The following is a 539058-nucleotide window of genomic DNA, read 5'->3' on the forward strand; positions in this document are numbered from 1 at the left end:
ACACGAGCAATATGTAATATTCAAAATTTAGTCTTAGATGATGCCTCTGTCTTGTCTGCTTGTCCACCTCCAGCAAATGAATACAGCTTGAACAGTGTCACAAAGACTCTTTAACCCTAGCAGAAAGGCTGTATTCACAGATTCATGATTCTTATTGCCAGGGAGGAGGACCTGATCAGGAAAACTGCTTAGAAAAGTATAGCTAATTGAATTAAGATTTAGTTAGTACCTTCTTGAATGAAAGCATATCCTCTCTCTCATACACACACACAAAGTACAGTACTCTTGGAGAGAAAATGACAGAAAACAAGTCATTTGGAACAGGACGGGAAAAAAGAGCAAAAGAGTAAGATATTAAAGTGATTATATACAATTATCTTCCTTGAAAGAGCCTGGGTATGAAAGCAAGTATAACACAAGACCCTGATTGCCTTAGGGTTTTGATATTTAATAGAACAATTGTAGAATCCAGCAATGGCTTGACTTGGAAGACACTGAAAGACCATCTAGTTCCAACCCTCCTGCCATCATTACTTTGCAGCAATGGACCAAATATTTTATGACTCTGCAAATAAATAAATAAATAAAATCTAGAGAAATAATTAAAAAAACCCAAAAACTCTGTCATAAAAACAAATCAAAACAGCAACCCAGTCCTTAAACACCACAATGCTTTAGAGCACGAGTAAAAAGATAACAGCATCAGGAAGTAGCTTTCCCAAGATGTGTGTTAATTCCTCACACAGAGTGAGCAGCAGCAGAGAGAAGACTGGGCTATCTGAACCAATTTTTTTTTTTCTCCCCAACCATTTTCTGACTTAATGGCCTGAGAGCACCTCAGTGACTCCACTGATGAGCTGGTGCAACTCTGTGGCAAATCCAAGTCCAGTCAGAACAGACAGCTTTTTCAAAAGTTAGCTTCTAAGTGAAGCATCACTTCTATTCAATTAAAGACATTCCCGGTATTTATGGGTGATAATAGCAATACCGTAATTTCCATTCAGTTTTCAAACAAAGGCCTAGGAAAAAAAGAGTAAGCTTGAATTCCTCAGTATGGCTCTGACCAAACTCGTATCCGGCATATTTCCCTTTAAAAAGGCTGAATGCTGGCAGTACAGAGATTTTACATTATGGTAGCAGAGAGCCATTTGCTACATACAAGATTTAGCTGTGAGAGCCCACTTCCACCTCCTTTAATATTTAGTTACTGTAAATATCATTCTTAAAAATCATTATTCCTTCTTAGAATGGCTTATAATGTCTCCTGGGGTCTCAACTGCTTCAGAGCAGCCAAAACTTAGCACTGATCTGAAAGTGCTGTGTTGTTTAACTCTTTGATCTCATGATGGAAAAGTGGAACAGAAACATATCAAACCTACGTTACACATCTAACAACAGTCTCTTTCTCTCTTCTAAACTATTCTCCTTCCTACAGCAACTTCCTGATATGTCCTTCACCTGTCGTGAATTTAAGTTCCTATCTATGACGTAGCAGATAAGGGAACTTTTCTTTCTCAAAATCACAAAGATTGCATGTAGTTTCGCTCTGTGCCTACTAAAATTCTGATGTATTTTGAGGTTGAAATCTATTCATGCAGTTTAAACGCAGTTAAAACAAAGTCATTGTATTTCCTGAAATACTTGTGCTGTTAATAAGCTTGTTGACTGAAAACGAAACAAACATACAAGAAACCTTAACATCAGTTTTTCAGTGCTATCTCTCTGTTGCCATGGTCACAAATTACCATAGAAACTATTAGTCTCATCTGTATTTTTAGATTAAACTTACTTTACTTTCACAAAACATCCATTCAATTGATAGAAATGGCCAATTCTGACCAGAACATACTACAAAATTCAAACCTTACATTGGAGTGACACTGCTGAGACACAAAGACACAACAAAATGGTTCAATTTCAGGAGAAACAAAAAGTTGCAAACACTACTGCTTACAGAGCTCCCTCATGAGCTGGAAAACAGGTTGAATGGACAGTTAAAAGATCTGAGGACAGTTACTGTCTAATACTGTTGTATCCATAAGCTTGACTAGAAAATATTTAAATTAAAAAAGATCAGCAAGTTTAAGCAGCCTTTTTAGATAGGAGATACCTGCAGCATTGCTTTGGATTTGTCTGCTAAACCCCTTCTTTTTTTTTTTTTTTAAATTAATTAATTAATTTATTTTTAAGGCCGATTTTACTTATTTATGCCGTCTCGTTCTAAGCAGGAAGTTCACTCACAAAATGCTCGACCAGTCACACTCAAGCTATTTTCAGGCAGGTCGTTGCTCTCTCGCGCTGAGATTTTATGCTGCATCGCGCCCTCTGGTGGACAAACAAATTCACAACCCTGTGGATTAAATACCGTTAGATCAGCACTACGCTAATGGAAACTATATCACGAAGATGTTATATCAGAAACAAGCATTACTACGTAGTCTTCAACTTGTGCACTTCCAGGAAGGTCTTTCAGCGACCTTTTTCCCGGCTTCATCTCAGCTTTTTCATTTTCTCTCTGGACTCTCATTCAAACAATTCTAACTCATACATTGCTCAGCACACCTGAATTTAGATGCAAACTTGGGGTCAGATGTCAAAATAAAAGTTTGGTCTACCTGTGCCATCCACAACATTACAGAAATAATATGAACGGGAAAGTCAGAAGGGAGGAGTCCATTAATGCACTGATTTTGATGGCAGACGTTGCCATGAATACAAAATAAGGTTTCAGGATCTGTGTTGTTTAATTAAAGAAAGTCACCAAAAGAAATTCAGCTTGCTTTCTTGTTACTAAGTCACCAAGCATTACTTAAGATAAAAAGCTTAGTTTCTGTGTGAAAACACCACCTAACCTCTAAAATCTGGAACTATGTGATGGCACAGATAATCCAACAACAAGATACATATATGACTGAGTGCCAATTTCCCCGTTTATTAATTGAATCCTGCTACTCCTTAACATTTTATTGATTGTAAACAAACTTAATTCTCTATTTTAAATCCTTACTGCATATTTTTGTCATCATCCCTCAAGATAACCTGCCGCAGTTCTCCTAGTTGCATCTTCACACAACCACTTTCCTGACTTTGTAATTTTCCAACAAAATCTTCTCTTTCGATACTTTATATGTCCACTAAGACATAGTGACCAATAGTAACTCAAGATTGCAATTAAGGCTCGACAGGAGAGCATCCTGGGTGCAGACCTGTGTTCTGAGTAGAAGTTTGCCTTACAACACTTTATGCAGCACTGTCTGCACTCTGGCTCCTGAAAGCTCTAAGGACCAGTTGGAATCAACAAGTAAATAACGCAAAACATTCTCTCAAATGAATCCTCCTGGGTCTCTTTTTGGCAAGGTTCCTCTGATACTCCATACAGTTTAGTCTGGCTTTGACAGAATTAATTTTTGAAAATTTGGTCAAACCCTCCTGCACTCTAGTGGAAAATGCTCTTTGATAGACACACAGAATGAAAGTATATTGCGAGCTGGGTGGGACCCACAAGTTGAGTCTAACTTCTGGCTCCACACAGGACCACCCCCCCAAAAAAAATCAAACACTACATCTGAGCATTGTCCCAGCACTTCTTGATCTCCAGTAGCCTGGGGCCATGACTATTGCCCTGAGGACCTCGTTCCATACCCACCACCCTCAGGTGCACAACTCTTCCCAAACATCCAGCCCGACACATCCCTGACAAAGCTCCATACTGTTCCCTCAAGTCCTGTCCCTGTCACCACAGATCAGAGCTCAGCACTGCCCCTCTCCACTCCCTGTGAGAAACTGTAGGCCACTGGGAGGCCTCCCCTCAGTCTGCCCTCATTCTCCCTTGTGCCAGGCTGAGCAAACAAAATCAGCTTGTCCACTCCTTATGCATCTTGCCCTCTAGACCCTTACATTATGGCCATTTTGTCTGCCAGGGCACACTGCTGACTCATGTTCAACTTGCTGTCAACCAGAACCCTCAGATTCCTTAAGACAGGCAGTCGAGTGCACAAGCAGAAGTGATAAGCTGTGTAAAAATGTGATATTCAGTAAAATACTGAATTAAGATGGTAAAATATTGTTGAACACCTTAAACACTGTCTATTTGAAGGAATTTATCTTGCAGAGGCTATCAAACTGGCTTTTCATGCACACACTAAAGCTAATAATTTGACTGGGAGTAACCATTCTGTTCTTACAGTCCCTGACATAGTTTTCTCTCTAGGAAACTATAACAGACTGAAGATGTCCATAGTTTAAGTCTAACTTACCTCTCATGAAATGTGCCAGCTGGGCAGTAGAAATGTATTTCTGATGTCCATTGCCATGAATATAGATACCACAATTCTGATATACAGTAAGTCAAAAATCTTCATTACCGCATGCAAATTATAAGCGATAAAGATAAACCACATACAAGTAGAAGTGCTTCTTACTCTCAATTTCAGAATATTTTTCAGTGCATTTTAAACACACACACGATCTGTGTGCCAACAAGGCATTTCCAACAAAGCTTCAAGAGAAATGTCTCCCACCCTTGACAGTGTTGCACTGTCATGCTGGAGACCCATCTCCTGTATGACGGAGAACATCCAAATTCTGGATAATAACCAGAAAACTTATTTTCTCCTGCTGTTACCAAATTAATGAAAACTATAGGAAGTCTCTGGGTGTTTTTTGTTGTTGTTGTTTTGTTTGTTTGTTTCATCATTTGTCTGAATGAGTGGAGAGGAAAAAAAAAAAAAAAGCATGCTTCTTTAAGCATGTTGTAATTGCCCTTTGCTTAAATACATGTAGTATAGACACTCATACATGGCTCATTCACATAAATGAGCTGGGCTAATCTTCCTTGTCAAAGAAGGCAATTCAGCAGGTCAAATTTTGCTGCAAGTTGACTACTGCGTATTGATACCCACTTATGCACACCTGAGCTGTTATTCCCACAATATTGCTATGAAATGCATTCTGGCGGCACTGCCTATATTTATGTTTGCCATTTAGCAAAGCTCTCCCTTTCTGACCTGCTGCAAAGACTGTGGCAAAATTTCTTACCTTTGATTAATCAGTTTAGCTCTGCATTTCAGCTGTAACAGCAAACATTTCAGATACAGTCTCAGAAAGTTGCCCATTATATGAGACTGCCTATAGGTCACTAAGAATGTGTTAAATTTTGTGTCTTCTTACAAATGTTACTTCTAGGGTGTTAGAGCTGAGAAACAGAGCAAGAGAACAATGGCTTTCTTGGTATGTGTTTACAGAACAGGTTTAGGAAAAGCAGCAGCTAAAACCTAATTACGAGGGGAAAAAAAAAAACACAAAAGAAAATGGAAAGCATGCCAATCACTATTTCTTTTTACTTTATGTTATTGCAATTCCAGTTTTTCTTTATAAACAGAACACTGACAATCATAACAAGGAAGATAGCTGGTACGTGACTGTAGCAAAATCCAGCATTCAGTAAGTGCAAAATACAGGTTTTGATTGTGCATTCAATTTCCCAGATGAACCCATCCCCTGGAGCTCCCTACTAGCATTTCCCCAGTATAAGATGTCTACTACAAAGTGCTTGATATTTATCAGGTACTTTGACTGACCAGGGAGGAAAAATTCAAACTCTGTTGTTCTGAAGCAATGAAAGGTTCAAGAATCTAAATACACATAGGTAAGGCCCAGCTTAGAAGGGTGAATGGTTTCTGTATGAGAGAAATCAGATCCCAATCTGTAGCGTGTAGAGCTGAAGTAAGGTCAGAGGTTCAGAAAAAAATTGTCAGTATTTCCTAGACAAATCTGTACTGCACGTAGCCCGTTTTCCACCCTACCCTATCTCACAAGACAGGTTCTTTGCTGCTGTGAAAGCTTACTGTCTTCATTAACCTTCAAACTGCTTGTTCCCACAAGTTACCCCGCATACTCCTTAAGATTTCTTCTCATTTCAAGCTGTTAGACTTCATAGCAGTACCCTAGGAACAACTGAGTTGTTTACAACACCTTGCGAGAGTGCCAAATTCCAGATGGAAGGTGACCCTTCCCCAATCCTTCTTCCTTGGTAGCCCTAAAGAACATCTCCATGCTGCCTGTGCATTTATGCATATACAAAAACATTAACAAACTATTAAATTCAATAGGCTCCAGACCACATATAACATGGGAACTCTTCGCAACCAGCTCTAGGTAGCCCTGCTCGAGCAGGCCAGTTAGACCAGATGACCTGCAGAGATCCCCTTCCAAACTCAGCTACCCTCTGAATTCACAAAGCCCCAAGAATACTTCGCAGGTTCTCCATGTGTGTTTACAGAGCAATTCAGAGAGCAACACAAGATGTGTCAGCCTGGTGGCGGGTTACAAATGCCCAAAAGGAATCTAAGAAAACCTGTGATTTCCCAACAAACAGCAGAGTAGTATGTCAATGCAACATCTCCATCAGGAAGAAGGATAAGATTTTCATTCCTTTTTCTAGACTTCTCTCTTAGGGATTAACCCATACTTTCTAAAATTGCATGCAAGTTCAGAAGACAGAAAGAAAAACCTCAGTACAGCTCAACAGTTGCTCTCAGGCTCACTGACACTACAGTTAACACACAAGCTGCCTTCATGCAACGCTCTGTGCGGCCAGAGGACTTGCAGCATACCCCATAACCAGCTCAATTTCCTCCTCAGCACATATTCTTTGCTGATTAAGATGGCAATAAAGAAATAAAATTCAAAAGTATCAATTTCTGGAAAGTCAGTGTTCTCTAGAAATCTCTTCCTGTGTTTCTTTCTGTGTCCAGATGTTATGAGGGAAGAGGTATAAACACTCACTGAACTCAGTGGGTTCTACTGCAAGGTACAAATTTAACCATTTGCTTAACTGCACAATCAAGCTCAGAAGACACTGAATAGAAACTACATTCCAGCATTTCCTGCTGAAAACATCAAACAACAGCTGCTAAAAGCATCTTACCAAAACAGCACATTCAACGTTATTGTTAAGAAGAGAATTTCTATGCAAGACCATGTCATCCAACGCAGAACTGTATCTAGGAACTCACAAAGAGTGGTGGCAGATCTGTAGAGGCTCTGATCAAGCAGAGTGAAATCTAACACTCACATTTGTACCGGAAGAAGATGGTGTCCATAGTAAGACATCCTCTTGCTCTGGGTTAAGTCCCGTTGCCTAACATCATCAGCTTTGCATATCACACACTCCACACAGCCTGTAATGACTCCAGATTCTCAATTAAAAAAAGAAACCACTTAATTTCCCTATACAAGAAGTCAAGGTGATTGACTTATGGGTCAATCAACGATATTGATATCATTGATATCAAGCACCAGTGTTAAGTAAAAGATACATGATATAACATCTAGTTCAGGAGGACAAAAGCAAATCCAAATTTGAGTCTTCAGAAATTCTTATTGCAATTAAAAGCAGGAGAAGTTACTGCAGATGAACTGAATTTAGAAAGCATTCTGGAAAGTCACCGAATGAAACCAAGTAATCAGAAACTATCAAAGCATATGTACAAGAAGGCAGAAAGATTAGCATAAGGACAGCCTAACTAATCCTTTGCCTACAGATCAACTTTACAGTGATTTAGATAAACAATTTGGCATGGAGATTTCTAGTTGGAAAAGAAAAATGCAGAAATATGGTTTTAGAGGTATTTTTAGTAAAGAGAATAACAGTTTGTCTTGTGTCCTAGACTTTCTTGCACTGAACAATTCCTCACAACTTCATCTTCCTCATATTCAGTAAGGAGAGGTAGTACTTGTTATTCCGTGTACTAGTGAGGCATGTATACAACGATTTCTAACAGAAGAAAAAATGAACACTTTCTATTTCCTCCTTCCACCCTCTGCCTCCCAAACTCAAATCCCAAAGTCGAATCATATTTTCTACTGATCCTAGGTAAGAATTCGTGCATATTTTGGGACAAATACTTGTGACAAGATACAAGTTTTTAACATGGTCAGTCAAGGTTTAAAATTTTAAAAGCAACAAAAAAAAAAACAACAAAAAAACAAAAAAAAACCACTGAATTGTTTTCCCCAAACACCAGGTAATTCATAACAATTTGCCACCAAGACGACACAAAATGAAGAATTCAGCCTCAATCTTCAACTTTACAAATTTCTGAAGGCCCACACTTTTGGATAAAAATATTGGTGGAATCTTACAGTATAGCTTCTATACATTGTCAATAACAAAATGCTGGGCTCTGTGATGAATCTACTGTAATTTGAGAAATACACAGCAAGAGACACAAGCAAACATGAATGTCTGTGTAATGAGCTCTCTGTGATGGTGCTCCCCCGTTACAGATCTCAACAGCAGAAGAACTACTCATTTCTATTCATCTTCTCTGCATTTTCACTCCTACAACATATATTCTACTTACAATGTAATTCTGTGACAAGCAGTGGATGTTGCTCAGGTCTCAGGACATTGATAAATGTGGTTAATGGTAAAAAAAATAAATAGAATAAATAAATAAAGATAAAATCTGTGCAAGAGCTGGAGCAGGATAAAGCAAGAGGACTGATACAGCAAAACAGTCCCCCCTCTTTTGCCCTCCATGAATTGAATTCTGCTATTAGACAAGGTTTTATATCAGCCATTTGTCTGCTCTTGTACTCTGAGTACAGATCTCCTAAAGCCAAAAGACAAAGGCTTCTGGAATTCTCTAGTATGTCCGCAGACTGCAGCGAGTCAGAAATCTGCTAGAACAAAAAAATTGGTCTGTAGGAAACCATCATCGTGACACGAAATTCAGTAAATGGCAAAGCAATGCTACCTCTGACTGCTTGTCCCACTATACAGAAATCCTCTCACACTGATGATTTTCCCAGAATCCAAGTGAAGAACAGAAATAAAATTCAAGTACCTTTAAAGGAAAAGAAAAACAAACAAAAGGTGCCAAATTCTTACAGATGATGACCTTCCCTTCTCAGCAGTTACCTCCCGGGGATATCTGTATCTGCTCCTTCATGCATGCAGACAACAGCATATTTTCTTTATAACTAAGCTTACTAATTTCCTCACTTAACCTTTTAGAAAAATAAAAACAAGCCTATTTTCCAGTACTAAAATCTATAATCTGGTTTACTCCTCCCATGAGCGAGTCCTTTACATTCAAAAGCACTCAGCATACATTATTTAAAGTCACCTTCTGGAAGGGGATGGACATGACAGTTGTGGTCCATTCTTAAGACAGATGAATTGTGGGCACACAGCTGCAGAAGGATACCCAGAGCAAAATAAGACAATCTGGGGAGCCACCCAACCCTGAGCAACTCCATTGTCTAATTATTTTTCCAGCATCTGCGCAACAGTTATCACTAACCCTAGTCAGGTCTCCCCATCAAGATTCTCTCCAGCTAGGGTTATACAGAGGGAATTTCAAAGCATCAGGTTATGTACAGACACATTAGCACTTCCTCCAAGAGGGGGGTGAAAAGGAGAAAATTCCTGAGGATGTGCATCCTCTATTCCACGTTCTGAATCCCAACTTCCCCCCTTGACCTTAGAATGAGCTCTACAAAGCAGTATCTGTTATGTACATTAATCTCAGCTCCCTTCCTTAGGAGAGTTCCCACTCAAAAGTTACAGGCAAATCCTGGGACAGAGACGGGTGCTGAGGACAGGTCTCCTTAGGATGACTCTCCAGAAGTAAGAGAACCTGCAGGTTTCTTCTTAGGGCGGGTTTTCACGCTTTTTACAGGGAGCTGAGGAGAAAGAAACAGGTATCTTACATTAGTTTACTACAACACCTAGATGCCTACTAGGAAGAGACAAAGATACCGAATGAAAGTAGGACAAAATAGCTACAGCACAGTGACCCTATTCATGTCATCTGTTGTTTCAGACTATTTAAATATTCATTTTGTTTCTAATCAAATTACTCTGAGCATATCCTTCAGAAAACAATAAGGAGAGGAAGACATAAAACAGGAAATGCAACAGCAAATTGAAGTCAGCTGTCTTGACAAAACTTCAGACATCACAAAAGCTGTAAGCAGTAACACTGACATAGCATTTCATTGCCATTAATTTTTCTGCTTTTTGATGACCATTCCTAACAGCCCAAATTGTAGAAACATTTTGAATTAGTAATTCAAACTAAATAATAGGCCATGTATGAAAACCATCATGCTTACAAAGGGCTTTGTTGGAATTTCTCTATTCACAGTGAATTGCACAGAGTCATTACAGTCTTTTCACAACTTTGGAATCACTTCAACAATTCCTCACTAGGAAGCATGGGAACAAATCTTTTTCCTTGTTTCCCTGCCCATTTCCACTATACTATGGAAGAAAGTAGAAGGGTCAACACAGAAGTAAGCCTCAGAGATTTAAAAAATATCCAGACCTATTCTGAATACTTTAAAAATATCTACCGCCTAAATTCGAAAGCAAAGCAAGGTCCTGGCTTATGACAGAGGCAGGCAATAAAAGTACAAAAACTAGAGACCAAGACAGCAAGCAGATGGCAAGTCCTCTGATGCAGGACTCTGGCAGCAAACTATCCGATAATGTTTATAGTGAACAGCTTTTAAACACACAGACTACAAAGCCAGAGCCTTCTGACAAAACCCGGGAATTGATGCATTGAAACAATTTATAAAACCCGGGAATTTCTGCATTGAAACAATTTATACCCCTGCTCACCTCAGATTTTGTCATCTTCTTAGGAGCCTTGAGGCTCTGTGCACGTTTCGGCAGTTTGTCTCCTGTATCTTCATCTGATGGGTCTGTTCTAATCTCTGATGGGGTTCCGTTGGGTCTTTGTGCAGCGCTGCTCTCCTCTCCTGAGGAGTAACAGGATGCTAAGAAATAAGAAAAAGGTTTTTTCAAAAATATTTGAAAAAAAAAGGCCAGATGTGATTTCTAGACTTTATGTGCTGACATCTAGTCTAAAATGGCCCATCCTTAGGGACCACGTGGAAGAGAGATGTCAAAAATCCTTAAGGACAATCCAAGAAGTACAGGGATTTATTAGTATTTGGGATTAAACAAGGAAGAAGAACAGTTTCTCCCAGATAATTTGCAAACTTGTGGTGCTTCAGAGACCTGGTGCATGAAGTCCAGGGAACCTCTCCTCACCTGCTTGCTTAACAAGTGAGGCCTCACATAGTGACACAGCATGGATGCTCTTTACCTGAATCTTCAATAGTTTCAAGGAGGCTTCCTCCAGAGGGTCGAAGCTGTGACTCATGGCTTTGCAAATGCACAGCATCTTCGTCCCGGATCAGAGTGAGATCCTGCATGCTGAAACTTCGTAGCTTCTCAGACAAAACTCCTTGGCCCTAAGGACATAAAAATTAGGGTCAAAGACACTTCACCTTCACCAAAATCATCTCATTCAGAAAAAGGAAGGGACCACACTCCCCACTATGATATTCTAAAACAAGCACAAATAAACCAACATTACCAGAAAGAGAAGGAGAAAAAAATACACTCCCAAGGCCTGTGGGGAAGTGGTTAGAGCAAAATCCATTCCACTCTACCTCTACTTCCCATAAATCAAAGAAAGAGATTTACTGCAAGGCGAATGGGTTTCAAGGTAAAACAGGCAGCTGAATAGTAGCACTCCTAACAGACTCACATAAGTAATTCCAGGCATACAAAGCTTAAGTATTATGGAATTCCAGAGTTCCAGAAGGTTAAACTGTGTTTGTAGTGCAAGGTGTTGCATTACCTTTGCAGCTGCAGTAACTGCTGCATTGGCAGCCAGGTTTAATCCTCTTTTGCCAACTCTCATCATTGTCTCATAGCTTTTGTCACGAGCCTGAGTAATATATTCATCGATTTCCTAAGAAGACAACATGCACCACATTGTTTAGCTACCAATGAAAAGCAAACCAACCAACAAATACAAACACTTGATCAGTCTTCCCCATCATCATCTTTAAAACTCACAGCTCATCAGGGCACCTTTTTTTTTTTTTTTTTTCTTTCAGGCTGCCAGACTCATCTGTCATAGATCAAATAATTGTATTTTTTCCCACTGCGTACAGAAAGCTTGCAAATGCAACTGTAATTTAAAGAATGCAATCTCCAAATTATCACATCTGAAACAAAGCAATTGCTTACAATGAGAATGTGAAAAAGCAGCCTGACTACAGAACAGGCAGCTACAAACATGACCAAAAAAAAAAAAAAAAGTACCTACCAATAGTGGCTATGAGGGCTAAAGATACTGGGATTGCCAAACATACTTTCTAAGCATTAGGCTAAGTACTGACTACATCATAGCCTTCAGTAGGCTGCAGAATGACAGCACTGTCAGAGACAATCATTCTATGCCTACACATGTCAGCAGAAGCTCAAATCATGCATTTGAGTTTTCATTAAGATTAACAGCTGAACCAAAATTCAATCAACTTCCAGACAGGTCAGTATCTTCCAACAAGCAAGTACCTTCTCCTTATTGGAGAGCGTTGGGTGCACAAACTTCCTGTAGAGGACACTGGAGCCCTTGGTGTAAGGAGAGAGCAGCCAAATCACAAATGCGATTTTCAACTCGAAATAAAAGGGAAACCTGAGAGGGAAGGGAAGAAAAGGTGAAGAAAAAAAAAGAAAAAAAAAAAAAAAAGGAAAAGAGGGAGAAAGATGGAAAATTGGAATCAAGATCATCACAGAGACAGAGGGAGAGAACTGGTAGACAGCAGCATGGGCAGAAAGAGTAAAGAGAAAGCAAGGACTCAAGCATAAAAGAATAATAATAATCAATATAATAGGTCAGAATAGCAAAATCCTCTCTGGAATCCTAGGACACACCTCCTTGGAATTTCATTTATTCTGGCACGCGTACCCATGAAAACTCCATAAACTGGGTACCTCTAAACCCTGACCTGATTGCTGCTCTCATCATTCATAAGTTTGCTTGAAGACCATCCAACAGATGCTACTACTACAGCAGTTCCATTTATCGGAGTTTTCAGTTACGTATCTCTAGAGGTCCCTGGTTGTTACTAATGCTGGTGGCTAAGAACAGGCAGCATATAAGCCTTTCATTGCTATTTCTTACTCAGTAAAGTCTCTGGGAAGATACAATAATGTAGATTCAAATAAGCGAGCGCAAAATTTCTCCTGTCTCTGCTAGTATTAAGAGACTTATGTTATCAGAAGTTCATTTTTAAGCCAAAACTTTCATACTTTTCAGATCTTTGCTTTCCAAAGTTTTATGCAGGAGGGAGCAAAACAGTGGAGCATAATCGTAAAGCATACATAGCCACTTTTTATTTCTTTTAAAGACATAACTGACTAGACTATATTCTTCCAGATCTGTTCAAGGTACAGACACTAAGGCAATTAAGAAAACGATGATACTCTGTTGTCATTGTTAAAGGCCTCCTGTTTGAATACTGCCATGAATGACACATAGTACTGAGGGATAAAAAGCTGCCTACTCCACCCCAATAGTGGAAGACATTTTCATCATGCAAAACATCTCAGAGCGAAGGCATGCAACCAATATGCTCCTCCGTACAACAGGCTTGCAAAGCAAAACAGGTCCTTTCCTTCTACCATCCTCCCTCCCCACCCCCTTTATTTTTGTGCCTCTAACTTCATCACTTCATGTAACAGCATCTCAAAAATGTTTCATGTTGTAAACAGATGAAACCCTCTTAAAGAGGCTGTGTCTATTCCAGCTGTCTGAAATCACAGATTATGGAACAGTTAAGACAGCATCTTAGACACAATGATTACAAAACTGCATACTTCATAGGGATTGAAAACTTCTACACAAGAGAGAAACCTTATTCTTAGCACTACCCTGAAAAAAACAAACAAGAACCCCAAAACAAGCAAAACCACCACATGCTACCAAAGAACTCACCAGGAAAGAACAATGTCTGTGAGAGTTTCTGCAGTGGTGAAAAAGGCAAAAACAATCCAGTACATCATCCATTTCACCTGCAAAAGAACAATCAGTCACATCAGAAAAGAAAAAAAATAGCAAAATGTTCTCTCAGTAAAGATGACTCATCATTTCCACACACTAAGATGATTTCAGCAGGAAAAAACCCAACACACACATAATCAGCAGTATAGATGCCAAATGTTACATTTAGTACAGAAAACCATGTAATATGAATGTACACTAAACACATAAATATTACATAAACAATAATATAAAATAGCATTGGATATATAACAGAATAACGGCGGATGGCACTGCTCAGGGTCTGTATAAGGGATGGAACTATTTAATATCACTATCAGTGACACCAGTGAAGCAGCACTGAATGCACTCCCAGCAGTTTTACAGAGGACACCGAGCTGTGTGGTGCAGTCAACACCCTGGAGGGAAGGGTTGCCATCCAGATAGATCTGGACAGGCCTCAGAGCTGGGTCCTCACAAATGCCACAGAGTTCAACAAGGCCAAGCACAAGGTCCTGCATCTGGGCCAGGGCAATCCCAAACATGAATACAGGCTGGGCAGCGAGTGGATTGAGAGCAGCACTGTGGAGGATTTGGGGGCACTAGTGGACAAAAAGCTGATGATGAGCCAGCAGAGCACACCTATAGCCTAGAAATCCAATCATGTCCTGAGCTGTGTCAAACGGTGCGCATAGGGTAGGCTGAGGGAGGTGATTCTCCCCTTTTCCACTCTCATGAGAACCTACGCAGGTGCTGCATTCAGCTCCCAAAATCCCCAGCATAAGAGAGACAAACAACCTGTTGGAGCAGGCTCAGAGAGAGGACTCAGCCTGTCTTCGTGGCCAAACAGTGGCCTTCCAGTATTTACAGGGGGTCTACAGGAAAGACTGGGAAATACTCTTTTTGGAGTGCATGGTTTTAATGTCATGGTTTTAAGCTGCTTGAGGGGTAGGTTGAGATTAGAAGTTAGGAGGAAACTCTTTGTGGTGAGGGTTGTGAAGCACTGGAACACGTTACCCAAAGGGATGCCGCATACCTGAAAGTGTTCAAGGCTGGGTTGGGTGGGTCTTTAGGCAAACTTATCTAGTAGCAGGTCTCCTTCCCTACGGCAGGGGGGTTGGAACAATACAATCTTTAAGGTCTCTTCCATCCCAAACCATTTATGATTCAATGATCATATTTGTTCTTAAAGAGTGAAAGTTAATTTGCAGATGATGCCCAAAGTATCAAACTGACATACTGTGCTGCTGGAAAGACACAAATTATTTACTTATCACCAAGCTACACTATCCATAGCTCTTGCTACACTGCTTCCCTAATATGGGCTACAGAGTCACTACAAAGTTTCCAACTAGCTCATACAAACATTAAAATATACTGAACTGTTGAAGATGAAAAATAAAGGGCTCTTGAGGATTAACAGTTGGCTCAAAGACACAAAAGAAAGCATAAAAATAAAAGGAAAAAGACAAAAGAAAGAATAAAAAAAAAATCATTTTCAGAATGAAAACAATATCAGGAAGAGATAAGTACCATGGTTATGTAAGTCACTCATAACACCCAGAAATAGTCACAGTAGACAGCCTGATAAAACTAAATTCCATCTTACACGATCTTCTTAGTAGTAAACGCACTGCTCAGGAGAACTGAGTGGAAGCGTGAAGAAGTAAAAAACATTGCTATGTTACTGTTCAAATGTGTGGTACATTCAAATGTATGGCACGTTCACATCTTCAGTAAGGGGCACGGATCTGGATCTTGCTGTCTCCTCTTGCCACCATTCATTCTAATCCTCTACCCCAGTGGAAAAAGAAATACAGTTAAATATGGCAGTGGGACTGAAGTTCTAGGTCTAGAAGTCACTGAAGCACAGATTCTCAGGAGCTAGAATAGCAGAAAGCATGGGGAGTGCCAGAGGGGGAAGAATATGTTTTTTCATTTCCTTATATCTCTAGTCCACAGATCACTAACAACTTCAAAAAAACTGACAGTCAAGCTAAGATATATTTGTTCTTAGATTAAAGAGAAATCAGGTCCTTGTTGCTCAACAGATGAGCAAACACCTGTTTCATCATCATGTGCACATCTGCACATACACCATTTCCCCAGTTTGCACCATGAACCTAAATAAAGTCACTAAGTACAACAGCGTAACTGAAATGTAGATTTATCAATGTCACACACCACTTGTAAAAGGACAAAATATATGCATTTAAAATGGTGTAAGGTACTAAAGTCAGTCTGCCAAGGTTGTTGATGACATGAATCTTTATCATGTCATGGTGGGCTAAGAGTGATTGCTCTGTACTCTAATGCTGTTGCTGAACTGCTTCTGGTGTCTCGGTCTGTATCACAGTAGCCTTCAATACATCACACTCTCCAGCACAGACACACACCTGTAAGGTCTTCCCCTACCACCCGTATTCGCTCTTCAGCACTATGAGCAAGTCTAGTGCACAGACACAGCTGGCTCTGTAACCACGTATCACAGCAAACAAGTTTTCCACTGACATTTCACATGAGTAGTTTGAACAGACTCACTCTCCCCTTTACTATGTTTAAACAAAACTTCTTTGTTCTGGTCTGTCTGCTTCTGTTGAAAAACACAAAGCACTCTGAAGGTTACTGAATTGGACAGCTGGAATCCATCATATACATGTTTAGTTCTTATATATTCCTCTTAAAAATAAATAATTTAAAGAGAGGATGAATATTACTACTTCAAATGTGTTTTCTTGAATCAAAGATCAGGTTAATAACATGTAATTAGCTTCCATTTTTGTTCTAAAAACTTAATGAGACTAGTACTGTATCTCATTTCTTCTTTGTTGCCTGATTAAGAAAAACCTACTGCAATTTAGGTAACATCTACCAAAAGAAAATCAGATCAATACACTGTTTATATTCTGCAAGAGATCACATTTCTGTACCTCAGCAGCCAACCTACCTACAGTAAATAAGCAAGTTTTTACTGTAAAGTGTATCTACAAATTCAAAGACTGTTTGGACCATGAATTCCATAACCCTAACCCCAAGTTCAGTAAGGTTCAAAGTATTCCTGACTAATACCTCTAATACTTGCTCTTCTTTTGGTTATCAGTATATACTGAACATTGACATTTTTACTTCTCTGTGGAAGGAAAGAAAGGAAAAGTAAAAATCAGATGAGATAACTGTTGTTTTTAAAGCTTTCCACTATCAGACAGTTTCACCTCAGCCACAGTCACATTCTAAACCCTGTGGGCTAAATTTTAAGCCAATGCACAGGAAGTGCCTGGGCAGTTCTACAGGACTGAAGCAGCATAAGATCCTGCAACATTTATCACTGACATGCTATTTTGTAAGCAGCGGAGCAGGCTGGCTGAAGAGTCTCAGAACATACCACAAAGCAACAGCAGCAAATTACATCTTACTCAGCCACGTTACCTCTTCTCTACCTGATTATTCATCACCCTAAACAGAAATAAATTCGTCCTACCCCTAAGCCAAATAACTCACCTCCACTAATCAACTTAGAACAGCACTTCTCTAAAGGTGGTATATATCACCACTGAAAGCCACCAGGTGCTTTAAATAAGGCAACTCCAACAATAGCATAGGCAGAGAGAGGGAAATGATCCCAGGAAGGAATGAGAATGAAGTCTTGACCATTGCTGATAACAGCGAAGAAGATAAGAAAACACAAACCAAAGCAAGATTGCTCAGGCTTTTAGAAGAAAACAGAAGCAGAACTAAAAGAGCTGTAAAACGATGCTGTGTGAGTTGTTCAAGAAATAACTTGTCCTTGGACTTCAATGTGTTTCCAGACTGCAGTGTTTCCTCCCACTTCTCCTTCAGACACTTCCTAGGAGAACAAAAAATAAGCCCACAACCCACATTTACAGCTTTAAGCCTCCCATTTCGGTACGCATCCTTCACTGCCAACTTCTCCAAGGGCCGTCGGGGCCGCTCTTCATGCAGCCTGGCCGACCCGACAGCACTGCGGGGCGGGCAGCTCCCGGAGACACCGGGCCGGGCCGTGGATTCGCAGGGCAGCCGCGAAGGAACGCGGAGGAGAGCGCCGGTCACACGGCGAACCCATACTCACATATTCCTTCACGTTTTTCGTCTTCACGGCCTTGTAGGAAGAGTAGGCGGGATAGAGCGTGCCGAATATCAGCCTGCAAGAAGAACCGACCCCTGAGCAATTCGCGGCTCCCCCGCGCCCTGCACCGCCGCTGTCCCCTGCCCACCTCCGCGGCCGGGAGCCCCCGGCGGCTCCCACTCCTCCGCAGCCGCCGCAGGGAGGGCTCGGCAGCCCCCATCGCCACGGCGCTGCCCTTATAAAGGCCGCCGCTCCCGGGCCGCGGAAGCCTACGCAGAGCCGTGAGGACGCGGCCGCAGAGCACGATACGGCGGCCGCCCCGCGGTCCCCCCCCAGGCTGGGATCTGCGGCACGGCTGCAGCTCCGCTCCGGGCGGCGGCCGCGCCCCAAGCGGGGCGGCTCGGCCCGAGAAAGCCCCGCGCATCCCTCCCCCAGGGCTGCGGTACTCACACCACGAGACGGGAGATGATCCAGGAGACCATGGCGGCGCCGGCCAGGGTCGGGCGGCGACGCAGGGCTCCGCGGCGGCAGGAGGCGGCTCTTAAAGGGCGGGTTCCTGCAGCAAGCACCGTGCGGCCCCGCCCCGGCTGCTTACGGGGGAGGAGTCGACGGGCCGCATCGCGCCCCGAACCTCACCGCCCCGTCCGGGCAGCACGTGGCACTGGGGCGGTTCCCGCAGCGGTTCGCTCCAGGCGCGAGAACGGTGCGAATCCCGGGGCACGGTGCGGCCTCTCCCCCGGGCGGAGGAAGGTTACGGTGGTGGCTGTAAAACGGAACAATCGGAAAGATGGCAGGCGAGTAACGCGTGCGATGTAAGAAAAACTACAGGAGAGGGAGTGATGAATTAAGGCGACAGACACTTTAGGAGGCAGTAAAAGAGCCCGCGGACAAAGCAGCCTTCCAAAGTTAACCTGCTCCGCAGTCCAGCACAACAGCCAAAACACTGCCAACGAACAGGTTACTTAAAAACCTTTCCAAGACTCCAGCTTCCCTGGATATGAACTCAAATTAGCTAACAGACACAGGTCGGTGTTATTAAACTTAAGGGATAGAGGCTGTTTCCAGGATAACTCCATGTTGGCTGGTGCTCTTGCTGTTGAGAATTGCAGTAAGGCCTAAAATTGCCCAGCTGTACAAATAAAGCCGAAGAGGAAGGGAGTAAATTTTATCTATCTGCGTATTTAGACAGAACAGCCTACCAGAAAACAGAATAGCAAAGACTGTTTTAACAACTCAACCAAGAATACTGTCCAGAGAATCCTCCCCTTCAGCCATTGCAAGAGTTAATAAATGGACTGCTTTGCACCCCCTAAATAAACTAGAGACAAAGACTGTCCAGTCTCCTCAGCACACTGATCTTTGAATCACATTAAGATAATTACATAAGCTGTTTTTTAATTAAAAAAAAAAAAAAGAAACAACGATTTGCTAGAAAGCCTAATGTGGTCCCTTACTGCCAAAACAGAAATAACAAAAAGAACTCAAACAACAGAAATATATATATATATAAATATATATATATATATATTTTTTTTAAAAAAAGGAAGGAAGGTACCGTGGCAGGATCCCATTATTTGTACTAACAGTCCTTCTGAAAAGGGAATAAACCAAAGAAAGATCAAACAATGAGTTGCCAGGGAATAATTTTCTCATGGATGCATGAACCTCAGCATAATGAGCAATGATGAAAAACGCAAAACATCAGCAACTTTCTGTCACATGTAAGAGCTGGAAACAAAACTGTTGCTACAGTGACAAAGAGCATCCTGTCATAGGCTGCTTGTGGATGTGAATGGCCACAAAATGATTACATAAGGGACTGCACAATTTACAACGCTGGCAGCACAAATTACATACCAATAGAATAAAAGGAATATCCTTTCACAAGTCCAAGCAACACAAACATGCACATCCCCCACAAGAATAACTCTGTTTATTCCCACCAGTTTCCTATCAGCTGACAACAGCTCTGGTACCTGAATAACATGTTCACATCTGGGTGAGCAGAAGATGCTGACAGAAAAGGGAAAGTTCGGAGACATCTTGGGTACAATGTATGAAGAGAACGCAGTGTGGGTAAGCAGCAGACAAAGGAAGAGTGCCTTAGTGCTTCACACAGTTCAACGCATCGAGGAACACTCTGAACATTTGCAGTGTATTACAAATAGTGACATAAACAACAAAACGCAAATATCGATATTAGTAAAGCAAGCAGACTTATGAATGTCTTAAGTGGGAGCTCATTGTTACGTGGCAAACTGAGCTGTAGAACAAGTCTAGCAGAAGCACTGTAAGACTTCAGTATACAGTTAGCAACAAGAAGCTCCATTTCTTTCAGAAGAATGATAAATGAATCTGTTAACTTACCTTCTCACAAGGAGAAACTGTTCGTACTGAAAGGCTATTTTTTGTAACAAAAGCTGGCTGCAAGTCAAACGTAAAGAACAGTATGATTTATTGCAGTAGTATTTTATTAAGTTACTACTTATATAGTATCATGTTGTATAACCAAGACTGGAAGACTTACCTAGGAGAGAAAGAAAAACCGTTTTCAAATTCAGGCTGTTTTTCTACCAGAAATGCTACTGCTGGAGCAACTTGTGACAAATGTGTTCTACAAATGGTTAAAATAGGTGATTATTGGCCATTATGGCCTAAACAACCAGGCAAGGAAATAAAATCCTTCCCGAGTTGAGAAACTTGAGCAAAGCTACATTTAGGCCAATGCCAGGTCAGATGTGGAGATCCTGCCAAACAGAAGTTCATGCAGAAGCTGCTGTAATTAAGAGAAATAGCAATTACTCAGCGTCATGAACACAAGAGTAGCTTTGGGTGAAACCTGCAGAACAACTGAGGGTCTTAGTAAGAAACTCCTGGCAAAAGTGTGCAGCTGGTTTTCAGAAGTTGAGAGATGGGATCTTAAGAGACACTTATACTCAAGGAGAAAAGAAGCTGTGGGCTGATTTCAGGCTGTGAGATGCAACTGGGGAGAATGACCACAAACAGTTCTATGCATTCTAGACAGACATGGGATATCAGGGAAAATGCTGAGGGTGGCAATACGATGTGGTTGCTCACTGTAATGAAAGCCTCTAAGATGCACTGTTCACAGGTGCTTTCACACTGTGCTCCACACACATGTAACATAGCTCCAGACACGTTTTCCGCTTAAGCAATACTACAATGATACGTTAGACGGCTGAGCAAGTCACTCACATGTGTTATACATTTGAACCATTACTTCTTAAATGAAAATGTGAGAAGTTTTCATTTCTTGTCCTATATGCACTGGAGTAATACATTTTAAAGAACATTTGTGCCCAATAACTTCTTTCATCTTTTTTTTATTGCAGGTAAATCCAAATTACTGTACGACACCCAACTTTTCCACTGCAGTTCTGAATCCACAGCCTTGGATTCTAGAATAGATTACCTCGGAATCTAGCTGAGGATTAGCAAATGGGTCACAGCCATCAACGTTTTAGTCACTTTTTTTCCATATTTTATTTTGCCTTAGAATACAGTTTATAAACAGAAACGTTATTAAGTTTTGTAAAGTTAACCTTTGCAGATTGTTACATTTTTTAAATCAACATCAAATCAGGGAGCTTTTGAGTTAATAAGAAGAGAGATCTTCAGACTGGAGATATATATATTTTTTAATCTGAGACCAAAAGAGATGCGTACATCCATGTAACATTTTGAAGACTGTGAAACAGCCAAATGACAGCGCTGAGTACGCCCTTGTGTGGCTGAACACACATCAAACCTTCTGCATTGTGTATGCATTCTAAATTCACTTGGGCAGGTAAATAGCTGTAAAAGCCTGAATCTCTGCTTCCATTTGATTGCAGTATCACAGAATTCTGGCTAGAAGACAGACAGCATGTAAAGCCAATATTAAAAATGTTACCTGCCCACCATCTTATGCAGCTGCATTCTGAAACAGAAAGTCAGCATTCAGTAGCATGTATGTCATGACTGCAGCAAACTACCACGTACAACCAAAATGTTTATTTCAGCCTTGGTTCAAAAATGTCTCCTTATATTTGCTTATGATTCCACGTTTCACAGATGCGGCTTCTAAGAAAGATCATAAACAGAAAGCTCTGTGATAAAACTGCTGTTTGCACATCTTAAAACAACTTCATAATCACTTCAGTTTGCTAGTTTTGCTCTCTATATGAAGCAGTTATGGGAGAGCACAAAATCATTGATTGGCTTAGTTTGGAGGGGACCTTAAAAACCATTTAACTTCAACTCCAGGCAGACTTGACAATCACTAGATCAGGCTGCCCAGGGTCCCATCCAACCTGGCCTTCAATATGCCTCCAGAGATGGAGCATCCACAGCTCCTCTGCACACTGTTCCAGCACCTCATCACCCTGTCAGTTAAAAACGTATTCCCAGCATCTAAACCTCTTTTAGTAAAAAGCCATTCCCCTGTGTCCTGTCATTACCATACAGTACTAAAAGTCAGTCCTCCTCCTCCTTGCAAGCTCCCTCCAAGTACCAGAAGCCCTTTGATGATTTGTGCGAGTCCTCTAGACTCGCTTCAACAGTTATGCATCCTTCCTGTATTGGGGGCCCCAGGCTTGGACACGGTATTCCAGATAGGGCCTCACAAGGGCAGAACAGAGTGGGACAATCCAAATCCCAACCCAGTATGAAGACAAGAGGCATGGAGCACTGCACTACAGATGAGATTTATGATGAAACTGATTCTCTTCCCAAACTACCTCTGAGAAAAAAAAAGAATCTGCAGGTAGCCTGGTATGCTCCCATCCAGTATTTGGGACTCCAAACATAAAATACCCAAGCCTTCGAGTCAGACACGTGGCAAGAAGTTATCGGGCAGTTTACACTACTCAGAGGCAGAAGCTGAGGTAACTTCACAGCAGGAATATCAGTGTCCAAGTCTGAAAGAAACTGCCCAGGCTGTTACAGTAAATGACTTTTATTTAAAAAAATGAAATAACCGTGAACATATTAACAGGCCTGCAGGTGGCACTACAGTACAGCTGGATATAAGGTAGATATATTTCCCCACGTACCCAGACAATGAAATCCATTGCATCAACGCTGACATTAGTAAAATCTGAATACGGTTCTATCAAGCAGGAACATTTTACTTAAAATAGTTCTGGACAAAGTTGATACCTGAAGGATAACTTTTCCTTCATTTTTGGAAAGGATAAATGTTTTCAGCTAGCACTGGTACTGGAAAAACTATTGCCTGTAGTTACCAGTGCAGGTAGAGATGTACAACATCTCTACATGAGAACAGAGTTCCAACTCCTTTTTACTTCTCATTCTGTGGAAGCAGCAGGGAGACAGAAGAAGATGAGTGAGGAATATGGGTAAGGAAGGTGGGTTGTCAATTTCTATTCACACTCCTTTGGCTGTTTTTGTGCTATTCTGGACTGCTTTCTAAAAATCACTTCTTGATTTTATTAAAAGGAAGACTAAATGTAATATGCCTTTCCTTGAAAATCCAAGAACAGTTGTGGTACTTCAAAAATACTAAAAATATCTACTTTCATGAAATATTAACTGTTTAACTACAAACCTAGTTTTTCACTAAATACACAATTCTCCTGTTTCTGGAATCTCCTGGGAGAAAAAAAAAAAAAAAGTGTGTTCTCCCTTTAGTTCTGCAACTCTACAGTGTATAGGGAAGTGGCTGCAAGAAGGGGAGTGCAGAGAATAGCTCTGTTTCCTTGGCCTGTATCTCATGTGGGAAATTTACTTAAATTTCTGCAGTTGGGCTACTGTTACTCACACTCTTTCAGCAGCTACCAGCTAAGTCTGCAGTAGGATGACCCACCTCCAGCAAACTTTGCTACCTTTAGAGACTAACTAGGCATGAGGAAAAACATCCACACTCTTTTCACCACTTCTGACCATAATACGTAGGAACACCAAGTAGGTTCCATGTTCTTCCAATTTGCAAAAGGCCACAAGAAAGGGACATGGCACCTTTCATTAGAATCTGGAATTCCACATGTAGAAGTGCAACCTTCCATTAGACCTTCAGTGTTGAGGCAGCGTAGAAAACAGTAGCTGAAGAGTGTATAATATGAACCACACCAGCTCTCAGTGTGAAGCCTCTACTCCTGCAGAGGCAGACAGGTGTAGTCCCTGTATATACTGTGAGTAAAAGGCTTACTTCACAGGGTGCTTGGACTTCGCAGTTCCTATGATCTAGCTAGTTTGGATTCATGAGCTTTCAGTGTGCCAACAGCATCTTTCACTGCATGGTAGATAATGTTCTTCACCTGTAAGTAGGAGAAAAAAAAAATTCTTCACTTCCAAAGCAAGTTCTAGGCAATACAGAAACAAATACAAGTTTCCTCAGTCAAATAATCATCTCTTCAAAACAAAGAATTACTATCTTCTTTTTTTTAGTAAGGACTTGTTTCCTGCTCAGTGTCACCATTATTCAGGATTCATCCAGTTCTAGCCTAAAACTGACACGTGCACTAGTTAATAGTGGGAAGTGCTCTGGAAGGTCAGAAGTTAATTTTTGTTTCTATAATACTGTAGGCATAGATATACTAATTGCTTTTTGAAATATTAACCAAATAAGAACCTCCAAGGTTGCGCAAAGTTGTTTTTGGTTTACTTTTCCCCCCCTAAATCGTCAGTCACAAGTTTCAAATACCGAACAAACTTGGTGAAACACAGGATATACTGAGCGACTATCAACCTAAAATGGTTACCTGTAGTTTATCCTCATGGTTTGTATGAGTATTAGACAGGTGCCTGAACTCCTGGGTCAGACGGAAGCAGTGCTTCACATGTTCTGGAGATACAAAATCTTCTGCCACTTTAATACAACTGTACAAATTATGAACCTAGAGCAAACCACACAGTATTAGTAAGACAAACCAGAACACCTGCAAACACACGTTAAGTTCTTCTGCACTGACTCATGAGAACAATGAACTGACCTATTTTTCCTTCATACAGAACTGTATGTCTGACACTGACAACACAGCAAAAGGCCTGACATCTCAGCCTTCCTATTATCCTCTCTCATCTATTACTATATACTTTTGTTTCCTAAAGTCATTCTCTTCTAATCTCCACAGTTTTTCAGAATTCTGTTCCCCAGGCTGAAGATTTACAACACAAACGTTTTCCAGCAATTCATCCTAAGTATTTTTTTCCTTAATTCTATCACACTACTGTAAATGTAATTCAGGTATTACCATTGTTTTTACTAATGTAAAAATGAAGATTCAATTCATATAGTTCCTGTAAGAACCGCGCACGCACACAGAAAAACCTTTAAGTCAGCAATGATAACTACATTATTTGGAAGTCCAAGTTCTACTGCGCTTCAGGTTCAATTATATCTGTCAACATGTCCTACAGTTAACATTCTTACCTGATGGGGAGCACCTGCGGGAATGAACACAGCATCTCCTAGGAACTGCACTATTGCCCAGCCTTGTACTCCGTACTCATCATACAGTCTCTTACGTAAGGTCTGGTCCAAGTACCAACTTTGGTCATGAATAGGGTCATGATCTGGGGGATTTTCTTGGCCCTGTTCTTCTCCAACCTAGGGCAAAGAAACAAACAGCAAAAAAACATCATGACACAGAACTTTTATACTGTTGGCTCATAAAAAGCTCGGCGCCAAAACACATAACACAACCTTAAACTATTTCAAAGTGGGACACCACTGGCAACAAGTTCTTTTAGTTCTTACTTAGTGAGATGTGTGTTAGCATGAAGACCCTAGACTAAACTAAAGTCCTGAGAAAAAATAAACTACTTATTTACACTCTCAAAAACAGCATTAGAATATCTTTGCACTTGATGTCAATAGTGATTTGTAGCATTTGGCTGGTATAATTAAGCTTATCAAGAAATCCTGTAGGCTCAAGCCTCCTTTGTCAGAAACGTACCTTCCGGAGAAGTTCCCGTATCTTTTCAGCATCCTTGGCAGCATAGATGTGCCATAATGCTCCAGGTTTTTCCCTTCCTTCATGGATTCGCTGCTTTGTTACATCATCAGCATCACCCTCATCAATTGTTTTCAAAACTTCTGCAAGGGGAGCCCGCATGAAAGCAGTGTTACTATGAAGCTTCTGATTTCTCACACACAGAACAGAAAGCAGCCTTTTAAAACACTAAATTGCAGCAGTTGCAGCACGGTGAATTGTAGAGTACAGTAAAGTGTCTCAGGTTTTATCTTGACAAAATTCAAAAAAGCATGCACACTGACAGTTAACCAGAAGCCTCAGCCAATTAATTCAAACCAAACTAGCTACAAGTAATAAAATACAAGGAGAAAGAGTAATTTTTCTCTACTTTATAGAGGCAAGTCTACCTAATTTCTAACAAAATTTTGCTCCTTCCACAGCCAGGAGTCAATTCAAGGTTACTGCACTTTTAAATATGCACTACAGACACATCAAACTGCCTTGCATATTTGGATAATGTCTCTCTGTTACGAGAAACTTAAGCAATAAAATATAGTCTTTCTCAACAACATAATTGATCGGACAAAAAGCAGCTTTCCCCAAACATTACCATCGTCATGAGTCCCTTCCCCAATGGGAATTCCAACGTACACCATGACATTCACAGCATCAGACACATCCAAATGCAGATTTGTTGTACCAACTCGTCTGTCTTCTGCAGTGATTAAACCTATAAGAGTATGTAAAATAAAATCAGTTCTATTTGATCTCCTAAAAATTTACCTTCTTAAAAAATCTTTAATAATTGCTACTTTAATGCAGCAATAAAAGCAGGAACCAATTTCAAAGAATAGCTCCGATAATTTTCATATCATACATGGAACTAGTAAAAAAAAACCTGATAATTAGTATAGATATTTTTTACAGGAAATAGTATAGTTCACCCCATCATATAAAAAATATTTCAAAATAAAGCCTGAATCTATAAAGTAACGATTTCATATAAATGACCCTTAGAGAAGCAACCTATGGTAGGGAACTTTGCACTTACAATACAAAGGTAGTACACGCCCTCAGGCACTGTTTTCCTTAGCTTGTAGACTAATACAGACTTCCATCAATTAATTAATTTATCATATTTAGCTGAAAAATCCGTATGATCCATTAAGTTCACAGAAGTTACTGCCCAATTAATTGTTAACATCACAGATCACAACCAAGTAAAGACAAACACATACAGACTCTCAAGTGCTTAAACCTTTATGCACTGTATGATCTCACATCTCTGAAATGGTTATGACTAATGGATAGAAAGAGACCTCAAATGCTTACTGCTTAATTCTTTCACTTTCTCATGTAAGACATTGTTTTCCTCTGATCCTTAAATAGCACTCTCTACTTCTAACACTTCCTCTAACAAGTAACAAAGGAAAGAAATCTAAGAGATTACAAAAACTGTATCAGCAAACACTAACAGATGTATGACCGCTAGACTACCACTACATTTCAGGATCACCATCACCATAATCTCTTTCCTATTTAAAATATGATTTTTGGAACAGGATTTCAACTTGCTGTATTAGTACTTGTCAAAAACAACCACAGCTAATTTAGACTGTAACACTGTAAAATTGTGCTTTAAGAAAGCACAATTGAAATAAAAATATAGATAAACAACACAAAACCAGTCAGTTAATTACTGACCTTAAGTAAGAGCCCTTACAGCCCCCAGGCTCCCCAAACCCTTGTGTTTTGCTAGATAAGCAGGTAATTCTTTCCTTAAATATTTTCTACTAGTCTAAATTACAAAAAATGTGCTGGGAAATATATTATCAATAGCAAGTCTTATGTTAAACGTTTTAGGTATCTACTTACAAAATTTGTGAAAATTTAAGGTTGTTATACACACAAAACCTGTTGAACAGAACAGGAATTCTTCATGGTTAGCTTCTATAAATGTGTACTTTAATTTAGGTAACTGATTTCATTCACAGTTTTCTCATCTCAACGCCTGAAAATACTAAGCATATAAAAGCCTCTACCTCACAGCTAAGAGCTTTTCTCCACCACACATTCAATAAGTGAAGTCAAATATTTATGATTGTGACATATTTAATAAACTAGATAAGTGACTCTCATTCACCACGGACAAAAGTGCTGTTCTTATTCCTAGTTTCACCCATCATTTTATAACGCAGCTATAAAGTTAAAAAGATAAACAAAAATCACCTCTGAACACATACCTAGCTGATATTCTTTTTATTTGAAAATAAACAGAATGTCACACTTTCTGTGTTTGGACCAAGATCTGTACCTTTAAGGAAGATCAAATACTGGAGAGTTACATTCCATACTAAGAAATACCACCAGCATTCCCTCTGCAAACTCTTATGTGTTGGAAAACTGACATTTCAGATAAATTTAACAAAATGAACTGTTAGCAACCAGCAGCACACAAAATACAAGTTAACTTCACTGATTACTTTGCTTCTTGCTGCACTATTGTTTGTGTATTTTTTTTTTTTTACTAAATAAGCTCTTCAACAGAGCCTATTCTATTCAGCTTATGTATAAAGTAATACATAAATCAAAACACTGGACACTTTTTAATACAAAAAAAACCTGCCCATGTTCATCATACCTCCTCATTTGTTCTTTCTTCTGAATCCCTTACTTGTAACTATAGTGATGCCATGTTGATGTACAAAAAAGTTACACAAATTTCACCTCAAATGCTTTCTCAGAAATTCAACAAACTGCTTACAGTTTAAGTTTAATCCATACCTGGTTACTGAGTTACGAATTTTATTTTTAGACACAACAGTTCCAGTCAGCTGCAAGAGAGTCCTCCTGCAAGCCAAAGCTGAGCCCATTTAGCCACTGGCTTATTTTCTTTTTAACTGTATCAGCTGATCTCAAAAACATATGAACTTTTCATTGAACCATACCTCAGTATTATGCTTATTACAGGTGCTGAATAATAACTGTAAATTAACTTATCACACGTACATCACTTGAAAACTACAATGCAAAAAAGGGCACATATGAGACAGAGAGAGAACTAGCATAGGTAGTGATTGTGGGACCAACTCAAAAACACAATAGTGACCTAGGATAAGTTCTCAGTTTTGATAATGCCTCTTCCTTCCATGAAGTCATTAAAATCTGCAGACCTATTCTCACATACCATAGGCATTGTACATTTTGGGACCTAAGTCAGGACGGACAAAGTAGCTTGGCAGCCTAGAAGCCAAATTTAATCTGCCATCTCTCTTCGTATATTCAGGAAGAGGAAGATTTTCCATCAAGTCCTCAAACCTAAGAGCAAAAAGAAAACAAGAGTATTTTCCTCAGTTCTATGACCAACGTATCTGTTGTGTCTACAGCGCTCCTGTAGGCACTGATGTTAAGATTTATTTACCTTGTAGGCATCATATCTCTGAAGTCCTCCCCTGGAGGCCAATCCTTTAATTTTAGTACCATTGGCTGACCATCCTCTGACCTGAGCCGCTCTGCAAGAAAAAAAAAAAAAAGATTTACTCACATTATATCTCTTCACCACAACCCATTACCTTCTTTAAGCTACATGGGTTTCGTATCAAGAACTAATACAATGCACAGCTAAACAAGTCCTGATTTTTTGGGAGGGTCTCAGATGTTATTGTAACATGACCAAATATCAGTTTAGCGATTAGACAGCTTATACCACTGTCTGCTGCAAAGTCTCACAGATCTTGGACAACTGGTAAGTTTTTATTCGACTCTGAAAACAAGTATTTCCAGATTATTCTGCTTTACTACTTTCAATGAAGTCTAAAGGAGTTTTATTCCCCACTTCAAGAGAGGGTTTTCTATAAAATTAAAATTATTGGCTAATTATCTGAATGAATCCTAACTTATGTATAAAGTACAAATCACGATACATCATACTCCAAAAGTTAAATGGCAGATGGTTACTGAAGAGGACTTCAGCTTCAACACCAACTGCTATACTGGCTCAGAATGGCTATGGAAATACCTGGAAGCGTGTACACACAGCAACTCCGAAGACTAAGCATAACAAGTAGAGAGAAATGGAGTTCACTCTTCTAACAGATTTGACAACTCTGCAAGAAACCATCAAACGGAAAGCAGGATAGACTGCAGCTTGCCACCTCCGTGTATCTTTTCCCTAGAAAATAACATTCTTCACCACTTTCTACCACAGCAATGACTGTCAGCCAAAATGCAGCCAGCTTCATTCAGACTGTGGAACCTAACAGAGCTGCCGAGAGCACCAATGGAGAAAATACATAGAAAAAAGTAGGATGTAAACTGTGAATCACTTCTGCATTAGAAATCAACAGGCTACAGAAGACAGCTCTACTTTGCAATGTGAACTAAAAATAAGTTAATTTAAATTAAAAGGAATGAAGAGTTGCAGGTACATTAAACAAAAGGACTGATGTAAACAGAGCAAACCTTGATGAGATAGGCATTTTAGAAACTCAAGTGGACTGAAAAGCTCAGGAACTTAAATTTAAAGATGTTTTTAGAACTTGTTGCATTCAAGACTGTGAACTCATCAAGGATCTTTTTTCCAAAGCAGTAGAAGAAACATATAGGAAGGCTACTCAGAAATGACAGAAGGTAAAGCTACTTAGAAGAGAGCTTAAAAGACCTGACTAAGCCATAAATATCCAGAAAACTGGCAAAGAAAGACAGGTCTGAGAGTGATCCACACACAATTAAAACTGCCAGAAGTCTACTTTGAACTCACAGATGTTAAAAGTAAGTAGCACAAGATTAAAACTAACTTAAAGTATCACACAGCATAATTTAGGGACCATCTCAATACCACCTCCAGATCAAGAGGCTGCTCTGTAACTCTTCAATAAGTGACTATCTGGTTAAAAAAAAAAAAAAATCCACAAATTTGAGAAAACAAAAAATAATTTAATATAAAGAAATCAGAATCTTTATATAATTCCCAAACATTTTTCATATGACTTAGTGTGTGAAATCTTGGTAGTAGCATCAAATAATACTTTAGAGATTGCACATGGCAGAAAAAACACTTCATAAAATGTATTTTAAATACATTTGCAAAATTAATAATGTTTTCCATCCTGGAATCTGAATGTTTCTCAAACATAGAGATGTAAGGGCATCAAGGAATTCAATAATTGATCAAGGAATCAATAATTGATTTTGCTGAAAGGGGCATATTTGGAGACAAATCATATATAACATTTCTCAAGGATAACTTGACTCACAAATTCATTATTTCTATGAATGGCCCCTGCAAAAAAAAAAAAAAAAAAAGTGTTCATAAAGTTTGCCAATTACAGTTAATGCAGAAAAAGACCACACTTATATGCTCCTAGATGGTTCATTTTTGAGTAAAAGTAGAAACAGTATGAAAATTAACAGTACAAAAAGCAATACCACGTACTTGGAATGACACAAATACAAGTCAGAGCCTGGGATTTCTTTGACTAGACATGATTATTGATGTGAATATTGTTGATTTAAAAATCTGTCATCTTACTTGATATTGAACAAACATTCATTCCAGTAAATTGTCCAGTAGTTCACCATTTTTCTTATGTGCACATAGCAATAAACACAGATTCCATTTTATAGACAACACTTCCAAAAAATCAGCAGCACTGCAATGAACTGTCACAATCTTAACATTTGTGAATGTAAGAGCATTCTGTTGGAGGTGTGTACAATCTAAACAGTGCTCCCTGATTTCCAGCAGCTCTCTAATTTGACCAGTACAAAACAGACCGGTTTTATCCCCAGTAATTTAAACATGTTAACTTGCACATCCACACCTGACAGAAGGGATTCTCAAAGCAGATCTAATGAGTTTTCAGACAAGGTATGCATTGCTATTCATTATTCATACAAAAATATAAAATATATCTGCTATAGATTACTTTGTAACTTCCAATTTATTTACTGGAGGTTCCCCTTCAATTTTACATTAAATGCTGATGCTGGAAGGAGAGCAAGGGAAACCAAATTACTTAGCATCTTAATAATAACAATGGATAATTAATTCCACACAGTAAAGTTCAAAAAATAGATTCCCCTTAAACAAATCACCTTCTGACACCTCAGAATAATGCACCAAAGTTTTCTTCAGTAGCCTGGATTTCATCTTTGCCAATAGAATACTTTCTACGGTGCGCAACAGTTAAGGAGAAATGGATGATACTGATAACTGACAGGACTTTATTTTATTTTCACAGAATCACAGAATTGTAGGGGTTGGAAGGGACCTCTAGAGATCATCGAGTCCAACCCCCCGGCCAAAGCAGGCTCCCTACACCATGTCACACAGGAAAGCGTCCAGGCGGGTCTTAAATATCACCAGAGAAGGAGACTCCACCACCTCAATGGGCAGCCTGTTCCAGTGCTCCGTCACCCTCACTGTAAAGAAGTTCTTCCGCACATTTGTGCGGAACTTCCTATGCTGTACTTTCATCCCATTACCCCTAGTCCTGTCCCCACACACTACTGAAAAGAGACCAGACTCACCACTATGGCTCCCACACCTCAGGTATTTATAAACCTGGATCAAATCCCCTTTCAGCCTTCTTTTCTCAAGGCTAAACAGACCCAGTTCCCTAAGTCTCTCCTCATAGGGGAGATGCTCCAGGCCCTTCACCATCTTAGTGGCCCTAATTTTATTATTTTTTTTTTTTTTTGAGAAAAATATTGAAAAAGGAGAAGTTGAAGGCAGGAATATATACTGCTCAGTTTCACTAGAACTAATCAGCTGTAAGTATTACTTACTAGATATTATTTCAAAGCCATCCCAGAAGTCACGCACTTTCACGTCTGAAATTATGGCACAGTTCCTGCAGTTCACCAAATCTACATCTTGGTCTCCAAATTCCAGGCTGAAAGCTTCTGGTTTCCAAAGCTCTGACTTCAACTTCTTATGGACACCAGATACCAGCACGGGCTGAGAATACAAAGATGCATGCTTACTCCATCATAACCAAATTTCCTTACACATACAGCCAAAATTTAAGAGAAAATTTAAGACCTCTGGCTACTTTACACAAAAGACATGATAAACCTGTTTTCATTCACTTTGGTTTTTGTGAATCAAACATATAGCCAGAATCAAAGAAAACTTAAGGCCATGTGCAATTGCCTTATAAGTGATACTGCATTAGGCAAGTGTTTTGGGGTTTATGTGTCAAGGTTTTGGTAGCTGGGAGACTACAAAGGCCCAGCTCCATGAGATAAGTTCCATTCAACTTCAGACACACCATGGACCCATTAGTGATGCTGGTACTATTCCTGTGATAGAACGTTTAAGAAAGCATACAAAGCAGCAATTCTAAGAGAGGGGGGGAAAGAAAAATTTTGAAGGAAACTACCCTGCAGACAATCAAGGTCAGTGAAGAAGTATGAGGTCCTTCAGGTGCTGGATCAGAGATTCCATCCAGCAAATGGAAAGAACCATCTGTGATTGCAGGCTGTCCCCCAACAGCCTATGGGCAGCCAATGCCAGAGTGGATCTCCACGCTGTACCTTGTGGAAAAGCTCATGATGAAGTAGGTAGATCTAACCAGAAGTAAGCAGTAGCCCATGGAGAGCCCAAGCAGCAGAAGGCTCCTGGTGGGAAATGCAGCCCCGTGGAGAGATCACAGGAGCAGGCTTTCTGGCAGGACTTGTATAAGTGGGGGACACACAATGGATCAGCCTACTCCTTAAAGATTGCATTCCATGGAAAAGACTGTGGTGGAGAAGTTTATGAATGTCTGCATTCTGTGGGAGGGACCACACACTGGAGCAAGGGAAAAGCATGAGGAGAAAGGAACAGCGCAGAAATGTTATGAACTGATTGCAACTCCCATTTCCTATAGCTCCACATCACTCAGTGGGGGAAAGGTGGGGGGAGTGGAGAAAGGTAGAAAAGAAGAGAACGAAGGAGTGAAAGTCAGATTGGGAAGTAGAAAGGGTGAGTGCAGTTAATACATTTCATTTGGTTATTGTTTGTTAATAAATTAATTTTGCACAAGTCACATCAATTTTTTGTCAGTAACTGATAAGTGATCTCCCTGTATTATCTTGACTCAAGCTTCTCCGTATTCCTTTCTCCTCCTGTTCCATTGCAGAAGGAGTAACAGCAGCAAGGTGGGAGTCTGGCAACCCAAGTTTAATCTCTGTAGAACTGTGTCTCTCCAGTATCCTCCTTTTTAAGCAAAAATGTAACTACACTAGAAACTGCATTTGTATTAAAATACACACATTTTCATATTCCAGTATGTTTGTTTCCCTCCTATTTCCCTCATTTTATATACGATTATGGTTCATCATTAACTCTTTAATACAAAACCAAGGAATGGAAAAGCGGCTATCTACATTAAAGAGGTACACCATGCAATCCTCCCCAACACTGGCCAGGGACTTGTAAGCTTACAATGACTTGAGCCTCCCACTACCTTTTAACTTCTGTGATCTCAAGAGAGTTAAGACTTTGAGAGAAGGGATATAAAAAAAATGCAAAAAAAACCTTCAGGTTTAGCCACTGCTACCTATGTTCAAATGACAATTCACTTGTCTGTATAAGCTTGAATCAGCTTCAAGCTGTGCGTTATATATTAGCAATGATTTCAAGGTGGATCTCTGTTTTATTTGCATGAATAAAGAGCTCCGTAAAATTCTGAGGAAAACATCTTAGTATTATCAGAGTTCTATGCAAAGAGAACTGGAGAGGGTAGAGAGAAGTGATTTTGAAAATACATTGTTTAGAAAACACTCCAGTAACTATCTCTGCTTCACCTGGATTTGTCTGCAAAGACCTACAAGATCCATCCTGTTCACATTACCTCACACTGCTTACTTGCCAACCCAGTCAGCTAATTCCTTTGCGGACTGCTTGACATCCTCTCCCTCCACTGTTGTTCGGTAGTTTGTAGCTCTCCTAATCAGGGTCATCAGCCCATTTGCAAGGGTGTTTTTATTCCACCTAGACTGATCTTACCTCTCCCAAGCAATCACTGATGCTCAAAAATTTTCCCACAACAACAATGCTCCAAGACTCTGCTGCCAAAACCTGATGCATGAACAACAGTTGACATGAAGTCCGTCTCCCTTTGAGGCCTCTGGCCTCACTCACAAGACTGAGAAAACCAGCTGCCCCCCTGTGTCTTAGACCACTACTTCCAGAGCCATATAATCACTCTTGATATTGTCTGTCCAAGCCTCCTCCCCAGCAAAATTGTATGCACCAATACAGAAGAGCAGTAGGTGGTAAATGTCTGAGAGCCAGATAAGATTGGGCAGTCTTTCCACCATGTTACAAACACCACCTCTGACAAGCAGCAAAGCTTTCTAGGACGACAGAGGAGATGCACTGTTCCCAAGGTTAACTACATTCTCTGATCTCAATAGAAATTTTAACTTTAAAGTAATGGAAAGCCTTCAATCATAATCTACAACAAAAAGAGAAGGAAAAAAAAAAGAAAAAAAGGTTAAGGAAAAAAATACGTTAAAAAAAAAAAACACAGTACCTTTAACAGGATGGGTAGGCACTCCTGCCAGGTGGACTTTAAGCTGGCAGATAAGCAATTCTTCTTCAGGCCAAGTAAGTAACATCACATTTTGTTCTCTGCTGTATTCACTTGACCAACTGAATGTTAACAATATCAAAAATGTACTACAAACCTAGAAGAACCCTTTCAGCTACTAAGCAGAGAATTTCCCATGCAAGAAAGAGAATGTTCTTCCACTAGTGAATAATGCAGCTAGAGTTGCAAGATAAAAACAAACAAAAAAAACAGTATAGACTTGTTTGTCAGACATCTACCCTCAGAAAGTAGGAAGAAAACAAATGAAAACCTCCAACAGCAACCTAAATTTTAAGTATCACAAAAAATGAGAAATCCTAGCTCAAACAGTCAAAAAACAACAGGTTTCTATCAGATAAAAATCATGTAACAGTATCCCTAAACAAGCAATAACCATGCACAGGATAGCAAAATGCTCTTGGAGAACAGCTCCAGAAAGAAATAATCCTATGGCCTCTCATCAAAATCCGGGTTATGTCAAAATTTAACTCAATTCAAGAATTTTACTTATTAACTTTCTTCAATCTACAGGAGGGGGAAGGTGGAAGATGATTTTTCAGGGGTAAAAATCATGTTGACTTCAAAGGTGCAGCTGGACTGTATATGGGAATTCAGTTGATAGAGAAATGTGATACAGTAGTGTATGCTGAGAGAATCTCTGCTTGAACAAATTCTGTTTGCAACAGGCTAGCCAAGACAGCAGCACCTAGGAATGAAAGAGTTCCAGAAAGCTTGCTGTCTGAATCTCAGTAGTAAACGCAAGTGAGTGTAACATCACTGGAGAACCCTTGAACAAGCAAGGAGTTCAACTTGGTTGTTGCTATGCCATCTAAATGATAAAATCATGCAAAAACATTCCTACCATACCCTAGGAAAAAGGCTAAAAACAGAGGCTTACTAAGTGTATATAAATATGACATGATCAGAGCCTCATAATCAACACTGACTTGGAAGGTGATGCACACTGCAAGCTACACCTCTGACAGAAAATGCAGTAATTTCATCACTAGATTCTGTAAGTCTCCAGATTCATTAAGCAACTCATGGCTACATGCTGCACCTTGTGCCTAGTGACTAGCTAGCCTCATCTGCAGAGGTGCTGATGAGCAAGTCTTTTGTCCAATTACTCAGGATCTTCCTCCAAGTGAGAATATTATTTGCTGACAAAGAAGACTGAAAAAAATTATGAGCATTCTGACCAGAAATTTAAGAGCTCTTAGCCAAGACAAATGACTGACACTGCAGCAGGGTCAAAGTCTGAATTGAAATCCTTCAAAAATCAGAAAAGAGATCAGGTTAAAAAAATAGATGAGATCCCTGTGCACTCCAAAAAGAATGAGGAGGATAAGAAAACTACTACAGTTTGAGGGAAAGCTGTCAATACCAGCTGTAGTCTACGTTTCTAGACAGACAACGGAAGCACAGTGACCTTAAGCATCTATTAGAGAGCTGTCTATGGAAGTCAGCAACAGGAACAGCAGATCTGTAGTTGGCAGCACTACATCTCTGCAGATTTCATGGGTATCTGGTATTTATGCTTGTGTCCAAGGGATGCAAAGAATGTCAATTTCACATGCTAAAGTTAACCGAAAAGCACTCTTCCACTGGCAGGAGCAGATCCTGAGCTACAAAGCAGCCCAGAGTACTTCACCATTACAGCTCAGTGGCATGCATGGCTTGTGAACAATCCAAAATAAGGCACAACAGAGCCAAGAATGTTAGCATAATAACAATAGTACAGCTAACAACAAGGACTTCACCAGAATTGAACATGAGGGACATATCTGCCTAGCATGGATGGTCTTACTTCTGAGTAGTCAGTGAAGGTAACAGTAGCAGAGGTAGCTGAAGAATCCAAATGCTAAGAACATATATGTCAAACACTGATGGACATCAGATTCTGTCATGTTTATTGGTACACTTCCTCTGCAGCAGCAGATGCTCATCCATTTCTCAAGCTTTAGCTTGTCAGATTAGGCCAATCTTAATGGCTCCAGAGAAGTTTAAGAGCTGTAGCACTACAAACTGGGATTTGAAGAGATGGCTATACTGAAAGCAGGTCTAAGGTCCTGCTCACTCGACTGCAGATCTAACTCATCGACAACCACTAAAACAATCCAACCGAGAGCTCAACACATGAAATGATGAGCCCAAAACAACACTCGGGTTCACATAAGTTGCAGGTTCAGGATAAGATACTGCCAGCAACCCACTCCAAAATTTTAGCAGAAGTTACTTTATGGAACTCTGGTACTCTTGTACATGCTGCATCAGGAAGGAACGGACCTTTCCCTGAGACTAAAAAAGCATCAAGTATGAGGTAGATGCTAGGATGCAAGCAGGAATCATAATGGATTTGCTAATGTCCTATGAAAGAGTGGGTATAGCACAAATCACACAACAAGCACATGCACCTGAGTCAGTACAGCATAGAATGGACAGGACCACTGCATCCCCTGCTTACATTGCCACAGTTGAAATCTTTGCTCATTACATGCACCCAAGAGCAATGGTCCAAAGTTTGAACGGACAATAAACACAGTGCAGGTTAAAATGTCAGAACACTTTCAAGCAATAATGGGTTATCAATATATAATCACCTGGCCTTGTTTCCAGCACTCCCTGAAGATCTTCCAGTTGTTTTTGTTACTAGGATCATGAAGGCAAAGGAGTCTACCATCACAGAGCCAAGAGTGTGAAGTATGTGGATCCAGCACATTCAAGCCCATTACCATTTCTTTCACATCTCTTTGCGTGTCAGTTAAATTACTAGCACGTTTTGCAGCATCAGATGTCTTTTTATTTTCCACCACAGAAGCAATGATATGGTCTAAGAAGTTAGGCAGGCTGGCTTTACCTTTGGCCCCCTAGAAGATGTAAAACCAGAGGTAAGTTTAGTCTTGCAACAGCATACAGACTAACACATCGCAGCTCTGACTCAGCTTTTAGTCATTAACATTTCGCTACCAAAAAACCATGCAGAAGTAATAAAATCAGCAGAGACAGGCATGTATCCAATAAGAACAAAACCAGATGTCTTGTTTTATTATGGTGAAATTTAATTACGAGCTGCTCTAAGCTACCTAGAAAAGCATTACAGAAAACAATTAAAGAAAAAACTTCAGCAGATCTAGCCTCTACTACTTTAATGCTATGGATAGATCATACTGTTCATACTCACAAGGTTTTGCCTTTTTGGGGGTACAGTCTTGCAGTGTTTTCAAAAATGGAGAATATAAGTGAGCTTTTTTAGGGAAGTGGATCATCGATTAAACAATTTAAAGGCTATACTTAACTCACTATCTTGGTCTCTCAGAAAGAACAGCTTCTCCTCAGCAATAGCAAAACAAATCGCAAACTAACAATTAGCATCAAAATGATCTACAACTTTCTGGGATGGCAGACTTTGCTAAATACTGCATTTGTTTCAATATTAGAGAATAAGATACTACAAAAAAAAAGTAAATGAAAACTGTTAGATCATCATGAAATTCTTTCCTAGGACACTGTTGAAGGAATTAGAAAACTACTTACTGTAGAAGCTGCAGAAAAGACCGGAGGAAAGGGGATTCCTGTGTCTAATGGAACCTGAGGAAGCTTTCCCGGCCCTGTGTGTAGGAGATCTCTGAGGCTGGAGCCTTCAGCTTTGTTGCTAGTTGTCACTGGGCCCAACAACAGGCTATTAAACAGCTTAGGGGTCAGCGGGGAAACCTTTGTACCGGTGTTGAAGGAATCCAATCCAAAGGGTGAGTGGGATTCTTTATTAAGCACTGACCTCAGCGATCCTGATTCTGTAAGAAAAATAATGACACTGAGAAAAAAATGAAAGGCAAAGTTGAAATGATTACAAAGTTCTCTAAGATAACTTGTCCTTGAATCAAATATGATAGGGGCAGTATCCTGCAGTAAACTATAATTCCAACAGTGAATAGCCACCTCAAAGAGAATCACAAAAACATCACGTATCTCAGACCTGTTTTAACCTTTAGTGTGCTATTAGTTAATGCTTTGAGCAGCACAGTATCAAAATCAAATCTGATTTGAAAGTAAAGTTCAATGAGACATAACTTTAGAATCTGCTTAATTATAAAAAAAAAAACTGCCTTGATCTTCTGAATTAATTTTCCAATATAAATTATTTCAAATGTTAACTGCTAAGCCATTCAAAACTAGTCAGAAATTCAAGAACATTTAACACCAACGTAATGTAATTTTTGCTAGACACGTGGGCAAGAATAAATTCTGTTAGTTGTGCTATCTGTGGCAACTGGACAGTACATATCGTAAACAACTATTTTCAGACTGGTAATCACACTGTTAATCTACTGAATACTAAAAGAATTTCTAAGAAATTCTTTTTCATTTGACTCTTCAGGTAGGCTCTATTTGCTCTCTTCATACCACTCACTGTGCAGATTTGTTTACTTCAGTAATTAATAAAGACAAATCTGTATTTGAAATGAATCACTATTATTTTACATCAAGATACCAGCTGGTTATTACTTAGAAAGTAAATACACTGGCAATTAAATAAACCAGGAGTCATAAGACGATATTTTTATCTTCAGCTATATCATTATCACCCTAGCTTTCCATATTCCTATGCCTTTCAGAAAACAAACAACTTCAGTTTTTTTAAAGAAAAATGTTTTCTTCTTTCAACAAGAAAGGAAGAAAAGCACAAGTCAGCGTGCATTTATGAACGGTAGATCCTGATTTCATTCTATGACAAGGTGACCCACTCAGTGGATGACGATAAGGCTGTCAGTGTGGTCTACCTGGACTTCAGTAAGGCCTTTGACACTGACCCCCTCAGCATTCTTGTGGATAAGCTGGCTGCCCATGGTTTGGATGGGTGTGCGCTCCACTGGGTAAAACACCGGCAGGACAGCCAGGCCCAAAAAGTTGGGGTCAGTGAAGTTAAACTCAGTTGGCGGCTGGTCACAAGTGGTGTCCCCCCAGGGCTCAGTACTGGGGCCACTTCTACTTAACATCTTCATTAACCTTGATGAGGGGATTGAGTGCATCCTCTGTAAGTTTACAGATGGCACCAAGTTGGAAGGGAGTGTTGATCTGCCTGAGGAGAGAAAGGTGCTACAGAGGGACCTGGATGGACAGGCCAAGGTAAACTGTGTGAGTTTCAATAGGGCCAAGTATCAGGTCTTGCATTTTGGTTATGACAACCCCAGGCAGCCTCACAGGCTTGGGGAGGAGTGGTTGAAAGCCGCCTGTTGGAAAGTGTTCATTTTTGGACACCTCAGTACAGAAAGGACATGGAGGTGCTTGAGCAGGTCCAAAGAAGGGCAGCAAGGCTGGGGAAGGGCTTGAAGAATACGGCCTACAAGGAGAGACTGAAGGAACTGGGGCTGTTTGGTCTGGGGAAGAGGAGGCTGAGCCACTGTCTCTGACTGTGTTTAAAAACCACTTAGATGTGCTCAGGGACATGAACAGGGTTGTTAAGAGTAGAATGGTTGGGTTGTGGTTGGCTTGAGGATCTTGAAGGCCTTTTCCAACATGTGCAATTCTATAACTTTTTTTTTTTTTTAATACTAAGACTAAGCACTCTCACGAAGAATACTAAACAAGCAGCACATTAACACTTATTTTTTATTTCCACCCCCAGAAGGCATCTGCTCACCTTTTGTTTCTTCTTTAGCTTTTTGTGTTGCTAAGTCTGCAAGCCAGTGTAAGGCTGATGATGGGGCTGTTTCTGAGCAAAGTGGTCTGTTGGTCTTTGTTTCAGTAGTGTTACTGACTGGTAACATCTCTGTTTTTGCAGGCTCTTCTATCCTGCTATCATTTGCTTCAGATTTTGGAACACTGTCCATTTCTAACTGCCCCGCTCCTGCTGTTCCTGCTCCAGTGGAAAAGATGCTCTCATTTCCAGAGACTGATGCACTGGGATTAACAGTTGGAAGCTAAAACAAAAACAAACATCTGCTAAAAGCTGAATAAAGGGAAGAATTCACCTTGAAAACATCTTATTTATTCAATGCACGGGGCTTCAGTTGGTCGGCTGTTTCAAGTGAACAGCAGTGCTACTTTTGTGCTTACACAGTAGCAGAGTACAGAAGCTTGTTCTCCACGTATATTAGACTTTGTGCTGTAGCCTCAACTTTTTTCATTTACTGCTTAGCAAGGTTTTGTTTTGTCACAAGCTTTTTTTTTTTTCCCCCCCCTCCAGGAAGTTGTGGGCTTTCCCCCCCACCCCCCAGTGTGTGTGAATAGTAACAAAACTCCTCCAGCTTCAGCATAATTTTCAGGAACTGGAACAAAACAAATGCACATGCTGCAAGCTATCTGTACTGGTTTGTTCTAATTTATGGATGGCTTTTCTACTCATACTTCTACTTAAAGAGTATTATCCCTAATATCCCCTTGGTAAATAACAGTTGCAGCACACAGTTCCGAAAAGTTTTCTGGAAGATTTTTTGCCAAAACACAACATGTACTGAGAAAATAAAGTATATATTTCACAACAGATAAGCCTAAATGATTTAACATCAATTGATCTTAAAAATGCTATGCCAAAGTGATTTCAGTCCAAAACAACATACCTGTGATATTCCATTAGTGACAGCTGGCCTCAATACTGATTTATTCTGTCGATTAATACATGGACAATTGGCTTTTATACCCCATTTGCCTCGTGCTGCATGAACCATATCTCCAATATTGTAAAGGGCTGGAATAATATTTAAATCTTTAAAATCACACATACAGAAATCTAAAACGATGGCCTTGACTATCAAGTTAAATGCCTTTTATTTCTAAGTTATTCTAAGTATCTTTAAAACCATATGCTATAACATGATATTCATCAGCGAACAGTGCAGAAAATCGTGCTAACTCTAGCTTCTAGGACTAGTTATGTGAAGAGTCAACACCAACTGTTTACTTTCCCATGCCATCTCCCAAAATAAAAAGATCTTTCTTGAACACAAATCAAGAATAGACTTGAAAATTATCAGTCAATTATTGATGAAACTTAAAATAGCTGAGCATGAGTAGTCAAAGTTATTACCAGAAAGTATGACTGAATTCACTTGCATGGCTTCAATTGTACTACCATTCCTTCAACACTTCTGCCTATAGAAAATGGAAGCCTACTCCGCATCTAAGCTAGACAAGGCAACAGCTAGAAAACAAACAATTTAATTATGTTTCCACTTGTTTGCTCAGAACTAGGATGAAATTGCTTCTTTCACCCTTCAAGCATTACCTGTACCAGGAATGATCTGTGTTGGCATAAGGTTTTCTGGTTCATGAGACTGACCCTTTGCACATTTCAGCCACGAGAAGACTTCCTCATCACCAATCTCCTCTGTCTCTGAAATAAAGACCAAAAAACACCCAAATTTATTTAAATATATTTTAAGAGGTTAGAATTGGAACTACAGCAACTTCTATTTCCCCAGGTTATATAAATACCAGATTCAATTTCATTTTATCTCTAGTAGTATCTTATTTCCTATCACCTAAAAACATTCCCTTCTTGCCTCAACTTTTGAAGATCATATTACTGTTCTCATACTGCTTTTTTAAGTTATAGGGTAATTTTAACTTTTCTGATAACGATCTCACAAGGGTTTACACAAAGAATACCTACAGATCAGAAAAACTTTTTTGGTTTTCTGTGACTACATCTACTTAATAAAGCTAAAAAGTTACAAATGATTGAAAAGTAGTCGACAAATTCATATTTCTTCATATTTTAAAATAGGTTGAGTCCATGAATAGAGAAAGAATTCTTTCAACTATTTCCATTGCATCCTGGTTAAGAACATCTTGAAGAATGCTATGCTCTTTTCTGGTACATTCTGGCAGTAATTTCATAGATTGCAATATGTGAAATTAGTGAAAGTTTAATCTATTTTAAAAACATGTTAATTTTATAATTCATTTATCCTTGGCAACTTATTACAACAAGTAGACAGCAGTACTCATGTTTACTAACACCCTATGTTTTCTATATCTGCTTCATAGAGCAACGTAACTGCCATTAGTAGACCTACATTTATTAAGATGGTCCACTGCCAGCGTACACTCTACCAAAGCTGTCGCAATGCAGATACACACAAAAGCACTAGATAATCACTTCTGTAAATATCTTTATTTTTTAGCAATGTTTGCTTTCCTGAATCACAAACATGATTGTATCAAGGAATCCAAAAAAAAAAAAAAACACCACCACCACTTTCCAACAAATCCTTTCTACCAGAAGCAGTTCTCTGCAGTGTCTGCTTACTAGTCCATCCTGTGATGGCTCAGAACAAGCACAGCATTATTTAACTCTCACATCTTCCCTAAGGAAAAGACAGAACTACACAGCAGTCTGTTTCAGTACATACTATCAGTACTATACCTGCCGATGTTAAAATTTTAATATACAAACTATAATCAAATAGATAAAACATAGGCATTTAAGGAAATACAGAATGGAACAACATCATGTAAGAATACACTGCTAAAATTCCAAGCCTATAGATCCCCATGCCAATAGTTACCAACTTCTGCAAGGCCTTCAGCAACTTCCTAGAAACTATCCCCACTGAAAGCCAGCTATTTCCTAGATTACAGTATGGGAAAAGGGGAAAAAAAATATATAAAAAATCTAGTACTTACCACTACGTGGACGATTCTTCCTCAACCGGTAACAGTCCAGACAGACCCCAAAGCCACACTTGCGACAAACCCAATGAATATTGAACAGAGTTGTCTCACATACATCACACATTTCCCGCACACCACGTACTGCTCGCTTCCACGCCACTTTCTCTACAAACAGAAGGAACATTAGGAATTATTACTTTGACATTCTGTTTCTCTCCCATTTAATGAGAACATCACAACACTGACAAACAATTCACATATACACAACTTGAGGGCAGAACATAAAAACACTTTTTTTTAATATCCAGAGACATCTTTTGTGTTGGTAGTCTCTTGACACTACTAACATCACCATTTCTAAATTGTAAGCCCAAATCTCAAAAGACATGCTATAGGGAAATTAAGCATTTCACAGAGTTCTGTAGAAACTGAAATTCAAGTAGCACTTAAGGAATTTACAGGAAAAAGGAAAAAAAAAACAAAACAACTTTTGCATGTTTTATGAACAAATAATGTGAACTTATAAAGACTGAGTATTTAGTTTTATTAATTGGATGAATGTCAGTTGTTTGGATTTTGAACATATTTGGTAAAGAATGGCTCCTGCTGCACACTTGAAAAATGAAAAATCAGAGCCACGCATGTAATACACTGAATTGAATACACTGAAGAAACTTGTTTCAAAATCACCTTCCCTCCTAGTGGCAGCAGTTGTCAACTAGTTGCACAGGTGAGTCACTGCAAGCTGAATGTACAAGCAGTTTCTTACATGGAAAATTCTGTGCTTTTTACATGATGTCCCTGGACAGCACAGGGACAGGAGTATGCTTAAAAAAAGTTGACCATTAAAAGGAAGTTGCTCAATGTGATATGTGTTCACTTCCATTTTCTTTAAAAAAAAAAAAAAAAAAGCCAAGAAAAACAAAACAAAAAAACCACACCACAGGCTGGCATTACGATTTACTCTTCAATAAGCAAATGCAATAATGTTTGGGAAAGTTACCGTTAGCTTCCTTGGTAGAAATACCACACTGATCCAAAAGACAAATCTAAAACATCGGACCAACGCTTACACACACCTTTAAAAAGTGAGTATAGCTGCCCTTTTGGGGAAGAGAATCATTTTTAACAAGAAACAGCGTTACTTTATTTCACTGCATTATATGCACATTACATAGACAAGATGGATTAAAAACACGCCAAAAGCCCTGCTTACGATGTGGTTCCACCATCATCATTGCTTCCTTTTCTGACATAACGAGCTGGCAAAACTGGTCTCCAACATTGGCAAGGATGTATTTTGAAGTCTCCAGGTCAATACCCTCTGCAGGAGAGGAGGAAGGAATCCACAGACTCATGGCATCAGGGTCACTCTGTTGTGGGTTCAAGAAACCCTCTACTCTTAAAATGCCTTTCCGGGTAAATACAAGCCTGCAGAAAACAGGATGAAGTAACTGGGAATCTGCTCAACAACCTTCAATTACTTTAATTACTGCCACCTACATCAGAATATAAACACAAAAGGAAACAAAAAAGGCTTGAGCTACAGCATTATAGTGCTAAAACTATCATGTAAAACCAAATAAAGCAGGGAATAAGATACACAAAGGCAACAGCAGCAAAACCCACCAGAATAAATTCCTAGGTCTCAGTACATGTTGGTGGAAAATTCCACACACAAGAGATTGTTACAGCTTGCCACATTTCTATGCTATTAACAGAGCAAGATGACAAAACCCAGATTACTTGGGCTGCTGAAGATACTGCCTATAAAATCATGTATGGTTCACACTACGTTTACACTCAGTAGACAGTTATTTCCCAGCTTTTGGGAAACCAATATTTCAGTTCTGGCTAGTGCTGCTAGCACTTCACAGCTGTTTAAGCTGCTCACACTACAAGACATACAAAAATATTTATCATACCTATTCTTCTTGAGACCGCTCTTCAAACAGAAAAGAGAACTATTTTTTATCAGTAGCAGTTGACACCATGTTGTTAAACTTTTGACAAATTAGGAAAGCCTGAATAACTTCAGCCATTATTAAAAGTAACTGCCTTCTTTGGCAAAGATAATCCACACTTTAACTTCTGTGCAAATTAATGTTTAACAAGTTCATGATGCAGACCACAACCACAGAATCACAGAATGGCCGGCTTGGAAGGGACCTCAAGGATCGTGAAGCTCCACCCCCCCCTGCTTTACAGGGCCACCAAACATATACTAGACCAGGTTGCCCAGGGCCCCATCCAACCTGGCCTTGAACACCTCCAGGAATGGGGCATCCACAACCACCCTGGGCAGCCTGTTCCAGGACCTCACCACTCTCCTAGTAAAGAACTTCCCCATAACATCCAACCTAAATCTTCCCTCTTTCAACTTGAAACCATTTCCCCTTGTCCTACTATTATCAGCCCTTTCAAAGAGTTCACTCCCCTTCTGATTATAGGTACCATTCAGGTACCTATATATATGCAGATATAATCCTTATGGGATTCAGTGCATACTGAAATTTCATTTCAATGCCCAAAAGCAAGCAAAACTCATTTTTAAATGATGCCTTGCACTCACTAGAATGGGCAGATAAAGTAGAAGAGATACTGACTAGTCAAAGATCCAAAAGGAGTATAACATGGACAGGAAACTGGACATGAGCCAGCAGTGTTAGAAAGCCTAGTAAAACACTAGTGTCATGATAATATTTTCACTTGTTAAGTAAATTAAAATTTTAATCTCTATTCCAAACTCCTTATGATGGAGCAAAAGAACAGCTACTGCATACAAACTGCTATCCAATAAAGCAAAAATTAAACCTCTCAAGGCTAAGCATGGCAGCCTCCATGGTGCCATCCATACAGCTATACCTTCTAACAGCAGCACTTCCCTCACCTCCCAAACTGAGAGTGAGGGAATTCCAGGCAAGCGATGCAAATAAACACAAAACAGTCCAAATCTTCATTATTGTACCCAAGGAAATTAAGTAAGGAATAACCATTTTGTGCTTGGACCTGAACCAAGCTCTACAATTAGACTATGTATGAAGGAGGAAAGGGTTTGAGCACCTCCGGAAATGGAAGAAACGACATGCCACAGTTGAGTCGTCTTGTTCTTGCTCCTTAAATTTGCGGTACCGCTCCAGACGGCACTCCCGGCACTTGTGCAGATGTGGGGCTACATTGATGCAAGAACCATCTTGAAGAAAAGGCTCACCTGACTGCTTCAGCTTCCTCACCTTACTCATATCTTTCAGCACAGACTGGCCAACTGAGTAAGACAGAGCAGAAGTAAAAAAAATAAATATATATTTTAAAAATAATAATAAAGAAAACAGTTAACTGCAAAAGCAAAAGGATACCGGCCCTAACATATCTGTATGTTCATCAGACAATCTATCAGTCTTCCATGTACCACTAGAACCAGAGTTGCTATAAAGTAAAAAGCCTCCAGAAAATGAAGGGTTACCTAGTTAAACTGGACTACAGAAATAAATTACTTAACATCATTTATTAATATGCAACTCAGCTTTTGCTCTCAGTCTCAATAATCAGCTACTTTGAACACCTATAGCCCATCCTCATCAATCAATGACAGCAAACACATTCTATTAGGATGCAAACTGCCAATAAAATTAACAAATTCACACCCAAAAGATAAATCTGATGTTTTCAAGTCCATAGGCTACCACAATTTTATCCTGACATATATATTCTTGAGTAATTCTTAAGACAAATATGCTACTACCAATAAACAAGCTTTATATCAAGTTGTTTCACAGAGTTCATTATACAGAAAAAAATCTTAGCATCCCACCCCTTTGTATTTCCACGACACCGTGCATTCACCTTTTAGGGGAGCCGTGCGAGGCCGGCCCTTTGGGGCTTGCTTCCCTTTTCCCTTCCCCAGCAGCAATTCAGCATTGCGCTCTGCATTGGGACCTAGTTTTGCCATCAAGTGGTCTGGGATGCCCTTCATACAAGCCTTGGCTTGCAACTGCTCTTCAGAGTCACTTAAATCTGAGAGGTCACTATTGGTACTGGAGTCTGAATCCTGCTTAGATGTCAAGCTCCGCTCATCTAGTGAGAATCTTTTCACAGCTTCAAAGGGGGCTTTGCTATCCTGTGGAAACTCAGCCTGTGAAGAGAAAAAGCCAGGTGGATGCCTGCCAAACACATTAGAAAAAGTTTTCAGAAGAGGATTGTCCTGCTGGCCAGGCCCAACAACTGGTTTTTCTTCTGTTGGGCTGGAAGAAAGAGTGGGCATCTCAATAGGCTGTGTCAGGCTGCTGGTTGGTGAGCTGGAACGGCCATTCCCTGCAGTGGAAGGACTCTGAACACCAACAGAAGCTGCTGAACCAGGAGTACTGGACATCACCTTCGAGGAGTCAGTTGTTATAAACAAGGTTTTCTTCTTAGCTAGAGAGTCTGTAGCTGTGATCGATTCTGGCCAGCCAGAAGCAGTCTTATGACTCACAGATGTAGACAGAGTAGAAACCCCTGTCTGGGATGATGCAAAGCCACTGAAAGGACTAAGTTCCGTTTTCTCAGCAAACGCCAGGAAAGGGTTTGAGGGTTCCTCCCTTGATAGTTTTGGGGGCTGTAAAAATAAGTTTTCATGACTATCTGGGGGGTGAACATTCAACAAGCTTCGTGAAAAAGCTGGAGTAAGGGTAGGCATACATTCCACAGGCAGTTTCCGCTCCACAGAACTGCCAGACTGTGTGTCCGCTGGAAGAACTTTACCTTTGCAGACCCCAGCACCCATGCTTTCTGTGCACTGCTTGAATGAGTCCCGACTAGAGGCATCTTCAGATAAGCTTTCTGAAATGACCGTGAAGTAGTTACTGGAAGGTAGGTTTTGGGTCATGCACTGAAAAAACAAGTTCTTAGACAAATCAGAATCTTTCTGAGCCTCTTGTCCAGTACTACAACCAAAAATAAATCCAGAAGGCTTGCTTTCTGGAGTCACCACTCCATTTGACTGGCTTCTTCCACCTCCAAATGCCAAAGACTGGGAAGCACCTGGGAGAGAGATTCCAAATCCAGAGGAAGCTGAAAGTGAATTTCGAGAATTCTGAAACAAAATTAAGAAGCATTAGCCTGTTAAAGGATTCTTATTTGATTCAGCAAAACTTTGGTTCATTTAATTGTACAACTGCCAGCCTTGAAAAACTTGTAGCAGAAATACTGCTAGATATCCTTAATGATTTTGTTAGGATAGCTTTTTCTACCTAAAAGGTACTGAAAATGATGAGCTATTATTATCAAATAATAATTTAATGGGCCCATTATTACTGAAGACAAATGAAAAAAAAAAAAAAAAGAGCAATTAACGACCTACCAGGCTTTAGAACAAAACTGCAACACAAGGCAAAGTGGACTAATTCACTGGAACACAAGCAACTTAAGATGCTATTTGTTTTGGTTCCAACAGATAAGCAAAAAGATAAGAAAAGCAATTCATACTGCTTTTCAGTCATACACTCTCCTGTAGCAAACTCATCCCCACAGTCTTTTGACATTTTAGGGGAGGGCAAATACTAAACTCATCCTGATGAGTCTCTCCTACTTAACCAGAATCCTTAAGACAGTTAAATTAGCTTGTGAAATCAATTAAACAAAGAAAGTCCTCCAGCAGTTACTGAAGAGGGCTCCAAATGACTGGAGGTTACACCAGCTGACAGGCACACAGATGCATAAGAAATGGTTCCTGTTCAATGTAAAGCAGAAACTGCTTGAAATTTTTTTAAAATATAATGAATTTTCTTTTTCTGCAGGTTTCCCTCACTGTTATGATAGATATTCATTTGTTCTCAATTAATTCAGATTTCGTAATTCTCACAGCCAATCCTACTGTAACTGATTGTATTCTATAATTAATTCATCAGTTCTCTTCCTTTTCTTCAGATTTCCACTTAGAAATCTTCACAAAGGGAATACTCATAATAAGGGTGCATCTCCTCCTTTAAGCATCAAGGTCCTTTTTCAATCCCACAAGGGAGAGTAAGAAAGAGGGGAAAAGGGGAAGCAGGGAAGCCATAAAAAAAAAAACAAAAAACACAACAACAACATGAGAGACATAGACCTGGCCAACACACAATAAGAGATGCAGTGATAGGAACCTGGTCAGTCACACTAATTGATGAGGGCATGTGAATGAGACTACAAAAGACTTGAGTTTTGTGAGGTTATCTGACTGAGCTATGCCAGCCTGGGATATAAAGAAAACTGGGAATGCTAGAAAATAAAAATACATCAAGTCACAGATCCAACAACAACAAAACACAAAACATGGGTGCAAGAACAAGAAACAAACTTCCCACTCCCACTAATTGACAGGCTATCAAGAAACTGCAGCCATTGCTTCCACCATGTTCAAGACGCACTTTGCAACCACTAAGACCAAACTTAGCAAACTTAGGCTGGGAGGAGTGTAGGAGTCAACAAGTCAGCATCGCTATGAAAATTCCAGAGGGCACTGTATAGGTAAAGGGTGGAACAAACAATTGAGGTAGGCAGAAAAAGTGTGCAAAAGGGGGCTGTTAGTGTACTTTTCTGGCTGAGTGCAGAGCCTGATCACAGCAGTCTTCCTGATCTTCTTACTAAATTTCTCCCCCTTGCACGTGTGCAGAGTAAGAACCAAGTGCTACCTACTGGCAGGACCCACATAGGAGTGAAAACTGGTGCCAGCTACAAACGCCAGACCAGTGGAGTTGGACAGCCTTGTCTTGGTGCTCCTGGAGCAAGTGGGGGTCTTTCACTGGGGCAGGCATTCTGTGCATTTCTAAAACCAGCTGTGGGATGGAGGGATGACCAGCAGGAGTGAGGACTGGTGCCAGCTGCTGGGGATAAACTGGTGCAGGATGGGCATCATTAGCACCTAATATACTGTACAGTCACACTTAGATTGTTCCTTGCAATCAACTTCCTAAATACTAACTTTAGCCATACATCAACACACCCATGCAAAATTCCAGATACCAGAATTTCAGATCTTTCTTTTTAAAGCCAAACAAGAATCCTCCTTCTCTCCCTCACTCTCTCTCACTTCTCTTAGAGCAGAAGCAAGTGGGGGACACATAAATAACTTGTCTCAATAGAAGCTGTCTTTGCCAGCACTTAGAATTACTACATTAAACATTCTAACTGCTTTTAAACAGCATGTGAATATGAATGCAAGCCAAGTTTATTAAGCAAGCTCAAGGACTAGATCACATTGTGATAAAGTGCATAGCCCAAAAATAACAACAACAACAAAAAAAAAAAACCAACAAAAAAAACCACCTTGTTCACACTACATTTCCTCCCTTAAAGAAAATACTGTTTGATATACTGCTTCGTTTCTGGCCTAGTGGTCTATCTGCAAATTATAAAGCCAGAACATTATTATTATTTTAAAGCAAGTAATCTGGGGCTATGGAGAATAAGGGAAGGACATTCAGTACAAAAATTTCTCAGCACAATTACAATTTTTCTTTAGTAACAATAGTGACAGATACAATTCCAACCACTCACACAGTGGGAACTCACAACTGAATTTTATTCCTCTGAGCAGAGAACAGGGGTGAAAAGGAACAAAGGCTACACTGTTACACAAAAATTTCATTATGCAACTTTCCTGACTTCTACCATCTAATTTCTGCTTTATATTTTTAAATGCTTTTCTCAAGGTAAACACCTTGCTTTTATCTCCATTCATTAGCTAACACAAAAGACATGAAAGTAACCCACTTAACCTCTGGCAATCACCTTCTAATTTCCAACTTATCTCCTACATTATCAACTTCTTTATACAGTAGAAAACAAGTTTCTTTTTTTCTGTCCTCCTTACAGAGATGGGGCTTCGAGTTTGTCTTTTTTTGTTTGGTCAGTTGTTTTTTGTTTATTTTCTTAAATAGGCCTTCCTCTGATTACCTAAATATTCCTTTTTTCCTCCCTGAAAAGCAAAACTTTATAGGATTTCCCTTCAATTATTCCCACTGAAAATAAGGATACATAAGTAAAAGATCCTTAAGCCTCTACCATACCAAGCTCCTTAAACAGTTTCTGAAGGTACCCATCTCAAGTCTTTGAATTACTTTGTTTTCAACCTTACAGAGCATATGATGTGTGATGAGCTATTAGCTCATTTTTCTCATATGGAGATATCTTTTCTGCAGGAGAAACTGGGAATCTATAAAAGGTCCTCCAAATACCAGCTTCATATAACTCTGAAGCTCAACTGAAAGCATATTCTCATGCATATTTGTCAATACGAAGGCATGAAATTTTAAGAAGGCTACCTTCCATGTGACACAGCCAAACTGATTACATTAAGTGCAGTGCACTTTAAAGCTGCATTGTGTAGAAAGTTACTCTTAAGAGATTAAAGCTGAATAAAGAACAGAGTGCTAAAAAGTTGTCTCCTAAATGTTCTCTATTAAATACTATTTTCTTTTGGACCCTTTCTTAGATCAAATGATTAAAAGATCATCTCTGGAAGGGATAGGTTTAAGAAAGAAAAAATAGTCCAGTTCCATGGACACACTTAGTATTAAAAACAAGCTGTAAAAGATCTGATGCTGAAGACATATTTCTTTCTTGAATATGGCAGGATTATAGTCTACTCACCTCTCCCTGGTTTTGCATTCGGCCTGTTTTCAGTTTTTCCTGTCCTGTAATTGCCGGCAAACTAGTATCAGAGATTCTCACAGTTGTTGGTGTCAAAGCAGTTGTACTAACTGTGGCTGCAGAAGTCACTGTGCCTTGGCCAATCTGTTCCAGTGATTTTCCGGCCTCTTTACATCCAGATCCAACTAGCAACATTTGTCCAGTCACAGAGGAAAATGGAATGAACGGCACAGGTGTGTCACCTCCAACTGGCTCATCTTGGACTACTAATGTACGACCATTCTCTTTGGTGTAAGTAGCAAAGCGAATATTGCGATTAATTTGAGGAACGAATGAAGGCAACTGTTTGGCCCTTGGATCCGGTCCTGTTTCACTACTGGAGACTCCTTTCCAAGGATCTCTGCTTGCCTCACCTCCATCACTACCACTGCCATCCACCTCACCCCTCTCCTTTAGCTTCTTTGTAGCAGGATCACATCCAGAATCTTGAACACTTTTCCTCCTTCGTCCATCTTTTCCCTCAAAACTTTCTCTCTTCTTCTTCCCTTTAGATGACTTAGGTGCTTTTAGGCCCCCTCCCTATAATTAAAAAAAGAAAAAAATTCAATCAGTAAACAGAACAAAAGAACAAACAAGTCCACTTCTTTTAAGAGCATTTTCTTTGTTAGAATAAGGATTACAGTATTCCAGGCTTAAAAACAAGCTGACAGATCTGAAGAAGGATAAAATGTAAGCAACAAACATAAGCAGTCTTTTTGGTGGTTGCTGAAGGAGGCTCTACATTTTTGCATTAGGATAGGATCTCCAAAATAAGCTTGTTAGGTGTGCTATTGCTATACCACATATCATATCATAGCAAACTTCAGGAAACATGCAACATGGACACACTCCAACATAATTATTGCTCATGTAAGGCAGACATCTGCACACCAAATAGTACAAGTCTAATAACTATAGTTCTTTTCAAGGGCAGACTTCCTGACCTTTACCCAAAGCCTATAATTTTCAACTATAGGATACACTGTATCCTTTAGCCTAGGATAAAAGCACAGATCCAAATGTTATTGTGACACCTCTCAACTGCAGCAATGAAATACCACTAGTGTACCAGCCTGCTTTTGAGAGGCCAGAAAATACTTCTTAGAAATGCCTAGCAGGGTCTGTGGAGAAGCATAAAACATCCTCTTAAAAGAAGGCTGTGAGCATAGAGACATTCTTTAGCAGAGCATTAACTCTTAAAAAGGAACACAATAATGCTGATTACTGAAACCCCTCAAGAGCCACGCTGAAATTAAACAGCCCTGAACTAGAAAGAAATAATCTTTAAAGAAAACTGTGACTATCTCTTAAAGTAGTAACTAAAAGAGGAAAACCTTCTTCACATTACCAAAAGTCCACAGCAAACACAGCACCAGTGTACAATTATTCTCATGCTTTCCTTTTCCAACACCGTATATAAATAAGACCTGAAATATTACAGTACCTCACTTGGAGAAGTGTTATCCATCACAACATGAATCAGACGAGGATCCACTGACTTTATTTCACCTGTCTAATTTTTATGCAAATGAATATTAGGAGGTAGAAGGAAGAAGAATTGGTTATTTTTTATTTCAGTACACAGTATCAACATTAAGAGACCTTAAACACATGCTTGAATTCCTTAGCAATAACTAAAGGCTTTCAGTTTACCTTTAATTTATCCCATCTCTCTAGTCCAACAACTTTCAGATTTGATTGCTACCAGTGCTTATTTATGGATTTGTTCTACTAAGCATCTCTAGGTGCATCTCACTACATTAAGCACAACTGCCTAAATCTACTTTAGTCTTCTTCTACCATTCTGCAAATTCATGCTGTTAGACATAAAAAAGACTACATCAGTTTATGATAGCTATCCTCATCAGCGCCTCTGCTAAAGCAGCAACAACTGCCCAATTTTTGTAGCAGTGCAGGGAGGTTACCATTTTACCTGACATTAGATACACAGTAACTTTGTTTCTTCCCTGGTATGCATCTGCCTAAAGCCTATGCTCTGCAATTTCCATCTCTCCAAAGTACCAGAATCATTAACCATACATAGTATATTTCTTTCCTGTGAATTAGCAATACATTATTCAAAGCATAAGATTACTGGACATCTGTATAGGACTCACTGGGCATGCTCAGTGCATCTGTTCTGCATGAAGAAAAGGCTACAAGTTAAAAAAAAAAAAACAAACAACAAAAACCCACTGCTATAAGAACTTCCACACAGACTCACAGATTTATTCCTAAGTGTTCCTGAAAAGGGAAGCCATTAGAAGCAGGCTGCTGGTAAGGCTGAACTACCTGTCAAAAACTCCACACAATCACATAACAAAACAAAAACTGATTGGAACAGCCTAAGCTAAAGTACCTTAACCAATTCAGTTTAGACTAAGACTTCATCTTCTGTAACGCACTTATTTCAAACCAGTTCCCCAGTCTGTCATACAGAAGCTGAGAAACAGCACAGGAAAACCACAGCATAACTGAAGAAGCTTTCCTTACTTCTTTCTCATGGAGAATAACAGCTTCATCAAAACTTGAGCTCCTGGGAACAAACCGTATTTCAGAAAACTTAAAGCAGCACTTCATATTTTTACCTCAGTCACAGACACCTCCATAAGGCGTGTTATTGGGTCTTGATGGCTCACAACACCACAGAGCCAGCTATTTTCATCTTCTGGTTGGTAAACTTTAACTCTTTGGCCTTGGATACTGTAAGGAACTGGAAAAGAAGCACTTGAGTTTATTTTCAAGACAAGTTCAGCATCACACAAGTATCATACAGTAAAAAAGAGTCCAGGCCCTAACTACGTGCACAGAAGCGTCAGCTTTCTAGCGGAACAAAATTAAAATGCTAAGTTTCCTGCTGCAAGTTGTCCAAGCCAAGCATTTTGCTCTTTTAGTAACTCCAAACTACCATAAAGACAAAATTCCTTCAGTTTATTAGGAGGGGGGAAAAAAAACAAAACGTGAAAGATTAAAATGAACTTGCACCTTTGACAAAAAAAAAAAAAAAGGTACCTACTAACTATATTCTTTTCCTTTCTAACCTACAGGTCAGTAATTACGAGGCATCAACTCAGAAACTCAGTTCAGATGCATTAAATCCCTGAATAAACAGTATGTAGCTCAGAGCAGGAACATATTTGTAACTGTGAAAATAATAATAGAAAAATTAATATAGTTGCATAAATACCCAGCATCTCTAGATCAACCATCTCAGTTCCTTGACATGGGGAACAAGCATCTACAGAAAGGTTTACTCCCAACCCACTCCCACTATCCAAAATAGCATGAAATATGTTCTCCCTGCAGATTAAAAAAGTTAGGTAAATAAAATTATCACAATCCACCAGTCTGTACCTGCAGGAAGAAAACAGAAGCCTATCTAGAACTCTACTTGCCTAGTATAGTAGAAGACCAAGGAGAATCTTCTAAGACTAGAAAAAGAATCTTCTAAGACTAAGGAGAATCTAAGGAGAATCTCTAACCTTAACCGTGCATGAGGGCAAGTGCAGTGACAAAAGATATTGGTAATGCCCAGGTACTTAATGCCTCTTTAGCCTCAGTCTGTATCACTACTGTCAATTTTCTCACGGTTCCCAGCCCATCAAGTCAGATTACGGTGACTGGGAGCAAGATGAAGGCCCTATGGATATTCAGAAGTCTACACAGACAGATGGGATTCATCCAAGGGTACTGAACAACCTAAGCCACTTTAAATAATTAGCCAACCTAGCTAACTGGGAAGGTTCTAATGACAAGAGGTTAGAGGACATGAATCCAATCTACTAGAAGGGTAAAAAGGAGGACCCAGTGAATTACAGACATGTCAGTTTGATCTGAGTCCCAGGCAAAGTGACAGAGCAGATAATCTTGATTGTCATCACATAACCCATACAGGACACTCAAGTGATCAGAAGTAGCTAGCAAGGGTTTATGAATGGCATGTCCAGCCTGACCACCTTCTATAAGACAACCTGCTTGGTAGATGAGCGAAAGGCTGTGGATGGAGTTTATCTTGATTTTAGTGAAGTGTTAGGCACTGGGTCCCCACTGTATTCTCCTGGAGAAAATAGCTGCCCAAAGTATTGACAGGAGCATTCACTGGATGAAGAACTGACTGGACAAGCCAGGCTTAAAGCATCACTTATATGGAGTTCAATCAAGTGGCAAATCTCAGGTCTCACTATTTGGGTCTGTTTTGATTAACATTTTTGTCAGCAATCTGGATGAGGGGATTGAGTGCACCTTCAGTAAGTCTGCAGACAATAATGAGTTAGGCAAGACCACTGATCTGCTTTAAGGTGGGAAAGGTCTGTACAGGGATCTGGAGGGGCTAGATCGATGAGCTGAGTCAGGCACATTACATTCAACAAGACTACTCGCTCCTGCTCTGGAGTCATTAACAAGTCTATGCAGCAGTATAAACCAGGAAAAGTGTGGCTGAAAAGCTGCTGACCAGTAAAGGACATGGGGACACTGGTCACTAGCAGGCTGAATTTAGGCCATCAGTGTGCCCAAGTAGCTAAGGCCAAACGCCATCCTAGTCTGCATCAGTAACAGCATGTCCACCAGGACTAGGGAACTGACTGACCTTTTGTTTTGAGTCTCTCACTACAATAAGGATATGGAGTTACTCAAGTGCATGCAGAGGAGAGCAACAAAGCTGGCAAAGGGACTAGAAAACAAGACATAAGGAATGGCCAAATAATTTGAGTTGTTTAGTTTGAAGAAGAGGAGGCTGAGAGGAAATCTCATCGTTCTCTATAACTATCTGAAAGGAGCTGCAGCAAGGAAGGCATCAGCTTTTCTCCAGTAAAGAGTCATAGAACAGGGGGAAAAGATCTCAAGTTGTGTCAGGGGAGATTTAAACAGGACATTAGGAAGAATTCCTTCATGAAAAGATGCCCTTACCTCCACTGCCAACCCTTACAAATGAGAGCTGGGAAGGGGTTGACCCTGGCACCCCCTTCCAATCACTCAGATGCATTGCTTGCACTTGGTTGGCCCTGCCTTCACACCAGGTGCTCAATCACTGTTTCAGGCCATGACTTAGCATTTCCACTATACTTGGTCACTCACATAGTTTATATCTATACACGTTTTATTAAAGCAAAAGGAACCAAGTAAATCTCCATTAATAACTGTATTTCCCCTCAAATGTAATACAGCCCTACCACTAAGGGGGCCACCTGACCAACAGACCCAAATTCTGGATGAAAAAAATCATTTTATCACTAGAAGACCACAACGTGACAAGCAAAACCTATAAACAGAATTAAATCCTAGAATTAAATCCTAGAATCTAGGTAACAACTACGGTAGCAACACTGTGCTGAGCAGCCACAGTCACAGTATTTTAAACTTCTGTGATTCATGCATTAAATATCAAAACAGCAGAATGTGAACTTGATCCAACAAAGGAAAATTTTCTCCAAACAAAAGATCAATGAATACAGAGTAACTTAATCTCTAGATTTCCAGAATTAAGGAACAGAACCATAGAACAGCACCAAAACTTAAACTCAAAACAAGCTTTAAAAAAAAAAGGGGGGGGGGGGGGGAGGGGAGGAAAATCAAGAAAGTTGTAAATAAATGGAAGTTACCAATAGTATTCTATGCTACTTTAACTACATCTTCAGTGATAAAATACAGTATTTTTAGTTTATTTTAGCAACATACTTATTGGTATCTGTCACAAGATAATGCTCCTTTAAGTAAAGAACTTAAAAGAATAGAGAAAAATGATCTTCCAAACCAAACAGCAACAGATACTACTATTATTCTCCTTCACAAATCCCTGAATAATCCAATTGCTACATAACAGTCATAGTAGCTCCAAGCAACAAGAACTAGTCTTACCTCTACTAAATATCTCCTGAAGTTTCTGGTCACTGAACAACGAATTGACAGATTCTCTTAGCAAAGGCTGATCCTGCAGAATCTGATTCTGACTCTCTGTTCCCATCTGCCAACGATAAACAATTCTAACATACAAGTAGAATGTTTTAAGGTAAGAAAATGTTCAGTTTTTGAGGGACAGATCATCTTGGACTGCTTCCAAAAAGCAAAACAACAACAACAACAAAAATTCAGCTGCGAAACTTCTGTTGCAGTTATCAGTCAGGTGAGCAACATGGGCAGGAATTAGGGCTTCTACTAAGCAGATAGAGAAAAGTATATGTACTTGGAAAAGCATGGAAAGAAGCCTAAAACATGTTAGAGCAGCAAAAGAAGACAGACAGTAATATGGAAGTGGATGAGTACAAAGTTAAAAACTGACATGCAGAGTGTGAAGTTAAATTTTCACTATACCTGAAACAATCGCAATCCACTGGCATCAGACAGGAAACGTAAGTGTCTGTCCAGGAGAAACTCCACTGGGACCACAGAGCCTAGACCCAGCTTATCTACCAGAGGAGTAAAGGTCTGTAACCAACAAGAAAAAAAAAAAAAAGCCAAGATTATAAAAACAACTGAGCATGCACATAGACCAACAACAGTTGTCATTATCTATTATTTAAACATGACAAAAAATAACAAGTTTGATTTCTAAATCTGCACTTCCCAGTGCAGATTTCAGTGCCTGAATTTCAGTACAAATTATTACTCATTATACCTCAGCCAGTATTTCTTGAACATGTGGCATTACACAAAATTAACTCCACTCCTTCACTGAAACTCAAAGCAGAACTGAAAATATGTTTTACTGTATTTGATTTTCCATAGGTAAGTGTCAAGGTAAAAAACAACACACCTTCATATACACAGCTACCTCTAAAAGTAATGCCTCCTGCTTGTTTCCATGCAAACAACATATTCAAAAAAGCACAGCAAATTCTGTTACAAAACACTATTTGTTAACACAGTTGCTACCATTAGCTGTTGCACAGTGACAATAATGATAAGATGGTGGTAAATACCCAAAAGGTTATTTACAGGAAAAACTCACCCATATGGAAGACTTCAGTCTGCTGGGAAACACTAAGGCAACTTCCACCTAGGAGTGATCTCTAAGAGAAGCTGCCTTAGTGGTGGTCAGCCCTTAAATGAGGTCTAGAGGAGGTGGAGTCAAGCTCCACCCCTTCTGGAAGCACAGCTGAATTACTCTGACCTGTGCTCCCACAGCTGACCCGACACTTGCCTCAGCTGATTAATCAGAGGTTCAGGCTGTGATTACCAATTTCCCATACAGCTATACATTTCTGCTACATATTCTTTTGACAAACAAGAGCCTGCATGCTGTGCTCACCAAATCCGCACCAGGGAAGGTATCCCAATAACACCACTGCTAAAACACAGCATACACTCTTCGGCCTCCCTAAACATTCAGCAAGCACCAATTAACATCAATGGATGCTTTTTTTTTTTTTTTTTTTCAACCCCCTGCATGAAGGAATTCAATTGAACACCTTTGCTTAATATGCACTTCATGTCAGAGGCAACTTTGACAAACTGCTGCTCTACTGCCATCTGTCACACGGGAACAAAACATAACACAATACTGACAGAAAAGTTAAATCTCTGCTGTCATACCACCAACATCGTGGGCAAATATCGTAAAATAGGAAGTATTACTTTCGGATAAACCCTTGTATCTCAGATATAGCCTCTGCAACAGAAATTTTCATTCATGCACAAAAGTTACATGAAAGCACTTTGTGGACATGTAAGTGAAGGGAAGAGTTTTTTGCTACTGTTTTATGCAAATTTGAAGCTCATATCAGGTGTACTACTAACAAACTGTAGAATACGTTACTAATGGAAGAATATGCAGCAGACTCAGAACAATAACCTGACAATGTAATTTGCTGGCAGAAGAAGAAATTACTAACCCCTGGCATATTGGAAATGTGTAATCTGTCTCATGAATGCACTTACATGATTTTAACACAAATGTATTTATGACTTTTTTTGTCTTTACTGCTCATCAAGTTTATTCACACTCCATTCTCTTGTTCATGATACTGACAATGCACATTTATTTTCCCATTGAAAGGAAAGTTCCACCTACAGAAAAAAAAAAAAAAAAAAAACAAAAACAAAAAAAACCACACATTCTGTCCAAAGAATCTCTACCGTAAAGGCCTGGTTTTATTCTGCCTTCAGGCAACTGTGGGAGAAAAAAAAATTCCTGAGAGAGATGCAGCATCAAACTTTCTGCTTTGAGTTCAAGCATTCATTTAAGATACCAAGTTCAGATTCTACCAAGGCAAAAGTTTTTTGTTTCGAAAAAATATTCCAATGGGCTCATGCATAGGATGTAGAATTAAAAAGTGGACAAGCATCCCAAGTAGTTCAAGGATGACATAAAAAGAACAGAAGAAAGGTGAAATAATAAAAATCAGACCACATATAACTTGAGTACGATTCTTACATATGGCCTTTCCTCTTCAAAAGGCACTACAACAAGAAACAAGGACATAAGGAATCCTCTTCACTGTACGCTACTCATCAGGATGTCTGAAGGATGGATATATACTGGCAATTCTGGCTAAAAGACAGTCTCCAGCCTCATGGCATCTAAATGCCATGTGAAGAGCAACATGGATTACCACTCCATGTAACAAGAGAAGGATCTGCACATCCTGTTAATTAACACCGACAACAAAGAAACAAATTTTTGTAGTTTAGATTAGGAGTATGCAACCTATACTGCTAATAGATCAGGCACAGTCCAGAGCCTCATTCTTTTCCCCCAAGGACTTTCAGGAATGCCTGCTAATACGATGTAGCAATCTCTATCATATAGAGCTCTACCAAGTCCGTAATAAGACACAAAGGCTTATTCTTATAATTTTAGATAAGCCTAACACTCCAAGTTCTAGAATTGAGAAAAGTAATCATCCTTGTACGTAACACATTTCCTCAGACAAATGTATTATTTCATTCCTGTAGGCTTCTCATTTCTAGAGCAGGAACTATAAGTAAGTAACTGTCTTCACAAGGGCACTACAACTCCCAGTTATTCTCCTCTTTACAAAAGACAAAAATCTGTCTTAAATCAAGTTTTAGTACCTGTACAATGAAGTCCTGTACTATACCCACATCTTGTAATGCATGGTCACGCTGATGTAGATCTCTGAAGGATATGAAAACCTTCAGCCAAATACTCACCAGAGCAGGCCACTGTTTTGGTGAGACTCGAGCCCCTTGAAGCAGAACTGGATCATTTCGAGGTGCCCACACCAACGAACCTTCCAGCAACAGCACTATAACTTCTTCAGCGTGGACTTTTACCCAGGCATGTTGCTTCCAGTTACAGCCATCAAATTCCACAAAAATCTGATTTAGTTAAGAAAAAAAAAAGAAAAATACACATCACTTCTTTCAGACACTGAGTAGAATATATGAGATCCTACAATCTTCTTCAAAAGGGGAACAGCAGCTTTAGTCAGAAAAAAATAAATAAATCAGGATGAGTATTTTAAATGTAACCCTGAGAACATCACATCTACATGGCTATTGTATTTCAAAATGGAAAGAAATTTATAGCAATTACTAAACCATGGAAGATGACTTACTGCCAAAAAACACATCACTGGCATCTAATACTACCTTCCTCCATACACGACTAAAGATGCAAAGCTTGTTTATCCCAAAGTATAACTGCTGACCCAATGTAACTTTCCTGCACACCAGGAATGGCAGGGGATTTAGAGACAACTACTTGTCACTTCAACAGCCAGCCTGTATCAGAATGGATAATTGTAGAGCTGAAATGCACCAAAATCCTTCAGCCAGGTAAGCTGGTGTTTGTGAAACCCACACTATATAAGAAGCTTTGTGCTATCTTACACATTATGCTGATTATCCAGAAATACCTACTCACCAGACTTTTCATGACCTGGTAATTATGTATAACAACATAAAATACACTGCAGTTCTAAATCATTCTTCTCAGATACCTTCCCCCCCCCCATCACAAAGGGTACACATTAAAGCTACATGCAATTACCCAACAAGAATGCTAAGCATAGGAACGAGTTACAAGCCTCACTTCATGCCCTAACAGTAAGGGCTGTTAAAGATTAAAGCATTCACCCTCCAGTCCGTAGCTGAAGCTACAGAACTTACCTACTACACATATACAATCAAACAGTAGTAAGGGGAGGAAATTCCTAGCAAGTTAAGAAATACCTTAATCAGGATAGTCAAAATATACTTTAATATAAAGTACACAGAAGACCACTGAGGATAATTGGGCACTAACCAGAAACAAGAATTTTTCTGCTTTACCAATAATCTGTATTAGGAGTGGTTTCCTCTTGCCACTTTTCTTCCTCACCTCTTTTTTCCAGATGCAAAAGCTGCCCAGAGAGAGGGGAAGAATATGAAGCATCTCTCCTGAAGACTTCAAGTCTACTACTGCCTAAACTGCCCTTCTGAGAAAAAAGACTGGGTTTCTCAAGGTATCCCTTCCTCAAATTCAACAAATTCCAGAAATATAGTGAAAATTCAACCTAACACCTTTCCTGTTTCATGTATCTTTTTTAATATTATATGCATAAAATGTGACAAAGAAAGGACTACCATGTTATGACTCTGTTATTGTTAAGATTACATGAAAGAGGTGGTCAAAATGAAATACAGAAACATTGTCAACTTTCAAATATGTCTTTTCACAAGGTACTTATGGATTTTATTAAAAGGAGGATTTTATAAACAACTACAAAGAGACTACCTCTCTGTAGCTTGTACTCTTGAACCACTCGGCAAAGATCACTGAAAGCAGACAAATTCAACAGCCATTAATTAATTCAAACAATGAAGCTCAGCTTGCCACTCAACCCCCAAAGGTAATATCTATAAGCTTAATTTCTAATGTATTGCTTTATACACAACTCAAGGTAATTTATCACGTTACAGATGTGAAATCAGTCTATACGGAAATTTCTTCCAGTCTTAAACTACAATACATCTCGCACTTCTAACAAATCGAATTGACCAAGTGGAAAAGCTCTACTTTAGCTGCAAATTTAACAAGTTACTTCCTGGTTTAAAAACAAAAACAAACAGGACTCCACAATCCCAGAAAAAATAAGCTGTGTTTCTGATGAACTTCAGGATGGACATTCCGCATTACTTTAAGGCGCTCACTAGATAATGTGACAGGTGCCGTGATTGCCAGCAGCAGCAACACCTTCTGTTACTTAACTCAAAAAAACAGATCTAAGCTTCCCTTATTGAAATCTGAGATCCAGAACTGGAGCTGGGAGAAAATTCTTCTTAAGCTATCACACCAAGCTCACCCCTCTTCCCTGCAATACAGAAAAGTTGCAGCAAGTTTGTTTTACACAATTCACGTCCAATACCCAGTTTTATCCCATGCATAAGACACTGAGTCTCTCTAAACTTTGATTTACTATCACGGAAAGCCATAATTAATTCTAAACTTTTCATGTAGAGTTCTTTCCTGAACAGAAATGTGTAGAGCAGTCGTTCTAAGCCTGTGCAAGACAGTATATTGTATCAGGAGAAATTACCACTGTTCTTTTCAACAAATCACATCAAAATACAAGGGTTACAAACAGTTGGGTTTTTTTGGGTTTTTTTGTATATCATATATATTATACATATATACATATATCATATTATACATATATCATATATTTTTTTGTATATTATATAAAGTAATAATAGTAATAGTAATAGTCTCATGCGGGTTGGAAGGGACCTTAGAGATCATCGAGTCCAACCCCCCAGGATTCGAGCCTCCTGTGTAGCAGAGCGGCACTTCTAACACATGCTGTTTTTCTCAGATGCTAGAGTAGACAGAGGCACAGGTTCAATTAGGGAATTGAAGCTCCATCAGAAGCTTCCTGCATGACCCTGGACAAGCCATTTCATCTTTACTCATCAAAAAGAACCACACTGTCAACAAGTAAAGAAACTTAAAAATAAAAAAAAAGGAAGGTAGGTAGATACTAATATTACAACTTTGAGACATCTGAGATCTCATTCAGCTAACACCTGCATTAAATTAGATTAAAAAATAAAAATAATTGAACTACAAAAGTTTTCAAATTGCCAGTGCATCCAAAGAACTAATTTGAAATCCATAGCAGCAAACTACAATGAAGTTCATGCCTGTGCACAGAAAACTTTCAGCTTCAAGTCCAACCTGAAACACATATATCCTAGGTTATATAGGTGTTTATATATATATAGGTTATAGATATATATAGGTGTGTATATATATATAGGTGTTATATATATTTATAATATTATAATATATGATATATTATGTCTATTATAATATTATTATATAATATTTAAGTATATATGGATTTATATAATATATATATATTATATTTATATTATATATATATTCTTTTTGGCTGTATGATTTTATATATATATATATATATATTATATGTATTATATGTCAGTAATAATTATATATAATAAATATAATCATACAGCCAAAAAAAAATCTCACCACAATTATGAAAAGGAACTATGCTTAAAGGCTGGCACTGACTAACAGGTATCACAGAATGGTTGAGGCTGGAAGGAACCTCTAAGGGGCATTTGATCCAACCCACCTGCTCAGACAAGGCTATCCAGAGCCAACTGCTCAGGACTAAAATTACATATCTTCTGAGAGTGTCTAGCAATTGGACAGACCAATATGATGGAACAAGGTGTTGCACCTGAGATGTAAAAACAGGAAGGATCAACACAATGAAAGGTGCTATAAAAGAAGGGAAGATTGCTTACCCACATCAGAAGATCCCAGGTTCACAGGGAACGCTCTACCAAAGAAGGATCTCCAACCCGAGATCCTTCCCCAGTGCCAGTCAGTCATTAAATCGGGTCTAAGAGAGATGCAGCCAGGCTCCATCCCTTCCTATTGCACAAACTGCCTTCACCTGTGCTCCCAGGGCTGACCTGGTACTTTCCCCAGGTGCTCAATCACAGTTCATGCTGTGACTCAACAGTTCCCATACACCATGGAGAGAGATTTCACCACCCCTGCAGGCAACCTGTTTTCAGTTACCCTCACCTTGCCCTCTATTCCTGTTGCCTGGCTTCATCCTCACTGCACTCTCCCATTAGGTATTTGTTTATACTCATAAAATTCCAGTATGAACTCTTGTAATGGTGAGGGGAGCAGACCACGCACATGTCAGAACCAGATCCGGCACTCCAGCGGTGACGAGTACTGAGAAGACGGAAAGTATCACCTGCATCAAACTGCTCAGAATATTCTGCCTAATGCAGCCCAGAATACTGTTAGAGTTATTTGTACCACAGGTACATTGTTGACTCATTAACTACTTGGAGATCTCCACATCTTCTGTAAAGCCGCTTTCCAGTTGGGTGATCCACAGTACTTACTGGTTGTTCTTTCCCAGCTGGAGGACTTTTGATCTTCTCCCTGTTGAACTTTTATGAGGTTCCCATCAGCTCATTTATCAAGCCCATTAAGGTCCTTCTGGATGGCTGTATGACACTCCAGTACATCAACCACTCCCCCAGATTTTGGGTCATCTGCTAATTTGCTGAGAATATACACTGCTTTTATCATCCAGATCAGTAATGAAAATGTAAAACAAGACTAGACTCAGTGCTGACACCTGGGATACTCCACTCATCACTTTGCACCACCAACAATTACTACACTCTGGGTCTGACCATTGAGACCTTTTTTGATCCACCTCACTGTCTGCCTGTCCAGTCCATACATCAAGATCTTCTCTACAAGGATCTTATAGGGTAAAATGTCAAAGGCCTTAATGAGGTTGAGAAAGACAGCGTTCACCACTCTTTCATCAGTCAGGCCTGTAAGTTCATCGTAGAAACTCATGAAGTTAGTCAAACATGACTTCTCTTTGGGGAATTCACATTGGCTACTCCTGGTTTTCTTTTCTTTCACGTCTGGAAAGGCTTCATCTCCATCCCAGTGTTTGATTAGAGACAGACCAACCTGTACTTCTTGAAGAAAGCAGGGACACTGTCCTTCTTTTAGTCACCAAGCTCTTCTCCATAGTTTCCATGATTGACCAAGGATCACCAACATCAGCCTCACAGTAACATTTGCCAGTTCCTTCAGTACTTGTGGGTACATCCCATTGGGGCCCATGGACTTACGTCCAGCTTGTATACTGCCTGACCTGATTCTTGCTCCAAATTTTCCCCCAGTCTGTCTCCAGGACCTGGGATTGCAGAGGGTCAGTATAGCTGGTACAGACCGAGACAAAGAAAGCATCCACTACACCAACATTCTCTCTGTTCTGGGTATCCAGGTCTCCTGTTTTATTTAACAGTGGCTCTATGTCTTCCCTGGTCTTCCTTTCGTCACTGACATATTTACAGAAGATTTTCTTTTGTTGTCCTTGAAATCCCTGGACAGATTCACTTCCATCAAGGCTTTAGTGTTCCTCACTTCATCTCTGGATGTTCAGATGGTTATCCATTACAGCTTCATTCCTCTGTACTCTTCCATTTGTATTTGAGTTTGGTAAGGAGTTCCTTGTTCAGTCATACAGGCCCCACAGCATTTCTGCCTGACTTCTTTGTTGAGTTACACCACCCTTGGAGGAGGTGATCCTTGAATATTAACCAGCTTTCCTAAGCCTCTCCTTCCTCCAGGGCCTTCTCCCACTGTACTCTATTCACGCCCTTATGAAGTCTAAGGTTGTAAGTTTGCTATTCGTTCTTCTCACTGCCCTAAGGATTCTTAACTCAGAAGTCTTTTCCAACCTTGGTAATTCTATTCTATGATCTTCATATTCCCAAGTTCTACTCATTACTGGTGAGAATGAGGTCCAGAAAAGCCCCTCTCCTCATCGGGTTCTCTGTCACTTAGAGAAAGAAGTTATCACCAATACCTTTCAGGAACCTTTTTGATTGCTTATGTCCTGCCAAAGCTGTTCCTCCAACAGGTATCAGGATTGTTGAAGTCCCCCATGAGGATCAGGGCCAGAAAATGGAAGGCTGCTCCTATCAGTCTGTAGAGAGCCCCATCTGTTAACTCCACTTGGTCAAGCGGTCTGTAGCAGACCTCCAATGTACATTACCTAATCCTCCCTTTAAGCCTAGGGACTATACAAGGAAACCTCAAATTCCTGTTTCACAAAAGAAACACCATAACCTAACATAGGCAAGACACAAAAAGGGACTTTTTACAGCAAGTACTGGCAATACAAGGTAGTCACTACTAAGCAGCACTACCTCACAAGAGCAAGATCAGTTAGTCAGTCAGTGATAACAACAGGGAAGCAGAAAGAATATTTTTGAAGTAAAACAGGCTTAGAAATTGCAGAAGAAAGAAATCCAGTTACAGATTGAAAAGGTAAATGCTTTGATTAGATAGAGTCTAATCAAAAGGAGGTGGCACAAACTATTAAATGCAGGCAGTGATGGTTCAGCAGGGAAAGCCTGAAGCACTGTGCAACTGGAGTCACAAGCACAGTAACCTCAGGACAAGAGCTATACAGAGATAAAAAACAATTTTGTTTCAGTTCTTTAATTGGCACTTGAAACTGGAAGCACCATGTCTTCTTCGACAGCGTTCTTGACGCTACCAAGAAAAGTTAATGTATAAGCAAATGCATATAATGACCACATTAAGAAGCTACCAGGGGACTAAACACCAACACAACGCACAACACTACATTCTGGCTGTCTTCCTGGAAAGACACTTCTTCAAATGCTTCTGTGAGATCACAATGGAGCTACACAGAGGTACTGGTCTGGGATTGGGTTAACTTCCTGCTGCTATGACACTGTTTTGGATTTGTGATGAAAAGCACATTGATCAAATCACTGATGTTTCAGCTGTTGCTGAGTAGTGCTTACACAGAGTCAAGGACTTTTCTGTTTCTCACACTGCTCAGCTAGCAAGGAGGCTGAAGGTGCATGAAAACCTGGGAGGGAACAGTCAGGACAGCTGATCCCAACTGACTAAAGGAATACTCAATACCACATAACATAGTGCTCAGCAACAAAAGCTGGGCACGGAAGAGGTAAAAGGAAGGGTGTTTGTAGTTATAGCATGTGTCTTCTCAAGCAAACACTACACATGATGGAGTCCAACTTTCCATCTGCCTGCTGATGGGAAGTAGAGAGTATTTTGCTTTGCTTGTGTGTGTAGCTTTTGCTCTACTTATTACGCTGTGTTTATCTCAGTCCTCAAGTTTTCACAGTTTTATCTTAAGAATTTCTATACTGATCCAGCTAGGAGGGAAAACTAGCAACTTACTTAAGCTACAACTGCAGAGAGGTAATCCATCTCCCTTTTAACATCCCCTTTACTTGCATTTCACGGTAAGTAAGTAGTTACAGAACTGCTCTTGATGCTTTTGATTCTTGATAAAAGCAGTCACAAGAAGCACAAAAGATATTGTGACGGAGCACTGGAACAGGCTGCCTGGGGGGGGGGGGGTGTAGAGTCTACTTCTCTGGAGATATTCAAGACCCACCTGGACACCAAGCTGTGCAACCTGGCATAGGGAACTTGCTTTGGCAAGGGGATTGGACTCTATCACTGGAGGTGCCTTCCAACCCCATGATTCTGTGATTGCTCACAGGATGAATAGAAATTGCCACTGAAAAATTTGCATCTCACATGTTGGAAGACAGTGGAAAAACAAGATGACACAACAAGAATTCATAATACTTTGTACTAAGACACCAAAAAAAGTATCATACAGTGAGCAGGGAAAGTGTATACCCACTGCTTTGCAATCAGCTCTCTTTCAAAGAACAGTATTTTACTTGCCAAGTAAATAAAAATTCATTTTTAAAAAAATGTTCAATATCCTGTTGGTCCTCAAATATTTATTTCATAACAAGAAGCATTATAGGTATGCTATACCTACTGGCCTGAAGAACACACATCCAGGCCAGCATTCTACCTTCAACTGCAACAATAGGAGACAGTGAATGAAACACTTCAAACCACTTTTGGGGGTCTGTATATAACTTCATAAGAGCTTCCAACATGCTATCTCATGTACATGTCTTGCTGACAGGAAGAACGATCCAAGATTATGACCATCCTTGCAGGACAGAATGAAGCAATGACGAGTAGTAGAGAAAGCAGTGTGGATACCATATGACTCTCCTAGGTTGTAGTGAACATTCCCACCACTTCCAGAGTCCCTATTTCAACTGCTTATCAGCCAACTCATCTTGCAACATTTACTGCAATCTGAATGCCTCTACAAACTTCCCATTCAGTCTCAGACAAATAACACCAAATTCCACAGCAGACGTAAACCTGACTACTGCATTTGGGCAGCATGTGTGCTTTTTCTCCACATTTTTTCCTATTGTCAAGAAGGCTTTCAAGTAACAGCTCAAAACTGATAGCGAGCACCCAAACCTAAATCCAGCTCTGTAGAGATGCCACATCCTTACTTTAAAAACAAAAAAATGTACTCTCATAAAATCCCTTACGAATAAGGCACTTTAGACTACAACATGCATTTGTAGTAACACTGCATTTCCAGTATTAAAATACTATTTTAACAACTTTCTGAATTGTTTGAAATTCCATGCTTTTTAACTGCTCTCCACCTTCCTGCTTTGGAAAGGCAGAGATATAAAACTGCTCTGTATTTCTCAAAAGTGAACGTAAGACTATGAGCTACTAAGAAAAACAATCTTTACAGGTTATCATGAGAAAACACAGTCTTAATTCAGAGAGTAGATTAGATATTTTTTTTCTAGCCTTCTTCAGACCTATTTCACCTCATTATCTCAGAACAGTAATTCCTGAACTGGTACCAAGTCCTCATTTCTGGCTGAATGAATTTTGAAAGATGACTTTTTCCTGACAGGACAGAACAGAAAAGTTCTGTTGGAATAGACCTTGGAAGATCATCTAGTCCAACTGGCTGACCACCTCAGAACTAAGTAAAATTTAAAGGACATTACTGAGGGCATTATCCAAATGTCTCCTCAACAATGGGCACAGGGACATCAACAACTTCCCTAGACACTTGACCCTCCTCACAGAAAAGAGGCTTTCCCTGATGCCCAGTCTGAACTTTCCTTAGAGAAGCTTTGTGTCATTCCCACACATCTTTTCATTAAATACAAGGGAAAAGAGACCAGGACCTCTCTTTCTATGAACTTGCAGAGAAATGAGGTTGCTTCTGAGCCCTCTCTCCAGACTGGACAACTCAAGTGTCCTCAGCTTCTCATCATTCTGACCCTTTTTATTGATTAACAATGTCAAAGCAGCGTTCATTATAAACAGAAAGATCAATTACAACGCTAAATGTTCCACAGTACAGAACTATGAGAAATTCACCTTGTGTATTTTAGACAGTTTGTATTCAGTAGCTCTTGTACAGATTTAGAAAATACAATATTTAGCAACAACTGCATCATTAGAACAGTATGAAACAGAAGTTATTCTTGAAAAAAAGTGGGCTGAGAACAGCAGCACTACAGGAAAGCTATGAATTCAAGTAAGTCAAGGAAACAACAAATTATTTTCTATGCTATCAAGCATAGGATTTGATTTTTTTTTTCCTTTGTTAAAGTAGTTTAACATGTCACACGACTGACAACAACACAAATGAGTTATTTTTAGCAGTCCGAGCAACACACCTCCAGGTCACATAGCTAAATAGCAGTAGGAACGAGTATTGCAAACACTCTTGACATCATAATCACATCTGCATCAAGTGGAACCATAACATAAGGGTACCAATACACATTGCAGGATCAACAGTATACAGATGTTGTACAGAATATAGAGAAGTTAAACTGATATGATTATCAAACTGGAAAAGATAATCAGAAATAAACAAGAAGTGCTCACCAGTGTTGTAGGCTCACAAGAAACTCCACAAGGAGCGATCTCCAGAGAGATTCTTCCTCAGTGGCAGTCAGCCCTTAAATGGGATCTAGGAGAGGTGGAGCCTGACTCCACCCCTTCTGATCACACTGGTGAATTGCCTTCACCAGTGCTCCCGCAGCTGACTCAGTGCTCACATCAGGTGATCAATCAGGAATCCAGACTGTGATTCAACGGTTCCCATACACACGTCGAATCCAGTCTGTTACAAAAGTGGCCTTCCAGACCAGGTCACAGCCCTAACGTGCTTCCACATTTCAGACAGTCTCATACACATCTCCTAATTTCTGTCTCAATATTCCCTCTTCTATACACTTATTTATTTGCCTCCAGCTTAAATAAACAAGCGAGCAGCAATAGTACATCACCCTGTCCTCTGACACAGTTGGTAAATGCCAGGCCACATGGGTTTGCAAAGCACACCGTCACTCACAACAAATACTACCACTGGCACACACAAAGAACAACAACTAGGATGTCTGTCCGGAGTTCCTTCTACAATCTCCAGCCACGCATCTCACTGCGCTACACCAGAGAGAAGCAAAACAAAACCAAAAGTGGTTAAATGCATTACACGAAATGCAAATTGCTGCAGATGAAAACAGACTCCAAGACCTAAAAACCACCAACCACAACACAAAAGTACAAATTTAAACACGGGACCGCACTTAACCTGATCAAGAATACTTAACATCTTCCCAGGAAACAGCACCGGAAAGTTGTGCACACAAGCAGCAGTTCTGTACTTCAGCTATCAGAAATCACAGCAGCTGAGGCCGTCGGTTCCCCTCCGCCCGACGCACGCCACAGCAGCGCGCTCCCACAGGCCAGGCCCGCCGTCCCCGGCCCGAAGCGTGTCCCGGCAGGCGCAGGGAACAGCGCGGGCAGAGCTCTACAGAGAAGGGTCGCCAGCACGGCGCCACCGCGACCCGGCCGGGAGGAGTGCAGTGCTGCACAGCCCCGGCCATAGGCCAGCGGGCCGCTCGCCCCGCAGCCGTGCCCAGCCCGCGCCGCCGGCGGGAGGCCGCAGCACACGCGCGGGCGGCCCGGCCCGGCCCGCGACCCCCGCCCGCGCCCCGTCACCGCCGCCGGGTCCTCACCGCCAGGTCCTGGGGCACCGCTCCGCTCATAGCCCGCACCGTGCCGCTCCGCCAGGCCCGGGAGGGCAGCGCAGGCCCAGAGTCCGGCCCCGCCGCCTCGCCCTCGCCCGGCGCCGCCGCCAGCAGCAACAGGAGCCGCTTTCCCACGGGGGAAGCCGCCACGTCCGCCATCCCCGCCGAACAGAAGCTTCCTGCGCCGCCGGCCCGAGCCCACCAACCGACGCGGCCCCGAGTCACCGACGGAACGACTGCCCCTCTCCAGGCCTCCGAGCGCCGCCCGCCCCGATCCCGGCATGCACCTCGCTACGACGGTCTTCCCTCCCTCCTTCCTCTCCCCCAGAATGCTCTGCGCAGCGCCGGCCTGGTTGGCTGCGGTTGCGCTGTTGTCTGTGAGGCCGGCGGCGGCGGACCGGGCTGTGCTGCGGCGGAGGAACGGGAGCCCTGTGGTCATAGAGCTGCGGCGGCCGCGGACAGAGCCTGGAGCAGTCGCGAAGCCGAGGGCCGATCGGCGGCCAGGCGCCGTAGGAGGAGGAGGCCTTCCTGCGGCAGAGCTGCCTATGAACTCCGGGTTCAGTGCCTGAAATAACAGAAATTAAGGAGTTTTTACCTAAATTTCGAGGTAAATGGACGTTATAAATCAGATACAGTAACAGCTGCACAAGTGGGGTTTGAGTTGGTTTAGATGGCTCTGAGTTGGCCCCGTAGTAAAAGCAATATCACTAGTCTGGGTTCTTCTCTGTTAGTTGATGCAGTTTTTTAATGGCATTTATTAGGGGATAATTATGATATATCATACCGTGTGGAGACGGGGTCAGGAAACCCAAAGCACAGATGGAACTCTGCTTGGCAAGGGATGTGAAAATAACTAGGGATTAGACACAGGCCAAGAAGAGTGCACCTCTTTGACTATTGAGAAGGGAAAACCGGAAATAGACACAAAGAAGGCTGAGGTACCCCACTAGTTCTGTGCCTCAGTCTTCACAGGCAGACAGAATTCATGTGTCCCTCACATCCCTGGACCTCTAGGTGGGAATTGGGGAGGCAAAATCCCTCCCACTGTAAGAGAAAAGCAATTCTGAGGCTGTCTTATGAGAATAAATGTGTACAAGTCTAAGTGGCCTGATTACATACACCCCAGGGACGTGGACAACCAACGGATGTGGCTGCCAATCCATTGGTTTTGAAATACATCATATCTGAAAAGTTGCAGCTCTGATGTGAAGTCCCCCATGACTGGAAAAAGGGAAACATTGTGCCCCAGTGGCGCAGTGGTTAAAGACGCCGCCTTGCAACACTGGGGCCCGGAGTTCGAATCCCCCCTGTGGCGCAAGTGGTAGAAGTGCCGCTCTGCTACACAGAGGCTCGAATCCCGGGGGCTGGACTCGATGATCTCTAAGGTCCCTTCCAACCCGCACGAAACTATGAAACATCACTCTTTTTTAAGTGAGAAAGGAAGATCTGGGAAACTACATGCCACTAAGCCTCATGTCAGCGTCGGAGAACATAATGAAACACATCCTTCTGGAAGATGTGTTGAAGCACATGAGGGACAAGGAGGTGATCTGATAGAGCCAACACAACTTCACCAAGGGCAGATAATTCCTGACCAATCTGGTGGCCTTCTATGATGGAGCATTGGTAAACAAAGAAAATGGCAACTGATGGACTTGGGCAACTACCTGGACTTGTGCAAGGCCTTTCACATGGTACTGCACCACACTTCCGTCTCTGAACTGAAGAGATGTATGAGTTTGAAGGCTGAACTACTCAGTGGATAAGGAAGGCCAAAGCCAGAGAGTTGTGGTCTATGTTCAGGTGAAGGCCAGTGACTGGCGGTGTCCTCCAAGGACATCTTTATCAGTGACACAGATGATGGGATCGAATGCACCCTCAGCAAGTTTGCAGATGATAAACTGAATGGTGCAGTTGATATGACAGAAAAAAGGGATGCCATCCAGAAGGACCCTAATGAGCTCAAAAAGCAGACCAGTGTGAGCGTAATAAGGTTCAACAAAGCTGTGGGTAAGGGCAATCACAGATACATATACAGACTGGGAGAAGAACTTGCTGAGAGCAGCCCTGCCAAGAAGGACTTAGGGGCTTGCAGACCAGAAGGCCAACAGTATCCTGGGCTGCATCAAAAGAGGGGTGGCAGCAGAGCGAGGGAGGGGATTGTCTCTGTCTACTCAACCATTGTGAGGCCCTGCACGGAGTACTGCATCCAGGTTAGGAGCCCCAAGCATAAGAAAGATGTGGAGCTGTTGGAGAGGGTCCAGAGGAGGGCCACAAAGATGATCTGAGGGCTGGAGCACCTCTGATACAACGACAGACTGAAGAAGCATGGCTTGTTCAGTCTGGAGGAAACCTCACTATGTCCTTCCAGTACTTAGAGGGAGATTATAAACAGGAGGGAGACTGACTTTTTACACAAGTCTGGTAGCAATAGGACAAGAGGAATAGTTTTAAACTAGAATAGGGGAGATTTAAATAAGCTGTGAGGGGGAAGTTTTTCATTGAGAGGGTGGTGAGGTCATGGAACAGGCTGTCCAGAGAGGTTACTGATGCCCCATCCCTGGATGCGTTCCAGGCCAGGTTGGATGGGGCCATGAGCAACCTGATCTAGTGCTCAATCTAGCAATTGGCAACCCTGCCCATGGCAGGGTGGTTGGAACCAGATGATCTTTGAGGTCTCTTCCAACCCAAAACATTCTGTGATTCTGTTAATGGGATGCTGTTGTCATGAGTACCTGCTACATTTCAACAGTCTTCATGTAGAATAGTACAGTGCCCCAACCCTAGTCCTTTTCAACATGCTTCGTTCTTCAGAATTTTACGTGCAGCATTTCACTTCTTTCTGCTTGTGCATTCAAGACACAGTAGCACTGATTGAAATTGGATTGAGGAATAGATGCTAACACTTGACATCAGAACAGGGATGTTATTGTGAAAATCATTTGTTCTTTACTGTTTTCTCAGAGTCACAGTTAACTTGACAGTGAGTCACTATCAGCAGAGACAAGTTGCTTTCTTTCACCTACATCTATTAAGAATGATTGCACCAGGTTGTTTTCACTAAATGGCAGTATTTTCACCTTTGTTACTTTCTGCCTACAGGGATACAATTGGCTTTAATAGGAAACAGGTATGGTGATGCCCAAATACCAATTTGTACAATGCCTGTCCTCAGAACTGTATTTCTTTTTCCATTATCTGCGCTTCTTATAAATTGTCTGATATTAATCCTGACGTGAGATGCTGATAAAACAGCGGACAGATTTCAAGACAGATTATTATATTTAGAGAGATGCTCAAAAGACTTTTTTGGAAGCTGTATCTGCCCTAGATATTTTAAAGAACTATGAAGAAACTTAGGAATTTCAAAGATAAGACATGAAACCCTTAACTGTCTCAAAGGGGAACTGGTTCTTTCTCAGCCTGCTGAAAGCATCTATTTAACCTAATATTTTGGGGGAGAGGGAGGGGAAAAAAAAAAAAGCCACACTTTCAACTTTTGAGAAGGCAAATAAGCAAGTACTAAGTACTGAGCTGCACCCAAAGCTGTCTCTGAACCCCGAAGATGACTGCTTCTTCAGTTTGTCAGTCTTTGTTGATAGCAAGTTCTCCAGAATCCTAAGAAAGTCATTCACCATTGGGATCTAGGGAGTTACTGTGGGAAATCCACCACTTCTACTGTGAGAAAAGCGGGACTGATGAAAACAATGACATGTACATGCTTGGGTTTTTTGTTTTGCTTTGTTTTTATTTTACACCACCTCAACCCCCTCCAATGTACGCTGTATTTCAGGCCACCACTTCCACAGACAGCAGCCACATTCTTTGGAGAAGTTTATTAAAATATATCCAATAAGTAATCAAACATTATCTAATAAGTAAGGAGAGAACTGGAGTGAGAGAAACATCCGTACAGAGGACAGTGCTGTAAAAGCTTTTGTTTTACATGCTTTATTTCAACGTTTCACAGTTTATTTATTGTCTACAAAAATATATTTCTGAAACTCTTGAGTCCTCTATAAAAAAAGCTGGTCAGCAGCAGTGACCCCGACAAACAGAATCTACCTCGGGACAGTATAAGCACCTCCTGTAAGCAGGTTAGTGAAGGTAGGGAACTCCTGCCTCACCCTAGGAAACTTCTGTTCTTTGGGAATAAAGCTCTGCACTAGTTCTGAAGGAAGGGATTTTAAGATGGAAAAAAAAAATCCTTCCACTTCTGTATACTGCACTAAAGTTAAGAGGAGGAGCTGTGAGTCAGTTTATCACACATGAGAGGGTGCTGTTGAAAGGACTTGGCACTCATGGGATGGAGAAGACCACAGTATACTTCAGTACTGTTCATTTTTTTCTATGAGCTGTCTGTTCAGAACAGCCTTTGGTCTGGTGATGGCAACTTCAGTCTACACACAGAGGTACAAATGGCATATAAGCAGAGTAATTCTACAGGCACAAAGAGAGCCCTTTACTGAAGTCACAGTCAAGGTTCTGTTCAGTTTTTATGTCAGCATTTTCTGCTAAGGCTCTCATCAAGGGAAACACCTTCATATCCAATCACTCTGCATGGTGTTGGATAAAGCAGAGCCACTGTCGCTGTCACGTTCCACCCGTAAAAGAGAAGGGACGCCTAGATTCACAAATACAATCACTGGTGCTGTCAGCTTTAACTCCTCAGTACCCATAACAAAGTATTTCTTACAACATCAATTAGCCACTCCTACATTTACTAGTCACCAAATAAAAAGAAAACAAGAAACTCAAAACGTCCCCTAAATGAGATCTTCCCACTCTTCTTCAGAGTGCACAAAGCTGCCTGACTGATCTGAAATATAGATAGATATGCTGCCTTTAATGAAAAACATCTACCTTGCATTGTGCTCTGAAATGGGGAAGATGAATATACTCTGATTATCCATACTCACAAAAGTCATACCTAGAAGCACCATACCATAAAATAATCTGCAGACATGAACCTCTATGCAGAGTAGGAATTTTTAAGAGCAAATAAGGAAACAGTATGTATAGTATGTATGGACAGACTGCTTCCCTAATGCAGTAATAGATCAGCTCAATCCCTGAATGAAAGATTCCACCCCCCCCCCCCCCCCCCCCAATCCATCTGTCAGAAGAACAGCTTTCTGAGTTAACAGTTTGCAAACTGTAGGTTACCTAAAAATTAAAGAAATCAGAAAAAAACTGCTGGTTATTTTAGGTACGGCTCAAACTGAAGTGCTTCTGAGCTCTAAGTTTTCATTCAAAAGAATTTTCCTGTAACTTGCACTTAACACCAATCCCAGTCTGACCTGGTAAACCTGAGCAGCCAAGGAGGTATATGGATTTTAATTAGGATCAGCATCATCCATGAAAAACAGAAGCCAACCTTCACTAACACAAATACCTTATCAAAAAGAAGACACTCAACACTAAATGATATCTTGCTAATGCTGAACAGATAGAAACAGTTAGATCTGCAAAGTTACACCTGAAGCTTACATCTTGTCTATTTTTCTTTCTTGAATTGCCAAAGTTTTGTTGTTGTTTTTGTGTGGTTGGAGGGACAGTGGCAATGCAGACAGGCGGGCACATACGGGGAAAGGAATGAATCATTTCACCGTATCAATAGTAAGCTATTATATAAACACAGTGTTGGACAATAACATAAAAACAGAGAAGAGCCTGAAACCTTTGCTACTCTGAAAGCTTTGCTCAACTTCTTGAACTGCAAACAGCCTAAATAGATTATTTTTTTCCACTCCTCAAAGTGTATTTCCAATCTGTTCCCATCTATTCAGCTCCCAGTCACAGGTATACAAAAGGAATCAAGCAAGGCAAATAAAACCACACATAAGGTATGCCTCCTATATAGCACCTCGTATAACAAGATGAATATTTAGAATTAAGGAAAACCTCCTGGGGAATCTGTTTTGCTGAAGGCTCCACCCCCCTCTCAAAGAAGTGAATCAACTGTTTGGGACAGAGAAACAGGAAAAAGCTTCAGAGGAACAATTTTGCCTTGGCTTCAGGTGATAACATAATTGCGTTCTCTTCTCCTTTGTATGAATAAGCCTATGCAAAGAGCCTTTATCCTACATGAATAAGCATTGTGATACTGAAAAAAAAAAAACAAACCTCAATTTTACTCTGTCCTCTACTGAAAATGCAACATATGCTAGCAGAGCTATACTAACTAGACTAATTTGGTCAAGCCTTAAAAGCTTTCTCCATCAACAGAGACTAGTGTCACTAGCACTACTATGTTGCTTCTTATTGGTGCAGTTCTGTAGAGCAATTTTAACATCATATACACTGCAAATAAACAGCATCATTAGACTGAGGTACACATGTGCAAGGAACCAGAAACCGCAGCTGCAAATTATTGCTACTTGCTGTCTCCCAGTGCAATTTTTTCCTATTTCTGCATTTTCTCATCTTCTCTGAGGTACATTCACATAGGTAAATTGTTTTTGAAGCCTTGCAAACACAGTGGCCACTGGAACACATTTGATGACTTTTTAAATTAATTTCAAATTATTTACAAGGCTGACTTTGAAACTGTTATTTTTATCTTCAGGCCTAGTACTGCATAGACAAAACTTACAGTCACGAACAAGCACTGCTTGTGCTGTCCGTTCTTACAGATTAATTCGTAAAAATTAATTAAAACAAGCAAGGTAATGCACAGAGCTGAAGTTGCATTTTACTGACAGCATAATACAGACAAGTCACAACTTCTCCAATTTATTAGTCTTTTTCTGGTATTCCCCATGTCTACACTTTGAGAGGTACAGCCAAAAGGAATTTACACTGCTACAACTGAAAAACGTGTCCTGAAGTCTGTGGTTAGGAACACTAAAGGCCATCCCTGATCAGGCAGCATTACCTCTTCTATATTCAAGTGCACTAGAACAGTTCCCTGTCACAGACAACTGAGGCAGACATATAGGAAAAAAACACTGGTTAAACCAAGTATTTCTAAGGGGAGGTAAGGTCACTACCGTCCTACCCCAGAGAAGGAGAAAGATTCACCAAGAGACTATAACTAAAAGGATTACAAAAATAAATGCAAGACCTAAAGTTTGCCAGTAATGAAATGCACTGTCCTGTCCTGCATTAACAGGAAATGGTCTCTGCAGGGTGTTAAAGGAAGTCCTAGCAGAAGATTCTTTTTGTTTGTTTGTTTTTCCTGCTGCCAGAGAAGAGAAGATAAAGATGCTGCTACTGATCAGCAGGAATCTCTCTGTCTGCATCCAGTTTGCTTGTCTCTCCTGGGGAAGGGGTACGCGGTGCAGAGTGGGAAACAGAAGGGATCCCATGAGCTACAATCCCTTCCACTACTGGTGGTTCTGGTAGCCCAGGAGTGGTTACTCCCACTACTCCTGGAGGAAACCTGAAACCAATAGAAACATACAAGTTACATGCTGGTCTAGCAGTTATGCAAGGGGAAAAGAGATGTGTGTGCCCTCAGGCAACTGCTGAATACAGATCCCTCTTTTCAGCAGAGCTGCTCCGAAACAGAATGCAGAGAAAGTCTCCAGAGCTGAAGAGTAGCAGTTACCACTCATTACCAAATTACATTTGTTCTCAGACAGACAGAGGCACTTCTAAGTCAGGTACTAAGCATTTGGAAGACAGGTGCAAAATTTGTAACCAGTGGGAAATAGCATGAGTCACAGTGTGTAGGTAGCCTGAAGAGCTGGCCTCTCCAACAGAAAGAATGCAGTCTACCAGCTATCCTTCACTGGGCTCCTACACAGAAAAGTAAAGAGCCAGACTAGAAAAACAGTCAAAATAAGATGAAAAATAGTAAAGACACCTGTGAATTGCTAATGAACCCTTTACTTCCATGTGGCCTCCTTATATCTTCTCCATAAATACATCAGAATATCTGCAGATATCTCAGAAAGGAAGAGAATATATTTCCTATTTTACAGACAGGAAAAAAAGATGGAAGACAAGCTATCCACAATCACTTAGGTCTGTAACAGCCTGGAATATAACCCATTGAGGCCACTGACTTAAACTACTGGATGATGTTTTTGTTTTGTTTTTTAAAAGGCCTCATCTGTGATACAGGTAAGAACCATGTTTTATTTATACAGCCACAGCAATACACACACCTGATGCATGTTAAGATCCAGACCACTTTTCAGGCATCCAGCTGGCTTTTTTATATCTATTGGAAAGGTCTTGCAAGAGTTTGGAAAAATTAATCAGCACCCAGCTGGAACTGAGCATATTCAGGAAAATGTTAAATCCTAGAATGGTCTCAGGAGCGTTGCTGTTTGGTTTCTGCAAAAAGCTCATTTACACTGTAAAAAGGCACAAAAGCACACCTGCTTGCAGGTACAAGCAATTCTCAAACCCCAACAGTGATGACTGACCTACTGCAGCAGAAAGATATGTTTGGAAGCAATAACTCAGACAACCTATGTATCTCACCTGTACGCTGCAGCTCCATTGAGTTCTGGGTGAACAGCTGCAGGATCAATACCAGACCACTGAGCTGCCAACAGCAAATATTCCTTATTAACACAGTTCCTCAAAGCATCAGGAATATGACCTGTGGGAACACCAAGAATGAAAAACAAAACAAACAAACAAATAAAAACAGGAGATGAACAGAAGAGAAGTATGAAGGAAACGTTCAGTGTCTTTTCCATCTACTCCCATATGATAAGGATGCTCAGAGTTTACCTTGCCCAGCACAGGAAACCAATCATTCCTTACCACTTCTGTGACCTTGGGGAAATCACTGGCCACATAAACTGCAATTGCCAAGGCTTACTTTCCCTAAGAGACAACATGTGCTACTCCAAAAAAAAGTGTACAAATTAACTGTCAAAGGAATTATTGCAAAGAATTTAGAAAATGTAGTAAGTAAAAGACTGTGACTCTTATGCCTTCCAAAGGAAGGAAAGTGCCACTCCAGCATTAGTTACTAGATTCTCAAAAGGCAAAGAGACAACTATCAACTCACATTCCAGTTCCAGAAACTAGTTAACAAGCCTAATATTTACAGAACAATTAGCAGCTCCAAATCCATAACCCTTGCAGTGAACTAACAAAAAGGCACCTAAACATCCATCAGCAGCTACAGAGCGCACAGTCTTCCTCATTACCTGTAATAGCTCTACGGATCTCTTTAGCTGCATCTTCTCTGGATTCAATGGAAGCCTGCTCACTGTACCAGGCAGTGTGTGGGGTGCAGATCACATTGGGTGCATCTTTTAAGGGCCCCTGAGCAAAGCTGTGGGGGGATGGGGGGGAAAAAAAAAAAAAAAAGGGTTTCTCTCCAGAAGTGATAAACCCACCTGTCCTCCCAAGTATCACTGTAATTTAAATTAAAAAAGAATTAGCCAGTGCAAGAATCAAGGGATAACACAGGTATGCAAGCACGGCTTTACCTGAAAGGCTCAGATTCATGTACATCCAGTGCCGTTCCTCTGATTCTCCCCTCTTTCAAGGCTTGTGCTAAGGCTTTCTCATCGACCAGACCTCCCCGGGCTGTGTTCACTAAGAAGCATCCCTGGCGCATCTGGAAGAAGAAAAACATTAAGTGCGTTGATAAAGAGACTTTTCAGGGGAAAAAAGTGAATCTTGGGAAGTCTACTGGAAATGAGCAGCAGCCTGCAGTGATGAGGCCCGGATGAACTAGGAGTGCTCTCACTGCAAAGCTAACAACAGGGGAACTGCCTGCAAGCGATGCTTGAGAAATTTGCCTTTAAAATGAACAAAGACCACCAGACAATAAGGGCAAAAGTGGAACTCTCAAGTTTTGCACTCTGTATTCATCCTACTATTTTAAAGAAGAAAGAGGACACAAATCAAGTACACAGCTATACAAAACTGGACTGTTCTATCCAGGTGTCTCTCACGAAAGCATAGTAAAGCATTCACAAACTACTGGAGTAGAGCCCAAGACTGGCTTTGCAGCGGGCTTGGGCAGAAAGACCTCGGCAGAGCAGTGTAAAGAAGCTCACAGTCCCAGCCACACCAGATCTGGCTGTAACCAGTAAAGCCAGTTATGAATTTTAAAGGTAATTTGTAATTATTTAATCACTTAAAACATTCTTAATAATAATTCTTAACAGATTACTTGGCAAGAAAAGAGAGCCCTATTTTTCTCTTAACAAGAAATTCTATAAGCACAAAGCACAGGCACCCAGATCCACATGCTCCCAGCCTCCAAAGGCAGCAGGAGGCACACGGTAGAGGCAGCAGGATTCACACGCTCTCAGCCTCTGTGAAAGCAGCAGTTTCTGTTTGCATTCATTTCCACAGTGTTCTGTGGAGGAAATCAAGCTCCTGCTGCACCTGTTTAATAGTGAAGTCATTGATGAGGTGATGGTTATGTTCATTCAGGCTGCAGTGCAATGTGATGCAATCGCTGTGCATTAGTAGATCCTGCAGGGTTCCTACTCGTTGTAAACCCAAGGATCGCTCCACTCCATCCGGCAGATAGGGATCATAGAAAATCACGTTGAAGCCAAAGGACTTGGCTCGCAGAGCCACTGCCTGTCCAACTCGGCCTTCACAAAAGAAAACCCACAATCATCAGGGAAAGGTAATACAAACTTTAAAGACAAGATACTGGGGTAGACTGGGAGCCTACACTGGAGTTTACCACCAAGGCCCAAGGTAATGCAGCCCTGGACATTCCTGGATTGCCATAGCAACCTACAGTAGGCAATTCAGTGTTGATCCCATGTGGCTAATTCTAGCTCTTCCCCATGCAATAGCCTAAAAGAAGCTCTGTTTTTTCAAATCAAGCCTGTACCTTGATTCAGAGGCAGTAAAAACTTGAAGGAAATGGAAGCTTCCAGGCAGCTGTGTTACTGATAGAGAGCCTAGTATATAAGGGAAAAAATCACTGAGAATAGCTGCCTGAAAATTCCAATTCTAACAATCAGGAAAAAAAATTCCCAAACCCATGACATATACTCAACTCTTCAAGATGTTCATCATCACAGAATAGGGCACTAGCATTTCTTATGAGTCAGTGTGTTTCACAATGAACAGATGTAGAATCATCTTTTTTTTTCCCTCTCCAGTCTGTGACTCCTTTAGTTCCCAAAGACGTTCAGTTTACTTCTCAGTCCAAAGATCCCCATCACTTACCGAGTCCAATGATGCCCAAAGTCTCCCCACGGATACGCACAGCACCTCCAGCCACTTCTCGAATCTGCTCTACACTTGAGGCTCGATTCCCCTCCCGCATAGCCTGATGTAGCCAAGTAACACGTCGATAGAGGTTCAAGATGTGGCAGAGGGTGGAGTCAGCAGTTTCCTCAACTGAGGAGGAAGGGATGTTGCAAACTGCAATGCCTACAAAGCCATAGAATTCATGAGATTTTTATCATCACAACACTAAACCAAAATACAACTCCCCAGGCAGAAGTACTGAAACATAATTTGGTGCTCCAGAACTACTACCAAGAACAGGACCCGAGGAAATGGTCCCAAGTTGTACCAGAGGAGGTTTAGACTGGACATAAGGAGGAACTTTTTCTCTCAGAGAGTGGTCAGGCACTGGAATGGCTGCCCAGGTAGGTGGTGGAGTCTCCGTCCCTGGCAATGTTCAAGAGGTGCCCAGATGAGGAGCTACGAGAGATGGTTAAGTGGCTTGTGGTAGCAATGGTAATGGGAGGATGGTTGGACTGGATGACCTTGTAGGACCTTTCCAACCTTGTGATTCTATGATATGCAGAATTCAATTCAAAAAGTAGTTCTACAGCAACGTAAACAGGACCAGACAGCTTTTTAACCCAAAAGAAATATCATCCCTTCCTTACATACAGATATTAATTTGACACCCTAACCAGCTAAAATAAATAAATAGAAACAAAACCAAACCAAACCAAACCAAAAAAAAAAAAACAATAAAAAAAAAACACCAGGCTGAAATGAGGGCAACTAGATCACACCAGTGACACAAGAAAACTTTGTAAGGTCTATATTGAAAGATACACTCATTCCAGAGATACTCTTGGATAGACTGTAGAAGAATTAAGGTGACAGATGGTTAAGCTCTTTCATGCCTCAGTGACCAGATGCTGACTGCAACTACCAGCTTCTGCAGGAGCAATACTAATTAATTTATTAACTGTAGAGAAAAATCACAAAGGTTTGAAATTACATTTAAAAATAATGACATGTAATAATCATGCTCCAGAAAAACATGGAGCCAGAAGGGATCATAAAACAAAGGCTAGAGCCATTGGGTAAATGCACACCAATAGAGTTAAGGCGCTGGAAACACAGATTAAAGTCAGAAAAACAGAAAGACATCAGAGCATTGTAACAAAACCCCATCGTTCCTGAACAAACTGCCCCTCCCACCAAGAAAACAAAACAAAAGTCACAAATAGGCAGGCAGAATACTGCTTCACTGCTACCATCCTTCATTCAACAGCCTTCTGCTCCCCAGTAGGGGTAATACCTCTTTTTAAGAGATTTTTTTTTTTAATCTGACAAAATTTTTAGCAGTCAAGAAACAAAAATAACTTGATTAAAATAAAGGGGCCTATTCTGAACTGTGACCCTAGCCACTTGTCAAAACAAGCAAACTTTTTCTCCTCAGAAGTTCACCAGCTATCTAAAAATTAGGGGCAAAATTTAGGTAATGGTTGGAAATTCAACAGTGCATCACAGGAGATGTTCAACTAACTTCAGATCACAGTTTCATTCCTAGCCAATTAGGAAAGCAAAAGCCATACACAAGCCCAGATACAACTTCTTTTATCTATCAAGCACTTTATAATTGTGTCACAATGCCACACATTGTGTTTGGAAGTGATGAATAGAGAAGACAGGAAAACCCAACAAACTTCTTTTAATTTCACTAGTTACCAGCTCATTCATCTTCAGAAAAGCCACATGCATTCCTCTCTTACATAACAAGGCACATATTTGTGTTTATATGCAATACGATATTTGAGTGGAAGAAAGTACATATACAACCCTTCGGACAAATCAAAGAATTGGGAACATGTTAGAAACAGCATCATACCGCAGAATGAATTAAAGGGACTGGCTAAGCATGGAAATAATCATGAGTTGTCCACTAGAAAGAAATCTGGCTATGAGTAAGAAGCATCACACTAGCTGTCCAAAGCAAAAATGGCAAGAAGCAATTTGATGGTGAAAAGAATTATGCCTGCTTTGGTTCAGTGCAGAATGAGAAAGGAAAGCTTTGAATCTGAATCAAAAACATGCATGGTAACACTAGAAACCCAGGAAAGGACTAGGTTTGGAACACAGCCCTGAAGAGTAATGGCTGGGTAAGAGGCAGATACCCTGCAAGGAAATCAGCAATCTTATCCAAGCAGTTCAAAGGAAAACATTCTTTAGGCTTCAATCAGGCACTAGACAAACTTGCATTCTTCATTTATTTACAATTCATCTGTTCCTACAGACCCTGGAACTGAATAGCCTATTGCAATTTTATATATAAACACTTGCACTTAGTTTAAGCTTAATTTTACTTGTATTAAGAAAGCTTTCAAAACACTGAAACAGCCTCAAAAAAGAAGGTAAGGGATTCTTGGCTGATCCATCTCCCTAAGGAAACTACAAAGTTCAAAAGCCACACTACCATACCTTCGGTAACAACGTACAGTGACAATAATATAAAGATGGCAGTAAATATCCAAAAGGTTATTTACAGGAAAACCTCACCTGTATGGAAGCCTTCAGTCTGCTGGGAAACACTGAGACAATCTCCACCAGGGAGCAATCTCTAAAAGATACTGCTTTAGTGGTGGTCAGCCCTTAAATGAGGTCTAGAGGAGGTGGAGTCGAGGTCCAGCCCTTCCAGGAGCACAGCTAAATTACTCTCACCTGTGCTCCCACAGCTGCAGAACACTCACTTCAGCTGATTAATCAGAGGTTCAGGCTGTGATTACCAATTTCCCATACAAACAAATAGCCACTTATGTCGCCTGATACTGAGGCTCTTCCCATGCCTAAACTCCAAAGTTCTTAAGTAACCCATAAAATGTTATATAAAAATCTACCTGCTATAAAAACATTAAAAAAAAACACACACTAAACTAGCATCTACAATGAGCTTACCCTGCATCAGCACTTGAAGGCTGCTTTCAGATTGCACAATCACTTTCCCACTACCAATCCAAAACTCTGAGAAGTTATGCAGACATTGTATGTCAAATTCCTGAACTCCAGACAGTTTCAAAGAACCCACCTCTACAGCAGAAAAGTTTGAGATCTGAGAACCTTCCTTTCAGGCCACCTAACAGCTCAGACGTTTCCTGCAACCTAAATATGCAGCTCCATGGGAGCTCCCACTAAACAGCTCCAAATCTTCTCGTGTAAAGGTTTACAAACATATTCAGTTATAAAGGCAGAAAAAAACATACAGCGTTACACTCCTCACTCAATCCTGATTAAAAAAGAGCCCACATGGCATCATCATACCTAATTCTGCAGCAGATTTGATGTCAACATTGTCATAGCCACTGCCAATACGCACAATGACCCTGAGGGCTTTGAATTTCTCCAGATCCTGACGAGACAGAGTAATGGTGTGATACATCAGAGCTCCTACTGCCTCATTCAGCACCTACAAGAGAAAGTCCAAATCAGTTTCTGCTCCCGTACTCAAAGAGACAGAGATTTATGTTTAAATACTCTCACATTTTCTTCCCCACCTTCTCATGGATTTCCTGAGTTGACTGAGCATCACAAAATGCAACTGTAGCAACATCCTTCAGGATGGGCATCTCCACAGTGCAATCTCTTCCATCTAGGAGCGCGACCAGTGGCCGTGATGGCATTGGGCCATTCACAGCAGGAGGTCTTATGCCTAGTAAGAAAGTCAACAGGAGTGGTTACATGAAAGGTAAGAACTCTGGAGCCCTCATCTGAGGTCCAAGAAGTCCCTCAGCAACTAGGAAATGAATCTAAGAGGAAAAATGAATAACACTCCCATACCGTCACTGATTCAAATCTTTTTTTTTTTTTTTTTTTTTTTTTTTAATGAAGCTCAGTCATTCATAATGTTACATTAACGACATACTCGCAAACACATCATCTTACTCCAGAATCCTAAAACCAATAGCAGCCGACTCAGGCCCGGTGTGCGTTACACCGCCTCCTTCCGGCCCGGCAATCCCACGGAGCGGTTCCGTTCCCTTCTTAGGCGCGCAGAAGGAGCTCCGAGCTCCCGGTGCCCCTGACAGCCAACCCGACAGCCAACCCCGGCCGCCCCTTGCCGGGAGAACCGCCGCCTGAGGCTCAGAGCCAGGCACCACCGGCGCCGCACAGCACCGCGCCGCAGGAGGAGCGCGCCGGGAAGCGGCCGGGGGGGACCCGGCGGGGCGGGGAGCGCCGAGGCCGGATCCCCGCCGCGCAGGGGCGGCCGCAGTACGGGGCAGGACCGCCCACGCGGCAGCGCCGCGGCAGAGGGGCGCCCGCCTGCCTCACCTTCACAGATCCGGTCCAGCCGCTGCCGCTTCACTTTGTGCCGGTCCATGGGCCGCGCCAACGCTCCGCGCCGTGGAGGAACGCGCCGGCTCCGGCGGGAAAGCAAAGGGCCGGGCCGCAGCCCCCCGCCGCGCGGCGCAGCAGCCGCAGGAGCGTCGCAGACGGGGCGCCCCGCTCTTCCGCTTCCGCCTGCCGTCCGCGCGCGACACCGCGCCCCGCCCCACAAACCTTTGCGGCGCGGCGGGGGGCCGGGCTGGGGCCGAGGGGCGGTAGCCGCTGCGCTGAGACCTGCGGCTGCTCACCGCCTGGCCCTGCTCACCGCCCGGGGCCGCTCACCGTTCGGGCCCTGTTTCTGTTCGGTCAAGGCCTGATTCGCCCGAGCCCTGCGGGAGCGGCGTCCGCCGTCGAGCCGGGAATCAGCGCCCTTCCCGCACAGCCGCCGCGTCTGGGCCCTGCCGGGAGTCGGGGCTGGCTACCCTCGCAGGTAGCGAAGGGCCGCCCCGCGCCCCGGCCGTGGGCTGCGCGGCGTGCGGCGCTGCCCGGTAAGGGCCGGGCGGGGTCAGGGGCGCCTCTAGAGAGCGGTACTACCGCCTCGGCTCCGCTGGGAGGACGATGGCGGTGGCGAAGGCCACACATCTTTCCCTGTGGGGCGGCGTGGTTGGGCTGCCCCGTGCTTCGTACCCCGGTAGCACCAGGAGGAAGGTCTGAGTGCTTTAGAGCACTAGAAAAGCCAGAAAAGGGTTCGAGCGCTGCTCACTACTGCATAAGTGCGTGTCCCCCACATTTGGAAACTAATCGCTGGCCATATCCATTTCGCATTCATGTTCATGTTATCTCATAACTCTTTAAATAGCTCTTTTAAAAAGGACCAAAAAAAAAAAAAAAAAAAAAAGAGGAGGAGGAAGGCTGAGGGTGGAGGCTAAAATCCATAGAGATACTGACCCAGATGCATGTGGAGGGACTGCCAGCACAGTGTGCCTTCAGCATTCAGGGAAAGGCTACAGAGGAAAACATGGAGTCACCAGAAAACCCGCACACATCTCAGCAGTGATGGCCAGCTGCACAAATGCTATGCAGCAATCCGTGCCATGCCAGCTGTCACCATACACCCTTCGGGAAGCATAATTTTTGCTCCACACAGAGCACTTGACCAAAGCCGGTGTTCTTAGAGCACACCTCTATCCTGCCCACAGTCTTTTAGCCAGTGAACTGACTCTTTTCCAAAAAGTAATATTCTTCCCTCCCCCACACCATCCACAGGACAGACAATTTGATAAGGGCCGCTATCCAGAGCAACCCAAACAAGCTCAAAAGGCAGACCCACATAAGCCTAATGAAGTTCAGTAAAGCCAAGTACAAGGTGTAGCACTTGGGTCAGGGCAATCACAGATACATATACAGACCGGGAGAACTTGCTGAGAGCAGCTCTGCCAAGAAGGACTTAGGGGCTTGCAGACCAGAAGGCCGACAGTATCCTGGGCTGCATCAAAAGAGGGGTGGCAGCAGAGCAAGGGAGGGGATCGTCTCTGTCTACTCAACCATTGTGAGGCCCCGCACGGAGTACTGCATCCAGGTTAGGAGCCCCCAGCATAAGAAAGATGTGGAGCTGTTGGAGAGGGTCCAGAGGAGGGCCACAAAGATGATCTGAGGGCTGGAGCACCTCTCCTACAATGACAGACTGAAGATGCATGGCTTGTTCAGTCTGGAGAAGGCTCCAAGGACGCTTCACTGCGGCCTTCCAGTACTTAGAGGAAGACTGACTTTTTACACAAGTCTGGTAGCAATAGGACAAGGTGGAATGCTGGTTAGAAGCAGCTCCATCTGTGTCTGTGCAGATGTACACAAAAATTAGCTCACACAATGTTGACTGAAGCAGCCTGACAGCCTACACATGGGCACTGTGGAGCTATGGAGTAGAGTTGCTGTGCTTGTATATTGCAGCTGATACTTGCTTTGTTGCAGAGTATGACCCTTAAGAAAGCTTTACTCCCAGAAGATGGTTCCACATTAATTTATCAGATCTTATTCAACAAACTCCATCTGAGAGCAACAGAGTCTGAAGATCATGCTTGTAAGGAAAAAATTAAAAAAAATACGTTTCATGTGCATCCTCTGGAGACAGTAGGTAAACATAGTATTGTTCCTCATAGTATTATCCAGGCAGCCCTGTTAGGCACCTCTAGGCTGAGGTGACTATCAGGTAAGCCTACCCCCCCCCCCCCCCCCCCCCCCCCCCCGCCATGCACCCAGCAAGGCTCAGGGCTTCTGTGCACATGTGGGGAAGGGACCCACCAGGTGGCACTCCCGCAACAATACTGAGGACCATATTCACTATCTGGTGCAGCCAACTGCTATTGCAGCATATCCCACCTCAAGAAAAAAAAAAAAGAAAAAAAAAAGAAAAAAAAAAAAGGAAATAAAGACAGCTCTTTCTTGAGAGATGGCCTAAACAGAAACTTCAGAGTGCAGCAGAATATCTAGTGTTCCTGAGCTATCTTAATGCTGCATGATGGGGTTTTCTTCTCCCCCACAGGGTTTTAACTAGGCTACAGACTCCAGCACAGACACCCCCGTGTACATGTTCATCAAGCAGACTTGGTTCTTGGTTCAGTACTCATTTAATGTTTTACTTCCAGGTATCTGTCCTTCCCAACCACGTGGCCTCCCAGTGCACAGGGCCCTAAGGATCTAACTCGAGTATCTTCCATTTAACTACAGTGTACCTGGCCTGCTATAAAACAGGAGCATGAGCATACCTGTGATGGTGCCTCAGCAACTGACACAGCTTCCTTTTAGCACGGCTTTGTTTTAAAGAACAAAAGAAAAAACTGCCTACATATTGCAACAAAAAGTAAGAGGGACAGCTTTGGCTTACATGTAGAATCTTAACTTCTCACCTACTAGCTAAACAGCCTTAGTGTTAGGGACCACGTTGAACATGCAATGCAGTCTCTCCCCTTACATTTATGCTGACTGACCTTCACCTCTATGTAGAATTATTATTCTTATTTTAAAGGCCTGTGAATAGTGTGCATGGCAAGTTATCCTCCTAGGCTGCCAACATTACCTTGCTGATAGTTTTTAAGGCCATTAAATACTCAGATCCTAAAAAGAATATGAGAGAAAGGAAGAAAACTGTGAAGGAGAGGGTTTTTTAAGGGCAAAGAAAGAAACTAGAAATCACAGAAACCTTGTTACCAGGGTCAGAAAAGGCAGAGCCATATGGACACAGAAGCTCTGCTGTAGTCCAAAGTCCTGCCATGTGGGAGTGGCTCATACCTAGGCCTTTCCAGTTAGACTCTAAAGTACCTAATGCTGTTGATAAGATTTAGAGTAAACATTAGATCCTGTGCAGCTGCCCTGCCATATTCCCATTTGTTTTACAAGCAGAGAGAAGAAAATGTGGGGGAGTACTGAAAATAAAGCCCAGTCACAGGAGACTGCCACCTCCAATGCTGCCTTTCACTGTGCTGAAGGCAATGAAGGTGGCAGCAGGGTGCTATCACTGATCTTTCCTACTAGGGTGCTTGGAAGTCCTGTCTTATAGTTTGATGCGTATAGAAACCCAGCCAATTTTCTTGTGGAAAGCAGAAGCAGGGCTGCTAAGGAATCAAGGGAAAATAGTTTAATACATGTTCTGTCACTTCTTCTCACATCTGTTTAAGTAATTTGCCAACCTACACAAACAGTAAAATATTTAGATCCCATTATTTTTCTGTAACAATATTCAATATATGTGCCTCTGGACAGCTGCTACCCCTAGGGCATTACAGTGTCTTCCTAGTTCTGTCTTGCCATTGCCACATCCACAGTTCTGTATGTTAATTTACCTTCACCTGGGAGAAAGAGAAAGAAAGCAGCTGCTGTGACAACGTGTGGCATTATTAAAGTTAATTGTTTGTTCTATGTTCTTGTCTCTGGAAAAGTAAAGGAGATGTAAGGTGGTATAACAGCGCTCTCAGAAGGAGCTCCTTTGCTCTCTTGAAAAAATTTAGCTTTCCTTTTACAAAGAAGTTTTCTTAAGAGCTGCTCATTACTAGAGTCTGTCACTTAGACACATGCACTCTAACCACTGCCATGACTAGCCAGTGGGAAGGGCTTCATAGTCTCTAGTCCAACATCTGTTCAAGGCAGTACTACCACCAACACAAAAGAAAGTTGCTACAGCTTTTCGTACAAGTTTTGAAAGTGTTTAAGTAATGCATCTCCAACACATCTGCAGATAACCTACTCCAGCACTGCACCAACTTTGTTTTTGCACAAAAGTCACAAGCAAGTTAAATGCCTATGGGTGACAAACACTGAGGCAGCAAAAGGAGTCTTATGATTGGTATCTACTACAGGCCACCAGGTCAGTCAGAGCCTGTTGATGAGGCTTCCTACCTCCAGCTCCACAGATTTCCACAATCACAAGTGCTCACCCTGCTGAAGGACTTCAGCCACCCAGAGATCTGCTGGAAAAGTAACACAGCAAGCTGCAGGCAATCTGGAAGGCTCCTGGAATGCATGAGGATAACTTCTCGAGTCAAGAAAATGACAGCCCCACCAGGGGGGATGCAACATGGAAGCTGTTGCTCACCAATGTAAATGAGCTGATTGATGACATCAGGATTGAAGGCTGCCTGGGCCATAGCAACCATGCTATGGTTGAATTCATGCTTCAAAAGGACATGAGACAGGTGAAGAGTAAAACTAGGAAGCTAAACTTCAGGAAAGCTAACTTCCAGCTCTCCGGGGAGTTAATCAACAAAGCACACTGGAAAACTGTCCTCATGGGCATGGGTGTGGAGCAGAGCTCACCAATCTTTGATGAGGGCACAAGAGCTCTCCATCCCCAGGTGTAGCAAGTCAGGAAAGACGGGCAAGAGACTAACAAAGCTGAACTGCACCTACTGGACAAAGTGAAGAGTAAGAAGAAAATTTGCGGTCAGGGAAAACAGGTATCATGGGAAGAATATAAGGAGGCAGCTATGCTGTGTAGGGATGGGGTCAGGAAAGCCAGTACCCAGCTTGAACTGAACTCAGCAATGGATGCCAAAAAGCAAGAAAGGCTTCTACAGGTACCTCAACCAGAAAGGGAAAGTCCAAGAGAGCATAACCCAACTAGTCAATGATACAGACAGGCTGGTAACAACAGACAAGATGAAAGCTGAGGTACTTAACCAGCTTTTTTTGCCTCCAACTTCCCTGATAACTGTTCACCGCACAGCCCTCAAATACTTGGATTAGTAGGAAAGGATCAGGGAAGTAAAGTCTCTCCCACTGTAAATAAAGATCAGGCTTATGACTGCCTGAGAAAAGTGCATATTCAGAAGTCTATAGGTTTCAATGAGAAGCATCCCAGAGTCTGGAGGGAATTAGCTGATGTAGGTGCCAAGCCACTCTCTATATTATTTGAAAAGTTGTGGCAATCGGGTGAAGTTCCTAGTAGCTAGAAAAAGAGGAAACATCACACTTAGTTTCTAAAAGGGTATAAAAGAATGACCCTAGGAACTACTGACCTGTCAGTCTCACCTCTGTGCCAGGGAAGATCGCAAAACAGATCCTTTGTGAAGCAATACTAAAACACATGAAAGATAGGAAGACCATATAGGAGAATCAGTATAGCTCAACCAAGAGCAAATCCTGCTTGACCAAATGTAGCAATTGGACAGATCCATGCAACAGAAAGGGTGTTACAACTGAAGTGCAATGATAGAAGGACTAGCACAACAGAAAGGTGCTATAAAGAAAAGACTACTCATGCATATCAAATGACACAAGGTTTGCAGGAGAAAACTCCACCAAAGAGAAATCTCCAGAAAGAGACCTTTCCCTGGTGCCAGTCGGCCCTTAAATGAGGTCTAAGAGAGGTGCAGCCCTTCTGGTCACACAGCTGAATTGCCTTCACCTGTGCTCCCAGGGCTAACCTGGTCCTTTCCCCTGGTGCTCAGTGTTTCAGGCTCTGACTCAACAGTTCCCATACAACCAACCTAGCAACCTTCTCTGATGATGTAATTGCATCAACGGATAAGGCAAGAGCCACTGATGATTCTATGATTCCTGGCCAAAATAATTTTCATAGTATCCAGTCTGAACCACCCACATCACCAACTGTGGCCATGACCACTTCGTAAGTCATCTGCCCATTATCAGCACGGGTTTGGCTTTGTCATTGTAGCAGAAATGCTGAGTCATTGCCTGAAGCAGTGATTGGGCACCTGGTGGGAAGTCGGGGTCAATTATTTTTACTGAAGATGTAGTCTATATGTTGAGTTATATGACTCTTTATCCACACCTAAATGCCTCTGATATTCTCACTGGGAATGATACTGAGGCAAAAATACAAGAGCAGATTTGAATGTTTTCTTTGTTGGAACAAAAGAGTTAAACTATATGAGCCATAAGTGGCCAAATATTACAGGTACAGAGGCAGAAAACTATAGGCAACTGCTTTGTCTGTCAAGACTGAACCATAATCAACCATGAGTAGCCAGAGCTGTTTAGGGAACCAACATTCATGCTAGGAAATGGAAGAGGTTTTTGTTTGGTTTTCTATGAATACAGACATTAACTTCTACAGAACTGTTTACTTTGGGTTAATATTTCTGTAGTGTACAGATGTTGATATGCGCTGTGAGTGTCTGCTGTCTGTCACCAGTCCGGCAAAGAGCAGAGTGTGGCGCTGTAAATATTAGCCCAGGCAGAGAAGTATTTGCACAGCCTTCCTCTGTGCTGCCTCTTGCAGTAGTACTCCAGCATGATAGCACTCCTCACAAACAATCAGCTGTTGGAGTCTCAGCATCTTCTGTATTGTGAAGTGGCATGCTCTAACTCTGACTCAAAAAGCACTGCAGTGATCAGATCTTGCAAAATGCAGTGAAATCACCAGTGTACATCTCCTTCAGAACACTGGTACTACATAAAATAAGGTACGCTAAGTACCTTGGTGTAGGAAAACAAGCAAAACTAGTTAGAGCAGCATGAGAACCAAGGACACAAAGAAGAGCAAAAGCGAAAGGAATGGCTCATAGCTCTGACTGGATTAGCACCCACATGCTAAGGAGTTAAGGAGTGTTTGTAGAATACTCCATTGCCACATAAATGTGGATGGGAAAGTTGTAGGGGTGAGTGGGAAAGCTAAAAAAAGGAAACTTGTGAACGTATGTAAGTGATGTGAGAACTTGTAATAAATGATCTGGATCATTCACATCTGAATCCATACATCAGACGCTGCACCTCAGCATACAGAACAAACAATACTTGTTTACTCAGTCTCACTCTTCATTGGCAGTGGCAGTCCCAGATGCAGAGAAGAAATGGCTAGCACATCACTGCTGCATGTTCTAGTACAGTGCTATATAGTCATCTCAGAAGGAAATTAAGATGTTGTGCTCTTGGTTTGTTCAAAAGGGCTCCCCAATAAAGAAAAAAAAAGGTCCATTGCTGTTGATTTAAACAGATGAGTGTGAAACGATATCCTCCTGCAGGTACCACAGGGATTTTCCAGACACCAAAGAGAGGAACAACAGATAAAATGGCATCAGCATGGTAAACAGATTCCCCATTCCACAAATGATTAGAATTCTATGATTAGAATTAGCATAGATGTATCCAAACCTTGATAGAGGAAAAAACTTGTACTGTGCCTAGTTCTTCATAAGCTGAAAGCAAAATGGAGAAGACTGAGATCTTTTTAATGAATTTCAAGGAACATCAGAAAGGTCTGTCTGGATTTTTCTTGGGTAAACTGTGGAGAAGTGTGAAAACTGAGTTGTACAGCTATTGCAATGACTAGACATCCACCAGGACTACCCTGTTCAACCTGAAATATGCAATCACTCCCATCAGAACCCTCATCAAAGTTCTTGTTGCCACAGGAAGTGCAGCAAAAGGCCTTTGTTCATGCTCTGATCCTGACTTCCTGGAAGTTTCTTTATGAACTGTTCAACACAAATGCAACAGGTAGGCAAGTGGTATGTCAGAGTTGTGAGTTAATAGTTATAAATAGTTATAAAGTTCATCAACATTGTCAGCCACCCTCACGACTATGCACATGAAGGCATTTGTCTGCCTTAGAGTGAAAGTGGATCAACATCATCTATTCCTTTATGGGCCCCAAAACAGATAATACAAAAGCCTGTTTACCCAAGGTGAAGCACACCAGGCTTTTTTTTTTATTTTTCCAATCCAATACTGAGCCAAGTGTATTAGAAAAGCTGAAACATTCCAGTTTTCAGAGTTGCTGTTTGTAGAAAGAAGAAAGAAAATGCAGTATTAGACAAAGACAATAGAGAATGTACTATAAAAATCATTTGGATAAAGCACGTGTGGTACATGCAGTACTTGGAATAGACATTCTCTCTAATTAATCAGCAGCTAGTCAGATATCCCCCTTTGCTCCAAAGCATGCTGGAGCTTTGAAGATGTAACAAGTTGGTGTGAATGCGAGTAAGTATCTATTATACTGAGGTGAAAAGCAAATAGACACTTCAGAGGAAAGAAGTAATGCTCAGAGTTCTTAGCTTTTATGGTGAACTCTTATAGAGATTCATGGAATGACCTTGGAGTAGACATTGCTCTATGTCCCAGTTTAGCAGTCTGTTAACAGCATATTGATTTCTCAGTTGCAATGTAACAGTAAACTAATTTCAGTAATATCTTTTTTTCTATGAAGTTGTAGGCTCTAAGATTTATTTTTACAGAGTTCACTCCATATGAATCTATTTATTCTAATAGATGCCACCAAAATGTTAGGAAAGTCATTTCTACTTCTTAACAATATGTCAGCTGGTTCATAGAAAAAAAAACAGTTGAGATAATGTGTGTTCATGTGCATACAGGAAGTAAAATTATTTCTATTGGGGTGGTTTGAGATGTCTTCTGCATGAGGTTAGGTGTTAATATTTTCCACTAGAGGCTGTTGGATTGTAATCTGCACTGCAAAGACGAGATGATCCTCCATACTCATGAATGATGAAACAAAAATGAGAAGCAAAGTACAGCTGTATTCCAGAGGGAAGGTAAGGTGGTGAGGAGAGGAAAAAAGTGCCTCTCTGCTACACAGGAGGCTCGAATCCTGGGGGGTTGGACTCAATGATCTCTAAGGTCCCTTCCAACCTGCACGAGACTATGATACTATGATGATGTGTTAGTTTTGCTGCTCGTAGTGTACCAGGGTAGTGAGAGAGTTCCTGCGACTGCTGTAAAAGCATTTGCTCTCTTTGACTGATGATTTTCAGTGTAATCATCAAAACCACACAACATCCCTGAGGATGAAATAATTATGAAATGGGCAATGCAAATCTGATGCCCAATCAGCTTGCATATAGCTGTCCTCTTCAGTCTCAACACAAATCAGGAAGGGCATAATTTACCTCTGAGAATAAAAGCTGAGGAAATGTTTTTTTCCTGGAGTCAGAAGTCTATCTTCTTGGGATCAGGGCTCAGAAGTAGGGGAATGCAGCTTTTATAATAACACTGGCTCTGGTTCAAAAGTAACTTCGTGTCTACTTGACCATGACATTACTGAACATTTCCTTTAGCTCTTCTGTCATAAGATCCCATTACAAATACATGTGCAGAGATGACACACTCCAACCAGTTGCTGGGGAACAAATGCTCTCTTGACTATGAAGAGTGTGACTGCACAGCTCTGAACTCAAAGAATTCACAAGCAAGTTGACTTCCTTGGTGAATTTGAACACATTTGTTCCTCAAGATCCCATATGTAAATAGTAGCAGTTATCTAGAGATTGTATTTGAGAGAAAGTACCTGAGTGATGGTAAAGTCTTATGAATAGAACAGTGGTTACTGCAGGAGGCACTGACAGGACATTAAGTACAAATCCATGGGGACAAGAAAGAAAGGAACAAAGTGACTGATTTCTGCATGTGTTTAACTCCCATACAACCCTGAAACTACACACAGGATTATGGCTTTCATTCTGGGCAAGGTAAGATATTGACAAAGATCTGAGAAGAATTTACTTCCTATATTTCACAATTCTGTCAGTTTCATTTCAGGATGCTGTGGTTCTGTAACTTGGTTCGTGTTGCTATTCCACATCAGAACATAATGTGGGATAATGGGAGTTAAGGAGACAAGTTTGGGTTTTTTTGTTGTTTGTTTTTGGTTTTTTTGTTTTGTTTTGTTTTGTTTCTTTTCTTTTTTGGTGGACTGCCTTCAATGGGCATGAGAGGAGGGAAGCGGCACCAGAGATAAGGTTGGGAAGGGGACAGGTTTTTCTCGGTTCCCTGCGAGGAGGCACCGTGGTTGGAATTTACAGCCTCCCTCAGCCCACCGGTGAGATTTGGACTTGTTTTTTCTCCTTGTTGAAACTCTCTCATTGTTGTTTAGTGTTATTGGGTTCATTAAGCTGCCGTTTGTTCTCAGATCGCTGGTTTTTTTCATTTTTTCCCTCCTAGACCCATCTGCAATCTCCCTTCCCTTCCCCTCTCTTGGAGCCCAGGTGGCCGGGCCGGGCTGCACCACTCCACACCATGCTGTTAGAGAGGGGAGGTACTTTGTTCCTTCTCTCCCCAGGTTTGTTCCCGCTGTCATGGAGTGAGCTCTAGAGAGAACTCCATGACACAGGACTTCATGACATCACTTACCCCAATCCAGCCAAGACCTACGTGATACCATGAAGAGTAAAATAGATAACATAAAACTGAGGCTAAACAGAGAGGAAATCAGATCAGTGTTGAACACAGTTTCTACAGCTGCTCTAGTAGGTCAAAGGCCTGGAAGTGGCAGGGAATCAGAGACTGATCTGTGTGATATTAAACATTACACTGGTAGATGGTTCCCACAGGTCAGAGTTAACCTATAGAACTACAAACAGAAAGAGTGATGAAAGAACTAGTCATGAAAGACTGGTAATTATTCAACTCTCTGAAATGCGTAATGAGGTTAAAGTGCTATTCTATACAGCCTAGCAGAACTTCCCCTCCTGTGGCTGTTGTCATCTTCAACTGTACCAAGAGAGGCAGTAATGTTGGCCACAAATCTCTGGAAGCATTTGTACTCCTGCACTGAGGGATACCTGGGCTGCTATAACCTCACACCTTCGTATAAATAAGCCTCCTTGCTCCAAGTTTTATCTTCAGTCCTCCCTGAATGACAACTGAATTCTCAAAGTTAAACAACAATTCTCAAAGTTAAAAAGGCTGCGTTCCCTCCACCATTTGCCTTGAGTTCCCCCAGCCATTAAACTTTAATAAGGACTTTGAGAATGGTGAGAATATTTTCTCTCCTTTCACAAGAAGTGGGAGCCTCCAGAGTCTGTGGACAACTTGGTCATAACCAGAATTCTCTCACAGCAGTAAGCAGAAGGACAAATCTGTTTCAAAACCCAGGAACAGGAGAGGAGCATTGAATTGGACTGTGAACGCTTAATGTGTTTGCACAGTTACTACCCTTTCTGCTGGGCTTTTTGGACAGATGGAGTCGGTCCTTCTCCTTGTACAAACAACTGTTCTGCCAAAAGCTCAACTTATTTTCATACGTTAATGTACATGTACATGTTAGACTGTTACTTTTTTCACACTGGTTAATTTGATCTTGGTATGGAAACTAAACAGAAGGATTTGTTCAAAAAGAAACATGGCTGCCTCAATGTTGAGTAGGCTCCCAGAAATGTCCTGCTCAACAGGACACAGTGAAACAGCTCAGCAGAAGCCAAGCCCACAACAGGTAAGATTCTGAAATAAGACCCTTCACAGCAAAGTCAATGGGAAGGAGCCAAAAGTGCACACCATCCCTTCGGCAGAACAAAGGAGCATCAAGGGAATCGACTCGAGAACTAGCCAGCGTCTGTCCCCTGCCAGGCAATCTTCTCAGATTAATGTTCACTTTCTTTTAACAAAGCAGACTCCTCTGAGCTCTCCTCACGAAGTTAGAAGCATCCACAGCCGTACCCTCAGTGCTTGGGCGTACCGCGAGCCAACAACCCACCCAACAAACGCACTTCTTCCGTAACGCCTTTCCGAGGGCCCCGTTTGAAACACTCTCCGGGCCGCGCTCCTCACTCGCACCCCGCGGCTCTCCGTCCGCGCCCTCGTCGCCCTCAGAGCAGCCGCGCTGCTTCCTCCCCCTCCTCGCAGCCCCGCTCTGTGGGGCGGGCCGTGCCGCGGGGCGGTGCTCGCCGTCTGCACCTCGACGGGGGGGCGGCCACTCGGACGCCGACAGGCAGCGTTCGGGATGTGAACGGCGGCTCCAGCGCCCGGAGCGAGCGGCCGCCGGCGCCGAGCTGCAGCATGTGGCTGGCCCTGCTCCTGGGGCTGCTCCTCTCCCGAGCCGGTAACGAACAGCACGGGGAGGCGGGCGGGAGGGCTTGGTGGGGGAGAGCATCGCGGCGGCGTGTGTCCGTCCCGCTCTCGGCGGGCGGCGAGAAGCTGCGTGCTGCCGTCCTGTCCCGTCCCGTCCCGTCCTGTCCCGTCCCATCCCGTCCCGTCCTGTCCTGTCCCAAACAGCTGCTGGCGTCCGGCAGAAAATGCGCGCGGGGCGACGCTTCGGCACCCCTCGGTGTCACGTCCGGGAGGCTGGGTAGTGCGGAGCTCGGGGCGCGTCCCGGACTCGGGGCTCCCGTCCGCTGCCCGGCAGCGGCTCCGCTGCGAAGGAGCCGTATTCCGAAGCACATAATGCGCGCTGCTTGCTTTGACCTGCGCTGAGAATAGAGAGTGTCGATGTGACCAAAGTGGCTGGATGCTCTGCGGAAGGGAGCTGAATTTCCTCGAGGCAAAGCTCGCGGAGGTAAAGGAGGGCGGTTTGCTCCTCTCGCTCGCAGCCGGGAGGGACCGATGTCAGGAGCTGATCCCTCAGCGCGGCGTAAAGACGGCATCCCTTTCGGGAATAAAGATAGCATCAGTTCTAGCTCTTGGAGGAGACGCAGAATCTGAGATATCTTTGCCGAAAGCTGTTGTTGTTGTTGTTGTTTTTAAACCCATCTTCCATGCACTCCCCCTCTGAATCGCTTCAGACTGATACTCTGATGAGGCTAGGTTTGCAAAGACCAGTCCAGGAAGCCCCTGCAAAGATGCATCTGTCTTACGTTGCACTCTGGTATTGCCAGGTCACAAGATCTTGAGGGAAGAAATGATTCCTCTTTCATATGCATCTCTTGAGCAGTCTTCATAATTGCAGTGGCAAAAAATACAGAAGTTTCAGACGTGCTGTGAAGCACCTGACCCTACCTATGAGATGTCAGTGCTTGGCATTAAAATAAAAATAAAAATGCAACTGCTCAATATTACGAGTCTTATAAAGACGAGCTGTTGCACTGTGGCCTCAGTAGCATCTGCAGCCTCATGACTACAACAGATTTCCCGCAAATTTCCATTGTCCAAACACTAGTGCTTGTTTTAAATCTATTCTTAATAAATAAAGTTTCCCTTCTGCAATTGTCCTTTCTTTCACTAGCGTGGATGACAAGGAATACTAAGTTAACAATAACATTAATTGTAATTTCATAGGTATGTGACAGGACGTGGATTCAAAAGTGAGAATAAATGAGCATTATATTAACTATAACTTTATTTTTCTAAGGAATAAGTAGCCATTGTTTGTGAAGTGATTATTATCTTTTAACTTTTCATTTAGCTAAAGGGGCTCTGATATACACTCACATTCAGTGCTATCTGCAACCTAGACCAGAGAGCTTTCTAATACAGTACCAGATATTTTACCTGGTTATCTGGCATTGTAAGTACTAAGATAACTCTTTATTTTCAATGAACTTTTTGCGCTAGGGATCGAGATTGTGTAGCTACTAAATTCTGTTAGTTAAAGAGGACTGCTCTAACTTCTTCTGCTTTGACGCTTCCAGAAGCTTCACCCAAAGCATCTGGTACAGGCCTGTGGTAGAAGCACAGTCCATCCACACTCAGCTCTGCCCTACTCTGTCAATTATGATATTGTTGTAAAGTTTTGAAAATGTCACTTCAAGCTCTAGTGATTTTTAAGCAGAGCTTGTAAGGCTGGCAGTGTGTCCTGTCCTTTCATGAACTTGCTACAACAGCTGCTGCATCCACTGAGGGCAGTTGTACTCTGCTCTGGCCTTGTGAGGTAAAACAGTTTGCTCAGCTTAGAATCCCAAGCCCTGCTGGAGGTAGAATCATTTGGGTTGGAAAACTGCTTCTGGAACTTTGCACTGCTTGTAGCCTTACAGAATGTAATCACACCCCGGTGTGATTATGTGTGCCCTGGTGGCACAGTGGTAGGAATGCTGCTTTGCAACACCGGAGGGCCCGGGTTCGAATACCCTGTGGCGCAAGTGGTAGAAGTGCCGCTCTGCAGCATAGAGGCTCGAATCCCGGGGGTTGGATTCAATGATCTCTAAGATCCCTTCCAACCCACATGAGACTATTACCTATTATTACCTATTACCACCCCGCGTGTTCATCTGTGTTGTGCCAAGACGGAATGTCTAACCAAAACCAACTGTGGTGGTACAAAGCATTTCTTGCAAGAGATTTGTCTTTCAGGGAGCTTCCCAACTCATGCAGTCTTTACATAACAGCCAGATGAACAGAGAAGTTTTTAGGAAAGCCAAGAAATATGAATGAATGGGACAGAAACACATAAGGCAGCATTACTGGGCTGAAGACAGAATAAGAAGCTTGAGAATCAGACCAGCATGGAATTATATGGCAAATAAACTGATAAGACCAACAGAAGTGAAGGAAGTGAGTAAACAAATCAGACAGTGAAGGCAGTATACCTGATAATAAAAGCTGCACCAAGATTTTTTATTTTAGTCCTCAGTGAAGACAGGCAGAAGCAGCACCACAGTGCCCGCTGAACAAGAGAGTGACAGATGAGATCACACATCCAAAAAGCACTGAAGGTAGATGCTAGGTTGAGCGCAGTTTTGTCCTACTAGCCTACATGTAAACTCTGTTAGCAGTTCTTATTCCAAGGTTCTACAAGGCCAGGTCAGGTGGAGCTTTGAACAACCTGGCATAGTGGAAGGTATCTCAGCCTATGGCATAGAAGTTGGACCCAAATGCTCTTAAATGTCTCTTCCAGTCCAAACCATTCCGTGACACATTGTGCTCATAGCATAAACACAGATCCATATACTGCAGAGATGAAGAAAGACTGAATTCACACATCTGTGAAATACAACAGCGTATCTCCCGTAGTGTTATCCTTGCAAGAGAGCAGTCCATACAGTTAAAAATAAAAATAAAAAATAAAAAAAGCTGAAAATGTCATCAAGTTTTGAAGATTGTATTGTTAAATTAAAATTATTTCATACTTCCATAAGGCAGTGTCAGTGTATATACATACAATTAATGCACATACTACACAAATACATACAGAGCTTAAATTGTGAGTTCACAATTGATAAAAAGCTGAAAGCTGGCAGAGCAAACCTGCATCCCAGCACGTGGAGCAGGAATTCCAGCGGTTTGGTTCTATACGCTGTTAACTGATCGCTTATCAGCTCTTCTACATGAAGCTACTTGCGTTTAATATGAAAGGTATCTTCTATTATGCAAAAAATACCTATAGTTATTATTAAGTTTCCAAGCTCAACAAATCAATTTCGTTTACACCCACAAATGGCTTTCTCAGTGCATCTCTTAATGACTGGTATACATAAGGGTTGCTCCAAAAGTCATGCCTCCTGTTTGATGATGTTGTCCCATGATGTCAGAGGCAGATGCTGCCAGTATGGCAGCAGTGGGTGAACCTTCCCACCAACAGTGCATTACATTTTCTTGCCACGTGACAGACGGCAGTAGAAGGGCAGTCTGACCAAATGGTCTCTGACATGGAAGCGCATATGAAGCAAAGTTGTGGAATTGAATTCTCCCATGTGGAAGAAATTGCACCTATTGGCTTTAACTGATGCTTGCTGGATGTCAGAACAGTAAGGAGTGGGTGGTATATTTCAGAAGTGGTGATAGTGGGGCACCTTCCCTGATGTAGACTTTTATGAGCACAACAAATAGGCTCTTGTTCATCACTGATGAAAATGCAGAGCTAATGGTGGTGACTGTGTTGAAAAATAGTGCTCTGTAGCGGAGAATTTGCTTTATCAAATAGTGTTATTGTGCTCTTTGTATCTGTTGTTGTTTCATCAGAAATAAATAGGAGTCATTACTTTCAGAGTGACCTCTGTACTTAGCAACAGCAGGAGTACTGACTTACTCTACACAGTGTGGTGTTAGTACTGTTTATCACACTAAGCTTCTTAGTGCCCAGATAGGTGAGTTTCTTCAAAGAAGGCCTCAGCAAAGCTGAAGTTTTCTTAGGGATTTACTGCTCTTGGAAAACAGAGCCACCTCTGATCCCAGCCAAGCTGACAGAGTTATAGTTGGTTTTTAAAAAAAGGGAGGAGGATGTTATTAAACAAAATCATGTTGGAGATTTATCATTAATCTTATGTTCTTTCTTTCACACACTAATACTAATTCTTTTCTTTCTAAATGGAGAGAGCTCTTGCACTGCTCCAGTAGGAAGGACCCCAACCAGTTCTGCCCCTGGAGTTCTGTAACTGAGGATGCCTACAAAACAATGACAAGGTGCTTGTGTGGCATTTATCATGACTGAAATCCTAACAATCCTTTCCCTTCTTTACCAGGAGACTTCCTGGCTCTGCCACGGAGTGACTGCATAGTAGCAGAACAGCTGTGCCTCTTAGACTCCATCTGTAATGCCACTTACAGGACTCTGGAAAACTGTGACCTTGCTAAGACGCGTTTCGTCGCGCTGGATCATGATAGCAGGGTCAGATGTCTGAATGCAGAGCTATACCTTGGGAACAGCTCTTTATTGCACTGCAAGTGCCATCGGCGCATGAAGAGACAGGAGCATTGCCTGCGCATTTTCTGGACCGTTCACTCCAGCATGACAGATGGTGAGATAAAATAAAACAAATTTAGAAGGTACTAGTAAGGCTCAACATTGCCCCTCCCACCTGACAGCAGTGGTGGAAGGCCTCTTCCTAGTACTGAAGGTACCCGTTTGGTCATTACTGCTCTGTATGATACACATAGAAAACCAATCTGGTCTGAGACTTGTCTCTCAGAAATACACCAGGGAGTCTGACAAACAAAGGTAGCAACTTGAGACAATTACTTAACTGTAGTTCTATGAAAATCACCTCAAAATGTCTATGTCTGTCATTGAAAATGGATATGGGTTTATCACATACAGTAATAGCATCCCTGAGCAGCATTTTGTTTCCCTCCAGCTTTACTGGGATGCTTCCAATGGCCTGCCACCAGGAACTACCTGTCCTGCACAACTCCTTAGCACTGAGGCAGAAAAAAATCTAATTTCAACATAGGCCAAATTCCAGCCAGAGGAAATCTAATGACAAAATGTGATGCTGTTGCTATACAATAACACCTTTGCATCTCTAGCAGAACCATCCTTGGTATTTGACTTTCAACAGGGCAGAGCACCTCTGAACTCCAGCCTGAAGAAACGCGAATAAGGAAAAAAAGAAAAAAAAAAAAAAGCTGGCGTGTCTCTCATTGCATAAAACACCTTCTGTCTTGCCCAGGTTATTTCAACTTGGAAACCTCTCCCTATGAGAATCCAGCAATTGAAGAGCACTGGAAAACAGATTATAATGAACTGGCAGCTCTGGTATCAGGTAATAGTTTCTAACAGCTACATGATACAATTCTTTACCTTTCTTACCTTTTCAGGGGCTAAAAATTACTGATGATAATGATTTGAGGTGATTGTCCTTTTAATCAGATGAATGCCTGCTCTGGATGCTTGCCTGTATTTGCACTCTTATGTGTAAATACAGTTACAGACCTAGGCCCATGAAAGAGGGAATAACTCACAATGATGTATTCTCTGAAAAAAATATCCTAACATGAACCAATAAAATATGTGATTTTGTAACTAGCATCACTGTAATGTCTTACTACAAGCACATAGCAGGACTTTGTTCGTTTTGATGTTCCAGTTTGTCCATCGAGGAAGGGCTATTCCTGTCTCTATATGAAGTTTCTTTTGGAGATTCACTTCTTTTGTTTACAGATTTATTTTGGCTTCATAGGCTCTCAGTTAGCAGGAGATGCAGCAAACCCATGCCTGAAGGCAACTCATGTCTGTAATCTGAGCAAGAAGTGTGTTCGGCTGCGCACAGACTATGCCTCAATCTGCACCAGAGGGACTGGAAGTGAGGACATGTGTGACCGTCGCAAATGCCATCGAGGGCTAAGAAATTTCTTTGAGAAAGTCCCTGAGGATTTCACTAGAAGGATCCTATTCTGTCCATGTCAAGATGAACTCTGTGGAGAAAGACGCCGGAAAACTATTGTTCCCGATTGTTCCTTTCAGTATAGCACCAAACCTAATTGCCTTTGGCTTCTGGACTCCTGCTTGGAAGACCATATCTGCAAGTAGGTCTGGCAGCAGCAGGCACCAGCCACCAGAAGAGAGTGACATAGACACTGATAGTCTCATTTTCATTCCCACAGATCCCGACTGGCTGATTTCCAACAAAACTGCCAACCTGCAGATATGTCCCCAGATGGTTGCTCTCAGCACAATCACGCTGCATGCCTGCAGGCTTACATGGGGATGATTGGTAAGTGATGCCCACAGGAACTTATGTAGGGTTACTTTCAGGCAACAAACTTGTAGCCACATTGTTAATGCTGAGAGGATCTGTCTTGCTTTGCCGCAGGTGATGGTGCTCAGCATGCCAATGAACATGCCTTAGCCTAATGGACTCTAATGCTTCCACTTGTTTCTGAGGTAAATGCAGCACAAAGAGAGCTCCTTCGTGGCATTTATCACTCTGCTTTGTCCCATCCTCTGCTGGCAAAGCAGCAGCACTTGCCAGGGTTTCTTGCATTCCTGTTTGCATCACCAGCTGATGGAAAGTACTCTAAATACCCATCCAATAAGTCTCTCTCGGCTTGTATGGATTAAGTTATTCCCGCTGCTGGAGCTGTATCACAGTTACAGCAGAGTGCAGTTGTAAGATCATTGATAAGGCTGACTCTCCCTTATTGCTTGTTTAGACTCATGCTGGTTTAACATTGTGTATGCACTATCTTCTCAGAGCCAGTCAGAACAACAGTTACACAAGACACTACCAGCTGTTGAATAGAAGGTTGTCTTTAGTTACAGGTTGCCAATTTGCTTTTACTTTTTCAGATCGGCTCAAAGGAGCTACAAAATGCAGTAGTATTTCAGAAGCTGCAATTCTAGACTATATCTTCTGGTTTTCCAGACATCTATGATGTTTTCATGCTAAATAAGCTCATTACTCTGAATGGCACATTGCAGGTGTGCAGCACTTGTTTAGCAAAGAAAGCATTTGGCCACGGAGTGCTGCCAGCAAAATGAGAGTTAGGAGAGCCATGTGCCAGTACTGCCATTGAACCTCTGCATATGCTTCCCATCCTTCAATCTAATGTTTGCACAAAGTTCGGTTATCAGTGTGCTTCATCATCAGGTTGACTGAGTCAGGGGTAGTGATCTCCACCCTTTCTCACAGAGCAGTAGACTGCACATATGTTCACCAGATGTGGGTCACCTTGCAGGGGCTCTGCAAAGTGACTTCTGAGTAATGGAAGGCTTTTGCCTCCAGGGCAGCATTGCCTTTAGGATAAGGGGACTCACCATGCTTCTTTCATTTGATGAAGTAAATCCTGATTCCCATTTCTGGTGCTTGGGACAGGCACGCCTATGACACCCAACTACATCAGTAACTCCAGTGTGGAGGTCTCCCTGTGGTGTACCTGTGAAAGCAGTGGCAACCAGAAGGAGAAGTGTGACCAGATACTTGGCATGTTTGAGAGCAACAAATGCCTTGGTAAGCAATATGTCACAGAGCTGGGGAAACAACTAAACAACTCAGCACAGGAAAGTTCAAAACCTGTTGATTTTAAGATCCTATGCAGCATTGCTCTAGCATATACTTCTCTGTCTTCTGCAGCATTTACATGATCTCCTTACCAACCTACAAGACTAGCATGGATCTGCTTTTGGAAGTGTTTCTGTATCTTCTTTTCATCTCAAACACTATGAAGCTATCTACAAATAGCATACAAATGAACGGGTTGCAAAAAGCAACACTGTGGGGAGGTCAGACTTGCTGTATCCATTGGCAGTTGAGTAGTCACATCAATGCACCAGAATTATGGTGCTTTGTTTTCCACTCTTGTTCCTTTCATAGAATTATAGAACTGCTTGGGTTGGAAGGGACGTCAAAGATCATCTGCTGTGGGCAGGGTTGCCAATTGCTAGATCGAGCACTAGATCAGGTTGCCCATGGCCTTGAATATGTCCAGAGATGGGGCATCCACAACCTCTCCGGGCAGCCTGTTCCAGCACCTCACCACCCTCTCGGTGGGTTTTTACCTCCACAACATCTAATCTAAATCCCCCCTCCTATAGTTTCAAACCATTTCCTTTTGTCCTATCACTATCTGCCTGTTTAAAAAGTTGCTCTCCATCCTGATTATAATCTCCTTTAAATACTGGAAGGCTGTAACAAGGTCTCCCCAGAACCTTCTCTTCTCCAGACTGAACAAGCCAAGCTCCCTCAGCCCATCTTCGTAGGAGAGGTGCTCCAGCCTTCTGATTAACCTGTGCTTGTCTTTGGCCCTTATTTGGCCAAGATGAGTAGCTCCTGACACAGTCCTTGTCAGTAGATTCAGATTCAGCAGCATAGCAATTCCAAAAATCAGGTTATGTCCAAATATTTCCTGTGTGGAGCTAAAAGGTGGACTCGATGGTCCTTGTGGATCCCTTCCAACTTAGGATGTTCTATGATGTATATAATCCTAAAGTGGTATTTCTTTTATCTCCCTAGCATATTAGCAACAGACCTTAATAAGATTTAAATATTTTATGTTTTGTAAAAGGTTCTGAAGTATATCAAACAATGAAAATATCATCTTTAGATAGAAGATTAATATTTAAATCTACCTACTGCTGTACCAAAAAGCCTTACACACAGCACTATGGATACACCTACAACCTGAACATCCCACCTCAGATACTACATACACAAGTAAGAACAGTAAGACTCTCGCTTTGCTTCTGTTTGCAGAAAATGCTATTTGGTCTCAAATGCACCAGAAGCTGACAGGTCTGGAAAGACAAAAAGACTTGTATTATTCATCTTCCCTAAGTTTCCAAGGAGACAGTGCCAGCACATCTCTTGCTTCAGAGATGTCTCAGGTATGCATTGTTTTGTTGCCTCCAGTGTCAGGTCCAGTTGACTAGAGAAAGTAGTTCAAAAACCTTGTATCTGGAATTGTGTGATTTTGGACATCAAAGTGAGGGATGCCATGTGCATGCAGAAACATAGACTGCTTTGACTCAAGATATTCCTTCCACAGACAAGCAGAAATTGCAGTCCATGCTGTCTGGCTGCAGAAGTTTTCTACAGTCTCATATCAGTGTCCAGAGCTTGAGGCCCTTCTGCTATCGGTGTTTGAGCGTGAATGGGACTAACTGGGATTCATTACTCCTTTTCATTTCCTAGGTGGCTGAAGTGAAGACACAGCAAGACACCTCTGAACACAGCAGTTTGCCTATGGCCTCCTCTGTATATTCTGGAGCTGCTGTTTCTTGGACATCTCTGTCTCTATTCCTTCCCCTGTTGCTGAGCCCACTTTAACTTGGCATGTGACATATTTCCTTCCCATATTATTAATCTTACCCCATATCCAGGCATCTCCCATTACTGATTTACCCACAAGAAACAATAGGCCTCTGTAAAAGGGGAAGGGAACAGCCTTAGCCTTGTAACTGCAGTCACTGAACACCTCTCCCTGACCTGTGCCCCTCTTTCCTCCAGTCAGTCTGCACTGAGAGATGCAGATTTGGTGCCCACCGTTGCTTCTGCCACATTTAGTGTTTTGAGTGACAGTCAGGCTAATATTCAATCATGGTATTTTAAAACAAGTCTGCATTCTGTCAGAACTTGTGTGGGGTTAGTTTTCTATCTACAGGGATGCACATGACACTGTTTCCTACCACCCTATATGTTTGAGCTCTTCCTTAAGCATAGAGTACAGCACACCATCCTCAAGTGTTAGGTCCTGTGCTTTGGCTACAACAACCCCAGGTAACACTACAGGCCCGGGGCAGAGTGGCTGGAAGACTGCCTGGAAGAAATGGACCTGAGGGTGTTGATTGATGCTTGGCTAAACACGAGCCAGCAGTGTGCCCAGGCAGCAAAGAAGACCAAAGGCATTCTGGCTAGTATAAGAAATAGCATTGCCAGCAGGAGCAGAGAAGTGATATGCCCTGTGTTTCAGCTCCGGTGAGGCTCAGTTTTTGACCAGTCACTACAGGAAAGACATCAGGGCCTTGGAGTGTGTCCAGAGGAGGACAGCAAAGCTGGTGAAAGGTCTGGAGCACAGGCCTTATGAGCAGTGGCTGAAGGAGCTGGAATTGTTTGGTCTGGAAAAAAATGAGGCTCAGAGGAAATCTTATCACCGCCTACAACTACATTAAACGAGGTTGTAGTGAGGTGAGGGTCAGCCTCTTCTCCTGTGTAAGTGATGGGGCTAGAGGGAATGGCCTCAAGTTGCACCAGGGGAAGCTCAGGTTGGACATTAGGAAAAAATTCTTCTCCGAAAGAGTGGTCAGCCATTGGAATGGGCTGCCCAAGGGGTGGTTGAGTCACCATCCCTGGAGATGTTCAAGAAAGATTTAGATGTTGTACTGAGGGACATGGTTTAGTGGGAAAATATTGGCGGTGGGTGAACAGTCGGACTAGATGATCTTGGAGGTCTTTTCCAACATTGGTGATTCTGTGATGAAGATTAAGAGCCCTCACTGCAGGGTGGTTGCAAGTAAAGTTAAGTAAGCATGAACATAAAATCCCTGTAAAACACCAGTTCTCAATTACTTTCAGTTCCCTTATATATATTTTTAATTCATTCTTTTAAACACATGAAAAATACCATTCCAGTTTGAAGACACTATACTCCAGTTTACGTTCTTGCTCCTTTCTGTTTTGCCCCTTGTAACTATATATATCATCCTTTATCATGGATAGCAACAGACTTGTGTTTTCTGGGTTAGTAGGGATTCCTGTTCTCAACCCTAGTAAATTTACCTAGCCAAGGATGATTTTACCAGACCTCAGGCCAAAACTTTTTAGGAATGCCTAGGGAAGGCGATGCTCTATTCACCACAGATCCCCTGGGTCATTCAGTTACAAAAGCATCCAGGAGCTGGAACTAGCTGGAAACTCTCCACGCACTGAAGTTGTCGTTTTCCCCTTTCACCTCCTGCCAGTCTCCTCCACTGCCAAGTTCTATTTCATGATCTGTTTATTCCAGATGTAAACATGTGCACTGTGTAACTGCTGTTATTTTATGCTACGTTGGCCTGTTAGAAAGTGGTGTTAAGTGAATATTGATTTCTGAGCATAGGTTAATAGTCTACAATCAATTGTGTGCCAGAGTTGCCTCATCAGCCAACCCACACTTTCAGGATAGCTAGAAACAGCTTAAAGCAGCTTCCCCATACACATGTATAATGCCTCTTGTTTATTCTATGAAATACAATAGATCTGGACAATATTATGCACAGCTGAGCAGTACTACAATCCAGAGTAGATACAGAATAAGTGGCTATTTCTTTTTACCCTGTGTTTTATCTGTACCTCACGAAGATACCAACTAGGTAATAGTTTCGGTTCCCAGTCACTGTCAGACTCTTCTTTCTAGAAGATCTTCCATTGCTACATGTATCTCAGTGTAGCTGTCCTTACCTGCAGTGGTAATATTGCCATTTCAAATTCCGGCCTTCTCTTATGTCCTTGGGCAGGTAGGGCAGGGAAATGATTGTATGGAATAGAAGCTGTTCCTCTGATGCATGGAGGAGCAACACCACATTTACATGCAAAAGGAACAAGTATCACGTCATCTTGAGAGAAGAGGAGGCTTAGGAGAGACCTTTAGCTCTCTACAACTACCTAAAAGGAGGTTGTGGTGAGCTGGGGAATCAGCCTCTTTTCCCACATAACTAGTGATAAGACTAGAGGGAATGGCCTCGAGTTGCACCAGGGGAAGCTCAGGTTGGATATTAGGAAAAATTTATTCTCTGAAAGGGTGGTCAGCCACTGGAATGGGCTGCCCGGGGGGTGGTTGAGTCAGCATCCTTGGAGCTGTTCAAGACAGGTTTAGATGTTGTACTGGGGGACGTGGTTTAGTGGGGAAATATTGGCGGTGGGTGAACAGTCGGACTAGATGATCTTGGAGGTCTTTTCCAATATTGGTGATTCTAAGAGGAGTGCTGGTATTTCCCACCATCTACTGAAACATGGATACGTGACTGAAGAGGCAGCATTATTTCCATGTTTCCTGCCTCTCTGTAATGAAAACAGCCTGTGTGATTTTAGGACTCTGAGATCTACATTTGGCCATTGTCCATATGGTGGGGCTGGAACTGTAGGGTCTTTCATCTCCAGAGATTACTTGTGAATGATGAGGAAAAAAAAGTCATGTTCTGGATTGCACAGGAAAATGCTTTACAGTACCACAGAATCCTGCTCTAGACAGAAATTAAACAGAACACATTTTCTTCAGATGTCTCTTTTCCATGTTCATATGCACTTTTATATGGACAGCTGCCTCTTACAATTGTTCATTGGTAACTGGAAGCAAAAATCACCTCTAAATACACCTGCACCGGTAGATAGATACTCACTCTGGTGTGTATATAAATCCATTTTCATTTAGATTTTTGTGGCACTGAACCTCCAAGTACCAGAGCTGCTCAATGTCACAGCATACATGCATGCATAACTACTACTAAAAATGTCCTGTCAGTAACTGTCCAGTTCTCTTAGCACTGCAGCTCTTTCAGAATACTTCCTACCATCTGTGCTGCGAGGCAATTTACAAAATGCAAGAATAAAACATAAAAACCTCAGTGTTTATTCATTAGAAACTGGAATACAACATCCTGCAAGCACCTTTGCTCCAAGTACAAAAATTATATAATAGAAATGCTCTGTTCTGACAGTCTTCACATTGACATCTCAGCAAGCATACAAAACGAAGAAACCACCTACTTGTTGTAATGTAAATTATTTTTAAGAGTGTAAAATAATACCAAGACTTGCTAATAAAATTTATCTTGCAATTTTAGAAGTCTTCTGCCTTCCTGTGCAATTAGTAGAAGCTGCAGTGTTTGTGTCCTCCTGCTGGAGGCATTATGGGAAAGAAACCTCTTACAAAGCAACGTCAGCAGCAACTTACACAGAAATCATGTCAGATTTCAGACATGACATCTAGGAATCTGACACGGTGTTAGATTTCTTAACACGGTCTACCATGGCATTTACCAAGAGCGTTAACATAGCCTTTTATGAGAAGCGAGCTCAATCACTATGAGTTGATCTTATCTGACAAGTGAGAGAACTGGTAGACATTTCCTGCCAAAAGTCACAATCAAGGTGATGCAAGAAATAAGCCTTGAATTCCAAATCCCCAAACTACCATGACCTTACCTCATTAAAATCATTCCCGCTTCCCACAGCAAAAGCTTATGTTTCAGGAAGGATGTGGTGTTCTTTTTAAACTGCACACAATCTGTTTCACAGGTATGGAAAAAACTAAGTTTTACTTCCAAGTGTAATGCTTGCTGCAGAACCCTGGCATGCCTCTCAAAACCTGCTGTCGTATGTGGTAACCTGCTGTCGTATGTGGTAACTTCATGTTTACAAGACGGCACTACAGGTTCAGTGGCCACAAAGAGCAAAGGCGTCTTAATGCATCATAAAAGTTTATTCTGCTAAAATGGAAGGTAACATTACCTGTAGAGCTCTTGGAATGGGTCCAGGGGAGGGCCTCTGAGATGCACAGCAGGCTGGAGCACCTCTCCTATGAAGAAGGTTGAAGGAACTGGGCTGGTTTAGCTTAGAGAAGGGAAGGCTGCGGGAGACCTCATTGCAGCCTTCCAATACTTCAAGGGAGTGTTGAAACAGGAGGGGGAACGGCTGTTTATGAAGGTGGACAGTGATAGGACAAGGGGGAATGGTTTTAAACTGAAACAAGGGAGGCTTAGGTTGGATCTTAGGAGGAAGATTTTCACTCAGAGGGTGGTGACACTGGAACAGGTTGCCCAAAGAGACTGTGGATGCCCCATCCCTGCAGGCATTCAAGGCCAGGCTGGATGCAGCTCTGGGCAGCCTGGTCTGGTGGTTGGCAACCCTGCACATAACAGGGGATTGGAGCTGGATGAGCACTGTGGGCCTTTGCAACGCAGGCCATTCTGTGATTCTATGACAACAGTGAAACAGGAAGCCAACGAACGATACTAAGCATGATGCAGTCTTTCAGTATTGCTATGGAATGAGAACCAGCTGCTGCCCTACAGTTGCTTCCTCCATCAAAATGTGTACTGGCAAATATGATCAGGGGCTAATCATCCATACCTCAGGGACTTTGTGGCTGAACATTTCTTCAGATGAAGGAAGGCCGTTTGAGCTTGGTTTTGCCTCTAATGGAAGCTCTTCTTATGGTTGATTAGCTCTTCTCCAGGAAGTGATTTGGTGTTTGGATTTCTTGCAAATGGTAGGGTTAGCAGAGGTCATGGGATACAGCACTTTCTCCAAATGCCTTCATGAAAATAGCCCTACATACTTTCCATTTACAGCTGATCACCTCCATTATCTGCAAGCTAGGAGGAGATGATCAGCTCTTGTTAAGTGCTTGTATCAGACTAATAGCTCACTGCTAATTCCCCCAGTAATATGAATCTAAATTCCTGGTAAACAAACTGACTGCTTTTCACACGCAGGGATGATTGCCAAAAGCCTAATATTGGAGCTCTGGAGCTAAAGCTTTTAGAGTAATCTTGTCCACTCAAAGATGTTTAATGACATTATATTATGTACTAAATAATTAGAAAATGAAGGCCCACTTGGAATCAATGAGTTATTGTCTAATTAAGATGAAAAAGGGGCTCTACTAGGTTTTAAACAAGTTTATACTAAAATGGTGTACCTGATAAATGGCACTGATAGCCAGCTCTTTACCTTTGGGCAGAGCAAGGCAGCCATTAAGCTGGTAGATGATAACTCTTTGTGTGATTTTTGGCTCATATTTTCTTCTTACTGGTCCCACCTGTTTTCCTGAAAGGCATGACCTTTGGCTGCTGTTCCCCTCTTCCAATCAGACGATAAAATTTATTAAGCTCATTCAAATAACTTATCCTGACACAGATAATCATCTTTGACTTTGTTTTACTAAGTTCATACAACTGGATGTTTGAAGAGCTGAGAGACATAGCTTGGAGCCTCTAGAAGGAATTTTAAACAGCAATTGCTAATGAGCTTCATGAGAATGCAGGAAAAGATTACAGTTATCTCTGCTTGTAGAAAGAAGACCAGGAAATGTTCTATTGATTATCTGACTGAATTATAATTAATTAGTAAATTAGTCTTGAATTGAATTATATCTTAGCAATCTCTGAGCAACATAAAGAACAAAATTCTAGAAAAGCAATAAAGCGTTGGAGCAGCTGGCACTATTTACCTAATTTTTTTATTCCACCTTTGTTATACGACACACACTTATATACTCTGCATATATGTATATCCCCTTGAAGAAAGTACAAGCCCTAATACTTTAGTATTGAACCGCTGCACGAGGCTTCTGTTTTCTTCCTCCCACCACAGTCATCTAGCATTCCACACTGAGCCACGAGATTATTTATATTCATATATTCACACTAAAAACTAAGCTACAGATGTTAGTATATTCCCTCCAGTGTACTCCTTCCAGTATACTGCACAGATAAGGGAAACAGATGTGATTTCCAACTGCTACTTGTTCAAAACCATGTTTATTCATAATTTTCTGGCATGTGGTCATGGAGGTCACATACAGAAAGCCAAAATTAAGATTTGTTCATTTACAATGACTGATTCATCTGGAAAAACCTGCAGGCTGTTTTATAATGCTGGAGTTGCCATAGCAGATCAATTCTCTTGGCACCCACAAGTGACTAATCTAAGTCACACTGAAATAAGAACATTTATTCAGTTATTGTGAGACATGTAGCACATTTACCCTCAGAAAAACAAGTATGTGATAAATTACATGTATGAGGCTCTGACTGTGACAACAGGAGATCGGATTTGGTGACAAAGAAGGTTTCTTGCATTCTTAAATCTCCAAACAGAGCAAATAGAGTTTTCGAAACTGTTTTCCTCAACATTTGTTCCATTTTAATTTTTCTGGTTTTGTTCTTATAATATTGGGCATTTTTGTGGAACTAATCAGAAGGTCATTATCTCCCATATTGAAACATCCAGCATTCAAAATTTATAAGCCAAACATAATACAATGTATTTACTCCTGTGAAAATGACACTGTGACAAACCAAGAGGACTTCAAGTCTACATGGTAGTTTAGAATTACCTGAGTTTTCTCCCAGGGCTATTCAAGAAGGACTAAGCAGCTGAAGAACCATGGGGTATCAGTTATAATTCAGTGTTTCCTTTTACCATGGACTTTAGGAAAATGACTCAAAAGTCCCTGGAACACGAGTCTGAATATGGGTAAATGTTTCCCTGTAGTGGAGCATGTGAATGTTACAGATTATGCACACAGCATAATTCTATTCTCTTAACTCCTATTAATGCCATAGTCCGTATTGTGCTTGCAGATACATATACACTGTGTTAAAGAAATGTTTTAATAAAGGGTAAGCAAACTGCCACTGCACTAATGTTTCTACTCTCCTCCTTTTCACTTTTTTTTTCCCCCACTCTTCTAGCACTTAAATTACATTCCCTTCCCTTTATGCTTGCCCATTACATACTGACATTACAGGTCACTGAGACTGTCTTCTAGGAGCTGAAATGTCTTTAACCATTTATATAGTTACTTGTCCAGCAGCCCCCCAAACTGCTTTCTTCTTTCTTGCTTTTTTTTTTTTTTTTTTTTTTTTTTTTTAATTATTATTATTTTGGTAAACTGAAGTCAATTTGGCTAAGTGCTCGCAGCTTTCAGAGCTTGTTGTGTCAGAGATCCCCAGGGCTCCATTATGTCTTCAGGGCTGTAAAACAGAAATTGCTCAGTCTTTTCATAGAAATGTAAGATTAGTAGCTAATTCCTCCAGCTTTAAGCTCTTTGGATCTCACTCCATAATTTCAAATCACAAAAATGTGGTTATTGTATGAAAGTTCTTGCAGTACCTATTAAGAGATTTCTCATCTTCAATTCAATCTGGTACAAAACCTTTACCGCACAAATAATCTAGGTCCTCAAATACACTGTGTGACCTGTTGCTATTCTACATCCAGCTTGGAGCTCCAGTGGTATCACATCAGAAGCACCTTCTTAGTGAGCTGAACATTTCATTCTCAACATGGATATTTCTAAAAGGAACCGCAAATCATGGTGCAGATGCAAGTTTTATACTAATTTTAAACAAAGAAAGGCCATGAGGCAGAGAGATTTTGACTTGTTATGCAGGGACTTAGTAGAATTTTGTCACTAACATTTCTACTGCATTCATACCACATAGGACATGGATTTCCTCTTAGAAACTGAAATGCTAACACTAGAAGGTCAAGTAGATTAGCCTCTGTTCTCAAGCATCACCAGGTTAACTTTTCCACCTGGTAAATCAGGCACAGATCTCAGCTAGTTAGCAGATCTCATTGGAAATCCTGTAATGATTCACGATAGCTCAATATTACTCAGTTATCTATCTAAGCCCATATTTCAATTCAGATTTTTAAGCATGTATTTTTAAATTCAGAAGCCTTTTGCTTGAGCTAATACGTAGCATTTCCAAGATTTAATCTAGTATACTGTTGTAACACCTTGTACCTTTCAGTTCTGATAAAGTCCTCAATCAGCAATAACACAGATACAAGTACAAATGGTCTGCAAACTAGGTAATGTAATTCAGTTCTACTTTTAAGATGAATGAGTCTTAGATAATCCGATATGTTGTAAACATACAAACACGATGTTTAAAACTAAGTTCAGTCATATCACATCCTGCTGTCACAGAACTTAACTAACTGGGGAACATGTCCTGCCAAGGGTTACTGACGTAACCATCAAACAATCCGATCATCCCAGAATCTTGACAGTCCAGGGCAGAGAGAAGCAATCACGGATGCCATGAGGTCTTCTCTCAATTTACTCCTGCATCACACATCTTATATATCAGCATGGCTTCCACACATTCATATCCTGTACACCCACTACACAACCCCATGCACAACCCTTCCTACTCCCAGAATCCTCCCTTGTATAAATCATGTCATCATAGGGCATCCAGCGAGGTTCTTCTTCATATCCCTGTTCCATGGTTCCGCTTCAGCTGATTTGGCTGTTGTTTTCTTAGCAGTTCTTCACTCAGACCCATCCCCTGGCTGACCTCATTCCACAACAGTTAGAAAACCGTTATGGCTGGTGTCTGATATTTCTCAGAAACAAACACCACTTAAGTAGAAGCAGCATCACACAAAGCACCATTAATGGCTCAAGACTCTCTTGCATGTCAGATGACTTTCTTATTAGAAGAGGCAAAGCTTCCAAAAGGAACAGAAAATGCCCATGAAACACCTTTATTGTATTCTTCTGTTCTCAGCTCTTGAATAAGGCCAGATGCTTGAGGGAGGACTGAGGGATGAAAAGATCCCTCCCTCCACATATGAATTACAGAGTATACACTGGGAGCAAATGCAGGCTGAAGTGTGGGTCAGAATCAGTTGCTCTGTGTTGTGCTCATTTTAAGCTTCAGAGTTATTTCTACCCAAATGTTGCCATTCCCAGCAGAGAGGCTGGACTTCTAGCTGGAAATTGCATCAGCTCTCCCCAGGACTGCCTCTTCCCCCCAAGTCCCTCAGTCCCTTTGTGCTGGGTACTAGCACAAACTGGCTTCAGAATTCAGTATGTTGTCTGTCCAGTATCAGCCAAGCATATATTGCAATTGCTTCACTATGCTCGCATAGTGATTTTAGTACACTGTTGTACTTCTTTACTAAATCAAAACCCCGTGTATCTTTAGACATCTTCCAATATACTTGTTCAACTTCAGCTAAATGTCATTTACATCCAATGAATGTTTCATTCCCTCAATCACAGAAAGTGACTCACTCACTCATCTTCAGGTCTTCATACTCCCACCTTTTTCTGATTTTTCACCTGGCCTCAAATCAGTAACAGGGACAAATAATCCATCAGGAAGGATTAGAAAAGCATCCAGTCAGGGAACCAGCCCTGGCCAGACACACCAGCAACATAAGCCCTGGGCACATGGGTAGGACTGTCAACAGCAGAAAAACAAACTTGCTTTACAAGTTGTATAAAATAAAGTCATTGCTTAGATTATCTGTTTTGCACAGAATGAGCTAATTTGGACAAAATCAAACGTAAAAGGAGGACACATTTCATAACACAAACAAGTAGACAGCTTCAAGTAGAAGGCTCTTGTTCAGCCTAATGCAGATGTCAGTTAATTAGAGTAGAAGGTTATATCATTAGTAGCCAAATCAATATAAAAGGAATTAAGAGCTCGGACAGCAAGCTTTTCTGCTTTCCAGCACAGCACCCGAGGCTGTATTTAGCTAAAATTCAATACACATTAGTGGACAATCAATGCAGTCTTGTATGAGGATGACTTCTTGAAATACTTTAATTGGACTCTCTTGTGTTATCAGTGCTAAACAAGATGTCAGACAAAGGTAGAAGCTTTCCCAAAGGGGGTTGGCAGCTCACAGTTTGGAGAAGCTGCATATGCTTCTATTAAAATCTTACTGCATTTTCAATATGTATTAATAGTACTATTTTCACAGTTACCTTAAGCAAGAGCAACAGAAAAGCATCCTTTTGTCCATCCTGTAAAATTCAGCCACATCCAATAGCAAATCCACACATTGTTTGAAATTTCAGTCCTAGGCTTCATTAATTAAGAAGCTGTCAGTCACACTGGACTGGACTGACTGCTTTTACCCTGTATTTGTAACCTCTTCAAAAACCACAAACCAATATTAAAATCAACAAGTGTAAGATACTCAATTGACAACTCTCATAACCAGTATGACATTTCACACACCCATACACATATATGTAGCAGCCACATGCTTTTTATGACAAACATTTTAAACACTTTTAATTCTGTATATTTTCTGGGGAAAACTGCACTACTTCTTACCTAATCTGGAAATTATTGTTACTGTATTGAATTTTCTCTTTGTCATTCAGGCAGGTAGCATATAGATACTACGTTACAAATTACCTGCTCGGTGGAGGAGATGCTATGAACAGAAGCCAAATGCTTCTTCTGAAAAGTTTTACCTAAACTAAGATAAGAGGCAAACAGATCTGTAAGATGACAGTATTAAAAGAAGAAACATGTTTACACTATTCATAGTATTCCATAACCAAGTAGCATGGACCTGTACCACAGCTCCCACTGACTGGTGCTGTAATCTGACATCAGTGTTTATAATCTGCAAAGTGCTAAATGAAAGTAGCGTCTGTAGGGCAGAAAACAGCAGTACCATGGAACGTTCACTATTCGTGTTTAGTCTGGAAATCACAACATCAGGAAACATAATAGCAGATTAAGAAATACATTACCAGGGATGTTACAGGATACAAAAGAATCAAAACCAAAAAAATGAACTCAGGAATTGCAAGCAGAGATGAGAAATAACAAACATTCAAAGCAGAAGTGTATAAGAATAGGCCTGCCAGAGGCTATTAAGCTTCTGATCATCTCAGAAGCAGTTTCCTTCAGTACAAGGGAAGACCTAAAGGTGTTCCTTCTGCTATAGTGGGGAAAAATGGTCTAGACAGTACATCTTCCACAACCTAATTCTAATATTTTTGGAGGAATAAAGACATGAATGCAGATGTGGGATCCTATCTCCCTTCTGTCCATGACATCACGCACCAGGACAGCTTAGAGCGCAATGTGAGAGAACAAGAGAAATGATTAGAATATTGTGAGGTCTCTTCTACAAATATTAAATTTCCCAGTATTTAACAATAAAATATGTTTCTAATTAATGAAAAATCTTCATATTCTCCCCCCTTCAAAACACTTTCTTCCTAAGCTAAGGACCCTAAGCTGTATTGCTTTAGTTAACTCTTTTTTGTTTAAAGGTTGTTTCAAGACATACATTTATAAAATACATGCCCCGTTTTGAATTATCCTATAATCTCTCATTTCTGGGAACTTGCATTATTATTACTATCTATTATTATAGACATTATTATGTACTTTATTTTCTCACATTTCACTTAAGTATAAAAAGGATGATAATTTATATCAATGGACAAAAAGAAGACAGCACCTACAAGAAGGTCAACTCTTCCCTCACATTTGGTCTTCATTATTTCACATTTGGAACAGGACACAAAGTGTGCTTCCACATTTCTGTATCCTTAGACAAAAGTCTCCTGAAAATAGGTAATTGCTTGCATAAAAATGCTCACAGAGCACACAGTAAAAAAAATAAAATAAAATAAAAAAATCTATCTTTGGCTCACAACTACTACTAAACACTTTATACTGATTTAGTCCACTCCACTCAGTTTATCAAACAGCGCAGTCTACTCAAATGTTACCAACTCCCATCAGATTTGCCCAGCCCCCCAAAATTCTTAGTTGTATTTCTGAAAGACTGTCATGCATTCTTGTTCACTATCATCTTTGGACAGCCTTAACTTTATGTCCAGGGTTACCCTAATAAATGGGACCTAGGTCAAAAGCAGCAGAGATGTTTCACAAGTAAAGTCAATATTGCTCAGTTTACTGGAAAATATAGTGACAGCTGAGGAATTGGAAAGACTATATAAATTACTATGTAATGTAAAATGGGAAGAGCTGTCTTCAACTGGACTTTTTGAAGTCAGTGCACAGAACAACATTTGTTTAAATAAGCAAAATGTTCCTAAAGTAAGGATCAGCAGTGCTCACTGCGTAATGCAACTGTCAGAGACTTCAGCTGGAACAACAAAAAAAGTTACACCCCAGTCCGGGAAGAAAACTGACATTCACTCACTTCACAGCCCCAAAGTGCTGTGTAAACTTGAAGGACTTGCTCAGTTAACTTCAAGTCACCACCATTTTTAAAAACAGTGATGCCTCTGAAAAATGCATGGCAACACCCACAGAACACTAAACACATAACTGCCCAACAGCAGGAACGTGTAGCACAATAAATCGCTAGTTGACCAGCAGCAGCACATCCATCTATGTTACCTTCATTAAAAACAAAACAAAACAGAGGAAAAATATATATATCACATATATATATTATATCACAGTAATCTGTCTCACTTTCAAATGTTGTATAGCACTTTCATATTGTGTCCTGAAAAAAAAACATGAAGCTATTTTTTCTCTCCAGCAACAACTCATCTGAGCCAAGGAGTACTTGCCATAATAGCAGGAGCTGAATGCTCCATCCTCCATTACCTTCCAGTTGAATTAAATGTTCCTCAAATAAATCTTGTGTTTACATTCTTGCAACATGTTACCAATGATGGCTTGTCCATTTATTAACTGTCTGGATACAGCTCAGTCATCACTGTTTATTGTACCTGCCATTCACTGAAAAATCCAGACTCTTAAAATCATTTCTCTTTGGGTCTCTCTTTGCTAGCAATTAATTTGATTTGTCTGTTAAACTGAATTAATTAGATGGGGTACATACCAACAGGCATCTTAACTTGCTTATGTAGAGTGGCCAGGATGTTGAGGGAGAACGGGATACCAACATTCCTTGAACTGGAACCACTAAAAAACTACAAATTACCAAGCAAGAATACATGCACCTGATCCAGTTTCAGCTTCTAATTAGAGCTGGAATTCCTCAGGGAAGGAATTGCCTCAGGGAGTACAAAAAACCTCCTCTTTGCCTATCAATATAGAATCTTCTCACTTATCTACCTTGACTGTATAATAATATATATATTATTTTATGTATATATGTACACTATGTATTATTATATGTGTGTGTGTGTGTATATGTGTGTGTGTGTATATATATATATATGTATGTATATACTGTTCCAGTGTCTCACTACCCTCACAGGAATGAACTTCTTCCTAATATCTAGTCTAAATCTACCCTCTTCCAGTTCAAAGCCATTTCCCCTCATTCTGTTGCTACCTGCCCTTATAGAAAGTTTTTCCCCAGCTTTCTTGTAAGCCCCTTCAGGTACTGGAAGCCCATTATAAGGTCTCCTCAGAGCCTTCTCTTCTCCAGGCTGAAGAGCCCCAGCTCTCTCAGCCTGTCCTCATAGGGGAGGTGCTCCAGCCCTCTGATCATCATCATAGCTCTAACATCTCCATGTCCTCCTTGTGTTGGGAGCTCCAGAACTGGATGCAGTACTGCAGGTGGGGTCTCATGAGAGCAGAGTAGAGGGGTAGAAACGCCAACCTGCTGGTCACACTTCTCTTGATGCAAACAGGATATGGTTGGCCTTTTGGGCTGCAAGCACACATTGCCAGCTCATGTTCAATCTTTCATCAATCAACACTCCCAAATCCTTCTCCTCAGGGCTGTTATCAAGCCAATATCTGGTGAACTGTAGAAAATTAACTGGAAATAGTCTACATCATAGAAATCACTGTTAAGTTTCTTCAGCTTTCTAATCCATTGTAATATGACTGCCATCAAACAATTTTGAAGTACTAATTTATGTTTGAGAACAGCATCCTTCCCTCAATTAAAGAAAACAAAGTCAATTATGTGCAGAGCACAGTTTAGTAATATTTGTTTTCCTCAGGATGCTTAATAAGATACACTCTTACATCAAGGAAATACATTTTACAGTTTTTATCAGATCCAGTGACAACCTCTTTCACAGCAATCCATCAACACAGCAGAAGTCCACATGTGCTCAGCTTTATCTTCCATCTGAACTCGTACAACTCAGCTAAAAGGCTTGGAATTCCAGTGTAATTAGCTTTGTAATTTGGAACTGCTGTTTTACCTGAATATATTCAGCATCCCAGAAATTCATAATCATAAAGTTTCAAAATAACTGATTAAATTTGAGGAGTAATTATAAGTACACAGGAATATTAATTAAGATTAGTTTTATCACCATCACATTAGAACTTACCCTGTTAAAAAAAAAAAAATCTGAAATTTTATTCTAACCATGGGCCTATGAAATAGAAAGAACCATACTTTCTTAATGCATGTACAGCAGTACACGCTGGCAGTCACCCAGCTGGAAAGCAGCTTTGCATAAGAGGACTTGGAGGCCTGGTGGACATGAAGGTGAGCCATAAGGCAGCTATATTCTCTTGACACAAGAAAGGCTAAAGTGTGGTCTTGAGCTGCATTAGGAGGAAGGTCACTGCAGCTGAAAGGAGGTGATCCCTCCACTCTACAAAGCACTGGTATAGCTACACCTAAAGCACTGTGTTTGATTCCGGGGTTCTGGACCTCCCAGTGCAAGAGGAGAGAGTTCAGAGAAGGGCCATGAAGATGAAATGATTGGAGCATCTCAAATATGAGGAAAAACTAAGAAAGCTGGGACTTCTCAGCCTATAGAAGATAAAGCACAAGGGAATCCTTGTGTACATAGATACCTGGTGGGAGGGTGCAGTGAGGATGGAGACAGACACTTTAAAATGATGCCCAGTGATGGGTGCAAATTGGAACACGGGCTCTGTCTGACCATCAGGAAGCAGTTTTCCTCTGCAGGCGTGACTGAACACTGGCACAGGCTGCTCATATTGGCAGTGGAGTCTCCCTGCATGGAGATGTTCAGAATCTGTGTGATCATGGTTCTGGGCCGTTGCCTCTGGGTACCTTTGCCTGAGCAGGCAAAGCGGACCAGATGCCCTTTAGAGGTACCTTCTGACCTTAACCATTATGTGATAATGTGGTTCTATGAATTTTGTTTCTCTGTAACTAAAAGACAGTTTAACTGATCTCAATCGGAACAGGCTGGTGCAGAGCATCTGTACCCAAACTCATGATTTATGTTCCAGTCTAGCATCTGAGCATTATGTGAATAATCAAACTGCCTTACTGCTTCAGACTAAGAAGACTTGTCTAACGCAAAGTAGTTCCAGGCCACAAAATACCATGCAAAGCCATTTCTTGCATAACTCCTGCTTTACTCATCAAGCCTATTCTTTGGCATTTTCTGAACTAATTTTTTGTCACAAATAGTGACAGTTTCTTCTAGTCATCCCAAAACACTTCCAATGCAGCAAAGTTTTACTCAAGTTTCTTCTTATCACATTTTCCCCTTTTGCGTTTCCTACACAGGAGCCCAGAAGTTCCACCTAAAAAATTTCCTAACTATTCTCTATTTTCTTATCTGCCAAACTTTTTTTTTTTAATATAAATAAAATAAAATAAAATAAAATAAAATAAAATAAAATAAAATAAAATAAAATAAAATAAAATAAAATAAAATAAAAATCAGAAGAGTCACGCATTCCTTTGCTGGGGAGATGATTTACAGGTGTTTTCTAGTTGCTTTTTCCTTAATGAAGTATGCAGAAAATATGAAACGCTCCAGGTCAAAGGAATGTTGGATAAATAATATTGTTTAAATGAAAAGATCGGATTTAGGATGATATTTTCTAATATTAATTATATTCACTCAGTAACAGATGCAAAATGGAAATGCGAATAAGCATTCTTATTTTGTGATATGCTGAGCAATCACAATTCCTTCTTGCAGTCAGGAGGAACTGTGGGTTCTCTTCATCTATTTATTTTGTAAGGCCAAAATGACTCTTCCAATCTGTACACAATGCTATTGTCTTAAATCGCAATAATAGACTGGCCATCACCATAAAATATCCTCCTCTTTTTTAAAATTGAGAGTAAATAAGAAGAAAAATGGGGGAAAATGCCTGGGCAGATCAAATACAAATCTATAGAAAGGATATATATATATATATTAAGGTTTACAGGTGTTAGAAACCCACACTGACTTGCTCAGCAGCAAAGCCGTATTGTATAAGGAAACTAGCAGCAATCTAAGGGGATAAAAATCACTGCATATCAGTAGATTTTATGTGCTCCAACTTAAATTTACACAAACAATGAAAGGAGTGCTTTCTCACATTCACAGCTCTCACTCTTACGCTGATTCCACTGACACCATCAAAAAATATCAATGGATTTTCAGCTCAAGCAGTTCCTTCATCACCATCTAGATTTACAATCATTAGTACCAAAACTAGGATGGAAGGTGTAGGACTAACCTTTCCAGCAACAACATAGGCTTCTGTTGGATGGCTGAACCAGTAGAAACACAGCTGCAGTATCTCAGTAGCAAGAGGGCTACTACTGTCTCATCATTCACAGAGTCCTAGGAAGATGAACACTGAATGCATTGGCTCTGGTCTCTCTTCTCTTCAGTGGCTTCCAAAAAGCCTAGCTGCTCGCAAAACGCAATCTAGTCAAAACAACCTAGTTCTTAGCATCCAGCCTAACCATGATTTTTAAAGATTGCTTAAAATAGGTGTCTTGAAATCTTGAAAAGAGAATAAATCTATTCTCTATTAAGACACAAACTGCAGTTTAACAACAATCTCGTTGATCATGAACAACAGAATCACTGTGACACTGCACACTTCTTTACAGTTTCACTGTGATAATAGAGGCCTTAATTGGTAAGTACAATGAGCAAATGGGGAAATACTGAATTTCTTCAGAGAACTTGGACTAAGTATGCATGCACAGCTGATAGTAAATTCAAGCTCACCAGAAACTGCAAATAAATAGAAACTCTTCAAAACAGAAAATAAATGGTATAAGTAAACATATTTCTCAGACACAAATAAGTGATTCATGTGCAGTAAATACTTCTGTTAAAGGACTCCAGGGTCCTCAGAAGCACTTTATGTCACTTCATCTCAATTATCCTCTCAAGAAAACAATTCAGATTCAAGAAAGAGAGAGAAAAAGAAGACAATTACTGACAACACAGACCGCTCTGATGTCATAGTACTGTACTGCTTGAGTCACAGACTGATTTCCTGGAATTCAGTATTAAAGCAGGAAAACAGACAGTGAAATCACAGACAGAAGAAAAGACACCTACTTTAAATGAGACGAAAAATTATTTCAGCTACTGGCTTAATACCAATTAAGTTGCTACTGTTACTCGTGATTTAAAGCTTTCAGAGCTGCACTGTAATACATCATTTGGCTTTGAAACATCACCCCTAACTTAATAGTTAGGGGGGGGGAAGAGGATCCTGCTGGAGGTCCCTGCCTACTTGAGACTTTTTGAAGAGACTTTTTTTTTTGTTGTTTTTTTGTTTTGTTTTATTTGCTTTTTCTCTATGTGTTTACAGTTGCTGTTTTGGGGTTTGTTCTCATTTTGTTTTCATCACATTGCAGTCTGACTTGCACAGTATTTTCTGTGTCACAGGATGCTTTTCTATTTCTGTACTTCCATAAAAAGACATCTTACTGTAAGCTTGTAGCTGCTACTACCTCTTCCGACACTGTCATTCTAACATCACCTTTACGTAGTAATTCCAATTGTCTCTGCTCTGCTATTCTAAGACATTTCTTTATTGCTACTTTACTTTTTTAACTGCACTACATCACATTCTGCATACAACCAGGAAGTATTTCAGTTTCAGAGAAGCAATGAAGACAAATCATAAGTGTTGTTGTAGCTATGTGTGAAGGTCCCCTGAGTTCTAGTAATACAAAAAAATTCTTCCTAGTGAGACTACCTTAAGCACAAAATATATTAATTGTAAAATGCATAACCTTAACTAAATCAGGCTTTAGTGCTGCTTGGTCTGCACGCTCTATCAACTTTCCTCTCATTCCTAGTCTTCCATTTCCCACTCACAGAATGGTTCTGCTGCTTCTCTCTTGCACTGTACTACCCCAAACAACTGCATCAAGAATGCAAGTATTAGCAGTGCTATGCACAGGGACTATATGGTGATAGTCCTAAGTTTCATCTTCATGCACTGACTAATGATGACTCTGTCCTACACCGCAACAGACACGCTTTTGCTAGAGAGGCTCCATGCGACACTTCTCCATACCAAAAACAATTCTGTTGGAGGAACTAAAATAATTAAAATTAAAAAGTCATATCTTGTTAACTGAAAGTATAAAATTTAAGTTGAATCGTGTTTTACAGTTAATCCTACATTGCTCAGGGGTTAGATCAGATGACCCCAAACTTCCCCTTATTTCCCTCCAAATGAGCCCTATGTCTTTCTTGTTATCCTGTCCTCTGATTGCCTGACTACTTGCTGGCAATTGATGCACCAACAGCTTATCACACACTGTTGATTCAAGTGGTGAACTGCATTTGGCTATTGAACTTAGTAAACATGTACTTTAAACTGTCCCCTTGAATAACCAGTCTCTTTCAACAGCTATGACACAACTACAAGCAATAGTCTTTGTTTAGCCACAGAAGGTAGCTAAAGAAGGGTGGTTACATTTAATGTTGTTTAAGGTGAACAAAATCTGAAGTTCAGCCCCCTTGCCAAATTGTATGTGTATGACACTTCAAAAACAATTTTATTGACTAAACCTATGATCTCAAATAACAAAATACAGTTTGAAAACAAATGATCCCACCCGCCCCTTCAAAAAAACCCAAACGAACTGACCCATGATTAAAGCAGGGATCCTATGCTGGATTTTCTTTACCTGGAGTCTATTGCCAGCTTAAGGTAACTGTCAGCCAAGGAAGTTCTTTTGCTCATCCTTCTTAAAATCTGGCACAGTATTATATATAACATATATTAATATTTTTTAAAGATTTTTTTTAAGTAACATATTTGGGGCAAAAATCTCTTCAAGAAATTATACTAGGATTCCTGTATGCAAGTTCTCTCTTCCTGCTTATTTACAAGTAATTATCCCACAGTTCGGCAGCTCCATTTCTTAGTAATATTTTAAGCAACCTCGCATTCTTATATGACACAGACTCTTGTTTCCCAGATATTCCCCATTTATTTTCCTAGGATCTTTTCACCAATTTTACAATTTTAGTACACCAGAACTATGAAGCTACAACACACTGAAGCTATATCAGTGCCCAAGAACAAGGGAAGATAGTTGTTTTTGTTGGGGTTTTTTTAGCACAGATCAATGAAACTCTGATGCCATTCTTGTTAGCAGAGCTACTTCTGCACCTGTACAGTGCCTAATTTCTTATGTGAGATCTTCACCCACTTCTCATACTCCAACAGAATGAGCAGGTTAGTTCTTCGATCAGAAATCTATTGTTTCTTTGACTTCCTTACTAACAAGAGGGCTGAATATTAATGGCTGTTAATATCTTTGGATCACTTTGGAATTGGACTACTGTTTTATTTGATGATGACAAAAGTCTGCTAAAGGTCACCTGGTGAAGAAGACCAAGTGGATGAGGCTCTCTATAAATTATGCTTTGCATTCACAAAACATGGTCCTCATGGTGGGACTTCAACAACTCCGGTATCTGTTGAAGGGACATCTCAGCAGAGCACTAAAAATCAAAGAGGCTCATGGAGTGTTCTGATGGTAAATTCTTCTTCCAAGTAGTACAGGAACACCTGAGCAAAGGTGCTATGCTGAGACTTGTCCTCACCGGTGAGGAGGAGCTGGTGAGTAATGTGAAGCTCAAGGGAAGCCTTGGCTACGTTGACCATGAAATGGTGGAGTTCAAGAATCCTTAGGGTGTCAAAGAGGACATGCAACAAGCTTCTACTCTGGATTTCAGGAGAGTAGACTTTGAACTCTTCAGGGAATGCTTGGCAGGGTGACGTGGGGAAAAAGTCCTAGAGGGAAGACGGACTCAAGAAAGCTGGTTGGTACTCAAGGATCATCTCCTCCAATTCCAGAAGAAGCACATCCCAAGAAAAAGGAAGGCAGGCAGGCAAGAATGCCAGGAGGCCTCTGTATATCAATAAGGAGCTCCTGGACTGAATTTGGTTCAAAAAGAAATTCCACAGGGAGTGGAAACAGGAACAAGTTAACTGGGATGACTACAAAGGAGATGTCTGAGCAGCCAGGGATCATGTTACGAAAGCAAAATCCCAGACAGGATTATATCTAGCCAGAGATGTCACGGGGAACAAGAAGAAATTCTACAGGTAGAGTTAGGGAGGATGTGGGCCCTCTCCAGAAGAGAACTGAAGTCCTTGTCATGAGAGATATGAAGAAGGCTGAAGTGCTCAGTGACTTCTTTGCCTCAGTCTTCACCAGTGAAGGCTCTAGCCACATGACCCAAGATGGAGAAAGCAATGATAGGAACTTAGAGAAGATAGATCTACCTGCTGTAAATGACGATGATGTTCAAGACTGCGGGCGAACCTGAAGGCAAAAGGTCACCACGCTAGGACAGACAGCCACACACCAATATGGTTAAATATAGCTGCATCCATTTATTGCCTGCAAAGTGATACTTTATAGCAGATGAAGCTGCCAAGCTGCTATCCATAATACTTGAAAGATCATGCTGGTTTGGTGAGGTTCCCACTGATTGGAAAAGGGGAAACATAACACCCCCCACCCCCCTTTTTTCAAGAAGGGGGAAAAAAAGATCCAGGAAACTGCAGGCCAGACAGTCTCAGTTCTGTGCCTGGCAAGATCAGGGAGCAGATCTTCCTGTAGGCCCTACTAAGGCACATGTATATAATAAAGCTTGTACATCTGAAGAAGTTACCATCTAATAGTCAGTTTCAATGCAACTCTCATTTCTGTATGCAAGAATGTTAGTGGAATGAAGTGGGAAGAAATGGCTGTCTCCACAGGATGAAAAGTTTGAGAGGAGTACTCCCGAAGAACAGAAGTTCCACACTCAAGACCTCAATAACTGCACCACAGAGCTGATCAAATTGTTGAACAATCTCCTGTCTTTTGGAAACCATTCACAGTCTGTGAGAATTTAATCTTAAGTCTTGGTGTAAATCAAGCATAAATGGTTTCCTTTGCCTTTTAGGATCATGTAGTTTCCAAGATGTTATCTTAATGTTCTGGCAAACTGTGTAACAAGCAATGGCAGGAGCTGCATAACTGTGCTGCACAGAGAATAGAGCCACCAGTGGAAGAGAAGCTTTTATTACTTGAAGTTTTTCAGTGTAAAATTATAAAACAACATCTAATCAGATGTAATTTTCAAATTCAAGTAATGAAGAAATCAGGATTTTCTGAGTGTGGCTGAAACATCTGCCAACAGCTGAAATTCCCTGTCCTAGTAAGGCAGTTCATGATTTGTAAAGATCATTCACACTGGATTTCATTGAGGGATGGTTGTACTTTTGAAGTTTTGAACTTTGAAAAAATTAATCTTTTTAATGTGACACATTGGTATGATGGATAGGTACTGACTGTCATTGGCTTTATTACCACGTTTCTGTGAGGGCCTAGAGCCAGTCTCAGCCAGGTAGCTGCGGGGCGACAGCAAACAAGCTCCAGCAGCACTCAGCACAGATAAGTCAGCCAGTATCTCCTCCAGAAACTATCAGTTTCATGCAGAGTATTTAATTATTCTCCTGCTCTGAAAGCCAGCCTTGGTGTCATTTAAAAGACGCATCTACTACGTAACGGAATGACAGAAAGAATTACGAGCTCTCATCATGAGCCAAGACTCGAGAAATCGAATTACCGATTTCTCTTCGCCACCGCTAAGCCCTCTTCTGGCCCCAGTATATTACTTCAAGAGCTCACAGCGTCACCTTCTGTTCAGCGGTTGGAATCACGAAAGTCAGCTGCGGGAACAGCGTTCACACAGGTCTGTCGGGTTGGGTAGGAGGAAAATCCCATATATTTTCTCTTTAAATAACTTAGCATGTCATACCTGTAAGAGCTGCTCCTCTTCTAGAAGTGCAATCATATGAGTAGCCAGAACATAGCTGCCCAAGTGGAAAACATCCAGAATCTGAAGCAAAGGATATTTTGCATGAGTTTCAGCATACGTCCAGAGCAGGACAGTAAATATAAATATTATATATAATATAAATATTAGTAATATAGTATATAAGTATATAATATAAGCATATAAATATAAGTATATAAATATAAGTAACATGATATAAATAGTAAATATTTTTATGAACACATCAACAGCAAGAGGAAGGCTAGTGAAAATCTCCATCCCTTGTTGGATGCTGAGGGCAACCTGGTCACCAAGGATCAGGATAAGGATGAGGTACTTAATGCCTTCTTTGCCTCAGTCCTTAATAGTAAAACTTGTTGCTCCCTGGGAACACAGCCCCCGCGCTGGTAGATGGGGAGGGGGAACAGAATAAGCCTTGCATGTTCCAAGACGAAATAGTTTTGGACCTGCTTCAAAAGCTGGATGTTTACAAGTCCATGGGGCAGGATGGTTTGCACCCTAGAGTGCTGAGGGAGTTGGTGGACGTGGCTGCCAAACCACTCTCCATCATTTTTTGGCAGTCCTGGCTGACTGGGGATGTCCTGGTGGATTGGAGGCTGGCGAATGTGACACCCATCTTCAAAAAGGGCTGGAAAGATGATCCTGGTAGCTACAGGCCCATCAGTCTCACCTCAGTGTCCGGGAAGGTTATGGAAAGGATAATCTCGGGAACCATCATGGATGAATTAAAGGTCAGCCAGGGGATCAGGCCTAGTCAGCATGGGTTTACGAACGGTAGATCCCGTCTGACAAACCTGATTTCATTCTATGACAAGGTGACCCACTTGGTAGATGAGGGTAAGGCTGTCAATGTGGTCTACCTGGACTTCAGTAAGGCCTTTGACACTGTCCCCCATAACATTCTTGTGGAGAAGCTGGCTGCCCATGGTCTGGATGGGCATACGCTCCGCTGGGTGAAGCACTGGCTGGATGGCTGGGCCCAGAGAGTTGTGATCAATGGAGTGGAATCCAGTTGGCAGCCGGTCATGAGCGGCATCCCCCAGGGACCTTTGTGTGCTGATTGACAGTCAGCCGAATATGAGCCAGCAGTGTGCCCAGGTGGCCAAGAGGGACAATGGCATCCTGGCTTGTATCAAGAATGGTGTGGTGAGCAGGACTAGGGAAGTCATCCTGCCCTGTACTTGGCATTGGTGAGGCCTCACCTCGAGTACTGTGTTCAGTTTTGGGCACCTCAGCACAGGAAAGACATGGAGGTACTGGAGCAGGTCCAGAGAAGGGCAATGAAGCTTGTGAAGGGCTTGGAAAATCAATCCTATGAGGAGAGGCTGAGGGAGCTGGGGCTGTTTAGTCTGGGGAAAAGGAGGCTGAGGGGAGACCTTATCGGTCGCTTCCAGTATTTGGAAGGTGCTTACAGCAAGAGCAAGGTTGGTCTCTTCTCACTGATGACAAGTGACAGGACAAGGGGAAATGGCCTCAAGTTGTGCCAAGGTAAGTTTAGGTTGGACGTTAGGAAACACTTCTTTACAGAAAGGGGTAGTTAAACACTGGAATAGGCTCCTCAGGGAGGCGGTTGAGTCACCATCCCTGGATGTGTTTAACAGCTGTTTAGATGTGGTGCTCAGAGATAGGATTTAGCAGAGGGTTGTTAGAGTTAGGGTACTACGGTTAGGCTGTGGTTGGACTTGATGATCTTTGAGGTCTTCTCCAACCTGAGTAATTCTATAATTCTATGATCCCTTCCATGGCCTGGCTGGTAGTGCTGGACCTGGGGCACTCCAGGTCACCGGTGGCTCTTTGGACTGCTGGAAATGCTGCCAACTCAAATTCAACTTGCTGTCGCTAGAACCTCATGAAGGGCTGTACTTCAGCCTCGTGTTCTCCATCCTGTAGACAGAGCCAGGCCTGCCCTGTTTTGGGTGCAGAGTGCAGCAGTTGATCGTGTTGATTTTTAATGTGTCTGTCAGCTGCCCAGCCCTGTTTATCAGGATCTCTCTGCAAAGCCTCTCTAGGCAGAAGGGAGTCAACATCTCCCCTTAATGCAGTATCACCTGCAAACGTATACAGCGTGTATTTGAGTCCTGTACCCATCACTTAAAAACACTGACAACCAGGCCTGACATGGAGCCTTGTGTGGCCCTGCTACAGCCATAGTCTCTTGTGTGGCCACGAAGCAGATGGATCTCACTTACCAAAACCCTTTGTGCTCAGCCATCCGATCACTGTCCGTGCTTCATCTTTGTCCAGAAGGACGTTGTAAGAGACAGTACCAAAGGTATTGCTGGAAAGTCAGTAATAAATGAGGATTACAGTTGCTGTTAAGTCGGGAAAGACCATGCCAATAGCCTTCCATGTGCACCAGCCGTTCCTCAGAGCTCCGCGGGCCGCCCCCTCATCTCCCGCTCTGCCGTGTCCCACTGAAGAAAAGACCCCAGGCCCCACCGCCCGCAGAGCGGTGGGATGGCGCTGACCAATCAGGCATCAAAGCCTCAGCTCATCTTCTGTGATTGGGAACGAGACTTACCGAGCTCGCCCAATGAGAAGACTGGGTCTACAGAGCCGAGAGGAACTCAGTACTCGCAGCCGTGATTGGCTGTGGGGCGCGGTGGCGGGATGGCGGCCGTGGGAGCTGTGGCGGGGCTGGGGAGCGCCGACTTCTCGGACCTGCGGGAGATCAAGAAGCAGCTGCTGAACGTGGCGGAGCGCAGCCGGGAGCGCGGCCTGCAGCACAGCGGGAAGTGGTGAGCGCCGCGGGACGGGCGGGCGGGTACGCGCCGGTGGGTCCTGTGGTAACGGCCGTCTCTCCGCGCAGGGCCTCCGAGCTGGCCTTCGCCCTGGAGCCGCTTCTGCTGAGCGAGCTGCCGCCGCCGCCCGCGCTCACGGAGGTAAGTGCTGTGCAGAACGGGCCGGGCCGGTAGCGAGCGGCAGCGCGGAGTGCGGCTCCGCACGGTCTGCGGTGCGCGGGTGTGTGAGGTGTGCGCGGCACAGAGGGACCTGGGGGCCCTGATGGACGAGAAACTGAACATGAGCCAGCAGGGCGCTCCTGCAGCTCCTGCGGCAAACGGTATCCGGGGCTCCATCAGGAGAGGGGTGGTCAGCAGGGACAGGGAGGTGATTCACCCTCTCTACTCGGCTCTTGTGAGGCCCCATCTGCAGTACTGTGTCCAGGTGTGGAGCCCTCAGTACAAGAAAGGCATGGAGATTTTGGAAAGGGTCCAGAGGAGGGACAGGAAGATGATCAGGGGGCTGGAGCACCTCCCCTATGAGGACAGGCTGAGGGAACTGGGTTTGTTCAGCCTGGAGAAGAGAAGGCTGCAGGGTGACCTCATTGCAGCCTTTCAATACCTGTAGGGAACCTATATCCAGGAGGGGAGTAAACTCTTTGAAGGAGCTGATAATAGCAGGACAAGGGGAAATAGATTTAAGTTGAAAGAGGGAAGATTTAGGTTGGATGTCACGGGAAAGTTCTTTACTAGGAGAGTGGTTAGGTCCTGGAACAGGCTGCCCAGGGAGGTTGTGGATGCCCCATCCCTGGAGGTGTTCAAAGCCAGGTTGGATGGAGTCCTGGGCAACCTCATCTAGTGAACGTGGAAGTTTGGTGGCCCTGCCAGGCAGGGCGGTTGGAACTTCATGATTCTTGAGGTCCCTTCCAACCTGGGCCATTCTGTGATTCTGTGAGGGGTTGTGCAGAGCTTCCCGTTGGCAGAGCTGCGAGCTTCTTTTTAGTTCTCTCCAAATGTGCTGTGGGGAAGTGTGATAGTGATATTTTTAACAACTGCTGTGCAGGAGGCTTTTCTGAGTGCTGATCTCTTTACAATGCTGGTAAGTTCCTTTCTGGTGTATGTTTTGGGTTGTTGTTTGGTTTTTTTTTTTTCCAGAAAGATGGACAGGCATGATGTGCTTCCCAGATGAAAGCATTCAGTTTCCTATTTTGTTGTGTCCTAAATGAGAAATTTATAAGTTAAATTTGAAATCGCGCCGTGTAATGTTCATTTGTTCATTTTAGCTGAGGGTTTTTACCTAAGGTTTAAAAGTCACTGCACTCTATATTATTTGATGTCCATAAAGTATTGCTCCTTAGGACACAGGGAAAACAAGTTGTATCTTAATCAGCAATTGTATAGAAATACTGCAGGACTTGTAGGTGTAATACTCCTTAAGTTATTGCAGTGTAACATGTCACAAATGCATTTCACAAAATGTTTGAGGTTGGAAGGGACCTCTGGGTCCATCTTGTCCAACTCTCTCTAGTCCAGCAGGACAACTCACAGCAGGTAGCCCAGGACCAAGTTTGTGTGTTTTTTGAGGTTCTCCAAGAGGGCCAACACCAGAAGCCCTCTGGGCAGCCTGTGCTCAGTGCTTTGTCACCCACACAGTATGCGAGAGCTCCCTGATGTTTACAGAGATTCCTTTGTTTCAGTTTGTACCTGTTGCCTCTCATCCTGTCACTGGACAGTACTTAGAAGGGGCTTTTCTCATTCCTCTTTGTACCTTTCCTTCAGGTATGTACATTGATGAGATCCTCCTGCACTTTTCCTCCCACAAGCTGAACCAGTCACAACTCTCTGCCTTTCCTCATATTTGAAATGCTTCAGTCATTTCATCTTCATGGTCCTTCATTGAGCTCTCTCTTGTATGTCCATCGTTTCTGTACTGATGTACAGAAGTGGGCAGAGTATTCCAGATGTGACCTTGCCAGTGCTGAGTGTTGGGGGAAGGTCACCTACCTTAACCTGCTGGCAATATTTTACATAGATCAGCCTATGATACACTTGTCTTTCCTTGTGGCAGGCTGGCTTGTGTACAATTTGGTGTCCCCCAGGACTCCCAGGTTCTTTCCTGTCAGTATATTGTTCAAGGCATAGTTACCAAGGAAATCACAGAATCACAGAATTGTAGGGGTTGGAAGGGACCTCTAGAGATCATCGAGTCCAACCCCCCTGCCAAAGCAGGCTCCGTACACCATGTCACACAGGAAGGCGTCCAGGCGGGTCTTAAATATCTCCAGAGAAGGAGACTCCACCACCTCCCTGGGCAGCCTGTTCCAGTGCTCCGTCACCCTCACTGTAAAGAAATGTTTGTGTTTAAATAAGCAGGTTAGTATTGTTGGATATTCCTGAGTACTTTTCTTACTTGTTATCATTTTCCTTGAACAGCTAATTTTTGCCTTCTGGCAACTTGCCACAATTTATCTTCTGGAACTTAACTGTTTACTTCAAATGTTTCTAGCCAGTCAGAATCCTTGTTCTCACACGAGTACCAATTGTGTGAAGGAGTGGAGAGAGTTTTCTGACAGTACTCAACCCTAATGTGAACAAAAAACATGTTTTGTTGTTACGTTTTTGTGTTGTTTTTTCTCTTAACTTTCAAGGCAGTTTCATTGATAGGCTTGTAAGTAGGTGATTTTCCTACAGAATGTCAGAATTTCTAAGGTATTCTCCTTTGTTCTTGCAGGAGGATGCTCGTGATCTGGATGCCTATACGTTAGCCAAATCTTACTTTGATCTAAAGGAATATGACAGAGCTGCGTATTTCTTACGGGGCTGCAAGAGTCAGAAAGCTTACTTCTTGTATATGTACTCTAGGTACCTGGTAAGATAGAAGGAAAAGTTGCCTTTAAGCACTGAATTCCTTGGCTTTGCTTCCTTTCCACATGTAGAATGTAGCATACCTTATATATGCTGTTGTAAAATAATTTTGATTTTCCTCTGTTCTCCACAGTCAGGGGAAAAGAAGAAGGATGATGAGACGGTGGATAGTTTGGGTAAGACTCTACTGTCAAGGAACATGAGACAATGTAACGAAACTTCCAGTAACACATCTTCATGTTAATTATTTTGGTTTTATGGCGTTTCCATTGATGCTTGAGTAATAGTGGACTGTAACATAATTTGCTTTCATTTTCTCTCAGTTGATTGGCTCAATACAGGTTACAGAATTTCTTTTCTTACTTATTATGTTAAAGTGGGTCATTGGACTAGGAGACTTGATATTTATAACAGAAAAATAGTCATGGACTGGAAAGCTTTCTGGCCGTGTTGGTGATGATTCTTAGTATACCCTAGACCTTACAGTTAACATACCGAGACTCCTGAATGAAAGCAAAGTGTTTGACTTTCTTCACATGCAGGACCACTGGAAAAAGGACAGGTGAAAAATGAAGCTCTACGAGAACTTAGAGTTGAGCTCAGTAAGAAGCACAAAGCACAGGAACTGGATGGATTTGGCCTTTATCTGTAAGCGTCTACATCTGTTCTTAATGTATTTGTATATGTTTATGTGGACATGCAGAGTTTTATGGCTGATTAATCTGCTTTACAGGTATGGTGTTGTGTTGCGGAAGCTGGACCTGGCTAAAGAAGCAATAGATGTATTTGTTGAAGCTACTCATGTCTTACCTTTGCACTGGGGAGCTTGGCTGGAACTTTGCAACTTGATTACAGATAAAGAGATGGTAAAACTTGGGAGATGTCAAGTGGTGATAACAAATTCCAGAGTTTAACCTGATTCAGTTGTCAGAAGATTAGTGTTGCACACTGCTTTATTCTGTGAGACTCTCAGACAAGACAACCCAAGATTGTAAATTATGTTGTTAAAGCCACTTGTGACATGAAGGAATTCAACCCAAGCTTTTTTGGTTGCTTTTTGCTGTTGTTTTGTTGTGTGTGGCTTGTGGTCTTTTTTCGGGGGGAGAGCATTCTAGTTCTGCAGTTACTACACAGTATTTGTGATTTGAGGGTGCATGTATGGAATCACTGTTTTCAGTTTTTTCAAATGATTGGAAGTTTGTGATTTTCTTTTATGATTGTGCAAATTATTTGCAATGATATGGGTCATCTAGTGAGCAGCAAGCACCATTGAGCAAGATAAGCATTTAATAAGTCAATCACTTCAATACTTATCAAGTAAAGCATAGTAAACTCATATCTATAACAGGAAATAGTTGACTTACAAGACCTGATGTTCAGAGATTTCTTTGAATGTCCTCTGATATGGTTTTGTGGCTTAGATGCCTATTAGTAATGGGAGGGTATGTCTTTAATTTAGTTTTATCCCAAGAGAGTCTAAGGTGCTCTGATACAGCTCCTTGATATGAAATAAAATGTGCTTCTGAGGATCATCACTGAGAAATTCGCTTCAGAAGGGCAAATCTTATTCAGACTGAAACACTAAAGTAGACATTCCCTTGTTAAATATAAATATACAGTCTCTATGAGATTAACTGTATCAAAGAACTGAAAGGTGATTTTGTCTTTATGCATGGGGTTTATGAGACCACTCCTGTAATTCTTCAGTCAATTCTGGCTATGTATTCTGGAGATGTTTTGAAAAGTAGAGATGATGCAGAAGAGAACCTTATTGTTCCTTGAAGAACAGGAAATTAATTTTCGTGAGATTATTTAGATTATTCTGTTCATGTAGCTTATTACAAGGGGCCAAAAAAAAAAAAAAAAAAAAAAGAAGACAAAGAACCTCATCTATTTAACAGTGATGTGCAAACATGGGAAGAAAATAGTCTTTCAAAGCAGTCTTGAATTTAGTGTAGAAATAAAGCCAGTAGCTGAAGCAGAAGCCTGGTGCCTTTCGTGTTTGAAAACAATCATTTCTTCACCAACTGACCAAATGAAAAATCATCAGTTTTTTTTATTTTGAGTCACTGGTATAGATTGGGAGTGACTAAATGGAATTATGTAGTCCATATTGTAACATTTTTTAGAATAGGCATCTTGATGCTCCTTTTATTCTCCAATGTTCTTAATTTGTAAACATTTTTTAGCCTCCACTGTGGAAGAAAACGATATTAATTTTTGGTCCTAATACTATTCTTTCATAGCTGGTGTTATGGCCTAAGAAAGCGCTTACAGGAAAGTCTTCTACCTCAAGACTGTCTACTAGCTCATGGGAGGGAAGATAATGGATTCTTTGCCACAGGTGGCTCTTAGAATACTACTGATTGTCATCTCTTCCTCCTCTTCTTTGGTTCTTGCTAGTTGAAGTTCCTGTCCTTGCCAGATACATGGATGAAAGAGTTCTTTCTTGCACACATTTATACAGAGCTCCAGCTGATAGAGGAGGCTCTGCAGAAGTATCAGAGCCTCATTGATGCAGGATTTTCTAAAAGCACATATATCATCTCTCAGATTGCAGTTGCCTACCACAATATACGAGGTCAGTGATATTTACTAAGTAGAATGAGCCTTTTAATGCAAACTTAGCATTTGTTGTTCTTGTTCTCACATCTTCTCTTCTTTCTTCAGATATTGACAAAGCCTTATCTATCTTTAATGAGCTAAGGAAACAAGATCCTTACAGAATAGAAAACATGGACACTTTCTCCAACTTGCTGTATGTCAGGGTAAGCGCCCTTTCTGTTGTTTGTCCATGATGATACTATTTGTCAGAGGTAAGTTAAACACTGGTAAAGCAAGTGCTGTTATGAAGTTACTCTAAACATAAGCTCTCAGCTTCTGTTTGCATCTGTTTCATGGAGTTGTTATTTAGAAATATGTGCCTTGTCCATTACCTAGGTTGTCTTTGTCTGAAACTGTAATGTGATCCTTTACTCATCGCTTCTTTGTTTCACTAGAGCATGAAGCCTGAGCTGAGCTACCTGGCTCACAATCTCTGCGAGATAGACAAGTATCGTGTTGAGACCTGCTGTGTAATTGGTGAGAGCCAACCCTTTTACATGTTCTTATTGTGCTGTCTCCAGGCTGTGGGAAGCTATTTTAATAATAGCTGTAAAAATGATGAACTGACAAAACCTTCAAAAACATTTGGTGAATGTGGTTTGAGGCAGCCTAAAAAGTAGACCAAATGAGAGCACCCCCTTTCCCACATTCCTCTTTGCAAGAGCTGCTGCAATACTGTTAGAGAAGAAAGTAGTTAAGAAAACATTATGAAGACCCCTGCAGTTGGTAATTCTCTTCAGTTGTCAAATTCCAGCAGAACTGTCAAGTCTGGGAAATAACTTTTTTTAGATCAGGATGTGAGATTCTGAGCAGGTGATGGGATCCTACCTAATAGGTATTGCTGGAAAAGGAGTTGGTGAGAACACTGGAGAAGATACTACTAGGACTCTTAGGATTTGAGGCAGATCTACCTGTAATGTATCGTCATCATATAATCTACTGCCTCTGTAGCAGAAATGCTAAGGCAGAGCTTAAAGCAGTTATGGAACACCTGGTGGGAAGGCAGGGCCATCCCAGGGGAGCTCAGGTGCAAGCAATGCACCTGAGTGACCAGAAGAGGTAGAGCCAGGATCCACCCCTTCCCAGACCTCACTTAAGGGTTGGCAGTGGAGGTGAGGGTATTTTGCTGGAGGTCTCTGCATACCTTATACCTTCCAAAGGTAAGTAAATTTTATTCCTTTTGTTTTTGTGTCTGTGGCTGCTGCATTTGGGCTTGTCCTCGTTTGCTGCAGCCTAGGACTTTGCCACTCTGCTATTATTGCTGTTCTTTCCATTGCAGCATTACATACCTCTTAATTTAGATTATACCTATTCTATCTGGTTTTTGTTTTGTTTTGTTTTTTCCTCTACTGTTGTTCTCTATTTATTTAATTATTGTGACTTTTTGCTTTAGGGAATTATTATAGCTTACGAAGTCAGCATGAAAAAGCAGCACTGTATTTCCAGAGAGCCTTGAAACTGAATCCTCGTTATCTGGGAGCCTGGACACTTATGGGACATGAGTACATGGAAATGAAGAATACATCTGCAGCTATCCAAGCTTATAGGTATGGCTCATGCTGCACAAAATAGCGTTTGCATGCATTTGGGTTGAATTAAGGGAAAAAGAAAATGGTACTCAATCTTTTTTCCAACTCTGTATTTTTCTGATCCTAACTGCTTACTGACTACTTTGTCTTTTTCTCTTTGGCAGACATGCAATAGAGGTGAACAAAAGGGATTACAGAGCCTGGTATGGTTTGGGGCAAACCTATGAAATCCTCAAAATGCCATTCTACTGTCTCTATTATTACCGACGGGCCCACCAGCTCAGGTAGAGTGGGAAATGTAGCTGTGACAATTGGCACTTATTCATAAAATCACTAAAGTTGAAAGAGACTGTTAACATCATCTAATCCAACTCCTCCTGATTTCACCAAGAATAGACAACTCTATTGTTTTGTGTTTGCTGTGCCCATGACGGCTTCTGACCACCACATCTCCCATAGGTTGCTCTTTGTAAACAGCTTGTCAAGCGGAGCGATTCCCCTGGTAGTCTCTTAGTAGCTGATGTCTGTTTATTAAGGTATTTGTATACAGGAACGAAATTGGGATAAGAAGAAGAGCATTAACACCATTTGGTTTGTAGTGCTAGTATTCCCACCTTAGGTATGCTAAGTTAGCTGTTAACATACCAAACTATATGTCTGAGAGTACTGTCCAAATGCTTTTTGAATTGTGTCAGGCTTGGTGGTGTGAGCATTTTGCTTGGGAGCCTGTTCTAATGCCTCAGGTGTATAAAGTGAAATTTTATGTAAGAGAAGATGATGGACTTCCTGTTTCAGCTCTGGTAAGTATTCTGCTCCGACATGGGTGCTCCCCGGCGAAAAGCTGCTGCCAGAAATACTGAGGAGGCCAAGACAAGGGTCCCGATCTCACAGAAACGGGAGGCAGCAACCAAGAATACTGCAGAGACCCAGACTGACGTCCTGCACATGCCTTATAGGAAGGCTGCTGTCAAAATGTCTGAGGAAACTCAGACTGAGCCCCCAACCCAAGATGCTGGTGTGCAGGTCTCTGGCTGTACTGAGTGCCAGAGCCTGGCCCTTGCAGTGCTGGGTGAGGGAGGCAGTGATTGTGTTCACTGCGACCAGGTGAACTACTTGCTCAGCCTCGTAGTTGACCTGAAGGAGGAAGTGGAGAGGCTGAGGACTATAAAAGAGTGTGAGAGGGAGATTGACTGGTGGTGTCAGTCCCTCTCAGTCTCAAGTTCTCAGCACACAGTCAAGGCTCCTAATGGAGCATGTCAGCCCCTGCCACCTCACAAACAGGTGGTAAAGGGGAACTAGCCAGCTGGCAACACTGCAGCCGGCCCCCTGTCCTCTCTTCCCCCCAGCAGTAATTTGAGAAGGGAGGAGGAGTGGAAACGGGTACCTGCTCGACGGAAGGGGCATCCTCCATCACGACCATCCCCGGCTCCCCAGGTGCCTCTGCGAAACCGGTTTGAGGCCCTGGAACTTGAGGGGGGGACTAGTGAGAGTGTGGAAACAGGTGCACCCATGAGGTTGCCTCAGGTGAAGCGGTCACCCCGAAGCCTCAAGACTGCTTCTACACGTAAGGACAGAAGGGTGATTGTTGTAGGTGACTCCCTTCTGCAAGGAACAGAAGGCCCTATATGCCGGCCTGACCCTACCCACAGAGAAGTGTGCTGCCTTCCTGGGGCACGGGTCAGGGACATTTCAAAGAAAATTTCTAGATTGATTCATCCTTCAGACTACTACCCACTTTTAATAATTCAGGCTGGCAGTGAGGAAGTTGGCAAGGAGAGCCTGAGGTCCATCAAGAAAGATTCAGGGGAATGGGGCGAATACTTGAAGGAGCTGGGGTGCAGGTGATCTTTTCTTCTATGCCCGTGGTGTCAGGAAAAGGTACAGGGAGGATCCAAAAAACCCATCTCTTAAACAGATGGCTTATGAGCTGGTGCAGACACAAGAATTTCGGCTATTTTGACCATGGGGCAATCTACACTGCACCCGGAATGATGGCTGCTGATGCAAGCAACCTGTCCCTGAGGGGTAAGAGGGTATTAGCTGAAGAATTAGCGGGACTCATTGATAGGTCTTTAAACTAGGAACGAAGGGGGAAGGGGGCAAAATAAGGGCTACTGGGGTTGAGCGGTGCATTCGAGGGATTGTACCGAACTCCGTGGGCTAAGATTGCAGAGTGCAAAAGGAGGGAGTAGGGCAGGGGGATGCTGGGGATGCCGCTGTTCTAGCGGATCCTGGATCGCTTATGAAGGTGGTGAGACGGACAGCCCGGCTGAAGTGCCTTTATACTAATGCACGGAGCCTGAGTAACAAGCAGGAGGAACTGGAAACTGTGATGCGCTCTGAAAATTATGACATTGTTGCTATCACAGAAACATGGTGGGATGACTCCCACAATTGGGATACTGCCATCGATGGCTATAGGCTCTTTAGGAGAGATAGGCGAGGTAGGAAGGGTGGGGGAGTCGCTCTTTATGTCAGAGATTGGATAAACTGTGAGGAGCTCCCCATGAGAAACAGTCAAGAACAGGTTGAGAGCCTGTGGGTTAGGATTAGAGACGGGACTAATAAAGGTCAGCTGGTATTAGGGGTATACTACAGGCCACCTGATCAAGGGGAGGCTGCTGATGAGGCTTTCTTGCTCCAGATGCGTGAGGCGTCTGGCTCACGGGCTCTTGTCCTGGTGGGGGACTTCAACCATCCAGACATCTGTTGGGAAAACCACATGGCGAGCTGCAAGAGCTCCAGAAGGCTCTTGGAATCCATTGATGATAGCTTTCTGGTTCAGGTATTGGACAGACCGACCAGAGGTCAAGCGTTGCTGGACCTGCTGCTCACCAACGCTGAGGAGATCATCAAAGGCGTCAAGGTTGGAGGCTGCCTGGGCTCCAGCGATCATGCCCTGGTTGAGTTTGTGATCTCAAGCGATGTGGGCCTGGCAAAGAGCAGGACCAGGATGCTCAACTTTAGAAGAGCAGACTTCAAGCTACTCAATGGAATGCTGGCCAAGATCCCCTGGCGCGCTGCCCTCAAAGATAAGGACGTTGAGGAGAGCTGGCTACTGTTCAAGGATGCCCTCCTGGCAGCACAAGAGGTCTCCATTCCCCTGATTAAGAAAGTGGGCAGGAGAGGTAGAAAACCGGCATGGCTCAGCAAGGACCTGCTAAGAGAACTGAGGGTGAAGAAAGGGGTGTACAAGCTCTGGAAACAAGGCTGTGTCACCCGGGAAGAATACAGGGATGCCGTCCGAACTTGCAGACGTGGGATCAGGAAAGCCAAGGCGCAGGCAGAACTGAACTTGGCGAGGGACGTGAAAAACAATAAGAAAACCTTCTACAGGTACATGGGCCAGAAGAGACAGGCCAAAATGGGCGTACCTACTCTGGTAAATTTAAAAGGAGAAATGGCTTCAACAGATGAAGAGAAAGCTGAGGTGCTGAATGAGTTCTTCACCTCGGTCTTCACTGGTGGCCAGGATTCTAGTCTTTTTCACGTCCCTAAGTCTTGCACCCCCATACCTCTATGTGGGGAACAAGGAGGTAAATCCCTCCCCACTGTAAGGGTAGAGCAAGTCCAAGAGTGCCTCCTTAGACTGAATGAATATAAGTCTATGGGGCCAGATGGCGTGCATCCCAGGGTCCTGAAGGAGCTGGCTGAGGTGGTTGCTGAGCCGCTCTCCATCATATTTGAGAAGTCGTGGCTGTCAGGTGAGGTCCCGGATGATTGGAGGAAGGGTCACGTCACTCCCATTTACAAGAAGGGGAGCAGGGAGGACCCGGGTAACTACAGGCCGGTGAGTCTCACCTCTGTGCCTGGGAAGATTATGGAACAGACCCTCCTGGACAACATGCTTGATCACATAAAGAACGAGCATGTGATCCGAGACAGCCAGCATGGCTTCACCAGGGGAAGGTCATGCTTAACTAATCTTGTGGCCTTCTATGATGGAGTGACGGCGTTGGTGGATGAAGGGAAGGCGACCGATGTCATTTACCTGGACCTGAGCAAGGCCTTTGACATGGTCCCCCATCACATCCTCATCTCCAAATTGGAGGGAGGTGGATTTGATGGGTGGACAACTAGATGGATAAGCAATTGGTTGAAAGGCCGCAGACAGAGGGTGGTGGTCAATGGCTCTATGTCCAGGTGGAGGCCGGTAACGAGCGGTGTCCCTCAAGGGTCTGTCTTGGGACCGGTGCTCTTTAACATCTTTATTAATGACATCGATGAGGGAATGGAGTGCACCCTCAGCAAGTTTGCTGATGACACCAAGCTGAGTGGTGCAGTCGATACGGTGGAAGGAACGGATGCCATTCAGAGGGACCTTGACAGGCTGGAAAGCTGGGCTCGGGTGAACCTAATGAGGTTCAACACGGCAAAGTGCAAGGTTTTGCACTTGGGCCGGAAGAACCCCATGCACCTGTACAGGCTGGGAGGAGTTGTCCTTGAGAGCAGCTCGGCAGAAAAAGACCTAGGGGTCCTGATAGATGAGAAACTTAACATGAGCCAGCAGTGCGCTCTGGCAGCCCGGAAAGCAAATGGGATCCTGGGCTCCATCAGGAGAGGGGTGGTCAGCAGGGATAGGGAGGTGATCGTCCCTCTCTACTCTGCTCTTGTGAGGCCCCATCTGCAGTACTGTGTCCAGGTGTGGAGCCCTCAGTACAAAAAAGATATGGAGATTTTGGAAAGGGTCCAGAGGAGGGACAGGAAGATGATCAGGGGGCTGGAGCACCTCCCCTATGAGGACAGGCTGAGGGAGTTGGGTTTGTTCAGCCTGGAGAAGAGAAGGTTGCGGGGAGACCTCATTGCAGCCTTTCAGTACCTGAAGGGAACTTACTCCCAGGAGGGGAGTAAACTCTTCGAAAGGGCTGATAATAGCAGGACTAGGGGAAATGGTTTTAAGTTGAAGGAGGGAAGATTTAGGTTGGATGTTAGGGGAATGTTCTTTACTAGAAGGGTGGTTAGGTCCTGGAACAGGCTGCCCAGGGAGGTTGTGGATGCCCCGTCCTTGGAGGTGTTCAAGACCAGGTTGGATGGGGCCCTGGGCAACCTGATCTAGTAAATGTGTATGTTTGGTGGCCCTGCCAGGCAGGGGGGTTGGAACTACATGATCCTTGAGGTCCCTTCCAACCCGGGTAATTCTGTGATTCTGTGATTCTGTGACACTGCCAAGCGTGGATTTTCTCTCCTTCTTGTCCCCCTTTGTGAGGTCAGCTGGCTGCCCATTAAACTACATTTAGGATTTATTTTCTTACAGACCCAATGATTCTCGTATGCTGGTTGCTCTAGGAGAATGTTATGAGAAACTCAATCAGTTGGTGGAAGCTAAAAAGGTAAGTGAGGGCTGACATGCAGACATTAGGTGGAGCTGCAGTTAAATTGTGTGGCTTGTGCTACTGGAAATGTATGTAGCACATTAGGAGCTTATTGAAACCCTTTGTTGCAGTTAAAATGGGAAACTCTGTAACTAGAGTAGTTGAGAGAATTGTGTGCAGCTGATGCATGACCCTTTGCTTTAAAGCCATGCAGTTTTGTTTCTGACTTGCTTGCATGAATCATGAGCTGGAGTCATTTTTCTTGTGTGCTTGACTAACTCTTCTTCCTTGGTAGTGCTATTGGAGGGCTTATGCTGTGGGAGATGTGGAGAAAATGGCATTGGTGAAACTAGCAAAGTGAGTATGTCTTAGTACTGAATTGTTGATATTGTGTTAAATGCAACAAAAGCACTTTGATGACTTGCAATAAAATGGTAGGTGGAAAACAGATGCAATTGCTGGTAGGTAGCATTGCTTCTGGAGGGTGTGTAGTAATTGTTATCTTTGGAAGGTCTGCAGAGACTACAAACTCTGTTATCCAGCTTTAGCTTTAAGTTTCTGTCAGGACAAGTAGAGAAGAAATTGTGGGATGCATTACAAAGGACTTCCAAATCATGGGATAATTTGAGTACTATAGCAATGTCACAGTGAAATTTAAGGCGATCCATGGTGCTAAATGCTGTATGAGATCATAGACTGATTATTTCATTCCCATCATCTTTTCCCCTGAGCCCCCCCACCCCTTTTTTTTTTTTTTTTTTTTTCCTGATATACAAATGTGACATTTAGCATAGAATCTAATGTAAAATAGATGTGAACAGTGATGTTAACACCAACTTTTGGTTGGGAAAAAAATATAAAGGGAAAAGTGAAGGGGAAGGAAATGGGCAGATAGAAGGTGAAACTACTGTATAAAGATTTTTTTGGTACACAGGTAGAAGTAAAGAGCTCTAAAAAGGACAGTCAATTAGAGTAGGATGGAAAAACTCTGTTACAGGCTTTAAATGTAACTGATCAGATGAAGGTTCCTGCTTTAATTGTATCTGCGCTGCTTCTAGCAGGTGACACTTGACTGACTTCCTTCCTGATAATGTAGTTGTTCTCTGGCTGGATCATGTCTTTCTATGAGGGATGGTACATAATGGATGTTTTGCAAATTCTTAAGAAAAAAAAAATGGCTCTAGTTCAGGTCAGACTTAATAGGGATGCTCTCATAGACCAGGAAAGCCTGACAAGGTGATTTTGTTCCAGTGGCCATTTCATGTCATTTGTTTATGTATTTTCCTAGGCTGCATGAACAGCTGAATGAATCTGAACAGGCTGCTCAGTGCTATATCAAATACATCCAGGATATCTATTCCTGTGGGGTAAGACTACATCTTGGGAAGCAAAGGAAAAGTAAACATGGTGCAGAAACTAACTCAGTCTGTTTTTACCCTCTTCACTGTAGGAGATAGTGGAGCACCTGGAGGTTAGCACTGCCTTCCGTTACCTTGCCCAGTACTACTTCAAGTGTAAACTCTGGGATGAAGCCTCAGCGTGTGCTCAGAAATGCTGCTCGTTCAATGATGTGAGTAGTTGCATGATTCCTGGTGTCTTACCTGGGGGATCTCTGACTTAAATCTTGGCTACCCTCTGAGTGTACCAATCCTTTATTGAAAGAATGAAAGCTATCTGCTGTGTAGATGAACAGTTTCATCCAGAATGTTTTTGTATACCTTATTACTACTGCTGCTTGTGATTGAATATAGTTGAATTGTGTTGGAATATAGCATAGAAAAGTAAAACTGGATCAAGTCTTGTTACTTCATTGTTCACTTAATAAAAGAATCTGAGGCTGCAGATGGCAGCCTTAAGACTGCTGAAAATCTTAGTGGGGAGGTGGTTAGAAGTTTAGAATGTCCCATGCTACAGTAGTGATACTCAAATGGCTTCTCATTGCGCGTCTTGTATGTGTAGACAGTGGGGAGGATATAAGAGCACTCAAGTTTTGTAAGTGACTTCATGTTCTGAGATTTTCTGCAGCTTGTAAGTGGGAAATTCTGGATTTTTTAGAATTCCAACCTAGTGATGTCCACCAGCCAAGACTGCTGCAAGTTGTGCGCTCTGTTCTTAACAGAGTTTTCTAGAACTCAAAAGAATGAGTTTAGCTGTGAAGCATCTCCAGTCTACTTTTAAATAGAATATTTAGATGGCTGCAGTGGTTGACGGTACCAGTGTCTGAAATACCCAAGTAATGTGCAAATAGGTTGAAAAGAGGGAGGGTTATCATTATTAACAAGTCTGCCATACCTTAATGTCAGGTCTGAGGGCACTTTTAAGTATCTTCCGGAATGGTGGCCTTACAGAGTGAAAAATTACTGAATTTTAGGCTGGTGGTATATTGAATTTGATGCAGAAACCACTCATCCATCAGTGTGCGGTTTTTGTTTTTTACAAATTATTTTCAGACTAGAGAAGAAGGAAAGGCACTACTGCGGCAAATCTTACAGCTTCGCAACCAAGGAGAGGCCTCCTCCACAGACATCGCTACTCCCTTTTTCCTTCCAGCATCGTTGTCAGCCAATAGCACTCCCACACGTCGTGTCTCCCCGCTCAATCTATCTTCTGTTACACCATGAGCAATGCTGGTACCTCTAACCTGTGCACTGAACGTCATGTTGTGGAAGGTGCATGCAACCACCTAGTTCTTTCCAGTGAAATTTTTATATTCAGTGTTGCCTTCACAGGTAAGGAAGTAGGGTAAAGAGTGACTGGAGGCTGCAGCTGGAGACAGGTGTGCTCAAACAGGCAAAAGTGCCACCTACATGAAAGTGCCTACTCTGATATAAGAGAACATGCTGTACTTTTCTCCAAGTTGTTACAGTCAAGAGAGCAGATGTTCCAATACGTGGGTCTGCTAACAGGTCTTGGGAAGAGATTGGCTTCATGAGCTTGTGTGCCTCTGGTCTTTCTCTGAACTTCTCTGGATAACCTTCTGTCTGCCTGGCTGCTTAAGAATATTTCCCTGTCTTGAATTAGAGATGGCGAAGCACTATGAGACACACAAATATAATTTCCACATCTATGTTAAAGGACTGAAAAGTGTAAGGAATTTCAGGCAACCACAAAGGACAGCTGTTTGTCAGAACCACAGGTGAAAGAGCAGATATTCTGACTGAGTGGAGAGGCAGCCAGTGGGGGGATAACACCATTTCAAAAAAAAATAAAATGATTAAGCTACTGTCCTCTGGTGTCTTTGTAACTTAGCCTTCATGGGTACTATAGCAGATGACAGTAGAGGTATATGCAGCCACGTGGCAGTTACAGCAGCCTGTCCCATCCAGGCTTGTTTGTGGTGCCACTACCTGTCCATCTGGGCTGGTGCAGGATGGTGTTCACCCTGTCTGGGAGCTGGCAGGTAGAGGTCTGCATAGGGGCTGCCTCACAGTGCCTGCAGGTCAGCCTGGCTCAGTTTCAGGCTCTGGGAAAAGGTGCCAGCCTGTAGTGCTGCCCAGGGGCTGCTCTCTCCAGCCAGTGGAGGAGAAGGCCCTTCTTGCATGTCTCAGACAGATCTTAAATTCTGTGCCGTGGTAATGTGTGAATTATGACACTTTCATGTTGTCTCTATTTCTCTTAGTGGACAATGTCTCAGAAGATTCAGCTGTCCTTTGCTAGCTTGTGAATCCTAATTACAAACAGCTCTTAACATTTGGGGAGTCAGTGAGTAGGTAACGATATTCTATGCTAGTGTCAGTTCTGTTTGTCAAAAGAGTGACCTGGAATAGTAAGTACTGCTGCTGTTAAGGTGTCAGTACACAGTACAGTAGCACAGAAGAGTACAAATCCAGAAATCACCGATCTCTGTTTCTTGAAAAGGTTTGTTTCCCGCTGTGTTGCCATGCTTAGCAAAAACCAACACCTGGTAACAACAAAAAAACAAAATTTTTGGTCTTTGGTTCATGAACAGAAGAGTTTGCTTTTGCAAGACAAACTCCTTACCTGAAGAGGTTTAGCAGTTGTGTTTATCTCCTTTGTAAAGAGGTAAATGGAGTGGTTTGTGTGTTTATGGGCTGCAGCACCACCTCTGGTGTCAGGAAGAACAGAGATGAGGATGCTTTTGAAGCATCTGAGCGTGGTTTACTGTGGCCATTGCTTTCATAGCTCTTACTGGGGGTTGGTTTACACCTAAGAAGCCGTAGCGTACTGCAGGTTATTCGGATCTAGGGATGGTGGTTCCTTCTGCGTCTGTCTGGGATTGAAGGATTTTAAGGATGCCTGTTTAAGGATGCCTGACCATAAAAGGTCCGCGCCCTCCGGGCCGGCTGCTCGTTCCTTTCGGACGGGCTTCCAGCCGCGGGCAGCCGTTCCACGTGAAGGCTCACTGCGTCCTGCTGCAGAAGCGTTCCTCTCACCAGCTGCGACCGGCGCGTCGCGGCTCCGCCCTGCTGAGGGGCTCCGCTGGGGCGGCCCTCGCCCTCTGGGGTCCCCGTTTCCGCGCCCCACCGCTGGTGCGGGGCCGCTCGGGTACGACGGGCTCTGCGGCAGTTCCCCCGCAGCTCCGCTACCGGCCGGCGGCCCCGCGCCCTATCCGCCGTGGCGTTGCTATGGCTGCGGCCGCGCGGCGCTGCGGTGGCGGTAGCATCGGCGGTGGCGGGGCGGCGCCTGCCGCAGACCCCGGCCCGGCAGCGCAGGCCTCCGCCGCGGGGAGGCGGCGGGGCGGACGCCCGCCCTCAGCGTCGGCGCGCAGGGGGCCGGCAGCGGCCGGGGCTGGGCGCTGGAGCCGCCGCGGCAGCAGAAAGATGGATGCGCCGCAGCCGTCCTTCGCCGCTCAGCATCCTCCCCTGTCCGCGGCACGGTAAGAGGCGGGGGCTGCCGGAACAATGACGGTGACGGTTGCGGGGATCATCGGGGATCAGGGCCGGGGCGGCGGCGGCGAGGAGAGCGAGCGGTGGTACTGAGATGGAGGCCGAGGAGATGCAGAGAAAGCTGATGGGAACGAGGAGTCAGGGATGCAGGTGATGATGGCGGTGGAGGGAGAGGTGTGGCAAGGATGCAGCCTGCAGCCGGAACCCGCCTTAGCCTCCCTCCTGCACCATTGTGCTCCAGTTTTGTCATTGTCTCGACTTCCTCGCTACGGAACGCAGCGTGCGGGCTGTGAATTGCTGCCCGCCGCCGATGGAATTTTTACACGACTGAATCTGATGCGTGCAGAGGCGCAGCCGGCAGAGCCTGGGATGGGCCGCGGTGAGATGGCACTCGGAGCTGGGCGCTGGCGCAGCTGAGCAGGAGCAGCTGTGAAGGGTTTATTTTTACTTGTGGAGCATCTTTGCCTGTTCAGCATTGCACAAGGTTTATTTCTGTGCGTCTTCTTTTGGAAATTCATTTGTAAATGTCTCAGAGTTGGTGGATTTGTGTGTGTGTGTGAATGCACACTGCCTTGCTTAGAGACCCCACGAGCTTCACCCCTTTGTACAGGCAACACTTTTATTATGATTTTTTTATTATTTGACAGCCATTAGCTGATGAAACATGCAGTTTATTCTTAGATCTTGGAATTGCTGCCCGTCAGCTTCATGATGGCTGCTTAGGACAGGTCTGCATCATGCATTGGGGCACTGAACAGTCATTTGTAGACTGTCTGTTTTCTTTTCTGAATGTACGTATAAAAAAGATGCTGAGCATGCCAGGTAGGTTGGGAACATTGAGATGTGTGTATTTAAAAAATGTAATTTGAACTCTTGTAAGGAAAAAAGTAATGACATGTATTGTTAAGACCTTTGCATTCTGCGCCTGCTCTGTGCATTACAGTAAGGTGACATGTTGGGATCTTATTCTCAGCATCTTCCATCTGTTGGGTCAAATTCTGCATGTGTGCATATACCATGCCCTGCTTAGTAATTTGGGCTTTCTGTGCCCAGTCTCCTCAGCAGAGTGTTTGATAACCTTGTCCTTGTAATATTTTGGCAGGTTTTGACAAATTCTCCTGCTAGCCATTTCCAAGTTTGCCTTATGAATGAGAGCCTCTGTGTTCCTGCTTACTGGGAAATGAGCACAAAGTACAGCTGAAACGTGGTGGTCTGTTAAGGAGAAAGCTGGCTGTTGCCCTTTGTAAAAGTATGGTGGAGTCTGTGAGACTTTTTATTGTCAAGGTGTGTAAGTTGCTGGAACGGTGCTGCAAAATTTCTCTGTTATTATGAAGGAAAAGTGAGCTCAGGGTGTTCAAGTCAGGAAAATACTGTGAAACACAACTGTCAGGACAGTGCCCAGAATAATTCTCAGTTTTGTTTTCTATTCATCCAGTTGACACTACTGATACTGTGGTTTAAATATTGTAAAATAATAGCCCTCCAACTTGTAAAGGAAGGTATGGTCATGGATTCTGCTGTCATAATAATGGTGTAGGTCAGGCGTTGTTGAACGCCAAGTAGTTTGTAAATCACAACTTTCTTCTTTTTCTTTTTTACTTTCTTTCTAAATGAACTTTGGGACTGACCATGCTGTGAACTCATCTTTCACTACTGACCGCTGCTGTTTTGCACTGTGGTCAGTATTTATGCTTTCTATTTTCTGTGTGAAGTTGTGAGACAGCAAAATAAGGATTATCACCTACCTGAAATTTGGATCACTCTGTCATGCTCTGTATCTTTTTCATTCAGCCAAATTCCTCTACAACCCCTATGCATTGTGGCAGTTCAATATTTGGGTCACTGCAAAGTAAATGATTAGAATAAAATAATTACTTTAATTGATTTTACGATGGTATGTTTGCAGTGCATGTTTCTAAAACAACAGCCTGCTCTAATTCCCAGGCTGGAACCTTTTCAAAGTTCCTATATAAGTCTGTATCACATTTCAAGATCTGCTCTTGACTGGATTATTTCCCATCTTCAGAGACTGATTCTCTGCTGCCTTCTTTTTAGTCATCATTTACATCTGTGCAGGGCATCAATGTGACTCTGCCATCAGCTTTCAAGATCTGGAATCTTTATTTCTTGTTTTTATATCTTTAAAGGTCTATTTGAATTTTTCCTTTAAAACATCAGGACTGAAAATCCTCAGTACCCTCCCCCACTCCCCTCCGTTCTAATCTCTTTGCTCCAGGAGTTGGGGATCTGTATAGAAAGTTTATCAGCATGTTGCTGACATCAAGTTGCAATGAGTATATTTAGCAACTCTTTTGTAAATGATGGAGAAGCTGCAGTTTGCACTGTGAAGTATCCAGTGAACATGAAAGGAAAAAATAATGATATGCAAGTGCTTTTCTGGATGCAGGCTTTCAGTTTGGATCACAGTGGGTTGCTGACAAACTGTGGCACATCCTGGAACCTTAGGGCCTGTGTGGGTTGTTTTTTTTTCCTGGAAGATCACATTTGGACATTGCAGCCACTTCCTTTCACTACTGTCAGAATAAAAGCAAAGTGAACTGAATGATGTGCCCATCTACCCAGCACAGTTACATGAGAAAGAGGCAAATGAATGCAGAAAGTATTTCAGTACGTGACTACACTATGAGAATCCTGTCAGTGAACTGTGCAACAGCAGCCAACAAATAATAAATACAACTGAAGAGCTGATACTCCACAATTCTATTTCTAACTTCAGATGAAATATAATTCTGTGATGAACAATAAAACAATAATTAAATTTATCTTTATAAAATACAACTAAATGTCCAACCAGTGTGGAAATTAAAATTGAAAAGAAGAAGAAATGCAGTTACAACTTGTGTGGAGTGCCCAGAGTAGATGAGGGTAATCAATAACGAGTGAACAGAGGTGGGAGAAATGGCAGTTGCAGGTCTACATGCAGGTAGTTGGTAGTTGCGTGTTTTTCTTCCATTAGCATTGGTATGCTAAAATTCAGTAAGCTGACCTTCTGTTAAATTGATGTAAAATATTATTATTTGCGTAGTGAATACAAAATCCTTATAACTCTTAATGTTACAGGTGTTTGAAATTAATTATAATCAGTACAAAAGTATGTCTTTGTAGAATTGGTGTACAAAGTAAGTAGTAAGTAATAAGTAGTAATTAATAATCAAGTAGTAAGTAATAATCAAAAGACCTAGAACTGTGTTAATCCATAACACTTTATTATAGTTTAATGAACATAAATGCTTTTTTTGTTCATAAAGTTCTGTTATTAATTAACAAGTTGTCTTCTTCTTTTTTTTACACTGCACTTTTTTGTATTTAATATTCAAGGCTCTGTGAGCTGCTGTTTTCTGCCTGTGTGTATCAATGAAGAGAAAAATGAGATGCAGTCACTTTTGCAGAATCAGCTCAGAGAACTTGCTGCAGTTTCATAGGATCCTTAGCAATATTCACTTTCCGTCTCTGCTCTGTGAATAGAAATTATAATCAGTTACAATCACTTTGAGACAATCAGAGAGTGTTTGTAGACCATTGCACTTGAAGTACATGCTGTAATTTACAGCTGAAAGAACAACTGTGTGGATTACTATTTCATAGCTTGTAACTGAATGAATGGTTGTATTAATTAATTTGGAAATGCTTTAAGGAATTAACCTGTAAGACAAGAGTGTGCCCAGTGCTTTAGAGGCACAACTAACAGCAAATTAGCATCCATGTATATTCAGTGGTAAGCATTACTAAGTGAATGGACTGGCCTGTTTTTGCAAGGTTATGTGTTAGCAGATCACTTCTGTATTGCTTTGTGTGTTTTTGTGGGTCACAGAATCACCTACGTGTTGCTTTTTTCTTGAAATACGTGGTCAGTGTCAGTGATCTGCATGGTAACCTGTGTAGGATGAAGTCAATGAAGGTGTAAGCATCTTGGAAGCTGACTGTAGGGTTCCTGAGGGCTTGGAGACTGGTGCATCTATCCTTCAATGCACAATGGAAGGGTAAGAATCACAACAATCAGAGATGGAAAAGAGCAACACTGGTAATATCATATCCCTATGTGAATAACCTGAGTGTTTCTAGTGAATTCTGTTTCTAATGTTGTTATTTTAGAGGTGTTTTGACTCGAAGATGTATTGAAATGGATAAGAGGATGTTCACATACATAATTCACATTTCTGCTGAAAAGCTGATCTGAAGAGACAAACTATAATGCACGTTGGCTTAGATTTGTAGGGCTTGGAGTATAGCCTGTGGTAATGGGAACATTCAGATTCTTATCCCAGACAATGTAAGTGAGATACAGGACATACAGGAAGTCAGAAGGATGTGTTCATCAGATTCTGAAGTGCACTGACAGTGATGCAGAGGGAGAAAGAAAAACCACAGAACCACAGTCATACATGTTTTGAAGTTATATTGAACTGCAAGCTTGCAATAAACTGTAGGAATGAAATAATCTGGTCAGAAGCAAGATGTCCAAAGAAGAAAAAGTCATCACAGAGATCTACACTGTTAGAAGTGAAGAAGGAAGACTAGAACACAAAGTTTTCTTATTCACTCCAACATCTTACATAAATCCCCATTCATCAACTGCAGCCAAGAATTTAGCAAAAGGTGGCAGAAATTCTTACCAGCTAACTCTTCCACTTTTAATACAAGTAGTGTTTAATTATCTGACAGCCTTTAGTGTGAACATTATGTTTTCTTGCTAATATGCATTTTGATTAAGTAAAACATATTTTTGTTGGCTTATTAAAATCAAAATCAAAGGAAGGTGGGTCTGATAATATATTGGTGAAATTGCAGCATTTCTTTCAGATTCCTTGTGCTTCTTTGATGGTGTTCGAGTGTGATCCTACTTACATAACATTCCTTTACAAAACAACTTTTTTGGAGAACCATGAAGAGCCCTAGAGTAACGCTGGAAGTACAGGGCTGCTGAAATGTCTTTTAGACCACCGCCTTACAGTGAGCTGGACTGGCTGTTGCAGTTCATCCCTTTTCTGACAATTCTGCTGTTCTTAAATAGAAGGTCTGTATGGGAACTGTTGAGTCCTGGCCTGAAGCACTGATTGAGCACCTGGGGAAAGGACCTGGTCAGCCCTGGGAGCACAGGTGAAGGCAATTCAGCTGTGTGACAGGAAGGGGTGGAGCCTGGCTGCAACTCTCTTAGACCCCATTTAAGGGCTGACTGGCCCTGGGGAAAGGTCTCTGGTTGGAGATCCCTCTTTGGTGGAGCTTTCTCCTGTGAACCTGGAGTCTTCCGATATGGGCAAGCAATGTCATTCCCTTCTTTTATAGCACCTTTCTATTGTGCTGATCTTTCCTGTTTTATGCCTCTGGTGAAACACCTTTTCCCATTGTATTGATCTATCCAGTTGTTATCATGTCTAATCTGTATCCATTTTTCACTCTAACAATGAATCTGGAAAATTTTGATTTCCTTTCAGAATAGAGAAGGATCTTGTGTTTTCACTGGTAGTGTTCTTGGTGAGCACTGTATTATGGTAACTTCTAGGAAAAGGACTGTGTGAAAAGGAGACAGATGGTATTTTAGCCACAGAATACTAGAACATTGGTTTAATGTACCTTTCAGCTTCGCTGCGGATAACAGGAATGCTTCTGTCCCCTTTTGACTGTTTCCATGGTGCTGCCAGCAACTTGGATATAAATTTTTGGCTTAAGGGCCAGTGGTAGTTTTAGCAGCCTAGGAGCACAAGGCTTTGTGCTGTATTCCTTGTGTGGAGCCTGAATCTGAAGGATATTTTGAGTTTAGTTCTGCAAGTATTTTAATATTATTGAAAATTGCTGTGGTATTAAATGTAGCTATCAGACTATGAATTTTGTTCTGTTAAAAGCGGAGTTGTTTTTTTTTCCTCTAAGGAGCTGTCTTATCACCATTTGGTGGAGTAAAACACGTTACCTGATAGCATGTGAAGATTGCCATGTCCAAACTATAAAAAGAAGTATGGTATTAGAACTGTGTAAAGGCATGCAAGTACTTACAGTAAGTCTGATCTAAGACTTTGGGTCAGGCCTGGAATGCTGAATTATGATTTCATACAAAAATAATGCAGGTCCCACTTTTAATCACAGTTTCCATTAATAATTGTTTCCTTTGTGTGATATAAAACAGAGAATTGAATGCTACAGATTTCTTGAATATTGGGAACTATAGCCAGGATGCTTGGATCAAGAGTCCATTTTTTTTCCATCATGTGGAAAAAAAAACCTGAGGTGAGGATGTCCCTGCATCCTTCTCAAATGGAGAGTAGGCTGAATTAGGCAGAGATCTGAATTAGCATGTTAATTGTTTTCTTGGCAAGAGTTGAGATACTGGGTCTGCGCCTCAAGGATAGCAAGGTTAGTCTCAGTAGCTTCTGTTTTTTCATACTGGCCATTAAAGGCTGTTGATGTGGTCTACCTAGACTTCAGTAAAGCCTTTGACACTGTCTCCCACAGTATTCTCCTGGCAGCCTGTGGCTTAGAATCACCAAGGCTAGAAAAGACCTAAAAGATCATCCGGTCCAACTGTTCATCTATTACCAATAGCTCCCACTAAACCATGTCCCTCAACAAAACATCCAGCTTGGACAGGTGCAGTCATGGCTGGATAAGGAGCTGGCTGGAGGGCTGGGCTCAGAGAGTGATGGTGAATGGAATTAAATCCAGCTGGTGACTGGTCATGAGTGGTGTTCCCCAGGAGTCGGTGCTGGGGCCTGTCCTCTTCAATATCTTTATTGATGACCTGGATAAGGGCATTGAGTGCACCCTTAGTAAGTTTGCAGATGACACCAAATTGGCTGGAAGTGTGGATCTGCCTGGGAGTACTGAGTCCCTACAGAGGGATCTGGACAGGCTGGAGAGCTGGGCTGAAGCCAATGCGATGGGGTTCAACAAGATCAAATGCCGGGTCCTGCACTTCGGCTACAACCACCCCAGACAGCACTACAGGCTTGGGGTGGAGTGTCTGGAAGACTGCATAGAGGAAATGGACCTGGGGGTGTTGATTGACTGTGCCCCGGAGGCCAAGAAGGCCAATGGTATCCTGGCTTGCATCAGAAACAGTGTTGCCAGCAGGAGCAGAGAGGTGATTGTCCCCCTGTACTCAGCACTGGTGAGGCCGCACCTCGAGTGCTGTGTTCAGTTTTGGGCCCCTAGCTGCAAGAAAGACATTGAGGCCCTGGAACATGTTCAAAGTAGGACAACAAAGCTGGTGAGGGGTCTGGAGCACAGGCCTTATGAGGAGCAGCTGAGGGAGCTGGGAATGTTCAGCCTGGAGAAGAGGAGGCTCAGGGGAGACCTCATTGCTCTCTATAACTTCCTGAAGGGAGGTTGTAGTGAGCTGGGGGTTGGCCTCTTCTCTCGTGTAACTGGTGATAGGACCAGAGAGAATGGCTTCAAGCTGCACCAGGGGACATTTAGGCTGGACGTGAGGAAATACTACTTCTCTGATAGAGTGGTCAGGCACTGGAATAGACTACCCAGGTTGGTGGTGGAGTCACTGACCCTGGGGCCATTCAAAGAACGATTGGATGTTGTGTTGAGGAAATAGCTGAAATAGGAAGGGGATAAATAATAAATACTCACTGATGTTGAGGCTTGCTGTAATACTCCACACAGGAGCAATCTCAGGAAAGAGATCCTGAATTAGTGGTGATCAGCCCTTACATGAAATCTAGGAGAGGTGGAGCCAGGCTCCACCCCTTCTGAGAGCACAGCTGAATTACCTTCACCTGTGCTCCCGCAGCTGAGTGGTTGCTTGCCTCAGGTGGTTAATCAGAGGTTCAGGCTGTGATCAACAGTTTCCCATACAAACTGTAATTGAAGTATGACTGTCACGGTTTGAACTAAAAATCCACCTGCGTCCGTGACAGGGGGCCGTGGACCCCAGAGGGGCCCTAGGCCGAAAGGAAAAAGTTAATTAGGAAAAGAAAACAGCGGCAACGATCTAAGGAGGCACACTTATTTACTAAATACTATATCGAAATACAGGATAACACAATATAATACAATATAATTGAAAATTGAGCTAACGAATCAAGCAAAATAGGAGAGAGAATGAGTCCCGTAACCGAGAGGCCTACTGTGAATCTGGGCGAACGGCTGAAGGCTCCCATACACTCCCCTGAACGCCAGAACTCGAAAGACGTCAGTCTGTTCTGTGACCAAGTTAATATAGAGTCCAGGTCCCGTGACCCATCGTGTTGCTCTCTGGGAGATGTAGTCTTCTTCTGTAAGTTGCAGATTCAGTAAAATTATTCATGCTTTATATGATGTTATGATGTGGAATACTGATAGCAAAATTACAAAATTATTAAACCATGACAATGACCCTTAGAGTGAGCTATGATGGGGTGAGGCCCTTCTGCTGTCAGGAAGAATAAAGCTCAGTTCTTTTAACTGCAACTTGTTTTTTTGGTAAAGCAACTCACCTATGTGAGCGATCTCCTTTGTAAAACATGTAAGAGCAAACAAATGGTCCACTCCAAGAATTCCTGTTATTGTCTCTCCAATATTTTAAGTACTAAGTTGTCCCTGGAAATTTCCTCCTGGAACCTGGTGTGTTCCAGAGAATGGGAAGTTGGTTCATATGACCTTCTATAGGCAGTTGATCCCTTGAAATGGCAGAGGGTGAGAATTATTGCTTATACCAACACCCTTTAAAGACATTTTTTCCTTTCCGGTAGAAACTTCAGAGAAAGATGAAATTTGCTCTGAATTTCTAGGAGTAATTAAACTTGACTGTGGGTTCAGTGTTTCTTGCTGCTGATGGAACTGATTACAATTAGCAGGTCACTGCTTATATGTTTTAAATACAGCTAGATGGTGACTGTCAGCTGTGTGGTGGTTGCTTGTGTTTCCACTGGCCTTTCATGCAGAGAGGAGCTGAGACCTCCCCACCTCTTGAAATCCTCAGAACCTGTTACTACATAGGTTGCTCTGAAAATAATGCCTCCTGTTTATTTTCATGGAAATTAAAACAGATACATAGAGCACAGTAATGCTGCTTGGTCAGGCAAATAATTAGCTAGAAAACACTATTTTTCAACATAGTCACTACAATTAGTTACAGTTCTTCAGCAGTGATTACCTGGAGCCTGCACATCACACTTGGAGGTGACACACTGTTTCACAGCTGCTGTTCTGGTATCATTGCAAGGAAAGCATTGTCCACGTGGTCCATCTTTCGCTGGCCTGGACAGATGGAAGATGCCATTCTTTCAGACTGCCCCTCTGTTACGTATTGTTGCCATGCAGTGCAGTAATGACAGGAAGGTTCAACATCTGTTGTCATATTGCCAACATCTGCCTCTGACACTGTGGATCAATGTTACAAAAGAGGAGTCCCTTTTACTTTGCTTACTTTTTAATCAGAATCAAGTCTTCTGTTATGAGAAATAAACTGTATGAAACATCACACTCTGATGCTGTAAGGGGAGTTCATAGAATTTATAGTAATACGAATGAATCTCTGAACAGCATCCTAGTTTCAGCGAGACCACAAAATCAAAACCTAGCGGAGGAGTGGCCTGACTATAATTTGTGCAGACAGAGTCCTCTGCAATGTTAGCATGCAGCGATTTTGTTATGAAATGCATGTTTTGTGATAATACACATTAGAATCCAAGTTAACAAGGGTTTGCAGCTCCTTCAGTCTGTTTGGTTATCCATGAAGGGAGCAAGTCCTCTTAGAACTCGGCAGTACAGCTTCAGAATGGCAGAGAATAGGCTGCTATCTATTGAGGTTTTTTTCTGAGCTGTAAAGTACATTCTGCAGGACAACTACTTGACATCAGGTTTGGTGTATAAATCTTTACAAAGCTCAGAGCTGTTGTGAGTCAAAGCAACCTTTTGCTACAGATTTCATCGCAGTTTTCTTTGCTTATAGAGTCGTCTGGTTTTGATGAAGGTGTTTAATGATTGTTATGTAGCATTGTCAGCAGCTTTAGCCTGGTTTGATGGGAGGGGATTGAAGGGAAGAGGCAGGGAGATGGGCTTGAGACAAAACAGTGGCAAGGAGCTAAGGGAGAAAACTGATTTACTTAACGTGATAGTGGAATTTGAGATCACACAGTAAGATACAGTATTACTGGAACTGAAGCTAATAAATCAAATAAAATGAGAAAGTGTGTCCAAAAGTGAAGGCCTTACTCTAAAGCTGAAGGCAGATGGCAGGGGAGCACAAACTGCAGATGAGCAGCAGCAGAAGTGCCGTCTTGTGACTGCTGAGCAGTTTTATCTTTCCCTCTGAAAGGAAAATGGAACAGTGGCAGTGTTCAGGGAATGCTGGCAATCCATACAGCTGGAGCATTGGCCTTCCAGTACTTGAGGGGAGCATATAAACAGGAGGAATGGCTGTTTATGAGAGTGGACAGTGATAGGACAAGGGGGAATGGTTTTAAATTGAGACAGGGAGGTTTAGATTAGGGATTAGGGGGAAGGTTTTCACCTAGAAGGTGGTGATGCACTGGAACAGGTTGCCCAAGGAGGCTGTGGATGCCCCATCCCTGCAGGCATTCAGGGCCAGGCTGGATGTGGCTCTGGGCAGCCTGGTCTGGTGGTTGGCGACCCTGCACATAACAGGGGGTTGGAACTGGATGAGCACTGTGGGCCTTTTCAACCTTGGCCGTTCTATGATTAACCTTTTAACTCCCAGTGCGGTACATGACGTTATGGTTTGGAATAGCAATGACAAAAATCATAAAACCGTGTCAAGTATATGTGTGCCTCCAGTGGTGCAGTGGTAGGAATGCCACTTTGCAACACCAGTGGCCCGGGTTCGAATCCCCCCTGTGGCACAAGTGGTAGAAGTGCCGCTCTGCTACACAGGAGGCTTGAATCCTGGGGGTTGGACTCGATGATCTCTAAGGTCCCTTCCAACCCGCACAAGACTATGATACTATGATGATACTATGACCCCTTTACCGCCCTCCCCCATCCTGCAGGAGTTTTTAATTTTTTTTAAATGCTGAGAAGGGAAAGAGATTTAGAAGTTGCACAGAGGGGATTTGTCTTGCAGTATTAATCATGATCTAGTCTACAATTTAATGTCTTCACTCTCAGCAGAGTAAATACAACTTTAGGGATAGTGACAGCCTACTAGTTAACAGGTTGATATTGCAAAATTACATGGCATTATGAATATCCTGATATATTTTTCAAATAATCTTATTTTCTATACTTATGGTACTGCAATTTCAGGGAGAAACAGGGAAATAAGTAATGTTACTCAAGAAAGTAAAGCATAGTGATGATATATTTAGAATAGTATAAATCTTATGTTTCTCATTACTTTTGGTTTTGGCGGTATTGCAATATATTGTGCTTGTTTTACTGCATTTCAGTAAGTATGACACCAGACTTCCATGTGGATTTTTAGTGCATAGAGATGAATGCTTATCTTTTGGTCAGCATCCTGTGTTCTTAATTCTAGCCTACTCAGTACTTAGGATGTCTTCTGCAAGTATTTAAACACCTTCTATTTCGGTGGAGCTATTACATGTGGAGGAACTGCTCAATTTTTTTATTTTATTTTTTTTAATGTGTGCAGAGGCTTAGAGGTGTCCAAATTTCGGTTATACTTATGGTAGCTGGGTGCACTTTCTAGTCATTCAAGAATGTTTCTAACTCCTGTGGATGCACAGGCTGCTGGGAAGCCCTAGGAGAAGGATATTTGGCATGAAGTCATTTATGCTATGCACGTTTGAGATATGTTAGCCATTAAGGGATGCCAAGGAAGTGCACTGAATAGCTGCTAAGGCCATTTTCCTCTCTGTACAGGCAGATGTTTTTTTAGATACCATATGTCACTTAGGTCTTCTGAAGGATGCAGCCTGCTAAAAGGGCCATATAATTTCCTTTTTGTCTTTGAAAGTATATGCATGAAGAGAACACTTACTGGCAAGTAGCGGTCATCTACATATTTCATGACTGTGTATGTAGGACACACAAGCTATCCAGCAGATCTCCTAAGTGACCAATAACAACAATTTCCTCTGTGAAGGGTGGTTTTACATTAGTGAGGATTTTGATCTCTAAAAAGAAATGCAGATCTTAATGCATCTTACTGTGCCAGAATAAATTCTGAGGGATGCATGTAGACTTGAGGTAGAGATGCCATTTAAACAAAAAGAAATCTCTGACCTCCTTGGCAAGTAGATTCTGCTGCTTCAGAAGAAAATCACCATAGTATTGATCTGCAGTGGGAATCTCTGTTGCTGCCTCTCCTTGTGCTGGTGTGCTGATAGAGCCCAGCTCTTGCTGATCATCCACTTCACTCTTATAAACTGGAAGGTTTGTCTCTGCCAGGAGTGCATCTTCCATCCACAGGCCTTTGTGGCACCTTCTGTGCTCTAGCTCTGCCAGGGTTACATCGGACCTCAATTTAGGAAGGAGTCATTCTTCTGTTCCTAGGTTAAAAACTGCAGGTTTTACTTCAGTGATAATTTGCTGTGATTAATTTAACAAATAATGAAAGCAAAAATCTAGCCCTTTATTAATAATATAAGGGATGTGCTGAAAGAATGGTGAAGGACGTGAAAGTTGCCATGATTACAGAGTTCTTTCATTAATTATGAACCCACCTAAGCCAAACAATTATTACAGGCTTAGAAAGTAAGTCATTTTCTTCAGTGGAGTAGCCAGAGCTACAAACCAAAACAGTGAGTAGAAGGACAAGGAAAAAGAACCTGGAAGTCGTGCATTGCAGTCTCTTCTTTACCCTCAAGATCACATTGTGTTCCAGAACAACTTCCAGCTTACATCGCATTATAGCAGGGTTTCTTAAGTGCTGCTGCAGACAGCCAGTCTCACCACAACATGTTCTGCAACATATATTCAATACATATTTCCACCCATTTTCTTAGAGTAGTCTGCAGCAGATCTCAAGGGCCCAAATCTCAAGCTAAATTAATAAAGGACCCTCACTGCAGTCCCCCTACAGGTCTGTATACTTGGATCAACAGCATATAATCTTCTTTCTGTGAAGTAAAAGTGACTCTTTGTAAATCAGTAGGCATAACTCAAGCTAGAAAAGAGCATCAGTCTGTGTCAGAATGTGCATAGCAAGATTCTTGGAAGCAGCTTAGTAAGGAAGAAATTAGGCCACTTGAAGAGGCAAGGTGTGCAAGCAACTGATAGATCTGACAGCGAGGGTTACACTGTGTGATAGGTACAGTTGCTGTAAGCTCAGCCATGTTGAGTTTCTTTCCATTTTATAAGTCTGTAAGCGCAGACTCGGGCATGGCCAGGTAGTGACTTTGAAGACTCTCTGTGTGACCACTGAGGATAAGGAAAAGGCAGAGGTTCTGAATGATTTCTTTACGTCTGTCTTTAGAGACCAGACCGTTTATCCTCAAGGTACTCCTGTCTCTGACCTGGTAGTCTTGGCTGGGGAGCAGACCAAACCCCCCACAATTCAGGAGGACACAGTCAGAGACCTACTACTGCAAGTGGACTGCCACAATTCCATGGGGCCGGATGAGATTCACCCAAGAGTGCTGAGGGAACTGGCAGAGGTGATAGCCAAGCTGCTTTCCATCATCTATCAGTGTTCCTTGTTGACTGGTGAGGTCCCGGAAGACTGGAGGCTCGTCAATGTGACTCCCATCTACAAGAAGGATTGTAAGGAGGACGTGGGGAACTACAGGCCTGTTGGCCTGACCTTAGTACTAGGGAAGGTTATGGAACAGATTATCTTGAGGGAGATCACACAGCTTGTGGGAGAATTGGGGCTCAGGCCCAGCCAGCATGGGTTCATGAAGGGCAGGTCCTGTTTGACCAACCTGATCTCCTACTATGATCTAGTGACCTGTGTGGTGGATGAGGGAAAGGCTGTTGATGTAGTCTACCTAGGCTTCAGCAAAGCCTTTGGCACTGTCTCCTGCAGTATTCTCCTGCAGAAGCTGGCAGCCTGTGGCTTAGACAGATGCGCTATTGGCTGGGCAAGGAACTGGCTGGAGGGCTGGGCCCAGGGAGTGGTGGTGAGTGGAGCAAAATCCAACTTGTGGCCACTCATGAGTGGTGTTCCCCAGGGGTAGGTGCTGCAGTGTGTTGAATTTCATATCTTTATGAGGCTTGGGGCGGAGTATCTGGAAGACTGCATAGAGGAAACGGACCTGGGGGTATTGACTGATGCTTAGCTGAGTATGAGCCAGCAGTGTGGCCAGGAAGGCCAATGGTATCCTGGCTTGCATCAGAAACAGTGTTGCCAGCAGGAGCAGAGAGGTGATTGTCCCCCTGTACTCAGCACTGGTGAGGCCACACCTCGAGTACTGTGTCCTGTTTTGGGCCCCTCGCTGCAAGAAAGAAATTGAGGCCCTGGAGCGTCTTCAGAGGAGGACAACAAAGCTGGTGAGGGGTCTGGAGCACAACGGGGCCATATGAGGAGCGGCTGAGGGAGCTGGGAATGTTCAGCCTGGAGAAGAGGAGGCTCAGGGGAGACCTCATTGCTCTCTATAACTTCCTGAAGGGAGGTTGTAGTGAGCTGGGGGTTGGCCTCTTCTCTCGTGTAACTGGTGATAGGACCAGAGAGAATGGCTTCAAGCTGCACCAGGGGACATTTAGGCTGGACATGAGGAAATACTACTTCTCTGATAGAGTGGTCAGGCACTGGAATAGACTACCCAGGTTGGTGGTGGAGTCACTGACCCTGGGGGTGTCCAAGAAACATCTGGACATTGTGTTGAGAGGCAGGATTTACTAAGAACTGTTGGTGATAGGTGGGTGGCTGGACTGGGTGATCTAGTAGTTCTTTTCCAACCTTGGTGATTCTGTGTGTGCTTAGCATGTTAAAGTACCTCTAAAGGTACTAATTGATGGGCAGGATACATGGTGTTGCCAGATCCTTGCCTGTTAGGAACTGCTCCTGCAGTGTAGCAGGAATGCTTTCAAAATGTTCTAGTCATACCTGCTCTTCTATGTTTTGATGTGCTGTACACAAAGCTTCCCCGTCTGCTTATGTTACTGATGTGACTGTGTTTAAACTTCCTGCATCAGTTTGGCTGAAGTTGGAATTTCCTCCAGAATTTGGCTGATGGAAACTGTTGATGGAGTCCTTTTTAGAAAATGGCAAAGGAGACAAATTCTAGCCTGGCTGGGGGCTTTGTGTATGTTTTTGTTTTTTTGGTTTTTTCTTCCTCTGCTTCTATAGAAACTCAGAATGGTGGTGAGAAAGTCAGTGTTTTTCTCTTACTGTAGCAGATTGTAGAATTGTGTGTATGGCTGTGTTCAGGAGGCTTGGAAGGTTTCAAGGGATTGAGGAGGGCAAGAGGAAGAGATTGTTGATTGAACCTTCAGACTAAAATGCCTGTTCTGTTGTGGTCCCAAATTGTCCAGCTTGGATTAGATGACCCATTTTTCTCTAGTTCTGTAGTCTTCACAGCTTTAATATTTATTGTAAACAAATTTGTATCTCCTTTTCATTGTGTGCCTTTATGAGAAGTAGGAAAGAGTACATATGAAATCTCTACTACTGTGTCAGATTTGCATGCAGAAGCCTGGCTGTGCTGTGATCTCCCTTGCAGGTTTTCAGACAAAGACTGCAGTGTTTGGAGCTATCTTGTGTTCTGAGACCATGTGAACTGTCATGCTGTGGTATCCACTGACAAATAATAGTAGGTCTCATTTCTTGCAGGGCTTCCAAAGCAGCTGAGGACAGAACCTTAAGCAGTGCCATGCAGTAAGTGCTAAACAAACTAGCACAGAAAGGATCAAAAAATATGGCAGTCCGTATTTGAAATAATTAAATATATGGACTCTCACTGATAAGAAATCATGTCAAAGAAAGGACGTAGCAAGGGCGAAAAGCCTGAGGCACTGATTGTAGCCCTACAGGCTGCCAATGAGGAACTCAGGACCAAGCTAACAGACATTCAAATTGAGCTGCATCAGGAGAAATCTAAGGTGAGTGAAGGTTTGGTTTTAAAGAAGTGTCTGCACTGAAGGAAAAAAACATGGGGAAAAGAACAGCATAGAAATCAAGAGATGCAACAGAACTCTTCTCTTGAATAGTCTGATGTCCTTCTCCTTCACTGGAAGAACTTTCTTTTTACTGAGGTACAATTTAAAGAAGCCTCTGGCCTTCTAGTGGAGCAGTATGCCCTTTGTAACATCTTTGCCCATGTTCCAATTAGTGATTTTCATCCTATCCACTCAAATTGTTTCCAAGTATACTATTAAAAAAAATTCCAGTGTGTAGAAGTTGTGTAGCGTTGCTTTTTTTTAATGACTGCTTATTTCAGCAAGATATATCTCTATTTCAAAGTTAAGTGAAGTAGTCCTTAAGTGTATAGCATGAAAGTCCATATGGACCTTTGTAATCCGTCTGCAGAACAGTTCATCTCTGTCATGTACATTGAGGTATGTATGTGTTGTTTCAGGCTTGTTCAAGGACCAGTGGTCTGCCTGCATTTCAGTACAATATCTAAACTTGTTTAAAAGTCAACTGAGTATCATGTGTGTAAGTGCATGTAGGATTATGCTGTAAAAGTGCTCTGGGGTCCCTAGTTGGGCTTAAATATATATTAGCGTAAATGTACTGAAGGCTGCTCTGTAACTTCAATACCAAAACTATGGACAAAGAACTTAAGTGTTCTTTATTAAAGAGCAACAAAGAACAACCCTAAGTAAAGCAAACTATTTCATCAGTGAAGAACACTTTCCTTTAATTTCATACCCAAGAGCTGACTATCATAAAGTTTCTTTTATGAATAAGAACATCTACAAAAGACTAGAGGTTTCCTGGATGTTCAGATTTGCAGTGCACACTCTCATCGAATTAATTTCCTACAATCATGAAAGCTGTAGGAATCTTGCTATTGGAAAGCCCTTTACTTTTCTGAGGAATTTGGCTGAAATTGACAGTTGAGTTAGAAAGTTTTATTCAAATGCATGTATGTAGACAAAGACTTATTTCCTAAGGAAAAACTAAAGTACTTATCTTCAGTAAAGACTTTGCAGAATCTACATGAGGACTTCAGGAGTTGGCCCATATTTTGTTGTAGGGGAATGGAGGAACTAGGGTCTGCAGGAGGCACTTCCTTATTCTGACATGGCTGTGTGTCTGAGCTTGTTTGGTAACAATATCTTGGTAGCAGGTGACTTTCATTTTATTTCTACTTAGATTGCTAAACTTGAAAGAGAGAAGACTCAAGAAACAAAACGTATCCGTGAAGTGGAGCAGCGCAAGCAGACTGTGCTTATCACTGAGCTAAAAGCCAAGCTCCATGAGGAGAAAATGAAGGAGCTGCAGGCTGTGAGGGAGAACCTCATCAAACAGCATGAGCAGGAGATGGCACGGATGGTGAAAGTCCGAGACAGCGAAATCCAGCGTCTCAAGTCAGCGTTGTGTGCACTGCGGGATGGTAGCAGCGATAAAGTAAGGACAGCGCTGACTATTGAGGCTCGTGAGGAGGCCAGAAAACAGTTCGACTCAGAGCGCCTTAAGCTTCTGCAGGAAATTACTGAACTTAAGTCTGCCAAAAAGCAGGTAGATGAGGCCTTGAATAATATGATCCAGGCTGACAAGATCAAAGCAGGTGATCTTCGAAGTGAGCACCAGTCCCACCAGGAAGCCATTTCTAAGATCAAGTGGGAGAGTGAGAGGGATATTCGCCGCCTGGTTAGTAACTCTTCCCTGCACCAGAACATTTCATGTTTTGTCTTATGCCATAGCAAGTTTGCTTTGTTTACTTTTCAATTTTTGGGTGCATCACAGAACTCTGCAACGCACCTCTGTCTGAAGAAGTAACAAAAATCTCACATTGCTGTATCTCAGTGGCAGATAGCTCACAGTGAGTCAGCTAGAGCAGCCACTGGGTGGGCAGCTGATACCCCAGAATAGTAGTGATTGATGCCCTCCATCAAGAATTGGCTTACCAAGATCCCAATGTATCTGCCATGCACAGTGTTAGAAAAAGAAAACGTTTACATCTGTACTTGAATTTATTAGTTTCCCTCACCCTTATGTTGGTGTCCCAAACACATAAAACAACGGCAAGAGGGAGAGAGACCTTTTGCTTTGATCTTGCCATAGCATTCAGTGAATTCATACTGGTGAGAATGGGTAAAAAGAGGCCTATAGCAGTGGCAGTGCAAGTGGCTGTGTTTTGGTATAGCTAGGGAACTGGGCCTCTTGCCATGTTGGAAAATTTGGCATGAAAGCTGACAGTTGAGTAAAAGAAACAGTGATTTAAATAGTGTCAGGAGTGGTATTTTTGAGTTTGAAGCATTGTATTTGAACACTGATCGGCAACTAAGCACCCCACATTTACATACTGACCTTTTTTCACAGTGTTTCCACAGTGGAGGTTTAGAATTAATCATATTGTAACAAGTTACCAAAAAGCATTGTTTGAGATAAGGATAGTTGTAAAAGAGGAAAGGATGAAAAAAATCCACCTAAAAACCAAGAAGAAGTACAAATGATGCAAAACAGTCACTCACCTCTGGCTGACCAATGCCCATTCAGACACTAAGCTGCGGCAGCCCCAGCCTAGTCTTTCTGGCTTTACTATTGAGCGCAGTGTCGGTATGGTATGGAATATCCCTTTAGCCAGTTTGGGTCAGCTGTGGCTTTGTGTAAGGCTATCAAAGCTGTTACTGTGATGGTGTACAAGGTGGCTGACACCTTGGAGTATATTGTTTTCAAGCCTGTGTGGTATGACATAGCAGATTTAAGTGATGAACACTAGTAAATCATATTGTACAATACTCATCTAGGCTGAAATGTTTTTGCTTTTACACACTAACATTGTTGCTGTTGTGCTCCTCTCATCAGATGGACGAGATCAAGGCTAAAGATAGGATCATATTTTCCTTGGAGAAAGAACTGGAGACACAGACAGGCTATGTGCAGAAGTTGCAGCTGCAAAAAGAAGCTCTGGATGAACAGCTTTTCCTGGTGAAGGAGGCAGAGTGTAACATGAGCAGTCCCAAGAGGGAGATCCCAGGAAGGGCTGGAGATGGCTCAGAGCACTGCAGCAGCCCTGTATGCAGGTTTTACTGACTTCTGCGCAACATTTCTCTTGTTTTCTCAGGGGCCAAGACAATGTTTAAGCATTAAATAATCAGTACTGTTTTGCAAGTATCGATCCATGAACATAACTGTCTGGATAGCCTGCATCCTCAAAAGCAGATACTGGAAAGACAGGCAGAGAGAAAGCTGTGGGGAACCTAGGAGATTTGCGAGCACCTCCTCTCTCTCTGTCTTGCTCTACACATGTGCAGCCATTTCTGTCACAAGTGTAGCAGAAATGCAAAGTCGTGGCCTGAAGCAGTGATGGAGCATCTGGTGGGAAGGCAGGGACAACTCAGGGGAGCTCAGCTGTATGCAATGTACCTGAGTGATGGAAGGGCTGGAGCCAGCATCCACCCCTTCCCAGACCTCATTTAAGGATTGGCAGTGGAGGTAAGGGGATCTCACTGGAGATCCCTGCATGCCTGAGGCCCTGCTAACCTGAGGTAAGCAGCATTTTTCCTTGTTTTCTGTGGCTCCTGCATTTGGGCTTGTCCTCATTTGCTACAGCTGAAGACTTTGCCATGCTGCTATTATTGCTGCGCTTTCCATCACATTGTAGCATTACAACAAAGTGTGCAGCTCCTTGCGACTAAAAACAGTATTTATACAACAAGTGTGTATACATACACATTTTTACATATACACAAATGAGGAAGAAGAAGGTAAAGGCTATTGATGCTGAAAGGGGTGTCCTTACATTTTCACCTGTTTTAATGGCCCAGTGAGTAGGAGCAGTGTGTAGGAAAAATCAATTGAAACTAGAATATTTTAGCTTTTGGGTTTTTTTCACCTATAATCATAATAATAACAACAAAAGAGCATCACAATCCTTTTATTTTTATTTAGCAAGTGAAATGTTTTTATCTTAAATTTTTCCCAAAACCAGATGTTTTCTTCTTGCCAGAACGTGTGTTGTTCTAGAAACAAATAAACATATTTTGTTGATTGTGATAAGTTGACTGGTATGTAGCTTTGGGTGATTCTTTTCCCAAATATGTCTTTTGAAGAATCAGTAATTGTGTTATGTTGTTATTGATGAACAGGATTTGCGCAGGAACCAGAAGAGGATAGCTGAGTTGAATGCCACAATCCGGAAACTGGAAGACAGGAACACTTTGTTGGTCGATGAACGAAATGAACTGGTATGTGAGCTTTGCACCCTCATATAGGGGAGGCCAGGAACTGTAGGGAAGATGAGGAGTCTCCAAGCATGTGGCAGATGTGCCTTTTCTATCCATTGGTCTGATCACCTGGGACACTTAGGTTGGCTTTTCACTCCACTGAGATTGCTCTTAAATTCTGAAGTTATATTGGGACAAAAATCACAATGGGAAAGTCTTGTAAGTTTCTGTGTGACTGATAATGTCCTTTCCTTGACCTTCTCAAGAGTTTAGGAGCATACAACAGTATATGGTGATGTAAATCAAATGATGCCCGTCGTCCTGTACTTGAGAAAAGACAAGAATCAGCTATAGATAGTGGATGGATGATACTAAATCTGAAAACAGTAAATTTCTTTCTCTTAGGTGGTGATTTGATCACTCAAAGTTTCTACTTCCATGATTAAGACTGAAGGTGGTGAAATTCAACTCTTGATGTTTTATTTATTTTGTTCCTCAGCTAGGAGTCCTGGTGCACTCCTTTCATATCAGTGTGGCTGCCTTGATTCTCCTTTATGTTTTTAATTTAATATTATCAGAATGATATCAAGTTTGTAATAACATTACAAATGTGTTCACATGCCTCTCTTCAATTAGGAAAAGCTCTCAGACCTCAGATTTCTGCAATACTGAATGGTTTGTAGCTGTCTCATGCCATTAAATCTTCAGCCTATTTTTTCACAGAAAAAAAAAGTTTAAAAAAGGCTTCAAAATTCTATCTTGCATAATGTGACTATAGTGAATATATTTTGTTAAATATGGGCAGGGACTGCTGGAAATATCATGCTCAATGGGAACTCTTGAGTCACAGCCTAAACCACTGGATCACCTGGGGAAAGGACCCGGTCAGCCATGGGAGCACAGGTGAAGGCAGTTTACCTGTGTGACTGGAAGGGCTGGAGCCTGGTTGTAGCTCTCTTAGACCTCATCTACGGGCAGACTGCCACTGGGGAAGGATCTCTGGTTGGAGATCATTCCCTTGTGGAGTGTTTCCTGCAAGCCTAGATCTGTGAAAATGGAGAGCACTTTTCCTTTGTAATATTGTTCCATCTGTGCTAGTCCGTTTGCTCTTACATTCTCATATCACCTTTCTACCACATTAATCTTTCTGATTGTAGCACATGTGCTTTGAGATACAATTGGACCAGCAATAGCTTTCTTCATTTGTAGGGTAAGACAGATAGTTTTGCCAACAACAATGCTGTTGGAAGATGTAACCACTTCCTACCAGCTCTTCCCTTTCCTGTTAGCAGAAGGGATCTGCAGGCACTTGCTAGCTTGCTTCAAGCAAAATCAATGGGTAAGATGATATGATGATATAAGCAAATGTGCTTAACTGTCCTTAACAGTTACAGGGAATTCTCTCTGTCCTTTCTACAGCAGAACTGCATTGGGCAGGAACCTCCTAGTGGTGAATAGTAACATGGAGCTGATTCATGCCTGCGTTAAGTAGATAATCTGGTCACCCATGATCTTGCTTATCCTTCCTTAGAAAAAGAAATGTTGTGTATTATCACTGGGTTTTACCAGATGGAGCTAATCTTGTGGAGGAAAAGAACTTGGTTAAGACTCTAGCTGTACTAATACTGGGGCTTCCAAAGATGCTGTAAGATACTTTGATTAATTTGTTGTTTAAATGATGTTTAGTCAATATTAGTTGACTAAAGCATGCATTGTGCATATGCATAAGTTCCTATGTAAATCTGTCTTTTGATGAGACAGTCCATGAATTTCTTGAAGATAAAACACAGGTCTTGGGTTCATTTACAGTTCTTTCAGCAGCTTTGCAGTTGTCTGATGGTGTGTTAGATTGCTTCGTCTCTACATATGAATTTTCCCATAGATAAAACTATCAGTAAAAATGTGCAGAATTGTGCTTTGAAGTTTGTAGGTTAAATTTATGGAGGCTGTAAGCATTGCTAGGATTGCTTTGCTAGTTCCAGTAGATCATTTTTGCTTGGTGTTTTAGTGTGGCGATACATTAACAAATATTTCTCACAAACGAGTGAGAAATGTGTCTTTTATTTGGATTACTTACCATTATTAATTGCTATAAATCAATTATTATCTATTCAGCTGAAGCGTGTCCGAGAAGCTGAAAAACAATGTAAACCTCTCCTGGAAAAGAATAAGTGCCTCACAAAGAGAAATGATGAACTGATGCAGTCCTTACAGCGCATAGAAGATAAACTCAAAGCAGTCACTAAAGAAAATATAGAAATGGTCAGTATTGAAGAGAAAAATACACTTTACTGCATGGTATACATCTGTTTTGATGGAAATTTTTGCACAATGAATGCATGTACATACGTGAGCATGCAATGCTATTGTCAAGATATAGGAATGCTTAGGTTTGTACGTAGTAGTCTTACATAATGTTGTCTGTTATGCTTGATGTGCGATATTTTGGAGTGAATGCATAAAATCAGTCTTTAATATTCTGAAAATTAGATTTGACTCTGAATTTTAAAAACAGTTCTATTGAGTCATGTTCTACTCTGCTATTTTGCATCTGAAAACCAAAAAAGTAGCTGGTAAGAGCTATGTTTTTCAGACAGCCTGATGTTCATCTTTGAATGTACGTATTTCTTTTAGAGATGATGATGGCAAAGTAAAGTTCTGCTATGCCCCTGAGCATGTGTAATTTCTATGAGGCGTATGCATGGTGAATGGATACAGGAAAGGGAGTATGGTGATGCAATTTCAAGGTTTATGAATTTCAAGTATCAAGGCTTTATGAGATGGAGTTAAAACAGTTATGTCTGTAGAGCCTTCAGGTGATCTTTGGTATCAGTCAGAATCCAAATGCATCAATTTTGCATTCCCGTTAATTAAAGAGGAAGTGTGAGATTTGAGTTACCAGATGTAAACTGGCAGGCTTCTAAGTGTGTTTGCAACTCTTGCCTCTCTCTCACAATAGTCAGGTTCCTCATTTTGAGCAGACTGACAGTTCTGCAATGGGTGATGAGGATGAGACTACCAGGTTCACATTCTGATCTTAGAGAAGAAAGGTTTTAGTGCTACAAGGTTAATCAACTTTAAGACATTGCGACTCACCCATACCCAGAAAACTGATACACTTATTGTAGGCATCACAAGTTAGACTTCTTTTTCCGCAGCAGTTGTAGATCAGAAATCACAGCCCCGGCCTGTCTCACAGCAAGCAGAAGAGACCTGAGCATGGTCATGTGTTAGACATCAATGGAATGCACAACCAGTGCATATGGGTGCACATGGCAACTTAGCTCCACTATCAAGAGTTGACATCTGCTCTTGGTAGTGTAGATGCTGAAATAATGCAAGTTAGCAGGCTGTGGATGGCTGGAATAATTTTTTGGGGGCTATAGGCCCAAGATTAATATAATTAATATGACTGTACATTCTAAATGAAAAAGTATGCTTTATTTATAACTGAAAGTTTGTCTTTTTTCTTTTAATTGCTAGATCTTATTTTATCTGTGTTTGTCTTCTTACTACAGAGAGAAAAAATGACATCACATCCTCCTCTAAAGAAACTAAAGTCTCTCAATGACCTGGATCAGGCTAATGAGGAGCAAGAAACAGAATTTTTAAAACTTCAAGTCATAGAACAACAGAATATAATTGATGAGTTAACAAGGGTATGTCCAGAACACCAGGAAATTAGAAGCAATTCCTGTATAAAGTTAATTACCATTAGTATTTCATATTCTTTTCATATTCATTTCAATCTATAAATAGAATTCTGAGGTTTCATGTCTTCCTTGCTCTTAATACCTGTGTTGTTTTAGATGTCAGTGTGTTGATGTGGGTTATTAACTGCCTTTTTAATGGGCTGTTGGCTCTGCAACTTGAAGATGTGGCACTTGTGAACTGGGTTGTAGAAATGAACAGACTGTTCCTGAGCTCCACTGTTCACACACATACATGTTCACAAGGCATGGCTGTGACAAGCTGGTGTATGAGGTAACCATACCGCTATTAAAATGTTGTCTGGAGAAGAAACATGCAAGCACACAGTGCAGTGCCCTTTGTGTGCTGGAAAAGAGCATGCTGCTAGACATGGTTCTCTAGTTCTTCTGTCACATCCTTCAGTATTGTCAGTCCTGTTTTCAGATGACTTTGCATTTTCTTGAGGGGAAGACGAAAGATACTCCAGAGCAGGCTGTTTCTTCTCCTAAGATGTCATTGCTAGATGTGGAGAAGTCAACACTTGTATCTTTTAATAACTAAGACAGAAGTGCCACTACCTTTGCAGTGAAGGCAGTTTGCCTCCCATACTAAACCTGAACGGATGCCCTGCGAAAGCTTCCTGGTGACTTTGGCAGGAAATCAGTCAGTGTCTGACAGCCTGCCAAGGCAGCTACACAACAGCAGGGGCTGCTTTTCTGCTGTTCCCTCCAAGTGGTTTTTCAGCTGGCACATAGACAGTTTTGGTATGAATTTTCCCTTCTGTGTGGAATCAGGTTGCTGCTGGAAAGTACAGCAGTCAGTGATTTATTTCATCTGTAGGTCTGATGTTCTGGGGCTGCAAACAAAAGAAGGTAGAGCTAAGAATCTTGGGTCCAGTAACTTTTCAATCTCACTTTCCAGGACAGGGAAAAACTCATTCGTCGCAGAAGGAGTAAAAGGAGTTCAAAACCAATTAAGGTGAGAGGAAAAATTATGAACTAAAAATAGATAACGTATGCAAAAGTTTATTGGCATCTTTTGTTCTTGCTTTGTATTTTTTTTTCAGATTCCATGTTTAGAAGGTTGTAACCTGTCAGCATAAGTGAAAAATGTTGCAAAGCAAATATGGATCTAAAATGCTTATTGATCGGTTGGCAGCACACTTATTCATAAACCAAGCTTTTAAATGCTCACCTCTGTACACTGAAACCCAGTCCAGGTACATGTCAAGCACCTCTGTTTTCATAGGGCGTAGCTCAGTTCTCATTTGGATTGGTGAATTCAGTTACTGGAGATAGTGAGACATAGAGCCAAAGTGTGTACTGTGAGAAGTCTCTTGCAACGTACGGCAGTTACTGTAAGACTGGAAAGATGCATGGGGGATAAAAGTTGCATTTAAAATTTAAAAAAAAACCAACTGAAATTAAAACGTAACTGTCGCCTCCCGATCCAGTGACAAATTAAGACTGCCTTGTGAAAGTACCATGCCTCTGTGCACGGGGAACAGACGGGATTTGCACACAGTGTGTAACGCCAAAAGTACAAATTTAATGCCTTGCAACAAACCCTATATAGTGGTACAGGTGCATGCAGGTACCACCTACGCAATACCCAACATCTCCCCCCTCTTTATCATCTGCAAGCCCCTGTAAAGGTTCCCCCGTGCACTCCCTATTACCCCAAAAGTGATTTGCACGTTTAAGGCTATTCCGCAAACAAATCAAACGTTAAACATATGCGAAAAACAATTAAGCTGTCATAATAACATACCAAAGAGATGCAGCTGCAGTGACCTGAAAGCACACATAACAGCTATCTGCCTAATGATTTTTGAAATGCTGTATGGCAACACTTAGTCAACTTGAAAAGAACAGTGCATTCAAGTTCAAGATAACAGCACAGTTACAATTTTTCCAAGTTCAATGTAGTACTATTGTACAGAATCTTCATGGCATTCCAGTTCAATCCAGTGTGCATTATAAATGTCACACTCCATAACCAAATAACAAGATAAAAACATATGAGTTGTGCAGAAACGTTCCAAATGTCCACCACTGGGGGGTTATCCAGGAACAAGGTCTCCCCCACTCATGCACTATCAGTCCAGCATGAAGGCTGGATTCCTAGTTCGGACCTTCAGGCATATTGGGAGCAACGCTGTCTCATGTGCTGTTACCAGCAGCCGCTGGCTAATGTTGACGTCAAATCACTGGCTGCACTGGAGACATTAACCAAGGAGACATTGACCAAAAGTGGTGCTGAAATGTTCGGATCCTCACGGTGCGCAGGATGGCTTGTCATTTGGTGCCAGCTTAACCCAACGTGCCAGCAGCCAGCGGGGCCCACTTGGGGTCCCAACACAAGCGTATCCCCTGCCCATGATGAGGAGTGGCATAGGGTCTGGGAGCCATAACCCTCCATCAGGTCTGATCAGCACCTGACCTATTGGAGTCTGTTCAGTCAGCTGATGGTCTCCCATCTGATTCTCTAGGTAACTTAAACTAAACAGTGCACGCAAGAGGAGAGCGTGTGGGCACAGCTCAGGCCCCTCCAGCCCTCCCCCCTCTTTAAGCACACAAAGACACCCCTTCAAGGTCTGATGTGCATGCTCCACAATAGCCTGGCCAGTGCTGTTGCCAGGAATGCTGAAGGTATGCTTAATGCCCCAAGCTGTACACCAGTGTCCAAAACATACACTTCTATATCCTGGGCCATTGTCAGTCTTTAACTCCTGGGGTGCACCCATGACAGTTATGGCTATGCAACACTTATGCACTGCATGGCAGTCTGTCCATATTGTGCCGCAGCTCAGAGAAAACCACTGCATGTGTCAATTGTGACGTGCAAGTGATGGAAACACCCAAACTGTGGGAAGTCTGTGACATCCATCTGCCAAACCTCATTTGGTCTCAAACCTCTGGGGTTCACCCCTGCAGGAAACGGGTTAGCTGAGTGGCAGCCTGGTCAATTCTGTACAGTGTTGCATGCAACGTGAACATTGTCTCCCTCCTCCTCGCTAGTCGAGGACTCCTTGGCGCTACGCCCTTGTACTTCCCCTCTCTTCTCTGTTTCATCAGAAACCTTTTGTTGAGCGTACGGTGGCTGCTGAATAGGGGCAGCAGCGTCCTCTACCAGTCCTGGCGGTTTCTCCCCCAGAAAATAGATAAACACTCAGCCCCCCCATGCCCCAGAGCCCTCCTGACTCATCCTCCCCCCACTTCAAGTGTCCTATGGGGGGAGTGGAGGAGGCTGTCGGAATCTGTAACTAATAACGGGTTTTCTCCTCAGCTACTGAGGCCCTTTTTTTCTCTACCTCTTCTACTGCCTCTCCCTCTTCTGTCTCCTCTCGATCATCTGCCTCCTGTTGTTGAGTCTTCTCCTCCCCCTTGGAATCAAATGGCCGCAGCGAGGTGTTAATGGCTCGCCATAACTCCCGCTCCTCATTAGCCGATTTAGTTAACTTTCTAAGAGCGCCAAGAGGGGGGGTAGCAGTTTCTGCACCTCCTCGTCCCCTGCGAAAGCCTGCTCAAAGAGCTCCTTGCTGGCTTTTTCTAATGCCGTTTGACTCATACAGTGAGAAGCTTCATCAGCTAGACCTCTCCACATCATCCACTTAATAAGCGGATCGAGGTCCTCATCATGCACTTCACATCACACCCGTGAAGCCATCTCCCACAGTATACTCACCCACTGTCCCATAATCAGAACTATAATGGAGTTGCTGTCACACACACGTGGTCCAGACCGCTCTCACCACATCATGTCGGGGTCACCAATTCTCGCCTCCCGATTCGGTGACAAATCAAGGCTGACTAGTGATTGCACCGTGCCTCCATACACGGGGAACAGATGGGACTCACACACAGTGTGTAACGCCGAAAGTACAAGTTTAATGCCTCTCAACAAACCCTATATCGTGGTACAGGTGACTGCCCCTGTCGGACACTAGTGACCTCCCTGACTCCACCCCTGGTGCACGCAGGCACCACCTACACAATACCCAACAATAAGACTATTCCTGTGCTAATGTAGTGCTTACTCATTTGCTTGCACAGCAGTATCAGTGAGAGAAGTACTGAGATATTTGAAGTATCAGCAGTGTTCCTGAGAAAAGGAAGAGATTCTCTTCCTGCACCGTGGACATTTCCTTAATAGCATTATTTTCTCACCTCAGTCTGCATGTTGAGAGACGTCTTCTGAACAGCTTCTATGATGTTTTCCAGGCTTCAGAATAAGCCAGATCCTCAGTTTAGTAATATGAATCAGTAGTCTCATGTTCTCCACCAGCACAAGACCTAATTTTCATTATGGTTCCCTTTGGATTTGGTTGGAGTTGGCAATTGAAGGGGTAGCATGTAGCTCTTTTTTTCATGCCTTGCCTTCTTAAAACAGCTGGTAACGGGGCTTGAAATTAATCTTTCTCCAAATTAGAAATTTATATTGGCCATTTCTGTGCAGATTCAGAAATCATGTTTTTCCTTCTTTAGAGACATGTGATAGACACAGTTTTGGGGTATGATGATGATTCCATGGACTCTGAAACATCCTCTGTGGCCTCATATAGGACAGACAGAACACCAGCAACTCCAGATGATGATCTGGATGAGGTAAGATCTAACTCAGTTTCAATATGCAAGAACAAATTTTCAGACAATTTTGACTGCCAAAGTAAGCAATCAGTGTTTTATTGCTGCATACTGGATGGCAAGTTCTTTGTTAAATTTGGCTTCATTTTCATATACTCAAGTACTGAGAAGTTCTCTCAAAGTCTAGTCCATAGAGTCTACAGCTATGAATTCACTGCATTCTGAGGTGACTTTTTCCTCTCATCTCTCAAGAAAATTAACTTTTAGCTTAAAGACATATAAACGTTCTATTACTTCTGCATCCTTATTGCTTTTCATTACAGCAGGATCACCATAAAAGCTGTTTTAAATCAAGATCTGTAAAGCAACTCATGTTTAATATCTTACACTAGCATTCTTTGCGTTGGCAGTGCTGTGCTGTCTATTGCTTAGGCATATCCTTTCTCCTTCCTCAGAGTTTAGCTGCAGAAGAATCAGAGCTGCGGTTTCGACAGCTGACAAAGGAGTATCAGGCCCTGCAGAGAGCTTATGCACTGCTGCAAGAGCAAACAGGAGGCATCATAGATGCTGAAAGAGAAGCCAAGGTCAGTAACAGTCTGAGAGGCAAAGCATTTCATTACCATCAGAACATTTTGATTTCTCAAAGTGGCGCGCAAGGAAATGGACATAAATATCCATGGGCATCTATCTGTTGCATTTCACTCATTGGCTAAGTATATTTCAAGAGAGCGGTGACCGAAGATGGACACAATTGCTTTGCTTACAAATGTCTGTTCCCTGGCTGTTTCAAACCCCTGCATTTAGGCAGACATGTCAAAGCAGACAGTTCTGCAGTTTTGCGCTGAGTCACAAGAATTGTCTCTTGTTTTGACGGGTGTGAAGGAGTCAGATTTGTACAAGTGAATGCACCTGGTGGGAAGGCAGGGCCAGCCCAGGGGAGCTCAGGTTCAAGCATGTGTCTGTGTGACTTGAAGGGCTGGAGCCAGCGTTTCCCAGACCTCGTTTAAGGGTTGGCAGTGGAGGTGTGGGCATCTTTTGCTGGGGATCTCTGCCTACCTGAGGCCTTCCAAAGGTAAACAGCTTTTTCCCTTTTTTCCTGTGTTTGTGGCTGTAGCCACTCTGCTGCTATTGCTGTAATGCTACAGAGGCTGTAGCATTACAGGCTCTTAGTAGGGTCTTTGAGTAGAGACTCACACTGAATACTTGGCCTTGTATTATACTACTCCAGTTTTAGATGTGTTAATTAACAGACTTGGGTGGAGCTGCTGCTCTGTCCCCTTGTACCATCTGTATGCGTATGTGAGGTGACACAAAATATTGCAGAGCTAGGATCTTTGTATTGATTACTCATTCTGTGGAAATAACAGCACAGATCCAGATTATGTTGTATTTCACTTTTTTTTTTTTTTTTGTCAGTTACTTTAATGTTTTTGTTGTTGTTGAATGCTGTTTTTGACTTCAACAGGCTCAGGAGCAGCTCCAAGCTGAAGTCCAGAGATACAAAGCCAAAATAGAAGATCTGGAGAAAACTCTAGCGCAAAAAGGACAGGTAGGCACCTCTTGTGTATTTTATTTTTCCTGTTTTGGATCTTTACTTTGTTGAGAATATACTTAGCACAGTTTAGTTGTAGACTTCCCCAAGATGTAAGGTTTCTGTGTAATAAACAGGTGGGCATAGTGTGTTCAGAAACCTTGCTAAAGCTTGTTAAACAAATATGCTGTTATTTTGTAATCCATGATCTGCTTATGTAGGATTTTAAAACCTGAGTACCATGGTTCCAGTTTTCAGTGGAAGTGCCCAGCCTTATGGCATTTGACTATTCTGTAACAGAACTGCTTCATCCAACAGGACTCTCATTGGGTGGAAGACAAACAGCTTTTCATTAAGAGGAATCAAGAGCTTTTAGACAAGGTATGTTCCTGAGTTTTGCATGTCTGGAGAAGAGGAGGCTCAGGGGAGGTTATCTTATTGCTCTGTACAACTACCAGAAGGAAGGCTGTGGTGAGGTTGGAGTCAGCCTCTTCTCCCATGTAGGGACAGAGTGAATGGTCTCAAGTTGTGCCAGGCAAGATTGTGGTTAGGACATTAGGAAATACTAGTTCTCCAAAAGACTGGTCAGTCACTGGCTGCAGTGGGCTGCCCAGGGAGATGGTGGAGTTACTGACCCTGGGAGTGTTCAAGAAATGTTTAAATGTTGGACTGAGGGACATGGTTTAGTGGGAAATATTGCTGATAGGTAGATGGTTGGACTCGATGATCTGGGAGGTCTTTTCCAGCGTTGGTGATTTTATGATTGTGTTTACTCTGTAGGGTAATCTTGATCCTAAAATATGCCTTTTGGATGTTTAGTCTAGTGTTTACAAGTATAGCATATAGATAGCATAGTGTATTTGAATATGGGCAGGATATACAGATGGTGTGACATAGGTAGATGTGGCCTATCCAGCACTGATTAGACTCTGTTGGTAGTAGCTCCTGATGCTCCTAGCCCAAGACCTGGAAATTCTGCTTAGCATTACAGCTCTGCTGTTAACATTGTGCTCATGCTGCCTCTGCAGGACCATCTGAGCTTTGCTTCCTAATATGAAATGGCAGCAGAAATGAAGTCATCCTCACATCAGGACTTTTGTACTCCTGGTCTCAGTATGCTCTGTTTGTTTTTAAGAGCTTGTGTCACCCCTGGGTCCTCTGGAATTTGAACTGCTCTTTCATTTGGTGCATTTAAGTGTGCATATGTATATCTATATATTTGTATGTATGCATTTTTAATTACGGAATATAAGCCAGCTAAGGACCTTAGCATTGCTTGCATATCACCAACAGTTACAGCAGTGGCTGTACATGACTGCCATGAGCACGAGGCCATTAACACCCAGCAACAGATCTCATTTATTTCACATCTCCAGATAGAGCATCCTAGCTGTGTTTCTCCCTTTCCATAAAGAAGCCTTATCAAGTCTCCTGCCATATGTCACACTTCCCCAGCCAGATGAACTGACCCAAGGGGGCTCATTTGATCTCTGTCTTAATGTGCTCCCCAACTGTCCTGGTACTGGCCCTACTCAGAAAACATAATTGGAAATTATAGGTCCTAACACTGGCTAGAGTTGTGGAAGGGAGAAAGCTGTGAGGGATCAGTGGTGGGACTGTCCAGAGCAAGGAAGTTGTATCCAACTGACCAGTGCATATTATTAGCATCTACTTGCTAATCAACAGAACTATTCATGGGGAGTGCTCATATGGGGTAGGACAGCTGCTCAGGTAACTGCGTCCACAGAGACAGCTGTCCCTGCATTCCAACTGTGCTGCACACTGAGAATCTCTGATCCTGCCCAGGACCTTCTCTAAGGCAGAACCAGGTGTTCCTAATAGGCGTTTATCCAACCTGTTTGCAGAGTTCTCTAAGTCTGCGTGCTTCCCTCCCTCTACCCACCTCTCACCAGCCCCCCCCCCCCCCAGACAGTCTATTCTAGTGCTTTACCATGACAGCAATGCATGTGATAGTTAAGACAGACTAATCTAATAGCTAGCTTGACATTTATTGTGTCAACCTTCCCACTGATGTTCACTAGGATTGGATTGCTTTAGGAAGAGCTTTAATCTGAGCATTTTATGATGTTTAGCAAGGTGAGCAGAAGTTCACCTGTAAATTAAAGACTCATTGAGTTAATGTGTCAACTAGAGAATCATCTCTAGAATTTGGAATTTAAACTGTTACTCAACAATTTCTCAGTGTTTTGTGTAACAGTCACACAGATCATGAGTTTATATGTTTCTATTAGATAGAGAAACTGGAAGCAGAAAACAGCCGTCTGCAACAGGAACTGCAGGATGCCCGGGACCAGAATGAGTTGCTGGAGTTCCGCAACCTGGAGCTGGAGGTGATGGATGAGCTGCTTGCAGTAGAGCTGGTTGCTGATGAAATCAATGCACTCACACTGGACACCAACTTTGTTTACACCAGCACTGTACCGATATAATAGAATTAACTAATCAGTGGAAGCATGTTGATTTGTGGTCTGTGGGTGTATATGGGCTCTAATGTCCTGGAAACAGTAAGCTCCATACTTGACTCATTTTGGTCTGAGCTAAATGCCTAGTCAGCAAAACTAATCCTAGCTGATTAACTTTGGTGTGGCAGTGCTATGTTATCTCACTTCTGGGCATGTGTTTTTCTAATACTTCAGAGCAGTCTGTTGTCAGCATGCTTTGTTCTTATTGCTGGCCTGGAGAACAAATGTATAGTGCTGGCAAAGATCTATTAAAATTAATTGAAATTAATTGAATTGAAAGGACCTAGTGAACAAGATTTAAAACCCATCTTCATGCTCTTTACTCAGGGCTGTATCCTAGTTGACAGCCAAAATCTTTGCTGACACCCAGCTATGGGGTTGGGTTTTTTTGTTTGCTTGTAGCTTTCTCATTTGTTTTCTCACAGAACTGAAGAACTGAATTAAATGCTCATGAGCCAGAAGTGTGTTTGAAAGTAAAATTTAATCTTCTGTGCTTCCCTGACTAACAAAAGGAATGTGAAATAATTTTGTCTCTATTTGGTCTTTTAAAACGAGACATGTATTTGTAGGTCTTATGTAATTAAGTGAACAGCTATGTTTATCAACTTCCTTGAACTTACTGATTTCCATGAGTAATAGAACATATGACATATGATGGTGAGCAAGGATGTAATCTGAGTATCCTTGTAATCTTAAGTAAAATACTTGCTCTTAAAGGTAGTACTATCAGCAGTGTATAGTTGTTCAACACTTCACTGAGCAAATCACTTTAAATGACAGTCTTAGCTGGATGACAGCCTTCCCACAAACAACTTGCAAACATACATAATTCATCAAATAAATAATATGCTGTAACATAATTCATTGGATTTTAAGATCCCGTGCCACTCTGCAAGCTATTCTTAGGCTGGAGTCTTACCATTGGATTTTACCAGCAGCAGCAGTCAAGTACTGATGTAATGTTTCTTTTCTCATACTGTGAGCAGACTAGATTTGTGGAGCATAATATAAATAGTAGCTGTGGCATTTTCAGGGTTCTCTACACATCTCATTTATTCCATTATGCTCTCTGGTGTCCATGAATTTTCAGGAAAGAGAGAGACGGTCCCCACCATTTAATCTTCAGATTCACCCATTCTCAGATGGTGTGAGCGCTTTACAGATATACTGCATGAAGGAAGGGGTTAAGGTAAGTCAGTTTTGTAAGGTAGGGCTTACTACAGGAGTGGTTGATGCTGTCCATGTAATCACTTACATTAATCTCTGCAAATAACCCCAGTAAATTTTAAGATTTAATCAGTCTAATTAAACTTGTTTGACATATGGAATTGTTATAATTTTCATTATGATAAAACCCAGTGCAAAAGCAATTGAATTCTTTCCATGTGTTATCTCAACGTTTTTCATAGGAAGGACAAATGTGGACATGATAAAAAAGTGTATGCCTTGCCTTTATATTATTTTCTATTTGCAGGATGTCAGCATCCCAGACCTCATAAAGCAATTAGACATCCTAGGGGATAATGGGGTGAGTTAAGAGGAAAATAGCTTGTAAAGGGAAACTACATTTTGTATGGAGAATAAGTTAAATCTGTAACTATGATGACTATTTCTAAGGTGTTTATTAAATCTTGTAGTATCCAAAGTGTTCATTTAGAGAATGTATAACTCTGTAACTTAAGCTTTTGTTAGATGTCTATAATCAGAGGATGTATAATGAAATAGTGGGTTTAACAGCAGGTTTAGTAGACCAGGAAGAATGTGTGTCCAGAGGCCAAATGACATCTGGAACCAGGCCTGACTGCAATCCAGGCACTCAGCAAAGCTCGTGATGAATTAGTTTGGCAGTATAAGCCCACCACATCTTTATCATGTCTAGGATTTCTCTGAAAGCAGTTTCATAAATAAGCAAGAAATACCAAATGTCATGTGGTTTTCTAAGCCCGTTGCCCATTTTAATCATCCATGTGAAAGAAAACCTCTGTGTAAGAAATAGAAAAAGAAGGATCATGATTGTTTCCACACATACTGAAAAAGATGAGCTTTAGCTTAATTTTTGCTAAAAGTTGATGGAAATTTGACTTACAAAACTACCCCAAAGGCAAATGGGTCTAACTTTAGATTTCTCCTGATGCGCAGCAGTGTGAAAACATACAGTCAGTCCGTAACTTGTGAAGAAATAAAGCATTGTTCTTTCTGTTACATTAGCAGACCCTGAATATTTTTATGTAGGCCTAGTATATAGCTTGGATAATCTGTATCCATGTAGGAAGCTAGGACTAATATTTTTCTTCCCTGTCTTCACAGAATTTAAGAAATGAAGAACAAGTCGCCATAATTCAGGCTTCCACTGTATTGTCTTTGGCTGAAAAGGTAAAATGTGTGCTTGCCTTTCTCAGGTGTTACCTAATGACTCATCTAATACTGTAAATTTTCAGCTCTGTTTCTGCAAGTATAATCAAACTTTCTAATAGGAGGCAATTCCTTGGAAAAAGAAAATCCTGCTAGCAGTATTTTATACTACTGTGTATCAACTAGAGATTTTGCAAGGATAGGAATACCTTAATGTGATGTAATCACAGTCCCAAACACCTTGCTGAAGTGGCAGAAATGTCAGATTTACCAGTTACAAGCAATGTGGTCAGAATAGCTGGAAATGTAAAGTAAAATAAAGTATTCAAGCCTATGTGACTTGGTAACACAGCAGGTTACAGCTCTTATTCTCTTTCCTCCAGTGGATTCAGCAGATTGAGGGAGCTGAGGCTGCTCTGCACCAGAAGATGATGGAACTGGAAAGTGATATGGTAGGCAAACTTTCCTCAATAGACTTCTTAGAAGTATGTCACATTTACTTGGTACACCACAAAATAATTAAAAACTGGTCTTTTAGCAGAACATGTATGGAGGCTTTCTCTGGTTATTGGTGAATCCATAAAGTTACTGGTCCATTTCACATGCAACAGCAGAATAACAGAAAGAGAAGTAGCTGAGGTTTGAGAACTCCTTGTGCTAAGATAGCTGCTTCTTAAAAAACAGACTTGGATGCTGCTTGGTGATTTCAGAGATGTGACCACATGCTTTGCCTTACAAGATTAACAGTTTAAAAAATCTGTAGTTATGCTGCATTTTATTCTATACTGATAAGTGGGAAATAATTTTCATGCCGTTTTACTTTGTTGTGCCTTAAACACAGATAATCTTGAAGGTAAAGTGCTCACCGATAAACTTGCTAGTGGAAGTCATTTAAAAGAAGCCTAACAACATGAGTTGACATGTCCATGCTCAAGATGATTAAGCTTAAAGTAGGCTGAGGAATTAAGCACAGCATCTTTCTCCAAATACCATGGTCATGAAAATGCCTGTTTAGTTCCTTTTGGTTTATTGTACTCTCACACTTATTCCAAAATAAGAGGAACCACAGAAGGAGTGGTCCATGACTCTGGAGCTGCTGTCCTCAGGAAAATTCTGTAGAAAAACTGAAATACTACCACTGAAATGCTAAGCAATGCTACTAAAATCAGCAAAGACATTATAGATTTATGTAGGAGATGTATTATAAAAAGCAAATACAGCTGTTTTAGTTTCCTACTCTTCTAGCTGAGACAGACGAACACCAATAATCTTGTAGTGTCAGCTATAGGTTGGTCTTCTAATCCTGCCCAAGTCAGATATCTGTAGTTGATTTAATGGAAGTTCCCAAAGCGTTTTAAGTAACTAACTCATTTTTCTGTCCAAATGACCCTTTGTTGTAGGAACAATTTTGCAAAATAAAAGGTTATTTGGAGGAAGAACTAGACTACAGGAAGCAAGCTCTTGACCAGGCATACATGGTACGTGCGAAGAAAATGCTACAGCATACGCTGGTTGGCACTGTAGCTTGACACAGGCTCCTGCTAGATCAAGAAGAGAGGTTTTTGCTTTCCTCTTAGTATCTTTTATCTGACGTGCTATCATGCAATCTGTGCTACTTCAAAAGGGTGCATAGGGTTTGCACATCATAAAAAGGCAGAGTTGCTGAAGTCCAAAGCAATTCTGTCGTCTAAAGGCATATGTTGCTCATTAATGTCAACTTGTCCAAATGAAGTCAGTGCAACCAACTAGAACTCAGATCTGGAAGATGATGTGCCACAAAGAGCAAGATTTCCTGCTGTAAAACACTGCTGTACTGAATTCTGATACGTAGGTCTGATAACCTACCATACAAGTTCAGCGTATTTGATTTGACAGTTAATGGTGATGCTCCTGACTAGCAGGATTAAGAGCGAAACTAGTCTGGTACTGACTTTCAATCTTTGTTCTCTTAAAGTTTATTTCTAGCACAGTGGGTCAGTTTTAGAATTAGTGAAATATTCATCTTTTTAATTGCAATTTTAAGATACATATGAAAGTTCTGTCCAACTCCTGATCATCACTATAACCACTAAAAAAAAAGCCACTAAGGGATGCCAGTGAAAATTAATGTTAGAATACCATGCAAATGAAAACACACTTTTTTTGTTTGTTTGTTATTTAAACACTGAGCCATTCTGTAAGTTCTGCTTGTCACATTTTTGCATGTTTGAGCGCAGGGACCTTCATGCAGGTGCCTGAAACTGCCACAACTCCCTGTCCTCACTTCTTTTTAAAAAATGTTCTGTCTCTAACTGACTCTTGGTATTGCACCGACCAGAGGATCCAGGAGCTTGAGGCCACCTTGTACAATGCTTTGCAGCAAGAAACAGTGATAAAGTTTGGGGAACTGCTCACTGAAAAACAGCAGGAAGAGCTCAGGACGGCAGTAGAAAAGCTAAGACGCCAGATGCTGAGGAAAAGCAGAGAATATGATTGCCAGATTCTTCAGGAGAGGATGGAGCTTCTCCAGCAGGCTCATCAGGTAAAAAATAAATAAATGAAAGCACATGCAGATCTGTGTGACTTTGCTGTGTAAGAATGAAAGCTGAGGCAAATTTGGGCAAGCTCCCTGTTACAAGCATGCCTGACATCTAGTTTCTGATGTTGTTTTATACTTTGTCTTTACTGTGCGCATAAACCCTTGATATTAGCTTGTGGAGTGGTGGCTTGGAACATTTTGAAATTCTAAACCAAGCAGTTTTCGGCAATAAAAATGCACCACCACCACCCCACCACCCCAGTTATTGGGCTTGTGTAGTTCCTATTGTAGTTCTGGTGCATGCTACATAGGAGAGGTATCTCTTTTCCTGCCACTTCTGGGTTTCTGCTGGTTACTGGCCATCTGCCATAGGTTCTGACTAAAAGAAAAAAAAGACACTGAGACTTAACATCTCATTTTTGTAGTCTGTAACTGTGTGGGATCATTTTTCCCAACGTACTGAAGTTTAAGTTGTATTACACAGTTTTTGTAGAAGTATCTACCTCTGTTAAAAACACGAATTGAGTATGACTTTGGCACACCTAGCTCACCACAGAATCAGTGTTTTCATAAAGCCATAAACATTTAATTTTTCACTTCTAATAACATTTTAGACCTCTTTTAACACATGTGAGTAATCTTACTTTTAGAAACATCAAAATTATAACTGTATGCTTTCCATGTATTTACCACAGGATTCATAAAATCAATACTATGAAACAGATCCACCATTGATGCTAATTTCCAGTGTTTTGAGGATGCAGTAAATTACACATAACATCATGTTTTGAGTTGTCATACATGAAGTCACCGTTAGGCAGGGCTTGTGGCTGGAATTGTAGTGCTACTCAAGTTTATACCCGCCAGAGAACTGAATTTACTAATTTCTGGCTTTCTAACACTTTGAACGTTCAGTTGCTTTCAGCCAAGCAAAGTTACTGAGTATAGTTGCTTTCTTTTCTAATTTCCAGAGGATCCGAGATTTAGAAGATAAAACTGACATCCAAAAGAGACAAATTAAGGATCTGGAGGAAAAGGTTGGTTTTGTTTTGCTTCTGAAGCAGGCTTGTTTTGAAAGTAATGATGTAATTCTTTTGAACTACATGGGTTTTTGATACCTAAATCAGCTGTGCATTTCAGTGCTTTTCTACTATGCCTTTGTCACGGAGTTCTCTCTAGAGCTCACTCCGGGACAGTGGGCACAAACCGGGGCAGCAGGAACAAAAGCCCCCCCCCCCCCTTTTCTCTAGCGGCACTGCGGCTCGGCCCGGCCTGGCCCGGCCACGTGCGTTTAGGGAGACGGGAAGGGAGATTGAGATTAGGTCTAACAAAAAATGAGGGGGAAAAAAGGTGATCTGAGAACGAACGGCAGTTTAATAACCCAATAATGCTAAACAAACAACAAGAGAGTTTCAACAAAGAGATTACCAAGTCCCCAATCTCACCGATGGAGCTGTGGAAGGCAGGAAGCTCTGACCACGTTGTCTCCTCGCAGGGAGCCGGGCCAGCAACCCCGTCCCCTTCCTCCCTTCCCTTCCGGTGCTCCACCCCACATGAACATTAAGGCAGCCCACAGAAAAAAAAAACTTGTCCCCTTTACTCCCATTGTGAGGCATGGTGTTCTGATGTGGAATACCAACGCCAACCAAATTGCAAAACCATAACAGCCTTCTTTTCAGTTTTTGCATTTTAGTATATTCTGACTTTACTCTTAGTCTCTTCCACAACAAACTGTGTTTCGTTTTAGGAAATAAATTCTGAACACCTTTAATTATGGTGAATGATACTGGGCCAAATGTTGAAACTTCTATTTGGTGGTTGAGATGCTGTCTTGGTCTGCAGGCGATACATCCGTTGATGATAGTGAGCAGGTGATGGTAGTGAGCAGGAAGGAGTGAATGAAAGTCAGTAAAGGTACAGGGATTGTCCTTTGGGAACTCATGTTCTAATGCTGTCTTGTTTATTGAAGTGTGCAATTGATGATGTAATATGAATGCAGTACCAGAATCTTGCTCCTAAGCTGACCTGCCAAGTTACACATTCACATTCTCTCTCTCTCTATATATATATATACAAAGAATACACATAAATACATACAGAGCTGTGCTGCTCTTTTTTGTTTTTGTCACATTAAGCTGTCTTAGTTTTTGATAGGTTAGGTAGGATTGCTGAGGAAAGATCACAGTGTGGGCATGTCATAATCCTACCCTTATGTATCTTATAGAAATGCTATACTGATATAAGATGTATCTCCAGTGGGAGCTTTGCCCATGTAGTCATATTAGTGAATATTACTGTACATACATAATCTATATTAATGGTTATATCAGTACAATAACTGTAGGGCCAGTGAGCCCATTCAGTTTGTATGTATATTCCTCAAGTGAAACAAATGAGCTCAGTGTATAACTTGATACAAGTAATTCCTTCCACTTTTCCGTCAGTATTTCTGTGACACAAGAATTTGGTGTCTTTCTTTCTTGTATGTACAACATGGGATAGATCATAACTTGTAATGAAAATCAAAGCAGAAATAAAATTTACGCAGTGCTCATATGGAGACCTTCAATATGAAACTTCTTAGTGCCAGTATGCCACAGAATTTTTTATTCATAAGCATTCACATTCCAGGATATCATTCACGATTAAATTGACACATCCAAAATATAATGGTTAGGTTTTGATATTGTACAACACTGTGTGTGTATATACACAACATATGTATATACACACGTAGTTGCAAGTTATTTCCAGCATAAATGGCAGGCACTGTTTTGTTGTTTTTTTTTTTCTAACCTACTTTAAAATACTACCCATGCTAGTTTTGATGTCCAGCTTTGTCTTCCATCCCCCCACGGTGGCTTCCAGTGACAGCCGTATCTCAGGCTTTCAATATGGTGCAAATTTTAGTTTTCTACCCAAACAGCATCTGTTTGTAATGTGAAACTTTGAGATGAAACTAAGGAAATGCTGAATGTAGAATTACTTTACTTGTCCTTCAGAGTGCTAAAAGAACTAAGCCTGGTGCTTACAATGCCGTGACTTCTCATTTTTATGCTGTCTTCTTTTTCTTCTGCAGTTTCTATTTCTATTCTTGTTCTTCTCTCTTGCCTTTATTCTTTGGCCTTGATGTCAATGTGCCTCTTGGAAAGGTAAGACTACGTTATTTTTCTCCTCAAAGCTAGTATTTCTTGCGTAGTGCTGAGGATCAGACTGTTGTGTGTTCCTATACACATCCAGAGTCAGGGAATCTGGAAGGTTGTTGTCAGTTTGTGGTGGAGGGTGATCACACTGCTGAATTTAAGAAATTACAACATTGGACTGTGTTGGTCTGGCTGCATAATATCAAATAGTCAAGAGAATAGCAGGTAAAATTCAGTGTGCCATCAAAGTTTCTGGTTCTTAAAACTATCAAAATAAATATCATTAGGGTGATCTTGGCAAAGCAGTTTGACTTCACTGGATGCATGTTGACTTTTTTAACCTTATAAGAGACTTCAAACAGATCTACGATAAAACAGCAAAACCCACAGTACCTCCTTGAAATAGATCTAGGGAACCAGTTGATAATGAAAAAACTTCAGTAGTGTTAGAGCCTCTCTCCCATTTATCCTTTCTCAGTCTTTCAGTTCTGAGAGCAAACCGATACAATTGCAGGTAATTATTTCTGGTTTCTTTTTCTGACAGGGTTAGCACAGCTCATTGCTGTACTTTTGAGATTAGGAGGGACAAGCATGTGGAACAAGATCAGGATGCAGTGAAGGAAGCCACATGCAGCAGTATTTAGCATCCAGACCAGAATTCTCTAGCTCCTTCTGTGAGATTAATATCTGCATTTTTATTCCCCCCCACCTCTGCTTGTGAATATACGTATTACTTGTGATTGATTGCATAAGGAAATCTGCTCAGCATCAGTTTCACATGAGTTTTACCATGTAGATTTTAACACTGAGGAAGCAAAGAAAAGCTAAGCTGTTTTCTTCCAGATTTCAAATCTGAAACCCAGAATTCTTTTCCATATACAGGAGAGATTTCCTTGAATCAGAGATAGTCTGCATTTGGCTCATTACTGAATCAACCAAAGTCCTAGAGTTGTGTGAAACCACAGATGTATCACCTGCTGTTGTATCTGGTGAATTTTAAGCAACTTGTGGTACAGGAGTTACTGAAACTGTTTTCCATGGGCTGATGTGTAACTATTTGCCTGTGGGAACTTCTGTTGACCAGAAGGCTGTACTCGTAGGGTCCAATAAATGGGGAGTGAAACAGTCTGTCCAGTTAGCTGGTAATGTAAGAAAAAATCCTTTTGACTTTGACTGATAGATTCTGTTTGTCAGCTGGATGGGTACGCAGAGAACTTATCACTTACCTGATATAGATGTTCTTTTTTCTTATACTTTTAGAGCACCCGACCACACAGATTTGTCCCTAAAAAGGCAAATGCTTCCAACTCCCCAATGAAGAGAAAGTTGTTTACACCTATTTAAAAAGAAACAACAAATGAATAATCTGTAGCCAAGACCACAACCACCTTGTATTTTAAAGCCATCACTCAAGATTCATTAACGGACATTTCTCATCTAACACTATGATATATGCTGCATCTAATGAAGTTGTGTATGTTGAAATTACAAAAGGGGAAGAAATATAAACTGTCAACCTACATTGCTAAAATAAAACTTAAAGGGAATCAGCAAGGCTTCCAGCTGATCAAGTCAGAGTGTGTCTTGGGCATGGAACCAAAGTTACAACAGAAAAATATATCCCTGCCGTGCAGGGCAGTCGTTTAAATGTGACACTGTCATCTCACAAACAGATCAAAAATAAGAGGGAAGAGCAGGAGAAACACTTAGGATGTGCAGATGGATACTGACCGTGGAGTGTTCTGTTTGAACTGTTGGACTTTCTCACTGCAGGGAGACTCTTTCTCTCTCCCTTTGGTTTTCACCTCAGGAACAATGATGGCTGCAATGTGGGGGCAGAAAAGAAAAAAAAAAAAAAGAGAAATGTATTCTGGCTTATTGCACTATGGGCAGGACAAGACACCGTGTTTTGTTTTTGAGATGATTATAAGGCACCATTCTATGTGGCAGAGGAAGGGAAAAACCAGATGTGGGACATAAGGAATGTTTCTGGCGGAGTTGTAGCCTTATCTCTTCATACTCCCTGCACGAAGAAAAGCCTGTCTTTTGTTGGATACTTCTCAAACTTCCATATTTGATTTCTCTAAGAATAATACAGTGAGGAGCACTGGATTGAACCTACAGCATGGCTTCTGAGAAGGAAAAAGATATGTTCAGGGGGAGAGGAAGGAAAACAATCCTCAGTGTCTGTGTTGTATAATCCACAAAGCATCAGCTTTCAGATATTTTGTTCTAGCCTTGATCCTACCAAGCATAAGAAACCCTTATAAATATTTTGGTTTGGTCTGTCGAACTGATTTTGTTATCTGGCTTCTTGACCAAGAACGCATTAACCAAATAGTGGGGAAAGCCATGTGAAAACATCTATACTAGATATGAGAAGTAGTGTCACTGGTCTGTTTAGATTATTCCATAATTAAAAATAACTATAAGTCATTTCCATTTCAAAGCATTACGTACCTCTTTCATGACAAAGTCTGGAACCCAGTCCTGGTGTTTCCCTAAGGCAAGCAGTGCCCTCACAGCTGCATGTCCCTTCAGTTAGTAAGAAGCAAACCCCAAGGAGAGCTGGCACGTGCAACAAACCCTGCCAAGCTTTTGTGTATGTTGGATGCAGCTTTGCTTCCATCTTCCCCTTCCTCACGGTGTGCTGTATGAGCTAGGCATGGCAATGCACTTTTCTGCCTCTGGTTTTATTTCCCTGGAAATTGGGAAATGCCTGTGCAGACTTCAGGTTCATGTGGCAAAGTTTATTGGAGCTGTCTCTTCCACAATGGAGCCTTAATTTCAGCTGGGAGAAAATGGATTTCCATATAACAGTGTAGAAAACAGCCTGTGCATTACTTAAACCTTCAAAAGAGGGCTCACATGTTCCAATTTTTATGCGTACAAACTCTGCATACCAGAAGCTTTAAAAGTGCTTTACAAAGAGTCTTGCCTTTGTTTGCATGTTCATTTTCACAGATGGAACGACTGAGGAACAAAGCAGTGAAGTAACTTGCACAGCAACTCAGTAGGGCAAAAGCTATTCCTTGGCCATAGCAGGAATGAAGCTTATCTCATACAGAGGATGCCTGTCTCTCAGAGATGTTTTGGAGCCAGAATAGCTTTTACCCATTGATGTCTGTAGATCCAGCACTGGGCTCTATTTGTCCAGAGACTGAGAACATCCTCATTTCATGCGTGTCTGGAAATTCTCTTGAGCCCTCTGTTAAAGGTTAGCAGCTATTGCAACTTTCTGCTCCTTAAGATTAATTCAAATTACAAAATGAACAGAGCTGCTTCAAGCAGTCTGTTTTAGTCAGTGGGTTTACTGAATTCTGCACTAGCTGTGTGTTTGGCCCCATTTTATTCTGTTTTTGTTGGTTTTTTTTTTAACAGGTTTGCAGGCAGGTATGTTACATGTTACATGTTACAGGTATGTACGCTGCATGCTCTGTGTTGCAGAAGAATCTATGGGTAAGGTTGGCCCAAACCTATCACCTGTGCTTTCCAAGGGTGCTGCTGCCAATTCAGTCATGAGTCTTTGGAGTCAGGCCCTTTGGGAGCCTCCTCCCGCACCTTTGACACATTGGGATCACTTCACAATTTCTTGTTAACTGCAGAAAGCTTTTTTTCCCTGTCTGGTTATTCCCTCTTTCCCTTTCCACCATTCTTTCTCCTTTGCTGGAGCACAAGTTCATTTCATACATTTCATACCACTTGGCTGCAGTAGTATGTGGGAAGTAAATGCAGCCTAGAAACATTTCTTTAGACATTATAATGCCAGGCTCATCTTAAAGAAGCATGAGCACAGCACATGCTTTCCATGGTCTTTCCATGGCGGTGCAGTAACAACTTCCATCTCTGCTTTAGTTTAAAAAAAGTGCTGGAAACATTTGTTATTGACAATTGCGGGGTAGAAGCATAGCATAGATAACACTGTCTGGCTCTAGGACATACCTCACTGATTTTGTAACAGGCTTCATTCTTTAGGCCCTCTGAGCTGCACTGTGCACATCTTGTGCTCATTTCTCTTGCCTGATTTCACCTCCCTTACTCTTTTTTCTTTAACTACATATGCATGCAGGTGCTGTGTTTCCCGGGGCTTAGGGAGGGATGGGAGGTGGCATCCCCAGGTTACTGTGGTGTGACATGTAAATGGCTGCAAACTTCGGAAAGATTGCTGGATTTCCTCCAGAGATCTGAGCACCAGCTGCATTTTTCTCCTTGCAGCATTACATGAGCCGTGCCTAAAACACACTTGTTGGTAAAAATGCAAACTTCCTCCAGTCAGCCTGAAAAAAATGAGTTTGATGCAAAATGTTTGGATATATATATATATATATGTATCATTATATAGGTAAATGCATAGATATATCTATATAATTGATATCTATATCCAAACACTTGCATGTATGCACATCTATCTCTCTGGTCCCTATTGTATATAGGAAATCATTGCTGTAGCTTATGAAAGTATATTTCCAATCTAGGTATGGGGAATTCAATCTAGATTTGTTTAGCTACAGCAGCTGGTACACCCGTGGTTTGGTTTTACATCTTATGTGTAACTTTGTGGTACTGTTTTTTCTTATTTCCCTTCTCTTTCTTTCTTTTTTTCTTTCCCCCCACCATTCTTTGTCCTGATGCTCTCCTCTGAGGCTTTTTCTGTTTTTCCCTGATGTTCTCTGAGGCAAAGTACTGAGAGTCCTCTCAAATGAGTCTCTGTAGCCCCTCCCTCAAATCAGCCAGCAAACCCACAGCAATTTATTTCAGTCTACAAGGACTGTAAACATAGCTCTGATTCCTCCTGTCTGTACTAGAGCAGGACCACAGCACTCGAGAACTTCCAGAACATCACAGCAGTGGATGAGGCACGTACGTGATGAAAGTCAGCTGAACAAAAATCAAACTGGTCACTTTTTCTCCCCTTTCTCCACCAAATCAGGAGCGTTCCCACCTGATTGGTGGGATGAATTTAGGCAATTAGGTTTAAGAAAGACATAGGGCTTGCAGTATTAGCAGCCTGGCTTACAGCTCTATTCTCGTTTGCATGCCTCGAGACATATTGATTCTATTTTTTTGCACATATAGTCCATTTTCCAACTCCCTGCTGTCATCTCAGTGGGAAATATCCTATGAACCTCCAAGGCTTTCATTTTCCTGGCACCCCATTGAGGGCTGGATAGGCCAGGATTCTTCTCATTAGAGCCAACAGCCATACAATTGCTGGTGACTGAAAGTTTTATTGCTTGTTTGTTTTTCCCTGTCCTGTTTTCACATCAGTACCTGTTTTTGGATACAGTTTTGTTCCCTTTCTTTTTCTTTGGTGTTTACTCCACAACAGAAGTGTTAATGACTTGGCGGAATGACCCTTTGATAAACACTGGACACGTATCTGTATTATATGTATTAATGCGTAGAAGAGAATCCTTATTGTATGTAAAGTTTTATGAATGGTTATTTTTTAATTTATGTATTTAATATAGGATTCAATGACCTCCGGTGTTTTAGTTTGTATAAAGAAAAAAAAAATAAAACAGCAGCGTTTTTTAAAAAAAAAATAATAATAATAATCTCACTTTCCATTCACAGAGATGTTTAATGCCCGTCTGGAGTCTGTTCGGCGGTGTGGGTGGTGGAGCCCCTCCCAGGCTGCTGAGACGCAGAGAGCCGCCGGCCGGCAGGGGGCGCTGCCGCCCTGTGCACCGCCGTCAAGGGGCCGCTCAGGTGGCCATACAGACCTGTAACAAAAGGGAAACGTTTGCGTTGCAGTTGTGGCACGCAGCCGAGCAGAGCTGTGCGCGTTGTGCAGCCTCTTATCCTCAGATAAAACAGGCTTTGGTGAGTGAGGAACTGCGCTGTGTTACGGCTTCAGCAGTCGGGGCAGCACCACCAATGTTCGTCGCTTCTCTGTGTGCACGTTGTGCACCTTGCAGGGTTCTGTCTCTCTCCGCACCCATTTGGAGAGCAGTCTTTAATCGTGTGGGAGGCTGTCGGGACGTACCAAACCCGCGCGGCTGGAAGTGTGTCATCTGCTGTGCTGAGGGGCTGCGTTCAAAACATGGTGGGAAGATACACTGCAGAGCCCCATCCGTGCCTGGACAGAGCAGCACCGCAGCCTGTGCCGCGCTGACACGAGGCCGCCGTGCAATGACTGCCGCAGCACACGGCCACCAATGGGCCGCTGTGCACAACAAAGGAAATCCTGCAAAAAAGCGGTCAGAAGCCTGTGGCAGCTCTGGGACCAGACATACAGTGATTCCAGCACAACAGATGGAGACTTTAGAATAGGGAGCCACTAATCTATGGATTACTGAGTCCCTAATTACAGGCTGACACTTACCATTTCTGAGTGGAGCTGCCAGCCCAGGGAGGAATCTTGCAAATCAGCGTTCAACAGCAGAATGCAATGTATAGAGAGCTGAGGAAGGAATCAGATGTTCTCCCCATGCCACCATGTCAGCTTCTTACACATTGTGTCTCTGAATGCTGCATACAGTTCTGGGGCATTGCAGATGTTGAAAACAAGGATAGCAGAGCTGGGAAAGGTCCAGAAACATCTGCATGTGTGATCAAAGGCATGGCCTATAGCTGTATCCAGCCCTAAGTGACAGGTACCTCCTTGAGGGTCAAACATAAATCATGCACACGTTTCTAAGTATAAACAGCTCAGCCTGTAAGGACAGATAACAAACAGTTTTTCATCAACTCCAACCTTGAACTTCTCATTAATCCTAATACTAATCCCAGTATGGCCCTACCCTGCAGACTCCCAGCCTTAGAACAGACAAAAGCTTGTTTTTCCTTTATACTTTGTTCTTCATTCTGATGCAGTCAGTCATAGAGCAAGTCATAAAACAAGATCCACGGATCCCACAAAACTAAAAATATTAACTCTAACGCTGCACATAACTGAAATCATTACAGCCTAGGACATGAATGAAAGCGATCAAGCAACCAAGCAGAAACCCCACTGTCATTGGCATGGGCCAGGCAAGGGCTACCAACGAACTGTCACCAGCTCTTTTATTCCAGATCTCTGATCCTAAGGGTAACCCTACCCTAAACTGTCCACATCCTAGCGGCATCCTTTATTTCCAGATTTAACCTCTTGATAGTAGCAGGGTTTCAAAAAAGCTTTAGCACAGATGAAATTGAGCAGCACTTTGAGTGCAGAAGTCCTAACTGAGGTGCAGCCACTCACCCTGCCTCTCGTTGTATTCAGGCTAATGGAAACTCAGTTATTTATGTCTGGCCTTATCCTACAGCAATCTACATAGTAAAATGGAGACATGAGCTAACTCTGCAGTCAGCACTAAACTGAACTCCTGCCCTAACCTGCACCCTAATGTTATGTGTGTCCCAAATTCCTTGACTGCCTCAGACACAGGAAAAACACTCACCAGTCAAGCATGGGCTCTCATCAGTATTTGAGACATGAGAGTGTATGAGGAGCAGGAAATTCAAGCCCTTCAACTTTGTGGTACGCTGTCTGTACTCATGCCTCAAGGACACCTGCCATCCACAGACATAAATGTATGGCAAATGCAGAGATTAGTAACATAAACCTGGGATCTGGAGAGATGCAGCCATCAAATTAGCTTTTCAGTGCTTCCAGTCAGAAATGCTGATTTAACAATGTCTGACGTAATTACCCATACTGTCTCTAGGCTGGTAGGATACCAGTCACTGCACTCCAGACACCTGCAGCAAATACTCTGTTCCTGGGTCCTTGCAAAGCTAAACCCTGCCCATGATGTGCACTGCCCGTCTCAGTGCATTAACTCCCCAGATCACATGAGCTAAGAGCCAGACAAGGCCCACAGCTTCTGTCTGACCACAGGCACACCTCCCAGCACCTCCAGCTTCCTGCAACCATCACAGAGATCCTCCAGCACTGCAGCTCAGCCCCAGCCATGCAGTGCTGTGCCTATGGGCTAAGGAAGGTTGTGCTCTGGTCTGTGCTCTCCGTTGCCTTTCTGCTTCCCATAGGGCACAGGTGTTTTAGTGTTAGTTTGTCTGGTGTTGGTTCAGCTACATCTGGACTGAAAGGTTTTCATGGGATCTGGCCTTCAAAATAGAAATGTTTTGGAGTGTGTGCTGTCCAGTAAACTTACGCGGTGTGGGCAACGGAACACAGTGGGTTAATGGGTTGAATGCAATATTGCATTTAACAGCAGCATGATTATCAACAGCATAATTATTTTGGAGCAAAAATAACTCTGATTTGGAAAGAAAGTGAACCATTTTCAAAATTGAGAGGAGGTGATTTGTACAAATAGAATTAATTCATGGTTTACTAGGAAAACTCCGAACAGTGTAACATTTGGCTTAGATTTAAGGCTAGGAATAATGAAATTGCAATCTTGTTGCTTAAATTAATGTAGATCCTGACTGATAATACACAGTTACCATATCACCTCTATAAGTAGGTAACCATATTCTCCCCTCACTACAGGCAGAATGATTTATAAATATCAGCTCAACTGCCAAACACCATTGTGTATCCTGGGTGCATTTCCTACAGGTGGATGTCTATGTTGTTCAATACATCTGTGAGCATCTTCATCAAATAACCCCAACCTGGAGCTTCCTTGTTGAATATCTACAGATAATTGAAATTGGACCTGCGTAGTAATTACAAATCCTCCTCCATCTGTGTCTATTTGTCTGTTTTCTTCTAGATTAGATGGGAACGTGTATAGCAAACCAGAAAGAAAGTTTGTATTTCAAACTGTACATGTAAGTGTTTTGTTTTACTTCACAGTCCACAGGTGGCAACTCATGCAGATTTTGTCTCTAAAATGAAAAAAAAAAAAATTGTTTTAGGTGAAAATCTTAGGGTACTTAGGTATATAATTTTCTGTATTAATACATATCAGTGTTAATTAGTTAATATTAATACACATTCTCCTCACTATTTGAGGAGGGCAAACACAAAAGAACATGTATATAAAAAGCAAGACATGATGAACTAGGATATGTATTTAAGTATTAACTTTAATATATTCAGCACTTGCCTGGCTGTATGAAATGGTCATTCGAGGTCACTAACACATCTACTGAAGTGAAAGCCAGCAGTCATGAGTTCTCTAAGAGCACAGCTGTAGTGGAAGTGCTAAGTCATGGCTTGAAGCAATGATGAAGCAACAGGTGTGAAAGCAGGGCACACCCAGTGGGGCTCAGGTGCATGCAATGTACCTGAGTGATGGAAGGGCTGGAGCCAGGATCCACCCCTTCCCAGACCTCATTTAAGGGCTGGCAGTGGAGGGAAGGACATCTCTTGTTGCAGATCTCTGCATGCCTGGGCCTTCTAAGGGAAACAAAGTTTCTTCTTATGTTTATGAGATCATGGCTGCTGCATTTGTGCTTGTCCTTTTTTTTTTTTTTTTTTTTTGTTATAGCTGGAGACTTTGCAATGCTGCTATTATTGCTGTGCTTTCCATTGCATTACAGTATTACAGCAGTATTTGTGGTCTGCGTGGCTCTGTGCCACTGAATAGCTGTGGGTTCTTGCATGCTGTAGCTACTGAGGGTGTAGCTGGGTTAGAGCTGGGGCTTTGTAAGGGAATCTCATCATGCTCCTAAGATGGTATTTTCTCTGTCTGTAAAGGGTGCCTGGAGCTCTCGTGAGAAGTCTAAACTAAAAACCAAGCAAGTATGCACGCTTATTAGATGCTGATCTACAGAGGACTTGGGGAACATGAATACTTCCAAAATGAGGTGACTTGCAGAAGGAATCTGGAGAGTCAACCAAAAAATTGCATGGCTTCATCTGGTTTCCTTTAGATGTGTAAAATAGAGTTGCTGAATTACTGCATTCTTGTTTGATGTGTAACATGAAATCATGTTATTAAGCCCCCAGACACAGCTGTCTGTTCACCACACCTTAAGCAGCGCTTCACCTCCCTCCCAGGCAGGAGGGCAGAGCCCAGGGCAGTAAACCTGCAGGCTGTGCATTCAAATGACAAGGGGAGGAAGAGAGGGTGGGATGTGGTGGAGGGCAGCAGACAGTGGGGGCAGTGCAAGGAAAAGCTTTCAGCAGAGACTCAGGCAGGAGGTAACTGTTCTGGCACTTACCAACAGGTACATGCTGGAATATGTCCCAGGACAAGTGTGTTACCTGATTATTAGCCTCCCCTTAGGCCCATCGGAAGCCAAATGTGTAATGCCAGCTTGAGTGCTTTGCTGTTGGTTTTCTGGAAGTGTACAGAACAAGTCATTGAGATGGCATTTCAGTCTTGTCCTGGAATTGGTTTCCTAACAATTCTCTAAACACAGAACTCAATTTGTACTATAAAGAAATGTGGCATAGTGAATACTTAAAGTTGTTAAGTAAAAGCCTTTCCTGTTCAGAAGAAACAAAGGCTAATTAAAGGGAGCAGTTGACTTGTGGAACAAACTCTACAACCATGCAGTAGTTTTAGAGCAGGTATGTTTCATTTGGCCGGCCAGGTGCAGGGGGGATAACTCATTCCTGGCCTACACACGGAAAGCAGGTAAACCTAGAGGGAAGAGGTGCATATTCATAGCACAAGGAGTGGTCATTACAATTAATTCTAGAAATTCGTTGCCATATTCTGTGCCCATTCTATGCCCCAAACTCCACCCCTAACTAATGACCCCATCTCGTTCCCATTGTTCCTGCTCAACTACTCTTACAGTTTTAACAGTATAACAGATTAGCCCTTTATTCAGTCTCACTGTAGAATGGGATGGGCTATGCCTCCAGTTAGAGACACGGGGAGCTCTTCTTGTTCTCATGTTTTCCCAGTCTACATGCATTAGCTTTCATCTGATGTACAGCTGACACTTGGGTCAAGACAGCATTGAAGAGAGTGAGTTTGTGATGGACATAACTCTCCTTCTTGCAGTCAGCCCCACAGAGATGATCTGACCGCTCCAGAATGCCTTTAAACTGCAAATGTGCAGCCTGGTGTGCACCCGCAAAGGACATCTGTTCCAGAGGAAGCTGCCTTGTGTGGAGGACTTGTAGTGCTTTGCGTGAACCAGCGTAGTTCTAAAATGATTCAGTTCTGTATCCAGAATCTATTACCAGAGGAGTGGCTGAGGCCACCCACCATTACTTCTTGCAGGGATGGTTGCTTCTCTCCATTGCTAAAAAGCACAGCAGAATTTGTGTGTGTGTTGTTGTTGCAGTCTTGATTGAGGCACAGCAGAAACCACTTATGTTTCAGCATCTCTTTGGCTGAACTACCTCTGCTCTTTCATGGCCCCAGTCTGGGGCAAACTATTTCCTGTATGAACAAACTGCAGTATATATTCAGCACTAACATTAAAGAAGTGACTCACTAGTTTTTAGTTTCTTATAATAATCCTGATAATGTTCTGTGCATTCAGAGATTTGAATGGAGAAGCTTCTGGAACGTGAAGTCTTTTATACATTCTGTGTGTTTTCAGCCATCCCAGAAGTTGAGTAATGTTAACATGACACGAAACGTACTTTACAAAACAAGGTTATTTCTATTCTGTTGTGTTTAGTCCAAGGAAACATAACTAGCTTCACTTCCTGAAGGCAGACAGGGAGGTATGAAAGCAGTCTCCCTTTCAGTGGGGAATTCCCTGCCCTTCCAGAAGCTCAGCTGGCACTAGACAATATTTTTCAACAACAGTTTCCAAGTGAAGGATCTAATCTTTTGTCCAGGCATGAATAAAATACAACAAGATGGGTTTTTTGAATTAATGGAGAGCATGCACTGAAAAGGGAAGAGGGAAGCTGGCAGATTTGGAAATATTCCATGCATAGGAATACAATTGTTTTCACTAGGTATCTAATATATATATATGTATATATATATTTATGAATGAAACCTGAGGAAATCCTCCACAGGCACAGGCTACAGCCATCCCTGAGATCCTGAATTTGCAAACTGTGAAATTATGTTTAAGTTAAAGCGGTAGAAACATTCTTAACCATATCAATAGGGCTAATGCTCAGTGCAAAATGAGTGCAGTATGTTTTCAGGATGAGAACCCTCGTACTGTAGTCAGCACGTTTTGTGGCTTTCCTTGTTGTGTTCTCAGCTGTTGTACACTTTGCAGGCTCCTGCCGTGTCCCTGGCAGTCGGTGTCTCCTAGTCCTGCCATAGCTGTCCTCTTGCTAGAAGAGATCTGGTCCTTTCCTCATTGTCATGCATAGTGCTTTGCAAGCAGCAAAGGAAAATGCTGCTGAGTTAGAAATAATTACTGTGCGAGTGTGAGTAAACAAACTGCAGTTTTAAAGGAAAGCAGAGAAGTGCACACAGCTCAGCAGAGCTGAGGTGCTGATGGGGCAAACCAGAGAAAGGAAATGAGTGACTGTGGGAGATGGAGCTCATGTACCCCTGAGCTAACGTGAGTTCCAGAATGATGGTCAGAAAGCACTCCATGAATCCCTTTGTCCAGGACCAACACACACCCTCAACACTTGGATTAAGGTTTATAGAAGGTATTGATATTATGCTTTTCCTGTAGCATCAGAAAATGTAGGTTTAACAGAGATGATGAGAAGCCTCTGGAACATCTTGATGACGCTCCTAGATACAGCAGTATCTCTCAAATATAATTAAAAGACAACAAACCACAGTAATCTGGATTATTTTGTATATGAAACAGTGACCAGTTTGCCAAGTTTTATTCTTTGTCCTGGGTAAACCAACCAGTACAGCTGTGTCAGCTTAACTGATATGGGCTGTAAAATGAATTTGAGCATTCCAGCTTAGCAAGAAACACAAGCCTCTATTTCTACTTTCTCAACAAAGCCTGTGGAAACGTTCAGAATTCACCATGGTATGTGCTGCTTGGGTTTTTAGCAGTTAGCTTAGGCACTGAACGAAGGATTTGAGTATTCTGATGTTGACAGCCACTCTGTAAGAACACGCCATAGACATAAGCTGCTGAGCATCTTGCACACTCTGAAATCCTCACTTCCTTGTCAGAGCATGCACATCAGAAACAGTAGAAAGGTAGAAGGAAAAAAACAGTGATGCAGAAAGACCACATAGCAAAAGTAACATGCCATGTTCTTATCCACGCTTTTGACTCAGAAATCTGTAGTAAGGGGGAAAATATGGGGAAAAGGGAAAGAGTTTTAACTTCTTGGTTTACATGCTCTGAAGAATGGTACATTTGGCAGTAACAGATCTGAAATCCCTAAAATATTTTTTGTTTGTAAGAAAGCTGTGGATTTGGCTCTGGGCAGCCTGGTCCAGTGGTTGGTGACTCTGCACATAACAGGGTGGTTGGAACTGGATGATCAGTGTGGTCCTTTTCAACCTGGGCCATTCTAGGGTTCTGTGATATATTGTTATCAAGGCATTGGCACATCTGGGATGCAGATTGATTTTAAACTCAGACATTCAAAGTTTATCATGAATGGATACAACACTCACATACTTTCCTAGGGAAATGACCAGAATGCTACTTTCTACAGTTTTCCAGTTCAGAGCACCTTACTTTGTTCAGAAAGCCCACAGCCATTTGACATTCATAAATTGTCCATGCTCTGTGAAGTGCCTACATCAAAATGCTGCAGTCTGAGCCTCGGACTTTAGACTCTCAGGCAAGGAAGCATGTGTTGTACGTGTTTGTCTCTCTCTCTGCTCTTTATTTTTCATGACTACTAAAATTCTTAGATTCTCAGCACAGTGGTATGCTGTGGTGCACAACAGGAATGAGCCTGTGGTGTGATGAGTCTGTCAGATTCTTTTCACTGCTGTCTGCCTTTGGTGTGGTAACACAAGACATTGGCTTAAAGTCATGGCAGCTGAGATGAATGAACCAAGCTGGAAATGAGGAAAAGCATTTTCAGACCTAACAAAGAAGATGTAAACTTATAATATAAAGACAGAACTTTATTGTTAATGTAGTGTCTGTAATCCTGTAAGGGCACATAATAACCCACCTCCATCTAAACTATTCTTCCAAGACTATTAGAGGTTTAGTAGCATTATTTTTATTGGCTCACCCTTTCAGGGAGTGGTTATGCATGACAGAAAGTGGGATGAAGCACAGTCTTCTGCTGCCTGCTTTGCACATCTTTCTGCAGAGGCAAGTAATGCAGAACCAGGCACAGACATTACAGTATTCCAAAATACCTGTGGCTTCCTTTTCCAGCTTCTGACACAGGGTCCTGAAATTAAGTCTGGATGACATTCAGGGACAGTTTAGTACTTGAAGTCTCTGTTGTCATCACAGAGAAGGAAAAGAACAATATGATAAAAATTATAGCATTTTGGGAGCATAACCCTGCAAGCACACCTTACTTGCTTGGAGGTTTGCTGCAGAGACCTTTTACAGCCCAGCAGAGCAAATCTTTAGCAGCTGTGCCCATCACATTTCAGCCAGGAAGATAATCTATTTGGATACAATGAGAATTTCCCTGGGAAACAGGAATTCATCACGTGGTCTGAAATTGGACCAATTTGTTCTGCTCCCCTCTCTCTGGGTGCACCATGGGCCTAACACCGAGTGAATGTGGTGGAATTTACTTTGGGCAAGGTCTATCTTTTTCAACTTACTTCTTCCAGGTGCATCCAGTACAGATGAGTTTGGGTTCTGGCCTTGAAGACATGGGCTTTATGTGAGGAACTGAAAGTGAGCTCAGGGAACAGCTCATTCCAGGACCATCTGCAAAGAAGTGAAGGTAAGGATGTGTCCTGGTGATAGATCTTGGTAATACAGATGAGGTTTTTTGTTTGTTTGTTTGTCACAAGCTGTGCTTGCTTTTGTCTTGGGTATAATTAGCCAGAAACATAAATGGATGTTATCTGTTTTGATCTATTTTAACATTCCTCCGGAAGGGATAGTCTTTAACAGCTGTAGGATAATTTGGCAGTACTTTCAAAGGGAAATTATGTAGGACAGTGAAAACAGACTGAGGAAAAAATACTCATAAAATGGGGGGGGGGAGTGACTTGCTGGTCCTGGATCTGCTGAAAGATTCCTCTTCTTACTGTCCTTCTTTCTTTGTTCTTTATCCATAGGAAAATGTATCCATTTTGCTGTTCAGTGATGCATAGTATCAGCATCAAGGAGCTTGAACTGCCTTGAACATGTTCATTTCTTGCCTGCCTCCTCTCTGCACACCTGAGACATAATTACTTTCCCTGACCTGAGTCAGACACTTTTTGTTTGCCAGCACCATGAAAAAAGAGGAAAGAAACGTTTACCTTTGTTATAAAATGTAGGAAGGTTGATTCTGATTTCAACTGTACTGGGTTTGCACAAATCTGTCTCCAGTGAGCCACGTTTCTGCTAATGCAGCTTTAATTTTTTATATGTATTTTAGTTTCAGCTGGACTGTGTTAAAATGTGATAAAACCAACTCTCCTAGCCAAGATGAACACAGCAAGATGAAACCGTCATCACTATTTTGGATACATTTAACAGGAAGCAGTATGAAGTAGAAATGGGAGTAAAGTTTGGATGGATAAATTTTCATGTGAATGATATTTGCAAGTCAGTCCCTAAGAGAAATGTCAGTATTCCCCTCCATCCTAGCTCCACCACAAGGAAAACAGACAGCTGCCTGATGTGGGTCAAGTCAGCAGCTTGTTTTGTAATGGTGGTGGGAGAAGAATGCTGCAACTAATGGGCTAGATCAGACCCGGTAATTCTCTGTTGCATATGTCAGGCTGCAAGAACAGCTACCACTGCACGGCTGAGCTCGGATGGCTGTGGTGTCTCTGTGAGCTGGGGGGATCTCAGTATTTGAGCTCTTTTTCTCTCCTCTTTGATGCACAAAACTTTCAAGGAGACTGTTTCAGCTTAAATAAAATCTCTAAAACTTATCTTTTCATTTGAATGCTTCTCTCCTGCAGTGTCTTCCTTCAACAAAGAGGGGTTTCAGCCAGGACTTAGTTTCATTCACAGGCCAAGAGGGATAAATCTCTGTCTCATGTTTTTTTTCTCCCCACCTCTGCCTGCAAACAGATGGAAAACAAAGCTTCAGCAGTTACTACATGGCTCCTTGGTATGAAGTGGGAAGCAGAAACACTTCCAGACTTCCTCTGAACTGGTGGTATTCTGACCTCTGTGGCTCTGTCCTTGCTCAGCATCTGTCACCTCAGTACAAATCTCTGTAGCTAATCCGCTATGACAGGACCTGGATCTCTTGCTTTTCATTTATCATGCATTTTGTACCACTGAAAGAGGGGGTGAAAAAGATTATAACCCAAGTTCTGGTGAGCAGACACCATTTCAGGGATATAGAAGGATATAAAAGCAGCTGCTATCAACCATCCTGAGCAGGCAGAGCCCTGGCAAGAGGCAAGCATCTGCACAGGAGAGCTGGAGGCAGAGTGGAATTTCCTGCCTCTTGGAAAGCAACAGCAGTGATCCGTCCATAGGAACAATCATCAGTATGTTGCATTGCAGCCGGTTTCAGTGTCTTCCCAGCATCTCCTGTTTATGAGCCCACAGTGCTGTCTGAGGTGATAAACCAGGCAATGTATCATATTTGCTCTGTGAGGCAACAGCTGTGCTGACAGTCCCAGAAACTGCATGTATTGCAAGCTGAGTGGACAGTGGTTTTGCCTGCAAATTCAAATGAACCTTAATTTAGCCTCTGGGAACACAGCACCCTACTCTGACGCATCCAGGACCCAGACTGTCTCACCATCCTCTCAGGTAATGACATTGCCACTGTCAGGCCTCCTGGGCTGGGGCCTCTTTCTGCTCCTCTCAGGCTGGTTCCTGTCACACTGACATCAGGAGTCTGCTCAGCCTGCCTGCTGCTCATGCTTTGTGTCACTGGCCTGTCATTTCTATTTTCAGTTACAGTTTATCCAAATAAATTTATGACTCTCTGGGGGAAAAGCAGAGATTATGAGCAATGCTGGAGCCAAGGCTTTGCTCAGCTGTTGCTAGTGCTTCATTGGTGGCTAACACTGAGCCAAGACTGATTCAGGACAGCCGACAGTGGAATAATCTCTCTTGCCACAATAAGCATCATGAAATGAAGTTAGCACAATTTTACACATCATGAGATGACAACCCTTCCCCAGCCCAGTTATTTTCATCTGAATTTGTGAAAGTCAACAAGTACTTGGGCCTACAGCAAGCACAGGTTCCAGATCCTGAGGCAGTGCTCAGTGCTGTTTAGGGAAGAGGTTTTTGCTCCAGTTTGATGTCAAATGTTCCTTATGGCTGAATGGACGGCCAAGCAGTCTGTGATCTCAGTCACAGCCTGGTTCTTGCAGTATTTACACAGTTGAGGTGCTTATGTCCTGGGCTGTACCAGGAGGTGTAAAGCCATGACAGAAAATGTGCACGGGGTCAGTCCTACCTACTTCTCCAGCCTGGCCAAAATATATTTCACTGCTTGCTTTCTTGCAATCACAAGAAACCACGTATACAAACAAACAAACATGGTACCTTTAAATCCACTATAATTCTACTCTGTCAACATCTAATTACCGATTATATGCATGTAATCACTGGCATATAATCACTAATTAGATACACCACCTGTTTTTGCTGCAGAGCATCAGTATGCTCTCCTGATGGTAGGAGCAAGGCTCTGTGCAGGGAGATTGAAGGGGAGACCACGTTAGGTCTGGAATGAATTATTAGGTCAAGTGCTACACCATGGAAACAAGGAAATCTCAGCCTTGTCTTAAACTCATGTCCAGTAATGCAAGCAGGAGGAAAGAAGTAGCTGGTGATCCCTGAGGCAGACTGGAAAGAGGGAGACACAAGAGGCAAAGCGAAGTTGGAAAGTGAATGTATATATTCCACTGGAAGAAGAACTGAAGGCAGAGCTTTTGACTGAGAACAGCCAACCACATCTTCACTGCTTGAGAGGAGATCCTACGTGGTGTCCTAGTAAGCAGAGGACAGACAGAACTGCTTTTGAGAAGAGGTTGAGAGAGAAACAGAATCTGAACTCAGAGGAACCAGGCTGACTCCTCTTGAACTGAATGCTGTTCAAGTTTTGCAGAATATTTTGGGCCTCAGGCTGTTACAAAATAGGTGTTCTCTTACTTTAATTCACCTTATTTGGCTCCACCACACCAAGCCAGACAGTTGTTCTAGTGATTAAATCTCACTATTCCCTGGGATCCTAAGAATGCCCATGATCTGTGGTCTGTAGGAGCTCTGCAGCTTTACTCAGTAGTTCTTTGAGGTCTGCAGCTGCTTCTCATTGCTGGTTTTGAACCATCCACAGGCAAGCTGGAGCTCTTCTGGTGCACAGAACTTTCTGGATCTCCAGTTCTTCCTCCTCATTTGTTCTGGTTGCTCCACCTGACTATCCAGACTCTATGCAGGGCTCGGTACTGGTGGCAATTCTGTACTTCTGAATCTCTTGAAAATCACCCTATCTCTGACACTTGGTCTCCAACAATTCCATGACCGAATGACTTGATTTGCATCTGACTGTAATGCCTGCAGTGCCATGAGCTTCCTTGGGCATTAAGGAAGAGGTAGTAGTCTTTCCTCAGAGAAAGAAGCAGAGGCAAGGTTTCCCAAAGGGAGATTTTCTGAACTCCTGTTTCACAATTGTTATTTGCTAACAGTTTGACTATCAGCTCATTTCAGGACAAAAATCCAACATGTTGAGATTTTGGAATTTCCCATGCATTTTGTTCAGCGCTGAACAAATCTGGAAACAAAAGGCATTACTCCATTTCAGAAATATTCTTGGAATAACCCAGCACAGAAGATTATAGATCTGTTCTTACATTAGATAAGTGTTCTCACTTAGCATGGAGACATCGAGAGCATGCTGAAGTCAGTCTGTATGTGGTGTTAGAAAGAATACAATTCTAAGAGTGGAACAGAATTTTGAAATAGAAACAAACATTCTATGAACCCACTTTCCCTCGTGGCTTTGACGTGAAATCCTGAATAGGCTTTTGAGAGTCAAATGTTTTTTCTTTGACTTTGCTAAAGTATTTCATTACAATTGTTACCCTACTATACAGCAGCTTGTCAGATGCCGCCTGTTCCTGTGATTAAATCTTTCCCCAGTACCTGGTGTAAAGCCTTATTTCCCACCCCATATCTCTTCCATATTAGACACCCATCTTTACTTCTTTGCCAGGTTCCATTTATACAAAGTATGCCATTCCAGTCTCATCCATTTACTTGTCTCATCCAGTATAGCACATGCAACACAAATCAGAGCTGACAGGGTCTGTATTGTTTTGTTTAACTACAGGTGGGTAGGACAGCACAACTGCCAAACCAGATGTGCCCCAGATTGGGCCCAGTCAAATAAAATGGCACGTTCATAGGCTCCCACATAAACTCATATGCCTGGGAACAAAGACATTCCTATGAGTACTGAAAACTCTGTTTTGGAAAACTGATTTTAATCAGCTGAACATCTGTGACTCTGTGGCAAAGACAATTATCACCAGTTCTTTGATGTCTAAGCAGACATATCAAACATGAGCACATAAGGATGTATTTAACACTGCTATACTATTGCCATGCTGTCGTTTGATTCCAGCTGCCTGCATTTCCAGTGGATGCCAAAAACTCCCATCCCTCCAAACACAATTGTAGCAGAAAGACTGGAAGATATGTCTACAGTTTCTTCTCAAGGATAACAACACAACCTTTGTCATGTCAAAGAAAAGGTCAAATACAATTTGATCATAATCTGTAAATGTCAGTATGAAGCTGCAGATAAAGCATCATCCATTTGCCTTCCCTGACTGGTGATGGTAACAGCCTGCTCTCGACAAGTGTGCCATTTCTTGAGAAAACCCACTCATCTCTGACCTCTGCCTCTAAATCTAAATTGGACAAGCAAAGTTTTATTGTCAAGTTTGGCTCCTTCACTAATCCTTCTGTGCTCATCCTTAGCCTCACTTTTCCTGAGGCACATGAAATGCAGTGCTGGAGGCTGCCCTGACATTGCTGCAAGAATGAATTAGCAAAGAAATCCTGTTTATCTGGCCATCTTCTGAAACTCGAATAAATAAGGACTGCAGAGTAGCACAAAACAAGATAATTAATTCAGATGATTTCATCATTGTTACTTGTCATTTGTGTAGTAAAGGAATGTAACCTGTAGGAACCCTGTAGGAAGCACATGAGATGGAGAGGTTGGTGTTATCTTGCTGAAGGAAGGAAATGTCTTCACTCAGGACATAGCTCTCCTTTGCTTGAGCTTGTGAGCACTGGCAACAGAGGGGACAATTGCCAGCTAAAGTCAACAGCCTATTTCCTTCCAGTAACACAACAGTCCCTGAGTCAAAAGAGCATTATGGTCATATCTACAGAGCACAAAATACTCCCCCACCACCACTGGATCTTTCTTTAAACAGGGTGAGTAACTCCAGAGAAAGAAACAAGAATAAACAGCAAAGCACGAAATATTGTGAAGTTCTGTTATTTAGCCCTGTGACTCTGCTTCACTAGTGGTCTAAAACAAAAGTGAGGGCCAATGACCTCCATCATGTCAGTGAGACAAGGGAGAGAAAGCATGATCTTAACCTCCTGGTGCACTGAGCAGCTCCCAGGAGTACAGGAATCATTATGTGAGCAAGAAACCACAATATGAGACATCCCTCACTTCTTTTTAATTCCTTTCTGGTTTTGCTGCACACAGAATCACATCGTCTAGTGCAGCTGGGAACCAGGAATTAGGTATTCAAACGATTCAGTGGGTAATTTAAATTCGCTTTCCAACACTTAGAAGAAAACTCTTGCTATGTGGGCAGCAACACTGAGGAAATGCTGGTGAAAGTTGCATCTTGTGTTGTGCCTCTCTCCCTAGCTGCTCAGCAATTGGGCAGTTGTCACTGGAGCCTGTGATCCCCTGCACAGGTGCTAGCAGGAAACCCAGCTGGTGCTCTTGCAGCAGATTAGTAACAACAAAGGAAATCAATAAAGAGGCTGGGTGTACAAGGCATACCCCAGACAGGGCGATTATGTCCCACGCATTAACTAATCCTCTGCAGAAAGGGATTTGCCTAAAGGACATTTCCAAGAAGTCTGCACCACTCCCCCATTCATAACTAGTATGGTTCACCCTGTGATGTGACTCATTTCCATTTCTGAGTGCTGCTGAACAGGAGCAGTTCTTATTCAGCTAGAAAGACACAGTCTCGCTGAACATAAATTGAGAAGTTTGACCAACAAACATAATTCCCCATAAAATACATGCTGTTCCCCAAATCAGATTATCCCATTTCTTTTATTTCAAGATATGACCATCAATGACCATCAGGAAGGCTCAGTCAGACTCCTGGGAATCTTGGTCTGTGTCAAGAAATGAATGCAGTCATTAAGCCAGATAAATGCTCTGTGGTTCTACCAAGTCTTGTGGCATCCCTCAAGGACATGTGTTCAGATTCCTGCTGTCTGCACCTTCCTTGACCCGTAATGGGAAGCCAGCCTTGTCGTGGAATCCCATTCTTGATCTGTATCTCCTGTCCACGTTGCACAGACAAGCAAGGGGAGATCAGATTTGCCAGCAGGATCTACTCATGGCTGTGTGAAAAGCATTTTGCCAGCTGGCATATAATCATACGATTTAAAGAAATCATGCTTAATTACAGAGACAAACATTTTGTCATTGTGTAATTAAGCTTCAAATCTGATCTGCAAACATTCAAATAAAAAGATATGCATTCTTCTGGGCTCAAAAACAACATTATTGCATTGATACTGAACCCAAGTCTCAGTTCCATAGTAGTTTTGCGCAAATGGTCTTATAGCACCTAACAAAAAGATCCTTAAAATGAATGGCAATTTGATCTAAAAGTACTGCTGTAGAAGGCAGAGAAATAAACCAAGAATGGGCTTTTATACAGTGAATGATTTCCATTAGTGGCTGGACTTTAAGGCCTCCACTTTTTCAAACAGCCTCCATTCCCCTTTACCAGTGCAAATAACTTCAATGCAGTAATTTATGTAGCAAAATACTAGGAAGAATAAACATAAGAACCAAGATTTAAGTAAATATTTCTGTTAAAGCACAGTGCCGAAACTTTTGCACATTTGCAGAATCAGACAACGGCCAGGCCCCATTCCAAGGAATTTCCCTTCTCTGTACACAGCCATAAGGAGAGGTCCCACCCAAATGAGGGCTTCACACTCCCACCCCTGAGCCCTTGGGCAGCCTAGGGCTGAGAACACACATTTTGCCTCAAAAAAAGTGTCATTTCCTCAAGAGCTCTGACCTGGCAGAGGTCTTCCTGCTGCCTGGAGCTGCTCTGCAAGGAGAGAGCAGCAGTTGTGCCACATCCCCCACTGCTGGGACAGAAGCTGGCCCAGTTTTCTGCATGTGTTCAGCAGACCTCACCTGCAGCACGAGGAAGATAAATTCATGCGTGTCCTTCTCTGAGGAAAAAACCCACTGAGCAGCTGCTTCCCGCAGAGTGGTTTGGGCAGTGCCAGCCATCTCCCCAGTAAGCAGCTGCTTACAAATGGAAAGCCTATGCTGTAGTCAAGGAAACTGCAGCAAACTCATTCAGATGTCTGATGGGTGCTTCCTTCCTCTGCTACAAGCACCCGTGTGTTAAAGTAACTCATGCAAGTTATGGACACACAGTGTTCATGACTATTTATATGTAGTGAGCCCTTTGTTCTCCTGGCCCTTTGGACCTGAATAATTGGTCAAAAATATAAGGTCCTAAAAATTGTTCTGCTTAGGTGGGGAAAAAAGGGGCAGAGTTGGTTATTGTGGTACATATTCAGAAACAAATGCAGGCTGCTTCCCAGGGCACAAAAGGAAGGAAACAATTCCAAGTCATTTCCCTTCCCTTAGCTTCAGGCCTCTGTTAGCCAGCACCCACAATGTGCCTCTCCTACTATCACCACGGGGTCATTGTTCTCTGTGATGGGGTCAGGCTCCATGGACACTTTTCCTATGTGAGAACCACCAATCCTTGGAGGAATGCAGACAATTGTACTGCTTTCTTTCTTTCTCATAATCAACAGCATCTCATAACACAAACAGGGGGAGCAGGAAATGACTTGGAAGGATGTTAAGCCCAGGTATGTTGTACAAATGTTCTATAACAAAAATAAGTACTTGGAAAAATAATTTGAAGTCAGTACTCTGGTTTTGCTGCTATGTGATGAATTTGACAGGCTCAATTAAACACCAACTTGCATAGTTAAAGCTCAGCTCTGCCTCTCTGTCTTTCAAGACTCCCGTGCTTTTGCAATGAAGTTGCAATGGAAATCTCAGAACTTAGCCAGAACGTGCAGCTCGTGTTTCTGGCTGTGTTTGCACGACAGTTTTTGCAGCAGATTCTGCTTGCGTGTATCTGTAAGGTGTGACTGACAACGTGCTCCTGTAGCGACCGCACATGTGAGCACGATGCCACACTGCCCTGTACCTGTGACAGCCGCCTGCAGGCAGCGCCCGCTTTGCCATGAAGTCAAAAGCTCACCAACGTGCCATCTTCGTCAGTCGCGTGCTCACACTGGAGCTTATTCCTTGAGAGTGAGCCCCAGTGAGCACTGCCAGCAAAGCCAGCAGCGGGATGGGCTGAGTTTCCACCCTGGATACCCGGTTCCATCGCTGGAGATGCGCCCGCGGGCGGACGTAGCGCCGCAATGCGCTTCAACGCCCCGACCCGGCCCGGGGACGAGGCGGCGACGGGACCGGAGGGTCGGGACGAAGTGCCGCGCGGCGCGGTCGCACGCGCCCCGTCATCCGCTCCGCGGCTTCAGCTCAGCGCCTTCAGCCCGGCAAACGCTCTCCAGGAAACGAGCCCCGACGGCCCCGCTCTGCCGCTCCCGACCCCGCGGGCGGCGACGACACCTCCGGCCCCGATCTGCCGGCAGCCGGCCCGCCCAGTCGAGCGGCCCCCGCGCCTGCCCCTGGGGCCGCCCCGCTCCCGCCCGCACCCCGCCCCGCCGGGAAGCCCCCGCCCCAGCCCCGGCCCCTTCCCCGGCGGCGCGGCGGTCGGGCATGGCGGCGGGCGGGCGGCGCGGCAGCGATGAGCTGCCGGTGTACCTGGCGCGGCCGGGCACGGCGGCCGTACCCCGGCAGAAGCGCGGCGGCCTCTTCTGCAGCGTCGAGGGCGCCTTCGAGAGTAAAACCCTGGACTTCGGCGCGCTGCGCGTGGGGCAGCGCCGTGCCACGCCGACCGCCGCTCGCCCCGAACCGGACCCCGCCGCCGTCCCGGACACTGACCCCGGGGAGGTCCGCGCCGCCGCGGACAAGGAGCGGCTGCAGAACGTGTCCCCCGACGACGAGAAGGTACGGGCCGGTCGGTGGGAGCTTGTCCCGGCGCGGGGCGGGAGCTCTTCTCGGCGCCCGGCCGGGGCTCGGGCTCGGCTGCGGGGCGGGTCGGGCTCGGGGGAGCGGCAGAAGGCGCCGCTGCCGTTCTCCGTCCTGGCGGCGGTAACTCGCGGCTGTTGCGGCTCGGGCTGTTGTGTGCGTTGTTGCTTCCTCTGCTTTAGCAGGAGGAGGATCTGCAGCTCCTCTCGGTCTTCCTTAAAGGAAGCAGAAAAGTTTTCCTGTTATCTTCCAGCGTGCGGAGCTCCTCTCTGCGAACTGGCATGTCAGTGATTTTTGGAAATACAATCAGAAGATACACACCCCATTACTAAGAAAGCTCTGCGTTAGAGTAGCTGACTCTTTTTATGACAGTTACTCCTTCTGTACTCTTGGACATCCTCTTCTCCCATCCCCAAAAAAGGGATTTTAGAGTTGCTCTTTGGAATAATCTCAGCCCAGCCCTGATCTCACTGTGACACGGAAGCCAGAGACCTCACGCTGACCTGGAAGTGGCACCTCTGAAGGGCAGCGTCGGGCACAGTGTTTCTGAACTCATGCCAAACTCATATGAACAAATAAATTCAGTCTTAACAGCACGAGGTTCTTCAGCCAGATGTTGCTTTTTTGGCTCTGATGCCAATATACATCAATGTGAGTTTGGCAGGAGGGTTTTTAAGTTAATAGTGCTGAGTAAGCGTGTCATCTGGGATTTCACTGAGTCTGGTGCTCACATACAGATGTGATGCACACAAGGCTGCTGGCTGGCCTGCTGCTCAACGAGTACAAGGGTGAACATTTGTAGTAAATAGCAATAATAAGGGCACTGTTTTTCGAGGGAGAACAGGGCTAATCAATAAAGCCCATTTTTAAAACTGGAAGCAAAAATCACTAAACTCAGCAGCAAGAGGGCAGCTTAACCTGAAGAAGTGATGTGATATTGCAGAAACGCCATCTTATGCCCAGAGCACAACCACTGCTAAAGTTCCCTTCTGATCTGGAGCACTGAGCTCAGCTGGGGCCCGGCGGGTGCAGAAGCAGTGCTGTGCAATGACTTGGCCTGTATTGGTGTTCGGGAAAAACATCAAGCTGTTCTCAAGGTCTCCTGTGTTCCAGACGAGCTTATAGCTTGGCAGCTGGATGCTTTGAGGTTTCTTCACTGTACTTTCATTTCTTCGGTCTTAGCTTTCAGGTTTCTTACTGGCATACTGGTTGTTCCTGCTCTTGTGGGAATGAACTTTACCCGGCTCCTATCAGTGCCAGCCTTGTCTGTATGGTTTGATTAACAGTTGCAGAACTGACCACTGAAATAACATTAAACTGACGCTTGTTGAAAAAGAAACAGAGATTTGCAGCAGCGTGTCTGTGGGCTTTTCTCCAAGCTTCTCATTAATTAGCTGTACCAATATTTGGAGCAGTCTCATTCCCTTTTAAGGTCTTGTTTAGACCCTTCTACCAGAATTTTGCAGTTGAGATTTCCCTTCTTCAGCAACTCTTTCTGCTGTTTTCTGCTTCCAGATTTCTTCCTCTGAAGCCTTCCATTTGATAAGCATCAGCAACTGAGCCCTTTTTATCTACACTTCTTGCCTGAGAGGGTGGGAAGCTTCACGTATAAGTGTTCTTGTTGCTGCCTGGCCAGAAAGAATCATATGACTTTTTCCTACAACTTCCAAGTTCAGGAGTGCCCTTGAGAGTAGCATCCCCGATGGGAAGGGCCCCTCTGGCGCACTGACCCCCTGCTATGGCTGGTCATTGTGTCTGTGCAGCCACAAAGAGTTTGCTTGTGTTGAACTCTTTGCAGTTTCAGAGCACACAGAGACTCCTTTGTTGAGATAAACTGAACTTCTTTGAATATTTTCTAGATTAAGAAACAGAGGAAAAGGTGAAGTGATCTACCCTTGACCAAGCAACTGTTTGTTAGGAAAGCTGAGAGTGAAGGACTTATCATGCAGTGGGCAGCAGGTAGATAATTATTCTGTGAACACATAGTTGGAGAAGGAGGGAAGATTTAGGTTGGATGTCAGGGGGAATTTCTTTACTACGAGAATGGTGAGGTGCTGGAACAGCTGCCCAGAGAGGCTGCAGATGCCCCGTCCATCCCTGGAGGTGTGTAAGGCCAGGTTGGATGGGGCCCTGGGCAGCCTGGTCTGGAATTAGATATGGAAGTTGGCAGCTCTGCCTGTGGTGGCACGGTTGGAGGCTGGAAGGGATCCTTGAGGTCCCTTCCAACCCAACCGTTCTATGACACCAACACAACATCTCTTTTTTAATGGCATTAATTATAATTAAAGCACCACTATTTCTGCAGGAAGACACTGAAATGTGTAACTGCCCTGTGCTGACATAAAACCCATCAGTGCAGCACAGTACCCGGAAGATGTTTCAGCCTCACTTTACTTCATTGCAAAATCTACTGGAAAGTCAAAAACTGAGCTGTGGCTTCAGGCACAGTGAAGTCATTCCACTGTACTACTGTAACGGCAGCCAGCTGCCTGCCTCTGCTTCATCAGTGGGAATCTGAGCTCTGCCAGTTGATCTGGGGACAGTGAGAGTGAGCGCCCCTCCAAGCTGGAGGCAGCAGATCTGTTGCAGTGGTGCAGAGGCTGCTCAGCACCTGCACAGCTTTCTGGGTTCACCCGCTCCCAGTGCCCACATCGCAGTGCCACGTTGATGGGTGAGGGCTGTGCCTGCAGCTGTTCTCTGCTGCATGCAGGAGAACACCCACAGATCTGGGACCTGCTGCTTCAGGGGCTGTTGTTGTGGAATGCTCAAGTTTTGGAGGAGCAGCACATTGGTCCGGAGCATTGCAGGGACCTTATTTAACAATGGGTTTGAGCTCAGCACAGGTTTCCATCAGTAATACTCTATGTGGACTATTCCCTTGTGAAGTTCCATGTAGTTCTTCTCAAGTACTGCCATGCTTTTTATCTATCTGCATGGATTGCATCATGTATTTTTCTCTGGAGCTCATAGACAGCACACTCTGAATTTCTGTGTTGAGGGCAATCCCTGGGCATTGACAACAGATAAATGCACCCTGTGTGTCTCTGCTGGGCACCTGCAGGGGCAGCATGGCTGTGAGGGGTGGAGAACTGAACTTCACAGGCATGGCATCTCTTCAGTGCCCGATGCCTTGGATGATAAGGAGCAGCCTGTGACAACACCCTGCATGAGCTGCTCTGCGTACAGCACTCCAACTCTTCCACCCTTTTGTTTGGTAACATGGGTGGGGAGCACTTGGCTTGTTGTGCTTACCCCGGACTTCTCATCCCATCCTGCTGTGTGGTTCTGCAGTGAAGTTGTCATTTCCAAGGCAACTGGCCATGGGCCTACAAACTGGGGATTACAGCTTCCCCATAGTCTGAGGCTGCTCTGGGTGGCACAAGGAAGGCTCCATCTTCTTCTGCTGGAGCAGGAGCTGACAGGCCCTGCCCTGCAGTTGTGTGGCACCGCTATGACTGCTGGTGACTGAACTCGGAATGAGGCAGAGGGTTGCTTCCAATGTTAGCTTTTCTTTTTCTGACACTCATAACATTTGCAATGACTTCAGCATCCAGAATTTGTTTCCACTGCCAGTAATTTATAGCAGAGACACCAATCCAAGACTAATCTTTTCCTTACCAGCTAATTTAGTGGGATCAAGAAATTGCAGTTGTACACAGCCATTCAGAACAGTTTAAAATCTTGCATTTATGCTGAGGATAATAATGCATTTTGATGACATGGATTCACAACTTCTGTATCACCCCCCCTCAGGATTGCAGAGGAAAGATTTTTGGCTTTGTTTTCCCTTCTCTTTAATTTTTGTGGTTCTTTAAGAATCCAGCTCAGCTCAGCCTGACTGCCCAAGGCTGCTGGGCCAGCCAGGCCTGCAGTGGCATCAGTTATGTGTGAGACTCACAGGGTTCACCGTGATCACTCTGAATGTGAGCTCCTCCCTTCCTCACACTGCTTATTCCTGCCTTTCTGTCCCTGGCTTCCCGGGCAAACTTGCCTTGCCGTTGCAAATAGCATCAAAGCAAGCAGCTTTTAGAATCATGGAATAGAGTTGTGGAATGATTTACGCTGGAAGGGACTTAAAGGCGACCTAGTGCCAACTTGTTCTAGTTGATGTTGCCCAAAGATCCATCCAAAGTGGCCTTGATCAATTCCAGTCCTGGAGCAGCTGACAAGCTCCCTTTCTGGCAGAAACAGTGTGAGGTCTAGAAAAGCACCTCATCTGTGCAGCCTGATCTGTAGAAGTGGTCTGAGTGAGTGCAGAGTTGGTCACTGGCAGCCCTAATCCCAAGGACAACGACCACACAGACCACTTAAATCTGTGCTTCTTCTGATGCTTAACTTCAGGTACAAGTTTTCCCTACACATATTCTTCCATCATTACCTCTGTGGAGAGATGGGGAATGCTCTTTTTCTGCTCGTGAGCAGTTGCTATGATGACCGGAGGAAACAGGAGGAAGAAACAAAAATCAAACATGCTGGCATTCTTCCTGGAGATGAGGCAGAGGAGTTGGAAAATACAGCAGTACTTTGGCTGGCTCTGCTGGGCTGACTCCTGTGGGCTCAGTTCAGCAGCACGCTCTCATCTCTCTGCTGGGAACAGCCAAATGCCATTTTACAGCAAGAGGGTTTGGGTCCAATGGTGGATATTCCCGTTCAGCTGAGGGAGAGCAGGAGCGAGGCTGAGCAGAGCACACGGCCCTTCCTCCTGTTCCCTGCTCTGCACAGGACTTCGATGGTGATCTGCAACCTGAGCCAGCACCCGGTGCCTCCTATTGCTGTCTGCATCCCGGCCAAATCAATGTGCCAAACGAAACGCGTCGAGCGTGTGCGGCTGCGGGGTGGGGGCTGTTGTGGCGCGGTGCGGTGCGGGTACCACGGCCGTCTCCGAGCTGCAGGAGGAGCCCGCGGGTTGCAGCCTACGGGGAGCGGAGCCCCGAGGGGTTGGCCGCGCTCTCTGGTGACATCCAGCGGCAGCAGCGCCGGGCATCTCTGCAGTCGGGGAGCCGGCAGGGAGAAGAGCAGTTCTGGTCGGGAGTCAAATCTCAGTGTGAGCCACCCTCATTGTTCCCCTGCAGATGGGGCTGTGCGCCGAATTCTTTACTGTATTGCTGCTTTTGTCCGGAATGAACTTCTGCAGTCAACTTTCAAGCGCTCATGTCCCTCTTTGGGCCATTTACAGGCAAGTGTTGCTGCCACGTGAACGTATCTGCAAACCTGGTACCACCTGCTTGCTCCTGCGTTTCTGTCCCGTTCATTTTTACCTCGTGTCACTCTGCAGCTTGCCCTGTGTGGAGGTGTGGGAGGGGACATGGGGGCAGCTCTGGCTGCTAAGCCCTGAGAAGCCACGGCTGTGTTGAAGCTGTTATGTTTGTGATCTGTCATAAACCCAAGGTGTGCATGCCACTCTGCTGTTCTCTCCCCATAGCTATTGTGCTTTTGAAGCGTGGTGCTGCTGGTGGTGGCAGTGGGGACAGTGCCTCAGTGCACAGCTGCTGGGCCAGCCTGGGGTTGCTGACTCCTTCCCAGCCCTGCCCTTGCCTTGATTGAACCATGAAAAGGAGGTCACTTGCTGAGTCACCATTTGCTCTGTAGGTACAGGCTGTAATTGCATTGTAGCTGGCTACAGAGTCAGTTGCTCATGTGCAGATAGGGGTATATTCCATTGGACATGTTTAATTTCAACCTCATTTGTTCCTGGCAAAGAGAAGAAATAGTTTTCTCCTCCCTTGATGCCTTCCCTGCATGCTGCTCACTCAGGCGTTTGTGGTCCTGCTGCTGCGATGCAGGGCTGTCTCCTGCAGTCTGGGGTCTGTTCATCTCTCAGACGCATGGCAGGCCTGCTGGGGCTGGAGGGGTCCTGGGAGATGTTTGTGAAAGCAATGACATCCCATTCTGTTAGCAGGGGTCAGAGCTGGCAGCTGGCAGCAGACTCACTAACAGAGCAGGGCTCCTGCGGGATTCGATTTTTGCAGTCACATAAGTAAGTTCATGCACTTGCAACTTTTGAAGATAGCAGTTAGATTCTGCCATCATGAAATATTTTTGAAATGTAGTTTTGTCAGTATCTAACAGAAATTCAAGGTGCTTTTATATTAATTTCCCTTCTTCCCTCTGTTCCTCGCCCTGCTGTATTCCAGCTCAGCTGGAGGTTCAGAAGTCTTGTCCAGTTGGCTGAAGCTAAATGTCATCAGGGCTGTTATTAATTACCTCCTGTGTAGGGTGTAGGGTAGTCCACAAACCTCCGGGTGTCCACAGGCAATGTTTTAACAGGGACAGTGTCTTGGTGTGTGCCATGGACATGCTGGAGTCGCTGTGTTGTGATGATTGGGGACAGACCCTTCCAGACCTTCTGCTTTTCCAGAGCTTTGGTTGCATTCTGCAAAGTATCATCTCCAACAGGCATGGAGCTGGCTCTTCAGGGTTTTGTGAATGGCAGTCCAAAGGAGGAAGGAAAGGACAGTCCTGAAATTGCTCATCCTCAACACATCGACGGGGAACTTAATGTCAGTTTGGACAGGTGACTTCAATCACGTGGTAATCCAGCTGGAGTGCAGTGGCAGTAATACCTGCTGGTTTAAACGTGATAGTTCCTTGAAAACATCAGCTCCTGACCTGGAAATGGATCTTGTCTCAGACCGTTGCTTCATTTCTCTCCTTTTTTCCATTGCCAGAAACCCAGCGTGTTTCATAGTTTCATAGTTTCGTGCGGGTTGGAAGGGACCTTAGAGATCATCGAGTCCAGCCCCCGGGATTCGAGCCTCTGTGTAGCAGAGCGGCACTTCTACCACTTGCGCCACAGGGGGGATTCGAACTCCGGGCCCCAGTGTTGCAAGGCGGCGTCCTTAACCACTGCGCCACTGGTGTATTCCAGCCAGGAGAAAACTGAGTTGCTCCACTGTGGAAAAAAATGTGTCATGGTCCCCACATGCTTTGTACAGTATGGAGGCTCTTCTGCTGCTTCCTGGCAGACCTCACATGTCCAGAGCAAGCAGCTGAGTTTCAGATTCTGTCTCATTCCTATCTGCTCCTGAGTGGGAGATTATAGCTATAGACTTCCACGTTGCCTCTGGGAGATGATGTGAATATTGGGAATGATGGGCAAGCTAGCATGATGGGGATAGCTAGGGAGTGTTTTCCAGTAACAGAGACAGTCAGCTGTTTTCTCACTTTCCTGTGGCTGTAAAGTTGAGCATCAGAGTTTGGGAAAGCAGGAACCAGCAGCATTGACAGCGTGGTCATCAAACACATCAATGGAGAGTGCTCATGGCTGGGAGCTGAATCCCCCCCAGAGGTGGCTGGGTGTGCTCCCAAGGTAGTTCAGACCCTGAGAACTTGAATGTTAAGATAAAAGAAGGGATGGCTTTATGTAAAGAACAAATATGGGAGGAAGGAGATGGTGTGTATGGGGGCGGGCTGTCCTGATGTGCCTATTGAACATTGTGTTGCTGGAGCCCTGATTTACTCCATGGGTGGTTATACTCACTGAACCTCCACATCTATATTTATGAGCTCCACAGACATGTAAGACTCATGAACCTATTTGCATCCTTTGCCCAAAGGTTGGATCAGCAGCTCCCTGTCTTGGTGGGCACTCTAAGCCTGGTGGCTGAGCACTGACAGGCCACAGTCATGCTGAGTGTTATGTTGGCAAAGTCCTTGCAGTAGTGTATGGCCATAGCTCTGCTCACACTGCTGCTGCTCTTCACTGTGCTCCTTTTGCCCCCCTCAGTGGTACATTAATATCTAGCTGCAGTTGTCTCTCCCTGCAGGTGTTTTGGGGAAGTTATGAGCTGTAAGGGTATTGTCACTTACTGTACCTTACTAATGGGCTGTGCTTCTTGTTGGGAATACTTTGAAGCATGAGAGTAACACTTACACTTCTCTGACTGCACCTGAAAAAGGCCCTATGAATTTTTTTTTCCATGTGGAATGTTTGGGGCCAGCTGGGGTGTGTTTGGCTGTATGTTTATGTCAGTGTCAGTAGCAACCAGGAGGAAAGCACATCTCCTGGGAGGAAGGCTGTGAGGTCACCGTGGCTGGCCAACTTCCAGGGGGCTGAAACTGCCTGAGTGCTGAAGGCAGCGGTGTGTGTGTGTGTGTGTGTGTGTGTGTGTGTGTGTGTGTGTGTGTGTCTCATCTGCCTGTCAGTGAGTGATGAACTGCGGCTCTTGTCAGTGACAGCACAGCACATCACACCATGCAGTGCAGTGATGGCTCTTCAGCTTTCTAGAAAATAGATGTGTGGAGTTTCAGGAGGTTTGGTGAGAAGGATTGTGTGTCCTCGTACGGCTGCCCCAGCCAGTCTTATCTCACCCAGATGCATGAGTGATTCTTGGAGTGTTGCAGCCCCATAGCAGGAATGGTGTCGTCTGCTGCCATGTCCCTTCCCTGCTCTCTCCTGGGTCACAGAGGCTCCAGCCCAGCCCTGCTCTGACTCCCTTTCTGGGACCTGCAGTCTCCTGCAGTAGATGGGTGCAGCAGGGGAGGGGGGGAGGCTTTCAGCCCTCCCAGTGCTCCCTTGTAGGCTGCTCTGGTGGTGTCAGGGAGTGGGCCCTTAGAGCCGGGCAGCCTGAGGAGCATTGCTGATGCCGTGGAGGTGCTGGCAGCGAAGGTAAGTTGTGGAGAAGCTGCTGACTCACATTAAGTGGGTGAATGTTTGTCAGGTTTGGGGAAATCCCTGTCCAGTCTGACTTTGTAAGAGCCTCAGAATGATGGCAGGTTTTGAAATGCAGAGGTCCATAGACGTGGTGTTTACAGAGTCGTGTGTGTAATATATTGCAGGGTGGGTTTTTTGTTGTTGTTTTTGTTTAAATGATTTTGATTCTTGAGCTTTTGAGAAAAAAAATTAAAATCTAAGGTGACTTTTGGTGCCTTATTTGTACCAAGTAGGCTGTTCTTTTAGAAGTCCGTTATTGACACAAAAGCAGTGTGTAGCTCGTAAGGAGCCCCATTCATGCCCGTTGGTTGCCATCTCTGCGGGCAGGACTCGGGCACACAGTTAGCATTGAGCAGAGCGGCCGCACTGTCCAACCTCAGCGACCCGACCCTCGGGACTTCCCCACGAGGGGGGCCTCCGGCTGAGCCCATCGCGCTGCCCGGTGCCGGCCGAGCCACGTCGAGCGTGCGGAACCGGGTGCGGGTGCGCGGCGAGCCCCGCTGGGTGCCCTCGGAGCGGTGCCGGTGCGGGGGCGCCCCCTGGCGGCGCTGGGGGCGGCGCGGGGCGGGGCGGACCGGGCTCCCGTCCCCGGTGGCGGCGGGCACGGTGGGCGCGGCGCGGCGCTGCCTTTGTGCGGAGCGGAGCGGAGCGGAGGGCAGCGCACGGCGGCGGGCAGCGCAGCGCCATGTCCTACCAGGGCAAGAAGAACATCCCGCGTATCACGGTGGGGCTGAGCGCGTCGGCGCCGCCGGTGCCGTCGTTCCTTTGTGCGGCCGGGGACGCGGGCGGCGGGAGTGATGCGGGAAAGGGAGAGCCCCGCGCCGAGGGCCGGGGAGGCGGCGCGCAGACAAAGAGCCGCCGCCCGCGCAGGTGTCCGCGCCAGGCAGAGCCGCGCCGAGCTCAGCTGCGGCGGAGCCTCCGCGGCGGACGGTGCCGGTGACCGCTCCCCGGGCAGCGCCCGCGGGTCCGGCCTGGCGGCAGTCCGGGGGCTGCTTCTCATCCTCCCGTCGAATCGCGGCCGGCGGTCCGGGTGCAGCCGTCCGTTCGGCGCGGCTCCCGCCCGAGCGGGGATGCGGACGCGGGAGGTGCCGGCCGGGCTTTGCGGGCTTTGCGGGCGGCCGCTCCCCGTAGGCAGCGCGGCGGGGTCTCTCCCGGCTGGACCCGCTGCGCCGTTTCCTATTGTCCCCGGCAGTGCGCGGCCGGAGCGCAGGTGGGGTGGGCGAGCACGGAGCCGCCGGGTGGGGCCGCAGCACGGCTCGTGCGTTTGTGTCCGCGGTCTGCGAGATGCTGTCTGTGCTCATAGGCTGTGCGCTGGATTCTGGCCCATCTCCTTACACCGTGTCAGGTGCAGCGGTCCCCATTGCTAGTGCAGTACAGCAGGGGACCGCACCTATTATGAGCGCAGAACGTTTGTGCCACCACCCAGCAAGAATAAAGGCAGCTGACATGTTTCCCTTGAAGCTGCGGGCAGTCCAGCTGCACCAGAGTTACACTGGTGCCTCTCGGTGCTGATTTCCCTGTCAGGTTTTCATGCTCTGGTCCATCTCATGCCTTCCTCCGTGGGGAGCAGCTGCTTTCCCCGCAGCCCTCCCTAGAGGAGCTGTGTGGGGATTTCTTTCTGGGAAGCGAAAGGTCTTTCATCTTTTGTTGGTGGCCTTCTGCCGACTTTGCATTGCCCGTTTTTCCTCCTGAGAATAGCTTTGGCCTCTTGAAGAAAAAGGAAAGACAGAGCGGAGCTGCAGTATTCTTTTTAATGTAAAGGTGCAAACAAAATTGCTCCCAAAGAAGCACAGCCACTAGAAAGAGAAATTCTTTTGTCAGTGCAGATTCTCCGCCCAGTTGCTTTTATAAGCAATACTGCTTCTTCACAAATCTTGACTTCTCTGTATCCCATACTACAGTGAGCAGAACTTTGCTGTTGCAGGTGGGATTTCTGCTTTCTCTGTTGTTTTTTTTTTTTCCACAAGGAAAGTGCAATCCACATAGAAGGTTCAAATATGTGGGTATGTGGGGCTGGTTCCTGTTCATCTGGAATCCAGCAAGGACTTTCTCACTGCAGTGGTGACACAGCCTCACAAGTTGCTTTATTTCTCTGATAAATCCTCCCTACTGAAGCTTGGATTGCTGTGAGTGAATGACATCTTTGGGGCTGACACCACAGGTAGTTCTCTCCTGTGACTTATGCAGCCTTGTCATGGCCACCTGGGACTTGTCCTGAAATTTGGGTCAAGTGCCCATATGTCCTCAACGCGTGCTTTGAGGTGTAGGGTAAGCAATGAAGTAGTCACAGGCTGGGTGGTCTTATCTCTTTTAATAGTGTGGCATAAAGGAAATCTCAGCTATGGTGGCTTCTCCAGAAGAAAGGCACTGCAGTTGCTTTATGCAGATTGTGCCTCCCCTGGGCATGGTTTCTCTTGTTTGTTCTTTCTCCATACATTTCCATCTCAGGGGCTGTTATTGTCTGTCAGGAAGCACAGTGTCAGCTAAGCTGTGCTTGTTAGAAGAGGCTGTGTTGTGCCATTAGGGTAGGGGATAGCTCAGGGACCTTTCTGCAGCTGAGAGGTCTTAGAAGTGTCTTGTGCTGGCAGTAACTAAGTTGTAGGTCTCAAACATCACATCAGACTCCACTAGATGTAGTGCTACTGTCCAGATGATGTGTGCTGATGCTGTGGCACTGAGCTCAGGACTCATCCCAAACCTTCCGTATGTTTATTAGCTCCCCCCACCCTGATGTAATCAAAATATTTCCTTTCCTTCTGTTGACAGTATATTTTCCTATCCCTGCACTAAGAGAAGTAGAGGGTCAAAGAGGGAAAATGCCTTTACCATAGTTTCATAGAATAACTATCAAAGGAGCTGTTGGTTGGAACAAAATATTCTGGTCTTTGTGCTTTGGTCACAAAAGCCTTTTCTGTCCCAAGTGGTCTGGAGTTTCCACATCTCCTCACGGTGTGGGTTGCGCTCACCTCTTTCAGCCGTCTCTTCACAGCCCACAGGCAGCATCTCTGTGACGTCTGTAACCTCTCCGGAAATAAAGAGCTTTGCGTAGGGTTGGTTGGTATCCTGTGAGGGGAGAAAAGCCTCAGTTACCAACTGGGCAGTTCTGTTCCACATCCGGCCATAGGTGGTAGGGAACAAGGAGTTAGTTTGTGCCTCTGCTGGCACTGCCATTCCAGCCCAAGGCTTGTCAGTACCCATGTGTAGTCCCTTAATAAGGACACATTCAGCTGCTGATGTCACACCTTTGCAATTAGTGTCTATTATTTATCAAGGTAAAGAGCAGTAAAGCCATGCACCTGCTTCTGTGCTACCCTAACGATGCCCTTGTGCTTTGTTAGTGAGGTGAGCAGCGTTCTTTGCTGGATCCCCCTGGAAGCAGCTGCCTCCCTTTCTGGCTACACATCACACCAAAGGATTTTAAGAGGCCTCCTGATACTCCAGGATCTCAAATGGCCAGATGATGCTTAAGAGCATCAGGAGCAGAGTGTGGGCATGAGGAAATGGGTAATAGTTTTGAAAGCTTCTTAGGGCTGATCCCAAATGCAAGCAGGCAGAGCAATAGTGTCCTTCACACAGATGGAGCTGCTGAGTGGGGCAGAGGTGTGTATGGTGGAGATCCCAGTGAGAGCTGGGGCACCTCGCAGCTATGTGCTGCTCCCACATGTGGCCCTTGCAAAGAGCCAGGCTCGTGCCTGCCACTGGGCTGGGCCCTGGCACATGTGGCACTGTGCTGTGGGTCGGGAGGAGAGGGGCTGCCTCCCATCTGCTGACAGTGCCAATGACACGGCCTGGCAGGGGGATGCGGTGGGTGAGGAGAGACACAGCCGAGCTCTGGTGAGGGAACAGTGGGCTCATTGTGGTCTGGGGCCACTCTGGATGCCTGTGCTGCAGAAGCTGCCTATTAATTCAGATTCATTTCCTCCAAGCTGTTTCATTCTCTTCCTTTCTGCTTTTCTGGCTTTTCAATGTCTGGATGCTCCCCTGAATAATGCAGAGCCTGGAAATGGGGCGTCATCAGGATATTTCTTATTTTACTTTGTTAGATTTTTCTTCCTTGTTAACGGGTGGGTACCAGCACAGCCCTTCTGCTGTGTGCAGGGGTGCTGTGTGGGGCAGGCCCCATGGCAGAGCCTGACCCCTGAATAAAGGCACTATTTGTGCTGCAGCTGTAGTGAGTATAGCAACATTATTTATTTAGCAACTAACTGAGCACTGAGCAGCCCTTCATGTCTGCAACAAAGTGACTGTTTGCATTTGTGTGTGGATGTATTTTTTGACTTTATATTAGCAGTTTATTCAGCAGCTGTCAAGTGTTCCCACACCAGCAGCGCCCATGTGCCCTTTCTCTGGCTTGATGAGCAATAAGGGTTGGTCAGCATCAGTGTGTGCTGATGCTCCTACACTCTGGCAAGGATGGATGTGGGTGTTGCATACTGGAGTCTGGTTGGATTTGGGCAGGTTGGGTTGGCTCTTTTCTTTCTCTTCCAGCAGGCCGGCTAAAACTAACTAGGGTCTGCCATGGTGTGTGGGGGAAATGGGAGAAACTGTACATTAGAGTTAACTGGAGTGTTGTGTTTCTGATCATAGTCCTGATTTACAACCTGTGCCTGATACTGCTGCATGGTAATTGCTGTCTGCCTTTCTCATAGAGATACTTAAGTACTGGCCCTTTGCATCCCTAGCAGTAGCAGCTTGGCTGTTTTGCTTTGTGACTGACAGGCCATGAGTATATGTCTGGGGTCCCACTTTACTCTTAGAGTGTTTTCTGAACTTAAAATTGTAGCACAGTTAGCAAGATGACATTTGTACAGAAGCAGAAGGGTGGGCTAAGCTCTGTGCTGAGGAGGTGGAGAATCAATGGTCTGTTAACAGCATTGTCTGTGTCTGAGATCCCCAAGCCTGGGCATTCTCTGAGGTGTTCAGCTGGGTGGGCCCAGACGTGGTGCTCCTGGCCAGCATTGCCTGGCTGGGCTGCAGCAGAGACATATGGAAGTGAGGGGTGCCTGTGATGTTGATGCCACCAGACAAGGTAGCAACTCCGTGCACTGGTGATGACCTGCTGGGTAGCTTCATGCAAACCTCTGCTAGACCTCAGTGTTCCACCAGGAGAGGGGAGAGCTGAGCTGGGTCTGCTGCTCAGAAAGGACTGTGGGTGTGAGGGGTCAGGCATGGCTCCAGCCCTTGGCTGTAGTGGGTTGAGGGTCCCGGTCCTGTGCTGCTGGTAACCTTATCTCGGCTGTGGAGCCTCGGGCTGCTGAAGACTGTCAGTGCTGCCAGGGAGAGCTGCGGTGGCTGAGCGTGCTGTGTGCTGCCTCCCCCACCCATTTTCTTTGTCTGAACCATGCGTGAGTGAGATTGCATTGCAATGCGCACCAGTCTTTGCTCTTCAGCGGCTGTGCACTGCAGGGTGTGAGGGGATTCTCGTGCTGTGAATGGCCGTGCAATAGTGATATTTCCAGAAATCCCCTGCGGGTACCAGATGCAAAGCAGCAAGCCCATCTCCCTTAGAGGAATTAATTGTATGAGGTCCTCAAGATGTGCCTGCATGTGAACTCTGCAGAGGCTGTCAGCAGCTGGGTCTGGGCTTGTGCTGTGGTGGTGGTGGGGAGAGGGTTCACACCCTGAAACTGAGGCTGCAGGCACCTGTGGGAACAAAGGGGAGAGTAAGAGATGGTTGAAAGCTGGGAATGGTGCTGGGTGTGTTTTAAGCAGTCAAGAAGACTGCATATCCTCTGGAACAGCAAAAGCAGATAATGTCACTTGAACACGTGGCACTCATGTATGAGGTCAGGGTGTTTCCCTGGTACCACATGCAGCCAGCGCTCAGACTTGTGCAGAGGGAAGTGTCATATTCCTCAGGATATGAAGCTATTGATGATAGGTGAACTGTTGGACTGGATGATCTTTTAGGTCTTTTCTAACCTTGGTGATTCTATGATTCTATGATAGAGTGTTCCCTGCAGCACAGTGTCTGTTCTCTCAGTTGCCCGCATCCAAAAGTGTGAATGCAAGATGGAACATAAGAGCATTTCTGGTCTGGGTGTCATACAGTCCTTGTGCTTGTTCTGTTTTCCAAATGCCATTGCAGATATGAACTTGGTGAAGTATCTGCTGTTGCAGTGAGCTGTGTGATGCAGGAGAGCACCCAGGAGAAATACTCCATTGGCAGATAAGAAATACCTGTTGCCTGCTGCTGACTTCTGCTGTGTTTTTTTCTCCACAGAGTGATCGTCTCCTTATTAAAGGAGGGAGAATAGTCAACGATGATCAGTCATTCTATGCTGACATTTACATGGAAGATGGTCTCATCAAGTAAGTATGGGACTTCCACAGTGTATTATTTCTGTCTCCCCTTAAATTACCTTCAGGTTTGAATGGTTATTGGCTTTTTGTGGATGCAGTCTGCATCCTGCTTGCCAGCTGTTGAAACCTCACAGCTCAGTTTGGTTGGAGGCTCAGCTCTCCTCCTGTATGTGGACACATGTATGTAGTGACTCCAGGGACTGAATTTCAGCTGGACTGGTGACCTTGTGCCTCAGTGTCCACTGTATGACAAAGCTCTATCTAATTGCATCAGGAGCAAGGTTTGTCTTTGCCTCCTGTGTTCCCCTGTGTCACCAGTGTTAGCATAAGCGACCACACCCAAGATCCCATCATTAGCACTAAGGAGGAGTGCTGTGCTGCAGGTTATCTGCCTCTCTGAAGTTTGCAGGAACTGCAGGCAAACTTCTGGGACCCTCTGGCTTCTTCACTTCTTCCAGAGGTACAATGATAACTCTGCTGTCTAAAAGCTGCAGTTCAAAATCAGCAAATTTTACATGGGGACCAGCTCCAAACTGGATGAACTGAAAGAACTGGGACAGTTTGCAGCAGAAGGACATGAAAAGCCATTGCTTGCTCTGTGCTGAGAGGAAAATACCAATATTTTAAAAATCCAACAGTAGATACGTAATTTTCAGGTAGCGGGACTGTTCTTAGCTCAAGGAGGAGAGCAGTCTTGATTGACTGCTGCACGTACCTGAGCATGGACCAGAGTCAGCTTCAGGTCCTGTCTGCAGAACCTGTGGGATTCTAAAGAAAAAAACTGTAAAGCAGATATGCTGAATTAAATGCAAAAGTGTTTTTGCTGCTCAGTTGCCTCCCCAGTGTTCCAAAGAAATTGCAAGTCTTCAAGTAAAACCAATGTTTCTTTTGTCATGGTTTATCAGGGAAGACTGAGGAAGGCTTGATGAAAATAGGATTTCTGAAAGAAGAGATTTGAAGGCTGAGTGCTACATATGGACAGATAAAGGGATTGAGGGGGCGGGGGTCTGAGTGAAGAGAGTCACTGCATTCCGGTGCCCTGGCCTGCAGAAGAACCGGTGTGTCCAGGGAGGAGATCAATTATCCTCCTGCAGGCTTTCAGTATGAGCACTTTGAGCTCTGAGTAGATATGTGGTAGAATTTTAAGGTTGTTCTTTTCAGGTGTTTTGGTATCCTGGGTGCCTTGCCTTCACTACTGCATGGGCCTGCTGGTAGCATCCTCTGGGATGAGTGAGGGCAGCAGGTGAGAAGGAGGGTCCTGGAGAGAGGGTCTATCCTTTGCCCATAGGGTTTTGTGCTCAGAGCGGCATTGCCAGACCCTCTTGAGCCCTGAGCTGACCGAGCAGCTGTGGCATTATGGTGGAAAATCATCTTTCTCTGTAAGTAAGCCTCAGACTTGAGCCTTACTTAAGGTGGGCAGAAGGACGGGGGTGAGGAGAGATTAGGGGTGCGGCTTACTGGAGGCAGGGTTGGTGTCAGGGCTTGAGGAGCACTTGTCCTGGCTGAGCAGGTGAGACTGCTGTGCTGAAAATGCCTGCAGGTGCCTGGCTCCTGGTCAGAGGGGCATGAGGTGACCTGGGCAGCTTCTCACCAAACTGCAGAGATCTGAGTGTTCATCAGGCCATGCTCCTGGCCACCCTGAGCTGCCCCAGACAGCTGGGGTCACAATAGACACTACTAAAGCAGGTAGACAGATGGCAGCCCTCCCAGGACTATGCAGATTGCAGTTTTTGGCAGGCCGGACAACCTCACAGTTGGCTGCTCAGTGAGGTGGTCTCACCTCTGGCTCCAGGGAAGGAGCAGGGCATTGCCGCCAGGCTGGGGTTGGCCTGTCTGCTTCCCAGCTGACCTGTTGATCCATTATGTGGTGTCTGGTTTTCCTTTGTGTGTGGCTCACCATCTTGATGTGTGTCTCATCAGGCAGATCGGAGACAATCTCATTGTCCCTGGAGGGGTCAAAACCATAGAAGCCAATGGGAAGATGGTGATCCCTGGAGGAATTGACGTCCACACTCACCTGCAGATGCCATACAAGGGGATGACAGCAGTGGATGATTTCTTCCAAGGGACGAAAGCAGCCCTGGCTGGTGGGACTACAATGATCAGTGAGTGCACCAGGCAGGTCCCATGTGTGACAATACCCAGCAGGCTTATGTACTTCTGAGAGGAGTTAAAGCACTGCTGCATTCAGTTCTGTAACTCTGCATGGGATCTGTTCGATAGTGACTTCTGTGGCTTCTGAAGATGTACATATCTTTTTTCAGAGGGTGTACAAAGAGGGCTGTGCTGGAGTTCCTATGTAGGGTAGCAAAGGTGGTCAGAGATGACAACCAACAGGGAAGATTTAGGGACTGTTTTGGAGAAAGGAGAAAGATGATCAACACTGTCATTGTTGCCCTCTGGAAGAGACAGTTGGGAACATAAACACATCTGATGCTTGGGAAAATAGGGGACAGGACTGGGGAGGGAAGTTCCTCTGGGAGCTCAGAAACGTGCAGGCAAAGTGGCAGAGACCAGGGAGCCATCTTGGCACCGATTGTTTTTCAGAGACTCAGTCGAAGATGCTTGTTGTCCTTGTCAGGCCAGCCCACATTTCTCCCTGCCTTGCTGGCGTCTCTAATGGAAAAGAGACTGGAACAGAAAGTGCAGCCAAGTGTGCAGCTCTAGCTTTTGCTACCAGTAACTTCTGGCAGGGCAGGTCTGAGTGAAGCAGAGCTCTGGGATCTTCTCATTTTAGAGGGCCCTGAAAATGACTTCCCAACCAGTGGGTGGGACATGTGTTTGGGTATTAAAATCAGAAACCTCTTGGGGCAGTTCTCCTTCTGAGCTCTCTTGGGGAGGCAGAGCAGTGAGAGACAAACTCACCAGAGTGCAGACCCTGGGGGTTAGGGGTTATATGTCAAGATAGCTGTGCAAATGTGAGCCAGCTCTGGTTATTCCCCACCGGTGTCCCCAGTCAGGCACTTCTTTGCGGTGCATTTTGGACATGCTCCTATTCCGAGCTGGGGAAGGCATTTGCAATAAAACCCCAATCCAAGTGAAACTCCTCAGTCTTAAGAATTTTTTGTTTTTCCTTCACTTTTGGAATGTTGCCCAGTTGTGTTTTTTTGTTGTTTTTTTTTTTTTTTTTTCCTGCTTGCTTTTCAGTCTTCTTTGTTTTAAAGATCCATGATTACGTGCTTGTCTTTTCTGCGATGCCTGTTAATGCAGACTGTGAAGAGCAGGATGGATTTGTGGCACCCTTAGTGCTGGGAAAGAAAATGTGCACAGGGCATTTGATCCTGTGTTCTGTAGTGCTCCAACATCTGCAGCTTCTGGTGCCCCCAAGAACCGCAAAAAGGAACAACAACAACAAAAAAAGAACACTTATTTTTTTCTGCTTGGTTAAATAAATATATGGCAGTGTGATGCTCAGATGACAATGAGCAGAGAAGCAGAGCAATGCGCTGGCAATCCTGCGCTGCTCAGAAATAAACAGTGCTAATGAAAAAGGAAAGGAGATTCTGAGATCCTTCTGTGGAAAGCACCGTGAGCTCTACTGCTGTGCAACGGCCACAGCTATGTGCACTGCAGGTTTTCATGGGATGCAGGAGATGGGATGCAATTATTGATCCTTCCAGTAAAGGACTGGGCTTCTCGCCCTCTCCCTGCCAGTTCTCTTTCCCCCTTGGGCCTAAAAAATCATGGAGCTTGAGGTGGTGTGGTAGGCAATAATAGGTGCATTAGTGTTGCAGTATGGGAGGAGGCTGTGTTAATGAGTTGGAAGTGGGGGTGAGGAGGAGTGAGGCCCTGAAGCTCTCAGCTTATTTCTCAGCAGAAGCCTGTAAAAGCCCCTGGTCCTTTGCCAGAGGCTGTTAAGTAAAAGCTGTGTGCATTTCCCCCCAGTAACCACACTTGAAGGAGATGGCGGAAGTCATGGAGATGATGAGGTTCTGTCTGGAGGCAGCCGGGGAGACAAGTGTGGGGTGGCGGAGATGTCTTGTGGCTTGCAGGAGAATGGAGGGTGCACATTGGGACATCTGACCAGAGGGGCCTTTTTTCATCACCCCCTGTCATCCTGCAGTGGACCATGTGGTGCCGGACCCCGAGTCCAGTCTGGTGGAGGCATTCGAGAGGTGGCGAGAGTGGGCAGATGGGAAGGCCTGCTGCGACTATGCTCTGCATGTGGACATCCCCCGCTGGAGCCAGAGCGTCCGGCAGGAGCTGCACACCATGGTCCAGGAGAAAGGTTTGCTGCCCTTTCTTCCTTGCCCCTGGCTGGGTGCAGGGGACCTGGCAGAAAGAGGTGGATGTGCTGTCCCTGCTCCTTTGGCTAATGAGTGTAATGGGATCTTGCTTGGCCTTGAGCTGGGAGTTGGAGTACTGTGGATGGGTGGCAGGACCGCAAGCTGAAGTAGAGATTCTGCTTCCATTTTACCTCTGTGCCTTTTCACCAGGTCTAGGTGCTTCCTGTGTGCCTGGGGAGGGGAAACTTTTGGCTTGCTGTCCTTCAATCTCCTTTCTGCTCTTCCCCTAGGAGTCAACTCATTCATGGTTTACATGGCCTACAAGGACTTGTACCAGATGTCAAACACTGAGGTGGGAGCTCTTTTATGGCTTTGGTTGTGTGTGATTGCAGTGCTAGCTAGAAAGCCAGCAGCAGTGCTGTGTAGCCATAGCTCCGCAGCCTGAGCTGAGACACTTTGCAGGGGCTTGCATGCTGCTCGCTGCTCATCCTTGCTGCCTTGAGAAGTGCGACCCTCTGGCAGCCCCTCGCTGCTCAGTCACAAGCACTGAGGGGCTGCTCAGTGTCTGGGCTCCCTGTTGGAGGGTGGCAAGCAGAGGGATGGGCTGGAGAGGACAGAGAGCACCAGCTGGGTGCAGGCAGCATCCTGAAGGCACTGCCAGTACAGCCACAGAGGCCATTCTGTGTGCAGCTGATACTTGGTCCTGCCTGCCCCTGTTTCTGCACAGCTATCCTGGGGGTGCAGTGAAGGACACTTATGGTCGTGTGCAAGCCAGGGCACTGTGTCTGTCTGTGTGGTAATTTCTTCTTGTCTCTGTTTCAGCTTTATGAGATATTCAGCTGCCTGGGAGAGCTGGGTGCCATAGCTCAAGTTCATGCTGAAAACGGGGATATAATTGCACAGGTAGCTTACTCCTCAGGTGTGCAGGGACTGGAAATCTATCCTGGGCTGACTGGACGTGGGGTGTTTGTAACATGACACTGAAGCTGTGTGGGCATCTTTTGCAAGGTGATCTCTGCTGCTCAGGAGCAATATCAAATTTACTCAGCTGTGAAGTATCTGGTGGGTGCTGCAATAAAGAGTTTGTGAGACCCTTCAGCATTGTCCTTCGGGACATTGAGCTGCACTTCAGCATAGAAGACCTGCCTGGTGGTATTTCTGTGTGTTGTTTCTGAGGAACAGTAGTAGGTAAAAATTCATTTCAAAGGAACGTGGCAGATAACCCAAGGAATCAGGAGGATAAATGTTTTGAAGAGTATTCTCTTATTACAGAAAGCATTGTCATCTCTTAGAGGTAACAGAAAGGCAGAGAATTTAAAGGGATATCAGATGCTGCATTTTATTTATTTATTTATTTTTAAACAAGATCAGTGAAAATATTTGTGACATTAAAGCAAAAAAAAACCAAAAAACAAACAAACAAACAAAAAAAACAAAACCCCACAGTCACCAAAGTTTTGTTAAGTAGACGGTTTCCTGCAGGATTAGAAAGATGGGCTGACAGATGAAAGAAAGCAGATCCCAGCTGCTCTTTTTCTTCCTAAAATTAAAAGAAACTTGGAATGGGCAGAACTTTCCAGGAAAACATCATTTTAAAGGACCACCAGATAACTGGGGAATTTATTACTGCAAAGCTTTTGTCAGTGGGGTGAGTGAGGTCTGAACCTACAGTCCTGGTAAGAAGACATCTCATTGCAGCTGCTATCCCAGAGCAGTGGGAGAGCTCTGGGACCGGTATGTCCTGTCTGAGTGTCAGAGCTGTCAGCAGCAGCCTGTCACTGCTGTTCCCTTGCCATCACTCCCTTCTGCTGGCTGCTCTTTGGAAACTGCCACAGTTTTTCTCTCCCAGGGCTGTGGGTTGGTGAGTGCTGGGTATCAGCCCAATGTGGCAGTGAGAGCCAGAGCGCTGCTCTGCAGGTGCCAGTGGTGCTGAAAACCAGCTGAGCTACTCTTCGAGCTCTTGGTTGCTGGGGATGGGAGCCAAGGCACGGGGGGGTCTGGGACAGGAGGTTGGGAGCGGGAGGGCTGCAATTGTGGGGACTTCATGTCAGCAAGGGGATGGCTCCTTGGTAACACAGGGCAGTCCTGAGGCTGTTTGCTTCTTTTTGCCTGGTGTGTTGTCACCACTGATGGCCACTAAATACAGAGTGTGGTGACAGCTCTGTTCAGCCATCAGGAGGGGTCTGCTTGTCTGTTGGGGCAGGTTCAGAGCCTGATAACATCCCTTTGTCCTTTTTGTGTCCTAGGAACAGGCCAGGATGTTGGAGATGGGAATTACTGGCCCAGAGGGCCATGTGCTGAGCAGACCTGAGGAGGTAAGGCAAAGAGTAGTGCATGGAAGATCTTTTCCCATGAGCCGTAGTAGGTTGCGCTGAAGCAGGGCTAAATGTGTGTGTAAGTATAATACTATCTGGTTCGTTACCAGCTCAAGAAAAAATGAGATGTCTTTTCTGACCAGTGTTTCTCCACCTAGCTGGAATCTCCTAGCAGAAATGAAGGCTTCTGAGTTGTTCAGCAGTGAAGTAATCAACAAAAAATTCTGTACAGCTGTAGCAGCACTTGGGGCAGGTTTGGCAGCATTCATTTTCTATGAGATTCCAGAGTGTAAGAGGCCCAATGAGAATAGAAAGGCAAGTTTTAGACCCTCTGAAAGGTCACTGCTCATGTGTCTGAGCACAGACAGATTCCAGCCTCTTCCTGCCTAATCTCTGGTCTAATGTGGGTTTCAAAGTCAGACAGACAAAACCATTGGTGGAAGGAGTGGGAGGGGAGGAAAGGGGGAATTTCCTGGTTACAAGTCATTGTGAAGACACTAATTAGATTATTTCTAATTTTAGTTTGCATGGTATTTTTCTGTTTGGTCTGTTAATCTGAGTTGTGTCTAATTTTAGATTGGTTTTCTTGAGATAGCTCCCTTCTGAGAGCTGCTTTTAACTTTCTGTGGTACATGAAAGAAGAAAACAGCAGCGGAACCAAGTAGGGAGTTCAGTGACAGATATATACTTCAAGGACCACAGAAATAAAATCAATTTACTTAAATTAACAGTGTAAGAAGTTGACTATATTGAAACTGGTAATGGCAGAGCCTAGTGAAATGCAATGCTTACTGTCTTTGAAGTATGCGACAATAAAGAGAAAAGACTCAGTGTAAAAAACAGTAGATCATAGTTCCTCTGTGTGTAAATGTACACTTACCTTTTTTAAAGGCCTTAGACCTGTTGCCATTAGCTGGCAAGCTAACCAATTACAGGGTATTGTGCCAGGATTTGAGAACATCCTGTTACTGTAAGACAGCATCACAGTTCTTCTTGTCAAAAGCCAAAAAAGCATTATTGAATATTTGATCCTGAAATGCCATTAATACTTAAGGCAACTGAGAACAGTGGAGGAAAGCTCTAGGTTCAGTCTGTACAGCCAAACCCAGCCAACGTTACCTTTGAAAAGAAAGTGTTGTTCTTCCAGCACACCTTCAACCTGAGAAAACATTCAGTGGAGTGCAAGTGATTTGCTACACTCCTGAAGGGTTGCAGGTGGTTGGCAAGGCATTGGGAGAGTGACCAAGGGTCCAAGGATCTCCTGTGTCCTGGAGTGGCCTCTGTGGGCGTTAAAGACATGCTCTTCTAGCAGGTGGTGCTGGGGATTCAGTAGTGCTGGATGGTGCTGCTCCAGACTGGATCGATTTTGAAGGGTATTCAGTGATGGCTGTTTGTCCATGTCCATGTGTTAAAGCTCACTCAAGTCTGTAAGTGTCCTGGTATGTTTTCAAAAGAGTTCTTAAGCAGAAGAAAAAAACTTTTCACTGTGGTGATGGAAGGAGCTACAAACAGGCTCACAGAAGTGTGTGAGGTGCACTCGTGTGTTTGAGCACAGTGGCCTATGCTGCTGGGAGCACTGAGCAGCTGCCAGCTGCAGGCAGCAATGGCACAGTGCCTGCTTTCCCCGGCTGGCTGGTACGTTGTCTTTTTAAGGCTTCTGTTTTGAACTGTCTCAGGCTGAAGGCTGAAGCCAAGCTGCAGAGCTAACTTTCAGAGAACATCTAGGGCTGAGCTCAGGCAGAGCAGGGGCTGATGTCATAGTTCAAAGATAACCCTGCTCCAGTGGGAGGCTGGCTGGGACACCCATCAGCTAGCTCATAGGATAGCTGGGCCCCAGCGACCAACCAGGGCAGAGCCTGCAGCACTCCAGGCATCAGCAGGGCAATGTCTGATTAAACCAAATGCTTAGAGAGGCAGAGCTGTGTCTGCCTATGCTGGCTGCAGCCATGCTGCCAGGTGTGGACAGCTGGCCCTGTGCTCCTCTGGCTGCTATCAGAACTGGAGCCAGGCAGAGGAAAAGTGGTGGCTCAGCTCCATTCTGCAGCCCTGCATTGTGCTGCTTGGCTCTGGCCTGCAGGCTGGAGCCTGGAGCCTCCCCAGGTACCAGAGGGAGCACAGCCAACAGTGAGCCCTCTTCACCTGCTGTGCTCCTGTGCAGCCACACTGTTCTCTCTTCCAGCTGGAAGCAGAAGCTGTCTTCCGAGCCATCATCATTGCTAGCCAGACCAACTGCCCTCTCTATGTGACTAAAGTGATGAGCAGAAGTGCTGCAGACCTCATCTCGCAAGCCAGGAAGAAGGGTGAGCTGGTGCTGTGTGCATCCACACTGTTGCCTTTGGAGTCCTGGGTTTGGTGTTACCCTGGCTGTTGGGTTCAGACCCCTTCTTTGAGCTGCCCAGAGTTACCGCTTCTTCTAGGGGAGGTTGAGGTTTTACCTGATTTGCAAAGGGCTGCAGGGATGCTGCACCAGACAGCCTGGAGCTACCTTCTATGGCCATGTCAGGCATCATCGAGGTGTGGGCATGGGTTAGGGAGGTTCTTGGAGACTAAAGCTTTCTGTGAAGGGCTTTCTGTGGGGAAGCTCATACCATCTAAATGCAGGTGGTTGAAGCTGATGGTTACATCCTCAGCCTCTGTGACAGCGCTCTCCCTACTGCAGTGCTGCAATGGGCACATCACGCCTGGATGCAGAGTTGTGCCCCTACCCATAGTTAACATGAGGGCTAGTGAAGAGCTTTGCTCTACCAGGCTCTGAGGCCTTGCTTCCCAGAGGCCCACCCTTGGTTACAGGCATTGACAGGGGCAGGGGAACGTGTTATCAGCCCCCTATGGTCTGTGGCTATGTCTCCCAGCACTATGTGCTCTCCAGGTCTGCACCACCGTCAGGCTCTTTGACTGGAGCTGAAGGACTGGGACAGTGCCTGTGATAGCAGAAGTCTCTGTACATGCTATGGACCCAGCAGTCCCTCCTGTCTGCTCTAGAGGCCACAACAGGCAGACAAGGATCAGACTGCTGTAGTCACAAACCTGTCTCCTCTCTGCTCTTTTTTCCAGGCAATGTGGTGTTTGGTGAGCCCATTACAGCCAGCCTGGGGACTGATGGAACACACTACTGGAGCAAGAACTGGGCCAAGGCTGCAGCGTTCGTGGTCTCACCCCCCCTAAGCCCAGACCCCACAACCCCTGACTATATTAACTCTCTCCTAGCCAGGTGAGCAGTAGCAGCCAGGCAGGCTGTGTCTGGTCTGGTGGCTCTGCCAAGTGACTGCAAGTGGAAGGCAGCACCTTTGGCCTGGAGTAGTCAGAGGGGAGGCCAGGGAATATTCAAGTGGCCTAGACGCTATTCCAATGTGAACCACTTCACCCCAGAGGTTTAATGAGCTGCCAAGGGAGGCACTGGAGGCATAGTGCCAGTAATGAGAAAAACACTATGGCATGTGGTCTCAGACTACTTTAAATGCCCTGAAGAAAGGGCCAGACAGCACGGAATTGTCAGTGACAGCATTGACCAAGCTTCAGAAGCTGTGTGATTGTGGGAAGAGCAGAAGCAGAGGCTTGGGATGTGGCTGTGCATGAGGAGGTCTGGGGGCACAGGTGGCATAGCTGGTGGCGACCCACCTGCTGAATACCATTCTGGCTTTTTGTCTGCAGGTGAACAGTAGTTCTGTTCTGCACATACTCTGCAAGGAGTATGAGGCTCTTAGTAACTGCTTGTGCATGTCTGGCAGGAACAGTAGAAGATGATTTTTCACCCTAAAGGCAGAGGGTGAGGGAAGGGATCTGTTGAAAGCGGAGAGAAAACAATAGAAGCACTTCAACAATTTGAGGTGACCTTTCTCTCTGAGCTGTCCTCCATCTCCTCACTGGAAAGGCACGCACCACAGCCAGGGATGCAGTGCCCGCTTGCTGGCCGTGCCCACATGTGAGCTGCGAGCCTCACTGCTCTGCGTTTGTAACTGAATGCTGTGTGTGGTACTGCTCTGGGTGAGCTGGGCAGGGTTGGCTGGGGGCTGTAAATGGAAACAACTTTGAGGTAATGTTGGAAACATCTCTGAGATGAGCATGGGATGCCAGGTCAGAAATAGGTGCAACAGCAGAGGGATAAGCTGGGGTTCTGCCCTAGTGAGGGGCAGTACTGGATGTGTGTGGAGTTGCTTTGGCTGGTAGGAGAGGTGCCCATGCATTTAGGGTCTGAATGTGCATCTTGTCTGGGATTTTGCTGTGGGCAGTGAGCAGCATGTGCTTCTGCTTAATCTGAATACACGAGGTAGATGCAGGTGTTAGTGACTGGCAGTGAAACGTGAGCCCTACTCCTGAGCTTGATTTTTAATGTTTTCCTGCTGCTTCACTACCAAATTTGCCCCAGATCTCAGAGGAGAGGCAGGAGCACCTCTGAGCCCTGCAGTCAGTACAGTTTTATCCCAGTGCTTTTCCCAGTTGTTTTCTTGAGGCTTTGGCAGGAGAAGCAGCCACAGGGCTTCAGCTGAGCTGTGTGGTTTGTTTCACCAGGACAAAGCTAGTGGAGATTAGGAAGCGAGTTTTGTCATCAGGCTGGATCTCTGGCTCTGTAGTCAGTCAGACATATGGCAGAAATTATCAGAGGAAAATGGAGATTACCAGTGGATTAGGACTGATTCCTAGCCCTGTGCAGAGCTGCTGTGTCTGTGCCATCAGAGGTTTGGGTCCAGGAGTCCAGCACTTGCAAGCCCTTTCTTCCCAGATGTTCCAGGAGCCAGCCTGGGCCCTGCTCCCTTCCACCTGGCAGCAGCTGTGTCCCCAGCTCCCCTCAGACCCAGCTGATTTTCAGCTCCTTGTCCTGTCCTGGCAGCTGCTGGCTCTGCCCATTCCTGCCCTTTGCTGACACTGCTGGATCAGGGTGGATGGATCCCATCCTAACAGTGGCCCTCTCCACACAGAGGGCTCTGGACAAAGTCACAGTGAGCTTGTCCTGGAGGGAGCCAGGGCTGCCAGGACACAGGGAGCAGTCTCAGTGGGGACAGTCCTTGGCAGGGCAGGGCTCCTTCCTCCTCACATGGCAGAAGGGCTGTTCTAAGCAGACCCAACAAGCTGCCAGAAATAATTTGTCTAACTCATACTGGGATGTTTTGTCCCTCTAGCTTGGTGTGAGTCATAGTCTGTTAGGGAAGTACACCTTTTGGCTTGGTGCAGAGGCTGCTGTGTTCCCCAGGGCATATGCCCCACTCCAAACTGTGTTCGCTGTGCACAGGGTGCTGGCTGTGCCCCAGGCAGGCAGTGTGGTGTGGCCGAGCTCTCCTGCCACCATTGCCCAGGGGACTCAGCCTCTATAGGGGCTGTTGGTCACAGAATCCTAGAATGAATCATAGAATGGCCTGGGTTGAAAAGGACTCTAGTGATCATCTAGTTTCAACCCTCCCACCGTATGCAGGGCCGCCAACCACCAGACCAGGCTGCCCAGAGCCACATCCAGCCTGGCTTTGAATGCCTTCAGGGATGGGGAGTCCTACAACCTCCCTGGGTAACCTGTTCCAGTGCATCACCACCCTCTGTGTAAAAAACTTTATCCTAATCTCTAACCTAAATCTTCCCTGTCTCAGTTTAAAACCATTCCCCCTTTGTCCTATCACTGCCAACCCATATAAACAGCCATTCCCCCTCCCTTCAGGATACCACAATGAGTTCTCCCCAGAGCCTTCTCTTCTCCAAGCTAAACAAGCCCTGTTCCCTCAACCTTTCCTCATAAGAGAAGTGCTGCAGCCCTCTGACCATCTTAGTGGTCTTCCTCTGGACCCCCTCCAGGAGCTCCATGTCCTTCCTGTACTGGGGACCCCAGGCCTGGACGCAGCACTCCAGATGAGGCCTCACAAGTGCCAAGTAGATGGGGACAATCACCTCCATCTCCCTGCTGGCCACCCCTTTCTTAATGCAGCCCAAAGCACAGCTGGCCTTCTGGGCTGCAAGTACACACTGCTGGCTCATATCCAGCTTCTCATCCACCAGGACCCTCAGGTCCCTCTCTGCAGGGCTGCTCTCAAGGAGATCTTCCCCCAGTTTGTATAAATACCTGGGGTTGCCCTGACCCAAGTGCAGCACCCTGCATTTGGTCTTATTGAATCTCATTAGCTCTTCTAGGAGGATCTGCTCCATGATTTTCCCAGGCACAGAGGTGAGGCTCACAGGCCTGTAGTTTCCCAGGTCTTCCTTTCTCCCTTTCTTAAAAATGGGAGTAATGTTTCCCTTTTTCCAGTCTCTGGGGACTTCACCAGATAGCCAGGATTTTTCAAATATGACGGAGAGTGGCTCAGCAACCACATCAGCCATCTCTCTCAGAACCCTAGTATGGATATCATCTGGTCCCATGGACTTATCCATGTTCAGTTTCATGAGGAGGGCTCAGACTTGTTCCATCATTACAGTGGAAAAGAAACCACTCCCCACACCCTCACCTGGAGGCTCAGGGTTTTGGCAGATACAAGAAGCCTGACCACCTGGGAAGAGTGAGGCAAAACACTCATTGAGTACCTCAGCTTTTTCTATGACAAAGGAAACCAGCTCCCCATTACCCTTCATCAGAGGGGGAACACTTTCCTTGGCCTGTCTCCTCCTGCCTATGTACCTGTAGAACCCCTTCTTGTTATCTTTCACATTCGTCACCAAGTTCAGCTCTATCTGCTTCTTGGCTTTCCTGTCTCTGTACACATGGACAACAGCCCTGTATTCCTTCCAGGCTACACAACCCTGCTTCCACTTCCTGTACATTTCCCTCAGTTTAAGCTGCAGGTCTTTGCACAGCCATGATGGTCGCCTGCCTCCCCTGCTCAGCTTCTATTGCAGAGGAATGGAGAGCTGTTGCGTTCTCAAAAGGGTGTCCTTGAAGAGCTGCCAGCACTGTTCTGTACCCATGCCCTTAAGGACAGCTTCCCAGGGGATCCCACCCAGCAGTTCCTTGAGCAGCCAGAAGTTTGGCCTCATCAACAGGCTCTCCCTGATCAGGCAGCCTGCAGCAGACCCCAACCACTAGATGACCTTTACTGGACCGATCCTTGATTTTTATGTACAAGCTCTTGACGTGATCATGGCTGTTCCTCACACACAGCTCTTCACAATCTATCCACTCTTTGACACAGAGGGTAACCCCCCCACCCTTCTTACCTTGCCCGTCCCTTCTGAAGAGCCAGTACCCCCTCAATGGTTGTATTCCAGTTATGGGAGTCATCCCACCGTGTTTCTGTGATAGCAACAAGGTCATAACTTTCCAAGTGCAATACAATTTCCAAGTCGTCCTGCTTATTACTCAGGCTGTGTGCATTGGTGGGGTTCTGCAGGCTGAAGAATTAGAGAAACGGGAGTGCAGAGTAATAGAGAGCTGGGTGGGAGCTGCTCACACACAGATGATTTCCTAACCCCTCCTGTCTCTGCCTCTGTCTGACTATGAAATGGCTCAGGATGCTCTTATTAAGGATGTTCTTATTACCACCATGCCAGTGGTGACCTGCAGGTGTCGGGAAGTGCCCACTGCACGTTCAGCACTGCACAGAAAGCAATTGGAAAAGACAACTTCACAGCAATTCCAGAGGGGACCAATGGCATCGAGGAACGGATGTCTGTCATCTGGGACAAAGCAGTGGTAAGAGCCAACCCAACAGGGGTGGACAGGCTTGACGGGCAGCACTGTGTCCTAGCCTCAGCAGGGCTGAGTGCTCAGTAGCACATCTCCTTTCTGGCTTTGTGAGCTGAAACAAGCTGGAGCAGAAGCAGCTGCCATAGGGCAGACAGCCAAGATTTGTGAACATAGCTCCAACTTTTGGTCTGTCTAATGCCAGACCTGGGCTCTTCCTCTCCCCTTCGCCAGAACAGTGCTTTGTTCTGCTTGTGTCTGAGCAGGCTACAGGAAAGATGGATGAAAACCAGTTTGTGGCAGTGACGAGCACTAATGCTGCAAAGATCTTCAACCTGTACCCGCGGAAAGGAAGAATAGCTGTGGGCTCAGATGGTGATCTGGTCATTTGGGATCCTGATGCAGTGAAGATCGTCACGGCAAAAACCCACCAGTCTGTAAGCCCTCTGCTCGTGCTGGGAATGGGTGTGGGAAGTGCTACACACAGTGATCTTGCTGCAAGGAGCTGGGTGCTGCCCTGCTGGTAGATGCAGGGATGAAGTTCCAGTTCTGGGCAGTGCAGCTGTGACTGCAGGGTAGGATGCCTTTGAGCCCCGGGCTCTGCTTGCAGCACCTTTCTCACCCAGCTGCCTTGCTCTCCCCCTGTGCCAGGCCTGCACTGGGCTTTTCTCCTCATCTGGATTACTCTTCTGAGTCCAGATTGTTCCCAGTTTTGTCAGCATGCTTTATTCCTTTGTTTCTGCACCCAGTTCCTATGCAGTTCATACAGGAGCTGAGGTGGTTTCTCAGTGTGATGGACTGGTGAAGGGCAGGAGGCCTCTGAGTTAGCAAGGCCATTACAGATGTGCTCTCCCTGCCCTGGAGGTTTTGGCAGCGAGATTTGGGGACTGAGCAGCCCTCAGAGGGCAGATAGTGCTCATGTTTCTCCTGACCATCACCCCCTGGTTGCTGCAGGCAGCTGAATACAACATCTTTGAAGGGATGGAGCTGCGTGGGGCCCCACTGGTTGTCATATGCCAGGGAAAGATCATGCTGGAGGATGGCAACCTGCACGTGACCCAGGGGACTGGGCGCTTCCTGCCCTGTAGCCCTTTCCCTGACTATGTCTACAAGCGGATCAAAGCCAGGAGAAAGGTAAGGAGGTGGGGATGCCAGCAGAAAGTGCTGGGAAGCTGTTAACCCAAATTGCCCCTTTCCCAAGTAGCTGATTGTTTTTTGTCTGGTGTGTCTGATAAGTTGGAAACAGTGCTCTAAACCTGTGTGTGCTAAACCTACTGGGGATTGCTAAGGGCTTGGCAGAGCTGTCAGCTGTGTGCTGGTGGTATGCTACCATGGGGGCGGGACATGGGGCTGTAGTTAGCAGTGTGTGCTGCAGGTGCAACTGCTTCCTTGTTGCCTTCCTGCTGCAACAGGAACCTGAAGGGAAAGGTTGAGTTAAAAACGAGGAGACTGAGCAAAAAGGGTCTTCTCCCCATCTGCACAAAATAGACCCATATCAAGCAAGGGTCTGTTGCATAGTCCCTCAGCGTGCTGTGGGAGGCTGTCACGCAGGAGGTGGGGTTGAGACACCTCCACACTGCAGGGAGGTCTCAAGCATGCAGGACAGGTGAGCATGGGGCTGGCGGTGTAAGTGGCCTCTGCAATGGGACTGGGGAGGCTGGGATCCATGCACCGGGATGGTGGCAGTGTTGGTGGGCTCACGGGAGTCACAGGAACATTGCAGTGTCACTGTGCCATTTCTCTCTGGTAACAGATGGCAGAGATGCATGCTGTGCCCCGGGGCATGTATGATGGACCTGTGTTTGACCTGACTGCTACCCCCAAGGGTGGCACCCCTGCGGGATCCACCCGGGGGTCCCCCACACGGCAGACACCCCCTGTCAGGAACCTCCACCAATCGGGGTTCAGCCTGTCAGGTGAGCATGGCACTGGGTGGGCTGGCAGAGCATGGTGCCCTGGGGTGGGGGGACTGGGCTTCAGCCATAGTGCAGCACTGGACTCTGCTTGTGCTGTATGGGTCCGCACATAGAGGACTGTCTGCTCCTGGAGTGCCCACTGCTCTCCTTGGAGTCCTGCTTCAGACAGAGGCAGAGATTGTCATCTGTGGCCTAGAGCCTCTCAGTAAGACCCCAGCCTTCCTGGTGGCTGAGACTTATGGAGAAAATCCTCTCAGCATCACTTTCCCTTTTCCTTGGTGCTTCCTTGCCCTCTCCAGGTACCCAGATTGATGAAGGCATTCGCTCCGCCAGCAAACGCATTGTGGCACCGCCAGGAGGCCGCTCCAATATAACCTCCCTCAGCTAAACCCCCACGTGGAGAGGGGAGTGATCCTTGTGCAAGCAAAGGAAGAAAAATGGTACATTGGTGTTTAAGAAGGAAAAGCAAAAAAACCTGTTCTGAAGAATCAGTAAGCCTGAAGCCTTACGTTTCACAAATGCTACTTGCTACCTAGCTTTAAAGATGTTGCTTCATTTTATTTTATGCATAGCCTTAAAATTCTGTTGTTGTTGTTGTGGGTTGGTTGGGTTGTGTTTTTCCTCTTCCTTTTGTATGCATGCCGCTCAGACAGGTCACTTGATTCAGGTAGTTGTTGGTGTTGAATGCTTGTGGGCAGGTGGGGGGGTGCAGTGTGAGCCCCAGCCAGGCGATCTGCGCCGTGTTCCTTTGTCTTGGCGCTCAGCAGCATTTCACCATGATGCTCATGGTGAAGCCCAGATCATCTCTGTAACAGCTGTCACAGCACCTCATGTAAGGAAATCTATGACTTTGTACACTTTATTAAAAAGGAAAGAGAAAAAAAAAAAAAAAGCAACTGTTCCTCAAACAGCTTGTGGTCATGTCTGGTTTGTTTCCTTTCTGAGCTGTGGTTGCCTGCCTGGCCCTGGGGACAGCAGAGGCCGTGTCCCATGGGCAGGATGTGTGCAGGGCTCCTGGAGCAACTCGGGGCTGTTTGAGCTGAGGGAGATGTACAGCCAAAGGTAGTTGGTGTGTGCAGCAGTGGGAGACCACTCTGAGTACTGGGACCATGTTGTGTTGTGGTTAAAAGCAAAAGTATTAACAAAACAGTTCAGAGCAGGTGCTGGTTGGTGAGACTGATTGGTTTGGCCATGCTGTCCCTCCTGCAGCCTGTTGTGGCCATCATGAGCTGCACCTGTCAGCTGTGTGGCGACATGGGACAGGCCTTCCCAGCTGGGGCTGGGTTTGAGTCTGTGGGCACCTGTGGGTTAATTGCTTTCCCTCTATAGGTGTTGTCCATCTGTGGGTCACTGCCTTCTCAAGCTTGCAAAGCATCCCAAAAAAATTAGATTTTTTTTTACGTTAGAAAAAATGGAGTGCCAGTGTAGGCAGTGCTGAACAAATACACTGCTTTCTTTTTTTTTTTTTTTCTTTTTCTTTTTTTTTTTTCCTTAAGTATTTGACCCTGGAATATTTATTTTTGCATGCCTGTAGCTCCTACAGGATGAGTTGTCTGTGCAGCAGTCCTTAAAGGGGCCGTGCCGGGGGTGGGGAAGGCTGCTCATACTTGGAAGTTTTGTGAACTTCTGCTATGAAGTAATTACAGATTTCTTGCTGCTGCCTGTTTGTGATTAAGCTGAGGCTGTGCCTCAGTGATTGTTCTAGAGATCTTGGGGAATTTTTAAAGGTGCAACATTCTCATATAACTTCTTGAGGGTTTTTTTTTTGGGGGGGGGCGTCAGCTGGTACAGCAGCATTGATCTTTGCCCCAGCCAGGAGCAGGGCCAGTTCCCTTGTCTGGGTTTGTGGTGTGTGAACCTCTCTTAGGTGGCTGTAGCCCAGTGCTTTGAGGTGACAGGTATGGCTGTTGACACAGCCTGGCTTTACCCAGCCCTCCCAGACCTATTCTGCCTTGCACTGCAAGTGACCTCAGAAGAAACAGTGGCTTTTGATGACCTGGGAAGGAGTCTTTCATTTACTCTCTGTTTTATTTGGATTTATTTTTTTTTAATTAATTGGATTTAGCCAGAGGAGAAAGACAGGATGGCACGGGAGATACAAGAACACCGTTGGGCAAATGGGAGACAGACAGTTCATCACATGTTTATTATATTGTTGAGATCAGGAAAAAATGTCAAATAAAGAGGTGAAAGGTCTGGTCTGCAAAAGCATTTGACTAATAGCATAATACCCAGCATTACCATAATAGAGATGCTTCAGCCAATCTCACTCTTGGCAAAGCCTGCACCAGGAGCACTGCTGTTGCTGCTTAAATCAAGTGTGAAGACAACAGCAGAGAGATGAAAAGTATGTGTTCAAATTTACCTCTGATGTTGGAAGCCACAACCCCATCAGATTCAGAAACTTGCAGCAGTTTAGCATGTTTATGAATGTTTTTTCAGGATGGCCTGGAGAAGCTCTGGGATGCTGCTCATTCACCAGTACTTGGCTGTCACTAATTCACTTCCCTGTCCAGCTGTGTGCCTGACCAGCTCTGCACCAGGTGGCTCTGGAAGCAGTGAGGAGAGAGGGGGCATGGATGGAACCTCGCTGCCCTTGCCCATCTGGGGAAGAGGCTTGCTGCCAGCTCCAGCCCTCCAGAGGATGTTTGCAGATCTCTGCAAGTTGAGGCCACCGCTGTGAGCCAGTGAAGGCATCACAAGTCAGAGCAATGTCTTCCACCTGGAGAAATCAGCTCCATGTAGGGACCCATGCAGGAATCCTGGCCCAGGGTCCACAGATTCAGCTCCCATCATGACAAGTGCTGCTGACAATGACGTGTTCCTGCAGGTGGGTGCCTGGCACTCAGCCCCAGGCTGTGATATCAACTGGCCAACCCCAATGGAAGAGTGCTGAGCAGCTCATCCTCCTCACATCATCACATTCCTGCTGCCACCAAAGGCAAAGTAGTGAGCTGTTTCTAATGAGTGGTGGCAAGCTGTAGGGGCAGCCCCAGAGCCTCCTGCTTCCAGGGCTGTGGCTCTCAGAGGTTGTTGTTCTGGCTGTCCTTGTGCATGCCTCTGCACTTGGCTAGAGCTACGTGCTGCTCGATCTCGTTGTGCTGGTGTCTCACCCTAGGGCAGAACAGGAGGCAGAGCTACTAGTGGTCTTGGGGGTGCCTGGAGGCCACCCATTCCCAACTGCGTGCCTGAGCCCAGCTGCTCTGGGCACCTCCTTGCTGCTGGGGCAGCTGGCTCCAGAGACCCAGCCACAGGAGGGTCACTGTGGGCCTGATGCCAGCCCAGCCTCAGACCCATGGGAGCAACATCACTGCCCATCCCTGTTCATTGGCCAAAAGCTTTTGCTCTGTGCCAGTGTCTGGTGCGCTGCCTTTTTATCAGTACTTACTTTTCTCTGTTGAAAACAATGAAGTCCCTCTGGAGCATCTCTAGGTGCTTTTGAAGATGGCAGGCCTTTCACATTTGAATAGAAAAAGATGAAGAAAAACTGAATAAATTCACAGTTGACACAGAGATTTTGCAAGGGCATTTTCAAGGAGAAACAGCAATATCTTTAGGTCCAGAGTAACACCAGCATTGCAGCTGGGAGAATGGCACTACAACTCTCCTCACATAGAACTCAGTAGGTATACAGGCTTCAAATTGTATGTTGGGTTTCCACAGGGATTTTTCTATTGCAGAAATAGTTCAGACTGCAGAAACATAAAACTGCTCGTGCAGCAAAGCCTTCCAGGCCTTGGGTGTACCCCAAGAGCTCCTGCACAGTGTAGGAGGGAGTCAACATCTCAGGAACCATACTATGCTCTTATGGAAGGTCTAGATGAAAGAAGCCATTCAGCCTCAGGTTGCTTGTGTTAACTGCACAGTTAAAAAACATATACCCAGACAAACATATACCTCTTCCCTCAACGTTGCAATTTATCCAGGCTCTTGGCATTGGAATGGAAAACAAGCATTTGGCTCCAGTGCCAATGGAGGAGGTTTCAGGCTGGGAATGCATGAAAAAGCCAAACCCTACACAGGATCAAGCCCTGAGAGCCCAATCCATTTTTAAGTACCGAAGACGTTCAAAAGCACATCTGACCTTTAAATCACTTTATTACAGAAATGTTCAATAGTGAACAATTAAGGGGGATGAAAAACAATGAAGTTTTACTAAAGTGAAAGTGCTCCTCATGATCTACGCAGGAAATTCTGGCACTATTTAAGCCAGTAGGGATTTTGACATCAATTCATGTATAGGAGTGTATCTCCAACTCAGGACCTGGCTATGCTTGCTCTATGATACCTGCTTGCATGTTCAAAGCACAGACTCTTCTCAGGTTACTACTGGCCCTGGAAATGTTATCTGTTTTTGCAGCACCTAAGACACAACCAAAGAAAGAGTTCCCACCCAAAAAGAGGCTCTCCAGTGCCATGAAAACTGCACAGTGCTTCTGGAGTGCTTTGCAACTTAGAAACTCTTAGTGCAAATATTTACGTTACCATTCCCCTCTTTCTAGAGGATGTTTCAGAGGAAATAAAACAGAAAAGTTTCTGGTAATACAAAACAGAAACAGCCTAACTGAAGGTCTAGAAAAGCAACAGTATGTGTTGGTTAATGCTCTGTGAGAGGTGCATCTGGGTGAGGATGGGGGGATCTCTTGGGAATAAAGCTGGACAAAAGGAAAAGAGATGGTCTGTTCAAACAGGTGGCTGTGGTACTACTACTAAATGATAGTTGGCTTTCACGCAGAATGAAAGCCTTCTCTCACCACACACGTGCACCTGCTTGCTCTTACCTGGGAGGAATTACTTTTTGTGGCATCTTTCACCTTCTTAGCCAAGCGCTGCTTCTTCTTATGAAGAGGTTTGGACTCCAGGATCATCTCTTCGAGTTCAAAGGTTGGGTCACAGTTCAGTCTTCCTTTCTGGAGGGGAAAGAAAGGTTGCCTTAAGTGAGCAGTGCTGGTCTTGGAGTGGCTGTCATTAGTTGGGCTGCATTTGGGCGAGTTTTGTAAAAAATGAACTAATTAGAACTGCACACATAGCTGGAACAGCTGCTGCACATCTGACATATTTCAGCAGTTCCTCAGCTGAGGGAGCACTGTCAAGGTGGGTTTGCACCACTTAAAAGCACACTTGCTTCCTTTACACTTAGAAGTTATATTTAGCCCATTGGTTGCTTCAAAGTGACAGCCTCTGTTGAGAGGCCATAAAGAATCCTGCAGAATGAGTTTTAAGGCAGTACACGTACATTCACTACAGGGAAAGCCATAAATGGGGGGGAGGAATAAGTGCAGTAAAATATTCATAGTTTAGCTCATCATTTGTTTGGTTGCAAGTGAATAACAGTTGGAGCAGCATTGCATGGAACAGTCCTTGGATTATTTGCAAAGGGGGTTATGTTACCTCTGTGCTGCTTTAATTTGATTAAAAAAGAATCAGAAACCTGAATCTATCACATTTGTTCTTTTCCTGTGAACGATGGACTTGCTAGGGAGGGTCACTTCAGGTAAAGCAGTTCTGTAATGGACAGTGGTCTCAAGGCTGCTAATGAGCCCACACCTGCTCACTATTTTTTTGTATTAGGAGAGTGGATCCTAGACAGGGCTGATAAAGAGGGTGGTTCAGTGCAGGATGGCTCAAAAACAACAGCATCATATATTTCATCTTCAGTGCCAATGGTGCTCATGGCCATGTGTCCAGAAACTTTGAGATTATTATAAACAAAGTGGATCACCTTTGGGGAACCCATTCTTTTCAGCCACCACCCATTAACCTTCATTGGATTCACCAGAAAGTAAGAATCATGCTCTTGCCTGTCTTCTGCCCTGTGCTGGGGGCACCTGCTATTTTGTGGAAAGTGTGAGAAATCTGGATTACAGGCCTTATGAGGAGAGGCTGAAGGAGCTGGGATTGTTCATCCTGGAGAAGAGGAGACTCAGGGGAGACCTTATTGCTCTCTACAACTTCCTGAAGGGAGGCTGTAGTGAGCTGGGGGTCGGCCTCTTCTCTCGTGTCATTAGTGATAAGACCAGAGGGAATGGTTTCAAGCTACAGCAGGGGAGATGGACATTAGGAAATATTACTTCTCAGAAAGGGTGGCCAGGCACTGGAATGGACTGCCCAGGGAAGTGGTGGAGTCACTGACCCTGGGGATGTTCAAGGAACGTTTGGATGTTGTGTTGAGGGACATGGTTTAGTTGGGAGCTATTGGTAATAGGTGAATGATTGGACTGGATGCTCTTTAAGGTCTTTTCCAACCTTGGTGATCCTATGATTCTATGATTCTGTGATTTCGCACTCTGATTTGATGCAAGGCACGAGGCCAGGCTGCAGGGTGTGACGGGGATTGTACACACTAAAAACCTTTCAAATTTAACACTGCCTTACTGTAGGAATGAATTCTGGCATTATCCTCTTCTGCAGAACAGCATTCCAGTTTACATCTGACAGATACGGAAAGTCCTGGATATCTTTCAGCTGAGAAAAACGCTTATCAGGATTTGTCTCAAGCAACTGTAGCAAGAGTGAAAGGAAAGAGGTTAGAATGAGACTGCTGTGCCTGCTCAGACTGCCACAGTCCTGCCCTCCCATCCTGACCAGATTAAATTGCATAAACTTCATGGAATTGAAGGATTTCAATATTATGAGATTTTTTTTCCCCAAAATTTTATTTGTTATTGGAAAAAAATAAAAATCTCAAAATGTTTATCTGAGTTTTTAGTCAAATTTGTGGACATATGTATCAGTACTTCTAAGTTACATCACCCCAGAGGGACAAAGTTATAGGGTAAACCCTGGAAGTCAATGCTGTGTCCTCAGGAGAGATCCATTAGCAGCAGCCCAGGCTGCCAACATGAGCACCATCACCATTAGCACAGAGAACAGTGCTGTTAGCTGATTGTGACATTAGTGAGCTCTATCATTAAAAGCTGGATGTTTGTCATACAGCACTACCTGAAGGTTACCAGCACTGAGTCTGGATACAGTTTTCAATGAATCCCCACCATTTCCTACAAAGGCCGCGGGGCACACTGTTGGCTGCAGTGTGATCGCAGCCCAGACATGCTCCAGGCACACAGCAGCCCTCACCTTTTTGATCAGCATCACCATTTCCTCAGACCAAGCAGCAGGGTACATCACTGTGGCCGTCTTAAATACATGAGCAATTTCATTTGTGGAAGTGTTGGAGCGAATATGATATGGCCTCTGTGAGAAGTACAAGGAAAGCATTTTAGTGTATCCTTTTTTTTCAGACCCTTCAGAAATCTTTTCAGAGCAAGGCAGCTCCAAACAAAATCTCTTTGCACATTCCCTAACCTCCCCTTGAGCTCAGCTGAAATAAGCACAGTAACACCAGTAATGGCTGGGTGTCAGATAGGAGCCAGCAGTTAGCATCCAGCTGTGGCTGTTCACAGCGCTCCTGTGAAATCTCTGTTTTCAGTTCTTTGCTCATATTGAAGATGACAGAAGGGAAATGGAGCAGGGCTTTTAACACCCCATGGAAAAGCACCACCACAACAAAGGCTGAGAGCTGCCGGAGATTGCCTCAGTATTTCCCAGCGATGGCATCCATATCGGTGAGTTTTTCCTTATAAATAACCTTTTGAATATCTGTTATCGTCTTTGTATCATTCCACCTTACAGCTCTCCTTTACCAAATGGAGCCATCAGTTTTTAAGGCTTTCAAGCATCCTTAGCTTAGAAGAATGTAATTCAAAAGATGGCATCCAACTTTTTACACAGCACTTCCACAGCACTGCTCTGATCAACTGCCTGCAAGGCCCCCAACATCACCTGAGTAAGGGCACCTGAGAAACCCTTAGATACAGCAAGGAGCTGCTGCAGTGTGCTTTTCTGAATGGCAATGGTTTCTCATAGCTGTGATCACAAAAGCTCTGATGAAGATTTGATTTCTGCTGCCTATGCAATGACATGTAATAAACCTTAGGACCTGAAATCTGCCTCGTTCTTCCCTGTTATAAAGCATCGTCTGCTCCAACAGCATGCTTGAGGAAAGAGAGGGACAGGGACATCAGCACTGTGTGCTCCATACCCGGGCTCTGAGCAGCTCATAGGCAGTGATTCCCAGTGACCACCAGTCCACAGCAAAGGAATAGCCGATGGGTTTTGTGGAGTTGAACATCTCAGGTGCTGTGAAACACATAAAAGAGATCATTCATATTGCTGCAACCCTGAGTGAAAATCAGTGCACAGGATGCTTGATGCAGTGACACAGAAAGCATCCCAGGACAAGCATCAGCATATCACCCTGTAGCAGAAATGCTGAGTTATGGCCTGAAGCTGTGATCGAGCACCTGGTGGGATGGCAGGGCCAACCCAGGGGGGCTCAGGTGTGTGCAATGTACCTGAATGATGGAAGGGCTGGAGCCACAATCCACCCCTTCCCAGACCTCATTTGAGGTAAAAGTTTCTCTCTGGGGATCCCTACATACCTGAGGCTTTCCAAAGGGAAGCAGCACTTTTTATTTTGTTTCTGTGTTCATAGCAACTGCATTTGGGCTTGTTCTCATTTGCTATGGTCAATGACTTTGCTATTATTGCTGTACTTTCCACTGTATTACAGCACTACGTGCCATTTTTTGTTTTTCCTTCAGTATATGGCTGATCCATTGGTCCCTTACCAAGGGCCACAGGGAGCTACACAATCCAGCATGGGCTTACTTGCAGCATTTCATGTTTTGGTCTTTGTCAGTCTTCTAAGCTGCTGTTGCAGCTGAGGAATCTCAGAACAGGCAGAACACCAAATACTGCGTACAAACTGCCCCCAGCTCCTTTCCATGACCAGCACTGTTGCTGATCCCCTCAGCAAGGTGTGAGCGCCTGTTGGTGCTGTGCTATATCCTGCCCTGCTCTGCTCCCCCGTGCTGTGCTACAGGACAGAGCTGGCACCTGACACACCTCATGGAACAGCCATTAACCCCTATATCTGCCTGCTCTGGAAACGGTCACACCTGAAATCTTGGCCCTGTTATTAACATGTGTATCCTCTTGCCTTGCTTTGCCCACCTGTGAAATGAGTGTCAATGATTTCTGCTCCTAATGAATGGTTGCAGAACTTGATCTATCAAGTATGTATGTAAAAGATGGGATGGCCCTTAGAATTAGAGCACTACCACCAGTGTGATGTGTACATTTATGTGGTAAATATAATCCAAATTATTCACATTAAAGAATGCTTTATGTAACTCCCCGAACCACTTACAGGCTCACCAGACACAGTTTGCTGTATCATATAAAGCACACGGAGCTGCTCCTCTGTCCACAAAGACAGAAAAGGGTGACTACCTTTTTGCTGACACAGGACTTGCCCATTATTGCATATTAATGTGCTCCAGAATGAGGGATGGCCCCAGTCAATGGAATATAGGCACAACATTGGTCTGAAAGTCTTCTCACTCCCCTCAGAAAGCCTCAGCTCTTCAGTGCTCACAGCTCTCCATGTTGGAAAGCTGTTCCCATCCTACTCATATCTTTGCTCATATTTAAAGTGCTTCCATCTGGTAGGGACTAAATGCAGTCACAGTGAATAAAAGCAGCTCTTTAGAAACTTTAATATACAGTAAATATCTGTAGTATATATAAATATGGTGCCAGATACAGGTGTGGCAAGGAGAGGCACATTTTAACTGACTAAAACCTAAGAGTCACGACCTTCCTGGGGACATCAGTAATATGGAGTGAGCAGGAGCTGGAAGGCTCTTCCTCAGCCAATGCATTTCCCTTCTGAGATCAAGGGAATAAAATACTATAGTTATTGTTGTGCAAGATGGGTAGGAAGAACTGCTCTGAGTAAAATCAAACCAAACCCAAAGAGCAGCACTTTCCTTTGGAGCATTTGTTCCTCTTTACAGCGATTGCACCAGGTGGTGTTGAGGTGGTCCTGATGAGAAGGAACCTCCTGGGCACCCTCCCCAAGGCCTGATGTCTGCAGGAGCCGTGGGGAGGGTTTTGTTTTTAGTGTTAGCTGTATAGAAAGACTTCTGTGTGCTTTTGCTTCACTCAGAAGTGTCATGCTCCTGCTTTCCCCAGTGCAAAGGCTTCTCAGTGCGGTTTCCACCTGAGCTCCATTGGCATTTGCTTGGGACTTTGCTCTATGGTTCATTTTCTGCATACTCCAGCCCTGATGTCTCCCAGGCACATCAGTGGTGTTCTGCTCTATCAGCTGTGCTTGTGTGATGGGGAACTGCGGTGATGTTTTACCATGGCTATCAATTCAGATCTGGAAAATGACAATTCAGGAGCACAGTGTTCATTGGCTCTTACCCATGTATGGCTTTGTGCCAGCAATCGTGGTGACCTGTGTTTCTTTGGTCAGCACTGTGGCAATGTTGAAGTCGGTAATGTGCACGTGTCCTGGAAGACAGAGATTGAAGTGTGAACAGATTTGCTTTAATTTCACAAAGAAAGAACCTTCCACCAGAAACTCAAAATAAAATATCCCATGGAAAGTAGTTTTCATGCAGAAATTTCTCATGCCAGAACTGACAGAAAGCATTTAGCTTGTAGGCTGCTTATGGCTGAATCTCGTTAGAGGAAGTAACCCTTATTTGTCCTCTGGGAGCAAAATATTAGAGTTATCAAAGTTGTCACCGTGTGGAGTTTTCTGTCTTTGACTGTGCCTTGTGATGTTCGTGAGCTCATTTCAGAGGTGTTTGTTTTAGCAAGGATTTCCCATTGGTTTCAAGCATGGTTTCTGCTACCACTGCTGCAATGTGTGCAACTACTGCTTACAAACTGCAAAGGAAATGTGAAGGCGAATGTGATTAACAGGGATGAGAATGGAAACAACTCCACTGGGCTCTTGGCTCGCTGGTTTCTTTCTTTTTGGGCAAGCACTTAATTTATTACTCCTTATTCCCTGAACTCTTATCAGTGAGCAGACCCATGGAGTGCAGCAGTGCAGGTAATCAATACAGGGCTGGCTTCCCTGAAGTGAACTTCTCTGAACCTCGGATTAACCTGGCCTAATTCTTCTGATTAAATAATGGCTTCTTCCTGGCCTCGTGCATTTTCTCTTTAGGCAATGATCTTGTTCATCTCTGGCAGTGCTGGACGCATTATCCAAACCATGGAATGCTGTGATGTTTTGCAGACTCATCACCCTCTGGCAATTATGGGGGTGGCTGAATTGCTGTTGTTTCCTCTTAACCACAGAGATCAAATGGAAATGGCTCTTACTGATAGAGATGCTGGGGCAATATTCACTCAGACGTGAACTTCAGCAGCTGGAAATTCACTGCTGTTTTATTTCATAAGTAGAATGTGATTGTCCTTATGGCTAAAAGTTGATGCTTTGGCAATGAACATATGCTGTCCCCTCTGGATGCTATAAAATATTGAAGCCAATCCTTACATTTGCACATAAATATGTGTGAGCAGTGACCAAGTCTGCCTGCTGCAAATATCTGAACTAGCTGGAAAAAAAAAAAAAGAGGGAACAGAAGTACAGTTTGTGACTAGCTAAAAAACTCCTGCATCACATCCACGTTCCTGCATACAGCTTTCCAATAACACTGTATAAAGTGCTTTCTCCCCCACCCCAAATCAGCCATGGTCAGAGCACAGAATGGGTGTGTGAATAGTGGACAGGCAGCCCATGATACCATTGGGTCTGGGATCATTTCTCAGCCACTGAACTTCCAACCCCATATAAGCATCTGGAAAAGATGAACTCATCCTCTGGCCCCTGCCCATGAGTTGTTGTCTGGTGTTTCAGCAACTTCATATTCCATCGGATTCAGCTGAAGACACACACTGCTCACAGGACAGCCTATGTGTCAACTGGGTCAGACCTTTCTTCACTGTGTGCTCTGTGGGCTGTTTGTTCCACAGAGACACAAAACAGCTCTTTAACAGAGCCTGCTCCATTCTGAAGGAAGGGAAAAATCCGGAGGTCCTTCTGTGAGCTTTGTGAACTGCTGGAAGACCATGGGTGAGATGGCAAAGCACATCTCTTGCATGTTTGCAGCATGTCCCTCCTTGTTGCTGTCAGTGCTGTACAATACCAGTGGGTTCCTTGCTTCCTCCCTTCCCTCAAAGGAGTTGCAATCAGATTGCTGGTGAGTGCTTGAAAGGAAAGGACGATATAGGATTTTCTTGTCTTGAGATGTCCTCTATATCCTTGTATTCTTTTCTCTTTTATCTCTCATTCCACATTTTTCTTTTTGAGGGGGGGTAGGACTGATAAATGTGAATCAGAGACTTATTAAGGATTTGATATTCTAAGCACAAATGTGCCCTTCTCTGGATGCATCCTTTCAGTGATTCACTTCAAACAAATCACAAGTTTTTAAATGAGCCCACTTGGGAACGTATCAAACAACGGTGTGGACAGCAGGAAGGAGGCTTTGCGCAGTGGAACTTCATAGAATGTTCTGGTGTTGAACTGCAGCTCCACAGGGCAGAGTGGACAGGTTGAGCTGTTGGTGGACAGGAGGGGAGCACTCTGTGCTGCTGTGAAACTTTCAGGTCAGACTTCAAGGCCTGTGTTCTACTGATTGCTCAGCATCTCCAATTGCGGCTGGGTTCTGAGCAGCACAGCCAGAGCTGCACTCTGAGCATGTGTCCTTCCCCAGATCTCCTTGTCTGCTGGAAAGTGGCACTTCTGAATCAAATCTTGGGTTCTCCTGAGAGTGCAGCTCTCCTCTGTGAGTATTGAATGCAGAGCAGAGGAGGACTTTGTGCTCTGTGCTGGGCAAGGAAGTTTGCTATTAAATCCAGCACTTCTGTTACAACGTAATCCCTTTACCTTTCCAGAACACCTCTGGAGGAGGAAGGGGAAGAAAAACCAGGGCTTCAGTTAATTCAGCTAAGATTGTTCTAAAGAATATTAAGCACATCAGATATGTTGGTAACAATTTGCAGTAGGTGATGCATGTCAGTGCATGGTATCATGGGGCACTGCGCCATCAGCAATCTGAACCAGACACTTCCACAAAGCCAGAGATTTGCCAGGGCTCCTCTGTCCCACCAGGCATCGATGACAAAGAGGCACTGAGCTTTGCAACAGGCAAAACTGCCTTTCTGTGCTGAGCCACAGGAGGGTGATGGGTGAAAACAGAAGGTGGCACATTACTGCTGAAGAGGGCTGAAGGGCTGAGCTGGGAGCATGGGGAGAACTGGGGGGTGAAAGGCTGTAGTTGGACTGCTGAAGGCCTCACATTTGGAGGGGACTGATGTCAGTGAAGAGAATTATGAAAACCAGAGTTAGTAAACAGCGTGCATTTCCTGATAAAAGTCCTGAATGCTTGGTGAAGGAATAGGAAAGGAAATGAGGTTCTTCAGCTTTGTTCCATAAGTAAGGAGAACAAGCAGGATCTATGAGGCTAAATGGAGATAAATGTGTCCTAATAATATGTACACAGGAGACAGAAAATTCTGTTCCCCCTTGCTGCTTTCTATATGCGCAAGAGGATGCACCTTTGGATGAAGATAAGAAACAGAAGTCACAGCCATAGGGACACTGAAGCCAAGGGCACATTCACAGGAAATAACTGTGAAACCCCTAAAACAGACACTTAAAAACACCGCAGTGGCAGAAAACAGGCTTGAAAATCATCTGAAACTGCAGTCATAATGGAGGTCTGCAGGTGATCTGTAATGGAAGCCTGTAGTTGCCATGCTGTGGAGCAGATGCAGCTGCAGTCACATGGTGCCTTCCTGCCCTGACTTCCCCCTCTGGAAGGATGCTGACCTACATTCCTGTGGTCCTGCAGTGCCTGGAGTCACAACAGTGTTCAGAGAGTTGCCCTGGGTGTCTGACCCTGTGTGGGCACAGATGTCTGGGCAGTGCTGGTCCTCTGTTTGCCGTGCTGCAGCTACTCCATAAATAACAAACTGGTGCTTTGAAAGTGGAGGTGATGGGTAAACTGGGAGCCTGGTTATGTGTGAGAACCACAGCCGTTCTTCAGGAATGTCAGCATCAGTGTTAAAACCTCTGCAGTGACAATGTATTTGGATATGCTTACAGTAAGCAACTGCAGAGGCTTTAAAATGAGGATTGTTTGGAAACTGAGTCCAAACAACACAGAATACACCTGACCTGCCAGTGCCCTCCAGAAATGCTATCAAAACATTCTGAAGAGGAGCTGATTAAACACCAATATAACCCCTGGAAAGTGCCAGCAATGTGGGAATATACCCAACACTGCTTTTCTAAAAGCAAAAGCCATCATTCCAAGAACAGCAGGGCAATCATACACCAAACTACTTGTGGATCAGTAAAGAAAGCAACATAAAGTGAGGAAAGCTATGAGCACTGAAACCTTAGAACAGGCTTAATATTTCTGTCCCTGCTTTTATACACGAGTGGCCAGGGGGTAAGTGACACTTACCATGCTCGTCCAGCAAGATGTTGTCAGGTTTGATGTCCCTAAGAGAGAAAAAGGAAACAGCCATTCAGCTGGGGATGTGGCATGAAACAATGCTGCAGGAGCTTTCTGAGTACCCAAGCTGTAGCTTGTAGAGGGAATTACGCCTTAGAAAGATCTTTCTTTGGAGTTCTTCAGCTGTAATGTTTCTGCAGAGTTTGATTTCAGCACAGAAGCACAGCTCATCAACCAACAGAAAATAGAGATGTGACTGTCAGGGCCAGCAGCACCCAAATTCTCCACCCACAGTGTCAAAGCTGCTTTTTACCTTTTGCATTACTTTGTACTCTGTCTCAGTATAATACTCTACTGAAGGCTGTTCAACATTTACCTAGTAAAAATCACATGCTGGAGCGAAGCAAAGAAGTGGCATCAATTGTTGCTCTTATCCTTTAAGCATCACTGGAGCTGTTCAGCTGCAGGTGGAGCAACGGAGTGGCACAACAAGGAAAATGTTTGTGTGCATAATGGGGTGTTTCTGCTGTGAGGGACAAAAGCTGCACTTAGAAAAGGTGCAAATGCAGGAAGGCTCTCCAAAAAGGTGTGCTTTGTATTACAGGAATACAAATTCCAGGATCAGAATGACCCTCATTGAAATGCTTGCCAAATGCTTGCCAAAACCTTCAGCTTTTAAAATGTAGATCCTACAGAAAGTAGAACAGATGTTCTGATGCTCTGTTTGGGATTTTATTTATTAATGCTTTCATTTTCTTCAGAAGGATGAAAGTCATCCATGCTGCTCCTTATCCACTTCTTTCCTCCGGGCTACTGAGAAATTAACACAGCGGGGAAATTCATCACCACTGCATCTGATGCATCTCAGTTACCAACTGTGGGCACACTAATAAATATCTCACCCTTGGGGTAACAGTGGAGAGCATGAAGGGCATCAAAGGTGGGGAAAGAAAAATACAAAGTGAGGAGAAAAAGGATGAACAAAATACCCTTTGTGTTCTACAGCACAAAATGACACCGATTTAAGAACAAACTATCAAAACAGCCCATCCTGCAAGGGAGATAATGGAAGGAATTACTTCAATAGGAACTCATTCCTCTGTGGAGGTGCTGCAGAGAACCCCTCTTCCAGTCATTGAAAACACTGCCTACTTTCTCTGTCTGTTGCTGAGTAAACTGACTGGGGATGAGTAAATGTCATTTAATTTGATTAGAGGGCACTGCTGGTGCCTGACGGAGCTCATGCCTGCTGTGAGCTCTAGGAACAAACTGGTTCCTGCAGGCTTTGTTCCTGAACAAAACAGCAACAAACTCCTATATCAAAGCTGTAATAAAATGCGTTCCATTGAAGGGAGATGTACACCTGATACACCTCCTGAGTGCTCCTGAATGGCTTTACAAGATATTAGCTGCTCTTAATGACCTAATTACACCAGCGCCCATCACCTGCCGTCACACTGAGCCACCACAGCTCTGGGCACTGTGGGGCTGATGGAGGTGTGGAGTGGGGACAGCACAGCAATGCCCTGGATGTGCTGGTGCTGCACAGGGCACAGTGAGGAGGGAGCAGCTTTCAGACTTTACAACTGCAGAAGGTAAAGTTTGACCTCGCCTGGCCACCTGCAGTCCAGGAGAGAATAAGTGTAGTTACCACACAGCAGCTTTTAGTCTCCTCTGAACTGCTTCTGCTGGGCTGTGAGCACAGACCTTTCTTAGCCTGGAAAGCGTAACAACCATTTCCCACCTTTCTGTGTACACAGGGAAATAACTGAAGCCATCACTCTGCTGTTTCCACATGGTGCTGTTCAGACAACATCCACAGTTGTTTGCATCTCTCCCACCATTCCCAGTTGTGCATGGTGCGCTCCTCAGCTGAGTCACTTTTCCCGAGTGTCCCACTGAGATACAGTATTAATTAAAGTCCCCCTCCTCCCCACAATCCCACCTGTTTTTGCAAAGAACCTCTGGGGAATCACAGCAGCTTTGCCCCCAGGCTCTTCCCTGTGTATCTGCAGCTGGAGTGGGCACTGCAGCACAGTGTGGCTATGCTGGCATCCTCACTCTCAGAACTGGGACCATTACTTCCCAGTTACCTCTCACCTTTATGAGGTGCAGTTTGTTTCCTGTGCAGACTTTTACTTAGATTATAAATTGTGCAGCTCTTCATGCCCACAAACCCTGGGAATGCCACTGATTGCAACACACTTCTGGTAGAGAAAATTTCCTCCTTGTGCTTCCCTTGTACCTGTGTCCCACTCTATTTGTTTAGACCAAGCCTGCAGCACAAAGATTTGCTCCTGGATGCCCAGGACAAAGGCAGCTCAGTGAGCACTTCACAATGTTTAATTCATGCTCATCCATTATTAGGTGACTCAGGCAGGTGTGGGGTGGAGGCACAGCTCAGTGCCCGCTGTCTCCCCGCTGCACACAGTACAGAGCAGGGTACCATGGGGCAGAAATCTATGCGGGTATTCATACAAACAAAGAAGGATTCACACAAACAATCCAAGAGGGATGAAAAATAAGACTCTGAGAAACTGGCAGCTTTATGTAAGGAAGTCTGTCCTCACACCAAAAGAAGAGCAACATCTTTTTGGTCCACTGGGGTTCTCTGCAACTGAGGAAGGCCCATGGGAGCATGGAGGCAACCTTTCTGCTTTCACATATCAGGAATGGCAGATATACGGTCCCTGAAAGAAGCAAGTAATCATGTGCCGCCAGGAAAGTGTCAACCCTAAATTTGTGCCATATTTTATTTTTACACCTTACACGAATGCTGTCTCTGGGATTATAAATGTGATCATTTTCTGTCCTTGCCCTCTGTTTTAGCCCTTTGTAACTCCATCCCTGATGATGCCCCAGTTAGCCAATGCTGAGCCAAAAGTCTTGGACCTCTGAGGTCTGCATCACTTAATGCATCTGTCACACAAGATAAATGCTTTTCTCTGAAAAACATACACAGTTTTACACACAAGCAAATGTATGTGAGGGAGCTTGTTTAGCTCTGAAGGTTCAAATCATGGTCAGCCCCTCCTGCAGCCCATGAATTCCACCCACCTACTGAGTGCCCAACTGACCTGTGGATGATGTGTCTGCTCTGGAGGTAGTCAAGGGCCAACACCAGCTCACAGATGAACAGTTTCACGGTGCCTTCCTGGAATCGCACATTTTGTTGCAGGTGGTAGCGCAGGTCCCCTCCAAGCAGCAAGTCTACCACCATGAACATGTCCTCTTCATCTTGGAATGAGTACCTAATGCGGCATAAACATGGTCAGAGGCTCCTCTAGCTAACAACACAGACTAACTGGTTAGTGAAGGAGAAATGCCTCACCAGAGATTAACCAGGAAGGGGTGTTCCAGGCCCTGCATGATCTGCAGCTCCTTAAAGACATTCCTCACTTCATTACGCTCCACGCACTTCTGCTTATTCATGTATTTCATGGCATACATTTTCTTGGTGTCATTCTTTTGTACGACACAGACCTGAGTGAGTAAATCAAGTGATCCATCAGAGATGATTTGCCAGAAAATCAATTCAGATAAAGTGCAGCCTCCAGGTATCTTTCTCAAAGCCCCTCTGCCAAGTCCCCACCCCACCTGCTGCTCTGCATCTCTGGCATCTCCAGTGAACACCTCAGTGAACCCATCTTCTCCCAAAGGACAATTTTTGCTGTGGGAAGATGAGGGAAAGGAATGCATGAATGAAAAACTGAGTTTGTGAGAGTGCAAAACCAAATATTCAGGTTCTTTTTCCCCTCTTTCCTCTCTCCAGATATCTTTCCACTATAGTTTCAGTGTCTGGGGATGAATTTGCAAAGTTTCCATCAACCTTCTTTGTTTTTCTACCCGCGAGTGTTTCTCTCACTCTGCATATAAGGCACAGCTCAGTTCTGGCATCTGTATGCCCTCATGAAAAGAGAGAAGTCCTTTGAAATTTCTGTTGACATCTAAAAACGTGAACTTTCTTTACAACAAAAATAAAACTGATGTGACTGTAATGTTACGCTTAACAACACACACTGTGTTTCACAGACAGTTGCTCACTTAAAAGATGCTGCCACAAGCCTTTTATATGGGAGTAGCTCTTTGTTAAATATATATCATGATACTCAGTGTTTTGCTGTGGAAACACGGAAAATGTTTATCCAGAAACGCAGAAAATTCAGGTCATTTGATTTATCACTGTAATCTCCTGCAATATCATTTGTGGCTATGGAGTGGATGAAGAATTGGGCTCTGATTCGTTCTTGGTGACCAACTTGATGAGCTGATGCTCAGGTCAGATCTCGCTGACAATGCAGTTATTTTTTTCTCTTTGCTCTTGTTAAAGCCTCTCTAACTTCCCCCTCTCTCCATTGTTTCCAGCTGTCCCAGTGCTGATTAACTGTGTGAGAAATTGGTAATCACAGCCTGAACCTTTGATTAATCAGCTGAGGCAAGTGTCAGGTCAGCTGTGGGAGCACAGGTGAGAGTAATTGAGCTCTGCTCCAGGAAGGGGTGGAGCTTGACTTCACCTCCTCTAGACCTCATTTAAGAGCTGACCACCACTAAAGCAACCTCTCTAGGAGATTGCTCCTTGGTAGAGATTGCCTCAGTGTTTCCCAGCAGACCAAGGGCTTCTGTACAGGTGAGTTTTTCCTGTAAATAACCTTTTAGATATTTACTACCATCTTTATGTTATTGTCCCAGTACATTAACTCACACACGACTTACTTTTCCAAAGCTGCCCTTCCCAATCGCTCTCAGTATCTCAAAGTGGTCAAAAGTGACTGCAAGAAAAAGAGCAAACATTTAAGAGTAAAATGGCTGAGCAGCAGTTGGATGAAGTGATTTCTACTACTTCTCTGAAAAAACCTGAAGGACACTCCAGCATCTTCCTCTTGTTTTTGGAGACAAAGGGTTGTTTAAAATTTGGTGTTCAGCAGATTTTCCTTTCCAGCCCATCTGCAAAGTCCCATTCAAAAGGCAGCACCCTGTACAGGTCGCTGCATTGCTCCAGAGAGCATTTATTTCTCAGCCATAGGAACTGATACAGCACAAAGCATGTTGAGCCCAGGTAGGACTCAGCAGAGGGAGCAGACAAGGAAAATCTGATTTGTTTTGGTCTTGCAGCCTGGATGCAGCACCCCAAGGAAGGTGGCCAGGAAGGCAAGAAGTGCCAGTCACCTGAGTTAGCACGAGAAGCTATTTATAAAAGCAGATGAAAATATTTAACATTGGATGTACTAGGAATGAGATCTCCAGGAAGGTCTCACAGTGCTGATGTTTTTTCTCCCTTGTATTGCTAAAAACTGTGCCAGTAAACTTCATCACAAAGGAATCCTGATCAGATCTGCCCTAACTGCCCTTCCCCAACATGTGTAGCACTCAGCACTTCATTGGGCCTGATAAACATCACACATTTTCCATGAAGCATTGAAACAAACTGAGCATTTCACTTGGGAAGAATTCAATAGTTCATATTTAACAATTCAAGATTGCTTAATACTTGATTGGCATTCTTCTCTACGGAAGAATACTTTATGATCCTTCTAAATTCTCATCTTTTGTTTGTATTTTATTCGCATTACCTATACACTAAATTATTGCACTTATGAGAAGGGCCATATGGAAGTTAATAAGCAGGAACTGTATTTATAGAATGATCTTTAAGTGTCATCTCTACCCTTTGGCAGTGCAGCAACACCAGTCTGTGTGGCTGTTCTCAGTGCCCCTCCTGCCCCAGGCTGCCAGTGCAGCTCTGCAGGTGGTTCTCCCACTGAGCCTAAAGCAAAGAAGGACGCAAGGACACTCATCCCCCGGGCTCTTCTGCTATTTCTCATCCCACTCCATAAGCTGTGGTCTCCAAACAAACCTTCCTTGCCTGCAGAAGAGCAGTTTCTTTCCTGCTCTCAAACTGCCTGGCAATGTCCTGACATCTCAGAAGTCCCCCCTGCTGAGTGCCCTCACCCTGGGCACTGACAGCCATCCCAAAGGCATCGGGTTGAGGCACACCCTGACACTGTTGTGCTTAACTGAAATGCCTGGGAGCTGAGGGTGACTGAGCCATGCTGCCCTCAGGATATTCCATTTAAACTTTGCAGTTCCAGACACCAACTGCTCTGCTGCTCTTACCTTCTTCATTCTCATTGAAGGGCAGTGACTTCCTGGAGGCATTTGCTCCCATGCTGCCTCCTGCCCAGACTCAGCTCTCCTGCTCCTCTCCCTGACGTTACTCCTATGAGCCTGTTGTGTGCTGGGCTGCGTCATTCCATGGCTCACTGCTGGTGGACTTGCAGCGCAATGCTCTGCTGGTGCATCCTGGGGAAGACAAGAGGCAAAATGTGTCACTGTTGAAGCTTGAGAAACACTTTGCAGCCCACTAATTTCCTACTGAACTTTGAGAGCTCTGGAGACAAAACTGGGTATCTGAAAAATGCACATTACAATGGAGCTGAGCAGAGAAACAGTGTAACTGTGCCTCCTTGACCAGAACAGCTGTCCACTGAGTGAGGTTAAGTACAGAGGCAGAGGCCTGGATTATGTTTGCGCTGTGTTTTGTATCCCCAGTGATGTTATAACCACTTTAGAGATGATAAAGCATGACTAATCTTAGCGTGGTCAGTATACAAAATATATGACTTAGCTATATGAAATCAGAAAGGCATTTTTGACCAAGAAGTTTACATTAAGTTTTAAGAACTACACAAGGAACTCGAATTGTCCATCTTTTGATTTAAACAGCATAGGTTTTAATTTTCCAGTTCTCCCCAGATGTGTATGTGTACTGGACCACATGGTGCTGTGTAGTTCAGTGACATTCATTACTTTTACAGTCTTATGTGGGCACAGTGGCAGCTTTTATTTTTAGAGCACTGACGTGAGAGGGATCCTTATATGCTTGTTTTGTTATGGACATCCCTGTGAAGCACACAGCATTTATATCTTCTTGTAAGCCTGTAAAAGATTGAAATGAAGGAGCAGCAATGCAGCATCATCTGGACTTTGTCCAGCCCAGAGTACTTTGCAGGACATTCACATTTCCATTGAGCATATCAGGGTGCAATGCAGATTGCTCATTTTTCCTCAGATGTGTACTCCGAAATCGCAGCCACTGAGCAGCTCAACTTTTACTTTAGCTTCAGCCTCGTGCCCTGGGTAAGATCAGTGACCTTAAGCAAGTGCCAAAGCTGGTCTGAAATTTAAAACTACCTCTATCCTCACTGTTGTTCCTGCACTGCTCTGCTGGGATGCAAAATTCATCCCCATTGTTGCAGCCCTGGGAATCCAACTGCTCAGCCACACGACTGCATGCAGCAGGTTCTGCCGTGCCTTGGTCAGATGGGATTGAGAGGTCTTCCAGAACTCCCCACACCTCTTCAGCATCGCCAGAGGCATTTCAAACAAAGTAGATACAGCTCACAGGGTGCTCTCACCGAGGTGTTACACAAAGCCAAATGCAGCCCACCCGTCCTGCCATGGCTGACACAGCACCCACAGTCTGTAGCAAAGGGCAGGGAAGCTCACAGTTCTCAACCCTCTTCCCCCTTCAAAAAGCAATTTTTAAAGAAGGTGAACTCTTGGCTTCTAGCCTGAAATGTGATGAAACAATAAAGCAAATGAAGCAGCAGATGTTTATGATACCCCCCAGTGGAACAAACAGTGCCATCAGTCTGGAACAAAATTATGCAAGCACATCTATGCTTCAGAGTAAAAATACACCCTCAGAGATAACAGCCACAGGTCAGTTCTGCACATGGATGCTTCTGCATCAGTGATCTCATCAGTGGCACCAAGGTCATCTGCTCTGGGAGGTTTCCTTGTTCTGTAGCTTAATTTGGTTTTGAAAATACATCAGTCTAAAAGCTTTGGGGGAGGACTGCAGGTATTCCTCGGAGCTGAGCTAGTCTGGATAAGTTACTTGGATTTGTACCTTTACAAGAGGTGCTCAGCATACAGTGATGATAAACCTTTTCCTATTTCACAATGCAAATTTACACTATGATTAAAATCATTATTTTCATTAATGCCTTTGTGTTAATTTTGTTCCCAGTTGGATCACTTGTGGCTCTGTGGGCAGAGCGGCAGCAACTCCGTCCATCAGAGAGCAGACAGTCCTGCTCAGTTACAGCCACCACTGACAGACAGCTACTGAGTTTCCTCAGAATAGGACCTCTCACATGGATCCAAGAATTATTTCTCTCATTGCCACTTCATTGCCAAAGTGATGGGGTGCTGCTGTTCTGTTGAGCAGATAAAACTGGGTGGTAACATTACAATAGGGTGTTATGCTATTACTTTAGTACTGACGTCTCTGTCCCACAGAAACGATAGATTATTCAGAATTCTTATGTATCTGTAGGGAAGTCTGGAGAAGGAAAGCAGGTATTGCTCAGTGTTATCTTTGTTTCTTGCCCTGTTGCAGCCCTTCACCTTGCAGCATGGCCACACAACTTCCCTGCTGCAGAAAGTGACCAAGTTATTGCCTGAGAAAAAGAAAATATTGCAAGCTGCAGAACCTCACGGGAAACACCATACAGAAATTAAGGGAAGATCGCAGGGGACACAGAGCAATGCTGATGTAGACCCGTCAGGAGCCCCAGAGATAAAGAGAAAGAAAGCGTTTACCTCGCGGGAGGGGAGTAAGCGGCGGCGAGACGGGGAGTCAGAGCGGAGCTGCAACTGCGAGGAAGCGAATGGTGCCGCGAGAGGATGCGCTGGGATGCACTGGGTTGGGTCCCCGCCTCTGGCAGGAGCTGAGTGGGGCGGGGAGGGCTAGGGGGGAAACGTTGGGGGGGGAAGGGGTGGGAGGCCGAGCCCGGCCGGGGCGCGGGGCTGCGCGGAGAGAGGGTGCGGCTCCGGGATCGGAGCGAAGCGATTTGGCAGCGGGGTGCGGCTGCAGAGTCCGCGGGCACTGCGCGTCTTTTGTCCTCTTCCCACATCAGCAATTTTCAGCTGCGCTGCGTGTGGCATTTCCTGCCACTGGGAGAAGGACGATCTGATCGTCCGCCACGAGGGAAAACGTTGTGACAATTCGTGATGTGTTTGCGAACTGCTCCCTTTGTTGCTGCCTAGTCTGGGTTTTATTTCTTCTTTTTAACTCGTGCTGTGCCAGAGATTTTTACTGCTTATATTAAGGGAAGGTCCGGGACTCCGCCCCACTCAGGTAGGTGCACTACATCGCAAAGCAAGGATCTGTCCTCTTCCAGAAGGGGTTTGTCCTGCAGGGCGCTGATGCTCCGTTACTTCTCTAGCATAGGGCACCGCCCATCTCCTGTGCTTTGCTTGATTTGGTGGGACTTCAGGGTGCGAAGGTGAGCAGCACCCAGTCAGAGACAGCCTGGGTCACTCTGCTAATGGCGCTGCTGAGTCCCAGTGGCATATTTGTCTGCTCTTCCAAACTCGTTCCTATCTGAAAGATTCCTGTAAAAGGGCATTGACTGCATTTCTTATCCTTTTGCTCATGTTCTTTAAGTACTGACTTCTCTCTCATTCACAAGATCTTGGCATGTACTCGCACTCCGGGGGCTTCCAGGGAGAGCCGCTCTTCCTCCAGGGCAGCTAAAAACGTCAGAGTGATTAATCCAAATTTAACTGCCTTCATTTATTACTTGGAGGAGAACCAATGAGCTGAAACACAGATTGGGTTCCCCTGAAACGATCTGAATTTTAGACAAATGCATAACATCAGATTGTCTCAAAAATGAGCTCAAGGGCTGAAAAAAAAAAGGCAGAGGCTGCGCGCAGAGGTGCAGCTCCCGTCCAGCACTGAGCAGAGGAGCGCGCTGCTCGTCTCTCCCTGCAGAAAGCTGAAACAAGGTTGACTTCCCATAGAAAACAGAGAGCCCAATCCCTTCTAGGTGAAACTGCTTTAACTCCATAAAGAGAAAGCACATTAATATATATATATATGTATTCTCCCCTCTTCCAGAGTTTGCTTCAGAAATGGAGCTCTCTCACTTCGAGATCTCAGAACTGCGAGGCGGGGCAGAGCGGAGCTGCGGCTCTCCGGTGCCGCCCAACGGAGGAAAGACGGAGCGGTCCCTGATGCCCGGAAGACCCTGCGGCACACCCAGCTTCCAGCTGCTCACCCTTCCCCATCCCCATCTCCATCCCCATCCCTTCCCTGCCAGCTTGCAGCTTTGCATGTACTGCAGGACGAAATGCTCCACAGAGGCCAAAGGAGCAATGAACCCAACTGTCTCCTCTGAATTAGAGAAAAATGTATTTTCTTTCACTCTTCTAAAAGTTCAACTGTTCAGCCAATTATGAATTGTTTTCTTTCAGATACCAAACTCGCTTTTAACAATAGCTTACCACCAAACCTGAGATGCTTAACCTCATTTACAGTATGTATTTTCTGGAACGTTAAACCCTAAAAGAATTGAAAGTGTATTCAGCATCCATTTCTCAGCTGTAACCCTCTGGCAATGTTTAACAGTATGATGTATCTTCCACAAACCATGTTTTAATAGCCACTGCTGGCCTCTCATGGTTTAAATGGACTTACATTAATGAGCAGCCAAAAAAGACTGGAGCACCCATGAACAGATGCATCCCCCAAGGTGGGGGAAGGAACAGTGCTATTCCTCTGAAGAGTCTTTAAAAGCCATCAGAGATTGGATTTGCTTAAGAAAAACCCTGAGAGGACACTCCTCCAAGGACACAGTTTCGAGTATGACTGCACAAAAGCATCACTGTCTTCTCCAGCTCATGTGAGCCAGTGCCAATGTTGCGCATTGACTTGAATAAAGGCTTTGGAAAGCTCTAGACAGAGATGGATAAGCTGAACAATGAGAAGCCCTGTTAGGGTTTGGAGTTTTTTTAATCATTAAAGTGACAGGTATATTTACACCCTTCATCCCCAAGAATCAAATGGCCCAAACAAGTGGCCCATTGCCTCTGGGCTGCACAGTCCAGCTCCTCCCACAGCCAGGATGACCTTGCTCTGGATAGTTCCAATAATCTTACACAGCAGTTTGATTTTTGTCCTTCTCTCCTTAACTCGTTGCTCATCTCCATTTGTTCATATAAAGGCAACAGATGTATTTCCCACAAGCTTTGGCAGGGGAGGCTCCTTGCTGACTTTTGGAAGCCGTGCTTTGTAGCAGGAGCAGCACAGCTCTTCTTATTGCTGCCAATGCACTGCACTGCGGGAGCCCTTCAGAGTGCCATTAGGACAGCATGGAGGGAGCACTCAGCCTGCAGTGCCCCGTGCCTGGAAGGCGCTGTGATGTGCTGAACTTCTTTGGCACACACTTGTGGATTTGGAATGTCAGTGCCTGCTCACTTACTTTGTGCTGTGCATGTTCATACACTGGAGTTCAGATGAGTAAAATATCAAATAGCTTCTATGTAATGAAACAAAACAAACCTCTGGGAAAACTCCTGAAATGGGCACCAGGTGTTATGCTCAGTGATGTCTGCATCCTGTTTGTAGTCATGCATCCTTCTAATCTGCATCCTTCTGTAATTATGGCCCGAGTCTGCTGACCTTGCTTGTTGACAGGCGTTGTTCTGGATCAGTCTGGATCCGGCTTGCTTTGGAGCTTCTGTCCCTCTCCACCATTTCAGGGTTGAATTGACCTTACTCCACTGTGCTCCACATATAGAGTAACTGATAGCAGATCTGGGGACAAGTACTGAATAGTTGAATGGAGTGGATGAGAGTTGCAACTTACCTGAGCTGTGGACTCTCATGCGAGAGTCTGGCACAGCACAGCCACCTGCACAGGGCTGCAATAATGCAGTTATGTGGCTTCTGAGGATGGCTTGGACATTCTTCTTGTAAAGCAACCCAAAATATCCCATAGCCCAATTTAAAAGAGAACACACAGCAGTAGTACTTCTACAAGGCTTCTGTTAGGGTTTGGTCTCCTATGTATGGAAAAGACATGAACAGTTTTTCCACCCTGCAATGAGTGAAATTGCAGGACTGTCCCGCTAGGGGACACTGGAGCTTATGTCAGAGAAGGTCCTCGAAACTCCGAGTTACTTCAGAGGACATCACCTGCCCAGAAGACCGCTGGGCAGCCCCTCTTGCACTCACGGTGTTATCAACTGAAGCTCCATATTCCTTCTACAGTTCTACTCCTGGTGAAGAGTCTGCAAAAACCTGCATGTCATGGGGTGCTGTGTGTGCATCTGCTGGCAGTGCAGTGCCCTCGCCCTTATCTCGTGCAACACAAAGCTCTGTGGTCCCTGTGCTGCACGTTCCCTTTGCTGTGGTGCCACTTGGGCACAGAGCTGGCTGCGTTTGCTTTGAAAAGGTCAGCAGTGAATTTCAACTGCATATGAATATATCCAGATCTGAAGGGTGCAAAGTGCTCTATGGAGGGTTGACTTCTGCAGAAATGAATGCTCTATGTATAGCTTTGTGAGGAAAAAAAACCCTGTTATTTTAATGGGTCTCCTCAAGGATCTGGGAAGTTCAAAATTACTCCAAAAAACTCTGAGTTTGGCCTTACAACAGTGAACACAGACACACATCAAAATTTGCTGGTTTACAGTTATGTGATATATCTATAGATGGACTGGGAAGTAAAAAGTATTCCTGCTTTCCCTCTTCTAAACTACCGCAAACCACAACCTCAGACACACCAGGGAATGTCCTCATTCTGTGTGCAGCACTCAGTCTCACCAGCATCCACAGGCTGTCACACACAGCTCAGGCAGATGCTCCCCCACTGCTGTACAGCGTTCACGACTCAGTTTCAGAACAGGATGTGGTACAGTTGGCAGCTGACAGCACACAGCCCATCAGTACTTGCATGGAGGCCTTCCCCAGGCACATTTGATTTTAGGAAGTTCTCCAACTTCTTAGAATAAAAGAACATTTAATTTGCACACAGAGAAGAGAGATCAGGTTTGCAGGTGGGCTTTTTTATACATCAAAATCGGGAAATGAGCTTTGCTACCAAAATACTCTCCTGGTAAGAACTGATGTTCTGAAGGAAACAAGTTCAGCAGTTACAGATGATGGGTAGCACAGCAGCTCCACATGGTTTGCTGAGAATTCGCTGAAGCCAGTAATTGAGCATAAAAACATGACACCATTCATTCCACCTGCATCTTCTCCAACGTGTCAGATGGGGACTCAACCAGCAGGGCCCGTATTTCCAGCCTGGTGTCCGCAGTACAGTGGTATTGATTATCGGGCAGCTGGGAGGTACCTGAAGCTGAGGAGTCCTGCCTGTTGTGCCCAGTGCGAACAGCACAGTGCAGGAGAGAATGGTGCGATGTGAACAGTGCAGGACTGAGAACAGGGAGTGGCAAAGGCTGCTGGGCAAAGAAAACTATACCGAACAGCTGTCTGTGAAAGGGAAGGTCCCGGGCTGAGCTCTGCAAGTAGCACAGCATGCAGATGAGGCTCACAGCTGCTCGTCAAACCTTCCATCTGATCTCCACCAAAAACCTTCCTTCTTTCCACTGCCTGCATTCAGATACATCGTGCTCACCGTCTCCCCCTCCACTCACAGCTTTCCCTTCAATGCATTTCTTTCCCCTTCTATGGTTCAGCATCAGACGTCAGCTCACCATGAGCTGCTCCAAAGCTCTGACTGTGACTTGAACTGCTGGGAGGCGCAGCATGGCACAGCACAGCGTGGCATGGCACAGTGTGAGACTGTCACAGCAGCGCTGCTGTCTGAGCATGGCCAGGATTCAGGGCTTCTTTTTGACAAGATTCAAAATGGTTTTTTTCTTTTCTTTTCTTTTCTTTTCTTTTCTTTTCTTTTCTTTTCTTTTCTTTTCTTTTCTTTTCTTTTCTTTTCTTTTCTTTTCTTTTCTTTTCTTTTCTTTTCTTTTCTTTCCTTTCCTTTCCTTTCCTTTCCTTTCCTTTCCTTTCCTTTCCTTTCCTTTCCTTTCCTTTCCTTTCCTTTCCTTTCCTTTCCTTTCCTTTCCTTTCCTTTCCTTTCCTTTCCTTTCCTTTCCTTTCCTTTCCTTTCCTTTCCTTTCCTATTTTTTTCTTTCTCAAGTTTCTGCATTCTTCCAAATGAATGGAAGTTGTGCCTGGAAGTGACTGCTGGCACATCCTTACCCAGCTCTGTGATTTGTATTATTTCTGCGCTATGGCAAAGTTCCTGGCAAACTTACATCCAACCACAGAGGGATGGCCTGAAAGCAAATTAAGGAGGTCTGTTATTCAGGCAATTATTAATATATCTGCCTGAATTCAACTCGTAGAGACAGAAGGTCATGCCATAGGACCTGGGGGGTTAAAATGGCAATTGGGAGCTCTGTGTATTTTTTTTTCAATGCCTTACACACCTGTGAAACTGTTACAACTGCATCACGAGCTCCTGACTTTGTGTCACAAAACAGCTGCCTTATCTTTGGACCATGTTCAGCATTTGGAAGAGCTCAGATGTCCAACTCCACGTTCCCATTGCTGAAAGCTCTTCACAAACATCTTCGGCATCACCCTGTGAAATACTTTGAAAACATGTAGAGAACATCACCCAACACGTGGTGTTTGTCATCTTCAGAAGAGTCACACAAAATGAGACAGATGTGTTTATGCACATAAAAATCTTTGCAAAGTGCCAGAATGTCATCTGAAACATCAGTAATCTCTTATGCAAGTGATACATTAATAAAGCTGCAATACAAAGCAGTCATAGGTTGGCAAACAGAAAAGTAAGGACTGAAGGCTCAAATCAGTCTGGTGGTTATGCAGAAGTAATGATGATACAGCAGATTTAACTGGGAGCTTGGCAATTCCTGCAGCACATCCACATGTCCATAAAACCCCATCCCTTACATTGAAGCGTCTGGGAGCACAGTAAAGCATTCACTTCTTCACTGAGCAAAAAGACACTCTGTTCTTCAGATAAACATTATCAAATGACAGCTATCCACCGAGCATGAGGCTTCCACAGTGTCCCTGTAGTGACTAAACAATAAATAGTGACATTATTATAAGAGGAAAATAGCAACCACATAAACTTTACCACCATAGTCAGAAAAGGAAGTATTCGTTCATTGGATTGCTTAGGGTAGAGAATCAGAAATCTTATTATTGTCATAACCACATCTAGAAAATCCCACACATGAAAATATTCTTGTCTGATGGGTTTGATTGCTGTATTTGCTTTCCAGCCTTTATAATTCACATTTCAAATCAGAGGGAAAAAAAAAAACAGCTGTTGATTTGTATGAACTAACTTGCATAAATGTTCTCCCTCCTATCCTCCTGGGAGATGGCTGAGCAAACATGAGCCAGGGAAGCATATTCCCTTAGCAAAAGTCATCTTCTGGCAATCCAAAGAACTCCTCCAGCTGTGAGCACGCGTTATCCCACTAGCACCATTATTCCCTGATGGGTAAATCTGGTGACAGTGACACCAGAGAGGGCTCCTCAGGGCTGCAACACCCCCAGGTAGCCACAATGCTTTTAATGTATACATTGATGTATACGTGATATATATTGACTGTCATTAATATATAAAACACAACCATCAAATAAATAAAAATAGACAGAAATCTCACAGAGACATGGACGGGCCATGGAAGAGTCCAAGGAACTCAGTTACATCTCGGACCATGACTTATCTCCCCTGACTCAAGTGTTCCTTTTCTTTTGGGGGAGAGTATCAGGTTGGGGCTGTATCTCAGTGTTACTCCCACGTGAGCCTGAGATCACTGCCAGGTGCTCAGATATTCTGCGACACGTTTTCCCTGTGTGTGATTCATGAATATGATGCTATTTCCTGCCTTTGTAGATCCACTGTGCTGCTTTCTTCTTGTTTGGAAAGTGCTGTGGGATGAAATGCTCTGGGATAAAAGGGAGTGAGTTGTCCTCTGAGGCTGTGGAATTTTTGTGCGATGTGAAAAGGGAAAATCTGCTGAGCTGTCATAAACTGAGGGATAGTAATAGATAAAATCCTCATTTCTCTGAATGTTATAATGGGGCATTGCTATGGCAGCAACAACAGCTGAGATCTGCAGCTCGCTGGTGTGCCCTCTGGCAGACGTGCCTCCAGGATTCTTGTAAAGCAACTTCAGTGCTCTTCTGCTTCCCAGGGGGTTCTGGTAATGTTATGACGGACCATGATGTGACTTTATTCTGATGGGATTTGTTACCAATCGGCTCACAATGAGATGGGCCATAAAATAGAAAAAATACCCATTAGTGGTAGTAGTAATCATAGTTCTCTTTTTCTGTCTTACTTTCCCTTTAACAGTGATGGAAAGGATTGGGGCCATTAGTATTCTGATGGAGAGTGGCTGTGACAAAGAGTGTGACTGCGGGGCCTCCTGACTGCTCTGTGTGCTGCTGTGATGTGGAGGGGACGGCTCCAATTGCACCATTCTGGGACTGGCCCTGAGATGGTACAAGAGCACGCAGACAGACGGGTGATTCACAGTACAGGGACAATGCTCTCAGCTCTGCCACACTAACCCTGTGTGTTGACTGGGAGAATGATACCAGGTGAGTTTATTTTCACACAGAGACTGCTGATATTTGTATGCCAGTTTACATGTATGTATGTATGTGTGTTTGCTTAAAAACGGGCAAGCTGTATCCCAGAATCACTGCATCTTCATTCTGCATCTGCTTCCTGGCAGGACTTGGAAACCTCATGCAGGATGTGCTGTGGTGCTTCAGTCAGGTGAAGGGAACCATCGATGTCGGGGTGACAGAAGGTAGGTTCCATTTCCCCTTGTGCTGCCTGCGGTCACGAAGTATTCATTTGTTGCCTACTTCTTGCACAGGGCTGTCTGCATGCTGGGGGGTAGAGGGAGAAGGTGCATCCTTTTCTCTCCTGATTTCCTTGTGTAGAGATGGTAGGAGGGGTGGTAACTAAAATTAATAATTGAAACCAAAGGTTGAATTGGAAGGCATTGTGATTTAATAGCATCAACACTATTTGAAACATGTTTCCCTTGTTTTTGAGCTTCTATTTGCTTCAATGTCTCAGGGAACTGTGTGACACACTGCTCTACCATAACATCCTTCCTGAGAATCAGCTGGGTTCTGTTCCTGGCTGACACAATATTCACTTGCTGCCCATTCGTGTACTGGTATTAAAAATTAATTTCACTGACACAGATATGTATCTACAAGATACATGCATATTCAAAGACAAGGAGGAGCTGGTGCAGGTGTATGGGAGATCCAGGAGCTTAGGGCAGCTCCTAGGAGAGCCAGTAGCTTTCAGGGTGATCTGTGCTCCTAAATCACTTTGGCACTCCTGCAGGCATTCAGACAACGTGTGAATTGCAAACACATGGGCAACTGGAAAGGAATGGATGTATTCCTTTCTCCTGCCCTTAAAACTGAACGTGTTTGTGCTGCCCTGTGCCTCCTGTGATGATTGTTTGGTGCCCAGCACAATACTGGACTTCCTCCTACATTTTCTTGTTCTCATTTCACACTTTTATCTTGCTTTCTCTTACTGCACCGCTTATTAATCCAGAGATAGAACAGAAGAGGCATATGGATAAGGCCACATTCAATGAAACCAGTAACAAAAAGGCATCCGAGTTTGTCAGGTCTTATCAGCAAGTGCAAATGGCCTCAGTGTGACTGAGTGGAAAGTTCTGTTTTGCTGGTTTTGTTTTTGCTTGTATATGAATACAGGCATGTATGTGTTCAGATGTGTGTTGTATTCCCATACAACTGGTAATCACAGCCTGAACCTCTGATTAATCAGCTGAGGCGAGTGTTGGGTCAGCTGTGGGAGCACAGGTGAGAGTAATGGAGCTGTGCTCCCAGAAGGGGTGGAGACTGTCTCTACCTCCTCTAGATCTCATTTAAGGGCTGACCACCACTAAAGCAACATCTCTTGGAGGTTGCTCCCCAGTGGAGATTGCCTCAGCTTTTCCCAGTAAAGGCATCCATATCAGTGAGTCTTTCCTTATAAGTAACCTTCTGAATATCTGTTACCATCTTTGTATCATTCCACCTAACAGTGTGTAGCTATGAATTAAGTGTCATACTTGTGCCTACATCCCAGTTATCTCTCTGTTTATTAGAAGTTCATTTGTAACTTGTTTGTTTTGTGCCCATCCTTATGATGCATTTCTGACCTTCAGAAATCTTGGCAACATCCAAGCACTCTGAATTTAGAGATCAGTTTTGGTTATTAATGGGATGCATACAGTTGTATTTGAAAGGAGATGCTACTGTTATGTTGATAGAGTCCTACACTCTTCAGTGAGGAAGAGTCTCCTTAAGCTGGATGTGATGTTATTATTCTGGCTCTGATGTGCTGAAGAGACTAATTCTGTGTGTTTGCTCCTTTGCCTGTGCACATAAACCCTCACAGAGATACTCATGGAGTTTATAATTTTGTTCTGTTCTTGTTTATTGCTTTTCTTGTTTATTGTTCTGCAAGCATACATACAGCAAAGCTGCCCACTGATATCACATTGATAGCAGTGGCTCAGTTACATTGGTCCCACTGCAGTCAGAAGTTTTACCCGGGTTCTGGAATATTGTGCAGCTGGAACATCCTCCAATCCTAACAGGCTGCTGCCTCCTCCAGCTCATCTGGCATTTTATTACACCTGCTTGCTCTCATCTGTTTGTCACAGAAGTCCACAAGTGCAACCAATAGCTCCAAATCAGTGGCTGTGTTCACTCATTCAGAGTCAAAAGACAGTTTTTGGGCTTATTAAGCTGACTCAGAGCCTGGTTTGTGCTCCTGTGTGTTGATTTCATGTCTGTGTTGCTAATTAAGCTCTAGTGCATATCCCTCCACGTGAGGTGAGATGCATTTCGTTAATGGAACATAAAAAGTAAGCACATCTATTTAAATAGATAAAATCCACAAAAATACAGTGAAGGCCTTTTATTTTGGTACATTATTATAGTGAGGTGGAATTAATCTGCTTCTTGGGGAACGTTCATGTCTGTCTTTAAGTGCATAGTTTCTCAGTAACAGTGGAAGATCTTCACCTTCACACAGAACACAGAGAGGCACAACATTCATATTTCTGTCCCATGACAATGTTTCAGAGACAGTTTCATGTTTCCAGATTAGTGTGTGAAATAATCTCATCGTGAGAGTCGTGTATGGACACATACAGGTGGTTGTTATAAAGAGCACTCGATTAAAACACTGCATCCTTGTTTCCTGGGATGGACTTGAGATACACAATGGTTCTTAATCAGCCACCCTCACTTGTGTAATGCAGATGTAGTGAGCACTCTATGCACTGTGCAGGATGGCTTTGCCCTGCCAGTGGTGAGACCTGCATTTGCCTTACAAGTCCAGAGTGGATGTTTTGAATGAAGAGATTCATGTGCAGTGAAAAGCTGCACTCCTCAGTGCCACAGGTGCTTTGCATCTCGTTGGTATAGATGCAGTCATGTTGTCATTGTCTGACAATGCAAATGAGACTGCAGAGAGATGATGAAACTTAACAGCTCACATGACACAGAGATGTTCAGTGAGTTGGTCCTAAAGCACAGAGTACTTAAACATCAGGAAAACGAGAGATTAGACCAGCAGCTTGTCGTGCTATGTCCCTCCAGTCTGCCCTCCTCACACTGATTCTTTCCATCGTGTGCACCTGAGTGGCAGCTGCAGAGCTGGTGCAGAGTTTGGATTGCACTCAGGTGTGAGGGTTTGTGCCTTAAGCTCTAACCGTGTTTTGCTTCTTAAATGCTGCATGTGTAACAGGATGTTGGAAAGGCAGAATTACAAGTGCTTCTTTAAAATAACCTGAAATACGTTTTGACTGTATGTGCTGTGCTTTGTTTCCGAGTGCTCTCTGTGAACCCTCAGGTGACTCCAGGTCCCTGCAATCTGAGGGAGCAAAGCCGCTCGGCTGCTCTGACCCCACAAGGCAACACGTAACTGACGTTACCTTGGAAATCCTATCTGCGTTTTGCTTTTGCGCCGGGAGAGCTGCAGCGTTAAGAGCACGAATGACCCGGGCAGGCTCCGCACTCTCCCTCCCGCAGCGATCGCGGCTCGTCTCCTTCCCGGTGGCGGAGGGGCAGCGGGCGTCAGTGCGGCCGGGCCCGGCAGGACGGCTGAGTCAGCGATCCGCCCGGCCGCGCCCAGCCAATGCCGCGCCGGTGCCGGCCGGGCGTCCCGCTCTGCTCCGCTCCGCCCGCGGGGCTCCTCCCGGGGCCGGGGCCGCTCGGGCGGCCGGCGCTATGGGGACGGGCAGCGGCGGGGCCGGCGGGGCAGCCCCCGCAGCGAGCCCCTGCCTGCGCCATGTAGGCTATCTGGAAACAGGAGGAATCCTCATGGAGTGAGGAGGGCTTGCTTCATGTTTTCCTTTATTTTTAGAGGTTTGGTTTGTTTGTTGTTTTTTTTTAAGCTGTAGATGTTTTTTTCGCCCCTTTTTAAATACCGTTTTTTGAAAGATGAAATGCTTCTCACGTTACCTGCCTTACATCTTCAGGCCTGCGAACACCATCCTCTCCTCCAGCTGCCACACGGAAGGTACCGGCCCGGGGCGGGGGGCGGAGAGGGGAACGCGGCTGCAGCGCAGCGCTCTGCCCGAGCGATCGGCCGCTCCTGGCAGGGCGTGGAAAGTGCGGCTGGCGATGGTGGTTATGGCAGGAGAAGGTTCAAAAGGGGCGGGGGGGGGAGCTCAATAAGTATAGCAGAAAATGATTTTGATTCTGTAAATGCATGTACCAAGTGTGCAGTAATTGTGTAAACCAGCAAGCAGCAGGTCGGGCTTAAGGGAAGACTTTCTAGTTCTTGCCCTGCGTGGTTAACAGGTTTATGTGGTTTGGAACTGGAGTGCTGACTTCATCTGTATGCTCCTAAGAAAATGGAAAGAAAAAACCCCCGCATCTTGCTGCTCCTGCATGTGCTTGTCAGTGCATTTTCTCATTCAGCGAAGCCTGTTTCCAGGTCTCAGCAAAGCAGCTGTTCAACTATTTGGGTTAAATGTGATGCTCTCAACAGTGCTTGAACTTCATGTTTTGCATGTGGGAATGCAGAGCAGCAGGGCTGTGTTTTGCTGGGACTCCGGTGAGAGCTCTCCCATAAGGAGTCCTTTTTCATGCTGATTGATAATCCCATGTGATGACTGCGTGCAGGTTGGCTGTGTGTGAGCAATCAGTTCTGTGAATCATGTTCAGTCGTTCCCAGCTTCCCTGTGTGGAGTCACAGCACTCTCCCTCGTGCTTCCCAGCCATAGTCAATTGTGGTGGATAAATCTGTTGGTTGGCGAGCTATGTCCAATTGTACACATGCTACTAAAGCCATGGAACTGAGGAGGAAACAGGAGGCAAACCCTTGTTAAGTTACATGTGAATAAGGACTAGTATTGCCAGTGTTGCTTTGAGGTCGTTCAAGTATGTTTATGTATAAACCTGATAAATGAGAAGGAAGGACTGATGGTTAAATGTGCTACAGTAAGCAGTGGACACGCAGGGGAATTCTGGCATAAAAATTATAGCCATTTTGTGATTCCTCAGTAAGGGAAAGTAACCTTCCTGTCACTCAGCTTTCTGGTACTCATTTGGCTACTTCAAAGCTGTACATGGAATGAAATTCCAACCACATCCATGAACAACATGAAAATCAGAATGGTTACTGTAAGGGATGTGTGGTCACAACTATTTTTGGGGTGGTTGGCTTCAGTCTCTGTCCATGTCAGGATGTAGCTACAAAGTGATATGGCAGGTAATACCTTGCCTTGGCTTTTCTGCCTGGCTGAGAGTGTTGTCAGGTTTAAGATATGGAGAGGAAGGGTTGAGCAGGAAGGACAAAGCAACAGGCGATGACTCCAGGCTGGACTGTTCTGTCTCACTTGGTTGCTATGATTTAGTTCAGACAGTATAGACTTCAAGAAAGAAATTACTCTGAAATCTAATGGGGTAATTTTATCTGCTTAGAATGACTCGGACTAATTCCGGAGTTAGTTACTCTGGAATTCTTTCTTTGAAAACCTCTTCTCTGATCATTTCTTTTGTTTTCATTTTGACTTTGTCCAAAGGCGCTGCTCCGTAAGATAGTCTAAATAAGGACTTTTTTTGGACAGCTCTACTGGAATAAGTTATGCAATAGAGAAAGGGACGTTGCTGTGTTAGGGGAGGTCACAGAAGAGTACTAAGAGGAAAAAAAATTAGATTCAAGAAGGAATACCATACTGTTGTGTTATCTGTTCTCATCCATTGCAGAAAAAGAAACTTGTGCAGAGCAACTTCTCATACCAATTATCAGATGTATGTCATTAACTGGGTGAAACTGAGATCTGAAGAGTTCGAATGACTGCAGGCTGAATTGCTGGCTGAACTGGGATGAGAACAGAGGGAAGAGATTTCCTCCTGCCTCAGTCCTCTTATGTGGCTGCAAAGGCCAATGGAGCAGACAAGAATCCTCTGCATGGGGTCCAGCAGGATGCAGGGCTTGGCCCAATGTGTCGGACCGTTGAAGCTGCACTTGGGGCTGTAGGTTGCTGTAGTGGGGCACAGACACTCACAAATGGATCGAACTTCTGTGAGGTGAAGCTGTGGTGATTCAGTGATGGGATTCAGATGCTGTCCAGGCCTTTACTCAGCCTGGGGCTTGGTAGGTCTTTCAGGTTCTGCTCCACAAACGGATGGTGAGCAGGAGGGCTGAGCCTGTAAGTCAGAGAAGGTCTTTCCCTCTGTCAGCCCAGCAGCAGTGTCTGTCTGCATGTCACCCCACACCTGTGTCTGTCCTGAATGAGGTCTTCCTTTGCACACCTTTCTAATGCCATGGGAATGCTGCAGCATCGTTACCTTTACTGTGGATGTGCTGGATTCTGATAATGACCTAAAAGGAGAGGGTTCATCTGGAGGGAGCTGGCACCTTTATGTTGGGTGGCAATGTGACTTGTTAGTGCCATTGAGCTCTTGGTGCTCGACGTCATCCTGAAGTGTCAGCCCTCCTCATGCCAGGGAAGTGACGCAGTTCAGCGCAGCGTGTGCATCTTCAAATGCTGTCAGTGTTGGCCAGCTGAGCCTCAATGGCAGCTCAGTGAAGCATTCAAACAGGTATTTAGTGTGATGTGTTTGAACTCAAATCTGTTCAAAAAATACACAGAAACTGCACTTGTGTCCCATTGGCCCTAAAGGCATGCCTGTAGCTGGGCTGAAGATGAGGACTTCAACAGAATTTGAGCCAACAATACAACATTTTGGACTCAGTTTGCTACCCCAGAGCTGTCTGAGGGTGGAGTATCACTGTAGAAAAGCATTTCTCAATCTTTCACTTAGGTTGCAAAGCAACTACTTGGGTTTGTGTTGTTCTTGTGGTGATGTAGGCACTGAAAATTAATCTGAATATTTCTTTGATACAGAAGATGTGGACTTCTAACAGTTCCTACAGTTCCTATTTGCTGAAAAAGGGTTAAATGGTACCTTAGCAGAGTTGTATGTATGTTGATGTTAGGTGTGCTCAGAGCTGTGGAGGAGCTGTAGCAATGGTACACCTGGGGAATGTGTTACACAACTAAACACTTGAGTGTGAACACAAATGGGCCGATCACAATAACTGCTTATTTTGTTCAAAAATAAAGCTTCTTTTATTTTTCTGCAACACGTTCAACTCAAGGATGTGGACAATTGTTTAAACCCTGAGCAAGTAATGCTCAGGAAAAGTCTTTGAATTACACAAACAATGTCCTTTCCTGCAGCCAAGGAAGTGAGCACAAAGAAGGGAAGTGAGAGCTCTGAGGTCACGGTTACAAAGTTTTGGTCATGTGTGTGTTTTATTTCTCCCAGCCCTTGCACAGAAATGCATTCCTGTGTTTCCTGAGCCCAGCTTTGCAATGTTGGCTGCTCTACCAAAGTATTATTTGGAATACTTCAGCTGAAGCTGAGATATAATAACTACTCCTGTAGTTGTTATTCAACCTGTTGATGTGCTCAGGAGATCTGGGTTGTTAAGGTATAGAGCAGGTCTTTTAGTGTCACAGAATGTGAATGATGCACTTTTGATACTTCAGTGCCGAAATTCTGAATACTACAATGAGAACTTATCACTGCTGCTTTCAAACTAAGTTCAGAAGAAATATGTGCTGAGGATTTTATGCTATTTCATTCACTCTAATGAAGTTGAGACGAAGGTTGGAGTTGAGTTGGTGCTGTGGGGGGGGGAGGCTCAGGTGGCAAACTGGTAGTGAAGGGTTTTGAAATCCTGCCATATTTCGTCTGAGCTGCTGCAGATGTGGATTTGGAGGGAGAAACAGTACAAACATAACTCATTTGAGAACAACAAGTGGTGTGGGGTGCAGGAAAAAAGTCACAGATCACAGCTGCAGAACTGGAAAACAAGGAGTTTGCTGTACAATTACAAGGCATCATCTGGGTGTGAGTCTCATTAGTTACCATCTCTATTGTCTTTATGACGTTATCCCCCTGGCTGCAGTTACTGCCCTGCTGGCTGCTGGCTGGCCCTTCTATTGAATTAATGCTGGCTTTTTGCTGGGAGCTGGTATTGTTAATGTTTTACCTATTCTGAGCTACACTCAGTAGGATCACTGGCACAAGTGTGGATGTTCAACATTGCCTGGGCATCTAAGTATTGGACCAGGGCTGGAGTAAAACACGGATAGATCTCACGATGATGTTCTAGAAGGATTGTTGTTGTTTTCCCTGCTTTTTTTCCCTTGGTTGCATCTTTGTGTTAACACCTCAATCAGATTAATTAAGAAGTATTCCCAGGATGAGGGCTACACTGAAGCCCAGAACAGCTCCAAACCCCATGGTGGGAGGTGGTCAGCAGAGGGCTGTGTGGGAACTGCTGCCCTGGGCTAGAGCTGTGCTGTGCTGTGCTGGTGCACACAGTGCCCTCCTGCTTGCTGTCCACCTTGGAATCCTCTGGAGGCTCTGCATGTCCTGCAGTCAGCACTAATGACCAGCAGAGCTGCTCTGGTGACATTGCTGTAACAGGTCCCATCCAATCTGTGCCTGCTGTGACCCCATGCATGGACCCCACAAAGTGCTCTGTGTGGAGCAGCTGCTGCGCTGATGTCTGCGGCCGTAGAGCTCAAGGGCTGAACGTGCAGTTTAATAAATTGATTTGAATGAATAGATGGGGGGTAAATATGACATGTTTGAATGTTCCTTTCATGGCCTCTGGACAATGGCTGGCTCCCAGGCAGTGCATTGCATGAGCTGCAGCTGTGTGGTGGCACAGGGCAGTGCCTGGCAGGGCTGCACAGTGAGGGAGGGCACAGCCCTGCTCCATGGAGGGACAGCATGACATTGATCCCAGTGTCATCCCCATGAGGGATGGCACCTTGTTAATCTCCTGCTGAGCAGCCTCTGTTTTTCTGACCCCAAATCTGTACTTCCTGCTGCTTTAGGAGTGCCACCTTCGGCATCTCCTTAATACCGGATGGTCATGTTGTTCAACGTCTGATCAATACAGTTCTCAATGGCAGGATAAGCAATAAGCATACCCCAGCAATTGATGTGCTTAACAGAATTGATGTTGAGCTCAAGATTGAATACTCTTTTAGTGAAAGAAAAGCATGCTAAGTAATGAAACCAGTATTAAGTGGACAGTTTCCTGACCATCTTAATGCCTGTAAATTTCAGCAATTGAGAGGCCAAAATGTGGCTTTCTTGTAAAGTAAAGCTTTAATTCCCAGATGACTTGTCTCAGCAAGGCTATGAAATAGGACAGCAGTGTGTCTATGTGTCAGAGTCACCAAGGTAACTGTGTTTTCATTGAAGCTCTGCCTTTCTGGAGGTGACCCCGAAGGCCGTAATGTTTCTTCCCTTACATTTGAGCTGATGTTAAAGCTTAAGCTCGAGGGTGAGTGTTTTAGGGGATCTTTAACACCATAGCTCTACCAAAGGTGCTTTAAAATGGAGCTGTTTTCCTTGGGGGCACCCCAGGGCTTGGATTTTAGCATTTAGAATATTTCTGATTAATGCATATGAGAAACAAAAGCAATTATTTCCTCGCGTGCTCCAGACAGCAGCTTCCTCTGTAGTGGCTGCAGGTGGGAGCTCCAGAGGTGCCCCCATCTTTAGTGTGGCGTTCTATTAGGATAGCGGGATAAATACCGGCTTCATGGGGAAAGCAGTGAACCCATGAAGGACCGTTCGTGTCGCAGCTGTTGGAAGTGCTGTAAGAGATCGCAGGCGTTAAACCGTCAGTTAAAGGGAAGCGCCTGAGGGTGGCAGCCTGAGCAGCGCCGAACAGCGTCCTGTTCCCCGGCTCCGTGCCGATGCTGTGCGGTGCCGATGATGCTGTGCGGTGCCGATGCTGGGTACCTCACGGCTTCGCAGCCACAGCCTCGGCTGCAGGGAGCGCTGAAGTGTCGATTCTCCTTGAGTTCATTTCTGGAGATTATACCATGGGCCTTATGCTTCAGCATCCGTTTATCAGTTTTGTGTGCCGAAGTGTTTGTTTGGTCGGGCAGCAGCAGGAGGGAGCTCCACAGCTGCCCTGAATTATCCTGGAGGAGAACGCACATAAATGACACTTGAAACAGTGCTAATACTGCAGAATGGTATGTGCTGTATATGCACAGTGATGATGTGTATGTTTGCAAATACTGTTGGTGTAACTAGTAGTCTCTAGAGAAGCCATTAATTTAATGGCAATGGAATCACAGAATGGCCTGTGTTGGAAAGGACCTCAAGGATCATGAAGCTTCAACATCCCTGGCAAAGGCAGGGCCACCAGCCTCCACAGTTAATACTAGTCTAGACTGCCCAAGAGAATGGAGAATACTAAGCTGAGGCTGAACTTTCTACAGTAATTGAATTCCCTGATTTAGCTGTTCTTCAACTTTTTGGTTTGAATGTTGTATCAGCCCCTGCTGTTTGGTGAACATCAGCCTCCCCCTAATCTCACCACATCCTTCCATGTGCTGGCATCCAACTGCCTGCTTGGTTATTTCTATAACAGTGAATGGAGTTAGTTTTGTGCAGCCAGAAATATATGTATTGTTTCTAGTGGGGGGGGGGGGGGGGGGGTATACTCTATCCAGATATTGGGCATAGCATCAAAATGAAATATGGTATATGAAAGCTATTTCTCCTCCCAGTGAGCTTAAGGCTTTGTTTCTTCTGCATCAAATTCTATTTATTTGCTTGTAACATACTACTGTGGAATTGAAACACAGTCCGGCCCTTCTGGATGTGTCAGCAGCAGTTCTTGCTGAGTGCCAGACATGGAAATGAGGTGCAATGGGAGAGGAGGGAAGCAGTAGGCCGCTGTCTGGATTCTTCTGTACAAGGAATAACAAACTTCCCACACAAGAGGTGATGGGGAGCTCTGTTAGCAGTGTGCTGCTTGCAGGCTAGTGTGGTGCCCAGTCTGGGGCTGCTAGGTTCAGTTATTGGTATTCAGGAGTGTTGGTGGTAAGCACTGATCTGTTCTCTCCATTAGGGATGAGTGGAACACCCTCATTCTTGTGGTGGTAACTCAGGAGCTGAAAATATCTTTCCTTGGCTGTGGTGGATGCATTTGCTTTGTGTTTTCCTTTGTCCACTTCAAGGCCACTTAGGAAAACAAAAACATTTTCATTATTCATATGTATTCTTACAGGTTTTTATTTGTTCTGTATCACCTTTGGGAATTTATAAAAGAAGATGATTATTTCAGCTGTCGCAGAAACACAGAGCTTTATAGTTGCAATTATATTCTCTCTATATGTTTTTGTTGCCATAGAAAGCAGTCAGATATTCTACTGTCTGAATGGTGATGCTTTCAGAGCACTTTCAGTGTGGAAAGGTGCACTTGGCACTGACAGATGTTGTGTTGCTATTATGAACTCAGCTTGAAGTCCCTCCTTAATAGGTGGAATTCTGTCTTCTAAGGGGCAGGTAGTCAAAGATAAGAGTGAAAATGCACTTGGGATGGGATGATTTCTTCATACTTCATTATCTGATCCCACACCCAGGCTTTTGGTGTCCCCCAGGGGTGGCATAGCACTGGTGCTTGGTGCTGGGCTATGGGACGGTACTGCAGCGTTGGGGGGTGGGTGTGAGCAGCAGAGCCCCCCCTGTTTTGCACTGTGCTGGGTTTGTGTCCAGGTGCTTGGGAGGCCAATGGCTGCTGGTGCCCCTTGGTATCCTCCTGCACACTGAAAAGGGGCTCATGAGCTGGGACAGACCTTTATGCATTTCTGAGTGGTTCCCGTTCCTCCTTCCAGGATACATGTTGCTCTGGGCCCAGGAGGCTGTAACAACAACAAAGAATAGACACTGGGGAAAACTAAACATTGTCTTCTGTTATCTGTCCCCTGGGAGGAGCCCAGGTGCAGCTGTGTGAGTCTGGGGTGCAGCACTGGCCGTGATTGGTGTGGGGTGGTGCTATGGGAGGCAGCTCGCCAGCTGTGAAGTGCTGGCATCAGAGTTAGCATCCTTCTGTAACCACCAGCAGCCCCATGTGCTGCCATTGCGATCCTCAGAGACCCACGGCAGGTCCTCCCAGCTGTCCCTGAGGGTCCTGCCAGGATTCCCATGGATCTGTGTCACATCTTCTGCCTGTGCAACTCTGCTGACTGCCTGTGGATAATCATTGCTCCTTTACTGGGGATCCTCTGCCTGTGTCTGTGTCACTGAGCTGACATCAGCACAGCTGCACCCTGCTGACTCTGGGAAAGCTGCCCCTTCCCTGGATGAGTCATGTCAGGAGGCTGCAGCAGCAGACATGAGGCCTGTGGGGCCATGGCTTGTAATACGTCTGATGGGGCTGTCAGGTGCTGGGCAGCAGCATCTGAACCACAGGGCTGAGCTGCGCTCGGCCCCTCTGCACTGATGGGGTTATCCTTAGTGCCTGCAGGCAGCCCAATTGCTTTCGTCTTCAGTCACAGATAGTGCTGCTCAGGTTGGCTGTTTGCTATCAGTGATGGTTTTAATTTCAGGTATTCCACCCTATCATCAGCGGGTTTTAGAAGTGATTTTTCTTCTCCCCCTGTTTGCGTTGGTGTGTCACATTTGTGCTTTTGCTCTAATCAGAAATGCCAGCACAACCACTGCTTTCCTAGCTGCCCACTGCTAAGGCTTCCTGCAGCTCTGCATGTCAAACCAGCTTCAGTTACACAAAGGAGCACGCTTAAGAACACATTTCCAGGGCTCCATAATGATTTCTGTTATGTTACTACACAAAGGTTCAGCTGTAGCTTGCCGGTGTTCCTTTCATCTATATTTAGTTAGTCCTTAAATTGGCACTAAGGTACCCTTTTGTCATCATCCTGCTCTGAACAGATCTGACAGAGTCTGTGCACCCAGGAGGAGCAGCAGATGGCTGGGAAGCGTTGCCCCTGAGCAGACCCTTTTCCTCCTGCGCCTTGAGATGCAGCTCAGTGTTTTTGGGGCTGGCAGAATAACTACCTGTAAGGAGCAAGCAGGGAACTTGCCTCTGTGCTCACCACAACTGCTTGGCCCCGTGCACCATTGCAGGACCTGCCCTGCCTGACAGCCCTGCAGTGAACCCTGGTGAGACCTGGAGGTGCTAAGCTGCTGCCCGGGGCTGGGTGATGAATGCCCAGTGACAGCCTGCAGGTGCCTGGGTTTTTGTGTGCTCTCTGCAGTGAATCCTGCTGGGAATTCTATGAATTACTGTCTTGGTGAAGTGCAAGAGGAGCCACAAGCCCAAGTGCATCAAATCAGTGAGAATGTTTTCTGAAGCAGTAGTGTGAGATTGAACCTTTCTCTTTTTCCGAAGGAAAATTTGCTGAAACAAACTCACACACACAAAAAAAGAAGTCTCAAAAATTACTTGAATGTTTTGATATCATGGTGAAGGTGTGCTGCTGCAATTACAATACACATAATGCTGCTCTTGTGAAAGGCTGATGACTACTTGATAGCAGTCTAAAAAACTGTATTTGATACTATAAATGATTTCTTAATGTTGATTATAAAAGAAACACAGGCCATCACAGGCTGATCTTGCTATATTTGGGAAGTGCTTTATCAGCTCTGTAAAGCCATATGGTGTATTCACGATTAGCAATTCCTTTCAAATGCAAGTTTGAGGCACTCAGTCATGTTTTCCAGTACACAGCTCAGTACTCTTTGTTTTGTTCCCCTTTTGCAGCAGCAGATTTGGGAATGCTCAGCTGGCTGTGGTTGTAGGCCACCTCTTGTCTTGAGAATAGAATTAATCACTGATCTTAGCGATTGACTTAGCTCTTACAAATTCCTGTGTGCTTCATCACCAGTTCTTCTCCTTGTGCAGCACTGTTTCCAGTGATGCTTTTTGCTTTTTCTTTCTATGTGTTGTTTTAGAATAATGTGACTTTTTAAGCTCAGTTTGCTCTGGAAATAGAGCTTGTAAGACCATGCTCTCAGTATTTGAGTGGCCTCAGACCTGCTCTATTCTGTTTCTTCTACTCCTACTCTGCTGGATTTCACTGGGAGATGGAGGTGTGAGAGACACCAGCTCTGTGTGATGTGGGAAGAGGGAGATGACCATTGTGGATCCCAGAGTAATGAGAGGGTCTGGCTTCCAGGGAGGGAGCTCTGTGCCCAGTGTCAGGGCCCTGCGTGCTGGTGGAGCTGTGCTGCTGCCAACAGGGTCTGTATGTAAGGAGGGATGCTCTCAGCATGGGGCTGAGGTGATCTGAGTCTGCACAGAGGGCTGCAGGTGTGCAGGAGAGAGAGGTGCAAACACATGTGGCTGTACCCAGGGGGATGCAGTACTGTGTAAAGATGGATGTGAGATGAGCCTCTGGGGCCTCCATCCCATCAGATGTTCTTCAGTATAGGTATTGCACAACTGTGTGTGATTTTTGCTGTGCGTTGCTCTGTTTCTTGTGGCCCCCATTCCTATGAGCACTGAACAGTCATGGTTATGTCTGTGGAATGCCTGTGAGCTCACTTGCTGTGCAGGGAGCAGTGGATGCTCCATGGCTCACAGGACTCAGTCCTTACCAGCTTATTCAGTGAAGATCTGTTCCCAAGTATCTGAGCCAGGTTCTTCTACCTCACTCTCTGAACTCTGCCACAAATATCTTCCCCTTGTGCCTATTCCAGCTGCTCTGCCCACCTGCATGATGAATGAACTTAGCAACAAATGTCATCAAAAAGGCTTTTAAAACATTACCTAATTAATTTGCACAACATCTTTGTGAAGGCAATATGCATTAAGAAGCCAGAGAGTAGAAAACTAAGTGCAAATAAGGATGAGGTCAGGACCCCTTGCCTCTGTTGTGGATGTGTTTTGTATCCAAATGCTGAGCTGTTCTATCACTCTGTTTGTTTTTCTTACTCCTTTTGTTGTCTTGGTCTGGAACAGGATACTTACAGAATATTCATGGGAACAGTTAGGAGAATGGTAGGGGAGGGGCTCCCCATCCTGTGTGGTTTTGGGTCAGCATTCTCCATACCACACATGGCTTCCTGCTGGTCTGGAGCAGGTGTGTGCTCACAGCATCACTGCCGAGCTCAGACTGCTGCCTGCACACAGACAGCTACTCCCTTGGTGCTTTCCAAGGGCAGCTCAGCCCTTGATGAAATTCCACATATGTGGCTGAGATGGCCTTGGAAAGTACTTGTGATGGTATGTCACGGACATGCTTTTCTGATGCATTATTTGATGCAGGAGTGAGGAAGATGTTGCTGTCACACCCTTGATGTTTTGTTCTCATAAATGTGAGTGTTGGGAAAATTAAGCACTGTAATGTCTGCTAACGTCTTAGGAGAGAGCTTATGTGGATGGATATAAAATGGGCTTCAGTTTTGTCTGATCTGGTGTGGGGAGTTGGAGCGGGAGGGCTACAGGAGATGTGTTTGGGGCAGGCACATGGGGGACCAACACCATAGGAGCTAACATCTGTGCTTTGCCTGGCAGGAGCTGAGTGTGTAATCCCTTATCACAGGGCACCTTTCTGCAGCAGTTCTGGTGTATACTGCTACAGGTCAGGTTGAATGAGTTTCTAATCTACGTAAACTCAGGATAGCCATCTGAAATACGCCAATGTCTTTTTTCTTTAGTTAGTGTGGTTATTGTTTTAGGTGAGTGGTCGTGGCATGGAGAAACTGGCACTTCAAAGAAGTGAAGAGTAAGATGCTCCGTGTTTTGGTACCTTGGTACTGCGCTGAGTGCCCACAAAACATACTAATGAATCAATTACTACCCATGAAGGAGTGTTTCTTCCTTTAAATGTTCAGAAATCATTAAGAAACATGACAAGAATAGAATCAATTTTGTTTGTTAAATTGGATTAAAGTAACTGCATTCCCATATGGATTGGGCAATTAGGTTTAATGCTACTTTGCATATTGTTTCAGTTTCATCTTGGTGGAGATAGCTGCTTGTTTTAGGAGGTGATTTTTTTGAGGGACAATAAAATCTTAATGATCACATCATCACGTTTCAATGTAGATTCTTTTGCACGTAATACTGTACTGACCTCATTGCTCATATTGTTAGTATGTGCAGCGCAGGAAATGCCTTTGAGAATGGCAGAGCCGTGTGAGAGCACGTACACGTACTTGTGCTCGCGTGCAACCCATGTGGCGGAGCAGGCTGTTGGTTCATGGTTTGGTCAGGGCTATTAGATTCCTTCCCTGAGGCATTTTATAATCTGTTTAACATAACAGAGTCATTTGTCTTGTTTGCTGACTACTTAACAGGTGGATTTGTGGTTTTTGTAATTACTGTACAAACGGCAATAAGACGTGATATCTTTTATTAATTAACACTTTTTCAGGTTTGTTTTTCCAAACAATGAGGTAGATTAGATGTAAATACCACAGGCGTGCAAATATTAGTTTTACAACGTTTGCATTTTGAGATACCGTGCAAACTCTAAGGACCCTCATGGTGCCCTTCTGTTGTTCCCAAAGTGTTCTTTGTTGTGATTGTCTAGAAGCACAATCACTGTTTTTTTGTTAAAACGTGGTCTCTCTGTAAATGGAAAGCACAGATCTGGCCAATGTCCTAAAGCATCCTCTGTGTGTGTCCTGTCTCTGTGATGTCCTTTCATTGCATTCATATCCTTAGACAATATTCACATCCCATCTTTTCTCCTGGAGATTTTTGGAAGTAGAAATTGGGTGTAAACAGGAGACATAGACTGCTGGATTTGCTGACTTTGTCATTGCTGTTCCCTCTTTGTGGCTCTGAGTCGTGGAGAAGGACCGCTGCCATCTAAATTCAGCAGCACATTCATGTGAGTGATGTTGAACAGGAAAAACATAACAATTCTTGGCCTTCCATCAATATACAGACACTTCAAATACAAACATAATTTGAGCTGAGAGATGATTATCTGAGGGGCTTAGTTTTATAGGAGGTTATGATGAGATGCACGTGTAGGTGTGATGTGGAACTGTGCTTTCCTGTCAAATGCATTCCATTCCTGCTCCCTTTACTCAGCTGTGTTGTGGCAGGAAATTCAAGTGCACACCAAATGCCGCAGCTGTCATCTCCTATGACAACAGTGCCATTCTGGTAGAACAACATGGCTTTACAGTACTGAAGAAGTGGATGAATCAGTATGTTATGATGACTTGTTGAATTTTCTCTTACCAAAATAGTTTTGTGCTTAAAATATGTTCCGCATGAAATGAAGCACAGTGAAGCTGGGGCTGCTTTCCAGCACTCAAATGGATCTCAAACTTGTTTTTGTTGCCTGCAGGCTTTGTGTCTTTCTGTCAGGTCAGCTGTGGGGGAAGAGCTGCCTATGAGCAGGAGGGAGCGCAGTGTGCGTTTGCTGCTCTGTGGAGGGTCACTAAAAATGTGCAGACTGCTGTGAATTTTAGGACGGTCAGCGGGGAGATGCGCCTGCAGATGGCTGATCTGGGCTCTCTGAATTGTCTGGCTTTCAGTGTTGGAGCCAACAGTTGTTTTATTTTGCCTTACCCAGTGTCGAGCTTTCCACCAGGATGGTTGGGCAGCCATCCTTCAATGGCTGCAGAACAAAGTAATCTTGATGCAGGTCATAACTGCTGCTCTGCCAGACATGCAATATTGTTTTCTTTGGGGAATTAATCCTGTCTGGCTGATTAGCCCATGTGCTTTCAGTTTTATAAGGATGGCTAAGCCGTATCCAAGTGTTCTACTCGGTTCTGCTGCTAGATGACATTTGAAGACAAGCAGAATGATTTCTATGTAATAATCCTAGTGCAAAGGTTTGTGGTGCTGTAAAACTGTCTGTGCTTGTGTTGTAAGATGTGGGTAGCCCTGCTTAAATTTATGCAGTGATTTCATTGCTTTCTGGTGTAGACCATGCTCAAATGAAATGAAGGCAGTGGAGTAATTGTAGTTTAGGATACACAATTCAAAATGACTGTGCAAAATCTTGTGTGTTCAACAGAAATCTTAAATAGTCATGCTGACGATGTTTCATCCTGGGATATGAGGGGAAGCTTCTGAGTGCTCCATAGAAATACATTGCCTGACAAACTCAGCTTCTCTCTGGGGTCAAGCTAACCCCGTTTTTGCCTTTGTGCTGCTTCTGATCAGGCAGCTGGTGGATAACCAGGTTACAGACCATTGGTTGTTTGGTAGCTTTCCAGTTTTCTTCTCTGTTGAAGTGTGTGGCTGTCATCTTTGCACTGTGGAATTGTTTTTCACCCTTGGCTCTGTGACCAGACTTTTTAAAGTAGGGTAGTGGTGAACAATGGAGGAAGGATGCTGTTGGAGGGCTGCTCACATGGAAACGGACACCAGCAGGATCTGGTCCATAAAGTTGCTGTGAAAAATCAGCCCGTGTGCATTGCATCCCATGAGCAGCAGATGAAGGGCACACAAAGCTGAAGGATGCTTCCATTGGGAAGATAAGCAGATGATCTTCAGTATAATTTTACAGTGCTTGTTTTGCTCAAATGCACATACAAATTCACATCTTCTTCTATATGGTGACCAAATCTAAAACTTTTTTGTATTTATATTGCTGTATAATACATTGGAGTTAACAATATGATTTTTCTTCACCAACTGGAAATAAATCAATAGGGATATGTGATAAACAAAATGTTGCCCTTATTTTTCCACTCTGTGCTCACTAGATTTAGTTATTTGACCTTAGACTTCCTGTAATGACTACTTGATGAACAGTGTTCCAGTATCATCTTTGCATCCTTTCAGCCCCATATCAGACCTGGGTACCCAACCAACATAAATCAATTTCTGTCATACTGCTGTCATTTTTGGTGGAGTGTTTAGAAAGTTAAAACAGACAAAAAGCCAATGACAGCAAATTGCCCCAGCCATAACAGGAGGCCTCAGCTGTAGTACAGCTCACTGCTCTCAAGCAGAAGCTTATTGCTTAGCATGAACTGCTCTCAGTGAGTTCTGGTACACCGATGCTATAACAAGTGGCCTTAATCTTCAGATGTGGCAAATCCTATTTACTGAGTAATTATTTAAGCTAATTATATCTCTGATGTGAGGAACATGTGACAAAGAGTTCACATTATATCCTTTAAAGAACGTTGAGGTCTTAGATTCTCAAAAAAAGTCTCATTCTTTTTTGGGAATGTTGTATAGAATCATAAGGGTGGAAAGGACTTGCAAAATCATCTTGTTCAAAAGAAATAATGCAGAGAAAAATGTGCTTGTTTGTGGTAAGAGAATTTGTAGAGTAATAGAAGCTGCAGTTTGTAACAAGTCTTCTCTGGAAGTGCTTTGTTTGCACTGCAGTTCCATAGTCAGAATATCTGATGCATTATCAGGTGTGGTTGGATGAAAAGAAGCACACTTTGGCTTTTAAAAAGCTGCATTTGAAATCAAACTCCTGCAGAAAATTAAGGAACAGTGTTTGATCCCATGGATACAAAATGTCCCAGTGCAGTTCCCCTTGTACATTGACTGCCTAGGGAGCATTTCTGCCATGAGGCACTGGCAAGGTCAGCATCAGGCCCATCACCTGCCTGAAGGATGTGGTTGGAGTCAGAGCACTGCTAAAGGAAGCTGTTTGCTACAGGAAAGTAAATGACAGTGGGCCAAGTGGCTGCAAAAATGGGCTGCGTCCACCTGGATGGGCAAAAGCACAGCAGGGCTCTCTTGGTGGTGGGATTTGTCTCTGTTGGCACAACCAGGGCTAGTAGGAGTGGATGGGGCATGCACATCCAAGCAGGCTGATTGCTGGGCTGTGTGAGCCACAAGGCTGCCCCGCTGCTCACTGCATTGCCTGATGGTCTGCGCCCTCCTCAGCAGAACAGCGGGTGTTGTGGGTGTAGAAATACAAACCAGATTGTAGGCAATCAAGGGACACTCTTTGGGACACACCAATGGAATCTCTTCTTCTGATTTAAATGTATTCAATTGTTTAGTTACCTTTTCAGTTCATAATATATGTGCATATGTATAAAATGTATACGTATGGAGTGAGACAGACTTTACAAGTAATTCTACCTGTGCTTTTGGTGCGTCACTGATAAACAAACATAAGATGGTTACATGTCCATAAGAGATAAGGTAACTAACTGCATAACCCTGTTTACAGTCAGAAGTCCAGTTCCTCAGGGAAATCCCGATGCTAGCGGAGAATGACCCAAGGAAATAGAAAATAAACTATGAAATGAGCTAAGAAGAGAACATTAAGACAGTACATCTAGGAGTATATACCAGATCAGCTCATGTGCTAGAATAAAAGACAGCTCCTAAAGGACATGGTGATTGTCCCTGAACTAAGATAAAGATTAAAAATGATAGGGAAAATGAGAGGTATATCCAAAGTATGTGATGAGATGATATAAAGGAAATTCCTGATGTCTTTTTTTTTTTTTTTTAATATTTGATTTTTAATGGGGCATGAATCGATCTGAATTTCCTATTAACATTTAAGCCTGATTATTGCCAGTCTTCAGTTCTCACTGCTTTCAGAAGCAGAGAGAACAAACTGTGAGGCTTGAAACTTTTAGCAGTGGAGATGTTTCCTCTTCCAAATAGTTCTGTTGAGATTAAAGATGCTGTGATTTAATGATTGCTCTTGATTCAGTGGAGGTACCTGGCTCTGGTCTTGTGCATATTGAGCTCTGTGCCAATATCACCTCCCCACATGTGGTACACACAGCCACACATATGCATACACATGCAGTTCTGTCAATACAGAAGAAAACAGAGAGCGGTTTTGCACTGAAAAAAGGTGTTGCAGTAGCTCAGTTGTAGCTGTTTCTGTATGTATAAAGGGTGAAAGACCACGTTCCTTGTGGAAGGTGGCAATTGTTCTGATGGGTAAAACTGGGCCAGAGAAGGCTCTTCTCAAACCCTGACATAAAATACTCAGCAGGAAGAGAGTTAAAACAAAGAAAGGCCTGCTGAAATGTCACAAAAACTGCCTGTTCTAATTCAAGGCAGGAGAGAAAACATCAAGAGCAGGTAATCTCTGAGCCAGGGCAAGATGTGTCAGTGCTCGTTTCTGCTGTACCACTAACCAGGCAGCACCAGCAGTAGCATGCAGCAAGGGTGGAAGCAAGGCAGATCAGTTTATCACATTCCCTTTGGGACACAGAGGTCTCTGCCTACTTTTCATTCAGTGAACTGTTTCTTTCCTTTTCTGCCTTGAGGTCCTGACCCTGAGTCGCTCATGGAGGGAGACATGCTACTTGTCTTTTACATTCAGTTTCGCTTCCCAGATTTCATTGTCTTGGTTTAAGTCATGCTAAATTAAGGTTCAGAGTTGTCTTTTTTTGGTGCACTGCATGAGAAACACAAGGACACAGTTTTGGAGCAGCACATGGGGAATCCATGGGAAGCTTTGCAGTGCCCATAACAGCAGTGGGACTCGTATGCTATGCTGTGCCCACAGGGCTGTCCCATTCTGGGACCGCAGATTGAGAGGGAAGAGCCCACATGAGGAGCTCACCTGGAGCACATTCACCTGCAGTGCACATCTTTCTGTGGGCTGAATTGGAATGGGTTTTTGTGGGCCGTGCAAGTGGTACCTTTCCCAAGTCTTTCCCAAAATCCATGGGTTCCATGGGCTGTGAATGTCTTGTGGCATGAGCCAGGGTAATAGAGAGAGATTTTCAAGGTTCAAAAGGAATGTTACCTAGTAGTATATTAAACAGTTAAAAAACAAAAACAACAACAACAACAAAAAAAGGTTTTCTACCACATACCAGTACTTAGGAAAACAGATTAATACTCAGGAATGTGAAGATAAAAACAGATTTGATGAACTTTTTCATGCAAGCTTCATGCTGAGAATGAGTTTTGATTCAGTTATTATTAATACACTGGATAGGTCCTGCAGAAACCCATGCACAGAGCCTGTTCTAGTTGAAGCAAAATCAGTGGAGCGGAATATTTCCTGGCTTTTCAAGAGGTGTTAAAGTACAGAATGTGGAGACGCTTGCGAGTTTGGTAAGCAGTGTCAGCTCCAAGCTGCCCTTTGGCAAATTTAATCTGCAAATGGGTTCCTGCTTAGGACAGATAATTCTTTTAGATGTTGTGGAGGCTCGTTCCTGGGTTTTAAAAAGCTGAGAATAAATGGATTTCATGATGCAGCTTCTATGCAAGTTGCATAACAAACAGGTGGCTTGCAGATGTATTACACTGCATTGAGAAACTTTGCAGGACTTATGAATTTGTAATTGTGCGTAATAAGGAGAAGAATTTTTCTAGTTAATAAAGGAGAAAGGAGCTGGCACATGTTGAAGTGGAAATGCACTGAAAGCAGAACCTTCTGGAAAGAAAGGGAAGGAGCTGCTAGTTTGTGTTTATATTTCAAAAATTATATTCATAACCATTTCTGGAGCTTGCGATTGAGCTGGGGTGCTGCCTTTTGACCAAGAGCTGCCATCTGAAGCTTGAAGGGAGGAAATTAGCATCTGGTTATTAAAAAATAATAATAATCTGTCATCATCTTTCTTTTCTGGAGTTGAAATTGCTTGAGTTAGGCTGCTCCTGCATCATTCAGAGAGTAAAAGAGTGCAAGTGCCTACCTGTAGGCAAGCAAATGTTGTAGGTAGAGATAATCAGATACCTGTGTGTGTCTAAATATGTGCATTTAATCTTTCTTTTCCTTCTCTCTTTTACTGTGGGAGGTTAGGACCATTAGCTCCTCTTTGTGGACAGGAAATGCGTGTGGATAAGAACACAGTGCAGAGGTGTGTGGGTTGTCCTGCCCTGGGTCAGCAGGTTCCTGGTCCTGTAAGTGCCAGAGTTCTCCAAGGTGCAGTTTTACAATGCCTTCTATCAGCCTCCATGTTACAGCACGTCAGAACTGGTTCTGCGGGGCAGACAGCTGAGGACCTGGGAATTCACGTCAGGATATCCGGCCTTGCAGTAGCACTTGTCTGTGGGGACCCATGAGCTTCTTCGGCTGTGAGCTGTGGCATGGCCTTGCCTTGCCCACAAGGTGCATGATGGAGTCCTTCAGCTTCTTCACCAGAAGAAGGTGTCTCTTATGCTCCCCTGAAATAAACATCTCCCCAGGAGGCAGCGCCATCCCAGTAGAATGCTGCCAGCTATAAAATGCTGCACCTTGCCCGTGAGATTCTAATTATACTACAGTTAGGAGAGGAAATTAAACTGCAGTGCAGTGATGCATCTTACAGTGTCACCCAGTGTCTGTGTCTGTTCCCTCTGCCTCCCATATTTCCCTTCCATCCCAGTAACAGTTACGCTGTGATGATGTGGCACTGTGCTCTGTGGTGGGGCTGCAGGAGGTGGGCACCCAGGTAGGATGCAGGCTGTGTTCATATGCCTGTGTCCCTTTGGCAGCAACTGGGTGAAGGAAAGCTGTGGGTCAGCTGTGGCTCTGGTCTGAGACGTAGAGGTATGTCTGCCCTCTCATGCTGGTTCCCAGGGCACACATCACTGTCTTTCTGGGGATATCTTGTATACCAGCACCGTGTATGGGCTTTACTTTGAGCTCAGATGCAGCAAGTAACAGAGGTGGAATCAGAGGAAATCATCCTCGTGTATTTCTGTGTCTGACAGCTGCTCAGTCATTGCCAAGGCTTTTTCTCTCCAAAACCCACCCAATAAAGTGTTTCCTTTTGGAGCGCACCAAGCGCTATGTCTAGAATAGCGCCCGTCCTTTTGGAAATGTTCCCTGAGATGCAAGACTCTCCGTTGTCTGGTGGTTACTGTTCGTGCTGTTCACCTGGTGGTGTCACCGCTCCCCCGACGTGCAGTGACCGTCGCATCCATAACCGTCCCGCAGCCCGATTGCTTTCCGCAGCTGAGGCACTGCGAGCCCCGCTGGAGCAGTCCCGGGAGCGCACCGTGTCGCCGCTGTCTTGACCAGCCCCGTGGTTTGGGACGCCTCTTTACGCGCTGCTGCTCCTCTTCTGCCGGTAAAGGGGCCTGCGGTCAGATCAGCAATGCATTGCGGTTCGCGATGTGCGGGTCCGCGTTCCCAGTCCCTGTCCTCCTTCGTCCGAGAGCTCCGGCGCGGTAGGAGCATCCCGGGCCCGCTCCGCCCGAGCTGCGCCGTACCCGACGGGGCGGGCGAAGCGGGGCACGCCCTGCAGCGCGGCGCGGAGCTGTGCGGTGCCGTATGGGAGGAGCCAGCGGCTCCGCCGCCCCTGCGCTCCCCCCACGCCGCCGCATTTCGCGGCCGGCCGCCGCGGAGCAGGGCGCGGGGGGGATGATGGATCCGCGGCTGCGGCTGCTGACGCCCCGAGCCTGCCAGCCCGCCGTCAATGGAGGAGGACGTTGAGACCCGCAAGATCAACAGCAGTTTCCTGCGAGACCACAGCTATGCGACGGAAGGTGAGCGCCTCGGGGGCGGCGGCAGCAGGTGGGGGCCGCCCCCCAGCAGCATCCCCCCCTGCCCTCCCGATTCCCTTCGCGCCGCCGACTCCCATCTCCATGTCCCCGGAGCGCGGCGTGGTTCGGGCCGCCCGGGGACTGCGGCCGTCCCGCTGGGCAGCGGCAGTTGCTGCTGGGGAACGGGAGGGAGAGCGGGCCGAACCCCGCAGAGCCGCGCGGGCTGCGGTTACCCCGCTCCGGTGACTCAGCAGCGCCGGACCCGGCGGATTTCCACCGGCATCGCGGCTTGCCCACCCGCTGCGGCCGCAGTCCTCTCCGGATCCGGCGTTGCGGATGAGGTCTGACATCTTAGATACAGGAGAACCTCTCTGGTGTCAGCTAGAGCTGTCCCTCAGTGGATGCTGCAAGAGCCGGAGCCGCAATCCGGCGTGTCGCTCCCGCAGTTGTATACGAGTCAGAGGAGCTGTAACTAGCAGCGGCTCTGGGCGTGCTTCGGCGCTCGCGAGTCCCGGCCCTTCTCCTCGCGGCGCTTCAGAGCTGCCCGATGTTGCTGTGATTCTCGGGAAGGGCAGCGGATGCCTATGTGCTATGGAGCCGAAATGGGGCCGATGGGACCGGGGCAGCGCCCGGAGCGCTTAGAGCCGGGTTTGTGACTGAGCAGCAGCGAGCCGCTCCCTGCGGGCTGCCATCCACCAGCGTGTGCGTTTAGCACTGATGCGTGTCTGTTCCTCGGGGAGCTGCTGTGTCAGGGCACGGCTGTGTGGGCCAGGTGAGCACGGGGCTCATGGTCCTGCTGCCTGTTCTGTTCTGTGGGAGTAAGCAGCGCTCATGTGGGGTTGCTGAGGAGTTCCTCATTGCAACAAAGCACTCACGCTGCTGTTGCCTTGCAAGAGCAAGCATTCCTGATGGCTGTTGTGCTGAGTAGTGGGAAGGCTTGGGGGATGCAAGGCAGGCACGGAGTCAAAAGAGGTTTCATTATCTTATGACTGTGTAGGTGCTTCCCCGAGTAGCATCTGACAGTAGCTATTCTTGTAGGGTTAGGAAGTATAAATATGAGTGTAATTGTTGTTATAGGAGTTAAACGGCTGTCTCAGGGCTATTTTTCCTGCAAGCCTCTGCAAGAAGAAACATGCTTTCTGACTTGTGTATTACAGAGTTGAGGAAATGCCAAAACTGTTAGACATGAGCAGTGTCATAGCCTTGGCCACTGCTGCACTGGGACATGAATTTCCTGCAGTGATTGTGGGTTAGGGGAGCTGGTGAGGCCATGCTCAGTTCAGGGATCAAACAATCAGCTGCAAAGTGCTCACCTGTGGTGCTACAACCTGCCCAAATGGTAGGTGGGCAGCCAGAGTGCAGCCAGCTGTGTAACAGCACTGGCACAGCCCTCCTGCTTTCTGCCCCAGGAGGAAAATGTGGTTGCTCTGAGGCAAAACTGAGTGCCCCGTCCCTTCAGCAGTTAGTGGTTCTCCCATAAGAACTGACACTTCACAGGAAATTTTGACAACAGTCTCCACACCAGAGAGCATGGACAGGGTGATCAGCTGCGTGGTTAGCAGCCAAATGCTCCTCCCCTTATTGGTTCATTCTTGTAAGGCTGTGGAGAAAGGCAGCATAGGACCAGACTGATGGAATGTTATGACTCCAGGATATCACTCAAGGAGGGTTCATTTAATGGAAAGATGGCACCTTAATATAGTAGCTACAAGCTTTGGATACCTGATGAGCCACAATAGAAGACCCTGTGCTAGCTGGCACTGCGTGTGTGTGTGTAGCTGAAATGCAAGTACTCGGAGTTGACAAGGACTGGAGGCAGTGGAGTGAAGCTGCAGTGCTGCTGGCACCGTGTCCCAGTGCTGGCCCCATGTGCCTCAATCCATGGGGCAGGGCTGTGGAGCTGGCCTGGTTCTGCCAGCACAGGTGGGGATGTTCCTGTGTTTGTGGGATGATGCGAGACAGGGCTTCCAGTGGGGCAGTGCACACAGGGCAGGGGAGCTCCATGCTTCCACCTGGCAGGCAGCCTTGGTTGTGGTCTGTGGAAGGATGAGCTTGCCATGACTGCGGCAGGCAGCACATACAGATGGGATGTGGCTGGCCTGCTGTGACCCGGCTGGGAGGATGAAAGGCTGAGCTGTGCCTGCAGTGAGGTCAGCGGGTGGCACTCAGAGAGCTGGGGATTTTCCAACCTGCTGTTGCAGTGATAAGCTTTGGTCTGTCTGTAATCCATGGTGAATTTCTCAAAGTTGTATGCTGGTGTTTTCAGAGCAGTGTAGGAAACAGCACTAGAAAACTACACTTGTCCTCCCCATAGACAGAACTGTTTGTAGGTAACCCACTGCTTCTGCATCTAGGTGTAGTTATTCTGCCTGAGAATGCTGTGTGCTCTGAAGTGGTAGGGCTTGCTGGTGTGGAAGAGAAAAATAATTAAAGAAAATGTTGTTCCGTTTTTTCTTTTCTTTTTTTTTTTTTTTGGCATGCGAAAGCATCATATTCATCAAACGATCTTGTTGCTAACCTGCCTTCTGTCACAAATCCTCCCATAGCCTGCTCGGCGGGTGAAAACCTGCTTTAGAAACGGAGGTGTCTGAGGTGTGTCAGCTGAGGAAGTAAATAGACTTGTGTAATGTGGTTTGGTGAAGTGTCACTTAAATAGGCCTGGTATTTTTATGCAAATATGGGGTGAGGGTGGTATTTCAAAAGCACACACTTAAGGCCTTGTTCTTGTGTGACTCTCAGAAGTACCTCTAATGAAGGAGATGCACCCATTGTGCTAATTCAGCTCTAGCTGCCAGGGAAGATGGAGTTGCAGAGATGTAGTGCACATCCCCAAGGGGTCTGGCCCAGGGTTTGTGCTGAAGGGCACCCCCCACTTCCATCCCCAGAGCTGGGCAGCTCCCAGCAGCCCAAGCCAAAGCATCCTGAATCCCCCAGCTGGGCTGTGAGCCATGGTTGTGCTGCCCTCCCACCCAACTGGCCATTCTCTGAGCCCTTCCCATGGCTGCAGTTGGGCAAATGCCTCCAGATGTGGGAAGAGCTTTGTTGGCACCCTTTGCTGTGCTTGGTACCTTGGAGCCTGCACTCAGTGGTTTGGGTAGAATGGGAGCTGTGGCCATCAGGGCTTTGCCAGTGGGATGCCAGATGAGTGGCAGAACTGGGGTTGTGCTCTGGGAGTTGTGAGCATGTCTCCCACTGGGTGCCTGGTAGCGGGGCAGGGTCCTCCTGTCCTCTCCATCTCTATCTGTTGTGCTGCTGTGGGACTCTTGGGCTGCAGTGGCAGACAGCCCATGTAGCTTGGCACTGTTATAGGGCTCTTGGAGAGCTGTGCCTTCCTGCTGGTCTGGTCCTGCCATCCATGGCCACATCTGTGGGGCACTGGGTGCCCCCAGGGCTCTGCCAGATGCTGAGGATGCAGCTCCTGCCTGCACCCCTGTGCGCTGGTGCTGAAGTGAATCTTTAATTTCCCTGAACTGTGTTTCCGAAATCAAATAGATTTGCCATTAGGAAATCTGTCATTAAGCCCTCGTTTCTTATTGCCCAGTTTAATCTCACTGCTCCCAGCTGTAGCCTCCCTGCCACCCTCCATTCCCAGTCAGCTGTGCCCCACGCATAGCAGTCCCTGTCCCACAGGTCCCAGGAGCATTGGATTGTGAGCAGCTTCCTCAGGGCTGCACATTAGATGCTCTGGTTTGTGGAGGGAGAAACAATCCATGCACCCAAACCTGGTTGTCTCTTGCCACTCATTCTCTCAGGTCACTGAGTGACCTGGGTTGGCCGCTGCATTCTCCTTGCACCAACAGAGCTGCAGGAATGGATCAGCTTCTCTATGAAGCCAGGTCTCACTGTACTGAGTACCTAAAAGCTTTCTTGCTTTGTGTCCACTTGCTAAGAGCTCTCTGTGGCAGTGACACTGACTTTTTATTCTGTCTATGCAGAAGTTCTCTTAGAAGCAGGAAGTGAGGTGTTTCCCCCATGCCTGGCTCGGGATAAGAGCTACCAGATATTTTTGTTGTCACCAATGCTGTTAATTGCTCTCTGGGGATCATCTGGATTGAGATTTGATTAATCCAGGAACCTCCTTGAAGTGGTTGTTCTATCGCGTAAGTACTTTGATTACACAACTCCATCCTTTGTGCTTTTATTTATACACAGACATTATAGGGCTCCCCAGCCTCACCCTGCACACGGTCTGGTTGTTCTGCAGGGCTGTGGACGTGTCTCCTGTCTAATCCTGGGATCACTGCAAAGGGGATGAGTCTAACTTGGCCATTCCTAGTGTACCGCGTCAAAGCTGACTTGGGATGCTCTAATCTGTGGATTAAGGAGAGAATAGATTTGTTTGGGGACTCTGTAATCCCGGATTACTGGGAGTGCTGGCAGCAGGTAATGCTGCAGCTCAGTCCCACTGCTGATGGGGTGGCTGTACTGATGCAGAGTGCTCACACCCTGGGCTCTGTCTGTGGTCACCCTGGGCTGTGCTGGGACAGAGGCATGAGAAATCTGGTGGGGAAACCTCTGAAACCTCCGAAACCTCCCCAGAACAGCAGTTACCTACAAGGGAACACAGCTAGGAAGCTCCCAGCTTGTGGGTCATTAGATCCCTGTGAACATTGTTTGCGAGAAGAAACCAGGCAAGGTCATGAAAGATGGTTATCAGCTGCTGCTTGGCTTCAGGTCTGGGCTGGATCAGAGATATTCCTCTCCCAGGGGATTTGGGGGAAGAGAGCCTTTGAAAACTGAAGTTTGGCTGTGCGAGGTGCTAGAAATAATCTGGCGTGGGCTGTGAGAGGTGTGTGAAGGTGAGGCAGTGGAACAACAGTGCAGCAGGGCTGAGGCTGCTGTTGACGTGGCAGGATGCTGATCAAGCAGGTTAAAAATAGCAGCTGCGCGCTCCTCCCCAACTCAGCTGCGTGGCTGTGACCAGGAGCTGGAAGTGCTTATGTTGATGTGCTGAGCAGGCACAAAGCCCAGCTGCAGCCACAGGGATGGGTACTGCAGGGAGCGTGGGGCCACGCAGGGCTGGGCTGCAGGCTGGGGAAGCTTCAAGCTGGAGGCTGAGCACCCAGCACATGCCCGCTTCCCCCAGTGCCCCTGCAGATCTTGGCTGTGCATCCCATGCTCCTCCTGCACTCCTTCCAGCTCCCCGGAGCTGTGCCTTCAGGTGTTGGCAGCATCCAGACCCTGCAGCCGGAGAACTGGGCCAGGGGCAGCACCATGGCTGTTCAATCACTCTGTCCTGTGCGGAGGAGCAGGAGGCCAGTGTGCAGGTTGGGGCAGGGGGGTGTGGATGTGGCTGGAGGATGGAGCCACTCTGCTCATTGGCAGGAGCCCATCCACCACAGGGTTCAGGCAAAACAGCAGTAGGGTGGTCAGTGCCTCGTGGTGCCTGCACCATCCAGATCTGATGTCCCAGATGCCCCAAAAGTGTAATTCTGTGTGAAATGGGCACGAGCCATGTGGCAGCTCTTACCTCTGAGGGGAGATGTTGTTTGTGCATTGTCAGAAGCGCTTTATACAGCTTACATCCTGCTGTCTTCCCCAGTAAAGGTGTAATTGAACAATTAGAGTCGATACCTCTATTCAGAGCAGTCATCCCAGTGCTGGCTGTTATTTTTCTCCTTATGTATTGTAAGCCTCATTTCTCGAGAGGGAAACTTTTGATGGATCTTTGACTGAAGGATTTTGTTTCTCCATCATGGCTGCAGCCATGGAAGGGATGGAGAATGGCACTGCTTCCCGCTGTGCTGTTGGCCTTTGGCTCTGGAGGCACAAACACAAGTTGGTGGTACCTCTTTTGGCATGGAGGAGACTGAAGGAAGTCCTGGGCTCTGTTGTTATCCCTGAGATCCCTGCTCTGTTCTGATCTTCCTGCTCTGTTCCATGGATCTGTGCAGTGTGAGCAGGGCTGCAGAGCTTGAGGGTGGGTTGGGGCTGGGGCTGGGGATGGACAGCAACTGAAGGGGGGCAGCCTGAGGTGTTTCTGTCACTTTTCACTGCACAGCAAATGTGGGTGGGATTGCCAGGGTATGTGGCTCTGGTGGCCTCTGCTATCTGGGGTGTGTGTACGAGCAGTGCCAACCTCAGCAGCATTGGAGATCCAGGAGCTCGAGAGGTGGCTGTGTGGCTTCTGTGGCCCTTCTGTTTTGTTGCTTTTCAGTCTTTTACTGCTTCAGTAAACCAACCCTCACTGCGTCTTCAGCTCTCTGTTTTGGGGTCAGCTTGCAAAGGATGCTGTAGGGCTTTGAGGTACAACACATGCCTTGGGGAGAAAGAAAAACTCCAAGTAGGTTAGGTGCATTTTATTGCAACCTCCTGGGAAGTTAAAGAAATTCACAGAAGTTTGGGCTTCAGGGCTGTAGGAGAGAGCAATTTCCAGGCAGAATTTTTGCACAGCCTTTTTGTTTCTTTTTAGAGCTGTTTCTTGTTGTGTATGCAGGGTGGGCAGCAGCTCAGCAGTGTTTGCTGGACCTTCGCTCCTAAATCCGTGCTAAAGCAGATCCTTTCAATGGAAAGGTAATGAAAATAGAAACCAGAAACCAAAATAGACAACTAATCCCCCCTTTTTTTATCTCCGCTGCCTTGTGGTTCAGCTCAAAGAGTGGGCATAAAACACAACCACTACCTCTGCCCTCTGAGTATGTGAACAAACTGCTGTCATTTGGCTTAGATCAGTCCATGGCTGTATTCTCTGAATAACAACAAAACGTTAATGGAGATAAAAACTGTTGTCTCCCTCATGTCTTTTTTTTTGTCACTGGAATAACAACTTCAAATGTTAAGAGTGCTGAGATTTATAGATGCCAAGCCTGCTCAGCAAAATCTAAATCATGTTCTTTAGTGCACGTTACCATTTATTGCTGCTGTATTATCTGAAGCCAGAGTGGATGTTAACCCTGTGATAATGTCCTCAAATGGGATTTGATATAATTCTGTGGGTTAGTGTAAAATTTCTGTTGGGTGCCTGCTGAGGTTTGCAGCTCCACGGCTGCACAAAATACTGATGCACCCCAAGAACCATGGGAGCAGGAGGAGCTCTGTATCTTGGAATAACCACTTCGGTGTCAGTGCAGTGAGCTCAGCTGTGTGTGCATTGGTTCTTGACCGTGGTAGTTTCCAGAGTCCTGTAGACTTTTGAAGGCCATTGTGTCTTCTTTTGTAAGTTTATTCTTGGCATTTTCATACTTAATTTAGAGGTCCTCATTGGCGTATCTATTCATAACAAATGTATTCCAGCTGTTTTTTAATGGAGCACTCTGCAGCCCAGTGCTTTCTCCATCAGCTCTGCGTGCTGCCGCTGAGCCTGGAGCAGTGGAGCTCCACATCCCCTGGTGCAATCCTGTGTCACTGCTCCTGAGATGAGCAGTGCAGCCCCGTGGCTTGTCATTATGCATTTCCTTGTGTTGCCTTTGTTATGCTCAGTGAGTAAAGGAAAAGGAATCCGACTGCTGAAAAGCAGCCTGACAAACACAAGCATTAGGCCAAATGTCAGTACCTGCTAATGACAGTTCATTTCTGTGCAGCCTTGTTGCAGTTTGCAGCTGATGAGTGATGTTACCAAGCATGATGGATGCCTTCAGAAGGTTGCAGGCTTAGTAAATATTACTGGGTGAGAAGGTGAGAGAGGTCAGGAGAGTGCAGAGGAGTCGTCCCCTCCTGCAGAGCTCAGGCTGATGGGAGCCAGATGCTGACTGCTGTCTGGGGGAAGCTATCACTTGTTTAACACCTGGCTGCCATTACACTTGCTCAGATATACAGTGCAGAGCGGTAAGTGCCTGTAGTCTGGTGTTCGTGGTGGAGCTCCTGGAAGAACCCTCTGTCACTAAGCATGGTGCTGCAGAAATGTGGCAGCTCCACAGAGCACAGCCTCAGGAAATGCTGTAAGAGCTGTAGTGTGCAGGTATGGGTTGCTCATCCCCCACGGGACAGGGAGAAAATGAACTTTGCTTCCTTAGGGCCCTTCAGCATTGCTGCTGGATGCAGTGTCCTTAGCACCGGTTGCTTGGCATGTCTTTGAGGTGTGCAAGGAGCCTCTGTCACTGCTGTGCTGCTGAGCACTGTGTTTAGCCTTATTGAGACCTGTGGAACAGCTGAGGTGAGGCTGGTCCTTGTTACTGCCCTGATGCTGGGCATTCAGGTGGTGTGTTGATGGGTCATACATGTAGTGCTAGAGCCCACTGTTGGCTGTTGCTCTGTTCCAAGGATTGTGAATTGTGGTAGAGAAGTGAAGAGCCCAGCTGCCTCTGCAGCCACTTGTGCATGTTCCCAGCTTCCTTATTAACAGCTCAGAGAATTGCTCTTCTTTAGCCTTTTCATTTTAAGGGAAGCTCTTTGTGATGTGCTGTTGTGAAACGCTGTGGTGGTTCCTAGGGATGAAGCTCTGCTGAATTGTCTGGGTACTGGGATGACCACTTTGCACTGAGCAATAAGGCACATTTTGTTCTTCCTGAGGAAGTGAAATGGCTCTTGTAGCAGCGGTTGGGCTTTGTTCTATCCAGACAGCGGGATTGTGCAGGGGATGGGGATGATCATCATCCAACCACCTACAGCAGGAGGTGCTTTCATGAGCTGCTAATTCACATGAGATCTACTAAAATCTAAAGGGAGCTGAACATCTCACGCTTTTAATATGAGTTATCTGAGCACGTACAGGCAGATAAGTATGAAACGAACCCTTTAGAAATCAGATGCAGCATCAGTCCCCAGCTATCTGCAGGTAGCAGAAACCTTTTGTCTGAGCAGAGGATGTGGTGGCTGTTAGAGGGAGAATGCTCCCAGCTGCCCTGCAGGTGAGCCCTTAACAGTGCTGGGTGGGAACTCTGAGCCCATCTGGCTGCCAGGGCAGTGATCCTCTGCTGGGTGATGAGGTGGAGTGTGCAGAATGAGAGGAGGTTTCCCAGGACCCTCCTTGGAGGTCCCTAGATGAACTTGGCCTGGATTGTGCTTGATAGACTGTTAGTTATAATAACAGCACTGGCAGTGCTGCTTTGTAGGTGGTTACCCACTGCATAATTCTCACTAGCTGTAATGGTGTGCTAGATGTCTGCTTGGGATTGTCTCTGATTGTGAGGATCAGCTCAGGGCTAACAGTCTCAGCTGGAAGATACAAGTAATGCAGATTCCAGAGTTCCTGTGGTTTGTTTGCTTGTTTCTTTGGAAGGAGCCAGAGCCTCATTGCAAAGGCCTGTCAAAATCCTTGCAAGCATCTCCACAGCAATTATCTTCTGCAGAAAGTCATTATGTTAGAAGAGGCTGAAATGAATTGGGATCTGCAGGTCTCCAAGCAGTGATGTGCTGCTGAATTCTCCTATTCTCTGGGGGAGGCGTCCCTCCTCCTCCCGCAGATCCCTGGGCTGTGGATTCCTACAGTTGCCATCCCACGGCCATGCAGAATTCTGCTGGGTCTCATAGCAGTGGATATAGCTCCATAGCAGTGCCTATGGATCCCTGACATTGTGCTGAACTGGGAGGTGTGCTGACCTATGCTCTGAGCTGCTGATGTTTGAATTTGCTGTGCTCTTGTGCAGAGCATAATCCTGCCCAGGGTTGGGAAGGAGAGCACCTGAGGCATGGTGGCAATGAGGAACCTTCAAGCTGATGCCAGCAGGTGTGCTGCAGCTGTGTGTGTGCCTGGGAAGCTGCAGAGCAGTCATCTCTGCCAACCTTGCCTGATGCGCAGCGTTGTGCTTTGTGTGGTACCCTGAGCTGTGCACTCCCTTAGTACAGAGCAGCTCCTGCATCACAGCGCTGGGACAGACCTCATCTCATGCTGCTGAAATGATGTTCTCATGAGGAGTGTGGCAAAATCCAGCAGCCAGGAATTACTGCTGAAGTGCAGCAACAGGTTGTCAGATGTTTCTCAGATGTGGAGGTAATAAAGAAGCATTCCTTCTGTGTAAACATGCAGCTGAAGGCCAACACTGGAGGCATGACCTACTTGAGTCCACCTGAGGTGTGGCCTGTGATTGCCTCGTGGTTGGGGCTGTCCGCTTCCCTGGCACACAGCTTTGCTGCTCTCACATCCAGGGGTGACCTGGGGACAGCACTGCCACTCATGTGCTCAGGCACCTCTGCTGCAATAACAGCAGCAATGGTTCCAGTGCTGACCCAGAGCCTCACACCATCAGATTTCAGAGCACCTCGTAAAGGAGATGAGGCTTCTTGCCTGAGCTGTACAAATGGATGTGCTGATTTTGGCAGGTCTTGGCAGCTCTGCTTTGGAGCTGGATGGAAGCTTGCAGCCTTACCTCATTTTTACATGGCTTTAGGAGGAGACAGTGAAGTCTCGTGTTTGGACATAAGATCTAACGTAAGGACTTTCTAATTAGAATGTTTATGAGTTAATTGTGTGATGCTTTGTTTGCTCCCTGCTGCAAGGCAGAGCTTTGTGTTAGGGCTGGGGAAGCAGTTCAGCCTTCTTTGGCTTTGTGTCACCCAAATGCATTATCTCCATCTGGCTGTCTCCTCCCCCTCACATCCCTCCACTGGAACTAAGTGTGTACCAGGGGCTATTAATAGCTGAATCCTGCAAGTCTGCTTCTGCAGATGCAGTTCTGAGCTTCTGAATCCTAAAACTCATTATAGATGAAGCAGTAGGCTGTGTGGTAGTTAATGCAATTAGGCTTGCTATGTTGGGTTCTGAGAGCCAAATGCTGTCCTTGGATTCTGCATGAAGCTCCTCTGGGGCCCCGCCATGCAGACCCCCCAATATATTCCCCTGCTGTTCCTGGCTGCCATAGGGGCCCAGCTGTGGTGCTGGTAGCAGTGCTGTGTGTCCAACAGCAAGCAGGGTTCTGATCCACACCCTCGGCTTCCCACTGTCTCATAGGTCTGCATGGCACTGGGATGGGACAAGTGTTGGGCTGCCTCCCATCCATACTGACCGAGGCTTTAGCTGTTGAGAATTTGGACTTGTTGCCTTTCTCCTCAAACAGCTGGAATCAACTGGAGTGCATCTTGCCCTCTCTGCGTGGTGGTTTTCTATATGGGAAGCAGAAGCTAAATCTCCCTTTCTAACAGGGATGTGTTGCCTGCAGGAGGAAGCAGAAAGACAGGAGACATGAGCATTGCTGAAAACCTCCTATCTCAAGGGATAGGGAATTTGGCAGCCCTTACAGCTGGAAGTGGTTGTTGGTGCCTTCACTTAATGCCTCACGTACCCATGCACTGAACTGAGCATACCCAGCTTTGCAATTACCATTCATGAGTGTTCTGCTTTCCATTCTTGACTACGGGGAAAAAATTCACTTCCTCCCCATGGAAACATTCAGGAGGGCAAGTGGGGTGTGTCTGCTGTGCTAATTGTAATTGTGTTATTGTACATTCAGCCCTGCTCAGGTGAGGTGGGTGCAGTTCTTGCTGTGTGTTCTCCCTTGGGTTGGGTGTGTGGGCAGTGCAGGTGGGGACTGCAGCACCCAACTCCTCCTAGTGCTGGTGGCTACGAACGTGATGCATTCATGGCTGGGGATTTTGAGTTTATTTTTTGCTCTGCTTGGAGTCTCAGGAACTCCAGTTAATTTTATTCCCCAGATTGCATTTTGCCTCCTGCTTCCATAACCGTGTAAATCTGTTGCTAAAGTTAAAGAACCATGACATTATTTTATACATCATTCATAGATTCTTTGCTGGAATTTCACACTTCCTTAAGCTGCTCAGGAGCCTGCAGGGTGTCCTCATCCCGCCGCACTGAGCTCCTGCCATGCAGATCCTTGCCCTGGGCAGTGAGGCTGGAGGAGATGGGCAGCCATCTCTTTGCACAGCTTTCTGCACAATTTGAGCCCTCCTTCTGTCAGCTCTTCTCCTCTCCCCTTTCATCTTTCGTCTGTCTTTTCTAATTTTAGTATCTTTCCTTTTATTGTAATCCCTATTTCTTTCTCCTCATCCTCTCACCAGCCCTTGTCTTTGCCTCTGTTCTGTATCCAAACCTGCTTGTTCTGCTTCCATTCCCTTGCAGGGGCAGCGTCTGGTGCCATGGAACTGCTGGCAGCTTTGGGCTGCAGTGCAGTGTGGGTGAGATGGGGATCTCTTGGAGGCAAGGGGAGGCACTGTGCACTGAGCTGGATTTAGAGAGAGAAACTGCCAGAAACGGCTCCAAGCTGTGCTCATGGCTGGTGTGTTCCACTTGCCAAGGACTCATGCAGCTTTGGAAATCAGCAGGGGTTTGGAGTTCTGTTCTTAAAGACTTTGTGCCATTAGTTGAGAGAGCTCTGCTAGAGCCACCTGTTGCCGGTGTGTGCTGTGCCATCCTGGTGTTGTCAGGCTGTGGGATGGGATGCTCATAGTGCCTTTGCCCCCTGTGCTGGCAGTCCTGCCCTACCTCCTGCTATGGATGCAGAGGTTGGGTTGTACCCAATAGTGCCAGCTGAATTTATGGGCACAGCTGTTTGACTTTTTTGTATTTATTGATCTTTTCTGCCCCAACCTCCAGTAATGGCCCATTCTGCACTGTGGCAGCAAAAAACATTTGCTAAAGTCTTCCTCACTAGGAGTGCCCTGACCTCCACCCACGGGGCTCCCACTGACACAGCTTGTGAGCTTGCTGGTTATACCGTGCATGTTGGCTGGGGCTGGGCACCAGGGAGCATTCATCACAGTAGATGTGTCTGGTGCCTGAGTTCCTCTCCCAGACAGAGTGCTGCAGCTGCCTTTTTTGCTTCATGACTTTTATGTTTTCAGGGTACTAATACAGCACGTTTGATGAATATGCAGCTGTTGCTTAACTGGTTGTAAATGTTCGTTGTGAATCCAAGCAGGAAACTTGGCCTGGTTCAGAGCACCACTGCAGAGCCGAGTCCCGACATGCTGCAGCACTCTGTTCTCTCAGTTCCATCCTGTTCTGCAGAGCTCCTGTCTAACCAAACCTCCTTTTTTCCTTGCAATCTGTTTCTGACAATGTGCAAAGTTACTGACAAGGTGATGAAATCTGGTGGACAAGGATTTGCCAGAAAGAGGCGGCTTTTTTCCTCCTCTTAATGCAACTCAGCCCTGAAAAGAAACATCTGCCCTTTCAGCCTCAGGTGCTGCTGCTGGCTGCAGAGCTGTGGCTGCAGGCAGTGAGTTCAGGGCCCAGTAGTGCTGCCCCATGGGGTGGTGCAGATGGTACTTGGCAGGAGAGGAACAACCATGATGTTGTCTTTGCTAGTTCTGCTTCCCCAGGTGCATGGAAATTTTCTTTGGCCTGGATAAATGTGCAGCAATTGTCTTCCCTGCTAAGGGTGTGATTGTCAGTTCTGCTCTAAAACCTGTCTCAAGGCGCATTTGTTTTGCACCTACTGTGTTTCCAGGAGCTTCGTTTTGTGCCAGTGGTGCAGGTGAGGGTCACTGAAGTCTGAAGTAATGGTGATGTGGAGGGAACTCTTGACCACAAGCCAGGAGCTGCCTGGTGGAGCTGGTGCTTTGTCATCTAGTGACAGGCTGCCTCTGCAAAGTTAGCCTGACAGCATATAATGTGATTGGATTCATTAAGTGAGAAGAAGCTCCCTATGGATAACGATAATAGCTCATCTAGATTAAGCTTGTGGGAATGGTTTGTTGGGAAAAATCATGTTCTGACAGAGTGCTGGGAAATACTGTAATTCCGTGAAGTTAATGTCCCATTCAGGTGGCAGATACCCACAAGGTATTGGTTCTGGGACATCCTTCACCTTCAGCTGTCCTTGCAGAGCTGCCATAGATAAGCGTAGGGCAATCCGTGGGGCTGTCTGTTGCTGCACAGAACGCTGCCAGGCAGCCCATCCTGGACATTCCCACCTCGAGGAATGGGCTGTGCTTCCCCTGTGCCATTTAAGTATCTCAGCATGGCAGCGTGCAGGAAGGCAGCTTGTTATAGGTGCTGTGCTCAGTTACCTCCAGGGTGGGAATGCAGAGATACTTGGTCAGACTTGGAGTTGTCTTTTGTGTTGTGCTGTTGGCCTTCCAGCCTCCAAATGGCACTGCTGTGTTTGGGCTGCTTAATTAGGGGATTTTCTCCCTGATGAGCACTGTGCTGGTACAGTTCCTAACCAGGAGTGAAAAATGATAAAGCAGATCTATCCTTTGTCCCATCTCCCTTAAAAAAAAAAAAACAAACAAAAAAAACACAACCAAACAAAACAAAAAACCTGCGGAAAACAATATTGATATTTACCTCAAGCACTGGTTTATGGCTTAGTGGGGTTTCCAAGCAGTTCACTGTGTGTGTTTCTTTTACTTTCCAAAAGCCATTGATTTTTGCAGCACTGCAATTAGAAAACAAGAAGCCTATAAAATGGTGTTATTTCTGTATTTTAAAATGGAGTTTCAGTCTCCTGCAGCCTTTTTATTGGCTTCCCCTTCTCCAGCCCTGCTGAATGTTGCTTGAGTCAGCATGTTGTAATTTTCCCATGGAGACCCAGGGCTGGCTGGTATCACTTAAACCCAAATGGCACTGCTACAGTTTAGCCATTCTTTGGCTACCCATGTAATAGAAAACACACTCCTTAGCAGTTTGGACTGCGGTTGTATTGACTGGGAGCACTTGGCTAATCACTTCCTGTAATTAAATTCTTCACTAGGAGTAAAGTTAATCTTCTCAGAACATGTAAAACCTGACCTGCAGCCCAAACCGGCAGAAGCATGGCGGTTTATAGGCACTTTGTCCAAGCGTAAAGGCTCCCTTCCCCAACCTGAAGCAATTAGTGTAATTAAATATTCCTGTTCCTGAGCCAAGGATATATAATAATAAACTGTAACCGATGCAGCAGATCTCCTCCAAAGATTTGGTGGACTTTCAAGGACACGAGGGATCATTTTGCCTCTTCCCACTGACCCCAAGTGTAACACAGCTGCATCTGACAGAGCTGCCTTCCCCTCCTGAAGACATACCTACAGCCGCTGTGCTGTGCTCCCCTTGCAGGGCACTGTGCGAACATGGACACACTCATAGCTAGTCGCAGACCAACCCAAACTATTGTGGGTGCAGCCTGGGCTGAGGGGTTGCGGGGATGGGAGCTCTGCTGCTGTGTATGGAGCAAGAGATGAGGGCAGGGCTGGGGCTGGCAGCTGAGCCTGCTGCTCAGTGGGTCACTGTTTGCTGGGGCTCTGTTTTGTTGGTGCTCTTCTCCTGGGCACTGCACACTGTTGTCCTGTGGGTGCAGCATCAGCTGCTCTGGCTCCTTTAAATTCATTTTGGGCTGATGTTCTCTCGACTCTGTGCAGCTCAATAGGTTTGATAGGGAGAAATCAAGGAGACTTTCCCCAACTCTTTTTCTCTGTGTTTGCATAAACACATTAATAACCTAATTGCCCAAATCCTTGCTGACTGGCTGAGGCATTAAGCTTGCTATGGGTGGCTGATTTGAGCCATATGGTTTGGTCCCGGGATTTCTCTGGGTTTTTAGAAGAGGTTCAGAAAGTGCCTATTTGCATCATCTTGAAGCATTGTCATTCCTAGCACAAACAGTGCTGCATAATTTATTACCCTCACTGTAGCTTTGCTTGTACTCATAAGTTCAACTTCAAAGTATTGCATCCTCACTCGTGATTATTTATGTGCAGCAAAACACAACAACACAAAGTGCCATCCAAGTGTTAAAGTCTTTCCTACCAATGGAGAAACTCTAGTAGTTCTTCCACAGTCATAAAGTTTCTTGTTCCTTCATTAGAAGTCAGAGTAAAAATAACCTTTCAAGGATCCATTCACATTTGCCCTTCCTGGAAGTGGGACCAATGGAAATGCAGTGCTCACAGCCAGCAGGGTTACCTGGATGGTGACAGGTACCGCCATCAGCTGCTTAATTTGGACAATTCAGATGTGTTTGTCACATCCACTTTTAGATAGCGTGACTTTCACATGCCAGTTATCACTCAGCATCTCAGTATAGCAGTATTTCAGCTGTAAACAGTGTCAAGAAGCTTTAGGATATGACAAACATATTATTTTCTTCCCCCAATTTATTCACTGTACAGCGACGGAAAAATACTACTTACATGTAGACACTCATTGCTAAAGCAGTCAGCCTTGTGTTCTGCCCAGGAGGTGCTCATCCCCTGGGCTCCTATTTGCTCGTTAGCGCTGCTAGAGATGCTGTGAGGCTGAGCCCTGTGCTGCTGGAAGGATTGTGCAGGCAGTGGAGCTGTGGGGTGGTGGAGAGGTCATCCTGCTGTCTTTGCAGCAAACATTGCATGGAAAAAAATCAGAAACATTAGATGAAGCGTGCAAAAATAGAGCCAGCAATGGGAGGCTATGGATGCCCTGAAAGTGGGGCTTCACCAATCCCACTTTGCTTGTGAAATTTGCTTTCCTCATTGTCAGGTTCCTCTTGCTGCGATGTCGGGTTACCCGCTGACTGGCTCTGCCCCAGCTCACAGCCCATCTTGGAGAGCCATGGGGGCTTCTTTCACAGCTCTCATCCCTGCGGTCGGAGTCCAACTGCCAGTGATGTGTGCCAGGGTGACATCAGCCACTACGGCAGGCAGCGTCTGAATCAATCTGTGTGCACACATCATTGAGCATCCCTGCTGTAAAACAAATGGCTGTGGTCAGTTAGTCATGTAAAGAAACATCTCCCAGGCCTTGTGCCATTATTCAGATCCTATATCCTATATATTCAGACCCTATATATATATATATATATCCTAGATATCCTAGATCCTATATATTCAGACCCTATATCTGCTTGCAGTTTCCTGAACAGAACAGCTGCTAAAATTTGGAGAAGTTACAGACTGGGATGGTTGTTGGGAATGTTGCTGACACAGACTGAGGAGGGAAAGGAGCAATGCATTGGGGTATTTCCCCACAAGGGCTCATCTCTGCCTTTGGATGGCCCTTGTCAGCTCTCAGCCTCCCCACGCTGTGCCCTCAGCTCAGTGCAGCACCCCAGGAGCTACGGGTGCCTGCTTTGTGGGCAGGGTTGGTGGTGGCCTTATTCCCTGTGTGCTGTGGCTGGCCCTGGTGTTTCCCATTCCATCCAACTGCAGCAGCCTTAGGTCAAGGTGGACTTTTGTTTCCTGCCCCATCTCCCACGTGGAGCTCCCAGGAAGCTCTGGCAGTGCCCATGGCAGTGGGAATAGCCTTCTATCCATGGGGCAACATCTCTGTTCCTATGGCTGAGGCTCCCACACAGAGAAGGTGCTGCAGGGTGGGGGTGCAGGGCAGCAGCAGCAGGGTGAGCTCCAGCTTTCCAAAATGCTTCCCCAGTTTCAGGGCTGCTCCCAGCAAGTCAGATGTTCTCTCTTCCTGTGATTATGGCAGCAATGCTCCCAGGGACCGGCAGGCCAAAGAAAACTCATTAATTACTGCAGCAATTAAGCAGTGGAGGTAACGCTGCGCAGCCCGCGGTGCAGTCAACACTTGGTGCAGTGGCTGCAGCTGCCAGGGGCACGAAAGTGATGGTTTGAGCTGGTGCAGAGCTGGGCTGCAGTGGGACAGCAGTGTGTGCAGGGCTGACAGATTGCTGTGCTGCAGGGCTGAGCCTGCAGAGCTGGGCACAGTTCAGGGGTGGGTTGAGATGGAAAGCTGGGCAGCTCTGGGAGTAAATTCTGATGAGAAATAGTGCTTTTAATTTCAAAAGTTGGGATGAAAATGTGGTGGTGAAAAAATTTAGTTCCTTCTTCCCACAGTTACAGGCTGGGAAATTATTCCTTGTACTTTTTTGCTGTTGCAAAAAATAGGAGCTGTGCATTGGAGTAGCCAGACCCACTGACACAGGCTGTTCACTTGGCACAGCCCGTAATACTGATTTCCTCATTAACTGGCAGAACACAAACACTTCTTGTGGTAGAAAGGCATGGATTTGCTGTGTAATATTACCTACCTTTATCTATTTCTATTTAAAGTGCTTCTAAGCAGCTCAGCATCATCTAAATCTGGATGCGCTGTGCTCTGTCCCAGCCTTGCTGCAGGGCGAGCTGTCTGTCTGTCTGTCTTTTGGTCCTCAGTTCCTGCACGCTGCTCCCTTCTGCCCAGGGCCTGGAATTGGTGTCTGCTGATGTTCTGCCGTGATTAAAAAAAACCCTCAAACTGTGGCAGCCCCAATTTACAGTTCATGTTTGAGAAAGTGGCTCTCATGTCTTGCCAGCCCTCAGCACGTTCCCTTGTTAAATTATGCATATGCTAATGAAGTGTGAAAATCAGCCAAACAACAACTCTGTGTAATAGCTGAATGTCCCCAGAGCATTGTGGCTATCTTTTTTATTATTATTATGTCTTGATTTGTGCCCCATTCTGTCTCTTTTCTGCAGGGTGTTCTTCCAGCAGCTGAGGTTCATTTGCCTTTTCACTTTTTCCCCTTCTGAAAGAAGAAACCCAAACACATGCTCACAATCCTCAGTGTATTTTCTGTTCAGGATTTGGTGATTCCCCAGGTTTCCATTGCAGTGGGCAGTAGTTTCCCAATGCAGTCCACACCGCTGTCCCCAGCTTCAGTGGGGTCTGTGGGTGTGGGGTGCTCCATCACTGCTGGGAGGGGGGGTGGCTGCCTGGTGGGGCCTTGGCAGGGCATCGTCTGTCGGTGGTACAGCCCCCAACACCAGGAATGGAGCTCCCAGCAGAGATCCTTAATGCCCTGTCAGAATCAACTTAATTTAATCCCATCTGACTAAGAGAGGGTTTTCATTTGATCTAATGAATGTCCGTACTTCCATTTGGAAGCTTCTTACAGCCTGGAGTTTATTCCCTAATAATGAGTGAGGTTTGTTTGCCTGTTGCTACTTAAGATAGACTACAATGAGAGCCAATGGAAATTTCCTTTCAGGAGGAAAAATTGCGTGGAGTGATGATTTATTAACAATGGAAAGCAAAGGGGGCAGGGGGTGAATTTGGTGACTGGGAGGGCAGGCATTGCAGCAGCAGCACCTGGGGCTGCCCCACAGACACAGTGGGCATCGCCTGGAGGGCTGTAGAGCAGCTCCGCTGAGGGCTCTGTTCTACCTCTGCACCCTTCCCATGGAGCCCAGTTGTCCCAGCAGGAAGGTGCTCAGCTGAGCACCATAGACTGCTCTGGAGGGTATTTTCTCCTTCAGCTCTTAAACTGTAGCTGTTTGCACGGTCAGCTCACAATGAAGTGAGCAGGCTGCTTTTGTGGCAGCAGAAAGGCTTTGGCAGGGAGCAGCCAGCAGGTGCCCCTCAGCTGTGTGCTATCAGAGGGCTTTTCAGAGTTCTGTTGTGTATATTTCTTTCAGCTGATGCTGATGAGCAGCCTGGCAGGGGTGCTGACACTGGGCATCGTTAAGCTTAAAAATATTAGTTCTCTAATAGTAAACATGAATTGCTATTACCTCAACACCACAGGTCCTAGAAATAGCATGGCCATGGCTTCTCCATTTCAGATACAGACTGAAGTGATTTATTGTGCAGGGAAGTAAGCAAGGTTGTATCTTCTTCTGGGCAAACTGGAGATGGTATTTCAGCTGTGTACCAAACCTTTATCTGAGCCAGGAGAAGAGCAGTACAGGCAGACGTGTATTGGTTGAAACAGAAACTCCTGATGGGTTTCAAAAAGGAATATTTGTCATGATACCTACAGTTCATAGAACAAGTGGGGTTTGGGGTTGGTTTGTTTGGCATTGTTTTGTGCCGTTTGCTTTTTGCTTTCTGTTACTTACTAGCAAGAAGGTGGAAGCAGTGCACCCAGCAGCACCGCTTTGCGCTCTGCCTGCTGCGTGCAGAGCTGGGTGAGCTGCTGCAGCTTCATGCTGTTGTTGGACAGCGTTGGTGGGGCTGCTGCCAGCAGTGGGGACTTGTGTGCTTACAGGGGTGCTGAGCATCTGTATGTACACACAGCATGCACTGTGAACCAACGTGAGCAGAAATGCCAAGTTCTAAAGATGAATTAATTTATAGTTACAATCTCTGTCTTCAGCTGCTTCACAAATTACTTTTAAGCATTTCATTTTAGAGACTTGGACCATCATCTTATGAACTTAATGCCAAGGCGAGAAAAGGAAAGTTTAATTAAAATATTGCATGGAAAATGTCCTGAAACCATCTCCTTCAGGGCAGACTTAAAGTGACGGCACAAGGCTCAGCCTCCATGGAAGGAAGCACTAAAGCAGGCAAAAGTGGAGCTTTACCCAGAGCTGGGGGCTTGAACTGGAATGAGGCTGTTGGGCTTCCCTGGCCATGCCCACTGCTCCCAGAGGGGCCGTGCCCCCGAAAGAAACTGCTGGGCCCTGGGGCAGCCTGTCAGGGGCTGCAGTGCTGGGGAGCCCAGCAGAGAGAAACCCTTCCTTGGTGCCTCCAGCTCGATACTGCTCCAGATGTTGGATTAAGCCATTTTTAGCTGATTACATTCTAATCCAGGCAACAAATGCCAGCAACTGTCTGTGTGTGGCTTTAGTGTGTTTACTTTCTCCTAAGTATAGAACTGGGATATTAGGTGTGTTCTTTCCAGTGCAGTGCTCTCTGCTCTGTGGTTTTCACGCAGTGTGCCTCTGGGGCAGAGGGATTCCAGGGGGGCTCAGCCACTCATTGGGCACACTGTGCTGGGTTTCCCATTCCCCGTGGGTCAGGACCCCTGTGCTGTCCCTGCAGCCTCACAGCCAAGTGGGCATTTGCCATTCCTCACCTCCCTGTCCCAGCCCACATCAGTGCCCTGAATGAACCCCCCGGCAGGAGAAAATCTGTGCGAGCTGCTGCACGTTGTGCTCTCTGCGTTCACCCCGACTGCTTGTTCCTTGTGCATCAAATGGGAGTAATGGTAGAAGAACAGAAAGTGACATCAATGCAAAATGTGACGGATACCACTCTTAAGATGCAAACAGCTGCTGATTACAAGAGGAAAGCTCACAGCTTCCAAATTTTACTCGCTTAGCTGACATTTGGGTACTTCTAATTACAGCTTAAAAAAAACCAATAGGTTTTACTGATAAGCTGACAGATGGCTTCAGCGAGGTGACCAGAAAGGCAGAATGTGCAGCACGCTGAGCGCTTGGCAGAGCATCGCTGCTGCTGTCAGCGCTCCCACCCTTCTGCTGCTATAGCAGTCTGACAGGGCTGTGCATGTATTGGGGTTTCCTTGTCCTGCAAGGCACTGCCTGGAGAATATGTGTGTAATGATGATCGGAGCTGGTTGCTGTAGTCATCAGCACAAAGCTGTTTCTGCTAGAAAAGCAATCTTTGTATTCCTGCTGAAGGTAAAGATGTTTTATCTCCAAAGAGCAGGTGATATCTGGGAGTTTATGTCTTCTATACCAGCTGTAGCAGACTGCAGCAATGTGGTGTCACTGGGAGTGATGGGCTTTCAGGAGGTGTTTGGAAACCAGACCTCTTCCTTATCGCTTCCTGCTCTGTGCCATGAACCGGAGGTGGTTTGATGCCCCATCCAACGGTGTCACCATGGAGATGGAGCTGTCCATGGGGCTTAGAAATATGCTTCTTGGAGTTCCTTGGAGCTTTTCAAGATGTTAAATTGAGAAGGACAGGGGACTTAATCAATGCTAAGGTGCTTTCTGCATCTGATTTATTTTAAGATCACCTTTTTGCAGACAGACATAGTTTTCCTATTAATATTCTGAAGGGTTTTTGGCCAGCGTTCCCCGGTGTCCCAGCAAAGAGGTACTAAAACCACTGGGGAACAGCAGAGGAGCCTGGAGGGCTGCACATGTCGGGAAGCTGTGCAGTCTGTTCTGGGGTGGGCAGTGAGGGTTCCCTGAGCCCTGTGTGCCGTGAGCTGGGGCACTGCAGTGCTCAGTGCTTCCCTGAGACTGGCACCTTCTGAGCTCTCATTTGAAGCAGTTACAGTGTGTTAAGCCTTGTGAGGACAGTGGGAGATAAGTAAGTTCACATTCTTTAATGTAGGCACTGTGGTGGGCAAAGCTGCAGAGCCACACTGGAGAAGCTGCCAGATGGAAATGTCTTCAGTCTGGGTCTGCAGCACTAAATTATTCTGCGCTGTAACAAGGGCAGAGAATTTTGAATGTGATGGTATTTTTAGCATTTAGATCTAGGAGCTTTATTCCATTTCGGGAAAGATTCGCAGCTGCTGCTATCTAGGCAGCACTGCACCGTGCTGTAGGGAAACAGTCCCCATCATGCTGAGTGCTGCACCCAGCCCCGCTGCAGCCAAGCCGTGCTGTGGGGAGGGGCTGCACTGCTCCCCAGGGTCTGGAGGTGCAGTGCTGTGGTCTCAGGCAGGTGCTGTGCTTCAGGCATTGTGCTTCACTTTGTTGGTGTGTAATCATGTTTTGGGGCTTTGTGCTGATGATACGAGATTCTTACTGGGCTTAATGCAGTGGAATTGATTTCTGTTTGCCAGGTTATCATTCCCCTCAGTGGGGAAAAATCAATGCAGATCAATCACGTGTGATTTTGCATGCCATTAGATCCATATTGAACCTCTGCTGTCCCACTCCCTTCCATGCCCTCACCATGTGGCACCGCAGTTTGCTGGAGGACAGTTTGCCCAGCCCAACCCCAGTGACCCACAGCCAAACTATGCTGTGTTCATGTGGGGTGAAGAAGCACATCCCTGCGTGCCCACCATGTGGCCTTGCCTAAGTGTTCCTTTTAAGTCCATCTGTTTTGAAGAGCTCTCAGTGCCCTTTTTGTTTGGTTCTTCCAAAGGCAGGGAAGGAAGCTGCAGAGGAATTGTAGTAGGGTATTTGGGTCTGGGGAGGAGCCTTTCTTTGTGGCTCTCAGGCTGTGCTGGAGTTGTCTCATGGGAGCCTTTCCCAGTTCCATCACTGGGAGAGGTGAACAGGATCCGTGCAGCCTCGAAGTGCATGAACTGGCCAAGCCTATGCCACAGTTTCCATATGCAGAGTCCTTGTCACACGTGGGTCACAGAGGCTCTGCTCCCAGATCTGCTCCATTTGTCAGCTGGTCACACCTGGGAAGCCACTGTTTGTCTACATGTGATGGGGGCTCTTTTAAGCAGAGAAAAGCAGTGAGCCTCACAACTTCCTGAGTGAGATGAGACCCACAGGCCCCCATGGGGCTCAGGGCTGGGAATCCTCCCTGGGAACAGAGGCCAGTATCTACACTGCTTTATCCAGAGGAATCCCAGGGGCTGTGCCCTCAAAGCCCTCTCTGGAGTAAAAAAGCCTTTACTGGAATAGGCTCCCCAGGGAGGTGGCTGAATCGCCATCCCTGGATGTGTTTAAGAGCCATTTGGATGTGGTGCTTAGAGATAGGATTTAGCAGAGGGTTGTTAGGGTACTACGGTTAGGCTGCAGTTGGACTTGATGATCTTCAGGGTCCTTTCCAACCTGGGTAATTCTATGATTCTCTGAGCTCCAGGGTTGTGCTGTGCCATGGAGCAGTCGGGTGCAGAGTTGCTGCTCTGTCCCTGCTGTCAGCCTGTGGCCAAGTTCTGTGCCTCCCTCCCTGCACTCTTCAGTTTTTCATTACCTCTCTGTGCTCTCCGCATCCCATAGTAGTGTCAGGTAAATGTGCTCCTGCAGATGCAGGACCTGCAGCATCCCCATCCCTTCTGTAGGTCTTGCTCTGTCCTCGCAGTGCTGGGGGACTGCCCTGTGGTGGCAGTGGTGCTGAAGGTGAGTTTCTATTGCACATTTATGAGTGTCAAACTGGATTTGACAACTCATAACGTGGGATCTGAACGATCTAAATCCTTCATTTGGCAGCCTGGTTTGCTGTTATTTATGGTGCTTCCCAATGTGCTGTCATTTGCAGACTTGGAGGCTTTTTGTGCAGTGCCATTGGCCAAGTGATTCTTACCAACAACAGAACGTGGGAGGTGTCAGTGCCCCACTGGGTCAGGAGTTCCCCCCAAAGCTCTGCTTTGTCCCAGCGCAGTGGGAGCACCTGTTTGTCACTCACTTTCAGAAAGGGGTGATCTGGAGTTGTTTTATGTGAGGATGTCTCAGCTGTAGTTGAGGCAGAGTGTGAGGAGTGCTCCCAGTACTTGCCTTCGGTGCAATGTGGGGTGGGCACATCTGTCCCTCCCCACATGGGGTGGAGGACCTGGGGATGCTGTTGGCTGCCATGCACTGCCTGGGGCTGAGCAGCATCAGGACACAGGGACACATGGGATCTGCATCACTTGTGTGGGGCAGAGGAGCTGTATGAGGTGTGGAGCTGCAGGAAACCGTGCATGGTGACGTGGAGATGTCAGCTGTGGGTCTTGCTGGGTTGGAAACAACTGACTGCAGCTGTGTGCCTGACTCATCTGTGGATTACAGACACAAGCTCTGCTATTCACAGCCTTCCACTGTGGCCAATTTATCATAATGATGCTTACAGTAATGCTCTTGCTGCCTCCAAAGCATTTTCTCTGCAGTTCACAGAGAACAAAGGTTTACAAAAATATATGTGTGTATGCTGTCATCCTGCCCTGCAGACGGAGAGAGGCAGAGTGCAGGAGAGCTGTGTGGCTGTCAGGCTGCAGAATGAAGGGGAGTGGAGGGAAAATGCCATTGTGTGCTGACTTTGTTTGGAACTGATGGGATCTGAGCAATGGAGCTGCACATCCCCACCAGCACTGCCTGCCCGGCGTGAGTGTTGCCCGGCGTGAGTGTTGCGTTTGTAATGAAGTGCTGCAGAGATTTGGTCATCCAGTAAAGGCACTTCAGCTGGAGAGGGTGTTCCTACCTTGAAGATTTCCTGAGCTTTGAGTCATACCCTGATTTGCTGTGCTGGGACAGCCATGCAGCGCTGCAGCCCATTGCATCCATGCTGCTGTGCGGGTGGGCTTTGCATGCATGATGTACAAAGCACTGCCCCATTGCACCTTTGGAGACACAGTTCTGCTGTTTGGAACAGAGAGACTCTGGGAGGAGGTGTGTACAGTGAGGGGGGGGTGTGGGCTGTCCCAGCGCGGGGTTATGGGGGAGCACAGATGGGACGTGTGGGTTCTGCACACCCAGGGAGGGGAGGGGCTGCTGGGGATGCAGCCCTGGGTGCCAAGGGCAGCCCCTAGTTTTGACATCCATGTTTAATGATCACTGGTTGTCCCTTTGGGGAATGCACCTTTCTCCCACAGCAGGAGAGGGGAATGGGCACCTGCCATCCAGCGGCACGTGTGCGTGCCAGGCTGTGAGTATTAGAAATTGTCTATTTTCCTGATATTTTAACCGCATCGCTATGGTGGAAATCACATCCAGCCCTCGATATTTTTAGCATGAAAGCGTGAAGGAACATTAATGCTCACAGAAGGGAGAGCTATGGGCTGGTGCTGCTCGGAGGGGAGGGTCTCCATGGAAACAGTTTTCTTTAAATTCTCCACGTTCGGGGCACTGAGCGTGTGGGAGGCAATGAAGGAAATGGAAACACCCAAAAAAATGAGGAGTGTTTTTCCTTCTTACTGTCACAAAACTACTATAGGAACCTTAGGAGAAATGGACTGCAATTATTGAGCGTTGAGCAGGGAAAGTTACTGCAGTGCACTGACAAATGGAGTGACCTAAAAGCAAAGCTGGTGATGGTTTCCTTTCCTGGGTTTTACAAGGAAGGAATGCCTCCTGGTGTGAGCTGCGGCTCTGTGCTGCATCGTGTGACCGCTGCCATCGCTGTGCTGCTGCAGCAGGGTCTGCTCAGTCCTTTCCCTGTGCTCTGCAGGTGCCGTCTCTGCTGACGTGGGGTTGGCAGAGGGGCTGTGGGGACATTTACCCCCCTGGAGGTCACTGGTGCCGTGTAGTGCACTGCTGGATTCAGGGCCTGTTCCTGCTCTGTGCTCCATACCCAGGGCTGCTCCCTACCCACAGCACTGTGGCTGCTGCTGCCCTCCCAATAAACAAGGCATTTAGCAGCAGCGTGTGGTTGGAAAGCAGCCTTAGAATGATGAACTGTTGCCTATACTGTGCTAGAAAGCAGTATAAGAGTTGGAAAACATTGCCTGAACTTTGCTGGGAAGTAGCATTGGAGTTGCAAATGTTGCCTGAGCTGTTGTGTCTGGTGCACTGACAAGGCTTCCCATCCCCATCTTCTCAGTAGCAAAATGGGACTGATGTCTAAGCAGTAATTCAAACCCAGTCAAGCAGGAAATAACAGGTGTGTCTGAAGGAGCTCAGGATCTGTTTGGTAGCTCGAAATGAACCCCCAAAAGGCTGAAATTCCAAGCAGGTGTTATCAGCGCCCAGTGATGCAGCCAGCACCAGTGCACTTAGCTCAGCACCAGGCTGGCCTTTCTGCCACACTTTTCAGCACTTCTGTTAATGTTAGCAAGAGATTGTTAAAACCTTCCTGATAGATCCTGCTGCCCACACATGCGGGCTGATGCCAAAGGTCTCCATGCAGAGGACAAAGTGCTTTGCCATGCAGTGCTCCACACAATCCTGATCCCATTTGTTCACCACTGGTCCCTGGGGTTTGTCCCTGCGGGGCTTGTCTCTGCAGTGCCATCTCCATCTGCAGGGAAATGGGCTCCTGAGGCTGTTCACAGACACCAAACGTTGTACATGAATTACAACAAACTTTGGAATGCATTCACATGTCATTACAAATATGCTTAATGCTGGAGAGATGGGGCAATGTGGGGAAGAGGAGCACGTGTTAATGGCAGCAGCATGGAGTTCATCACTCACCTGCCTGCTGCCATCTGGGTTCTCTCAGCTTGGCAGAGGTGGAGGCTCTGTGCACATCAGGCTGTGAATGGATCCAGAAAGCGAGTGGGCACTCAAAGCTTTCACTCACCCTGGTGAGTTTATAAAGGTCCCAATGGCTGTGGTAAGTCTGGAGTGGCAGCAGACAGCTGAGGGCTGTGGGTACAGCTGAGGCCGATGCACCGAGAGGATCTACCATCCCAGGAGCAACAGAGGTGGGGCAGAGCCATCACTGCTCATGGGTTCCATGTAGGAAAGCACAGACATTGAAAGGACTTCAGGGCATAAAGCCAGAAGGAACTTTGCTTCCTGCTTGGCAGAAATAATAGTGAGTGTGTGTCACTGATGGTGATGGCAGGGTCTGCTCTGCACTGAGCAGTGTGCTCTGGATGAGGCTGTAGTGGCCTTCCAGTGGGTATTCGGAATCAGAGGGATTCAAATGACAGAGGGAGAAGGGGTGATCCAGACTGTGTGTTTCAGGTATTCCTTCCATTGCCCCATAGTACAGCCAGTGAGCAGGAGGGACCGTTTTGGTGCTCACAGCACTGGTGGCACTGCTGCCTGCATGTGGGGTCTGTGGGCTTCTGCAGGCAGGGAATTACAGCTGTGGCTGCACAGCCCCATAGGTGTGAGAAATGAGGGAGAACAGAGATGCAGATTCTGCCAGCCCTCACTGCAGGAATGGGCTGGCACTGCAATAACTAAGTTGCATTTCATCGCAAAATCGATCTCACACGGAGCACTGGGGCTGCATCTACCCTTCCCTGTCCCCTGCTCTGCTTGCTGCGTGCTGTGCTTGGAGGCAGCTGGTGACACCAGTCGGGCAGTAATTGTCACGGAATTAACCTCTGATATTGTTTTAAAAATAGCCCCAATAAATCCAATCATTAGCAGCTCTCCTGCTTTGCCTCAAGGGTAAGCGCTGCAGATTAAAGTCTTTAAATGCTGGAGATCCATGAGTGCTTTCCTGCCCATCCTGGCCATGGTGGGAGCATCCCTGCATCCCACAACACGGGAGCACCGTGACGCTGTGGGGCACGGAGCTCCCAGCAGCAGTGCTCCGAAATGCTGCAACTGTCATTATGTACAATAGAAAAGCTGAGATGTATGGAAATGTCACAGGGGAGAGAAAGTGCTGACAGCGTGCGCTGCCTGAGCTGCGTGGGAATGGTGCATTTAGCTGCCTGCGAAAGCCACTCTGCAGTTACTTAAATTGTCTTTGTCTTCTTGGTTTCAGCTGACATTATCTCTACAGTAGAATTCAACCACACTGGAGAATTGCTGGCAACAGGGGACAAGGGGGGTCGTGTTGTCATATTTCAGCGTGAGCAGGAGGTAAGTACAGAATGCCATTTTATCCTTGTAAAGCAGTGTCCCGTTGTTTCCTAATCTGTGCCTGTCACTCTTAACCTCAGTTCTCTCCTAAGCAGGCTGAGAATTGGAAAGAGGCAATTAGCAGCAGCAAGACCAGGTGTCACACTGTAGAACGCCCTTAAAAGCACCTACAGCCACACAGCAGCTCCCTATAGCCCAGCAGGGGCACAGCTGGCTGCCATCCCTTGGCTGTACTGTCCCACACCCATAGCCCCCCAGGGTCCAGGCTTGGGGCACTGTGCCTTCAGATCGGAGCTGCACGGCCTGGCTGGGAGCTGAGCTCCTTGGGGGGTTCCTAAAGGGAGGCACTGCTTGAGGCCACCAACAATGGACACCAATGGGTTACATTACACCCAACGTTAAAACCTGCACGCTATTTCTGTGTGTGCTGGGGGAAACTTCCACCTCCCTGACACCACATGGGCTGTGATCTGTCTGCCTCCTGTTTGACACAGCCCTCTGCTCCAGGGGACCAACATCAGTGCAGTGAACCTGAGGGCGAAGGAGTCAGTGGGAAATGTTCTCTCCATGTCTTACCTTCCTTTCCGTCCCCCTCCTCAGAGCAAGAACCAGCCCCATCGCAGGGGTGAGTACAATGTGTACAGCACTTTCCAGAGCCACGAGCCGGAGTTCGATTACCTGAAGAGTTTGGAGATCGAGGAGAAGATCAATAAGATCCGATGGCTCCCGCAGCAGAATGCTGCCTATTTCCTGCTGTCCACCAATGGTACGTGTGGCCGCGGGCAGGAGGGGCTGCACTGCACTTTGTGCTGCTGGCAGCTCTTTTTGGGTATTTTGTGAGTGCTCTCTGGGGGAAGTTTGTTGTTTCAGTGTTTTTAAAGCCATGGCTGCTGTGTTTCAGTGTGCAGCTGTGCTCAGCAGTTCCGTGTTATGCTCAGATAAATGTCAAGAGGATCCAGGGATATTATTTAGGATGAATAGGGCCTTAAGATGGATGTGATTTAATTACTTCAGGGAACAAGGAAGGTTCTAATTATCTCCCGTAGCCAACTAACTTTGTGTTATGGAATCGACTCTATTGATCATTGTAATAAAATAGGAAGACTTATTAAACTCGTCTGCACACTGAAATGCAATGAAGATTAATCATAGAGCTCAATAATCTGTTAATTGAGTTTTTAAATAACTTTTTGACTGGTGGGGATATTGTCTCTATGCTTGGGACAACAGCATTCCGTATTGTAGTGAGTCATCAAAGCGATACTGTGTAACTTATTCCCACATTGCACTGTTTCTTTCCATTCTCACTCTCAAAGTAACGTGGCACAGAGATCCACCCTGAAGGTGGGGGGTGTTCATAGCAGCGGCTGGGCATGACTCTGTTCTCTCACAGATAAAACTGTGAAGCTATGGAAGGTCAGTGAGCGCGACAAGAGGCCAGAGGGGTACAACCTGAAGGATGAGGATGGCCGCCTCCGAGACCCCTCCATGATCACCTCGCTGCGGGTGAGCAGCTGGCGTGGTGCATTCCTTATGGGGCTGGGATGCAGACAGCACTGGGTGCTGGTGGGGGCTGTGTGTCCTAGGGATGGTGCTGCATGCTGCTGGGGGCACATGGGGTGCTGCTCTGCTGGGGGTACAGATACACTGTGAGCACAACGACCTGCAGCAGTGCCCAGTGCTGCTGTCCTGCTGGGATGGAGTTGCAGGGCCACCTCCTTTGCACTATTCACAGCACAGCTGCAGCATCTGAAGCAGAAGTTCCCTCTCTGTGAGCATTCCTGCCCACCTGTGGATTACAGCAGCCCTCCCAAGACAAGTGTAGACACCTGAGGCTACTGCAAGGGAGATGTATGCACACTCCCTTTAAAGCAGTCACCCTCTGCCTGGCAGTGCTGGCAGAAGATGCGGCTGACCCCACTTCTCTCTAGGGGTCCCTGAGGCTGTTTCTGAACTTTATTTGTATGCAGAGACCTCGCCTGGGCAGTGTGGGGCCCTGAGTGGAGGGGTGGGGGGCTGCACCATGGGGTCATATTCCTGTGCCTGAATTCAGAGCAGAGACTAAAGCCTTCCCTTCTCCTGCAGGCCTGGAAACTCTAGATGCACAGTAATGTCATGTTGGAATTAATCAGATTGTGATTTATTAACCTCCTGTCAGAATTTGCATTCTAAGTACTTGAATTTTGTATGTACGGGTATAACACTGTTGGTGTGATTGCCCTCGGCTCACTTTGTAGCTTCAGGCTTAATTGCCAATTGAGCCTTCCAGAACCTCAGGCCCCAGTCAGTTCTCTATATATAGTCCTGCTATAAAAACAGAAGAGGCTGAGGGTGGATGGCTGGGTCTGGGGGTTGGTGCTGGTGGTCTCTGCTCCAAGGCTCCTGCCCTGACCCCTCTGGGATGCTCTGATTGTTCTGCAGGGCTGGATTTGCCCTCACTGCTATAGGTGCTGCTCCTGAGCCCCTCTTCCCACTTTGGACCACCTTAGGAAGGGCTCTCCCACACCTGGAGCTGTGCTGGTGCTGCATGCTCAGCACTCATAGCGGGCAGCAGGGAGCAGAGCTGTGCTGGGAGCACTGGGGAAATGGCTGAACCAGGAGCTCCATCAATGCACGGCCAGGGGACCAGACAGCAGGTTTGTCTTAGTGGGAAGGGATCTTCTCAGGAGCCCAGGAAGTCCTGAGGAACATGAAGCTGTTGCTCTGCCATGAGTGTGGTGAGGAGCACTGGGCTGGGCTGGGCTGTGTGTGGTTGGTGGGCACGCTCTTATTGTGGGAGGTGCCTGATAAAAGGCAAAAAGAAAAATGAAGACATAGTTTTTTTATAAGTGAATAATGAATGGCATCGCCCCCTTCCACAGAACAGGAAGTAATTGAATTTATTAGTGCTTTATTTTATTTGGCAGCCTTTCTATGTACTTGATGTGGTTTGTTACACCAAATTACCCTTTAATAATGGGTGTATATAATACCAGGCACTACCCTGCAGGTCAGCTGAGTAACTGAAGGGCTACACACGTCTCTGTTGGCGAAGGAGGAGGCAGAGCGCAGCCCAACACCTGCACTGCTCCCTTCTGCTGCAGCCACTGCAGGTAGCACACTGCAACCAGGCTGGGGCCATGCAGGTGTTGGATCTGCAGATTGCTCCATGCCCTGCTTGAACACGGGCTGTGCTGTCATTGCAGTGCTACTCAAGCTGGGCACAACCGTGGGTCTGACTGGGATGTAGTCAGGCTGCACAGCAGAGCTGAGCAAAGCTACACTTCAGAGCCTGTGATGTATTTATTTTTGCATCCAGAGCGGCCCAGTGTAATGTTTAAGCGCATACCCTTTGCAAAACCATCATGTTTCTGACGGTCTGAGTGACAGCCCATGTCCTGCAATCTCTGAGAGCGATGTAAGAAGCCTCTGTCCCCAGATGGCTGAGCAGAGTCCTTCAGCGGCAAACGGTGCATCATTGAGTGTGTCAGGCTGAATTAGGAAGCAGGCGCATCACATTAAGCTCAGGCTCCAGGCTGGCAGTTCCTATGTTCCTGTGTCACTTGAGCTGGCTGTTGTTCTCCTGTCCCCACCTCTGCAGCTGTGGGAAACCTCTTGGGGCAGCACACAGGAAACATTTGCTGTGATGGGAGTGGCTGGAGGGCACAGCTCCTGGCGGGGGGAGCACAGGCTGACACCTTGGTGTATGCAGCTGCCTTAAGATCACTGTGTGTGAAGTTATCGTGTACACCGTTCCTTGCATATGCTGCTTTTATGCCTCCCTCCAACCCTTCATTATTTACGTGAGTTATGCGTATTAATCCAAAGGCAAACGTGTGTTACACTGATTCCGATTTCCTCCGTCTGTCCCTGCCCTGTGCTTCCCCTTCCCCATCTCTTCCCTTCCTTTACTTCCATCTTTTACTGTGGGGCAAATCCAGAAAATCTGAAAGAAAAACTGGAGCTGATTCAGCTCTTAACACAGCACTTATGTGAGGATCAGGACAGGAATTTCACGTTCCAAAGTGACAAAATAGATGAGGTTCAGTTGTTGTTTGGCCAAAGAAGAAACTGTTGCTGTAGAAGAGCTCCAGACTTGCACTGTTGTCTCCCAGAGCAGAGATGCTGTGGTGCTGCCCCCGCTGACCTGCTGATCCCCTGCAGGTGCCGGTGCTGCGGCCCATGGACCTGATGGTGGAGGCCACTCCGCGCAGGGTGTTCGCCAACGCACATACGTACCACATCAACTCCATATCCGTCAACAGTGATTACGAGACCTACATGTCGGCCGACGACCTGAGGATAAACCTCTGGAACTTTGAGATCACAAACCAGAGCTTCAGTATCCTTCGGTGTGCGCTGCCCACTGGTGTCCCTGCGCCCCTCTGCCAGGAGCTGCGTTAACAGAGAGCCATGGGGCCAGGGCTGGGCTCACAGGGAAGAACTCGGTCTTTGAGTTCTGCCTGCAGGGCCTGAGCTAGGGCGGAGGGATGGGGGGGGAGATGTAGGAGACAGATGCCTTGGAGGAGACCAGGAGGGGAAATCTTAATAGTGCAGCAGGGTGACAGGCTGCCAGTCACAGGCACGCAAACGAGATCATACCTGTCACCCTCCTAACTGCTGCATCAGAAATAATCACGGTGGGGCACTAATCACCAGCGATATTTATATCGTGTTCTCTGCCACACAACCCTGTGTGGCAGGGTTGGGCAGCTGGAGAGGAGCTCAGCAGCCACAGGCATGTGGTTGGAGGGGCCCACATCTGAGCAGTGCTGCAATGTCTGCATATCTTGGAGAACCAGGGGAGGAATTGGGCAAAACTTCAGGGGTTTGATGGCCCGAGGCACCAACTGAACGTGGGGAGCAGTGGGCTCCTTCACTCACCCCCAGATATCGTGGACATCAAGCCGGCCAACATGGAGGAGCTGACGGAGGTGATCACCGCTGCAGAGTTTCACCCCCACCACTGCAACACCTTTGTGTACAGCAGCAGCAAAGGCACCATCCGGCTGTGCGACATGCGCACCTCCGCCCTCTGCGACCGCCACGCCAAGTGTGAGTATGGGGGAGCAGCTGCTGTGTGGGGCAGCAGGGTGGAGGGACTGCTGTGCTGTGCTCACTGCCCAATACCTGCTGCAGCAAAGGAGATGCAGGGGAAAGCTTGAATAAGAATTCAGTCTGACCTCTTGCTTTAAATTTTCATATTGATTTCCCTCTGCACCTCAGAAGCAACAGCCTTGAGTCAATTGCAGCTCAGCAGATGTATAAGTTGAAATTGAGACCATTCATCAGAGTTCAAAATGAAAAGCAACATTGGCTTTGGAGGCAAATTCTCCACCAGGGGTATTTAATACCTGTCAGTACTGAATAAAAATGCGGAAGACAGCACTGCACATCCCTGTCGCCCTTATTTAGACAGATGTGCATGGAAGCTTAGGGGCACACCTTGCTGCACAGCTGCTGTCATCTTCTTGTTGGCAGCATATTCCTTTCGTTTTCACCAAAGCCTCTTATGCAAGAAAAAGGGCACATAACAGAGCACAGGGATCTGATCTCACATTAGGAACTTCCTGCTCCAGGCACATGAAGCTCATCCTGCATAGGACTGAGGATCAGTGGTGCAGAGCTCTCACTGCCTGCTGTAAGCTGGGGCAGCATGCAGCTGGTGCAGAGCTGAGTGGTGGCAGTGCCTCCAGAAACAAATTACCTCCTTCCTCAGCCCTGAGCAGCAGCTAACGATGTCCTGCTGCATGCAGTAATAAGCCTGGCAAGACCTCGAGCTAAAAATTAACAAGCTGATGGTGTAGAATCTCCGGAGGATGACAAACCTCATCTGCCACCCCGGGCTCATTTAGCTAATGAGGAAACAAACCTCTTTGCAGCGCTCCCCAATCTCCATTTTAAGTGAGAACTCTGTTGTGGTCTGCAGCATGAAGGGAGTCAGAGCCTGGAGAGGTGGCTGTGGGCTCTGCAGCCCCTTGGGGCCATCACTGGAGCTGGGCTGTGGGCGCTGTGCCATGGGCTTCGTGGTGCTTTTGATGTCCTGGTGTGTGTGGATAATTGTCCTGACTGGAGTCTAAATGAAGGAGAAAGAAAAGACAGAGCTTGAATTGGTGTTACAGAAATGGGGGTGGTAACATTCCCTGATGATAGGAAAGGAGCTTTGTGCTCTGAGCTGCCAGCAGAGCCCTCTGGCTGCACATGCAGCAATGCAGGAGCTCAGACAGCAGAGCTGTGCAGGAGCTATTCCTGGGCTGCAGGTGCTCTGGGCACAGTGCATCACTGCTCGGCCTGGGCAGAGCACACACAGCGCTGCAGTGTTGGGGACTGCCCTCTTCTTGCTGCTGCCCTTCTCCTCCTGCTCATCTTCATGGTGCTGTTGTCACTTCTTGGGTTCGTTCTCTGAGGCATCTCGTTTGTCCATCTGCAGTTTGATGCTTTCTATTCTGTGGTATCAGTGATGATTTCCTCTTGCTCATGCACTGTAAGTGTGACACCCCCAGCCCGAAGAAAAGGCTCTATTGGTGTATCAGGGCTGTTCTCTGCTGTGTTGGAGAACAGCTGTGATGAGCACAGGGCTCTGCCAGGGGTGGTGGAAGTGAGCGGTCAAACCCAGCCCTGGCTCTTGGAACAGCTCTTTCCTGCCTTTGTTTTCTGGTATTATGGGTGCCAGGCAATGATAAGGCTTGTGGCCATGTCCGTGTTGGGACAATGGGTTTCTTTCCAGTACAGAGCGAAGGAGGAGCCTGTCCTTGTTCCCCAGCAGAATTCTGTGTGCAAAGCTGGTGAGGAGTCTGTAGGGACCGAAGGATGTCTGACACGCAGTCCAAATGCACACGACCTCTTCATTGGTACAGATCTGTTGTTTTATTTAAAGCTATGCCTGCCCAGCTGATGTTACTTTGAAACTGAATTTGTAAATGCATTTAATTTGGGCCTTCATCAATGTTTGTCAGACTGTACAGGCTGTGATTTATTCAGAGACATCGGATTAAATCTGTAGGTTGCAGTAGCTATAAAATATTTACATTGACTTTCACTACACATTGATTTGTAGAGAGAAAAGGCACACGAGGCTCTAAGTCTTTTGGCCTTCTCTTGTGCTGATAGTGTTCTCTGATGACCCTTTCTGCTTCCTGCAGTCATTAAAAACAAAGGCACTTCAGGTGCACGGGGTCCATAACATCCAGGTGCTTACTTCATGCCATGCCCAGCAGTGGGAGCGCTCACAGTGGGCTCAGCACTGTGGGGTTGGGGTGCTCGTGGCCTCCTGTGTGTCCCTGCTGCAGCCCTGAGCCCCTCCATGCTGGGCAGGACGGCAGGTCCCACAGGGTTCTGACACCAGTCCTGTCCCTTCTTCTGCAGTTTTTGAGGAGCCTGAGGACCCCAGTAACCGCTCGTTCTTTTCTGAGATCATCTCCTCTATCTCTGATGTCAAATTCAGCCACAGCGGGAGGTACATCATGACCCGGGACTACCTCACTGTCAAGGTGTGGGACTTGAACATGGAGAACCGGCCCATCGAGACATACCAGGTGGGGATGGGGCAGAGCGGGGCTGTTGGCAGGGCAGGGTGGGATGGGAGGATGGGGGCGGCCGTAGGGCCTGGTGCCACTGTGCCCTGCCTCATTTCATCCCCCTGCCTCCAGGTCCATGACTACCTGCGCAGCAAGCTGTGCTCGCTGTATGAGAACGACTGCATCTTTGACAAGTTTGAGTGCGTGTGGAACGGCTCTGACAGGTGAGGGGCAGCTGGGGGCTGGGCTGGGCACTGTCAGGGGGTCCCCTCCAACCCAAACCATCCCATGATTCTATGGATGTCCGAGCACACATCTGGCTGCCTGGCGCTATGTGGGTGCCAGGTTGAGCAGGAGATGGAGATGGGGCTGTGGCCGTGCTCACTGACTCACCTTTCCTGCCCTCACAGTGTCATCATGACCGGCTCCTACAACAACTTCTTCCGCATGTTTGACCGTAACACCAAGCGGGATGTGACGCTGGAGGCCTCGCGGGAGAGCAGCAAACCACGTGCCGTCCTCAAACCCCGCAAGGTCTGCGTGGGCGGCAAGAGGAGGAAAGATGAGATCAGCGTGGACAGTCTGGACTTCAGCAAAAAGATCCTGCATACGGCTTGGCACCCTTCGGAAAATATCATTGCTGTGGCAGCGACAAATAACCTGTATATATTCCAGGACAAAGTTAACTAGGAGGACAAGTTATTCTTTAGGAGTCTCCCATGTACTGAATACTAGTAAACACAAGATAACAAATGTTTCTTTTCTTTTCTTTTTTTTTTTTTTCTTCTCTTTTTTTTCCCCTCTCTTTCTTTCCTATTCATTTGTTAATTGCTGCTATGTGAACAGCAGTGTGCAGGGGCAGGAGGACCAGCTGCAGAGGGGCTGTGGCTGAGCGCACCCAACAGCTCCCAGATTTCCATTTACCCACGCGCTCAGAGCTCAGACTCAACACGGAGCAGTTGGGGGGGTTCAGCTTTTGCTGTCCCGGTGCCCCCAGCTGGTGTTGCTGTAATGCTGCTGCTGTGTGCTGTGGTGACCTGGCATCATCAGCCGCAGTGGGAGCAGATGGGGCGGCTGCGTGCACCTAAGTGTGGGTGTGGTGGGATTTTGTCATCCATTCTGGTTCTTTAAAGCTTAATCTCAGAAATATCCCACTTTGGTTATTTCCCGAGATCAGAGCCATGGCCCTGTTTATCACATCTGTCCTTTTACCACCATTATTTCATGTTTTCACCATTAGAATAGTTGTGCTCTGAGCTCCCAGGAGGGCTGACGTCCTCTGCCCCACGGAAGGAAACTCCCAAGGATTTGGCTTCGTAGATACTGTGGTGCCTTTGGGGTATATGAAATACCTTTATAAACGATGCTTCCCAAACACACTGATTGCAAACAAATTGAACCTGGGTTTTTCTTTACTTTTTCCTCCTTTTTTCCCCACGTCTCTTGTGTTTAGCTGTGCTCCTTCTCGCTGTTCCATTGCTGTACTTTCACTCCTCTGCTTTCTCTCTCTTTTTAATTTATTTATTTATTCCTTTTTTTTTTAAGAAAAAGTATGAGTTGATAATTTATGACACTCTAAAAGAGAATCCACCCCAATCACTGCTCTCAGCACCACCTGGCTGCTTCCTCCAGGGGCCGTCCATGGTCTGAGATGATAATAATAATTATAGTAATAATAAAACCAGTAACTCTTCTGTGCATGGCCAGGCTGCCCCTTTCTACTGCTACTCGAGCAGTTTTTGACTTGAGCAAACGTTCAATTAAAAGAAAATAATAATTTTCAGTCCAAAAACCACTCCTGCAAGACCAAGGAACTGAATAAGTAGAGTCAATTGCAGCAATCCACACCATCACTTTAGCAGCATCCCCATCAGGGTGGCCCTGCTGTGCAGCTGTGCTGCATCCACCATGCCTGTGTCCTGCAGGGAAGCTTTCACCAAGCTCTCAGGGCAAAGTGCACTCTGCCCACAGCCCCTCTTGTACTGCACGCTTCGGATGCCCTGCAGCTCCTGTGGTACCTCCAGCCCTCAGCCCTGATCTGAGGAGCGTGGGGAGGGGCAGGAGATGCCCTGACTAGAGCCTGTGGGGCAGGAGCAGGGGGCATTTGCCATCCCAAAGGGATGAGTAGGGGGGGACGTGCACTGCTTCACACATTTACTACAAGTGGTGGTTTTCAGGAGTACTTTTTTTTTTTTAATGGTTAAAAATAATGCCAAGAGTAAAGTAAAACATTTTTTTTTAATGTTCTTTTTTTTTTTGTTCTTGTACAGAAAGCCTGCACTCTGGTACCAGAAGTAAAGTTGTTCCAAATGAGTCTGTGTGGAACTGCTAATTGTTGTGCCTACAGCTGGGACCATGCTGGGGCTGTGCTGGGACTGAGCTGGGGGGTGGGGTACAGGACCTGGGCAGCCCACAACCCAGTGACATCCGGGAGGCTGAGGTTTGCAGTGCTGTGTCCTCCAGCATTCCTTCTGGCTGCAGCTGCACAATGGGGTGCAGGCGATGGGGGCTGTGGGGTGCTGCTGAGGGCAGCTCGTGCTCCCAGCTTGGAAGCAATGCGTTCCACAGCAACCATCACACCTGCAGTGAAGCAGTCACCAATATGGGGACAATGGCTTTTTCTTCATGTGAGATCTCTGCTGATAGTGGAATTGGCTTCACAATGAAACCAAAGCCAGACCCAACACTACACCCCAAGCAGCATCGCCTGGCCTGCACGCCCATGGGGACAGAGCTCATTACTGGTAACATGCTACACTGACCTGCTTCCTCCACAGCCCATGTGCTAATTCTCTGCTGCTGCTGGTGATGAATTTAAACAGAGGCACCTAATTAGAAGCTGTAGGGCATGGATAATGCTGCAAAGGAAATGTTATACAAACACTCATTTACCTTCATATTAATGGCATGTCCTTAATCTACCACTCCTCAGCCCAGAGGAACAGACTCCCAGCACATGTGCACAGGAGGAAACGCCCCGACCCACCCCCTCCTGACCCACCCCCTCCTGCCAGCTCAGAGTTCAGCCACAGCCTGAAGAACTGAACTGGAAAATAATTGTTTGGCACCGAATTGCACAGATGCTAAATTTAATTTGATGCTGTACAGTATCACACAGTTTGGCAAAACACAGCCAACATTTTAGGCAATAGGACTTCAGTTCTTTGCTCTGCTCTTGAATTCAAAACTCCAACAAAACCCAACAAAAACTGGCGTTAGGCCTGTACAATCCATATAAAAAAGAGGTTGGTTTATTGTTGTTCAAATACATAAACTGAACAATCCCAACATTTCAAAATTAAACTTTAGAAACACAAGTTTAACATTCAAAACAGGAGTATAGTTTACAAGAATTGCCCAGAAGGGGAATCCACAGTCTAATCCAGAAGTATGCAAAGATCACTTATCGTAAATAAAAACATTTATACAACCGTCCTGCTCTGTTGGGTAGCCACTGCTACAAGCCATGTGTTTCCAACTGGAGTAAAAATCATTGGACATATCTTTCCCTGGGCAGAGCAACCTGATTTTGCTTCTAATCCACGGACAGAGTAAGGAACAAAGCAGACCTGTGAGCAAGTTTAATTTGGTCTCTGTAGGGCTAATTCACCTTTCAGTTTTAACTCAGGCTCCTCTAGTTTTAGCTCCACTTAGAAGGGTGAAAACAAGCACAGAATCGACACCTGTTATGATGACAGGCCCTCAGCCAGCAGCAGTTTCAGCTGTGGCAGCATCTCACCTTCATAGATGAGACAGGCCCCGGGGCCACATTCACATCTGAGCCCCATGCACAGCTCTGGGAGCTGCACAACACTGCTCCTCCTGCACCACTGCTCTGGGACACAGCCCTGATACAGTCAGCACAGCTGGGCCCCACCAGTCCTGCCCTACAGAAACTCATAAATAACTGCCATGTTCTTTTTTCTTCCTCTTTTTATATACATTCTCTATTTTTATACAGAGACCATTTTATGTTCACAAATACTGCTTTTTCCTCTGTTCCTAAGATGGTTTTGCAATATATTCACGGTAATGTATATGTATAAACCTGACAGATGGCTCATGCAAGCTTTTTGATTTAACAGATATCTTGCCTTAATTGTGCTCATCACTACTTTGTTGTCCGTCTCGTTGGCTCTGAGGCTGTGGGCGGCGGAGGCGGACCTCGGCGGTCCAGGTCATCCACGTAGGACACGATGAGTTTGCGTCTCTCCTCCGGCACACAGTCCAGCACCAGGTAGCGCTTGTCGTTCTGTAGGATCTTCTCGACATCCTTCAGATGCTGGTCTGACTCCTGGATCAGCTTTTTGGATCTGGAAGCAAGCAGAATGAATTGCTGCCTGACAGCGTCCTGGGATGCACGGTGGGAGCTGTGTCACATCCTGCCACCCCACACAGCAGTGCAGGCAGTCAGCGGGAGAGCAAAGCAAGGAAACAGCACAGAGCTTTAGGCAAGAAACACTTTCTGATCAGAATCAGTCACAGCAGCAGTACTCAAAGCAGAGGAACTAAAAAGTGTTTGTGCTAAATTAATTAAGCATTAAGGAAGACTTGTGCCTGGCTGCCATGGCCTTGTACAGCACTACAGGAACTATTTAAAATGCTAAAAACTGAGGGGGACAAAAATCAAAGCATGGAATACAGCCCTCACGACAAAATGAATCCAATGCCTGCCAGCCCAGGGTGCACATAACACTATTCTGAGCCAAAAGACAACCTGATATCTGTGTTGGTTTGATCCCCATAACTGGTTAACCATTAGAGAAATGTCAAAATAAACCAAAAATAATGCTCCAAATACAGATTTCTTTTTTTTGACAGATCATGAAAAAATTACAGAATTCATTTAGACAAAATTATTCCAGGGGAAAAAAAAATTGCAGCCTGTTGCCATTTATATGCAAAAGTGCAAAACACTGAGTTATTGGGTGGCATTTTGCTACACACCTGTATGTAATAAATTTGGTCTCCTTCAATAGTGTTCGGAAGTCAGCTTTGGCAGTAATGTATTTGTCTCTAATGTACTCCTCAAACTCCCTTTGCTTTTTCTGAAAGACAAAAGGCAAACTCAGAACATCGAATGCAGGTAAAGTACTTCATGCGATTCAACATACTGAGCATATATATTCAACATATATAACAATTTAAGTTACACGATGAACATATTTTTGTTTACTTTTTGCATTTCTTAATTAAAAAAGAATATTAACGTTCTCATAAAGCAGGCATCATTCCAGCAGTCCCTGATTCTCTTGCTCTGTATCCTGCACCACAGGGAAGGCGAACAACAGTCATGCAAACCCCTTACCCGGTCACTTGAAGAAAATTTAATGCACCTCGGATCTTCTTTAATGATTTTTTTTACTTCTTTCCATGTCGACGTTAAAGTTATCTTTCAAAAGAAGCAAAAACAGTTAAAACTGCAAGAAAAAGAAATATATTCTACGAACGTGGAATGTAAATATTACCACATCTGAAAGTAACCACCTCCAAAGCACAATAACAAAATCACTGCTGTATCCAAGCGTTGGGTTTTATCATTCCTATTCCTGTACTTGTATTTCTTATTAGATGATGTCATTTAACTTCCTTCAGACACTTTCAAATCAACGTGCTCACAATCATCATTTACATTCTAAGGTCTTTTTTCAGAATGTATCTATGGATATATGCTGTGAGATATTACCTTTCCATCACACTAAGATCTGCCTGCTGTTCTAAGGGCTTTCAACCAATGCCTTAAAATGCTACAAGCTGTAGGGTGAAAGGAAGCTGACTGAAGTTTGTACACAACTTTAAAAGATGAAGACTCACTCGAACCCCACAGCACACTGAGAAGATGGTGGGTTCCCTGAGCATGGCACAGAAGTTCAGATTAACAAGCATGATTTAAAACAGAACACCGAGACAGACAACAGATCATTTACTGCTCTTGAGAGAAACACACAGGATATTTGAAAGAGCAAGATGCCATATGGAAAAGAATATCAAGCAACTGAATACTGAAGAAAGGTAACATCCTGCAGGAGATAAAAAAAAAATCACTGATTAGAAGTTTAAATGTAAATGAACAGTATGTTAAACTGAAACAGTACTCAAGATAAACAAGTACATCTTTCTTATAGAGAAAAGAGTGGTGAAGCAAATGGGAAATTAAGCCAAACAAAACTTAACTCATGACAGAAAACTGAAAATTCTAACTCCCCGTGAACCTGCAAAGATCTCACATCGGAGCACATGTACTCTTACCGCTGAAGTTTCATCCAGAAGTTGCCTAAAATGTTCTCTCTTCTTTTTGGTAAGTGCTTCGATGTGTTCATTAAAGAGCTTCTCTTTCTCTTCCCTTTCCAGCAAGGATCCAGACTCCCACCGGTGATCTTTGCGCAGGGTCCTTCTCGTATCAGACCACGACACATCCGAGGAGCGCACCTGGGCAGAAGGATGACTATCTTTGTCAATATTCTTTTCTAGGGTTCACTGAAAACTGTTAGGTAATATGTAGCTTTTTTCTATCCCTTGTTTTAAACTACAGCTCAAATTAAAAATTTAAGCTCTTCCAAAAAAATGAAGAGACAATATCAACTTTCCCATTAGAAACACTAACCACGCAGCAGCAAAGAGAAGCACCGTGCATTACTTCACACACAGGAGGAGAAATCACACTGACCTGGAAGAATATTCTCTTGTAAAGAAGATTAAGACAATTATATTTCTATATGAACTTAATTACAAATGCCAAAGTGCTTTTTGAAGTAGCACATCAACTTGCACTGCCAAGCTCCTGGAGCGAATGGCAGAGTAGAGAACCTATTTGTGCCTTACCATGTCAGACAGCAGTGCCTTGAAGTTCTGTATAGCTTCTTCCCGTTTGTGCTGCTCACGTTCCCTGTCGATCTCCTTGGTTTGCTCTGAACGAGCTTTCTGCACTTCTCTTTCTCTTTCACGCAAACTTGCTTCAATGCGAGCTTGTCTTTCCAGCTCCTTTTCCTTTTCAGAATCTAAATTCTGGAATGTAAGAATAGAAGTTTTTCCTCCATAAGAACAATGTGACATCTTTCATGCTTTCATTAGGCAGGTAAGCCAATGAAAGGACCATCAAACCAAAAGCATCTCGGAACAAAATACTTCAAAGTGATGTAAGATCTAAAAGGTTACAAAAGTTTGCTTCAAGAACTGCTGAACTGCTGTAGGGGCTACAAAGGGGAAAGAATTCTGCTTACAACACAGACTTGTTCTCATCTCAGAACAACTATACTGGGCATTTCCTGACTGTGAATAATGGCTGAGTGAAGCACTACAACTATCTTTAGCCAACTTTTACCTGCTCCACCATTAATCTCCTAGAAGAGAAAGGATCCAGTGAAGGAGCTGCATACAAACCACCTATATATAATCCTGAAAGTTCAGCTGATATGAAAACCACAGAACAGGAAAGTACCATTCTGGTTCAGAGAAATCAGTGTGATGTCTGCATGTTCTGAAGTTTTATAGCAAGTGACCTTATAGGAGTCTCTGTTTTTTCTGTTCTGCTGTGTAAATTCACCTGTGTATGTATGTGTGCAGGCGTGCACACACCATGGATACTGCAGCAGCACTTCCATGGACAGCTCATCTAAGACTTACATGATCATTCCAGGGTACTTCTACAAATAACCACAGAACAGAGTTTTCTTAAGCGTGGGAAAAAAAAGCACGAGTCCATCTTACAGTTAGTTCCTTCACACATTATTAGCAACATAACCAGAGGGTCTCGCAAAGTTACTCTTCCAAATGTCACACACATACCTTAGCTATTTTTTCAATGTACTGTTTGAAAAGGTCTTCCCTCTGTGAGGAGCTATCCACAGCTTTGTAACGAGGGTCAGTCTCTACTTTGTCCTTCACTTTGCTCCAGCGAGACTGACTGTCCAGGTGGTGGTTAGCCAGTAGTTCAAAGAAGTCCATTTTGATCTATTTTACAGACAATAACAGAAAGACAACACTTGAGAAAGAGACTTTGACACGCAGCAGTTTGCTCTTACAAAAAAAGAAATGAACTTACCTCCATTAAGGGAAGTACACTAACATTACATACCATTTTAATTTAGAAAAACCATTAAAACTACCAAGATTCTGAATTTAGACCTCACACATCTAAAATTCGCTTCCTCTTTGGGGAAATTTTACTAAAGCAAATACATCAGGAAGATCTGCAATATCTAAGATGAACTATAATCATTAAAGAATGATTCACCAGTGCAGATTTTATTTCTTCAATTTCAGCTTATTACTTGAGCTTGTGCATATCAAAATAACAAGCTACTGATTCTATATTGTATGATTTTTCTATCAATAGCACAGAAGCTATGCAGATTTAAATAGGGCTCTAAATAAATTGCGTATTTAAGGATTTGTATTCCAAGTATACAATAAACAGAGCTAAACACTTGGATCTGCTCATAAGCAGCAGAAACTTAAGATGGATCTAACCAATAAAGAAATAAACACATATCCCAGTAATTAAGTGAATTACATTAAGAGATGGATATGCAAATAAGAAAAAGTTTTAGTCTAGATTTTCAATTTTAAATGGGATGTCAACAGTCTGCCCATATGAGAGCACTATGAAGGGCTGGCAGAGCACCAGTCCTGCTGGATTTCTGTTCTGCTTTTTTGTTTTTGTTATTTGCTTGTTTAAATCTTCAGACAAAAGCTAACAAATGATTTTCACTCAAAACTCCCAGGATCAGCAGCCACAAGAGTCACAGCTCCTGTGCCTTATTACAGCCCTGTTTTCTGGGGTTGATGATTCCCCTCATTCCTGACACGCATCTTAGACAACTGTTCCTTTTTATTTCCAACACTTGATGCTACATTAGTCTGGTTTGGCATTTAAGACCCCACGTCTGAGAACAGAAGCAAGGGACCTGTTAGTCTCACTCCCTGAACAACCTGGAGCCAGTGAATGGACAGACTGGCACACGGCCTTCGTAGCATCCCAAGCCTTGCTGGCCTATGGAATGAAGTCCTTGGTCTTGGTACATCACTAAAAAATTAGTTAAGGACTGGCCATTCAATTTGTGCTCCTAATCACCTCTCCTCATCCATTTGAAAAAGAAAAGTCACCAAAAGCAGCTCTGGAACACAAAGGAGGTGAACCCACTCTGCATCCCCAGAGAACCGCCAGGCTGCTGTTCTAACAGTGATTGGTTATAGCACATGAGAATGAAACAAAGCTCAGAACAACATTCTGCAGGCTGATGCAGGGATAACTTAAACTCTTCACAATATTAATACATAAACATAAAAGGATGCATAGACTTGTTTTCTTTACTATCTCAGAAAGGTTCAGATAGTAAGCAGAGATTAGAGAATAGCTGGTTAGAGCCCGCAGGAGTTACTCTGTATCTATAACACTATCATTTTGCTTAACGAAGCTGAACAAAATGCTAAGCAAGCAATTTATTCATTTTAAGATAAAGAATGTTGTTTCAAAACATCTTTAAACATGCATGCAGTATAAAAATATGAAGCTTTCTAAGCCATGGCATTAGATATATGTCAAAAATCAAACAGTGCCCAGATCGTACTACAGAAGTCTATAAAGTAAGGGCCTCTCAGAGCTTAACCAGAAGCACTCTGCACAAGTAACGTGTGATGGGTATATTCCATGGAAAAAAAGCAAACAAATCTCAGAGCACACAGCACTGCAGGAATTGCTTCCACAGCAGTGCAATACAAACCTAAAGCCTAACAAAACCTGCAGGGCAGCATCCCACCCAGCAGCACTGTGCTCCCAGCACTGCCCCCAGCCCCCCCCAGCACTGATGCTCAGTAAGCAATGGCTGCAGGAGAAAGGAAGCATAGAGCCAATTCCTTAAGAAACATGAATGACTCTCAAAGTGTGGGTTTAACTTCAGCCAGAACTACCCTTCATCTGCAGCATCTACAGCACAAGGACTGTGGTTTGCATTTTAATTAAAACTTCAAAACGTCTCACCAAAGAACAGCCTTTTCGGATTGCAGCTGTTTGATTTGAAGTTCAGTATACGTAAGCATATAACAAATATAACTAGCCTGACAAACACCACCCAAGGGGAACCATTACTGGCACTGATGGCCACAGCACAGCACCATAGAGCCATGCAGCAGCATCCCAATGCCCAGCACAGCACCAGGATCTGCTCCCTGCCTGCTCCCACACATCCTTAACCTCCAGCTCACAGCACTCGCTCCTCTCTGTGTAGTGTGTGCTTGGATCCTGCTCACTGACATGAGCAGCAGCTGAAAACCCACCAACCCATCAGCAGTCGCTGAGCCACAACTTACAGTAAAAATCAAAACACTGGACAGCCACAAACCCTTACATTAAAGATTTCTGTAAAGCGGATCCTCCTTAAATAGAGATTTTGGACTTTTAAAGCAGACTGAGAAAGCTTCAAGTTCAATGCTTTAAATTTTCTTTGTTTTTAAAACACTTTCAAAATCAAAGGAAAATAAGACCGAAACGATTTCAGGTGTATTTAGAGGTCTATGTTTTTTGGCAGTTAACACATTGCAGGTACAACTCTCATCACTTCACAAGGAAATAAACTAAAAAAATGTAAAGTACCGGAGCTGCGGGAGGCTAAAGTCACCACACAGAGATACCAATTCTTTCCTCACTAGGGAATCCCATAATATTTGCGTGTCAGTGATTGACAGCTGTCAGACTGAACTGATTGACAGGCCGCACAGCACATAACTGTAAAGTCTATCCACTTGTTATAAAACAGAATACATAAAATGGTTACAAAAGGCTTTTGGAGAAAAAAAAAATATCATTATTTCAAAAGCAAACAAACACAGTCTCTCTTCTTTTAACTTTAACGTAAGAACAATCATGCAACAATACAACAGTTTACTTTTCTTAGGCTTTCAACTTCACTAAGCTGCAAGAATGCTTTAAAGCTCCACACAGTATGTACAATTCTAGTTTTGAAATACATCAGCTCTGCTGATGCACATTAATAGAAGACATCGGCAATAAGGCAACATTTGGGAAAAAAAGATCAGAGTACCTAGATTAAGGAAAAAAACAAAACAAAACTTATTGAACAAGTAAACTGTATTCAAATCTAATGTGCTGTTCAGCATTTTTACCTTCTGCAAGTATTCTTAGTGAAACATACATTAACTTTATGCTACAAAATAAACACTGAAGACTTTAAAATGTCAAAAACGATCAGGCTTTAGAGGTTATTTTTCTCCACTCACACACCACACAGAGACTGCACATCTTGGTAACACCCAACAGCACCTCCAGTCAACTGCTCTCCTAGCACTGAGAGCACACCAAGGGAAGTGAGGCGATTCTACCCCTCTGCTCTGCTCTCATGAAACCCCACCTGCAGTGCTGCATCCAGTTCTGGAGCCCCAACACAAGGACACGGAGATGTTGGAGCAGGTCCAGAGGAGAGCTATGATTATGATCAGAAGGCTGGAGCACGAGGACAGGCTGAGAGAGCTGGGGCTGTTCAGCCTGGAGAACAGAAGGCTCTGAGGAGCACTTCCAGGACCTGAAGAGGCCTACAAGAAAGCTGGGGAGGGACTTTTTATAAGGGCATGTAGCAACAGGATGGGTGGAAACGGCTTTAAGCTGGAAGAGGGCAGATTTAGACTAGATATTACGAACAAGTTCATTCCTGTCAGGGTAGTGAGACACTGGAACAGGTTGCCCAGTGATGCTGTGGATGCCCCATCCCTGAAAGCGCTGAAGGCCAGGCTGGATGGGGCTGTGAACAAACTGGGCTAGAGGTGTCCCTGCATACAGCAGGGGGTTGGGACTGGGTGATCTTAAAGGCCCCTTCCAGCCCAAACCTTTCTTTGATTCTATGAAAGCCTGCTCTTGACTATTGACACTACAGTCAGATGACATTTGGAATTCATTAATCTTTAATAGCTGACCTTTAATTCTAATAAGCAGCAGTTTATACATAAGATATATTCACTGATAGATTAAAAGTCACTGAAGTGCTAGCTTTAAATGGAAAGAAAATATAGAAGCTGTTTGAAATTTACTTGGAGCAGCCTGCAGAGAATTCAAAGATCTTTCTGCCTTCACTAACAGAGCAGAGAGGTAATGGCTGGTTCTGTGTCTCCCAGCCAAGCAGTACAAGAACTGTGTTCCTTTCAGTGCCTCTGGACAATATCTTAAAATGTTCTTCTAAGTAAGCTCAGCATCACAAATATGAGCTCAACACGCTCAGTCAGTATACCTGCAAACTTAAAAGCAGTTAGTTTAGAAAGACCAAAGAGACATCTGTGAAGTGCTTACATTGTAAAACATCTACAGAAAGGGAAGGACCGAGTCCCAGACAAGGCATGCTACAAAGCAAGCCCTAGTTCTGACCCATCTCACTCAGGCTCGCATCACTCACACCTCTGAGCTAAAAAAAATTCACCTTACCTTCTCACCCCTGGTCTTCGAATCTTCTTTTTCCTTCTTTCTTGCTGCTGTGATAAACTCATTAAACAAGGCCTCTCGATCTTTCATCTTTTCAATTGCCTTGAATCTCGAGTCTTTAGCATGCTTGGCTGCAAATTCACTAAAAGTAGTTCTGCAACAAAATGGCAAGTGAACTAATGTGGCAGAGCTGTCTTTGCTGGGAAGCAGGTTCAGCAGAGAAACATTTCCTCTGCTGCTAGACATGCCAGAACACAATGAAAAAAAAAGAAAAAGAAAAAAGAAAAACCATCCTATGTTCTCACTATAGAGATGCTTGATAAATGAATCACAGAACAGAATCCAGTGTAGGCACGCTCATGTTAGACACTTGTAAGATGTAGGTTTGTTGTTGTTTTGGTTTAACAGAGCTACCTGCAGAACATGCAGGTGGTAGGTGTAGGAAGAGAAATTACAACACAACCAAGAAGAGGAAATGAAAACTCAGCTGACTATAAGTTGTCTTTCTTGTGGTTAGGCAGTTCAGACACCAGTCCTGTCCAGGAATTTCACAGCTGTGAAATTGAAAACTTTGCATGCATTCACTTGCAGCCAAACCATGCTAAGAGTTTACCACGGAAATCATCTTATTGTGTTAGTCACAATATAAAACTGGCTACCAAAACCTTCCCTGTATAGCCTTATCTTAAAACACATGGAGTTGAAAATACTTCAAACAATATGGGCAGTTGCAGCAGTACTGGGCTTTCAACCCAGTATCCCCATAGCATTTTCCTGACAGTTCTCTCACCTCCAGGGCCAGATTCCTATCTGTGCAGTAGATATAGTACTGCCACTTACCTCAAAAAAAAACACTATTCTGCTTTTTCCAAGCTCTGATGCAAATCTGGCCCCAAGAATACGTGAGACACTTAGAATCATACGAATGTTTTCATCACAGCATGGAAATAATTAGACTTGGAAAATCCAGCCTACTGTTGCTGTAGGGTAAATTGAAACAAGAAGAGAATTTGGTAGCTTATTCAAAAAGATTAGAAAATGAATGTACAGCTATATTGAAGAGCAAGAGCTGCTTAAGTGGAACACAAACTCTTGAGCATGTTGGACTGAGATGATTAAAAGTAGTCTGACGCTCACAGAGGTACAGCAATATCTTTAGACAAACACTGAAACCAGAAGACAAAGGATAAGATTAAATAAGACAGTCTTTCAGTCAGAATCCTCTTTCCCACCCCAATCCGTAATTAGGTAAGAATCAGTCCCAACATGACAAACTGCAGGTAACTTGGAAGCTGAGAACACTAAAGCTATCAAGAACCTCTGGTGTTAATCTATGGACTACATCTATGTTGAACTCAATGATCCATTTCTTCTTAAAATATTCTCACAACTCTGCTCTCCCTATACTACTGAAATGTCTGCCCTTGTTAAATGAGCAGACTGGTGATTTAAGTAAGAGCTGTTAATCAAGACTTGAAGCCATGTAAGAATTTTACTGCATTAAACACTGGGTTCCATCAATTTCCAACGCCGATCACTAACATAATTAAATTGAAGCAAAACAAACAAGCAGTTACTTCACTGTAAAAGAATTAATGCCAAGTAAGCCAGGAGATGCTGAAAGAGAACGCTCACCTGCTGACATAAGCACCTATTTCATGAACTGTATGAGAGAAAGGTGTGAAACAAATATTTCTAGCAATATAATCTTGAACGTTAGTACATTTACTGTTATTATTTCACCATTACCACTGCATGCTGGCCTAGGCGGGAAGGGTAAGTAACAATTTCCATATTAAAGCAATCAAAACATTGTGTCACATTTTTATTAACACACTTTTAAACAAAAAAATGTCCTTTCAAATTCTCAAACTGACAAATCTTCCCTAACACTTCTCAGAGACTACAAGTATTCTTAGGAAACAGGGTTACTAAAGAACAACTCTGGTGGATCTTAAAAACTCACATTCCAGAGAACATTGTGGGAACTTCTTCAAAATGGCAGAAAACACATAAAACACAATAAAGCTCTATTATTTTATAGACTGAGTGCCAAGTAGGCAAAAAAAAAGTTTTAATACCTCATTTTTCTCCTCTTTGAACACTCTGAAAGAGGTTGATGAAGTTAATCTACCTGCCACCACAAAAATACTTGATTCTTACAGTGCTTATGAACATGAACGACAGAAGTTCCTACCTCGGATTAATCTTTGATTCTTCCATCATTTTCTTGAAATCCTCCTTGGCCTGCATTATTTTATTTTTCTTCTCCTTGCGCTCTTCTTCTGCTCGGGTTTTTACATACTGATCAAACACCTGTAGAAATAACATACAACATAAAAACCTGCAGCCACATCAGCTCTAGGAAAGGTGGGGGGGGGGGGAAATCCACTTCTTTCTGTCTCCCTTGGTCCCTTTCCTCCCACCACGGAACCAATAAAGACAAGGCAGAAAGAATGGTTACAAATGCATTGTATTTGAATATGTGAATTACTCCAGTATACTGAACCCCAAAATACTGAACGTGTGATCTGAGAGCAGTGAACAGTTCCTTACATGTTAATGTTAACATTTTACTGAGTAATCTGTTTTAAGCAAGCAGACACTCCTGGTGTTTTTGAGTTTTCATCCATTCAAAGCTTCCTGAGTGGACAATTGCTTAAGAACTGAAAAGTGTTGGGGGTTTTTTTTTGAGTTTTTTTTACTATTATTTTTTCAACTGCATTAATCATCACTCCAGTAGTTTGAGAAGATGCTGAAGATTCTGACCATTTCATTCAGGTTGTTTCAAGTGTCTGTATGCATACAAGCTTTACTGCATTAAAATACTGTATCTTGAAACAGCAGAACTATCAATTAACTTCCTTTTTGGCTTTTTCAATTTCAAGACAAACCCTAATCATAACAAAAATTCCTTGCAACACTGATTACACAGGAAGGCTTGCATAGAGAAAAAAAAAATTGAGGATTTAGGTAACACCCACAGCAGCTGGAAGGAGAGTGAATTTAACTTCTTTACCTGTTTTCTCTCTTTAGGGTTGAGAAGTAAATAACGAGGATCAAAAACTATCTTGTGCAGTTCTTTCTCCCACGTTGAAAAAGCAGAGACCTTTAATTAAAAATCAAGTCAGACTTTAACTTATGGTTAACTTCTCTTAAATGTATACAAAGGTTGTACACTTTTGCTTAAAAAATATAGGACATGAAAAGACAGGGACAAACTCCCGGTGAAATTTTCATCACTAATAGATGATGAGCTGTGGGGGGCAGCCAGAGCAAACTGCAACACTAATTAGCTCTGAGAACTTTAAATAATAACACACACTTAATCACTCATTAAAATAACCACTGCTGAGTGACATTAAAAGAAAACTAAGAAGTCAGTCCTGAGATTTTATGTTCTCAGATAAAGTATAGAGCAGGCCCTGGATCTAAGTGTTATGATTTTTAAACAGCTCTGGTACAAGAGACTCCAACTTAAACAGGCTCAAGTTAAACTTAGGAAAGATTTATTACAGTAAACCCAAAAAATTTAATTGTTGAAACTAAATAAAGTTCAGTGGCAGTAGGAACCACCATCGCATGTAGTTAACTTCCAGAAAAACTGAATTTATATTCTAATCGTTCTGATAGATAAATCAGACTGACTAGTACAAAGGACATTTCCAATTTAGTTAACTAAAAATAGAAAGTCTCCCATTTAAGGATAAGGACGTACAGACTATTCACTGCTTTTCAATGTAATTTTACTACTTACTGGAACTTACTGATTTTCCCATGTAGGAACACCTCCCAAAACATTAAGTGTCCACTTCTTACTTATTTTCACTGGCATCTTTCAATTTTATGCTTACTTAACTTGGATTTTTTTTTCCCTCTCTCCTCCCCACTCACCTCCATCTTGAAACTGTTCAATTTCGCCTATTTAGAAATCAAAATGTTGCTGATTTTAACATTCAGTGAAATATAGGCTCTTGTACCAAACACAACCATGAATTGGAAGAACAGTGAAATTGTTTTCCTTGCATAAGATGCTGTCGGTCCTGAACTGACTAAGAATTAAGATTTCTGCCTGAATCTTCCTCTCACCCCTCCACTCAGTCACTCATTCACACACATGCTTATTTCCCTAACCCCTCTTTCTAGAAGCATGTCCTTGAATTGTTTCATCCGAGCCTCCAGAGGGACGATGGCTCTCTCTCGAGCAGCTTTAATTTCAGCTTCCATCGCAGCCTCCTTCTCTGAATCAATATCTTTGTTATCATCCTTCCTGGGAAAAAAAAAATAATTAAACATTCAGTATGTCCTGAGAAGTAGTAAGTCAGCCCAGCAGGTCAGAGGTTGAATGATACCAGGCCCCAACAGATAGCTCAGGCTAATTCAGAAGGACAGGCTTACAAGTCATGACTATTCTTTGACACTTGGATAGGAATGCTTTCATACTGAAAGAGTTCAAGCAACCAAGATATTTCTCAACAACTTCAGTGCCAACAAACGAGTCTAAGAACTTAACACATTCTGGCAGTGTTCAATGGCCTTTGCCAGATGTGCAATAGATTTTAGGTTAGCTGCACTAATTCTCCCATCCCCTGTTCAAGACCATGAGGCTCTGTGAAAAAGACTATGGGAGTGAATTCAAATTAAGAATACCTTACAATGATTACAGCAGAACATGTCGTAATAGAATTGATATATTTATCCATCAAAATATCTCTGGAAAGGAATGTACAATCTGTTGATTTCTATTTACTATGAGCAAAAGCGCTCAGCTCCAAACACAAACTCACAAACTATGAACAACTTTATGATCACACAAAATAACAAAACTGGGAAACTGTTTTTAAAATAGCATGTTGGAGTAACTCCGACTAAATAATGCCTATCGCTTCCATTACACAAAACAGTGTGAAAATGTAAATAGAACATTTAAACTACCATAACAGAGTGAAAACTAATCTTACAGATATAATTGCTATGAAAATCCAGACGGCTGGACTTTGTGCAGATACTCATAAGCAAGATAAACAACCAACTCCAAACTTACTTGCGTTTTTTAATTTTAATTGGCTCATCCTCATTTGCTTCTTCTGTAGATTCGTGTTCTTCTCTGACTGTAAGAGATTTCAGTACCACTTCAGATTTTTATCTTTGGTTACTCATATACGAAGTATTGTGCAAAAACAGAGGATGGACAATATGTGCAGTACTGCATTGTGGTAAAGGAAGAGGTGGTTTTAGTTGCTTCCAGAAAAATACCAGCAGAATGCACTGGTGGGACTAATGGACTTAGGGCAAGCTTTGTGTTTAAAATGGCAAACACTGACCCCTTATTTCCAGGGAAGAACTCAGACTAAACAGCCTAACAAAGCACATCTGGATCTCCTGGTCATGTACTTACACTAAGCTTTCCTCCAACTACCAAGCCCACATTCATCCCAGGACCATCTACCAGAACTCATACCAGAAAGATGTCTCAACGGAGAAGCCTCTTGCACATTCTCTGCTCTTGGCAGCTGTTTTCAAACTGTACTGCAGCTGATGTTCTTGCATTCCCACCCTCTTTCCTAAAGAAACTCCAAAGCTATATGCATTTATTTTTATTTTTTTTTATCTGCCTACACTTCTCTCACTTGTTTAGACATTACTCATTTTGGAAATAAAACACAAAATAAATGATAAATTATATTCGGGCTTTTAAAGGCAGGTGAGAAGAATGTTCTTACTAAGTTTTTTCCCTTCTTCCATTCCTTTTTTGTGAGGAGGTTCTTGAATAATTTTGTCTACATCAGCTCTTCCAATAAGGTCATCTGGTCTGTCCCACATAGAAAGACGTGTGGTAGGGTTATAGAAGAAAACACGCTCATCACCAGTCCACACCACACACCTACAAGTTTAACAGAAAACAAAATGTCTTGTTTTATCTTGTTATATCATGTTCACATTGCCATATGAGTATCTATTCCACATGAATAAAATTGGGTTGTTTTGGTCAGCAGCTGCACCCGTCCCTTCCCCAGAGCATAAGGGCAGAAGTAGTAAACAATTTTGGGGATCCAGAATTTCATTCCAGATCAGGAGGAATCAGCAGCAGATGAAGGGGAGCGGGGTATGGAATCTGTACAAGTAAGGCATCTCAGAGGGCTGAAGACTGCAGTCAGTGTGAGATACAGACTATACTATATAGAAGTCTGCTTCATGAACTATTACTTGTTCTACCTATCCAGCAACATTCCTTGTGATGTTTCAGTTCTCCAGTTGCAGGCTGTAGGGAAAAATCAGTACCTACCACGGGGTTCCTGGAATAGGGGTGGTTGCAACTGGCTTGGCTTTCTGAGCTGCTTTTTCTTCTTCAGTCATTTCTTCCTCTTTTGGCTCCTCAAAATAAAAACAAAGCAAAGAAACAAACAAAGAACAAAATCAAGTTACAGGATTTAGGCAGTGACAGCTAGGCAATTACTTGTTTATTACAGTGTAATTTACTTGTTTTAAACAAGCCATTGTATTTTGAAGCAGTGCTAATCACCAGCTCACAATTCCACTTCAACCACACTTCAAACAAAAGCACTGGAATTTCTTCACACAGACTGTAAGTGCTGCTCCAAAAACTCAATCTAGAAAACCTCCAAGTGTTTGCTTCACTTAAGACTTCAGTGAAACATTACTTAAATATTTTTCCAGATCTACACAAATCCTTCACACGGTTCATCAAGGACTAAATTGCAGGGGCAAAGAAATATGTATTTGTTCCTAAAATTTACTTATTTGAATCAAAGACGTGGAGCACGAAACAGACCAAAGTCCGCAATGACCTTTGTAATAGAAAGAAACAAACCAGCTGCTACCTCAAAAGTAAACAGCACATGGGGTAGCAAAAATAATCATTAAATTCTGCGTTTTTGCTAAGAAACGTATATACAAATCCACAGAAATCAATATAAAAACATTTATTTCATTTATTTTCACTCAATGCACCTGGGCATCTTCAAAACCTGTGCTTTCTCAGCATGACAAAATGCCTTTCTAGAAAGAAAAAAAAGCTGTTTTTTTTTACTGTAGCGTAAGCAGTGACTATCTGCTGGCAAATGCTTTCCTAACAAATTCAACAGACTGGATACAGCACATGGAAAAAATGTAAGTTCTGTTTCAAAGCAGTAAAGAAACAAAGAAATTGCAATTTAAGGATTTTAAAGGAAAAATTTTGTTTTTGCGAACACTCTAAGAAGAGCAAAAGATGATTATGTCTGTGCAATCGGATTAACTTTTTTTGCTATGTTCATATTAATTTTGTAACTTAAGTCTTAATTTTGAAACTTAAGTCTAATTTTGAAACTTAAGCCTATTTTTTCTTTTAAAGTTGTCTTTTTTTCTGCTAAAAAAAAAAAAAAGTTATAAGGGCAAAAATAAAAAAGGCTTTCAACATCACCCCAGAAATTGAAGAACTCAGATTACTAACCATGTTTCCTGTCAATAATGCCTGGTCTACAGATGCATCCAGCCCTGCAGGATGTAGGAACTAAAATGACGATACTATTTGGTTGCAAGGTCTTTTACCTCCTTTATAAGTTCTTTCATAGGTTCTTCCTTTGGCTCTTCTTCCTCTGTCTCCATTGGTAAAGGTTCCTCTGTAGGTTCTTTAATTGTCTCTTTAATCTTCTCTTCCAATTTTTCTGCGTAAAGATAAAACTTTCCTTAATATCATTAACAAACAACTATAGAAACAAATGTTTTCTCCACTATTGTCCAAGCACAATAGCAAAAACAATACTCTATTTTAATGTTTCACTACATTCCATTCTTCTTGGGCTTTACATCTGCTTATACAGATGGGATTATCTCCAATAGCAAGACCTACTTGGGACTGAAAAAGGAAGCCTTGTAAGATAGTCTATTAAAGAGCCAGCTGAATGTATCCACCCTTTGGACCAAGTGCAGAGTTCCACATTCTGGTTACAAAAAAGGCCAAGCATCGCTACAGGCTCAGAGCAGAGCGACTCAAACGCTGCACAGAGGAAAAGGAGCTGGGGTGGTTTGCAGACAGCCTGTGGAATGTGAGCCAGCAGTGTGCACAGGTGGCCAAGAAGACCAAGGACATCCTGCCTTGTATCAGACACAGAATAGACTGCAGGAGCAGGGAGGTGACTCTCGGTACTCAGTTCAGGTGAGGCTGCACCTGCTGTACTGTGCTCATTGCTAGAAAGACACTGAGGTCCTGGAGTATGCCCAGAGAAGGGCAATAGAGCTGTGAGGGGGTCTGGAGCACAAGTCTTACAAGGAGTGGCTGAGGGAACTGGGATGGTTCAGGTTCAATCCAGGGGAGGATCAGGGAGATCTTATTGCTCTCTACATCTCCCTGAAAGGAGGCTGTGGTGAGGCAGGGAGGGGGTCATCCTCTGCTCCCAGCTAACAGCAACAGGATGAAGGTGATGGCCTCCCATTTCACCAGAGATTCAGGTCAGATATTAAGAAAAAATTCTCCTCAGAAAGGACGCTGAAGTATGGGAACAGGCTGCCCAGGGAAGCAATGGAGTCACTGTACCTGGAGGTGTTGAAGAAAAGGGCAGATGCTGCACTGAGTGCCATGGGCTAGCACTAGTTGAATTATTAGAAAGATGGATATCAGTTACTTAAATAACTGTACAAATGCTTGACATCTGTCTAAACAGTGACTTCTTGTTACTGAATGAACCATCGGACAATAAAAAGACTTTCTGGTCCAACTGGATTTTCTTCCCCAAAAAAGGCTTTATACGCTGAACAAGAGCCATGAGATTTTTCCTCTTTCTTCCTTCTTTCTGATACAAGTATTTTCCTCCAAAGGAATAACACCCACAGATACAAAGTGGATTAGAACAAATGCAAGTCATAGAACACAACCAGAGCACAACTTCTGAATTAGTGGACAGAAGGCAATTTCCTTTTTCTCTTTGTATTTCAAACTGTTCACAAACAGCCTTTCACATAGCCTTAGAATTTTAACGACTTCCATTTCTCCTGCTTTACAGTCTTTAAAATAAATGATGTTTTCCCCCATTTTCTATCTTTCTGTAATTGAGATTTTCTCAAATTTGCAAGTCTAAACAGTACTTACATCCTACAGGAGTGAAAAGGTGCGTCTGAAACTGTCACTTTCAGACTCATAAGCAACTTAAATGGATCCATACAATCAAGATGTAAAGATACGCTTAAAACAGATGAGGGATTAGAAAAATTCTTGTTCCCATTTCAAACACAACCAGCAGGAGTCTAAGCAATTTTGCCTCTCTTACACAGTCATATTTAAAAACACACAACAAAACGGTACCTTTTTCTTTCAGTTCTTGGGGTTTTTCCCACGTCGACTCCAAAGTCCTGTTGTTGTAATAGTACGTCTTTCCATCTGCTGTTTTGTACTCTGTCCACTCAGAGACTGCTGTTGCTCCAGCCAGCGTGGCGGGTGAAGCAGCAATAGCGACCTGAGGATGGATCATTGGTACGATGGGAGGTGCCATTCCTGGCAAGACACCTACAGGAAGCAGGAGCAAACAAAACAGACAGGAGAGAAAAGAAAAGGAAACAAAACAGTAAGTGACAAAGAAATACCGAAGATCCCAAACCTAGCACGTTACTGACTGACTTTACAACTCATCATCCCACATCTAAAAGGTTATTCTACATTGAATTGGAAAGCGGTGCATTGTTATCAAGTTTTCTTCCTATGTATTAACGAACACTAATGCCCATATTACCAGGAAAGGTACATAAATACAAGTTCATTTTAATTAATATTTGATTCTGCACAGCACAAGGACAGCTGGGCTTTAGACGTTTGCTTTAATACATCAAAATGAGGTGCAATTTTAAAGTAAGCTTTTTATTATTTCTCTACAGCGATTTAATCTGTGGAACAGTTCTGCCATTTTAGGATATTCCTAAAGCTGCTGTGAAAAAAAAAACAGTGCTGGCTGACTGTGAGCCGCAGGATACATTACAGAGCAGAACTCTGCTAAGTCTTAAATCCTAACTTAAAAGTTAGCATCAATTCAGAGCCTTGGATAAAAAGCAAAAAGAATGAAACTATGACAGAGCTCATGATGGTTCTGTTCAATAGAAAAGAATGGCAAAAACCATCTTATTCACATCCTAAAGCAAAATGACAAGCAAATATGCAAAATAAAAAAGCCAAAATGCTACATTACTATTTCTCTGCTCGATCAAACAAAATGGATTTGCTGAGCATGTTTTGAGGGACAACTTCTAGAAAAGCAAACTGCATACAACTAGCACCACAAGATCATCGTTCTGAACTTTAACATTTATGTGAAAATCGTTTCTTTGTAAATAAGGGAAAAGGCACTTATTACACGTTGCCATGAACTCATTTCAGCAAATGGCTTGTCTTAAATGCACACTTTGACAAATGGTGAGTTTTATATTACGACACACATACAGGCACACCAACACGCCAGCACAACCATGTCACTGCACATGTGGGGGGAAAACAAAAATCCACACACAGGAAACTACCAACTAAGAAGTATGGGCATGGAAAGGGTGACAGTTATCACAGAACTCAATGGTTACAGAACGCTGTACTGGATTTGATGTACAAAATTAGCTGACGCTAACAGTTAATTGGGAAAGCTACTTCCTGACCAAACATGATATTTGCATTTATACTGGTTTTGAAAATAAAGTGTGTAAATATTTTCAATCAACTGGGGAAGCAAATAAATAAATAAAATATAAACCACAACATTCACTACCATGCCAACTTACAGACAAAACGAACTAAGATGGGTTTGAAAATTACCGGTCTTGGTGGTAGCGACTGTCTTTACATACGGGCAGCTGACTATTTGCATCATTGCTACACCTGCAAAACGGATAAGCAAGCATGTTGGAAAGCTGCCATGGTACGTCAGCTACCACTGGGAGTCTGGGTGCTAAGATTTCCTGCCACAATTTGGGATGCCATGTTCAGCAGGCAATAAGAGCCTCCCGGCAAGAGAACAAACTTTCTTTGCACTGATATTTTATGTCAGATCCAATTTAAAATTAATCTGTAGCAACAGTTTCTACCTCCGTTAAACCATCTGTTTAGCAATTACTGGGATGCTGCTTAGGAAAAAAAATAAGCATACATCTGAATGACGACTCAGGGGTTTAAGTTCATCCAGGGGGAACAGAGCCCTGCATGCAGGGGCAGTACCACAGGAGCAGACTCTGCTAAAGGATATGATCTCCCTGGACAGCATTTGCTCAGACAGAGCCATTCCAGCAGCAAAGTGAAGCTATCAGTGCTGTCTGCACTCCGTTGCTGTGCCTGGAAAGAGGAGGGAAGGGCAGCAGGACAGTCAGCCCAACGAGCACAGTGGGGAGCTGTGGGGTGAGAGCCACACTCAGCACGGGAGCAGCCAAGGAGACTTGGGGTGGGGGAAGGCTGCAGCTGGAAGGATGGAGTACAGTAATAAAAGCAATGAAACCGCAGAGATACACGGCACTGCGCTACTGCAGAGGCAGCAAACACGGTCTTCATTTTTCATTTCCTAGAAAGCTGAGAGCTGAAAATACTCTAAAAACAACATCAGCCCTCAAAAGGCAGCACCACGTACTGCTCCTAAGAAATGGCACAGCCACAAAGGGGAAGCATCCAATCCTCCGCAATTAAATGGAAAATTCAGTAGGAAATTAGATAGGGAGAAGAAGAGTGCGTTTCCCAAACCCTTCATTTTTGGGTATGGAAGGAAATTGCAGAAGTTCTCTCTGCATTAGTCAGGTTTTGACACTTGGAAACTGAAAAGCTTCAGAAACTTCCTCCCCTAACCTGTATCAGTGCCCCCACGCAAAGTTGGAAAACTTCCAGTATAAAGTGAAATTAAACCCCTGGGTTTATAACAATATAACTGCAATTTTTCTTCAGTAGAGATCTAGTACCAAAAGCATATTAAAAATATTGCCAATTTATTTCAAAAATATTTGTGAGAAGATAGAATTGCAGTGTTCTTTACTAATTACTTCCATGAGAGAATCCAAACCAAGTTTTATAAAAAAGTATGAACTGAGACACAAAACCATTGACTCAAACAGCACTGAATGAAGTATTTGTCTGAATTTAGGAGGAATCATGTTATGTACTTCAAAATGAAGGAGAAAATTCGTTTTGTTAGGAAAGTTACAGCATGTCTTACACGGGGTCAGTACAAACAGTGCCGTCTGCGGGATCACTATATCCGAGATCCTGCAGGCAGAGCAGACTGCGCACATACCCGAGCTGTTTCCTCTGCCAACCTCCAACGTACAGGTCCCTTTTGACAGACGAATTAAGAGAAAGCAGACTTACTTTTTAAGATCTGAGATGAGACATCACTAATCTACTCCTCCATTGCTCCATTTCACAGCAGCAGAGTCATTTTGAACTCACAGGGCAATGGCATTCATCAGCTCTGTCTCTACAACTTGAGAACAATCCAGCTAATGTTGTGTAAGGTGCTGAATGTCCCAAAAATCTGCACATTACAACTTTGCAAGGCTTTTGGAATTCACCTTATACCGCCTTGGAGTCATCTTAGCTCCTTTTCACTTTCTTTTTATTGTAAAGTAGTTTAAAGATTATAAACTACTACTATCGAGCTAGAGCTGACTGAAAGGATTAAGCTGTTTTTATTCTGTGATCAGGCAAACTAGCAACTTAGACTCATCAGTGGGAAATACACTCTTTGCTGCTAAGGTATCCTCCCATGTGTAATGAGTTCAACCCAGAATGCTCATCTCACCAAAACCAGTACTAGGAAAGCTTTGGAAGAATCTCATTTTCAAGCACGAGTTTAAGAAGGAAAAGACTGATGCTCTTTCTCTGTCTTTCCTTCTGCAATACTCAATTTCTTTGACAAGCCAAACAAAACAAAACAAAAACAAAACAAAACAAACAAAAAAAAACAACAAACAAATCAAGCACACAGCCCCATCCAGTTCCACTGGCACTCATCTCCACTGCTTTAACCAACCCCATGTTAGCAGAGTTCACACTCGAGTAGCTGATTAAATTCCCCTAACATGCACAAACCCTTCATGCTTTGCTGATCCCTGGCAGACAACGTCAAGAACTGCTGCTAAGAACAGCTGGCTGACCGCTTCTGAGGCCACTTCTGCTGTTCTCTAAAGCTCTCCATACCCTGACATCAGCATTCTCCAAGTATCCTTTATCTGTTTTTCATTCAGCCTTGGATACTATGTTCAAAATAATATTTCTACCTATGCTAGAACAATCAGTGCTACACTGTGACTGCCTTTCTAAGCACAGCACAGATGAAAACAGCTTTACCTCACTGTTTGACAAAGAATACTCCTTTTAAAAGGAGCAACTATAAGTCGGTCTTCTTTTCTTGTTCCTCAAACAAATACTTTTTATTCCACATATTTCTAATTAGCAAAACTAATACCCATTTTAGCTGCCTTGACATTTCTATCTTTTGATAAAAGGTGTGGAAAATGTCCTAGAGATTTACATCTCATCCAATCCATTCACTGGGAGGTTAAGAGCACCTTTCCTATGTACTACACCCATGTACTGAAGGCACAGAGAAAAGGCAGCTTGCTCTGTCTGTACAAAAGCACAAGAAGGCAGCTCAGAGTCCTTCCTTATAAGTAGAAACTAATTCACATCCAACAAAACCACAACCTAAAACCTTTCCTTGCAAAAGAAACCCATCAGTGTATAGTTCAAGCTATTGCACATCAGGGGAAAAATAAAAGGTGATCACTTTTGAACTAGAACAGGAACTCAACAGGAACAAACTGAATTATTCAAGTAATTAAGAACCTATCAGGACCCCTTCAATAATTACAGACAGCAAGTCAAGTCTAAAGTTTTGCCAGCCTAAAATATCTATTCCAGTATCTATTTGATCAAAACCTGATAAGGTCTGGTTTATCTAGACACCAGAGAGCTTCCACCTAAGACTTCTTCACAGTAGACTTTACAACTGAATCTATCATCTTGAATGCCTTCATTTAAATTGCCCCCAGTTTAAAACTCCACATTTTGCTTTAATTTTCAGTATCACATTTGACAGCTGCAAAGAAGAGAGCTAAAAACACCTGACATCATCAAGGGCAATACACCTGAATGGTAACTTTTCCTGCTTACAAATTACTTTAATCTATTTCTGGGGGTGTAGAGGAGTATAATCCATTTCCTAATAAGTATTTAAACAAGCGGCAAAAAATTAAAGTGATACTGTAATTAGTAGAATACACTCCTACCATATTCTCAGTCACTTACAGATTCTGTCCAGAATCTCACTTTTAAATAGGACGATGAGGTAGATACATGCCATAAGACAAGAACTGCACTAAACACTTCCTGGTATTTCCAGTAATCTAAAAACCAAGAAGTTTACATGTTTAAATGCACCTATCTTCTGATATGGACATTAAAGAAATAGCAGTCAAAAATTTAATGTTCACTGTTAATTAAAAAGTCTGTCTGCTATCCCTGAATTCTTTCAGAAATACTCTATGTGAGAGGATTCAGGCAAGTTCTATACACAGTGGACACATGAGTGCAAACAAATTGACAACATGGACATGTAGCGGACAAGACAATTACAGTTTGCCAATTTACCTGGAAGTGGAATAGGCATGCCAGGAAGGGGGACACGAAACGGAGGTACCATTACTGGTGGAAAAGCAGGAATTGCTGCAGTTGGTTGAGGTACTGCATGAGGAACTGCAGGAGGCAATGTCTGTGGGACTGGCTGGGGTACAGTCTGCACAGGTGTAGCAGAAGGAGCAGAGGTTGAAACACTGACTGATGGTGTGGCAACTGAAACACCCGAACTTGGGGTCTGGTCTTGTGTAGTAGGTGCTGATAAAAAACAAACAAACAAACAAAAAGAACACCTTGTATCTCGGAAACTACAATATATTCACTGCAAACAAACTGGCTGCTCTGTTTCCCAGCAGATGTTACATAAGCAGGTATGCTTAGAATCAACAGGAAGACACTCTTGCACAGAAAACAGCGTTTGTCTTCTCAGTAACACTAAATATTCACAAAGGAAGTCCATTTCAGATTTTACTTTGTACCATTCATTACTCCTAACAAGTCTGCATAGTGGTGGCAAGAGTACAGCAAAGGACAAATCAGAGTTCATTCAATAAATACATTAAATTCTACTCTGCATCCCTGTTCGGAAGAACAGAAAGAGAACATTACAGAAAGTTTCACATGGAAAAAGCTTATTCTTGTATTGAATTAACAAACATCCTATTTTAGTGAGCATAATAAACCAGCACGTGCATGACAATGGTCCATTTAAAACTATGCTCATGAATTTGTGATCCAAGAATGGAAAAATGTCAATTAAGGAATGTGTAATTAAGCATGGAAAAGGAAAGTACTTTTTGTTCTGAAGCTGCAAGAACTTTCTTGGTTTTCGGTGCCTCCCAGTGGAAAAATACAATACCAGCATTCAATTCAGCAATCCCTGTAGCATGACTGAAATCAGCACGGAACCAGGAACAGGGCTACATGACAAAGCACTGGCAAAACGGAAACTAGAGAACTGATGGCTCAAAGTCATTGACCAGCCTCGAAATTCATACTCTGAGGTTTGGGAGAGGAGGAACTGTTCAAAATTTTGTTAATTAAAAAAAATCAAAATCCCCAACTCATAAGCACACAATATACGGGCACCCTGGATGCCTTCTTTATTTAACTACAATCAGAATCACTCCCAATCTGCTATCGGTATTAAGCTGCTTAGAAAAAGGTTTTTGGTCTGTTGTCCTTAAGTGCTTCAGGACTAGAGAGAGTTCTTAGCCTAAAATTTAGGGAAACAGAGACAAAAGTGAGCAGGTGTCTTGTTTTAAGGCCCTCACCAAATCAGTACCAGACAAGGATTGAGCTTACCAGAAGCCCCAGACTTCTACAGGCCAAGCCTGAAAGTTGTAAAATTATTTCAACTGATAAAATGTTTTCACCTGGGCACAGACACCAACAGTCATAGTTCTTGAAAGCAAAGACAAAGCTTAGCAGGTAGAACAAGCAGAAGCAGAACAGTTTTAGCATTTTGTATTAAGACAATTTGCTTCAGAGGAGGTACATGAAGAGTGACGTCAAAACTAGGCGCAGTTCTCAGAGACCTATGCCAGCACCTAACATTCACCTTCTGCCTGCTTCCAGTTTCTCAGCCTCAGGTGATGACACACCCAACCTATTTCAACAAAGCAGCTGATCACAGCTTTATCTTTCATAGTAAAGCTCTAAAAAGTTTTGAGCAAAGCAAATATTTCGCTCCTTCAATGACCTCCTTTCAGGACTAACAAAGCATACCCTGGGGATTACCCAAACTTCCAAACTTCCTTCCAAACAAAGATACCAGAAGTTAGGGTTAAAAAAATTAAGTTTGACTTGTTCCTCCTGCAACAGCATAAAGGTCAAATATTTCAGTAGAACACATCTGTGTGCTACAGCTGCAGTTCAGACAGCTCAGCAATTACTCACCTTCTGCAGATGCTTTTGCCTGGCCTTCTGTACATGTTTCTGCCAGCACAGTTACAACAATAAGGGCTATCAAACAACAGGCTTCCAGAGCAGCAGAGATGCTGTGCTTTCAGTACCCTGCACACAGGCATAACACTAACCAAAGCATTTGTTAATTAGCATGCCTTGCTTTGTCCACACCCGGTGATTTTACTCAATTGCTTGCTGGTGATATATTCATGCAGATAGATTTGAGTACCTAAGATAAGGATCTGCATCAGTGTTCTGCACTAGAGGCATTTGTGAGCGTATATGTATATTATAAACTATTGTTTGATGCAGTTGCTACATATAAACATTCATTACGTCCATGTTGCATAAATGAAGACCCCTAAACTCTTGGGGTTTCTCAGTAAGAAAATCCTTAAAATCAAAGACTTAAACCATGTAATCAGCAGTAATTTTCAAAGGTCATCTGTGAATAACAATGGGCTAAGGACTTTCTTTTTCCGCTTTTGTGCTACTCCAGCAAATGGGAACTTGGGATGCTCAGCCAGGAAGCTACTAGTGATAAAAATAAGACATCAGAAGGAGCTCTATTCTGCAGTCAACCAATTCCATGTAGCCCAGAAACAGCGCTGAAAGATTTCCTCTTAAAGCAACAAATGCAGTTCCGGAATCAGAGGAAATTGGTACAGTCGTAATTCCTACCTCAAATCATTTTTTTTTGCGAGATAGTTTTAAAATCAATCAAAAGGAAATGGATGCATAATAGCTTTGATGTGATGTGATAACAGTAGGGGGGAAAAAAGCAAACACACAAAGACCTAAAGAAAAAGAGTTTCACGCTGACTGAGAGATTTATCTACCCCAGCACAGCACTACTTCAACTCTTCCAAATCAGAAATAAATACATAAATAAACAAACCCCATGCAATGTTCTTATGGATTAAATATTGCACACTCGATGTGGAAATTGCTTCCTTCTGGATACTAAGCTTTTGCTGCAGCAGTTCCCCATAGCAGCACCCCAACATTGCAAAGCTGAGGAGCCCTCAGGTACTCACTGGAATTTGTCTGTGAAACCGACGTGGCCGTGGTTGTGGTAGAGGTTGTGGAAGACTGAGTGCTCGAGGAGGTTGACGGCGATGCAGCTGCCGCGGCACTGCTGGTTGTTGGTGTGGAGGCACCGACCTGGGCCTGAGCTGCCAGCATTGGTGTCAGCTCTGACTGCTGGATGACTTTCACCCCATCTGGCTTAGTCCATGCTGACTCACGCGTCCGTGCGTTGTAGAAATAGACCTAAGAGTTAAGGATGTCACTATCAAACAGGTGCTTATCTGAAAGGGGAGAGTTTATCAGTGCTGTAGCTACTCCTGCTCTAAGAACAATTAAGTAATTTTAATAAGAGAATCAATAGAATTATACAGGATTTTACCACGCAATCTTTGAGCGCGCACATGTAGGACTGTACAGGGTAACATAGCAGCAAACACCCATTACTCTGCTGCCTCTGGTGACCATCTCACCTTGCCATCCGGAGTTTTGTTTTCTACCCATATCTCCTCAGCTGGGGGCATTGCTGGTGTCCCAGGGGCACTGACAGGTGGCATTCCTGGAGGGAACATCATTCCAGGAGGTGGTGGCATGCTGCCCATGGGAGGAGGCATAAATGGTGGTCTCTGAAGGCAAATAATAGTAATAATGTCATACCATGTTCAAAATAGACTTGCATTTATTAAAGCATCACCGCTCATTACAACTATGCTAAGGTTAACTGCCCATCTTGAGAGCTTTAACAAACCAACCTCAGCTTATAGAACCAACAGGCTCACAATATGCTGAGACTAATCCTGCAGATGCCAGGAACACTCAAAGTTAACGAAGAACAAAAACCACAACAAGCACCAAATGTACTGCGAGGTAAAGAATTTCTCCCTCAGACATCAGTAGCATTGCTACGTGCTGCTGATTTGGTCAGACCCTGTGTCAACTCTCAGGTTCTTTCAGATGTTTGCTCAGTGTTTGTCCACTGACAATTTCTGGTGCATCACCACTGATGTAACCCTTTGAATACAGCACTGAAACAAAACATACTCAATTACCAATTACAAATCTGCTTATCAGAATTACTGCTTGCCTATCTGATCAGTCACTTGTCAATCAGAACTAACAGCAAACTTCCACAGCAATTGCTGCTATGATTCATGCTGGAACTCAGGTAGAATTCAGCTCACTGCACTGCAGTCCCTTCTGCCCTTCTGCTCCTCTATGTTCATTCCCCATTGCTCAGTAAGCAATCACAGCACACCAGAACACCCCAGAAGGCCAATACAAACTTCAGGTGTGTGTTTTTCCAAGCGCAAAGGACTATGCAAATCTAACTGCTGCATTCTGCATGGCTGCGAGGCACTAAAATGCAGTTCGGATTTGGTTAATGCTGGTGGTGAACTCACCCTGCATAAACCATTAACACAGAATTGCTGTAAGGAGTTGAACACGGGGCTCTTCATACTGCAACACATCATCTTGAGTTCCATAACACCACACAGAAGCTGTGTGCCATCCCAGCTGCTTTCCTCACCCACCTCAATGCTCTCATCTTCCTGTTCCCACACACAAAGTGCTGCCCGTACATACCTGCAGGTGTGGGGGTCCCATCGGCGGAGGGATCCCTCCTGGAGGCGGCATCGGAGGCATGTTGGGGTCGAAGGGAGGGCGCCCGAAGGGGGGTCGCGGCGGCGGCGGGGGGCCCCGCATCATCCCGAAGGGCGGCGGGGGCCGCATCAGCGGAGGGGGGCCACGCATCACCGCGTTCGGGGGCGGCGCCGGGCCGCGGAACCGCAGCGCCTGCTGCTGGGCCATCCTGCGGGAGGGCGAGAGAAACTGAACCGGGTATCGCTCACTGCTGAGCTGCAGGAAATCAGTGCTTGTTAAAAAAAGAAAGAACAACAACAACAACAAACTAACAAAACTCAATTGGATGAGGAAAAATTGCCAAACCGTAATTATATGCGTGTATGAAATAAAAAAACTACACTAACAGCCTCGGTAGGTTCTTCCCTTCGCAAACTCAAAGGACGTCACTTATTAACTTCTACGCATAGAAACCACCACCCTGGAGCTCCGCAAGGCCCGGGGCCCGAACACACACACACACACACACACACACAAACACACACACAAACACACACACAAACACACACACAAACACACACACACACAAACACACACACACACAAACACACACACACACAAACACAAACACACACAAACACAAACACACACACGTGCAGGGAACGCCTGCCCGGGCAGCGCCGAGCGCCGCTCCCAGAGCGCAATGCCGGGCCCGCTCCGGGACCGCGCGACGGGAGCGCGGAGCAGCAGCAGCAGAGCGGCACTGCCCCGCGGCACAGCAGCGCCGGGCCCGGAAGGAGGGGCCGCGTCCCGCTCCGCACCCTCACTCCCCATCCGCCCCCGAGGGCCCGGCCCGGCGGCCCCGCGCGGCGCGGACAAAAGGCGGCACACGGGGCGGAAGGGGAGCGGAGCCCGCGGCCCGGCCTCCCTCAGCCGCCGCAGGCCGCGCCGGGCCTCGCCGCGGTGAGGCCGCAGGGGCCGGTTTTGGCCTTAGCGCTCGGTCGCGGCCCGGCGCCGCGCGGTACCTGAGCTCGCCGCCGAACCGCTCCGCCGCCGCCTCCCCTTCGCCGCCTCCAGTCCCCGCGCCGCCGCCGCCGCCCCGTTCCGCCATCGCCACCTCGCAGCGCCGCCGAGCCGCCGCCGCCCCGGCCAGGCCCCGCCGCACCCCATTGGCCGCCGCCCACGCCCGTCAGCGCCGGCGGGGGCGGGACCGCTCCGCCATTGGTCGCTACGCCCGCCGACTTTGAATGGGGAAAGCCAGGCGCGACGGGATTGGCTGCCGGGGGCCGTCCCGCGCCGCTCGCGAGGCGGTCACGTGAGGCGTGACCCAGAGAGAAGACGGAAAATGACGTCACATCCGCCGGAACAGGCCGCAGGGAAAAAAAAGACGACAGGAAGCGCCTCCAATCAGAGCGCAGAGCTCATGGAGCACGGGAACCAATCGGAGCGCGCAGGCAGCCGCGATCTCCCAATCACAGAAGGCGAAACAGCGCCCAATGAGAGGGCACGGATTGACACCGCCTGGCGGGGGCGCTGCGCTGGGACAGGGACAGTGACTGACAGTGACTGACAGTGACTGACAGTGACTGACAGTGACTGACAGTGACGGGCGTTGGGGCGCGGCTCGGAGCGGGCGGAGCCTGCGGAGCGAGCGGAGGACGGCGCGGCACCGCCCTGCGGGATGGAGCGCCCAGCGCCCGCACCTTGTGCACAGCAGGAGCACTGTGAGCGCTGTGTGACTGCAGGACGTGAAAGCCAGTTCTGGACACGGTTGTCTAGATCCTCCCTTAGCAGCGGGTCTGTCCGTCTGTCTGTAGCGTCTTTCATCCTCTTTTTTCATCTGCTTGTTTCAGGGTTGTCTCAATAATTCATTAATGACGGGCTGGCAGAGAGGAGCAGCTGCACGGCCCCTCCTCGTGCTCAGCTGAGATCAGGCCCCACAGCACAATCCTGCAGTACAGCCCTGCAGCACAGCCCTGCAGCACAGCCCTGCAGCACAGCCTTGCAGCCTCGCAGCACAGCCCCAGCCTCACTGCGCAGTTTGTTCTCTCAAGGAAGCATCATTCTAATTCTGAGGCTGCAGCTGTTCCAGGAGCAATGAATGGTGAGATGCGATGGATGTGGTGTCAGCACCGTGTGGCTTTTGGAAATGGAACCATCTATTGCATTGCAAATACCCAGCTTTAAACTTTACCCAGGATTTAGTTGAAATCTCGATTTTTATTCCACAGGTTGTTGAGGGGGGGGGGGGGGCACTAATTGACAGCACAATTGACTAATTGACTCTGGGAATGTGGACACAATGGGAGCGGTGGGACGCAGCCTCCATCACGGCTGAGCTGCTCGTAATGCACATCATGGGCAGGAATCCTCAGGGCTGTGGCTGGAAACACATCTTGGTTTTGCTCCTCAGGGCTTCAGCCAGCACTTGGCCTTGGAGCTGGATCCGTTCACGGAGAGCCCAGCACTGCACTAGCTCCAGTGACTGCAGACCTGCAGGGCAGTGAGCAGAGATGTGACGGTGCAAATATGATGTCTCCAAGGCAAGAGGAGCATTCAGAGAACTGCTGTAAGACCTGCAGTCAGGGAAGCAGCAGCAGCAGCAGCAGCCTGGTGCTCCTCCCCACTGCTCCTTCCTGCTGCACCCATGGCCCTGCAGCTCAGGAGCTCAGCAGCAGTTGGTTCTGCACCAAGAACCACAGCACAGAGCTGTTGCCGTGGGGCCATTGGGAAGGGAGCGCTTTCTTGTAGAGGTTTCTAAAGGTCCCACCTTTCCAAGTGCTCAGGTTGCTGTAATTTTTAAAGGAGTGTTTTTTAAGTGGTCCCACATCACTGCCAGACACACAGGAAGGACGCTTATAGTTCCATGCTGTGTGTGCTCCCTTCAAATCTGACCAAATTCCCAAGTTCCTTCGGGCATATCAGGTGGCCTTTTCCTCCCTGCTCACAGTGATGTGACATACACTGACCCCAGCACTGTGCCAGGCACCCCCATGTGCTGCCCCAACCCCACAACATCCAGCAGCTCCACCACAGGCTCGGAGGTGCTGACATGCTGTCATTCTTTTCTATTTTTATTTCAGATTTCAGGCTGAAGTGTGATGCTGAATTAAAAATCTTGCCCTGGGCTGTCTGCAGGGCCTGCAGGCTACTGCTGTGCCTGCATCTGCCAAGGAGACCCAGGGGTGCCGTGTCAGAGGGGCAGGCCCAGCTGGAGGGGGCAGGCAGCACTCCTGGCATCCCCATGCCTGAAGTCCCCATTCTCAGTGACCCCATTCCTTGCCCTCCCTCACCCCCTGTGCTGCACAGCAGGACCATGGGCTCAGTGTGGGCAAGGTCTGCACAGGGGCATGCTCTGCTCAGCCTGGTACAGACTCCCAGCTGCCAACATTCCCATAATAAATAATGCAGCAGACAGCAACACAGAACATCCATGCTGGGAATCCTCTAACGATGCTGTTCCCTGGCACCACAGCCCCAGCACAGCAACCTGGAGGGCTCAGGAGGCAGATTTGAGGGCTGACACCCAGTGACAACCCCTGCCCTGTGTACAGCACATGCCCCTCACATCCCCCCAGCTGCTGTGAGCACTGTGCTCCACCTTGGGGCAAGGCTTGTGGTGGCTGTGGGGAGGCACCTGTGTGGGAGCACGTGGAGGCAGATGGCTCTGGGTGCTGTTAAATTTTAATGAGGTGTGTCCCTGCATGGCACATCCACTGCCACACAGCACAGTGCACACAGTCCCTGGGCATGGAGCAGCTTCTTCTAGCCTCATTCTTTCCCTGTGGTTCCATGAAGAAAATCCATCTTTCTTTCAGCACAAGGTGCTGAGGTGCTTTCATGAGAGAATAGAAATCCAGATGAATCAGCTGCTTTGCAATTAGAAAATACTCAGTCTGTCCAGCCCCCCCCCCCCCCCAATTCCTCTGTCCCCAGCAAGATGCTCCTCTCCTGGCACCCTGCATGCACCCCACATGAGCCTGCACCCCCTGGTCATGCTGCTTTGGGCCATGACTGGTGCTGCTGAGAAGGGACTGTGGCACTCGGCTGCAGAGATAGGACAGGTTGGAGGGTGCCCTCTGGCATTGACAGCAGAGGGTCCTCAAACCTGGGCCTGTTTGAAGGTCATGGAGTGAACACAGCCAACAAAGCTGGGCCAGCTTTCCTGCTGGTGGGCACAGCACGGCTCTGCACTGCAGCATCTTCACAGGGTTCCAGGCCCTGCAAATGCCCCCAAAGCCATGGGGGGCCCTGAGCAGCACCCACCCATCACGGCAGCCTGGGATGTGGCAGGAAGGTGCAGCCTCCCAGAGACGCTGAACTCTGTGTGAGTCCGGGGAACACCCCCTGCTTGAAGAGCAGCCACATATCTGACACTAATGGAAAAAGACCATTAAAAAGCTTTATGATATTCTGTTCTCCTACTTCCAGTCCCTCTCTCCCTTCATTGCTGCTGGCATTTTATGAATTATTGATGCGTCGAGGTGCTCTGCTCCCCGGTCCCTGCACTGCTGCTCATGGTGCCTGCGCTGCTCCTTCCCAGGCTCCATGGACCTGGGCTGCTCAGCACAGCCACCAGCATTCAGTGCCCATCGGGTGCCCGGTGGCACAGCATGAGGCCCTGGGCTATGGGTTCCCCAGGGCAGGGCTGAGTGCAGAGCCCCGGGGGCAGCAGGAGGCACAGAGGAGCAGGTAAAGGCTGAGGGGGCTGCCCAGCCCAGAAGGCAGCAGGAGCATCCTGGGGAGCAGGGGCACGGCTGGACCCTGAGGGCAGAGCTGTTGCAGAGCTCCCTGTGCAGTGCCACGGCCTCCGGGGAGCTTTTGGCTGCCAGGCAGCACCGTACACTGCAGCAATGTGCTGCTTTGCCTGTGCTTCAGCTCTGCAACAGAGTCCTGGGTAATGGCATCAGTGTTCAGTCCCAGGACATGAGCTCTCACGGCCAATTGCCTCAGGTTTCAGTGGAGGGGGCTAATGCATTTTCCATGTTGCTGTGTGTGCACGTGGCACAAGGCCCATCACACACGTGGTGCTGCCGATCAGACCCGGCTCGCTCACGTGTCCACTCACAGATACCTGGGCCTTCCTGCATCCCTGGTCAGCGTGGCTGTGTCTGCGGGGTGAAAGGACTCCCAGCTGTGCCTCCACATGGGAGCAGTGTGGGAGAACAGCCTGGGATGGGGGCCTGGTCCTGCAGAGTGTGGGGCAATCACAGCGGCCCCACAGCACAGGGGGTGAGTGGTCCTCCTGTCCCGGCAATAGGCAGAAGTTGGCACACTTTCTTGGATGCTTTGGTGTGTTCTCACTGCACTGCTTAAGGGAGAAATGTTCTTCTTTCTTTCTTTCTTTCTTAGGCAGAAAACTGCACTCAGGCTGTAATGTGGTAATGTTTGTAGACTAATCTATTCTGGCATTTGGGGAAGATAACAGATTCAGAAACAACTGAGATATCAAACATTAAATAGTGTGCCTGACTCGGGTCCCCACACACTGTGCTCTGGCTGCAGGGTGGCTGCTCACACCGCTGTCTGCACTGCAGTCCCTGACTCCATGCTGCACTGCTGCTGCGCACACAGCCCGGGACAGCTCCATCCTGCAGCAGCCTCAGCAGTTCCTCCTGCCCAACTCATTTGCTGCTTTGTCTCTGGGTTTGTCTTCCAGCCCTGATGTCCCTTCACATGTTTTGCTGTGTGAATTTGAGTCTATCTGAGATGGCTGTGAGCAGCACAGTCCTACAGGTGGCTCTGGAAGAGGATTTTAAACACCGGAGATCAAGGGATGTTCTCTGCATGCCATAAGTGCTGCAGCTCTGTGCATGGCTCAGCTCACTTAGGAGAAGAAAAACCTAAGGTTTCCCTGCAAATCCACCTGCTCACACCTCTCACAGCCCTCACATGCTCGGTGTGCTCCAGCACAGCACAGGATGGCTGTTCAGACACTCTTGTATCTGCTGCCACATTTACAGCCCAGAAACGTTTAGTGAGCCCTCACCAAAGCTCTGTCAGGAAGCACAGCAGCTCAGCAGAGCAGAGCCCTCTCCCATGCAGTGCTCCATGTTGAGGGCATCACCCCCTGGTCCCACACAAGCTCCACGCACCCAACACTGCCCTGCACAGTGGCTGTGCCGGAGTTCCTTCCATGCACTGGGAGCTTATTTCCAGCAGGCAGGCTGAGGGCATTCAGCTCATGCAGTGCTGTTTCAGGCCAGCTAATGTTGGTTTATATAATGGTATTGCACACTTTGAATTCTCTTCAGATTTTAAAACAAAGATTTCATTTCATCTGCATGCTGCGTCTCCATTTAAATTCTATTGAAGACATGGTGACACAAAGCTCTATATATATCATTCTGAATTTGCTTTAAGAAACAATGTCTAATTCATGTCTTGATGATGGAAGAATTTTGTTTCTAACATTTCCGAAGCACAACCACTGTCATTAAAGACAAATTTGCCTAATTGCCTTAAAACACTCCGCTCTGAAGGTAACCAGCACAGCTGCAGGGCTGGAATGACTCCTCCTGCACCTATGGGTGCAAAGCAGTGTTCTGCTTTGAGCCCATGTGTTCCCACGTGGCTCTGATCAATGCCCACCTGATGACACTCAGTGTCTGCAGAGCAATGGAGAGGAATGCAAGGAGTGAGGTGGGATGATCTGCTTGGGTTGGAACTGGGTGGGATGAGAAACTGCATGTCCTGGAGGTGGGATGGAGGCCCTTGGGGTACCCTGCAGTGTCCCACAGCCCATCCTCCCCTCCTGCCCCCGGCTCTGTGCATCTTGGGGCTTCCCCCCCACACCCTCCCAGGATATCAGCTGTGCTTCTATTGATTTCCACCCCACATTTGTTTTTGCTATTCATTATTAATGGGATCGTTTTTCTATCCTTCGTGCATGAAGGCAAATTTTGTGTAAAAATCAATTGAGTGAGCACCGCCAATGGCTTGTTTGGTTTTCTTTGCTTTCATCTCTGGTGTGCAGTCCCCGGGAGACACAGAGCAGGATATTAAGGAACAAGCATGGTATGGAGAAAAAAAAATACTAGATCAATTGTTAGTGGTTTGTGAACCTTACGAAGGGATTTGCCTGCTGGTCTTTGTCTCACACGTGTCTCACAGAGCAGCTCTATGCTGCCCATCTCCCTTTGGTCACGTTTCTCTTCCCGCTTCCCAGTGCCATGGAAGGGGCTGCCCTTCCTCCAAGGTAGCAAATCCCTCTTCCTGGGGGTGAGTCTGGCCATGATCCACCACTGGGCATAGGGCCACGTTGCAACCCCTCCACTGTGGACTGGCCACCAGCTCTCCTCAGTTCCTGCTCCAGCCCGAGCCCTGTGGCTGCATGGGAGGGAGTGTGCAGAGAGCAGCAGTGGGAGAGACAGGTGCTCTGCAGGGAACGCTGCCACCAAAACTCCTTTTGGGTACTAGTTCCTCATCTCCCTTCCCTGCATTGCCCCTGGCATCGTTTCCCAGCTCCGGGGCACTGCCCCTCACACCAAGAGGAAAATACAGGCTGTTTTCATGTGCTCCTTGGCACCAAATGCCAGCTCTCGGCTACTCCTGCTGAAGTTGAAAGAATCCCCCCAGCTCTGGGCAGACAGGGTTTTGTGTCAGTGTATTCATCAGGAGCACTGGCAACCAGACTCAAGGTATCAGGAACTGTTAATGCAGCGTGTGCTGACCTCCAACTTGAGATCCTAAATGAAGCACTCAGGTCATTCGGGATACTGGGCAGAGTATCACCTCAGCCCTGGGCCATGAGCAGCGCCTCCCGATGCAGCTCTGTGTCCACGCAGAGGAACCAGGAGCAGAGGAGGATCAGGTGCTCGGGTCGTACTGCCAGCGCGGGTGGAAGAGGAGCACGCAGAGCTCTGGTTTCCGTAACAGTAACTGTAGATTTCAGAGTCTAAAGTTCATTTAGGACTTATTTTACATCTTTAGGCCATTTTCTGGACCTGGCCCAAAAGGACAAATGTAAAACCGTCTCATAGCAGAGCCAAACACATCAGTCATATATTAAAGCGGCAGGGACACCTTTGCCATCCAAGAGCAGCACGATCCCAATCCCCTTTAGGCAGTGGCGGACATAAGAATGCGTCCCCACTGCTGCAGCGCGGCGCAGAGCGGTGAGCTGAGCCCGGGCGGGGCGAGCAGGATGCAGCTGAGCGGGGTTAACACGGGCTGTAGACGGTAACAGAGCTGTGCGAAGAGCGCTTCAGAAGCGCTGGAATTCCCGTTCCGTGATGGAAGACAAACGGCGCGATGCTGCCGCGCCCTTTTGCAGAAGCGATGACCGCTTTCTGTCCGGATATTCCTTTCCCGTGGGTTAAGGGCTCCTCGACACCCCGATCCTTCTGTTTGGAAATTCCTTCGAATTCTGTGTATCACAAACAGTATTTTCGTTTTAACAGAAAGGCGGCGGCTGCTTCATTCCCGTCGGCAGCTCCGGCTGTGGGACCGACCCCAGTAGCACCAGGCAGCCGCCCGAGCGAGCAGCGGGCAGAGCAGCGGGCAGAGCAGCGGGCAGAGCAGCGGGCTCAGCCCCGGCTCGGCGGCAGCTTCCCAGGCGGGGCAGGTCACGGCCGTGCTCGCCGGCCAGGAGCAGGGAAGGAAACAGAGATGCCCCTACCCGCCTACCTGCCTTTATGGCTGAGCGTCCCTTGGAGCTCGCAGCCCCGGCGGCACCGCCTGCTCTGCCGCAATGAGGATCCGCCGAACCGCGAGCGGGCAGAGGGGAAGCTGCCGTCTGTATCGCCTCCTGCCCTTATTATACAGCGGGAGGCAATTAATATTGCATCACCCTTATTTTAAATTTTCAGAACCCGCAATATAATGTAATGGCATAAGGGCATGTATTATTAAAGGACATTTGATTGGGGGAAAATCATTGGGGCTGATTGGAAAACGAGCGCGCAGCTTCCCGAGAGCCGCAGCGAAAGGCGAAATAGTCGGATCCGCTCGTACCGGGGGCGGCGGGCAGAGCCGGCTGAGAGGTTCAGTGTTTGTCACTCACTGAAATGACAAAGCGAAATATTCAGAAGAGCCTCGCGCTTCGACCATTAATTTTTAATCGTTAAGGTGCTTCTGGGAATCATAAATAAAAGCCTTTTCCCCTTTTAAACAGCATTACAAATGAGCCCGCGGTGAGTTTTTTTGGGAGACGTTTTTGTTCCACTCCAAGCGGAGGGGCCGCGGTCGTCGCCCGCCCGCCCCGGGTACGGTGCCGGGGGCACAGCGGGGCCCGACGGGACGAAGCTTCGTCCCGGTGCCCGGGGAAACGCACCGCTGGAAGATTTTCGTTGATTTGCGCTCGCAAATATTTTCCTCGGTCCTCCCAGCGCCGCCGGCTCGGAAACGAGAGAGGGAGCCAGAAACGACACGTTCCCTTCGGGTTGAAAAATAAAGCTTTTATTCCAGAGTCGAGGTGGGGAGCGGCGCTCCGTTCGGAGCGCGACGGGACGGGACGGGACGGGACGGGCGGGGAGCGCACACGGCCCGGAGCTCCCGGCGCCGCGCCCGGGTCGGCCCGCGGGCGGCTCTCCTCGCGGGACACAGTCCGGGGAACCGCGGGGACGCCGCAACCGGCCACGAGGCCCAGAGGGGTGAGGGCTGAGGGCGGCCTGCCCCGTTCCGCGGCTTCGGCGGGGCAGCTCCCGGGGTTCGTCCCTCCCCGCCCCGTCCCGCCGAGCCCCGGGCGCGGCCGCGCCGTCGGTGGGTGGAGGTGCCGTCCGGGCCGCCGTCAGTGCACCGCGGAGTACTTCATGCGCTTCTGCTTCTGGCGCTGGTTGCAGAACCAGACGCGCACCACGTTTTTCTTGAGGTCGAGCTTCTCGGCGATGGCCGCGATCTTCTCGGACGACGGCCGCGGCTGCAGCGCGAAGTACGCCTCGAGGGAGCGCTTCTCGGGCGCGGCGATGGACGTGCGTTTGCGTTTGCGCTCCGCTCCCGCGAACAGCTCCGGTTTGGTGGCGCGGTCGCGGTGCGCGGCCTCGGCCTCCTCCAGCCACGCCTGCAGCACGGGCCGCAGCGCCGTCATGTTGTTGTGCGACAGCGTCAGCGACTCGAAGCGGCAGATGGTGCTCTGGCTGAGCGACCCCACGCCCGGGATCTTCAGGTTGGCCAGGGCCGCCCCCACGTCGGCCTGGGTGACCCCCAGCTTGATGCGGCGCTGCTTGAAGCGCTCGGCGAACGCCTCCAGCTCGCGCGGGTCGGACTCCACGTCGGGCAGGCAGGGAGCGGCGGGCAGCGGCGGCGCGGGGCCCCCCGGAGGACCCACGGCCACGGGCAGGTGGCCCACGGCGCCCAGCGGGTGCGGCGGCAGCGGCGCGGGCACCGCCGGGGGGTCGGGCAGGGCCAGCGCGGGGGAGAGGTGCTCCAGTAGCTCGGCGTCCAACGCGGGGTGCGGCGGCGGCGCGGGCAGCGCGGGGTGCGGCAGCGCGGCGGGGGCGGCCGGGCCGCAGGGAACGCCGCTCATGGCGTGGTAGGTCGCGTCCGGCTTGAAGGGGTGGCTCTTGGCGTGGGAGACGATGTCGACGGCCGCCAGAGCCTCGGCGCGGGCCAGCAGGCTCTCATCAAAGCTTCCAAATATATTGCCCTGGAGCTGCGAGCAAGAATGCGCATAGTGCAGTCAGTGGGGAATACTGTCATCTCCGGATTAAAAACCTCGCCGAGCACAGAGATTCCTCCTCAAAGCTCAGGTCATAAAAATTAATATGAAGGCAGCGGCTTTGCTCGAAGAGACATGTGGATCAGAGACGGGAGAGGGGAGCGGGATGGGGGAGCGCGGAGACGCGAGATTGTTCTGCTGACATGAAAAAAACATTAAGAGAGCGCCTGTCAAAAACCGTGCCTTAAAGCGGTAATTACGCTCCAGCTACATACCTGCGGGGCCGGGAGGCAAACCCTGCGCATCGCCTCCGCGCCGGCGTGCAGCCCGGAGTATTTGGGCTCCTGCAGGGCGGCGTGCATGGGGAAGGGCTGCTTGGCGTTCATGGCCATCATCTTCGCGCACCTCGCAGGTAGGCAGCCCCGGACATCGATTCAGGGTTGTCTCTGGCTCGCCGCCGTCAAAGTGAGCGATTGGCACTGACGGAGCGTCCCCCCGCACGCCCCCCCCCCCGCTCCCTCACTCATCTTACACCGCCGCCCGGAGCGGGCCCCGCGCACGCGTGTTGTGGGCAGGAGCGGAGGGCGCGGGGCCCCGCACCGGCTCGGGACGCGCCGTCGGGGCGGCTCAGTGGGGAGCGGTTGAGGATCGGCCCCGGCCGGGAGCGGAGGAGACCGAACTCTCCCCGTTCATAACTGCCGTCGGGGGAACGCCGAGCCGGGCCGGCCGAGGGGCAGAACTCGGACCCTGCGGGACCGGGAGGAGAGGAGGGCCGGGGGTACTGCGAGGCAGGCCGAGCTCGGGCCGCGCGCAGCAGCCGTTCGTGCGGACCCCGCCGCTCGGCTCGGCTCGGCTCGACTCGCTCCCGGCTGGGTGTGTCGGGGCGAGGGGCGGCCGCCCGCACATCGCAGTCAGTTCTGCGGAGCTCACAGCACTCTGCCCACCGCCCCGTCTCCGCTGCGTCTCTCTCGCTTTGCAGACAAACCACACAAGCCGCGGCACTTCAAAGGCGAAACGTCTGTGCTGTTCCCGTGCGGCTGACACGAGCCCCACAGCGTCGGTACAACCTAACAAAAGTTACACCGCGAGCACGAGAAGCGCTCGGCTCCTCCCCAGGCACGTCCAGACCCACCTCCCCCCTCGGTCCGCTGAGCCCCGCGGGGAGCGGGGATGCGGGGTCGGGCCGTGGGTGTGCGGTGCGTGCGGGCCGCATTGCCAACGGGGGGAATCCAATTGATTTCAGGGTCCCGCGGGTACAGGGGAGCCGTGATTAAGGCTCCCGTGCGTGCGTACCGTGGGATGCAAACGTCCGATCCTCGATTCGTTAAGAGAAAACGGACGAGTCCCCTCCTCCCCAAATAGTCCCGAAACGGCCATAACTGCTCCCGAGCGGTTGTTTTTGTTTTTTGCTCCCTCATCACCTTCCCGCATCTTCACACGTTACCAGACATCGTTGGTCTGGGGATTTAAGTAACCTGCACGTGGGAAACGGCCGATTCTTAAGCAAAAGAAACCCGTGCCCGGCTTTGAGGCTCACAAGAGTTTTGTGCGCAGAGCAAGTTTGGTTTGGCTTCCCGACCGACGCTGTAGGAAGGCGGCGGTGCGGGATCAGCACCGCGGACAGCGCCGTGTCGGGGCGGCTCGTTCCGTCCGTACCGGCTGAGCCGGCGCCGCGCAGCTCCGCGCTCTGATTTACGATAAAAAATTTAAAGGAAATCATTTATATTTCAAAGGGCCTAAATAGCTGCATGAAAGTTTCATCCAAAGCGGCACCGTATTTATAGGCGGTGCCGCTTCGGTGGGAGTAATTAATAGAGGGATACTTTTCAGACCTTTGTTTTATTCGTAGCCCTCCCGTAATTCACCCGCTCTGGGTGACACCAGGGGATCCCTGCAGTGCTGGATGCATTGCCCGACCCCCGCAGCTCCCCCCCCCTCCCGAAGGCCTGCACTGCTTTGGCCCTTCTCCCATCCCCACGCCTTCCATCCCTCCCTCGTCCCGTGCGGCCTCCATTCCCAGTCCCACATGGGGTGGCAGACGTGGCCCAGGCTGCGGCCGAGTATTATGTGTGTGGACGGAGCATCCCAGCCCGGCCCACCCCGTGCCATAGCCAAACCCGAGCCCTTCTGCTGCCCACACCGTGTGGCGGCTTCTCCTTCCCTCCCAAAGGCCGCCGTTCTGAAAGACGCCGGATGGGGTAACCCAGCTGCTGAGCTCCCTTTAATTAAAGCCGTAAAATATTGATGTTCCTGGCCCTGTCTACTGATGTTACACCTTACAAACAGAGGAGAGGAGTCCAAGGGATAAACAATAACAAGTTAAAAGAGCCCAGATGGTTTGCCATCAGAAACTATCTGCAGACTCAAAGGTGTCACTGCAATAGATTTCAGAGATCATTCATCTACTGGTAAATAATTAATGGTATTTCTGGAAGAAAAAAAACACCATCAGCCCATACCCTGATGAAACATCACCGCTGACTCATTGAAAATCTGAAGGTAGCAGTCAGATTGAAGGCGTGCGCTGAGCCCACGGTGCCATCCTGTTCTTTGTCACCATTTGAAGGTCGTTATCCATTTTCCTAAAACATCAAACTATTCTGCTATCATTTAAGATTTAATTCAAAGCCCATCATAGCCGCTGTGCTGTCAGCAGGCTCTAGGTTTCATTGAATTGTTTAGTTGGTGGGATTGGTAATAAATGCTTACATGGGAGTGAGGGTGCTCTGGCACACAGAAGTCCATCATTTCACACACAGTTTGTCCTCACACATGCTCTACAATGGATGGTAACCAGCGCTGCCCAGCACAGAATGAGATGTCTCACCATGGGAAGTTTTCCTCAGCTGCTCTTTAAAGCATCCTTGGTTTCCTGCAAACAGCCCACGGTGCTGCTTTACACCCAAGGAGCGGTTGAGGACGGGAATGGCACACAGACGTGGTCCTTCTGTCCCTTTGCACACACAGCTCCCACTCACTGCTATGGAGCTGCATCTCCTGCCCAGCACTGTGTGGGGTGGGTTTCTCCTTAGCATTCTTTGCTGAGGTGCAGCACCTTCTCTGAGGTGTTTGGAGCCCTGCAGGATGAGCGCTGCATTGAGCCCAGGAGGTTCGCTGCTCGCCCTTAGCCCCACGCAGAGCACGCAGCACACATGCAGTCTGATATGGCTGTTCCACTGCACAATCTGATCGAGGAAATAGCTAGGATTACCCAGACAGTCAATTATTCATCAGCTAAACGGCCCAGCATCAATTACCTGGCTTGATTCTCTTATTCATTAAGGAGATTGAAGAGCCCAACTTAACAAAGCCAAAAGAAAGTTGCTAAGCTACAGGAGCTGCCCGGCTCATGGGAGGGCTGCAGTGCCCAACCTTACAGGGGATGCAGTGGGGCTGGGGCCATGTCCTGCTGGGGTCACCGAGTGATGGCCTAAGGAGCAGCTGAGGGAGAGACAGCATCCCTTCGTGCCTTTAGGAGCACATTAATTTCCCTTAGAGAGCATTTGGTGGGATGTTATTAAAGGTGGAAGTCGGGCTCTCATGTTTGGGATGTGGGCTGTTCAGACGGTGACAGCACTGAGAGAAGTGGGGAACTGTCGTGATGTGTTCAGTGCTTTGAACTGAATAATGAGGGCTCTCTCACCTTCTGTAATTGAAAGAACTAAAGCTGTTTGCCTTTTTGTCTCTTCCAGCTGCATGCAGGGGAGCTCGCAGAGAACACAGCCTGGGTGTGTTACTGAATACAAACATGGGTATTCCCAGGAAGTCGTGCAGGTGTTTGCAAGTATCACATCTAGATAAAAAATGTTCCTTAGAGGAATATTGTGTCCATATTAAAACATTAAAAGAGTGACAGCAGTGCTGAGTGCTGGGGGGAGCAGGGATAGCAGCACTTCATCCTCCCACCACAGCCATTGGGGAATGGATGCTGTGCTGTCCCTGAATTTTTCAGCCAAGGTTTTGGTTGAGGTCTGAGGGACGTGAGAAGCTCTGTGTTCTCCTTTGTAATGTGCATGAATTATAGAGCTTGTTTTGTGTGTCTTTCCCTGAAATTAAAGCTGTAATGAAGCAGACTCTGATGCTCGTTAAAAATCAGACCCATCTGCTTCCAGTGAGGATCCTATGAGTGACAGAGCCACATTTTCCAAGGTGGGAGGAGGGCAGAGTGCTCATCTATCAGGCATCTCTTTCTTGTTGTATTTGCTCCTAACTCTAGAAATACATCTAAATGTGGTCTAACAAGACTCTGCTCCACAAGAAATTAATGAGGAACAAACATTAATTATTCATGGCCTGAAACAGGAGGTCTGCTAATGTTTCTGCTCATCAACAAGTCGCACAGCTGCAGCTTTGCAGGGCAGTCCCGGGGAGGATGGAGGAGAGCACAGCAATGTAGCACTGCAGTGTGTGCCCCATCGCCTCTGAGCTGCTCTGCTCTGCTGCTGCACCAACCCTGGGCTCCCAAAGCCGTCTGCTGGCATCCATGGAACAGAAAGACCCTCCCGGGCACCGCTGCCTGCCCCACTGCCCTCCCTGACACAGGGAAAGTTAAGGAGTGAGACAAGGAATCAAAGAGCCAGAGAGAAACAAACAACTGCAAAAGGCACCGGAGCGGTTCGGCCGTGCGGCTCTGGAGCCGGGAATGAGCGTTTGAGCTGCGGCCGCATTCCCGGAGCACGGAGCCCCGCTCAGCTTTACTGCGGGCGGACGGAGCTCCCCGTGCCCGCGGGGTGGGGGGTGGGGGTGGAGCTGAGCGGGGGGTTCTCCTGCAGGGCCTTCATTGGGGTGGATGCGATGATGTGAACCAAAGTGCTGAGACGGCCACCCGGCAGAGCACAGGGAGAAACTGGGAGCTCCAGTGAGGAAAAACCCAAATGCACTGAAGATTAATTGGACAAGTTTCTTCCAGAAAACAGGTTGAGATATTAAACAAAATCGAAATGGTATTTCCTTCAAAGAGTTGAAGGTTATGCGGTCCAAAAGTCCCCACATTTTTTCCGTCGGCCAGAATTCCCAGCCTGGAGCTGCACTCTCAGTTCTGTGAGGTCATTTATTGCTGCAACAAAAGCAGATGAGAGCAGCTCGGACATCTCAGAGCAGTGGATAGTGTTTGTCTGCACACCCACCTGGAGGAGCCCTGAGTGTGAGGAGCAAAGTGGTTTGTGGCATCACCGAGTTCAACAAGAGGCAAATTGGAGCAGACGGGGACAGAGGAAGCAGATCTGCATCCCCATCCACCTCTGCCCCATGGCCTCGCATTAGCCACATTTTGCTCATCATCCACAAAGCAGGAAGAGCAAAGACACATTTCATTAATTATCCATGATAATTAACATAGAGGTCGAAAAACTTAAATACTTCCACTGGGGAACAAAATCAAACTATTTTGCATGTTGGAAAGCTTTGCACTCCCCACTGAGGCTGGATTTAAAACAGCACAAACGGTGCTAAAGGAGCATCAGCTCAGCACTGACCCCACGGGCAGCCTCAGAGCCAATAAGTCCATGTAAGCAGATGGGGTTTGGTGACTTATCCGTACCATGGAATCTCTCCTCTCTGTGTCCCATGTGGTTCAAAGCTCCATTGCAGCCGCTGCATCCTAAAACCATCCCAAGGGGAAGGTTGTGCTGCTGGGATCCTGGTCTGCTTTGCAGCTGTGGCAGACAGAGCCCTTCCTTCCCCCCAGGACCCCAGCTCCTCCCAGGCAGCTGCTCACCACCCTGACACCAAACCCAGAACCTTTCCTGCTGTAACAGTTTTCCATCACGTGTGCTTTGAGAATTGCTCTGCAGCCATTCTGGCTGCACAGGGTGCACTGAGACCCCCCCGGGGGATGCACATTGTGCCAGGGAGGGGATGTTTGCTGAGTCCTCCCCTCGGGGGCTGCGGTGCCCACGGGCTGAGAATCACAGCGCAGAGGGGAAGGGACTGGGGAGGGGGGGGCTGTGCCCCATAGCTCTATGAAATTATTCAGGCCCGCTCTGCTTTCACATTCTTTTTACGTTAATGCTCCCTGAAATCTTCATTAAAATTTGAAATTAAAATGTAACAATCGCAGGGGGGTGGGGGAGGATCCTGTCACCGAACATTAAACTCATCGCTCCCGCATTTACATTTCCTGGGCTTTTAATTAGAGAAGTCACCCGGGGCGGTCACTCACACTGCACAGGGCTATGTCAGCGCCGCAGTGCTGGGCGCTGCAGGGCTGCTCTGCTTTCAGCAGCTCTGACACCTCCCTGCTTCTTGCTCGGTTCCTCACCTGTCAGATACTGAGCAGCGCTGCTGTGCTCAGACAAAGCGCATCTTGAGTCGCTGAGCCACCTTACACCAAGGGGCAAATGCCCCCCTCAGGAAGCTCGATGGGTGTTTTCAAAGCAGCAAAAAGTTCATGGTTAAGAACAATTGCAGAAACCCCTGGAGGTTCTTGGAGCTCCTCAAGACTTTGCTGTGCAAATCCCCCCACACCCACAGTAGTTTACTGTTAGGGGAGGGTGACCTCAGGTGCACCACCCAGAGCCCCACAGCAGCCCCACAGCCCTGTGCTGGCCTCCCTGCCCTCCCGCCCCAGCAGAGCAAACAGCTGCAGCCCCAGGCACCTCCTTACAGACACAGTGGTGCTCCCAGCTGCAGCTGATTCTGGTCAGAATTAGGCTCATCTTTCATGAGATTATTATATATATATATAATATATATATATAATTTGGAATCGGGAGTTGGGAATTCACCGCTCAGAGAATTCCTCCTTGCTTTGCTTTGACCTACAGATAACCCAAAGTCACACTCAAAAGCAGAAACGAAGAGTGGATGAAGTTGTTGTTTGACATATCTTCAGCCACCAGAGACTGCGCAGAGGTACATTATATTGAGTCGACTCTAAATAGTTTTCACATGAATTACTAAAGTGCCAGGGATGCATAATTCAGCAGCACTTAAATAAATCAGAGCAGAGGAGCTGCACGCTGCCGGCAGATGCTGTGCTCACCTCAGGAGCACTCTGCGACTGTGAGCTGCCCCACACTGCACTGCCCCACAGCACAGGCAGTAAGGGGGCTCAGCTGCCAGCTCACCCAGCCCAGCACTGAAGGACCCTTGTAGCAGTGTCCCATAGTAGGAGCCCAGCCATGCTGCCATTGCGCCTGCATCCAGCACTGCACAACACAGCAGCTCACTGTGCTCACCCTACTTGGCCCCACATCCCTCCCCAGCCATGTCCCAAAGTGATGATGCTCTTTTTGTGATCACTGGTTTGGGTTTTTTGTTTTTTTTTTTTTGAATGGTTCTGCTGTCCAATTTATTTCAATTACTTTTCCTCTCCTTTTGTCCATCTGGAACCATTCCCGTAGCAGATCTTTATTGCAAAAAGGTCAACATGCATCTTAGAAATTCAGATTGTAATCAATAAAACAAACATTACATATATGAATTTAAATGTATAAACAGTTAGAAATCCAACAATATCTCCTATTACACTATTACACAAGTTCACAATTTTGTAAAAACTATGGTACAGGTTTACTATACACCAAGGGAACTTCATTCCTTTTCACATGATTTTGTTATGGAGGAGAGGCGCACTCTCACACAAGCAGGCCGCGGTTTCCACGCTAACCTTCCAGCTCCCAGTGCAGCCCTCCCTGCCCCCATCACACACAGCTCACGCTCAGACCAAACACCTCCTGCACACACAGGCTGCGCTGCTGCCCCACGGACCCTCTGAAACAGCACCACCAAATAAAGCAAACAGTGCTGCCATGTCACCCAACAACCAAACCAGAGCAGTTCTGTATCACCTGCAGGCTCCCAAGTTACAGGGAGACCCATGGAAGGTCACTTTGGAACATCCCTCCTACTCCTGAAACACAACTGGGATCGCTGCCCATCACTCGCGCTGCCAAGGAGGTAACAGCGCTCTCTCAATGCACAACTGGGCTCAGATGCACAACTCATTCTCTCGCCTCAGCACTCAGACATCACGTTTGGGACGTCACTGCAAAGGAAAGCCCTAAGAAAAGCAAAGCAGTCGTGTGAAGCTCTATGAAACCCAACACATGGAGCCACCGCTCACCTCCTGCCACAGCCCAACCATATGAAAAGGAATCCCGTTCCGTGTCAAAGGCTACTGCAGTTTTTCTTACAGCTTCATTCATTCACTGTAGTTTTTCATTTTCCAAATACAAAAATACAACAGTTCTTATTGAAATCTATACGCTGGTAGATTTAGTACACAAAAAAAAAGCGAAATATTTACAAAATTATACAGTTCTAAGAAAAAACTCTGTACAAAAAAATATATAAATCCTTTGTTCCCTCTATCACTTTTCACTGTCAGGACTCAAACACGGCTGCTGCAATGGATAGTTCAACACAGACACCAACCGAGCTGCAGACAATAAGAACAACATCGGAGATGATGGGAGGAAAGACACTGGGAATACCTAGGGTATGTTTTCCCTCATTTCTCTGCATATGCAGTTTCACCTCCACGCTAATGAGAATGTCAAAATTACACACAGAGGGTTTAACATGAAGAGGAGGAGCCACTGAAAGGCAGAATTCCCTTCAGCTGATGAGGAAAGTGAAGATGACACCGCGTGGACTTCCAAAGCACCACCACAGCAAAAGGGGAACGCGGTCAGGGAGCAGCAAACACAACGTGCTCAGCTGTGTTACCAAGTTCAGAGCCACAGCCACTGGGGGGTCTCTAAATTCTCTTCAGTCGGGAACTTGCTGGCAAATACTCTGGTAAACTAAAAAGAGGAGAGCATTTTTCACTGACGTTCAGTTTATTTTGTATAGAAAAGTACACCAGAGTGTACTGAGAAGGGCACTGCTCAAATGCACGGCCAAGGAAAAGCTTATTCAGTGGCACTGATGGTGGTGAGCCACAAAAGCCATGCAGCAGTTAAGAGACGTGGCTTCAGAATATGAGCTTGTTCTCAGTTCTACCACTATACACCATCTGTGGGTGTGTTTGTAACGGTACAGCAGTATGGCAGCTGAGGATGGAGCTGTGCTCATCTGAAAGGTGGCCAAACAGAACTGAAGACAAATGAACACAGCTCCATACCAGGGAACGCCTGCACTGCTCCACTGCGACCTGCAGCATCCGCCCACCTGCTGTGGGACAGGAGCATTTTGCTCCCAACACCTCACAGATTTGGCTCAAATATAAACAGAACTCTGAGGGGAAGAAGAGCTTTGAAGCGCTGCGAGCAGGTGCCCATTTCTTTCTTTCTGGGGAAAATATGAAACTCATTCTCTATTCAAGCTCACAGACACGGAAACACAGCAAACGAACAGCCTGGCTGAAACTGGAGCCTTGTGCTGAACTACAGATGGAGATCATTGGTGAGTAGACACTGAGCTCAAACCTGTGTCACTGCTGTGCTTTTGTGAAGCAGGATTTGAAGAACAGAGTGAACTGGACAGTGTTACAGTCATACCCTGTTGGATTACTTGTGCCATCCCCTCTCACAAAGCACATATAGAAACCGTGTGGCTTTCAAACATCCTTAAATGTCTGATGAACTCAGCCTCTAGTAACCTCTACAGTAAGTGATTGCATATGAATAAAATGCTACCTTTCTTCAATTAGTAAATGAGGCATTTTTTTCTTTCATAACATTTAATGACAGTTTGTGTCTTTCCCCCGAGCCTGGAATATTGCTAAATAAAACCTGGAACACCTTTTCAATTATAAGCTAACAAATCAATCACATTATAAAAAACCCAAAACAAAGTAATAGAGGGTGACACAAAAAGAGGACAAGAAAATACTAATAATATTTGTTTTCTTTCTCTCTTTTTTTTTATCCTTCTTAAATAGAAAAGAATCACCATCCGGTGAGCTTGATACTTCTATAAAAAGTTACTGGGCCTTTGGCTAGGTTGGCATCACAGCTCTACATCTGAAATGTTTTTATAACAAACTTCGCTCACTTTAAATCTTGTGGTTTGAAAAGAAAGTAAAGCATTTTTTTTGGCTCATCAACTTTCTTAAATAAACGCCTAAAAGATAGAGCTTGAACTATATTCCTAAAGTTATACATTTCCAAAGTCAAGTTTCATCTTCTCCAAGAACGGGATTCATCCTCATCTTCATCCTCATCATCATCATCTTCGTGCAAAAACAAATCTGAGGTTTCAGTCTCCTGGATGAAGAATAAACATGGTTTGAGACTGTAAGTTCCATGCAGTAACACAGGATCTTGTCATACAACACAGCATCAGCCACACCGCATTACATCCCACAAGCTTTAAGGGAAGAGTGGTGGATGCTGGCATCGAGAAAGGGAAAGAAGCCAGACTTCACAGGAAGCAGGAATGAACAACCACCCACCCTCTCCAAAACAAGTCTGTTAAATAACAGGAAACCCCTTAGAAGCCTTTAAGTGTTCATAATTGCAATCTAAGAATATACATAACTTATCCTTCAGTGGAGGATTAACACCAAGTAATAAAAAGATGGACAGCCTCTGTATATGTAAGAATGTGAGGTTTATCTTAGCAGTTTGCAAATGCAAGTTTTCAGTGGAGTTTTTTCCTTTTCTTTTTTTAATATGGAAATCACACTGGACTGATGAAAACCAGGGGTTTCTGGTTTGCAGAAACATATTCAATGAAATTTATTCTGCAAACAGAAAGCAGCATTCTAAAGGAGCTCTCATGCTAAAGGAATTACTACTTTACCCACACATTTTCTTACCTCTTCCTTAGATTCCTCTTCCTCAACTTCTGTGGACACAGAGGGTACCTTAGGTTTGTACCATGATATCTGTAGCCTTCGGTCTTTGAATTTGGATCCCTGGTTAGCAGCCTGGATTGTATTTTAAATGAACATGTTTTTAAAAGGAAAATCAAATGAAGATTTTTTCAGATCACCAATTATGAGCTAAGCCCAGCGAGCACTAATCACTGCAGATCTGTATCTGAGTATCTCAAACATACATCACCTTCTTCAGCCTTCAAGAGCAACTTCACTTCAGCCTCAATCTACTAAATATAACGCCCACGTACTATCAACCTAAAAACATTCACACAGCTCTAAAGTGATTGTGACATCAAATCCGTATCAGCAGAAAACCCACGTTAATATATGAGGTATTCCCCCCTTTAGTAATACTATATGCAGAAGCAACAGATATTTGCACTATCGAGCTCAAATGAGTGGGATCCAAACCTGCTAAAGTTTAAAGGCAAACACAGGCAGTTAAAAACACTTATTCTGGAGCCAGGGAAAAACAAATCCATCATTTCACTTACATTCTCAGCTTCAGAGCGAGATTTAAAAGTTAGAACAACACTTAGTGGGGAATCTTCTTCTTGGAGATCCTCAATATCTCCAAATTTCTATAAGAAGAAAAGTCGATGAGGAATAACAGTTAATGCTCTCCTCCAGAGACGTGTTCATCGTGTGCTACAATTGAATTGTTTTGTACCACAACAGTACCAAAACCTTGTTAGTTTTTGGACAGAATTGAGAGAGAGAGAAATCTGAACTGCATTAGACAGCAACACTGCAGCTCAAAAGCTCAGATTTATTCACATTCTAATAAATGGAACTTAATTTTCCAGGAGAAAAGGAAACAAGTGTATAACTGAAGTAAAACCAAGTAATTCACTGTTTCACTTTCTATTCTGCCCTTCAATACTACCCTACAATAGACTTGCTAAGCCATTTGGCTTTTCCTATTAAAATAATGCACTAGGCAGCTAATGTAAAGCAGCTATAAAAGGCATTGTATTTACACTCCTGAAATTGTTTGTCCACAGATTGTTCTACGAATTCAGGATGAATTTGTTTGTACTACAGAAAGAAAGACTTTTATTTACCTCCAAGACCTTGGAAAATAAACAGTTGCTTACAGAGTTCTTAGCTTGCCTCTCTTCGCAAGCACACACCTAAGGCATCAGATACCCACTTCATCTGAGATTGAAAGTGCAGCCCTAACAGTCAGCTTCAGTTTCTCTTTCTAATGTGACCTAATACTTACAGAGAAGTGCTGCAGCAACTCATCTTTTTCCTCTTCAATGAATCCTCCAACTGTTAGTGCTTTGGGACGATGGTCTACCACCATATGATTTAACATTCCCCTTCCTCTCCCACCACGACCCCGTCCTCGTCCTCTCCCTTGGGCTGGAACCGTCTTTCCTCGGCCAGCAGGCAAAATGCCTAAACGGGCAGCCTGTTAGAAAAGAGGGGAAAAAAAGGCAAATAAAGTGTAAAGGTTTGAAAAGATTTAAAACTTGTATATATAAAACACATTAAAAGCATAAATCCTTACATACTAACCTCTACTTGTAGCTGATTTAGCTTTTTCCGCAGTTCAGTTGTGTCTTCTCCAGAAGAGAGTCTTTTGTGGAAGTCTAGTTCTGCATCCAGAAGTTCCTTTTGTGCCTTAGAGGAAAAGGTACAGAAAGTGAAAATGGAAGCGGAAAGCAGGACATTAATGCACACTTTTAATGTTTTACTCCGCTTCTTTAGTGGTAAACTTATGTAACTGATATAAGCAGATCAGTACACAACAGCCATACTTCCCTCTAAATTCAGTTCATTATGCTTTTGTTTGCATCCATGACTCTTCCCCAGCCTCATTTTTGGAAGGACCTGGAGTTCTACGCTTTAGAACTGGAACAAGCTTGAATGAGCTGTAATTAACTAGCTCACCCAAGATAGTTAGAACCATAGCCTGCTTCTCCATAGTTACCAGTCAAATTCAAAATACTGCTGGCAAGGTTAGTGATCTAACATGGTCACATTTTTAGGACGCATCATTAGAAACAGTTACAGAAGACAGATGTACAAGTGTCTTGCACAATCCATACCTCTGTCTTGGACTTTAATTTTGATGGCGTTGAGGCTGTAGATGAAGTTTTTAACTCATCTTTTAATTGAGATATTTTTCCTGCTAGCTCTTTCAACGTCTTCATTATTTCTGCTCTCTCTTCTGGTTTCATGGCCTTGTTTTTCTCCAGCTTGGATATCAACATCTGTATATTAAAAAAAGAGCAGCAACATAAATTCCAGCAAGAACAATGCTGAATGAACAGATACCTACAAAACCAGAATGCACTTAATGGGAGTCAGTCCAGTCTTACCTTCTGGCATTCGATTTGCTTTTCCAACATCTCCTGCTTCTTTTTCCTCATGTCTTGTTGGAGTTTCATTGCCTCCTAAGAGAATAAAACTCTTCCAATCAGAAAAAGTAGTCCAGCATTTCACGTACTTGAATGTCACGTTTTCTTTTTCAAGCTACAGAAGTGATGGCCATAATAAAAAGTACGAGTCTGCAAACCGCAGAAGTATTAAATATATCTGGTCTGGAAAATAACAATGACATCTCGCCAATTGACTGCAGTGAAGTACCCTGCTAACTTTTTTCCACCTCCAAACACCCCTTGAAGAAGCATTTCCTATGCTGTCATTGAAGTTCCTCGTGTTTGCAGAAATTAAAATCAGAGAAATGCCACCAGAACTCCATCCCCTCAGAAAAAAGAAAAAAGCCCTCAATGTGCATTACCAAGATAGTGCCATAGTGATAAGGCTTATATTGATTGTGTGCAGAAAGCTACACGGTAACATCTGAGTTTTAAATTGCCTACCAGTTCTTTCTTTGTAAAGTACTTTGATCACTGCACTGCTCATCAACCAATGGATAGTACAGTACCTGCTTTTTCTTAAGAGCTTCTTGTATGTCATGAGGTTTAGATCCTGCACCAGGCTTCATAGCAGCCTTCAAGTTTGAAGAGCTATAAACCATTTTTGAGTGGCTTGTAGAAGTAGGAAATGTCTGAAACAGTAAAAATGCATACACAAAAATACGTAATAGGTTAAAATCAGTCATTTTAAATAAACATATTCTGTGAAACAAGCTTATGCTTCCAGAATTAAGAAAAGAGAAAAATACAGCAATGCAATCAGAACACACAGAACGACATTAGTCTAACAATCAACCCACTTGGGAGCTATCAGCATAAATGATCATTAAAACACTTTCTGCAAAAATTCCTTTAGGTCTTCATTAAAAAACTCCCTCTCAATCCTGATATCCACGAGGAACGCTGCTAACACTTATCTTTTGTATCAGAACTGTGCTGAGCTTGGTAGCATAACCTAACATCACACTTTTTGATCAAGCATTTAGAAAAGAAATAAGGCATCAGCTGTCACTTGCATGCCTCCTTTCTTACAAGAAATAACTTCCTTGTGACCAAGAACATGTGCTGCTTTATGACATCAGTGCTAATTAAACTGTACCAGCCCAAACTCTTTGCAGAAGTTTTCTGTAAGTTTCCAGTACCAGTGTAGAAGCAAAGCGTCAACTCTGAAATCACTGGGAAAAGCAATTAGATCAGTCAACAGAAAGGTGACAGCACACGTAAGCTTTTAAATTTGTTTAGAATGACGCAGTATCAAAAATATCTTATGCTACTTAAAATGGTGACACTGCATCTGAAATCATTCTCCCTGGTTTATATAAAGCAGCTAACGAAAACTGAAAGAAGGAAACAATCACGTCACAGAACATCAGTGACAAAAGGAACAACCAACTGAGGAACTGCTAATTCTGTTCCATGTGCTAGATCTGTTCCCTAAGCTAACAGATCACAGCTGTAAGTGAAAGCATTGAAGACGGTCAGTTTTCATAATCATACCTGAGAGTCCTCTACTACAGCCCCAGTCTGACTTAGATCAGACTGGTTTCCACCTGCTGCTCCAAGGCGACGTTTCACCGGGACCTTATTAAGGACATAGGCACCAGATGCCAGCGGCTTATTCAGTGCCTACATATAAAAAGATATTTAAAAAATGAAAGATCATATATGCTGAATTTTAAAATCATCTCTCACTTAGGGAGACTGAGAAGCTATGGTACTCTGAAGGTTGTTGTACTGTACCTTGGACATATTACTATGCATTGTCACAGCGGGAGCTGGGGTCAGGGCTTGCTGCTGAAGGTGAAGTTGGTGATGAAGAGGCTGTGAGGGTGACTGCTGCTGTTGTTGCTGCAGCAGTGGGGGTTGCTGTTCACTTTCCCTGTGCCAGTGCACCCTTATAAACCGATTGTTTAAAACTGCCTCTGTGCTTGAAATTGCCTTCCTAGCCTCGTCATTAGTTAAGTACTGAATTAGAGCAGCTTCAGGATCATTCTGGAAAGCAACCTAAAAGAAAGAGTTCATGAGAATCCTTTTCTTAAGGAAGAAAATACATCAATCAGTAGGAAACTGAGCTACAAGTAGTCTGCAATAACCATATCCCCAAAGAAACCTTATCTAACATTCATACAAAAGTATTTTTTTCTAAAAATTAATCATCACACGAATGAAAACATACTCAGTACAATGTGACTGAGGTAGCAAGCTTTTTAGAACACATTATCAAGGTTCAGAAAGAACCAAAGCATCTTTTGGGCTAAGGCATAAAATTGTGAACTCAAAAAAAATATAGAGGCTTGCCTCTTGTCTTCATTTAGAACTTGAACTGAGGATGAAGGAAGTCGCTGCTTTCTGTAAAAATAAAGCAGTACTCTAACTACGTAGCTACCTGTGTTTTGCTTACATAGTGCTTTTCCAAGGGACACCACTGAACTGGAGCTACTTCTAGAATGCAGTGTGGTAACACCCGTAGCATCTTGGCCGAAATCCTAAGTAATAATTCAGGACTTCCATACAAAACAGAGTTTTATAGAATCACAGAATTACCAAGGTTGGAGAAGATCTCCAAGCTCACTTAGTCCAAGCATCGACCTATCACCAGTATTACCCCACTAAACCATGTCCCCAAGTAAACATCCAGACATTTATTGAACACCTCGAGGGACAGTGGCTCCACCACCTCCCAGGGCAGCCTGTTCCAGCACCTCACCACTCTTCTGAATAAAATTTTCCAAACATCCAAACTCAATCTAGAAGATCCTTTACAAAATGTATATGCAAGCTACTCAAAAACTTGAGATGGTTTAGATACTGCTAAATCTGCAAGCCTTTCAATCTAGCAAGAGCTCACAGAAGCACAATGGGCCAAGAAAAGGCTTTTCTGAATTTGGTGTCCTGCTCTTCCTGCTTGCTGCTGCTTCTATGAGTCCTCAGGAACAATGTTTAGCCGCAGTAACCCAGAAGGCTCCGGGGGAAAATATCCACATACAGACATAAAACTGAGGAGGTTTTGTTTGTTTGTTTGTTTGCTTTTTACCTGAATGTTTACAATAGTTCCAAACTTGCTGAAGTGCTCATTGAGTTGTGTAATATTGTTCAATTCTGGTGGAATTTTTCGAACTTCTAATTTCGTGTTAGTGTACTGATTCTTTTTCAGAAAACCTGGCTTATTCTGGTTATTATTTGCTTGCCTGGAGAAAACAAATGCAAAAGAGTCATTTAGAGACCTAAGTAAGGTAGCAAGTTAATGCATACTTCAATTTTCACCAGAGATTAGAAACAACAACCTCCCCAATATTTAGTCTCTGATTATACTGACACATTTTCTGACTCAGACATCTCAAATCACAGAGGCTAATAATTACTGTTTTTACAGCATTTATAGCAATTGAGCGCACTCAAGTTAGCCAGATGCAGTTGTTAATTCTTACTTTCCCAGCCATGGTTTCTTCAACGGTGGACATTCCAAACTACTTGGAGACCTTTTTCTGCTGTCTGGTTCAAGTACAACTCTAGTTACATTGCTGCTATTATTTGTAATGGGAATGGGAGGTTCAGTCTGAATGATAATATTGGCAGCTGGAAGAAAGAAAAAAGGCCTCTGTTATTTAACACATCAATGACAACACTGAAAAAGCTCTCATTTAAACATCAAAATAGGATTGAGTTTAAAAACATAAAACAAACAAACAAAAAACATTATTCAGTCAGTCAGTTCTGCTTACCAAGTTACTTCAGAGATCACTTTCTGGCCTAACTAATCCATTTGAGAAATACAAGCATATAGTAGTGCCAGCAGAGATGAGACTTTTGACCTACAAGACCAGAAACAGCTTGAAGAAATGAAGTTTTGGGCTTGAAAATTATGCGATGGCCATATGCCAAATACTCAACTCTTAAAGAGAAGCGTGAGATGTAAATAAATTTCTTACTGCTTTTACATGTGCCAGAGCTCTGCTGATTTCTCCGATGAAAAAAATGTCATGACACTTTCAGGCCTACAGCTTCATTCTTACATGAGGGGATGATCTTGGAGAAAACCTTTCACAGATTTGACAAGGCAACAAAACAATTGGTCTGAAAAGCCACCACCATGATTTACAATTCCCTACAACTGGAATGGGTTCTTAGGCAGAACCAGCACTATGGACCCAATCGTGATTTTATGAAATTCATTAAGATGGAAATAGCAACAATGATTTCTGCAATAATACTTAATATTCTTTACAGGGTGAATCCCTGCAAAGAAACCAAACCAAACCAACCCCAACAAATCAAACAAAGCAAGCCTTTCTTGTCTGGTAAGTGAGAAACACGAAAGTGTAACAGCAAATACTGAAATACAACAATTTTTTTTCTTAGAGATAGAGATCGTGAGGAGAAAGGAGGAGGGAAAAAGACAACTATGCTGAAAACACAAAGATTTCTTTCAAGACCTTTAACTTGTACAAAATTTCTTTCAGGAGAGAGAACATGTCACCATTAAGATACTACATCTACACTCATCCAGTTTCTGTAGACTGGGATTTCCATGAGCTAGGAGAACTAGAATGCTGTCTGCAACAATCATTTTAAATACACCACCAGGTTGAAAAGAAGTCAGACCATCAAATACAAGCACATGCCACAACAGTACCCCACACCATGACCACCAGAACAGCCAAGGCTCTTAAACATGTCCTTGGCAAATAAAATCCAGCTTCAAACTCCTGTTTAAAGCCACTTTCCTGCACCATTTGTTTTCCTCTTTCTAGCAGCACCCAATACTCAGAAAGTACCTTTGTAGGCTAAAGATAAATAAAAACCCACCCACCCAACCAATAATAATTTAAAAAAAAAACAACAACAAAAAACAACCCTTCTAACATTCCCAAGCAAGTGGTGATTTTTAATCACTAAGGGTGGTTTGACATGTAGATTAACATTAAAAATTATAAAAAGAAAAAAAAAGGAAGTAGAGATGTCAGAGATTTTCAGATACCTGAAAACTGCTGTGAAATACAAGATCAGTGTGAAATAAAACACTGCTTTCAGCCTGGAAAATGGAAAAATAAACGTTCTCAGACAAAACCAGAAAGCCTTCCTACCTCTTGGATTTGTATCCATCTCCCCAGATGTTAAGCCAATTAGATTTGGACGCTGTGTTTGTGCTCTTGTAAAGAACTGCCGATACTGAGATCTACCAGCACTGGTAATACTAGGAGCTTCAGGGTTATAGCCATCTGGCTCATATGTATCTATAAAAAAACAGAGGAGAGAAATGTAAGAGTTTTTCAAATCATTAAGACTAGTGGCCAATCTTCCTTTAAGGCAATGCATAGATGTCCAAGAATAAGAAGTTGTTTTTGTATGAAGCGAGAAGAGCGGTCATACGGACAACATGTATAGCTATAGAAGTCCTTAACTAAACTTTACACTCAGGTATATTTGGGAATATTCTCCTATTTTAATGACTGCTACTGTCTGTCAGAAGTAAGTCTCCATAACTGAGTATGGATGACAAACTGCCTGAAAAAGAAATGTGGTACCTCTATCACAACCTTCAGCAAGTCTGTCACTGCTGCAAAGGGAGTAAGGAAAGATCAGGTTGAGTATTTATTCTTCCGTCTTGTCCTAAGATACAAAGAGATTTTCATTCTGTCCTACCCAACGGGTAATATTACTTCAGAAGCTGATTTTTGGAGAATGCAGTTAAATTATTTCAATCAAAGCAAGCTGAAAAATGATGCAATTTGCCCAAAACTTACCTTCTTAATTCTCTTCACCTAAGGGTCATGTAAGAGTGAGATTAGCTACCAACCTCTAGTGGTGTACTCACAATGCTAATTACAAGGGATAACTGTGAGAAGACAAGACGACAGAACTGACTCACATTTTTCGTCTAGCCCACGGTGCATTAAGGAGCATGCACTATTCAAATAATTAAAAAGGAACATCTATACAAGAACTTGAATTAATAAAACCCATCAAAAACCTCCACAGAAACACAGCAGAACCTGGAACAGAAATGGATGCCAATACAGAGAGATTCAGAGGATCCAAAACACTCTGGACGTCTTTATTCTACAATGACAACAAAGACTACAACTTAAAGCAGATGCCTCAGAACGTCAGCACTGATGTTCTGTCTGCAGCCAGCACAGCTTCAGGCACCACCAAGAACTTTCACTGAACTTGTGTGAGCTCAATCACAAGTTCTACCTCCTCTAAGATTCTTCATGCAATTGCAAGAGGACAATCAGTTTTACGTGTACCTGTGCAAGAACAGGACACGAGATCCAACTTCTGTAGAAGTTTAGGTGAACAGAATTACATAGTGGAACTGAAGTCACTGATACTTTGTTAGTTAAAACACGTAGAAATGGCCCTTGGAACAAACTCTGAAGCTGGAAGAATGTAGGGAATGTGGTCTGAAAGCATTTGGAGGCAACTGAACAGGGAGAGATGAAGACCAAGCTACCCAGTAATTAGAGATCAGCAGATGCATCTTTTCCATGCTGATGTTCTACTAAGCAGCTTGAAAATGAAGGGATCCCTTTCTTATCCTACAGTTTTACTAGTTGGAAAATCTGAGATGGAAAAAAAAAAAAAGCTCCCTACAAACAGCTTTTGCTCAGGCAGTGACAGAACACTGCTGCTATAACTCACAGCAACAGCAGGATGATGTGCTGTCCACAAGGGAAGTCACCACTCTTTTTCGATTTGTGTTTCATGAAAGAAGACAAAGGTAATAACTTCTAATCCCACAAACTGAAGAAATTTAACATTTAAATGCCAAGCAGATTTAAAATAATACAAAATTGCTTACGTTCTGATACTGTGTACAGTAGGTTCTGGGGTAAGGGAGGAGGCAGCCGTGCTCCTACGGGCGCCAGGCTGGGCACTGCACTTGTCCCAGGCTGCTCACGGTTATTTATCAGACCAGACTGAGTTAAAGGTGGTCCTACAATGACATCGCAGATCAGTAACATCAATGACATCAGATCACTAACACACCACAGATAAAACGTGAAACAATTCTGTGCAATTAATTAATTCCTTGTAAACAATCATCACAACTCTACCACATCAGAAATAAACTTAAGGTAGATGAGAAGCCCCACTTAGGTAAGTTACTGATTACAACAACCTTTTCCTCTATCCCAGAATCAAACAAGCTGTAAGCTTAAGAGTTAAATAAGTACATTTTTCTTCCCCAGAGCTCTATTACCGTTGGAACTTCATTAGCTAAAGCAGCTCCTCCCTCAGCCTTGCCATGGAGAATCAAGGCTTGCTCACAACAAGACATCATACCAGCAACATTTAAACCGCTTAAAATTACAGTTCCAAACCAAAAGCTACAGGGCAAAAGGTGGTAACAGGCAAGGAATTTGTCTAGCTATTTCTCCCTGTATGCAGCACACATGTGCTCACTACTTACTGTATTGCCAAGGAAGGACACTTGAGATAATACTGTACAACATACTAAAATTAACAATGATCCATTGCAGCCTTCCACAAAATTACAGCCATACATAATTTCACCAGAAGCTTCATTTTAAAATAACACTACCACAAACAACAACCATATTTCCTAAGATTAATTTCATAATTAATCCTCCTACAACCACTTGGATATGATTTTGAGAAGCCTACCTACTAATTGCTCACTGTTAAACTGATACAGAAATTATTTTTCATCTCATAGCTGCTACGACTATGACAGCATGTATTGTGTCACTGGATTAGAGAGCAATAAAAGACAGTAAGCACACCTTCAATATTCTTAGATTTTTCTTCATAGAATTTACATTATAAAACACAACGAGAAAAAGGAAAAGGCTGGACTGCCTCAGAGATCACTGCTGAACAGATCATGGGTCTATCAGGCATCTGCTGCTAAGAAACAGCATACAAGATAGTACCAACAACATTTCTTCAAACTTTCAGGAGATTAGATTTGCATCAGAAAACAGAAAAGCTGTCAATCCAAACAACACTTGGGTTATGAGATTATCTGAAAGATTTTTCCCTTCCCAACCTGTTCTATTCATTTAATTCAATCTGGAGTATAAGAAACGTCATATTTTACAAGCTGAGTTTTCAAAATTATTTTGACAATCTTTTGGTTACTACATGGCTGGAAAAGAAACTGCAACTCACTGTTTCAACCATAGGTACCTTCCTTTCAGGAAGACGCAGCTTTAACTCAGTAAGGCAGATTAACGAAAAGTGCTTTAACTTACTTGGTACAGGAAGTACAACAGGAGGCGGTGCCTGTGGATGAGCTTGTGGAACTGGTATCCTCAAACTGCGAGCTGGACCCGGCATGGGAGGCAGAAGCATACCAGGAGGGGGTGGAAGTCCAGGAGGTGGTGGAGGAAAAGGAATCATACTTGGCAAGGAAACTTCATCTACTACTAAAGGATCGTTTCCATGATCAAACTGACAAAGATCACCAAGTACACAAAATCCTCGCTCTGCAAAACAGGAAAATTAATTACCTTTTCAGGAAAAAAACCCAAACAAACCCAAAGTAATATAATCCCAGATTTTGCTGGAATTTTGTACTGAAGAATAACTGATATAGCACTACCACATGAATTTTCAGAACAACTCAAATTAATCTTTCATAAAAGCACACAAGCATACATTATGCACCATAAAATCTGTGGAAAAAAAAAGATGCATCACCTCTTACACATTAAACATATGCAGTGAAACCTTCTTCAGAACTGCTAGTTGCTGCATTTTTTGCCAAGGCATATACAGAACTGTGATCAACATCTGTATGTCAGCAACTACCAAATCAAAAGTAAGCTGCTTCCAGCAAGATCAGTTCGTTCTCCATTTAAACACAGCTAACACATACATGCATTTTCACATACGAGGTACTCTAAAGGCTTCTGCATTTTGACTTGAATACTTGGGAAATAAAAGAAAATTGCAGTAGAATAAAAACAAGGTAGGAAATTAGGCACTAGAAAACACGTATCTTACCATCATAATCTTGACACCTTCTCTTAGGTGGAGGATTTCTGCCAAATGAACTGGGATTGCTATGATTGTTATAATAATTTGACCAACTCTCTGTTGTGTTTTCAAGATGGTGCGCAGGTGCAATTACAGTAACAGCACTGGGAATAGACTGTGCAGCAGAATACTGTTCAGTAGAGTTACTAGCAGATGCAGAAACTGGATTATATGTGCCTTCAACATCATTTCGTTCACTCTTGAATTTTGATCTCTCACGGTGCTCTGGTTAAAAAACAAAATGAAATCAAAACAATTCAGGTAAGCCTTCGTGATTTGTTCTGTATATCAGAGCCCTTGAGGAAAAAAATAAAAACCCTAGACAACAACAGACACTTGCTTAAATATTCAGCATTCTTAACATTAAATTGTTCTTGAAGGACATTAGTTTGGGCCATGGACCAACAACTAAACATAATGCAGGCAGGTTTTAAATATCAGAAAATTAGGTGGTTTCTTTACAAAATGAACATTCTTTCTTTTACTTCTTAGACTTTCTTGGATTATGGCTTTCTCTTTTAAAGTAGAAAGGGAGAATAAACTCAGCAAACCTCCACCCATCAGGTGGCCTCACAACACAGTTGTAATCTGTGCCTCCTGTTTTAGTTCTAAAACTTCTGAATTAACCCTAAAGCAATAAAGAATTGTGTGGTAACCACCATCTCTAAAAATGTTTTTCACTCTAACAAAGTGAAAAAGACTTAATACTATTTTGCAAAAAAATAGTGCATCTTTAAAAAAACAGTGGCTTTGTTAGTATATAGAGAACACAAATATCAGCTACTGATATTCACTGGTATACACCTGTGGATAAATTAAGACGTTAGCAAAGAAGAAAACAATCCCTTTAATTATCGTACCCTGACAAACAGCATCTTAATGATTTCAGGAACACAAAGTTCTCTAAATTTGCTCAGATCGCTACAGCCTGCTAGACTATACAATATGTAGGAGTCCCCACACATCACTGGCATTAGATGTCTTCCTAAAGCAACACCTTGAATACTCACCAACACTTCTGTTTGCATCATGGTCTTTGCTTCTACCCCTGCTGCGGCTCCGACTTCGACTCAACCCTCTGCTTTTACTCCGACTTTTGCTCCTGCCTCGCCGCCAGCTGGACTTGTCTCTGTACAGGTCACTCCTGTCATAGTATCTGTCATAGTCCCTCCATTTCCCATCATCTCTCCTTTTCTCTCTGGTTCTAGAAAAACACAAATGTAGGCTACATTTATGAAAAGAGAAACTAATTCATGGACAGAAAGCAACTAAGGGAGGACTAACAAAAACTAGAAATGTGAGAAAGTTATAGATGAAGAAATCAGAAGAAGTTTTAGGAATGATGTTGACTGTGTGTTGCTTGTGTGTGTCTTGGTGGAAGAGACAGGGGAAGTGCAGTAGGAACATCACCCCCACCACTGATTACTTTCATTTGTATAACAAGGGAAAGAATGGAACTGACAACATTCCTAGGTATCAACATCGGAAAAGTACTGTCATTTTTTTTTCCCCAAGGAGATCAAAATCTAATGTAGGGTTCTCGTACACGCAGTCAGCATAGAAATATAATGCAGACAGAGGAAAGTGCGCAGTAAATCAGTGTTCTATATTATAACCTAGCTAAGACGTAGAAACCCTCAGTTAAAGACTGCTGGGAAATACAGAAGATATCAGCACTTTGATTCAACTACTAGCCTTTGTTCGCTGGAATCTGTACGGCTTCTCTGTGGACTAGAATGCTTCTTTTTCCTGCTATCCCGCTCTTCTTCAACTGATTCTTGAAAATTCTGTTTAATAGGCAACTACAAAAGAAGAGTGAATGTTACTTTTCTTTTAAACTGAGATTTTTTCAAATCAAAACAATACAGAAAGGCAGCCTTAAATGACGATTAATTCATCCTTGCTTGGGATCATTTAGGAAGAGATGTTAGAAATACTCAAGATTTGCCTTGACAGGGCTCAGGACAGCCCAATTTGAAGTGCTGCTTTGAAAACACAGTGGTATGGCAGGACCTCTTCTATGGTCCCTTCCAACTGAGGCATACGTATGATTACATACTCATTTTATTTTCTGCCCTCCATTTGCAGGAATCATGCAATACACTGAGCTGTATGACAAATCAAGGTCCTGAGTTGCAATAGCTACTGAGTGTCCTGCCACATAAAACTATCATCATCAATATAGTTCTTTTTTTTCTTTCACATTCCTGAAACACAACCTAAACAAGATTACAATCAAAACCAACCAGTTCAACAAAACAGTTTCCCTCCCACCATTAAAGTGCTGTTTAAATTAACTGAATATTTTTTAAAAACTAAGAAATTATGTCAGTTTTTGAAGAACTGATCAGCAAACTATGAAAGCTTAATGTAGTTCCAAATTACAACCTTCCATCACCAAAGCTACAACAATAAATTGTTGTGCAATTCTGGAGTTAATCCTCAAAAAGACGAGGACATAAGGCAGGAAAGACCAAACAGCAGCTTTGATTTAAATGATTTAACTGATGAATCATTTCTTCCAAATAACAATTTACTTTCCACAATACATTATAATACAACTTTGTTTTAGTTGACTAACAATTTCATCATCAATTATTTGTTACAATCATCCAACAGTTCAAACACTGAAGACAGAACAACTCATTCCAGCAAGGTGTTTCCTCCAACTTATGTTAGGCTCACAAGTGCAAGAATAAATCTGAATACCAATTCAGAATCCTTGTATCAAACAACACTTCTTCAGGGACATTTCTAACAGACAACAACAGTTTTTGCTCTTAGCACTTCCTGACATAAGTATCCATGGAAGGGAAAGAACCAGCGTATTACATCTGCTTTGACGTTATTTGAATCTTTCCCATAGCAAACCAAACAGGCATGTAGCCTAAAATATCTTGCAAACTGTGCTGAAATAAAGAAAACTTATTTCTGCAGCAATTTTCCCCAGCCTTCACTCAAAGGTGATACGTTAGGAAGCTATAAAAACACATAGACACAAAGCTCTTCCCTTGCAATACTACCAGCATAGGAAAAAGAAAACTATCAAACATGAGTGAGGATGATTTGAAATTGAAAGGGGTTTGGACACTTATAAAAATAGTATTCTTTCTCAAAAACTTGAACGCTTTCAATTCTGTAATTAAAGATTAAAAACAAGACAAAAGCAAGAACTGCTGGCAAGTGAATGCTACCTCACTTTTTTCAGCAATTAATCTTCAATAGAAGATTTAACTGTAAGTATTACAGAATACGGTTAAAATAATTTCTAGAATTTCCTGTTCTGTTTTTTTTTTTATATTCTGTGAGGAATAGAACATTCTCCCTTCTTCCTCACCTCTGAAATCCTTTCTGATCATTCTCAGCTCATACAGGGACAACAGAACTGAATGCTACTAACCTAGATCAAAGGCAGACTTCACAAAGGGATTTTAAAATATTCTTACCTGAATTATCTTTCATTTTCCTTCAGATACACAGAGATAGTAAAGATTGCTACTCCCAACAGAGCAAAGTGGATTTTGCTATTGCGTTTTGTCTCGTAACTGTTGTTATTGTATGGCTATGTTCAAAATTAGAGGCAGGTACAAAATGAATATGGTTACCTCTTCCTTGATGACTTCTTTTTCCTGACCTGCAGGCTTTGCTTCTACTTTTGTGGGTTCATGAGAAGGAAGGTAACTCTTTGTATACAGACTTTCAAACAGTTTATCTACAAAACCTGAAGTTTCTGAGGACAGAGAAAACAAGAAACATTTTATCACAGAGTGATTTAAGTCCACTGTTTGGAATGGATTTACCAGAAAAGTCCTTGGGGGGAAATAAAAAACAAAAAAAAAACCCCAACCAACCCTTGATAGACTGCTTAGAGCAATAGTAGCAGTACCTCACAATAATGATTAATAGTTCAAAAAAATGGAATTATGTTTGTGGAGTTTTACCTTGTGCTTTCAGAGACCAAAAAAAACATCAAATGCATCACAAAGAAAAATAGACTTTTCTTTCAATTACATTTACAACTTTAAAATGTTCTATGAGGCAAAAGTGATTAGAACTTATGATCAAGGAAAAACATTTATGCTTAGCCTACCAAATAAGATTCGCAGTTGCCTTTAACACCTTGAATTTGAACCGAAGCGCCCTGAGGAGCTCTCCAGAAGCTCAACATGGGTCAGGTTTTCAGAAGTCATCAAACATTTCTGACAGAGCAACTTCCAGCAGTATGACAGACATTTTAAAACAAACTCAAGCGTTAAGCTTTTAACTGAGGGGAGTTCCTCCTGCTCACCATGAACATCAGGCTACAGAAAACAGATCTTGTGCTAAAAACAAAAAACCCCAAACCAAATGTGTTTCACGGTACCTTTTTGCAGAAAGACGTCCAGCTGATCAGCACAGAAAGCTTTTAGCTCTTTCTCTGGTTTGTCTTTCTTAACTAATGCCACAACATAGTTGGCTAAGGCTGATGGGTCTGCATCACATCTACGAAGAGAAAGAACCATTCTTGATTCTGCTGAGAAACACCAAAACTGTACGTTGGACGCTCACTGTTATAGAAGGACCATCAGAACTCCCAGTATGCAGCTCACCTCCCCAGGATGACTGAACTGACATTCTTCTTCCTCCCTCCCTAGTCAATTACAGTAGAACACTTTAATTGCCTTGTGACAACCCTCTCCCCACCTCAGCTGTCAGCCCATCCAGGCTTTCTGGGTCTGCTCCAGAATAATACCTTTCAGCCCCTTTACAAAGATCCCATTCCAGGGCAACTGGGCACATTTTTCTTAACTTTCTCTAAGCACTGCAACCACCAAGAACAGCGATACAAGAATTTCTGAATGAGAAGAAAAGTCACTGCATAATTGCTGTAAAGTACTAAAGCAGTTTTGAAGTACACATAATATTTAACATATACACAACATATATCCCAGAAAAAGATATTCCAAAAGTACATATTAAATATGCACATATTAAAGATACACTCTGTACAGCTTAAGTTACTGTGTGTAACATGGAGGTTTTCCTTTCCAGGATTTCCATGCCCACAAATTGCACATTAATCCTTTAACACTGGTAAAGTGCAAAAAAAAGGTGTAATTATTAGCACAGAATCATTAAGCTCCTTGCCTAAGCCCTCATCTACCTTCATCTAGCTTCTCTTCTCACTAGTGACAAGTGACAGTACGAGGGGAAATGGCCTCAAGTTGTGCCAGGGTAAGTTTAGGTGGGATACTAGGAAGAACTTCTTTACAGAAAGAGTAGTTAGGTACTGGAATAGGCTCCCCAGGGAAGTGGTTGAATCGCCATCCCTGGTTGTGTTTAAGAGCCGTTTGGATGTGGTGCTCAGGGATATGATTTAGTGGAGGTTTTTTAGAGTTAGGGTACTGGTTAGGCTGCGGTTGGACTTGATGATCTTCAAGGTCTTTCCCAACCTGGGTGATTCTATGATTCATGAAAGCCAAAGATAGGCAACTTTGTGCAGTGACACTCTGCCTCTAATCTTTAAATAGGATATTGCTTTGGGTTCCACTTTCCCGCGCAAAATGATTAAGCACTAATTCCTCATTTTGCTTCTCTTTAAGATGCAGATGTAAAGCATCTAAAAGCAGGCAGCACCCCAAAGCAGTCTGATGATTCAAAGTGTTCTTTAACTCTTTGAATCTCAACATGCTTTTTAAGAAAAGAACATGAGCTATGGAAATGTGAAGGATGAGCACAAAGTGTGCAGGCTCCAAAATGATCTGATGAAAAAAACCTCAACAAATTACCAAACACACAAACTCATGTAGACAAGAGCTGGTTAAAACTTCTTAACGAGCTGTCAGTCATGCAGTTCTGCTACACATTAGTTTTCTTGTTCCCAGGATCCAATTAAAACCACGTAAAATGCAGCAATTAACCACAAAGAAACCACAAATTTACAGATTTCAGTTCTTATGCACACATCGAGAACAAGAAATGAACTGCACTTAATGTGTTATGTGGCAGTGACCACATAGAACTGACTGTAAGTGCTATGTTTTAACTAAAGGAGATGACAGTCCACCACTCTGACCCTTCTGCTTCTCCCAGACATTCGCATGGAGCTGAGGGGAGGGGAACAGGGACGGCAGTGCTGGGAACAGAGCCTGGGGAACCCATCAGAGAGACTCCAACAGAAACCAAGTTGGCAAAGAAGCTACCTGTCATGGGATACACTGCTCAGAAGATATGCACCAACACGTGTAAATAGCACACACGGGTGGGGAGAGAGCAGGAGCTGCTTTGCTCTGGGCACTTTAAGATAATGCCTCACAGAGATTCAGTTCCAGATTCTCCCGTTGCAAAGTACACGTGTCTGTAAGTGCAGAAACCACCGAGATGTGTTCCATGCTTCTTCTTGCCCGCACTTCTAACAAACCACGCTGAGTTTTGGACGCACATATACTGACCCTTCGTGGTCACATAAAAGCCAGAAAGCAACAGGACAGGTGCGACAGAGCGGTAAACCCACAGCCATCTGCACAAGCTGTTACGCGCTGCGTGCAGGCAGCTCTGCGCTAAGGCCGATCCGCACCAACATCCCTCGACCTCCGCACGGTCCGCAGGGCACTGTCCAGAGCACGGGCAGCGATCGGCGGCTCCAGGCTGCGCTCGCCCCCCGGCACAGCGGGGCGGGGCAAGGTACGGCAAGGCACGGCAATGTACGGCAAGGCACGGTAATGCACGGCAAGGCACGGTAATGCACGGCAAGGCACGGTAATGCACGGCAAGGCACGGCAGGCCCCGCGCCCCGCGCCTCCGCCTCCTCCCGTCCCCGCAAACGGCCGCGCCCTCCCCTCCCGGCTCCCCCCAGGCATGAGGACGCAGTAACCGCCCCGGCCCCGCCACGCCGCCCCGGACCGGCCCGCGCTCACATCGGCTCCAGCAGCTTGGCCAGCCAGGACTTGAGCGCGTCCACGTTGTCGATGATCATGGTGCCGCCGCTCCGCCGCCCTACGGCTCTGCCCGCATCGCTCCCGGCCCGCGGCGGTTGCTGCCCGGTCCCCTCCCCCCGCCGAGGCCTACTACCGGAAGTGCCGCCCGCCGCGGCGCAGCCCTCTGGGCGCATTGGGGGCGGGGCCCGGCAGCCACGCGCCAATCGGACGGCGGCGTCGCCGCGTGAGCAGCCAATAGCGACAGCCGGGCGTCCGTCCCGAAGGTCAGCGGGGCGCCGGCAGGCGGGGCCGAGCGCACACGTGAACCGCGGGACGCCATGTTGGAGGGGGGGCTCTTAAAGGGGACCGCACCGTCACTCATACACCAGGCGGAGCGTTGTGGGGGCACAGCCGGCTGCCGTGGGACGGGCAGAGCGGTGTGGGTTGTTTTTATCGCGGTCTCGCGAGGTGCGTTTCCATGAGAAGCCGCGGCTCCGTGTCCGGCCACACATCACGGTGGGCAGCTCCCGGCAGGCGGTGTCTCCCCCGTAGCGGTGGTACGTGCCGAGCAGGCCGCGCCGTCGCCGTGCGCTCCGGCCGTGGGCGGGGCGTCCCGTTCCCCTCCCGTCGAGCACGGCGCGCCCGGCAGCAGCATGGCGGTCAGTGAGCGGGGCGGTCAGTGAGCGGGGCGGTCAGTGAGCGGGGCGGTCAGTGAGCGGGGCGGTCAGTGAGCGGGGCGGTCAGTGAGCGGGGCGGTCAGTGAGCGGGGTAGTTCCGCCTCGCGGTTCCCTGAGCTCCGGGCGTTGAGCGGGGCCGCTCTCGCCGGGTGGCAGCGGGGTGCGGGAATTGGCGCTGTGCTGAGGCGCTGCTGGCGGATCGCGTGGCTCCGGTACCGCTGGGCAGCGCCTTCGGAATCGCCGCGCGGCTCCGTGGCGGAGCGCCGTCCCGCTGCACCGTGTGCGGGTCGGGACGCGGCCCCGATGCGTTTGTTGGGCCCTTGGGGCTGACTGCTGTCCCGCCGTGCTCCACAGGAACGGAAGGGGACGGCGAAAGTGGACTTCCTGAAGAAGATTGAGAAGGAGATCCAGCAGAAGTGGGAGGATGAGCGAGTCTTTGAGATCAGCGCTTCGGACAGCCGCAGCCAAAGGAGGTAGTGTCATAATTCCTTGACTGGGGGGCAGTACTGTGCACTACGTTGGCAACAAGTAGTGGTGACCATTTGCTGCTCATGTCCCAGAAGGGATGAAGATAGCTGTCCTTCATTCCTTGCTGCTATTAGTGCTCTCTGATTTTAAAAGTGAGGTTCTTTTCAGAGGCTCCTGCTCTCTGTCGTGGGTGAGTTTTTTCCAGTGACAAAGTGACAAGTAAAGGGATGACTCCCCCCAGGTAGAAGCACAGCTCCTTTGTTTGAGCTGACGTCATTCACAAGGCGGGCACTTGCTCTGCTTCAATGAGAAGGGTTGTGTCACACACAGCCTGGGTCCTGACGCAGGCTGATCTGTTTTACTTGGCGTGGAGTTTGCTGTAGACCAGGTGTGTTTCCTGCTTTTATTTCTTCCTGAATAACCCTGAGAAACCTGTGAAAGCTTGAAGCTGTGGAAATGTTAAGGTGCTTGAGAGCTGAATCTCTTCCAGATCAATAGGATTGCTATCTGTAGTGTGGAAAGACTTCTGAAACAGCACTGCTAGCCTGAATGGGTGTTGGAGTGAAAAAACGACAGCCTTGGCAGCATGAGTTATTTCTTATCTTGGTTTAGTTTGATTTACCTATAAACCACTCAGGTGCTTTAACAAACACCCTCTTAACCTGTAGTGTTTTGTGAGCAAAGAAATGACTTGGCTTTTGTTTTTGCGGGTTTCTAAATCGGTGGTAGCGTCGGAAGGGTCAGTGTAAGCCATGGGTTGGGGTAGACTGCGAAGATGGAGGCCTAATGATCTAGAAGTTATCTTAGATGTTTTGGAAGGTCAGTAATCTACACTTAAAGTGCTGTGCAACAATGTGATGGTTGATTACTTTCAAGTGGTTATATGATGTGTTTGAGTGGAAAAGCTGAACTTAGTGGGAGGTAAAATAAGTCATGGAATCACAAGGTTGGAAAGGACCTCATCTAGTCCAACTGTCCTCCCATTACCATTGCTACCACAAGCTACTAAGCAGTTCATTTACAGAATCAGGACTAGAACTTCCTGCATCTAGGAATGTGTTGCTATCAATTCAAAGCTGCTTCATGATGTCAGTCCTATAAAGCTACAAGGGCATTTCATAAGGTGACAGAACTCGTAGTCATAGCAGTACTTTAAAATCAGGCTGTTTTTGCAAGATACAAATTATTTTGATGTCACTGCATGCTGATAATGCCTGAACATATAATGATGTTAACTGTGCTATTTATGCTTTTCTTGATGCTTGCTTTAAAGCTGGCTACATTGGATGTTTTAATTCTTTGAATTTCTTCTCAGTAAAGGGAAGTACTTTGTTACTTTTCCTTACCCCTACATGAATGGCCGACTGCACTTGGGACACACCTTTTCTTTATCCAAATGTGAGGTAAATATTTTCCTTTACTAATACCTTTAAAGGATACTTTTGAAGTAGCTAATGTTACTTTGTAGCTAACAGAATGCCTTGCTAAGTATTTTATAGGCTTAACGATGATGTCTTCCAGTTTTCTTATGTGTTTTCGACAGGAGTATTACTGTTTAGGAGGATAAAAGGGATGCATGGAACTTGTGTAGTGCTAGGAAACAGGAGTGCAGGTGCTGCTCTTTCAGAGATCTGAGGTTTTTAGGAGATGTTGCTGCTTATTGCTTGTCTAGCTGCACAAGCATCACATAGAGCCTTATTGCCCTCTTTGTAAATACAGTGCTCTGTTTCCTATGTTAACAGGTTTTAGGTATGAATGGATAGGATTCCACAGAATTCATTTATTCTTTGCATTCTTCTGTAGTTTAAAGCAGCCTCCTGGGAAAGGTTGGCAGGTTTGTCCTGACGTGGCCAGGCAGTGCAGGTCTGGTAGCAGGGATGAGACTGCCTTTCAGTAGCTTAATGGGAGGAAGGAATTGCATTTTCTTTTTGGGATGGGTGCTGATTTAAATTTTTACCATTCTCTTTTCATTTTTCCACTTTGTGTAGTTCGCGGTTGGGTATCAGAGGCTGAAGGGGAAGAGCTGTTTGTTTCCGTTTGGTCTGCACTGCACTGGGATGCCCATAAAGGTAGGACTTGCTGAGTGCTTTTCCTCATGCTTTCCATTCTTAGAAGCATGCAGAGCATTGCTTTCTGTTGGTGCAGAATGTCACGGTGATTTATTCAAAGATTTATCAAGATAGTGTAATTTGAAACCTGACTTTGTAATAAACTTGTGTGCTTTATTTGAACTATGCAGTTTGACTTTGAAGAAAAGGAAATTTTCAAAATTCAGTTTAAGCAGTTTTTTGTTTGCAAGTTGTAGCAGAGATGTTAAGTCTTGGCTTGAAGCAGTGATGAAGCACTGGGTGGGAAGGCAGGGCCAGCCCAGGGCAGCTCAAGTGCATGCAGTGTACCTGAGTGATGGAAGGGCTGGAGCCTGGATCCATCCTTTCCCAGACCTCATTTAAGGGTTGGCAGTGGAGGTAAGGGGATCTCTTGCTGGAGATCCCTGCATACATGTCGCCTTTCAAAAGTAAACAGCTCTTTTTCTTCATTTCTTTGCCTGTTGCTGCTGTACTTGGGCTTGTTCTCATTTGCTGTAGCCAAAGACTTTGCCACCCTGCTACTGTTATGGTACTTTCCATCCCTTTATGGTATTACACAAGTAAATCCTCACTGAACATCTTCCTGCTGTTATAGGCATTCTTTAACTAGAAAGCTCTCCTAGAAGTTGACTCTCTGTCTGGAAAAAGTTGTTGTAGTGGAAAGCACATTGTTACAGTAAAAATTGATCCTTGGTAATTGCTTTGGTCATAGATATGGAAAAGTGCTGACAGACTACCAATAACTCTAATTAGGCTTGTGCAGATAAGCTCAAAAGAGAAATGGAGCTGTATGGCTGCCCACCTGAATTTCCTGATGAGGAGGAAGAGGAGGAAGAAAACTCTGCTAGAAAAGATGAAGAGATAATCATCAAAGACAAAGCAAAAGGGAAGAAGGTAAAGTTGATTAAATGAGGATTGGTAGCTGTGCTCTCAGTGCTTCCTGTTGTGTAGCACAGCCTGTTTTACCTCCTTCACGCTCCCCAGAGAGAAATGTGATGCAGGTATTTAAACTGTTTTTCCAAGGTAGCTCAGTACTTTTAATGTTGACTTGAGGGGAAAAATGTATCAGCTGCATGGATCCAGAGATACCATTTTGCTATGTGAAAACTTTTCCAGGAGCTGGTGCACTGTAGCAAACTAGAATGTTCATATTCTATATCTGGAAATAGAAACAACAACTTCAGTTGGGGGTGGGGGGAAGAATGTATGCAGGTATTGCCAATATGAGACTGTATACTATTTTTTTTCACTGCAATTTTCCTGTCAGAGTAAAGCTGCTGCCAAGACCGGTTCTTCCAAGTACCAGTGGGGAATCATGAAGTCTTTAGGTTTGTCGGATGAAGAAGTAGTAAGTTTCTCTGAAGCTGAGCACTGGCTGGATTATTTCCCTCCCCTTGCTGTCCAGGATCTGAAAAGCATGGGATTAAAGGTAACTGTTAGAAATATAAAGCTCGGTTCTGAAAGCAGCCATATTTGTATTTATGAGTTCAATTCTGTTCCTTTGGTACTAGAAATTGTCTGCACAATTAAGACGTTATTTCAGAAGTGTTTGTATTATTTATGGAATTATTAATTTAACCTTTTAATGTTAAGTCTTTTAGTATTCTCGTGTGAATAAGTGCTTTCTTATCTACAGAATATAAGCTGTGTGTCAGTCACTCCTTGAAACAAGAATCAGATGAAGAAATAGGGCATTCTTTTCCTGTTTCCATATTAAGATACCACTCTGCAGTCAGTACTGACAGTAGTTTTAGAAGCAACAATGTGATACTACATGAAGATACTTGTCCTACTGGCTATACATTTTTAAAAACAGACTGATAGCGAGCAACAGTGATGCTGAAATTTAGCTTTGGTGACTGGTTAAAACTTCTACCAAACATCTGAAATGTACATTCAGCACAGAAGGTCTGAAGTTCTCACATGTCAGCTCTCAAAGGCTGTGCATGCAGGCTGCTTAATTACCTTTTTAAGCATGCACCATTAGTGTGCATGTAATTCTTATTTTAAAATTAGTTTAGCTGTTTGGTGGTTCCTTAAATGTCTTTACTGTATGTACTAAGTAGAGACTCCTATGCATTTCCAGGTGGATTGGAGGCGTTCTTTCATTACCACAGATGTTAACCCATACTATGATTCCTTTGTACGATGGCAGTTCCTAACATTAAGAGAAAGAAATAAGATTAAGTTTGGAAAACGGTAAGGCTGCTCTGAATTTATTGTACATGTGGATGAACCGAGTTTGTGAAAGATGGAACACTTATGACACCAGAACATGTTTGTAACTCAGACTAAAAGGCTTCTATTTGAAATACCCTATAGGAAGTGAAAAGATGAAGTGCTTATTGTGCTGAGTTTGTGAGATAGTCTGCTTGTGTTTTAGTTTTACCATAACTGTCAGTTCAAGGTTAAATCAATACTGACATCTCATGCAATAACAGTCATTGGCACCAGTGGACAAGTGAGTTAAGCAAACTTTGAAGGTATCCTTGGGGGTTCTCCCTTTGAGAAAGGTATGTTTTCTTTATAGTTTATGAACATATACTTTTTTTTTTTAGATACACAATTTATTCTCCAAAAGATGGGCAGCCTTGCATGGATCATGACAGGCAAACAGGAGAGGTAATGTTTGCAGTTGTTTTTGTGCATGTGTTTCTTACTACTGAAAGGAAAAAAATGCATCTTGGAGCAAAATGTGTTTCATACATTCCAAACTGCCTGTTCTCAATTGTTGTTTCATGGGGAAAATGGAGTGAACTCCACTACTGTGAGAGTACTTATCTTGAACTGCAGATTATATTTTCCATTGTGGCTGTTCCCTGTGAGTGTTCGGCAATTTATGCCATTAGCATTGCTGCAGCATATTTATCTGCTGAAACAAAGCAAATAAGCTTTTATTGTGTTGTTGAGATAGCTGCTTTCATGAGTAAATTTTTGGACAGAGGTGTAAAATAGATCCTCTCTTCAGTCTGTGTTGTATGAAGCAGTGTTTTGTTTCAGTAGAATTGTGATTTACTTTGAAGAAAGTGCTGTTGCCTTAAATAGCATTTAGGTTACTACAGAATCGTTTATTTTCTTTACTGCTTGAGTCAACTTCATGTATTGATTGCTGCGTTGTTTATGTGAACTGCAGGGTGTTGGATGTCAAGAATACACTCTAATAAAAATGAAGGTGTTAGATCCTTATCCAGCAAAGTTAAGGTAAGTCTTGGTTTGGAATGGCAAGTCAGATCCCTCTTATGGTCAAAAGTGAAGGCTAAATTAGCCTGGTTTGCCTAATGTAGGATTTGATTTCATCCTGTTAATTCTGTCACTTTGTGAATTTGGTCTCTGCTTTGAGCTGTGTGAAGCACAGATTTAAGTAAAAACAAGCAGACATGCACCAAATGAGAAGGAAGCCCTGCACTAAATTTAATGATCTATTTAGGAAATGTAACGTACAGGTCATCTTGGCTTAAGAGCATGTTTTATGGTACTGTCAAGGGTTACCTACATTTACCTGTGCCTGGATGTAGGGCCCCTGGCCTGAAAGGGAAGGGAAAATGGGAATAAGAAAAGAGAATGGTGGCAGCAATCTAAGGAGAAAAACTTAATTTACTAAATATGATATCAGAATACAAGATGACACAACATCTTACTGAGGCCTACTGTGAACTCTAGGCGACATGGCAGGAATGCTTCCCACTCTCCAAGAGTCCAGGAGAGTGAGCTCCAGCCTAGGAGTGGGATTATATATATATGTCCTCCTCCTGTGACTTATCTCTGTCCGTGAAGTCCTCTGGGTTATTTAGTTTTCTTCTGAGAGCTAAGTATTCAGGACGTTTTTATTCTGCGGAACTGGAGTATGAATCTTTTAATGATCCATACTGCACATGATGTTTTGATGTGGAATAGTGACAGCAACATTACAAAACCATGACATTCCACCCCTTATTCTACATTATTACATCATGGTTAATATATATACATATATATGTGTATGTAAAACTATGATAACTAAATAGTACAATTAAATGTAATATAACTAAATGTATAACTATAATAACTAAAATGCACTACACAAGCAAATATATGCATATATACATAAAATTATTGACATCACTCCCCTAGCATCAAATTCCCTTGTGGTACACATTGAACATCCCCATCCTTCTGCATTACCCGCCAAGTGCACCCAGGTCCATGGGCAAAAACAGTTCCATGGACAGGTTTGCCCTTTCCAGAGGCTGGAAGGACCCAAACAGCTTTTCACAACATGTTCTTTACATGTACAACAGGGACCTTATCTCCCTCTATAGTGTGTAGGGGGCTGGATTGGCTAGGACAATCATGATTGACAGATCATCTAGTATTGACCAACCAAGTGACTTCTGCCCAATGCTTTTCCCAGTGCTTAAATGTTCCACCACCCATTGCTTTCAGTATAGTTTTCAACAACCCATTGTATTGTTCAATTTTACCAGAAGCTGGTGCATGGTAGGAGATATGATAAATCTACTCAATGCCATGATCTTTGGCCCAAGTATTTATAAGGGAATTTTTGAAATATGTCCCATTATCAGACTCAATTCTTCCTGGGGTGCCATGTCACCATGGGACTTGTTTCTCAAGACCCAGTATGGTGTTTCAAGCAGTAGCATGGGGTACTGGTATGTTTCAAGCCACCCAGTGGTAGCTTCCACCGTCGTAAGCACATAACACCACTGCGAGATTGTGCCAAGGTGATATAATCAACCTGTCATGCCTCCCCATATTTATACTTTTGCTATCACCCTTCCTTCCAGAGAGGTTTCATCCTCTTGGCTTGTTTAATTATGACACATGTTTTGCAATCATGAATAATCTGCTCAATAGCATCCATAGTTAAATCCACCCCTCGGTCTCTGGCCCACTTATATGTCGCATCTCTTCCTTGATGGCCTGAGGTCTCATGGGCCCATCGAGCTAGAAATAATTCACCCATATTCTGCTAGTCCAAGTCTATTTGAGACACCTCAATTCTGGCAGCTCGATCTACCTGATTGTAAAGTTAGCTGCTGTGAAATTAGCAATTGTGAAATTAGCCATTGTAAAATTGACTATTCCATCTGGGATGTAAGTGTCAAAATTCACGTCATACCCCATTGCATAGAAGTACCAGGCAGGTGTCTCCATCACTGCCCTTACTTGGTTGTATAAAGCATATATTCCATAACAAGAAATCAAAAAATTAAGAAGGGGTCAATAAGTTCTGAAGAACATGATGGCTTTGAATTCCCTATGCAGTGCTCCTAAAATAAAGAGCAGACTCATAGCTGGCAGTAGCTGGCAGGTGCTGTAAAAGTCAGAGCTAACTAGCTGTGCTCAGAGAGAGAAAGAAATCCCTTTGTTTTCTTTACAAAAGCAAGATAACAATGCTCAGAGTTTACAGCTACACCTGAATGTTGACAGTCCACCTGGACTGTCACGTTCTCAGTGAGCAGCTACAAAATGATAACACTCACCTAATGAAGCTCTCTGAGGGCAAAGAGAGATCCGTTCTAAAAGCTAAAAGGCAGCAACTTATACCCACATTCTCCATGGCTAAGCTGTCACTGGTTACCTAGATTTACCTGTGCCCGTGACAGGGCAGCTGCCCCATAGGGTCCTTGGCCCGAAAGGGAAGGTAAAAGGGGAATGGAAAAGAGAACAGCGGCGGCAATCTAAGGAGGAAAACTTATTTTACTAAATATGATATCGGAATACAAGATAACACAATATAATACAATATGATTGAGGCTAATAAATCGAACAAAATAGAGAGAGTCTCTGTAAACCAAGAGGCCTACTGTGAACTCTAGGTGACACGGCTGGAACGCTTCCCACTCTCCAAGAGTCCGAGAGAGAGAGAACTCCAGCCTGGGAGTGAGATTATGTATGTTCTCCTCCCGTGACTTATCTCTGGCCACAAAGTCCTTTGGGATATGTAGTTTTCTTCTGAGAGCTGAGTATTCGGGACGTTGTTATTCCACGGAACTGGAGTATGAACCTTTTAATGATCCATGCTGCACACAATATTATGATGTGGAATATTGACAGCAACATTACAAAACCATGACAGTTATCCTGAATGTTTTTATGTTGGTAACTTATAGAATGCTTTTCCTCCCCGCCAGTGGCCTGAGGGGAAAAAATATCTTCTTGGTGGCAGCGACGCTCAGACCGGAGACCATGTTTGGACAGACCAACTGCTGGGTTCGCCCAGATATGAAATACATTGGCTTTGAAACTGTGAATGGGGATATCTTTATCTGCACGCAAAGAGCTGCCAGGAACATGTCCTACCAGGGCTTTACGAAAGACAATGGAGTCGTACCTGTTGTCAAGGAACTGATGGGAGAGGTAAGCAGCCTGCTGGCCAAGTCTTTTTCTTTCTGTGAAACTTGTACTTATAAAGATGTTGGTGGAGATCTATTTATAAAGAAAATGTAAATGTACTTTTGGTCAATGAACTCAGTGAGTTTGAATGAGTATCAGCAAGAAGAGCTTACTCAGGCTGAAAGTGCTCTTTTCATAATTATATTTCTCTCTCCCACACAGGAGATTCTTGGTGCTGCACTTTCTGCACCACTCACCAACTATAAAGTTGTGTACGCTCTTCCCATGCTCACAATCAAGGAAGATAAAGGTAACGTTGCAGCAGCAGCTTGTTGGAAGTCTGCTTGGTGCACACTGTGCATTCAGTATGTCAACTGATGTTTTATCTGCTGTATCTTTTCCTTTGTGAAGGAACGGGAGTGGTTACAAGTGTCCCTTCTGATTCTCCAGATGACATTGCAGCCCTGAGAGATCTGAAAAAAAAACAGGTCCATCTCTTCTATCAATCACTTCTGTTTCTATTTTCTTTCCAAAGCATGGAGGAACAAAAGTGGATATTCAGTGGACAAAACAAAACTTTTAATTGGAGACAAAATTTTTAAACAAAATTTAAAATTTAAACAAAATTTTAATTTTGCCACTTCTAACTTCAAATCCTTGTAGTTAATGAAGTTAAAATTAGCTGATCTAAGTCAAGTTCTGCTGTCTTCAAGAAGGATTTTGAATGGGAGTTGTGTTGCTTTTGTCTTAATGTGCAGAAGAAGAGTGTCAGTGAAGCAGAAATAGATTCCTGTTGTGGAAATGAATTTGAGATGAGAACTCTACGAATTTCAAATGAATCTTAAAGTATCTGTTGCTGTTACAGCTTCAAAAGTGCATCAGTGTCTTAAATGGCTGCTGAGTTTTTGTTCCATTCATTTTCAGGGATAATGTTTTTTCCTATCACATCACATACACATTCTGATAGAGTCACCTGAAAATTAAACAGGTTTAAGTCAGATATGAGAAGTAGTGAGCAGCAGTTTTGTCTGTTTTATAGTAAAATAGCATGAATGCAAAAGACATTGGGAATGGATAAAAACCTATGGCAAATCGTTTCCTCCCATTCATATACTACTTTTTTTCCCCTTAACTTTTAAAGGCTCTAAGAGGGAAGTATGGTATCAGAGATGAAATGGTCCTGCCCTTTGAACCGGTGAGTTCATTCACATGGGTGCATCTGCAGTACCTGTGGTGGCTTTGTACTCCCTGATGAGAAATGTGCCAGGATGGTGCATCTCTTCCAGAACTTTTGTTTGAAGTTCTCTTCAGCTGGGTAGTTTATAGTGATATTTTCATGTTGTTGTGTGTGATCTGTTAGGGGCTGCAGTCAAGATTTTTTATTTTTTATTCTTTGCTATAGCAGACATACAAAAGCATTATTTTTTGTGGGAATTACTGTTTTGGTTAATGCAGTACATCGCTATCCTGTAATCCTACTGGTTACAGTAATAATCTTGCCTTCAAAGCAAGATGGAAAGGACTGAAGTTTCTTAACTATTAATGCAAATGCATAGCTGAATCAGTTTTTGTTTGGAAAACATAGGTTACTGATAGAGCTGTCCCAGCATTCTGTGTTGACCTTGCTTCCCTGGGCCAGCTGCAATGCTGGTACAGTATGATACTGGCATGACATGAAGAGAAACTGGGTTATTGCCTGTGGTAGAGCAGGTGAGGGGTCTCATAGGGTACATCAGGCGTTCTTGACCTAATCAGTGGAATTGCACCAATACCTTATAAATGCCTGTGAAACTCAATTAGCAATAGATGGTGTCAGTGTGCACAGAGTAGCTCAATGCGGTAGAAGTTGGCCATTGCCCAGACACCTCCTGCTGTGTCAGCGGGGCTGTTCAGTACTGGTTTTCACCCAGCTGTCATGCAACACATTTAGATAATGTATAATAATTGCCTTTTTTCCTCTTTGTCATCTGTTGTTCAAACCCCACTTTCAGCTGCAAACAAACACAAAAAATACTTGTCTCTTTCTGAGCACATCTCTTCTCCTGAAGCAAAATCAAATTCTTGTGTAGATTTTATTATGTTGAAATTATTTGAAATAAATACCTGATGCTGTTTTGTTAATTCTCAGGTGCCCATCATTGAAATCCCAGGTTATGGCAACCTTTGTGCTCCATTCATCTGTGATGAGCTGAAAATCCAGAGCCAGAATGACAGAGAGAAACTCGCTGAGGCCAAGGAGAGAGTATACCTTAAAGCATTTTATGAAGGAGTAAGTAATAAAGGAGATCATGGTTACTGTGACTGAGAGGAAAAAAATCCCAGGATGAGAATTAAAGACAAATAAAAGGGGCAGGAATTGGGGAGATTTCCTTTTCACCAGTCCATTTTTTGTTTAAAACTTGTGCAGTTGGAAGAGTTGTGTGGAACTGAAGGAGAATGGAGAAGTGTCTGACTTCAGATTGAGGCTGAGAATTCATTTTTTTCACAATGATCACATTGTGAGGAACTGATCAGTGTTGTTGCAAGAGTTCATTTGGAAACTGGTATAAAAAGATAGCCGTTTATTTGTTATGCTGTCTGTACTTACATGATGGCTTATTGTGATGTACTCCTCAGGTCTGTTCTTGTAAGCTGGCAACAATTTGAATTTCTGCCTTGCTTTGTGGTATTGCCTGCGTTCATGCTGACATTTATACAATTTATTTTTAAGGAAAGGAAGATTGTTCATTGAAAAACAAACAAAACCAAAGCAAGTGAAACAAAGCAAACCACCACAACAAATAAACAAAAAGTTCCAAAAAGCAAAAGCTCACTTCCTATTTTTGCTTGTCAGAGATAACAAAGAAGTGGCAATTACTGCGGGTCAGAAGACCTACTGCACCTCTTTCTTGTTAATTTAAAGTGAATGAACTCCTCTAACTCATCTTTTACAGGTAATGTTGGTGGACGAGTTCAAAGGACAAAAAGTTCAAGATGTCAAGAAACGTATACAGAAGATGATGGTGGATAACGTATGTATGGGTATCTATGTGGGATGGACAGCTAAAGCAGGGACCTCTTATTCTCTGCTTAATTTCACAGCCTCATCTAGGAAATAATTTGGTCTGATTATAATCTTTGATATACTTGTAAAAATACTGAAAAATGAGTATCTGAACTCATTTTCTGGAAGGAAATGCTGGTACAGAAAGGCAGTGCAGTAATCAAGCCATGTGTTGAGTGCTGTAAAGCAGACTGGAATTAAGATACACATTTTAGTGAAACATGAGGATTTGTAAGACTTGGTAAAGTACTTGGATCTTAGCTTTATTGCCCTTTCAGGATTGTAACATCTCTTCTTGTAGGATGAAGCCATGATTTATATGGAACCTGAGAAACAAGTGATGTCAAGGTCATCTGATGAATGTGTCGTGGCCCTTTGTGACCAGTGGTAAGTGAAGTAGTGCTGTAGTTATAAGTCCCTGTCAATTTATATCCAAGTTATGGTATTTTTTTAATGGTAAAATTTTCTGACCATAGGTATTTAGATTATGGTGAAGTGAACTGGAAGAAACAGGCATCGGAGTGCTTGAAACAACTGGAGACGTAAGTTATAAAAGCAGGTCTGAAGAGGAGTGATTGTTTGCTGGTGGTGTTCTCAGAGAGCTGAGAGGAGAGGTTATTAACAGCTTGTTTCTTCCAGCTTTTGTGAAGAGACTAGGAGAAATTTCGAAGCTACCTTAGGTTGGCTACAGGAACATGCATGCTCCAGGACATATGGATTAGGTAGGCAAAGCACTCTCTCTGTTGGCACTTTGTAAGCATGGTATTCATTACATCCTTTGAAAGGCTGAAGTGCTGCCTGGAATCCAAAGTGGTGTAGTTCTGCGTAGAGCAGATTTAACCAACTTAAATCTAGATACAGCATCCCCAAGAAGGCACACTGTATCTTGTGAACTCATGTGGTCTAGAACTTCTTGGGCAGTAATTTTGGAAGGGATTTCAGCAGAAGAAGCTGTTGACCATTTCTTTGTCTTCTCCTTCAATGATGACTGCAAAGTGTGAAAGCAGGTGTTGTAAGCAAGGGGTGGTACTGACTGTCTGATACCTGGCTTCTGCCTCTTCCAGGTACCCGTTTGCCTTGGGATGAGCAGTGGCTGATTGAGTCTCTCTCAGACTCCACAATCTACATGGCCTATTACACAGTAGCTCATCTGTTACAGGGAGGTAACCTGAGAGGCCAGGGAGAATCTCCTCTAGGCATCAGGTAAGGAGAACGAAACACCATTTTGCCTGTTCAGTTGTGTGCTTCTCTGAGTTGTTCTTGACGGAGACTTGCCAATCAGGCTGATGGTTTGCTTTTGTATCGCTGTCAAAACTTAACTTGCTAATGGCTATGTTAAAGCAATTGTGTGAAAGAAAAATGAAGGAAAGAGGATGTAGTACTGTCCTCAGAGAAGGGGAGGAATGTCCTTGAAAGCAGAACTGCACCTGAATTAGATCACCTTTTTTAGTGCTTCTCTGACTTGCCTTGAAATGGTCCTCCCCAGGTGTTTGAGTGATTTATTTCATTGGCTGCTGAAGTCTCAGTTCTTGCTGAGAGACTGCTTTACAGCTCAGAAGAATGTTATGGTTCAATGTACATAATGCACAAGGTCAACACTCCAGTTTTGTTACTGCATTAAAAGTTGGTAACTCTTACAGGCGTGGAGCCCTCTGTCTATAGCGTCTATGTAGGAACATTCAAAGTTAAAGGGGACAAAGCATTTGTACTGAAATAGCTCTCAGAACAGCTCTGTGACCTTTCAGATGGGATGACTGAACTTCCAGTGATAGATATCAGAGAGATGATGTAGCACAGCTGGTCTGGAAATTAAAACAAACAAAAAACACAAAAAACCCAACCCAATGGCATTCTTGCTTTGAATGTTACACTCTAATTTCACCTATTTTGTGAGCTGCTTTTTGGAGGAGTTTACACATAGTGGAATTGCAACATGTGTGTTTTCATGCTATAACTAATCTGAAAAGTATTTCCAAAGGCATGTGTACAAGCAGAAGTAATGCTGAGAGGTTTTCATTTTGGTTTGAGCCTTTCTAATTACAGAGAGCTTACCAGCATGCCAGCCGTGCCTGGAAACTAACTTTGAAGTGATCATCCTTAGCACTGAGTAACAGATTTAATGTGACTAAGTATGTAAAATTACAGTGTGTTATTAATGAGTGACATCTTTCTTCTTACTATTAACAAATGCTTTTTGCTGAGACTCCGTGGGGTAGGGTAAGTAAGGACTTTATGGCACATTAGTTGCCATTCAGATAAGCAGCCTTAGCACCAAATGCAGGAGCGAGAATACTGCACACATTAGTAATTTAAAGCATAGAACAATAAATACCAGAGATAAAGCAGTGAAGTGGTACACAAAAGTGTTTTAGACTGGTGGTGTTGCCTGTCATTTAAAGTAGTTGTTTAATATGTACAGGAAGTGCTTTGGATCTAGAATGTGTTCCTCTCTGCATAATACAGGGCAAAGCACCTTAGGAGATGTTAAAAGATAGTAAGTATAGATTTGAAATTATTTGGTTTGAGTTATATGCCAAGCAGTGTCTGATGGACTCCTCTGAAACTGTAAGTAGCCAGAGATAAAACTGTGTAGAATGAAAAGCATTTTTGGTGCAGGCTCAGCAGTATTTTCATTCAAACTTGCAGAGCGCATCAAATGAGCAAAGAAGTTTGGGATTACATCTTCTTCAAGGCAGCTCCATTTCCTAAAACAGAGATTCCAAAAGAGAAGTTGGACAAGCTAAAGGAGGAGTTTGAGTTTTGGTATCCTGTGGATCTCAGAGTATCTGGCAAAGATCTCGTTCCAAATCACTTGTCGTACTACCTCTATAACCATGTGGCAATGTGGTCAGATCAGAGGTGAGTTTGGAAATGATGCATAGCAGGTGTGCAGGAGGTAAAGCTGCTGACTCTGCATTACGTGATGTTATAATGTGCAGTACTGATAACAAAAATCATAAAAGCATGGCGGACTCTTAGCTAGGTGTAGTTCCTCTGCATGGGAACACTGTTTATATTTCCTTGAATATTTATTTAGAAGTAACACCTACTTATGGTGTTCATCCCAAACTGGAACAGAGGACTGAGTTCATTTTTTGTTATGTTTTTTTAAAGTATTTACTTTGTAATACGCTTTGTATCTTATCTTCAAACAGAGAAAAATGGCCAGTAGCTGTTAGAGCAAATGGACACCTCCTTCTCAATTCTGAAAAGGTATGGTGAGGTTTTGTGTATGAGCTACTTGTGGATGTTCAAATAGGCCTTTACCAGACTCAAAAAAGAAAAAAAATCTATATGGAGATAAAAGGAGGAAATTGAAAATTCTTGTTACTTCACTCCTAACTGAAAATAGAAAATACTTTCTTAGTGTTTTCACCAGACTCTCTTTCTGTCTTCTTGCCTGTCCAGCAGCAGTGGGTATATGAGAAAACAAAGGTTCTTATATTTGTTTCAGATGTCTAAATCTACTGGCAACTTCCTTACCCTGACTCAGGCTGTGGACAAGTTTTCTGCAGATGGTATGTTCTGACCTGACTGTTATTTCAGTGGTGCCAAAATGATGAGAATTCACGTTTTGCTCTCAGAGAAGCAGTGGGAATATTGGAGTATTGCACTGCAATAAACCTACCGGCTGGTTCTGTTTGAAAAGCTGAGCTGTGTTTAGAAAAACTGGGATGTGCATTAATGGAACACCTGTTCAAATCAAGACCTCCCAGGCCGAGGTCTTCTGGAAGGTGTTTATTTTACCCATTGCTATTGGAGATCAAAACATCAGACAAACGCTGCTGATACGCACTGCGTGCATTCCTGCATGCTGTGTTCCTCCTTGCATCCTCCTGGTGGCTCTTTGTTTTTTTCCTTTCCAACTGTGGCTGTGTTGGGCCTTTGGTTCTTGCTGTCTGTCTGATTTGCTTCCTAAGGAAAACATTGTTTGTCTCCTTGGGCGAAGTGCATCCTTTGAGACATCTCTCTACTTGGCCAGGCAATTTGTAACTTAATTCCACATTTACATTAACATGGAATTAAACGTTAGTTGTTACTGACTTTGGATCCCTCCTGCACCCATATCTGCCAGCTTATTGCATACCAGCTCTGTTAGCTAATGTGATTTCCCCCAGGAATGCGTTTAGCCTTGGCTGATGCTGGGGACACTGTTGAAGATGCCAACTTTGTGGAAGCCATGGCTGATGCTGGGATTCTTCGTCTCTACACATGGGTGGAGTGGGTAAAGGAGATGATTGCAAACAGAGACAGTTTAAGAAGTGGTCCTGCCAACACCTTCAATGACAGAGTCTTTGCGAGGTACCGTACAAAGGCTAATAATACAACATGGTACAAGCTGGCTTTCTATTATATCTTTTCTTGCAAGGATCATCTTCGTAGTTCTTCTGTGGAATTAATTAATTTATATTAAACATTTTTTAAATTTACTTTCAGAAGAGCTGGTGTGACTGTTATACTGGTGGCATTTGCAGCATAGTGTTACACAATGTTCTTATTAAGTAGAGCAGGCTTTGCAATATTGGTGTTTTCACCTTCCTCCCTAGTGAAATGAATGCAGGCATAAAGAAGACAGACCAGAATTATGAGAAGATGTTATTTAAGGAGGCTCTGAAGACCGGCTTCTTTGAATTTCAGGTAGGAGCTCTCATTATAGATAAATAATGCTCGACATTTGTTGCTTTGTGTGGGTTTCTTTTGATCCTGGTGTCTGTGATCCTTAACTAGACAGCTGAATTGGAATCTGAGTTTTATCAAGAAACAAGACCAATTAGATTGACTTAATCTGAAATTATAAAGGCCTGTTTGTGGCATTTACAGAGGCTCAGAGGAAGACACCTGCGATGTTGCATGTAGACACTGTTGAGAGGAATGTTTTCTGTCCATAAGTCCTTTTCAATGGAGAGTTTCTTACAAACAAGTTTCTTATAAGTAATTCAGATAACAACAGAATTTTCTGGAAATACTGCTTTTATATATGCTCCTTAAACCTTATCCAGAGTGTCTGCAGAATCATTCCACTGCACTTAACAAGTTGCAAGTCCTCCTTTATGTGGTTTCCTTATGATGTTTGGGAATGGGGTTAAATACACCGAGTTGTATGTGTAGTGAGATCATATTCATTGTTCCTCTTTGTACTTATCAGTATTTGCAAAGGTAGTTAGGGGTCTTTTATATCTGTTCTAATTAACACTTCTAACAAGGTGGTACTTGTAAAGTGAAGTTGTCAGCTGACATTCACAGTCAGGTACTTGAGAAAAATACACTGCTTCCAGTAATCCGTTTTTGACTTCTACACATTTTATATTCTAAAGGCATATTAGAGCAAAGAGCTGGGAGATCTTCCTTTTGAGTGCTTCTCCGTGGCAATTGCTGTGTTAATGGTGGTGATGCTGGCTTTCTTCCAGGCAGCAAAAGATAAATACCGTGAGCTGGCGATAGAAGGGATGCACGGAGAGCTGGTGTTTCGTTTTATTGAAGTTCAGACTCTGCTCTTGGCTCCTATCTGTCCCCACTTGTGTGAGCACATCTGGTCACTGCTGGGAAAGGTACTAATGTATGTTTCTGTTTTTTCATTTGATTCAGATCTAAGGTTTCTTTAGTTTTGTTTTTCTTGAGGCTGGTGTCAGACTTGTAGATTTCATTTCTTTGAAACTAGGGGAAACATCTGTCCTATAATGTTAATGTATTAATTGCTATGATAGGACGTTGTATGTGACAGCAGATATGTTGAGTTAACCTGTATCTTTTGTTACTGTAATGATAAAGGTAACTTTAATGAAAGCCACTTTGACTAAATTCATACAAAGAGGTGATTTAAAATTAATCTGGTAATGAAATATTCCTACATCTATGCATGGAGCAGCTTCTTTCGTGCTATAGGTGTACTGGGGAAATTAATGTTGTGCTTGCAAGTGAGTTTATGCATCTGTGTGGCAGGTGTGCTTGTTTATGTAACACAAATAAATGCATGTTGGCTGTTTTCTTACTTCTTTACAACTGAGTAATGGATGAGTGCTCACTGAGGTTCAGACTGCCTGAAATTCTGCTTCCAGTCAAGCTGTAATTGATTGAAGGACCACCAGATACATGCACTGAGATAAAAATGCACTGTAACTTCTTCCTTTCTTAACAGCCTGATTCCATCATGAAAGCCTCCTGGCCAGAGGCAGGCCCTGTGGATGAGATCTTAATTGGCTCTTCTCAGTACCTAATGGAAGCAGCTCATGACCTCCGACTCCGTCTCAAGGCTTACATGGCACCTGTGAAAGGAAAGGTGATGTGTAATGGGTTGTCTTCTAAGTGTACACAGTTGGTAATTCTCGATGGCCTCAGAACTCCCTCCTGATATATTTTTTTTTTTCCTTCCTTTCCTCAGAAAGGTGCTAAAGAACCTTCCGAGAAGCCTTCTCACTGCACCATCTATGTAGCCAAGAGCTACCCCCCATGGCAGCACACCACCCTGTCAGTTCTGCGCCAGCACTATCAGGTGGGTATTCTTATGTGGGATTTTGGGCTGCTTCTCTACATTTCTGTGTACTCTAATCTATAAGGAAGCTTGTGAGCTGTAGCTTGTTACCAAACTATTTTATGTAAAGCGAGGTAGTTTTAATTTCTTTTGTACTTCTATGGATATCCGGTGAGCTTTAATGCATAATGAGAATGTTCTGAGGTGTGTCATTGATTCAGCAGTATGTCCTTATTGCTTTTGGCTGTTTCTGAGTAAAAATGGGCCTGCGTTCCCTTATGTTTGAAAGACTATCCATTTGTAAATGAGTTCTTTCCCAGCAGTGTTTCTGAGGAAATCTTACTGACCAAGAGATTAATGTTGCCTTGCTAAACAAGTGGGCTTAAGGGTGTTTATCCTTAAGTAGGCATATACTGTTCAGTGAGGAGGTTTCAAGAAATGCATTGAAGCACAGTGCATATGTCATAAGTGCAAGAAATTCACTTCACTGAAAGTGGGAGAATCTGTTTCTGACACAGAGACTGCTGGGTGGCTTTTGCCTTGCTGATGAACTGTCATCCTCAGCGTTGTAGCTGATACCTTTGGGTCAGGACTGTTACAATATGCAGTATTGAATTAAATCAATATTCCTCATGTGAAATTTGTCTTTGGAGTATTAATCATTGGGAATCCTATAGCATTTCTTGCATCAGCATTAAATTTTGCTGTTCAGTCTGGTATGCTGGATGGGAGTATTGGCAAATATCTGAGCTGTGAATGTAAAATCAAAACAATTGAGGAAACTAGTACTTAAATATCTGCTTGAGGGTGGACTTAAATATGGATTTAAGATGCATCTTAGTTGATAATTTAGGTACACTAATGTGTTCTTACAGACAAGATTAAAGAGTGGCAGTTGATATCCGTGGGTTTTGGTAAATTTTACATCGTGTTTTTAAAGGGATAGGAAAATGATTGTGTGGAATTGATGATGATGACAGACCTTGATGGTATTTTGGTAAAGCATCGAGGATATATGATAATAATAGGTATGTGTTGTGGTTTGTTTTTTTCTTGTTCTTAATGGTTCTCCATCAATCTTTAGGCCACGGGAGGTCAACTACCAGACAATAAGGTAATTGCCAGTGAGCTTAATGCATTGCCAGAGCTGAAGAAGTACATGAAGAGGGTCATGCCTTTTGTTGCCATGATTAAGGTAAGTGTCAGAGTGACAACTCTCATGCAGGAGGCTGATGTTATCCTGACCCTGCATGAAGTACCTCCAGTAGGTTGAGGGACTCGATCCTTCTGCTCTGTTCTGCATTGGTGAGGCCACACCTATAATACTGTGCCCAGTTTTGGGTGTCACAGCATAAGGGAGGCATAGAGCTACTGGAGAGTAGTCTAAAATGAGCCTTCAGAGGAAAAGTGAATGGAGCAGCTGCTATGAAGCTTCCTGCATAAGAGAAATTTGTAAAGAGAGGTAGTATTTTGTTGGATCAGCTCACATATTTGCAACAGCTCAGCCAAACTTTCAGTCATAAGAGCTGGTCAGGTCTGAAATGTACCTGGTTGGTTTTTTTTTTGTCTTTAGTTTGACAATTAACATTTCCCTTGCATGCGGGGAATTGTTCGTCTTGCTGAGACTTACCCAGCACTTCATCCCTGTACTCTGAAAGAAGAACAGTAAGCAACTGCATATAAATACATAGAAGAATCATGTGAGCTTAGATTCCCTAGACCAATATGTTGTTTTCTGAAACAGGTTATTCAGTAGTTCCCGGGTATAAGAAGCATTTCTGCTTGTGCTTCCTATCTGTCAGAAGATAAGGCTTTGTGATTTACCAGGGGAAGCAATTCACTGTTAGTGCAGGGGATCTTGCACATTACACTGAGGGAACCATGGCCATGCTGAGAGTGATGAAACAGAGCTTCAGAGGAGACAGCTGACTGAGCGTGTGGGAGCAAGAGACTAATTAAATTCCAAAGAGGAAGTTCTGTTTTACTTCAATAAATAAATCAAAAAGTTGTTGTTATATTGCTTTTAATTCTTGGGCTATTGTTACTGTTGCTGTTGGTTTTCTATACTAATTAATTTACCTTTATGTTAACACATGAAGTGGTTGTTATTTCCCTGCAGAGAACTGTTTTATGACTGTTGTGAACGTGTTCAGCTGTTGTATGCTTGTTCTTTATTCTAAACTAGGTCATAAGACTGAATTTCATGCTGTGAAACAGCACTGAAGTGCTGACTTATTGGGAGAATTCTCAACTCACACATTAAATGGAGATTACAAGTGTCAGAATATAAAACACCTTTTGAATTCTGCATTAAAGATGCGTTATAATTGCTCTTAGTCCTCCCATCAGTGTCACCAGCTCCCCATAGAAGATACCCTGTTACAGGAGAATTATTGCATCTATGCTAGCATATTGTGCCAGAAGAGAGCTTGCATATTTTAAAGCCTGTTCTTTTCATGACTAATGTAGATAGATTGCAATTTTGAAGCATCATCTTGAAGATGGTTTTAATCCATTTTTTCCCCTGCCAGGAAAACCTGGAGAAGAATGGTTCACGTGTTCTTGATCTGGAGCTCGAATTTGATGAACGGGCGGTGCTTCTGGAGAATATTGTCTATCTGACAAATTCCCTGGAGGTTTGTATGTATGGACATGCTTGTTACTTGGTACTTATACTGGGATAGCTGGAGGATCAGCCTTTCCAGTGCCACTTCTGAAGAGATTCTTGTCTCTGACCTGACTGTTTTCCTATGTTTTTAACTGAAAGAATTAGGACATATTTACAGGCATCACTGGTAAGAATGATCACAGTTCTTAGCCTGGAGTCCTCAGACTCTTACAATGGCACATGTGAACTGTAGGAGATTACTTCACCCTCTCTGAGAGTGGAATCTGGGCTGGGCTTTTAAAACTATATTAATGAAGTAAAATGGCAGAATAGAGGTAGTTATGCCAGCTTTGTATAATCATCAGAATCATACGAGGGCAAGCAGTACCTGTTTTAAAAATCTGTCAATTTGCTACTAATGATAAACTGTGGAAGGAAGGAGATATCCTGCTGCACAGTGGGGTTTTCATGCAGGAGAGTGTAGAGATGCATAAGAACTGAACTGCTTTGTCACAAAGTTTAGTATTACTATTACTCTGTTCCTGGGTGAGCTGGGGGCTGGCTGGCTATCAGCTCTGCTATGGAAGACTTGGGGTTTACTGTGGGGTTGTCAAGTTTAATGTGAGTGTGCTGTTGCTGTAAATGAGCCATACTGTTTCTTGACCTAGATTAGAAGGAGTTACATGCATAGAATGGGATTTTGCAAGCCAAGGGAAGCTGTCCCTCCCAGCTCTGCTGATTTCATACTTGGAGGATGTGTGTCAGTGTTCTGCCCTCTTCATTCTCCCCCATTCCCTACCCCCAGTGTTAGAAAGGATGATGAGGAACTTACTGAGCAGTGTTGGTGTGAATTTGAAGTGCATGGAGATCTGGTAACTCCTTTTGTTCCCTCTAATATGATCAAACTCCTCTTGATTCCATCCCCTCTCCTTGTCTACCTTTCTTGCAGCTGGATCACATTGAAGTGAAGTTTGCTTCTGAAGCAGAAGATAAAATAAAAGAAGAGTGCTGTCCTGGAAAACCATTCTCTGTATTCAGATCTGAGGTAACCAACAACAAAAAATCGGATATTCTGATATTGAAGGTCTGGAAAGTTGAGTACAAACCAACCCACAAATATGCTATTGGAAAGTTTACTTGGAGATGTAAATAGGTGAAGGGCAAAAATTCCTAACACCCTTCAAAACAGGAAACATTTACTGAAGCAATTGCATGTCTTTTCTATGTCTACAGCTGTAAATGTGACGATATCTTGGCCTTCAGGCACTTCAGATTGAATCTTTAAATTGTGCTGGCTAGAGGACCGTTAAAAATGAGTGACTTGAGCATCAGTGTGTACATCTCCTTCAGCCATGTGCACTGCCTACCACCCCTCAGATAAGCTAAAACATGAGCCCAAAAATAGAGGACTGAGAGCTCTCAATCCTGCTGGTCTGAATTTCACTTCTTTGCTGTTATTTAGAAGTTCTGGTGCTGCTGTACTTGCTGCAAGGCATCACAAGCTTCCATGTGAAACTTGTTTTGCTGAATTCTGTAGTGTTTTAATATTTAAGGTACTCTCCTATTAGTTTACAGTGGGATAATAAGTAGCATTCAGGTGCATAAAAATTGAATTAAAAAAAAAAAAATTGAATATGGAACTCTGAGAGCACTGCTGAGCAAGGCATGAGACTGGTGAAACTCTGCAACAGTAATTACAGATGTGAATATTTCTAGCTCTGAAACTTTTCAACAGTAGAAATTTCATATATATATTTTTTTCCTTAAATATGTCCTAAAACGTTGCATGTCCTGCAGCTTGTATTCTAAAGATTTGTGTAGGCGTTTCTGTTCTGCACTGGCATTCCATGCTGTGCAATGGAGGCAGTCTGTCTGGAACACTCTTGGTTTGCTTTAGGTGCATATTTCCTCTGAGCGTTGGGTCACCAACACGGATCCCCTCTTTAATTGTTTAACTTTTCTTTACAGCCCAGTGTGTCCGTGTTTCTGGTGAACCCTCAGCCGTCAAATGGCCACTTCTCTACAAAAATTGAGATAAGGCAAGGAGATAATAGAGAGACTGTGATCAGGCGCTTAATGAAGATGGACAGAGGCATCAAAGGTAAATACTGGAGCCGACATGCAGCTGCCTGTGCTGATTAGGTTGACGTTTCCATGTGAGGTGCCACAGTACGGGTGTAGTACAGGTGCAGCCATGGCTCAGAAAGGTCTCTATGCAGTAGGAAATGGCTTTCCTAAGGGAACAACAGCTGTGGTTGTGTTAAGGAGTGCAAGAAAGCAAGAATGGAACAAATCTGAATCACTGTAGAGCTGGATGCTAGTGGAAAACTGGGCTGAATTCAAAAGCGTCTGACAGCAGAGAAATCTTTCCCTTGTTTTTCTGCATCTCATGTTTCTATTAATGTTTATCTGTCAAAGATAACCTCTGATGGATGATGACGCAGGGAAGAGTACATGATAACTTGTGTAGTGAAATGCATGCAGAGGGAAACATGCTGTAGGCACAGTAAATGTATATGTATATCTAATGCCCTGCTGCAAGGTGAGTATTTTGAGGTGATTGGGAAGAAGCGACTCTTTCCAGCTCTTCATCTCTTCCAGAAGGTGTCACTGTTCTGTCGGTGCACAGGAGTGAAAGGCTGTGCTTGGAGGAAGGCATTACTGAATGATCCTGTTTGTGGGTTTTTCTTTTCCTGGTCTGCTTAGCAATCTTCTTCTGCTGTGAACTTAAAAGGGAACTGTATTTCACAAAAACTCTCCCCTGCCCCTTTCCCCTCATCTCTGAAATTAAGTCCTGAAAACAAAGGCACAGCTCAGTCACCCACAGCCGAGAGAGCAAAAAGGCAGGTGTGGTGCTGGGAATGTGGCCATGGGACTTGAAGATGAAACAGGCAGGTGCTGTCTCTGCTACAGTTTGCTCTGTGAGCACTGAATGACATCTCTTAATGGTTTTGTCTCCAAGGGAATGTATTTACTTGGAGAAGATCTTTAGCAGTACCATGTATTCAGTATTTTGATGAACTTGGTTGGTATCATGGTTTGTGTGTAGCCATGTCCTCATTAGCTGGTCGTTGTATTGCAGATCTCTCTAAAGTGAAGCTGATGAGGTTTGATGATCCAGTTCTTGGGCCTCGCCGCGTTCCGGTCCTCGGCAAAGAAGAAGCAGAGAAAACTGCTATTCCAGAGCAGGCAGTTTTCCACATTGACCTGGCTGAGAAACGTGTGTGCGTCACAGAGAGCGGCCTGACGAGGGACATTGGTGACACCATTGTGTATCTGGTTCATTGAACTGCCTGTGTGCAGCATGATCCCTAACAGAGAGAGCTCATGGAGTGACTTTGAAAGTATTTGTAACAACTGTGTGAATTTGTTCTTCAAAAAAGGAAAACAGCCCACAAAAAAAAAAAAAAATCATTTTGCATGCAATTTATCCCTGCTTTTTGAAATGTGGATATAACTATTTTCCTTTGGCCCTTTGGGTTTTTTGGAAATAAACAATTTTCCCAAACATTCATGTGGCAGATCTTCCTTTCCAGCTGGGGTCTGTGTGCTCAGAAGCATTGTAGCATATCAGGTTTAGCACTCCTTTCTCCCCCAGCCAGATTAGGATCCAGGTGGAGAAGTTGGTTGTAAATCTCTAACTGAGGCTTCTGTACTTTGCTTTTCAGTGCCATCAGTGACCGAACACCATGAAGGTATCACTGCACAAACAGTCATGTCAGAATTAGCTCAATAGTGGTGAACTTTGAAGTAAAAATATGAAAACTTCCATGCTGTTTAGCTTTTAAAATAAGGGCTAAAACCTGACTTTTGTTTTTCTCAAAAAGCTGTTAATAAACAGCTGCCCTTCCTGCCTGGGAGCTCCCCTTCCTGCTCTGAAGCCGTGGCTGAGGCTGGGAGCTGATCCTTGGTTACCCTTGTAAATGATATGATAAAAATCCATATGGAAACCATTTGGGTGATGGGAATGACTGCTCACCGTTGCACATCATGCTGCAGTACTGTGTTTTTGATGTGGGATCCCCTCTTGCTCAGGAATTCAGAGTTTATTAGTCCCTGCAGGTTCTCCAAGCAGAATAGAGAATTATTGACTGTGGCAGCAGCAGCCTGTGCAGGATCTTTATTTTGTTTAAGGCAGTAACAGTTTCTCTTCAGTGCTGTCTCCCCACGTTAGAAGCATCGCCTGACCTTTGGTGTGAGTTACTGGGCACAAAGTTGGGCAGCATTCAGTGCCTCCATCAGTCCTGAGCAGTGTGAGACTATGGGGAGTTCAGTGCAGGACCTGCCATTGCTCTGTGTGTGGCACTGGGAGTGCTGTGTCTGCTCTGTGCTCCATGCAGGGCTCCAGGGAAGTCCCAGCTCCCACCTACTGCAGGTTTTCTGCCATAGGGTGTAAGATACATGTCCAACAGGGAGGGAGTCTGCTGCTTCTTATGTTTTATTCCTTGGGCAGCAGATAGGTCTCTGAGTGGGGATAACGTTACTTTCCCCATGTCTGCATGTGAGAGGAATGGGCTCAGTGCATGCCTACGGTATGTATGGGCTCCACCTTCCCACCCCCAACGTGTGGGGTGGGCGTGCACATGGGATAACAGCAGTGCAGCAGCCCTGCAGGACGGACCACACACCGGTCAGGTGCACAATGTGCTCCCAGGGCACCTGGCCCCCTGTTGACACCATGCTGTGCCATGCCCACACTGCAGCTCTGTTCTGCCCTGTGCTGGGCAGTGCTGTGCTGTGTCCGTGCTGCAGCTCCATTCAGCCCTGCACCATGCAGTGGCTGCACTGAATCCACCTGCAGACTGCAGAGTGAGGCTGTGCTGTCAGACACGTGTAAGTAAACGTTTGTAAACTTGTTTTTCAAATCTTTGTTTCTCAGTTACAGAAATAGAAAACAAACATTTGAAGACAAATACAGCCCAGGAAGAGAATATCTTTTTGTTTATTGAGTTCTTTCTTCTCCTTAGTGATACATTAAATTGGAAAAGCGCTTAAAAAAAAAGAAAATGAACTTCACATCATGGAAAAAAATCTTGAGCATTGCTGAGTTTATACAAGTGCCTCCCAAGCTGAAGGTAAATGTCAGTATTCTGTTTGCTCTTCCTGCCCATCACCAAATAAGAAAAGATTATGTATACCTGTTTCTAAACATACATGTGTAAAATAGTCCTTGCTGTGTTCTCTCTCACAGCAATGAGGCTGTAACATTTCACTGCAACGTTTGCTGGGCTCAGCGCAGAAAGGAGATGTTAAAACTCATGGCCTGATGAGCACAGTCAGTTACTGTCTGATCCCTGCTGCCTTCAGAAAGCATTCAGGTCAGAGGTTTGGTACCAGTGGTCTATTTGTCTGCCTGTCAGCAGTGCACGGCCCCACTGGGGGCTGTCAGCACCCAACCCCATGGGGGTCCAACCATGCAGCTGGGCTGAGCGCTGCCTGCTCTGAGATGTGGCTTCTTGGGTAGGGAGATACTGAGATGGGGGGTGATTGGGGAGGGAGGAGGAAAGAAGAAAAGGAAAAGGGAAACCTGAAGTCTGTCTAACTATAATTATGTGTGATACAAATATTTTGCACAAATGAACCTCAAGAGCCATTCAGCAGTGAGTAAGCCCTCTAAAATACTGATAAACATACATATGAACCTGCTGCTCTGGGGCTGGGATTTTGCCTTTGCAGGTACTGCCTTGTGGCTTAAGGAAAACTAAACAGGATCACTTGGAAGCAGTTCCAGGGCCTTGGAGTGCTGCTGATGGCAGCCCCTGGCACTGCTGCTGGAGCTCCTGCATGGGCTTCTCCTTCATCTTGGGGCTGGGAGAGGAACATCCCTCCACCCATGTGAGCCTTCAGCCTGCAGTGCAGTGTGCAGCCAAGGTGCTGTGAGAAGCTGGGTTGGAAGATGTGCCCTGCTGGGAGCAGCTTGGCAGCACTGATTAGAGCTGCTGCTTTAAGTGGTGCCCTGTTTTCAGTTCTCTCTCCCTCCACATCTTGGATAAGTTGAGAGAATGTATCGCCATAGCATCAAAACATCGATATAGTCTGTGCAAGGAGCTATGGGATCTGTCACAGAATGGCCTCCTGCTCTTACTAAAGTGGCCATTCTAATCAGCGCCTTTCCCCATCTCTGCCCACAGCCGTTCACATGCAGTGGCAGAGCCTTTTCTTTCCCCATCAGCTGGATGGATGCCCACTGGTTGCCATCACACAGCAGGTTGGGTGCACTCCTTTGTGCTCTGTGTGAAGTCTCAGCACCACACAATGCATTGCAGTGCAGTGCTGCCTCGGTGCTGTTTGTCCTGGCAGAAGGGAATGTTGTTCTGTGGCAGTGATGTTCTGAGCAGGGGTTGGTAGGAGTGATACGTGGCTGCTGTGTGTGCTAAATCACTGTCATGGGTGGCACTGAGCATAATGTGGTTCTGTTCATCTCTGGACCTGTCTGTGAGAGGGGCAGTTGTTCCCAGCTGTACAGCTGCTGAGGTTTCTGGTTTATTTTTAAGGGGATGAGAGGAACCCCCAGCAAAGTGCTGGTGTTGGCTCTGGGCTGTGCAGTGCCACTGAGGGCATTGCTGAAAGCTGTCCTGTTCTCTGCCTGCACCTCCACTTGTACCTGAGAGAGCATCAGGCAAAGAACTTAGTGCTGCTGGAAATCCCTTTCTGCTGCTTAAAGAGGAAGGGTCTGACAGAGCCAAGTGCAGGGCTGTGGGATAACGGGCACTGTTATCAGTCCCTCAGCTCTAAAATAAAGCATCCCTTGCTTGGGCTGCTCCAGGGCTGTGGTGAGTTTTGGGTCACTAACAAGGCTAATTCTATGGGTTTGGTATGTGATTAATGATGGATGAGATTTTACAGCAGTTTTGGATCCAGTGTTCATTGTGTCAGATGGGCATGGGTAGTCTTAACACTAATAAAAGCACGTGAGCCAGAGCCCCATCCTGTAGGAAGATGATGCTTGCTGCTTGGATCCCTGTGAGCACTGCTGCAGCCCCAAGGATGTCACAGCACACAGCGCTGTTCCTGCTGTGCGTGTTCTCCCCCTCCCACTCCATCCCCATGCCCTGCGTGGATCAGCTGCTCTGTGTCACTGCACACCTGGCCCAGCGCAGCTCCTGGGCCCACAGGTGCTGGGGGGGGGGGGGGGTCCCCTGAGCTCCACAACATCCTCAGAAGGGGCAGATGGGTGCAGGGCTGTGGGCACTACCTGTCAGTTGGCGGAGATGCTGCTGTAGCTCTTCCTGACGGGGAAGGTCAGCGGTGCTGACAGCTCCAGCGATGCTGCCCGTGGGTGCAGCACCCTGCGGGGGTACAGGGGGCTGCTGCCCAGGCGTGGGGAGGGCAGTGCAGGTGGCTCGGGGCTCCCCTGGCACAGCAGGGGCTCAGCTGTGGACACCAACTCGGTGCTGCTGCGGGGCAGGCGTGGGGAGGGCTGCGGGCCGTGCCTCTTGGGCGGCGGGCTGTGGTTCTGGAACCGCACCGTCTTCACCTGCTGTAAGGAAAGCAATGTGTCACCATGAGGGTCAGTGCGGCACCCACCTCGAGCACCAGGACCCACTGGGTGCCCTGGAGAGGGAGTGCTCTTCCCAGGGCAAGGGCAGGAAGACGTTCCCTTTGTCCTGCTCTGCAGGGAGCAGCCCAGTGTAGGGCTCGGCACCCAGCTCAGCTGTTTGCTTTTTCAGTACCCGAGATATAAGGAGAAATTACTTTCTGAAAGAACATTCAGATGTGGGAGTGAACTGTCCAGGGGGTGGGGAATCACTGACCCTGGTGTTGTTCCAGAACTGGGGGAACGTGTTTGCAGTTTGGTGGCTCTGCCAGTGGTGTGGGGATTGATTCTAATGATCCTTGGGATCCTTCTCAACTGAAGCTGTTCTATGGTCCATGGGAACAGTGGGGGTGGGTAGGGTTTGGATTTAGAGATATTAGAGGTCTTTTCCTGCCTTAATGGTTCTGTGATTTATGGGGAGCTCAGTGAGATTCATGCCTCACCATAGACCTCAGAAAGCCTCAAATTTTGATCACTGCCACTGAACTGATGAACACTGGCTCCCAATGAAAGGCATACTGCAGCACTTTGCTTTTCTGAAGGGCTTAATTCCAACAGCAGAGTCAGCAGCACCGATAACCCCAGCAGCACCCATCAGCCCGTGGGCAGCACTCTGTACCTTGTCACTGCTGTTACGGGACATGTCCGGCTTCACCAGGATGGATGGCGGGGCTGACGCGGGTGGCCGGGGCACTGACTCACTCTTTGCCAGTGTGTCCATGGCGTCCAGGATCACCGAGCTGCAGACAGATGGAGTCCTACTTTCCCCTCCTCTGACTGTGAGCGCTGGCGGGGCTTCGTGGGAGAAGCTGGGCCTCGTGCCCACCTCAGCTGTGCCAGCAGCGGGGCTGCTGTGGGGCGGGCTGCCATCATGTGGGTACGGCTGCAGCCCGGCTGTGGGCACACGGCGCAGGGAGTTGCCAGCCTGCAGCCCTGCCTGTGCCGGCCTCTGCAGGGACCCATCTGGGGGCGAGAGTAGGGGAAATTGGTTAGTGAGGTTCCAGCAGGAAAGCACAGGGCAGCAGCATGCAGCGGGAACCAACAGCACTGTAGGACATACTCCCAGTACTGTCCAGCCCAGCATGGTGCTGCCTGCCTCTCTGTCCTGTATGGAGCCCCCCCAGGTGCCATGGGGGAAGCAGCACCCACAGACCTGCTATTCTCCATCCTTTGCAGTCATGCTTTTGGCCAAGCATGTCTGTAAGTTTGCACCCAAGCCCTCCTCTCATCCCTATAGTTTGCTGCCATTGGTTGCTCTGCACTGGCTGCTCCATCTGCAGCTGCTCTCCAGGCTGCAACACTGGAAGTCGTGCACTTTATTTATTTGGCAGTGCGTCACTGTTTGCAAGATGGATTTTTTAATAAGAGCCACCACAGGTGTGTGAGGTCCTCTACAGCAAAACTGCTTTTAAGATAAACCCAGTGCTGAATCTAAAACCTCCAGCAGTGGCCCTTGCAAATGCGCTGGGCCTCGGCCAGCATCGCTGCCCATCTCCACCCCAACCTGGGGACTGTGCTGTGGCTGCTCAGACATTCAGTGCACCTTTCCACCTGCAGCCTATTCATGACTTCATGTATCTTGGATGTTTCTAAGCTGTAAAACTTTGCTCCTGAAACAAAATTATTCCATTCTGTTGCTCATCCTTTCTATGCTCGTTTCTAATTTTACTCTATTGGAGTTATCAGAATATGAGAAGTATTCAGGAGATGAGCTCACCAGAACTCCTACAATGGCACTGCTGAGTTTTACCCTTTTGTTCTGAGCTTCTTTCTTAAGAACTCCTGATAATACCTCATGCAACCTTCTGTAACTTCCTCTGCACATGGAGCTCTCGAGGTCCTCTGTGACAATCCACAAACCTCTCTCTGGAGGACCAAAACTAACGCACATCCCAGTGCTGTTTGCTCAACCAGGGCTCACTGCTCCCCATGGCACACTGGCACTCAGTGCCATTCCTGCTTCCTTTGCTCGATGTTGGCAGCACCTCGTGGATCCTTGCATCCATCCCAGACACAGCCCATAGCTCAGCCCATAGCACAGTCCCCCTGCACTCACTCTTCCTGGTGCAGCCGCGGCCGCGCCGCAGTGCTGTGTGCCCCATGGGCAGCGCTGCCTCCAATGCCCGGCTCTGTCGCTGAGCGCTCTCTGAGTTGCTGCCCTGCGAGGACAGCGAGGCGGCTGACAGCGTCCACGAGGCGTACAGCGAGGGCAGCTTCGAGTCGGGTGTGCTGGGTTTCCTGTTGGCAAAGGAGCAGAACGTCAGCTGGTGGTGGAGGGAGGCGGCGGTGCGTGCAGACGGAGCTCAGCACAGTGAAGTCCTCCAGCCCTGCATTCACAACACGGGGTTTGGAGGGCCCTGCACAGCTTCTGGGGCACTGCTGTTACTGCAGAGATAACTCGCAGGGAATAACCTGCCTGCAGTGTTTGACCAGAGGGGATATGAGAAAAAGAAGGGCCAGCAGAACTGAAGAACTGTAGATTTTGTCACAGCGTCTGTCTCAGAAGCAGCAGGTAACCAGCCAAGGGCACTGAGCAAGGAGAATGCTGCCGTGCTACCCTAACATACAGGTGCCCACTGACAAAAGGGATGGAGGACCAACGAGCCTTGGCCTGAGGCAACACACCATGAGTAGTGCAGATGTGTGCTCTGCCTGGGTGGCAGCAGCAGGAACAGTCAGAATCTGTCTCAAATCTTTCCAGCACTGTACCTAAATTTTTCCATAACCCTACAACTACGTTTGGGATCAGCTGCCCCAGCAGTCCCTGCAGCTCCTGCTCAGAACTGCGGACACCCATGCATGTCCCCAGCCCAAGGTGCACAGCCCTGCACCCCAATGCCCCTCCTGCAGGCAGGAGCCCAGGGAGCTGCTGGGCTGGGGATGGGGGAGATGTGGAGTGCTGTGTGACCCTCAGCACGATTCGCATGACTCACATGTTGGCTGAGAGGTGATGCTGCAGGTGGGGCAGAGTGACAATGGCTGCCGAGTGCCTCAGTGATCCTGGAGCAGGATAGTAGGATGCACTGACCTGCTGAGAGAAAACAGAATGCAGTATATTAATGTGAAGAGGGGCTTATTTTTGCCACTGGAGAAGCCATTGAAATCACTGGACAGGCCTCACCCATGCTTCCAAAAAGATGAAAACGAGACACAGAACCTCATTTTGTTGCAGACAGATCCAGCAAATGAGGTGCAAGGTCATTCAATCAGCACAGGTTTTGCTAAGGAACATGGACCTGCCCTTACTCTTGAAAACAAATCTTACAAATTGCAGGAGCAAAACAATTGAATGTGAATGTCCTGAGCTGTCCTGGCTGGTTGCTGTGTGTGTGTCCAGCAGTGCAGCCCAGGATAAATGGCACCAGGACAGCATCACCTCCTGTCACTGCTCCACACCGCTCCCAGAGCCTCCGCTCCCCTTCTGCAACTGCTGCCCCTTCTGTTGTGTTTCTGTGCTCCCCCACCAGCACCACCCCAGTGCAGTGGCTGTGCTTCACTGCGCTCTGTGCTCACACACCAACCAGCCCAGCACAAAGATCCCTGTGAGTCTGCAGGAGAAAAATGGTTGTTCAGAAGGAAGGAAACCTGACCAGGCAGCACATCATCGGTGCTGCGGTTTATGCTGTTGACAATAGCTCACACCGAGACACTTTGGGTAAAATTATATTGGGGTCATGAGACACGGTACCGATTCAATTGAATTATGGTTCTATTGTAGGGCTTCATTTCCTCTCACATAAAAGAGGGCCTAATATCCAGGGCTCTTTGCAGGCTAATGCTAAGCACAAAATGCCTGCTGGGTTTTATTGTGCGGACACCGAACTGCCAGGGGCTGGCTTATTGCTTTATAAAATGTTGGAGCAGCCTTCGGTGTGAAAGATGCCACATAAATCTAAACAAAACCTTTTTCCTCCCATTTCAGATGATCTGTGAAGTTCCTGTATTGAGATCTTCAGACGGAGCATGAAGCAGAAATGAGGCTCTTTGCCCCTGCAGCCAGCAGAGGATGTGCTCTCAGGAGGGCTGCCTGGGGGCTGCACAGTGTTCAGGATCCATCCATCTGCAGGCAGAGAGCTGCAGCAGGGGTTTCAGTACAGGTCAGCAACCCCAATTTCTATGAGGACCAACATTGCTGCTCGGAAGCAGCAGGAGGTGAGGGCACAGCTCCTTCAGGTGCTCTCACACTGTTGTATTTGCCTTTTGAGCAGAAGTCTGCCCTGCAGCGGCCTCCAGGGAGAGCTCAGTGGATGAATACTCCCAAAATCAAGGGCTCCAGATGGGCTTTGATGGTGGGGCTCAGGATGATGGCATGGCCCATGGGCCCTTGTTAACTGCCACCCAGAGCAGTGCTCAGGGCCACGTCGAGGAGGTCTGGAGATCTCAAAGGAGGGGACTCCAGTCCCTTTCTTCCTATGGGTTCCCAGGGTTCCCTGGGCACTAAGAACTGACCTCCCCTGTTCAAAAATGTCCCCAACATCCTGCTGAGCTGTTCTCCCCCGGGCGCTGTCAGTGCCACACCATTACACACCATCTCCCCAGTGCCCCGGTGTGTGCCCCCGTGGCGCAGTGGTTAAGGACGCCGCATTGCAACACTGGGGCCCGGAGTTCGAATCCCCCCTGTGGCGCAAGTGGTAGAAGTGCCGCTCTGCTACATAGAGGCTCGAATCCCGGGGACTGGACTCGATGATCTCTAAGGTCCCTTCCAACCCACACGAGACTATGATACTATGATACTATGATCTCAAACCCTCCATCCAGCCACCAGCCCCATGATGTCCTGCAGCCTCACCTGGGTAGGGGTCCCTCTGGGCGCATCCTCACTGCCGGCCGCGGCCACACTGGGGTTGCTGGAGCTGATGAGCACCGGGGAGCTGATGCGCAGCGTGGGGCGGTCAGCAGGAGCGTGCACGATGCGGTTCAGTGTGTTGAGGGCGGTGGTGATGGAGAAGGGACGCAGGCTCTTGCGCCGGGCATTGGGTGCCTTGTGCAGCTCCTGGCCCTGTACCTTGTGGGAGGCCACGCTCAGCGGTGTGCAGCGCAGCGGGGTGGGCCAGGAGCCTTTGCTGCTCTGCAGGAGCTGCCGTGCCGTCGTGTTAGGCTGCAAGAGACAGAGGGAAGGCCCGGGGGGTGCTGCTGGTCCTTCTTCAGCAGTACAGCCGCAGGCAGGATACAACCAGCTTGATGGGGATCTGTGCAACATGGGGCTCGTGTGCTTCCCTGCCGTGCCTACAGCAACAAGTCCTGAACACCAAGTTATCCACTGTCACTGAGTCCCCACTGCCTGCAGCTTCTGAGCAAGGCTGGACCCCACTGTGCCCCTGCAGCCCATGGGATAATGCTGCTGAGCAGAGCCTGGCCTCATATCGGCGGTGCATACGGGAAGGGCCCGGCCCTGAGCTTACAGAGGTAATGTTCAAGCAGTGTTTCTTGGAAACTGCTGATCACTACAGCATTAATACAAAGGGCATGTGGTGACAGTGTTTTTCACCAGGATGGCTGCCAGAGGAATTAATCATGATTTACTGCTGACATGAACAAATTGCAAAACTTGGAGATTCTCACCCACTCATATGAGGCAATGCGCCCGGCTGGGGATGAATGGCGGTGGCTGGCGTGGGGCAGGGAGCTGCTGCTCAGTGCTCTAATTCTGCTGCATGGGTTATTTGTGCATTTCCTTCCTCCTCACTTCTTACAGTGTGGTTTAAAAAGTCATGCGTACACATGTACACATACAGGGTGGTCATAGCGTCTTTTCTCTGTGCAATTAAACCGCAGCCAGAGCCCAACTTCTCTGCCTTCTATAGAATCAGAGGCCCATTAAAGGGCACAGATGGGAGCATTGAAGCCAGGAAAGCCCCATTCCTCCCAGATCAGACCCACCGCTGCCTCCACCATAGTTAATTCCTGACTCCTTGGTGGCTCTGTGTGGCCCTGCCTGGCTCATTTCTGTTAATGTCAGACTTAAATGAGTTAAAACGATTTAATTAAATGAAAAGATGTCTTACCCAATATATTAGAGCTTCAAACAGGACATTCTACCTCTGCCCTTTTATAAAACAGCCACAAAGAGGTGCTTGCTGTAATTATGGTGATTGTAAGTGTTAACTCTGTTTCGAGGAATTCTTGTTGGTGCCAGACTCCCACTCAGTCCCACCACAGTTTGTGTCTGGAGTGGTGCTGTGAGGGCCCAGCCGGGCTCTGCCTGCTGCCCCATCTCTGCCCCCACCTTCCCCACACCACAGAGCCCAGCAGTGCTGTGCCAGGGCTGTACCCACCTCCACGAACAGCACGGGGAAGATGCCCACTTTGTCGCCCAGCTTGCCCTCAGCCCAGTTGCCATCGACTCTGCTGATGACGGTGATGATGTCTCCCTGCAAGGCAGAGCTCTGTTAGCGGGCGGCTCGCCCCACATTTCACAATGCTGCACCTCAGTGCTGCTCCCCTGCCAAACCCGCTGCTCCTTCTGGTGTGCCTTTGTTCCCAAATGCAAGTGCTTGTTCAGCACAACGCTCAAGCGTAGTTTTTGTTTAAGGATGCAAGCGTGGCTGAATGCGGACATGGGCACAAGCCTGGCAAAGGAATGTCAGACACAGAGGTGCTATTTGCTATTTCCATGTGGAAATGTTTCTGCAATCATCATGCCCAGAACAAAGAACAAAAATGGCATTTTAGCTCCAAACCAAGAAAAAAAGGCTGTGTGAGTGGTGGGGCAGCAGGTGTCACGCTGCCACAGTCCTCAGTCCATTACTTCAGGAGCTGAAATGGCCCAATGCTATTGCAGTGCAGGTGTTGGAAGTATGATGGCAGGGGTGGGTGGCAGGTGGGGCTTTTCGAAGGTCTATGTAACACAGCCAGTTCTGCTCCTGAAGAATGAGCTCGAGCTGTGCAGCACATCAGGCAGGTGCAGCTGCAGCACAGGAGCAGGCATCCCAGAGAGGAAAACCTCTCTGGGCTCCAACCTGCTGCTCTGCACTTCTTCTCCCCTTGGTTCCTCTTCTTGGTCAGGAGGCACAGGGGACTCCAGGCTCTTTGGCTTCTTGCCCCACATGCACCCCACATTCAGCCCTGACCTACTGGAGCCCAGACCTGCCCCTGTGCCTCTTCTTCCAGCTGGCCAGTGTGCAGGGAGCATTTATGCTGTACTGGGGAGGGACAGTGGCTTCTGCAGGGATGCTGCTGCTTCCAGGCACTGCTTCCTGCTGTGCTCTGCACTGCCTCACCTCCTTGTGACAGTGCAGGGACAGTTGACTGCAGGGAGGTGCAGTTGCACTGCAAACCATATTCTCTAGCCGAGAGCAAACACAAGCTCTGCAGCTTTTGGGGAATGAAAGGAAATCTGGGAAAAGTTCAGGTCCGGCTCTGCAACATGTGCCTCCAGCAGGATGCCTGGATTTGTCTCGGAGAACTGTTCTCAGACCTGCAAGCAATTCTCTTTGATATGTCACTGGGTATCTTTTCAGGTTCTCCTTCAGTGTTCTGGTGGGAGAGCAAACTGCCACCAGCAGCTGCTGCTCACCCACTCCAGCAGCCAAACCGGGGCCTGAAGTGGCTGCTCAGGGTCGCACTGTGCTCTCCCGGGATGCTCTCATTCTGCCTATGTCCGTGCACCCCCTCGGGGGAAGCTGGTTTTAGTCACTGCTGTCAGTGTCTGGTGGGGCTTGGAAACCTTCCTGGCTCTCAGCAGAGAGCTGCTATGGTGCTGCGAGGCAGCAGAATGCAATGCAATCTAAGGGAGAGAACCGGCCCAGCCCGTACTGCCCATCTCCTGCAGGGCGGTGTTACCTTGTGGAATGACAGGCAGTCGTTGTTCTCACTCTTATCCCTGCTCCTCAGGTCGAAGTTGTACAGAGCCCTGCAGAGGGGCGGTGGCAGGGGAGGCTGCTTGATGACCTGCACCGAGCTGGCTGGGAAGACCCCGCTGACGCCATTCAGCTCCCCCAGGTACCAGTTCTGGTCCAGCTGCCGGAGCAGCACGATAACGTCCCCTTTGTTGAACCGCAGCTCCCCCGGGTTGTGGCCCCGGTAGGAGAACAGCGCTTTGGCTCGCGGCACCTGTGGGACGAGGAACAGCACAGAGCTCAGCCGGGCAGCAGCGCTCAGTGCAGGCACAGCTCCCCACAAACATCTGTCATTACTGGGAAAAGGAAAAAGGAAAATAAGGCTAAAGTGTGCATTTGCTGCGACCCACTGCCCACAGCCTTTCCTGGTGTCTTTTTCTAATGAGATCAAATTCCAAAATACTTCTTCTAAATGCGTATCTGGATGAAAAGCTGGCTGAACTTGTCTGAGAATGTTAAGGAAGAGTTAATGCCTTAAAGTAGCCATCCCATGGGATCCTACTGCCTGCTCTAAGTTCCCTTCTAATAAAATCTGAGCTGCAGCAGGTGCTCATCCCACAGTGTCTCTGTGCTCTGCTGAGCAATCCCAGATGTGCCTTTGGAAATCATCAGAATGGAAGGTTTGCTTTTAGTGCTCATGGAGGACTTGTGGAGATACCTTGAGCACAGTCCTATGTCCCACAGCAGCTCAACCTAAAACAACAGGGCAACCTGTGTTTGTGCTTCCAGTTCTTTATAACGTTGCCATGTTGTGTGAAGCACAAAGCACAGAGTGAAGTGGCTCAGCAGGGCTGTGCTGTGCCCACGGATGGGGCTGCTGCTCAGATGGCAGCACTCAGAGCTGGGGAACCAGCATCCTCTGGGGCAACGGTCACATAACTGCTGCTTTAGCGCAGGCTGTGTTTGGACACTGAAGTTCCAGCACTCGTCAGCTGAACTCCATCTGGGCTCACATCAGCTCCCCAGAATGGTCCCCACAGCACATGCCCAGCCTGGACCCCTGGGAGAGCAAGAAGGGGAGGAGAGAAACATGGTGCTGGTTTGTTTGGGGAGAGCAAAGGAGCATAGGAAAGGATTGCAGTCTGGGGAAGAGAACATCTCCCAGTGCTCCCAAATGCTGACACGAGGAGAAAGGAACCAGGAGGAGAAAAATTTTATGTGCTACATTTTCTTCAAAGCATTTGGAACAGGAAGCAATTAGTTTAATGTTTTGTTCTAATTGACTCATCTTGTCTGTTAATTTGCAGTAATAGTAAACACATGCACTTGGCTTAGTAACACTGAAAGTGCTTTGGTGAGGGAAAAAAAAGGAAATCATTACAACCAAATTCAGGAGAGCTTTGTTCTGCCATCCCATCCCATCCCATCCCCACTCAGTGCCTGGCCGGGAAGTACAGAACCAGCAGTGCTGCCACTGCAAGGAAACACACTGCAAAAGCATCGCAGTGCAGCACAGGGCAGCTCAGCCGTGAGCCCGTGTCAGCCCAGGACACAGCACAGGTAGGATCACTTGTGTTAGCAGCACCAGAAAACAAAAGGACCCATGCAGACTGTGGAAGCAGATGTGGAGAAAAGGAATACAAACGTCAGGGGATGATGAGAGAGTGGCTGCACAGCAAAATAAGGCCAAACATAAAAGGCACCAAGAACAAGTTATGGAAATGTATTGAAAATAAGAGAAACTCTGAAATGAAATGCAAACCTACTACTAAAGGGAAAAGAGTGACGGGGTGCTGAGAAGTCTGGAATGTTCTTCCTTCAGCAAGAAGAAGGACCGTCAGACCCTCCACAAAGTTAGTTCTAATCAGACAGAAATGTGGGCCAGAACTGAGTGCTGAGCAGGATGGGATGGGATGAGTTCTGTGTGCAGAACTCAGCCCTGCAGGGTGAGGAAGTCATTACCCCTGAACAGTCACTGCTCATCTGCAAGACCTTGGAGAAGGCAGCAGTGCTCCCAGAGGACGGGAACTTGTTGTTGGACTTGTGGATGCAGACACCTGATTGTTAATGTTAATGCGTCTGTGCTTCTTTAGAATCACAAAACTATGCACAGTTTTGGTCTGTTGGGGAACACCTGCAGCAGGAGCAGCCCAGCCCAGCACTGCTCTGCTCTCTTTGCAGCTGTGCTGTGTGTGACCGCTCCCACCCCCTGGATTTGAGGCTGAGAAGGGAGAGAGGATTGTTTAATTATTTTGGGCATTTGGCATCCGCTGCGCCAGGCACTCAGTCATCCAACGCGTCTGAGCCTCCCTCTGTACAAAACAAAGACACAGATTGAATATATGCATGCGTGTGTAAGGGAGCGACACAAAGCAGCTCCTCATAGCTGAGAGAAACGCGCTGTAATTATCTTCAATGGGCTCGTTATAACCTCCTCGCTATTGACAGCGAGTGAATGTGAGCACATCCTCACAGCAGATACCGAAAGGAACGTGGGGCTTCTCGGGTCACGGGGGAGGCCCAGCTTGGTGCTGGGACTGGGGACCAGCTGGATGCTGGCAGAGCCGGTGCATGGTGCGCCCGGCAGCACTGCCTGTGCTGGGCAATGTGTGCACTGCCTGTGGTACCGGGAGCTGCCGTCGTGATCTCCTTTGTGATAGCGCAGTGTTCAGGGCCCTCCGAGATCCAGCCGGATGAAAGGAGCCATTTGAATGTAAATTAATTGCCACTGCAATTCTGTTTTTCTGCTTTTCGGCAGAGGAGATAACTCCCGCCTCATCACACAGAACAAAGCCATCCGAAGCGAACCCGTCGCTCCCATCTCCTCGGGTAATTACGTCTGAGGGCTCAGACAGCTGTGGTTTCTGAGCTCCCCTCCCAGGTCTGCTCCCACCTGCCAGGTGCCAGCAGTCGCTCCCAGCCAGCGCCAGGGCGGGTCTGTGCTCCTGCGGGGCATGGAGGGGTTACGGGCACGGGAAGCTGCGGGTACAAGCTGGAGGCTGCAGCCACTCATGGGAGCACAGCACACAGCTGAGAAACTGGAGGGCAAGCGGGGCTGTGAAGAGGGTCACAGAGCAGCCTGTGCAACATGAGGGGCAGCAGAGTGGGGAGAGCAGCTGTGCCTAGGAGGCCGTGGACCTCGGGATCAAACCCCTGTTGAGCTGTGCCTGCTGCTGATCTGGCTTCACAGAGACAGTGATGTCAGGAGTTGTAGAGCAGCCCTTATCGAGGGCTCTGCAACAGTTTGTGACTCAGTGCTGCTGCTCCTGGCCCTGGGGCTCTGCAGAGCTGCACAGCAGCTGTGGTGGAGGACAAGGCCATATTAGGCTTCACCTGGCTGATATGAAGCCACAAGAGAGGTTTGAGGCATGCAGAGCCAGTGCCAAGATGCAGCAATGCAGGTGTTCCACCTGCGCCTGGCCTTGTTTCAGAGCTATGCTCCTCCGTGCAGACAGAGTGTGGTTGTGATGTGGAGCTGAGGGCTGAGCTGGGACCCACACCTGGAGCAGGGCTGGGCTCTGCTCTGCCTTTGGGCCCTCTGCACTGTTGCCCTGTGCAGCCACTCTCAGGTGGCTGGCAGTGCTGCATTCAGCACGCTGCGATGGCGGCTGCACTGCGTGTCATGGCTCTAAGCCTCATGGAAAACAAATGTGTCAGCCCTCAGCATGCCCTGTCATGACCCGCTGCTTCGGGACCACGTGGCCCTGCCACGTCTGCCTGCCATGCAGGGAGGAACCCCAGCGCTGCTCCTTTCCACTTCCCATCCACATGGGTCCATGTTGACTGCAGTGCCATCCCTGTGCCAAAGGGAAGCTGTGCCCATCGGGCTGTGGTGGAGCAGTGCTGTGAAGCAGTGCCAGAGCTGTGGAGGGGCTGAGGCAGTGGCTCACAAGGCTGCAGGATGTCAGTGTCTCTGTGCCATGTCCTTGCCTCTGATTAAACCTAGCTCCTCTCTGCACTTTGCTTTTGCCCTGCAATGGCAAAGCTTTGCCTTCATGTTATTTCAGCAAAGTGCTCACTTAGGGATGGTGCATCTCTCCATTCCTCTGCAGCCTTTGCCTAGCAGATGTTTTGATGGTAAGTTTACAGTCACTGTGTGATGTGTGATGCACTGCCCTTGACTGACCCATGGGTCAGACCTAGAACAATCACTGCCCACATGCCCTTGGCTGCGCTCGCTGTAGCCCAGGCCTGGAGCAAGATGAAGGAGCTGCTCTCCTCCCTCTGGCCTTCCACTTCCCAAAGGAGTCTGACTGCCTCTGAAACCAAGGCATGCATGATCCCAGCAGATGTGGTTTCCCAGCAGGCAAGGCTTGCTCTCCCTTCCTTGCAAAACCATTCAGAACTTCTGAGTTCCTGGTTGTCCTGGACCCGAAGGAAACCCAGTATGGGATCTGATTTCCACAAGAGAGATATTTGTCTCTCAGAAATAGCGTCCAAGCTGTGTCCTCCTTCCTGGCAGTGGTAGAAGAGGGGCCTTCCCCAGGCCAGGAATGGAAAGCTGGGCTCAGTCACCCACTTACAGTTCCTAAGGAATAGGTTTTCTTCTAAATTTGTCATCATTGAGTTGTACGGTGCCTCACACAGTGCAGTCCTGAGTCTAAGTGCTGAAAATTAGTAACAGCAGAGCAAATCACTGCACTGAGGGGCAAGCACTGCAGATTCCCCTGTGAGGAGAGCAGAGGAGAGGTAAAGAGAAGGCTCAGCCCGAAGCATGGCACAGGCATTCTCACTGCCATGAGCTGTGCTCTTCTTGGGCACTGCCGAGCTTTGCCCAGCAGAGTCAGTGTGAACATGCCTGTCCCAGTGTCCATGCCAAGGAGTGCAGTGCAGTCCATCCAGGTGCTGAGCTGTATGTACCTGAGTGGAAGCCAGGTGATGGCAAGCAGCAGCGGCAAAGAGCCTCAGACTTTCAGCCTCCTCGGTGACCACGGTGCTTAGAGGTGAATGCGCTACCCTGCAGAAATCCTGCTGTTCTATTCCTGACTCGCCATCTGAGTCTGACTCATTGCCTTGGTAACAAATTAAAACACTTTCATGTATTTGCAGCTCAGCACCTCATTTTGTGGAACCAGGGAAACTGGCTCCTGCTGCTGTCCCAGTGCCCTGCACAAAGTGGCCCAGAAGCACCCAGCCCTGCTGTGCCTGGAGACACACAGTGGGTTCCTCAGTGCTGTGTGGGCTCTGTATGGCACCCTGCCTGCCCCACTGCTCCACGGTGCTGTTCTCCCTGCAGCTGTCTCTGCCCAGGACAGATGGACTCCCCGGTACCACGCTGTGTGCAGCTCCAGTTCTGCTTCACAGCTACAGCTGAGTGTAATGCTGTTGAATGCAGCTCTCTGGGGTATGCACTGCTGGGTAATGGATACTGATGTGGCTCACCTCTACCATAGACGAGAGAAACTAAAACAACGTGCAGAGGAGGGAAAACCATGCAATGGAGAACATGTATAGGGCAAAGACAGACACTTGAGTCACGCTGGCAGGAGCAGTGGAGGTGAACTGGGGCAAATCTGTCCTCCAGAGAGTCACCAGACCCCACGCATTCAGCACTGGACTGTATAGGTGGGAATGGCTTAGGGCAGGCTGGCCTTGCATGGAGCTGGGCTTCCCCCCACAGCTCTGTGCCTGGTATAACACAGCTCTGTGACAGCACAGCGACCATATCTTCTCTTCCAGGGGGTTGTGAAGCAAATGGGACAGAGATGTGTTTGGCCCTCCTGGGTGCAGCCATGGGGTGGCTCCGAGTGAGGTTTCACTGAGATCCAGCAATCCAAATCTTGTCTGTCAAATTCAGAAAGGAGCTGGAGATGTTTCTGGAGGAGCAGAAAATACCGAGCACGGGCTCTATATATAGTGCCCATGTGAAGGTGGCAACGTTGGAGTGCGGTGTATTTTTATCCTGTAGAGATGTTATCTGCCCGTCTCCCACAATGTGCAGGAGGGATGGCTGCAGTGCGCGGCTCCTGCAGAGAGCTGCTGAAGGTGAGGCAGTATGGTGTGCAGTCCTGGCCCGCTGCAGGGCTCAGAGCCCTGTCCTTGCCCTGGCCCCACATGTTATTGCCCTGCATGGCACAGGCCAGGAGTGCTGCTTTCCATCACAGCTTCCTGCTGCCCACATGTCCAGGCTGGGGCTGGGTAAAGGGATGCTTTGGTGCAGCAAGAATCACGTCCTGCACACGGTAGGGGCGGCTCCGAGGAGTTCAAAGGATTCAGTGTCAATTATTTGTGTGTTCACCTCCTACCAAATGCTTTCATTCCTGAGTTCCAGACAGTTTATTACATGGAGATCCTGAAAATCCAAAATCGAGTCCTCAGCACAGACAGTCCCAGGGTCCAGGTCCCTGAGCTGCCTCCTGGGCAGTGGCCCTCAGTACTGCCACCTTCAGCTGGCTGGGCTGGGCATGGCATGGGGAGAGGGGAGATGATGGGCAGGTAAGAGAGAGCTTGGGATGGGCTGCAGCTGCAGCTCTGTGGCTCCTTGCAGCTCCTGTGCTCCCAAAGGTGTTGCAGCTCTGTTGGGGCTGCTGGCATTTTGCATGCTGAGAGGTGCAAATCTTTGGTTTGCTTGCAATGATTTAGATGGTGTTTTTGTCATGCTTATGTGGATGAAGAGCAACAAGCTGGCAAGAAAACATCTCTGGGAGGCGAAACTTCACTCGAACTTGTGATTTCTCAGTTCCACGGAGTAAAGGAAGTTTATTTATAGATGGTCTTTTTTGTAAAACAAAATGTGTCTTCTATCCTGCCTTGACGGTGCACTAGGCTGCAGTGCAGCACGGTGTGTGCTAATTTTATTTGCTCTGTAGCATGAAGTGGTGCACATCCCAACGGCAATCAGCAGCCTGCAGGTGGAGGTGGTCCTTCTCTGGGGACCCTACCACCACCCAGCGCAGGGAGCATTGCACCATGAGCAGCAGGAGAGCAGCTGTGGAGGAGCAGGATGCAGAGAGCTGTTCTCTGGGCTCCCAAATTAGAGCAAGCATTTGTTTGGGGGCGGCCGTCCTGTGGGAGCCCAGAATCACAACTGCAGGAAGCCCTGCAGCAATCTCAGCACTACCTGAGCAACTGCTGGATGGCTGCGGCCACGGGGTGGTGGGGACAGCCACGTTCCTGGGGACTGAGCACTGAGCACTGCTTGGGATCTGCCTGTGAGTGGGGCACTTCATGGCTGACAGTGAGCACTTTTGCCCCTGCTTTGGGATGTTGGTAATGGGGTCATTCCAGGAGTGTTAGCAAAGCCTTGAGGATGCTGGAGGAAAAGGAAATCAGCCCAGTTCTAACTTTTTCACAGAAGTGATCTAAAAATAATCGTGAGCCCAGATTTCTGCTTTGGAAGAGCAGTGCTTGTTAAATAATGATGATAATAATAATAGTAAAAGTAGTAGTAATAGAAGCACTACGGGGCTTCTGCTGCCTTCGCCAAGCAGGGAGCTGCCACTGAGCAATGCCCACAGCAGTCCCTGACCATCCCGAGCACAGGTAAAGGAATGTGCAAGGGGTGAGAGATGAAAGCTGTGTGCTGCACACCCTGTGTCCAGCTGCCCTCCATCTGAGGCATTTCGGGGCCGTGCTGGATGTTTCCCTGCAGGAAACCCCAGCCCATAAGCTCCAATGGTTGGCTTGGAGGCAGGATGACCCTCTTGTGGCCCTGAGGCCCCTGGCTGTGCACCATCCCCTACTGCACAGAGCTCACAGCCGGACAGCAGTATGGGGCCTCCACGGCACAGCAGAGACAGATCTACTGCGAGTCTGTCCATGTCTGCAAGGCTGAGGTGTGCCCTGGGCTGATCAGAGACACGACACTGAGTAGTGCAGGTGGAAGAAAAGGAAATTCAGTAATATGAGCCCCAATTGAGGCAGAGGCAGGCTCCCTCTCATGCCACATCCTAATTATTTCAAAAAAGCTTTTGTACTGTTAGAGAAAATGACAGGAACAGCTTACAGCTTTAAAATTAGCCAAGGAAAGCATCCCTAGATGAAAGTAGAGTTCAGTATCTTTCATCACTGAATCTCAAGGCGTTTTGCTAGGGGCAGAAATATCCTTCCTCTGTAATTCTGAGGAAACTGAGGTGCATTTCTCCATCTCTGATAGTTACAGCCCTGCAGTGACCCATCTGATGGCTATCACAACCAGTGAACCTCCTGAAAGTTAAAGCATCAGAAACGACTCCTGAGAGTCAGGAGGGACCAGAAAGCTTCAGAGAAAAGCAGCAAAGTTTGTATAAAGAGGAAGGCAAACTGCATTTGTCTGAGCCTGGGGCTCAGTGCAGTTACTACTACGGTGAGCTCCAGAGAAATATCACAAGGAAAACAGCAGCCAGATTTGCAAACAAAAGAACAATCTCTCTTACTCCAAACATCTGTGCAGCATTACTGGCACGGCGGTTTGGCACTCCCGGCACACAGGGACAGAGCTGTGTGCTCACAGTGACGAGCGCGGGCGCTGCTTACCCCATCCGTGAGGCTCCTGGGGGCGGTGGGCAGCCGGTGCTGGGCAAGCTGCAGACCTCGCGGGGCCCTGCGGATGCAGGCAGGGGAGGACAGGAGCCCTGAGCGCTGAATGGAGCCAAAGCGGGGTGCATTCTGCCCGTACCTGACACCATCCAGCAGGCGGATGAGCAGCAGGTTGGCTGGCAGCTGCTCGATGCCGCAGAGGACGAGTGTCCTGCACTCAGGGCACCGGAGCTCCTTCTGGGACTTGAGGATCCTCTGCAGACAGGGCTTGCAGAACGTGTGCTGGCACGGCAGTACCTTGGCTGTGGCATCGAGCTTTTCGAAGCACACCGGGCACTCCAGCAGGTCGAGCAGAGCCAGGTCATCCATCGTCAGCTGAGCTGCCGTCACGGCTCTGCTTGAGACGTCCACATAGCACGGACACAGGCTCTGGGCTGCGGTAGGCACCCTGTGCCGAAGGGAGGAGGAATCAGAGCAGAGCTCGGCTGCTGGAGCCTGTACCGCATCCCACCTACATGGCAAGGCAGCGCCTCACGAGCCCGTTTGCAAATACCTACTTTGCACTCCCATCCAAGCTGCGGTGAGTCAGTACTGATTCAGGAGCGAGGGGGCCGTGCCCAGCAGCCCCGCATGGCACCGTGCAGTGGGGCAGGGCGGGCACCGTCCCTGCAGCACCCCATGGAGCTCCCAGAGCTCCTGTTCTGTTCTGTGGGCATCTGGTGGCACAGCACAGAGAGGGCGCAGCCAGCACAGCTCGGTAAGATCAACCTGAGCTGTTTACTCCCAGCTCCAGCTCCAAGCAGCCCCTCACACACCCATGCACCGCCTCGCTCCCAAGATCAGTCCTAATTAAGCTCTCTGCCTACCGGTTTTGACAGCAGCTCTATAAAAAGCCCTCCAAACACAACTATCATCCTGTTTTACCTTAAAGGGCCGTGGGGAGCTCTGTGCCGACGTCCTCACCAGCCAGGCTGCCTCAGCTCCCACAGCCCAGCAAGATTATTCCTCCCACAGCACGAAGTCACTCAACCCGTTTGGCTCCTTCGGGGCTGTGCTGGCTGTGCTCGGGCAGGCGGCTCTGGGCTCAAGTCACAGCTTGTGGGAGAGCAGCACCTTCCGTGTGCTGGCCAGGTAAGAGCAGTGCCGCCTGTGCCGAAACCTCCCCCAGAGATGGTGTGTGAACATGGATGTTTGGGGAGTGTGAGCTTCCCACCGCTGGGGCTCACCCTGCCTTGGTCATGGGGTGCCCATGGCCATGAACACCCTCACACACAGCTGGGCCAGGGCTGGGCACCAGCAGTGCTGCTCCCAGGCTCTGAGCTGCGGATGCTTGAGCAGACCAGGAGTGCTGCTGGGGATGGCAGAAGCCAGCATCATGCTGCCTGAGCATCATGGCTCTGTGTCCCATCATGAGTCCCCGTAGTGGCTCCAGCAGCCCCAGCCATGTCCACATCCTCCCAGCACAGTGATAGGTTGGTGATGCTGAGGGTGCTGCTGCCTGCAGCACTGTGACACTCACACCATCCTCCAAACACTGGGTCACCTCCACCCTCACCATCCCAGCACGGCTTCCATAGGGGCTGTGAGGGGTGGGAGGGTGCAGTTCTATGAGATCTACTTTGCACAGCTCCATTTCTGGGCAGGCCGGGCCCATTGGGCACACTGCACCCACAGGCTTTGGCTCAGAGGGATTTGCCATCTGGCTGGGAGCTCCATGTGCAGCACCAACCGCTGCAGCAGGGATGGCCGCAATCTCAACTGTGTGTTTGCAGCCAGTGAGTTGGAGGAAAGGACTGTAGACCCAAAGGGTTTATTTCTGTTTGGTGCTTTTACACACAGTGCAGTGGTGTTGAGAGTGCAGGACATTTCAGCTCTCTGGGGAGGGCTATTTCCAGCAGCATTCAGCAGCCACAGTAGATGTGCTCCTTTCAATATCTGTTCCCCACAGAGTGATTTTGGTGGAGAAACTTTTAGTTTTAAATGGTGGCCATTTGGCTGAATTAAACACTGACATCTTCAGGATAATGCACAGAAACAATTACTTCACTCTGTTTCATCTCAGGTCTCCATTTACCTTGGTATTTCTTTGTAGTCTGTCATATGTTTGATTGGCGCTTGGCTGACAGTGCACGCTTTGTAATGAATGACGTTGAGATCAACATCATGTGTTGGGCTGCTGCTTTAGAATGCAGCGTGTGACATGAGCCGCACTGAGAACAGGTTTGGAAGTTTGTTTTTTGTCGTGTTCTTTTTTTTTTGTTTTTGTTTTTTACATATTCTTTTCTATTTCTGTGCTGCAGTTCATACACACATGGTGTGTTTCCATCTGACTGGAAATGAATTACAAAATACCGCAGTTGGGAACTGATGGGGTTGAAGCTGAGCAGCTAAGTTTGTGCTCACAGGTAGTGCTGTTCTCAGATGCAATTTGTTCTCGAGTCCTTTAAAAATTCTTTCAACTTTTCCTAAGACCTGATTTGAACTAGTTGTGGTCAATGGGTGTGACTGGAAGCTCCTGTGAGAAGGTTGCATACCTTACCGCACACTTCTGCTGCCCATGGTGGATTTCCATGGAAATCTGTGGGTGCTGCACAGGCACGGGTGACTCACTGCTGCCCTGCATCCCCGCTGGCCCCAGACGCATCCCAGGCACATCCCAGCTGTGTCCTGACCACATCCTGGCCAGTCCCAGCTGTGCTCCCACTGGGTTCTATCTGTGTTGGCCCTCGAGGTCGGGGCAGAAGCCGGCTGCTGGGTGCCAGGGGTCAGCTCCAGTATTTGGGGGCTCTCCGAGGGCTTCTCTTCTTTCTCCTGAGTGAAACAAGTCTGTTGAAAGCAGGTACAGTGCTGGCAATCTGAGAGTGCAGCCACATGCTGCAGCTTGGGGCAGCTCTTTCTTTGCCCCCAGTAGTGTCCACACAGCTCCCTGCCTGCTGTGCACAAAGAGCCTTTCAGGCAGGGGTGGCCGCTCTCCCGCCCAGGAGTTTCCAGCTGCCCTGCCTGGTGCAGAGAGGCTCTGATCCTGGCTGCAGCCCTTAGGCTTTGCTGCAACATAAAAAATGGATGATTCCAGCACTTAGCATTATACAACTCCTTAAATCTTCAAAGTGCTCTCCTAATGCTAATTCAGCCATGGAACACTCCTTGGGCTGAGTGTCACCCCCCCCTTTGCATGGAGGAACTCAAGGATGAGGCCACTCAGCAGACCAGTGCCCAGTCTGGGGCTGGGCTGTGCAGCTTTCCAGCTTCTCAGTGTTCAGACTGTCCCACAGAGCTCTATCATCTGTCTCTTCCTTGCAGCATGTCTCATAACTGGGGTTAAAGCACAAAGGCAGAGCTGCGAAGTTGCTGGTCCTTCCCTTTCATTTTAGCAGTCTGTGCTTGGTGCTGATGCTGTAATTAGCTCTGGGCTGGATGTGGACACGTGATTCTTCTCTGTGGCTCCATTACTCTGAACGTGTGCTCAGCACTGGTGCTGGCAGAGAACCATGCAGTGCTGGGAACCAGCAAGGGACACTCAGGAGGAACAGCACAGAGAGGCTGTGTGTGCCCATCTGCAGGAGCTGCAGTCCCAGAGGAGGAAAAGTATGGAAACACCATTTCCTTCCATCAGCTTTGAATTTCTCATACTGTAACTCTGCTGACCATTTTGTGTTCTCATGACTGTGAGGCAGTAACATACAGAAGCCCAGGTCAGCTCCAGGCTGCAGTCAGTGGGGCCACAGCAATGTGCAGGGTCACAGCATGTGCAAGCAGTAGAGCACAGGCTGCAGCACCTTGTGAGGTTTATAAAAAGCTGCTGTCACCATATACAGCGCGGGTGGGTGCCACATGCCTCCTCCTCCAGGAAATGAGGGACCCTTCATGCTGTTTTTAGATCCTGGAGGGCAGGGAGAGGGGGTGCCACTTGCAAGCAGCTGCAAATTATAGCTCTCACACTAACAGCTTGTCCTCCTGCCACCCACAGCCCAGGCACAGCGCATGGCTCAGTGCCTGCGGAGGAGGCGAGCAGCCCCCCAGCCCTGCTTGGGGATGAGGTCACCACGGTGGCCACGTCCCCACACACTGCTCTGATGCCACTCACGCTGCTGTGTGTGCCCTGTGCTGGGCAGCATTACTGGGGATAGAGCTGGGTGGGGAACGTGGAGCCAGGTGAGAAATTGTGGAGCAGGGTGAGAGGACAGAGCCAGGCCTGCAGGCTGTCAACGTGATGATGGCTTCATGGTCTGAGACTGGAGATGCTCTTGGGGAGGGGAGAGTGTGGGGGGCCCAAGGAGCTGCTGATGGAGCTCTATCCCTGCAGCACCATGTCCATGTAGCTCTGCCTCGCTCTGCCATGCTGTTTGTGCCCATAGTACAGCAAAGGGACACGGAACTGGGAGCACTAAGCCTGCTGCCTGCCACCTACCTGATAAGGGCCGAGTCTGCAGGGGGTGATTTTTATTTTTAAAGATGAAAAGAAATAAAAGCTTTCAAGTAGCAATGGTCCTGAGCACCAGCCCAAAAGGCCTTTGAATGTTGCTTTGAGTGCTTCTCAGCTGCTCTTCACACAGAGCTGACTGCAGACAAAGTCAGGGTTTGGTTACCTCATTAAATAGTGCTGCCAGGAGCAGTGCTATTGCTCTCCCTCAGTGCTCCCAGGTGTTCCTGGCCGGCGGGACAGCAGTGGATGGGTTATAAATGTCTGGTGAGCACAGTACTGGGAGGGGATCTGGGGATATGCCCTGCCTTATGAAGGGTGTGTGGCCCTGCTCTGTGCTGCTGTGACTGGAGCTGAGCTTGGCTGTTTGATATGGGCTTCTGGAGGGTAGGAGCTGGGCATGGGGGTCACTCAGCAGCACTGCCTGGGGCCACGCCGGCTCAGCTGCACACCTGTCCCTGGTGATGGAACACCAGAGCTTTCTGGTTGCAGCCACTGTGTTTCTGGAGGTACTTGTAGGGCAGCACTACTTTCTTCTGTGCTGTGCTTGCTGTTCTGCCATTTGCTGCATGTGTTCTGCCTTTTCTGAGCCCTGGCTTTGCTGCACAGCTCTCAGTGGCCGGAGGGGTTTGCTGCCCGTGGCAGAGCCCCAGCCCTGGAAATTTCCCTCTTCAAAGCACTCTTTCCTGGGTTTTGTTTATTTGTGACTTCAGGATTTTTGTGTGTGTTCAGGGCTCTTCCTTCACCCACACTGTCCCCAGGGCTAAGACCATTAGCAGGAGCTGTAGGTCTCTGTCTTCCTCTCCCCATGAGCTCAGTCCCAGCAGCGCAGCTTCGTGTGGCTCCCCTGGAAGCATGGGGTCTTGTGCAGTGGTGGTTAATGAGCAAGGGACTGTGGAGCTCTGCCTCCGAAGTGCTTTGTGGCTCACTGCTGACTTGTTCTCCTACTACACATAAAAGCTCCGTTCCTGCCTTTTTTGCCACCCTTCCTCAGAATCACTGAAATGCTACAACTTTTTTCAACACACACGTAGCGTACACGTAGCTGTGTACACGTAGCACAGTAGTAATTAGAAGAGAGAAATGAGGTGAAATAGGGTTCTGTAAGTGAACTGCATGCTCCTGTTTGTTGCAGTGGAGCCTGGCTTCAGTTTTGGTATGCCCATCCTGTCCAAGAGTGCTGCTACAGCTCTGGCATGTTGGGTGCTTGCAGGCTGCTCCTCATGCAGTTCAGCTATGGGGTTTGCTGGCATTGAGCACACACAAAAAGGAAGAGGTTTGTCTTTGCTTTATGAGATCAGAGCGATGAGGATGTCTTTTCCCTGGGGCAAGAAGAATGATGGGGCAGTCCCACTATGTGACAGTGAGCAGTGGCAGCTGTTTGCATGGCTGGGTCCCTACAGCTGGCAGCTCAGTGCTCTGCTGCCACTAGTGAGCTGCGCTGGGTCTATTCAACAGTGCATGAAAATGCTGTGTGTGGGGCTCAGGGCAGATGCAGCTGCTGCCATGCTGCTTGCAAGTGCCCCTCTGGTAGCACAGGGTTTGCCTGTGCTGGAATGAAACTGTTGTGGTGGTTGATGACACCAAGCTGAGTGGTGCAGTTGATACGGTGGAGGGAACAGATGCCATTCAGAGGGACCTTGACAGGCTGGAAAGCTGGGCTCGGGTGAACCTAATGAGGTTCAACACGGCAAAGTGCAAGGTTTTGCACTTGGGCCGGAAGAACCCCAGGCACCTGTACAGGCTGGGAGGAGTTGTCCTTGAGAGCAGTTCGGCTGAAAAAGACCTAGGGGTCCTGATAGATGAGAAACTTAACATGAGCCAGCAGTGCGCTCTGGCAGCCCGGAAAGCAAATGGGATCCTGGGCTCCATCAGGAGAGGGGTGGTCAGCAGGGATAAGGGAGGTGATCGTCCCTCTCTACTCTGCTCTTGTGAGGCCCCATCTGGAGTACTGTGTCCAGGTGTGGAGCCCTCAGTACAAAAAAGATATGGAGATTTTGGAAAGGGTCCAGAGGAGGGCCACAAAGATGATCAGGGGGCTGGAGCACCTCCCCTATGAGGACAGGCTGAGGGAGTTGGGTTTGTTCAGCCTGGAGAAGAGAAGGTTGCGGGGTGACCTCATTGCAGCCTTTCAGTACCTGAAGGGAACTTACATCCAGGAGGGGAGTAAACTCTTCAAAAGGGCTGATAATAGCAGGACTAGGGGAAATGGTTTTAAGTTGAAGGAGGGAAGATTTAGGTTGGATGTTAGGGGTAAGTTCTTTACTAGAAGGGTGGTTAGGTCCTGGAACAGGCTGCCCAGTGAGGTTGTGGATGCCCCGTCCTTGGAGGTGTTCAAGACCAGGTTGGACGGGGCCCTGGGCAACCTGATCTAGTAAATGTGTATGTTTGGTGGCCCTGCTAGGCAGGGGGGTTGGAACTACATGATCCTTGAGGTCCCTTCCAACCCGGGTAATTCTGTGATTCTGTGATTCTGTGGTGCTGTGGTCCCTGCAGCACAGACACATGGAGAGCAGCCATAGGGAGCATGGGGCCATGCTGAGCCCAGCTCTGACAGTGCTATGCAGGCTGCCAGGAGGTGCGGGGCTGGACTGCCCCTGCTGTGGGGATCCTGTGGAGCAACACAGGGAGGACAGCTTCCTTCTCTTGCTCACAGGCAGTTATGGTTAATGTGGCATGCTAATATTTCCTCATTCACCACCATATTTACTGTGATAGTGCCACTGTCTTCTCTGTTCTCTTCAGCACACAGGGCCCCCTCCAGCTCCATTAAACATTGGCTGCAGTTGCCTTCCTGCCTGCTGCTCCCAGCAATGCAGGAGTGATGCGGGCAGTGGGACACAGCCAGGCTGCAGCCCCTGCCCATCCCTGTGTGCACAGCCATGTGCATCCCTCCCTGCTGCTGCTGGCACCTTCAGGAGGAACACCTCAGTGCTCCAAGGAAGTGAAAATGAGCAAAGTGCAACAAAACATTTCTCAGCAAAACGTGCAGGTGGAAACATGCCTTCAAAGGGATGCAGTGCAGTTCACCACCGCTTCTCTATCTGTCCTTGTTTATACGTATCCTGTGTTGTTGCAGTAGACCTAAAGCAACACGCTACACTCCTCAGGGCAAGGCTGTCTGCCTTTGTTCTGCAAACCTTCCGTGCGCTTCCGACAGCATCTGGTGCTTCCTGGTGTGCAGAGGGGGAGCAGGCTGCCTGTGTGCTGGGAGGACACACTCCTAAATCCAGTGGACAAAAGGCTAACGGGATAACCCAGTGATAGTGCAGACTGTGGAGCTTGGTGAACTCACTGTTGTGTGCAGTATTGTTGTGCCTTCAGCAAGATGGGGTCCAATGTGGTGCTGTGAGCAGGGCCTGGAACAGCCCACAGTGCTGGTGGCTGCAGAGCTGCTCCTGGGAGGAACTCTGGGAGATCTGGGCCTGTTGTGGTTCCATGGCACTGGGACTGTGCTGTGCGTAACTGCACATGGGAGCCGCTCTGCTCAGCTGCTGATGTGGATGTGGCAGTTGTGCTCTCAGCGCTGCTTTCAACTTTGTTTCCTGTTTGATTGTTCTTTTAATCAAAAGGAAATGAACTCCAATTAAGGTATCTTATGAAGTGCGGTTCGTGGCAATTAGGGCTGCTGCTGTGCCTTTGAACAGCAGGGCTGTGGGGCTGCTTGGCGTAGGACGACTCAGGGGAAGGGGCAGATGGGACTCCCAGGTGCATGCAGAGAACACAGTCTGATGGATGCAGATCAGAGCTCCCACAACGTGAGCTCCTCCTGTTGGGGTGGGCGGTGGCACAGGCACTGTATGGTGCTGGAGAATGCAGAGGTGTGCCCGGCTGCACTCACATGAGCATGTTGCTGCAAGCCCATGGCACAGCATGAGGGAGAGCTGTAGGAGCCTTCTGAGCCATCCTGGTGCTGCATGGCCAGCTCCTAATAAACATAATAAATGGGTGTATTGAGAATGTTGAGCTATAAAGCTCTAGCTGTGAACCATAAGCCTCGGCAGAATGTAGGCAGGATGCTCTACTCAGGTTCCAGTCAACACAGCTGCCTTCAGCAGCAGGAATGCACTGAAACGCTGAAGCTGGAAAAGGAGAAGCCTTCACCTGCTGCGTGTGCTTGGTATAAACAGGTGTCAGGATCTCTGAGAGCTGCCAGTAGCTGCTCCACTGATGCATTTTGTACTAAATACACCTCTCCTTTCCTTGCAAAAGGAAGGGCAAGCCCTGGTGGGGAGGAGCCCTGTAGGGCTGGGGGAGGACTGGGGGCTGCAGCTCCCCAGGGCTGTTCCTGCTGTCCCACAGCCCCACCTGTGCCCCCTGGGGGGAGCTCTGGTGGAGAGGGGCTGGAGCCCGAAGCCTGCAGGAACTGCCAATCGCGGCTGAAAGCAAAAAGGGATGAAATCTTAATTGGATCTCCACCACCCTGCAGAGAAACGCATTTGGATTCAAATGAAATGGAGCTTTGTACTCTCAGGGTTTCAGAGGCGGAATGGAAGAGGAATTATTCACAATTCCTATTAGTGAGAGGATAGCATTTCCTGCGGACTTGTCTTTGTGAATTTCGCCTTGTCAGAAATGGTGGGGAGCTGCAGGACGACACATGGGGACAGCGCTGACTGCAGGGCACAGCCTCGCAGCACGGATGGTCCCCGTTCAGTCCCGTGGCCCTGCTCACTGCATTCCTCGTTCTGTCCCCGTCCACCAGAGCTCTGCAGAACCTGCCGTGCATTTTGGCATTTTCTCTTTGTGAACTTCTATCAATATTTAACGCAGCAGTGTCAGTTTTGCTGTAAGATGAGAGGAGCTACGAGAAACCTGAATTATACATGGTGCGGTGGGGAGGTTGGGGAGCTTTCTGTGAGCCGAACGCGGCGCCGCGGCCATGGATGAGCCCCAGCGGAACCCCGGGCAGCGGCCCGAGGGGCGGCCCCGCAAAGTGCGGTTCCGAATCTCGTCGGCGTGCAGCGGCCGCGTGCTGAAGCAGGTCTACGAGGACGGGCAGGCTTTGGAGCCGCCGACTGTGGAGCAGTCCCGGAGGCTGCGGCACAGCTTTGAGCCCGCTGTGCTACCCGACGGCCCCGCGCTGGGACTGCCGCAGAGCAGCGGCTGCGGGGAGGACGGGCGCAGCCCCGGCTGCCCCCCTGCTGGCAGTGGGCTTTATGGGGTGAGTGGTGCCGGCCTCAGCCCTGGGTCTTTGTGGGCGGGTGGTGATGCGGCCCCAGGGTCTGCACGCGGGGGATCCCTTCAGGTGTAGCCCACTTTATTAGCAGTGTTTTAAATGTGTGCCCGTACAGCCTTGTCCCGTAAGCACAGCAGCATCTGCTCTGCGCTTCATCCTCAGTCCTCACCAGATTGAATTGCATCTGTCTGTTTTGTAGAGTAAGATGAAACATTTCCATGTATCCCAGTATCTGTACAGAACAACCCTGATGCACCCAGAGCAGTCAGCTGTAAGGTGGATATTATCCCAATTAGCTACATTTCAAGCATTAGAGCTGCATGACTTGTGCTGGCAGAAGGGCTGTGCCCATGACACTGTGTCTTGGATCAAGACCCCTACTAATTATTGGTGCTAAATCAAGCTTCAGGTTTGCTTGTAGGAGTCCTGACTTGCTGATACTTGGATTGTACCAAGCTAATACCCTGGGCATCTGGTTTAACCAAAAATATCAAACCACCGTGAATCTCTTTTGCCCAAGAAAGAGCACTGATGTGATCCTATCTATGCCATTAATTGGTTCTTCATTCCTGGGTAATGCTCATCTCCATTCCCCAGTCTCCCTAACTGTAAGTACTTGCAGTAACCATGCTGTCCAGTGCTGGTTCTGCTCTGTATGGGTGTGCACTCAGTATGTGTGGACTCTGCAGCTGTGCAGATGAGCTCTCTATGCCTGATGCTGTGGGCAAGGTGAGTGCTCACAGCCCCTGTGGCTCCGTTCTGGGGCAGTAATGCCCAGCTGTCAGCACAGCCATCGTGCTGCGAGGCTGGTATGGCCTTTTGTTAGGAGAGCATCTCTTCTTGACATGGATACTTACAGAGAGCGAAATATGAAGAGTATGTAAAGCAATAGGATGTGGTAACTGCCATGTGATACCTGGGAAAGGTGAGGGAAAGAATGATCAAGAAAGCAAAGTGATGCTTTCAAATGTCTGTGATCGGACAAAGGCTGGTTTTAAAACCATTAGAAAAGAATACAAATGCAGGTGTCCCCATGGATGGCTATTTAGGCTGGCTGTAAGGAGCACAGCTTAGCATTAGATAATGAGATTGTTTTACCCCATCTGAATGCTTTGTCAGCATTAACAAACTGCAAAGAAAAGTTTCCATTTAAATCTGGAAATTCCACCAAAAGCTGCATTAACATCCCAGGAAGGTTTCCCCACCCAAAATGTGTTGCAGAGCGTATTGTATGGGTGGGACACTGATAAGATGCTCTCACAGGCTTCCCCAGTTATTGACTTTGGCCAGATCATCATCTACACCAACAACCTAAAAATCATCCGTGCTCCAATGGACCAGAGGGAGCTGATGAGAAGAATCATCCAGACAGAGGGGGTGAGCGACTGGGCCTTCGTGTACCGGGAAAGGAGAGAAAGAATTGGTGCTGGACATAGAAAGGATGTGGAAAAGAAGGCTGTCTGCAACCAGTACATGCAGGTAAGAGAAAACTGGAAGTACTTGAGTTTCCTGGTTCTGGTCAAACCATTCAGTGTTCCCATCCAGCCCCATCTATGTCAGTATGTGTCACTTCAGCTAAATTTGGGTTAGAAGCATCGCTTTGCTCCTTTCTCCTTTTGGATGTGACTGAGCAGCACAGCCAGCTCCCCAGCGATCGCTGTTCTGCTTTCAGTGCCCCCTGTGCCTCCTGCCTGGTTTTCCTTTAGAGGTCACTGACATTCAGCAGTGTGGTGGAGCTTCATCCTCCATCACTGAGAGCAGCCTGAGTTTCTGCAGCCCGATAAGGCCAAACACAGCTGCCGTGTGGCTGAGACTTCCCCAGGCTAAAATTTTAATATCAGAATATCAGCTGAAACAAGATTGTACCTTCCACTTATTTTCTCACGAGTTACTCTTTGTTGGTCAGAACCCCAATTAATCTGACCACAGTTTGATCCCACAAAACAAATGTTGTCATGCAGGGTAAATACAAAGCACTGCAGCTTTGCCAACCCAAAACCACCCTGCTGTGTTCAACGTGGAGCACCTGGGATGCTCTGCCTGGGGAGCCTCGCTCAGGGCTCACTCACAGGAGGACCCCGCAGAAGCTGAAAGCAGCCCAGGTATTTACCGACCTTCATGTCTGATGCAGAGTAACAGCATTTTTCATGATGTTTCTGTTGCAGGAAAGAGGTGCTGAGCGCACTTGCTCCCAGTGCAAAGGATCAGGCTGTGCTCCTTGCTCGCTGTGCCATGGCAGCAAGTTTTCGATGCTGGCAAACAGATTCAAGGAATCCTACAGGGCTCTAAGGTGCCCAGCCTGCAATGAGAGCGGCGTGCAGCCCTGCCAGGTCTGTGCTGCGTGACAGAGCTTTGCATTATTTCACTTCAAGCAGCTCTGCTACAGTGGGAACTTCTTGAAGATGGGAGAAGTACATGACTTGAGTTCACCATAAACACGAACACAGCGTCTCTGCTCCACATTCTTCCTCTTGTCTGTTGCACATGCTTGCTCAATCAGAGCCCTGTTTTGCAAATGTGTTGTGTGCAGCCCCATGGGGTGATGTGATGTGATCTGCACCTGGGGGCTGAGACCTTGCAGGACTGCAGCTGGTACTGGGAGCTCAGCGTGGGGCAGTGCCTCCAGCACTGCTATGGCAGCAGAAGGCAGCGGCAGCAGGCACAGCTGGGGCTGTAATGTGCAGGGTGTGGGTCTGCACAACAGCAGCACAGAGCGGTGCCTCCTCTGGGCTTTAATTTGCTGAACACGTTAACATCACACCATCTTTTGTAATTACCTCTGAACAGCTTTTCCTGAAGATTTTGCTGAGTCTTATGTCTGTTTTAATGGACACAACAATTCTGTTGGGGTTTGGCTTATGGGGGAAACTGAAAACTTTTCCCAAATCAGGAGCTATAGAGATGTGCAGCAATTTGTTATTACGACTAGAAATGAATAAGCTTTTAGCCTGCTTATGAGGAAGTGCTGAACTGAAATTCCCCTCTCTGCTGCTCAGCACTTTTCTGGATGGGGCTGGCAGCGAGCAGGACTCCAGTTGCCCAATATTAATCCCATGATGTAATCTGCAGAAGGTAAACTTTAATTAGTTAAGGTGGAGCAGTGATGCTGAGTTCTTTGCAGGCTGCCCCTGGTGGAGCAGAATACACGGGATTCGGGAGGTGGAAGCAAATGGAGGAAATGTGATGTTTTGCTTTTTTCCCCCGAAGCCTTAAATCATTGCGCTGCATATTCATGAGTAGCGCTAAGGCTGCATTAAGTTGCACATTACCGGTGAGACTGATGAGCTCGGCATTGCCCACCTGCGCTGTGCTGAGGCTGCAGGCCCGGCCGGGACGGCTCAGTGCCAGCTTTCTGTTTGCTGGTGGCTGCGAGGTTTCTCCTAACTGCTTCAGTGGCTGAAAGCCCTCACAGCCCTCGTAGCCCTCAATAGCTCTCATAGCCCTCGGACCTGCACGGACCTACAGCTGGATTTTCTCAGCGGGTACTACTGATAAAATTTCCAAACAAAGCACATAAAAATCCAACTGATGATAGTCGGTCTGCTCCGTTTATCGCACTGGGATCTGCCTTGTGAATAACCGCAGCCCTTCGGGTGTTACTGAGGGCAGAGGAATCCGCGCGGCTCCGAAAGCGACCGGAGCGCTCTGCCCCGCAGTGGCCGTTTGATCCCTGCGGGCCGGCATCAAAGCTCTGCGGTGAGAACAAAGCACCCGGGCGGAGCTGTTGCCTGATACTTCGACGTTTACAGCAGAGCTGATGCAAGCACTCGTTGCTAAGGTCGCTGCTTTCCTGCTCAGTGATTGCGCTGCCCTCGGCCGCTGTTTGCCCCCACCCCCCTGCAGCACTGCCGGGCTGTGGGCGGCAGATAAAGGCGGTGATGTGGGGCTGCTGGGTCGGACGCAGAGCCGAATTCCTCACTGAGAGTCCCTGCAGCGCCATTATGGCCTCTAACGAGAACCGAGATGTTCTGTGTGAAAGTCCTACCTGGGAAAAATCCGAACCTCCTCATGAGCTGAAGTGTCAGAAATTCTGTACGTGTGCTTAGTCTGGAGGCTTTTATTAATCTTCTGTTTCTCTTAATCATCTACAGCTGTTCTTTTATTACTCTAGAAGAGGGCTATGGCAAAGATACGTTTAAGGCTTGCTTTCTCTCTCTCTGTCTGTCTTTCAGAAGAACCGAACTCTATTGCCCTTGTCCTGCTGTGGGAATCCTGGGTTGTATCTCCCCGCTCGGGCATCGCACCCGCTGACAGCCCGGCTTACACTGCCACACTACGGCAGCCTGTGGATGTGCTCTGAAACAGAACTGGAAACCTTTGAGCAAACTTAGGAGAGACGGCAGGGGCTGCTGTCCTTCGCTGATTCTCTTGAGTGCTTGGCAGCTGGAGGTCAGGGGAGAACGAAGGCTGCTTTATTTCATTGTGGAACATATGAGCCGGCATAGAAATGCGAATAGAAACCGTTTTCAGTGTTAAATTTCTATAGGACTTAAGAAGGGCAGTTGGAGGTGAGTAGTGAGGCTAATTATGACAGCCAGAGGCGCAGAGCAGAAAGGTTAAAATAATCCTCATTTCTATGTGCCAGCAAAGTGCATCACTTGCTTTTAACCAGGAACTCTGTATGATTGAAGAGAGGGATTGCCATAGTTACTCAAACCCCACAGTTAAAGCTGATTCCAGCACTCCCGCTCTTGTTCTTCCTGCCGGGGTTCTGCAAGTGGAACCATGGAGTGCTGCAGGGAGACACAGCTGTTCTCAGAGCCCGAAGTCAGAGCAGGTGGTTGCTGGGCAGGGCTGTGTCCATCCCCTCCTGCCCACCTGCACCCCTGGCACTGCCTGAACTGCATCATTCGCACCTCTGCTGCTGGAATATTGTTTAAAATGCCACTTTTCTTCCCAACCACCACGTCTGCAACACAGTCATAACGTGAAGGAACCTGGAAAGGTTCGGCTGACTTTGCAGTGTCACCACTTCATTTCCTTGGAGATGAAAAAGAAAGAACTGGGATATTTATGCATTTAAATGTTATTATATTTTGCAAGTCTTTGAAGCTGTCAGTTTGATTTATGTGGGCTCCATTTGATTTTGCTGTAAAACCAGCCCTTCTCTGCTTCCAAATATTTCATTTTTACACAAATCGTTCTGTGTAACCTGCAGTGATTTCTTTCTGCTGCTGAACACAGCGCTGCTGTTAAAGGGCCGCTGTTTCCCCCAAGTAACTTCTAAGAAACATCGCTGTGGATGAAAAGTGCTGTTTCTGATAAATGATTGCTCACATTCCCATTAGGAGAGGCGTGAGGGGTCTTAATTCCCTGGATTCAGCATAATGAGTAATGGAATCAATTCTGTTTGTTGTTTCTTGTGGAAAACAATCGATACATTCGCAGGAAAACCAAATGAGAGCAGAAATGACTGACTTTAATTGTCTGTTTTTGCAGGTGGAGGATGGGATGCTCCAGCTCCGGTGAGCAGTGGGATGCAGCAGAATGTGGCTGTGCTGGGGGGCTGCGGGGTGGTCTGGGTGTGGGGCTCAGCCCTGAGCTGCCACTTCTGGTGCTGGGGCACTGAGGAGGTGTCTGAGAGCTGTGGAGCTGTGGCACTTGGGGACGTGGTTAGTGCATGTGCTGGGGATGGGCTGGGGTCAGGCTTGGTGGTCGTCGAGAAACACCCTTGAGCGACAACTGCGGTACAAGTGTCATTTCCGTGGTACCGATGGCTTAAAGGCAGTCGCTCTGTGGTTCGCTGTCGAGGATTTGTTTGGAAACCACTCGCAGTGACGGGGTCTGATGTCAGCGGGACTGTCTACAGCCGCCCTCTGTGGAGCTGCTCCGGAGCGGACGGGCCGCGTCCGAACCGAACTGAACCGAACCGAGCCGGGCAGCGCCCCGCAGCTGCGGCGTCCGGAGGGGGAACGAACGTCGGTGGGACTCACACGGCTGTGTCCGCCAGGGGGCGATGTTCCTCTGCGGCGGCCGCCATCACCGCGCTGCGGCCGGGGATGAAGGGGAACGGCTGATGGCTGCGGGGGGAGCTGGGATGGCTGTGAGCCCACGTTAAGCGCGGCAGGAGCTGCCTGCCTCTGTGCCATACCGAGCCGGGGAAGCCCTCGCTCGATCGCACGACGCGAGGAGCCGGGATGGAGCGCCAGTTCGGTGTGGCAGCGTTCGCAGCGGGCACACGGACACCACGTCGGGGCTGTGCCGTGATCCCCGCGGGGTTCTGGCGCTGCCGGGGGCTCTCAGCCGTTACTCTGCTTGCAGACTCGTAATATCGCTTCTTTTTCTGTGCTGTGCGGGAAATGGAGTCTATTTCTATTTAAATACTTGGGTAATAGAGCCTGCTATTTAGCGGAAGATTTATGTCAATGGCTTTTTGTTTCACACGATTGGGCATCACGGAATGTACGTTGTGCTGCTAATGAAGCTGTGCGGCTGCTGCTATTTCAGAGCAGCACGTTGAGGGGAAGCCTCCAGCCTGCGAGCAACGGGACGGGAGAGCCTCGTGCTGTTAAAGACAACTTGTGTTCTGCAGCAAGAGAGAGGGAGAGTCGGGCACGGAGCAGCCTGTGCTGGAGCCGAACTTCAGCACAGAACCCAAAGTTCTGATGTGTTGGAATTTTAAAGCTCCCATAAGTGCACTTCATCATTGCATACTGATCTGGTCTTAAAATGCAACTTTCCTTTTTCTAAAGCTTTGTATTATTTGACATTGATAATTAGTTGGTGTTCAGTATTTCTTCAGTCTGGCATTTTTGTTATCTTAAGAATTACAGTAACTTTAAAGAATTAAGTTCAATACATTCTCCTATGCTTTAAATTTTATGTTTCATTATTGACACGAGTATTGATTGCTTTCCATAGGGGGAGCAATATTCCTGCAGCCCCATCCCCTCAGCACCAGGGCTGTGGGAAACCCCCATGCACCCTCACAGCAGCTCCTGCTGCAGATCCCTGTTCCTGTATGACAAACTGTGATGCTTGCAATGTATATTTCTCACCCAGTATGGCGGTCCCATGGATGAGCTTCTGTATGGGAACTGTTGAGTTGCAGCCTGAACTACTGATTGAGCACCTGGGGAAGGACCCAGTCAGCCCCGGGAGCAAAGGTGAAGGCAATTCAGCTGTGTGACTGGAAAGGGTGGAGCCTGGCTGCAACTCTCTTAGACCTCATTTAAGGGCTGACTGGCCCTGGGGAGGGTCTGTGGTTGGAGATCCCTCCTTGGTGGAGCTTTCTCCTGCTAACCTGGAATCTCCTGATATGGGTAAACAATCTCCTTCCTTTATGGCACCTTTTTATTGTGCTAATCCTTCCTGTCTTTAGGCCTCTGGTGAAACACCTTTTCCCATGGTATTGACTTGTTCAATTGTGACAGCATTTCATGGCTGAAACAACAGTGGAAGCGTTGCCCTTTCCCAGTCATGCTGATGGGAAATAAATTCACTTGGGTTGGAAACGGTCACAGATAAGGTCCAGTGATACTGCACAGGTTGTATTCCAGTTGTTGAATTTGCAAGAAATATTTGGCATGTGAAGTAGTGGCTTCTGTAGGTTGTGTGTTAAGCAGTTATGTCACTGTGTGGAAATCAAATGCCATGTGGCTGTCCCTGAAAATAATTCTCTTCTTCCAAGCACTGGGCCAGTGATGAGGTTCTTATTTGCAGTGAGGAGCTTGACCCCTTTCAGTCCCAAGTGCTTGTGGGAGCTCCTTGTCGTTTGTTTGGTGATGTCTTCTATCTTACAGCTTAATGGGCCCCTTCATTCTAGGGCTGCGCTCTCTTTGTGAGCAGTCAGTGAGAGTGCTCTGACATTACAGAGAGCAGAGCATCAGTGCTGCCGTGGCAGTTCTATTGCAGGCAGTAAAGCACTCATCCTGGAGAACGTCCTTCTGTTCTCCACTCCATGAAGATGCTTCGTATTACTGATGTGATGTATTTGAGTTCTGAAAGCTGAGCTCCATAAAGTTTTCATCTCTCAGACCCAGCTGAGTGCTGGTGGAGAACATGCTTTTATCCCTGACAAGTCCTTAACCCAGGCTGCCTGCCAGCTGGCCTCGCGTTCTGCACCGTCCTGAGGTTTCTGTTCTTCATCTGGGTCATTAAATATTAAAAGACAAAGTGGTTCTAAAAGCCAGCCATTTTTTGGAGGTACAAAATAACTGTAATTTGTTTCCTAATAGATAGTTTTGTTCTTGTTGTCGGTCCAATTTGACACAGAAATAAATGCGTAATAAATGAGACAGGACAGCGCTGTAAGTCTAATCACAGTGTGTCTGCCCAGGGGGTGGGCTGGAGAACATAACATGGATGGGGCTGCGGGCAGCATTGGGAGAAAGCTTCAGTGTGTGCTGCTGCCCTGCCTGCCCATCGCCCCACGAGCAGCAGAGGCACAAGGTTACATTCAGAACAATAATCTGCCAGCAGTCTTGCTTGTGCATCTGCTGTGCTTGTGAGGCCTTCTGATGACTCCATTTTTTATTTAAACACTTCAACTTCTTTAACTCTTCTAACATACTTTTATCATCAGATTTTCTGGGGGGTTGTTGGCCAGAGGGGAACTGTGACATGCAGGACTGTAATTCCTGAAATCCTGAGGAGGGTGATCATTTGGAGAAGTTCAGGTAAGTTATAAAGCTTAATACCTAGTTGTGATTTGTCTCATTTTACATCTCTTACAAAAAGCTGCTCTGTAGCAGAGTAGTAGTGGGTCTTTAGCAGTGGCAATCCTTCCTCCTCTGTCTGTGAGAAGAGGACCCTTGGCTTTGTACGCAGGAGAGAAACGTGGCAACGAAAACTCACTGTCTCACATGGACACATCCCTGAATGAGATCTCCCTTCAAGGAGAGCATGGAAAACCCAAACTGGAGGCTCTGAGCATCTGCTGTGCTCCCCTTCCCATGAAAGTGTTGTCTGTTGCCTTTTCAGTGCTTGAAATGAGTAACAATTTGCTTTGCTTTGCTTTGACTGTGTATAAAGCAGCGCTGATTACTGTCCATAGCTTTCTGCTGCTGCCTTTAGGCCCTGGGTTAGGCTCTCTGGCCAGAGCACAAGTAATGGCTAGAAATTAGTTTTCTGTGTGCTGCTGTGCAGTCATAGAAGTCTGCCCTGCTGCTCTGGCACAACAGGCACAGCCAGGGTGTCCACTCTGCTCTCATATCCATCAGCAGATGCTTGACCAGCAGTTAAGAATTACCAGCTGCCTCTTGCTTACCAGCTGTTGGCAGGGAGCGTTCCCTCTCCCAGATAGTTTTCTCTCTCTAATGTTTGGCCTGCTGTGCCCCAGGGATGTAAACTGCCGTGGGACTTTGCCTGGGAGAAAGACATCAGTGTTTGTGCAGAGTGCAGCAAAGCAGTGTCTTTATGCAGGTTTCTGACAGGGTCAGAGTGGGATTTCTAATTCCTGCAGCAGTGAAATAAGCAGGTGTGTGATGTGCGTGACTGTCTCTAAAAACAAATTGTTTCTAGCTGATGTCAACCCCATTAGTTCTTACTGTGCTCTGGTGTCTGCTGTAATTAGTTGTTACTTCTGCCTTGTGCTGTTCCCCAGGAAGCGTGGCACTGTTGAGGGAATCAAATGTTGTTTCTGCATTTAGAATAAGATAAGAATATTTTATTTCAAGGTCTCATTATATAAGTGAAGCAGTTTGTAGTTATTAGGTAGAAGTTATTAGGTACAAAGACTGCAGCTCCTGTCTGTCCAGCTGTCTGAAATAGAACTAACAATATGCCTGTATAAACTAGCAACAATGTATGTTTTAGTGTTTTGTTGTACGCATTGTAAAAATATACAAGTCGTGACATACCTAAGGATGTGCCTGAAGAGATATCGGGAAGGACTGGAATCACCACCACCCCCACCTCCCCCCGGCTCTTTGTTTAACAAAGGCGTCTGGGACAGAATGGAAGAAGCTTTGAAGGAAATCAACATATCAATACGATAAGAGTACCGAGACATCTTGGAGACAGAAACAGCAGGATGGCGACTGACAAGATAACAAATTTCAGAATGTAATTAACAAATGCAAACCTCGGGTAAAATTGTAACCTGTAATACCCAACCAAAGGGGAGAGGGGAGGGGAAAACATATGGGAGAAAAGGTATAAAAACTGTAACATCATGTCTATAGGTGCGCTTCTGCCATCAGGGCGCCCGCCATTGCAATCGCGAATAAAAACTGCTTTTATCAGAGATACCGTCCTGACCAAAAATTATTGAGGATATTTCCAACACTGTTGTCCAGCAAAAGGCCTGCATAGCTCTGCAGGCTATCATGATGTTTAATAAATAATCTTCTGACAAAGTTCAGTTCCTTCTCATTCAAGCATTTTTGGAAGCCCAGTAGCGGGACTTTGCTATTTGAGGGTATGCTCCTCCTGCTTTATGAACCATTTTGTTTTGGGTTGCTGGGACCCCCCGGCCTTGCAGCCTGCAGAGCACAGAGTGCAGCCAGCACCCCCTCTGAGCAGGTGGATGTTTCCTCCCACCAGCCTGGCACTGCAGCACTGGGTGCTGGTGCTGCTGGTGCAGAATTGTGCCCCGCTCCTCCAGCAGCCCACAGCTGCTTTCTGGCTGCCTGGTCTGGGGTGGGTGCTGTCCTTGATGTGAGCCACGCTGCTTCTGCTGGCCTGTGTAACTGGAGTGGAGATTGAGGTGCACTGATTGGACAGGGGTTGCTTCAGCTGCATGGATGCCTGTGGTGATGTTAACGTCTGAATAGAGGCAGGAATTATGCAGAAAGCATAATATAAACATAACTTGCACTGGAGAGAAATAAGAGAACTCGCCATGAGGAGACTCGAGTGATCTGATTAGTGGGGAAATTGAACATTGTGCCCCTGAAGAGAGAACAGCACTATGAAAGAGATGAGAACCTGAGTACAGAGGGACACCTCCTGTGCACGGAGCTGTTTGGTTTCTCTCCCATGAAGTGCTGCTGGGCAGATTGCAGCAGCAGCTCCATGGAGATCTTCAGGGCACTGTGAGCGTGAGGAGAGCAGGAAGTTCCAAACCATGCAGTGTGTCTGAGCCAACAGCTTCAGCCTCCTGCAGGGCACCAGGAAGGGCAGCAGAGCAGCACGTGCATCAGACCACACACTGCTGTGAGTGCTGTAAGACACAACTATGCTTATGCCATGCCCTGTGTGTCTGTAAGCATGGCACAGCTGGAAGTGTGCAGGTTGAGCAGAGTGAGAGTGGCATGGGCTGTGAATCCTTGTGCTGCAGGTGGTGAGCTGGGGAGAGCCCATATGGAGGAAGGTATTTCTCTGCTGTCACACCTTTGGGTAGTTTCATTGTTCTCCCTGTTGTGTGGGTGCTGCGTGGCACACACCAGCAGTGCTGCTCAGACACTGCATGGCTGCTCTGTGCTCCTGCAGCTGGGAAGCTGGGTGCTACTGCTCCTTTAGTTTTAGGCTTTCAAAACCCTCCCTGACGCTACCTGAATGATATTGCTCGACTTTTTATACTAAAGGCACTTTAATTAAACCCCCGTCACGAAAACAATTAGACCAAATTTGCCGTACTTAACTAGTCAATAATTTAGTAGTTGGATCTCATTAATAGACTTCTCCCTGTGAGTGCTGTGAGGGTGCAGCGCTGCCAGCTGTGTGCCTCAGGAATCAATCACAGATCAATACCTTCCTTCAGCCACCCTTTCTTTCTCCTGGAATGGTGAAACTGCAAAATTTAAAAATAAGTAATGCCAACCAGCACTGCCAGGTTTGGTGCTTTGGGCATTCACTGCTAACATCCATCCTGTGGCTGGGGAGACTTCAAGGCAATGATTTGCTGAAGGAGTGCTTACAGTTCAGATTTTCTGAGTAGAGAAGGAAATAATTTGATGTTCTGTTCCTGTTTTGCAGGGTGATCTCACAGAAAGGCAGAGCATCAGTTCTGCTCAGGTTTGCTGTGTGCTGGGAGCTTTTCCTCAGTCATCAATAGAAGAAGATGTAAAGAAGGTAAGTTTATCCACTCCTTGAATTTCTTCCTAGAATTACACTGCAAGTGTTTTCAAACCACCCCATTGTTCAGACTTAAAACAAATTAGGTGTTTTTAGTTTGGGTTCCTTCCATTTTCCGACTGCTGAAAGAATATTTGACCTTTTCTTTTGTCTACAGAGAACACGCAGAACAAAAATGGCTTTAGTTTTATTATGGTAATAGCCATGTTTTAACTTCCTTTTAAATCGCGGTGTGTATGTCTGTATCAGTTCCTGTAATTTATTCTTATTCCTGATTTCCCCTAGGCATTGGAACAGTTTTTCTTTCTAACGTTCCATTGCATGAGCTGATGCTGTGGTAATAATCTGCAGCTTTATAGCACCTTTGCACTGAAATAGTCACAAATACCCAACGTGGATTTATGTCACATTGCCCATTTTTCTCCAGCAGTGTTGGATGTTTTTGGCAGCTCAGTGTATTTCCAATGGCACCAGACTATCTTCTGTGGAACCTCTCTGCACCTCAGCAGTTGTGTCTCTCAGTGGGAGTTGTGGGGTGCATGGGCGCTGCCTGGGGAGCTCTGGGGCTCTGGGTGTGCATGAACGGGTTAGAACAAAATAATCACAGCTGCTGTCAGAATGAGCAAGAGAAGTTGCTCTGTTGGTGTTTAGATGAGGGTTTTTTTGCCTCCCCATCAACTTCCATCTTGTTTCTGATGAGGAAAGGCATCTCTTTATGGCTGCTTCACACAGCACTTTCACAGTTGGGTTCATGGAACCTGCGTGTGCAGAACTCTAACCCACACTTCCCATTGAGTGTTTTCAGTTCTCCAATGGAGAAAATCATTGGTATTTAGAGGTCTACTTGGAAGTCCACAGTCCAGGTGTGACTTTAATTATTTGTGGGCACCGAGTGGTGAGTACTTGTAAAGGTTTTATTTTATTTACTTTTATTTTAATGTGTCCTTTGCAGTGTCTTGCCTTCTCTCACTGTGACAAGAGCCGTGATCCAAGAGCTGTAGATGGAAATGTAGTTCAAACCACAGCATGACCATTCAGTTGTCTGCTTATTTGTGCAAGTTGTATGATCTTTTTGCTGTTGCTTGAAAATAAAACAACAGCACAAAGAAAGCAAAAGTAGGCACCTCTGCTATTGTAAGCGAAGACAGTGAGCAACAGCACCTGTCTTTCAGGCTGCAGGCAGCACACAGAGAGCAGACGGAAAATCTCCACCATGGTATTGCTCAGTGCTGTGTTAGAAATCCATTAAAAACCTCGGCTGTGTTTGCAGAGCTCTGGAAAACAAAAATACAAACGAGCTGTGTGCCTGGAATGCACGCACAGGCTTCTGCTCTACCTCTAATGTTTCTCTCCCTGTAGCAACAGTTGTGTGTATGTGTTTCATTTCTTTTAAGCTGTTAGATGGGGACTCTGTAGTGGCTTGGCCACAGTGTATTTAAGAAATCCATTTTGCCCACAAGTAATAAATGTCAATGCAAATAGATCTTATTTAAAGGTAGAAAAGATATGTCACGTGAATGACAAGGCTCAGTAAGGGTTCTCCTCCCTTCCATGTGCCTGGATTACTTCTTACCTTCCTGCGCCTGGTTTGCATCCTTCTTAAAGGTGTAATCACACAGGTGTTGTTTTTCTCTCAGCCGGCCTGGCTGGATAGAAGTAGTCGCAATGATCTCTGCTGGAGTTAAACACTCCAAATGGTAAAGCTAGAGCAATTTTAAGGTTGCATGATAAAGGAGCAATTCTAGCAATACAGTTCTGTTATGTAGATGTGCTGTTTACCCATTGCCTCTGAAACGTTGCAGCATTTCAGTCATTTTCACTTCTTGATTTCTTTCCCTTGACTTGGATGTATATGGAGTGGAAAGTAAAGAAAGGCTGTAATGTGGTGTTTGTTATTGGAGCTCGGCTCCATTTAGCGATGTTTAACTGAAAAATGTTATGTTCCGACTGCAGAGAAGTGGAAGCTGTCAGCTCTCTGTAGGGCAGCAGGGCAGGCTGTGCTGTGCCTTGCAGCATCCCTGCTTGTGGGCCAGGAGTGGGAACACGTGCACTGCCTTCACCAAACTCAAGCAACGTACTTCTTCATGTCATTGAACCTCTTGCTTTAAACTTACAAGGTTCGTGAAGGTGTGGGGTACCTTACAGACACCATGTGTGCTCTATGTGCCCTGGTTACAGTCCCAGCCACTCAGCAGGTCTGCACTGGGCGGAACTCCCAGCGCTGTGCTCTGTGGGATGCCCAGGGCAGGGCTGCTCCCAGGCACAAAGGCCCAACCCCTCTGGGATGAAGCTCTGACCCAAGGCTGGTCTGACAGAGCAGCTTTTAAAGTGAAGGTTTAGAGATGTAATAGGTAGGCAACTGTTCTGCATTTCGAGTGCATCATTGTGCTTTAAGTAGTGCAAATTTAGCTCCTTTAAGCCTGACCTCCTGGGGCTGAGATTTAAGTGTTTGAACTTTAGTTGAAAGGAATATATTGATTAGGCTTTGATTTAGTCATTGCTTGCTGGAAAGATGCTGGATAATGACTTCTATCCGCCCATTTGGATTTTTATTCATTGAATGGATTCCCTTCTCCTTCCCCCTTTCTTCCTCAACACTTTTCTGCCTTCAAGTCTGCAGTGCTTTAAGGAGAAATAAATGAAGAAACAGTTGTCACACTGTGAACATAATTGATTCAATAAACAACATTTTTAAGTCCCCTGGGGCGAACCTCAGCATCCTCACTTACGTCAATTAGTGCTTTATTCTGCTAAGTGAAGCACCTCTCCTTGAGATGGATAGGCCAAGGCAGTCAGCTCATTGTCTTCCAAGAGAAGCCATGAAAGATGGACTGGTTGCTGTAGACAGAAAATACCTCCTTCATTTGTTATGGACATAGGAAAGCTTCCTTTCACGGCCTATTTGTTAAAGCTAATTGTCTTTCTTCTTGGTTTTGTTTTGGTTTTTATTCTCTCTAAATGGCTCCAGTTGAGGCATCTTTTCCTTATGCTGCAGCGAATAGAGAACAGCCCGGATTAAGCCTTAGCCCCTCTCAGTTGCAGCTGACCTCCAGGCTTGCTTGTGTCTGCAAGATCTGAGCAAACTGGAGTGGTGTGGCTGGCAAATGGGTACTATTCAGCATGCAGAGCAAAGGTGTGGGCGAGGAGGGATGCTTTAGGTTTTCTTCTATACAGTGACGGTGTTTTCTTCCTTCTGCTTTTCCACCAAATGCAGAGCTGCTTGTTTTGCACTACTGAAGCTCACATTTGAATCCAAATCACAATTGAGGAGAGCCTTGCTGCAGAACACCACGTGTGGCCCTGGCATGAGAAGAGTGCTCAACAACAGCAAGACTTACCATCCTGGGATGGCTGCTCTGTGGGAAGCAGTTCAGTACGTTCAAATGGGGATGGTGAGAAGCACCTGGGGCTGAACTGCTCTGCACTGCAGCGAACCAGCACCCCAAAAGGTGCTTTAGTAACAGTTTATTGTTTCATAGATCTTCTTCCCTTCACAGATCTGTCCTTGAGAGGAAATGTTCACTCTGTGCTCCTCTGATGGTGTCTGTGACTTTGTTCAGTATTGCTTTCCTGCATCGTAGACTTAGTGACGAGTAGAGCTTCAATCTTTGCAGACCCAACCACTTGCAAAGAATATGAGCGATGGCATTTCCCTTTTAAGGAGGAGCGCATCAAGGTGCAAGGAGCAGTGGCTTGGTCCCAGTAAAGCAGCAGCAGAACTGGAACACAGTGTGTGACATAACTGAGTGCCATGGGTTCACTGTGCCTGGGAACAACGTGGGAGCTGCAAAGAGTCCTTTGTCCTCTCTGGTGTTGGAAATATCCTCAATAATTTTTGGTCAGGACGGTATCTCTGATAAAAAGCAGTTTTTATTAAGCGATTGCAAGGGCGGGCGCCCTGATGGCAGAAGCACACCTATGGACATGATGTTACAGTTTTTATACCTTGTCTCCCATACATTTTCCCCTCCTGTTTCCCCTTTGATTGGGTATTCCAGGTTACACTTGTAAATTCCCGCGTTATCTTGTGTTAGTCAGTTGCCATCCCTCTGGTTTTGTTGATTTCCTTCAAAGCTTCTTTCATTCTGTCCCAGAGACCGTCGTTAAACAAAAAGCCTGGGGGGGGGAGGTGATTCCAGTCCTTCCCATATCTCTTCAGGCACATCCTTAGGTATGGCATGACTTGTAGGTTTTACAGTGTATACAACAAAACACTAAAACATACATTGTTGCTAGTTTAGGTATATTAACAGGCATATTGTTAATTATTTTAACTTCTCCTCTTTGGATCCTTTATTACTCAGGTCTTATTTGTCCAGCACCAAAAATCAGTAGTTCTATTTCAGACAGCTGGACAGACAGGAGCTGCAGTCTTTGTACCTATGACTTCTACCTAATAACTACAAATTGCTTCACTTATATAATGAGACCTTGAAATAAAATATTCTTATCTTATTCTAAATGCAGAAACAACATTTGATTCCCACACTGGTTCCTCTCTGAGAAGTCAGTAGTGTCTGGTGCCATCCAGGCAGCAGGTAACCTGCAGGGAGCAAGTATGGGAGCAAGAAATGCTTTTTGTCTTTAGGGTGTTACTGTGTGCTGCGGGGTTCCTCTTTCTGATGTGCAAAGTACTGAAGTTGTGTGTAAAGTCGCCATTTATCTGTACTTTTGTTCAGGATGTTAATGTAACTGAGAGGCTTCCTTAGGAGCTGTGTTGTTGACTGCCCTGTTTGAGCCGTGCTGAATGCAGCATCCATCTACAGGTGAGGAAAACTGTCCAGAATTTGTGATGCTTATTGCACTTTGTTCTTTGTGCAGCTGTACAAATAATGGCTTTTTGTCCGTTAGGTATAGCATGCAGCTTTTAGGGTGTTTTCAAGAAAAATAACCATCTACTGCAATGTTAAGCTTAATACCCCTGAGCTTCTGGACAGTGTATTAAGATAACTTTTGCGTCCTGTCTTTTGTTCTCTCATTTAATACACTGCAGTGTGGCTGTCTTAGCAAAATAAGACATTGCTTCTATCTGAAGATTTCCTGCTGGAAAATGATTTCTTCAGGGTGACTTGTGGAACAAACTCTATAACCACGCAGTAGTTTTAGAGCAGGTATGTTTCGTTCTGCCGGGTGCAGGGGGGGGGATAACTCCTTCCTGGCCTGCACACGGAAAGCAGGTAAACCTAGAGGGAAGAAGTGACCACTCCTTGTGCTGTGAATATGCACTACAATTAATTCTAGAAATTCGTTACAATATTCCACACCCATTCTATGCCCTAAATTCCACGCCTAACTAATGACCCCATCTCATTCCCATTGTTCCTGCTCAACTACTCTTACAATTTTAATAATATAACAGAATAGCCCTTTATTCAAGGGTTCTTCCACGGAGGGGAGGTTTGCTCAGCTCTGTGTATGCCCTCAGAACAAGAGCAAATGGCTGCCTGTTGTCTCCTAATAAATGTTCTTCTAAAACCAATGTTCTCTGCTTTGCAGGAGAAAACGTCTCAGTGATGTTTCCTGGGAACAACATATCTTCATCACCATCAGAACTCTATGGCCGTTATCTGATCTTCATTGGTACCATTTTACTGAGGAGGTCAGAATTTGACATGTGGAGGTGGAGGGGAAAAAGAGAAGACTAGACTGGAAATACTGACTGTGAAATTACAGAGGAAACAAATGTAAGCTTGGGAATGGCATCTCCTCGTGAATTTGTGCTACTGTCTTTAGAGACTGCAAGTCTGACTGCAGAATGCAGAGTACCATTGCACAAGCAGCCCTTGCTGCCATGAGGAGCCTCATGACTCTCCAGCCCATTGCTGCCTTTCCCAGGAGGCACAAGCACAGCCCATGCGCTGCTCACTGCTGTGAGATGGACTTCACTGCACCAAAGCAAAGGTCGACCTCAGCAGTGCAGTGGGGTTGTTGCTCAAGTCAGACTTGATTGTTATTTCAGCCCTGATTGTGGTGTTTGGTTGTTGTGCTCCCACCAGTGTAATTATACCCAATTGTAAAGGCATGCCTCAGTACAAGCTTTAAATTATGTATTTCTGAGTTTTTCAGGAAGTGTTTCTCTCTTGCTGTGTCTGAGCAGAGGAAGGAGGCTGCAGGGGATCAGTGAGGTGCAGGAGTGCCCAACAGAGAGCATCTCCTTTGCATTTCTGCCTCCTGTGAAACACATAATAGTTGAGGAAAAATAGAGAAGTTGAGAAAATCAGTCTTTGATCCCCCATTAGAAAGTCACCTTCTCAGATATCAGCTCTGGTCACTGGAGGATTTGTACTGTGTGCTGAATGGCAGCTGAAGTTCAGTTCTCCATTTACAGAACATTACAGAAACGCTTTGTTGGAAATATCCTCAATAAATTTTGGTCAGGACGGTATCTCTGATAAAAAGCAGTTTTTATTCGCGATTGCAATGGCGGGCGCCCTGATTGCAGAAGCGCACCTATGAACGTGTTGTTACAGTTTTTATACTTTTTCTCCCATATGTTTTCCCCTCCTGTTTCCCCTTTGATTGGGTATTCCAGGTTACAGTTTTACTCGAGATTTGCATTACATTCCGACATTTGTTGATTCCCGCGTTATCTTGTGATAGTCAGTCGCCATCCCGCTGGTTTTGTTTCCAACGTGTCTCGGTACCCTTATTGATATGTTGATTTCCTTAAAAGCTTCTTTCATTCTGTCCCAGACGCCTTTGTTAAACAAAAAGCCTGGGGGGGGTGATTCCAGTTCTTCCCATATCTCTCCAGGCCCATCCTTAGGTATGGCATGACTTGTAGGTTTTACAGTGTATACAACAAAAACGTTGAATCATATATTATTGCTAGTTTATACGGTTATATTGTTCTTTTAACTTATCCTCTTTGGATCTTTTATCACTCAGGTCCTATTTGTCCAGCACCAAAAGTAGTTTTATTTCAGATAGCTGGACAGACAGGAGCTGCGGTCTTTATAACTATGATTTTTACCTAATAACTATAAATTTCTTCACTTATATATTCATATTTTGTTCTAAATGCAGAAACAACATTTGATTCCCACAGCTTCTATGTCTGTCCAATACCTCACATGTTGTTTGCTGTCTTCCAGGTTTCTTTCTGCTGTACTGCATGAGACTAACATGATTCCTTTCTGAAAATCTTAGGTAGCATTAACTCTGGGTGTGATGAGGTATTCCCACAGCGCTGTGTTCATTAGTACTCTCATTGTCAGGAGACCTATGAGCTCAGTGTAGCTGAGCTGAGCAGGAATGGGCTGCCTAACAATGAATGGAACAAGAACGGTAAGAAATATGGAAGCAAAATGTTCTGCCTCCGTCCTTGCAGCTGCTTGCTGCCTCCTGCCATGGCTGGGGCTCCGTGTTCAACTCTGTTTACTGCAGCCACTCATAGATGCCCACAGACTGCACTGTGGCCACTGGCTGAGGCCTGGGGGATGCTTTGTGAGTGCTGCAGAAAGCCTGCAAGTTTTCCAACCCTTCTGTGCTTTGACATATGCACAGCCCTGTGCATCCAGAAAGATGACACATTTTGTTACACAGAGAAATGGAACAGTTGGCGGAGGAAAATAATTTCACTAGGAACAGGTTTCTGCTGTAGATATTTAATTGCAACACTGCTGGTGTCAGAGTTTGATCGGTAGCTTTGATTTGCTATTGGAAACAGAACCCACAGTGTGTTGCAGCTGCCAGCTGTGGTGCTTGTGTGGGGCTAAGACATGGCTATGCTGGAGGCTGCTGCCTGGCCCTGTCTGCTTCTGGAAAGTGATTTCTAACCCTGAGATGAGGTGGCCCGTGGGTGCAGCCCCACTCCTGCAGGGAACCCTCAGCCCTCCCTGCTGCAGCCACTCCTGCACAGCTCAGTACTCACTGTGTGCCCTGCAGTGCTGTGTCTGTGCTCCCCCCGGAGCTGGCAGCCCTGAGTACACTCTGCTGTTAAACTCTGCTAAACTCTGCTGCTCTAAACCTGCTGATTTAAAACTGCTCATTCGCAGTTATCGAGCGTGTTATTATATTTTGCTGTTTATTTCTTGTTTTGTGAATACTGTTCCGTGTTTGGCTCACCAATGATAGTGACATTTCCTTAAGAGTGGCGAGATTCAGAGCACTTTGCTATCCACCAGAGCAGCTGAGGGCCCTGGTGAGCTGTGTGTGCCATTCCCTCAGCAGCAGGGAGAGCTGGGCCTGGGGAATGGAAGCTCAGTGCTAAGGCAGGCTGTGGGGAGCAGCCAGCACCCACTGGGGTGTGCTCAGTGCCCATCAGTGTGCATTCAGCACCTGGTGCATCCCCACCAAAGTCATTGTGCCAAACTATATGAGAGCTTTGTTTGTTTTTCCCCATGAACAAATACTTGCCTTCCTACAGCCCAGAAGAACTTGATTGGCTGGGAGCCAAGAGCAGCAGACACAGGGAAGCAGCAAGCAGACAGGAGAGCAATTAAACACGGAACACTCCAAATCCATCTAGTGCCATTACGCTGTATTTTGCATTAGCTGAAGAAACAAAGTGCCCAGATTCAAATGGACTCTGTGGTGTGGTACTGATGTTTTGTGCTCTTTAGAAAAAAAGTTTTATTAGTGCTGAATGCATAGAGGACAGTATTGTCTTTTCCAGAAAGAAAAAGTTCAATTATATTTAGTATTTAGAAGGAGGTAAAGAATATATACAATGCAGTCCCTGCAGAGATCGAACAATGGTGTTTGCTCCTACGGTCCCTTTGGAGCATCTGGTGCAAAGGGCACTGCACTGGGAGGAGGATGTGGTTCAAAGTGCCACCTTGAAAAGACATGTTTGGCTGCCTTGTAAGCAGAATATGCTGTGAACATTTCTGACATTTGGAGGGGCAGCACTGTAATCACAGGTCACTGGCATCTCTTGGAGGGAAGGGGCAGCGAATGCCCTGCTTTTTGTTATCTTCCAAATGCCAGGAATATGAAACACAAATGGTCTCAATGTCAGGTGCTGGCTCCACCCTGTGCAGAAATTGCAGCTTACCCTCAGGGGTGCATGCCCCTCACACCAGGGATGTGTGACACACTTTGTTCCAGTGGGCACAGCTCAGCCCAGCTGTGCAGCTTACCTTGCTCACATTCACATCACCCGCACCCATCTCTGCTGTGTGCTCCGTGCTGGCAGTATGACAGAGCTCTTTTCTCAGCAGCACATTCTCCAGTTCCTCTACAGAGTTCCTCCAGACCCATTTCTCACTCACTTGTGCTTTGGTTCTAATCTGTTTTAATCATCAGTGTCTTCAGCCAAAGCAGGCTGGGCTCCCTTTAGCCGTCCTCTGTTACAAAAGGCAGAGCAGCCGATGCGGTGCTGGGGCTCAGTGTACTTTTCCCATTCACCCCCCTCAGAAAGCCTTGCAATACAATTAATCTGCCTTGATTGATTCATTCTCATTACCAGCCCTGAATTATTTGCAGAGGTAAATGACAGGTCTTTATTTTCTCATAGAGCTTTATCTTTTCGCAAAAAGCATCCAACAAACTTGCTAATGGAAAAGCTTTTAACCTTCCACGGCCACAGGCGATCTTTGCCCATTCCTGTTGCCATGAGACACACGAAGCTTTGAGCACCACAGTGAGCTCCCACTGCCCCCACTGAGGGAATGGGCACATCGATGGGCAGCACGAGGTGATGGGCACAGCGTGGGGAGGAACTGCTTTCTTCAAGAACTGAAAAGAACTGAAAAAGCAAAACTGTGCCCCCACTTTGGAGGCAGGGATGCACAACTGTGTGTGGCCTCACTGCCCTGGCGGGGCTGCATGGAGCCGTCAGCAGGATGGGCTCTGGGAATTTCTCCACCAAAAGAGTGGTCAGAGGTGGCACAGCTGCCCTTGGAGTGGGGAATCGCTGTCACAAAGGCATCAATGAAGAGCGCAGATGTGGCACTGGGGCACGTGGTCAGTGGGCGCAGTGGGGTGTGCTGGGGTTGGGCTTGGGGATACGAGAGGTCTTTTCCAACATTAATGATTCTATGCTTATATCTGGCAGTTCTGCCTCGGCTCTGTGGAGGAGGAACCAGTTGGTGTTGGAGGGTCCCCAGGTGCTGGTCTGGCTCTGGGCACAGCTGTGGTACTGCTGTGTCCATCCTGGCTGCTCCATGCAGGTCTACCTGGAGCACTGGAGGGGTGGGACAAAGTTTAAGCATAAGTTACAACAATCCCCACCTACTGCATTTTATTCTGTCCTTCACTCCCAGGGTGACAATTTGTCCTGCAACGATGGAACAGATGGGGGGGAAATATTAGGAAAATTAGATCAAGCTGTGGTGTAATGCCACGAGATGACTCAGTTCGATTATGGTGTAGCCTTACAAAAACAGGACGTTGGACAGAACGTACTTTATAGGAGAAGTGGTTTTTTTATACTGTTATTCCTTTCTAAAAGCTGAACAAACGCTTCCTGATCCGTGGCTGAGTGGCACGGGGCTCCTTCCTGTGGTGCTGCCAGCAGGCAGGCGCCCCATGGGAGCAGTGCCACATCCCCGCCTTCCACTGCCTGCTGTCAGCTGGATACCTCCTAAGGGTCAGTGAGAGCCACAGGCACCGTCCCAGCCCTGCTGCCCCAGTTCAGCCCTCTGTTGCCTTTCTGAGCACTTGGTGAGAAAGATGCAACTCTTAGAAAGAAGAGAAAAAGCTTCTGCAAATATTTATGCACAGAAAATCGATCAACCTGTAATGAATCTCATTATATAAAGCAATGTTTGAGTGCTACAGCTCCTGCCTCTGGCTCCACCAGGGAGTGTCTGGTGTTGGGCACAGCAGGAGGAGGCACTGCCACACAGGTGTGGGGTAGGGGGATGGTGGTGCTGCTGGGGCTGTGATGGAAGCACTTGGGGTTGTGATGGAAGCACCTGGGGCCCTGCTGGGGCTTTATTGAATTCCATTAGCACTAACAGGATGCAGATGTTGCTGCTCTTAGGACTGGTTTGGCCCCAGCAGTGGCTGCAGCCCCCAGCTATGACCGCAGGTAGTAGCTCTGGAGGGGCTGGGTGGGGGGGGAGGGCAGGGGAGCAGAGTGAAGTGAAGCAGGGCCCTATGTGTATAGTCTGGGTCTCCTGCAGTGCTGTGTGTGCCCAGTCAGCAGTGCTGCTGGTATGAGGTGCACAGGAGGTGATGCTGTGGAGCAGGAGTTACTCCAGGCTGACACAAATCAAGGTTTTGTATCAGCTTATCAGCAGGCTTCCCTTCCTTTTCTTCCTGTCTTCAGCTTTTCACCTCTTTACACCTCAGGAAGGATGTCTTAAATACGACAGACCAGGCAGCAAGATGTTGTGTGAGGGCTGTGGAGGTTCTGAGTTGCTGTGCCACAAAGAAAACAAAGTGCTGGAATAAATCTTATTAACAAGTAACTGTAATGCACTTTGTTCTGAGAGTGTGGTATAGTTCTGCTACCTGTGAGCTGTGAGGGCACAGCATGGCTCAGTGCGGACATTGCAGGGCCCGTGGGTTGTTCTTCACCAGGAGGAAACCCAAAGGAAGCAGTGACAGCAATTATAATTAATAATGCAGTCTGAGGAGAGCTCTGCTACCAGAGGGGCTCTTCCTGTGTGCCAGCTGAGCATCTAGTAGAAAGAACTGCAGTTGTATTCGAAAGCACAAAGGCTTTCAAACAACTGCTGAATGCAAAAATCTGTGGGTTTCCATCAGTTATTCACATTTCTCTTTAGTCTTTGGTTTGATCGAGTGTGGTTATGGTTGTAGTATGAACTGCTGCCTGCCAGTGGCTTCTTGTTCATGGTGAGAGCAGTGAGGTCGTGGCCCTGGGGGGCACTGTGGGGCTGGGGGAGCTTGGAGTCCATTTTGGGCTCTAAGGTGATCCTGAGCCCATTGCTCACATGCAGCACATCCTTCCTCTCTGCTGGTTGCCTTCCTGCTGGGTGATGCTGTTACCTGGGAGGTTCTGTGCTGCACAGTGACCTACTTACAGCACTTTGTGAGGCACTGGGAGCACGGCCAGAGTGCCACAGCAGGCTTGTTTTCCCAAAGCTGTGCCACTGCTGTAGTGCAGGAGGAGCAGGGCCATGGGGTGCAGTGCTGGGGGGGATGGCCTGGGGCAAGCTGAGGAATTGTTGGTCCTTTATAGAAATGTGGGAGTGTATGAAAAAGCCGCTGCCTGCTCTGTAAGATCCACTCTGTGCAGTGCTGGAGGACAGAATACAGTTGCACACAGAAGATTGCTGCGTTACGGAGCCTTCTGTTGTGTTAGTGGTGCTGGTGGAGTTTGGGGATGGGGGAAAGGCAATGTGGGTATCCCCATTTCTCACGAGCAGTGGGTTGCTGGGGAGGCATTTTCACTTCTGCTTTTGCTTTTCTTTGCTATGGAAATCTGTTCCAAGACCTGCTGGAGGGACTGGGATCTCCCTGTGAGTTTTGTTGGGAGATGCTGCAGCTCTTTGCAGAGGGAGGTGCTGATGTCAATGTGGCTCTTCCAGCTCAGAGACCTGGAGGCACCCACACCTCCACTGCTCCCCATATCTGTGGAGATCCACACGGCCCTGCTTGGTGCTCCACAGCTGTTGTAAACCACCTGAAGTGCAGTGTGCAGGGCTTAGGCTCAGCACTCACACCTTTTGTGTCTTGCTATTTTCCTTTAAAAGTGAGGCGGGAGTTACACCAAATGCTGCAATTAATCCGAGCTGTTTTCTGTAGCCATCTTCGAGTGCTGCCGGAACACAAATTAGCGGTGGCTGAGGGCTGTGGTTCCAATTAGAGCACCTCCTGCTCAGGCTTCCAGGCTGCAGGTAATTCACAGCAAGTATTCGCATGCTGCAGTGTGATGGGAGGAAAGGAGGTCAGCGTGCACCTGAAATATGCCTGTTATTAGCTGCACTTCTCGGTGTTTCTGCAAAGCACAATTTAGGAACATTTTTTTCCTGAATTGCACCATCTGGAGGAAGAAAAAAATCAGTGCCGTGCTTACATGAGATCTGGTGCCTCTCACTGCTGTTTCTGCACACACGTTCTGCTGCTTCACCATGCACAGCTGTGGCTGTGGTGCAGCAGAAGTGGTCAGGTGATGCATGGTGTGTTCTGCTGCCATGCACTGCATGCTCACAGAGCTCAGCACACAGTCATGCCAGTGTCCTGCCAGCTAGAGATGCTGAGGGGAAAATCTGATTTACTTCTGTCTTCATTTATAGGCTTATGTTTCTTTTTGCCATAGACTTCGTGCTGGTAACTGCAGCAGGTGAAGGCAGCAATAGAGCTGTAGACATGCATTAGTGTTGAAGCTGAAAACAAACAACCGCAAATCCAGCCTGTGGTTGTAGCAGTGAAACACCGTGGTGCTGGCTCCTGCTGGCAGCTGCATACCCTGCTGGTGCTGCAGCATCCCCAGAATCACAGACCCTGTACAGGGCTGGGGGTCCCTGCAGTGCTCTGCAGATGGGCTCTGTGAGGTGCCCAGTGCCTCTCTTTCCTGTGTGTTCTCCAGCAGCTGCTGACTTGTTGATAGGCTACTCATGGCCATGCGTCTGTCTGAGCTGCAGGAGGCCATGAGTTTTGCCAGGCTACGCCAAATACCTCTTCTAGATGTCACTGAAATAACACTTCTGCTCCATTGCTTGGGATCTCAGCTTTGCTGGAATTGTGGATAAACCAAAGGAGGACAAAATGAGGATATGAAAACAGGCCCAGCTGGGTTGGGTCTGCATTGCGCTGGCAGAGCTGTGAGCCTGCAACCTGCTGCCCTGTGACCCCCTGGAGGCACCTCTCTGAGCTGCTGAGTCTGTGAGGAAATGCATCTTAGATTTGGACTTGCTCCTTAATGTTGCTATAGCTGAGGGCCTAGGAGATCATGAATTAAACAGCAATCCTGTCTTCATTTGTCCATTTCCCTCCATAAAGTTCCTTCTTGATGCCCCATGACTGTGTCTGTGCCCATAGGAGCATCTTTGCAGGGCAGCTCTGCAGCTGGGTTCACTCCCAGCAGTGCTGTGTGGGTTCTGCTGCATGCAGCTCCCTGCAGTGGCTGTGGGGTCATTGCCATCAGTTAGTACTGAGCCCTCTGCAGTTACCAGGGGGAGAATGGAATGTGATTGCTGAATCATAGTGAAATTTTGCAGATCTAAGATCAATCATGATGTCATCTTTCTCTGCTGAATCTGCTCTTTATTAAAAATAATAACAAACTTGGAGATGGAGCACTAATACAGCAATGCCTTGTTTTGACACTTTTGACAGTGTTTAATGAAATGCTGTCAGTGGTTATTTAATAGCTCTTAATTCAGCAACGTTTTCCAGCAGAACAGGTCTGGTGTAAACTTTCTCTGTGTGTTTGCAATTAGTGGTGCTGGCACAGAGGCACGGATCGTCTTTTAGTGCTCAGGCATATGGAAGTGGAGCTGTGAAATGTGAGCACTTTGTCAGCATCGGGCGCTGAGCAAAGAGGAAATGTTCACTTCCTTCAGAGATGAACCAAAATCAAATGCTGATGTTTTGTGCCCATTAAGTGAACATAAAGCACTGATTGGAACAGGGCAACACAACTAAGAGCAAGTCTGTCTGCTTTGTGATGTACCCCATGCCTTGACAGCTCTGGGTCAGCTTCTGCACAGGTTGGTCTTTGCTTATTGCTGTGCATGGGGACAGGAGGCACCAGCCCCAGCCAGTGCCAGAGGGAGGGCACATACAGGCAGTTATTTTTGTTTTTGTAATTCTTTTTGTTCTGTTCTGGTTCTCATGTGTGTGCTGGGCTGTGTGCTGTGGGCTGAGCAGGCAGTGGTTCTGGGGGTCCTGGCTTTGTGTGCTGTACCTGGTGTGGGGACACAGCCCTGGTGTGAGGGGCACAGGGGCTGAGATCTGCATTGCTCTGTGTGTGTGCACTGACCTGCTCTCTGAGTTCTATCTGTGCTGCATGAACTGATGTACCTCTGGGAATGTCAACAGCTTTTGATAATCTGTGTTTCTGAGGCACGATGCCAACTGTTTGGATGGAGGAGATCAGTTGGACACCTCTTGGTTTCAATTGGGCATCCTGCACATCAATATTTTTCCAGGAGAATTCAGGCTTGTTTCTTCCTTGGAAGTCAAACTTGATTCCTTCTGTTACTGGTTTGAATGTGCATTTCTTTGTGCCTTCAGAGTCTGCAGCAGGTTGAGGTGTCCCTCTCTCTCTCCCCCCAAACATAAGCCAGGGGCAGCCTGGGCACTGCAGGCACTGCACACTGCAGGTTGTAGAAGGGCTGTTCCAGTTCCCAGTGCTGAACTGAGTGATGATGGCACAGAGCTGCTCATGCTATTTAAACAGGTGATGAAAGTTTACATTAGATTTATGGAAGGCCTTGGAAGTATTACTTATCTGAGTTTCTTCAAATTGCTTCTGATATGTACATACAATTTTCTCGTGTACAAAGCTGACTGCTTTGCAGCTATCAGCTGATCATCCCATTGAGGACACAACTCCTGCTTTAATGCCTCAGCCCTGTTCTCATCTCTGCTGGTTGCTGCCATTGGCTGCTCTGTTTCAGGAGGGCCATTCAGCCTGGCTGGGCGAGTGGAGGTTCTTGAGGGCTGATCTCTGTGCTTTCTGCCCCTTTGTTGGCAGCAGCTGAAGCTGAGCCAGCAGCTGTCCATGTGGGACCCAAACTGCACACCCTGAGCAAGCTGTGGCTTTGCTCTGCTCAGTATTCTTCAGCCAGTATCACAATCTTGGGACAGTTCTCTGTTGTTTGTTCTGGGGTGAAAGAATGCAAAGGACTGGACAGATCTTTCTAAGAATAATTTTTTTTCAGGCGGTTCTTCTTAGGCAATGTGTGAGCAGCTGCTGGGTCAGCTCCTGTTGGTGCCTGGGGAGCTGCAGTGGTGGAACCCTACGGGCACTCAGCAGCACACAGCCCTGGGAGGGGTGAGCATTGCAGGGCAGAGCACCCAAATATCAGTGCCATATCTGAAGCATTGAGGTCTGTTTCATCTTCTGAAATGGAATAACAAATGTAGGGGACTTTCAAATGAATGCAGCAGCATGGAAATTTGGGGAGTGTATTTTAGAGCTTTACTAATTATAACAGTGATGGGCCTGATGGCTTTTATATGCACCAGTGATAAGGAATATAAAGATCTGTGCTGCTTCATGTGGCAGTGTGGGTCGCTGTACCTTCCCTGGGCAGCAGTGTCCTATCACAGTGTGATCAGCACAGTGGAGTTTCTCTGGTGTAGATGCAATAAAACACCTCTAATTAGGGACACAATTAGTTCTGTTCATGGTACATTGTGCTCTTCATTGAATGCTCCATGAATATTTATGCTGTCATCCACAGATCAGAGTTCTAAAGCAATTTGTATTGCAGTCTGCTGTTTCATCTCCCTGCTGCCCCTCTGAGCATCCTGGAAATACCCTTACGACCTGAGAAACTGCAGGTCCTGTTCCTTCATTTCAAATGAATTTGGGTTTGCAAATATATGGACGTTACTTTGAGCTGTTCTGAAATACCAGGATAGAACTCTGCCTTCAGACAGAGCAGTTGAATAAAGGTATCACCCACCTTCCAGTTTTGGGGCTGCTTCTTTTCTTTTTCTGCTTCTCCCCCCCAGTGACCCATCAGGATGTTTGTTCTCAGCAAGATGATGTGAGGAGCAGTGAGAAAAGCTCAGCTGTGCCAAACGGGATCTCAGTCCCTGAAAACAGTAACTGGAGAAGAGCAACACCTCCACTGGCCCAAAGCAGAACCATGGAGGCATTCCCTTTCACACTGTTGTCTTTACATGGCTATGGGTGATTAATTGCATCATATTCCAGCTCATGCAAAATACCATTTGAACAAATGCTCTTGCTGTGATTTGGCAATTTAAATTGTCCTGTCTGCAGAAGTCTGGTTCTGGGTGTTTTCGCATTAACTTATGCTGTCTGGATGAGGGACAACTGAGGCAGCCCAGTAGCTGATTGAAGAGTTGTTGTTTGTTTGTTTGTTGTTACAAAAATTCCACCACAATTAACGTTGCTGGTGTCTGCAGTACCTGGGGTGTGCATTGACAGCAGCTCATACCTGGGCAGTGCTGCTGCTTTGCATTCCTGTCTGGCAGAAGACCTCTCCTTTCCCTTTGTGATGCACATCTTACTTCTGTAATGTTTGTTTAACTTCAGCTGTCACTGCTTACATAATGCCTTACTCTGCCTGCAGTTTTCAAGGTCAGATTTGGGTTTTACTTGAACAAACAGCAAGTGCCCACACAGGGAATAAAGAGCTGCAGACAGAATGTTTTCCTGATGTAATGCAGATACCTCTGAAATCTGGCTGCTAAAAGGGGTTATTGCAGGTGTCTGATGTGCTCTGGGAGGATTGCTTTAGAGCTGGGCTTTTCACTCATGGAAAAATGGGTTAAAATCTGAATTCCAAGATGTGTTTTGTTGAGTTTTCTCCTTTGGTCGTTGTTTTACCTGCTCGTTGTCTTCATGGACAGGGCAATCTGTTTCCTTTAAATACAGGAAATTAATGGCACCTGTGCTGTGGGTAATTTGCCTTATCAGCACTTCAATAGAAAACCCGGTGTGTCTGGTTTTGTGAACACCCATTCATCTTCTGAGGGTTCACCTGAAGCTGTGAACCTGGGCACACACTGACCTGTCCCCATTTTCTAGTTTAATTGCTGCAAAGCATGCAAGTTGCTGTGGCACTGAAGAGTTTGGGCAGCAGAGCTGTTCTGATAGAAGTACTTGTACTTCTAATTGCTCACCTAATGCTCCTGGTCCTCCTTGCCTTCTCCACCTCATCTTCCCAAGGTAAGAATAAAGCTGGAAGAGGCACAGTTACAGAACCATTCCTAGGTGTTCTCCAGTGATCAAAGGACCATATGTGGCTTTGTAGTTTTTAGTATTGGCTTAGAAATTGGGGGAGACTGAAATGTTGGCTTGAGCATGGTGGGCTGCCAGGTTGGGCTCAAGACTGGCTGCGAAACTATGTGTGGCTGCATCACTGGAGGCAGCACAACGAACAATCAATGGGATGCGAGCAACACTGCAGTGGGATCTGTGGTGAAGATCTCATCCTGCAGAGCTCTGATTGTGGCACAGTGAGCCTTTGCCAGGCTCTGGGGAGGAGGTATTCACGTAGGTCATAATGGTCTGCACGTGTTTCAGAGGTGTCTGGGAGTTCATCTATCTGACAACATCACTTTATTTTTCTAGCTGAGCAGCTGCTTAGCTGGCTTGCTGGGAGCTGATTGACTGCCTAGCTGGAGGGGAGAAGGCGATTAGGCTCTCTCCTACCCACCAGCCCTGAAGGGAGAGCGTGATAGATGGAACTTAACTTATTTCCAATAGTGAAATCTTGATTTCTCTGTGTGGGGCACTTGCAAAACATTGTTTCTTACTGGATTCCCCATCAGCAGAGCTGCTTTTGGCAGCCGGGAGCAGCAGGGCCCAACCCTACAGTGACCCCGTGAGAGTGGTGCTCTGAGGCAGGATCAGGCCCTCATCTCCTTTTAAGGAGAACAAATAACACGGGTTTGAAGCCTCTGAACTGCAAACCTAACAAAATGCATTGCTGCCACACCTACTCCCTGACAGCTTTGTTCTGTTATACCTGACTGCATAGCTGTGAATACTTCGTACAGCATGGATTAATGCCGTGAGTATGCTGCCAGTTTTGGATGGATGCAAAGAAGAGTCTCAATAACAGAACATAATGCAGTGTAGAGATTAAATGTAACATAGACAAACTGCAGCTGATTGACTTTTAAATCTCTCAGAAGAAAATTCACAAATCACCCTCAATCTAAGTAACAAAGCAGATGAAAGCTCCAGCTTTTGCACTGGATTCCCTGTTTCTGGGCTCCTTTCTACTGGGGGCTCCTGTTTGACTGTGGAAGGGACTGCTGGCTCTGTGTGTGCTCATGTGAACATGGACTTAGGGAAAGCCTCTGTTGTGGATAAAAAGGGTTAAAAATGAGCAATAAGTAATAGCAAAGTAGTGGGTTCTAATACGTTCTGCTAAGATACTGGACTGTTTTCAGTCTTATGCAACTGACAGTTTTCTGTTTTCGATAACTTAAAGTGGAGCCATAGAATTTCAATCACCTTCTATCTTATGGAGAGCTGAATTCCTTCAGAATAACTCAGAGGAATTGACTGAGCCATATTTTTCATGTTTCCCAAATGAGCAGCACTGTGGCATGGAAATTAGGATGGAATGGGAAGCAGATGGCTGTGCTACCTATGTCCTATTGAGGAGATGAAGGTCAAAGACACCTTCATTCTTCCCAGCACTTCTCCTCCCAAAGGGCTTGTAAATAAGATCAGAGCTTAGTGCAATTAATTGTGAATAAAACCAATTCCATTTGCCTCCTAACCAGATCGAGAGCAACTTCTGCTTACAGTAGGCATTGTATTTGATAGTGTTCTTTTCCTACCACATCTTGGATCTTGAGCTGATTTATATGAGATAGCAAAATTAAGATAGTTGCTTGCATGTTTGACCCTTGTGTTCTTTTCATGTTTCTATCTCCTTATTGTAAGTTCTGCAAGGTGAAAAAAGCACATTTGTTAGGTACCCAGGCTGGAGAAACCCTCTTTTGCCACAGTGTGCAGGCCAGCCCCTGGGTTGTCTGTCTTTGATTCCTAATGCTGTATGGCAATGTTGGAGATAACTCTAATTATCTGCCATCTTCCTGTATGGAGAGCCACCTTTTATTCTTTTCTGTGGGGCACAGGTCAAACATCCTTGCATTAAACAGAACTCTTGCATTTGAATATGTGCAGCTAAAGATCAAACACAGGAATCATTGCATGTATCAAACAGAAAACAACACAAGGGCGAGTGCAATGAGATCTTGGCCTTGTCTACATTTGACAAATTACATGTATTTTTGTTTCTGAAACCTCCACCTTGTGCTGCTTCCTCATCTGAATCCTTTCCTTTGCCTTTGGCATCACTTTGCTTTTCTCAGTCACAAGGTAGGGATGTGACTATTTCCTCATGTGTAACGCTTAGTTCTTTTTTTGTCTGAAGTGGCACAAATGAATCTCCCAGGAAATAAAATGTAAGTTTGCCTTCACCTGTTGCACGACTCCAGCTTAGATCTAAACCCTGGCCTAGTGCATTTAAGTTTCTGTATGTTGGTTGTGTTGGAAATATTCTCAATAAATTTTGGTCAGGACGGTATCTCTGATAAAAGCAGTTTTTATTCGCGATTGCAATGGCGGGCGCCCTGATTGCAGGAGCGCACCGATGGACATGATGTTACAGTTTTTATACCTTTTCTCCCAGATGTTTTCCCCTCCTGTTTCCCCTTTGATTGGGTATTCCAGGTTACAGTTTTACTCGAGATTTGCATTACATTCCGACATTTGTTGATTCCCGCGTTATCTTGTGATAGTCAGTCGCCATCCCGCTGGTTTTGTTTCCAAGGTGTCTCGGTACCCTTATTGATATGTTGATTTCCTTCTTTCATTCTGTCCCAGACGCCGTCGTTAAACAAAAAGCCTGGGGGGGTGATTCCAGTTCTTCCCATATCTCTCCAGGCCCATCCTTAGGTATGGCCTGACTTGTAGGTTTTACAGTGTATACAACAAAAACGTTAAATCATATATTATTGCTAGTTTATACGGTTATATTGTTCTTTTAACTTATCCTCTTTGGATCTTTTATCACTCAGGTCCTATTTGTCCAGCACCAAAAGTAGTTTTATTTCAGATACCTGGACAGACAGGAGCTGCGGTCTTTATAACTATGATTTTTACCTAATAACTATAAATTTCTTCACTTATATATTCATATTTTGTTCTAAATGCAGAAACAACATTTGATTCCCACAATCCCCCCTTTTCTTCTTTATACACTGTTGATTTCTGCAAGCTTTGCTTTTTCTTTAAGGTATTATCTTATAGAACTCTTCCTCTTCATCACTTCCTTCATTCCCCATCTCCTCTAATATCATTATTTTCATTACCCATCTCCTTTAATATTATAAACAATCATCTTTCCATTTACCAAACCATGAGTCCATCCATCTAGTGATAGAGGTATCTGTTCCTGAATTTTCTGCCAATTCATTCGCAAGGGTAGTAAGTCCCTGCAATGCATTAATTATTGTGCTGTCTGGATCTGTGTTATTGGGGATGAAGGTACAACAGTGGGTTCCCAACATTACACACACACACCCCTTTTCAGCTAGCATCATATCTAGAGCAATCCAATTTTCCCAGGCCATCCTACTTGTGGCATCTAGCTGTTCTGCAATTCCCTTAATTGCACCTTTTGTATCATTTATAAATCACGGTTAATTATAGTAGATGTAGTTAATCCAGTCTATATTCTTGTTGATAGTCACCCACCAAAACAGTGACTCAAATCCTGCAGCATTTTGATTTCTTGCCTTAAGTTTATCAGGGATACCTCTAGGTACCTCAATTGAATCTATATATACATTGCATCATCAAATGATACCCCTAAACTCCTTTTGGTTCTTCCAGAATTTTTCTTATTCCTTTTTCAAATGCCAGGGTGAATGGTATAACTAATTGAACAAGTGCACAGGTGCCTCCCCAGTTAGATGGTAGGGTGGACCATAAAACCTTTCCCCCACAGTACCACCAGAGATCTGCCCTGGAGATTCCCAGTCTTGAATAATTTCCTGCTGAATCCTCCATAACATTCAAGACCTCACTGCACAAGGAAAAGTTTCCCATAGGCCTGGTATCCTTCACACCCTGTCATGAGAGGCAAGATGTATGGTTACCTACCGCTGCAGAGATTGCAGGAGGGTTCTTGACATCTGTATCAGGCATTGGAGGAGACAAGAGGGAGAGAGATCTGCAGTCTCTGTTTCCCCAGGCAGTTTTCTCTTGGTACAGGGCAATCATGCATCGCATTCCCTTTGGTTCCTTGATCCATCCCAGCAGAATGGGTACCACCTGAGCTATGAGCCATCCGGATGCACAAGCATAGCAATTGCTATGGTTGAGACTCTGGACAGTATACTTAATCCATTCTACCCAGGCATTACTGTCCCCATATCCTGTTTTGATTTCAAATGTTTATCTAAGATCTTTTATCTCCTTAGCTGTCACAATTGCAGGGTTTTTAGGAAGATTTTCTAACCCCCTTTTTAAGTTCTTCCCTGTCCTGGACAATTTGGATATTTTCACAATGTATCCCACACAGCTATCTGGAATCTTGCTGTTGAATCCTTTCCATGCATATATACCCCAAGACCAAAAGTGGTATTAATAATGCTATCAGTCTTGTTAATTGTTATTTTTACCGGGTTACACTGCAACGGTTTGCAGTCTGGCTGGACAACTCCCTTACATGCTCATGAAATATCAAATATTCCAGGTGTATATGTCCAGCCTCAATAGGTAGTTGCCCACCATACATCATTCCATACACTACAAGAGAGTCCCTTATTCATATCAAAAACTACCAGTTGGTCCCTCCCCTGCATTATTGTCAAATTTTACATTTTCCAGAACAGGATAACGAATATATATCAGGATAATGAATGGGATACACTCTGTTACAGCAGTAAAAACTTTCTGTTACAACATGGAAAACTTTTTCTGAGCATTAGTTCTATATAGGTTATAATATTCTCCCACTTACGTATATAATTTATTCACCTATTTGAGGAAAAGTTAAAGGTTAGTTAAAATAATGATTAAAAAAAAATATATGCATATAAAAAAAACTTTTCATGATTTCCTTCTAATTCTTATCTTTTAAAGGTTTTTCTGTGGCAACAGTTCCCACACCTCAGGGCTAGTGGATGCTTTTACCAGTGTGTAGTGAGTCCATCTTTTCTCGTCTGTCCTCATAGCTGTTTCAGTCATTAAAAGTACTTGGAATGGTCCTTCCCAGTCAGGCTGCAGCTTTGTCTCCTTCCCCGTCTGGATCAGGATCCAGTCCCCGGCTTGAAATGGGTGAACTGGAAGAATAGTCCCTGGGTCCTGGTCAGTAGCAGTTATTGCATAACCTGCCTTACAGTCTCCTTGTAGCTGTTGGTAAAGCAGGCATCTTTTGCATCTTCTAAGGGCTTGTTCTTCAGGTCCAACTGACCAGCTGCAATGTGCAGCTTCAGTTGTTTCAAAGCAGTCAGGAGATACTGATTCTCCAGGAGTTCCGCTAAGGAAAGATACTGGGTTGACAATATTAGTTACAATTATTTCTACATCATCCTGCTCTATCAGGATGGCCTGGTATTTTTGGGAATCTTTGGGCTGAGATCCAATGTCCCCCTTTTGCCTCCAATACAATAAACACTGTCTGAGATATTAAAACTGATATCTTTTGGCACAATGTAGATTTACAGGCTTCTAGAATATTGAGCACCAGTGCAGCCACCGCCCTCAGGCACCCTGGCCAACCCTTACTCGCTTTATCAAGTTGTTTGGAGCTTTACGATCAGTCCATAGCTGTGTATCCAAAGTCAGCATCATCCTGTCATTCCTGGGAACGTATGGAGTTCCTTGGCAGTTTGTGGCTCAGGGTTTTGGCAGATGGCTTCTTTCCTGGCAGTCCTTAAGTTCCAAAGTCCAGCTGTAATCTCCCAAATATGTCACTTGCTGTTAGAGTTATTTGTGCTTTTCTGTAAACCAAGAAACTCAGCAAACTCACAGTCCATTATACAGTTCTCTTTTGTTGCCGTGGCATTCATGTGCTGCAGTAAAGTTCCACCCTGGGATGGAGGATCCCAGGTCTCAGTCTCACGAGTTGACCAGTTCTCAAAAATCATTAAGCTGTTCTCACAACCCTGGGTAACGCTGTCCTGGTTAACTGAGTCTCTTCTCCCAGTATTGGCCAAACCAGGCAGAAGAAACATCCTTCAAATCCAGAAAGTAAACTCCACCTATTCATTCCTTAACTGGGTTAATAAAGTGCATGGATTTACCACCACTGAGTGTATGCATTCAACAATTCTATTACTTGCCCTCAAGTCTTGTACCAAACTACTGCACTTGCTATCAAAAAGTTTGCAAAATTGGAGTCCAAACTCCAAAAAGTTATCTATTATTTCTTCTATCCTTCTACAGTTACATATCCTTATGTTACAGGGCACCGCTTTACCCTGACTGGGCAATCTCTTGCTTTTAACTTCTATTCAGGGCTTCATGTGTGGCCCTGATGCCCACACCCCTAAGAGCATCATATTTGATATTGCTGTGACTCCTGGGGTACAACACTGTTTTTCCCCATTTGTGCTAAAGTCTGACTTACAGTTTTTAATCAGTCAATATTGTTGGACCCTTAGCTCCAGTTTTATTAAATTTCTTGCCAGAGCAACCTGGCAGGTACAAGAATTTCTGTATTCCTACTTAGTTTATATTTAATTAATCCAAAAAACGTAAACCTTTTCTAGTACTGTTACAAAACCATCTATGAGTAGTAAGAAGCACCCCTATCCACCAGAAAATAAACCTCTTTATCCTGCTTCCCTAGATGCAATTTCTGGTTGCAGTTTGCACACTGCTTTCCTTTCAGTGGGGCGGAGCCCTCCCTGGGCACTTCAAGTCCCCACTCCCCCCACCTCTCCCTGAGGGGATCTCTGGGTCCTACGGCCCTATTCCTGCACCACAACAGTAACAGCTGTTATTATCACCAATTCCTTTACTATCTATTTGTCAATCAGTTTTGTTTTTTTTTTTTTTTCATATCGTTCACCTCTTTTTAGTACTGATATCCCTGTTATACCTTGCCAATCCTTGCCTTCTTCAGCCTGTGTTTGTCCCGAACTTTCTCACTTTCCAAACTCTCATCATTACATAAACTACTAACATCCTATTTCAGTTTCACCTCCTTCTCTCCAGAGGTGTCCAGTGCTAACACTGGGATTTCAGGTTTCCTACATCTCTGCACATGAAGGCTATTCTCACTTCCATTGCCCCCTCCTCCCCACCTCCCCCCTTTTGCTGCTTACAGCAACAGTCTCCGTACCCGGCTCTCTCTCACTCCAAGAGTTCTTGCAAGGGGGGGAAACAATACAGGGGGTTGCTCTCATACCAGCACAGATAAATTCACTTTCTCTTTAACCCTTTTTCCTTTGTACACGATTTCACTATTTGTACCGTCAGTTACACTTTGACACACCCTCAATTATACTTTTGTATACCAATAGCAATTACACTTTCTTATACCATCAAAGCAGTTTGTCCCATTCCCTTCAAACCCCACATATCAAACAGTACAATTTTTCAGTTTCCACAAACACCCTTAATACCATATAACTTTCCCTTAGCAATCCATATCATTCAATTCCTTGGGCTGTTCCACCCTTATCTTTATGGCCTTATTTCATGTTTTTCTTGATTCCCGATTTCATCTTTATCCCCTAGTTTTAATACAGTATTCTCAAAAAGTGGTACTGTCATCCTGGTTCTCTCTACCCCTGTCATCTTTAAGGCCTCATTTGTTAATTTGAGTCCTTACACCTTATGGGCCAGTGATGAATGAGCTGTCCCAGTATCAACTAAATCCACAACTTCTTCCCCCTCAGGTCCCACTTTTATATTTACCAGGAGCTCCTGGTGGGACCAAAGTTTTGAAAGCCCCAGAAATTGATCTAATTGTTCTGCTACTCTTATAGGATCTTCAATTAAAGATTTCATTTCCTTCTTAAAATTTCTAATTTCTCCACTAGTGAGTGGGGAGTTTACATAGCATATTTGTCCTTTTCCCAGTGGGACCTCCCATAAGGGGTACACCAAGGTGCTGGTACAGCTAGTGTCTGGGAAAGGAGAAATTTTTATGTCCCTTTTACATTGTTTTAATTCTCTCCTGAGCCCAGCATTCCCCCCCCCCCCCCCCCCTTTTCTGTGAAATGTCCCTGTGTGCTTTACCATTTCCTCTTACTGGGGCAGTGCCTATCTCCCTTTGTGCTACATTGGGGTTATATGGGGGGGAGATTCTCAGGAGGGTCCCATTGACCCTTTTTCTAATTCCTCTCCTTCCTGGTCCAGGCCTTTTTCTTTTTACTAATAACAGGCTGATTTCTTGTATCCAACAGGCAGCATATTCTGATTCCTCCTTTGAAAAGAGGTTTTGTTCTTTACATATAAATTCGAGATCTGACAAACCCAACCTTCATCAGATCCGTATTTTGGCCAAATATTGATTTTCCCTGTAGAAGTTCTCTAGGCCACATCTGACACAATATTTAAACATCTTTTCCTTATCCTTTTTCCTGGTTTTGGGATAATTTTAACCCGTCCTCCAACTCATACACTAACCACCAATGATTACATTATTTGATGAGGGTGTTCTTGCTTAGAGTCCCTCCCGGTTCCCCAGCAATATCCCTCCAACATGCCAATATACATCCTAAGAGACTTTCTTAGGTATCTCTTTCCCTTATGTTCGTACACACACGAGGAGGGGGAACAATGGTTCAAAAACAAATTTCGTAAAGTTAACATGTTAAAGCGGAGGTAACACAACCCTATTGTTTCTCTAATCTGGATCATTATCACATCTAAACCGCGGTATTTTCTACAACAAAAGCAACAGGGTCTCGATACTAATTGTGGTTTGCCTTTTGTGGGCTTTTTCCCCCACCCGATTCCATATACACTTCACTAATATGTGCGTTACAATTGCCACAATACTAACAACAATTAATAAGACAAAAACATCGTAACAAATACAAAAAACATCGCAACATATAGAACATTGAGGTGTTTCGCTTCGTCCGTCCCCGGCCGTTTCCCTCGCGGGAGGACGGAACCGCGGGTCGGGACTCCGCACTCGCCCCGCAGCTGGGCTGCGTCTCACTCACAACCACACTCACACAGACTGCACAAGACCGGTCTAGTATCTTTCCCAAGGGGCTATCTTTGGGCACAGTGTTAGGGACCCTTTTACCCTGTTATACGGAGCTCCTATTACCCATCCCTCCGGAGTGCTACTGTGAACTACCCAGCTCACAGGCTTCCACACTCCGATTCTCGGATTTTTGGGCCCAATCCCTCGGGAGCACCCGCTCCGTCTCTGGGATTAAATAGGGGTGTACTGCTGGCACTTCGTCAAGTGCGCAGGGTACCGTACACCAACAGCTCCCTCCCGAGACTCTCGCTTTCAGCACCGCAGCCGCTTTGTCCGTCTCCGGCCGTGCCCCTCGCGGGACAACGGAACCGCGGATTGGGACTCCGCACTCACTTCGCACTAGAAGTGCGTCTCAGCCACACACACTCAAGAGTCTCAACCCAAGATAAGAATTAAATTCCCTTACCTTGATTCGTGCACGAATTTTCCGGGTCTGCAAGGGTTAACACCTGTGCCTGCCTAGCCCCTTGGCCTTCACAGAGTCCGTCCTTTATGTAACAATCTCGGTTTCCCATCGGCTGTCCTGAGAAGTCACCTCACCACCCAGACAGGACCACTAAAATCAGCGGAGTGCACTTATCCTGTCCAGTGCAGTGGGGGACACCCCAAGAAGCGATAATGATCCCGGACGAGCCCCCAAATTGTTGGAAATATCCTCAATAAATTTTGGTCAGGACGGTATCTCTGATAAAAGCAGTTTTTATTCGCGATTGCAATGGCGGGCGCCCTGATTGCAGGAGCGCACCGATGGACATGATGTTACAGTTTTTATACCTTTTCTCCCAGATGTTTTCCCCTCCTGTTTCCCCTTTGATTGGGTATTCCAGGTTACAGTTTTACTCGAGATTTGCATTACATTCCGACATTTGTTGATTCCCGCGTTATCTTGTGATAGTCAGTCGCCATCCCGCTGGTTTTGTTTCCAAGGTGTCTCGGTACCCTTATTGATATGTTGATTTCCTTCTTTCATTCTGTCCCAGACGCCGTCGTTAAACAAAAAGCCTGGGGGGGTGATTCCAGTTCTTCCCATATCTCTCCAGGCCCATCCTTAGGTATGGCCTGACTTGTAGGTTTTACAGTGTATACAACAAAAACGTTAAATCATATATTATTGCTAGTTTATACGGTTATATTGTTCTTTTAACTTATCCTCTTTGGATCTTTTATCACTCAGGTCCTATTTGTCCAGCACCAAAAGTAGTTTTATTTCAGATACCTGGACAGACAGGAGCTGCGGTCTTTATAACTATGATTTTTACCTAATAACTATAAATTTCTTCACTTATATATTCATATTTTGTTCTAAATGCAGAAACAACATTTGATTCCCACAGTTGGGTCAATGTTTTGTCTCATCTCAGTTCTCACAGATAATTTAATATGCGTTAATAGGTTACATGAGGTTGGTGGCTACAGTGAGAAACAATGAAAGCCAAATGCAGTAGGCAGGTAGGAGGGGTTATTTTTGCAGTGAACCAGGATGAAGTTTTCATGAGGCATCTTGCAATTATTTGAAAGTGTGACTGAATTTCCCACTGCAGCTCAAGGGCTGCGAAGTCTTCTGCCCTCACTGCCTCCTGGTTTCATGTAAATATGGTATGTTGACATTTAAATGTTTCCCTGAATGCCATGCAGACATCACAGTGAATGCACTTTGTGTAAGCAAGAAGAGGGTTAAGCTGCTGAATGCAGTAAAACATCCTTTAAGCCTGAGCTCATAAAGCAAAGGAGGATTTCCAAGTAATATACTGCTTGAACTCATTTTAGCCCTCAGCCTTTCCTAGGGCAAAACCCATCAACTGTGTTAAACAGAGTACATACAGGTCATTGCCAAAGAGTTTTAGCCTTCCCCAGGGAATGTTTGGCTAAATAGGTGGTTCACTGTGCATACAGACGTGTCTGTCAAGCAGTCAGTGCTCTGCAAAGTCCTCACATAATGAAGAACAAATAAAGGGGGAGAAACGTGAATAGAGCATGCAGTTATGTGCGTCCATAAAGCACAATTTCTGCTCTCAGTGGATCACTGTTTTGTGTTATGACTCCTCTGACTGGGGCATTACTGAGCCTGACCTGCTGAATGCAGTGCTACCAGCTGTACTAATTCTGTTACGTAAGAATCATTTTGGGTTTAATTTAAGCAAATTCTTGTTTATGTGTCATACAGAGCTGGAAAACTGTGGTAAGCAAATGGTCACAGCGCTCACCAGCTTGGAGTTATTGGGAGTAGCACTTAATGATTTTTGTAAACCAAAGATGTTGCAACTCTTTTAAGCATGGCAGCCTATAGAAAATTAAGTGAAATCAGCTGCAATGAGTTGAATGACAGAAGGCTCTTGAACTTGCTTATACCAAAACTTGAAAACAGTCCAAGTAAGGATTTTGAAAGCACACACTTGTTTAACAGGAAACATTGCAAGTGACTTTCTGAAGTGACATTAAATCTACGTTCATTTCTATGTATGGATGCTTAATCAGCTTCCAAAATCCTTAATTTGTGCCAAGGATCTGAGTGCAGAACACGCAGCTGATGGCACAGTTCTCCTGTAAACATGAGCTGCTGGTTCCGCAGAGCAAGGTCCCCTCCTGCAGCCAACAACACCCGCACTGCTTTGTGCTGCACCGTTTCCCCATGGCACGGTGTTCTGTTCCACTGTCTGTTCCCAGGAGGGAATGAAAACACGGAACCACACTGTCAGGATAATGTTTGGCTTCTATTATTATCTATGAAGAATTTGGTCATTTAAATGGCAACATGTTCAAATTGCAAAATCTCTACCCATCTTCATGCTTCTACCCCCGGTCTTGAGTCTGTTTTCAATATTGTTTTGACAGACTGAGAATAAAAATCTAAGAGTTGAAGTCTTCAGATCTGAAATCTCCCAACAGCCAGTGATCCTGTCAGAAAAGGGAACGAGTGAGTCACAGGAAAAGCCCAGGGGGCATCTCTCTGCACAGCCCAATTCCTCTTCATCTCCAAGCACCCTCATTCTGCAGTACAACACCCTGGGTCGTTGGCACTGTGAGAGAGCAGAGCTGCACCACTTCACCTCCTGTGTTGCCTCTCAGGGCTCTGGGATGAAGAGGTTTGTCTGCTAAGGGCAGGTGTGTGCTGTGGGGATGTCTCATCTGAGGAACCCCAACTGCACATTGGTTACAGAGTGATCCTCCTCACTGTGCTGAAAGTCCCTCCTGGTCTGTCGGCAGCTGGTGGGTTGTGTGCCCATGGCAGCTGTGTGGCCCCAGGGAGGTGATGTAACTGCCAAAAATCCTTCTGAATGTGTCTGAGTGCTGCAGGAAAGCAAAAGAATTTTGAAGAGAAAGGAAATTATCTTCACCATCACTTGTGGTACAAAACAGCCTTTACTTCTGCCAGAGTTTAGAGATGCTAAGAGTACCATGTGTTATCGAGGACACCAGTGAGCTTCCTTTCCTCACGGACAGACCATGTGGGTTTGGGACATGGCTGTCTCCCTGTTGGTTGCACTAAATAACAGAGCTCTGTGGCTCTATCAAACACCATGTGGCCATTGGTGTAGAATGTGGAAGGCAATTGTGGTCCCAGTTTCTTACCCTGATGTGACTGCATGGATACTGCAGGGCTAAGAGCATCCCTGGGAAATGATCTGTGTGTGATGCAAAGCACGAAATGGAAATACAACTACATTGGGATCTTCACTTGAAGTAAAATGAGAAAAACACAAGCTCTTTCCTTCTGTTGGGTGCATAATTGAGTAGGCACAGAACGAAGCCAGCTGAAAAATGTGAGGCTTTCATATGCAGAGCTGGGTAAGTAGGACATGGCTTTGTTAAACTGAAAGGTCGATGGACATGCTTTTGGTTTCTCCTTACTGCATTTCTACCTGTACTTCTGTTCTGTTCTGTTGCACTGTTTGATCAAACAGCCATAAGAAGGTGCCCCCGAGCGCTCCTGCAGGTGTCAGTGGCTGGTATGGATCTGTGCAAGTGAAGGGACAGATCCTGCAGCATAACATCCCCATCTCTGCTGCTTTGATGTATTGGCAGTGTGAAATCGTCAGTTGCACAACGTGCTTTCAATCCCTGTAGCACTGTGTTGCCAAACCTCTTAATAATAGCATTAGCAAACTAGAATTGAATTTCTCTTCTTTGGTTTGAGCCAAGTTTGTGACAGCTGATTTACGTCTGATTCACTCTTATTCACCACTTCCTAGACCCCTGATAAATCAAACTCTTTAAAAGCACTGAAATGTTTGTAATTTGCATCTATTTAATAAATGTGGGAGGAATTCAGTTCTTCATAGGATGGCAGCACTTCCCAAGGGATGGTGTTCTGTGTATTTTGCAGCAATTTACACATCCATAGCACCAATCCCTGCCTTTAACCCAGATCTGTCCACGTGAGAAGCCCCAGAGCACCTCACCCATGTCTGGAGCTGCGAATTCACATTGAGGTGGGATCACAGCTGTCCTCATGCTGTAGGAATGGCACGAGGAAACCCCCAATTACATTGTGCCTGCAGAGTGTTGGTGGCTGTGGTGTGGGAAGGTCAGCATGCTTGGGCTGGGGGCATTGCACTGTGAAGGGCTGTGTGGTTTGGGCAGGGTATGGCTATGTGCAGTTTTCAGCCTGCTGCCAGCACCAGGGCTTTGAGTGGGGCTTTGAGCACACTGGCACAAGAGTGTGCTGGAGTCCTCCAGAAAAGCTGGGTGCAATTCTTGCATAATCAGTTCTCGGTTCTAATTATCAAGCACTGTTCTACAGTGCTTCAGTAACACATAAGGATTCTGTGCACTGATATTTAAACATAAAGCAAAAAGCTTCTGCTGCCTGGTATATGTGTCAGCTGTCAGGAGCACGAAACAGCCCAGCTCACTGTTGCATGTCTTGTAGTTTCTGATACAGCATTTTCTTCCCTGCTATTCTACCACGCTGAGATCTGTGGGATTGTACAATAATTCTGAGTTCAGCAATTTACATTTCTCTTAGCTGGAACATCTCTTTCCAGCGCTTATTACTTTGCAGATGCCATGAGGTATCACTGCACAACGGCAGCTCTCACTGAAGAGCCCATTCCATTGGTATTTCTTTGATTGCACCATCCTTCCTGTCCTCCCTGTGCCACTTGTTAAAAGAAAAAAGCCCTGGACATGTTGAATGCAGCTGGATTGGCCTCTTGCCTTTGATGTGGAAAGCACTCCGAGTGTTTTGAAAGAGAAGCTGTAGCAGAAAGGTTAGAAAATAGTCAGTTCTTGTTTCCATGTAATTCCAGGGTGGATTTTCTGCTTGGGTGTGTGGGGATGTGGCCAGGAGAGCTGCTTGTTTGTGCCTTTCTGTGTAGAGAAGGACATGCAACTCTGCAAATGGCAGTGCTCCTCTGCCAGGACCTGCAATGCTGGTGAGGAAGCAGAGCACCTCTTGTGTCACCACCCCTCCTGTCACTGTCGAGCTCTGTGGGTGCCTTCAGGTGCTGCCTTCCGCTCCAGGAACTGTGTTAGCACTGTTGTGCTCTGGATTGGGTAGCAGCAGTGAGGGAGTGCAGGGCTTAAGCAGGTGAATGAGGGTGGGAAGGGACCAGTTGGAAATGGAGGATCTGTTGGGATGAGTGAGATACATGACCAAGGCCACAGGGAAAGCTGTGAGAGTTGACACTGTGTCCTGTGATAAGTTGGGCGCTGCTTGGAGCTGTACTTCAGAGCTGTGTGACAGAGTTGGCTCTTACAGTGCTTTCTGTTTTTCCTTTTCATTGCTTTCTGCATAATGGGTGCATCCTTTAGTCTTCTTTTATGGTCTATGAGTGTTTCCTATAACAATCTTTCTGCAACTTTTAACCTCAGAGAGACTAATTGCCTTAGTGCATTCCTTCCAGTGCATGTTTTGATATCTACCTCTTAAATTCTTCTTCCTCTGCTCCTTTTTCTGATACAGTGCAGCAGTATGGACAGCTGTGTGTAGATTAGAGCATCCAGGCTCCCAGTGGTTTGGGATGTTTGCTGATGTTCTGGCACAACTGCAGCTGCACTGCAGGTTCTATAAGAAATGGCCTTAACAAAATATTCTGTTTATCAGAAGCCTCCAAAAAGGCTTTTTAATTGAGATTGCAAGTAAGACCAGCATGTTTATTATCCCAAGAGATAAGAAAAATGGATGAATTGTAGTGTTCTTTCTTCTCGTGTCATTATAAGATACTCTCAGTTCATTATATGGTACTCTCACTGCTTGCTGAGGAGGGAGGTTTATGTCTTCATCCTTTCTGAGGTTGAAGCCCAAGGCTTTTTTGCAGTAGAAACATAGAATGGCATGGCACTGAACTGCAGTAAAGCCCATACTTGTATTTGCACACAGGAAATATGTTCTGCCCACTTCATGTATTACGTTTTCTGCTGAGCTCTTATTAAAAATGGGAAGAAATGGAAGGTCTAAGGCTCATGGCAGAAAGCATCTTCAAGATGAAGATCAATCTCAAGTTTTTTTCAATTGTAGCTGGTGAAACCTGGTTGTTGTCTGAAACTTTTACAGTGCGAATTCCAGTTTCACAGTTCATTTGTATGGGGGGAGTTAATGCGAAGTCTGAGCAGTGTTGATCTGATCAGCAGTGCAGGTGTTCCCCTGCAAATGGGCACAGCAGTGAGTGCAGTGCTTGGTGAGAGTGAGCTGTGCTCCCATGTCTGGTGTAGCTCAGCTGTAACAGAGATTTCTCTCATACACAAGAATTTCTAGCAATTAGTTTTTTTTAATGGAATATGTGGAATAATGGAATAGATGTGAACAAACAGCTAAGGGTGGGATGAGTGGTAGAGGGGCTGGGATGGCTCACTGCTGCCTGACAGGGGCACTGCTTGGTGGTATGGGAGCACCACGTGTCTGCTACAGCACTCTGGGTTCAGCTCCTGTGGCTATTGAGTAAGAGCTCCCAGAGGGATGGCTGGGGGTTTTGTTACCTGTGCCATGATGCATGCAGATGTGTTTTATGGGCAGCATGGGTGCTAGCCCTCACCTCCTGCTCTCCTGTGATACTCGGACAGGAGAAGCACACCTTGATTTTGGGGCTTCTACCAGGTGCACTCAGTTTCAGTTTGTCATCACCTTACAGCAGATAGAGAATGTCCATTTGCATTTATTTCCCAGACTGCTGCCTTTGCGCTTCCAAGATTTTATCCAATATGACTTCTTCTAACCTTGTGGAAATTGCTGTGATGGAAGATGCTTCAGCAATTTTCAGTCTTATTTCTTTTCCAGTGATGCCTATCAGCTCGCTTAACAGCATAATGAATGAGTTCACAGGTGCCTTTCTGCTACCATTCAGTTTGAGAGGAGCTGTATTTTGGTCAATGAGACAGATGATAGATATGAAAGGTGAACTAAAGTTTACCTTTTTTTTTTTGGTCTGTGTCTAGCAGAATATGACTAAATGTTAAAACCACACAGTTAATTCTGTGGTGTTTACCAAAAGAAAATTTTCTGAGGAGTGGTTGTTATGGAAACAGCAACCCTCTGTCCTAACAAATGGAAAAGATTTATTTTAAGGGAGCAAAAATCCCTTAAATGTTCAGTGGGTACAAAAAGGTGAGATTGTGACATTCCTGGTGCATGTCCTCTTTGAAGCTCCATAAGATTTGGTGGAATGAGGAGGTGGTGCCATGCGGTGAGGAGGAAAGGCCACAGAGCCTATTTCTAATGTGGGAAAGTGAAAGGGAGCTCCTATAGAAGGGAAAAGGACATTCACCAAGCAAAGGAGACTGCTCAAATAGGGACAAATCCTATGCAAATACCACTCCTCTCACAGTGCACGCACTAAATTCCACAACACAAGGAGCCTGGGGAGAAATTAAATCACCAAATAACCAAACACCACCAAAACCCCAAACCTACATTGCTTTCCACTGCTCTTTGCTCTCACCACGGCACGGGCATTTGAGGTCGGCTTTTGCACTTGCAGCAAGATCAGGATCTATTTTTGGGGACTCTGTGGGCCACAGAACTGCACATAATTCAAATCTGAACTGTGTCCTTACAGCGTTTTTGTTGTGTTGTAGAGTACCTGCACACCCAATCTCCACTGTATGAAAGGAATGTTAAACTCAGCATAGCAGATCTCTGCATTCCAGTGGCTTCTGTTGACAAAATAAAATACTATAATTTGCTGAACAAAGACATATGTAAAAAATATTTTAAAAACCCTGGAATTAATTGCAAAATAACATGGCCAAAGCTGTGATATATAGAAGGAAAATTATTCCCTGAAGTACTTTCATACTGAAAATCAAACATCAGCTTCCCCGTATTCCTGTTGCTTTCGTGCTCAGTTTCCAAAAGTGTTGGCAGCTGAAGTATAGAATAAATAACTTTTTTTTTTCCTTTGAAAGCAAATCTTAAATGAATCTCAAATCAAAATTCTAATTTCTTTAATGGTTTTTAGCTGCAGAACATGTTTATGTATGTATCGTTTCTGATATTGTGGTAGTATCTCTTTCTACACCAGATGCTTTCAGGTCACAGCACTGACATGGCAGAGTTTGAGTAATACAATGAAGTATTAACACTGCACTCATTTTATGCCGGAAGAGCAGCACAGGGCTGCATGGAATGGCTGTAGGCACTGTTGGTGGTGGTGTGGGCAGCAGGAGGGAGAAGCGAAACAGTCTGTGGTGGGAATCACTGGGCTTGGAGCAATGCCCTCCATGGGGCTGTCACTGAACCTTGGCAGAATAGGTGAAAAATACTCAGCGTCAGAGGAAAGGAGTTTCCTGGCCTAAAGGGCAGCTGCTTAAATATGGACCAGCATCATTTCTGTTGGGCTTCATGTAGTGATGGTGTTTCCATAACTGTGCAGGAAGCACCTCATGGATGGGTGGACTGACAGACTTCCAGTTAAGATGGTCTATTTTACTCCTTTTTCAATGTAGTTTTCACTAATATTGAATTTATGTGCCAACTCTAATATTTTCCTATGCAGGCATATTGATTACAATTAAGTAAGACACTGCTTGCAAACTCTCATCTGAATTTAACTTGCAGTATTTCATTGTATGCCAGTAACAGTTCATTAGGCTTGCAGATCAAACAGGAGCTAACATAGGCAATGGGAAATCAATGCAGTTTTAATTAATCTCTTGTTTTTTGAGGAGGGGAACGTGACATTCAATGAGGAAAAAAATGGAATTAACCTAATCCAAAGACCTAACAGAGCAGGGCTTTTGGTACAAAGTCCAAACATTGCAGGTGCAGTGGGAAAAGAATGAATGGTGGCATGCCAGTAACCAGGCTTTCATAGTCAGGAATACTTGTGCTCCCTGCAGAAATAAACGCCATTCACCACTGCAAATGGGGAACCATGTGGAGACATTGTGCCAACTGGGGCTGTGTGTTTTTTGCTGTTTCTTTTGTTTGAGTGAAAATTGGGGGTTTGCAGAAATCATTGATAATGACCCCTGTCACTAATCCTCTATTTTGCTGCTCCTTTGCAAAGAGTGACTGCCACCCTCTGCACACAGACTCTCTTGGAGAATGAAGCAAATTTAGTTCTACCTGAGTTGCAGTGAGTTCTTTCCCTTGGGAGGCGTTATAATGACGTGGTGTTTTCCTTTTAGATCTCGCATTAGAGAAAAAACAGTTTGTGCAATGTTAAGGATCTGTTCTGTAGTTCCAGCTGCTTTTAACAACCCCATGTTTTCACTCTGCATTCTTCATACCTCAGCACTAGGCTCAGGCCCACGTGCAAGCTGCTCCCCAGGGTTCCTGTGCTTCATGGTGGGCTGCTGTGTGCTGGCCATTGGGTGCCAGGTGCTGGCCATGGGCTTCTGGGCCTGGTGGGTGCAGGGCTGATAGTGACTTCTGACAGTACCGGTGTGCCCAAAAAAAGTGTCTTGGAAGTGGGTCTGGAATGATGTGCCAGTCTGGCCTGTGTCAAAAAAGATCCATCCATGAGGGAGCTGTGTGCTGAATTTTGAATTGCAAGGGGGAAAATATCATTCTTTGCAGAGATTTTCATGAACTTCATTGAAAAATGGGGAAATGAATTGCCAAGGAGACTGTAAGTAACACACAGATGCTGAAGTCAGGCTTTTTCTAAGAAGTGTATGACAGTGAAAGTGTAATGAGTCTGAGGCAGGGACAGCCCCCAGGGTGCCCATAGTGGGTTGGACAGCCCATTGTGGGCTGGCAGGAGCATGGCCTGTACTAGTGCTGGGCTGGGTGCTGCATGCCTGAAGTGCTCACACACAAAGCCCTGTGTGGAGGGAGTGCTCCAGTGGGGAAAAGGGCTGTGGGGAACTTGCTGCCTTGTGCTGGTTGTGGAGGAGACCTGGTGTGTGAGGTGGATGCAGGTGGAGGCTCAAAGTGGATGCAGGAACTGAGAGACCCAAGCCTCTTCTAGCCAGCTCTCAGAGATCCACAACTCATTCTGTGTTGAAGCTGAGTATTTATCCCCTTCTGTGCTTGACTGGGGAGTTCTGGGGAATGGAAGTTGCAATTAAATAATTGCTATGGGATGGTCTGCCTTAAAGAGGTGGCAGATTGCATTTGGACTCTGTGCAGGCAGTGTTCAGGGACTGCTGCCTTGAATCACGTTTAGGCTGAGGCTGTATGATGTCTCCTGCAAGCTGTAGTGTGGGTTTGGAGGCTTCTGATTGTTGTATTGGCTTTGGGGAAGTAATTTGCCATCACAGGCAATCGCAGAAGTCCTCCTGTTGCTGGCAAGCCCTGAAACAGTAAGAGATCTATTTCCATGTTACTTCTGTTCTTTTAATAGTGCCTCAAATCTACCTCCCTGATTATCTGAACTCTTCTCCCCCTCCCTGGGACCTGCCCCTCTTCTCTGCCAGCATCCCTCTCCAGTCTCCCTCTGCTACCTTTTGTTAATGATTTGGAGCCCTTTTCTTAATGTAGTAGACAATAATACTCAGAGGTCAAGTCATGAATTTTCTCAGTGCTCGTGAGAAATGCTGAGCTGCTTCGGAGATGCTGTGAGTGAATGACAATTACACCCAGATCTTGATCTCTGAACCCTGCTGGCTCTAATGAGCATTTCTGGGGGAATTGTGCCCTTAACGAAACAGCACTTTCCAAAGGGAAGTGATCCTGAACACATCAATGGATGTGTGTGGGAGCCCCCGAGGAGAGTGTCTGAGCCAAGCACTGAAGTACCCTGAGCTCTTTTTTTCTCTGTATCTGAAATGCTGGCGCAGACCTCTAAAGCACCTGGACTTGCATTTGTTGCATTTTGTATAGGTGAACTGCATGCTTAAGTGCCACATTTATAAAATCTTTATAATGCTATTTTCTGCAATATTTGAAATATATGAAATCTCTTGAGTCTCTAAAAGAACACTAATGATACGCAGTGAAGCGTTTATGTAAGATGCATCTCAAGCTGAAAGTTTTGGGTCAAGTAAAGGAGCTTTGCATTGAATTAAGTAGGTGAATTTATTGCCTGGATGTTGCTGCGTATTTTCTCTCCTGTATTCCTGTGTGATGACTTGCTCTGTAAAGATAATGGCCTTGGCTGCTGCTGGGGTTGGCTTCTGCAAAGCAGGTTGATCTTCACAGGCGGTCAGCACTGCAAAAGAAATTTCTGCCTCCAGGCTCCACTTCTGCAGCATACTGTGAAAATTGTACAGCCCATTTCTTAAACTCCGCTTTAGAAACTTGAGAACAAATGGTTTTTGTTTTACATTTTGATTTATTGGACTGAAGGCATCCCCCCAATGCCCCTGGTCCAATGTCCTACCCCAGCTCCAAACAGAGAACGATCTTTACATGGAGCCTCTTTTCATCCGGAGAAAACACTTAAAAAAAGAAATTAAACCAAACACTTGCAGAGCAGTAAAACAAAACTTTAACTGCTGCTACCCACGTACTCTCCAAAAGTTGTTAAATTCCGAGGTGCATAGGGTAGTTATCACCCTCTCTATAGGTGCTGGCCAAGAATAAGAATCATTTCATTTCATATATGTACACAATAATTTTGGTATTTTATATGTGTCTAGAAGTCATCCCAGTGCAGTTGTCTCTATGCATATTTAAGTATGAAATGAAGTCATCAAGAGATGGTTCAGCTCTTCCAATTAATTTTAATGGGGTGCTGCTTTCAACCTCATTGGATCAGAGCCTGGGATTTGAAAAGTAGCTGCACCTCTTAATAAACCCTTACAAATCTTTTTCTAAGTGATGCACGTGATTTATCAGACTTGGGCTAAAGAAGAGCTCACTGTATCAATTTATCCTGACAGCGTGTGTCTCTGATGTTTAATTTCATTAATAGAGGAACATTTGCACAGAGCATTCGGAATTGTATGGGGCTGCTACCGTGGCAGAAAGTTAATAGTCTTGAAATAAATGATTGCTTCAGGGCAATTGAGGAGAGTGACGGGGGAGGAGGAGGGCGTTCAGATTGGAAGAACCTGTCTGTATGTTGGCTGATCTGTGTGTGGTGAGAAGGTTGTGCTGGGGATGTGGAGCAAGAAAGAAAAACAACAGTAGGCTATTTATTTTTTCCCCTACAAAAATGGAAAAAACAACAGCCTGACTGTGGGATCCACAAAGGCAAGGGATCAGTATTGCAGGGAGACACAGATGAATTAGAAGCTGTTCTGCCCATTGAGAAGAAAGACTTGGAACTGATTATGTTGCTGTAGCACCAGAGTGTATGGTAAGGGTGCTTTTAACCCAGCCATACTTAGTTTGAGGCCTGTCAGGAACACTGCTTGAAGTCTGTTGCCTTCAGGCAGTGCGATCAGTGTGAGCATGGTTTATAATTACTGAAGTTGTTTATCGTGCAAATTAGTGGAAGGGAAAGCTTTACTTGTACCTATTAAATCGAAGCATGTGGGTGAGTATATATGTGCAATGAGTCCCAGTGTTTCATCATGCAAACACGCATCCTCTCCACAACTATTCGGGTTTGGATCTTGTTGCTGCCATGGCATTAAATTTCCTAGAATCTCTTTTCTGATGATATAATTATTATTGCCTTGCTTTGCATCCCACAGGGCTCGTTCCCATCTCTCAGTGTTCCTTGCAGCTCCTGCCATGAATACACTGCACACATCTGCTCCAACCACGGTGTAGGCAGAGGCAGCGCCGTGCAGCAGACAAAGGCTGTGCGATAAGGTGCTGCTGGCCTAGCGCTGAGCTCTGCTAATCTGCACTGTAGCCGGCGAGACTGCCAGGAGAGCAGCACTCTGCAGCTCTTCCATTACGAGATTAAATTTCTGAGGATGGTCTAAGCTATTTTTCTATTTTATCTATCTTATTCTGTGTCAAAAAGTGGGTAAGTGGGAGAAGGGAGTTTCTCCAAACTTGGTGCACGGGGCGCACTGTTAATCCATGTGGGGGGATTGTTCTGATCCGGCCCATGCTTTGCCTTGGGCAGTCTGGAATATTTTATTAGTTCTTAGGGATCTAGACCCTCCCAGATAAGTGCCTCATGCTGGAAAGATATCATCCAAGCACCCTGCTTGGACATCTCTGTGAATGATTGCTCCAGAAGAAAATCATAGAATCATAGAACGGTTTGGGCTGGAAGGGACCTTTAAGATCATGTTGTTCCAATCCCCTGCTATAGGCAGGGACACCACCCTCCAGACCAGACTGCTCAAAAATGTCCTGAAAAGCTGAAGTTCACAATGAAAACTAGAAGACAACAGCAGTTAGCTCTCTGATCAGAAAAGAAATAGATATCTATCTTAATTCTATCACCCTGTGGTAATGAAATATGTCCAAATAACCACCCCAAATAGAATTTTGACCATGACTCAGAGAAATGGAGGGAACTCTGAAGTACTGTAAGGACTTGGCTATTTTGTTGATTGTATGGGGAATGGATTTGGAAGAAAATATGCTGGTGGAGTTAGACAAATAGCTCTACAAAAACCAAACAACTTTAATCAGAGCTGGATAAAGAATTCTAACAATCATTACTGCTTCATCTGCAGCTGGATGTCATGCTGCTGCTGCACAAGCAGGTCTCAGCTTTGGACACTACTGTACATTAGTGACATGCAGGTAGGGTAGCAAAGAAACCAGCCAGCAGATAGCAGCATCCAGAGGAGCACTCGGAATATAAAGGGTGACTGAACCTGTGGTAAGGTGCTCGCTTCACCACGGCCTACAGCAGGCACACAACTCACCAGGTGCCCTGGGTTTGGGGGTAATGTTGTAGGAGTCCATGGAAAAAGGAAAAGGAAAAAGAAACTGGGGTGGAAAATGAACACTTTGAGCTTTGAGGTGGTTCTTCTTAGGAAAAGCTGCTTCTCCAAAGAGTGGTCAGTGCTGGCACAGCTGCACAAGGGAGTGAGGGAGTCCTGGCGGTGTTCAGAACGTGGGGATGTGGCACTGAGGGACGTAGTTAGTGGTCATGGTGGGCAGGGTCTTTGCCAGCTTTAATGGTTCTGTGATTCTTTTTCCCACTGATCTCCTTGTATGTCTCCTCCTATGACCTCTCTGCCTTCCATCTTCCTCCTTTCCTTTGGTTTTGCTTCCAGTTTCCTTGGTTTTGTGGCGACGGCTGTGCTGCCCCCAGCACACTCATAAATCTGAGTTTGCGGATAGGGAATGTCTCTAAAAACAATTTTAGTAAGCAGAACAAAGTCCATTTAGTCTTCATTACATACATTGTGTTTCCTGAAGAGACTGTGGCTGGATTTACTGTGTAGTTTAGTGAATTAACTTACATGTTCTTTCCACATACCTGAGCCTGGGGAATCTGAACTCATCCCACAGAAAACTGACTGAAAATCAATCAGCTCAGATAGATGTAAAGAGCTCACTGGGGAAACGCAGTCAGGCAACTCCATCCTGAACTACTTATGGTATGACAACAGCAGCCTGCATTTCCACTAATTCAGTTGTCTCCAGGGCATTCAGTGTTAGGCAGGTCCAGGAAACACATTTTTAATACCATGGCTGCACAAATGGCTGCAGCAGGAGGCACAGCGTGGGGTGACTGCTAACTGCGTGCCAGGGGCACTTTGATTCACTGCTGTCCACCCATGCGTGCCGACTTACAACAACACTGAGTGAGGCCGCTGGCGCTTTGCAGAAATACAGGAATATTTATCAGTTCTCCAGCCTAAATTGTCTTTTCTTGCATGGTTCCTGAGACAAGGAACTTTTTCTTCATATTAAAAGAAAGGGGGGAGGCGGGGGATGGGGGGGTTGTACAGGAGAAGAAGCAGCTCCAGTTGTCTCCATCACTTACATGCTGAAGGGGCTAATTCCAGCAGTGAGTTATGTAGTCCTGCGTGCTCACTCTTTTGCTCTGTTCTCAGAAACTATAAATATGTTTTCTGCACTTGACATGAGATGCTCTGCTATTATTTCTGATCCTCCCTCCCAACCAGACCCATTTTAATTCCCATTTTGGCTGTCTGAATGCACCACTCAATGCTGAAGGGGTTTCTGTACCACCCTCTGCCTTTTTCACCCTACCAGCAGAGCTTGTTTGGAAAGCAGTGACCTGAGGATACACAGAGTGTGTGATGTGTAATGGGAAAGAAACTGTGCTGCAGAGTTGGGAATTGGCACTCAGTGTTGGTCCTCTGAGTGCGGTTTTGAGGATGCAGGTTTTCCTATTTTCTCTTCTTCCATATCATTCACAACCACCTTACTATGAAGGAGGTAGGAACTGATATTAAAACCACCCTGCAACTGGGTTTATTAATCAGGACTTGGTTTTATGATTCTGAGCATCTGTGTCCTTCCAGTTTGAACCAAGATTTAAACATCCGTGGGTTAACTATGGAAGTGAGCAGTGTGGCTATGAGAGCTGGTGGTTCTGCTCAGATGTGCCAGACTGCAGTCCTGGGAGAGCCATGAAGTTTCTCTTTATTTCTAGCATTCATAAAACAGGCTTGTTTGTGAAATAACCCAGAGGAGCAGAGTTAACGTTTATTTGAGCTGACTGACGCTTTGCAGCCCTGTGGTGAAAATGTGAGCGTGAAAAGCTGCTGTTAGAGGTGGGATGCTGGTCTGCAGGGCCAGGGCTTGGGATGGCTCTGTGGGGCTGCTCCAGACAGCAGCGGGGGATGAGCATGGGTTGCTGGTGAAGGTGACAAAACGGCAGGGGACTGAAGTATGGCAGGGAGTGCAGAGCTGAGCTCCTCCAGGGGGTGTGCAGAGCATAGTGAGGTCAGCATGGTACTGCCAAGACCCTGCTGCCCTCAGCTCTTCTGTCACCTCCTGCCCACAGGCAAAGAAACAGGCGTGAGCTTTATCCTCCCTTCCCTTTGAACATGAGTTTAGCTGATTTCCCTCTGATAAAAAAATAGATCCCTCATTCCTGGTAGGAAGGGTCAATAACGAAGGGGTTGAATTTATTTGAAGCTGTATTTCCACACTATACCATGTAAACTTCTGGTGATCAAAGGCTTAAAATAAGGAGCCTGGGTTTGTGCCAATGCGCTATTTTTGAATCCCACATATTTATAAACACAGTGAGAGCTGCACAACCTGATGGGCTGCAGCCAGTGCCAGGCCTGGCTATGAAGTGAGCTGCTGCAGGGTGCACAGCACAGAAGGAAGTGCAGGAACTGACTGTGGAGTTGAGCTGAGTTTTCAGCAACTTCACAAAAAGAGCAGTTTGAAGTTGCAGTTTCCATCTGCCCACATAACTCTCAGTAAGTGCATTGAGGGCATCCACTGACGTGCAGTTATGCAGGACCTGGAGTTTATCTATGAGCAGCAGGTGGTAGAGCAGCTGCAGACATGAGCAGGGCCATGCAACAGGCAGTTCCTGTAGCTTTCCTTGGTGCCTTCGCTGCATTTTAGCAGAGCCACAGTGCCAGTGTTGCAGAAGTCTGTATTGCAGAATGCATTTTTAGGAGGGAAATTAAGAGAGGGGAGGAGGGCTACCAGCTCCCATGTGTATGGGAACTGATGGGTCATGGCCTGAAATACTCATTGAGCACCAGAAGAAAAGCCCAGAGAGCACAGGTGAAGGTAATAGAGCCACACTCTACTCCTCTTAAACTTCATTTAAGAGCTGACTGCCACAGAGGAAGGTTTTCTTGCTGGAGATCTCTTCTTTGTAGAGTTTTTTTGTTTTGTTTGTTTGTTTTAATATGAGCCTAGATCTTCAGAGATGGATGAGCATCCTTCTGTTTGTAACATCTTTCCATTACATTGGTCCTGGTGCTGTTACACACATGCCAGTAGGCAGAGGGACAGGTGAAGGCAGGAATCCCTCTTGCTGCTGCAAGGCATTGAGGCTATTGAGAAGTACTGTCTTTTTCTGGTGGCTTGTCCAACAGGTTTCTTTCATATTGATTTCTCAGTTATCAGAGAAATACAATCCACAGAAACCAACCAAATCCATATTGAGGCTGAGGGAGCCCTCCCTGATAAGTACCCAGGTAGCTTTCCCACCCTGAGCCCATCTCAAACCCACCCACATTTCTCTCTAAGGATGAAAGGTGTTGGTGAGGTGTGATCACCAGCCAGTGGTGACTCTGTGCTCCAGGAAAGCTGCTTCTTTTTCATTCCTCCCTCCTTCCAGAATTTCCCTTGAGTTAATTTAGAGAGAAGAATGTTGTCAGGACTCTGAAGGTGTAATGATGGTGGAAGGAAAAAGGTTTGATTTTGTTTTTCTTTCTTTTTCTCTGTTAACATATGGATGTGTTTGTGCTTGCTTTCTGCTGTTAGCTGTGCCTTCAGGAAGGTGAAAGGTTTAAGCTTATCCCATTAATGTATGTAGAAGTAAACCTTTTCTGTTCTAGGCATTGAGTGATAAGGAAGAAAACATTGTGGCAGGCTGCTGGATTGGTAGGTAATATGGACATGAATCTTTGTTAAATACCATGGGAAAACATTACTTCACTTTCATCTTCTGCACAGGCAATGTTTCCTGTTTCCTCTTCCTTCAGTGCAGCTTCTGCTGGGCTCTGCTGCAATGAACACATGGGTTATCAGGCCAGTTAGAAGTCAGCTGGGGTGAGGATTCATAGACACTGGAGACCAAAGGCAGTATACAGAAAACAAGCTAGATATATATTTGTGCTTTGCAGAGGAATCATTTTTAATAGCTTCTTAGATTTTCCTGTTTGGTTTTGTTTTGCTCGCCTTTTTTCTATTTTTCTTGCAAATCTACCATGAAATACAGAAGAAGGGTGCTGTGGGGTGAGAGAGTAGGAAGGTGCCTCACTGCAGACTTCAAACAAACTCTGCCATGAGTAAATCCATATCAAATTCATGTAAAATTGGGTTGGCTAGCACGCTTTTGATGTTCCTGAATTACTGCACAAAAACGTTCTGTAGAGATTATCTATTAAGATTTTTAGTCCAGTCAAGCATTCCTTTAACCAGACAAAAATACTTCACCCCGGGTGACCGCTGGCTAACAGCTCCCATCCCACTGGTATAGAATGGATTGATAGGCATGGCAGTGTGCCCTGCACTGCCAGAGGTTCCCAGTACTGGGATGGAGGGCTCACTGCATGGGGGACATGTGCAGTGTTTGAGTTCATTTTGGCTCTCCAGTGCTGGGTATTTGTGTTCTGACTGTTTTTTTTTCTTGTTTCATTGATGTAAAAAGTAACAGAATGGGCTTGACCTGCTGTGTTTAGAAGGGAAAATTGACACAGTGTAGGATTTTGATAACTTCTGGCATAGTATTTCTGCTTTATGAATTGTAACAGTTTGTCATTAACTTCATTTGCCATAAGTGTGTGTGGGGGGAGATCTCAGAGACATTCTTCCCCTACAGAGGTTGGGTGGGAGGTCAGTTCAGACTGAGCTAATTCTTTGGTGAATTGATGCCCATAAGCAAAAACTTGAGCTCCTGCATCAGCGGGGATATGCTGGTGCTGGCACAACCTGTGGGGAGAGAAGGAGCTTTCTCCTCTTTGTAAGGAGAAATGTCATTCAACACAAGTTTGACTGGCTGAATTTTGTTTATGTTTAGAAGAGAACAGCCTCCAAAACAAACTGTATGAAACTGAGAGGGTTTCAGCCCTGTGGGATGTTTGGGGGCTTGCAAGTAGGCAGCTGCAGGGAACAGTCACACAGCATTGCTGACGCTCTGCTGAGCATGGCACTGAGCTGTGGGTGCACCAGTAGTGCTGTGGAGAGATCAGGGGAGCTGCAGGGCTGAGATCATTGGAGCCCATGAGCTGTGGTGCCCATGGTTCATTGTGTCCACTGCTGGGCTGGCCTGCACAGCTACATGTCCCTACAGAGAGCTGCATACCTCTGACTGCTGCTAGCAGTGTCTCAGTGCCTTGAGAGGCTGCAGTAGGAAATGCTGGGGGCTGTGGATCATAGGAAGCTGGCAGGGCCTCCTGTTGCCAGGCTCGCAGGCTGGTCGGCCAGACTGGGCTGTGTGATGGTACTGATTGGGGCTCTGGGTGGTGATGGACATCTGCAGCCCTCAGCTAACCCCCAGGGCCCTGTGACTGATGTCCCAGGAGTGCAGGAGATGCTCTGAAAGCTGGAGACCTGCTGGACCCTTCTCCTGCTGTGCTCTGTGACATTTGTTTCCATCTGCCTATGCTGCTCTAGCTCTGTTACATGGTGCCTTGCCTCGGAGCTTGAATTATTGCCTACATGCATGGGTAGAGCCTTTGGAAAACAACTGAGCATGTAATTAAGAGAGTCAGTGTGTTTTATGGGGATAGTGACGAAAGGAAACAGCTTTTCACTTTAGTAATTGTGAGTGCCTGTCAGAAGAGATTTGTGGCAGAGGGAGGTCAGTGGGAAGAGAGCTCCCACTGCACAGAGTGGGCTTCTTCCTCGAGTGGTGTAGCTGCTCATCGTTTATCAGTCTTCTGTCTGAATTCATCAGACTCGTTGCAGGTGCAATGTGTATGCATTGGCTGGGTGCTCTCTGGGCACAAACAGCCTGCTTTGCAATCTGAGCTGAAAGAAGCCCCCAAACCCTGCAGACCTTTCTGGATGGGGGAGTGTTGACGGGTTGTGCACAGTATGGATTGCTGATGCTGGCTTGCTTCTGTGAGAGCAAATTGCTATTGCACAGAGGCCTGGGTGCTTTGAGACAGGAAGGGCAAGGGAGGATTTTGCTGATACTTGGATTGTTGCACTCTGCAGATACTTCTAATCAAGTGGCACATTAATGTATCTCTTGTTTTCCAGTAAGTCATTAGTTGCTTAAGTGAAGTTGCTCATGTCAGTTTTCCTTTTCATTAAATATTCATATTTACTAATGGAAATTGTCTTGACAAATTGGTCAAACTGAGCAACTTAGGAATTTATGCCACAGCCTGAAAAAAAGTTGTTTGGAAGTCCCAGTGAGCTGAAGTAATGCTTGAAATCATTAACACTTCATTGATTTTATAATTAAAAATCCGTAGAGTAAATAGAGCATCCTTTAAACGTGGCGTAGCTGTTTATCTCAATGCTTAGGATTAATATTCATTTTTTAATTTTTCTTTTTCCCTGAGAATATCCATGAAGTTCTGAAGGCCTTTTGCTGTCCCTATGGGTGCGCTGGCAGCTCCTGGTGCTCCCCAGTGAAGGAAATGGCCCTGCAAAGCTGGCTGAGCTAAAACAGAGATAGCACTGCCTGAGACCTCATAACCAGTATTCATGAATGGATCTCTATCTCTTCTAAGCAGGCTTATGTGGCCGAAGGCTTATGATGAAGTCAGATGGGGGTAATCATTCATGGAGGCTAATTCAGCCCATTAACCAATAACTAACAGCCCGTAACTAGTTGCACAGAGAATTATACTTTGATTTGCTGCCCCAAAGCGTGGCTGCTGGAGAGTCTGAAGGAGGGGGAGAAGCTCATTAACATAAACGCTTATTTGTTTTTAAAGCCTGAACTTATTTTGGTAATAACTGTGCTGTTACTTAAAAACAAAACACATAGAAGGGAACAAAGGGATCCTTCCACAAAAGAATTTGCATGGAAGCAGCTCCAGCTGGGTCAGCAACTGCCATGTACCTTTAGAGACGAGCCTGCCGGCCAGAGGGAGCAAATGACCACCCAGTGGCTCACAGCATCTGTCCCAAATGGCCAGCACAGCCTGTGCCACCCAGGAGTGCTCTCTGTCTCTCACTCTGTCTCACTCCTTGTGCTGAGCCTGAGCTGACAGTGTTTGGTTTGTAGTCATCCAGACAAAATGCACTGCTCCCATTGCCCTCACTCTCTGCCTGTGCTGTCACTTGGCCCAGGAAGGCATTACAAAGTAGATGGAGAGGCACAACCAGCCGGAGCACAGAGCATGTTTAACTCACCAACTTCAGATTTCTTGGGATAATGAGAGCCTTCTGTTGCTTCAATATCAATCTATTTTCACTTCTAATTAGTCTTCATCTGCCTATAAAATACACTCTAGTGGCTATTTCTCAGCTCAGCAGTGAAACCTTGCATGCAGAAAGCAGTAACAAGCATCACAGAAGCACTTGGGAGGAGCATTAACCTTGAAGCCTGGGACCTGTTGGCCAATGTGGCTCATGAAGACCTGTCTGCAGCTGCTCTAACAGGAGAGCATACAACTCCAGTCCATCTGACTGCAAATATCCTATTTTTAGTGACAGAGCGGTGTTATTCTTCTCTGCTTACAGAAGAACTGAAGAACTCTTTGATTCTAATTGCTACTGAACACGCAGTTTTGTGAAGGGAGATGGCAGCTTCAAGGTGTGCTGCGAGCATGGGGCTGCAGCCTGTGCTTGTGTGTACCAGGAGCAGCACTGCCCCTGCCCTGCACTCCTGGGGAAAGCATCTGCAGCCCCTGCCCTGCATGCAGGCAATGAACAGAAGTGAGCCACGAGCACTGTGTGGCACTTCACAGTCAGAGCACTCTGCCACCTGCGGCTGACAGCTTGGGAGGTTTGGCTGTTGGCAGCAGTGCAGGGCTGCAATATGAGCTGCCTGAAATCCACGTGGCCACAGCTGTGCACATGTCCACGGGACTGGCATTTCAGCTGAACAGTTTTTTCTTTAAGGAGTGTTCACATTCGATGCTGTATAACATACGACCGGAGGGCAAAGCATTTAGCAGCGAGATGGATGATTATTGTTTTAAACGAGTTCACAATTATTTGATGAAGTGGAAAACAAACAAACAAACAAAACAACAACAACGACAACAAAAACAAACAAACAAACAAAAAAAGGGTTTCTGGCATGTGATCTTTTCTTTTTTGTTTGTTTGTTTTTTTCTGCCTGAGTTATGTTTTATTTCAAGCACTTCCAAGCACACACGTGCTGCTGTTCCACCATTTTGCTCCCGTTGTGCCCCAAAGCTGCACTCCTTTGGGCTAAGTGGGAGCACTGCGGGTGATGCTGAGCAGCTGTGTGCTATGGGAGCTCCTTGCTCAGGGAGCTGAGCTGTGATGAGAGGAGAGCTCAGAAGATGGTCGCTGAAACAACAGGTTAGACACATGTGGCCATGGCAATCCACTGCTGTTCATGGGTAATTAAAAAAGGAGTAGTTAAAATTAATCGAGTAAACGTTTCACATAATAATTTATGTAAGATCTAATTGGCTTAGTAATGCCTTCTAACGTGCTGTGAAAATTCGCAGGATAATGCATTAGAAGTAAAAAGGTGGTTGGAAGGCAATTGAGGTCTCTCTTATTGCCACACTCTCCTCTCTCTTTTGCTGGTCTGCCCTGCTTTGGCCAATAGTAAAGGCAGTTTATTGTTTAATGTGTTTTCATCATGTTTGAAGTATGTTCTAGCATTTCCATTTTTATCTTGGGTATTTTTTTTCCTTGACTGTGATTAATACTTTGTACTTATTATATACATGCTATGACTTTAATATATTATAAAAAGCATATACAAATATGTAACATGAATTTCAATGCTTATGTATGCTTAAGCAAGGCTCTTCTCTTTGTGCGTTGCAGTGCACATACCTGGCCCCTCTGATGTTAAAGGAAAGCACTGAAAAGATGTTACTCCAAATGGGTTTTTTTGCATTACACGTACAACTGGGTGGGAAATACGGAGAAGCTGTAGGTTCTCTCATCAGCACGTGTGGTTCCCCACTGCTGAGAACAATACTGGAAATGGTGTGTGATAGGAATGTGAGCCAGCAGATGGGGAGGGAGGCAGCATCGCTGTGGTTGGTAAATCTCTTCTGTGTTGTTAGGAGATAACTTCTGTGTCCGTAGGGAATGTTAGTTTGCTGCTCTAGGATGCAGAATTCAGTTAATATCCTTAATTAATAGATTTAATTAGAAGCTTTAATATTCTAAGATAATGAGCTACGTCCCTGTGTAAATGAGTGTCACGTCACTTAAACTGTAGAACACCCTGATTTGAAAATGGTTTTGGCTTTACTGAAGGATTTGGTTTCCTTCATGGAATGACTCATGAAGTGGTTGTGTGGGGGCTGTGTTTGCAGAACTGCCCAATGTGGGCTTCCACCAATGTTCTGTGCTCTCTGTAGGAAGCTCTGGTCCCAGAAGTATCTGCATACCTTGAGGCACTGAGCCTCCTTTGAGGGGGATCTGGGGTGTATGTGGTTGGATGAAATACTTGAATTTTATGGGGGAAGGATATTGTCTGTAGATGCTCTCACCTGTATTTCCTGAACCTCGTGAGCAGTGCATCTCTCAGAGAAAGAGCACTCGCTCAATACCTGCATTAGGGCGTAGCAACATGCATTGGTGGGAATGGAGCTCTGCAGTTTAACATGGGAGAGGCTGCAGTGGGGGCTGTCCTTCCTGCTACCCTGAGCTGAAGCTGGGCCTTGTTGCTTGTATTGTTAGCCACAGGTAAGTGAGGTAATGTGGAAATAACAATCTTACAATGTGGGCTAAAATAAACTGTCTGCTATTTCTCTCAGAGGTAACAGACAACCTGTAGCGTGTATGTAAGAGGTGAGGCAGTTATCTTGCTGCAAAGAAGTACTTAAAATACCTCTAAAGAACTTCTGTTTCATTTTCCCTAACTGCAAAGCCTGTTCTAAGTAACTGTGAGTGAGGATCTAATGGAGATTCACAGCTCTGGTGAGATGCTCACTCTGGCTGTGCAATGCACTTGGGAGCATTTCCAATCTAAAGATGCCAAAATTAAGTATGATATTAAGCTGTAATTTCTGCTACATTATTACAGCATTCATCAGGATTTAATCTTTTTGATCAGACCAGAACATAAAGGTCCCACAGGACTCAATACAGTCTTACATTCAGCATCCTATTTCTACACATCACGCATATTCCCATGATTTGTCTTTGTTTCTCTCTGTCTGTGTTTTGTGGATCTTTAGAGAAAGTACTTTGCTAGGCTTAGTTTAACTAGAACAATTCCCTTTAAATAAAATTTGTTCTGGATAGAAATGTGTCACAGAAGGTATTTATTGCAGCAGTTCTTATTTCAGGGTCTGTTAGCCACTAAAATGTATACATGCTCTTCAGGGTATTTACCCAAGATTCTCATTTTGGCTGGCTTTTTTCCTTTCAAAAGGAAGAAAAAAATTCCTTAGAAGAGACTGTGCAATGAAAGAAGAGGTTCCACACTGTGGAGGAGCCTGTGGCAGAAAGCAGGTGATGTTAAAGTAGAAGGTTCTCTGAAGCTGGGTGACTAGACCAGGTTAGGGCACTAATTGTCCTCCTAGTTGTCTTAGTGGTATTTTAGGGTGATCTAAGTTACCTAAATCAGGCATCAGCTCCCCCCTGCCTACTTTGTAGAGACTGTAGTGGAATCAATCTTTACTGAAGAAATAAAGGGTGAAATTCTGAACCTAATGATGCCAAGTTTATCCATTTGTGTTACTTAAAGCAAGGAGCTGAAGTGGTGGAGGGATCTTTAGAAAGTACATTAAGAAGAGGTGAAGATGTGAAGGTTTTACCTAAAAGCTGAAAACCTTAACACTTTGCTGAAGGCTTTGTTCCCTCTTTCATGAAGTCTCTCTCTGGTGGTTGCGGTGGCTGCAGGCAGCAATGAGGTTTCCAAGGAAATTGCTCTGAGATTCATCAGTTTACACATATGATTTTGGACAGTGCCCCCAAGAAGGATCAGTTTTTATTGCTTTGCCCTGAGCCTGAGCTTGTTTGTGAGTTCTTTTATAAGGTTTTGCCTCATAAAGGAAGATCAGTTGGAGATCGATGTCGCTGTGGTTTGTAGGTGCAGAGCAGATCGGGTCCCACCTGAGTAAACTCAAATCCAGAAGCTATGTGGGGACAACACATAGCACCCAGACTCATACTCTGACTTATACTAGACTTCTTATGAAATAATAACATTGTGTTGTTTCTCCTCCAGCAGACACACACTCTCTTGCTCTGGGTTTCATCACACTGTGAAGTGGAAGCAGCACTGGACAACCCTGCACGGAGCAGCCCTGCATCAGCCCCTGGAAACCAAAACCTCTTGTCAGATTCTGTGGAAAACATCAGGACAAGCAAAACCAACATATACAGAATTAAAGGTTTCATGTTTGTCACTGGCATTCAATCGTGGGATGCCTGATGAGCGAACACTGTATAAACATTGAGGGGAATAGCAAACTCCCTTATGTGGATGATTAGGTAAATAATTGGAGCAGGGAGGTAGGGAAATGCAAGTCCAAAGAGCCTATTAAAGTCAAGATAGAGCGAGCAACTCCCTGCAATCGATTCAAACTCGGAGAAGAAAACTACTGAGGTACTCTTCTCATCCAAACCCCAGGTTTCCTAGGAGATGAAAGGCAGTTCAGATATGGCTCACAACTGGGCTCTTACTGCTCAGCTAAAATAACTTTCTCTGCCTGTCCCCAGGTGCTCTGGGCTTTTCTTCAGCTCCATGATAATGAACACACACCTACCAGACCAGCAGACTGTGCTGCTCCTGCCTGGCCTCACTCCTGGAGATGGCTCAGTGCGTCGGATCCAGGTCTGACCTGAGCTATGATTATGTGACAGTTCAAGTTATGCTACATTGATTGTTTCTTCCCCAGAGACTAGAAGAGTTAATCTACTTCAGCGGTGACTTGATCAGCACTTAAATCTTAAGGAAAAAAAAACAAAAATGAGAATAAAGGATACGGGATAGGGAACTTCTCCTTAGATTAAGTCACTAAATGTCAGATCTATGTAAAGGCTTTGTCTGGTGTAAATCAAGATAAAAACAGTATGAAATTTCTTGCATGCTATCTGCTTTGAATTTATTTAGCTCTTGCTGTTACCCAAAGCTAATAATCCTGGACAGTCTGAGTGCCTGGAGTGTGTTGGTCTGTTGCTGAATCCAGCTGGATGTCACTCTGGAAGGGTAACCTGCACTCTAATGAGCCCCACTCAGCCAGTGGACACCACGTGCACTCAGCATCACATGGCATGACCCAGGATTTAGACAGCTGTTGTACATCACTGCCTGAAATGCAGGTATGAGACAGAAATAATCCACTAAGCCTTAAAATGTTCATTATTGTCACTAAAGTCTGTCCTGACATGAATGCTTTTAATGCCAAAAGAGGAACAGGATGCTGTTTGCAGGTTTTGCTGAATCTTCCTGTAGCTGTGAGCCCTGGCACAGCTTTGTGTGAGTGTACTTACAATATAGCCAATATTCCTGCAGCACATTTGAGCGTTCATCTTTTTGAAACCACAGAAAGCAAAGAAATGCCAAAAATTAAAGCTGTATCCAAATGCTACTTTGGGTGACTCAGGAGCCCTAACTGCAAGTTATCTCTTTCAGACAATTGTGTGCTCCCTGGGACCAAAATAGGTACTTGGTTGGAGAGTTGTGTGTAACTGTTGGCTGATTTCATGTGATTTAGAGATTTCCTTTAGCTCTGTTATTAGCTTTTATGAGTCTTAATTGAGTAGTTTACTTGCAGTACACAGTCCTTGATGTGCCAGAATATATCCTTAAATGTGCATATGTACTGAGCAAAATGGTATTTTTACATCTTCTAAAACTGGGAGCAATGAGCTGGGGAATAGGTCCCAGCTCTGTCTGCAGATATTTGATGGATCAATATAGATTTAATGGTAATTCTCTTCTGTATTCTGTGTCTGCTGCACTGATACAACAGGTATTCTACATTCTGTATGATGTGCAGACATGATTTTAGTATTATAATCCCTGCACTAGATTCACCTTTTGTTTCTATTATTTCTTTCCCTCTTTTACTCCAATCTTTTCTTTCCCAATAGTGGTTATGTTTAAGGTAGCAGCAAACAATTGTCAGGACACCTTTGGTAGCTGCTTGAATTTCAGCTGTGTATGATGATGAATGGCACTGATATTGGATTCAGATGTTGCCTTTGCTGTTGCTGCTGTAGGACTTTGTGGTTTCCCCCTGGTGGGGCTGCTGTCTCTGCTCCTGTGCTGGAGCCATGGTCTGGTGGCACCTTGGTATCTCCTTGGGACACAGGTTAGAGCCAACCCTGGGGTACCAGGAGCAACACCCATGCAGAGCTTGTGGTGGTACAGTTTACATATGGGGACAGCCTTTGCAAATTAAGTAGTGCCATCCATCATAAAGCATCATCTACATTTGTTTCAGAAATGCTCCTAACAACAGGGAATTTGCATTATGGCTCGAAGAACGGCACGTCTTTCAATGCCTATAGTAACGGCTGTCTGCTCCCTGAGCTTAAAGATTATTATCCAGCACTCTCTCATTCAGCATAACTTTTATGTCTAGCAAATTAAATTTCTGGGCAAAATAATTACATGTAAAGGCTGCTGGCTATTATCCACAAGGGGCCAATTTTCTCACCATTTGTTGGCATTTGAAATGTCAAATTTATGGCACTGTAATATATACAACATATAGTTCAGAAGTAGAACGTGAAAGGCTCCAATCAAGTCTGCCAATGTAAATTCTGAAGATAGCTGGGCATCAGAGAGGGAAAAGATTATCTAATTGAAGTCAAATGGCTGCTTTATTCCGGATGCACTTTGGTGTCTGTTCCCTGCCCTGAATGTCTCTGAGCTCCTGGTGCTGTGTGTGGCAATGCCCGGCTCTGAGCTGTGCTCTGGGTTCCTTGACAGGAGAGCCTGGTGGTACCTCCTGGTACCGACTGCTGCTTTCCTTGTCTTTGGGATGGAGGTGATGCAGGACATGTTTTACTCCTGGTGTTTAATGAATCCTTTTGCTTTCAGTTTTGTGGTCACCAGCTAGTGTGGGGAACATGATTTGAGCTAGGCTTGTGCTATATGAAGTAATACCATTGTTAGGAGCTCCTTTTCTCTCTTACAGCATGAAGTTTTGTGGGTACACTGTCAGCAATCCAGTATCCAGATCAGTGTCGTTGAACCTGTTTTAGGAAGCAATCAGTGGCTTTCACTCATTTAGCCTTTACTGTTGACATTGTATTGTATGTCCAGAAAAGGTTATTTTCTGTCTAGTCAGGATTTTGTTTTAACCATCCCCTACTCAACTGAAAGTAACTCTTGATGAGGAGCACAGAGTTGGCAAACTCGTCAGTTTTAGCATAGCTCTGCATAACTTTATATGGGATGTACTTTGCTTGTACACGTTGGCCTTAGACACAGTGTGATGGTGGGGTCCTCCTGTGAATGAAGATCAAAGAGCTGCATGTGCCTGTGTCCATCAAGCATCTCACTCAAGGCTATATCCCCATAAAGGCTTTGTTAACAGACACCCACACATGCCTGCTCTTGGAAAAACAATCTGTATAAAACCCCATTGACTCCCCCTAAGATGGATGACTAATGAGTTGTAATTGCTCCCCAACCCTACAGGAAGCGACTTCATGAGGAGTTAAGGATTATCTGGTTCTATGTCCCTGGGAGGTTATTATTCCAGGAAATTAATTTAATTAGATTAGACCGATTAGAAATATATATAGAGAAGGGAAGATTGGCAGGGCAGAGCAATGCACTTAAAAAAATTGTAAAGATTGCAAGTGAAAAGGGGGTAATTTGACATTATCAGAATTACTTCCATCTCCTTTGGAGCTTTATTGTTCTGAAAATAACACTTTCTTGCATCTTAGGGCAAACAGCTCCATCCTTCTCCATGCAATAGGTGGTCTTGTACATGCAATGACCCTTGCTGCGTTTCCCCTTAGTTATATTTGGCCTGTCTCATTTGCTTTTTCACTGTACAAAGCCTGACTGCGCCTTTAGATGGAGTGCTGGAGTAAAGTGATTCGTTGTGGTGTTAGATGGTGAACTTAGTGCCTTCATGGCAGGAGCAGCACTATTCCCCCAGGGTGTGCTTAGCGAGCAAGTCTTGGCAGTGACAGATCAGTGTTACAGACGGTAGTTAGCCGTGCTCTGGCCTTGCAGCCTGACACTGTGTTGAAGGGTAGAGCTGCCCTGGTCTGCTGTGGACCAGTATTGTCCTGCCCAGATCACAGTGCCGGTGAGAGCCACTGCCTGTAGGGGATTCTTTCCTGAGGCAGCTCTGCCCTGTTTGCTGGCTGTAAAACAAGAACTATTTTCTGCTTGTGGATAAAAAAGCAATTGTGCTGCACAGCACAGGTGTGAGCTGCTGCTGTAGTGCTTGCTGGCCAGAGCTATGCTGTTTTGGCAGAACCCCATCCATCCCCAGCTGGGGGGCAGCTGGGGTGGGGGACACATCCCAGGGCTGGGCACTGCAGCTGGGAGCAGCTCAGGATGTTTTGGCTGTGCTGACAGAGGAGTGTGGTGCTTCTGCTCCTCCATGAGGAGTGTTGAGAAAATAGTGAAAAATATTATCCATAATTATTTTTAAAACATATGCATCTGTGACATAGCGTATGTTCCAAGGAAAGATATTCAACCAGATACCAAGAAATGCTGCTGCTTGGGAATTGCCTATCGATGTTGAGCAGCAGATTCACTCTGATGGAGGATGCACTGCCTTCAGGAGCCCCAGCACATCCTGCAGCCCTGGGCATCCACTTGCAGTGCAGACAGAGTTCATGCCACATGCACTGTGAGGGCTGCTGAGCTGGGCTGCTGGGTGCTGCCTGTGTCAAGGAAACGGGAGTTTGGGATGGTTGCTTTTCTGGCAGGAGACTTACACATCATGCTCAGGCTGAGGTTATCTCAGCAAGTGATAGGCTCCGGAATGGATTTTCATACTTAAAGGTTCCAAGCAAAGCACTGTGTGGCTTGCAGTTTGTTTTGCAAATCTTTATTATCCAGCAGCTCTTGCTTGTGAAACAGAGCACAAAATGAAAGCCATGAGGAGCAGTGATGGGGATGCTGCCTGGGGCTGCTCAGCCCACTGCTGCCCTGGGAGCACAAACGTGCTTCCAACAAGATTGCAGACCAGGGTGGGTGTGTACTGATCAGTTTGCTGGGTCAGCCTTCCAGGAGCTCTGCCCATTGGGCTCCAGCTTCATGTGTACAGGCATTTGGCTTCTTGGGATCCTCAGGATTACTGCATATCTCAATGCTTTAATTATTTGGCAACACTGTTGCATTTGCCTCATCTTGTACAAGGGAAAAGACTGAAAACCCATCAGCTCTCCACGTGGTATGTGGTCCCCCAGAGGTCACCTTTGGGGTAAACACTAAAATGTTGTAGGAAGGATGGGTTGGGGTAGCTGTGTGTGTCTGCTCACTACCAGTGCCCCACGTCCCACATCTGAGCCCCGCAGCTCTCCTGCAACTCCCTGTGTTGAGTCATTCCAACACTACTGTGGACCCTTCTGAATAAGGGGACTCCTAAGTACAGCTCATGGATGTATTGAAAAGAATGCATTTAGCAGGGGAGTGAAGAGACTCCTGTAGCTCAGAAGGCTGCCTGATGCATTAGAAAGAGAAAAGTGAGGCCAGGTTTCAGAGGCACTGAGAGCTGTAAATAAAATAGATGTGATGAGTCCCTCTCTGCTCGGGCTGCTGGCAGTCTCAGGAGCAGTGGGTGATGCCTGGTGAAGGTAGGAGCCCCTTGGATGGGCCCTGCTGTGCAGCAGTAACAGTGAGCTTGTGTGGAAATGCAAGGTAAGCATTTATTCTAGGTAAACCTTGCACAGTGTTTCTCCATAGATGGGCTGCTTTTCAGGGTAGGAGGGATTTCTGATTCTGTCAATAGTAATTACGTTTATTTATTGTTAACCAAGAAGACTTTGTTTATGGAGTGGTTTCATGTTTCCATAGGGCGCACACAGATTGTTGGAAGTAGAACAGTGTGGCTTTTCCCAGAGTGCAATTACAAGGCTTTTTTTATTTTTTATTTTTTAGGAAATTCAATTACACAACTGCAGAAGCTTAGAGGGAAAGCTGTGTGCTATGCAAGTTCTTTGGCGTGCTCTTTTGCTTTAATCTCTCCAAGCTGGAGAGCTTAATTAAAGTCAGTGCAAGCAGTTCTGAAACAGAGCCCCTTGGAGTGCTGGATCTACTGCTCAGTCTGGCCTGTGAGCCACTCTCCTTTCCACATGCTTTCCTCTGCTTCCCACACCCTGTGCTGGGAGATGGCGGTGGAACCAAAATGTGAGTTAACTCCTGGATGGCCTCCAGCAGAGCAGGGGCTGTGCCAGGCATTAAGACCAGACATCAGAGTGCGATGTGCAGGCTGTGTCTGCCCTGTGGCTGTGTGAGAAGGCTGCATTCATCAGAATCCATCCTCTGTGCCTGTGGGCAGCTGGCTGCAGCCAGCCCCAGCCCTAGTAGAGCCCCTGGCTTTTTGGGAGGTGCAGTGCAAGCTTTGCCTGCAGGGCTCTGTGTGCCTGGATCACTGCTCCAAGGCCTCGAGCACAGCAAGTACTGTAAGAGGGGAATGTGACCTCAGGAAAGTGATTAATAATAGAAGAGGAGGCAGACAGCCCTGAGACAGGGCAGGGAACTGGAGCTGGTAGCGTGCGGAGGGCAGCAGCTCATGTTTTGCTTTTTCTCAGACATAAGATTTAGAGGTGCATTGCAATAGCAGTGAGGCTTCTCCAACAGCAACACTGTTCACAAAAAATGCCTCAGACACAAAAGCAGAGGCATATTTCCCCTCCCTGTACTGCTTTTCTACTCCTCTGCCAGCCCCCGTCACTAAATTATCCTGCTCCCTCCTGTTACTGGTTATTGAGTGTTTGGATAAGATGGAATCAAATTATATGCATGTTCAAAGAGGGAAGATAAAAACAGGCTGCAGCATATTTTATGGCTTTTATAAAATTTTGATGTATGTTGTTGGAATAGATGGGAAGCCACCACCACAGCTTGAGGGCAGAGCTCTTCTTTGAGTACCTCACTGCTGAAATAATGCAAGCAAATAATAGACAGCGAGTATGTGCGAATGAGATTGGAAAAAGAAATGTTTTATTTTTATGCTTGGACTACCAAGGAAGGAAAAGACCCCCGATCACAAAGTCCTGATTTTGGCACAGCTCTGAGGCTTTATGTTTAGTGTAGTTTGAGTTTGGACAGTTTCTCACTGACAACAGATGAAGGCAGGGAAAGAGTGGCACTAGGCAGCAAAGCCAGCAAGCAGCTCAGCTGTGTGGCATTTGGGTGTGTGTGCAGGTTTTTAAGCGTAAGCTTAATACGTGCTCTTTGTAGAACATGATTTTCCTTTGGGACTGACACCACCTTAATTCTGTTGTCAGCTGTCAGCCGTAATTATTTTGTCCTGCCTGCCCAGAAATCTCCTGGTGCACCAGGTTGGAACAGAGAAACACACTTGCACTTTGAGGCAGTTGTTTATGACCTAGGATTCATCTGAGTGGAGGAGCCTCTCAGAATGCCAATTTTTCTTGCGTTTTTCACCCCAAATAAGCAGGAGGGAAGACAAGGCTACTGCTCACTGCCTCTGCCAGGACTGTGCTGGTGAGCTCTGTTCTAGGACAGCTGTACTCTGCAGAGCTGGTAGCAGCTCTGGGTGCAGCTGAGTCCTGCCTGGGTGTGCAGATGATGCACCAAACACATACCCACAGCTGCATGCTAAAAGCTTCCTGCTGAATGAGTCTGATTTCTTTTATGCATTCAGCATTAATCCGACGGTGTTATTTACGTATCTGTGTGATGTGACATGGCTTTTAGTCTAGCATGACTCCTTTCATTAAAAGCCTACAATTACCTCCAGATAACCTTCTCTATTCCCTCCTTTTCTTCATGACTTTGACATTCTTGTCTGGCATGCTTCAAGCTTCACTTGGGTTTTGAGGAAACAAATCTTTGTGCCTCTGTGTAATGATTGCATCCTATTAGTATTCCGTGTATGTACACCAGTTTGCAGCTGTATCGTTAAAGGTAGTGTCGAATAAAAGCTGTTTGACTCATTGCAACCTTGCAGGCATTTTGTTCTTCAGAGCTGGTCTCCCATCCTTAATAGCTCCATGTGAGGGATGCTCTTCTCACACTGTGGTCTGCAGCATAAATCTGTGTTGTGGCAGGCAGGTGCTATTGGGCTATGGGCTGCTGGGACCTCTAGGTTTGCAAACTGCAGCTCCCTGCACTGCTCCTTAAGTGCTCTCGTGTAATAGCTCAATTTCAGCACATCATGGAGAATATATTTTGCACCTAATAAGATTCAATCTTACAAATGTATCTGGGTATCATTCTACTTAACCCACTTTGGGCACCATGAAGTGTAAAATCATAATATTTTGCATTTCTACTGGAATTTGCCTGAACACCAGCCTACAAACAGGCATTAATGTATCTAATGTAAGTGCTTGCGTCTTGTCATTGTACCTGCATTTATTCCTACACAGTGTGTGCATGTTCAGTTGTGTGGTTGTTTCAACAAATAGTGCTGTTATGGGCTCATACAGGTTTAAGTTGCTACTTGCTCCTTTCAGGAAAACAACTGGAAATAAAATGTTTGAGGATGTGTTTAAACTCCTGGAAAGCAGCAAGATGTGCAAATGCATTGCAGTCCGAAGGCAGGAGAAGAGCATATGCATGATTTCTCATACACAGACATATACATGAGCCACCTGGTCAGCTCTGGAAGAGCTGTAAAGATAAATATCTCCTGGTTGCAATTGCAACTCTAAGCTACCAGTCCAGCTGCCTGCATCATCTCCATCCCTGTAGGAGAAATGTGACTGCTTCCATGTGAAGTTAGTGGGAACTGTGGGGATTTGCCACATTATATTATGCAAGTCTTGTGGTGGTTTTAATGAATAGATTCCAGAGAAGGCTGTTATTAATTAAGCTGCAATATGGCTTGGTCAGCTAACAGTGAGGAGATGCTAACTGGAGCTGAAGGACCCATCTGTGGAACTCTTTCAGAACCACAGCTCAGTTGTCATTGTGCAGCAGAGGGAATCTCTGGCAGCAGTTCAGTGCATTCCTGTGCCAGAATGTTGCCTTTGGAAGACAGAAATAAATGGGAAGCATGGGGATGCATTGTGATGCTTGCCACAGGTAGGTAGCATGGGGACGAGGCACAGTGCTGTGTATCAGTCTTGGGTGTGAATAGATGAAAAGACTGAAGCATATGGTAAGCTATTCTACATATGAATTACAGCTTCTAATTTGCTTGACACATCTCTAATAACCTTGGCAGCCTTTTTTCTTTGTAATTAACATCTTCATTCGGCTACTTGGTAAGGTGCAGTGTGTATGTTTGGGCTTGGAGCAACTCAGCCATGCAGTCAGCATTGGGGGGAGGGCAGTGTGCTCCAAGGGGCTGCAGTCTGCAGTGTGTGGTGTGCAGCAGGTGGGTGGGATGGTACTATTTGCTGACTGATATGGAGAACAGAGCTCTGCTTCTGTGCAGATGAATGTAGGCTGTGCCTTTGGGATATGTGTATTTTTGCCTGGATAGATCTTAGGTCTGCATTATCTGGGCTGCCGTTGTTGGACCCTGTGAAGAGTGGGAGCACAGAGCTCCTGCACTGCTGAGTTCCTTGTCACTGTTGCAGCCACAGACACCACCATGTTGGAGAATGCTGGATCTCAGCAGTCCTTCTTTTACACAGAAACAAGATCCAAGAGGTGAATGCCACTGGAGCATGATGTAGTATGTGGTCCAAACCGAATGGATACCACACGTACTGTGCTGTGCAGGATCCCTCTGTCTCCTGGGTGCAGCCTGTTCCAGCGATCCCAAACACAACAGTTGTTTTCCTCACACAGCTGCTGTCTGTGTGACCTAATTATTAACTCTCAGCACACACAGAAAGCCACAGGAGAGCCAAACAGGTATCTGTTTGAATAAGGAGTGTTGATTGCTATTTTAAGCCCTTTATTGCGTAGAAGCATTTTGAGTTCAGGCACACTCCTCATCGACAGCAGTGAGATAACTAGGAAGGCTTCTCCCCCTGCCCTGCAGTTTGACAGTGCTGGAGTTTCAGGCAATTAAAATCACTTCACACGTCTCTGGTGTACCTGTTAGTCTCTGTATTTGCATGCCAACATGATTCAGACTTGAAATAGCAAATTATCTTATTTGGAGGAGGTGTTTTCTAGGTTATTTTACTTAATTGCTGTAAGGTGAATATTTCAGGTGGATTGATTTAACTAAATGACACTTTAATGACTGTATTGTTCTGGGACAGAGGTGAGGAAAACCCCCATGTCAGTGGCTGATGCAAATAAAGCACTTGTTCTTTTTTTCTGCCCTTCAAAGGAAGCTTCAGCCAATCCCCCAGGGGGTGAGGGGTGCACTGGGGCCATGTGTGCCCTATGCATCCTTTGGAATCAGCAGCTTCAGTGCTGTGCTGAGTGCAGCTCAGGTGGTGGGTGCAAATGGGGCCGGGTTCTTCTCTGGGACTTCAGTGTGTGTGTGTGTGTGTGTGTGTATGTAAAACATGGGTAATGCTTGAGGTCCTGACTAAGTGAGGTGTGCTGCATCTGCAGTCCTGCACAGTGCTCAGCTACATGCTTAGGAGCTGACCTCCACGTCCAGGCAGCTCATCCAGCCTATGTCTGCATTGTAGAGCAGTGCTGGTGGCTGCTGGGCCCTGCAGAGTGGCACATGAAGTCCAGGAGTGAGAAAAGTGTCATCTCAGTTTTTCTTTTCCTGAGAACTTCCTGCAGCATTTCACAAAATACATGAAGGTACAAAATGTTGTTGATTTATCAGTGTTCCCCACTCGGTGTTTTGGGTGAAATCTCTCAAGATTCAGCAGGTGATAGCAATAAATTCAGGATGTATTTGGTGTATCTTAACTGACTTTGAAAGCTGTGTGAGGAATATCCACAACAGTGAAAGCAATGGGCCCAGCTGCACAAAACTCCTTTCCTGTTGCAACTTCATTAAGAAAAATTAGTCCTATGAGTTCTTAATAAAAACAAATGCTGGCTGGTGTCAAAGTTAGTGAACTATAAGCAGAGCTGTTATTTTCAGCTCTGTATTAACACAGCTCAGCCTAATGTTACATTGCATCAAACTCAGAATGCAGCTAGGACCTGCACTGATTGGTCAACTGCATCTCTGCTCTGTGTGTTGGACTCACACAGCACAGGACCACCAAAGATATGGGCTGAGGATCCTGCCTTGCCTGCTCTGCAGAAATACAGCTGGTGTTTAACAACACCTTGAGATGTCTGCTGGGAATTTCCTTTGATTATCTCAATGGTTACTCTTCTATCATTATCATCAGTTTTCTTGTGTGAAGTTGTGCTCTCTCCTGGAGTGCTGTAAGTGAGAGGAACAGTGAAAACTCAGGCTCAGTCTCACTCAGTTCAGCTTTGCTCATAGCAGTGTGCATAAGCTTGATGCCGACTCCTGAGCTCTGTAAGTTTTGTTTTTGCTGATCCCCTTTTCTGAACTTTAGGTTTTATCAACTAAGGGTAGTTTTGACACAAAGCGCATTGCCAAAACAATTAGCATGCACAATTACATTGCTATTTATACCAATTTTTCTCTTCTAGGGAGAAGTTTTAT

General features: G+C 45.2%; 15 protein-coding genes and 5 long non-coding RNA genes across 79 annotated transcripts; 10 read left to right on the plus strand and 10 right to left on the minus strand.

The window, feature by feature from the left end:
• Window positions 1-5319: 5319 nt before the first annotated feature.
• REEP2 (receptor accessory protein 2) lies at window positions 5320-18548 on the minus strand. Of its 4 annotated transcripts, XM_015875470.3 has the most exons (8): window positions 18391-18548; window positions 17944-18016; window positions 13812-13888; window positions 12389-12509; window positions 11667-11780; window positions 11127-11274; window positions 10637-10794; window positions 5320-9693 (listed from the first exon to the last, which is right to left on the minus strand). In XM_015875470.3, exons 1-8 carry the CDS (start codon window positions 18420-18422, stop codon window positions 9619-9621), a joined length of 798 nt encoding a protein of 265 aa, XP_015730956.1. In that variant the 5' UTR covers window positions 18423-18548; the 3' UTR covers window positions 5320-9618. The 4 variants fall into 4 exon arrangements, with proteins under 4 accessions (XP_015730956.1, XP_085375209.1, XP_085375208.1 ...); XM_085519083.1 differs by lacking the exons at window positions 17944-18016; window positions 18391-18548 and adding an exon at window positions 14893-15005 and having other exon boundaries at window positions 12389-12445; XM_085519082.1 differs by lacking the exons at window positions 17944-18016; window positions 18391-18548 and adding an exon at window positions 14893-15003.
• Window positions 18549-18567: 19 nt separating this feature from the next.
• LOC146757896 (uncharacterized) lies at window positions 18568-20605 on the minus strand. The gene is made up of 3 exons (XR_014935577.1): window positions 20468-20605; window positions 20308-20364; window positions 18568-18703 (listed from the first exon to the last, which is right to left on the minus strand). It is a non-coding gene; the product is annotated as an uncharacterized LOC146757896 (long non-coding RNA).
• An 814-nt stretch (window positions 20606-21419) lies between these two features.
• KDM3B (lysine demethylase 3B) lies at window positions 21420-72941 on the minus strand. 16 transcript variants are annotated; one of them, XR_014935560.1, is made up of 26 exons: window positions 72632-72941; window positions 61829-61996; window positions 59027-59140; window positions 58574-58679; window positions 55306-55430; window positions 54162-54230; window positions 52679-53257; window positions 47915-49142; window positions 47135-47336; window positions 45288-45502; window positions 44084-44236; window positions 42681-42788; window positions 42016-42143; window positions 41097-41376; window positions 38993-39249; window positions 38059-38325; window positions 32667-32838; window positions 31133-31158; window positions 29896-29983; window positions 29299-29389; window positions 29065-29195; window positions 26488-26607; window positions 25860-25999; window positions 25334-25510; window positions 24663-24797; window positions 22882-24218 (listed from the first exon to the last, which is right to left on the minus strand). XR_014935560.1 is itself a non-coding variant. In XM_085519058.1 (25 exons), exons 1-24 carry the CDS (start codon window positions 72800-72802, stop codon window positions 24138-24140), a joined length of 5217 nt encoding a protein of 1738 aa, XP_085375184.1. In that variant the 5' UTR covers window positions 72803-72941; the 3' UTR covers window positions 21420-22023; window positions 24110-24137. The 16 variants fall into 16 exon arrangements, 9 of the variants coding, with proteins under 9 accessions (XP_085375184.1, XP_085375185.1, XP_015730950.1 ...); XR_014935558.1 differs by having other exon boundaries at window positions 29896-30048; XM_085519058.1 differs by lacking the exons at window positions 29896-29983; window positions 31133-31158 and adding an exon at window positions 21420-22023 and having other exon boundaries at window positions 24110-24218.
• A 119-nt stretch (window positions 72942-73060) lies between these two features.
• LOC107320035 (C-terminal-binding protein 2) lies at window positions 73061-134267 on the minus strand. 5 transcript variants are annotated; one of them, XR_014935569.1, is made up of 10 exons: window positions 88085-88284; window positions 87310-87464; window positions 87077-87221; window positions 83759-83965; window positions 83418-83487; window positions 82955-83169; window positions 82045-82175; window positions 81760-81887; window positions 81080-81200; window positions 76465-80027 (listed from the first exon to the last, which is right to left on the minus strand). XR_014935569.1 is itself a non-coding variant. In XM_085519078.1 (10 exons), exons 3-10 carry the CDS (start codon window positions 87433-87435, stop codon window positions 79856-79858), a joined length of 1245 nt encoding a protein of 414 aa, XP_085375204.1. In that variant the 5' UTR covers window positions 87436-87464; window positions 131816-131896; window positions 134044-134267; the 3' UTR covers window positions 76465-79855. The 5 variants fall into 5 exon arrangements, 4 of the variants coding, with proteins under 4 accessions (XP_085375207.1, XP_085375204.1, XP_015730958.2 ...); XM_085519078.1 differs by lacking the exons at window positions 83418-83487; window positions 88085-88284 and adding exons at window positions 131816-131896; window positions 134044-134267; XM_085519081.1 differs by lacking the exons at window positions 76465-80027; window positions 83418-83487 and adding an exon at window positions 73061-73208.
• Window positions 99619-113170, plus strand: LOC107320062 (GDNF family receptor alpha-4). Of its 2 annotated transcripts, XR_014935570.1 has the most exons (9): window positions 99619-100367; window positions 104659-104934; window positions 105586-105678; window positions 106096-106441; window positions 106520-106629; window positions 106729-106799; window positions 107731-107865; window positions 109108-109238; window positions 109546-109982. XR_014935570.1 is itself a non-coding variant. In XM_015875530.3 (8 exons), exons 1-8 carry the CDS (start codon window positions 100325-100327, stop codon window positions 109678-109680), a joined length of 1269 nt encoding a protein of 422 aa, XP_015731016.1. In that variant the 5' UTR covers window positions 99619-100324; the 3' UTR covers window positions 109681-113170. The 2 variants fall into 2 exon arrangements, 1 of the variants encoding a protein (XP_015731016.1); XM_015875530.3 differs by lacking the exon at window positions 106729-106799 and having other exon boundaries at window positions 109546-113170.
• Window positions 134268-134448: 181 nt separating the features above from the next.
• On the plus strand, window positions 134449-150111 carry CDC23 (cell division cycle 23). 2 transcript variants are annotated; one of them, XM_015875502.3, is made up of 16 exons: window positions 134449-134592; window positions 134664-134736; window positions 137306-137443; window positions 137573-137615; window positions 137982-138087; window positions 138173-138305; window positions 139843-140020; window positions 140110-140207; window positions 140439-140520; window positions 141437-141590; window positions 141737-141856; window positions 146827-146902; window positions 147180-147241; window positions 148173-148251; window positions 148335-148454; window positions 149335-150111. In XM_015875502.3, the coding sequence occupies exons 1-16, from the start codon at window positions 134465-134467 to the stop codon at window positions 149503-149505; spliced, it is 1761 nt and encodes a 586-aa protein (XP_015730988.1). In that variant the 5' UTR covers window positions 134449-134464; the 3' UTR covers window positions 149506-150111. The 2 variants fall into 2 exon arrangements, with proteins under 2 accessions (XP_015730988.1, XP_085375201.1); XM_085519075.1 differs by lacking the exons at window positions 134449-134592; window positions 134664-134736; window positions 137306-137443; ... (6 more) ...; window positions 141437-141590; window positions 141737-141856 and adding an exon at window positions 141869-144908.
• A 1496-nt stretch (window positions 150112-151607) lies between these two features.
• Window positions 151608-207955, plus strand: JAKMIP2 (janus kinase and microtubule interacting protein 2). Of its 11 annotated transcripts, XR_014935566.1 has the most exons (25): window positions 151608-151721; window positions 167372-167640; window positions 168860-169357; window positions 170516-170725; window positions 171799-171897; window positions 173992-174138; window positions 175395-175535; window positions 176488-176544; window positions 180054-180173; window positions 180608-180736; window positions 181618-181701; window positions 182002-182064; window positions 183936-184034; window positions 185257-185355; window positions 185641-185694; window positions 186474-186539; window positions 186902-186970; window positions 187919-187996; window positions 188836-189039; window positions 190008-190073; window positions 197757-198005; window positions 200849-200906; window positions 201778-201887; window positions 206693-206808; window positions 207149-207955. XR_014935566.1 is itself a non-coding variant. In XM_085519070.1 (23 exons), the coding sequence occupies exons 3-22, from the start codon at window positions 167512-167514 to the stop codon at window positions 192164-192166; spliced, it is 2463 nt and encodes an 820-aa protein (XP_085375196.1). In that variant the 5' UTR covers window positions 151608-151721; window positions 152834-153015; window positions 167372-167511; the 3' UTR covers window positions 192167-192188; window positions 193440-197725. The 11 variants fall into 11 exon arrangements, 9 of the variants coding, with proteins under 9 accessions (XP_085375196.1, XP_085375193.1, XP_015730985.1 ...); XR_014935565.1 differs by lacking the exons at window positions 200849-200906; window positions 201778-201887 and having other exon boundaries at window positions 207149-207286; XM_085519070.1 differs by lacking the exons at window positions 197757-198005; window positions 200849-200906; window positions 201778-201887; window positions 206693-206808; window positions 207149-207955 and adding exons at window positions 152834-153015; window positions 192116-192188; window positions 193440-197725.
• On the minus strand, window positions 191619-198641 carry LOC116654074 (uncharacterized). Its single transcript, XR_004308949.2, has 5 exons — window positions 198508-198641; window positions 197744-197905; window positions 193911-194001; window positions 193406-193515; window positions 191619-192330 (listed from the first exon to the last, which is right to left on the minus strand). It is a non-coding gene; the product is annotated as an uncharacterized LOC116654074 (long non-coding RNA).
• Window positions 207956-216029: 8074 nt separating the features above from the next.
• On the plus strand, window positions 216030-248275 carry DPYSL3 (dihydropyrimidinase like 3). Of its 2 annotated transcripts, none has more exons than XM_015875523.2 (14): window positions 216030-216336; window positions 231234-231322; window positions 233234-233418; window positions 235377-235541; window positions 235830-235891; window positions 236362-236442; window positions 237786-237854; window positions 240034-240154; window positions 240909-241065; window positions 245319-245460; window positions 245718-245888; window positions 246406-246585; window positions 247205-247367; window positions 247667-248275. In XM_015875523.2, the coding sequence occupies exons 1-14, from the start codon at window positions 216046-216048 to the stop codon at window positions 247753-247755; spliced, it is 1965 nt and encodes a 654-aa protein (XP_015731009.2). In that variant the 5' UTR covers window positions 216030-216045; the 3' UTR covers window positions 247756-248275. The 2 variants fall into 2 exon arrangements, with proteins under 2 accessions (XP_015731009.2, XP_015731010.2); XM_015875524.3 differs by lacking the exon at window positions 216030-216336 and adding an exon at window positions 225577-225734.
• Window positions 248276-249490: 1215 nt separating this feature from the next.
• STK32A (serine/threonine kinase 32A) lies at window positions 249491-270498 on the minus strand. Of its 3 annotated transcripts, none has more exons than XM_015875532.3 (13): window positions 270308-270498; window positions 267815-268000; window positions 266414-266469; window positions 265032-265183; window positions 264778-264951; window positions 261710-261747; window positions 257640-257729; window positions 255409-255506; window positions 254445-254561; window positions 253743-253868; window positions 252149-252277; window positions 250756-250820; window positions 249491-250481 (listed from the first exon to the last, which is right to left on the minus strand). In XM_015875532.3, exons 2-13 carry the CDS (start codon window positions 267864-267866, stop codon window positions 250391-250393), a joined length of 1188 nt encoding a protein of 395 aa, XP_015731018.1. In that variant the 5' UTR covers window positions 267867-268000; window positions 270308-270498; the 3' UTR covers window positions 249491-250390. The 3 variants fall into 3 exon arrangements, with proteins under 3 accessions (XP_015731018.1, XP_015731020.1, XP_015731017.1); XM_015875534.2 differs by lacking the exon at window positions 270308-270498 and adding an exon at window positions 265298-265370 and having other exon boundaries at window positions 267815-267898; XM_015875531.3 differs by lacking the exon at window positions 266414-266469 and having other exon boundaries at window positions 270308-270440.
• Window positions 270499-270606: 108 nt separating this feature from the next.
• Window positions 270607-272449, plus strand: LOC107320064 (uncharacterized). Its single transcript, XR_001558125.3, has 2 exons — window positions 270607-270845; window positions 271611-272449. It is a non-coding gene; the product is annotated as an uncharacterized LOC107320064 (long non-coding RNA).
• A 5414-nt stretch (window positions 272450-277863) lies between these two features.
• On the plus strand, window positions 277864-339809 carry PPP2R2B (protein phosphatase 2 regulatory subunit Bbeta). Of its 3 annotated transcripts, XM_015875487.3 has the most exons (10): window positions 277864-278111; window positions 278249-278326; window positions 329903-330000; window positions 330601-330766; window positions 331394-331506; window positions 334144-334321; window positions 334870-335034; window positions 337345-337514; window positions 337629-337720; window positions 337907-339809. In XM_015875487.3, the coding sequence occupies exons 1-10, from the start codon at window positions 278102-278104 to the stop codon at window positions 338184-338186; spliced, it is 1350 nt and encodes a 449-aa protein (XP_015730973.3). In that variant the 5' UTR covers window positions 277864-278101; the 3' UTR covers window positions 338187-339809. The 3 variants fall into 3 exon arrangements, with proteins under 3 accessions (XP_015730973.3, XP_085375202.1, XP_085375203.1); XM_085519076.1 differs by lacking the exons at window positions 277864-278111; window positions 278249-278326 and adding an exon at window positions 281787-282084; XM_085519077.1 differs by lacking the exons at window positions 277864-278111; window positions 278249-278326 and adding an exon at window positions 302046-302211.
• A 916-nt stretch (window positions 339810-340725) lies between these two features.
• On the minus strand, window positions 340726-370147 carry TCERG1 (transcription elongation regulator 1). 8 transcript variants are annotated; one of them, XR_014935567.1, is made up of 22 exons: window positions 370048-370147; window positions 369026-369251; window positions 367915-368067; window positions 367453-367687; window positions 364523-364765; window positions 360710-360772; window positions 359222-359422; window positions 357472-357587; window positions 356207-356295; window positions 355644-355804; window positions 354965-355031; window positions 354055-354190; window positions 352940-353029; window positions 352118-352236; window positions 349924-350074; window positions 348088-348235; window positions 345282-345446; window positions 344319-344501; window positions 343746-343925; window positions 342805-342888; window positions 342444-342544; window positions 340726-341809 (listed from the first exon to the last, which is right to left on the minus strand). XR_014935567.1 is itself a non-coding variant. In XM_015875484.3 (21 exons), exons 1-21 carry the CDS (start codon window positions 370131-370133, stop codon window positions 341608-341610), a joined length of 3048 nt encoding a protein of 1015 aa, XP_015730970.2. In that variant the 5' UTR covers window positions 370134-370147; the 3' UTR covers window positions 340726-341607. The 8 variants fall into 8 exon arrangements, 6 of the variants coding, with proteins under 6 accessions (XP_015730970.2, XP_015730969.1, XP_085375199.1 ...); XM_015875484.3 differs by lacking the exon at window positions 348088-348235 and having other exon boundaries at window positions 356207-356292; XM_015875483.3 differs by lacking the exon at window positions 348088-348235.
• Window positions 370148-370593: 446 nt separating this feature from the next.
• On the plus strand, window positions 370594-373431 carry LOC146757897 (uncharacterized). The gene is made up of 4 exons (XR_014935575.1): window positions 370594-370746; window positions 370876-371126; window positions 371436-371591; window positions 372106-373431. It is a non-coding gene; the product is annotated as an uncharacterized LOC146757897 (long non-coding RNA).
• Window positions 373432-378605: 5174 nt separating this feature from the next.
• On the minus strand, window positions 378606-380073 carry POU4F3 (POU class 4 homeobox 3). The gene is made up of 2 exons (XM_015875463.3): window positions 379895-380073; window positions 378606-379613 (listed from the first exon to the last, which is right to left on the minus strand). Exons 1-2 carry the CDS (start codon window positions 380012-380014, stop codon window positions 378753-378755), a joined length of 981 nt encoding a protein of 326 aa, XP_015730949.2. The 5' UTR covers window positions 380015-380073; the 3' UTR covers window positions 378606-378752.
• Window positions 380074-386934: 6861 nt separating this feature from the next.
• On the minus strand, window positions 386935-408831 carry RBM27 (RNA binding motif protein 27). 5 transcript variants are annotated; one of them, XM_015875508.3, is made up of 22 exons: window positions 408683-408831; window positions 406150-406268; window positions 405392-405516; window positions 403482-403588; window positions 402797-402990; window positions 401754-402011; window positions 401000-401233; window positions 399583-399717; window positions 397862-398011; window positions 396206-396353; window positions 395812-395965; window positions 394518-394781; window positions 394275-394403; window positions 393287-393409; window positions 392718-392792; window positions 392445-392609; window positions 391912-392016; window positions 391613-391804; window positions 390882-390968; window positions 390325-390435; window positions 389667-389770; window positions 386935-388366 (listed from the first exon to the last, which is right to left on the minus strand). In XM_015875508.3, exons 1-21 carry the CDS (start codon window positions 408739-408741, stop codon window positions 389684-389686), a joined length of 3021 nt encoding a protein of 1006 aa, XP_015730994.1. In that variant the 5' UTR covers window positions 408742-408831; the 3' UTR covers window positions 386935-388366; window positions 389667-389683. The 5 variants fall into 5 exon arrangements, with proteins under 5 accessions (XP_015730994.1, XP_015730993.1, XP_015730997.1 ...); XM_015875507.3 differs by having other exon boundaries at window positions 386935-389770; XM_015875511.3 differs by lacking the exon at window positions 399583-399717 and having other exon boundaries at window positions 386935-389770.
• Window positions 408832-408989: 158 nt separating this feature from the next.
• Window positions 408990-433880, plus strand: LARS1 (leucyl-tRNA synthetase 1). 6 transcript variants are annotated; one of them, XM_085518691.1, is made up of 32 exons: window positions 408990-409239; window positions 409714-409832; window positions 411143-411230; window positions 411816-411896; window positions 412627-412808; window positions 413182-413343; window positions 414001-414113; window positions 414473-414536; window positions 415048-415115; window positions 418049-418274; window positions 418473-418560; window positions 418662-418738; window positions 419392-419445; window positions 420379-420519; window positions 421184-421261; window positions 421595-421680; window positions 421770-421835; window positions 421933-422015; window positions 422358-422496; window positions 423940-424152; window positions 424449-424506; window positions 424748-424811; window positions 425412-425595; window positions 425841-425931; window positions 426702-426842; window positions 427430-427570; window positions 427673-427783; window positions 428847-428957; window positions 430294-430398; window positions 431320-431415; window positions 432339-432471; window positions 433453-433880. In XM_085518691.1, the coding sequence occupies exons 5-32, from the start codon at window positions 412695-412697 to the stop codon at window positions 433656-433658; spliced, it is 3213 nt and encodes a 1070-aa protein (XP_085374817.1). In that variant the 5' UTR covers window positions 408990-409239; window positions 409714-409832; window positions 411143-411230; window positions 411816-411896; window positions 412627-412694; the 3' UTR covers window positions 433659-433880. The 6 variants fall into 6 exon arrangements, with proteins under 6 accessions (XP_085374817.1, XP_015730990.1, XP_015730992.1 ...); XM_015875504.3 differs by having other exon boundaries at window positions 408998-409239; window positions 412668-412808; XM_015875506.2 differs by having other exon boundaries at window positions 409039-409150; window positions 412668-412808.
• A 1416-nt stretch (window positions 433881-435296) lies between these two features.
• On the minus strand, window positions 435297-455182 carry SH3RF2 (SH3 domain containing ring finger 2). Of its 3 annotated transcripts, XM_032447502.2 has the most exons (9): window positions 455067-455182; window positions 454140-454590; window positions 445690-445959; window positions 444183-444278; window positions 442697-443005; window positions 440841-440938; window positions 439964-440145; window positions 438527-438870; window positions 435297-437850 (listed from the first exon to the last, which is right to left on the minus strand). In XM_032447502.2, exons 2-9 carry the CDS (start codon window positions 454509-454511, stop codon window positions 437569-437571), a joined length of 1953 nt encoding a protein of 650 aa, XP_032303393.1. In that variant the 5' UTR covers window positions 454512-454590; window positions 455067-455182; the 3' UTR covers window positions 435297-437568. The 3 variants fall into 3 exon arrangements, with proteins under 3 accessions (XP_032303393.1, XP_015731023.1, XP_085374820.1); XM_015875537.3 differs by lacking the exon at window positions 455067-455182 and having other exon boundaries at window positions 440841-440935; window positions 454140-454903; XM_085518694.1 differs by lacking the exon at window positions 455067-455182 and having other exon boundaries at window positions 454140-454640.
• An 8136-nt stretch (window positions 455183-463318) lies between these two features.
• Window positions 463319-470558, plus strand: GRXCR2 (glutaredoxin and cysteine rich domain containing 2). Of its 2 annotated transcripts, XR_014935394.1 has the most exons (5): window positions 463319-463726; window positions 465005-465220; window positions 465907-467773; window positions 467914-468249; window positions 469181-470558. XR_014935394.1 is itself a non-coding variant. In XM_015875461.3 (3 exons), exons 1-3 carry the CDS (start codon window positions 463445-463447, stop codon window positions 466084-466086), a joined length of 678 nt encoding a protein of 225 aa, XP_015730947.1. In that variant the 5' UTR covers window positions 463319-463444; the 3' UTR covers window positions 466087-470558. The 2 variants fall into 2 exon arrangements, 1 of the variants encoding a protein (XP_015730947.1); XM_015875461.3 differs by having other exon boundaries at window positions 465907-470558.
• A 4746-nt stretch (window positions 470559-475304) lies between these two features.
• LOC107320031 (uncharacterized) lies at window positions 475305-482062 on the plus strand. Of its 2 annotated transcripts, XR_014935395.1 has the most exons (5): window positions 475306-475696; window positions 478914-479072; window positions 479197-480465; window positions 480693-480810; window positions 481196-482062. It is a non-coding gene; the product is annotated as an uncharacterized LOC107320031 (long non-coding RNA). The 2 variants fall into 2 exon arrangements; XR_001558115.3 differs by having other exon boundaries at window positions 475305-475696; window positions 478914-480465.
• Window positions 482063-539058: the final 56996 nt, after the last annotated feature.

Source organism: Coturnix japonica, chromosome 18 (genome assembly GCF_054131305.1).
Source record: "Coturnix japonica strain WE chromosome 18, WE-NBRP24, whole genome shotgun sequence".
Classification (NCBI taxonomy): Eukaryota; Metazoa; Chordata; class Aves; order Galliformes; family Phasianidae; genus Coturnix; species Coturnix japonica.

What these genes read in the sequence shown, in the direction of transcription:
- REEP2 (XM_015875470.3), bottom strand. Translation starts at nt 18,422, where the DNA reads ATGGTCTCCTGGATCATCTCCCGTCTCGTGGT. An exon ending in ATCATCTCCCGTCTCGTGGT is followed by an intron (nt 18,017 to 18,390) that starts GTGAGTACCGCA and finishes TTCTTCTTGCAG; the next exon opens with GCTGATATTCGGCACGCTCT. An exon ending in TGAAACTATTGAAGATTCAG is followed by an intron (nt 10,795 to 11,126) that starts GTAAAGAGCATC and finishes CTTATTTCTTAG; the next exon opens with CATCCTGTTACTCCTCAGGA.
- KDM3B (XM_085519058.1), bottom strand. Translation starts at nt 72,802, where the DNA reads ATGGCGGACGTGGCGGCTTCCCCCGTGGGAAAGCGGCTCCTGTTGCTG. An exon ending in CAAAACAGTGGCCTGCTCTG is followed by an intron (nt 59,141 to 61,828) that starts GTGAGTATTTGG and finishes TGTTGGTTACAG; the next exon opens with ACCTTTACTCCTCTGGTAGA. An exon ending in GATGATGGTGGAACCACATC is followed by an intron (nt 44,237 to 45,287) that starts GTAAGCAGGGCT and finishes TTCTGTTTGTAG; the next exon opens with AGAAAGTGGCGTGGAAGCGA.
- LOC107320035 (XM_015875472.3), bottom strand. Translation starts at nt 88,133, where the DNA reads ATGGACCGGCACAAAGTGAAGCGGCAGCGGCTGGACCGGATCTGTGAA. An exon ending in ATGACTTCACTATTAAACAG is followed by an intron (nt 82,176 to 82,954) that starts GTGCAGCAGGAG and finishes TTCTTCTTCCAG; the next exon opens with ATGCGCCAGGGATGCTTCTT. An exon ending in GATCCGTAGAGCTATTACAG is followed by an intron (nt 81,201 to 81,759) that starts GTAATGAGGAAG and finishes GTGTTCCCACAG; the next exon opens with GTCATATTCCTGATGCTTTG.
- LOC107320062 (XM_015875530.3), top strand. Translation starts at nt 100,325, where the DNA reads ATGTGGCTGGCCCTGCTCCTGGGGCTGCTCCTCTCCCGAGCCG. An exon ending in ACTGGCAGCTCTGGTATCAG is followed by an intron (nt 105,679 to 106,095) that starts GTAATAGTTTCT and finishes TTGGCTTCATAG; the next exon opens with GCTCTCAGTTAGCAGGAGAT. An exon ending in TTGGAAGACCATATCTGCAA is followed by an intron (nt 106,442 to 106,519) that starts GTAGGTCTGGCA and finishes TCATTCCCACAG; the next exon opens with ATCCCGACTGGCTGATTTCC.
- CDC23 (XM_015875502.3), top strand. Translation starts at nt 134,465, where the DNA reads ATGGCGGCCGTGGGAGCTGTGGCGGGGCTGGGGAGCGCCGACTTCTCG. An exon ending in ATATGTACTCTAGGTACCTG is followed by an intron (nt 137,444 to 137,572) that starts GTAAGATAGAAG and finishes TGTTCTCCACAG; the next exon opens with TCAGGGGAAAAGAAGAAGGA. An exon ending in GATGGATTTGGCCTTTATCT is followed by an intron (nt 138,088 to 138,172) that starts GTAAGCGTCTAC and finishes TCTGCTTTACAG; the next exon opens with GTATGGTGTTGTGTTGCGGA.
- JAKMIP2 (XM_085519067.1), top strand. Translation starts at nt 167,512, where the DNA reads ATGTCAAAGAAAGGACGTAGCAAGGGCGAAAAGCCTGAGGCACTGATT. An exon ending in GCATGAAGGAAGGGGTTAAG is followed by an intron (nt 185,356 to 185,640) that starts GTAAGTCAGTTT and finishes TTCTATTTGCAG; the next exon opens with GATGTCAGCATCCCAGACCT. An exon ending in TATTGTCTTTGGCTGAAAAG is followed by an intron (nt 186,540 to 186,901) that starts GTAAAATGTGTG and finishes TCTTTCCTCCAG; the next exon opens with TGGATTCAGCAGATTGAGGG.
- DPYSL3 (XM_015875523.2), top strand. Translation starts at nt 216,046, where the DNA reads ATGGCGGCGGGCGGGCGGCGCGGCAGCGATGAGCTGCCGGTGTACCTG. An exon ending in ACCAGATGTCAAACACTGAG is followed by an intron (nt 235,892 to 236,361) that starts GTGGGAGCTCTT and finishes TCTCTGTTTCAG; the next exon opens with CTTTATGAGATATTCAGCTG. An exon ending in TCATCTGGGACAAAGCAGTG is followed by an intron (nt 245,461 to 245,717) that starts GTAAGAGCCAAC and finishes GTGTCTGAGCAG; the next exon opens with GCTACAGGAAAGATGGATGA.
- STK32A (XM_015875531.3), bottom strand. Translation starts at nt 267,949, where the DNA reads ATGACGCAGCCCAGCACACAACAGGCTCATAGGAGTAACGTCAGGGAG. An exon ending in AGCAGACACATCATCCACAG is followed by an intron (nt 261,748 to 264,777) that starts GTCAGTTGGGCA and finishes TTTCTCTCTTAG; the next exon opens with GGACATCAAACCTGACAACA. An exon ending in CATCTTGCTGGACGAGCATG is followed by an intron (nt 257,730 to 261,709) that starts GTAAGTGTCACT and finishes TCTGTCTTCCAG; the next exon opens with GACACGTGCACATTACCGAC.
- PPP2R2B (XM_015875487.3), top strand. An exon ending in TATTTCAGCGTGAGCAGGAG is followed by an intron (nt 330,001 to 330,600) that starts GTAAGTACAGAA and finishes CCCCCTCCTCAG; the next exon opens with AGCAAGAACCAGCCCCATCG. An exon ending in GGCCCATCGAGACATACCAG is followed by an intron (nt 337,515 to 337,628) that starts GTGGGGATGGGG and finishes CCCTGCCTCCAG; the next exon opens with GTCCATGACTACCTGCGCAG.
- TCERG1 (XM_015875483.3), bottom strand. Translation starts at nt 370,133, where the DNA reads ATGGCGGAACGGGGCGGCGGCGGCGGCGCGGGGACTGGAGGCGGCGAA. An exon ending in TGGGACCCCCACACCTGCAG is followed by an intron (nt 368,068 to 369,025) that starts GTATGTACGGGC and finishes ATTTGCCTTCAG; the next exon opens with AGACCACCATTTATGCCTCC. An exon ending in AATTTTCTTCAAGTGACCGG is followed by an intron (nt 342,545 to 342,804) that starts GTAAGGGGTTTG and finishes TTTGTCTTTCAG; the next exon opens with AAAAAGCAAAGGGAGTTTGA.
- POU4F3 (XM_015875463.3), bottom strand. Translation starts at nt 380,014, where the DNA reads ATGATGGCCATGAACGCCAAGCAGCCCTTCCCCATGCACGCCGCCCTG. An exon ending in TTTGCCTCCCGGCCCCGCAG is followed by an intron (nt 379,614 to 379,894) that starts GTATGTAGCTGG and finishes TCTTGCTCGCAG; the next exon opens with CTCCAGGGCAATATATTTGG.
- RBM27 (XM_015875508.3), bottom strand. Translation starts at nt 408,741, where the DNA reads ATGATCATCGACAACGTGGACGCGCTCAAGTCCTGGCTGGCCAAGCTG. An exon ending in TGATGCAAACAGAAGTGTTG is followed by an intron (nt 402,012 to 402,796) that starts GTGAGTATTCAA and finishes TTTTTTAACCAG; the next exon opens with AGCACCGTGAGAGATCAAAA. An exon ending in AAGGTGTCAAGATTATGATG is followed by an intron (nt 401,234 to 401,753) that starts GTAAGATACGTG and finishes CCTGTTTTGCAG; the next exon opens with AGCGAGGATTTTGTGTACTT.
- LARS1 (XM_015875503.3), top strand. An exon ending in CTCCAGGACATATGGATTAG is followed by an intron (nt 422,016 to 422,357) that starts GTAGGCAAAGCA and finishes TGCCTCTTCCAG; the next exon opens with GTACCCGTTTGCCTTGGGAT. An exon ending in TCTGGTCACTGCTGGGAAAG is followed by an intron (nt 426,843 to 427,429) that starts GTACTAATGTAT and finishes CTTTCTTAACAG; the next exon opens with CCTGATTCCATCATGAAAGC.
- SH3RF2 (XM_032447502.2), bottom strand. Translation starts at nt 454,511, where the DNA reads ATGGATGACCTGGCTCTGCTCGACCTGCTGGAGTGCCCGGTGTGCTTC. An exon ending in CCAGAGGGACCCCTACCCAG is followed by an intron (nt 440,939 to 442,696) that starts GTGAGGCTGCAG and finishes GTTTTCTCTCAG; the next exon opens with CAGGTCAGTGCATCCTACTA. An exon ending in CCGCGGCTGCACCAGGAAGA is followed by an intron (nt 438,871 to 439,963) that starts GTGAGTGCAGGG and finishes TCTCGCCCCCAG; the next exon opens with ATGGGTCCCTGCAGAGGCCG.
- GRXCR2 (XM_015875461.3), top strand. Translation starts at nt 463,445, where the DNA reads ATGGATGAGCCCCAGCGGAACCCCGGGCAGCGGCCCGAGGGGCGGCCC. An exon ending in CTGGCAGTGGGCTTTATGGG is followed by an intron (nt 463,727 to 465,004) that starts GTGAGTGGTGCC and finishes ATGCTCTCACAG; the next exon opens with GCTTCCCCAGTTATTGACTT. An exon ending in TCTGCAACCAGTACATGCAG is followed by an intron (nt 465,221 to 465,906) that starts GTAAGAGAAAAC and finishes TTTCTGTTGCAG; the next exon opens with GAAAGAGGTGCTGAGCGCAC.